We start from the raw sequence: 576,716 nt of genomic DNA, 5'->3' as shown, positions 1-576,716 counted from the left end.
GCACTGTAAAGTTGATCGGGATGTGTGGGTGATTCCCATATAAGTGACGGTCAATAAGATGATAATTGTTCACTAGTAATTTTGGAATTAAATTAGCAGTATTCACACAATTAAAGTTTTAAGTATGCAGTTGATTAAGTAGGATCAGGCTGCAAAGCCCTTCTGTTTAAAAGGATCAGATTTGAAGAATGAAGTCTTTCATCAAACGGTTAGTCGGATCAGTTGAAATGGCAGCACAGTTGACTGAAATTTGCAGTTATAAGTAATGAAAGGTATGAGAGGTTTAAAAGCTGATAGATACTCTTCAAACATTGCCTTGCCGATAGGCCTGCCCAGTGACCGGTTATGCCGCCTTTGTTTACATAATACCTTCGTTTGCTGTCATCTCAGCCTTAATCCCAATGAAGCCTTGGGGAAATATATACGGCTCTCCTAAAACTTCAGTAATTGATCTTCAGCCCTCAGGGAAGACAGTCAGGGCATCCTGCAGTTAAATGAGATGGACCTAAAAGAAGCCATTATTTACATCCTATACAGAAGCATCATCTGATCGTGCTTATTCACGGGAAAGTCAATGAAGCAGAAATTCACTGGCCTGCCATTTCTCACAGGGCTGGGCATCAACGCGGGCAGCGAATTTAACTGCTTGCAAAAAACTCCTGTCCTTTTCTAATTCCTTTTCCCTTCTCAGATCATAGTAGAGGCTGTGAATTAAAAATGTTACAGGTCAGAAGATGGTCTTACATGTGGACCAATATCTTGTACTGAGAGTGATTAAAATTCAGAATGACTCGTGAAGATCAAAGTAGCAACTACTAATTTTTTGGTGTCCACAGCTGGCTTTTTTATTTTGTTTTCTTTCATCGGCTGTTACTGACATGAAGTGATTTACCAAACAAGTTAGGCAAACAACCTTGAAATGCTGCTAATGAATTTCTAAATACGTAAAGAATGTGATCAAAACTGTGCTATAAATATAAAACAACATTCCATGAAGGTTTTGTTTTGTCTTTTATACTGCATTTTTGCTCCTGGGGAAACTCTAGACAGAAGAAAAGCACAAAATCCTCAGACTCCTCAGAGAGGCTCACAGCATGTAGGAATAGATTGCTTAGCGGAGCAGAACCAGTATTTGTTCAGTTGTCGTCATGTGTCATCCCTCTGTTGGGAGCTTCAGAGTTCAGGCGTGCTCCCCAGCTCCATTGCAACATGCCACAAGGTGACAGGGTGTTTCCTGAAGATGCTTAGTCCTCTTTGGAGCCCTTTGATACATGTTGCCCAAATGGTCTTTGCAAATCTTCTGGAAGCATGCCCAGTATGTAGTTTTTAAAAGCATAAGCCTAGAAACCTGTTAGGCAGTGCTATAGCCAGTTTTTAAGGATGCCCCCCTCTGTAAGAACTGAGTGCCTTGTTGCATGCTAGAATGATTCATGCTCATCCCTATCACCTGACAAGTTTTAAGGCTGAAGGTATAGATATTTAAAATGGGAGTTTGCAATAATGAAACAACATTATAGAAGATAAAATGCATTAACAGGTTAGACTTAAAGACCCTCTGTGGCTGCTTTCACATCTCAGTTTATTTGCACTCACCTTACTGCAGGTTAAACTTAAATCTCCTCTCAGATTTCTAGTGTTCAAAGAAGCTGCTGCTTCCTCCTTCCACAGAAAAGCAAAGAGGTGTATGGAGCAAAAGGAATGACCCTTCTTTTAAGCTGCTCTGACCTGGAATGCACCAGTCTCTCTTACTTCCCAACTACAAAAGCTTCCTCTCTCTTTCCTCCAGATCTCCATCTCAGGAAGGAGTCGTGTTCTTCCCCTGTCTTCTAGGAGGTCTTTGATTACCGTGTCCTGTGCATGGCTTGCTTAACGTATCCAGGTTCTAGGAAGGTGGTTTTGGTTTGGGTTTTTTTTTTGTTCTTCTCTTTTATAAGTTTTCAGAAATACATCGGTAGAACTTCATAGTAACACCATCGTACTGAATTCTTCTCAGTATCATACAAAGATCAAAGATGAGATCATAAATGTTGAAATTTTTATTATGAGAGATGTCCTTTCTCTCCTCTACTTGCTTTTAAATATTGGATGCCTTGAAGGATCCTTACACACTGTGCTAGTGAGGCTGTCATAAACATGGAAGTGCAAGTGTGTGTGGTGTCATGGAAATGGGCACAAAAAAAATATTTCATTTTGTTTTGCTTGAAAAACTTGTTTTCTTTTAAGATATATCAAGGGTAGCTTACTAATTATCTCATACTGTGTTTTTGGAGAAGAGAAACAAATTCATAAGGTTTTCTTTCCTATTTGCTTAGTGAAGCTTTAAACATTTTTATGAAAGAGAAATGGAAAACTTCTAAATGCTAAGAATATCCTTGTCTACCAATTTAGATTGCTTGAAGACTTGGAATTAAACTTCTAATGATAAAAAGAAAAGTACTGCAATAAGCTATCTGTGACGGAAGTAGCCAATCCTTTTAAATGTAAAGGAGAGCCAAAACAAATTATTCGGCATATGTATGCATTTTACATGATGAGACATTGATTTTATTAAGGGTGTCTGAAAGTCTAGGGAGTATTGAGCACATGTAAAAGAACTTCAGGTACTGAGTACACATTATACATTTATCTGCCTTGAAAAGATAACACAAAATAGTTCAAATTCTTGTTCATAGATAATGTGCTACTTTAATCATCTAATAATTTCCAGAAGAACTTGTACTTACAGCAAAATGTATTTGAAAGAAGCCCTATGTCATCTTAATGACATACATTTTGCTGTCAAAAGAACTAGGCAGCCACCTCCTTCCCCAGCTACCTAAAGGGAAGTTTTGAAGTGGTTTATAAAGTGAGCTAGTTCTATTACTTTTAAAATATTTTATTAAAATTGGAATGAAAAATATTTTTGTATTCAACATATTTAAATTTACATCGTTCTAGTGGTAGCATGGCCCTGAATGTGTTTTATATTTTAATTGGCATATAAGCTGCATCAGTAAATAGATTGTTAAATAAAGCTTTATAAAATAAGTATGGTCTAGCAGAAGATAATACAGAGCAGGTGCAAAACTGATTGACGCTATTACCTAGTCTGTTGTTTAAAACAGCAGATACCATAATAGCATCTGGCTTGTGCCCGCTTCTGTTCATTATTTTTCATTAGCGATGTGCACAATAAAATAAAACTATACGAAATGTAGTATCTCTCATACACATGTCCTCTTTTCCCCCAGAAATCTGTTTTGCCAACATGGGAGAGGACACACCAGCCTCGATACCCTGACATGGACTTAGGCTGGACCCAGTTCAGATGCTCCTATATGTTAAATATGTTAAATACGCAGCACCCCACTACAGCAGAATTGATCAGTCACAGACAGACAGTTGGGGAACAATTGGCCAAGTAGCCCTTTTCTGTTTGTTTGTTTGTTTGTTTGCTTGTTTGTTTTTCCCCCAGAAAATGATCTAGAGATTATTTGGTTTCACAAACTGACCATGAGTCTGTAATTTCTCTGTACTGGGAAAAGTCATATTATATAATTGGACTTGTAACAGACCTGCAAGACCTAGCATTTCTGAGCCGGATTATAAGGCCTTACCCATCTTTCATTTTCAAGAAAGGTGTCTTACATTTGGAGAGTATCCAGGGGAGAGCAGGAGTGATTAAATGCCTAGAAAATATGATCTACACTATAAAATTGAAGTAATTTGGCAATTAAAAGGGAGGAGCCTCAAAGGGAGATGCAATAGGTTTTAGACACCTAAATAATAGATAATGTAAAAACAAGGGGATCATCTGTTCATTGGGCCCAGATAAACTAAATTTTACCTTGAGTTTTAACACTAAGCATTCAGACATTAGGGAAAACTTCTTAATAGTATAACTCAGAGAATAGTTTTTCCTGGGGAGATTGATTTCAATGTTGGAGACTTCTAAAAACATGTTAATAATTAGCCCAGGTAACCAGCTTTGGACAAATGAAGTAATTAGGTGATCTCTGCAGCTAATACTTTTTTTTTTTTTTTTCTTTTTTGTTTTTTCTAATTTCGTATTTGGCACAGGCAGTATTGTCACACAGTTCAAAATGTAGCACTGCTGTTTCATTAGAATTATTTACATAAGCGTTCTTTTAAAGCTTCCTTTTGGAGCAACTAATTACTCTATAGCCACGACCTACCCTTTACAACTTCCCGTGAATCAGTATCCTCATCTATTATGGCCCTTGCCTATCAGCTCACCTTGATCTCTGAGACCGGTTGTTCGTTTTGTCCATAGTGGATGTCTTTTCTCTGGAACAGACATATTTGTCCTTCCCAAATTCTGAAAAAAAATTGATATCCTGAATTAGTACGTCTTCTTCAGGTGCACTTTTATTAGAAATTAAAAGTTTTTACGTGTTTAGAATAACTCTTGAAAAATTAAAAAGGCAAATTGAGTTATTCAATGCTTTTTTATTTTTTTTACAACTGTCTTCTAAGTACATTTATATACGTATGTGTCTTTATATGGGTCTATGAAGTGACAGTGCAGCAAAATCATGATTTATTTGTATGTATTTTCACTTGAGATACTATAATAAAACCTTCAGGACTGTTGTAATTAGAAGTAATCAAATGCTTAATTTTCAATATTAATATAAACTTTTCCACTTAATTACCAGGAGTTCGAGATTCATGGCTGTCCTACTAGCAGAATCACTGTTCCCCAAAAGAAAAGCTTCAGAAATTATGATGAAGGAAACGAAGGGCATATTCTGAATAAGGTAAGTAGAATGAATGAATCTCTCTCAAACTTTGGTGATCAGAAACCATTTTATTATATCTAAGACATATAGAATAATGCATGTCAGAACAGAACATAAATTCCTTTGACATAAAATTGTAATGTTTAATGAAAACAAGCTCCAGATGGATGGAAACTTCTACTGAATGCTCTGTCAATCCCTTGCCATTCTGAGAATAGTTGGCAATAATAAATATGGAGAAAAAGTGAAGATATTTCTACTCAATTTTACACATCATTTACTGTACCTGTACTGATTTCCTTTGAAAAATGGACATTTTCCAATGTCACATGCAGTATTTTGGAGGAAAAGTTACTCTGTAAGTTGTTGGAGCTGTTCAAGGTGAGCAGCTTGGTCAATACTGGGCCCACTAAATCAATGGGCTATCTTCTCCAAGACAGTTATATACTTTTTTCATGAGAATTGATATAATTTAGTTTCAACCATACTATTTATTACAGGACACATACGGAAACTTTCTGTTTCATAAGTAACTCAATAAATAGACTTAATTTCATTTGTTACATAGAGAAGGGTTTACCAGTGAGAGACAGCTTGCACCCAACATGGCTTATATTGTGCTATAACAGTGAACCAGCAAGACAAAACAAGTATGCTATATTGAAATGCCAGGTAGTTTTTGCATACATGAAAGTACATTTTGTGTGTGTGTCTGTTAAATCTTGCTTTAATAGGCAAAATCTTAGGACACTCTTGCTCCCTGTTATAGCTACTAGTATGGTAGCCACCTACTAGTTCTGAGAGTGCTTGAGGTATTTTCCTAAATATAATTGCCTATTTATAGTATAGCTGATTAAATACCATTATATGGAAGGGAAAGACAAAAGTCTGACTTTGTATGTCTGCATTTTTTTCAGAGCCATAAAACTGCATATACAATGAGTATATTCTATTTTTCACATAGACTGGGTAGGCTAAGGACTCAAAGACAACGTTTTATAAAGCACCTAAATACATTTCAGTACTTCTAAAACTAGACATTTTTACAATTTTAATATTGGAATCATCTCCATTTTTTAACTGTTTTTATTTCTTGGGCTCAAAAATGTCAGGAAAAATTAGTCTTTTGGGGAAGTTCATTTTAGTCTGGGTACATACTGGTCACACTTATTATGTGCTTGAGCATGCTAGTTTTCACAGAACTGCTTGAAGCTTTTATGAAATGTTGGTATTTGTACTTCAACTCACTTACTATGATTTTATTCTTTTAAAATTTCCAGCAATACCAACTTTATATGCATGTCAGTACACACTTTATGAAATTGTTGAGCCGCCTCGTGATTCTGAACTTGAGATAAATCCTCTGCCATGTCTGTCTTTGTGTAGAGACATATGGGTCAATAATTAATGAAAACAAAATAAAACTACTACTGACAGGTGGGTTTTGAAAAGCAATCTTTGAGAGAAATATAAACTTCAGTAGGTATCTCACCATTGATTCATAGAATCTTTGTTAGCATCAAAAAACATTTGCTTGAAGCCCTAGACAATTTCTTACACCTTGACTTTGTCAGGTCAGAAAATATATTTACATGTAACGTTTATTTGAAGCTTTAGAAAGCTGAGAAAGATAAAACGTTATGTTGGATTTAGTTTACTTTCTGTTTGTGGTTAGATTTTCATTTCTGTAGTACATGTTTGGGGAGCAGGGAGAGGAAAGTTCAGGGGTTTTTTTATAGTTATTCATTTCTTCACAATGTCCTCCTTTTGCAAATGATAGTGCAGCTACAATTTAGGCTTCTCAAAAATATTTTAGAAAAAAATAAATTATTATTGAATTACCCTACCGTTTAACAACTAGAGTATGTCAACGTATCACACTCTAGAATTTAAATCACGACAAAACACTTTGAACATTTTGAGAGCAGAACCGACTTTAGGTCTTCTCTCTGTCCAGATCATCCCTCTAGTAACCAACACACCTGCTACAGACGCAGATCTACTATGGAGGTTTCTTGCATCTTATCCACTATAACACTCAGTTATTTCACCACTCAGCATTTTCTTATATTTTCTCCATCCCCTCTTTTTTTTTCTTTCTTCTGTATGATTTTGCAAGTGAATAACTTTGAAAGCTGAAAAAATTACTATTTTTCTTGCTTCAATAAGTTTAATTCAAGGTTGTTGGGTTGTTTTTGAAAAATGAAAAAAATGCATATGAAAATTTGTTCCTATGAATCTTTGCAAAATATTGAATGAATTAATGACAGATTTTGATTCACACATTACATTTACACATCATATTTACAGTATAAGGCTCCTGGGTAGAAAATATTGCATGACACCCATCTGATTTTTTTCATCAAGCTGTGTTCATAATGCCTGTCAATATCAAGATTTTTGGTTGATTTCTATTCCTAAGAAAGGAACAGTGTAACAGAATCATAGTTTTGCCTTTGATAGCAAGGTCTACATTGAAATTTAAAGCAGCTTGTTCAGTTTCATTAAAGCAGAATTCTCAGCGTGCAGTTCAACAGAGGACTGAAACTGAAATTTCAAAGCATGGTCGTTCCTGCGACTTTACAAAAATCTACCATGAACTAGGAAAGCATTAGCTGAACACTCAAATTTTGACTGCATTGTAATTTATGCCAATAGAAGGTCTGCATTAGCATCAGTGAGCTACTGCTAAGTGCTAAGGTCAGTTATGCATTTCATACTTCAGCTGCAGAGGAAGAATTTTATTGCTTTTCATAGTCATGGTGCAGTGAAAAAGGTGCTTTATGATGCCACAGACAATTAATTGAGGTACATTACCTAGAAACTAAAAAGGTCACACGTGGAACATAATTGACACCTCATAACCCCTATTAATGATTACAGAAATGCAAATTAGTACTTTTCAGTTTCCAACCAGTAGCATAACTCTCCTCCAGCTTTGAATTATATTTCCATTTTCTTACAATCTTTACTCTTTAAAATGTTTCATTTACCTTTTTTAAAAAGTAACCTCAGTTTACATTAAAAATTATACATTATATAAATTATACTATTCATTAAAAGTCTATTAAGCTGCAATTATATTTCTGCGTAATAGAAGGCATAGAGTAAGAGAAAGAACTGATACAAATATATACATAACAATTAATGCTTCAGTAACCCCCCCCTTAAGCCTACATGTGCTAATACATTTTATGTTTCATGGGATTTCAGAAAAATATTTGCCCTTCCTTGTGAAGACATACTTGAAAACCTAACAGAATTTCACATACTGAAGAATAAATTATAGGTTTATTTAAAAGCTGTTGTGATTTTTGTTGTTGTTGTTGTGTACAAAAGGAGTAATCCTAATACATAAGAATGGGGAGGCATTAATTAAGAATTAGCTACTAAACTTGCTCCAGTCTTTCTGTCCAGTTATATATGGCCACGTACAAGGTTAGTACATCAGAGGTCAGATCCTACTGATTTTACTGTAACTAATGCTACAACTTCTTGATACTTTCTTGCGCTTGTATTAAAACCTGTAGTATCATGGCAGGACATCATGATATGACATCACTGAACTGTGAGAGTTCCTTTCTTTGTAGGCTATAACATTTTTAATGCTGGTCAAGACCAAAGAAACATTCGGTGGAGTGTGAAATTCTTTAAAATAGGAATATTTTTTTTTTAGTGTCTTGATGTAGTTCCATCTGAAACTTAGATCCTCTGTTGCTAAAGACTCTAAAGACTCTGAAAGAGTAAGATTAGAGCACTTTGCTTTTACCTTTGAGCCAGGAGCTATAGCTCCTTGCCAGCCCTATGAAATTTCCAGGTATGTATGTTGGTCTTTAAAGTCCAGAACTTCTCTTATGCTTTCCAAGTATGCGCAGAGACAGCAAGTTGTGTACCAAAACAAAACCAACAACAATAAATAGCTTTCATGTTCAATGCAAGAATTGTTCTGAAAAAACAATAATGCAATAATGGAACACTTCATGTCATAGACTCTCAAAGTAGTAGACCTGTCTTTGAAGCTAGATCAGGTTGCTCAGGGACATGGCCGTACAACACAGAAGTTTTTTCGTATGTATTTCAGAGGGTCAAGCACTGGAATGTGTTGCCCAGAGTGGCTGTGTCATCTCCACCCGTGCAGATACTCAAAACCTGGCTGGACACAGCAGCCTGCTCTAGTTGACCTTGCTTCGAGCAGGGCAGCAAACTCCAACTCTTCCAGCCTCAGCGGTTCTGTGATTCCTCCGCTCTCTCTATTCCTGAACAGCCTGTAGAAGACACAAATATCCCCTTTCGTAATGTTTGTTTCCTTGATTATACAAACCTGTATCTGCCACTAATTGGTGCTAGCTAACAAGTTAAGGTTACAGCGTGCCTTGGGCCACCTTTGTCTGACTTGTGTCTTTGTGTCTTTCGTAAACAGTACAGGTTTGGCTCCTTTTCTGCTGCATTCCCACTGATGTCATTAGATTGCGGTAGACCTAAAGAATTTCCATGAAAGAATTTCAGGGTTTTTTTAAAAAAAAAAAGGCTACTGAACTCCAGTGGCCATTCTAGCTCTTAGCAGGTATAAAAATAAGTAAATAAATAAATAGCATGCTTAGAATCATAGTGTCATAGTAATAATTTTCGTATTAACAAGTAACTGAAAAGTAATTTCATTTAGTAAACATGACAAAGATTTCATGACAGTTTGACTTTAGTCAGTTATATCACCATTATCCAGTTACTGGAAGTCAGTCCAAATAAATAAATATGCAGTAGAAAGAACCACTGTTTCTTAAAGACATTATGCACTTCAGTATCCTAATTAGCATATCAAGTTTTAATATGAATTGTCTTTCCAACCAAATCCCTTTCCTCATTAGCATTTTGAGTAAATGGTCACCCCTTCTCCAAAGAAATAGGAGTCCACTGTAAAATTCCCATACACAGACAGTACTTCCCTTTTGCAAGAGCTGTATCCATCTCTTTTTTTCCTATAATATCATTTCCTGCTGTTAAATCTGTTACTATTGAGACACATAACAAGCTTTTGAACTTCTAAAAAACATAAAAGTAATGGATATGCGGTCAGGGATATGGTGTATCTTTGTTTCCTTCATTTAAAATGCTGCTTCAGACCTATTTTGAATTTTATATATAATTCAAACCTCAGTTTCTCTTGTGTTCAAATGCAGCTTTTTCTTCTCTCTTCCTTTTTGCTATCAGCCAAACAGTCTGTTGTTTGTGGTATTTTTTTCAAGCTGAAATTAAATTACTGATATTGTAATTCAATACCATATTTAAAAATTGATTTGCTTTGTAAAAATAGCTTGGAGTGCCGTTGCAGATATACTGGCTAGACTGTGTGACTTTCTGAGATATCACCTGCAGGAGACTAAAAATAAAATTTGTCTGTACTGAATTACAAGACTATTGTGCATGCCACTAGACAGAGATGAAACGCCAGGAGTTTCAAGTTGTAGGGAGCTTTAAAGAGATAATGTGTAATGCAACACAAACTTTTCCTAAGACTGAAACGCAAGCAAATCCCAAGGTCATTCATTCAGAAGGGTTACAATTTATATTGAGTGTTTTCTTGCTTTTATTGAACGGTTTCAGTCATAGAGTTTATTACCTCAGCTTGAATGATTGATTATTCTGGTATTAGTTAATAAAGATTAGAAGTCAAAAGACATATAATATTTCTGTGTTGTTTGAGCCTTCTCAAGTAATTTGTTTGCTTGTTTGTTCTTGTTTGATCCTTGTTAGTTCTCCACAGTGAGAGACTGAGTTCAACTTTTCTGTTCCTTTGGCAGTCACAGTTTCATAGGCCTGTAATCTTAATTTAGGAGTTTACACAGGTTTTTTTTTAACAGGTTTTATTCTCCCCACTGTTTTTTGGCTCTTGATATTAGTAAAAAAGCTGATGACTGATTGTGAGAAGTAATCTTTTAACCTCTAGTAATGTCCACTCACTTCCTATGAAAACTGCAGAAGGGGAGAAATTCCTGAAATCAAAGAAAATATCTTAATCAGAATACAAAGAAACTAACTTTTAAAAAATCAGGAAACTGAACTATAGCATCTAATTATCAGTTTTTCAAGATTCAGAAACATATTTATATTTGCCTTCCATAGCCATATGGAAACTATGACACTGTATGTTTAGCTCAAAAGAGTGTTTAAAATTCCATAGAGGAGGAGGAAATTATAGTAGAGAAATGTTGAGGGGAAAAAATGCTGGAGTAGTAAACAGAACAAAAAACAAACATTCAGGGTAGAGTGTAAAATGTGCTGTGTAGTCACTGATATAGACTGTAATATGTATAGGTATGTACATACACATTATATGGGTAATTTATCACTTGGAATGCATTTGTTTCAGTTCATTAATTTTGCTTTATTGGTTCCTCCCTTTTTCTTTCATTCAGCCTCATCTCACATACACATCATTATTTTCAGCAATATCCTTACTGGTATGGGCTCTGATAAAAATAGCAGGTCTTTCAACAAAAACACTCTTCCAATAGCAGTGTTGACTTAGTTTCTCACGTTTGGGAAGAAAGGCTGGCTCGGGGCAGAAGAGCTCATTGTGTGAAGGTAGCTCAATTTCCGTGAGGCAAACTCTAGGAAATGTCGCCAAATACATGCAGTTTGGGCATGTGCTTGGTACGTGACCATTTTAAAGAAAGATGCTTTTCCTTAGTATTTGGTTTCTTTCGTATTTAGTCTTTGGTTTCAGTTCAGTTAGAAACTTCCAGGTTGGTTGAGCTCTGCTTGTTTCTGTTTATGGTTCAAAAGCGCTGATAGGAAACTAGTAAGTATCTCAAGTTTTCCTAAGTTAATGTGAAATTTCAGTAAGATACTAAATTTGCATGTTTTCATTGTGTAATAACAGAAATTAGACTAAAGAATTAGTCTGCGCCCCACAGAAGGACAGCACAAGGCCTCAATCGTCATGACCTGGGTTCACAACCACAGAAACCAAACCACCCTCTCCTATTCTTAGCAGCTAACCTATACAGAAACAGGTGGAAACTTTTTTACAGAAGTAAAGATGACAACTTTTAGTACTGGTTATAATTAACACCTACAATCTACCCATATCTCAAACCTGGAAACATGAGCCACATGTCTACTTAGATACGGGAGCAGAGTTTTGGTCTGTAATCAATTCCAGTCATAGTAATAGCAAGTTTATCTTCTTAGTGCGTTAGGTTTTGAAAAAATGAGAAATAAAATAAATAAATAAACAAATTCCTTATTTTACTACAGCGATGTCTAGAGATGGGGCTGGCAGTAGGCTGCAAAAAAATAAAAATGTCACCATATTAGAATACATGTCTGCCAGGTACTTTATTTTAAAATTGTTATTGTTTTATGAAGTGCATCTGTACTTTTCATAGGTCATGAAACTTAGAAAAGAAAATCTGCTTACCAAAAGGGTAAGGCATAGTATGATGTCTATAATAGAGACTTACTTCGCCACAAACCATAGAGCTTGAATTTATCTTACTTAACAGCCGTTTATAACAGAAGAGCAAATGAACTTTTAACAGTGGAAAAGAAATTTTTAATACAGTGCACAGAAAGTGCATTTTAATTTGCAAATTGCTTTTAGATTCTTGCAATGACCCTCGAAGTCCCGACTCTTGCAACATGTAAGGTATAAAAAAGTGCTTTTAACTGTTGCCATTAAGAAGGTTTTTTTCTGTTTCCCTTTGGAAGCATTACATTTATCACATTACATTGTTGCTCATTTATTGTGCCCAAGTGAGGTATTTGACGTAGCTGATGTTGCATCTCCAAAATGTGCACCTGGGAAATAGTAGGGAAAGATTTTGAATGCAGCATTTTATTACAGACTGGTTTGGGGGGGCGTTGGGTTTTTTTGGTGTTTTTGATTTTTTTTTTTTTTTTTTTTTTTTTTTTTTTTTAAATTCTGCTGTGCTCAACAGTTTCCTCTGGAAGCCTATAACTCTAGCATCCAAAAACCAAGAAGTTCACTGCACACTTAAATCAACAGCTTGTTATTTGTATTTGTCAATCAATATCCAAGCACAATTCTACAAAATCCTGTGTTTATACTCTTACAAGTGTCTATTCTCAAATGAGAATTTCTGCTGAGACTTTTCCAGTGCATCTTGTGAGTCTGTCTAAATAAAACGTGTAATTCTGCAGTACATTTAGAAACAAATAGACAACAGTTTGGTTCCTAGTTAACTTTTTATCTCTCTTTAAAACATGCTCCATTGGTCAAGGCTGAATGTGAGATACTGTGGGGGCTCATAACAAATTCTTCTCTTGTATGTCTGTTTAATGCTGTCTTCCCAACCATTTTGAGGTGATACAAACACGTACTACGTGGAAAAAAGTGGGTGGCCTCAGTACTTACTATGAGGGAAAATAAGCGATCAAACTACATAAAGACATTTCAAGGTTGTTTCCCTGGGAAGATTTTGGTTTAAATAATAGTAATTTTTAAAAAGTTATATAAATAAATTATGGGACTATAAACCTTTCAAGATAGTTACAATTACTGAATCAGTTTCCAAACAATATTCCTGAAATGACTGTAGCAAAAGTTTACTTTCACCTCTAGCTACAGACCGTTTATGACAAGATGCTAACATATGCGGTGGAACTTGCATTCTCTCTGTCTCTTGAGGGCTGAACAAACTTGACGGTCCTGAGAGAGTTATAAGGGCCTTATGATGACAACCTAGTGAAGAGGGGAAAAAAAAGGCTTGACTGTGAACAAAAGAGAACAAATACAAGGAGAAAACAGACAAATGAAGTACATGTAAAGTGAAGTTCGCGGAGGCTGAGGCTGATATTTAAAATTTAAGAAAATTCTATAGCATATTGGATTTTGTTGTTTTTTAACCAAGAATCAGTTAAGGCTCTCAAATCCTCTGCAGCTAAATGAAATAAAAACCTCTTGGTATTTAATCACTGTGAATTTTAACTCCGTTGCTATGTCTGCATGCCAGATAATTGAAATATGAATATATATACAATTTTCATCTCAAAGATACTAAGTATAGAGTGAAACAGATTCCAAACACCACATTGCTTTCTGATCTGACAGAATTATTTAGTTGGCAGGAAGAAAACAGGAAAAAAGTCCATAACGAATACTCTTCAATACTTCTATAGCTTCCTTGCTTCTGCTTTGCTTTATGGTCCTTTTACTTCAGTGTAGTAAATCATCAAAAGAAATTTTTATATTGCATTTTATTGTATTTAAAAGATGAAATGGAGGGTGAGAGGTTCCTCAGTGTTCTTCTAATCTATTCCCTCTGGTTTCCTTTTTTGTTTTTCTTTTTTTTCCTACTCTTTAGTGTCTGTTTTGGCTCCTGACCTATTCTTTCCAATCTCTCTCATTTTTATAGAATATTGTTAATGAAGTGTGTACAATGTTGCTTGGGAAAAACATGCCACAGTGATTTTTTTCTTTATTTTTAAAGTGTGTTTGATTCCATCTAGCAGCTGCAGGCCCCTTTTTTCACAAAAGAATCTGATTACTGAGTGCGATTAAAATGAATTTTTCTTTATATGGCAAACTGTTTTTCCCAACTGTGAATCTGACAAGCACATGTTTTTCTGAGTATCAGTGTAATACTTACAGTTGTAAAGACACAATCATCACAAGACTTTTTATTTACTATTGTTCAATACAAACGGTGTAGAGTGAAAGAAACTAATGAGGTCTTTGATAATCAATTCTTATCAGAAATGTCTTGGGCAGAATGTGGTTTTTCAATTATCGTCAGTTGTTCAGTAGCTGTACACATAGGCTTTTTTTCATCTAGAAGTGCTGATTTTATCTTTATTTTAAGAAAGATTAACTTACATTTGAATGCTTGAAATGAAAACTGTTCCTACTTGGACTGCTTTCTTGACAACTGGCATTATTTTATCTTGCATGAATTTACATGTAAGCACTGTCACGTAACTGTTGAACTGAATCTTTTGAAGGAAAATCTCAAAGGTAGGAAAGCCCAGGCAATTGCCATGTAGGTGTTTGGGGAATTTGAGGGCAGGATATTTGTTTTTAAGGAGTCTGTGAGAATAGAAGAGCAGGTGATGGGTAGCCATTCTCTGGGGAAATCATGCTTCCAAATTTTGGAAGAAATTGGAAGAAAGCTCCTGGTTGGTGATGAGAGGGAGAGAGGGAAAGACAGCCACCGAGAGTGTTAATGTAAAGAGTTGCATGCAAATGTCAGCTCTAGCTTTTAAAAGGGACCAGTTGGAGACTGAGCAGTTTGGGAAGCTGAGGCATTTGGATTTTTGGATCCCTTTCCATCTCTGCTGCTTGTACCTCAGAAATCAAATCCTTTTGGGGTTTCTTTTGCCCCACAGTTGTAATTATTGAGGCAATGTCTTGGGGCGGGGGGTGGGGGGGTGTGTGTGTGTGTGTCCTGCAAAAGCAAACTTTGCCATATAATACTAGTGGTGCATAACAGATTATTAATACATTTATGGTGTTTTAACTTGCCTAGGTAGAGCATAGTCAAAAATCTGTGTGCTCTGACTTATCTTGAGTTGACAGAACAAGTCAGTAATGAATGGTTATCCCTTTGCTTCCAGTATGCAAGAGGGTAGTTTTCAAGTGGTGTTATACTTCACTTTCCTCAACATATTTTTTGGTTTTTAATTTTTATTCAGACCTGTCTTATAAACTGTATAAAGCTGATTGTAATCTGGTCTCTATTTTCTGAAAGAAATAATTCATAAGCTGTATTTTTTTTTGTTAATGTTGTACTTCAGAACCTCTTTCTGAATTCCAGAAGTAATATCATTGAATTGTACATTAATTCTAGGTGATAGGGGGAAATAATTTGTATGTATAAAAGAAAGTTGCAGCTCAGTAGTTTTACAGAGAGGTGAGGTGAGATGAGACTGTTGGAGAATCCTGGAAAAGTTGCATCCGATATCTGGCACCAGTCTCTGCCCACTGCTGCAGGGGAGGGATGATGCCCTGCTTTATACCCTAGGGAAAGAAATGTCAGGATTATGTGAAGTTTCCTTACCTTTCACGTAAAGCAGATTGTATTCACCTCTGTCCCCTTTTCATGACTCTCCTGGGAATGGGGAACCAGAAGGAAAAACACTTTATATCATATTTATGGTCTTAACATCTATGGACTTGTCTTGCTTAGAAAACATGTCCCTTTTGGAAAAGGCAGAGATGTATAGATTATACCCCATCTCAGGGACTGCGTCTTAAATGTGTCTGGGTTAAGTCAGGGAAAGGTGGTGTGGGCTACCTGGCTAGTTGATGTGGGCTAAGGGGCCGATTGGAAAATACAGGCTTCTCTTCATCCGTCTGTCCATATCTCATTGGCTTTTCATGTTGAGCCTTTACAACTAAAGAAATGGTTTTCATGATTTGTGCTCAACAAAATTAAAAACAAGGAACTTTTTCGATGTGCCAAAACCACGGGACAGGCACAGGGCCAGCGATAGCAGCAGTCGCATTGGAAATATTTACGAATGGTGCTTTGTTTTAACTTTGACTCCAAAATGGCTGTGAAGAGGTCCGCAGGTGTGGTTTGGGCACCTGGTGACAGCGGAGGGAGGGAAGATAGTTTCACTAAAAAATGTAGCAGGCCCTGGGATTATGAAATAGGGAAGAGTTTATTTATATTTAAAGGATAAATATTGCTACAAGGTAACTTTTCATAGTCTCTTAGGAAGAGCCAGGATTCTCTAAAAACTGTCACATACCACCATCTTCTGAGCAAACCCTGTATTGCAAACTGTTAAGCCTAAACTGAATTAATGAGCTGCGATGGTCTCACTGTACGCCTCAGGGATACAAGAAAACCTCAGTATTCAATACCTGACTTTTCAAGTACTAGATTATGAGCAAACTTGTATCCAATTTTCTGAGGAAGAGGACTCGGATTATTAAGAAGTGGGTCTGTGTTTAACAGGTTCATGTCTTCCCTGACTGAAAGACTCACTGACAAACATCAGGTAACTCTAAGGAAATTCACAACGAGAAAATCACATGTAGAAAATGAAGTATGCGTGCCCCTGTTGATAACAAGGTCCCATGTTACCGCACAGATTGAAGGAACGCTGACAAAGTTCCTATAAGCTTTGAATGTAGGCTATTCAGTCCCTGGTTTCTGCAATTCTAAGACATCTAGCACTGATCAGTTGAGATTGTGGTTTAGCCAAACTGTTTTTATGCAAGAAATGAAAAATTATACTATATTTTTGCCTTTTTTTTTTTCCCCTCGTATCTTCTGCTTTGCTCTTAATATCAGAAAATGTTTTCTGGGCTATATATTGGGCAATATATTACAGGGATGTTGCAATATTTTTCTAATAATCTATTTTGCAATGGAATAGAGAGGTGCTTATGATGCTTTAAAGGTTGAAAATGATGTGGCCAAAGGGTAGTGGTTTTATAGGTGCACACAAATTGAACAGGTTATAGAAACAGGTTACAGAAAACACATACAAGAAAATTACCTCAGGTGGCGTCATATACATAAAAACTGAAAACAATATGTATATGAAATTGTAAAGTTCAGAAGAAAAGTATCTTTCCAGAGGAAAAGAGAAAACCTGGTTAGAGATTAAAGCCTTACATGTGTTATTTTGATAATATATGTATATATCAGTCATACAATTGTTCTGAAGGATGCCTCACTCTCAAAGGAAGGAGAACAGAGGTCATTTCAGTTTCAGATGACTGCAGTTAAAGTTAGGTGCTGTTCTGTTGATTGTTGTGACTTTTACTAGTTGTTGTAATTTACTGGAATTTACTCAACTCCTGCTGTGAAATTTATTCAGGAAAGGGAACAGTCTCCTTTTACCGAGTTTATCTATGGAACAGAAGATAAAGTAATAATCTGGTAACAGAACATCAATCTGTCATCTGACAATTCAAAGGCATTCTGATTTATTATTTCAACCAAGGTTGGGGTTTTTTTAAATTATTTTCTATATATTTTTCTGCCTACATCTGTTGAAGAAGAGAATTTGAGAGGCTGCCTCTCCAATGGATCAGCGAATGCCACCTAAATTACAGACAAAAGAAGGGATAGCAAAGAGTAAACATAAGATGGAGAAATCCTGCCTTGAAAAGCCAAAATTCTTACAGTCACCTAGATGATATTTTGGTTTCGTACCCAATCGCACACAGTCTTGCCCCAAATTATCCTAGTCTTCATATCCACTCCCCTTTCCTCAACATTTTTTTTGTAATTTTCAAAATGCAGAAATAATTTGGGCTAAACCTTAGAGTATTTTCTTAACAACTGCTGTAAATCGAGACCTTTTTGGACATTGAGCTTCATTAAAACAGATTCATTCTCTCACCAAAAAGGACAAGTGGAACTGAAAGCATCTTATATTAAACTTCCTGCTGGAGTAACATGCAAACACAATTTCACATATAGTTTTTCTATTATTAAGTATAAAATATTAATCTATACTTCAAATACTGTATTTAAAACATCATTCCTGGACAGTCTTTCTCAAATGAGTTGTCCAAGCAATAAGTGGAAGATATATTTTCTTCTTAGTCATATATGATTGGCTTGTCAAAATCTTGATAATGTGAAGTTAGTGCTGTCCTCTTCTGTACACTCCATAAACGTGATTATTCATGTGCAAGAGAACACAGGTTTTAATTCTTTTTGCGTATGTAGAATTGCAATGGAGAAAGAATGTCCTCAGGGATGCGAGCGTGAGGAAGAGGAGGTGTGTAACCTTTAATGACTCTATGTGTGAGTGATGTAGCAGAGCTTTATTGAAAAGTGGGAATGGTTGAACGTAGCATTTTGTTGTCAGGTTCCTTTGGCAAGAGATGAGGTCAGCAGAGATCTTGAAGATAAAAAGAATACCATTTTACTGTGAAAAAAGCAGACCTTCACCTTTCTGAGGGGAAGTGGCAGTGAAAGGATTTCTTTTCTGATAAAATGCCCCCCTTTCCTTTTAAGAGGAGATAAGGAATAAGAGGTGAGGCTCGAACATCAACTGTAGGTACTCTTAGCATACAGCCTCTTAGAAATACTATGTCAGTGGTGACTGTTACAGAAGTTCAGTTTAATCTCTCCAGGAATTAATTCTATTCAATAAAATGAAATTTCCCCATGGGAAGGACCCACAAATTCATTGCAGTTTATTCAGCGTGCAATTTTTATGACGTCCAGGGTCAGAGAAAATGAGCTCATTTCAGTGCAGGATTTTGGTTTTGAGGAGTCAGATATTGAAGCCCGGGTATTTAGCATCAGGCACCCCATCTCTAAATGAGTCTAGGGTCAAGTGGAAAGCAAAAAAATTACATCATGTAATAACTGTGTACGGAAATACACATGTAGAAAGAGACAGGATTAGCCTCACATGACACTTCACTGATTCCCTTCAAGGAGATTACCCAGCCCGTTCCTTCCAGGTATGCGCAAGCAATTGTCACCTTTCGTGTTAAAAGATTTATTTTCACTCTTCAACCAATTCAGCATGTACTGTAGAAAAGCTCGTTTTGTAAGTTCCTCAACCAAGAAAGCAGAAAAAAGAGAAGGTGGCAGCATGAGCTACCTGACTAGATAGGTCAAATAAGCTTTGAATTTCTATGACTCTTGTTGGCTTAGTGGAAATGCTGTCTGAAAGAGACTAGCCTATTAACTAATCTGGGCGTTGAAGGGCCTAAGTCGTTCCCTTAATGTATTTTTTCTACTATGGCATCAGGGAAGTAATTTTTTTTTTTTCTGTGACTGTTGTAAATAGCTGTAGAACTGCTTTCCTACCTTGTAGATGTGTTATGAAGAAGAACGCTCCAGTAATGCAGTTACATTACTAAAAGTAACATTGCTAAAGTAATGGAGGGGGGTTTTCTGGGCTAGTTGGTTCTTATGCTCTTTGCCTAAATATCTCCTACTGGTAGATAGAGACATGATAGTGGTTAAGCTGAACCTTCAGGCTTTCCCAGAATTGATTTCATGGGGTAAGTGGTATCCCTACTTCCCATGCATTACATTATATAAAATATCATTGCTGATCCTGTTCATGTAGAGATTATTGCCCAGTCCAAAGAGGAAAAAGGTGATTTAAGGGCCAGGGCTTAAAAAGAAAGAAAACACAACGATTTGGGTAAAAAAGAAATGGCACGAATAATAATCGTTCTGCCAGTGAGAGTCATGATAAAAAGCACAGAGCAGTACGAGGCCAGAGATAGGTGAGGATGGCTCCCTCCCACGCTTGGCAGGCGAGCCAGCTGTGCGTGCAGCTGTCAGGGTACCTCATAAGCAAAGATGTCACGTAACTATTGCACCTACTCATGTTTGGAGAAACAGAGGAAATGTGAAGGGATGACACCTCATCAGAGAATCTCTCTAGCATTTCCTCTCACCTAATAATGTCTAAACACCTCCAAATTCTCTCCAGTTTGCTTTTCTGCTGTCTTCCTGTTAGGTGTCCAGTTTCCTTTTGTGAATTGCTAGTTTCCTTTCACATGATTTTTCACTGCTGTACAAATAATATGGAAGGAAAAAAACTACAACAGACTTTAGTACTAAAAACACTGTGGAACTGCTTTCTCTAGAAAATTCAGTTGTGCCACTTTATTGCTTAAATTCAAGTATCTGCTCAAATTTTATTTTGATGTTTTCTAGCACTTAAGATTTTAATCTCATGATAATTCTTGTCATCATTTCATCCTAAAATAGATTCTTTTGAAATTAATTCAGGATTTGAGTGTGTAATATTGCTCTTATTCTTTACAAGTTGAAATGAACTTTCATATCGACGGCTCCAAAGAGGGTCACCAGCCTGTGCACAACCTGATTCCCAGCTGTACAGTTGCACATAAAAGCAGTTGGTGTAAAGAAACAGATTTCATCACTTCTGCTTTCCATGGCTCCTTAATAGCAGATCTCTCAATACCTCCTCTTCAGACAGAAGTTGAAGTTTGAGTTTTCAGTCAAGGAGAAGGAGATGCAGAATTAGTTCTCCACATGTGGTTTTTAAATCCATTCTTCCCCAAGCTGACCACTTTAATTTATAAGGTCGCATTCAGATTGCTCGCTGACTTTTCTCTGCTTCATACCCTTCCCATGTTTTCCCATTTCCCCCTAACCCGTATTTACCTTTGTGTTGTTTCTATAATAAGATAAGGCCTTCAACTTAAAATTTAGGAAGTGTACTAGTTACCACAGCCTTGCCATAGAAATTAGTAGACCATCTCATCACATAACACACGCATGCAAATATTCACATGCTCTGTCTCAGTGGTTGTGGTTCATGGTAGGAAGAGCTACTGAATTTATCAAACTGATAAATGTAGCTGTATGCTGCAAGCTAAAACAATGCTACAGTTTTTCTTTCTTATGCTATTTTTTAAATAAGCAAATCTCATGACACAATTTCTTTAAAGAAGAGTAAAGAAATATAGAATGTGTAATTTTCTTCTAATACTCTTTTTGAGACTTTATTAAACTATGGAAATGGTAGTATATTTAAAGGTATGTTTAAGGGGATTGTTTATATCTCGGTGTTTTTCCTAAGTGTCTCATGCCTTGTTTACTGATAAAGCATTTAATAAAATTTGCAAGCTGAAGGAGCAGACAAAGGCAGGGGAATTTTATGTCATCTCTGCAGTCGTAACATTTGCAAGCCGTGCGGCTCTCAAAGGCTGGTCCTGTGCGTTTGTGTTAAGGTACTCACCCACAGTTTCTGTTCGTCAAACGTGACCTCGTCTGTGCTCAAGTCTTCATTTTCTTTCCGTGCTGTAGACTTCATTACATTTTTAGATACAGCTTCATGTTTTGTAAACCGCTCTACTAGCTAAGGACCCACGCCTGCTTTCTCTCACTTGAGGCTGTGCGCCTTCTTTTAGCCCAAGCAAACTTCGAGTTCTGTGCAAAGCCTTTATGAGAAAGACACATTGGGATTGCCAGTTTATCAGGGTCTATTCTGATGTGCCGCTTGCACATATCTTTACATTAGTTGCACATTGTTTGTATAATTTGTATTTTAGAGTTTTAAAAATGGACATTCAATACCAGTGCTTTCCAAACAAGTAGAATAAATGAGGTTATACTGGTTACTTGAAACAGTGATGTGCTGTTACAAGAGAATGTGAGAAAAGCATGATTTAGAGTGAGTGATAAGCAATAGTGACATGACCCTCTCCCTCTGATCCACACAACTCTTTATTTATATAAAAGAGTGCACACGGCTGTTGCATGATGAAAGCAAGGATGGCAATGAATAGGGCAAAAAATGTTTGTATTTTTATTATTAATGTTTTAAAGTTAATAACGGCTGCACAAAGATGTTCTAGGTAGGTGGTCAGACAGGCTCCCTATAGGACAGGAGAGAGAGAGGTAAAATTAACATCTACCTCACATTCACAAATGTTTTACTGTGCAGATTCACTGTCAAGCTTGCTGGTTAACCCCCTTGCTTTGGCTTCGGATTATTGGTTTGGTGGGAGATAAAAATGCCTTCCTCCTCTGACGTGAATTCTCCAACCTGTGACCCACTAGCTGGTTTAGGGTTTGCTCCTCATTTGCTTGGCTTTTCGTGTTGTTTTGGGTGGGTAAGGGTTTTTTGTGGTTTGTTTTGGTTTGTTGTTTGTTTTTTTTTTCCCTCGACAAAAATAGATACAAAATGAAAATAGTTATGAAATAAATCTTGTTTCCTGACCCACCAAGCTAGCAAGAGATTTGTGTGTTGATCTAGACATTCACAACTAAATGAAGGTAGTTCTAAGCTGATACACTGATAAGCTTCTAATGTAGGGCAGCCTCATGTAGTGGCCCCAAAAGAAATCACCTTAAAATGTGCTGTACTTTCAGTCCTCTGCAGGCAATCAACCCAGGTTGCCAAGGGCTGGGGGGTGTGAGCGCCTTTCATAGAAAGGGCATCCTGACATGACACTATTGGTAACTATTTCTGACTCAAAGAAAGAAAAAAGATTAACTTTATCTAAAAAGGAGCGCTAGAGGGAAGGTAAGTTTTAGTTTTTGTGGGCCAGATGCAGTGAGGACACTAGGACAGAATCTTTTGTTCTTTTAGAGTACAAAAATGAGATTGATAATTCTGTGCTTTCTATTCTTGATAAGATGTAAAATAAAAATCACAAAGGTGTTAAAATGCAGTCTAAATTTTCTTAGTAGAGAAAGTAAAGTTTATTTGAACGTAGCATGCTATATAGAAACATAATTGATATTTAAAGTTAAAAATGTTTTTCCTTTTATAAATATGCTTATGAGATTTCATCTTTAGAAGCATTCAATAGGATTAATGCTATAATTTTTTTAAAATAGCATATTGCTGAATTCTGAAAACACAATATTCTGTCAGGAAAGTTAGTCTACACGTTCAGAGAATTTTCACCTCTGTCCTGGATTTTGTGATACTGACAAAACAACAACATAACAGACACTAAAGTAGATACTGCCCAAATATTGTGCTTTACAGCATAGAATATCTTACATACATTCTTTTTCTAAAATACACTTTCAGCATTTGAAGTTATAAAAAAAAATGAAATTAATGTGAAACAAATCAAAACCTTCATTAGAAATTGGCACCTAAAAAGAAAATATCATGCATGTGGAATATTATGTGCTGTTTTCAGGTGATTCTTTTCCTGTTTGTTCTTGATTCTTAGCATTCCCTTAATTTCCAATAAAACATAAACATGCTTACATAAATGGTACATAACGTTACACAGTGGATGTGGTTTTTTTCTTACCGTATTTCTACTGTACATGAGAGAAAGCTGGTAATCTTCAGCTGAGGTCAAAGATTGTCATATCAATATGATATAAAAATTTCATGTTGTAAGTTATATTCAAGGAATGTAATTATATGATTGTTTTAAAATTTTATGCATGGTGATTATCCCAAGAATAGTCAAATTAGTTTAACGCATACTGACAGATGGTTAGTGGGCAAAGACAAATCCATGAATAACCTGACACACTGATCAGCATTAAAATATCACATATCTATGCACTGTGAAAATGATTGAAAATTATATTAGCATTGTGTTTTGACAAAAGAGAGATCTTTCTGTTGGCACATACTTAATAACATAAAGATAACTTAGCCCTGCTATTTCTTAACTTGCACTCTTCTATTTAATATACTGCTAAAAATGGGTATTCTGTCACAGTACTAGCAAGGCCAGAGGTTGAATAGCAACCAAATTCGATGCTTCTCTGATTTGATTTTAAAGTTAATTTAGTAACTTAATTTCTGAATATAGAAATGAAGTTACTTCTGCAGACAATATTCTGTTGCCAGTGACATTTATGGGCAAATATTTTCTTCTGTGCAGTTCTCTGTTGAAGGTCTTCATCTTATTCTTTTTCATTTACTTAAAATATAAAGGCTCTTTTTATAAACATTAGCATTACTGCCAACATAGAAAAGGAAAAAGTTTATGAAATCTTATACACCATTTATCTCTTTACTACTGCATTTTATAAATAACAGATACACTTTTGTAACAAACCTGAAGCATTCAATCATATCATTGAATGCTTATGTGTTAGGCATAATAAAATAATTCACTTATGCAAAATTCTCAGATTTTTCTAATGCAGGAAGACACTTGTGCTCTAACAGCGTAATGGCTCAGAGACAAGGATTCTCTGTAATGGAGGGCTGCTAAGATGTGTATAGTCTGTACAGCTTTCTGGAAATGATTCTTATCTTCATGAAACTCCACTCAAAGTTTAGTTTCACAATATTTATAGTCATCAGGGCAACTTCACAACAACAACACATGCTCCAGCCCTTCCAATATTGACAGGAACCTCCTAAAAAAGGAAACAAAACAATAAAAAAAAAAAGAAAAGAAAAAGGAGGAAACATTTTTAGTAGACTCGTATGGGTAGGAATAGAAGAAATTACTTGCAGACTAAAAGGAAAGCAATTTGTTTATTGAAATTAATATACTGCTAAAAAAGTAGATTTAACTAGGGCTCTGAAAACAGTTTGGGCTTTTTGGGAGAAGGCTTTAGCAGCTGCTGAGAGTTACAGGGGCGTAGGCTGGTGCTGTTCTCTTAACTGTTGTAAAAGACCTTCATACCCTATGTTCCAAAAGTGCGGCCTGTGTAGCTACAAAAGGATCTTGACTGTTTTAAATATTTCCTCTTGGTCTCAGTGGTGATGGTCATCAATATGAAACCTTGAAAGTGCCTCCAGCAGAGGGCATTGCTGACAAACACATGCCAGCTCTGACAACGGCACATTTAAGCACTTCAAGCACAAAATAATTTGTGCAACCTGGTCCGCTTGCCCATGCACTGCCGCCACCCTTTAGTCTGAAAAATTTTATACAGTTGTTTCACAGGAGAGGCAACCAATATTTTATACAAGCCCAAGTACAGTATTAATGCATCTAAATATATAATTTTTCACAAAACCAGTGATAATTCTGTAACATAATAATTTTTGCTTTGTCCATTATTTGGACAGAATTCTTCCTATCTGCAGGAAGAATTCCTGTTATTTATTAGGTAATTCTTCCTATTACCTCTGTCCACTCATTATTTTGATCGTCGTAGGACTCCACGGTATCCAGGTACGTATGGCCATCGTAGCCCCCAACAGCATATAATCTGTCCCCCAGAGGACAAATTCCAACAGCATCCCGAGGTACGCTCAAGGGGGCCACTGTTGTCCAAGCATCAGTTTTAGGATCATACCTAGGATGTTTTGTGATCAGAATTAGAAAAATACATTGTAGAAATGCATTTCAAATTTTAATTACTGATACTTGCGTCTTTTCTCCTGTATTGTAGTTCAGCTTACACCATGAACGAGTATAGAGAATTACGAGTAACATGATTAAATATTTAGTTTAGCCACTAGAGGGGTCTTCAAGCACATGAAAAATGCCCATATTTTTGCTCTTTGATTGCAGCCTCTCCATTTCAATCAGATTAAGCAATCAATATATTTTGAACATAAATGAGGCCTGAGGGAATGATAGCATGGCCATCAGTTGGCTCAGGAAAGTTAATTTCAATATATTCTTTTTGCTTTCTCCACAGAAATTTTTGTTTTGTTTCTTGTCAGAACTAATGTTTTCAGAAATTTCACTGTAAAAGAAGTTAAATATCTTGTATAGTTGATAAAAGTTTGTAAGGTAAAATGTGTCACAGTATTTTACATCACTGTTGATTTTATTTCCGCTAAGTACTCCTTCAATTTCCGGTATAAATTCAAGTGAATTCCAGGGTAGTTCAGCTTTACACCATCTAACTGAGAACAAAACTTAGCCGTTGTTATTCACAATAGGGCGTTGAATACTTGCTCAATTTTCCTTTCTTGTCCCCAAATGATGCAAGAGTGTCAGTGGATACCCACAGCCTGTTAAACAGCCAGAGGAGTTGTCCCCACTCATTGTGTTCCCTTCTCACCCAGGGCTCAAGCGTTCTCTTGTCCTCCTACATTGTGCCACGTGCCTCCGCAGTGGCAAAGCAACATTTGACACACAATACTTCTGTTTCGGAAAAGAAATGTCCAGTATTTGCATTTTCTTAAGAGCTGTGCTCATCAGTGGAGAATACAAAAATGGGATTAAATAAGGATCAGATAAACAGTATTTTCATTTTGAAAAGTAATTACTTTGAGAAATGGCTATAAAACCAAGCTTTCACTGCTTCCTGTTGTGTGCTACCAAAATCATTAGGCCAATGTGTTAATGTGCTATGTAGCTTTAAATTGTAAATTCAAGCTAAAGTAGTTTGCTTTGGTGCATGTTTACTTTTTTTTATTTTTTTTTGCTTGCTAAAGGTGACCCTTACCATGTGTTTTAGCCTGATTTCCTATGGCAGCATAGTTTCTTGCAGAAATAAGGCTCTTTCTATCAGTCTCCTCTATCAGAAAATACCTGTATAGTGACTACTGCATGTTTGAGTATGTGATATTTATTACATTTTTAACCTTTTGATCAATATCAGCCAAATTATTGGAGGAAGAGACAATTGAAAAGTATTTAGTTCCTACAATATATGACACAAGTAGCCCAAACCTGGGTTTTGGCAATTGAGAAATAGAAAGGTCATATGCTGAATTTGTCTTACTTGTTAAGTTGTCTTTACCTGGCTCCTGGGCAGTGCAAATAGAAGGCGAGCTGGGAGGAATTTGCGTCTGAGGGTTAATTGTTGTGTTATCACAAGAGCATTGGAAATCAGTTATTCTGCTCAAAATATTATTTTAAAAAGCATAATATGTTTTACAAACTTAACATTCCAATTGCAAAGAGATTTCCCTTGCTGCTATAAATTATTTTATACTTCCTTCCTGGAATGTAATTAAAAAAAAAAAAAAAAAATCCCTTACCTTTCTACACAGTCAGAAAGTCGAGAACAGTGGTTGGAAGCAGGTGCATCGTGACCTCCCACAGCATATAAAAACCCATTGTACGTTGCAACACCGACTCCACCTCTTCTCTTGGACATCGAAGCACATATACTCCACTTGTTTGTGTGTGGATCGAAACATTCCATTGATTTTAAGCAGGAGCTCCCATCTCGTCCACCAACAGCATACAGTCTGGGATAATTACCCGCAGGAAGGCAAACAGTTTCAGTCTTTAGTCTCGCATTTTAATAGGAATTTTATTTGGTTAACCTAATTCAGACCACTTTAAAATGATCATTATGCCCGTTATTTGCTATCTGACAGCTACGCTCTGAAACTTTCTTTGCACAAAAGGTTTTGCATGCTATATGAAAGAAGTTATAGTCTTCATTTGCAGTGTAAATTTTCAAGCAGTCGTATATGAAAGCTAAGCTTAAAAATACATGTCAGTTTCTTTAAACGTGAGCTATAGATGGAATTTAATTGAAAGATGCTACATATGTTTGAAACATATGGGTAGTATTCCCTATGACAGGCTTATGGAGTATTTGACATCTTAGTATCACATTAAGCTTTTTTCCTGTACTGTTAGTATGTAAAAGAACTTTAATAACATCATTATATATCAAAAACATATGTCAAAAATATATTAAATATACTTTCCTCAATGCTTGTATTTAAGAAAAGCTGCTGGACAGAATTTACCATACAGGTATGTCATCTTGTCTGTTCAGCCTAAAGGCATTTAGCAAAAAACTGGAGATTTAAATCAGCTGATGCTGGGACAACAGGTAAGAATAAATGGTGGAAATCCACATGAAGCAGCATGGGGGTTTTGTGGCTTTTTGTCAATGAATTTTACAAAGCCTGAATTTTTTTGTATTTCAGCCTAACTTGGACGCTGCTAGGCTAGGATTGCATGCATGCTGGATGTAATAGCAGACGTGTTTAGATGTTAAGTGTGCCAATTGTTCAGGTCCCTTTTGAATCCTGGCTATTACCTACTGCCATGAAACTGCATTTACTTAGTGCAGCTAAGTAGAGACCTAGGGAACACGTGGACTTGTCCAGAGTAAGTCACCTAAAACGGGTCAGTTGAATTTTGTTGAGACATGCCTGTTTTTCTCCAGTGAATGGAAAAATTTGTAGCCTGCTCTGAGGCATAACTTAACTAGAAAATTCTTGACCACTGCTAGAAGAATACAAAATTTCTAGCTCTCTTCTAATGTTTGTGAATGGAAGACAGACTTGAGTTCTGCTGTGCAGTTTGTTGCTTGACCCATAAAAATCTTGAGGACTTGATTTGTTTTCTTTTCACATCATGCCATTAGATACAGTCTACTTGTTTACACAGCTTTCACAGACAGGAAATCACTGTATATACAAACAGATTAGTTGGGATTTTTTGTTTTCCATAACGTGTCTAGAAACATGGTAGTGTTTCCCATTCTCTAAGGAAAAGAGCAAATATACTATTATTGACTGATGCTTTCAATAGACCATTTATTGGTCGAAAAGTGTTGCTCCACAGAAACTTAAAGTCTTTTCTGGTGGGGTTGAACAGAAAAAATATGGCGTGACTTAAGGAAAGAGGAAAAGGGGAAGCATTCTGCTTGGTTAGACCGCAGCAGTAGCACTGAATGATGGACACTTGATCTCGGCTTCCCCTGGTATGCCAGAAATTACATCACCAGACTACCAGACGTGATTTAAGCCAGGCTGGAGACAGCTTGTATCGGGAGTGATTGAGAACAGAGTCAGGATCAGGCTGGATTTCCTCTTTGACAAAGTGGTTTCCTGCATGGCGCGGTGGAAGGCACCAACAGGAGTTTCTGGTGAAGTTTATGCTGAGAACATTTCCTCTGAGATACAACAGGGATTCAAACAGGCAGTTCTGCCTCTCTTGGACTTTTGAGTTAATTATTACAGTCACATCATGTTTGAATGCAAACCCCTGACTTGTATGTGAAGAAGCTTTGCATTTGCAGATATCTCTTTGCTGACATCTTTGTTTCTGCTCTTTCTCTGGAATTTAAGAAGTGAACAGGGAAGCCAGTGATAAAGTTTCAGAATAATGGCAGTCTGGAATTGTAATATTCCCAGCCCCTACAAACTGTCATTGCTAAGAGCTTTCCACACATTTAAACAGGCTTCCTAGAGAGGTGGTCAATGCCTCAAGCCTGTCAGCATTTAAGAGGCATTTGGACAATACCCTTAGCAACATGCTTTAACTTGGTCAGCCCTGAGCCGGTCAGGCAGTTGGACTAGATGATCGTTGTAGGTCCCTTCCAACTGAAATAGTCTAGTCTAGTCTAGTCTAAATAAGAAGGAAGGTTGGCTCAAACCATGCTTTCCAAAATAACCTGGGGCCTTTTACAAGGCTTTTGTATTTCCAGCACCAGACTAGGTTGCTGAAGAAGGAAAACAGAATTCTTTTAGGCGTTAATTTATGAATTGTTCTTCCTGGCACTGAAATACAATTGCTTTCAAATAGGAACGTACAACAAGCTGTAACACCCTAGATTCATACGTGTGTCTGTTCCCATGTAAAAATGCTTGAGTGGCTTTAGTGTTTTAAGAGGATGTTTAAATAAGTTGTGAAAATCTTGTTGGGAAAACCAATGTACAGTGAACACATGATCTCAGTATCTTTAAGCAATAGATGAAGGGCAGAATAAATCTGGGTAGGATAAGACTTATAGAAGGATGTTTATTCCATACCTAATTATTAAACTTGTCTTCCTTTCATTGAACGTATCATATACCTTTAACCTTTAAAAATCATTCTTGACTGTGAACTTGTATGTTAAAGTTGTAGGTGCATGCAGGAGATGTAAAATCAGAGGAATGACTTTGTTTCTGTACAAGTTCTTCCAAATGGTGCTTCCTTAGACACACTGATTTTAAAATGTAAACAAAAACTTGGAATATTTTTTTAAAGTAGCTGATCTTATATCCCCATAAGTTCTATTCTAGGTGAAGGTCTGATATGCATGTAATAACATTTTCAAATTGCTGTAACTTAAAAGGGCTGAAATATGTTTAAAACATGACTGTAAGTTTGAAAACAATTTACCACACAACGGAGGAAAAGCTTTTCTTTCGTATTTTTGTGTATTACATTTTCTCTTTGTTTTCTTGAGGTGATTAATTACTATAAGATTGAAAAGAAAATTTAAGAAACTGTATTTCCAAGGAAGGAAGCAAATGAAAAACCAAAGAGAGTTTTTCCTGTTGACATACTTGCTATTTAATGCTGCAACCCCTACAGTGCTTCTAGGGGTTGACATGCTAGCAACGTAATTCCATTGCCGTGCTTGTGGGTCCCATCTTTCTACAGTATTAAGGTAACTCCATCCATCATGGCCACCAACAGCATACATTGGTCCTTCAAGCATTGCTACTCCTTAAAAGATAGAATTATGGACAAATTACAGTATCTAATAATTTCAGTGACTGATGGTGTATTAACTTCATACTTTAATTCCCTGTATGCAGATAAGCAATTTCAGCTGGTATTAAACTACCTAAAAGTTGCTTTTTCATTTGGCGGAATAAACAAATATAAACAAAATACTTCATATACAGTGTTTCTCCGAATAAACATTATCTTTTGCCAAAAGGTTAGAGGAAAGCTGCTTTAGTTCTGATGTTCTCTTCTTGGACTTTTATCTCTTCCACTTCTGTTGACCTTGTTCTGAATCAAATTTGAGCCCCTAAAGGAGAAACAATGCTATTCTTTTAAAGAAAGGCAAAGATTGAGCCAGGAAATAAAAAATATGCCCAAACCAACAAACTATCCTTTATTCTGAGCCAGCTGAAGCTCTGTAGTCCCGCCAGCATGAAGCCTGAGTGGGTGGGTAGCTGGCTGTCCTTACTAGCTAAAGCACCATAACATTTTAATGCCTGTAAGGGGAACAGGCTTTTGGAAAAGAGCTGGCTTGTATCTGTTGTCCTTGAGGCACAGGAGAGTGAACTTGGCTGTCTCTGCAAAGCTCTGCGTGGACATAGGCTGTGTCATTGTCCTTCTCCAGAGAGAAGGGCTTTGGTGCCTCCCCTTTGGGGAGCTGCTGCCGCCGCTGCTCTTTGCTTCCTTTGTTAGGTAAGGCAAAATGTTTGAATCAGGCTGCTTAAAAGTTTTCTAAATCTGTCTTTTCAGGCCTAAATATACACGGCCTGATTTTTTCAAAAGTGCTAACTCTCCACAAAAATCACACTGAAGCTAATAGGAGCTGTAAGTGTAAGGCAGCTTTGCAAACCAGGCTGATGCACAGATAGAAGCCTAACTTTGGGCACTTGAATTTACCCCTGTGACCTACTTGTTGGGTAGAAATATGCCTCTACAGTTGGTAATTATAAAGATTTCAAGGAGATTTATTTAATCTGTTTTGTCTTCTTTCCCTTTGCTACCTACTAGTATTTGCTTTTATAAATTTTTCAGACTAGCTGGTAAGAACCCTACACTATACTTTCTCCACCAAGCGGTGGAGAAGGTGATATAGGCCACAAAGGTTTACTGAGTAGTTCTGGATCAATCTTTTTCTATTATTCATTAAAATAAAAATATTCTATGGCATTTGAACTTACCAATGATTTCAAGCAATACCTGTTTCTGTAAACTTCAGAGAAGACAGCTTTTTCATAAGAGCTGTGCTATATAAATTGTTCAGAAATCATCATATTCCCTCCCTTACAATCTCCTCAACTGTAAACTTATTTTTTATAGTTCCAGAAATAAAGTCTAGATTTCACATTCAAATTATTCATTCACACTGAATAATATTAAGGATTATTGTGCAGTAAAGACCCATGGATACTAAGCCATGGCAGAGCTCTGTAAAACTTCTTGTAATTACAACATTAAAATCAGTGAGATCGTACTTATTTCCTAACTGCAATGTTTTCTTCGGTGTGAGTAATTCTCTGATCTGATTTTCAGAGTTGTTTTGTACCTATGGGCTTAACTTAAGTCATAATTTAAAAAAAAAACTAAAAATCAGATTGTTATTGTACTGCAAACATATCTCTTGACCACTAAAATTGGACAAATAGTTGATTATTTTCACTCTTGCTTATATTTTGGAATTTTCTAAAAGAAAAATTAACTCTGGAAGACCAGTTCAAGTTAGGTGAATTCTAATAAATATCACTGCCATAAAATTCCAACAATAGGCAGCTCTGTCTTTGAAAAATATCTTCTACAAATACTGCCGCATGTTATTAAATGCTTTAAAAAGTTATGTCAACAGTGTTTGTGTCAATCAAAATTCATTTGTATACGATCCAAGGTATTTACAAAGAAAGAGCACCTCTTACCTAGGCCATGTCTGTGTGTTGACATAGGAGGCATTATAGTCCACACTTTGGTGACAGGGTTGAAACATTCAACAATGTTTGAAGTTTTCAGACCATCTCTTCCTCCCACAATATAGAGCTTGTTGTCAATTACTGCAACTCCAAACTGTAATCGTCTACCATTCATGGTACCAATTTGTATCCAACTATTAGTCCTAAGGTCATATTTTTCAATTGTAGTGGTACCTGTTACAAACATAAGTATTCTGAGATAACCATGAACTGATCAGTACCTGGTAGTCGGTACAACCCAAAGCATTATTAAATTGTAAAACATTGAAATTCTGTGTGTCGATTTTTACTGTGGCTCCCTGAGAACTTCAGTTATGAAACATGAACCTAGTGAGAAAGCTGCATTAATTGTATGCATATATGATTGTCAAATTTATGAGAATAAACTGGCGGCAAGAAGGTGCAGAATTAAACGCCAGCAAATCTTTTAATACTGAAAATTTTGGAGATAAGTTATACCTGTTACTCATTTAAATACCATGAGGATAGTTTTTTTTGTTGGTTGGTTGGGTTTTTTTTAATTCCTTATGAATATGGTACCTCACAACTATGTACTCTTTAACCATGTTTGTGCTTAAACCATTAGTGATATAAAAAACTGAAAATGTATCCATGTGTTTGCCTGACTTAGGACTTGGGCGTGCATCTTCATGAATAGTTTGGATATTTTCCTTTTTATGATGGAGACAGGCAGAAGGCTGAGTTGTGTGTGTCCACATACTTGCTTCCCACATGTAGCTTCCCTGAGGTTCACCTTTGCAGCTGCTTTGCAATAACTGCTTGTCTGCTGTAACATATAAGCTGTATTTTCAATTTTTTTCAGGTCACTGAACTTCCAGTAATGTTTTTACTGCAACTACTCATAAGGCCCTAGCTCTCTGCCATTCAAAACCGACACTTTTCCATGCACTGGCTCCTGTCAGTCACTCAGCAGCCGTAATTGCTCCCTTAAGAGCCGATTTAGCACAGTGGGGAGATGGCTGAGCAACAACCAAAGCAGAAGAGGCAATTGGCAGTTGCGCACACAGTGCACCCTGGAACTCCGCTTCAGCTCAACTGAAGGCAACCAGGTGCAAAAAAGAGAGCTGATTCCTGCCTGCTCCTTGACTGGGCTTTGAGACGAGGGAAGCAGTATTTTGAGAATTGCAATAAGTGGTTAGTGGCTAAGGAATGATTTACAACAGCAAAACAACCATGCAATAAAGCAGACAAGAAAGGTAACATTTGGTTTAGAGATCTGCTAGGCATCATCTGCTATACTCAATACATTTAGTGAAATAAGAGCTTATCTCATGATATCTTTTCTCTCCTCTGTATGCTTTTCCAGATGCATAGGATGCATGGGAAAGAAACTACCAGATCCATCTGCAATAAAAGAAAGAAATTCTACTTTTCCCCCTTTCCTGTCTTCTTTTATTCTGAGCAACTGCATTTCTTTGACTGTTCTTTCCGTTTTGTTAGACTGTTTGCTCTTCTCTGGTTTGATCCCTTCTCATTTATTCTATGCTAATTATGGGAGTGCCCCAAAGTTCTCTGCTTCAAAAGAAGTATCTCACAAACTAACTAAAAAACAGGAAAAATACATTAAGGTATACAGTGTGTTCATACACACCCTGTAGGCTGTAATTTTTACAGAGGCTTGAAGGTAGGTCTTGAAAGTTAATGTGATTTAGGCACATTCACATTTTTCAAAATACCAGCACAAAAGTGGCTCTTTGATCTTCTTTTGATCATTTGAAGTTGAGATTTGACTTCATATGCTACCTGTGATAAGTGCAAAGCCAAACCTGGTGTTCCCTGAGAGTTTTCTTTGTCACAGAAAGCATATTATTGCCAGAGGTGGTAGTTACTCCCTTCTCAGAGCTGTTCTTCCAGTGCATCGTAGCCTCTTAGGTGCTGTCTCCTTTATCTTACAATCCAGCACAGGCTCACAGTATGAGTCAGAGCTGTAGAGGACAGCAGGGAGGAGAGGAAGTGCTGTTCTTCTCAACCATCAAAAGGCAAAAGTTCAAACAATTGGCTTTAATCCAAGGTAATAAGGAAAAGAGGCACCAACAGGAAGTGCAGATGTTGACTGAACCCTATTAGGAAATTTTATTCTTATTTTCATAGAGGTTAGTTTAAAGATTACCTTGAATTCTTGGTTGTTTTATACAATTCCTAAATAATCAGTATCAGTAATGAAACTATACGAATTGCTACAGTTTAACTTCATTTTGCTAAACTGTCCTAGGAATGTGTGTTTTCATGTTGTAATGGGGCTGAATGTGCTCTTTGCACTTGATTTGATTGCGCAGAGACAGTAAGGTAGTACGGCAAGATCTCTTGTATAAGAAAAATCAGTCATCAGCAACTTTTTGCAAACCATGAAATGGATTAGCTTCTTTGTGATTCTATTAAAAGCGAACTCACACAGCTAAAAGTAATACTGTTCAGCAAGTCGCTAGACTTTAAACTAATTATAGATCTTTGGCTCCAAGCTGTGGGTTTGAAGTTAAGGTTCCTGTAGAAAATTATTTAATGTACTGCCTACTGAACAGAATAGTGTAATGTGTAAAGCTGTAAGCTGATTGCAGTTGTGAAAATCAAATAATAAAAACTGGAATATATTTATAACGTTTAACTTTCAACTACAAACCTGAAAAAAACCTGTATGTGAAGTCCTGAAAAAAAGGCTGCACATACCGTTGCACTCAAGAAAAAGTGCAAATCTTTACATCTGAAATGTTATAATAAGGATTGATAAGATTTAGATAAGAGTTCTCAATAGTTCAGTAATGCTTTTTGGTTTTATTTTCCTCGTCTTTAAAAATTTTCCCAGCCTTCTAACTTTTGTCAAAAAATGGAGCACAGGGTTCTAAAACAACCTTAACCGAATCTTGAAATATTTTGAATATTATTTTTTTCTTCTGATTTGTAAAGTCAAACTATATGCACAAATTCTTACAAAAGTTAATTTTAAAATCACTGTCTGGATCAAACTTCTTTAGTCTGCGCTTCAGAATGTATGTATATCATTTACAAATATATGATTCTTGCAAGAAGAAAGAACATCTACCACGTAGGATTGTGTTCTGTGATTTTTTTTTTTTTCCTCTTTTTCATTCCTAATTTGCTTTTTTCCTAGCAGAAATCTTTAAATAATTGTCATAAATTCTCTGGGTTGTCTGTAATACGATTAATTAATACAATTAAATTAATTTCTGAACTTACCTTTAGTGGCATCCATACCTCCTACAGCATAAAGTGCACCCACTGTAGATTTTCTAGGCTTAGTTCGAGGACTCTGCATCATGGACCGTCTTTCTGGTAGAAGATGGTACTTCATAGCCTCCATCAGAAGTTTCTGACACTCTAGGTCGTCTGCAAACATTGGACTATTTTCTAGATCGGCTAGTAACTAAGAAATGAAAATTGAGGATCTTATGTATATCTAAATCATTAAAATTGTATGTACTTTAGTAATTAAAGTATTTGTAGCTACATACACTCATTTTCAGTTCACCTCTCACATGAGCTTTGCTGGAAACTCTGCTTCAATGCAAGCAAAACAATATAAAGGTAGGAAAAAAGTATTTAAGTGTGATATCTTTGCTTTATTTTTTCCAAAAACATTCTTTTAACCTTTAGAAAAGGTTAAAATTACAAATGGAGTACTGCACCTTCTGAATGCAAAACTACTTTTGATGCGAGTATAAGCAAATCTAATATCTGGTACTGGACATCTCTGTGAATACTAGAATATATTAAATGAGGCATATATTTAAAATTAAATGTATATAGTGTTTTGATACTTAATCCAAAGTTGAATATTTGGAGCTTCACTCATGGAGATCCATAAAGTAGCTGTAGCATCCTGACAGTCTTGATATTCCTGTAAGCTTTTCTAATGAGATATATAGATTCTTCTATGACACAGATACCACAGTGTAAGCTTACTATAAAACAGTATGTCCATCTCTGGAACTTATTCAATGAAATGTCTCTTACAGTCTTAAAGGACAAGTAATGTCAGTGTTCAGAATAGTCAACAATAATCTAGACCCTTTTGGTTTTGTGTACTTTTTATGGCAAGAAAGAAATAAGTATTGCGCCTTATCTGTCCTGCAGTTTGGTAAATCCAAATAAATATCTTTGCATGGTGCCTAAGTTGCTGTGTTATTAGAGGAAAACTCTACTGTTGCTACTCAACAAAGAAACACTGTGCTTTTGTAATACTGTTAGACTGGCATTTTTATAGAGATCATTCTGAGCCTAGTAACTACACTGGCATTGCGGGATTTTTTTTTTATCTGTCTTTAAAAATAATAAACATACCTCCTATACAGGTTTTTTTTAAAAAAAAAGGAAAAAAACAAACAAACAAACAAAAATCCACCAAAAAACCCCAGCCAAAACCAGAACCTTTCCACGAAATTCTTTTCTCTGTCTAAATGACGCTTGAGGCAAGCATTTCAGTTGGTAGTTAAGTTCCCTGTTAGCCCTTCACTTTCATACCTGGGGTGGAAGTAGAGGCAGTCTAATATAAGAAAGCAGCATTCCTAGGTCTCGTTGCCGGTTTTGCAAATCATGCCTCACCCACATCATTAACGCCTGGAATATGGCTTCTTCATCTGGAACATTGATGTCATCGCTAGACAAGAGCTTTGCAATTTCATTAGCAGGGAGTAAAAGAAATTCCTGATTTTTTATTACTTCTATGAAGTGTTCCTAAAAAGAAAAAAGATTTCAATGCACTGATGATTTTCACACCTTGAAATAACATTTTCTTAGACAACTTAGGCTTTGCATATATTTCATTCCTGTTCTGTTCTACAGTACAGGAAAATGCAATGTATGTTCTAAAGATCACTGAATCTCCTTCTACCATTTAAGGGAGATTTTGGTTGCTTTTTCCTGCCTTACTCTTGCAGGACTGAAGAATAATGATCATCTTCACACTATCGTGCTTACAGACGTGTTTGTCAGCCGCCTTATCAGTATGTCCTGCTTTAGCGATTTGCCACTGGCGGTTTTGTGCGTCAATGTGATCTTAACACTGCAGCTTAAGAGAAACACAGTTTGAAGATATAATGTGTATCTTAAGCATGCCAAGTGGGCCTTCAAATAAACTGTGTAACTTCTGTTACAATCAGATTCAAAAGTTTTAAGCAAATTACATTGAAACCTAATCCTTTTGCAACGAGCTGTGCCAGGTGTTGACTGTATGTGTCCGCTCTTAGTAACAGAAAATACAGCAAGGGAAATTAAACTCGCTATTCTAACAGTACTTTTTGGGCAACAGAAAATTGGACAAGTCCCCACAAAGGGGTCTCAGTATGTAAGCTATTGCTATGATAAAACTCATCAGCTCCAGAAATGGCCACGAATAGTAAATCCCTAGGATCTTTCAAAGAAGTATTTTTCATAAAAAAAATATATTGTACAGTTGAGTTACAACAATATTAGAATTGATATTAAAATATATTAAGTATGCTTGCTTCTGCTAATTCCAAAGGAAAAAAGAGATTTTGTTAACAGAGATGGGGTTTTTAGGTTACTTGCAAAGAAATGCATGTAGGATTTCATGTCTGTATTTGAAATGTTAATTTCCATTTATGTACCTGGAAGTAATATATCTTATTTAGGAACCAGATTGAAATAGGGCAGATGAAGAAATTTTAGTAACTGATATTTGTATTATTTGTTTTCAGTAGTTTCTTAGCTTTCTGTAACTCTTCAAGAGTACCAAGGATGTAAATATAGAAGTATCAGTGATTAAAGGAGAGGTTAACTTTGCTCTGTTATGCATATCCTGCTGTAATATTTGGTGACATTCAGAGAATAGGAACAGGAAGAGCAGTCCACATTTAGTTACAAATATAGCACAAGATGTTTATCAGAACAAGCTCTATCTGCACGAAAAGATACCAGGCAGGAAACTGTTAATACTTTGCATCAATGGCTAAAGTTGTTGAAGGGGAAGGTCTCCATTGTGTGTGTTTTTATGGAATGGATGTAGTGTTTATAGCTGATTATCTTCTGAAAATGTGTAAATACTACTAGTTCATTTGAATGGTCTCTATGTTTACAGTACAACTTTATAGATTTTCCCCTGAGGTACATGTTTTCAAGTGGCTGAGGTTGACATGAAACAAAACAGAATGTTTTATTTATCCTCTTCCACAACACTTGTGTGTGTATGCATTGTTATGATCTCTTATTCTCCATAGTTTTTTAAAATCAGTTCAAGGGTTTAAAAGAAAATTATCTTTAAGGTTATTTCAAAGAGTGCAGATTTCCTCTTCCGTCTCTAAATTGTTGGTAGCTGCAAACTTGGTACATGGTTTTATGACATTCAAGGTCCTCTTTCATGGCAACATTCTCAGTCTGTGTTGCACACAAGATACAGGAGGTGGTTCTATAGGTGGAAATGCTCCCGGTTGTTTTCAGGAAGGCATAGCGTAAAGCCTGCATATACATAGTACTGCTGAGTCTTATAGATTCACTATGATCCTTCACATTAACAGTGTTCTTGAAGACCCAATTGTCATTTATGTGATGCACAGTTTTAAAAAATAGTAAAAGTCTACTCCTAGGGAAGACTGGAGGATTCAAATGGTTAAAAAAAACCTAACCAAAAAAGGCTCTCTTATTGTCTGACATCATAAAATCATATGTCTAACCATATAATTTTATTTCCATTTTGTGGAAATCTGGACCATGAATTTTAAATGCTTGAAGTTGATGCCCATGTGCTAGGGCTGGTGGGAGAAAAGAGGCAACAGCAGAGAGGGGGAAGTTCCTGAGTTTGGCTGAGTATAAAATGGCGTGGAGCAGCAAGGACAACACTATTATATAGAGGCTGAGTGAAACTCAATCTTAAATGCCTTTTTTCAAACTTTAAAATATAAAAGGAATCTAGATTGCTGCTAAACAAACCATTCATTAGCATGACAGGGAAAAGCACAACCAGTGCCCTCAATCTGCACATGCCACTCTCATTTATTTCAGCATGTGGAAGTGTACAATTTCTTGCTGGAATGCTCTCAGCACTATGAAGCCTCTAAACTGGTTTTGACACACTATGCTAATATTTCAAGCATAAAGCTGCCATGTGTCTCCTAACAAGTAGTTCTTTTTATATCTATTTAGCTGTAGCAGTTGCTATTCTTTTTGTGTTTAAAGTTGCTGTAGCACATCTTGTTGCCCTGAATATTTATCCCTTGATTTGGTTTCACAGCAAGCTATCTTGCCTCTCTGTTTCCCACGCTCTGAATATTCATTTCTTGCTTTGAGCCAGAGGAGGATTATGCTCCAGTCAGGGATGTGCTTCTTTTTAGCATTCCAAATCTTTCCCATACGTTCTTTATTTTGCCTCTTTTTATGTGTGTCTCACCTTAAAATCAGCTTTAGAACCTTCTTTGTGTTGAATCAAAAGCGCAAGAATGTGCCATTGCTGTTTGCCTCCTGACATTAGCCATGTTAAGGCCCTATTACATTTTTGGAAGAAATGAGTACAAATCGTACTGCAAATTTAAGTTTAAGAAGTATGTCCTTCTACAAGGCAGAACTCTGAAATGGGAAAAAAGAGAACTGAATATTTGTTTTTCTAAGCGTGTTTTTCTCTCCTGCCAGTACTTCAGTAACAGTCACAGTTCTTAAATTCCCCTTTGGAGACTGAGCTGGGCAGAGATGTCCCTGTGCCAGGGGCTTTACAGAACTGACCCTGTCAGCGTAGGAAGAGCAGAGCCACTGCATCAGTCTTGGAGAGAGCAGCAGCCCTGAGCCCCGCTCAGCTGGCTCTGCTTTGCCAAAGCCCATGTGTTTTCCAGGAGAGCAGTCACACTTGCTGGTACCGTTATAACTGCAAAGCAATTAGATTGTCTGTCTTACCATGGTGTATGTGTGTGCCACCTTCAGGAGCTCTGTGCAGCCCTGAGCATCTCCGAAAGAGCGAATCCCCAGGCAGTTGGAAGGATGGAGCTGCTTCATGAGGAAGTTGCAGCATACCTCAATAACCTGGGATAGCTGGAGAAGACAAGCTGCAGCTAGCAAACTTTCTATAGTGTCTTCCTTTAACTCTAGAATACCTGTGCAGTTTGCATATAGGGGAAAAAAAAAAGTTTTCAGACATTGTCTTTGTATTTTTACTTACTTGAAAGCTTCCCACTCCCCAATTTTTCTCCTCCTCTGAAAAATTTTGAAAAGAAGTGTCCTGTGATTAACAAATTCATTTTCTTTTCTTGCTGAAGGATTCTTTAAACATAAGTTTTAACAGACTTAAAGGATTTGATGGATTTTGAATACGATTGGAACATTTTTATTGGAACTTTAACAGTATTAGATCTGATTTTGCCTGAAAAAAGTAAAATGAAAAGAAAGGTGTGATTAGAGAAAAACCTTTCCTAAAATTCATATATTAATTCATAAAAAACATATATCATAAATTTATGATACACAAGAACTTCAGCATCAAAAGCTAGGAAATGCTTAGTGGGAAAGTGTGTGCAGGAAACCTTATTCCTTCCATCATCTACTCATGCATTTAAATTTTTAATGAAATTATTACATGACATGAGAATTTTGTTATATTCATAGATAGACTGGAAAGTTTTTATTTAATAAGGTCTTCCATACTTGCTGCTCAGTGGATGGCTCATTTCCCTGGCTGATACACAGCACTAAAATCCTATTCTGAAAAAAAGAACTGTGGGGGTTTTTTATGACTGTGTTTTCCATTTATCATTACAAAATCCAATTGCCTCAGAAACATTAATTTCTTTTCCAGCTTCTTCTATGAAAGGGTGATACACACCATCTCTATTTAACAGAAGGGTGGTATTGCAGTCAAAATTATCACCAGAGTAGAATTGTAAGAGGTTTCTTGTCCAAAGTTCACTTCTGATTTATTTCAGTAGAATACATAAACAATTCTGAACGTTATCTCTGAAAGTCACACTTATATTTCATTACCTAGGAAAAAAGTAGCACTCATTTTAGAGGCTTGGTTATTATCACATGAAAACCTATGACAGGGGCAGTAGGAAAATTCAGTTTTCCGTAGCAGTCTTCAGCAGTCTTAACTTAGCACAATCCCATCTCTTCCTGATGTCCCTTGCTTTGTAACTTAAATAATACCTTCCAGCTTCTGCAAGAAATGAGTAAGGGCTTCCAGGGTGCAGAATAGGGCAATGCTGGGGTTTCTTTTTTACTATACAACTCAGAATAGTTACTGAACGAGAATACATAGCAAAATTGGTATGTATTCTTGTAAATAAAGATTGTAATATAATGCCTCAAAACAGAGGGCATCCTGATTTCACAAGCAAACTTACACTTTTTCATAGTCTGGCGTTTGCTTTTGTAGTCTTATATATGTTCTTTCATATGGTTTTGCATTAAGTAAACTGAAAGAGATGAAGTTTAATCAAGTGGGATGATTTTGAGATACACGTGGGTAGTAAGCAGCCCCCCACCCAGCTTTTTTGTGCTTGTACTAATCTATTTCCTCAGGTAACGTGTGCTAATTCAGTGCCACAACATCCCTGCATTATGCATGTTATGCAGCATTCCCTCTGGCCCTCTGTATTTATCCCCTTGTTTGTACTCACAAACAGGGTCTATTCTGTATATAGAAACTTATGTTTCTGGTCTGGGTTGCAGATTGCTTAACCTTCTCAAGATCTCTGTCTTTATGGAACAGTCCAGGTTTATGAAGTGCCTGACCTAGCAAGTGAAGAAGTCTCCTATTTTTAACGTTTATGCTAATGCCAATATGGTGAATATAATGGGGTCTTTGGTTTACTTTGCTCTTTTTTAAAAAAAAAAATATTTTAAGACCTTATACAGTACTATAAAAATATCTGTAGATACCTGCGATGTATCTTCCAACCTTCCCGTCTCAGTATTGAAATTGTGTTATTTCATTCAAAAGCAAAGAAGCAATGTCCTGTGTGGGACATCAGATGACAAGGATCTAGTGAATGTTACTGATTATAGCTGTTAGCTGAAGGTATGGATCAGGTTAGGAGCAAATGTTCATAAATTCAGAAAGCTGTTATTCTGGTCAGTTAAGTGTTGTTACTTCCTGGGGGAGTAGTTTTCTCCTTTTGAGATTTGGGCATTTTTTTGTCACAGAACCGCACAGTTTGGTAGGGGGAAAAGGGTTTCCCTCTTACCTTTCTGGCTGGAGTAGCTGCCATCTGCATTGAGGGGCTTGCGAAACACCAGAAAGTGTAGACTTCTAGAATCTGCACAGGTCTGAATGATCTGGGTATTTCTAATTGTAATATATACTAACATAGTGGTCACGTTCTACAGCATTTTTCCCTGTTCACTATAGAGCAGATGAAAGGGATTTCACAGTTCTCTGACGTGGTCTTTTTGGCTATTTGGTTCAACCGTTTTGGATTCAGCAATACAGGGGTAAATGTTGAAAATGGGAGAAAATAAATTAGGGGGAAAGTGTATATACACCATTCTGGTATTAAAATATTTAATTTCATTAAGATTAAATCTCTGTAATTTTTCAAGAGAACATAAGTAAATCTCTTTCAGAATGTGGTGGCACTTTCTCATGGTAAAAGTTGCTCTACTCGTGGGTGTGATCACATTCCTCTTTTCCTCTGATTATTCCTGCTCAAGAGCTTTGAGTGAGCTAAATAACTGCCATCCAGGCAGACCATTTCTATAGCTACCGATGAGAGGAATGTTCATAGTACACTCGTGTCACTACGTGAGGTGGGCAACAGGCAAAATATGTTCTCTCATTAAAATTCCTAAATTGATTTGTATCTAGTTAGAGAAAGATGTCCAATATGAATTTATATATTAACTTTTCTGCATATCTTCTAGAATAAGTTATTATATAAAACAGTAATATTTATTCATCCTCTCTAGAGAAAGGTTTACATCACGTATGCATGATTTATGTGTGTATTTATGTACTAGTATGAAATGGAAGAAGCAACAAGTATGTATGCGTTGAATAGATTTTATCTTCCTTTACAACAACGATGTGGGTAATTGAGAGAAGAATTACCTGTGTAGGCGTAGCGCACCAAAGCTTTCAGCGCATCAGGGTCTACTCCCTCCATCTTGATCTCCTCTTGTTTTGCTTCACGCACATCATTGGTAAACATTGCAGCAAAATAATCAGACACTGCACTGAGAACCAACCTTGAAATAAAAGCATTTTAGGAGGACTGCAAATTACTTCATAATCTCAATAGCAAGCATGAAATTCAGTATTATTATATAAAAAATTGTGTGCGCAATAGAAACATCTTTAGCATAGGATTCAAATCTTATAGCAGTAAGCAATAAAGTTAAAAGGGTAATTAATAATCTAATATTCTCCCATAGTGCTTTTTGGGGCAGATTTTCTTCACTGATCGCACTACAGTTTGACAGCAGCAAGAAGGGAAGATGGACAATATTAATGGTTCACGTTTTAATTTCATTCTATTTGAAATACTGAGTATGAAACATTGATCACATAATTTTATTCCATTGTTAGTTGATATCCTAATTATAGTAACGGTTCTTTCATAACTAAGCAGGGTAGGCATAAATTGACCTAGGAAATTTCAGGCTTTGAAGCCATGTAAACACTACTGGGAAATGCACCTGTGAGCTGGAATCTTCTGGTCTCCAACTATGAGAAGAACATCACACAGCTGCTTCTGCTGCAGATAATTTTCCATTTTGCGGAACGTTTGCTCTGCATGGTTTGTAGACTGGAAATACTCATCTGAGCCATTGGTGGTCATTCCAAGCAGTGAGCTGCTGGTCGTTGACAGCCTGCAAGGGAAAGAGGCAGTGTGATGAGCGTAGCATTATAAACACTGATTACATGCTTTATATACTTTTTGTTCAAACGGCATTACAGAAATGTTTAAGATTATAAAGCTTTTATGATCCTGGTCTTACTATGCCTTCTTCCATTTTTTTGTGTTTGGTATCTGCAAGTTTTCATTTATAACACTGCACGTAAACTAGTAGGTGGTGCTACTGAGTTTTCTACTTCCTATCAGTTTTGTGTCTATGATGCACTGTTTGCACGGCACTGACATGTGATGAATGCAGCCTCCTGATCATTCACAAACAGAACACATAAAAACCAAACCTATTTTCCCGTGATACTAGTAGCTAAAATATCTTGTGATACGAAATTTTGGAAATTACATGTCTTGAGGTCTTATTTCTGTTTCCCTTCATACTTTCTACATTAAATTACATTACTAAATGGGAATGAAGCAGAAGACAATTTGAAAAGGACAATATAATTCTAGACAAATTACCAAACTAAAAGCTGATGAAATCGGTACGTTATACAACCTTTAGCATCTGAATGCAAATAATAAAGACAAATTGATTTCTCTGCCTTTTCATGGAAATGTACATTATAAATATATTCCTCCCACTCCAGAATTCTGTTAGCTGTCCCACTTATAAATAACCATAAAAAATACATACAGAATTTCTCTTATCTCACTGTTTTTTTAAGATATCCTTCCTTACCGCCTGTTAATATGGATTATGTTGTAGATTGAAACAGCTTTTTGATATTTTCTTACAAAAATATTTATTTTTATATTCATCTGGTTTTAGTAAAATAGTAATGCATTTGTTGATATACGTGGGTATCAAATATCTTGAAAATGCTGCAATCTTCAACACTATTTTAGTTAAAGATTTTTTTAGAAAAATGTTTTCTCAGTTTAGTATCATATATTGTTAAAATGTAAAGCATCTGGTTTTGAAATGTCCAAGCCCAGATAGGAAATAATGGCAGCTGGTTAACTAAATTTACTGTTTGCCTTTGATATTGTTAATGCATATTCATAAATGATTAGGAGAGAGAAAATCTCTTAATGAAATTAACGTATTAAATTTAGTAGAATATTGGATTCCATTCACAATTGAACATCTAGTTCAGAAAATATAGAAATAAAAATGGGTAAATCAGGTTGAATCAGTAACATTATCAGAAAATAGAGATAAGTTAGATCATATATTTTCAAAGATCATTCCTCATTAAATAGCTAATCAGAATTCAGGGGGATAATTAGAAATCAAATTATAATGCAACATTGAATTGAGACAAAGTAGAGTTTTCTGTCCTCGTTGCAATACAAGCAAGTTACTGTACGTCAGTGCTTTTCAGAATGGTACAGAACAAAATCGTGGTTGGTATGGCTATTGTATGTCTGGGTTTTTCCAGAAATATGTCTTTTTTCCATCTGAAAATCTATCAATATGAAGTTTTCTGGATTTCTGTACTGCGTTTATAGACATCCCACAGCCCGTTTGGAATATGGCATGTTTTGGGCACTGGTATGTCAAAAGCCTTCAGTGTATTTGATGCTTTTCAGATGCACCAGAGTTCAACGTATTCATTCAGGCCTGGCCCTGCCAGACTCACTGGATACGTAAGATCATTTACAGTCTGCAGAGACACATTATTTCTGGTATAACTGAGGTATGTCAGCCCTGAGGTGTGTGTATACGTCACCTGAGAAACAGCAGACCCAATGCATCTGAAATCCTCAGATGCACTGTGCGTGTGCACAGTATGTGCACACGTGTTTCTGTCTGGGCAATTTCAGATTATACTACTAATTGCAAATACATTAAGATACACCAAATCAGTGCAATAAACTCTCTAGCTTTCTTTTGAAGCTCTTTATTTCCATTTCAAATGCATTTTCTTTTCTTTTTTCTAAAAGAAAAAGGGGCAAATCAAGTTCACCTATAATGTGTATCCTTTGTAGTTTACAGCTTACAAAAATTAATTTGTCTCAGTGAGTTTAATGACTACAGTTTTTTATTTGTTTTCCTTCAATGCTCCATTGAAAATGAAGAAGCTGCAAAATTGGATTATATGCTCATTAGTTTTGCATCAGCTACTTGATGCCAAATTCATATTCTGTAACATTCATGTTTTGCTATTTACCTCTTAAGTTACCCTTAACATTTGCTAGAAAATTATTTTTTCCAAAATATCTTTTGTCAGATTCATTATATCCACTCTAAGTATTGTATTTAAGTATGTATTACATTGCACTTATCCTTGATGTTTGCAGAAATCAACTAAAATAATACTCAACCATCCCAACTTCAAATGCACAGTACCAGTTTCTTGAAATAAATAATTTCCCATAGCATGTATATATTTGTGGGTAGAGCAATCACTTTCAAGCTGCAAATATTTACAAAGGGACTTAAAGTCTAATAATTTCCTTCAGTCCTGGGTACTTCTTTCACGTTTTGTAGAGTGACCTTTATCTACAGCAGAAATACCACTAACATAATTATTCCAAAGACAAAGGTCTTCAGAGACTGAAAAATACTGGAAGCAAAAAAAAAGTGCTCCATTAACTTTGTTAGTATTAATATTATAATTGCTGGTGTATCTTCAGCAGCTGATTAAAAAGGGTAGCTATAGCATATTATGGAAGGGAAAAATAAATTCAAAGATAAATATTTCAATATTTTCCTTAGTGTATGACTATCACTGCAGAGAAGTCAAATATTGACCTTCAGAATATAGTACTGGGGATCAGCGAACTCAGGAAGACAGAGATTAAAGTACCTTGAAGAAAGAAGTCAGTAAAAATATCCTTGAGTCTGATGCCTTTATGTTGTCGGAGATGCCGTGGACTGTAGTACAAAGACAGGCACGCCAGCTGCAAATGTGCTAGTATGAATAAGTCTACCTGTCACATCTTGTCCTATGTGGTACGGGTTCATGTGCTGAGAACAACACATTAAGAGAACTCAAGGTTCATGTTAACCTACTCGGAAAGGAAGCGTGTAGAAGATGGAGAAATATTTTTCTATAAAATATGTACAAGTTTGGACCAACAAAATCGCGTTAGCCCTATGATGACGAAGGAATTAGTTTTCCACTCAGTCAGGAGGGAAAATTATCAATGAACTGTTCTGAAGAATCAGAAACCCAAATTGCTTAATGTCATCTTTGTGTTAGTGTTCACTAGGATGCTGAGTTGCGGTAACACCATTAGCAGTAGTAATAATGGCTTAAGAACGTGGATTAGCCTAGAGAGAACAGAGACAAAGCTATATTTAAATTATTCCAAAGCAGCTGAGCTCTATGAATTTCATCTTAGGTAAAGAGCCAAGTGAAACAATTGCAGAGTTTTCCTGTAAGGATTTGTGAAGGATAGGGAAAATACGGTCCCAGTTTTAAAAAGAAGCAACGTGAAATTTTGAAACAGACAATATAAACTGAAAGCTTGAAGAAATAATCAAAAAGCATTAAGCATCTAGATGATAACAAGGAGATAAATACCAGCCAGCATTGCAGTTCAGAACGCATCATGTCATGAATATTTTTTTTTTTTTTGACATGATAACAAAGCTTAGTGGGAGAAAAACATTAGTTGTCAGAAGTCATCTTGACTTTTGGATGACTTCTAACACTATTTCACATGACATTTTCAAAATCCAGCTAGAATGGCATGTTTTAAGTGTAATAAATATAAAAGCCATGAACAACTTGTATATCTACTCTGGAAAATTTATCAGGGATGCACTTTCAAAGGCAGACGATGTTTTGAATTCATTCCAAGCAAATTCTGCTTCTGATGCTGCTCCATATTTTTTATTACAGACAAGCACAAGATGGAAATAAGGTTTAATGGTTACATCAATAATTGATAGCAAGTCACAAACTTTTTCAGATCAGAATTTAAATTCGGAGAGCCATCTTTGTCCTTGTCCTTTTTGAACTTCAGGCAAATTTTTACTTTTCAGAGACCTGCTCACACGCAAGTGTGAGCAATTACCTGAAACACAGGCTAAGAAATCCCAGTTGAGGTAACAGCTAGATTATACTGGACCCCAAACAAGCTGTGACTTAAAAAATGGTGTTGTGGAGGTAAAACTTCATCTTTTCTTTGGTCAAGAGAATTGAGGTGATGAGTTTTGTCGTTCATTCCAGGCCTACAGTTCTTTAAATTTCTGAATTATGTTAAAATTATTTTCTGTCTTCATAAAGTACTCTTCATTAATCAGCACAGCTCTCTTCTAAAATCAGTATATAAAGGATAAATTCAATTGTCCTTATTTTTTAATTAGAACATCATAAAACATAAATGCCATTTATTTGCCATGTCCTTTTTAAAATTCAGTATGTTCTTAAAGTGCCTCATTAAGTGTGCCTATGGCCAAAAACCAGAAGGAAAATCTGATTATAAGGAAGCTTAGAAGCATAATATTGCATGAAAACCAGGTGATGAAATGCAGTATTTTTATTTTGTTGTTCTTGATAAGGCCTTTTTTTTTTTTTTTTTTTTATGGTGACCACTTCTCTCTTGGATATTTGCTGAATGTACCTAATTAACCTGCTATAATATTTGTGAAACTCAGTTTAATCAAGTAACGGTTCAGTTATCAGTGTCACTTACAGATTTTTATTTTGGATCACTTTACCTCTGCACTGTAAATCATACCAGCCATCAGCAGCAAACTGGATACCAGTTAGAGACATTAGCCGTCCTAAGGAGTTTATCATAGCTGAAAACACCAATGTGAGTTCAGCTCTGTGGTGCACTGTACGTGCTTTAGCGGTGACAAGGCATGAGACAAAACTGCAACTTCATCAATTCAGTTTGTTTGTGCAGCAGTATTTACAATGCAACTCATATTTTTTTTTTTTCGTCTCATTTTTTTCTGCTTATTCAAGAAAACTGCAGTCACCCCCCACATAGGCAGACTCTCCTCTCCAGCTGTTTGAGCTCTGACTCTCTGTCTGTTGGGCAGTGTCCTTGGGTTAGAGACTGAGAGATGCTGTTTTCCAGGGTCAAATCATAGGACCACAGCATCTGTTAGAGAGAAACCATATCAGTTGGCTGAGAAAGAAGAAAAATATTTCCGTTAGGAAGCCATTTCTAAACACAGATAAAATAATGGTAAAGTTGATGCACCTGTACTAATTGCTATTAGTAGTTGATGCACCTGTACTAATTGCTATTAGATAGTTGCCATCAGGAACTGTCCCAACCTCTGCCTTAAAATTTCTACTGCAATTTTCTCCTTTATTATTCATTCTTTGTAAATATAATAGCTAAAGATTGTGTTGAAGTTTTTAGGGTATGGATAAAAAACTTTGATCCAAAAGAGCATGGAAAATTGCACTATATGTTGATGACTGCTGAGGTAGTAACAAGGTCAGAAAATGATGTAGCAAGCGAAGAAACAAGCAACTGAAATTTATAATTCCTTAAGTTAATGGAGAGACTACTGACTCCTATCTAAATTGGAAATTCATATTGGCAGCTCCTTTAGAACTTGGAGCTCTTGAAACTGCCTGGTTTTAATATTTTTTTATTGCTAGTATTAACATAAACCTGCCGCTTTTCTCAGTTGGCATTTGTTAAAATAGCTTTTCACGTTTGGGATTACAAGTGTAAGTGTGCATATCATTAAACACAGGAGCTTCAGCATACTGCTGAAAGTACTCTAGCTGTTTTGAGTTTTGTTCTTCCCCCAGACATGATAATATATAGGTGAATGCTGTTATGACTCATATCAGAGTGAATTTGGGTTAGGATATTTTGAATTCTCCTATGAATAGAAAGCACGTATTTGGTGGGGTAATTCCACTGGAAAACAGAGGCTCCAACCAAAATGCAGAGCCTCTGCACATTGTACAGTCTTTTATCCTGGTGTTAGCTGTGGACACATCATGATTTCATGTTACAAAGAGGGATAGATTTAAACACTCTCTCCAGTAAGCTGTTTTCCTTTGGCAATTGTACATTTATTTTTTTAAGAGAGGAGGTTAATTATAAAATTATTTCCCGGGCTCACTGCAGTGCAGCCTGTTCTTATTAACATGTGTACTCCCTCAGTTGTTGATCTTTTGCTACTAGGAAGACAGTTTGTTGAAAGCTTCATGCATTCCCTTATTGGCATCTTGTGTCTACCGTAGTTTTATGCTCGCAATTTGCTTTATACAGATCATTAAGAGATGGGATATTCCTATGTACATAGAAAGTTCTTTCTGTAATTTATTACTGTGTAAAAGCACAGTAAGATGTGGTCCAGATCTTCTTTGGTTGCACTATAGTATTATGTGAATCATTTTTGTTTAACTGCTGAAGACAAACATTTAAAAATGTCACCATTATATAAAGGCCTATTCAAGAGTCACTATCTATGAGATTTTGTTCCTGAGATTTGGGGCTCTATTTTGAAAAATGCTCAGCAATTTACTGCAGACCCATTCACAAATTTCAAGAGATGTTAAAATTAGGAGTCAACTGGCCTCCACTTCTCTGAAGTCAGAATGATAGGTCGGGAAAGGCCATGGAGCAAGTCCTATCGGGCTCTGTGGCTTTGCATGCAGTGCCCCCGCTGCCTTCCCAAAAGGACTCAGGGTGGTAGTGCAGCTCCACTGGGAGTAAAATCCACAGCTCTGAGATACATGCCCAAAGTGCAATATTCATAGGCTGGACAAAGAGGTTTCTAGTGAGCCCGTTTCAATTGTTGAATTCACTAAAAGGACTGTCGAAGCAAAAGTCAGCAAATCTTTCTTCTGATATTTGATGGCCATTGGATTACACAGTATAACTAGGGGCTTTATCACAGTGACCTGTCAGTGTTAAAATTTGTAATATAGTAGGAGTTTTCAACTTAAATAGTGATTCTCTTCCTGATTCAGACTAATCTGAATATGAAACTTAACTATAAACATTATAACGGCATGACTTAAGAACACTATTTCCATAGCATGAGATACTTTCTTAAAAATTGGAGCCCTAGCAATATCTAATCAGTCTGGAGAGCACGCTGCCTGTACGTCCATGAGTGTTTTATTATAATAGATATATGTCTATATTCAATGATGAAGTGAGTATCTCAGCAAATCATTTAAATTAATGCCATCTTAAAACACCATTCAAGACATTCAAACACCTTTTCCTGGAGCTATTTAAAAGAAGGGTAGACGTGGTGCTCAAGGACATGGTTTAGTGGTGGACTTGGCAGAGCTGGGTTAACGGTTGGTCTCGATGATCTTAAGGGTCTTTTCCAACCTTAACGATTCTATGAGTCTATGATTCTATTCTATGATTCTAAGAACATTGTCCTCCAGGAGAATTAACGCTGTATTCATTTACATTGTGTAATAGGGAATAATAACCAAGTGAAACGGTTCAGGTAAAAAGATAGGAGTATGTATATTACCATCTTAAAATTAACCTTTGTTCTCATAATGCCAAATGTAGTGAGGGCTACTTATCTCGAATACCCATGTGCCTTTTTTCTTTAATCATAAACAATACTTGAGTTCACTTTTTACTCTTATCTTGCATGTATATAGAAGCTATCATCTTACTATTCACAGATAGAAGGTTTTAAAGTAGATATTTTGAGATTACAAGTAACTGTTGATAATTAGTTTAAAATTAATCAGATGTAGTCTGCATGCCATTCCTTTATAACTACCTTGACAACTACACAAAGCTAAGCAGATGCCATATAAGGATAAGGAAATTACAAAAGCTGAATTACAAAAATTGAATCTTGCTCTCTAACTATGGTTCATCAGGAATAAAATCAATTTCCATACACTAATATCAATGGATATTTTTGAACTAACTTAAAAGTTTGATTAGAAAATACTGGGTTAAATACTGATGTAGGAAGCAGCAGTTTCATAGCAACTGAAGACACTAGCCATGATGTTGTTTATACCAGTGATGATTAGGACCTGTAGTTACTATTTATTATAGCAATCAAAAGCCTATCCCTTTCTCTGAACCAGCATGCTTAACCACTAATGAGCTGATTCAACCGTTTCCTGCAGAAGAAGAAAGTATTTCCCTGGATGGCGATACTGTATGTCTGGCATGGTGAATATTGCTGTATAACTCATTTTAAAACAAAATTATGTTTTAATTAACATTTATTTTTCCTAAGACAAACAAGAAAATCAATACTAAGTCATTGTGCATTGAAATTTACCATGCAAGGCATGATATAATGTAAACTCTAAGGAATACTTCGTTGTCTTGATTAACACAGTCTCCAACAGTACAAGAAGCATTCTGCAGTTGCCACTGCAATGCATGGTTTCTAATCCAACATTTATACTACATGGTTATGTTGGAGGGAAAACAAAAGTCATGAAGGAGAAATTCAGTGAGGCTGACTACTTCGTGCTCAACTTTCTTGTAGCTAGTGATAATATTGTTAGATAATTTAATAACATCTTTCTGAAGAACAAAAAATTATGTGACCAGAAGGCATGATATAGCACTGTCTCAAGCTGCCAAAATGTACAAAATGAGAAGTAATGACTAAATGCTGGATGTGAGCTTGTGGCATTTTTAGAGGACAGACAAAAAGAAATACAAGGCAATGGCAAAAAATTTTGTTTTAAATCCAAGCATCACTATTGCCAGATGAAACTAATTAAGTCCATGTTTCTTATTTCATTAAGCACCTTTCAGAAAGACTCCTGATGGGAGAGATTGTTGGGAAGAAAAGCTGCTTTATGCTGTCCCCTTTCACTGGTGTTGGCAAAAGTGGAACAAAGGGGAGCTTGAGAGATACAAGTATAAGAAAAAAATGAATGTGAAGTGGTTCCATCTGCACTGAACAGAATTTTGAAAAGCCAGAGAGTAACAATCTCAGCAGCAACTAACTGCGCCTATCATTGTGAGCTTTGCAGCTAATCAGGTACGGATACTGCTGTGAGATTTTTTAAGACCTCTTGATTTATGAAAACTCAAACCACTACCATAACCTTAATACATGCTTCTAGCTTCTTTTTTGTACTTCATCAAAGGCAAAGGGACCCTATTCTTGTGCTTGCCATGATCATTTCATTTTTTGCATCTTTTTTTTTTTCTACTTTTATCTGCCTAGCTTCTAACTAAGCAATAACAAGGCTCATGTTCCACTTAAATGGGAAAACGTGATAATCCCCGCTTCAGCTGAAGGCACCGCTTTCAATTTCACGTCACTTTACGTGACATTTCTGCAGTAATATAAAATTCTATGGGCTTGTTCCAAAATACCTCCCCACCTGATTCAGCTGATCTGCTGGATACCTCATTCAAGGCTAAACAGTACTGCAACGGAAAAAAAATGTCTGATTCTTAACCTATTTAGCCAGTGTGCCCTGTTAAACAGGTATGCTGAAAGAGTATTTAACACATCAGTCTCAAAGCTACTGTTGATTTTTCTCTATCTCCAAATTAAGGGGAAAGGGAATGTTTATTACTCTCTTAATTTATAGCTCAGGATTAATAGAGGATACAACAAGGAAGTGATTAAAACCAAAATCACCTACTTATTTGGTGAGAATTCTCACTGCTGACCTGAGGTGGTTTCACATTGGGATCCTCAAACTTTTTGGTTTTGTACTTTTCCTTTTAGCTTAATGACAGATTTGTTAGAAAAGAGTGAGAGAGAATGTGTATAAAGGTATGGTCAGCCTCATGGACAGAAAGCACACTTGAGAGGTAGACTGAACTTTTCTATTCTATAAGGTTTTGTTAGCTGCATAATTTTATCTATGGTCAATTCCTCCCTCTTCTTAATTGTGTAATTATACCCTGACAGTGTTTCCCTCTGTTATAGCCAAAAATTTCTATGTGTTCATAGGTACAGATATCCTGATACCAAAGTATTCTCCAGCTAGTTGTTATCTTCTGGTTTTCTGTGTCAGAAAATATAACTCAAACCTAGGTCTAGAAAGGTATTACAATAACTTAGCCTGCTGTGTTCATATCTGGCTCAACTGAGTGGATTTGCTTTGTAGTCAGTACAGTAAATACAGCATACGCTGAATACCCTCCCATATATACTGGAAGGAATTGTTAATGTTATAAATTATGTAGACTATTGTGATTTAACTCCTGCTCTTATCTTTGGTCACTGACTTTCATTTCTATAATATCTGAAAAATATCTTAGTATTCATTATTATATGCACTTTTGCTAATGTCAGAAATTAATGTCCATTGAACACCTAGTATGCTTCCTTGGAAAAGTAGGTTTTTGAGGCAGCACCTTACAATAACTGCTTATTGAGGAAACCTTTATTCATGAGTTCATAGCATCTTTGTAAGACGGAAAGAGGATTGTCTTTAGAACCTTTACAGATAGGCTATTAGGTCTACCTTTATTTGACAGTATCAAGTGTATTTAACACCATATCTGACAATATGCCTTCAGAAAACCTGTACTCTCGATGCCATTGACTTGGCATTTATCCTGGCAGGTAATGGTGATAACTGCTGCAACAAGCCAGGGTCTGTGTCAACGTGAGCTCACTGTAATTGAATTGGAATAAAACCATGAAATCTAAATAAAAGTAGTGTATGAAATCAGAAGAAAAATAAAGAAAGGCTGAAAAGTACAAGTGGAACTGGTATGAACTACGGAAAGTATTGTTTACAGTATTATTATGACAGATTTTTTCCTGGAGTGCCTGTACTATTCACTTTTCTAGGCTGGAGAGAGGCAAAATTGCATTATAATGTGGTCTCACAAAAAAATAACAGAGCAATTTTGTCATGTTTATTCAATAGATTATGCATTACAACTTTTGTTGAGGTTGTAATATAAAAATAAATAAATGAAGCATGTGATAATACGCTGTCATAGCTGATCTTGATAGAAAAAAACAAACCTTTCCTTAGATTTGTTTTCTGCCTCCTGAAGAAGGAATCGATTATTTAGGTTGCTTGCAATATGTATTGTTTCAGTGAAAATATGCTACAAGATATGCCTTAAGACTATTCACCAGGTCGTGTAGTCTCCATCCTTAGAGGTTTTCAGGACCCAAGTGGATAAGGCCCAGAGCAATCTGGGCTGATCTCACAGCTGACCCTCCTTTGAGCAGGGATTGGGCTAGAGACCTCCTGACATCCCTTCCAATCCAAATTATCCTGTGATCTTATGATCCTATGACTCCTGGTAATTTGAAAAACTGGAAAGAGGTAATAATATACTTAATGAGGATTTCAGTTGGAGAGTACAAAGGCTTTAAGTAGATTAATGTAAACACTTATCTGTTACCACCTAAATGTTTTAAGGCTGTCCTGAAAGCATTGATGCTCCCCTCTCTGGAGATGATTTAGCTTCTCTTTTAGGAAGTTGCTCAGTTTCTCACACAGTTTTCTCTTATGACTATAGAAAACTGCTATTCGTTGTTTAATCTTTGTGCAATATCGTAACATATATTCTACTGTGTTCCTACTGACCATGTTTCCACCAGCGAGAAGACCAAATGAGAGCTAATCAAATGTTTTAAGGGTAGGTCAGCCTTTTCTGCTCACCTTTTGCTAGACACTGTCTGCTGAACACCTCTTTATTGAATAAAATTGATGTTCCCTCCAAATTCAATGGGAAATTTGATGTATTAAATTGAACAGGCAAAGCTAAAACTATATTTATGTTGCTTCTGGGTCAGGACCCTTTTTTTGCTGGGGTCTTACCTTTCTATCTTGCCATGAGTGTACAGATCATCTTAATATATTGCAATTCTTTCCTCCAAATAATCTACATTAGAAATTGGTCTTGCATTTGGGAGAGAGTATTTGGGATATAGGAAAACTGAAAAGACTTCAGCAACAGTTTCTAGCATAAAAAAGTAACAGATGAGAAAGTTAGGAGTCTAGAAATTAGAAATTTCATGTTTCAGCTATATTATTCTCCAAAATTATTTTAAAATATGGTTATGATTGAAAGATACTTACTAGAAAAGGTAAAAATTTGTGGGTTTTACCATCTATTGATTTATGAAATGTCACAGCAGTAGCCAGTAAAAGTGAAATAACAGCCTTTTAGCTTAATGGCTTGACATATGGGGAACCGCAAAGGATGTTTTCAGAAAGAAAACAACTTGTGAAAATTCAAAGGTGAGGTATCAACCTGATGTATTGTTTAAAATATATAAGGAAATAATTCCAGATTCCAAATGAAGAATAAAAGCTCAGTAGCTTGCTAGTAAACATATCAGAGCTTTATTGCTCCACTGAACAGGCCACACTGTCCTTCCAGTCCTGACTTTGTTCTTTTACTAATTGTGTTAAGTTCAGGTTTGAATTCACTGTAACACAAAATGAAAAAGTGTAAGGAAACTTTAACCAGCTAAATAGGAATTGAGCTACATATTGAATGAGGAAGTCAGAGGCACATATGAGCTCTACTGCTCTGGGGCACCCTTCGGGAGCTTCATGCTGAGCAACTTTATCGGCATATTGTAACACCAAGCCACTCTAAATTTCCTATTTAGATGAATTTGGGATCCTTTAAGTGAATGAAAAAAAAACAAATTAAGACAAAAAATCAGTCCTGACTTACAACCTTGTTCCTCTCTGTGCTTTTCTCGCCGCTTCATTGTGTTCTGATTGAACAGTCTGGCTCCTATGTGTGCACAACGCTGTACCTTCCCGGGAAGCTGTCTTACACTGCTTGTAAATCCACTATGACAAGATATGTCAAGAGACTGAGTTGGCCGTACTGCTGGGTGGTTTTACTAGGTCAAGCATCTCAGACAGAAAGATCAAAAGTCCATCCTACGCCACTGTACTAGCACATGGCGGGGGGAGGAAGGGTGTAAGTAATGGCGTAGGAAGGAATTTCTGGCTTTGCATGTAGTTTTCTGTAAACTGAATAACCAGCCGGATAGACTGGAGGCAATCTTCTGTGAATGCCCTCTGTGAGACAGTTATGAAAATCATGACTCGCAACAAGCATTTCAAGCTTTAAATGCTTTTTACAAAGTATTGTGCTAAAAGATATGTATGTATGTTTGGTTTAAAACTCTTGATACAATCATAATTCAGGGTTTACATATGCTTTGAATTACACTGCATGACCCAGAAAAGCAGCACAAAATTCAGAACTTTCTGCAGAAAGCTATAGTTGTGATGTCCAAAATAACTGATGGCTTTCACTACTCAAATTACTTTGTAGCAAGAATCAATTTCTACCTCTTTCCTACCTAGCCTAAACCTACTTTGGTGGTGCTAAGACCCTACTAATCTCTAACCTGCTATGTCTCTTTTTCTTACTTTACCCTCTGATATGTAAATAACAGTATGGTTCACAAATAGGCAATACTGGCAACTTTGGGTTCTACAGTTAGATCAATATATATCTATTATAAACATAATTTCAAACTGTAGAACACCATATTTTTTATTCAGAGTATATCTTTATTCTCTTCTTTATCTGCATGTATCTTTTTGATTTATTCTTTGTATTTTGGATTGAATAAGCAAGAAGTGCCTTTAATAGCACATTACGAGGTGCCTTCGGTAACACATCCACCGATGGGCTTAATTTTTAGCTTTCTAAAAAATGTTTTCTTAGAAAAACATATTCCGTTGGCTTTTTTTATTTTGTTGAGGAGGATTCAAACTACAAATCATTGAATTGTAAGTAAAACTTTCAAGGCCTTAGAAGTTTAGTACTCAAAATACTGGTTCCTGGCGTACCATGTGGTCCAATAAAAAGCCTCTCGAAAGCTGCTTGCTGAGCTTGCAGCACACTCAGAAGACTGGGTATATACCTATTTTGGGACTGCATGTGCACATGTCCCCAAAATGGGGTTCTGCATGTATTGGCAGGTCCATCCTGCACAGGGGTTACAATTCACATAGCTCAATTCATGAATTATTTTAATGCAATTTTGAAGTACCTTGCTTGGATAGATAGTGACAATGCACCCAGTTTGTAGTGGGATCCAAGCGTGGATAATGGTATACAGTAACAATATGACATTCCCCAAATTATCAACAAGGTCTCTTAAAACTGAGACTGAAATATTGCAAAATTTGAAAAAATAATTATTTTTCAATAATTGAAATCCTACGTTTTCTGAATTTCTGGAGCTGTTGCTCTCTGAAAAAGAAAAGAAAAGGCAGTATACAGTTTCATGTTCAGCTGCATGCTTAAGGTCTGAGCCCTCCTGCCCGCTCAACAGAGGCAGGCGTCTCTCTGATCATGGCAGAGGGCAGCTGCCTTCCAGGCTGCCACCCACCTGGGCGCTAAAGAGGTAAAGGGAGAATGCAGAACACTGTGGAAGCAAAACCTGCATGGAGCAGGTTATATGATGTGTTTTAGCAAGTCACATCTGCCCTAGGGTCAAAAGGGTGGGCCAGAAATGGTGTCACCAGAGCTGGTCTTGCTCCTTGCATTTTCACTATGTGTTTGGCAAAGGCAAATCTTTTCCTCTAAATAGATGACTATCTAAAATATGAACCCAAATGAATCAAAACTGAAGGTAATGTTTGAACAAACATCCTCAGTCTGGAAGCAGAGATTTTTAATTACAAGCTTTTGATTTATCACTGTGGTCATGGCAGAAAGGGAAAGAACTAGCTTCCACCAAAGACATAGAACATGACTAAGATAAAATTACAGAGATATTTTTGTCTGCATGTGTGTACAAGTGCATCTCTATTTCTTCACATTCTGAAGCATTCTGAAATGCTATGACATGGAGTCACAGAGCTTTCCTGAGCATCTGTGCTAAATGAACACTGCAAAAGAGGTTTCCCTAGCAACGCAAACCATATGTAATAGCTTAAAATAGCTTTTCTCCAACTCCTAGGATTTCTTAGTGGTTTGCTCACAATTTCCATTTAAATCAAGGTATCTTTGTCCAGTTCAAAAAGGTTCTTCATTTTCTCAACTTCTATTAAAATGAACAAGCTTTGAAAATGCTCATTTCTTGCAAGAATGCCTCCGTTCCTCTTCACTTCTAATTTATCAGGTAAACTGAAGCATAGCAAATGGTGACAGTGGCTGTCCACTTTATCAAAGGTATTCCCTTTATGTTTGCTGTTCAAAACATTTTATTAGAAGTATATTGGTGCTCTACTGCTTATTGGAACAGAAAACTTCTAGTTAAAGGAGTAGACTTTGATTTTTGTGATATTATTATCACAAGAAGATAAGCTGTGCAACTATATAGTATAATGCATCAATGATAATGTACATGCATTCCACTTTGCATTTTACTAACAGTTTGTAGGCAAAGTATGGTGCTTGAAAATACTGATCAGTTCTTACTGTGTCCCTAGGAAAATAGATATCAAATGCTGTCTTTAACATGAGCAAACTGTGATACCAAGAGGCTAAGTGGTGTCTCTGAGTTTATATAAGAAGCAAGCAACAAATCTGAGACAGAACCCATAGATACTGATCTTCAGATCCTAATGCAACTAGTCATTAATCATACATTTAAAAAGAAGCTGGCTGAGAGAGTTTGAATTTGATCAAATCGGATGTTAATATACAGGTAAGATATCTAGATTCTTCTCTGAAGATTTTCAAAATATATATAGCAAAACCAAAGAAAGAGCCAGGTATCAGACATTGCTTTCTTTTCCAATAGATACGTTTGTTTAGCATAAATGGGTGTTAGCTGAGCAAACACTGAAGAAAACATTTAATCATGTTGTCTTCGTGTGCTGTTTCATTTCTAAATAAGGCAGCCTTGTGCAATGGTAGAACACAGGATGAGAATATAGTACCTATTTCCTGGCAAAACATTTTTAAACTGTAGTATTTAGATACCATATCTTATATGTCAACCTCAAATGAAGTAATGGCTACAAGGTAGGGTGTTCCTTTAAATACTTTTAGTTATCCTTCTTGTTCCTTGGGAGCAGCAGATAGACTTTCGGTGAAATATCCTGGATTATCATATAGAATGGAAACAGTTACGAGAATGAAGTGAAAGATGTTTTATGCTAATAATTATTGGATGGGCAGAATTGTTGGAAAGAGCCAGGCTCTAAGGTCTTGTTCTATCTATTTTAATTAGCTTTGAATTGAGTTTTGGCTATTAAGCATTTGCTTGGAGAAGGAGGGAAGGGGGTGGCCTGCGAGATTTGTTGTCAGAGCTGTGGGGGAAGTTCTCGTGCCAGTGTATCTGACGATAGAGCCGCTGCGGTGGAGTCTCATTTCACAAAGGAGGAAATTTTGTTATAGCTTTGTTTCAGAGATTATTTTTTAAGTTTATTTCCTACACTTACCCTAAGCTCTTTCTGTGAATCCCGACAGTACTTCAGCTTCATTTTTATATTCATTTATGGCGTACCTGTAGGTATGCCATACACAAGCCATAGTCTTTATCTTATCACCTGATATAGTCATTCTCTAAATATAGTATCTTTATTTTATTCTAGCAGAATGAAGGGAGCTAAACCAAATTGGTATCTATTGGGCTAACTTAGCTGTTTGACTATAACAAACAAATCCCTTTATTTCTTTAAATGTGAAAGATTTTAGTTATGTTCCTCCTTACAGTATTTCAAATAGTTCAAAGTAAACAATTCAGCCACAAAACAACGGTGAAAATAAATTGTTCGTTTCTTTCACAACGCTGTCTAGCTATAACTTTCAAATCAAGCAAACTCTCTCCCCCTTTTCCAAGAATGCTTCAACAAGCACACGAGTTCCTGTTGATTTTACAGTTGCATATGCTCAGTATGTCTGTAAAAACTGCTCTGCATTGGCCGCCTGTGTTTAATCATCTCCTTAACTTTTTCTGGAGACATTAAGAAGTGATTTTAAGAACAGTAATAACTCTTTAAAAAGTAATTTAACAGCTGTCTTTGCTGAGAGCAAGCTGTATGGAGTGGAAATGAGAAGATAATTGGCTCATAAAGAAATTGTTTTGAAATGAATAGAATTGTCCTAGTTTCTTAAATTACTATTAAATGGTATTTTTTTTTCCCTTGCTTGTAATAATTCATCTTTGAAAGCTATGCATGTTAAATGTACGCCTGTAAAATGTTGTGTTTTTAGTAAGTCATGTTATTTCTCATTATAGCCTTCTTGGAGGGGGTGGGGTGGGGGGTGTTAGACTTGATGACATCCAGAGGTCCTTTTCAGCTTAAATTATTCTATGATTCTATCTATGTAGCTATAAAAAAAAAAAATCTTTTTAATAAATATCCACTCCTCCACAGGCTAAATATAAAATTAATTTCAAAATACAAACTTACTTACTTCTTTATTTTTTAATAACTGTTTCAGCCCACTTTAATTTCCCATATTTTTTGCCTTTTCAAGTTCCTCATAAGTTGTCATAATGGAAGGAGAAAGTAGGAATGAAATCTGCTGAGGATGCCTTTGAGAGGTATTGATTCTAATTTCTGTACCAAGAGCTCTTGCATGAGGCGACAGCATTTGTTTAGTCAGAATGACTTCATTGGTCACTCTCCATTATATTCGCACATTGCCTAGAAAGTCCTGTCCCTCCTTCTGAATTATCGACTTTGGGAAAAAGGTAATTCTCCTCTTAGATTTTAATCCTGTATCAGATGCCACTTACTATAACTTCACAAATTTTCTACACTTAGCAGACATAGATATCAAAGGAAAATTTTCTTGGTTACTCTTACCTATCTCTTTTCAACCAGCTGTGAGTGTATTTTAGTAAAATGTCATTAAAATTCAGCTTAATGTCACTAATTATCTCATGTGCTACAAGTGCCTTTGTTCAGTTCATAAGTAAAACTAAAGTAAAATCTGGCACTAGCAGATGCAGCATCTCAATGATGCCAATGGGGTGTTCATCAACCGTCATTGCCAAGAACGTCACCCTCGCTTCCCTGCTGCAAACTGCTCTTCCACTGAGATAAAGCATTGAAAGGCCACGTGAGCTGTTCAAGCGTCACTTCTGAGAGGAGATCAGCTACGATATCTTAAATAACCCATTTCAAATGTCTCCAGTTTCAAATTCATATTTTGACCTTTAGTTAAAGGTCATCTTTAGAAGACAATTAGTTTTTGCTTGTCCCTGAGGTAGCAATGAAGCATTTAGGTTATCCATAGCAGATTAGCATAAAATCATCTTTTTTAGAGTACACTGCTGAAGTATATATTAAATTGTTATAAGTATTAAAGAAACTGCAAAATTCTCCACAAGACAGAAGCATAATTACTTGTCCTAGCTTTTACTTCTTGCCAAATTCTGCAGTGACAAAGTAATATAATTATTATTTCAAAGCACTTAGAAATAAAAGAGAAGATTAACGGCAAGAATTTGTCAAGAATAACATGTCAAAATAAAGTGAAGTCCGTCATTAACAGGTTGTAGTAGGCATTATGGAGAACAGAAAAGAAGTACTTGTCATTTATATCTTGGACATGAGAATATTGTTTGACACTGTCTCATATCAGATAGTACTAAGTTCAACCTGAAGTACTGTTTGGAGTAAACCAGTGTGGAACGGGTGTGAAGCTGGTTTGAAATCATACTTTTAAAGTAATTATCAATGGTTCACTGATAAATAGGAAGCTAAATCAAACTGGGTTCCTAAGGAACTTTCCACTGAAGTTCCACTATGATTTTTCATAAGTTTTCTAAATTACTTGGAGGGAGGAGGAAATAAAGAGAAAGCTTTGATAGGAACTTTATTACAATTGAAGATGATGCCAAGCTGAGAAGAGCTGCAAGTATATTGCAGCATAGGATCAGAACTGAATATTAAATCAGTTGGGGACATTAAATAGGATCAGAACGGAATATTAACTCAACAAATTGGAGACATTATCTGATAAACCTAAGTTGGAATTTATTTGTGCAAAGCACTATATTTAGGAAGAAATAACTGCAAAAATGTACAGATGGCTAGGGAACGGGTCTTTGGTACAGGGTCAGGAGTTTCGCATAAATCACAAGCCAGGCATGAGCAATAGCACCATGTTGTGGATAAAAAAAAAACACTGAGCAGGATATTCGAACAGATCTTTAGTCAGAATGACATGTAAGTAATCCTGCCCTCTACACTAGAATTGTCAGGCTTTAACCAGAACATATCCAGATCTGACCACAGTACGGCAAGTACAGACAGTCATTGCTGGAGAGCAATGAAAATGATCATAGTGGGCTAGCACAGCACTTGGGAAAAAAGATTGCAAGAATTGCAGCTCTTTAGACTTATAGCAATTTCCAAACATATAAATGAATGCTGTAAAGAAGAACAGTGTGGGAATAAGAAGAATAAGGGGAATGATATGCTATGTATACCCATGGGGGAAAGACCAAGGAAATAATGAGCTTAAATTTTACTACAGATAACCAAGGAAGCACCTAAATATAGTTGATCCAACTTTGTCATGGAGGGGTCGACATGCCACCTGACTAGATGTCCAGTTGTCTTTATTATGTTTGCAAGACTTTTATTTGTTAAAGTTAAGATTTTTGAAAGCTTTTTTTCAAAATGTTGGAAGTTCAGTGAAAATAAAATTGGAGCAGTCATGTTTTCATTTAAAAATAAAGGCTGCTGCTATATGAGATTAGGAATAATCATTTCTAAACTTTTACCTTAGGCATCAGAGATGGTTCATGAAACTGAACTCTTACTCATGAGGGGAAAATAGTGTCACGATGTACTACTCTGAATGCAGCTCTTTATCAGCTTCTCTGCAAAGGATACATCGTAGTCCTTCCATTTACTAGATGCATTGTCATTCATTATCAGACATTCTCGTGAATCAGTGGTAGGACTCTGCTTATTTGGATACCCAGAACTGTACTCTTAATGCAAAAAACCCTCTCAGTCTGGTTTGACCATTGGTTTCATAGAATAATTCATATGTTCCGTTTTCACCAGGAAAATTATCACCTGTTTTCTTTTTTGGAAATGATCTTTTGTATTGAAAAATCAAGCAGACATCATTTCAGTGAGTATCTGTTACAAACTTTAGAGACATGATGAATGTGTAGTGTAATGGCTGTCCCCAAAACAGTGCTCCACAGAAGGAAGCATGGCAGCATGTGTCCTTGATCTGTGCCACATTAGCTAACCAAAAAAATGGCATCGTATGTGCAAGAAATTGGGGTCAGGCACTGCACATTGATTTATTCATTTCCACCTGTTCAATATCTTCTGGGATACTGCAACAATTAAAGGGGTGTTTTTTCATTGTGGTACCTTTATTTCACACCGGAATGTGAGCCAAGGCTGTTACCTACTACTGGAAATAAAAACAGAACTCCAGGGAAAACTCTCATGTAGGGGATAATATCCAAAATAGTCATGTACATGTATGTGTGTGTATATGTATATGTCAGAGACAGTAAGGGAAATGGTCCGTTAGTCATTTCCATATGGCTGACAAAAAAAAAAAAAAAAAAAAAAAAAAAAGACAATCAGATGAGTTTTCATGTCTTAAGACAAACTATCAAAATAACTGAACATCATAAATAGTCACTACAGAAAATGCATTGCCTCAATTAAGAGGATACGGCTCCCATATATCTGTTTCCATGTACATCAGTACCAACTGCTTGGATTATGACATTAAAAGATTCTATTAGAATTAATTAGGAGTATATTTTGTCTCATATGGGAAATTAGAACACATGTATCTTTAGCAAAGCTAGGATTTGTCAACCAAACTAGAGTTTGTCAGCAATTTTTCAGCCATATAATTAGAAAAAATGCATAAGAGAAAAATGATGAATGGATGCTACATTCATTATTGAAATCTAACTGCCTTTGGGCAACTAGGAAAAGAGGTACGCTCATACTTTAGCACCACACACGGTCTTCAATTGTATACTTATAGAATCATAATATTTCTCCTAGCAAGCATGCATAAATTGATGTGGCAATGTAGCATAATATTAATAAATACTAGGCATAGTGCTCATATTGAAAGGTCAATACAGTCATGCCTATGAGTCCAAACTTTATCAAGGGAAGCAATCAAGGTAATTTGATATCATGGATTCTTCTTATTAGGAGGTACCAGCGCTTTTTCAGTTTGCATGTGCACAAGTGTGCGTTCATGTGTTGCACACAAGAGCAAAGTTTTTGTCGACCATCAATGGAACTTCTTCAAGGTCTCCCTGATGGAGGACCCTGAACCTTGAAAGATTCCAGACAGTTAGAGGAGATCCGAGATGATCATCAACTAGCTAAAGTGCATAAAAGTCCACAACCATGCCTTCTGAACCAGAAGCAATTCACAGTTTATTTACCATGCATTCTTTCAGAGCTCACTTAAGCTCCTAGTTACTTTAAGCCAAACCTAAAGTCTTTGAAAGTTTTTGCTCTTCATTTGCATGGTCATACTCTGCAGGTTTAGCTTTCTGACCATCCCAGTAATACCGTAATATTTTTTAGTGGGAAATACAGTGTGCAAATAAAGAAAATAACTGGGTGTCTATTCAGGTTTTAGCTAGTTTCTCTGTTTTTCACCTGTGAAAACGTCCCAATCCTCATTCAAGGAGTAGATTGGTGAGAATCAGACTAGGTCAATGAAATGTGTATCATCCACTGTTCAGCTTTTTTCAAAACTACAGATGCAACTTCCATAAGGATCTTATCACAGCTCAAGGCCCGTCACTTTAGATGCTTCTAGAAGACTGTTTGATACCTGTTGAGTATGTTTCTTTAGCCACACTGGATAAGACGGTCCCCAGGCACGCTGGGAGGCTTTACTTAACCTCGTGCAATTTATTTGTCTGTTATGCACCTAGCATTTATTGGTTGGTCACATCTTAACTGGCTACTGTTACTACAAAGCTAATGAGTTTTGGTCACTTAAGCCCTCATTTACTTTGTCTGTCATTTGTCATGGGATATCATTCAGGAAGAAGCCTGTAGGTCAGAAGGGTTTCCTTAGATCTTGTGCTATTTACTTTGGATACAGGAGAACGAAAAAAGATTGACGAAAGCAGAAACAAGTGTATCGATGACAATATATTCAAAATGGAACAGTTGTTCGGAAATTTCTTATTTACCTTTCCACCTCAATAAACAAACCTTATTTCATCAAAGCCCAGGGTGCTATGTCTGTATCACTGAAAGCGTTAAGTCCTGAGGTTTCTAGGGAAAGACATCTCAAGTTTTTCTGAAGGCGTTGAGAATATTGTTTTCATGTTTCCAAAGCTTTTTCATAGGAAGCATTAAGCTGCTAGTAGAAATTGCTTTCCTAGTCTGCTCAAGATTGAGGTATTGGCGTGATTTTCTATCCTTTTCTACTATTTTCAATGTCCAAGTGACATGTAGCCGTGTCCTGCTTTAGAGTCCAGCTAAAAATGGGACTTAGAGGCAGAGGTGAACTCGCTGGCTTGGAGACAACCACTCTGAAGATACGATTCCTTTTACACAATAAAAGACAATTTTGTATGAGATTGTCTTTGGTCTCCTCAGGTATGAATGTGAAAGAGCATATGGCTGCAATAATTGTATAGTTCATTATGCAGTGGCTTTAATAGTATAAGAAGCCGGACTCAGGGGATCCTGTAAATGCCTGATTTTTCAGATGTGTTAATTACTAGCAGATCCTATTGATTACAATTGATTGTGACTATTTGGAAATTCTAAAGAAAAAGGAGGCCCAAAATGATTTAAAAGGATGATTTCAAAGGTATAAGATGAGGCATTGTTCTGAAGAGATGAAAATATAGCCAGGAACTAGATTTAGATAGATCTAGATATAAAGCTGCTTTATTTCTTCTTCTCAGTATTTCATTTCTGCCCAGTCAATTAGCATATTAATTCAAGTGTGGCCTGTGCTGGATGCTATAGGGGAACTTAATGATTTCTGTTGGTACGTATTTAAGAAATTGGAGCTATGTTAAGGTGTTTTTAATGATCCATTTTATTTTCTTGAAATAAAAATTTAATTATAGAGAAACTCATAGTCATCAATCACTTTCTAAACAATTTGTTACAAAGTCAGCCTTTTAAGGTGTCTGTTAATATAGGTTTTAACCTACAATATGCATAAAAAGCTTTTACTGATAACTTTACAGAAAATACACTTATTTGAATATAACAATACTTTATAAGATATATACATTCCCAAAACTTTTCTAAAAGCTGCACATTTAAACAGCTCAAGAGAACTTAAATGTGAATGAACATGAAGGCACAAAACTTCATGAGGTCTTAGCAGAAAGTTTATATATAGCTGGAGAAAATGTCACATCTTATTTTAGAAGACAGTGGCTTATTACCTTCCAAACGGAACTGATTATGCTTTTTTTACCTCCTTCTTCACCTGATATAGAACCTTATTTTGATTATTCAGTGTTCCTTATTTTTTTTCAAATTAAATTAACTTTTTTTCTAAGGTGTGCCTGAAACTACTTCCCCCGCCCCCAGGAAATTTGTACTGTCATTCAAAATGTTATACTAAGAGTATGCTTTTACACGTTACAAACTAGTACACTAGTAAACATACAGAACTACCACATTCCTACCTCACTGATTTTATTCTGTAATGATTTTATGCAGTACATATTGACTACTAGTGCTGTTTTCAAAATGACATTTTGGAATGCATTTTTTTTCTGTTCAGTCTGCAGATGTTCCCTACACCAGATGTACAACTTGAAAAATAATAACTGCTAAAAATACACAAGCTGTCAGCTTTGTTTTTACTGAGAGAAACTATAACTTCAAGTAAGATAGATTTGTATTTAAATACAATGTAAGAAACCTAAATTATTCCCAAAGACTGATGGCAGTCTCATCAAGTGGTGCAAATAATCACATTATAAATGAATAATTTGAGTCCAAGGTAGGGTAAAGGTGAGGTAAAGTTGTTGCTGTATAAGCTAATAATGCTGACATCAATTTGGGAAAAAAAATAATAAAAAATTAAAAGGCATGCTTAATCAAACAGCTGGTATTGATGTTTTCTTCTCTGTATTAACATCTTAAAAATAGCTCTTCCTTTGTGCTTACACCTTTAAAGTCTCATAGCTGTAGTGTTTTTTCACCTGACCTTGTAGAAAGTATTTGTCTCTTAGTATACTAAACAAGCTGTGAAAGTAATGTGATTTCATATAAACCTTTAAAAAAAGCAAGTCATGATGCTTCCTTTCCACTTAGTTCAAGGTTAATAATACTTGTCAAGAAGGCAGTAAAAAAAAGGCAGTGAGAAATCTGACAGACCGATGGCAACCACGCAGCCTGTGCACCTCCAGCAGCTCCCATTTGTCAGAGTTGCACCCATTGATAAAGTCAGAATGAGGACAATATTTCAGAAGGCTCATTTTTTCATTGCACTTAATAAATCAAGACAAAAAATTGAATATGCTGTAAACTGCAATAGAGGAAATTTGACAAACTGGCAGATTTTATTTTTATGGAGTAGTAACGAAATGCTGTGTCTTAAGCAAAGATCAAAATTTCATGACAAAGTTCCTGTTCATTTTTTTAATGTGAATGAGTTCCCATTCATTTGAGTGTGGGTGTGCACATATATAAAGTGAGACTAATGCAGTGAGGAACTCTGGTTAAAAACAAAGACAGTTTTAGGGAATAACTTGGATAGAAGTATGGCTTTCTAAGTGCAGACTTTAAAACTCCTACCTCTCTGCAGATTCATCTGAATTTTCTTCTGTGATCATCTGCAAGTCCTGTGTGGTTTTACTTGAATCTTCTTTGACACAGTTTTCCTCTGTGCTTGTTTTGGCAATATCCTCATTTGATCGAAGCTGTTCTATGAGATTTTGTTGATGCCAGGTTTGAATAGATCGGTGGTGCACTGGGGTTGGACCTGGCACGGGTGCCAGTATGTTGTGGTGGACAGGACTGCTGTTTTTCTTCAGCCCATTTCTGTCCCGAGAGTGGTTCTTCAACCTGTTCTGAACCGGTGTCCCTCTGTGCTCATATCCTTCCTGCTGATGGCAGCCCCCCGTGCCTGTGGAGCCTTGCGAGGGGTGACTGAACCACCTCCAGCGGAGCCTCAGGATCTGCTTCACATCAAACTCTTTCTTTCCAGATACTGACATTTTTTGCAGGGAAAAAAAAAAAAAAAAAAAGACAAAAGCCTATTCTTTTAGAAAGGAAATGGATTCTTTGTTATCTCTTGTGTTTCAACTCCTCTTCTTAAGAAAAAACAACAAAAGAACAAATACCGGTAGCTCTCTCCCTCTCTCTTCTGATTAATATACTGCAAGCTCTTCAAGCCGATGCTAAGCTGCTGCTAAGTGTATAGGTGGGAATCCATACTGACAGGATGATGAGGTCAGACCTTAAACAAGTAAATCAGCTTAGCACAGGAAAGCAGCAACCGTAACACTACCCAGCTGCTAGGCTTACACACTCACAGCACTATAGCACAGCTCCCTAATATATAACCTAGCCTCACATGATCCTAAGGGATCCTAAGCTGCAACTTAAGATGCAGAAAAGCACATACAAATAAAGTGACAAGACTTTCTGTCTCACGAGGTTTTCCATCAAGCCTGCTAATAAGCAATGCTGCATTTCACAGAAGATTTGCAGAGAATTCTTTTATAGTCGTCTTACGCAGATTTTTGGTAACGGTTCACTGTGAAACTATCCTGCAGTTCGTGTGGTTCCTTAAGGGGTTTGCATTTGTTTATCTTGCTGTGTAAAATTCCTACAAATGGCCTCAGTGTGGTAGCACTTACTTAAAAGAAAGAGGCATCGTTTGAATACATTGTGCAGAACCGCATGTATTTTCCTACCTACCGATAGATTTCTCGATATAATTACAGGGGTATGAGAACAGAGGGAGGGAGCTCAGGAAAATCAGAGATGTGCTCCCTGAATGACTATCTGTGGAAAACACACTGTTTCCTGGCTAAGTGCCTGTGTAAACACCCTTTGCCATCCTGCTCTTAATTTCTCACGGACAGTGAAACGAGTGTGATTTTTTTTTTTAGAAAACACCTTTCTTTTGATAGTGTACACTGTAACATGTTTTCAGCAAATTTAATAGATGACATATATTCATTCCCATCCATTCGTTAATAAGCAGGGCTATGAGAACTGTTCCCTGTGTGTTTTGAAATAATGTACACAGAACGTTTTCACATGCAAATTGAAAATAATTAAATGGACTGGATTTTTTTCTCATGTTATATTCTCCGCAGTTTGCTGATGATGATCTATACAACTGTAAGCAGTGTGCAGAAATAAAAAAGGCTGTGACACAGAGTCAGTAAAACAGGATTCAAAACTAAAGGAGGGTATCCCTCTCCAAGATATCTTCTTGCATCTCCTCTTCAGACCTTCCCATGTTAACTTCCTTTTTCTCTGTGTTGTGATTTTTTCTTCTTTTTTTTTCTCAACGCTACTGATGGGATGTTGAACCTTCAAACACTAAAATCTGCTTTCTTTTCTTTTTTGGCTGCATATAATGCAAACAGAGAAATGTTAAGTGGAGTTTTGAAAAGAAAAAGCAAAATGAGAGAATGGGACTAAGGAATCATCAGCCTTTACGCTGGGCTGTCAAGCTCCTATCCTATTCATGGTATTCAAGCAAATGATATGCAGTATCATCGACCGGATGCATGTGAGATAAATTACAGGACAAGTGAAGACAGTAAAATACTTGAAAGACATTATACTATTTAGATGCATAGAGGGAAAGAACAGACTTTGTACAAAAGAAAACCCATGAGAAAGAGTTGGCCATAAAAGGCAGAAAGGAAGAAGCTGAGGAAAGAGGGTATTTGACAGACCTAGCCAATGCATCTTTGATGCTACACAGAATATTGAGGCTGAGCTGTCGCAATTAAATGTACATTAACGTGTGATTTTGATAGTAGGGTAAGTGTCCATGACAGAACAAGAAAAATTTGGTTGCAGATAGGAATCCTTTCTTATATGAAAAAATAAACAATTTGTGGAGCTAAAACGCAAGCCCCGGCAAGCCTGGCTGCAGTCCTTTGGCATAACTGCTCCCATCGCTGACCCCAGTCCTCTGCTACAGGTTACTGTTCTCGCAGCAGTCGTCAGGGCTCGCATGTGCCTTGGCTGCTTCATTTAAAAGCCACGACTGAACCTCCAGCAAAGGCTGGTTATGCTCAGACACCAGCAAAGGCTGGTTATGCTCAGACACCAGCAGCTCTGAGGCAAGAACCATTCTGCTCCGCCGCTGTTCTTCCCAGCGCTGTGACTGACACAGCAGCGAAGACTGCCACATCGTCACATACAGACATCCCAAAGCGGCGCTGCTCCCCTCTGAAAGTAATACTCTATTTAACAATACTTCAGTAAGACAAACCCTGTTCTGTAATATTTACTTGAGAATGAAATGAAAGAAGGATTTCTGTGTTAGAATACCAGGCTGTAAGTGTTCTTGAAGGAACATATTTTTAAAAGACTTTATTTTATGTGTTGTAGGAATGGATAGAAGTTAGAAAACTTGTTCAACTTCTAAGAAGTTGTAATAAGAAGAAGGTATATAAAGGCCTGTTTGTGAGTTTAATAGGGGGTTTCAATTTAAGCTTGTTGAGGATATAAGCTAATAAGGAAGCTGCTCCCAAACTTGGGATTTTAAAGAATTTATAGGGAGTGAATGGGTAAGTGAAAATGCTGGCCATTGAGTAAGAGAGATTATTATATGTCCAAAAGTCAGCGTAAGATGTTTTCACACTTTAAAGATGACTTTTTGTAACAATCTGAAATTTTCTGGAGACACAAATGTTTCAGGTATTTTTTCTTGCATTACAACTATATAATATTTAATTTAATGTTTCTTAACTTTTTGATTTCAGTCTACACACCTATGAATGTTATTCCTTTCAATTTCATAAAAGTAATGAGACTTAGTGGTATCTATGTATATTCCTCAGGACTGCCTACATGGCAATCTGAGATCTGTTTTAAGGAGGGAGTCTCTATATACCAAGTTAATAAAACAGTTTATGACAAAATCTTGTAGAGGTGGACAGGGAACATGGTTTCTTGCTACTGTCTTAATCAGGTCATTGAGCTATCTCAGCAGCTCTGCCAGTTCCTCTTAGCAACAGCTCTGATACATTTAATCTGTATTTTTCACCATGTCACAAAGCTTCTGTTGGGTTCCTTTCCTTAAATCCTTTTTGTAGAAGTCATCCTTTACTCCGAGACATCATCAAAAGCATATTCCTTGAATTTTACTTGAGAATGTACAAACGCTACTTCTGTTTGTGAATTACTCTGTTTCCCACTAACTCAGTACATGTTTTGGCAGATGTAAAGTGTACCTAGCTAAAAATAAAATAGTAAAACTGGACATTTGCTGAAGAGACTGTCTTGCTCAAAAAGGCAGCTTGAGTCAGCACGGAATATGTTTCAGGTAGGGCATAAATAGATTATTTTTCACACAGCTTGTTACCGTTCTGGCTAAAATTTCAATGTGCTGTACTAGGACAGTAGAAGTGATTTGATAATCCAAAACTTCAGGCCTGAAATGATTAGAAGCAGGTATGTGGCATACGGCTGCACCATGTTTATACATATATATGCCACATACCTGCTTTTAATCTTTTAGATCTATCTTCTGCTGAGAAAACTAAGTTCCCTTGAAACTGAAAACAATGTGAGTGTTTACTTCTTGATGATTTCTTTTTAAATCTTTAACGTATTTTTAGGTTTATCTCTGACTGGGTTCAACCTTCTAAATGTGAAAAGATATAAGATTTTTCTGTTATTCCTATTCCTAATTTAATATGTTTGGTCTCATTTAGATAAATATCCACCATAACAACATTATTTTTCCCCTCACGGTTGGAAATCTCCAAAGAACAGGATTTTCTAGGGCTACAGCAAGTCTAGCCAGGGCCACCAAGAGGGTCAAGCAACTGGAGCATATGATGGATGAGGGGAGACTGCTAGAATATGATTTGTTCAACCTTATGAAGAAAAGGCTCGGGGCATCTTATTGCTGCCTTCAGGTACCTAATGGGAGAGTACAGAGAAGACAGAGCCAAGCTATTTTAGAGGTGCCCAGTGATAGGACTAGAGGCAACAGGCGCATGTTGGTACATGGGAAAATCAGATTAGAGATAAGAAAAACTTTCTGCCCATGAGAGTGATCAAGCAGGTGGGCAGAGGTTGCCAAGAGAGGCTGTGGCATCTCCTTCCTCAGAGAAAGTGAGACCCCAAATGGATTTGGTCCTGTGTAACTGCTCTAACTGGACGTGCTTTGAGCAGGTGGTCAGACTAGATGCGCTCCAGAGGTCCCTTCCAACCTGTTGTCCTGTGACTGTGTGACATGCCAGGGAGTGTTTGAGATGTTTATCTAACGGCTACAGTAGAGCCAAATAAAACTAGTGCGGTTGTCAGTTATGAGAGAGAGACATTTCTAGAAATCTCAACTCCAGTTTGGTAGCAAAACAGCTAAGTATCACTGCCTGCAGATATGGAGGATTTCTAACTGTTCATCCCATAGGAGGCTTGCTAGTAATTTGAGGAAAAATAAGTCTTTATTCTCTGAAAAACCTCCATTTGATTCAATGGGTATGAGTTTTGAGGAAGATCTTTGATCAGGTTAGGAAATCGCACTAAATACTATGGCAGACTGGCATCTAGCAGGAAATTGGGCATCATTTTAAGAGGTTTGTATAAACATGTTGAACTTCCAGATAATTTGAAAGGTATGTAGTAATAGTAACAGTCTGAATAGGTGTTTATAATAATTTTAGGATTACAAGTGTAAATACCCAATATGGCATTTGAATTAGCAAATTATAAAATGACTTTTATCATAAACTACCTGTGAGAAGAAACAGAATTTTCTTTCTGTCACAAACCATGTTTTAAATAAGCTTCAAAAATGACTTTTAGCTACAGCTGTCTCCCATGTTCATCTGCCAGCAAAACACCTTATAGAAAGGAGTTTTCTAATGCATTTCAAAATGTCTGGATTTTCTAGTTAATAACCTAGTAATTTTTATTTTTTTTTTGAGAATTTAAGCAAGTGGAATATATTCGTGCAGTTATGTAATGTTTATTCTCCTCTCAAAAGAGACATAGCAAATGATTTCTTATTCTTTTTCTGCTTGCCCTGAGCTTGTAGTACAGTGAACATATGAAAAGCCTATTAGAAAAATCTCTCTGTTCCCACAAGCCTAGCAAAGAATAATAAAAAGGAATCATCTAACTTTCTTGTAGAATAATTCAAGAAAGATACCGTTCGCAGTCTGTGAATCCAGGAGTATTGCAGGGACTAGGTTACTAGCAAGACGTAATGAAGTAGATCTTTGCTGGACGTGAGGCAGACCAGAAAAAATGGATTTTTTTGTTAGACAAAAGTCAAGGCTTGCTTTGGACCAGAGGTCTTCAATGCCAAGCTCACTGACCCAAATAGGAAAATTCTGTATATCCTGAATCAGACAATCAAAAAAGCAAGCTAAGCACAGAAAGTTTAGAATGTTTTCTCATATTTTTCAAGATATTTGATGTCTATTCTGACATTATATTTTTTAGAAAGTCAAGTTAATTACAAAATCATATCAATACTGTATACTCTACAGTGTTTGAATTTGGAGAAAACATCATAATAAGATCTATATATGTACAGATTGTTGGTAACTAAAGTCCTATGTAAAAAAGCTGTACACTCTCTACCCAAACACTGTATTCTACAGGGTCTTCACAGTTTGTGTACTCAGCCTGTGTACTTACACTGCATATGAGGCCAGATAAAGAGAACAAGAAGTTGAATATTTTTATTACGCTGTTTTGAAAACAGTGCTTCAAGAGAACTCCCATTAGTCCATCCTTTGTAAAAGAGAGATTCCAGGAAACATCTGCATAGCACACCACCAGCATTAACAGAAGTCAAAGTTAAATGGAAAGGAACATGACAAAAACAAAAACAAATAGCTATATTTAAAACCTGCAGGAAAGTTCAACTTTCTTTTAAATGAAAACTTTGAATCCCAGCAAACGCAAATCAGTTTAAGACAGTCAGTTGCTTTAGATACTTCCTACTAAAGGAGGCAGTAGAGATGATCCTCTTAAGGGAAAGTGTTGACACATTTAAACGCAATTGCTTCCTCAAATAACTGGAAACTGTACTAGAGATTGCAGCCCACCTACAAAGCTGTATGTCAAAACTGGAAAAAAATCACAGCATTTCTACAAGATCCAAGGAAAAAGAATGTGAGAAGTAAGCCTGGTATAAGTCTGATTAAGATCTGCTAAACAGGAAGAACATTGTCACCCTCAAAATGAAACCAGAATATTAAAGTGAAATAAGAAATAGCAAATATCCACTTTACAGCCAACTGGGAAGGGTCTCCCATGAACAAGCACTTGCAAGTGATGACACTAGTGCAGCAAAAGTAAGCTGGAACACATGACTTGAAATGAAACTCCTGTCACAGGTCAAGAACAAGATATAAAAGAATGGAAAAAATGTAAATACGTGCAAAGAAGTATAAAAACATTTCATACTGATTTTTATAATATTTTGTAAAATTTGAGTTATTTTTCTTGATTTTTCAAACTATTATGCTCAAGAAAAGCCAACCGTTGTGTTAATTATTTCATTACATACCGCTAAAATCAAGGACCACAACATTGTAAAATGGAAGAGGTAGAAAAACTTAATAATAGTTATGGATTTATTGAGACTGTGGAAGCCTTTTATCATGCTTGTTCTTATGCTGTATACAAAAATATTAGGTCAGTTGCCCAAGCTAACAAGTCTTTTCAACCAAAATATACCTATTATTTGCTGTCAGCGACTGAGGCAGATGAGAGAGAAAAGACAATTGCCAACAGATTTGAATAATGAAGAAAGGTGGTAAAGGCTTAGGGCCAGGTTTTTCCAAAACTATTACTTATTCTGGATGCCTTATTTGAGAGATCTGAGAAACAGAAACATGGCACTTTCCAAAGCACAGTTATTTAAGTGGTATTTTGTTGAACAGTTAAATATACTGTTCAGTTTAGAAAATCTTGTCTAAGTTTTTTCCCTGAAGTTTTACTATGGATGAGATGACCTCCAGCGGTCCCTTCTAACCATGCTATGATTCTGTGATCCTTACCCTGTCCAACACGAACAAGGAAAATGGTACTGTAAACGTGCTGCCCGTTCGCAGCGTCCATCTTTTCAGTCTGCAGGTATGCGGTACAGCTGCACCACAGCCCTTCTGCAAACTCGCTTCCCTTCTGCTGAAGCAGTGACTGGTCTAAATCTCTGCCAGCTGGGATGAGAGTTTGGAACGAGGTATGCTGGGGGTGGTTTTCCTCAGCTCCTTCCCCGGCTACTTATCAAGTCTGCAGACTTTCTTGATATAGCACATGTATACACTCATGGAATTTTTAAGAAAAGAAATTATAGAGAACTACTACTCTTATAGAAAATTTGCCCCTTAAGAAAAGTAACACTCCCAACTATCACGAAGGATTAGCAGAGCCAGAAAAAGGCAATCTGTAGTTTTGCATGTACAAATGGTGCTTTGCATACTATCATATGTAGAGTAGAAAGCTAATAGGTGCATTTTGACTTTCTAAGAGCCCATTTCTAAGAAAGCATTTTTCCAAGGGGATTAAACAAGCAACTTTTGCCTTAAAGTAACTTTAAATATACTCAAGATGAAAAAATCCTTATGAAATCTCCAAGGTGAAATTTCAAACTTAATTTTTTTTTTTTTTTTGAGGTATAAAATTACATTTCTAGGAAATGTTTTGTTCTGCATGTCTCAGAAACAGGTGTACTATATTACTTCGTGAAAAGTCCTATTGCTCTGTTTTCAATTTTTACTAATTAAGTATGAGCAAAACTTTGTAGTCTGCAGAGATGTTAGCCTGAATTTAATTATTTAAGGGTATTGTTTGTCTGGATGGTTAGGTCTTTGCTTTTAAGTTCTGCAGGTATTTAAATAAATTCTATTATTTTATTGATCTTTGTTGAAGGGAAGTATGACTTAGAGCTATCTATGACCTAAAATTGGAAAAACTATTCAAAACAAAAATTATCTTCTATGCAAAATCAAAACAACGGAACGCAGAACTAGTAATTGTATTTGTAATAGAAAAATCTTAAACTGGATTTCAAAACAGAAAGAGAAGGCATGAGGGGAAAATATTTTTTACAATCAGTTTCCTACTGCCAGTAAGTATGGTCACCTACCAACTGAGAACACAGTATAAAAAGACAGTATGACATATGTGCTGTCACTAATCAGTGGGAAACTCTGCACCATTTATGGCTTTAAGGTCAGCAACATACTAATCAATCTATCACTTCATAGGCAGTCAATACAAACTATATAGATTACAACTAATGTTCACAATGTTACTGTATCCTAAGCAAGCTCCTAAATTAAAAAAAGAATGGGATCTTGACAATCAAACTTTGTTATTATTAGCATAAAGCTGTTACAAGTCACTGTGTGTTACGCTATGAGGTAACCACTAGCTACTGCAAATAATGTAGGGGTAATCTCTCAAGGAACTGAGGAGGGAGTAAAAGCCATCATCGGTAATCCAAGTTCAGTTCAGGAGTGATACAGTGACATAGTCTATACATTAATAGACGTTATTCTAATACAATCAATTTTCTATGTGTAGAAGATAATAAATATATCACGTGCAGTATTCTGAATCCCTTGTCCCAAAAGATTTCAAGCAAGCACTTTATTCATTTGAATCTCTCACTAGTTACTACCTGTTTCAGCATAACTTCTAGCATTACTCTACTAGTAATAGGCTGCCTTCTGTAAGAACTCAGTGTCTTGAAAGTTCATCTCTTTAAGTTACAACTCTTCTTTCTTAAGCTTGTTTCTTATTACAAACATTACCACAAGTTTGACCTGCTTAATGTAGTTTGTATAAGATGTCTTGTTGCCTCTATTGACCTCTAAAATACACCGAATAAAAACTACCCTCCCTGCTACTTAGTAGTTAATAAGAACCCATAAAAGAAGTGTGTTGACATCACTAAACTCTCCATATAACATGCCACGTTTTTGTAGTATGAGGGGACAGCAAGCTTTTGTTTTCGGTGCTAACTGATTTAATATTTCATATGTTGTTTTCTGGAAACTGCACAAAGTACTTGGAAAAATGTCTTGTGTTTTAGAAATGCAGGAAACATTGCTTTTCCCCTACTAACTCCAAGTAGCGCACAAACGTCACACCTCCTAGAAATAAGTGCAAAGTTGAATCCTAATGTATCTACTGTTGAGTCAGAAAGGATCTGTCAGGTTGCTTTTTTTTATTATTATTTGGAGTTTTGTTTGTTTGCTTATTCTTGAAGTATTCTACTAGTTCAAGTACTCCAGAATAAATTATTTTCGTTCTTCTCTCACTGGCCCTTAATTATCTTCTGCAAGAGTACTTTCTATAGAGTTTGAAGTAAGGTAAGCCTTTCTATTGTAAGAAAAGAGACGTGAACAGCTCATTGGCAAGATGCATGCATGAATGAACTTGTTAGTCCCATACTGCAATAACATTGAACACTAGGTAGGCAGCTATGATCTAAATATAGTTCGTCTTCATTACTGTTCATGTAAAAAAAAAAGTATACTAACCAAGCAATTGGAAATTGAGCTATGTACTGTGAAATACAAACTGTTGTATGTTTTAATTCCATTTTACTGAGATGACATTCTCCTTTTTGATAGTAGTGTTTCCAATTTACAAAAGCAGTTACTACAAATAGAAACTGAAGCAAATGCAAGTATGTCTGCATTGTTTCTTTACTAGATGCCACCAACTTAATTCTACACTGCTTCCTATGTGAATTGGCATAGAACTTTTTCTTTTACTAATAATCTGAATCAAAAGGGAAAACAATTACCTACACAACATGACTGTGAAAATGTAGTGTTGAGAGCTATGGAGATATTCCAAGCAACACTATTTATAGTTTTTATGTAAATCTATACTAGGCTGTATCACAGAAAAGCGTATCCTTACCTTTTTCTGCTATAGTGTCATAGAATAATTCTGGTTGAAATGGACCTCAGGAGCTCTCTGTCCCAACCTCCTGATCAGCACAGGGACAGACATGAGGTCAGAGCAGGTTACTCAAGGTTTTATCTACTTTCGTCTTGAAAACCTCTAGGACAGAGGCATCAGAACACTTCTGGGAAACCTGTTCTGATGCTTGACTGTCCTAACAGTGAAAAAGTTGTTCTTATAATGGGTCTGAACCTCCCTTGTTTTAATTTATGCCCACTGCTTGATGTCTTTCCTCCTCCTACCATGCTCTGTGAAGAGCCTAGCTCAGTCGTCTTGATGACCTTTCTGTAGGCACTGGGAGGCTGCTGAAACTGTCTCCTCCAGGCTGAACAAGCCCTGTTCCCTCAGCCTTTACTCTTTGGGCAAGTGCTTCAGCCCCCAACCATCTTGATGACCCTCTGCTGAACTCACTTCAGTTTATCAATATCTTTCTTTTGCTGGTGGCGGGGGGGTGTGGAAATTTGGCAGTATTCCATATGTGGTCTAATGAGTACTTAGTAAGTAGTGGAATGGTAGATGCAACTTGTAATTGCATTTATTACGTGTCACAGCTGTATTAAAACAAGCATTGATTCTTAGCATATGATGACATATATTCCATAACCGTAAAAGGAACATGATAGTTACGGTCATGTCGAAAATACTTGAATTTTCGGCTTATTCACTGGTAATAGCAACCCTTATTTATCCACCAGTTATTATCATTGGATATTAGAGTATGGAAAGGATCTGGCATACCCTCAACAAAACCTAGTATTTAGCTTTGACACTTGTCAGTATAGGTCTGTATCATATGCCATCTCAGAGCCTTGACAGAATAAGGACTTATGCCCAAGGTCAGTCTTCTCTGGTAAGTTTTTGAATGTGACTCTTGTTCATTGTCTCTTAAAAAGTAATAAATGCTGCCTTTAATTTCAAGAGATGGAGGCCCTTGAGGCAGTTGTATTTCTGTGCATTGTAGAATGTAATGATTCTTAGATGCATTTAGTTTTTAATCCCACAAATGTCTTCTGAGGCTCATGAAAGGCACTGTATATGTCAATAAAAAATTCTTAGAACGTGTGGCTATGCATCTCCTCTGAATCATTGACATCAGAGGTTACAGAGCTCTTCAATTATTCATGGAAAAATGACCTGCCTTGGGGCAGGTGTTTGAGGGGTCTGAGGCAGTCACTTCAAGTCTTTCTCCTCAATAACTTATCTAACTTCCAGTACACATATTGATTCGAACACAGACACACATTCAAGTTCATACAGGCTGGCTTGTTTTATCTCCAAGCATGGAAACAGGCATCCTGGTATACCATCTTGTTTACCTTTAGCTTAACACAGTGAATCATGCAATTTTTTACAAGTGAGGCAAATAAGTTTGAGGCTGTTACAGTTGGGTTTTTGTAGCGTAATGATCCATCAACCTTTTTTCTACCTTCAGTTTCCCTCCCAGTTGTCATCAGTTTTCCTACCAATTTTCCCAGGTGTTTGATCTCTCCTTTGTGATGCCATAAGAATGCAAGGGACAGAACACTTCTTAAAATCATATGATTACAAGCATCACAGTCAAAGCTCATCTGAAAAAGTGCTGTAAATCACATCCTTGCCAGCGAACTGTCTCACAGCATCCTAACACCATCCTTTTGGTCATGTCACTTGTAAAAGCATGCAATAACCCAATTTTTCCTTTGACGAAAAGCCATAAGGATCCACATCACAATATTATTGTCGTTCAGCCTGGCTCTAGCTGTTGTCAGCTGCCAAGACGCCTCGAGGCTGCACTTTTACTCTGTCGTGCTAGCCCAGAATATAAAAACAGAAAAACACATTTAAACCATACAAGTCCTATCCTTCTCATGCAAAAAACTTTGTTTCTTTCATGTTTGCAATTTTTAGAATAGACAGCCTCAGCATCTGTATTTTGGTGTCTAAGAAATTTTTAGTAAATGTTTTCATATTTTCTGGGGAAAAACCATAGATGCTGTACATATCAGTACTGTGTCATAAGATGAAAACTGGAGAACTGATAGTAAAATGTAGTATGTTTTATCTTAATATATATTCATTAATAATAAAAAAGGTACTAAACAACGTAGTGATCAAATTTGCAAGTGATAGCAAATTTCAGGGAGAGAGGAATAACATGAAACCTCCAGAAAGCACAGATCACTGAATACAACACAGAATATTCTGAGGCAAAGCCTATTAATGACAGATTCCCAAAGAAAGAGAGAAATACAGCCTGCTGAAAGAGAAACAGAAGAACCGAACCCAACACATTAAATCAGATTATTTAGCATAAAATGGCTGAAAAATCCAGTTACAGACTAGGACAGGGGTGTGATGGAGGATAACATCTCTTGATTTAGTGTAGATTATGCTGTCTTAATTTTTTTCAAAACTTCATCAATAGTCTTATTCGATACAGTCCCATATCTCTTAATCTTGAATGTGAATTTCGCTGTGGCCCGTGCCATCCCAAACATCAATGATGCGAGAGGATTTTCTGTAGGTGCAACAATCAGCGTTTCTGTGTTAAAGGCTGTAGACAAGCAGTCCTTAAGACAAAAACTTAAATTCCATTTTAAGTGTCCAGCTCAGTTTTGGGTGTTTGAGTGAGACTCGGTCTATCCTGCGTGTCTGGAAGACAGCACCTCTGCAGTGCTGTATTGGGCAGCAGGCATTTCTGGTACTTCTGTGATAACGTCCGGTAGCACCGTTTCCCGAAAGGTCCATTATCGAACTGTAGACACAGACGCAGAACAGCAGTACCCCGTCGTTGATATATGTGTACTGGTGGGATTTGGCAATGGAAGGTAGCCCTTCTCTCTTTGATTACGGAAAATACTTGCAGCTGCATACATTAACTGTAGAAATTTTTGAGATAGCAAAGAGAGCGCTGTTGTAATAAATTAAGTCATATTGCAAACACACTGCCAGAGATCTGTTCTAGAAGAAATTAAGCCTAGCACGCTTCCTGAAATGAAGCTTCTGCTGAAATAAATTGGTAATATCTAAATAATATAGTTTAGCATATGTCACAAACAAGAGAGATGCTCTTGGTGGATTATGTCAATGTAAAAGGCTGTTTACAACAAATCATTTTGAGGTCTCAATTTTAACATCGGGGTCATAAGGTACTTTTGCTTTGCTTTGGAACACATTTTAAGGTGCTTGATACAGTTGGAGTGACAGCATTTGGCATTTTGGCTTACTGAGTTTCCTAAATTAAGTTACTGATAATACCTCTTGTTAGCGAATAGCTGATGGCTTTACTCTTTCCTGATACAGTGAACATTTAGGAATACTAGATGCTATCACCATTTTAATGTAAAATACAATTGACTTTAAAGAACAAAGTCTGTAATTGTGGTGGTGTTAATGTGGAATTCATGATCACGGGAAAAAATATACCCACCGAATTCCACTGCTTTAAAATACAAGATTTAGCTAACCATTGAAACATATAGAAAAGGCTTTGACATGTGACTGCCTCTTAAGCACTGTTAGCGGTTCTTTTTTTTTTTAATGCTTTATTTCATAATTTTATGTCTCAAGTTAATGAAAATGTTATGAGAGAAACCAGTGGGAAAAGAAAAGCTATTTGCCTCTCCTTACTTAATAACTCCATCTTGCTGATCCATTTAGGTATTTTTTTCCCTCTGAAATTGCTTTCTGTATGCGGGAACACACCTCATTGTTTTTCTGCCTGACACAGTCTAATCATTCTGGCTTGCAGACCTCTCCCTTACACAATAACAAGTACATGCCACAGAAAAGACATTGCTGTATTACTAGGACATATAGTCCTCTTGAAAATAACACATATTTTATTCTCTAGAGGAAACAATACAGAAATTCTAAAAATCTGTTGTGTGATTCATATCATTTATATGTTAGGATCTTTAATCACATTCTTTTCACAGTTTTGGTAGAGTCCAAGAAGCTTTAATAAAAAGGTGACGATTACTCTGCCTATTTTTTTATACCACTATAAGAATTCTTTCTGCAACAACCTGCAAAATTACAGCTGCCTTTTCGCCTAGCTCTGAGGTGGAGAATTCTTTAACTTAAGTATCTTATTTTTGTCAATATTTTGATTAACACTGCACAAAACTTTTTATATAACTCATTAATTTTTTTCAGTTTTCTTTTACTTTTTGGGTTTTATATAGAACTATATGCTTATAATACATTTGTGTGAGCATTAAATGTTGAAGAAACTTGTTAATTCTACCCTGGGGTTTTTTTGTTGGTTTTTTTTTTTTTTTTTTTTTTTATTCCAGGAGTATCAATTAAGGCCTAATGAAGGAAACCTTGTTTAAAAAAGCAAAATGAAATATACAGCTAATAACCAAATTGACGACCAGAGGGCATTTTAAATTCTTTGGCAGTATTCTTCCAATCAGTACTGAACTGGGGTGGTTCCATGATCTTCAGCATTGCTGGAAGTAAAGTTCAACTCATGTAAGTCTCATCTTACAACAGTTTACACCTGATAATGGAGACAGATAAATTCACTTGCACAGAGAGACTTCTAATTTACATTTAGGATTGTAAACATATACAGTCTATATTCGTTAACTTATATTAATGTATCTATTGCACTAACCCAAAAGTTTTATACAAAAAGCCAAAAAATAAGAGATCATTTTTATAACCAAGACTGTAACTACATCTTTTATAGAACAAAAGCTACTTATGTAGTCTATTGAGTACTTTTAATAATCTGATGTAATGTGTTGCATATCAGCTCTCCATTCTGAACATCCTTCCTTCCTTTAGAAAAAAAGAAGGTTTTTTCCCCCAGTATCTTGCTAAGTAGTTTATTTCAGATAGTAAGCTATTTTAAGTACATAATGCTTCTTGCCTTTTACTTGTACTGTGTTCTATGATGGTAGATTCTCTGATGTTCTTTTCAACTGCATGAAGATTACAGACTTTATTAAAGTACTTAAAAGTTGTATAGCTGAGCTTTACATAGATGGCAATGATACATTTTCTTATCTCGTCCGGTTTTAGATATTTAAAATTCCAGTCTATTAATTTTGGCATAGATATTTGGATTAATTGAATTAATTGAATTAATTGAGAGTACAGAAGAATTATAATTCTCTGATAATCTGCAATTCCTACATATAGTTTTGTATTTTGTGTACATTGCACACATTCTGCAATTAGTCATACATTGTAAACATCTGGACAATATTTTTCTTCCCCCTTCAGTAAAGAACGTATAAAGTCAAAACACTGCCTTTCTGAGGCTCACATCCGTCAGGAAAAATTGCACCTTCCTGATATTTTCTGGTTCCCTCTTGGTAAGACTCTTTGGTCTGTATCCGACTTGCTCTCACCACACATTACTAACTGGGCTGACTCTTTAGCATGACTCTAGGTTTGCCCTTTTAGAATCATAGAATCATTTAGGTTGGGAAAGACCTTTAAGATCATATGTGTCTGGTTTCAACATTAGTTGATTCTCCAGTCCCCTCAACCCTTTGAGGCCTTGCTGCTGGCATCTGCCAGGCCCCTGCAGCTTGAAGCAGCCAACGGGACCAAGGTAGGGCTGGGACCACTGACTGGCAGAGGCCTCGACTTCATTTCTGGGGTGGACAAGGCCCTGCAGAGCCCCGATGGCGCCGGGGAAGGGGGGACCTCTGTGGGGAGCCTGGGAGAGGCGACAGAAAGAGAAACCTGGCAGGAAGGGTGAAAGGGATAACTTAGATTTTTTTTTTTTTTTTTCGGTCCCCAAAATAACTACAATAGTTGGAGCACAAAGCAGGGCAGGAGGGAAGGCCCTGCTGTGCAGTAACCCTGCAGAGAAGTGACTCTTCAACGTTCAGGTCAGCGTGGGCTCCTGTGACGGGAGTTGTTCGGAGGCACACAGTCAGAAAGGATTTTAGGCTCTTAACCATTAAGAGCATTCCCCATCAGGAGCCCAATGGGGTAGAAATGCAGCAGCCCTGTTGTTTTTTTTGCCCTTTGCAGCAGGTGTGTAACGGCCTTGCTCCCCCACCACAGGGAGTGAGGAAAAGAGGCTTCTCCAATCCCGCACAAACATTTATCTATACCAAACATCACGCGTTGCCAGCACGTAGTTAACTCATTCAGCTAGATGCACAAATCGGCTTTTGCAAGACTGAGAGCTAAACAGCAAAAGAGCTGCATCCTTGGCTGTACACGTTAGTGGAAGCTCCGCGAAGGCTTTACCGTAGGAGATTGCCTCCCGGAAACCGAACTGCAAGCTCGTCGCCTGGCTGCATTTGAGCAGGACAAAGAAGTACATATTTAGTACAAATACAGTATTTGAATTGTCAGCATGTAGGAACTCATAGTTTTACTTGGTGCTACTACGATATTTAAGGATAGGCTTTACTTTGTGTCACCGTTTTCATAGCTGTTCGCAGAACTGTTTGGAGACATTACTCGCATGTGATACTGATGTATGGCAGCAAAATATGAAAGAAGGAATGAGGCAAAACTAATAGGTCTGGCCTAGTCTTTACAAATTTTAATTAGTGTTCATCAACTGCTGCTGATACTCAGCCCAGCCCAGGTTTTGTGAATTAGCACATAACACCCATGGAGGGCTTTGCAGTGCAGGACACATCTCAGCTGAGTCTCTCAGAAGGGGGGGATGTGGGTTTGAAGGACAGAATTCAGAGACTTTTCAAACCATTGGACATGCTTTGTGTGGCACCTGAAGCCATCACCATGCAAACGGGCTCTGCCTAGCAGGAATGAGACATATTAGAAATGCTGCATGGGCCCTCCCAGGAGGGCTGCAAGACACAGGTGTGAAACCATCGCAGCCCAAGGATTAAAAAAACATGCTTGGAAAAAAGAAATGAAAGAGAAATATCAGATTCTTTGTTGAAGCCTGTTTAAAATATTCTGTCAGCAGTGTAAAATGATGTCAAATGGATCAGAGCCGCAATCTCAATTTTTAATGAGATAAGCTGAAATGGGAAGATCTCAGGCACCTGCTCCAGGTCAGCGCAAAATTGTCTTTACATTATGTTCTCTTTAGCAAGCTTTAAAGTAATTGAAATAGATTATCCATTTCCCTGTAAAAGAGACAGCATTGAAGTAACATTTTCTATCAACAGGGTAGCTTTCTTTAATGGCAAACTAAGCTTTCTTTTTTGTGTGTGCACAATTGTTCTGTCATTCCTATAAAGAATTGAGTGCTGAATTCCATAGCATGATTAAAGCCTTTCCTTAATTTATTTTTTTTTAAGTCAAGGCAGTTTATTTTATTCTTTATTTTCTCTATCTTCCTGATTTTCCTGAAAGCCAGTTTTGATGTTTTTTCCTATGTTACCCCTAGGCTGAACGCACATTTCCCACCTCTTCAGTTTAGCAGAGGAATAGGAACACAACTAGGTGGAAATTCCTGTGTTGTGTTGTGTAAGCCACACAGTTCCATTAATAGCCTGACTAATATAAACAGTTCCATTTTGAGTTTGAGACAGTCTTCTGAATTGCTTGTTTTTAAAGCAAATAAACATAATATAGAAACTGTTAAAGAAATTCCTTAGCAGGAAATTATAAGGTCCACCAGTATAGTCATTAAGTTTGGTCCATTCTTTTTCAGTCTTGTCAAAAACCTATTAGGTTTCAGTGGGTTCTCCCCAACCCATAAATCTTGCCAGACATCTCTTATTTCTTAATTATTGTAGCATGGACTGTTGGTTTGCAGATGTCGTACAGTAATTTAAAATGTCAGGGTTACATGGTTTTAGGTGATTATTTGTGCCACTGAGGCTGTGCTACAAAACTCTAAGTCTTATACTTGCTTTCTTGGCTAGTTTACGGTACAGCTCTCATTACTTACATACAGTTGTGAAAACATTTTGGGTGAGAGAAATAAGCCTACTATGTATTCAATAACTATAGACTATATTTTGCTCTGTTTTATCAGCCATAAAAGTAAAGGTAAGAAGATACTTCCCATACTTGCTGTTATTTTTAAGTATTTGGAGTAGATTTCAATTTCTCACTTGTCTCCTTGTACAGGTACAAAATCAGGTCTGTGAGTTTGTGCAGCTACAGATACGAAATAATTCAATTCCTAATAAGCAAAAGCAATCTGTCTAAAAAATTAGGATTTTTTCTGACAAAAATGTAGCAGTATTGATCTTAAAGTTGCAATGACAGTATGTACTGGGTTTTCAATCTAAGGCTCTAAGAACCTCTTCAGAAATCTTTTCATGATTTCTTAGAAAAGTAATATGCTGTCGTCTTTGCTTTAAAATATATAAATCACCTTTATGCTCTCCGCGACTCTTCTCTCATTAAAGCAGGGACCAGAGAGAAGATTGCCTCAATAATTAACTTGGCCTGACCGTTGTCCATGCCCCTACATGTGTATCATCCAGGAAAGAAGTGCTTTGGGACAGAAAACATATTGACTATACCAAAAAGTGGCCATGCTCCCAATCCGCAGTTACAGGCCAAAGCCAATCCTTCTTCATTCTGTTTCACTGGGTAACCAATACCTAGCAAGAATACATCCCTGAGTAGAAGAAAATCTCAAAAGCAAGTAATGCAATATTTCTGTCTCCTCAGTACGCTTTCATCGTGGCACTGGGTAGGGTGACTTTAGTGGAAGGGTTTTTGGGCAGAGGATATTTGATTTACTGGAAAATAACGCAATGGTTCACAACAGATTAGTGCAACTGTTAAGATACTTAAATTTTACTCTTAAAATAAGGTACTCAAAATTACATAGCTTTTCTTTGACTAGTGTATATTTGCCTAATGCACTTTTGTATTTCAGAAAAACTTGTTGCCAATAAATTCATCTGGGTAAATATCTCCCCTCACAAAAAACACATGTTCAGTAAATTTTTAGTCAAATGGAAGAATGTCATGCAAGCTTGTCAGGCTGTGTATGTGCTTTCATAGACGGCTGATGCCAACAGGAAACGCAATTCTGTAAACACCCTCATTTAAAGTCAGTCTTAGCTGTGAGAGAGCAGAAGCTCAAACGTTCTGTGTTTTTTATCAACTGTTCAAATGATTTAGGTAGGTAACTAACTACATTCAAGATAGCTGTAGCGGTTCTGAGAAGTATTTTTGCTGTCTTATGATCAGGACCATGAAAGTAAAGTAGGTATTATTTCGTGCTTGTATTAAAAATAAAAAAAAAAAAAAAAAAAAAAAAAAAAAAAAAAAAAAAAACAAACAAACAAACAAAAACACGAAAAAACAAACCTGCTTTCCTGTTGAACTTGTAATATAGCATCTCCAAAGTTAGAAGATATTTGTCTCCTTTGGCAAATGTGCCTTTCTGCATTACTAATGTGTATTTGAAAAAAAAAAAAATAAAACTAATAAAAAAATCATTGATATACAATGTCAGTGAGACATTGGCAGCTGATTGTATCAGTAATGAGAGAATTTTCTAAAATGTCACAATTATGTTATGGGATAGGATGGAGTTTATTCTGCTTTGAAAAGCTGTGAATGAAACTGCTAAAATTTCTACCTGTCTCTTTTCTGGAATTAATTTTTAAAATGACACTGTGAGGACTTTTTTACTTGAACTCCAGAATATACTTTGGGAGGTTTTAATTTACTACTTCTCTGATCTGAATCTGTAAAGCCCTTACGTGCTCAAAAACTTGCGGGAACCAGTGAAACTTGTGGACACCACTATGTCATCAGAATTTATAAGTATAATTTATAGAGAATAAGGTTTTTACTAAGGTATTAAAGACAGGATAATTTCTTAAAATTACTGCAGAGGAAATAATGTGAGTCTTAAAAAGTCTTCTTTTGTATCACTTGTGTGCGTGGAACATTATCCTTGAACTTTCCTGTAAAGATTCAACTACGTTGCCATAATCTGTTAACAATAAACACATTTGCAGATGTGCAGACGTATAATTATAGGAAGTACAAATAAGACTCCTGTGTTAAACATAGCACAACAGAGAATCAGGGAGGTTTATGATTTAAGTAGTTTAAAAGATTTTTTTTTGTAGCTTATGAAGGAGATTGTTTGCTTTAGGAAAGTACATACAATAATAATACATGCGCTTAGTGCAGAAAGAGATGAAACAAAGCAATTATTCTGCTTTTAGTCAATTATGTTATTTGTATAACGAGCCACCTAGAATAAGATATTTCACTAAGATACTTCTTTAAAAATATTTTGTGAGGCAATCTGATTTATATTTCATGCATGACTCAGCCAGACCTGTTGTGCTTTATGATTTTTGTCCCCGTTATATTGCTTTTGCAGCAAACAGATCTCAACGATCTAAAACTTTTGGAGAAAGCTTTACATACCACAACATGAAATTGCTAAAGGCAACTTCCTCGTGCTTTATAGGATTTCACCATTCATGTTGTGACTAAATTGAATTTATTTGTAATCCATTACATAACTTCGGTATAGTGGTGTTATCTGTGGAGAAACACTCTAGTGATACAGAACCATCAGGTTCTGAAAGAGAAAAATAGGCAAGAGCAAATGCTGGATTCAGAATCTGTATATTTTTGCTTTTGAGAAACCTTCTGAATGAAGAAGAGCACACTTTCTGAAGACTTGTCATCACATTCATTTTGATTCATGCTCCTTTTTTCAGAGAACACAAACTGCCTCCTTTACTTAGCACAACTAAGACATGATACTGGTCTGTGCTGCGGGGTTCTCTAGCTGCTGAACGGTGCAAAGGTGCTGCACAGGCATTTCGTTTCTAGCATGAAAAAGCAAGATGTGCAAGGCAGACCGTGCGTTTTGAAATTCTGGTCTGCTGACACCTTGCCAGCTGTTGTAGGGATTATTGCATTTGCTTGACAGTGAACGGTTTGAGAAAATCCATAGACATAGCCATCACTGAGAGGGATTCTGAGGATGATGATGATCTTCCTTATCTGAAATGCCGGTGATTGTTAAACTGCATCTCTTATTTTTAGCTGATTCCAAGTGTGAGCCCTTTTTGAAGACTAAGTGGAAAGAGATCGACATTCTTAAGAAAAAAACCCTTATGTACTGTATCTCCTGTCACTCTTTCTCTGTTTAGGGTTTTTGAGTTGTTACAGATCGTTGGGTTTTTTTCATTATGATACAGATTAAATATATATTATCTGTTTGAGAAATTAGACCTGGGAGATGGAAACCCAAATTCAAATGCTTTAACAGTTGGAATATAATGCTAGAATTGTGCCTTGCTGCAGTTTGTGAATGACATTCAAGCCCTATTATAAATTTAACTCATTACTGCCTTACCTTCTGTATTAATAAAACCTATTTGATAGGTCTAGAGTTTTTTCACACTCCCCTAAATTCCTTAAAAGTAAGGCAACTATTTCTACTGCTTTTTCAGAACTTCCAGGAAACTGAAAAATCAGTTATTTGGAAATTTCTATTTTGAGTTATGCTAAGGTTCGCAGGTGACGGCGCAGGGCAGTGAATGAAGGTGCTTTGAAAAGCCACAGTAAAAGAACTGCCTCTTACTCTGCTACTTGCCTAGGAAATGGCATGCATGTCTTCTAAATGCTTGAATAGAAGTATCTAAATATTGCATGCTTGATTTTAAGTCAGGCAAATTCATAGTGGAAATATAGCATTTTAATATAAGAGAAGGCAATACTGTGGTCAGAAGAGCTGGAGAAATAGCACTGGAAGTAAATGACTGAGAAAGGACTGCCTTCTTTTGCGTGGGATGGATTTTTTTGAGAGGAATATGGTTGTGTGTTTGCTTTTTTTAATAAGAGCTTAGAGATTTTTTGGAAAAGACCTTGGTTTGAGATCAGCTTTTAAACTTGAGCTCCAAAATTTGGCAGAGGCAGAACTGTTGCCATGGCAACCCGTTATCTAACACTGTATTACTGAACCTCCTGCCAGTTCATCCACAGTCAAATGCTGAAGGCAACCTTAGAGGGTATTATATGTTCTGTCCTGAAACAGTTCAGCAGGCCCTTCCAAAAATAGACTGTGACTTGAGAATACGGACAGCTATCTGGAAAAAAAAAAGGTTTCCCTTTATAAAGGTGAATGAACACACTTTGTCTTGATAGTGAATTTTCATCATCTCACTTAAACTATTGGGTGTTTTATAGTGAGTAGAGACGGTTCACCAACGTTTTAAGTTAGAAAGATGATGATGCATTTTGTTCTAGAATAGCCTCCAAATTCAGGATGCTGTCATCTTCGTTTCTCCTGCACTGAGAGTAGTAATCTGGGTGAGTCTGAGAAGTGCCATCCTTAAGGAAGTGCAGTCAAAACTGGAATCCAGTTACAGTACAGTTGTCCTCAGACCAGGTACTGCAGGTCTTCGGTTCAGAGTAAAAGGAGGTCTTTTAGGTGGGCTTCAGAGAAAACAGGCTAATCCACAGCCTGCCTTCCCGTATCTTCCTAGGGCTAAGACCAACACCATCTTATTACTCAAATGGAGGGGATAATTTGTTCAGCATTGAGAAATAATAGCAGAGGTAGTCTCACCATAATGTAAAACTAGCACAGGCTTCAGGGTGACGCAGCGATGCTGGCCTCAGCAGCCTGTGTGAGCTGAATCTCCACTTGCAGCAGGAGATGCAGATTGCCCAGCAGAGCAGCCTCAGAGCTGTGCCCGTCTCTCAGGGTGCCGTGCCGGGATGGAAGGCACGCTGTGAGTTGCATGCACCTTAAGGGCTGCGCGTTGGCCACCCCTTTACTACTGCTTCCGAGGTATGTTTATAAAATCTGGCCAGCTGATTTCAGCGAAGTATCCTCAATCAGACGATTTTTAACATCTACAGTCCTCAGTATCATCTGTTCTTTCTTACATTTTTTTCACAAATAAGCACAGTGCTGGTCACCAAAAAACCCTAAAAAATATAGAATTAATTACATGACCTGTGCTTGTATCCTCAGGTTTCCAAATCTCAAGGACTGTTTTCTGTATGTATGTTTGCTATTGCCCTGGAAATATTTGTATCTATTTTGGCATTCCACTTTCCAGACTTCTCTGTGAAGTGGTTGTTAGCCCAAATACCTTACTGCTCTGCACCTCTCTATGGTTGCTTCCTAAACTGTTTCTTTGTTTTGAGCTACTTGTACTGTGATACGCTTGTCAAAATGTGCACAGAAAATAAGCCCCAACTAGAAATGCGTGTCAAATAATGCAAAACTGACAGTTTCATTCAAGTTAATGATGACTGATACGATTTGCCACAAGCATCAAAGCTTCCAATAACATTTTCTTGCTGGCAGCAAGAAAAAAAAAATACTTTTTTTAGATTGAATGGAGGGGGGGGTTCCACTCAGTTGTATGAAATGAACAAGGTTCAATTCATACTTACACAAATTCTCTTGTTCTTTATCTCATGATCTAGTTAATATTGGCACCATTTAATAAAATACCACACCTCTCATGACATTAAGGTTTTTATGGTTCGTCTGTAATACCAGATTAAAAGAGGAGTCACTTGGGTTACCAGTAAGATTCTACCTTTTTTTTAATTGTTTGACTTTTCTGTTCTACATCTAACAAGCTGAAATATTCATATATGTATAATGTATTTTATATAATTTATATATACATTAATATATTATATATATTACATCACATATATACTTTTTATATGTTTATATATATATAAAAATGCCAATATTTTAAAGTAACTTAGTGGGTGATCTGTGTGTGGAGGAGTAGCTTTGAGAATTTACGTTTCAAACCTAGTACAAGATTACTGCTTAAGGCTGAGAGAGTGCTGTGTTATGTATTTGGGATTGAAGCAGAACAGATACAAAACCTGTGGATTACTGGCAGAATTTCTATTTGATTACAGGTGCTGTCTACAAGAAATTGAAACAAAACATTGACTTTTAATGTGAAGGTACTGCAGTAGTAGGAGGTATAGGAAATTTCATTGGATTTCACACTTTTAAACACTTTTAAACCAATGAAATATGAATTCGACCTGAATTTCATTCTCAATTTACTTCTGCTACTCGGAAGCTAAAAACCTTAGTGATGAGCACTCCTCAAAATTGGAATATTTTCTCTGAGTTATTGAAGAGCAGATGTGTTTAATGTAGTCTTAGTTTTATATCTTTCATTCTTCAGGAAACACAAAATCTGAAAAAAATGGGGTTTTTGGTTTTTTTCCCCGAAATCGTGCTCTGGAAGATATTGCGAGAACAGAATTTTATATACCTCTAAGGCATAGAGCTCTACCTTAGCTCTACTTAAACAGTGCTAAGCAGAGGAGTTAAGCCAGCTTTGTCACTGCAGGATTTTGAGTTTGCTGAAAGCTAAAGTAGTCTGAAAGCTACTCTGGATTCGGCCAGCCACTATGGGGTCCCGGCGGTCCGAGGAGCACTGCCCCCACGCTGCAACATTGGTGCTGGAAGTGAGGGGCTCAACAGCAGCTGATTCAGAGCTGCTTGCCTAATATCAAGGGAATCTCCAGCTGGCCCAATAAGGCTTCTTACACTAAAGAAAGCAGCCAAAATAGAAGTCAAGGGCTGGTGTGTTATAAATCACATTGCTTAGATCAGCCTGCCTTTCAGGTTTTTTCCCTTTTTTTTAACAATTTAAAAAATGGGCTGTTTACCACATAACTGAAGTGGCTCACCCACCAACTACGAGCTACCGTGTCATAAATTTTGTTTGTGCTTGTTAGGCAACTGGATGTATGGATCTTCACTGATCCATTGGGCAGCTGGGGATCTAAGGGAGAGCGACAATCCTTAGTAAGCTTGTCTTCTCTTAGCCTCTCTTAATAGATGTTTTTTGTATTAGTGACGATTATCATATAGAATAATACATGGAAAATAAATAACCCTACTGTCCCATGGGAGCAAATGCAAGCCTGCCAAATTCAGCAGCTTTTATAATAAATTGAATGCACGTATGGTAAAGTATCACACAAAACACATCAGCTATTTTATCCTTTAAAATCTACTATTTAAGATTCTATAGCAGTTTCAATAGCTCTCGACCTATACCCAGTGCACAACATATGGTGTTTTGTCTGGGAGATTGGTAGCTGTACAGCTTGAAGGACACCTCAATAGTGGACAAAGAGCAAAGATCTTTCTCTCTGCATTGGGGATGAGCAAAACAACTTTCAAATGCCGTCTCCTGTGTTAGATGGTGTCCTCCACGCAATCACTCCCCATTTTCATGGAAGCCATATATTCAGTACCTATAAGGAAAGCTTCTGCTAAAGACAGGAGGTAATCTGGGTTTAATGTACATTACTGCTGGGATATGTTACATCTATATTTGTTGCATTTGTAATAAATCTTAGTATTTAGCATTTGATAACTTAGTTTGCCAGATTTTTAATGGTGCTACTACTAGTTAAGATGTTTTCCTGTCTTCAAAAATTAAAAACATTTCAATATTTAAAATAACTATACTGTTCATTTTAAGGCATATGTTACTGCATATGTTTGTCATTCTGTTTTTCTGAATGTGAAAGATTTTTTTGCGTATATTCATTCTGAACCTGAGGGGAATTAATGTTTATAGTCACTGTTTGAATTTGTTTTAGCTCTGATTGTTAAGCCTTCTCCTCTGGGAGTAAGCAAAGGAATCCCAAGGAGGCATAAATGGAAACAAAGGCATGAGAAGAAAGAAAGGAAGGTGGTGGCAACAATAGCACACCTTTTTTTAGATCATTGACTTAGTACAGATGAGACTCTGTGTTATAAATCCTTTATATACTCCATACTCACTTTAAGTAGTAGAAATGTCATATTTTCCCATTCACAAAATGAATTTTGAGCCATGAAATTTAGCCAATAAAAAAAATGAATTAACTACTCCAGCTAAAACTATCTCTTGTGTTGTTATAATGTTAAAGGATTGAGCAAACGCCATGAATCTTCAAAAGCAAACTGACAGTTTTTCGGCAGCAACAGAAAACTAGTTTGTTTGGTTTTTTTTAGAATCTTCCATTTCTGTGACTTGCTATTAAAATTGATTCTATATATGTGTTTGAAAGGTATGGGGGTTTTTCTTCCTAAATGAACTTTTAAGAAGCTCAGAAAGGAAAAATCATAGAATCATAGAGTACCAGGTTGGAAGGGACCTCGAAGATCATCTGGTCCAACCTTTCTAGCACAATCTAGACGAGATGGCCCAGCACCATGTTCAGCTGAGTCTTAAACGTGTTCAGTATAGCGGAGTCTCCCACTTCCCTGGGGAGATTATTCCAATGATTGACTGTTCTCATTGTGAAAAATTTCCCTCTCATGTCCAATTGGAATCTCCCTGGGAGTAACTTGTACCCGTTACCCCTTGTCCTCACCATGGGACTCCTTGTAAAAAGGGAGCCTCCATCTTTTTTGTAGCTCCCCTTAAGTACTGGTACATGGTGATGAGATCACCTCTAAGCCTCCTTTTCTCAAGGCTGAACGAACCCAGCTCTCTCAGCCTATCCTCATACGGCAGGCTTCCCAGACCCTTCATCATCTTGGTGGCCCTTCTCTGGACCCCCTCCAGCCTGTCCACAGCTTTTTTGTATAACGGGGACCAGAACTGTACACAGCATTCCACGTGTGGCCTGACAAGCACTGAGTAGAGTGGGATAATGACTTCTTTGCCTCTGCTGGTGATGCCCTTTTTGATGCCACCCAGCATCCTATTGGCCGCCTTGGCCGCAGCAGCACACTGCTCACTCATGTTGAGCTTCCTGTCCACCAGGACGCCCAGGTTCCTTTCCACGGAGCTGCTCTCCAGCCAGGTGGATCCCAATCCGAGCTGCACTCCTGGATTACGTTTTCCCAGGTGCAAGACCTTACACTTGTCCTTGTTAAACTTCATAAGGTTCTTGTTAGGCCACTCTTCCAGCTTAACCAAATCTTCCTGCAGGGTGGCTCTCCCTTCCAGAGTGTCTACTTCGCCACTCAATTTGGTGTCATCTGCGAACTTCATCAGGCTACATTTGATCCTGTTGTCCAGATCGCTTATGAAGATATTGACTAGCATTGGGCCCACTATCGATCCCTGGGGGACCCAACTTGTGACGGGTTGCCAGTTTGAAAAAGAGACGTTTACCACCACCCTTTGGGTGCGGCCTGTCAGCCAATTCCTCACCCACTCCACAGACCACTTGTCCAGGCCATAACACATCCGTTTCTCCAGGAGGAGGCCATGGGGAACCGTAGCGAATAGTATAACAAGCTTTCCTCATGGTAAACTGGTAAACACTAATGAACTGGGGATTTTTTCCCCCTGTCTCCAGGGTTTTGTCAGCTGTTAAATTCTGGTCAGCAGTAGTAAACCACATGTTAACCATGTCATATTTGATGATGTCTTACAGCCAAATTATGAGTACACTTAGCAATTTGTGTGATAAATATTTCCACCATATTTCCCAAGTAACCTGACATGGGATCACTACTCTAAAGAGAAAGTGCTCTGTATTTAATTCCGTAGGGAATTTTCCCTTCTCGCATCCCTCCAGAACAGAATTAAAATTTAAAACATGTACATTTAGCAAAAATATTTTGATGTCAACATGTCACTCAACATTCCTTGCCTGTTAACCCTGAAATATTTTTTCCAAGTCACATCACTAGATAAAAAGGAAAATCTAATAGATAGCCTTTAGCATTCAAAAAACAGATTTCAGTTTTATTTTTGCAAGCCATGTAAAATGAGTAAGTTCCATTTGCAGCAACTACATTTATATTCTGACAGGCAGAAAAGCTGTAGGTTTGTGGGTTTGGTTTTTTTTTTTTTTTCCAAATGCTGCCTGTTCAATCAAAGGAACTCATTACTGAAGTTGATAAAGACAGGGTATTAATACTAAGTATGTCCATTTCATATTAAACGTATTATTCTGGCAAAAGAATATTTTCATCTCCAGATCACAGAAGTAATTAAAATTCAAGGCATTAATTATACTTTAATTAAACCAAACCATATTTCATAGGATTGTTTTGGCAGTATGAGGAAGAAGTCTGTCTCCTCAACAGCTAGTGAGGTGGTTATGACAAATTATAAAATCACTGAAGCCAAGTAGAATTGTTCCAGTCAATTAAGTGCGTCCGTGAAGGAATATATACAGTATGTAAGCAGAGGGAAAAAATACAGCAGTATTTTAAAGTTTTTCGGACAGACGCAGCCATTGTTTAAAATAACAAATAATGAAATTTGTTCTTTTTTCTCTCCATGCCGTCTCAACAAGTCCGTTGGTTTTGGTTGGACCAGTGATTCTACGTTAACATGTTAGGCATTAATGATACATCCGTTGATCTGTTAATTTAGATTTCTCTAAACGACATGGCTCAAAGCGCTGCTTCTCTGTATGAGAAAATGTGTTTAAAAGCAGAGAACATGCTAAAACTTACGGCACGCAATGCTTTGAAATTTAATGGAAATGTATGTTATTCTTCTTTGTGTTCATTGCTTTCTTTTAAAATATTTTTACATCCAAATCTGGATGTGTGATCTATAAATTTTTGTGATTTTGTGATTAGAATTGAAATCTTAAGATTCTTTACATCCTCAAAAATATTCTTTTTTTTTTTTTTTTTTGAGGGGGGGTGGATTTTTTTCCCACAATGTAAGCAAGTGTTAACTGCAGAACTTTCTTGTTACTATAGGCCAGGTTACACAGCAGGCAGACACCAATTTTCTTAAGCATACTACCATGACGTACAGGATTGGAACCGAGTGACTGGTATGTGCTGTAAGTAGGAGACAGATACTGCAGTTTAGTGCTTCCTGAGCTGTTTCCCATCTCCATGTTTTAAAGTCTACACTTAAGTGAGCAAGAGATATAAATATATGAAGTGACTATTGGGATTTGTAGTCTCTCTGATTATAAACAAAAAGCCTAGGAAATAGAGACCTTTTTAGTTATAGTGATAGGACAAGGGGTAATGGCTATAACCTGTAAGAGGGTAGATTTAGATTAGATGTAAGGAAGCTCTTTACTATGAGGGTGGTGAGGCACTGGCACAGGTTGCCCAGAGAAGCTGTGGACGCCCCATCCCTGGCAGTGTTCAAGGCCCGGCTGGATGGGGCTTTGAGCACCCTGGTCTAGTGGAAGGTGTCCCTGCCCATGGCAGGGCGGGTGGAACCAGATGATCTTTAAGGTCCCTTCCAACCCACACCAGTCTATGATTCTGTATCTGAAGCTCTTTCCTTTCACAGTGTTGGTGGTTGGTATACAAGTAATAGTGGGCACAGTCAGCATGCATGGATATAGGCTGCTGAGAACATTTAGCCAGTAGTGCAGCATTTAACATCTGTTCCACAGGGTTAGTTAGTTGTAGACAAGACTTTGGATCTGATAGATATCTGACTTCTATCTTTACTGAAATTAGTGACGTGAATAACTAATGCTCATGGGACTACTAAAGAGGAATGTCTTTCTCTTAAATAGTAAAGAAATAAGATGATACCAAGGCAAATGGTAAAACGGACAGGTTATACAAAAAATGTGTAAAGTGCTGATGTATGCAAAGTAGTGGCAAGGTATTGGTCAAGTCATGCTTACATAGTTTGAAAATCTGAGTTGGAAGAATGTTTGTATTTAACTTTGGTAAATAGGAATAAGCCCCTATTTGAGTTAGCATGGAGCTGTTAGTGGTATGTCCAGCATATTGCTTAGTTAGCTGTCTTTATGCTGGCAGCGGAGTTACTGAGATCAGTGTGTTTTAAATGACTTAGGTGGATGATGCTTCCTATACATTAGCTTTTCATGGTAAACGGAACCGTGGTACTGCCAAAGGTATTTCCTAACCGATTGGCATGGATATTTTGGAAATCTATATAAAATGATTTTAAGGTGTATCGGCCACATATACAGCCTGCTATAACTGGATGCAACAGTTTAAGTTACATCTGAACTTTAGTCTTTAGTGCATGAGCAGGGTGGTCCAAATTTGACCCGTATCAAGGATCCTCCTGTAGTTGCATTTGAATAAATATTGTCAGTAAGTCATGCTAGGCAAAGGATGTGTGGCTCAACAGAGTGTTTGCCACAGCTCACCAAACGCTTCCGGTTCTTAAAACTTCCAAGGAATTTCTAATTAACATTTGTGTACGAGTTCATTATAATATTTGCATAATATATGACAACAGCTACAAAGGGATTTGAACACTGATGCTCAGTAATATGAAAGATTCCGTATTATTTCTTTGTAGTTTTTCATAATAGTCTCAATTATTTCCCAAGTTTCCCATACCTGAAGGTACTTAATGAGTAAGTCTTACTCTGTTCGGTGAAACTGAGCTTTTTAAGTGGAAATTGCATAAAAGATGCAAATTGAAGTTAAGCTTTGGAATCTGATCTGTTTTTTTCTGTGATATTTGCATGAACCTACCATGTTGTTAGAACATCGAGTCAGTGCTTTTGTATGATACATTGATTCGTAGTTTTAAAAAAATCTGTTTTTATTTTGGAAAATCTATTTTTATTTTGGAAAAGGAATTGATTAGCTGAGAAAGGTCAACATATTTTTTGCAAATTGATCAATTATTTAATCTGTTATGTTTTAAGTTTTCTGAAGCTATACAGCATGGAAACATCATTATATTGGGAAAAACCAAACACCTCCTAACTGCCATTCCATCCTGCTTTGCTTACTTAGAGAACAGTTAGTGAACATTTCTTGCTGTTCTGTCCCATATTTCTACGAAGGCAGTTCCTTGGAAGCTGTTATTAGCCTCATTTCAGATAAAGTCTATTCCTGTTAAATATTATTTGGACTCTAAAGTGCACCTTTCATACAGATGGAGCACTACCTACGAGAGAGTTTTACCAGATGAGCTCTTTCCTCGTGCCAGTTAACATGTTAGGCTGTTTTCTTGGATACATCATGTAAGACTGTAAGTAATTAGTCACAGCCTTGAGTTGGTAATCAATTGGAATTCTTAATTTCTTCTCTCCTACAAAAGTACTGTATCCCCATGATTAGATTTGGTCTCAGACACCTTCCAATTAAAACAGTTCCACTACTGAAAATAATCAGGGCTGGGCCAGAGAAAGTGCGTAACTGAAAAGTGTAATTCTCTGATTCAGCAGATAGGACATTTGTCTGGGAAGTGCTATGTGGGCTCCTACCCACTTTCCAAGAATGTGTATTTTATTAAGTAATCATAAGGTAAATGCGGAAAAGGTCCATCTCCTCTCCAAGATAAACACCGTGACTGCTGTAAGCCTTGCTGCTTTCTTTGTCCATTTAATGCACTCGATTGTGCATTGATCTAGCTGCAGGAAGGTTAGTGACATTTGCCCCAGGGCAGTTAGTAATGTGAAGGGTATAACATCTGATGGCTACACACAGCCCTTTCCTGGGAAGATGGCTTTGCATCAGGCTAAGAACAGCACGGAACAGGTCATCACACCTGGGGGGAATACCTTAACCACTTAGTTTTATATGAACAGCAGGCACAAATACTGCTTTTCCTATTCTGGTCTGTTTTTTAATGAGAAAGTTTCTGGGTAATATACCTGCAAACATAGATGTTATGCTTGGTCTGTTCAGAGTACCAGATTCTTCCTTTCTGCAGGACATTAAAAAACACCCAGTTTGAAAGCCCTGGTGTCTTTAATATATAATCAAAGCTACTCAGCTGTTCCAAAATATTAACATTGTGTACAAAGCAGTATTTTAAATTTTTAGGGAACTTTGGTTTTAAAACAGTAAGTGGACTACATGTAATTTTTGCCGTGTTCTTCCTAAATAATCACTGCATAGAATGAACTCTCTCCAGTAATAAAATTAAAGTGGGTGGGAGTTTTTTTCCATTTATTTTGATAGATACACTTTTCTTTTTTTTTTCCCCCTTTTCTGGTGATATTTTTGAAGTAATCCCTGTACTGTGTATATAATGAAAGCATCACAACTTCAAGAACATATGCACAGGAATACCTTTTTTAAATACAACCTATTTTTATATTTGCATGAAACATTCAGGGAAAATTCTCATAAACTCTGAACTATTACTAGAGAGAAAATCAAAATACACAGGCTAATTGAATAGTTAGATTTTAAGAGTTTTGAGCAAAGCTTTTTAATCATGAAGAGTAATTACGGGGCTGAACATTTAAGTCTAATATTTTGTGGCTTAGTATACTACTTCTTACTGATATTCTTTCATATACTGTTTATCTGATGGAGATAGCTCCGTGTTTATCCCCTTCTTTTAACAAACATTTTCTTTAATGCTGTCTCTTGCACAATGGAAACAGACTTTTTGGATTAATTTATCTATTGACTAGTTTTTCTCATCAAGTCCTTTTATTCCCCCCTTAAAAATCTTAAATCTCCTGTTTGAGTCATATACCAAATACAAAACTTTCCATGAAAGAAAATAGAATCATAGAATCGTTTAGGTTGGAAAAGACCTTTAAGATCATCAGGTCCAACCGTTAAACCAGCACTGCCAAGTCCACCACTAAACCACGTCCCTAAGCACCACATCTCCCCATCTTTTAAATACCTCCAGGGATGGGGACTCAGCCCCTGCCCTGGGCAGCCTCTGCCGGTGCCTGACTGCCCTTTTGGTGAAGAAATTTTTCCTAATATCCAATCTAAACCTCCCCTGGCGCAACTTGAGGCCGTTTCCTCTTGTCCTATCACTTGTTACTTGGGAGAAGAAACCAACTCCTACCTCACTACAACCTCCTTTCAGGGAGTTGTAGAGAGCAATAAGGTGTCCCCTCAGCCGCCTCTTCTCCAGGCTAAACAACCCCAGTTCTCTCAGCCGCTCCTCACAAGACTTGTGCTCCAGACCCTTCACCAGCTTCGTAAAATATTTGTGAAATACTGAACTCAGGGTTAAAGTGGAATTCTCAAAAAAGAAATGCTGACAGAGATGTGAGGTGTTTAGCAACGTGAGAATAGATAAAAGGCTATTTTAGAGTGAAAGCTTTTCCAACACATGCTTATGTGAGCGTGTATTAGCAAGACTGCAATGCCTCTTTGGATATGACTCAGAACGCTGTTTCTATTTAATTAGACAGGAAAATTGTGACACAGTCATGGTATGTGCCTTAGAATAACAAGAGTGTTCAGCAAATTGCATTGAATGTTAGAGCTGTTGCAGAACGAAAAGCGAAGCATAAACTTGAAATGATTTATTTTATTTTAGAAAATAGGGTTTTTTTCTTTCTTTCCATAGTGTATTCATTTTTACTCTTTCTTATATATTTTTTCAGTCATTTTCTTCCTTCTGGAACAGGTTGACTCCAGTTACATTGCTTTATGGCCAAAGAGAAAACTGCCTGTGAAGTTAGCAAAGCCTGTTAAATAAGCTGTCAAAACATGAACTGTTTCATACCTTAGAGCTCAGCAAGAAATACAATTTTATAGAACTTAAAATTAAAGTCTTTCAGTGCCACCTTGTTGGACAGCCTGGAGATAGATTGTATATAGCTACTGTTCATTATGATGCATCTGCAGGCTATTCAGTTCCAATTTCAGTAATAAATGGTGAAAGAAACATCACAGTCTTAGCAAAACGGGCATGATAAAAGGGAGCTTTTTCTTCAGGAACATGTTTCAATTTAAAATGAAAAGATTATAAATGGGGTTTGTAGTGTATAGTAGGGTTTGGGTAGGTGCATGTCAGATGTCTTTCTGTGTGATAGAGAATCCTGAGTTTCAGATAGGTGAAAAAATAGCACTTTGAGTGAGAACCTCATGTACTTCACAGCAAGTATTCGACATGCTATCTTTACATTTCTACCAAGGGCTCTCTTCTGAAGTCTGACTAAAAGTAATTTTTTATTTGATGAGAATTTCATGTTAATTCAAGTACGTATGTAAGCTGTGTTTCATTTGCACACATGATAGAGAACTGGCTAAAAGGTGTAAAAATTAAATACTGGCTGTAACTAGAAGAAGCAGGTCTTATATTTCTTATATTTATCTTAATAAAGCTAGCAGCTCTGACCATCAGTTTTGTCTTTAAAATTCAGCTATTAAAACCTAACCTGTTCACATGAAAGTCAAAGGGCAAACTGAGAATATGGTTGTCCTGGGTTCTTATTTACATATTTGATTTAAGCAAGTATGCTTGAATGCCTCCAAGCCAGAGAATATTAACGTGACATGATTTGTAAATATGTTTCTAGATTCGTAATTCCTATGACCAAAGGAAGCTTTACTAGTAATCAAATACTAACAAAAGCATTAGCACTTAGAACTGTGATAGTTGTACCAGTCCATATTTGCTGAAGCACTGATGACTACTGACATTCTAGAAATCGTCTAATTATAGAGCAGTGATTCCGTGTAGAGGCTTTAAAATACAATTATATCATTTGGAGTAAAAATGTAAATGGTATTGATTTCTTCAAAACATATGTCTAAATAGAAATTGACTTTAATGAATATTTGGGAAAGATACCTAACAAAGGAAAAAAAATCTTTCTGTTGGCTGCTTATAGAAATGTCAGTAGAGAGTAAGGGACAAAGCTGGAAGAAAAATAATGAATGTTAACCCTATAGTTAGGGAGTGGAGGGCAACACAGATTTCTAAAACAGCCCAGAACAAAAACACTTTTAGTTGGATTTGTGTGTTTGCCTATTCTAAGACGATCCCAAAAATCACTTGGTAGTGAATTAATACAGCCTTTTGTCCCGTATGTGGCATCGTAGCACTGAAAACAACTCTTTCTCTTTCTGTGCTCCTGAAAAGTATCTGGATGCCAGTGCTAAGCATTGTTAAAATGTGTACTCAAATATGGCAGTGTTTTTCCACAATATTTTTCAAGGAAAATCCTAGGTAGGCTTTAAAAAATATCAGAACCTGATTCAAGGTTGGATTTCCCACGGAAATACATTTATTTGGCATTGCATCTGAGGTAGCAAGAATTATACTGCGACTGATGAATAGCATTGAAAGTCTTACTTTTCATCTATAAACCAGAGAAGCCAAGCTACAGCTCTTAATTTCCTGTGCTTTCTTATCTGCTGTTATCTGTCATGCATCTCAGTTTCTGATTGATTACTTATTTTGTCCTTACATTAAGCATGCACACAAGCACCAATAATTATTGAATCCATGTGTTTACAGCTCCTGCTGTCTGTTTCCAAGTGTCACATCTGGATATTTTCTGGTCTGCATATCCTCTTGTATGTAATAACAGAAAAAGTCTTATAGAGAACTATGTCAGTCTATAACTAGACTACAGGCGTCCTGCTTATTAGTAAGTCCACTATTTTGCTGCTTACCTGTCATACTCCCCGCTCCCTATTGCACAGTCAGACTTCTTTATATTTTTCCTGCCTTATTGAGACCTTCTAGATTCAGGGAAATATGGGCCTATGTATTTCACGGTTTTGTCAGAAGTATTACCTCTAAAAATAGAATTAGTACACACATGGATAAATTTGCTGTATTGGGGAAGAAGGGAAATTATGACCCAAAATACATATGAGTTTTTTGATGGGTTCAGAAAGCATGCTCTTGTTTATGTAGTTTACATAGATTCCTAAAAAATTTTTGCAAAGTTCATCACCAAATGTTTTAAGGAAACTATACAGCAATGGGATAAGAAGGAAGGTCCATAAATGGATAAATAATTGGCTAAAGTGGGCAACAAGAGGTAGGAGTAAAAGATTATTTTTAACCCTGGAGGAAATTATTAGTAGAATTACATGAGGTTTTGTGCTTGGACGTTGCTGTCCAGCATACTTATAATAATTGGGAAAAGGATTTGAATTATAAGTTGTTAACATTTCCTGATGATGCTGAGTAGCAGAATAGCAAAGTCGGGGACTGAGGGTGAAGCATTGTAGATATGAAAAACAACTCGGAAAAGCTCAGTTACTGGGCAATAAAATGGCAGATAAGATTCAATACAAAGAAATGTCAAATTATGCACTGATGAAATGATGGGCTCCAAGTTGTATGTTACTACCCAGAAGCAAGATCCTGGGTTATGATTATAGTCCCATGAAAATGTAAAATGACCAAAAAGTGATAAAATCTATAACATTTATTAATAATAATATTCATTTCTACATAATTAGGAATTATTTGAAAAGAAATAGAGAAGAAAACTTTATGCCAATGAGTGAATTCATGATTCACCTGCTTAGAATCATAGAATAGCTTGGGTTGGAAGGGACCTTTAAAGGCCATCTAGTCCAACCCCCCTCCAATGAGCAGGGACATCTTCAACTCGATCAGGTTGCTCAGAGCCCCGTCCAACCTGGCCTTGAATGTTTCCAGCGATGGGGCATCTACCACCTGTCTGGTCAACCTGTTCCAGTGCTTCACCACCCTCATCGTAAAAAAGTTCTTCCTTGTATATAGTCTAAATCTCCCCTCTTTTAGTGTAAAACCATTACCCCTTGTCCTATTGCAACAGGCCCTAAAAAGTTTGACCCCATCTTTCTTATAAGCCCCCTTTAAGTACTGAAATGCTGCAATAAGGTCTCCCTGGAGCCTTCTCTTCTCCAGGCTGAACAACCCCAACCCTCTCAGCCTTTCTTCATAGGAGAGGTGTTCCATCCCTTTGATCATTTTTGTGGCCCTCTTGAATACTATGAGCTGCTCTGATTCAGAACTAGAGAAGCGGGGTTCTTATATGACAAGGAATTAAACTGTAGATTTCTAGACACCAAAGAGTGTTAGGGATGCTAAAAGTTAACATGGGCTTAAAACCATGTCTGGCTCTGGGGACATTCAGCTGTATGCTTGGTGCACTGTCGCACGCTTTCCTGGTACCTGCTTTTGGTCACTGCGAGAGGAAACCTTTGGTCTCACCCCCAGTGACCATCCTCATGTTCTCACAGTGGCAGATCCTGCTATGGAGTTGCTCACTAGAATTCTAAAGCAGGCCAGGGTAAGACAAACCAAAAATAGTGTAAGAACTGAAGTAAATGAGAAAGTCTTACATTTCTAATTTCAGACTGAAATGTATGGAGTGAAAAGAGAAACTCAAGGCAGATTTCACTGTGCAGAGCTATTGGTTTAACAATTCTTGTGTAAAAAAAAAAGGATCTTGTAGTTCTTCCGAGACCCCTGGATGTAATCCATGTACATTAATTAGGTCAAGCATAAAGGTCTATGCACAACCTGGATAATACATACTAAAGAAACAAATGTGCCATGTTTAAGTTTAAAAAAAAAAAAATTGCAAAGGAAATATCCAGGGTTTCTTTATTTTTTAAATCCATTGCTCCTTGACTTCAGAAATATTCTGTATAATTCATTTTCTAGTTACGTGGACATTGTTCAAGTCAACAGAACCAAATGAAACAGAAGGATGGCAAACAAAATAGCTTGGAGTACTAATGCAAGAATTCCTGTTATTTTTTGACTTTCAGCTGAGTCCAAAGATTAATGCTGTAAGCACTGTTAAAATGTATCAGTTGGTAGAAAATTAATTATGAATGTACTTTTAATGGAGAATATTAAACTTCAACAGTTTTTAATATAGAATAAACAGTATTGAAAATTATTATCATTATGGATGCCAACGAAAGAAAGATATTTAAGGGACTTGAAAACAGTACATGACTGTGAAATGTTCTGTGGGCTTGCCTAAGACAACGAGAGAGGCTTTTGTTGCTTTTCGGGAGTAGAAAGCCATTAATCCTCTGTAGAACTTAAAGGAGAGAGAATTTTAGAGGCAGTATTTTTACCATGAGAGCTTTTTAAGTTAAATTTAGTTTTTCATACTAAGCTGGTTTTGGTTCTGAGCACCATCTATAGTTTAGCTGCTAGTCAGCCTTGTCAAGCCCCTTAGGGTTAAGATTTTATTGATCTTCCTGAGGGACTTCCTGCACTATAGGGTAAATTTCTGTTTAAACAATAAATACTTTAAAAAATATCTTCCCTACACTCAGGGAAGAGTGATTAAGACTAAAAAACTCGACAGCTATTCTTGGGATTTGCAAGCATTCGTTGCTATGGCTGTAATTAAAATCCTGAATGACAATGAAGATTTTAGGGCATCTTATGCCATCCATAAAAAAACAAACACCAATTTTCTCCAAAAAGATTGTCTTCAGCACATTTTGTTGTTTATCAAAACAAATACTAATGTAAATGTGTTGATTTTTTTAATTGTATTTCCACCAATATACCAGACAACATTCTTTCAGAATATTAATTGCTTTATGGAAATTACAGAAGGGATTTAGAAATAACTTTGCTGCTGCAAACCATTAATCTCTTCTGTGGTGTAAAGAAGATCCAATTTCAACTGATTTCAGGATGATAATCCTAGTTACTAGCGTCATTACCGATCCTTCAGAAGGGAAGCAGGTTCGTAGCTCGTGGCTTGTGAGACTCGTATTTGCAAATTTTCATATGGACCTCATTCAAGAAATACTTAAATTTTCCAGTCATAACCAATTCTCATTCTTGCTTTCAGGCTTTTAGCAGTCCTGTACTCACAAGACTCATTCAGTTTTGCTTGTCACACCCTTTCCCATTCACCATACACCAATATCTTTTTTTTTCTACATACCAAAATGGACAGGTGACAAAAACATAGTTCAAGGAACAGTTCTTTTGCTCTCTAAAAAATAGTTTTTATTCAATCACTGGGGCTTTCTGCAGGCATTCATCTAGTAGGCTGATGGTCTGGCATTCATTTAGCCCATTGACTTCCTAATGGTGAGGGGAGATTTTGATGGGCCCACTGCCATGTCTCTTCCCAGACTAAAGTATTCCTAAATGGCTTGGTTTACATTAGACATCAGCAGAAAATGTTGTATTTTCTGTCCTTGAACAGGTTATTTTCTGGGATTATTTTTGGGATATTCCTGGCTGAATAAAGTAATTTTGCCCTTGCTACCACTTCTTCAATCCTGTGAGTGCAAAATAAAACAGGAGGAAGCATTGCTAATCCTGATAATAGTACTAACAGCACTAATAATCCTAGAAATCCTGAAACCATCTTTGTTTGGGTCTTTATCCGTCAATGAAGGCCTTTCTGTTTAAGGATCTCTTGAACTGGAGGTTCCTGGAGCTCCGTTCGCAGCTCTGCCCACCTCCTGGCATGGGAGCTGGGTGTTCTCTGAGGTTGCAGCCGACTGGAATAGTGGACAGGACTGCTCTAGGGAATGTCGTGACTGAATGGTCCTGGGTTTGCAGCTGGTTCTCATAAAGGTCATTCTGCAGCATTTGTAGTACTGAAATATTTCACAAAGTCCTTAGTGTTTAAGGAGGAAGGGTGTCACTAGCCCAGTATGTTCCAAAGAGAAAGACCAGAGGTGACATTCTGTTTTCAGATGGATAAAACAGAGATAAAATGAAAAAAAAGTACAACTCTGTACCTGTTTGTTAGTATTTGCAACAAGGAGGCAAACTGTACTCTTGATTTCATTCCAGTGACAGTTAAAAACAAATAGATTTTAGCTGTACTGGGCATTTCAATAGAATAAGCTGTAGATGCTTTGTCTTAATAACAGTACCCTTGTTTATAAACACAGTTTCTTGAGGATCATGTGATTCTCTAAATAGGAAACACTGTGAGATCAACTTGGAGGGTTTTTTTAAACCACATAAAAATTATAATCTAGTGTTAATGTTTGTTGAAATTATACAAATGCCTTTGGAACAAATACAAAATCTTGTCTTAGTTTCTAGAAGTAACTTCATATAAGCAAAATAAATATATATTGCATTTTGAAAACAATTTTTTTCCCAAACTATTACAGTTATATTACAAAAATTATATATCTCTGACAAGAAAGAAAGAGCAGTCTATTCTCACACGTTAGGTTAACCATTCCAATTTCAAAGGTGTATAATGCTAGACAGATAATAAGTTGTAGAGAAGTTGTTGCCAAGTTTGTACTTTCCTTCACCACAGTAATAATACTTGTTGTATAAGATTTGGTGGAAGTAAGTCTTTCTAATGAAACTTTTTTTATTTGAAGTGTCTATATTACATAGTAATGTAATCAGTTAAGAAATAAACCTACCGAGATGCTGAGAAAAAAATTGGAGGAAGTACAAAATTCTGCAAAACAAGCTGTCAGGAAGCTGTTGCACAGCCTTCTAGAGACAGTAAGCTTGTGCAACAATGACTTTAAAAAACACAAAGGTCTACTGAAGCATGAGACAGACTTCTGTTTGGCTTTTAAAAATAGGCCAGGTTGGAGGAGGTACAGAAACCCTGACAGCTTACAGAAAAGCAGGAGCATGAAAAAGATCTGCAAGGAGCAGGATGAGGTTTAGAAGTTATTGTTGTACTGATGCTTAACATCCTTTGTCAGAGCAAGGACAAGGGGACAGTTGGGCTGTGTTTACACCGTAAACACTGGAACAGCTGAAAGGCTGGATTTATTAGCTCAGCCATGAGCTGTTCACAGAGCTCTGTGTTCAGCATATTGTGTTGTGAGTTCAGCAGAACAGAGCACATTAATTCTGTGTGATGATAATGAACTCTCAGAGCAGGGCACGAACGAGATGAGGGGAACCATGGGACAGGGGGTAATGGTTTCATAAGCAGGCTGCCATTTCCTGGGTCGGCATTATGGTTCACAAAGACGTTAAAATAGGTTGTTTCCAAACAATGAGTATTCTAAACTGAGCAAATCCATTTAAGCGTAAGCTAGGTCTTTTGCCGTCACAACGTAATAACAACCACCCTATTGGTCCCTCTTAAAATACAGTTGTAACATTTATAAATCTACTGTGACTTAATGCTTCCCACAGCATGAAGAGTACTGACAGTCAATTAAAATGCTGAAGGAGAAATTAACTGTAGGAGCAGATGAACCAAACAGATGAAAGACATGTAATTATTATTTCTTATCTAGGAAATACTGCTTCAAACAAAATATATTTAAAAGAAGCATTGCTGAGATGTTTACGTGGAGGGAAAATTTATAGATTCCTTAAAGGACTGACTTTTTATTTCATATAATTTCAAATAAGGCCTCCAATTGTTTGATTCCTCTTGGAAGCTAATTCTCTGTTAGCAATTCAGTATCCAGAAAATAATTTTCAGTATCTATTTAAGCAATACAGGACTTAAATATCTCCCTTATTCATGAAGATGTTTCCAAACTTTAAATTATAATGAGGAAGTAAATTTCGTATAAAATAGATTCCTTATACTTCTGCCTTTTGTGGAATAAGGAAACACAGCTACATTTTTATCCTTTCCCAATTACAATCATTTTTATCTGAGTTTGGATGCATAGAGCCAAGTACCTAAGGCTGTTAAAGGATTGTGCACTTTACCTTCCAGAGTATAAGCACATACTAAGACAAATTTTCAAAATTCTGAGATGAGACACTTTACTGGTAAAACTTTATCAACATAATTACCTGACTTTAATAACACCAGCTAAATTCTTAATGGGAAGAACCTATAGATAAAGAAGCTTGCGGGTAAAACAATTGCAGACAAGGGAAAGTGGTGGAAGATCGGTTTAATTCTGCATATACTTAGAGTATGAAAAAAGTGATAGGACACCATTCTTTTAAACCACAAATTCTCATTTATTAATTGGAGCATCTAATAGGACAAAAGTGAAAGTGTGAGCAGAAACTCATGGAGTAGTTAGAGTGAAATCTTTTATTTAATGGGTAGATTAGCAGCTTATTTCTTTTCTGTACCTTAGGTTTGATTTTCAGTTTTTTAGGGTTGCATAATCACTGAACAGGAGACACTATTTACCAAAATACTGCTTGTAAGAATTATATTAGTACCAGAGGCCTAGTTAAATACATTTTGTACTACAAGTAGCCTTGGTCCTGCTAAAAAGCTGTTAATGGCTTAAAAAAAACCAAACAATTTTAGGATGAGAACAAGTGTGCAAGAGCCAAGGATAACTGCTTGTAACTTGCTGTTAAAGCATTTAGTATCTTCAGTAGGCTACATCATGGCACATCTTTTGTATTTGACCTCACTTCTTGCAGGAGATTTTATGCTACTAGGAATAGAAATGGAGACAGATAGTAGTTTTATTTCCTGTGTTTTCCAGTTCTACCATAATGTCTTTACGTGTAAGTCTTGAAAAGTTTTTTACCGAATAAATGAGCTCTTGCACTATGCATAGAGATCTCAATTTGTGTACAGCTTTTCTAGTGCAGTAAAGTCATAGTTCAAAAATTAATTATTTAAAGTCAGTATATGAAACAAAAAATATCTGTCATCAAACTGTGTCAGCAACACTGCATTCATTTTCATGGCCATTTTTTCCTGACTATCTCAAATAATACTCCATAATGCATTAGGATTTCAACGAACTCAGTTTTAAGCTTTTTATCATCATGTGCTCAGTATTTTTAGACAAATACTCAAGTTAGACTTCATAACTTAATTGCTGAAATAACTTGTTTGAAGCATGACCCCAGTTTACTTCCATATATGAATTTTATATGAAAGGATTAAGACTGGCCTTTGGAAAGCAATCCCAGCTCTCTTATTAAGACACCATTCTTTTCCACAGGCAGCTTTGATCTGCCGTTCTCTCAAACCATGCAGCTTTTTCTTTCTTTAATAGAGGTTTTGTACTGGATATGTACTTAGGAAAATAAGTGATATATTCAAAGTCTTACTTAACACTTACTGAAAGACTGTAATTCTTACAAGATGAATAAACAACCAAATGTGAATAACTTAGAATAACTCATCATAATAATAACTCGGAATAACTCAGTAAAAGATGAATAATAAATGCTGTCCTCCAAACGGTAAAAACATTGCTGTCAGCAAAGAACAAAATTTCTGAAAAAGTACTGAAAACCACATTTCAAAAAAAAGCCTCCAGACATTTTCTTGGGTTATGTACAATTACTTCTTACATGTTTTCTACCTCTGCTCAACTTTGCAGTATTTCTTCTTCCTAGCGCTGTCACGTAGCTAGATACTCATTGCCCATCGCCCTCGTCATCTCCATTCGCCTCAGTCATACCCAATGTTTTACCATCATCAGGAGTGTGTAAAACTGTGAAGTGTGCAGAAAATGTTAGGTTTCTGTCCCGGCTCTCTACTCCTCTGCACACTGCTTGTTCCCATTCAGGAGCGGCTAGAAAGGAGGATAGATTCTGGAAGACTGATACAGAGAATGAGCAAGGTAAGCAGAGAAAAAACAGTAAACGGAACAATGTTGCAGTACTACGGCCAGGCATGTTGAGGGAAGTGATGTCCTGAGTAATTGGGAATGACAAGGTTTTGATCCAGTAGGGTGGAAGGGATTTTTGTAAAGTCTGAATGAAAAACAGTCAGTGGAATGCTGAGAAAAAGGAACTAGTTTAACTAAATAGTAAGGGAAAAGGAAATAAATAGATGTGTCATCATGATTTTCAACTCACAAAGTATTCAAATGCGTTTAACCTGAAGTCCCACTGAATAGTTATGTATGTAAAATGAAAAAGCACTTTGTTGACTTACTGACGTGTGTATTAAGTCACTGTTCACAAGGGGAATGTGGACAAATTTCTTATTTTTTAAAAGATACTTTTTCACTATGCCTTCCAAATTAAGAACAGAAATTAAAATAGGATCTAATTGTATTTAAATTACTTGAATAAGATATCCTCACAAGTACAAAAGTTCTTAGCCATTGTAGATTATTTATCTGTCACAAGTTATCTTGCACGCTCTAAACCATTTTCTTTGACTATCACCAGCCCCCTGTTGCATGAACGATAGCATATGATTTGCTGCTTGTATTACATGAGTAGCTTCAATATGGTCCTGGTATCTCTAGAGGATTAATGTGTGTTATATCAGCTATTGCAAGTTGATAACAGGGTCACATGTTCTTTTCCATTTTGATGTAGTGTAATACAAGCTGTTATACAAGTTCCTATGTCTCAGGCTTTTTGATACAGTACATTTATTTTGTTATTCTAAGGGTATTGATACAACCAAAATGAACCAAAGAAATGTTGACAGCATGAACAGTAGGCACAGAGGAAAAAAAAGCAAAAATTGGAACTGACAGAGAGTATTGGAATATAATACACAAGTTTCTAGTATGTGATTTTTTTTTTTTTTTTGAGAAGCATCTTTATAAAATTAAGATACTGAAATTCCTTAAACTAAAAGCTGAAATATTATTTGCATTGCAGTTTGCTTTTCTCTTTGGATTTTGCTGGGGTGTGGGAGGGGTTGATGTTCCTTTGTATCTAACCGTATCAGACAATAAAACCGCATCAAATCTGTTTGTCCCAGGTTGCCTGTGAGAGTCATGAACTGTTTTGCTCTCCCAAACACATGACCTGAGGGAGTTCAAAGAACAGGGAGAACGTTGCAGTCTAGTAGAAATTTCGATCAGTCTTTTCTGCCCACATCTAAAATGTGATATTGTCTAGATATTTTCTACAATATTGGTAAACCAGACTGCTGATATGTGTCTGGGATAAGTCATTAAGAGATATAAGTCTCCATACCACAGTCTCAACCGTGTGATACCACATTGCTTTCCTCTGCAAGACTGCAAACCAGGTAGACTCTTGGTTCTCTTTTACGATTCTTATGCTCATAAAAGTACAAAAAAATAGAAGAAAAGATCGACTTCAATCTTTTTAGAGAAAATATTCTTGTCCCTAATTTTGGTAAATGTGTGCCAACAGTTATTAAAGGTTGCTGATTGAAAATTTGACATGTAAGTCTCTATTGCAAAGTCATCTTTTTGCTGTTATTTTCGTATGTCTTTCTGTATCTTATTGTATTAAAATTTCAGCCTAGCTATTATTTGATAGCTGACCCTGCTTTGACAGGAAGGTTGGACCTGGTGGACTAGGACCTCCAGAGGACCCTTCTAGCCTGAATTCTTCCATGATTCTAAATCATTACACGTGTAATTGCAAAGATCCATGAAATACACCGTGACAACGCAGGGTTGCCCAGAGAAACAGGACCTGCAGAATTGCTGGAGTTTAGTTTGATTTATTCCTTTCTCAGCGACTTTTGAATCCACTCATTTATGAATATTGTTATTGTTTAACAGTAAAGTTTACAAAGAGCCTTAAAAATGCTGCAATCTTTCAATCATCCTTTATCTGCTTATTTTATTTGTACTGATCCAGCACTGGCTGTCTTTAAATTCAGTTACAGGGTAAAATTAGCCCACTGCTCAGTTCAGAGAATAAGTCATATACTTAAGAATTCCTAGAGTTTCATCAAAACTAAGCAGACTGCCTTAAGATACTGAAATTTTTTTGGGTGCATATTTTTGCAGGTTATTTATAGTACAGAGTTATTTGTAGTATACACTCCAGAGTGTTTGAGAGAATGTGCTATGTTGGATTTGCATACAGGGAAAAAATGACGGTGTCGGCCAGACTATCTGCTGCTCTAACAGATGCACATATATATTCTTTGGTAAGAGGAAGTGAGAAGGATGCCAGTTCTTCCATCCCATTGACCTGGTTCAGTGAGCCTGATCTAGATTATGTTGTACCAATCATCGTACACTTGGATCTGGTTGTAAATATAATATGACATACAGACTTTGATGGAGCTGATTTCCCCTGCTGGGTATTTACGCTTCAGTCTCTGGGCTAAATCTGGGGGCCTTTCTGTCTAAAAATTCTCTACACTGAATACACGGTGGAGAGAGAGAGAGGGGAAAAAACCCAAAACTCCTCCAAGGGATTGTGTTACTAGATATTATTATTCCTTGGACATTTTCCATGTCATTTATAGTATCTACAGCTAATGGAACAAAACTGACACTGTCTTATTTGACAAGATAATTATCCAGCATATAGTAAACCAGGTTTCATGTAAGGACTTCATATTTCCTTAAGAGAAACAGAAGTAGACAATCCTGTTCCTTTTCTGAGCAAAACATTCAAACGTTGCACACTTTAGAGTATGCAATTTTATTTCTGATATTGAAGTCAAATAATTAAATCCTGCCTGATCTGGTTGTTTTGAAGACTCATTGAGGCAAACTTTTGAATATAGCTGCTGAACACATAGTTACCATAAGGATACTTCATCTTTGCATATTCTGTGGCAAAGTAGGTACTGCTAAACTGCGCAAAATAGTTGTTGCACAGTTTGGTCCAAAATGAAGTGGTAGGATGCCATGACAATTTAGCACCGCCTAATACTTTAAAAAATATTGTAGCTATATCATTATAGGACAACTGTAGGATGATGTTTTCTAAGGTTGTTTATATAGTACCAGTACAGGATAGTACCATATTGTAAAAGGAGTTTAACTGGGAATTTTATAATACCTGCATATCACATATGTGTATTTTATGTTGAGATTACTCATGTCTTCTGTGGCCCGGGAGTAACTTGTTTCTTGTTGTCTAAAATGGACATCTGTGGATTCAGTTGTTTCACATATCCTGGCATCACTGCCTAGTTTGACCTTCTATATTTAGAGAGAGCATATTTGACTCCATACGGGTTTAAATCAACTATGTCTCATCAGAAGAGACACTGTTAAGGAACCAACAACTTTGCATGGCTGTAATTGTGTTAACAGGCATTTTTCAATTGGAAAACGGTCAATTCCCCAAGAGTTACAGACATCTAGTTACTCACTTCTTGTTTTCCTGCCTCAGAGTATGCTCATATGAATACAGAAGACTTATTAGATACGGTGTTTGCAGAACTTGATACTTAAAATGATGCATTATCTTGCTCTATGCTGAGTGTTTTCTGAGGGATATTTTCTGTTTGTTAGTTTTTTGACAGTAAAGCTCTAAGTGTCAGTAAAGGTGATATGTTCTTGGTTCTTGTTACAGTCTGAAATTGTTCAGATTTAATAAAAATAGATAAATCTCTCTCTTAATTGCAGGACTAAAAAGCAATAAATACATTGTCTGTTTTTCAGTAGGTGGCACAATATATCTACCAGCAATTAACAGTAGAAATAATGAACTGTTTAAAAACAAACAACCAGACTGGTGGTTCTTACAATTGAACCTAAACATTATGGTTATCCATGCAGTATTTTCAGGAGGAGTAAAAGGATTGCAGACTTCCTCATCCCCTTGATATTCCCAAACTTGTTCCCCAAACCTGGTCCAATGGGGGTCAGCTCTACTGCGTAAGAGAATTAGGCAAGATTAGTGCTTTTTATTGACACTACCAGCAATGTGGTGGGTTTTTTAAAATGAACTCTCCTAGACAAATTTATCTGAATCTGATATCTCACTTTACATAGGCATATGAATAGTTAGCTGTCACCACTACCTACATAGCTTTAAGATACCCAGTGTTTAAAAAAAGATAAACTATCTAATTATATATAAATGTCATGAAACTTGGAGGTGACTGGATTATTTTCTTCCTGTATATAACTTCTCCCTTTTTTAAATCCTTCCCCCCTGCCAAGCCGTTTGACTTATCTAGAAATAAAAATAAAAAGTGCAATATAGAGATTACTTCAGCATCCTTTTCATTGATTGATGTGGCAGAGGTATGATACATGCTGGCAATACAGGCTGAGCCTATGCTTTAGAGCAGTTCTTGAGGCCGTCCCCATGCTGCTCTCCAGGCAGGCTTTGCTGCATCCTGCCTCCGTACGGGAGGAAACGGTGCGGTGCCCTGCTCTATTGTGCACTCAGGTTCCCTTTCAAAGGAACAGCTGGAAAACAAGCCAGTACTATAACACTCCAGTCAGTCCCCCAGTGTGCTCAATGGGCAGGTTCAGGGCTTCAGGGCTCTCGATTCTGCTTTTGAGATGCTGCCAGGACGTGCGTCTTGGAGCCAGGGCTGCCGAGCTCACTGCAGAGCATCCGTGCCCTGCAAAATCGGTACGTACCCAGAGATCTGGCCACGCGACGCGGGGAACCCCTCACAGTCCTCCCAGTATTGCCAAGTGAAGCATAATGAATTACAGAAATAAAAACAAAGCTACTGAGAACATCTTTAATGTTTTATGATGTGATCATATCTCCCAACTGATTTGTGTAATTTCTTTGCCCTTTTCTCTTTCAACAAAACCAAGCTTAAATTGCTTCTGTACTTATGCGCTGCTCTTCAGTTCTGTTGCATTCTCACTATTTTACTGTCACATTTATCTGCATCAGCCATGGTCATTTTGGCATTCTTGATGTTATCGAGCTTTATGAATGAGATACTTTTAAACTGTTTTTTCCCCACTGAGGAGACACTTTATAAAGATCCACTTCCTCTGTTCGTGTACAATGAATTAAAGCCTACTTCAGAAATGTTGTAAGCATTTAGGCATGTGAGTACACTATCTAGTTGAATCCTTCTTGATGAAGTCATTTATTTATCTATGTTATAAACGAAGGAAATGGTGAGGAACACATGGTACTGTAGTTTAAACCAGAAAGTAGTGTGAGGGAAAAGATACGACCAGTGAACAATGGAGACAGGGGAGCAGGTATACAGAGACAAGCACCCAGTTGAGTGCAAGACTGCAATCACGTTGATTATTTTCCTAGCGTATTGCTTCTTCCTGGTTTGCAATTGTTTTGTGTATTCTTGATACCAGACATTGCAGTTCATATTTGCTTTGCCTAGCTTTATGAGCCGTTCGAGTGCAATTCAGAAAAATGGGCCTAATTTAATTGCCCTAAATCACCCTCCAGAGAGCCTCTATCTTTCTGCTGAGGCATCTAGAGAGTTTTGCTTCATATTATTGGTATCTGGAATTAAACAGTGTGAATATTCCATATAATGCACTCCTCTCTTTTTCCCACTGTGTTTTCAGATAAGCCTGGAAAGCATCTGTCAAACTGAGGGCATTACTACAATTCCAGTAATATTTTGTTAAATAAGAACTCGAGGATATTGGAGTCCAAAAGATAATGCCACTCTAATTGCAGCAGCTATGATTCCCAACATTCATTTTTACCTTTGAGAAAGTATTTTTTTTCATCATAGTGGAGAATAAAAGATACGGCTGAAGGAAGGGTTGTTAGTATATTCTACTGTATAAGGACTTACTCTTCTGTTCATTTCACCAATAATATTATGATAAAAATATCAATAGTTAAATGTTAATAAGCGCATATTTTGTCTTCACTCGTACAAGCAGCTTTATTACCTGTAATTTAAATCATTAATGAGGTTGACTTTCTTTGGAAGTTCACCATAACCTACATGTTCTAAATTATACCATTGTAATTAAGGCATTCTTGACATTTAGTGCCTGTATAGCCAAGTATTTCAAGGTTAAAAATGCGGCGTTCCAAGCACAATCTTTTCCCCTACCCACATGCGAGTTTATTGTTGCATATGAGGGGTACGTTTCCTCTTCTCCGCATCGGCTACCGAAAGGACCGCTCCACCCCTTGTCCGAACACTGGCAGGCTCAGAGGTGACACCCTTCACAGAGGTGTACTCTGCCCTTTAACTAGAGAGACTCCTAAAAGCTTTTGACTGAATCACTGGTGTTTCTCTGCAGGCTGTAAAAAGCAGCAAAGTCAACTGTTACAACGTTTCTAAGATGTATTGTTTCCGTGATAAGCTCATGGTTTTCCTATGACTTATTCCAAAGGCTCAAATAATAAATATGCAAATGCTACGTCAAGATAGGAACGAAATTAAGCTTTTTATCCTACCTTTAAGAAGTTTGAATTGGAAGTAGCCAACTTTCAGATAATGGCACAATGCTGCAAGAGGATCTGGAGTTGTGGAAGGCTTTAAAATAAAAGAATTGCCAACACACGAGTATGTTTTCTCACATTTCAGTGACAGATTATTTCAGAGAACTCTCTAGCCTATTTCCTATTTCCTTTGCCCTTGGTCTGCTGAGTAATATTTACATTTTTCCCTAAAACAGCATATCTCCTCTCTGGACGGAAATTTCTGATAAATGTTTTCCATTGAACTTCCTTCAGCATCTACATTAAACAACGCCTTTGCCAAGGATCATTTCCTGAGGTCTCTACTTTCTGCTTTCTGAACAACATGTAGCCTGAAGATTGTGTCGTGCCTGCCCACTACCACTGTGTGTTACTTAGGATTGCAGGAAATTTTCCAGTCTTTAAATATAATTAGTTCAGAAATCGCTCCAGAAATTGTTACCTTACTATTCTGTGGGGGCTAACTAATTTTAACTTTAATTTAATTTTAATTCAATTTTAGTTTAATGTTTTAACTAATCCTATAATACTGAATGAAAAATCAGTGGCAATTTTGGAACTGATAGTGGAGATACTTAAATGGGAAAAATGGGAAAATGCCGAAACAGGATGATGTCAGAAAGAAAATTCCACTTAACTTTTATTGCATGCTTCCAGTTCGGTTGGAAGCATGTTCCATCAGGATATGGTTATGTCAAAATTTATCCCACTAGTTTTGATCCATTAAATACTATCATCTGAGCTGTATAAATTTTAACATTAGCAGTCGTGACTAAATTTCTCCATGAGAATATGATGGCACTTTTCCCTTGCTTCCTATGTGAGGGCTGTAATAGCGTTATGCTGTGTGAAGTACAGTTTTTTTCAGACGCTGACGTGATTTTAATAGAAACGTGACAGAATACTGTGTGTATCTCTGACTTTTTTTATCTGATTATTTAAACGTCTTCTGGATTAACTTAGCCAGGTGAGAAAGGTAAATATAGCCTTGAATTTCATTTCCGCTTTCTGCGAAGAATATATCAAAAAAGAAAAGCAACTAACCATTGGTCAAGCTCAGGGTGCCAGATACTTTAGTTTAAGTTGGGATTATCAGACACAAAAATGGACTATAAAAGCTCACTGGGACTTACAATTGGTTTTTTTCCTAAAATTGCATCCAAAAGCCTAGAGAGATGAGGAATCTGTCTTTTCATCTTCCTTCTAAAGCTTCATGTGTAAACTGAATTTTGCAACAGAAAATTGCTGGAAATCAGCATGGCTGGCTATCTGCTCTGTCTCCTTCAATCTTCATTTCTTTAAATGTGGAGATTATTTAAATCTTTATTTTTTAAGTCAGGAGCCAATAGTGATGACACAGAATGAAAATTTCTGTAAATACATTAAAAATAAAATTCCTAATCACATGTTACACTGGAAAAGAATGAAGAATCTACCAGACACTTCTTCCTTACTTCCTGTTGCTTGGGCATCAAAAATCAATAACATAAATCTCTTCTCACTGTTTCTGTTAAATTCCGTGAATTATTGAGTTTTTAAATTGGGATTTAGATGTCTAAATTCTGTTGATTTTTATTCAAATTTTTATTTTGCAGAAATATGATTCTGCTTTCCTTCATTTGATATCAACATTAACTTAAATATAAGTCTCAAAGCAGAATAGACTTTTATTAAACTCTCATCTTTTGGAGGGTATATTTTTGGTCTAATTTTAGTATAGTCTTTATGTTTGCTAGGAAAAAGTGAGTAAGCTTTTGGATTTTGACTTAAGGAATCCTTATCTGGATTGAACCCACATTCACTGTTGAAAGAAAACCTTGAAGAAATGTTAAAATCTTGGTAGAACATGAAGCTTTCTGTCAGAGAAGCATCTGCACATTACATTGCAGTTCAGAATATTACGATGACATATGTGCCTGGAGGAGTTTGTTTGCAGTTAGCTAAAGTGGAAAATTTCATTGCATAGCTACTTACTCCTTTTATGGACACTCTTAGTGTGCACTGGTGAGCTTTGTAAAAGGTCACGCACCCCCTTTGAAAAGTGGAAAAAGACTCCTCATAGTTGGTGTGTCCATCGAGCTGTGAGAAGGAATTGGTATAAAGTCACAACTATTGTGCTGAGCTCTGTTGGCTTCCTGCAGATAAGTGTGGAGCTCTGCACCTTGCCGAGACAACCTGAATTCCTGAGCCTGATGTGTGTCAGGGGCTGTACGCTCAGGGTATGAGCACGCCAACCTTGGTGCCGCCTAGCATGGTATCTCTCTGACTGCTATGGCACTGGTATCAGTCCTGAGGTCGATGTTAATGATGCCCTTGAATCAAATGATAATGTGCACCAAGATAGTTGGCAGCGCTAATCTCAGAGAAATTAGCAAGAAACATTACCTGACCTCCAAGTTTATAGAGTAATTAGCATGAAAACTGTAGGTCAGGTTTTGGCATCATCACATTATACACTAATTTATCCAGGAAAAATTTCATTTAGCCATGGGACTTAGTGCAAAGTACAACACTTCCCTGTGTAAATGGAAGAATACAGTTTTCAAGTAAAATTACTAAATACCTTAGCAAATTTCTCCAGAAATCTTAAGCCTTCTTGAAATGATAGAAAGATTTCCTACAAGATAGTTGCAAAGCTAAGAAATAACAATCCTTGAGAGCTAAAGATGGACTTATTTTTTTGTAAACTAAGAATGTCCTTTGAGGATCAAGATAAAGCACGTGGTGTAATGTTACGTATTTTATGCTGCAGTATTGGTAGGAAATTAGTATTTTAGGAGACCAGCAAACACATTAAGATGAATTACAGTGAGGTTGTTTGATAACAGCTTTCATTTATTCTACAGAATAATATTCAGCAACATACCACGACTTCCAGTCTGCTAAACCCATTTTCTGTTTAGTCTCATAGTCCTCCGAGTCAAACTGTTTAATAACTTTGCATTTACAACATTTAAAATTTAGGTTTTTATGTGCACGTTTCAACGGCAGCTAATGATTCATTAGAATTGTACTGTGAAAATAAAATTAATAAGTGAGCTACATTCATATTGGAATGAACTTTAAATTTAAAAATCTGTTAAAGCAATCCTTTCAAGACAACATATAACAGGTTGCCCTTTAAGCTGACACATAAAAATTTGTTAGCTTCAATTTCTCTCCATGACATACTTTATAAATAATACTAAGGTAGATCTTGACTGTGCTGTAATATTCACCAAAAAGGCCTATCTTGAAGAGTTTTGGGGTTTTTTTTCCTAAAAAAGAAGTAATGACTTCAGAATAAACTTTTTTCATTTCCTAAATTTCTCTTTTGCTAATAACCACAATTTGACTCCAGATGAATGCTAATCTGTGCTGTTAGATATGATTCTCCACATATTGCACAAGTATTGGACTGTCATCAATTAATTCTATCATGAAATTTGCCTCATTTTCCCCTACAGAAAAAAAGTAAAACATATTTGCTTTTAAACATGGCCTATGAGTACATTTTTCATTGAAAAGCGTTACAAAGAATTACACCTAGTGTAATGTATTTTAGCTCATATACTGATGTATATATTCCCCCAAACTGTTGTGGTAACTGATAAAAAAACCTGTAGTGCTGGCTTACCAAGAATTATTTTTAAATCTTAGTAATTTATCTTGAAAGACTCTGTAATCAATATTATATAGCACTGTGAGCCTGCTGCTTTATTACCCTTTTTATTCAAGTGTAGAAAGATAAAGTATTGATTTTTGTTTGGTTTGTGTGCTGTAAAAACAAAGAAGAAACGTCATTTTTGAATACCAAGGGTATATGCCCATTGTTTTATTGATTTTAAATTAAATAAAAGGTATGTAGGGCAATAGTTGAAATTGCTTTGGGGAAAAATAAATGCCATTGAAATAAAAAAAAAAGTCAAGCAATACCATTGAAAATAATTTATAGCATGTTCATCTCTATGGCTGAGCTTTTAAAAAATCTTTTGCCATTAGATTCGAAGTAGTGTAGTATAGATAATGGATACTGCACAAACTTTAATGTCAGTACAGATTGATATGACAAAAAAGAACAGTACAGTCCTCTATTTTGGTGGTTCCCCTTCTTTTGGTTTTTTGTTTGGTTGGTTGGTTGGTTTTTAATGTTTTGGATGACTTATTTCTCTTGGATGTTGAGGTAGCCACCAACTTAGGTATTGCCAGTAAAAACAACGAAGATGGTCCTCTTCCCTCGTCGCCACAGCATACCAGCTACGTGTTCGTCACCGTTCATCTTTGGTTCCCTAAACGACTGTCTAATCTTGTTACTTGTCTCTCTTTTGTTATCTGTGCTACCAGAAGTTAGCTTTATTTTTTTTCCACAGTCTTCAGGATGCTTTTGATCCTGAAAATAGCAAGAAGCATTGCTATAATGTGATGATTTCGTCACAATCTTCTGGCTTATTTCGCTACTAAGAAAACTTCTAGCAATCACCAGGGCTGCCAATCCAATCAATAAAAGATCTAATACGCAGACATGAGAAGCTGCTATATAGGAGCTTGTAGCTAGATTGTAATAAAATATAAATATCCAGAGCTGAAAAATAGAAAAAAGAAGAAAAAGAAGAAAAATTTAAAAAGGAAAATCAGTATCCTTTCCACATAGCTCATCAGACTATTGGATTTCATGATTTTGATTTGAAAATGCATTAAATATTTATAATTTCCTGGTTCCCTTGGGTGAAATCATGGTCTCCTATTTACATGTTTCTTTTTTTCTGTTTATTTATCATAGTGTTTTGGATATGTGTTATTCACTGAGGTAAGCTATGAGAAAGACTATGTCTGGAGAACATACAAAATTTTTGGTTTGCTGAGCAAACAAAAGTGTGTCTGTACGTCTAAATTCTTACTGAGCTGGGAATGCAGTGATGTTTGTGTAGTTTACATAAAGGATCCATTTACGGATTTTTTAAAGTACGATTAAAGGGCTCCTCAAATGGTTAGCAAGCTTGAATACCAAGGGAGGGGTCAGATACTGTAATTCCTGATGGATGATGTCTGATTTGTTCTCAAAAGCTTCTTCCAGTGGAGTCTTCACAGTCTCTTCCATGACAGTTTTGTCTGTCTTTAACAATATAATTTTTTCTCAAGGGCTAAATAAATTCTTCTTGTTGTAATTTAAGCCCATTATTTATTGGTCATCCTCTATGTATTTGTAGATTTTTCCCTTTTTCTTCATGGAATTGTTTGAGACTTAAAGATATCTTCTCTTTTTTAGCCTAGAGTAAACCAGATTCTTGCAGTCTTTTTTTGCATGTGTTTTCCTCGCTTCTGAGGTAATGTAGACCTGAATCAGTCTCACTGCTGTCGTCTAGGCACTCCCCATGTTCCTCCTGAAATGCAATATCCAAAATCATTCCTGCAAAAGCTTTACTGAGTAGGCTGGGAGAATTACTTTGTGTCTTGATTCTGTACCGGTGCCCGTCTACCTGAATATACTGTTTATCCATCTTACAGCAATATGCTAAATGTGTTTTATATAACCTACACAAAAGGAGTTGGAACTGCATTTGAGATTCTCAGGTTGTGAGAACACAACACATTACAACTGACTCCTGTAAGAAACAAACTCTGAGATTTCGTACTTCCTCTACCCCAATTCTTCTCCAGTATTAATCATTTATTTTAACATTTTTTATTTGCTAGTTAAAGCAAATTTTAGTCATTCATAAAGGCCATTTGTTTAAATGCTTGGTGTCTTGCTGGACTGAGCTCTTGAACTTTTAACATAGGAGAAAGCAAGCCACCTGCTGATGAGAGAGAGAGAAAGTGATGTTCTGGTATAAGTGCTTTATAGTAGGGACAGCTTTATAGTAGAGATAATGTACAGGAAGAAATTCCATATTTAAGTGCATTTGGAGGTAAATTTATTATAACCGTGCTACAGGAACCATGGTGTTTGATATGGTCTTCAAGCACATTGATGTACCGTGAGTTCAGTTTTTAGTAAATGAGATGTGGCATATATTTTCTATGCAGTAGAGCTGAGCACTGCTGCGAATCTGAAGTGTTCAGCAATGAAGTACAGTCAGACCATAACCTTTAAAAAATGAGAAATTCTTTTTATGGACTTATAGTTATGAATTTATCTTTTTCTCCCTTTCTCTTTAACTGTGCGCTCCAGAAATGTAACATTTTTAAGTGACTAGTGACGAGTTTCTGTAATCCCAAGATGCTAAGAATTTAGCAACTATTACTACGTAAGTGCTGTAAAACTGCAAGAATTAGAAACGTGGGTGGAAATTCTAATATATATAGTTATATATAGTTACACAGATATTGATATATATATATATACACTGTTTAGGGTTCCTCAACTTCACAGTTACTTACTTACCTATATATGTATGTGTGTGTGTATGAGGTAAGAAACCTCTGTAGAAATACTCAAATAGACTCAAATAGGCAGGTTTGAGAAGACAGGAAAAGTAATCACATACCTTTGCATTTCTTTCTGGTTTTGCTGACAATATGCTTTCTGCCCAGCAAATGCAGGCCATCTAATGAGGCTTTCAAACTAACTTACAAGTTATTGTATTCTTTCCCTACATGGTGATCAAAAACTTGCTGTGTGTCAGCTGGGTAGAAATTAGCATCTGCCATCTGTCTTCAGTGTGATAGTTATCATCGCATTGCTTCTGTGGGGAAAAAAAATCCCATATATGTATTGGTAGATACAGTTGGATTTCATTTCTTTCTAGCAGTGCTTGGGAAAAGGACAACCCAAAAAGTATTAGGAATGTGAAAATTAGAGATCAAGATAGCCTGTGAACAGAGAAAAGCATTTATGTTTAATGTTTGTCTCTTTTGTTGAAACACTAAATGAAAATTTTATCATGACAAATTATCAGTACTGTGTCCTGTCATAAAATAATTCTCTGCCAACTGTTTTCTGTTATTTCCCATGTTGCTACTCTGATACATTTATAAAGTTCTCCATCATCTTGGCATACTTAATTAAAAAAATATTTCACAAACTTATTTTTTAACTCTAGGTAAATTTTTACATGTCCATCAAAATTGATGAAAAGTTGAAAAAAATATAATCACTTTATGCTGACATCCTGACAATCACTTTAGGCTGCAAGGCCATGCAAGTGCAAGAATGTTTGAAGGAGGACTTGAGTTATTAAGATAACATAAGGGAATGGGTGAAAATTGCAGTGAGAGAAGGAAGGAAGCTTCAAGACGGCCTGATGAGGAAGGAGATGAGTTTTTAGACAAAGGGCACAGTGAAAGTATTATGTTGTGTGCAGGGAAATGGCTTCCTTGTGGCTTGCTATTTTTATAATATCACTGTTACATTCAGAAAAATGGGTCTTTTTATATCATCATTAATAAATAGGTTCAAAGATAAGTCTGCCATCAGTTTGCTGTCTAATCACAGTAAGTTGCTGGATTGTGAACTTTGTCTATTAATGAAAGAGGCATACCCTTAAAGGTAAGGGGTTTACAGATTCCAGACTACCTTTCTATGTGTAAATAACCTAATTTATGAAACAGTAATAGTGATTATAAAACAAAATGCTTCTCCCCACAGCTATTTTGTGTCTCAAAACCATATCTGAGTGTTATTAGTACATATCAAAGAAATACAACCTGGTTAAATTTGCAGTGGGTGGAAAGTGATTAACTTTTCAGTCTTGATGTAATGCTATAGCTATGTTATGGCCCAGGTTATAAGGTAGCATTTTACATGTAATAAATATCTTAGAACGTTGTAAAGCACTGTAGAACAGACAGCACAATAAGCTATCTTTGCTGAATTTGTGTTAGCAGCATTTCATAGCTTACAATTTTGGTTTTTAGAATAAATGTTCTAGAAGCATGGAGGTTTGTCATATTGCAGTGTGAATAAGCATTGGTTACAAAGGTTTTACCACTTATGAATAGATAGAAATAATATTCTGGGAGTTCACAGAATTTAAGAATAAAAACCAGAAAGTTATAAAATACCAAGTTCCTATAATGTGAAAAATTAATCGTTTCTACAACGGCATGACTGGGTAAGCTGCCATGGCAACTATTGCAAAAGATACATTTCCTGAGAAAATTTCCCCTCAAATTAAAGATGCATTTAGGAAGTGTTTGCTTCAGAACCGTACTTTCTAAATATACATATTTCAGTCCCAGTCATCAACATGCTTCAATTCCAACATTATAGGATGCTTTACAAATTCAGACATTTCTTCTGTGCTATTTCAGTTTGAGATTGTTTTCATATGGTCAAATTCCGATGGACACCCTGTTTAATTCTAAGGAAGGCAATGGTTTAAATAAGGAAGAGACATTTTTGATGTTAATTTCTGCTCCTGCCATAGCACTGTTTCCTATTTTACTGTCAGGTAATAACAAACAATTTGTCTAGCTAATTTTCTTACCTCTAATACTGACCTACTGTTATTTAGCAACGTGGGGACGGTGGTACCAGTCAGCCCAAATAATACGTAATTGAATGGTATTCTTAAAATATCACATAGCAAAGTAACCTTATGCATCGTTTTATTGGAAATGTATGAACACAAAGAGAGAATTTATTATTCTGTTTTAAACTTCTCTGTCTTGTATCAGAAGTATTGCTACACTTTGTGTGATCTTACTAATTTAGGGACTATCTGGGACTGTGTGCCCAAATAAAACCCTTGTGGGTTTTGATTCCAGGGTTGAGTCATGGATGATTTTTAATTTTTAACTGAAGGGGTCCCTCTGCTGGATCATTTCTTAAGTCACTGCACAGGTTTGGGGGGGGTTGTTATGTTTGAAATATAAGTGCACCATTAGTAATACAGAGCATTTTCATACTGATGCAAATAAATATTCATTACATAGTGAATGCAGCTGTCTTCACAGGATTTTAGAAATTAGTTTTTATGAAGACATTTCCAAGAAAAAGATTATTTGCTTTTTCTAATGATATTTTAACGGTAAATAAAATACAATATAAGATAACTATATTTGAAGAAAATTATAAGGAGGCTAACATCTCCCTTCTAAGTACTTATGCTTTTTTGGCCTTTTTTAAAAAAATCTGTATTGGGAGCAGAATGCTAAGATAAAAAAGTTTACCTGAGTGAAGGAATGTCCCTGACTTTTGTTTAGAGCCTAATTCCATTTATGAGTTAGATTGCCTATAAATCTGTCAAAGATATTTAGAAGAGTAACACATGAAATTTTAATGTTTATCAATATTATTTATATTTTCAATGAATATGAGAGGACTGTTCTAAGTATGAATATCAGCACTGGGCTGGGATTTTGAAGATGTAGGTTCAGTTTTAGCTAGTTTTCATCAAAACTTCTGTAAAAAGCACTGAAATGTCAATAATAATGCTTGAAATGCATAGATAGTTAGATAGAAAATGCTTCAATAACATAATGATTTCTGTTGACTTCTTTAAGTGTTATGTAGTTTCGCACTACCATATTAAGAATTCGAGTGCAACTCCTTTTAATGGAAACTGTTACCTTTGAAGAATGACTTTTATTGAAAAATAGGATTATGGAATTTTGAATTAATCACATAGAAATTTCATATTGTGTATGATAAGTATTCAAGTAAAAAAAATTTTTTTTTTTTAATTTAGCTTAGCAAATTGAGCCCTAATTGTTGTTACTCATACATTTTGGGCCAGTAATAAAAGTGCTACAGTTCTAAAAAATCATGTCTTGTTCTGGCTCAGTCCACAGAGTTCACTGGGACAATCATACGCTACCCTTCTGTAAAGACTTATCTTCCTCTATACAGGTCCTCTAATCACCTTCCATTCAACATGACAGCCCATTACGTTACAAACCTGCCAGTCTCTGATGGAACATATGGAGCTGTGTGTATTCATGACATCTAATGCCTGGCTTCATCTCTGGGTCCTGCAGCTGTGGCTTTATACAGTTTATTTGTCAGAACGACTGTCACTTTCTCAGCAAATGATCACTCCCCACCTATCATTCTTTTCTTTGGAGATTTGATGTAGAGTATCAAGAGTGTGTCAGATATATACAATTATATCCTCCTCCACTGATGAGAATACTCACAGCAAACACATTCATCAGAGCTAGGGAGTCTCTTCAGACAAGCAATTGGCTCAGGTCAGAGGTTTTTTGAGTAGCGTGTTCCTTCACATCAGGATGTTCAGGCTTTGTTATGTCCACAGTGTATGTGAGCTGCTCCTGAATAACCACATAGAGATGATCACAGACATTTCCACCATCGTGTATTACTAAACTAATAAGGGAAAGTAAGTTCATTCTAGTCTGCTGAGAAGCAACAAAGCTGTGAATGTAGACTGTCACAAGTGAAGCCCACTCCTAATCAATTCACATACAAGATACTTGGAAGAGATGAGTGAGCAGTTTCAACAGGAATCCTTGTCCGTGTGAGCAGACAGCTCCCATAAATAGAGCCACTTGGCAATAGGTTGGTTTGCTCCCAGGGCCAAAATCCTGCTAAAAAACAGGGTCGGGAATCTCTATCAGATGCCATTCTGGTTTTGAAAGATTTCTGTATGCTTTTCCCTTGATCCTCTCTTTTGCAGATTGTCTGAAATATGCAGAAAGTGAGGGTGCGTGTGACTGTTGATAGGTTTTGCTTCCCATCATCATTTTTGTTTTCCAGATCTGTGAGGATCCTGACTCAAGGATCAAAGCGTGCAGTCACTTTACACAGCTCTCGTACACAAAGTCGTTTTTCTCCCCATCCTGGATGACTGGTGTCTAAAACCCCATTCATAAGAAGATTCTTTTATCAAAAGTTTTTTTTTCCAGATATAGCATACAGTATTGTAGGTTTGTCTTTTATTCTTCCTGACCTTATTGTCCCAATCATTATTGACCCTTATCCAGATTAGGATATACAAAGCCAAGAACTTGAAATAGGCTGTAGAACATCTCAGCATCTGTGCTCTTTACCGGACTGTTCTGCGTGCTCACAGATAGCACCACGGTTGTGTTTTATGCTGTCAGATATTTCCCCATTCTATTTCTATAAAAATGCTGGCTGTAGAGCACCAAAATTTAAAGCAGCTTGTTAGCTCTTCGCATTGCAAGAAAGGTGAAAGGAAAAATGGATTAACTCAGCAGCAGATCACAGGAGCTGTTTGAGTGGTTTGGATGACTCTGTTATCTACATGTTATTGCATAGAGTAAATAACCTGGCAGAGTGCATGAAGATGCAGAAACCCCCCTTCCTCCTCACCCTCAACTCCAGCAGCTTTCTGCTGGGTGAAGACCATCACCTCTGTATGTTTCTGTTCTATCTTTCCTCTAAAACTAAATGTCAAAAGAAGGTTCAAGTTGGATGGAATTACCATTATACTGATCACTATGTGCCATTATCTCAGCTGTTTAGACCACCGGTCAGACTTTTGCTACTTCCAGACTGTTTACCTTGACAGCAAAAGAGGATTCTGCATCCCAGCTTAGAAATACTGCATAATAGCATGGCAAATAATCTGCTGGTTACTGTAGACCATATGTTTCAAGATATCATTTTGCATGGATAATCTCCACTCTGAAATTACTCATTATATTTGGTATCATAAATATGTAATAGGAACCAAAACATAACACTTTTACTGCTCACCGTTTGGTTGGTTACGATTTCAATCAGGAGAGATGCTTTGAAGTCAGTTGCAAACCTAATCGTCAAAAATAAATCAGAGTAGACATGTAGAGTAAACACTAATTACTACTTGTAGACTATAATTTTCTTCCTGATTGGAAAAGAAAACCAAAACCTACTTTGCCTCAGAACTTCCAGAAGGAAAGTGCCAATCTCTCTTTCTTTAATCTCCATCATAAGTATTCGGATCACACTGTTTGAAGTGTTTGTACCTGAATTTTTTGGGCGGGCAGGAACATATCGGAAGGAAGCAGCAATTGATTGCACAGCAGAAGCTGAACGCCATTCTGTTAAGTCTCCTATGAGTTTACATTTAAGAGCTGGATCATGAAAACTGGTTGACACTCATTAAAATGTTCCTTTGAGACATTCAGCAAGGCAGTGTGTGTGTGTAAAGATTCCTCAGCACTATTCAGTTATACTGGGTAGTGCTGCCCTTTGGGGGAAAAGTTGGCTAAACTAAAATACCTGGAATGTTACAGAGTACTTCTCCAAATGTACATTGCTTTACTCTTCATTTGGTGTTTCTAGCAAGAAGGAGAACAAAGACTAAGGAAAATAAGTAAATATAGTAGATACTGCCAGAGACCTGCCTGACATAACATCTGCTCCAGCATGTGGTAGCAAGTGCTACGGGGATGAAAATGAATTCCTCATCCCTCTTTGCCTAGGCTATTTATGGGAATAGGAAGCAGGCAAGGTAGGGAAAAAGCAGCAGCTCTGTGTTGCGCGCTTCCTATCATCTACCGCTTCCTTTGTAAGAGGGTTGCTCTAGGGAAGAAAGCATGGATCTTATGCTTGATATGAAGTAGGAAACTGAGTATTACCACTTGCTATTGAAGAAGGTGGCCATTTTGGAGCACCTGAAGAGTGCAGATGGAGAGAAGCTGCATCGGCAAATGAGTTCTCTGCTGACGCCCATGTGCAGAAGGGCCAGAGGGAGAGGGCCGAAGCCTTGCAGCGAAGCCTCGCCGAGTGTGGTGGGTTGGTTTGACTGCTTTCAGACACCCGCCCAGCTGCTCCCTTATTCCCCCTTCTCAACAGGGCAGGGGGAGAAAACGTGATGAAAAAGCTTGTGGGTTGAGTTAAAGACAGGGAGATTGCTTACCAGTGGCCACCACGGGCAAACCAGACTTGACTTGGGGAAAATTAATTTAATTTATCACCAATTCAAATAGATTTGCTCATTGTGAAACAAAGAGAATGTAAAACAACGCCTTCCTCTCACACAGATACACAGCATTTTTCCCAGGCTCAGCTTCGCTCCTTCCTTTCCAACTCTTCTGCCTTCCCGCCCTGTCCAGGCAGTGCAGGGGAAGCGGGGAGGGGTTGTGCTCAGCCCATAACAGCTCCTCTCTGCTGCTCCTTTCTCCTCACACCTTTCCCCTCTGCCAGAGTTCCTGTGAGGAAACATCCACCCGCTCTGGCGCGGGCTCCTCTCCGGGCTGCACTGTGGGTATCTGCTGCCCCGTGGTCTCTCCACAGGCTGCAGGTGAATCTCTGCTCTGGGCCTGGAGCGCTCCTCTGCCTCTTTCTTCCCTGGCCTTGCTCTTCCCAGGCCATTTCTCACACTTTTCCCCTCACCCCTGGCTGCCAGGCAGCATTTTGCCCTTCCTCAGACATGCGTTCCCACAGGCACCACTGACGGCCTCAGCTGCGGCCTGTGGTGGGACTGGCGGGAACCGGCTGTGTCCGGCACCGGGCAGCCCCGACCTCTCCTCACAGAGGCCATCGCTGCAGCCCCATCACTGGTCCAACACCTGCACCCAATTTACCCTGATAAAGGCTCCTCAAGCTTTCCTGCCAGCAGCTGTGAGGGTGTGATTTGTAATCCTGCCAGCAGCTGTGAGGGTGTCAGGGCAGCTCAGAGCAGCGTTCAGCCGAGGGGCAGGGGTGCGTTCAGCACGCAGGCTGAGGGCTGGGTTGAATCTCTTTGCAGTCCAGAGCATGGCGGGGTTGTGTTGGGTACAGACTGCTCTGGGAAGGAGACTTGCTGGTGAGTATCAGTCTTATTTGGAAGAAATTCATTAATTATTGGTTTCCTCAAGTTGATTCTCTCATCCTTCTGCCTGCTGCTGAAGTTCTTATTGTTTAAAGTTCTGGTAATGTTGGGGTTTAGTAGCAAGTTTTGTCTGTGGGGCCTCAGGAAAGTAATTTAGTTTTCCCAGGCTTCTGAGAAAAATCTCTGAAATTTTAAAGGAAATTGCTAGACCCTTTACCATCGTCATTTCTGTAGCCAAGAACATGTAGCAGAGGCATCAGAAGGGGAGGGGAAAGATAGAAGCTGTCTTTTTAGAGACTTATGATTCTTATTAGAATTTGCGAAACAGGTAATTACATAAGGAATGGAGAAGAATAACTAAGAAATATGAACTCCGTTGCGTGGGTTTGTCTTTGATGCAATGACTCTTGTCCAATTAACTGAATTTAGAGAGGGCCTCTCTGAATCCTCAATACAATGAAGAACTTGTTTAGCTTCAAGCATATTCTTAAGTCCCTTTACTGTTTGTATATGTCAAAGTGCTGGTTTGAATTGGAGTTCCAGCATCTAATTTCAAACTCGAGCATTATGTAAAATACAAAAGTGGTCTGGTACGCATTGAAGTGCCATATGCATTGCATGCCACAAAAACTGAAAAAAAAACAGGCTTTTGTCACCTGCTAATGAAGCTGGACGCTTGAGGCAAACTCTTTTTGTTATCCAAAACCACTACTGTTATCCTTCCCTTAGTAACCAGTTAATTACAAAAGAAAAGCAAACTCTGACCCAGAAAGGTAAATAGGTTTATATGTCTAAATCAATAAACCTAAGTATAATATTGGCATTTAGATTTAGAAAGTAATTCATAGTAAGTTTAGGCTGAAGCTTTAAGTAATCTATAATGAGTTGATGTTTATCTTCTGCTCTTGTAATTGAAAGTAGTGACATTTTTGTTTTCCTCAAGCACGCCTGTATTAGCCAGGTGGAATTGATAGTTGTCATTTCCACAAGGACAAATTGATTGAACAGAAAAAAATGTGGCAGAAAAATTGCTTGTACAGAATGAAAGTTCTATCTGTTGTATAGACTACAAGAGGAATAAGATTACAAAGGATCAAATACATACAGTACTTTGCTTGCACTACAATATTGTGTGTGATATTATTTGATTACAATAATGCATGGGATTTGATAAAGGAACTTTAGCAATTCCTGCTCCATAGCTACTGATGATAGAGGGTGGAATCTGCCCAAAAAGTAAATTTCAATTGAAAAGTTAAGACCAATTTGTATGTATAATTGGTTCAGAAATGGCTTGAAAAGACAACTTTCTGTTAAGGCTGCATATAATATGAACAATGGGAAATTTTTAGGGACTTGAGCAAATTGAAGACTGCAGGTAATCACTGACTGCAGGTAGCTGATTAGTACAATATTCTGTAGTTGTATTAGAAGTTGATTGAAGGTACACACTCTTTAAGTTCCCTAGTATCTTTTTGCCAAGGAGTATGTTATACCTATTTGAATTTCCTTGAAAGAAAATTTTCCGTTAAAGACTGAAATCTCCAAAAAGGGAAGGCAGGAGCACAGTAACAAGGTAAGGGAGAATGACGTAAAAATATAAGACTTCTCTAATGATAGATTTGAAGCAGAAACAACAGATTGTAAAGCTGTAGGTGACAGGAGCAGTGATGAAGTGAATCAGTTGTGAATAATTTGTAAATGAGGAAACATGATGGTCAGGAAAGATACAAGGATACCCAAGAGTGAGCAGTGGCCCAGTCACAGAAGGGCAGGAGCTGTTGAGGGGAGAGCAGAGCATAACAAAGACGCAAAACAAGAAATTGTCCTTTGTTTTCCAGAGTGGTCAAGTCCAGAGAGCTTCAGAGAAGGAGTTCAGGCTCAGAAGAACTGACTTTGTCAACTATTTACAGGTATGTCCTGATAAGTGATGTTCTCCTCAGTACAGATATTTAGCTATTTGTAAAATGCAGCTACTAACAGAAAAAAGAGACCATAGTAATCAAGTATTTCAGTGATTTTCCTTGGGTTTTTCAGTGGTTTGTTTTGTTTGGGGTTTTTTCCATTTCAAATTAGGCAAGAAAATTTCATGCAAAAATACAATTCAATACAAAATATACAATGAACTACTGTGAGGAAATGAGCAGCTGACAGACATAGTTTACTGTGATTGAGAGGAAACATTTATCTGCTTGTGAGAAGAGCAGGTTTGTAGTCATATGTCTCAACAGAAGGAGAGCGATAGTAGAATATCCCCCGAAGCAGGGGCATTGGAGCATTTGGAGGAAAGGAAGTATGGTCTTTCCCAGAGAACTGAAGACTTGTTTTCTTGGCCATTTCACAGCCTGGGTTGAAAGTGGTATAGATGTTTTTGCACAGCTGAATGACAAATTAATAAACCGCAGGGCAAACAGGTTTTATGCAAGACTCTCTCAAATGTCTGTGTGTTGTATGTATTTCTGGACACCAGTAGCACCAAGGCAGCTCAGTTCTAGCCAGACTTTTTCTCTCAGGCGCTATACTAAGCTGCAATAGCACCGCAAAGACTGTTCAGTCTTGACTGTACTATTAGCACTCTGGACAGCTTCACTGGCTTCATCTGTTGATTTTTTCAGACATCTGACCTGGTTCTGCAGGAGCCAGCCTTTTGGGATTTAGGTTGCTATCCAGCAGAGCCACGCAGATGTTTGTGCAGCACACTATACTGTGTTTTTTGAGATCCATACTGCTTTCCCCCCCCCCCCCCCCCATGTTCCACAGTATCTCAGCATCCACTATTCCAGTGAAGAATTGGTGCATTTAGGGATGCTGGGAGTGCCATAATATATTGTTTACTTCTACTTGATTAGGCGTTTAAAGATATCTCTAATTTTCAGACAAGATCCAAAACAGTCTGATGCAAATTTGCTAACTGAATGGCTACCTAGCAGTGACCTAGATCTGTTGGAGAATTAGTATGGGTGAATTTTAATTGTTGGAGGGGCCACATTAAAAATTGTAAAAAGTCAGCTAAAAAATAGCGTAGTATCAGTGATTTATTAAAAGTGTTTCCTAAGGTCAGCCTGTATTTCAGTTATTAACAATTTAGGAAGACCTTTCCCTGGAACCTTCTGACTGAGCATTGGCATAAGGATACAGTGTTGGTGCAGATGGAGATGCTTTGATGTTGGGTGTACTGGTTTAGTTAATTTACATCAGTATAGTCCAGTGTTTCCAGCCTTTCATGTTAGATCAAAAGATGTTTTTGAGGCTCCCATCTATCCACCTATTAAAAAAAAAAAAAAAAAAAGAGGGGCGGGGGAAAAAACAGCTGATTAAATATCTCAAGATCATGCTAAAAGTTGATATCCTAGCAGACTTGCTAGGAGTCCATTGCCTGAACTAAGGATGGGACAGAAAGATTTGCAGATATTCAGTGAGGTTCATGTGTCTATATACTTGTTCTGTGTTTTGACACACATATATATATGTGTGTCCTGGTTTCAGCTGGGATAGCATTGATATGTATTTTATTTTTATTGTCTTAAACATATTTTAATTTTCTAAGCTCTGAAATGTTTTAAGGAGTTTTGCAGTCAGTGGAATGTGTAAAACTGATAAAAAAAAATGAACTCGACTGAACTTTGTGTTGCTCCTTAAGCAAGATACAAAGATTGTTTTCAGTTAAGTATCAAATGGGGTTCAAAACTTTGAGTTAGTTTCATTGTTTAATATTAAATGAAAAATTCAAAATATCTTCAATAATCCTGTTGTTCCATGATATCTCAACCAAATTTTCTTAAGAAGCTCAAACTCATGGTAAGAAGCATTGTACACTAGCAGCTGTAAGAATTAAATCGGTGTGAGCTTTGCCTTCATATTATGTCTTATACTACCCAGTATGATTCAGCAAGATACAAAATAAAGGCTTTTTAAAAATTTCTTCTTGATAGCTGAAGAAATACATACACACACTTAGAACTTTTTCTGTTCTTGTCCATCTCACATTCTGCCACTAGAGGGTAGTAGAATATTTTCAAGTTTTCCTTTCCTTTTTCCTTTCCTTTTCTTTTTAATGTTTGAACTCCTGTTAAAACATATACCAATTTCTAAAAAGGTGATTTGCACAGTACCATACTTTCCATCTCCAGATTTTATAAGTCATAAGAATTTTTCCACTTTTGCTAATAGATTTCTCTGTCCTGCTCTTGTGTATATGAAATTGCGTACGTCAGGTATTTTGAAAGGGTTTGAATGGGAGTTTGCTAGTGTGAGCACCTCAGGCTCTGTTACACTGCCGTGACTTGTCAGGTTTGCACTGACTCGCGCTTCCACTGCAAGGTGGGGGAGAGTGCTTCAGGCTTAAATATAGATCAGCACAGTCATCAGTTTCCGTTCCCCTCTTGAAAGGTAAACCATATTTTCAGAGCAGTAAAGACGTATGCTGAAATAACAGTGAGGGTTTTCCTGAGTGTTGAATGCATGGTGAAATGGCAGCAGATCGTATTCCACAGCAGTGACTGCTGTCCAGGAACTGCTGCCGGTCCTGTCCACAGACAGAAAGAAGGCACTGTCCTGCCTTGAGGCAAAGCATCCCATTTCTTGAAGACAGAGCCACCATGCCTTATTAAGTCTTGTTTGCATTATGAAGTTCAGAAGTCCCCTGGTAGTCCACACGAATTGCAGCAGCATAGTTCCCATTGCTGTTTGCTTCAGCAGAATGTGTAAGTGCCTCTACACAAGACAGGCAAAGGGGAGACAGGTATTTTCATCTTCTTTGCAGCCAGGCAAGCAGCACTCTGCAAACTCACAAGTAAGAAATCCTTGCCATGGTCGTGGTAGAGGGAAGAAAAGAGGCCATATCTGATGGTGTCGAATGTTTGTTAAGATTTCCATGATGGAAAGTCTTTGGTGCTGGCATAAGGGCATTGACAGTCATGCATTGATATGGATATGTGTCAAGCTCCCAGTACGTGACTTTAAAAATAAAATAAAATAAAGCTTTTTACACACCATATTTCTATTGATGGTTTTGGTTCTAAACACAGTCTCTCTTCCTTAATTGCGCTATTCCTTGGACACTAAAGAGGACCATGCTCTGACCATGACTGGATGAAGTAGTGGGTCCCTTTCAGATAGGGATGTGGTGCTCCTATCGTATATGTATGCCACCAAAACCAGAAAGGACAGTAGCCTTCAATGATGAGTGCTCAGCAATTCAGAGTATCATTTCTAGGAAACCAAGCCCAATTAAGATATCTCAATGTGGGCATACAAAAAGGGAGACATTGAAAAATTACATCAATAGTGTCGTCCAAAAATCTGCATTGCACCTAAATTTAAGTTCCTGTGTGTGTCTATGCATATTGATTTTTTCATTAAGTATCAGAGGATTGATTTGGGAGTGTATCTTTAGATAGTGTTGTTCAATTTTTCTGGCTATTACTGCAATGCTACCCAAGATGCCTGTAGCTGAGCTTAATGTTCCACTTTTAACTGTGTTATAAAGGTAAATAATAATACTAAATGAGAATGGAAAGGGAAAGAAGTGTATGAATATCAGTGCAGTTTCTATTATTTCTTGTTTTCTCTAATTATTACTACATTGGAAATGCATATGTATTACTATTGGAGTAAAAACATCATTGACACATTCTGTGGACATGTGACTACATCATGTGACTCTACATGTAACAGATCATCCACTATTATTACCTTACTGCAAACTTCATAGTATATATGGTACACAAGACTTAGCTACATTTTTGCAAATGTACTTTCTACTGTTTGGTATACAACATGTACAACTTACATATACACATGCATAAAAAGAAGCCTCATACTGTGTATACATGAAAATACAACTTTATAGATACCATACTTCATGTATAATTTGTTACTGGAGGTCAATATCTACCTATTGACTTAGAGTAGTATGTTGTTGAATTTTGTTTCAACAATACACAATGTTTCTATGTTGTTTCACTGCCTTTAGGACTACTTTTTTCTTTTTTTCTTCTTTTCCCCCCCCAGCTTAAGCATCTATTCTGATAAGTAAAGGAATTGGAATTCTTGATCGTAGTATCCTAAAAATACTCTTTCTCACTGGAGAGTGCTCCCCAATATAAGACTGGGGATACATTTTATAATTGAAGTATAACATTCAGCGAGAATGGTCAGCTCTGACTTACATTTTAGTGGTGATGTTCTTTCCCCTAAACATAGTCTTGACAGTGCTTCGGTCGGCCTTTTATTTACTGGGTTTTCAGTAACTCAAAGTAAAATTTAATAATAATGTCACTAAAGAAAGCATATACAGCAAACTATATGGTATCAGCGTTTTACTTATACGTTAGTTGAAAAGCTATAGAAGTATGACATAATAGACAGTTTTAGCTCCAGTAACTGCAAGCTGTAAGGTACTGTCTGATTTTTCATTCTTGTTGGATCTTCAGTATTTGCATTTAATACCAATTATTCAAATAAGGTAACGTGTCCACTTCTACAAATATTAGATTTTGTAAATTGCGTGTAAAATCTTGTACACTGCTGAACAATATTTTGACTGTTGTAATAAGTTTACACTGAAGCAGTCTTGGATGAGAATGTTAATTGTAGAAAAGGAATATGAAAGGGACTCGCACCTAAGAAAAAGCATTCTAGCATATAGGTGTAATTAATCTGCCTTACAGTACGTAGGAAGAAACTCTCTGGTTCTTGGGCATGATTTTATTGCCATTTCTGTGGCTTTTGGTTACTGGGCACAGATGTAGAATATTCTTCCATTGTAAATTAACTTACCCCTCTTTAACCTTCAGCTGCCAGAATTAGTTGCTTGGCTTTGCTTTTTCGTTTGTTGACTGACCAAATGCTCTTTTCTCAATGACTTCTGAATTATTTTGCAAAGCTTTTTTGACTGCTTTATCTCCCATTTCATTTCCTTTAATATCTACACAGGCTGGAATCCATACAAAAATGACATTGTTGCTGTGACTTATTACCTTATTATAGACATCAATAATTTCCAAAGATATTCCTACTCTAGTGATTGAAATTTCTAGGATGATATCAATGGCTCTTAAAAGATCTGAAAAAGTGACAGATTGTAAAGGTTGTACTTTAGCAATCTAATTCAGTGCCATCAGGATAGCAAATAACTCAGCAGTATAACCAGATAACTAATCTAACTGGCCTCTTCAACCCAAATTCACACATATGAGACTACTAAATCCTATCCCACTATGATGTCTAGAATGAAAATGGAAAACAAAATAACAAATGTTAATACAAAAATAAAGCATTAATTACAATGAAATGATTGCAATGAAATTTTTAGCCAAGTAAGGTTTTGCAGAGAAGGCAAAACAATGCAACAAAACTTCAAAGTAAAATTAAACTCAAATGTTCGGAGGCCTGGTTGTGCTGGCACAGTGTCCTTGCATCACCAGTTCTAAGAACCCTTAGAAGTTGGGCTGAATGATGTTCTGCTTTTTGTTTCAGCTAGGAAAAAAATATTGTAGGAACTGCTACTTTATATTATTCAGAAATTAAAACCTTAGGTGCTGTTAAAAGTGATTCATCACGCTCTGACCAACTCAAAATCTGTGGTCTTACCTAGTAATTGCTAAGGATTCAAGCAATTACTTATCTTAGACAAGGAAATTTAAACTCTCTAATCCTCCCGCCACCATTAATTGCAGCACACCAGCTTAAACGTGATGTGGCTGCCTTCTCCATAAATGTTCCAAATCCAGCCAAATTGTTAAACAGTCCATCATCTCTTCCTATTTTTTCACTGCAGTCTCTTAATCTTTGAACTACCAACAATGAAGTTGCTTCCTTATGAGCTTAAAACCCACACAGCTGCTCAGATCACCTTATTTGCGCACTTCACTGTCCCTGCAAATATTTTTTGAATCCTTTAAGTTTCTGGTTTTTCACCATATGAGGTTCAAAATTCATTTTTGGTACTACTACAAGGAGCTTTCTAATATGGTCACTTCTTGAACTGTGCTTTATCCATCTCTCCCTATGGTGTCAGTCTTCCTAGCTCTGGATTGTTCATTCCTACAGGGAAAGTCTCTGCTCAATAAGGAAAATGTCTATGCTTTCATGGCGCATCTAGAAACCCCTCCCCAATATTCGTATCACTGCAAATATTAAACAGATGTGATCATGACAGCCACTTGGGAAGTTCCGATAAATCATTGGTTTTAATACTTGCAGCTACTCCCTCGTAGCCAACTTCTACTCAAGAGATGATAATAGAATGTCATGTCCAAACCAGATCAACAAAGATCAGCTTGCAGGGCTAAACATTTGACACATACATGCAAATAATTTAAGTCAAAATTTTAGGTTTTGGAAAGTGAATTCTTTCTCTATTTCCCAGAAGCTTCTTCGTGTACTTCTAATTCTATATTCTTTCATTGTTCACAAAACTGAATTTGATGACCATAAGCTAAGTCATCATTCAGTCATTCCTCTAAATATTTAAATTCTGTAGAGAATTACCCTATGCTTGTGCCAAAGTTAGACTAGGCAATGTTGGGTGTTATTCAGTTCTGACATTTCATTATGTTGTCACATTATAATATATACAATGGAAGAAGAAGCAGGTTTTAAAGCAAGGCTTAGCTATATATGCTGTTCCACATTAACCCCTCTCTTTTTTCCTTATAATCTAAAAAGCAGTCTTTCCGTTATGTAGGAACATTAGGATATATAGGAATCCTAATTTTCAGAGTGAAATACCTTAATTAATTTACATGATGTCCATTACTCATACAGTCTGCACCTTCAATTGACTATTGTCATCCTAACTTGATCCCTTTATTTGAGGCAGCATTTTAGCAAACTTTCTCTCTTACACACAGTATATGCTGGAGAATTAAGAAACTTATGGCTATGTATGTGTGCTAAACTTTGTTTTAAAACAACATCACTGGTAAGATCGTCCCTTTTTAAACAGGATATTATAGTATTTCTGTGTCTATAAATACAACACATAAAGCTCCTTATTAGCAAATGCTTTATTAACATCAGAAGACAGTCTTATGACATGATCTATGGTTGATTGATTTGCCTGAAAGCCACTTTAATACTGAGGAAGAAGATTATTCATCTCCAGAAAGAATGACAGTCAACAATAAATCATTTCCTCCATCTTCTTACATAGCGATGAAGTTAAGGCTATCAGATGATAAGAACCTAAATCAAAGCATGATCTGTTTTTTCTTTTTCTTTTTCTTTTTTTTTTTTTTAATAGGAAATGCATAAGATTGCTTTCCTATTTTTTGATCAACCTAATGCTACAAACATAATCACTGCAGATATGATGAGCTATCAGAAATTTAAACACAGTAGGAGCGTGGGCTTTTTCTCCTCTAAGGTTAATTTTTACTTGATATTTAAGATCATTTTAACTTGTCTTATAACCTAGTATACTTATGAAATTAACCAAATTTAAAACATGTTTTCTATAATATCAAGGTTGAAAGTGTGGTTTAGTACGGTTGGGATTTTTCTTGTTTGATTGGGTTTTTTAGAGCTCCTTCACTAACGTATTTTGGTGTCCAATAGTTGGAATATTTGTGGAATGGTTTTATTCCTTTGCGCTTACATTGCTTTTGAATTTTCCACATGTATTTTTCCCTTCCTATACTAGTAACACTTAGTTGTGATATCCCATAGAATTGCCAAGGCAGGAAAGCTGCAGCAGCAAGATGTTTTCCAAGAACATCAAATGGTAGGGATAAGTCAGCAGAGTCCCCTACTTTGCCTGTCCTCAGGAAGAAGCATTCAAGCGTGAATGAAATCCTGAATTTCAGAAGGATGCAGGATTTTTAATCCCATATGAAAGCAGGAATGCTCAGTTTTGAATATTTTGATATTTGGCTGGCCATGACTGCACAAACAGCAAAGGAACAAGATCCAAGAGCAGAGAGCAAGTTCACTAACTGAATCGTGAGTTGCTAGACCGTGAGCATCCCCTGGGTAAATCTGTTCATGCACTGTGGGGGTTTGGGGAAGTACAATGTGGATTATAAAAGATACAAATAGTAACATTGTTATCCATTTTTTAGTATTATCACCTTCATTTCTCAAAATGCATATTAAGTGGTTTATTCTTACTGTTACCTATTATTAAGTAGGCTAAAAGTTAGACTTCCTGGTACACACGGTAGTCTACTCAATTAAGCTAAGGCATGGAAGTCAATAGACTTGTGTTTTATAGCTGCTTCAGGATGCTGTGCTGTATGACTTTCATACAAGAAGCTTTTGGCACTTCCTCAGATTTGTGAGTGCAAATCTGTGCAAGCTTATATTACACATATAGCTTTTTCTGTGTATTTTATTAGCACTATTTGGGGTTTTGTGTACAAATAGAGAAGAGAGAACAAGGAAAGGGTAGAAATTCACCCTAACAGAAAATTGACCAAAGCAACATGCTAGGTACCAATATCATTAACCAAATGTAAAATTTTAGGCTTAATATGCACTGGCTTTTTTAATGTCAGGTAATATCCATTATTATTTCTAGTTGCATGAATGTTTTCCATACATGCCAATGAATTTGTGATATTTCAAAAATACTTCAAATGATTAAGTAGGTAACTGAAGTAGAGGCTGAAGTGGCGTTCAATGTGTTAGAGTTAGCATGTAGTTCCAGCCAGTCATTTATTCCAGTCTTTTTTAGCAGTGTTAACTACTTGTGTTTTCCTTGCATTCTGGGTGTCCAGTTTCATATGTTAAGGTACAGGGTTTTTTTTTTTAGTACTTGCAGCTGAAATCACTGGGAGCTGTGTCTGAACAGACAGCACCTTATAGTACAAATTACTGAAAAATTTGAACTCTTGCACCACCCAGGAAATCAAGATTAGCTGATATTTTTGTTCCAAATCCTTTTTTATTTTACCTTATTGCTTAGTAATGGCAATAACAACACCTCTTATCCAACAAGGTTTTTGAAAAATAATAGAAGCAGCATTTGTGGAGCACGCAAGTACCATAGTAATGACTATGATCGAAAGCACTTGAGTAAATTAATAGCACTATCTGCAGAGCAAAGTTTGAATAGTGTGCCACAAGCATAATGTCTCAATTTGAATTGGAAGGACAGAATAATACGTTGCATTGTTACTTATAAGTTTGGCATCATCCAGTCTGTGTTCTTACTGCTGCAAGAGTACCGGGGCAGGTGGAAAGAAAGGGGTTTTTAGTCATACAATAAAAGAACATAGATTTTTTTTTTTTAGGAGTACCAAAGCAGTCAAGCAAGCAGAGTCCCACTACCTCCTATTTTTTCAGAAAATATACTTAACACAAATTTTTATATGTGACTATCTTGGGTCAAAGCTGAAAAAGTGAAAGCTTAAAAAGTGTCTGTGTGTGTTTTGTTGATATAATAATTCTCGTTTGCCTGTGCAACTGCATAGAACTTTTCCTAAAATGTAAAGAAAAAACAAATATATAGAGTAAACAGAACAAAGTGATTTTCAACAAAAATACTGCCATTTCATATCAACTTGGAAGTCTCAATTTGCAACTTTTTTAGCTTTTTTTTTTTTCTTCATCTAGGCAGAATTTTAAATAGTCTCACTAACCATGACTCTAAGAATAGCATCATTTTCCAAACTGCTTCCAATGGGTCTCTGTAAAACCATGTTGCATGAGTGCCTATATTTCTCCACATCATGAAAGATGGAGCAATTTCTGTTTCTGAGAACTGTGAAAAAGAAATTCTCAAATATGGTGCCTGACAAACACAATTAAGTCCCCCTGTTCAGCTGTACAGCTTTTTGCAAGTCCTGCAATCCACCACTAGTTTTTACTTTAATGCAGGAGAATTTGCTGGGGGGTGGAGAGGAACCAATGCTACTTCTTACCTAATTTGTGCAGTTCTTGTCTTATATCATAAGAAAGATACGCTCAGTTGAGAGGAGATCCAAGAAAGAATCTTGACACAAAATAAGAAAAAGTGCATTAATTCACCTTTTTAATACTACTAATCTCTCAGTCATGAGTACATACATCTATATTTTGTTAAAACTTAGATAAATTTGTGTTGCGTTTATTGTTGGCTCCATCCTTTGAATTTAGTGCCAACAAATTTGTTCTTTGCTACCCTGCAGGTTGTGTTGTGTTTGTTGTTTGGGGGTTTTTTGGTTGGTTGTTTTTTTGGTTTGGCTTTGGGTTTTTTTTAAAAAAAGGCATAGACACTTCTGGCAGAATTGTTCCATCATTATTTCTGTTTCTGCTATTTTATTAAGTCATTTCTCTTACTATGGAGTTTAGATAATCTAATGAATTAGGGACTTCTTGGTAGTGTTATTGGTTTGTTTTTCTTTTTTTTTAAATCCTTATTGGTTTTAGCATTCTGAAAGCTGTATTGAGGTTTTGATTTTTCTTATTTGACTGTTGTAAACCCACTTAGCATTGCCTTATCAAGTGCAACTAATTAACATCAAAGGGATATTGTTATTCATTATCGTTCTATGATCAGTCATGTATACCATATATGCTGAATTGGCTCTTTTGAATCTCATTCAGTATGCTTACTTTAAGTTTCTTACAGATTGCCTTCTTCATTTGCACAGTACTACAGAAGTTAATATGCATATGCATTTAAGTGGAAAATTACCTCTTCCTGAAGAACCATCAGACCTGTCTATTGGCATTTTCTATAAAATATATATATAAATATTTCACTGCTAACAGGCAAAGCTTGCCTATGCTTCTTTATTTCCCTGCTCCCTCTTGACTTGCTAGCTTCATGATCGATACCCAACCTGCAAATTCCTGCTAGATTTAATTTAGTCTCATAGGGATCTGCTTTCCTTACATGTGTCATTACTGCGTATTGAGAACCCACAGATAGACAAAGGGCTACGTAGATACCCTGACTATTTTGTGTTACCCCACCATTGCAAACACTCTTCTACTTCAATTCTGTCTGTGCAGAATATGCTTTCCAGTTCCAGAAATGAGGAGGGAATTCCATCAATGCTGCAGAAAATGCCTTGTCTCTGAAACAAAACCGTGAAACTGCAACTCTGTAGGTTTTCAGTTTTGTTTCTGTCAGTATATCAAAATAGGTCTGTTCCCAATATTCTAGATGTTTAGGGAGAATTTGGATTCTCATAATTGAGAAGGGAGTGTAAATCATGCAGAAATGCAAAGTAATAATTCTCAAAAGTTAATGTATAATTTTACATTGGAAATAGCTTTCCTGCCATTTCATAGTCACACATACGTGTGTCTCACGACATATACAATCACCAATTGTAACCACAGAACTAAGACTAGCTTTTAGTTAGACATGATGTGAATATGTATGCACCTTTTCCCTGGATTTCCAGCATATGTATATGCATATACTAGCTTTATGTTTTTATGCATCTTTAATGTCTAATAGTTTCTTGGAAGTTTATTTACATGTTGTAGATATATTTATGGCTATATAAGAGGTGTTCTGTGTGGTTTGATTTGTTTTTCAATTCAAAGTATCTGAAATACAGAGAGGTCTGTGTTGCAGCCCATAAAAATGGCACTTTTCTATTATAAAACTGAGATTGTGTTATGTGCCTTGGAGTGTTCTGAACTTTGTGGGCATTGTCCACTGTTGCAAAAACCGACAAGAATGTCATTTGTACTACAAAGATGCAGATTTTGGGGAGTATCTGCTTCCTGTGAAAAACTGGATTTTTTTTGACACTTCATTTGGTATCAAGTCAGGCAGAAACCACACAATTTAAAATAAAAATTTTTAAAAAAGACTAAAAGGAAGTGTACTGTACATATATTAATGAGGACTTTCTAATTTTGCCTGAAAAAATAATTTAAAAATTTTTTTTAAAAATCATGTCATGCCTTACTTTCAGATAGCTGTAATAGGTGCTAAGAGTACTTTTCTTTGATTTTAATTTTGGTACGTCAGTAAGGCTGTCTAGAATTCCAGCAGCTTCTGTGTTCTGGAGATCTACTGTTTTGTTGAAACATTTGAGAACTTGTAAGTGTGGATCAAAAATAGCCATGTGTTTATTTTTAAAATATTTAGAACCAGTTTATGAAAGAACAAAAGTAAGTGTTGGGCCACTAGTGATTTTCTTGATTCTAAGTAATTTCCAAAGAGAATGAAAACAAATGAGATTTTTATAAACTTCTGATCTAAACTTTTGAAAAAGCCAGATGTATTAATGTATTATGTCTAATGCCTAAACTATGTGTCCAGTCACTGAAGGTAGACTCATAAATTGTGAAGAGTTGCAGGTAAAAAACTACATGCATAAATACATCAAAACTTTTCTAATTCTGTGAAAAATTAATCTCTTTAGTACTGCTCAGTTACGTTTTTGAATATCATTAACTCCAGTATCCTTTTTTACTTATCCTGCTTCTCACTCTTTTTTTTCCTGTGGTCTTGCCATATTTTGTCACATTAGAATGAGCTGACTGTTCTTGCTGTTTGCCACCTCCTCCTCTCATTCAATTTCTGTTTGGAGTTGGATGACTTAACCTGACTTTGCTAATGTCTGTTAATCATATGAAAAATAGCAGAGTGTGGGCATCTTGATCCTCCCCTTTCCTATTTGGAGTTTGGAGACCTTTCTGCACAGTTTCCTTTTGCTGTCTGATGTGGCCTTCTGGCATCATGGTGTTAAGTTCCTCTGGCAGTTACAGCTTGCCTTAGGCACTTCTTCCATGCCATCCACCACATCCCATTGAAACTGAACTTTTCAGTCTTCACCAGGGTACTTCACCCAGCCCAGAGTTAGGGCAGGGCATGGGGGGATGTTCTAGTTGTGGTTTAACCCCAGTAGGCAGCTGAGAACCACAGAGCCGCTCGCTCACTCCCCCCCAGTGGGATGGTGGAGAGAATTGGAAGCGTAAAAGTGAGAAAACTTGTGAGTTGAGCTAAAGACAGCTTAGAAAGTAAAGCAAAAGCTGTGCATGCAACCAAAGCAAAACAAGGAATTCATTCACTACTCACCATCGGCAGACAGGTGTTCAGCCTCCTCCAGGAAAGCAGGGTTTCATCACGTGTAATGGTTACTTGGGAAGACAAATGCCATAAGTCTGATCATCATCCCTGCCCCCCTTCCTCCTTCTTTCTCCAGCTTTTATTGCTGGGCGTGATGTCATATGGTGTGGGATGGCCCTTTGGTCAGCTGGGGTCAGCTGTCCCGGCCGTGTCCCCTCCCAACTTCTTGTGCACCCCAGCCTGCTCGCTGGTGGGTCAGTATGAGAAACAGAAAAGTCCTTTTTGTTCCAGTTCTAGATACTGGATCAACTTGAACTTTGGGGTTTTTTTTTCTTCTCCTTATGTGTTATAACATACATCGCACCACGGTAACAAGTCATTAACATTTACATAAAGTAGTCTCTGAGTATTCCCAGTTGAGAAGACTACATCATTGATATCTCATTACCTCTGGATGCATGTTCTTCTCTGTAGCAGGCATATTAAAAGCCTAAATGATTTTAAATTTCATGGATTGAATATGCTATCAATTTTAGATTTAGGGAGAGCAGTGGCATCTATTCATGTGACTTCCTCACTCCCTAAAACATATTCATTTATTCTCCATTTTGAATGACAGTGGATTCTTTTGTACTCTTTCTTATTTTTTTATAGAAAGAAAAAAAAAATCACTTGCAAACTAAGTTATCATTCATGCATTCTGGGCAGTTTTAATATAACTTGAATATGCAGAAAAAAAATAAGATTTATTGTCTGTTTTACCTAGCAGAACCTCCCTTTAAGACATCATTTCTTCATCAAGTATTGTTTTAGTGGGCTTCAGTATGTAATGGCAATCCACGTGGGCTGTATGTTGTGTAAATCTTTTTTTTTTTTAAACATCCTATATGTGTGTATAGTAAACCAGGATGTCTCTGAAGTAAAACACTATGGAATAAGTTTAGAATTAATGCCAAGTCATGATTAATATTAAATTCATATTCTTATTTTTCATATAAAATCTTCTTGCAAGTTGGTCATACATGCAAGCACGATCACACATGCTCTGGGAAAGCAGATGAACTACAAACAATCTATGACTTTGATGCATATATGCCTGTTCCTTAGCCAAGCTGCATTCATGAGCCAAAAATAAACAAAGAGAACATGGGTAAGGAAAACAAATTCATACAAATTCAAATTCAAAACCAAAAAACTCAAAACCAAAAAATTTCAAAACAAAACAAATACAAATTTATTCATATGTTGACAACCAGCATGAAGATTGGATAACAGCTGTATTTGGATCTATAAAGTTATATAAAAGTCGGCAGGTGACTTTTGTGACATTATTGTAACTCTGCAGGAAATGCACAAACATAAGGGCCAGAGTATCTATGACAAGTTTGTTTGAATGTTTGCATGAATTCTACCTCATTATACCTTGAAATGTTCCCTCTTGAAGGAATACATAAAGGTCAGGATGTAAGAGAGACATTTCCCTGAAGAGGAATAAAGGCTGGTGTGATGTTAGAAAGGCTCACAGAAAGAATGAACGAGTGTGTCCCCAGCTGAACGTTTAGCCACCGTTTCAGTTACACTGAACAGTTTGTACCAATTTAGACGATAAAAATGAATGAGTTGCGTGCTTACCTGACAGTATGTGGGAAGAGGTACAATGACTACAGATGTGCGCTCAGTAGTGAAGGAATCAGACTTTGCTGCTAAACTCACATGAAGATAGGTTTTATTGGACTTTTGGTAGTAAAATCTGAAGAAACTCGGTAGACAGTAGCTCCTATTCAGGTATCTATATATATAGTCAAACTTTCAAAGGACTGTTTCTACTCGGACATCTAAACACAATGGCTGGTTTTCCATTATCTCCCTATTTTCTCATCTTTTAAACAGTCTCAATCAAAGTTCTGGGCTTTGGATACATACAAACCTTTTGAATACAGAGGGCTTTTTCAATTGGATGAGGATGTTATATAAAAAGTCAATAGTTAATTAAAAATACATGTTTTCAATGGCTAGGGGCAAAGCATAATTTGAATTTTGTATTTCCTGTAATACTATAATTTCAAAATTAATGGGCTAGATAAGGCCTGAAAGAATAACATGCAGCTAAGCGTTACTAGCATTATGGGGATTTGCGCTCTAAGACCTGTTCTTGTTAGAGCTGTCCACCTTTGCTAAACTTCATCCCTTATAAAGATTGTGACTTAGTACAACTTAGTCTAAAATTAACAGTTAGAAATGCCGATTAACATGAATATAATCTTTCTCTCTGGCTAATGTGTACTTTTGCAAAAAGGTAGCATCCACTACTAAAATTGAAAGATAGTGGAAAACTTGTTTGTCTATATTAGAAAGTGTATTAAAAAATTTGTGAATAGTGAGTATTACTGTCTTCCTGTACGTCAGGCCACATATTAGTATCTGAGGGTGGAAATAAAGATGCATAAAGAGGAAAAAAAAGGTTCTTATTCTTTTCTTATTATTCAGTATAAATTTTACTTAATTTTTTATATAGTTAAATATGGCTCATCAGAACCTGCATTCGAATTCTGATAGTTTACAAGAGTTGTCATATGAAACAAACGTGTGACAACTACCATGTTGTTGTACCTTTGTACCTTTTTGCATGTAATACAGACCTTTTTGCATTTAAGACCATAATGCTACCATTACTACTAATTTAGTAACTGTTTCACTTTCACCATGTAGAGTGTGCAGTATTTTTGTTGAAACTGTCAAGTTTAAATAATTTTGAATAGATCACAAAAATGCATACATGCTAACACTATAAACACAAGTACCTTTGTACTCAGTCAACTTATTGGCTATACAAGGGGTACTGCTTCTTAATGTGAGGGGGGGAAAAAAAGTGAATCAGCTCTCAAACATTTTAATTGTCATAAAAATCCTATATTAAACATGGTGCCTATTTAGTCTTTCTTGGTTTTCCATAACTTTGGAATAAGTCATCCTGTATTTTGCACTGACTGAAAAATGTAATTTGACATTTTTAAAATTAAAACCGTCATGGTATTTAAAGATGAACTTAAGCTCTACTAATTCTATTAAACTGCAGGATGCCAATGAGTTATAAAGTCTAATTAATCATTTTGTCAGCTTTGCCTTCTGAAGCTAGTCAATATAAATTTAAATAAATAGGAAGATGTTGACCCAGGCACCTCTGGATGTTCTGAATAAAGATGTGCCAGTAGTAAAATACTCTAACTACTACCTATTTTGACTGCACATAGTATGCACAAATACGGCAGGGAATTATTCAATGCTAACATACAGGCGTGGTGGTAAAGTCTTCATTAAAATTATTTATTTGTGGTGATAAATAAAGGAATACGTGTAGTAATTTCTTATGTGTTTCATCTAGACATAGTGGTTTTGAGGATAAAAACTTTTTAGTCGAAGTTTGTCGCTGACACTGCAGTGTGACATGTCACATCAGGTTGCATCAATAGAGCCATGTTATGTAAAAGTAATGAAATGTGACTGATAGAACCCAAGATACTGTAACATACTGTAACATAATGTGTCAGCATTTCTTTAATGGAGCCTTTCAGGAATGCTTTTTGGTAAAATACCTTAAAAAATTAGTTACAAAAAGTGATGAGGAGATATGAAATATCTGCACTCGGTTGCGGCAAGGAACACATGAAATAATCTAAATAAAAATTATTTCCAGTAAATTCGTAAGATATGTATCTGATCTGTAAAGTTACAACAATGAAGTATACGCATCCCAGATACTTCTGTAACTGTTTTATGAAATTGAATTCCTGATCCTGCACGGGAATAAAAATTTCTCTGTGTTTGATACAAGAGTAAGTTGTCATGCTCATGTTATTGGAAGTTCTCTGTATCTAGTAGAAAAAACTTTTATTTCCTCAATATATTCTAACGATCTGGGAAACCTCATTTTCATTTAAAAAAAAAAAAAAATCCACATTCCTAGAAACAAAATGATTATTTACTTTTGTGGAGGTCGGATTGCATCTTTTTCTTAATATCTCACAAAGCTTTTGAACCTGAAAGTGGAATAGCATTGTGTGAAGGATGTGACATATAAAACACCATTGCCACTGGCATCCTTCTTCCGAGGATGAAAGACAGTGAACTGTTTGTCTTCAGCAGATTAACAGGGAAGGTTGTTTTTGTTTGTCTGACTGGTCAAGGACAATTTACAGTTCAGTTACTCTGAAGGAAAGACTTGTTGATTTGAGAGCACTCCTATTATAGCTCCAGGTAGAGGATGATAGATTTAGCCGTCATTGTGATAAACTGCAGCCTATATGCTTGCAATACACAAAATAAATAAAACACTAGTAGATCTGTTTGGTTCAGCTACTTAACAGCAAGTGCTGGCATGTAGGTGTAGTCTTCTTTAGCGAAGGTACCAAGGATTTAAATGTACTCTTTAGTCCAAACATATCTTGGGCTTTCTGAGAATATATATACTTGCTAAGAGGAAAAAAAGAAAAAAAAAAAAGAAAGAAAAAAAACCAACACGTCCAAACTTTTCTCTGTAAAAATGACTTCTGAATCCCAGTAGGTCAAAAGTAAATTTTATACTTCCTACAAAATACTCCTACTTTTCTTTACGTAGTTAAACACTTGTTTTCTCAATTTTTTTTTTTCTTTGAATTTATGAGTCAAGAGTTTTTAAAAATCCAGCTCATCCCCTGCCCATGGAAGACTGTTCTTTGTAGAAGATCCTCTTGGAACAACAACTGTGACACAGAGTGCACAAATTTTCTTATAGGTTTAATTGATCTGATAGTTCCGTTGCTTATTATCTGGTTGGCTATTACCCTTGATAGCCATTATCATTCCATTAGGGCAGTCTTGTCAATTTTTAATTGCTTATCATTTCTTTTAAGATATATTCAATATATATACAGCAACTTCTGTTTTATTTAGTGACGGGAATTGTTTGCTATGCCACTAAGCTTTAACTAATAGGAATTTTCTGCTGTGTAATGTTAATTTTTATTATTTTTCTCTTGGTGACATGAGAGAAATCACTGCTAACAGTACTAATTCCACCATATTCTAGTTAATTATACCACTCTACAAATTTACATTTTAAATTAAAATTCATACCCCTAAGAAAACCATTAAAACTGTAGAAGTAAATCAATAAAAAATTATATTTACCCTGCACTTTCCTGCACACTTAATTCCATGCTCTCCTGTGCAGGGGGGCTGTACAGGCTGGTCTTGACTTTTCCAATATGTTGTAGTGCAAATAACACTAATACTAGCATATATACTGTACTCTGCATACCTGCTGATTTTTAATTCGGTTAAATCATGAATTGAAAACGGGGAAAAAAATTATGTCCAAAGCTCAAAATTTAACCTCAATTTTTCATTAAGACATGGTGTTACAAAACAAACTGTCCAAGCAAAAACAAAGCAATTAAAGCAAGTGTTTGTTTGTATGTAAGACATGAATAATATGTGCTATAGAAAATGCCATCTGGAGGAAAGAACAAAGCCAGTTGACAGTTCTGAATCTGTAGTTTGCAGTGCTGAGTGCCGCCCACAATAACTGAGTTTATTCCGTCTAGTGGTTAGGTCAAGAACGGAGGAGAAATCAGTCCTTTATTATTTTCATCTTGCAGCCCAAGCAGCAAAGATGAGATCTAGATTGAGAGATCATATGTTCAGCTTCAGTGCGCTTTACTTTCAAAGGCAGTTACATAGTTTTCTGTTTTTCAAGGTAGGTTTGGTTTTTTTAAACACTTAGATTTGCAAAAATACTTCAGAAGTTAGAGACAGCACCTAAAACACGAGGTGAGTTTCCCTCTGTATAAAGACTGCACAGGTCTTTTGTTGTTTTGTGTCCTTCCCATGGTGTGATTTTTATCCTTGAGGTGTGTTTTCATCTATTTAAATACCGTGAAATCACCTACTGATTCAGGAAACAACGGCTTTCTGAATAGAACCTTTGAAATCCAGGGAACTGGCAATTCTACATGAAGTACTTTGACACGCAAAAGGCATGCGTGGTCACCTCTTCTGCCCTCCGGAAAGGGGATGAGAGCAGAAAATGAACATTCTGCTTTATTCAGACCTAAGCCTTGCATGGAACAGGTAACACCATTAAAGGAAATACTACAGAGTGATGTTGGATAGTTCTTTCAGCAAGGATGGGCTGTTTGCTTTTTCTCTGATATCATTCTGTGCTTAATATTGGTATTTCACCGGTGGTCACGAACTACTATTTCATAAGTATTTTTCTTTGCTATTGTGTGGACCCACATGGACAAATACTTATCACTTGTAATAATAGTAACTATCTTGGGGAAAAGGAGGAAGAGATGATTTTGCAAGTAAAACTCAGTTTGACAGTGAAGAGTAAAACCAGTGTTATTGTTGGTTGGTTTTTTTGGCGGTTTGGTAAGAAAGCACTAAGTCTATATAACAAATTAGTGATTACTAATCTGATAAAAATATAGTAGTAGTAGGTAATATTAGAGGAGATGTAAACATTATCAATAGAACTTCAGATAAGTTTGGTCGTGGGAAACAGAAACGTGGCAATGGCTATGGTTTGTGCAGATGACTTTGATGCCCTGTGTCATTTACTTAGTAGGTTGCTTACAGGGAGGGAAGTAAGGACCTAACATTGCAACATTCTTTATCAGCTAATCACCATTCTTGCAAATCAAGATTTTTTTGTGGGGAACACTTAGAAAGTTTTAATACTGGCAAATTTAGTCTCTTCTTGGCTTTTTTAGCAAGTTTTACACAGCTCTGTTCTTCCTGTTGTACAGGTTGATTTTTTTTTTTTTTAAATCTCTTCCATATTTTTTACAACTGAATATTTCTTTCTCAATTTGAGTTCTTGAATAAGTTTTACTTATTTATGTTCATAGTAAACTTAATTTGTTGCACATGCACTTTCTCTGCACAACAGTAATTACTGAAACTGCCAATGAAAAAGCAAGCTACAAAACAATGAATGAAATGTATGTTACATTAAGTAAGGTATTGAACTCTATATGACTGCGCAGGGCAAGAAACTAAAAATTGCTGAAGAGTCCAATAAACAAGGTAGTTGGTCTTGCTTGAAGGTATTATGTCCGCACAGATCTGCAGAGAAACAGTCACAAATTGCTTTGTATGAAAGTGAAATGAGATAAAGTTTTAAGCTTACAAGTACTTAATAAATGCGTTTTTACCTACTTGTTCTAAGAGTAATACTAGGGGAAAATAATGGAGAGTCCAAAATGGGCTTATTCTTGTCCACTCGCTTGCTCCTTATGGTGAGAATGCACGTAGAGGAACTTATAACTAAATGATACAGTTCACACTTCAACCATTGCCTACCAGATATTCTTAATGAATTTCTTGATCAGTACAGCAAGCTTTAAAAACAGCTTTGAAGAGTGGAAGTAGTGAATACATTTGAGGTAACTGTGAGTAGGACTAGAAGAGGACTAAGTCCCCCAGTCTCTCAGCAATTGAGCTGCCAAATGCGTATTTAAGTGTCTGACTCCTAAAATAAATGTTCTGAACAGTCTTGAGTGTTAATTCCAAAATTTTCAAGTCAGTCTTTCCACTGTGAATTTTCTTTCATTTAATTTAGAAGTCATCTGAAAATCAGGTTGTCCAAATACCATTTAAAATGGGGTAATGTCTATATGCTTGCGAGTCATCCCTTAAAGTGTAACTCAATAGCAAATCAGTCTGTAGTTGGTGGCAATCTAGGAGAGTTCTCACAGTTCAGCTGACGTTTAGAGAATTGCCATTGTACAGTGAGACGTTTTGGTTGCCCCTCCAAAAGCAAAACCTGTATGAATGATATGATTTGGGAATAAGGTGACTTGGCAACACTGATGCAATTTTAATGGAAGAATTAGCTAGAAATGCACATGCTCTACCAATTGCACGAAGAGATTGTAAATGCATTCTGGTTGTATATAATTTATTGCTTTTTTCCTCTGTGATTAGAGAAAGCAAACAAGTCCATCTCTGCACTCAAGGAAATTAGGAAATCAATTTCATGGAAGGAACAATAACAAACAAACAGAAAGCCTCTATGCTAGTACAGGAATATTCACATTTACAGAATTGTGCAGGTTAAGCAAAAAAGTTTCTTCTTTTTGTACTGTGATTTTTCATTTTGCACTACGGGCTTTTAGGGTTATTAAACGTCTAGATTTTAAAGTGTATTTCATCAACTGAAGCAGTATACAGGAGCCAAATCCTGGTTTTTTGATATGCAAGCATCACTCTCACTGATTTCATTATGAACTTTTCATTTATATTCAAGGAAGCAATGTTTGACTCTGAAGTGGTCTGTTGTATAAGCAAAATAGCCATTGGAATTCTAAATGTTTCAAAATAATTTTAGTGCACAGAGTCGCTGAAAAACTCTGCCTCCCTAAGGGAAAAAAAAATAGATATTAGCTAACCAAGACAATCTATACCCTTCAAAAAAAGGGATCCAAAAGCCTCCATAGGGCACAACATGTTCCAGACAAGACCAGCAAATTGTAGAGAGAAAACGGAACTCAAAGCAAACCTCTCAAATCTGTGAAAAATATTTCTGCCATCCCTGGATTAGCCACAAATAACTTGTAGTGCATGGGCTGAAGTGGGCCCTACACAGTTACGGAGTTCCAATCACTTTCATAGAACAGCAGGGAAAATAGTCTGTAAACAAATGGTTGAATGAAATTAAGTTGTTGATCTGGAGGAAAGGAAGCAGAAGAAACCGGTCATGGGTGATGGGGCATCATCTGAAGTCTGCCTTAATTATTGCGATCCCTTCCCACCCTTTTGGCGATGTATATGCAGATTCTCACTGCTCTCCTTCACTTTGTCCACATCTTGAAATGCAGTGCTTAAACTGGATTTAGTATTTCAGCTCAAGCCTTTTCAGTACTAACAAAGATGACTTTATGCTTTCTTGGGACATGTTATTGTTTATACAACACAGCAAGAGACGCAGCAATTGGCTTTTTTCAGAAGAGTGGCATTTTGCTGACGCACGGCTTGTGATCTCCTATAACCTGTGGATGTTTTCCTCTGAGGAACAGCTATCAGTTTGTTCCCAGATTGGTATTTGTCTACATAACCATTTCTATTTAGGTATAAAATCTTAGTCACTTACTGAATTGGGGGGGGGAGGACTCAGATAGTTTTCCCAGTTTTTCAGGATTTTAAATTCTGAGCCTCTCTTCCTGTATACTCGTGGGCACCTCCCAGCTTTTTGTCATTTGCAGATGAAGTAAGCTTTTTCTGTACGCCATCGTAGTGTTGTGTTCTTTGTGCAGAGTTTTTCTCAGACTAGAGGAAAATATATTAGCATATTCTGAATAAAAATTATAGGAAAACATCCTGGTTTCATTTTTTTCCACACCTCAGGTTTCTAAATGGACAGTTTAAAAAAATGAATAGATGATACAAGCGGTCCTTCGTCATCTCTTTAAATCTCCTCTATTGTTACAGTTTCCTCTATGGTGACTGACTGTCACAGGTTTGATAATATTTATTCCAATTATCTTGCAGCATAGCTATCAAGAGTGCAAAAAGAAGTAATTGCATTTGGGTCTGTGAGCCTGTCAGTTTGAAGTTCTTAGTTAAAAAAAAAAAACAATGAAACAAACAAAACAACAGCAAAAAAAGAGAAACAAACAAAAAAAAGAAGGAACTGGAGGACTTACAAAATAAATTGGCAAAAGGGCATCGGCAGATAACTGGATACAGATCTTAATTCATCTGGCTTCATGCAAATGATCCTGTGCCACTGTATTTATTCAGTTTTAATGTAACTCCTGAGTTGTCCGAAGCAAGTAAGGCTGTACCACCAGCCAGCCCGGAATCAGATGACAGACAAGGAAAATAGTTTCACTGCTTATCTATTTTCTGTTGCAAATACAGAAAGAAAACAAAAAGTGTACTTTTACAAATAGATTTCTTGTTTGCAATAGAAATAACTGGGATTTTTAAATTATTGTCACACAACATCAATTTATTAAAATGAGGACCATATGATACTGGAATGAAAACTTTGTTCTCAGTAACTGACTTTTCCTTATAGCCCAAAATTTACAAATAATTGGTCTTTGGCTTGCTTCTTTTTTTTTTTCTTTTTCTAACTTTGAAATTAATTTTTATCTCCACTAGGGAGCAGCAAATGACATAAAAATGTTTTCATTACCGAGCCTCTAATCCAACTCAAAGGAATAGTGTAGAAGCTGCAGGAAGATTTCTTTCATTCAATAAACTGGCACATTTCAAATGCATTCACTTTAATTTCTGTTTGAACAGTTGTGATTTTTTAAAACTTCATAGTCATATCTCTTTTTCTCTTTTTAGCTATGTTCCTATTAATTCTCCCTGTATAAGGCGGTTTTCAGTGAATAAAATGGGTTTTCTTTCATGTTCAAGCTGCTGTACAAGGGTTAATGATGGGCCTGAATGTTTAAATTTGCCTCAGATGGAGGCTCAGTATGATTTCTCTTTTGCTGTATGTTTAATTTTTAAATAGTGTCTTTGTTATAAAAGCACCTTGAATTAAGGAATATATCCATGTATTGTGAATATTTTAAATTTCATTTTATATGTTATTCAATTCCTTATCCCCCTACTTGTCTTTATACCCTGAAGAAGAAAATGAAGGTTCATTACAGAGTACACTAAAAACAAATACATGACATTCATGATTTTTGGACTGGTTAAAGACTAAACACATGCAGATAATATAAGGAGTGTGTACATATATGAAGAAAAAGAGAAAGCATCTGGGATGGTGTACAGTTTCTTCTGGACTAATGGGCTAAAACTTAGGAAAAAATTAAACCTTTTTTTTGTGGCTGGCAGCTGCTAAACTATAGAATCATTTTCCAATAAAAGTGATGGATGGTCTTTTTTGGAATCATTTAAGAGTGGACAGAGAAAAGCTCTAAACAATATACTGCAGAAAATAATCTTGCAGTGACAGCAAGAGAGGCTCAATCACCATATTTCTTGCTCTGATCTCTTCCTTCTTCTGTCACTTAACTGCAATATGTAAATGACAGATATTAAAAGTAGGAAATTAATTTCTGGCCTGTGAGAAAGATGGGTGTGTGATGGTCTTTGGTTTTGTTTGGGACTGTCGGCAGGTTTTGAGAGTACTTGAAAGAGACACTTGCTACTGTATGTGTACCCTTGCTTTGTACCTTGCAAGCGTACCCTTGCTTTAGTCCACATGTAGCGAATGGAGGATACTAAAAGACCAAGGGTACCTGCAGTACCCTGCAGACAATCACCGTCACCCTAGTGCAGCATCCTGCAGAAATGAGAGAATAAGGTGTTTGAATTTAATGAAAAGACATTGTACTCTTTGCTATCTGGTGGCTCTTTTTCTGAGTGTCTGTGTACTTCTGAGTAATGCTATTAATACTAGTATGTTCTGAACCATAGGTATTTGGCTTAAGTCTTCAGCTGATTTCTGGAGAAAGACGTAACTTTGTAGAAATAACAATGACATGTTTATATAACCAGTGCTCTTTTATGCATTTACATTTGCAGTGGATATTGCTGGATGTTACAATATACCTCTAAAAACTACCTACCTTCCCAGAAAAACATGAAATGGTGGTTTTGAAAGATAGAATTTTTCTGTCTTTTATCAAATATATAAGAAAAAAAAAAACAAACACCTCACAATAACTTTGGAAGCTGGTCCTTTTTAATTCTTTGTGGACTGGAAAAACACTGTGGAAGGCACGTTTTGAATATCAGCACTTCAAAGGTGACGTACCTAGTCCATGAGGCAGCACTGATGGCATATTTTGTCCTGTCTCTCTGGTACATTAGGCAGCCCTAAGGCAATTGAAAGGCCTGTTAGGATCTCATCCACCTAACCTTCCCGTTTCTGCTTCTTTCTCATGTCTATCATACACATAGGAAATTCAGATAATTTAAATGTTTCCAAAGCAATTCAAAATCTCCCCCAGTCTACCCTTTTCTACCTAGCTTGTATGCTTAACTGCTTTGACTTAACTAGAGTCAGTGTGTTTAAAATTGTTGAACATATGGCAAGAGATGTATGTAGATATATATTTTGTCTCAGAGTAACATGCTGCCCACCAAAATGAAACCAATGGAGTAGTGAATACGCACCCCATTTTACAAAGTGCACAGAAAGAGATTATGGCTTGGAGACTATCAGCTGAAGTCCACTGGGAAAATCTTAATCAGCCAGATCGAATCCAACCCATAGCATCATCTCCCTTAATGGCATAGCTCCTTTCAGATTCAGCCTTAACAGCTGTGCACTTTGCTTTCTTCTTCAGAAGTGCTGTATACAGCAGACGTGAACCCACAAGTGATAACTTCACAGATTTGGCTCTATGTGATAACTATCGTGCAACGTACATTTCCTCAGTTACCTCCACCTTGGAGTTTATATGGCTCTTATGTGGAAAGAGGGAACGTGCTGCAGCGTTACTGCTTCGTCTGTTATGACAGTTTGTTTATTTCCATATAGACTGGGGAAAGGGAGAGCTTAATGGAAAATGAGAGTATGGTGGATGAAAAAATGAGTAATGAGAAGTTACTTGAAAGTATTGTCAGTTGATTCTTTCCTCTACCAAAAGGAAAAATAGACACTCAAATTTATTAGTTTTCATATGCCATGCATGAAAGTGATTGGGATAATTTACGTTCACACTTATTTTGATAGACAGTGAATAGATGGATAGTGAATTCAACTTTTTATCACTAGCCATCTGTATCCAAAAGCAGGAGCATTAGGAACATGGCAAATGACTCAGTTTTGGGATGCAGTTATAATGCAGTAGAAAGGTAAATACATGGAAAATACCTGAAAGCTGACCATGAGTTTGTGGATGTATTAGGATTGCAATGAATATAAACTATTGAATTCCATTGAATTATTTATGGAGTTCCAGGACATAAGATTTCTGTCATTCTGTTGACTGTGTTATAATTAGAATAACTCTGGCATCAACTTCAAGTTGCACACAAACCAAAAATAAACAAGATCAATCATAAGATCATGATATTGAGCGAAAGAGCTAAAGTATGATGAGTTCCTAATATATGGGAAAAAAAAAAAAAAAAAGCTTCAGCTGCTCTGTTAAGACAGAATATTGAAGGTGTTGGAATTTTTCACTGACACAATGGTACAGATTTCATAAAATATTTAAATATTTTATGCTTCTTCCTTGTAAAATTAACATGGAATCATCAGTGACTATTCTGGACAAATTTACGCATTTGTCAGTGCCTCTGAGTAGCCTTAATAACTAAGGAGCTAACTCTGATGAACCTTAAAAGCAGTCTGTGTTCTCGGATGCATCTTCATAAACAGTAGTAGTCTATTGTAGCCTATTGGAGCATACGCTGTAAATAAGGGTAGAACTTTGCCCCAGCACATCTAGTAAAATTATTCTTCCATAATCTTTTTTTTTTTTTAATGAAATTTCTAAGTTTCTTTAAGAGTAGAAAATAATCTTGTAGAAAGTTTTGTTAATGCATACCTCTGGCCTTGAGAATTTGAATGGATTTTTCATCTCTCTTAAGTAGTCATCAGTTTTCTTACAACTGTTCTCTGTGTTTTTCAGGATTACTTAGTGTCAGCAGACTTCCATTCTTTTGATTTGCTTTCCTAAGTAGAACTTGTAGTAGAAATAAATTACTCTATAACTAATCCAGCTTGCATATTTTATCAGCATTCTTTCCACCATTTGTTTTCTTTGCATTTATTTTAATCTTGCCTGTTAGAAATAATATAGTCATTTAATGATCTATCATGTGCAGCATTGTTTGTGCCACTGAAAGGTAATGTCTGTCCGAACATGGAAGCAGGATGAGACCCTTGTGTGGAGCGGTTACTTTATGTTTCATTTTATCTAAGGTTGTTCCCTTAATTTTTTTTTTTTAAAGACTTTGTGATGCACACCAGTGAACCAAAGCTCAATTCTTTGTTTGCACCGTGTTATTTGTTACTGCTGTTTCATATTCTAAGAAATAGAAAGCATTGAGACCTTAAATGGAGATTTTTTTTTTTAGAAGTGCTTTATTTTGCACCAGTTCCATTTAGAGACCCTAGTGACATGCATGCAGCGTGGTATGACTGTGCTGTGAGTACTTACTTATATGAACTCAATATTTTTGTACACATAATGAACATCTGGTGACAAGACGCTCAGAGCAACAACAACAAAAAAGAAAGGGGGGAAAAAGAAGAGGAGAAGGAAAAGCAAAAGGCAGTAAAACCTTTTGCATGCCTGCTACTTTTATGGCTTAAAATATTTTTCCTTCAATCAGTGCATCTAGGGAAACTTTTTTTGATGTAACAATCAATTTTTAACAAGGAAAAAAGTCTGAACTCATAAATATTGTATGTATTAATTGTGAAGCTTAATGGAACATTTTGTGTTTCTGAACAACTCGTTTACATAATTAAAATCTCCTTTGATCTGTGAGTAAATGATTTAATCTTAATGCTCATTAGGCTAAATGGGTCTTCTATTCAATTGTATCAAGATGGTGTGGAAAATTCTCAGACCTTCAGAAAATATTTGTTAGTTGTTAGGTAAACACAGAAACCTATCTGTGAACAGATATCTTTTATCTCTACAAAAGAACTTGAGTCTAAAACTAATTCAGATTAAAGCTTTTTTTTTTTTCTTTTATCTGACATTTTGGTTTCAAGAGCAGTTCACTGAAATATGGGGGGAGGCTGTTCAATTTATATTCATTAACTACTTCACTACAAAAACAATTTAGTCCTTGAAAATAAAACATGAAATAAAAAATGTAGGATAGGTGCACCTCCAACTGAAATATGAATTTGTATAACTATAGATCACTTAAGGGAGACTGGTATTTTCTTGTGGGTCTCACTGAGAAATCCCTCTGGATATGGCAAAGCTCAGTAACATCTGGGAAATATGTGACAAGATTTTTATCTCTTTTAGGATTCATATAACAACACTAATACTATGTAATACCATGACAGTATTTATCTGCCAAAGGTTATCACCTTTAAGTGTTTGAGATGGACAGGATTCTTTCTTCCAGTTTTTTCTCTCTTAAATGCTAAGTAAGAAAGCTCTTACTCAATATAAGGTGCTGCAAAGCTAGCATGTAACTTCAGGCAAAGCTGATAAGCTTGTCTAACAGACCTGTTTCCTTATGTCCTAATCCAAACAAAGCAAGCTTACAAATCGGACTTCAGTGCCACAATATTATTTTTTTTCTTAAAAATTCTAAACCAAATAATTTATTTTGAAAAAAATCTTTTTTTCATTATCCCATCTGCAATTTTTTTTAAAGGCACTTTTCATTCCCATGGGGAGGTTTTTCTTTTTTAAAAAGGTAAGAATTTTAATTAGCTCAGGTGGTGCAATAAACACAAACATCTGTGTCCCTTTATTAAAGGCTGTTTTCAGTCCCTTCCCTCTCTCAAGAACAAATGTATAGCACACAAATACTCCAGAGTCACCTTGCTGAGAACTAAAGCGACTGGTGTCCATAGGCACTGCCATGCTGTGTCAGACCAGCCTTTCTCTACAGCACTGGACCGTAGAGGATGTCTCCGAATATTGTAAAAAGCAAAGCAAGCACACAGACACTCCTGCCTTTTCCCCAGAGACACTTCTAGCAATCTGCAGTTTAGGGACATCTTGAGCCAGAAGGTTGTATCCATGTTTAATTTCTCTTGAAAGTGTTATCTTCCATGAAGTAATCCATGGAAGACATATTAATTGTGCTATTAAACAGATGCAAAAGCAGTTAGGATGAAATACACTTTTGCATACTATATTTAAATATGGAAAATGAATATTTGTTTAATATTTACTATGTATAATTTGTTTTATTTTCCTCTCGTATGGTTTGAGCTGGTGTATTTATTTGTTTCATTTATTTAAAAAAAAAAAAAAATTGTCAGAGCTTCATTTGGAAGTTACATTTACAATACTGTAGTCTTAAATTACAATCGCCTGTTTCCGAAGGTTACCTTGTATCAAGGTGAAATTTTGTTTTTATGATGCTAAGTCTCAGACTTTGAGGAAAAAAAACAAAATCTGTCTTGGTTATAACGTTCAGTTAATTGAACTGTTACTGAACTGAGTTCTGCTCAACAGTATTTAATTTGGATTATTTTATGCTGAAATTTCAGAAGATTTACTACATTTTAATGCTAGAAAATGTGACATATCATTTTAACCAGTGTTATCTCATTAGAATTCTTTCATATTTGTAAAAATATGGACTACAATTCAGTCTATATACAAGCAAAATACCCATGATTTCAGTGGACCTTCTACTTATGTAAATAACGAAGGCTCAGATTTAACGGCTAAAGTTTTTTTTAATCAAAACAAAAATTATCCCTCTGATATCAGTTTCAGCTGAAGGAAACAGTTTTTTGGCTGTGCTGAGTGTTGAGAATTTACATAGCAAAGTGCAAACATCCAAGAAAACACATCTCTGTCCTCATAAAGGATTGGTATAATATATGTGCAAACAGAGTATGAAATGTAGATTTGGCATGGTTTGGTTTGCCATTGCGACGATGATATGCAACGTTTTCAGAATCACCTAAGGGATTTCGTCTAAGTACTAAGTTTAGAAGAGAGTACCAGTAATCTGTATTGATGGTCTGCAATAGTCAGTACTGCTTTATATCTGACAGAACTTCATGCATATTTTAGCTATTACTTGCTTTTAAATTTGAAACAGACAAAGCTATTTTAATGTGGAAAATAGACGTGAAAGAATTTTTTTTCCTCTTTCATGTTTCTATAGCTTGAATAAGCATTTCCTCTCACGCTTATTTTAACTACTGATAATAATGTGAAAAAACTGCATGAACATCCCTTAAATCATTGTGTGGACTATGGGGTGGATTTCTCATTTCAGCAATATAAATACAAAAGTAACCACAAAATAGAGATGAAGTACACTTAGCCCAAGTTACTGCCTATGATTTATGTGCATGGGTTCATAATAAGATAATATGATAAGCATTTAACTTTGGGAACAAAACTAAAGACTTTGAACTCTCTTAGACTGATAAAGTTTGAAAAAGGCTTTTGAGCAATATTCTGATCAGTTCTTAATCTCTGTGTAAATAAGCGGTGTACAGGGTTGTTTTTTAGAATTATTTTTGTTGGTCAGATAATTTTGTAATGAGACATCTGGGGTGATGACATGTTTTTGAATAAGACATCGGAGTTTAGATTTCTTTTCCTACATGTGTGTATTATGCAATCTCCATTTCGGATGCCAAGTTACAGCACATCTTCCACAAAACAAGCCTGATGTTATTGCTATAAAAATATTACAGAATTAACACACAAACATTTATAATTAGCCTATTGAAACATTATCTTCATGCACTTTAATCACGGAGAGATGATTCTTGAGTGTATTTGTGCTGAAATCTTATGGCCAAATTGGAATATGCTTAAGACCTTAAATAAATGCATAATAAGTTGTGAATTTTAGTAATGCTGTATTAATACAGTATCAGCGAGTTTTCACTTCTAGCAAATGTTTTTTCAAATCATATTCCTTTCTATAGTCCCAATGAAAAGTTGTGCATGGCTTAAAATTAAAGGCACTTTGTAAAAATATTCTGAGTGAAGTTCCATTCAATGCACACTGCTTAGGTGGAATGTTTATGGGGCAGAGATTAAAGAAAGGTGTGTTTCAGAAATATTTTAATGTATTTTGAGTCTAAATATATTGGCCTGAACTGAAGTCCAGTTAGTATATTTGTGAAGAATTTTAAGTATTTTTACCATTTTATTGATTTTTAGTTACCTAAATTCCTTGAGCAGCCCTGCTATGTGATGGATGGTTGTCAGAGTAACAGCTTGCTTTATTGAAAATCATATGAAAGATATGCATGCATGTTATTTCTGTAAACCAGATGTTGGATTTGATTCCTTACATAGACAAAGAGCAAATCAGAAATTTTCATTTCTGAACCATTGTCTGTTGACCAAGCTATAGAGATATAGGTAGTTTAAAAAAAAAAAAAAAAAGTTATTATAGTTCCAACAGCAAAAGAAAAGACAACCAGAGAAAATCAGCCAGTCTTGCAAAATAGCTGAATATTTCTGCATTTAAAAAAGGAACATGTAAGAATGGTCAAATATGACTTGATATAAAAGAATAGGTAGAAGTTAAGAAACTGAGCTGCTTCAAAGGATATAGTCAGAGAGCCTTGTGTATAAGATTCAGGATCAAAGATGTTCTTTGCCAAATTAGAGGAATTCTTGTAATGAAATGCTTACTTTCTGAAACATTGGGGCAAAACTCCTTTTGCACAGGGAAAATATTTTTATCGGAGAATATGAAAAAATATAATTTTTGTGCTATTTTATGAGCACGTGAATAGTTGATCTTTGGCGGTCTAAGGCCAGGGTTTTTCCCTGAAGACCAAAAAAACAAAGTGGGCCTTTATGTAAGAGCCCTGGTTCATTCAGGAAGAAACTAAATATCAGAGGGAAGAGTGTCAGCGAGTTGGCTAGTAGTCACAGTAAAAACAGTAAAAGTAGCAGTGAAATATCTCTTCTCTGCCTTTGCAATTAGTGTTCAAAGAGGTTGAGACTCATTTCCTTGGTTAAAAAGAATTTGGTCATCGTCACTGTTTATCACTAAAATCTCTGATTTCCCTCAAGATTTTCTTATTTCAGAACAGGTTTGTTACTGGCAACTGAAAGTCATGTTATGCTAGGGTACTTTTCAAAATTAGGCCAATGTTCATAATGAGACTCGGGCAAGCCCAAACTGATACTTCTCCAGAATATTTTCCCACCTGTCAGCAGTTTTCCCACCACAGGGTACTCAGATATTTGCCTTTTTTGATAACCTTTGATGGATTTCTCTTCCACGAACTTGCTCAGGTTCTTCAACAGACCACGTGAAGTTGTTTCGCTCCAGTCGTGGGATTTTAGCATATAATAGTACAGTGTAACTTGCAAGTTGGTCACGCCCGCTGTACCTAGCAAGTGGATACCTCAGTAGCACAGCCATTCCCGCACTGAAAGCAAAACCCAACTGCAGTGTCCCTGATCGCTTCACTTCTCTGTAAACCTACTCTGACAGCTAACTGATTGACCTGCACACATACTAGAGGTTGACTCTGTCAGATCCCGATTGTACCAAGATCAGATTTTCATAGCATGGCACATCCCCAGATTCCTGATATGCGTTATTCTAAAAATTCAGTGGCAGCCTTATTTTTCTAACATAGCATTAGAATTTTTCAGCATATTACATATTGCTATTTGCATTAAAGTGCAAATTCTGTTTAATTTTGTAAGTATTCTAATTGTTTAAATTGACTCTAATGTTCATTGAAAGAGCTAAAGCACAATGAAATTACTTGGTTTCAAGCTGCTACCAAAAGAATATTGTAATTTAGTATTAGGAAATATTACTTTCCAGTCATTATTTACATTATTTGTTTACATAACTTTTTAATGGTAAATTTTGGACTGAAGTTACGGAGCAAGTGATCAGTAGCGCAACTGGTAAATATTAGAGAAGGAATGTTTTAACTTGCTACTCATCATTCCTCTAGTATGTTGGAGATCTCACAAGACACTCTAGATGCTCTTACCTCAGTAGGCCTATGTAAGGTACCTGCTAGACTGATGTCCCCCTAGGTCAGCTGATATCCAGAGAAAACCTTTAAATTGGCTCTTGAAGTCATGCAAATTCTTAAATATTCCTACACTCTGTACTTGCCTGCTTGTATCCTACAAGGTTGGTCCCTTATCCATTCATCCCTCGTTTTCCTTTAATCGCTTTTATAAGCTTATTTTGGCAAGATAGAAAAGGGTTTTTTAATAGTATTTTAAGGTTTCCAACTCTCACTTCAGAATTAAAAATCATAATAGCATTCTGAAGTAATTCAATGGCTCCTAATATATTACAATTAGCAATCTAACTGTGCTGGTACACGGCATTGTCAGCCAGCTTTTTGTCTCTGGTAAACAGCTCAGTAATTAGGATTTCATGGTTTACAATAAGTCCCAAATTTTACTTACACATTTTGAGGCTAATATTTCCTCCTTTGGTTATAAACTTATGTGAAAGGGAAGTGTGGCATTACAGGTACAAAATTGAAACAGAAAATGAAATCAAATTTCCTAAGACTGCAGAGTCAGGTGTCAAGCCCTGACTCAAATACAGGAGGTCTTGACTCCCAACTTTGCGGTTAAACCACAGGCTGCCTCATGATCCAATTTTTCACTATAAACTATGTTTAGAAGTTGTTGGAAGTGCAGACTACAATTTTACAATCGTTGAAACTTTCTCTATTCACTTATATTTCAAAACTGATCAAATATAAAGTTTTATTATTTCATGAGCTGTGTTTTAGTCTAGAGGCTGTAGTATTTCTATAGTTTTATTACAGAAAAGAATAATTTTTCTTTGCATTTATTTTTCTTATTCCTATAGCAAAATGTCATTTCTGAAGCTCTTTAAACACCCATGTATTAGAATTTCAAAATCTTTTGTCTTTTTCAAAATACCAAGGACACCAAGAAAAATTTGAATGTAACTTTTTTTCCTGAAATGGAACTGCGTATTTTTCTAAAGCATAGTACACTATTAAATGAACTTGGAATATTTTGGGGATATTATGACAAAATATGGACTATTTTAGATAAATTACTGACACACCAACAACTCATACGCTGAATTTCAGATTACTTTTGAATATACAACTATTTTTAATCCATAAAGACAGGGATTATGATGGATAAATAGCATTAGTTGACACTGTATCATCATAGGTTGCTCCCATTACCTCTTTTAATAATTCATTCTTTTACAAATGACACCTCAGACTACATATATGTATACATGCATATCATTCAACTTGACCAGCAAGATTCATTCTCACATATGGATGAAAAGACAGGAATTAGATGACAAAACGGTAGTATCTAGGAAATGTTTTACTAATATGAGAACCTCGTAAAAGTAGCTGTCTGGTAAAAGTAGCAGTGACAACTCACAAAAGAGATAATGGGTGATAATTTTCCATAAATGAATGGGAGTAGGCTGAGAAACTTCAGGAACGCACTGGAAGAAAACTAGGTGTTTTGCAGGATTTGTAGCAAAATTAAATTAACTTAACATTTTTAGCTAGTAGTGGCTGTTGTTTTAAAACATGTGACAGATCAGGGGTATAATGATCGAGTGTGTTGTTTTTTTTTTTTTTTTTAATGATACCAACATATTTGTAATCTCTTCCTTTTTTTTTCTTTTTTTTTTTTTTTTTTAATTTAGTCGTGGTAACACAATTTCTTTTTCAAGCAAGTTTACAAGGGGATAGTCTGCTGTTGGTCCCTGGTGTAGGGTGAGAATCCTGGAAACATTCAGAATGTGCAACATAACGTTCATGCAGGCTGTATCTGTTACCCTGGTCAAAAGCCAGTGCTATGTTTGTAATGACAAAGCAAGCCTTTCCCTTTGATATTGGAATACCTACTTCTTTAGCCCAATCAATGTGTTCCACACAGGCACTTTGTGTAACGTAGCTGTCAGCGGTGGCAGACAGATGAATCACCTTGACACTTCCACTTTACTACAGCACCTAAATCAAATGCATCTGTAAGGGTAGGCTATAAACTATGCGTCACCTCCTTGGGAGAGATGGAGAGTGAGTGATGCAGATGACACTGACATTTCCTTCATAAGAAAAAGTAACCCAGGTAGACAATGTTTAAACCAACACGGGGATGAGACTTTACTGAAGTTTTGTTCTGGACTGCTCCCAGGATTCCTGACTGCTGTACTTCTCCAGAAACTCTATCAGCCAGATTTGTTTCCCCTCTTTTGATTCCCCTCTTAATGATTAAATAAGACTTCATTATAATGGCTAATCTGTAAATTAATTCAATTCAATACCTACCATTTTACTTAAATCAGAAAAAGGAGCAAAGGGGAAGAACATCAATATTTTAACAGGTGTGGAGCACAGAAGTTTCATAAATAAATGACCCATTGGTATATAACAAATCCTCACAGACTATATCCTGTTGTACAGCTTTACAATTTAAATAATTGACTTAAAGAGCATTCCTAACATAAAACAACCTTGCTTAGAGGATGCCAGAAGCAGAGATTGAATAAAAATAAAATTTGACTACAAGACACTTAATTTAAAAAGCAGGTTTCTATTGAGTCAGGCTTCACAGACACATTGAATCCTAGTCTAGGTTTATAGACTAAGATTAAGTCTGTGCAAATTAGTATAGTACAGGACATATTTCTTTTAGCTGTGAAGTATTTTAATGTTAGGATCTGTATGGGAGAACATTCATATCAAGTATGTGTTTAACTGTTTTTAAAGAACTGCTTTAAAGCTGAGAAAGTTATCTCATCTAAAGCAAAAATATTTTGTCACTTGGAGTTCTACTGGTTCTGTTTAGGGAAATCTTTTTACAGGAAACCAGATAGACTACAATTTTCTTTTTAATTCATATTAGCCAGTGGAGAGTCACTTCTTTTGTCCTTGTCAAATGATTCAAAGAAACTCATTACTATTTTCCTAGATTCACAGAAGCCTTTACGTGATAAAAAATGAAACACCTTTCAAAATAGAAACTTTGAAGCTGTTCACTTGTGACAAAGGTATCTATAGGTGTTCTGTAGGAAATTTGAATTTTTAAAGAAAGTAAGTTTAAAAATTTTGTTTCATTAGAATTCTCCAGATCAGGCTATAATTCTTTCTTTCTAAAGCTTTATCCCCTGAACAACAGAACCAAACCAGAACCACCTATGCAAACCAAGAAAATATACTGTTTCCTAATCATCTTTAACAAAGTAGACCTAGGAAATTTTGACAATCTGTATCAGAAAAGTTTAGGAGCCCACAGTTCATCCCTTAGGGGGAACACTGCTGTCTGATAGCTCATGAGGAAAAACCTCTGTAGTATGTTCATGGTAAATATGTTTGATTAAAAACCAAGAAAGATTGGAACCACAATGAATTTTCCTGGACTTTACAATTTGGTACTCTGTTTCCATTATCAAAGGCACTTAGCTATGAGGAATAATACACTGGAAAATTCATATAACACTTAAAATATTGAGCAGATTATTATAAATTCTTATTATATGCTGTAGCATTTTTCACCTCCTAGTAAGGGCCTGTTAGAAAGAAGGAAGTATTGGTTGTCATAGTAGTTTATGTAAAGAGAGTATACTTCCTTTGAAAACTGGTAGAGGTGGTTTAAAGGTCCTGTATCGATTTAAAGGTTTTGCACTTATCACTAATGGCTGCCACGGAGGTGTGCTCACTTCAGTGCTGTGTCTTGGCATGTTCATCACAGCACAATGTCTGTGGGTCCAGGTCTGTACTTCGCCAGCTAGCCACGACAAGCAGAGAAGAAAATTACTGAGAACAAGCCCACAGCCACGTGAGGGACAGCGAGTGGGGTGGGGGTTAGAAGGCTTTATTTTATCTCTGCATTGATTAAGTCTTTTCATCGACGTTATTGACCTAGCAGTAGGTATAGTCTCTTTTTACTGTACAGTCTCTTTTTAGTTCTTTGAGGTCACATGAAGAAGAAAAATCAGCTTCACAGGTGCATGCTATTAGACACACAAAGCACTTGTTAACAGAAAATATGAGATAGCTCACATTTATCAAAATTATCCCTGACATTTCCTTTTGCTCAGCTGAAAACAATGTCTAAGCTCCCAGAGCAATGTGTAATGTGTGAGGGGGAAGGAAAAAACACAACCACGCTTATTTTTTTGTAAAGGGCACCCAAAGGAATATGTGGTGAATAAGCAGTGTTTCTGGTAAACACCAGGGTTGTCCAATGAGCCATATTTTATACGTGTTTATTATAATGAAGTGGATTTTTTAAATTTTCTGTCTATATTTCTAATATATTGATAGCTAGGGACTCTCATACCTCTGAAAACATGAAAATCATAATCCTGGACAGTCCTGAAAGCTACAGTTCTGTTATTCACAGAGTAGACGTCATCCCAAAGGCAAGGGAAATACAAACTTTGCCACTATTCTCCCATCTGTGGGTATCAGCCTTGTGGCAAAAGAGACTACTTCTAGGTATGAGCGATCCAACTTCAGTCAATTACTGGTCCAGGTACTAAGTCTGCAAATAAAGGTGCATTTTAGTGACGGTTATGGTGATCGTTCTGTCTGTCAATTATTTACCAAAAACTCGGACTGAGACTTTTTTCCTCCCTTGAGACTGCTACTGTGATGCTAATAAGTATCTGTATGTACTTTGTTTGTGTGTTGATTATATGCTGTCACTACAAAATTCAACTTGGATAGCTCATTCTCCAAATGATGTATATCAATAGATAAAATACAGTACCTAAAACAAAAGAAGTTTTGATTGCAGAGAAAAAGAGAAGACAAGCTTTAAAAAGAAGTCGTTTAGTAATTGCATGATGTATTGAGGCTAATAAATCTGCTTAATTGTCACATTTGCCTTAAATTAATAATTTATATCAACACTTGGTGTGGGCAGATATGATGAATATTTTTATGTTGCGATGATCCTGGAAAGTGGCACTTGGAACACTTTAAAAAACAATTAATTGCAAGTCTTTTCTGGTTTTACACATTTCTGGTAGTAACTGAATAAACGCAGGTGAGAAAATTTCACAGAAAGCAATAGGCAGCACAGAGCTTAAATCCAGTAAAACTCTTCCAGTATATTCATTGCAGTAATAAGGAAGATGAGTTAATAATATGACAGGTTGTGTCTGTTGCTATGGCGAAGTAATTCAAACATCTGAACATGTCATCAACACAAACTGTTAATCTGGAGAACTTTACCACCTGTAGGCTTCATGCTTCCTGGCGACCCAGGTCCGTGGTGCTGGAGGAAAGCTTCTCCATCTGACACCAATGTCTCTTTTTAAGCTGGTTGAATTCACGACGCTCCTTCAGCTGTAGCCGTGCCCCCTGTTATACCTAAATCTCTTTGCATTCTCTTCCCATCTCATGGTCTCACCACAAACACAGCGCAGATACTTTTTTTTTTTTTTTTTTTTAATGTTTACGTATCATTTAACATAAAGTAAATGCAATACTTTAAAAATAGTAATTTGTTTATCACAGGTTTGCTTGAAACCTGTTTTGAATGATTTGTATGTTACTGTGCTTCCTTCATGCTGGCCTACTGCAACTCATGGCTCTTCTGCTAAATGGCCTGACTCTTCTTCTGCTCTTCCCCTCCTCCTCCACCTCACTTTACATCTTAATGGTGTACATCTGTTACTGGACAGATTGCACAAGATGAACATAAGGCACTCTTTTCCAGGGTCAGCTAAATTGCCAAGCTAGGTCCACTTAGGCTATTGAAATGTATGTTCAAAATTCCAGAAATTCTACTAATGACAGATATCTCTGTCATATTATGCTGCATAATAATTATACTTATGCAGGCCTGTGTGAGGTCAGAATAAAAACATTGTTTCAGCATCAGCTATATATTTGTGTGCATTAGTAATATGTGTACTAATATCAAAGGTTTTTTTCCTTGTGATCTCAAAAATGGAGCTTTTCAAATTTACTTTGCTTTAGAATAACAAATGTGAAGTTCAAGAAGTTTGGAAACAATAGTTTTGTTTTGGGGGATATATGTTTTAAAGTGTTATTCCAAAATGCTCTGGCCATGTTTAAAAAGTCAACAGATACTAAAAATTAGGAAAAGATACAAAAAACCTGGCGTACCTCTTGGCCCGTGTGGTTGTTCTTTGTATACACGTGTTTTCTAGGTTTAGGGTCTGTTTGGTTTGGTTTTGGTTTGGTTTTTGGTTTGGTGTTGTTTTTTTTTTTACCACGGTATTACTATATAGTAACAAGGCACTGATTCGTCTCAATTCTGTACACTTTGGAGTTGGACAAGGAACTGTCGCAACACATGGCTTTCAAATGAGTTGATTGTAGACATATTGTCTGTCAGTCAAAACTACAATATTGTAATTAGAGCAGGCCCTGTCTCTCCGTACGTGCTTCAGATGGCAATGAAATAACCTCAGAAGTGAGTTATGTGGATGCTACAGTTCACTACATAATAGTATGCTACAGTGCTGTTCAAAGGTTATATCCTACTGTAGTGTATATTTTAACTAATTCACAATTGGAATTACTAAAAAAATCATATTTTATTCTGTCATTCTTGGAAAGTCTTCGTATTTTGGAAAGCTAAAAAAAATCACAGGTATAATATTTCTCCGTAACAATTTGTTGATTTCATGTCCATGTGTTGGAAAAGCCTGAGATGCTGAAGAAAGCAAAGCCCTCTCTATTTGTCTCTGGATCCTGCAACTGACTCCATTAGCAGGTCACTCTACATTAAATGGGGTTTGCTACTGGTGCTGCTGAAAAATTGCTAGAGGGCTGTAGATGTAAAACTTACACAGATCTATTCCAAACATGAAGCAATGTGGAGGGATATTCAGAATCATTGATGGAGTATAATAAATACGTAAGAGAAAAGTATTGTCTGGATGCCCCAGAAAAGAAGCAATCTTTTGGGGAAGAGAGGAAATTCTGATATAATGAAGTGAAGTTCCCTAAGGTTTGATTATAGATGTTACCTGGTTTGTTCACTGTTAGCTGATTTGTTACAAATGTCCGAACAGTCCCGTATGTCCTTTCCATAGGCACAGGCACTCAGGAGCCGTGTTTGCCGTGCACTGGCTGCTACGGCCCTGATGAGGTGGGATGCTCGGACTGGATGGAGGAGGGCACCTTCCCTGAGCTGCCGTAGGGCCCCCGAGAGCCGCAAAGCTGTGCACGCTACAGTGTGAGCGCAGTACGCAGCTGGGAAGAGTGCAAATACACAGCCAGTCTTCAGTGGGGACAGAGAGGTTTTGTGGACATTGCTGCAATGTGAAAGCTGATTCGCTTCCAGATTTTGCCTAACTCTGGGTCCTGTGGCAAAGATGATGGGAGGAAGATGTTTAGTTTAAATAAGGGTACCTTACTTAAATAATTGTTACTTGACCAATAGAAAGTGCCATTAAAACAGCAGCATTACACTAGCACAGCTGATGCTGGTGATGGCCTCGTTCATTTGCATAAAACTTACAGAAAAACGCTTAGGTTGAATATTTACTGGATCTTGTATTCACCTGGTAAAGAGCCAGTGGGGAGCCAAGGAGCTCCAAAAAAAGGCACAAAAAAATAAAATAAAAACACAAGCTTGAGAAATTGCCATGGACTTAAAAAAAAAAAAAAAAAGAGGGACACAGAAGGAGAGTTGAGTTACAGTTCACACTGGGCACTTATCAGGACACATTAACTTCAGTTCTGTGAGAGGCTGAGTGCATGTCATGGACACGGTTAGTGGCGTTGCTAATGAATCAGTCTTTTGTTGTTTGTGATTTACAGGAAAGTTATTTGAAAAGTAGCGCCATATGGAATGATGCTCTATTTGTAATTCTAAAAGTTAACAATTCGGTCTCCTGTAAATACTGAGTCTGTCGGGGGTTTCTCAAGTGATGTGCAGCATAGAAAATATCCACTTTTATTTTTCTGCTCTGGGTTACTTTATACAAATCAGCCCTGGATTTACTGGTGGAGGACATAAAAGAGCAGGGAGGCACCAAGGAGAGAAAAGCTGTCTCGTTCGTTGTCAGCACGGCTAGCCATTTACAAGGTGTTCCCCCAACACAGCTCCACCCCCATCTGACCAGGGCTGCATCCACCCCTGCAATCCCAAGCATTGTTAATACATTTTTTTTTTTAAATCTCTATATGATGCTTATGCTTCAGTAGTACCAGGTTCTGCATCTCTACATTCATTATTGAGGACTGAAAACTTAATTTAATACCTCTGTAATAAAATCCCTTTTTCTCTGTGTTTCCTATGGTAGGGCAGAGCTAGGGCAAGGCCTCCATCAAACACTGCAAGGGAAAGAAAATTCTATTTTCTTCATAAATTAAGGCACTAGTTTCAAAGGGGTTTCTAGGCAGTCAATAAGATTTTTTTTTTCCTGATATTTTTGAAAACAGAAAAGCACTTAAGGACTTCTTGGTTTTATTTTAATATACTTATTAAAGTTAAGACTTTAAGTTTTCCTTGGCCTGCTAATTGACTTAGAAATCCAGCTTCTAATAACTATCTTAGTGAGGAAGAATCCTCAGCCATTTTTAGTCATTAGTAATGTATGAATAGGAGTTCTTTAGCCTTGCACTTAGGTGTCATCTCTGGTACTCTAAAAGTATATTTGAAATCAGAAAATAAAACTGTGTACTCTGCCAGTATGTTGGGGTGGTGATGGGAGAAATCTCCACCGTAACAAAATCCCAAGCTTCCATATTTGTTTTGTATAGATATCTGCCTGCATGCTTTAATGTATTTAGCTATCTAAAAATGTGATTTTGCACTAAAGAATGAACCACTGTCTCCCAAGCCTCGCTCAGTGTGTCTGTGCCCACAGCAAAAAGCACCTGCTGCTGAATTGCCTGTGAACTTCCCATCCCTGTGGTAATTTCCTCTTGAAGTGGTAAGAACCAGTTTTGGCCATTATCAGTTGTCCTAGTTGTTCCAGCCTCGTGGAGGACTAAGTTTCAGTGCCTGTTCAAGCTGCCTCTGTTGCCGCTTTGCCAGGATTAACCCCTGGTAATTCCCTACCAGCACAGTCAGAGGAGGTCAGAAATAGAGCAGACACTGTCACTGATACTAGAACAGACGCTGCTCTTCACAAGGGCATTTTCCTATTCTTTTGAGTGTTGCCAAATAACCGTTTGTTATTCTCTCCCTCTCTAATACACTTCAGAAGGCTGCCCACTAACTCTGCTTTTTTTTTTTTTTTTTTTTTTACTTTTTTTTGTCCATTTGATAAACATTGATTTGTTGTCTTGTTTCTCATGGAGCTTGAAATTACCACTGGTAATACCATCTCGGTGCAGGAAATGCTCATATATACACCTTGGAAGTACACCACCATTACCACCCAAGGACAGCGTTCATTGTTTTATTAGTAATGCTGAGGGTAGAAATTGAGAGGAGGGAATAATCCTTGTGAATGTCTTAGAAGAAGTAAGATTTCTGTCATCAATTATGTGACTAAAATAGGATATTTGTACTTTTCTCTCCTAAATTCATAGTTAGCCTAAGAGTTTCTGGCTTACTTGAAATCTCTTCTTTCATTGCATCTTAATCTATCCATTAATTCTTGTTGATGATTGAAATGCAGGGTTGCTTCTCAATCTCAGCGTAGAAATTAATGTAACCTTGCTTCAATTTTGAAGTTGACAAGAATTTAACTATTTTTTTACGGTATCTATTTTCTTGCGCAACTATTTTTTCAGCTCTCTCCAATTGGGCTTTATGTGATGGTTTTAAACATAACAGCTAAAGTTAGAGTTGCCTTTCTTCAAAGATTAGAAAATGTGCACAGATCCTGATCAACATAAATTAGCATGGCTATGCCTTCTGTTATCAGTTATTTCAACTATATGAAACAATCTGTTTCTGTTTTAATATAAAATAAGATGATGTGCACGTTTACAATACATATCACTACCAGACATAAGCAGGAATACCTGTTGAAGGGCCCTGTGAGTAAAGACAGCCTGTTAAGGATCTTTTTATGCATGAGAAGAACGTCCATATAGTTACTCTGTTTGCAGGAATGCGTGTTACTGGTTTGGAATACAAAACCATATTTCTGCATTGTGACATAGCCTTTTTTTTTTTTTTTTTTTCCTGGGGGAAAAGGGTTGAAGTGGTGATATCATGTCATTATAATCCACAGGAATTTTGACAATAATTCAAGGGATTCATGATAAGGCTTACACTGGAATCAACACAAATGAAAAGGTAGCAGCCAAGAAGTGTGTATGTGGCTACATTGGTATTCTCTGTCCCTTTTCTTTATAGAAGTCTTGGGAAAGGAGGTTGCTGCCACTATTATTAATCTTTATCTTGTGTTGGCACTTAGCTATCAGAACACCTCTGACATTTGATGGGGTCTGGAACAAATTCTTTTGCTGTAATAGAATTTTTATGTCTCTGACTAGTCAAGGAAAGAAAGAAGGAATTTTGTGAGCACGGAGTAAATATAAAACAGAACTTTTATTTTTCTCCAAACTTTATTTTGCTTTTATTTTTGCTTTATAGCTAGAGGATGTCAGCAGCTCAGAGCACACCTTTCCATCAATATTCTTCACCCATTGTTTGAAATTGTTACTTCCACCCATGATTCACAGTTGTTAATCCACGAGGTGGTGTGTCACTGCTCACTGACCGCTTTACAACTTGAGTGCGAAGAAGCAAGGTATAGAAGGACCTGCACTTTCTTAAGATATCACTTGATGTAAAATATACAAATTATGATACTACTGAATGCTTATGCATGATGTCTGTGCTTAGTATATGTTAATTTTGCCTGGTTACTGCCTAAAGAACTATGCCAGGTCACAGATGGTCACAGACATGGGAAATAATATTGCTAAAATGCAAGGCAGGTGGAGCAGAACGCATGTGTGTTTTGATCATTGATGTGCTTTTGTAATTCATAGTGTTGGCTGGGGGATCCCTTCTGAATGTGCTCTGTCTCTTGCCCCGTCTTCGGCTGCAGTGAAGCCAAGGTGGCCACAGAGAGCACGCACAAGGCTTTCTGCTTTCCTTGAGACACTGCCACCACAGGTGGGAAACAAGGATGTGGGAGCAGAGAGAGTACTTCCATTTGCTCCTCCTTTTTCAAACCCACATGTAAACACAAGGGAAAGCACCCTGAGGGCTTCACAAAAACTGAATGCAAGACTGAGAAAACGATGGACAAATGCCCATAGCTATGAGATGAAGTGGAAAATGTAGGCCCTGTCTTTTGTTGAAGTACTTTAAGCCTTGTGTGGAGAAAGAGGTAGAAGTATGGTGGGCACAAGCTTCTGAAAATTAGACCTTGCGTGTGCAAGGAAAACACACAGGTTATCTCTCCTAGATCTTCTGCTTTGTACTCATCAGAAACAGCACATCTCTCTTCACTAAATAGGTTGTTTTACAACAATAGACTTAACAGTCGATGTTACAAGGTCTTCTAAGGTAGATGTATATAATGACTTAAGGAATGAGTTAAGGCCCTGCAGAACGGGCTGGAATAGTGGAGGGAGGCAAGAATCTACATACGCTGCTCCACCAGCCTGTGCTAATGATGGGGCAAACCCCATTTAGCTCCCTGCCCCAGACCAGTCTGTAAATGGGCCCATTTCTGACACGTGTTGGGGAAATGCAGCGTGGAATCATTGGGTAAGCCCAAGGGAGTAACAGTTTGTGGGGAAAATAGCTGGGTACGTAGGACTCAAAAACTGCTGAGGTTGCTAGTAGAGTAAGGAGAATAAGAGGAGTAGAAGTAAAGGTAGACCGTAACTGTATTGTGAGCAGAACAGAATCCTTTTCAGAGTAATAAAGATACATAGTGTTGCTATAATTTGAGTCAGTGTGTGGATTCCTAAACAAAAGGGAGTGTTCATGGATCTGTATGCTTGGACGTTTCTGTCTAGATGTAAGAGATGTGTTGATTGTTTGTTGGGTTGTTTGTTTGTTTGTTTTTTTTAATTTTCCACATAGGAGATCTGTTGAGACATGATAATACCTGAGCTCTAATGATAAATGGGTGCACCTGAATGATCTTCATGTTTGATTTTTTTTTTTCCCCCTACTCCATTTATTTTTATACCAGGCCCCAGTGGAGGCACCACAGTTAAAGGCAGCCACAAAAATTTGATTATGTTTAACGAATCATTCCTATGCAGTAACAAGGTAAATTGGGTCCATAGACATAATTTTCCTAGCATTTAAGAAATCTGTTGATAGAGCAAAACACAAAAGAATAATCTGCAAGGTCTGTAATTTTGATACTTTATAGTAGCTGAGGTATGTGAATAGATAAATTATCTTCTGAGACATCAAAGACAGAGGTATTTGTGAGTGGGTAGTGGCTTGGGAAAGAGGAAAGTGATTAGTGGAGTGCTACAGGAGATCAGTATTAGGACCAATTTTGTTCATTTTATAAACCAATGGTCTGGAAAAAAGAAAAGACCGTGCAGTCAAGGGGCAGCACACGCTTTGGTTTCTGCGTTGCAGGGGAGTGGCAGGCCATGAAAAACAGGAGGTCACACAACCAAATTCAGAAAGATTTATACAAGATGTACAGAGTTATAAGCAGCTATCGTTTTAGTTAAGAGTATGTAAATCGTGTGGAAAGAGACTAAGGAAAAGCAAGGAAATAAGGATGTGCAAAAAGGCTGAAAGGATGTTGTATCACTAGGCAGTGTGGGTTAAGGGAAATATTTAAAATAATTTCAGTAGTTTTAGTGTGTATGATTTCTTTTGTTTTGATTTCTCTTGTTCAGTGAGGAACAGTTCTTTAAAATTCCGTGGGTTTAAAAGCATATGTAAAAATCAGATCAAAATATTTTCCTAAAATACAGTATCTTCAACTTTCAAGCTGATTTCCATAGTCAGAGCCTGGGAAAATGGGTAAGGAATCCATAAACATATTCAGGCCGTGTGGCTCATGGGATTGTTATATTGCTTGGAGTCACCAGCCAGAACTAATACAATAGCCCGAGCTCTGTTCTGTTGAACTAAGTGTTCAAGCAACTAGGTATTCTGCATTTGGTGAGTCATTGAGAAGTGCGTATTTTCTTGTAATTGCCCAAACAATGGTAAACTTGTTTCCCTGCCCGAGTCTGTCTGACTGCGGTAAGTTCCTAGGTGCAGAATTTCTTTTCCATGCTGTACAATAAAGGTAAACTCAACCAGTGCATTATTTTTCAAGGCTTTGTGCAGGCAGGGGAAAGTTAAGAATCCGTGAATGCTTGTAGGAAAAAAAGAAAAGCAGCCTGTATTGTTCACTTCAGAAGCATGAAGGCACATCAACTGGATCTTGTAATGGTGCTCTCAAAGAGTACTTGCCAAATGCTTGCAGAATGGAAATTGCTTTACAGGTTGCTTCCATAACGAATATTGCATTTTCACTTTTAATTAGGGACTAATAACTTTAAGTTATTTACAGTTGAACAATTTATAGTATATACCATATAAAAATTATATAGTGTTACACACAACAGACTTCTATACCTTACAGGTATATATGCATTTTTTGTAGATTATTATTGGTTAATAACTGTCCAAGGAAATATTATAGCATTGTAGTTGTCATATTCAAAGGGAATATACTCAGTTTGTTCCCTGTGTATTTACTAGGCAGCGTATTTTGAAGTTCTGGAGCTAACCTAATACTATAGATTTTACTTAAAAGATTAAACAAGTCATGTGTAACATCTTAGAAATAATTAGAAGGAAAATCCTTAGTAGTTATGTCAACTGTTGTCTTGTACAAAATCATGGGACGGTGAAGATTAGATCATGTTATGAGAGGGACAGTAAGGAAGGAACGCCTCTAAAGGCCATACGTGATGTAAAATACTGCAATATGGGTAACTGTACCGGAATAACTGGAAAATAAGTATTTCTATATAGAGAACAAAAATAGAAGTGAAGTCTACTATGAAGGAAAAAAAGTTAGGGTCAGTAAGAACCATCTTTCTGCATAGAAATTCCCCATTTAAGTAACCCAAAGCACCCTGACCTGGTCTTCAGACGAGCAGCACGGGCGGCTCTGCGGCAGGCAGCGCGTGTCCCTGGCCGCGGCCCTGTGCCTAAGGCAACGCTCGGCCGCCGCGGGGCCTGGCCCGCACCGGCACCGGCACCGGGGGACAGCGCCCGGGCCGCGGGGCGGCCGCTCCTCCCCGCGCCGCCAGGTGGCGCCGCGGGCACGGCCCGGGCCCGGCGCGGGGCGGCGGCGGCTGCCCCGCTCCTGCCGCCCGCCGCGGCCCTTCGGGGCGGGCCCCCGCGGGCGCGGCGGCCGCTCGGCACCCCAGGCGCCGCCTCGCTCTTCCCCTTCCAACCCTCCCGAGCCTCAGCAGCGAGCAGGTGCCCGGAGCCCGTGGGAACGGCGGGGGCGGGGGGCGGGTGGCCCGTGCCACTGCCTGAAGGGCTGCAGGAGGCCTCGGGCACAAAGCATAAGTTCAGCTCATGTATTTTAAACGGGCTACGCTCTCTTCGGCGTTTAAACCGGGAAGTCCTGTGCGTTATCTGCAGTAACGTAACTAGTAAATGTGTGCAGCAGGGTTTCTTGCTGCCTGCCCGAGGATCCCTATCACCCAGGTGCCCGCCTGCGTGTGCCCGTCACCCAGTTTTCCATCTGTGCTTCATTTTCTCTCTTCAAGTGTTTTATTAAGTAAAAGATAAAATACGCCCTGAAAACTAATTCAATTTATTATTAATTTTGAGACTTTAGTATTCAGTTTACAAAAGGGCTTAAGGAGGTTCCAGTACCCAAAATGTGTTTACTTTTTACTTTAATATTAGTAAAAATGGCAATTGCCAGAAGAGAAAAAATGTCTCTACAGTACTTGTTTCAATTAACTAACAGAGCCATCATTAGAGAAACATTAAACTTTAAACTTATGACATTTCTTCACTGAAATAACATCATTTACAAGCTACCACTGGAATATTTTACTTTAATCTATGTAAGAGTTTATTATAACTGAAATTTAATTTAAAAAATAAGCTCTAAGCCAAGTAGCCTAATAAGAAAATATCGTACTACTTGAGGACATAAAATAAAACTAACACTGTCTGAAATAAGGACAATTTATACAGAAATTTCTTCCTGGCAATTAAGTAATCTCAGCAATTACTCCATGTTTTTCCATTTTTACAAGTTTTTCCCCCAAAAGCTTTACTTTTGGTTTAGAAAGAAGTATTTATCTTGGGTAACTAATGGGGGATGGGCGAGTTGCTCTTAGTGAGCTATTACTAGCACAGAGGCACTTTCTCTCATTTACTCTGCCTTTGATTTTTTTCTAATGTAGTAAACATTTGCATAATTTGTTCAAAATACTTATTTCAACACAGGCATTTTTTTATTTATAAGCTTGAGGTATATATTGATGCCTGGAAAGATTGCAGTCTGATCCTTGTCATAAGAAAACTCAAACACAAAAAATAATATCATGCTTTAGAGAGTATTGGAAATTTGATCATGAGAATTACTGCTTATTCGGTTGTGTTAGTTCCTTTTTAAATCAGCAAGAAAAAAAGTGCCTTAATTATTAACATAGTTAAGGTTTTTAGGAAATTATGACAAAATTACTAGCTCAGACTTAGTTTATGTGGCATGTCTCTCATACTGAATAAACAAGAATCCGCAGAACTAAATAAGAATAAATGAAGTTGCCATAATCTGTGAGTGCCAGTGCCGATGTTCAAAGCCTCCACAATTTACTTCTCTTAATGACTGTTATTGAATATTGACTGGTAACGAAGAGTGCGTCTTCTTGCTGGTTAGAATGTCGTGACGATTCATTTCATCTTTGTCTAAATAATGGTGCATTTTGGTTTTGGGGATGTCTGGCTTCTGAGACTAATAAATGCCTTTCCTAGTGAATGGATGTTTTATGGGAGACTGGAGCGTCTCTCCTTGTGTTGTAGAAATCTGGAGTTATGTAGTATTATCAAAGAAAAACAGAAAAGTATATATTTCCCAAAGAGGCATGTAAAGGTTTGTAATTGTTTTCATCTTTTTTTTTATATTTCTTCTTCACCTTTTCAGGGCTATAAACTGTGATGGCCTTCTTTCAGCAAAGGTTGAAGGGAGCTGATTCATTTTTAAAGTGTTTTATTTCTTATTTCCTATCAGAGCCGGGAATCAAATGGGGCTGTTTTAGGAATATTTTTCCTAGTGGCATTCATTGCCTTTGGACTCCCCCCGAGATGAGTGGGCTTGATGAATTGAAGAATGGAGTCCTAGTCCTGTATGACTGAAGGCAACGAGAATCTTGATTACCCCGATTATGTGTATGAGTGGATTCAGCAGAGATCTCCTGAATGAGGAAAGTTAAGCTATAGGGTATCTCTAGTTGAAATATTTAGTGTTTTAAAAATATAATTTTGTACAGGCATTTCTCAACTTGACCAACATACAACATCTTTAATATCTGCTTTTAAAAAGACACGCACTCTAAGCTCACTCCTGTGAGTGGGCCTTTGGGAGTGTGAAACAACCTTCAGCAAGTTTCAGACACAGAGATGCATATCCATTGCATAGTTTGTGCGATGTTAGAGGAGGCGATATTAATATGAAATTCCTATTTTTTTGAAAGGAGAGTCCATTGTACTAGACCATAGGTAAACTTTGTTGTGGAAGATTATTCTGAATAGTTTACAATATACAGTGAAACTTCTGTGAAGAAAAGATATCATCCCCGAGTGAAGCCTGTTGTTTAAGTCATGATCTGCTAGTGCAAGTATTTTAGTTCAGTTATGCTGAATTCACATTTACCTTTTTGATTGCTTTCACTGTTGTCACGTTTTCTCTGCTGGCTGTGAGGATATGCTATGTACACTGTTGTGATTTTTATGCTCCAGGCCTTCTCTTTTCTCCAGTCGCCCTTCCCACTGCCATCATGCCCAGTCTTGCTCTGTGGTCAGAGTCTGCCCATCAGCTTGGCGCAGCACTAGGGATTGCTTGGGAAGTGGACCAGGATCCTGTTTCTAGATGACTTGATCCAAAGTCATGTTCTTCACCTTTCTTGAAAATGTTTAGTAGCTGAAGGTTGCTGTAAATTACAACAGTGGAAGACAGATGTGCTGGATCTCATCTGTCATGCCTCTTCTCTGTTCCCACAATCCTTCTCCCTCCCCCTAAATATGGGAGCTCCAGGAAAGTCAATGTTGTGCCAACAGACCGTACCCTTACAACAAGGGAACACCTTTCTGGCCGTTTTAGGTCCCCACTGAAATTCCAAGCACTTGTACAGATGGAGAGGCAAAGAATCCATGGCCAATTTAAGAAGGTGACCTTGGTTTTCCTTTTGATGTATTGCTCTTATTTTTTCTCATCTATTTCCTTTTTAAGATGGGGAAGAAAAAAAAGCTGTCTACCTGTATGTTCAAATTCTGTTAAGAGTGTCACATTGGGGGACAATTACTAAAATATAGAAATTCTTTGAGAGAAAAATGTTCTAGGGTTAATAAATACCTGAATAAATATCTTTATAATGGGTTATCCATGAAAGTATATGAGATATGAAAGTGGCAGGATTTCACTGTGATTCTTTTGAGTTAGACATGTTTGCATTTATTATTTGAGCAACTTGAGGTGTTATGTGTGTGAGTAACAAGACAAATGTAATTTGACCCACTTGTTCCAATCATTGTTGGGTTTATGTCTGCCAATTTGCCTAGTTTGGATTTTGCTCAGTTTTAATATGTACAATGCGTTTTGTTTTAATTTGCTATAATCTATAACTTGCAGATGAATTACTTTATTTGTCCTTGTGAAATAAAGCAGGAGGGTGTATTTTGACAAATAAAACCTGTGCGCTAAACCCATACAGTACCGATGTACATGTGTTACCTGGCAAGGTACGTGTGCCGTATTTCACTGGTATCTTGTGAAATGTTGGGCAAAACACAACAGTTAGTGATTTCAAGAAAAATCCCACCCATCTGCATGCCCCTGCTTTCATATCCAGCTTGAGATATCTGGAGCTATGTCTTTGGTTTGTCATATATTCGCAGCCCCCTAGATACAAACTAAAATAGGAATTCAGGATGTGGAAATCAAGTTTGGTTTAAAATCAATTAGCGGCTGTTTTCTCTGTTGTCTTTGCTCCTTCCCTTTTCCCTATTCTAAATCATAATTTGTGTACTATGAGGCCAACATTGTTAAGGGTACTGGTTCAGACAGCTTTATTAGCTAGGAAATGCTATTGATTTTTTTTTTCTTGAAAATGTCTAGCTCTCTGCATTCAGGTTTCTCATTGACAATGAGATCTATTTGCTCCGCAATGTTGCAACATAAGAGCTTGGCAAAACAATTGTTTTGTAACTGTTGCAAGAACTGTGGAAAATTAAATGTTTATTACGGAGTGAGGCAATACTGTTATTCATATTGTAGTCGTATGAGGCAATGCAGTCTTCTGATTTTGATGAAGACTTATGGAGTCTAAAAATAACTCATCCCCAGTACAGAAAAATATGTGAAAATATGCAGTCAATCCCTTAAATCCACAGCATTAAGTTAAATTAATAGAAGAACTTGTACAGTACGTGATTGAATCCATGAGGGATATAGTGTGATATTGTATATTTGCCTAAAAGCTCACTCTGACAGCAAAAACAATGTACCACAGTATGTTTCTTTCTTATCTAATGGAAAGAATAACACACAGAGGCTCAATTCTTGTAATGAAAACCCCCACATTAATTTTATTTTTTGATGTGTCATTGTAATTCAAGAGATGTTTTTAATCTCAGGATTGCTAGGGCACAATAAACCATTTAAAAAGTATTTGGCAAAGATCCCTGTGCTTAGCAACAGCTCCTTTCATTTAAAACTGTTTTTTGAACCAAGCTATTCAAAGCTTTGTTCCACTTATTAAAATAAAGTATCTTACTTCAAACAACTATTTCAGAGAATATAATCAAGAGGACAGCATTCAAATACAATGCTCAGAAAACATAAAAGGTAGCAGCATAAAAAACTCAAATACTTTGTGTATGTTTCCTTGTTTTTCATTAAGAAAAACTAAAAAAAACCTCATGGTTTTATTTTTCTTTGTGCCATTATAGGGTGTTTAATACTCCATTTCTTACCATGTTCTGAAATTCATTACTAGATTTAAAGTAAAAGTAGCTGTGAAGTATTTTAGTGAATGAGATACTGCATTACCGTGGTGTATTTTCTAGTCATCTAGGCGATATAAAACAGCAACAGAGAAGCTAAATATGGAATAATGTCTATTCGTTTTGCTGCTGGCTTTGTACTCTTATGTGAACTACAGTGTTAATACATTGCACGGTATAACCATGCAAGCTCTGCTTTCCGATGAGGTATACTTGTTCAGCTTCAGCTTCGTTACGTAAGTTTACAATGACAATTTATTTCAGATTTTTGTGAATATCATTTTCACTTTGTTTTAGTTCTGCCTTAATTTTGCTTGCTTTTTGTATCAAAAGCATAGCCAAGGTAATAATGGCTCCAGTAACAATGCAAATGCAGTTTCCCTTCATAAGTGAGTAGATATGGTTCATTCTTCAGTGGTTCCTATTTCACTTGCATACCTCAGAAAATAAGGAAGGATGCATCATGCAAGCATCCTTTTCTGTGAAGAGGTACAGAAGTACAATTTTATAGGATGCTGGGTGCTTTTTAGAGATTCCTAAGAGTCCTCAGTTCTCTCTGAAGTTAAGAGAGGTTGAGGTGAGTGTTGGAGAGGGCTGAGCATAAAGAATAATTCTGTTTTGCAGAAGATTTTGCTATTTTAAAATTTTATTTTGTTTAGAAATGAGAACACCAGACTTGAACATTCCCAGTCAAGAGAGGGCCCTGGATCTGTAGCTCTAGCTCTAGCTCTGACCTGCTTCTCAGGCTGTGGTTCCTCGGGTTACAAACACGGCCAGCAAACCTTCGACCCTGACACATGGGTTCACAGGAAACTGTTTTAACCATCCTAGATGTAACTGATAAAATGTTCGTGGTCCACCAGAAGTTTGGGCATAAATAGCTGGAAAGGATCTTTGAATAATGGGAAGTCTGTATAGATAACGCTGTATAACTTTTTCAGGATGACCATGACTGTAACATCAGTGCAGTTTTTAATCTCGCATTGTGTGGGCAGAAAATGGTTATTTCCAAGATGTTAAAAAGATAATCTATTCTGTTAAGTTTTTGTATCTTGCATAGATATAGCTTCTTTCTTTTTTTTTTTTTTTTTTTCTTTTAATTTTACAAACCAAGTTGGGAGCCTTGACATTTATTGGGCCCCCATATTTTTCATTTATATTCTCTCTAGTCTTCACCATCTGTTATGACAGTAAATAAGTTTCAAATAAGCCATATCTTCCTCAGCATGAGTTGCTTTTTCTGCAAAAAAAAAAATTAAAGTTGCAGTTGGATGTGATATTTGAAGTCACAGCTTGTCTTCAAATATTTAGTAGCGTATTCCTCTGCCAAGGGATATCAATCTGCCATTCGCCTTGCTTACAGTATAATAAAGATTATCCATTCCCTTCTTTCATAGATATGTCAAGTCTTTTAATTACTATAGTTCAGGAAGTAGCTCTTTCCACAGGCTTTTTCCATTTTGCTTTGACTTAATATGGTTCCTTCTTACCTTTTCGCACATTAAATTCCAAAAGGAGGATATAGCGTCTGACTTTGGCGGATGAACTGTGATCTTCCCTTATGAGTAAATTCCTTGGCTATAACAATAACCACTTTTGTTGTTGTAAACTTCATTAGTGGTTGGCGGGTATTTCAGCTGTTGGTACCCAACCTTAAGAAGTTCAGCAGAGAACTTTTTTTTTCTTTATACTATACGTAGACATGGGGGTAAATTTGAGGAGCCACGTACAGTTTATTTTTTATTTTTATCTTTTATTTTATGCCATGGAAGTACACTCCAGTGAGAAGGGATGTGACTCAGAAGTCAATTTTGTACAGGCATGTCACTTTGCTTTCAGATCTTTCCAAAGTTGTCTGTTTCCTTGGTTATGAATATTGTGTCACATGGAGGCATTTGCTTTGTCCTTGGAGGACAGTGGTGTAAAGTCACAGGTGTTTTTTACTGATTGTCCAGTAAACTGCAACAAATGTTTCCTTGAGACTTTCTCGAAGTAGCTCCTCTAACAAGGAAATGCCCAAAACTGAAAGTAGTGCTAGAAGAGTAAACGTTAATGTTTCTTGTGGACTGTATTTTTTACATTCTTTTAAACTGTTTAACAGGTCATCTCTAGGGCATGAGTTTCCCGGATGTGTTAGCAGGTATCCTGTGATAAATCAGTGATCATAATTGCTCCTTCTCCCTTCCATCCCTAACATGTAAAATTCTGTGGTTCCAACCATCCCCATACCGAAGTATCTTTTTTGCATCCTCCTTTGATACTTCTGAAGGCTATAAATATATTTACTAGGTACATTTTAAAATATGCTTCTGTCATCAGTACCAGTTGGTACTTTCAGAATGGCATCAAAGAGGATATTATGATTGAGCATCAGCTTTGCGAAACAAAAGGAGTTGAGGTTGACTGCAGTGTGATTTATGTGAAAAGACTTGGGCAGCTTCTGCTATAGCTACAACATTCATTGTGCAAGGGTACTTTTGAGTAAAGAAAGAGGTTTTATGACATTAAAATAAAGTCCGTGTTGTAGTCAAAACTGATGCACAATTAAGATTAACTCTTGTTGTAAGAGGATTTCACTATCATTTTGATATTCATAAGCTTCTTACTATAACAATAAAGCTTTTATTTTTATGTATGCAATTGTTTTTCCTTTTCACCTGCAAATAGGGTAATTGCACTTTTTTATGATTTTCCAGTATTAGATTAATTTTATAGCATGTTCTGAAATTTCATTCTCTTTCAGCATCAATCTTTGTTTTCTTTTTATTACAGAATTATACTTACAAATAACATCATTTCATAACAATAAACATAAAAATATAATGCAATATAGCAGTTACAGGTTTATAGAGTAAACATTTCATTTGAAAGAAAATTCCGCTAGCTTATGCTATTATTTCACAAAAGTGGCAAGGTCAGAAACTCTGAGGGTTAATAACAAAGCCATTTGTATCCTAAGATGGGGGGACAAATTCAGGGATCAGTGACTACACTTGTGAGAAAACATAGAAGGAGGATATCTTGTCTACAGTTTATCTTTTTTGGAGAAGGGGTCTTGGATAAAACACTTATTTTCAATTTAGAGTTAGTGTACAATGTAGGGTAAATTGTGTCAAAGCCAAATGATATTCCACAGAATTCAATTTCTTTCACCTTACGTTGCTGAGTGCCAGGTATTTCAAAAGAGAATTAAAAATCTCCCCACGCTACTTCTGCAGACTAAGCACACTTCTAGATAGCGTAGAAAGATGACAAATATAAAGCCAGATGATTGGTGCAAGGCAGGAGCTGTTTAAGGAAAATATTTTTTTTCTTAGAAAAAGAATTAGGAGAATTTTCAAAGGTGCAGAATGGAATTTGTGATCAAAGTGTGAAAAGAAGAAATAGGCAGCTATCAGGAGATTCATAGGGAATTTGGAGTAGGGAAGGGTTTTGCCTTGGATGAGGATATCTATGTGGTCTCCTGATCACTTACCAAGTGCTCTGCTCACTTGGTACGGATTTGCTTGCCATAAAACACGGGGCTGGACCAGGATCTTTCCCTGGCTTTCTTTCACAGCAGTAGTAAAATTAGATTAGAAATATCTTGGAATTATATCAATGTCAAAAGGAGGCTTTACAATTAGCAAAATGTTTTGGACTAAGAGGACAATTTTCTGACAGTTAGATGTCATTTTTATTTTGTCACTTTTCAATGTAAAAATGCACTTAAATTTATGCTATGGAACTTTTAGAATGGTACGGTCTTGAATCCTAAAGGAGGAATTTTGTCTCATGGTAACAGCAAATGTTTAAAAGCCAGGACACTGTTTTCAAGACCGTTAAACTTCTCTGCACAATGCTGTTATTTTCGCATGTGGAGTGGCTTCCCCTGAGGTCCCTGCCACATCCTGTAGATATGTGTCTCTAATGCTCAGCTAAAGCGCTTCCATTTTCCTAAGATAGCATTTAATTTTTTGAAGATCCTTCTTTAGAAACCCAAGAATTGTTTGCAAGTCTCTTAAGTAAGAGCCTTCCAACATTTTTAAATGATTTTCTTCATTTTTTAGTCATGTGCAGTAAAGAAATGCTATATAAAACAAAATTAGGTGAATTTGCTTCACACTGTTTTTGCAAAGTAATGTTTGTTGTCTCTTATTTCCTTATTACCAGTATTTACAAGTAATGTCTTTTATTGTGATGTACCACAGAATGAATCTGACTGTAATTCCCAGCTCCACTTCCCATTGCCTGTTCGTTTCTAGGCAATATTATGTTGATTGTCAGGTTTTCAGTACTTTGTCCTTATTCAGTCTTCTAAGATACCGTTACTTGTCCTGAGGTTCTGTGAACAGTTAACCAGCTGGCAGATTATCAGGTCGTGGTAATTTGGAAAGGTCTGGCTCAATGAGTGCTTTCTGACCTGTTGTTTCTCTATTTTAGGCTGAGGTTTCACCTCTTTCTTGTTAAATAGTCACCTACATGATTGGCCTTTATGTGAAGGTAGGCACACGTGTTGAAAACTTTAGGCTGCACATTGTCATTTGTTGATAATGCCGTTGAATATTGAACTACTGAACCACATTTTTCCTACTGCTTACAGCATGACTTCTTGTTTTTTGCTTTAATGGATTTAATGTTTCTTGCTACTCACATCTGTGTCCTTCTGACATTAATCCCATGTTAGTCTTTTATGTATTCCCTTAGCCGCCTGACCTCATTTCAGCTTTTTGTGTGCTTCTCTCTCCTATGTGAGAACAGTGAGTAATTCACATTTAGTGAATTCATCATTTGATCTGCCTGCTTAAAATCCATGGATTTTATTTTGCTGATTTTCTGTTCTTTCTTTTTTAAGGATCTGAACTTCCTCATCTCATTCAGCTTACCGTATACCCTCCCATTCTCAGCAAGTTTCTCTCTACAAACAGTAAGAGCATTTCTTGTAGCTATCTCTTTCAGTTGCAAAAGCTGTCATTGATGCTTTGTAAGAATTTGCAGGCCAATTTTTGTTTTATTTCTTTTACAACACATCCAAGTATGTAAAATCTCCCTGTTTTGGCAAACTCATCTTCAGTGATTCTACCAGTATCTCACAAAAAAGCCTCATCCACCTGATTTTCTTGATCTGGTATTCCGTAGTAGATAGTCATCATGACAAATGCATATGTTCTTTATCATTGTATGTAATCTTGCTGTTTGCGTTGCTGATCTTGAAGCAAATATATAAAGTGTTGTCTTCTAACATAGAAAAATGATGCAAAAGAAGAGGCCAGTTTGGGCAAAACTCTAGAGTGCTATCCTTCAAAGTCGAGCTCTTGGAGGCTTAATTCAGCTGTAGGAGCAGAGAGGGCGACCTTATAATATTTGCCCTTTGAAATGCTATCTTTCAGAGGTGACCTTTAAGCTAACTTGGGAGTCTGACAACCTGGGTCCTCAGCACAAGATCCTTTTCACTGTCAGCCTCTCGCAGTTGTTATCTTCTCTGCCTTTGTTCAAAATAGTACCTCCTTCCGATTTTACCTGCCTTGCTTCATAACTCTCTCCTAACTCAGGCTATCATTCAAGTCAAATAGAGTTAGTGGACTCCCTTTCTTTTCCAGAGACTTCTTTGAGTTTATAATTCTGTTGTGTTCTTTACAGACCTTATTCCTTCTAGGTTAAATATTCTTCTCTCCAGTAACAAAACCATTCAAGAGTGGTGTAGTACTATGGGAAGATCTGTAGTCCCGCAGCACTGCGCACTCATTTTGGACCTTAAGCAAACATTAACCATGAAGTTAATCAGGAAAGAGCTGAAACACTCTCCTGACCTGGCAGGAATAAAATAGGAATGTGACAGCATACAAAATTAGGGAAAACTATATTAAATCATATGGATGGTTTCCAAGAACAGAAGAGTCCATGTGATCACCAAATCAGCCATTGCCATCTTTAGCCATGACCATTGTGTAGGTTTGCTCATGCTTGTCCAGGCTGTGACTAATGCAGGTGTTTCTAATAGCAGCTTTTAAGGACTCATGCATCTGTTTACTTAACTTTTGGAGTTCTGAACCAGAGTTATGCATTTTAAGAAATGAGCTACAAAACTTAGAAGGCAGATTCACATGAATGAAGTTGAAAATTCAGTAAGACTTTTTGTAATAGATCAGATCTGCATTATGAATTTCAGTAGTTATTTTTAGTTTCTTTAAAAATGTTGAAAACTATTCTGGGTTTGGTTCATCATAGTCACATCCACTGTTCCTAAGGATTACTTCATTAAAAATTCCTCTTGCTGAAGAATCCTGTTTGAGCCCACAGCTTAACCCCTGAAGACGCTTCCGCAGCGCATCAGGTGTGCACGCCGCGTGTGAGGTGGAGTGGTCTAGGGCATAATGCCTGTCCCTGCAGCTCTTGCAGCCTGCCTGCCAAGGCCCTTCGAGCACTCCGTTTCCCTTGATTCATCCGCACTGTGCAAAAGCCGTGACCTGAGATGTGTCCCTAGTTCATGGGAGCTTGTACATCTTTATCAACGAGACAATCATAGAAGGGAGGGTCTAAAAAGCCCTGTGGGATTTTCAGCTTTGACTTCTGCATTTTTCCACTGCATTACTAGGGCCTGTCAGCACTTTGTTCCCGATTAGTCGGGCAGCTAACAGAATGCCACTGCTATCTCTCTACTTCTCCATACTTTTCTGTACTGTATTGTGTTCTTGCCTTGTCAGTGTATTTTTTATCTGTACAATTGTTTCTTTGGTTGAATTCAATATGTTTGTTTTTCGAAATGACAGCAAAACTGGTGTTTTGGTGTACTTCCATATTACTCCATCAATCACTGGAAGAGGACTTTGACATAGTGTTAGGGGTTTTTTTAAGTAAAACCAGGCTGGTTTTATTATTTTGTTGTGTACTGTTTTCCACTGTTCCCATTGGACTAGGAAAATTGAGATTTCATAGGCCTAATCTTCTCAGCTAATGTTATGAGCTAAAGCTAAGTAGCATTTGTGGGAAAACAAGAAGTTCATTTTGTGTTCAGCTCATTCTTCTCTTTGGCATAGATGTAACAGATACCATGCATGAATTGAAACTGTTGGTTGGGGTTTTTTCTCACTGTATGACTCAAGTTCTATTTAGATGATTGCTAGTTAACTATATTTCAAAGATTATGTTTATTTTTGTAATGAGAAGATAGGTAAATTTTTGACTCAGTATAGTTGAAACAGTGTCAAGTAATATAAAGAACAGATATCTAAGAGTTGTGCAAGATGATATGAAAGGAAAAGATAATAGGAGAGAGAAACAGAATTTACAAAAGATCAGAACAGAAGGAGCCTCTGGCCAGGATTAGGTCTCTGACCATCAGATATGAATTAATTTGCTAAATGGATTAAAGGCAATGTGAAGGCTGAAAAGCAAATGGGTAAGATGAAGTCAGAACACTGTTCTCTGGAAGTTAATTACACTACGGTAACATGCTGGAGAAGGCCAAACGAAAAAGTAGTTGAGGGGTTGTAATTAGTAGTAGTAGCAGTATTTAAAGAAATGGAATTACAAGATAGGCGTTGTTACTGTTTTGGGAAAGAAGGAAAGCTGCTAGAGGAGAGGATTGCTGGGTGTGAGACCATGGACGAAGGCTGAAGGAAAGGGGGCAGTTGCAGATTGACACATACGATTCTATGATTCACAGTAACACTAGATTCCCTGCAGGGTCAAAGACCAATAAATAGAAAGGAGAACACATGAAGAAATGGGTGCCGTCTCTGGAGCGTGGCTGATTCGTGTTTGCAAAAATTGTCTGTTTTGCAGAGAATTTGAAATGCTGAAGGGTTTGAGTAATATGTTATTATGTAGAAGAGAGATGAGACAGGATTTCTGTTTAGGAAATCCAGATGAAGACAAGTACGTAGTGCAGATGATGTAGGCAAGACCACAAGCTTAGTGGAGAGGAAAAACCTGATATTTGGGTGTTCTTCAGATATGCTCCTGCACGCACAGGAAGGAACTCTGTATATTCTATATACACCGTTAATGAGCGTGAGGTTTGTATGATGTATCCTTATTTCTAGCTTTATGAAGTAGACTTCCTAGTCTTTTCAAATTCTCCACAGGAAAGAATTTTTAAATGCTCCTAAAATTTTTTACATCATCTTTCTGAGACCATTACTACAGATAAGAGCAGGACTTTTTTTATGAAATAGCATACACTTTTCAGGACTATAGTTTCATCTTTCTCCTGCGTCATTCTATAATAATATTTATTTCTTGATTACACCTGTGCACTGAATAGAGCTGCTTTGGATCTGTCTAGCGAGAAGTTTAATTCCCATGGTACAGCTGATGATATTAATTTAGAATTGTGTAAAGTCTATGAGTGGGATTTGTGCTTTTTTTTTTTGTTATGAAAATATTATGATAACTAGCTAAAATATTTTTTCCATACAAATGTTATTACATTTATAAATGTAATGTATTCTATATGCCTCAACACCAAACCTTGAAATACTCTGTTCATTCTTTGCCTTGATGAACACTGACCACTTACTTCTCCCAAATGTTTCCAGCTCCTTAGTGTTGATATTTTTAAAAAAACTTTCCCTCTCATTCATGATTATTTTCTTTAATAAATGTTGTTGAAAAACTAACAACTTTTTTTTAAACCTTATATAACTAGCATAATCCATACAACTGTCATAACATCTATTGAAAAATCAATAAAATTTGTGAGTTTTTTGTAAGAGTGCATTGTCCAGTGATAGATATCTAAACGATCTGACTTTATTTGGTAGTTATAGACAGATTTGGTAGTTACAGACCCCTGGTTATGGAAAGCTCGGATGTCTCTGCTCCTTTACAAGCCCAGGGGCTGGAGTGGCAGCCATGAACTGCTGTGGAAGCACACCGTGGCGTACAGTTTTGGGTAGATTTTGTCCCCTGCGATCCGTATGGTGTTCCACACACATAGCCAACTTACTCGGCCGTTGCAAAGAACGTGGGGGGACTACACTTATTGAACAAAGATTATTCTTCATGAGTAATTTTCTTGCCTGTCGTTTTTTGGATAAGAAGCAATTTTTAAAATGTGTTGTCAGAAATCCATCCCTTATGCAATAAAAAACTCAAAAGCTGTGCCTGATGACATACAAGATGTCCAGATCTGCATTGGCTCCTTCTCTGCAATCTGTTTACAAAAGTTAAAAAATGCAGCAGAATGAGTTGGTTTGTAAAGGTGCTTTTTGAATGCTAAATCGTATCTGCAAAACTGAAACACTAAAATTTGTTTTGTTTCACTACACAACAGTCTTCTGAAACAAGTTTTAATTTAAAATAAACATAAGATTAACACAAATAGAACAGAAGAATAATTTACATACAGATTCCATTTTTCCTTCTCTCAGTGGAAAGAATTCTATGAATTGAGGAAATAATATGTTTATTTGTGGTTCATATGGTAGTTTGTATGATTTGTCAAAAAAAAAAAAATCTGAAAATTACATGTGCAATTATCATTATCTTTTCCAGTAGTATTCATATTAAACTGTCATGTGGAATTTTTTATCTAATGAAAATCCCTATCAAAAGACTTTTTGAATTTACCAGAATATTAATTACTGATACGTTTTGAATTTAAAAATGCTTATTACATATATTTAGAAGTTGTATTTTGATTCTGAATGAGTAATCTCCTTTTTAGAGATGTGGTATACCTCATTTGCCATTGATTTAATGTGAGCTAAAAGGCTTAGCATATCTGAAAACTAATTCAATGATTTTATGCTCTCTTGAGATCTCTTTAAGCCTGCGGGGAGCTGGAAATTCCCAAATAATTGTTAGGAAATACTGCAAAAGAAATAACTTCTGTCTCAGGTTTGCAGAAATTCCAATTAATAGAGTGTACAGAATCTTATATATCCACTCCCTCTAACCACTATTAACTGTTTTGGTTTTGTTAGCGTGGCTATGAATTTCTGGAACTACACGGCAGTTGAACTCACTCGTTATTTTTAGTGGGTTTTAGTAGTTTCCCTTTGAAGAACAGTCCTCCTCATTTCCTTCCAACATCCTACATGGCTAACATTCGGGGACCAAGAGACCACGCATCCACCAGGATACGTGGCACGTGAAACCTCGCAGGGTTAACTCCTCGAGATTTCTCAAGGAAACAGCTGCTGATGTGCTATGCTTGTTGCCTGTCATGCTGATTAATAGTGCCTTGGTATTTCCTTAAATGTCCCTGCTGTCTGTGTTTTTGTGTAGTCACAGTTGGAATCAGAGCTCACTTACTGCTTCTGTTTTCTGTTTGTCAGCACAGAGAGCCTCCTCTGCACCCGGTGCTTACGAGCTGCACCAGTACAAGTAACGTAACCATCATTCTGGTTACCTAGCAGTGTTAAACAATTACCAAAATTTTTTTAAAGATTTTAAGCGTGGACTGAAGCAAGTTTAAGAGTTCCTCAGACTGTCTGTTCTTTTTCAATTTCTCGTCCAAAGCAAGTGTTTGCAGGCAAACTTTAAGCTGCTGAAAAATGCCTTCAGTAGCAGTACGCTCCAGCCAGCCGCTTCTGGTGGGCGAACTAGCGTCTGCACGTGGGCTCCGCTTCGCTGCGTGACTCTCAGTTGTCCCCAAGTTCATGCTAGTGTTGCTTGGCTGCAGTCTGTAGCACTGTGTCATAGGGAAAACATGCTCTCAATTTCTTTCTCGTTATTTGTTATGTTTGTGTCCACCTCTGAGCCATAAAGGAAAATTCCCTTTCTTTATTATCTAAGTAGTAATGCAATTACTGGTCTGTGAGGGGGTGTTTTTGGTTTTTTGGTTTGTTGTTTTTTGGTGTTTTTGTTTTTGTTTTTTTTTTTTTAATGTTGCATGACATAGTGCTATTAGCATTTTTATGGAGTAATGATGATGAAAGAGGAAACTGCATTCCAGTGGCAGGTCACTTCTAGGTTAAAAGAGGAAAAAAAATATGCATTCTCTGTCTCAATTGCCTACCATGGAAGCAATGGTACCTAAATGTTCATGTCAAGCATTTTGTACTGAGTAGTAATCTAAAATATAACTGATACAAGACACTGCCCAAAAAGTAAATAGCAGGGTAAAATGCAAAATTATTTACACAAAGATGAAAGTATATGTGGAGGTAAATAAGTTACAGACCATGGGCTATAGACAAATATAAATCCTTTGTCCTGCTTGAGCATTAAAGTTTACGTTATTACAACTGCCCGTATTCATGTGCAACTATCACAATTTCATGAGCTTTATGATATCTAGACAAGTTTCACAATAAATGACATACGAGTCAGTAATAGATTTTTATTCTATAAGCAATTGCCATATATTTGCACCATGGTCTTCCACAAGTGTATACAAATGCTAACACAGGGGCCAACACAGTATTGAGATACTGAGAAACATGATTTTTTTTTTTAAGGTAGATAACCTTTCTAATGTTTCAGAGAAGCTGCCTAGAGAATAATATCAGTATGAATTTATCATTTCTACATATCTGGCATTGTATAATTTAATGCTGTCTGCTCTTGACACACTTAAAGTACATACACAGTAATGGCAAAGGTTACCTGTGTGATCCAATCTATTGAAAAAAATAATTGCTATTTTGCTCCTTTAATCCAGGATGCTCTTGCTAGTTTGTGAATTTTGTTCCTTTAGCCCAGGATGCTCTCGCTAGTTTGTGAATGTCCATGCTTTTCCTTCTCATTAATGAAAATGTTCAAAAAGCTAAAAACAATTATATTAGTCTCATTAAGGTATCTTTCAAGTTCTAGCCATGTGGACTGAATTAAGAAGACTATTTTTGTACTTCTGGACCAGAAAGGAAATGAGTTGCACTTGACTGGGCACTAAAATGATCTTCAGAGAGCAGTATTAGGCTGAAAATATAAAGATCGTGAATAAAGTTTCAGAGGAAAAAGAACATCATTTCAGGTGGTTTTGGTGTGATTTTGTCCATACTAGACAAAATCTCCACTTTAAAGGTGAAATACCGTGAAACGCTTTACTCTCTTCTGAAGATGCAAAAGCTTGAATTCTCGCAGATCTAGTTCAGATTCGCACATGTTCTGATGGTTGTCTGAATCAAATTCCTCCAAAAATGCAAGTGTGAACTTGAAAAAAGAGCTTCTATGCAAAATGTGCGGTGTTTGGTGTTAGAAATGAGTTCAAGGAGCCTGTCTCTCGGCCTTCTATGATTTTAATCTCCATGCCTTTTTGAGTTGTTATTTATTTGATGGAGCATTAGTATGTATCTGATTGAAAAAATATTGTTATCGGCTAATTCTGCTCGATAAATGAGTAAGGAAAGACTCCTGTGAATTTTTAATATACCTGAAATATCTGGTGCATCTGTATCCTCATGAATGAGAATATTCTAGTTTTGAGGAAGATAACATTTGTAGCAGCTTCATTTCTGTTTCATACAATATTACTTTCTCCATAAGCAGTATTAGTGAAAAAAAAAAAAAAAAAAGAAATTTAGCCGCACTAATATTTAGTTCTTTTCAGCCCTAAATGTTTCATTTCTTAAACTAAAATTTCATTTCTTGCAAGAAGAAATTTAAACAAGCTAAAATTGATATTTACAAAAATAACCACCTTGATTAGATTAAAATCAGAATTTCTCAATTTGCCTGTGGAAACATATTAATGTAATGGATTCTTTTCTGAATTGGATGACAGACAGATTGATGTGTCAACAGAAAAAAGAGTTATAACCATCAATGTGTCTCTCATTGTTTGACAGTGATTTACTACTGTCCAACAAGTCTGTTAGCTTAACTTTCAAATTGAGTTATTCACAGAGTGCATTACGCTACAAGCATTTTTTGCTGTGATACGCAGACCGGTAACATGGCCTCCCAAGACTGCTCCCACAGAGCTGTCGCACCCTGAAAGACATTGTCAGGCAGCCCCCTGCTCCTGCAGGGTACCCCAAAGTCCCTGCCAGTCACACATGCAGGTCTGTTATAGGAGAGGGTCTATAACTGAGTTTTTAGTTTTGGAGTTCAAGAAGAATATCTTTTTTGGAAACTCAAAGCTGCCTTTTCTTTTTTATGCTTTCTTTTTTTAGGCCTGAAAGGCACTTTTTAATCTTAAATGGAAAATTCTGATGAATACCAAATTCTGTAAAACCAGAAAATGACTTAATATGTGCACGATCAAGGCATCTGTGATCTTGGAGATGTAACATCTACACAGTGTTTAACTAATGGGTAGCTCAAGATTTGCAATAGTGTTAGTACAATTTTAGAACTTATAATCTAAATATAAATTCCTGTATTTTTAGATCCAAAAGTGTAGCTAAGGCAATGGAAAGCCTTGAGATCCTCAATCCTCACTGAATCAGCTGAGAAAATCCTTTTTCCTTTCAGCTGTTTCAGAAGCAGAGCACTAATTTTTCACTGTGTTATCACTGGATTTTCAGAATTTATTGCAGCAGAATATTCTCGTCTACCATTGATAATTGTATTTCCAATTTGAAATGTGTGTACCTTTATGATCTGATAAACCAACTTTGCTGTTGATTTTAATACAAAGAGAATCTGGTCCTTCATAAATGATTAGCTTAATTATCCATTCATTCACCTTTGTCACTCTTACTAAAATAGTTTGCAAGCAATGTAGGCTGCAGTAAAAAGTAAAGACTGGAACTCATCAGAGTCGGTAGATGCTTGTCTTCATTCCTGGTGTAACAATGAAATGGTGAGGTGCTATTTTTGAACTTTAAAAATTAATAATTTTAAAGACATTTGAACACCTTCAAGAGAAAAGGGTGGTTTTGATCAGAATGGACAAGGCTGCAATTCTGTCATGTTTTTCCTCTATTATTTCGGTAGGAGTAATTTATCCAGATTAATATAATAATTCTCAGTATGTTTTTCCTACTTAAAAGTTTTGTGTGTTTCTGCTTTGCTTTTTCTGAGCTAGACTTGAGCTAGGTTTGACCAACCACTGCATTTTTTACATCACTTGGAAAACCATCGTGTCCTTGGGCCTTTTTTCAGTTATGTGGTAATTTTCATAGTAGTTTTCTGTAATCTGTGTTGGCATTAGCAAAGGACATCCTTATGTCCCTGACTCTCTTGGCTTGAATACATGCTGATAACTATATTCCTAGCCAGAGGTAAACTTAATGGTTCAATACATATACTGTTAATAGTGACTTAGCTCTTATTTGCTATATTTTCCTGTTGCATGTTCTTGAAAACTCTCAGTGTTTTTTAACACATTAATGTGGTGCTTGAATGAAGTACATAAGGCCATCATTTACCTGGCAGCGTTTTGCACATAGAACTTCCCAGAGATGCTGGTTTGGTGTGTTCCATTTCTGTAGCATGTTGTGTTACGTACAATTAGACATTGATCGGTTCTTGTTGATTGCTATGATCAGCAGCAGTTTATAATCCTGAGGCAGCTTAGCACAAAGTTTAGCACAAATCCATTGAATTTTCGGGGAGGATAGGGATGTTGAATGTTTGTCATTAAAAGACCTTTAAAATAGCAAAATAGTGTATTAAAATTATGTACACTTTAATAATTTCTATTTGGAGAAGGGATTTTTTTAAATGTCCTCAGGGCCCTTAGTGGCAGAAAAGAGTGTTAACTGTGGCTGAAAGTGTCATACATAGAAATGTTTTAGTGTTAGCTAAAGCTGACCTGATGTCAACTTGCAAATGTGAATAATACAAGAAGTCTCAGATACAAAATTATTTCATGTTCAAGTTCTTAATTTCCTTGCAAAAGATGGCTGGGTTTGTCTGTTGCAAAAAAATGGCACGGTGACATATTGTGTTTGGGCTTGCTCATCCACTTTCTGAGAAAGTAGAAAGAGAGAGGAGTAAGCAAGCTTCACGCAGTTGCCCAAGGTCAGTCCACAAGCATGAACCAAGGACACTGAAATGTCTAAGATAACTCAGAACTGAGTGAAATGTATGTCAGGTTGCATTTCATGGTCAACATATTTCATTGGTCATTCGTTTAATGTGCTACATTTTCTACTCTTTGTATTCTTTCTGTATAGACATTGCGTAGCATGAGGAGCAATATCAGTATTACTAGCATAGCATAAGAAAATTCTACAGGCTAAAAAGTTGTTTGTTGTCAAAAGACCCAGCATCAATTACTATGACAAATAAAACATGGACTGAAGAAGAAATTGCAGTTTCCCTCACACATAAATGATTCTATTGTAATTCAGCCATCCCATCTGTTAGAGCCAAATTGAAAGTTTACAATAGAGCATATGTGACTTGAGGAGTGTGTTTCTCCTTTAATGTGCCGGAGTGTTAGAAAAACAATCATATTATGTTGTAGTTGTCATAGTAACTCACAGGGGTTTTTTTAATTAAATAAAATGTATTATATGAAAACTATTAGGTGATAGCATCATGTTCAAAATTAATGAAATTATTTTGGAAAATATATATAATTTCAGGAGACTGTGAAGATTCTCAAACAGCTTTAATTGTCCATTGAGTAATGTTTCAACTAAGCACTGGGAATTCCCTTCAGCAGCAGTTCATCTGTGTGATAGGTCCAGAATCACACTGTACATTGTAGTGACGTTACATGTTGCACCTCAAACCTTAATTTCATTTGCCACCCTCAGAACATTGTTCATTCAGTGCTAGGGAACATAGCAGTTAAGTGTCTATTCCAATCTAAAATCTGCTGGAATTTGTTTTCTCCTTTTAGCATAATTTGTGTTATGGCCGTTGGATTCCTCAATCATAACACTCGAATACTTGGCCTAGAGAAAATAAAACCAAAAAAGTAATGCAGTGGTTTTTTTTCTTTCCTACTAAGCTACATTTGATGTGGTTTGTTTTGTTCTGTTTTTTTTTAATTATTCGCTTATTCTGGAGTTAAGACTCAAGTGATAGTACTACATAAAACAATAATTAAAAACAGGAATTCAGTTATTCTACATCCTTGACATGAAATTCCGAGACCTGAACTAACATATTTCCAACATATTCTTCATTTGTCATGTTCCTTGTATTTTTGCTTCATGCCACTTGATCTTCTTCAGGTTTATTTTATTTTTCTAAAATGTATTGATGCAAGCAAAAGTTGCTGATCAGCTTTGCTTGGAAGAAACATACTGTGTGGAAATTTCCCCACAAAATGGAACATATTTTGTCCATCTAGAGATGCGCACCAAATTCTCTTTGGATAGCTTGTTTTCTGCAGAGCTAAATAACATCAAACATATCAGCCTGGGCTGATTTAGTGCCAGTGTAAGCCACTTAGCGTGGTTCAGACTGAGATCACTTAGATAGCCCTTATTCTGCTTACCTGCAGTGCATGAGTAGGGGAGCCAGTGCTGCATGGATTGACGTTAGAGCAGTGTGGGTGTCAGCGGTACCCGAAACGATTCTGCAAGAGCACTTAGCGTGGTATGGGGCAACCCAGCAGCCAAGGATAAATTAGGACTGGACACAGTGAGTTGTTTGTGCTGTATGTAGTGCTTTCTCACCGATCCAGTTCCGTGTAACTTCATTCTCGAGATATGACCTTATAGAAAGTAGTTTGGGAAGAAGGGAGGGTTATTTTTCTTTTTTTCTTGACTGATTCTTTTATCAGGAGCATTTCTGACAAGAATCTTGAGGAGGTCCTGTTCCCAGTCCTGTTGCAGTTGTCGTGTTGTAAAGACAATCTCTAAGCTGCTTTGGCCCAGATTAACTTTTAAGTACTGAACTGGGGTGTCTAAGTTTGGTCCTTAACTGTTATAGGTTTCCTCTACAGTCAATGAAGGAGGATGGACATCTCCAGCAGACCCTTTGAATCATAAAATTAACAGTCTAGATGTGCTCGTCTTTTCTACTGTCCTTAAAGGAACTGGACATTCTAACTTAGTTGCTTCATTTAGATGTCTAAAACTAGGTGAGATGTACCCAGTCTCTTGCGTTTTAGTTTTACCTGTCTTTAGAACAGGAATAATACTCGGGTACGTTTCACAAGTGATGCAGAACCAAATATATCAAAGTTTGTGCTATAGTTGTAACAGCTGCGGAGTTAGGCATAAGTGCTACTGCAATACCTTAAGTTTTCCCGTGGTGTGTTAACACACTAATTTAGAGAGAAAAAAAAAAACCACACAAACAACATTTGATAGATATTTATTGTCAAGATCTTTTGGCTTAAACTTCTTAATTTTTTTTTTTTATATTAGTGTCCTGCCAAATCTTTTCCTTTTCCTCTCTTTACTTTCTGTAGACTTTAAAACTATTGCCTAGGGGCTTTTCAAGGGAAACAGACTTTTTTTATAAAATACCAGCAAAAAGGGTAAATTTTGGCATTAAATTAAAAGACAATGAATCACTTTTTTTTTTTTGCTGTTAAATTAATTACCATCAAAGGTTTCATTAACAGCAGATTATTTTATCAGCAAAGTCAACAACAAAATTGGAAACTGGACAATTTTCTCCCATTATCAAAAAAAAACATTTTATGGCCCCTTTTTTCTCACTTTGTCCTTTCTGGAAGACTACAGCATGCAGAGTGGGATTCAAAAGTCCTTAAATCTCTTTCTGCCTTCTTTGTTTTAACTGGAGTTGGAAAAAGTGATGTCAAAAAACAATCTGTATGTTAGTCTGATTCTGCCTAAAAATCAGCTTCTGTACATCATTAATACAGAAACATTGAGTTTAGGATGGTGTGTCCATTTTAAATAAAGTTGTTTTTTTCAATAATTATCTAACAATTATCCTCCTATCTGCTAAACTTTCTTTGATATTCGGGTGAAATTACTTTAAATAACCTTGTTTGGCTGAGTTCAAAACATTTGCCTGCTAAAATTTCAGCTCAGCTTAGCTTTACTGAAACATTGGGGCTGTTCAGTGTTTTAGCCTTTTAATGAAGAAAAAAAAAAAAAAGCAAAAACCTCTTTTGATTGTTCTGCTTCTGTTATGAATGTCTATTGGGTCCTTTTTTGGGGTCATTTCAAAGACCAGAACTTCTGCACAAGTTACAAGAGTGAGTTACAAATTATCTCTCAGGTCTGAATCGCAGCGTAGGTGTATGTTACTAACACTACTATGTGTAAGCAGAGAAACATCAGATAGACTGAGGAAAAAGAGCAACAGTCATGTTTTATTTTTCTAATTTTAATAATTAAAGAAGATCTTGATAAATTTTTTGTGAAATGTGGGAACCAGTAACTCGTAGAGGTGTTGGAATATAGGTAGTTTAGAAGATCGAAATATTGATATAACAATATTTTTTCCCCTGTCATGCTAACTGTCACGACATGATCTTTGGTGCAGATTTAGATGTATCCAATGATGTATTTTGGGGTTTGTTCCCTTTTCGAAAGGGGATTCAGTGGTCGTAGTAAGGAGAGATGTTTGCCTTGCACAGAGGGCCAGCAGGTGTAGGGTACTTACTAAGCTTCTTATAATGCCTTCGGAAGGGGGGTACCTTGTGATATTTAACTGATTCATTGGGTTTCATTTCATACTTAGAGATAACATGGCAGCATTCATTATACAACTCAGGGTACGCAGACAGTAAGATGGGGTGGAGCTGCTGCCTTATTCATTGCACGGGGACTGATGCAAGGGGTCTACAAGGTTTGTGGGCTATAATTATCCCTAGTAATTTAAGAATCCATTTACCTTCTGTGGATGGAGATACAGTTTAATCAAATACAGTGGTAAATCAGCCTTTATTAGGCACATTCTGTAGGCTATTATGAGGGTGTTAACGTTTAAAATGCTTCTGTATTAAAATTCTTCCCAGGTGAACAGGCACAGGTTTCAATTGTAAAAAAGAATTTTGCAGTAATGACCAACAAAGTGTTTTTTCTTTATAAATTGTACTATTTTGAACAAAGACTCTTGATACTTGTAATCCAGGGTTATGATTTCCACATACTGTGGTCACGGTAAACCAAATGACTACATTTGAAAATTCATAGCTGCAGATTCATTTGGTCAATAAATAACCAGAACACTTAAAAGCTAGACATTGGCAGCAATGTATTTTTCTGTTAAGATGGCAGTTTCCAGATTTGCTCTTAATTACTTCAAGTGAAGGGATGCAACCCCAGATCCCTTTGCAGATCTTTGCTCATGGGTGACTTTGAACTCCCTTTCCATTTCCATTTATGTGTGCTGACCTCTAGGTTTGGAAACCTCTGCATTAACATTATGATTCTCTTTGGGATTTAAAATAGAAATGCTTCATGGGATTTCTCTTCATTATTATTAATGGCATAGAAAGCATATTAGCCATATTGCACTTGCAAGGTAGCTCAGCTTCCACAGCAACATACATTTTGGTTTGTATAAAAAAGAGACAGCTGCAGTAGAGAGGTAGTTCTATAGACTAGCAAAAAAAGATACAATTGCTGAATTGGTGTTTATCGATTATTGTGTTAATCAAACTAATATTTGGTCAGCAGTTATCACTAAAAGCATGCTTTTCTAAGGCCTTTGAGTCTAAAGGTAAGAGTATCTGTCCAGTCAAAGACTGGGGAGGCACAGTGGTGATCTCTGATACCAGGCATAGCTCTTTCATGGCGGCTACTGTTGCAGTCAACGGGATATTCCCATTATAAATTTCAAAAACTTATATATGGGCATTTCTGGTCATTTTGGCTGGAATGTTAACTGTTGGGAATTTGATACCTTTCTGACTTAGAATAGTTTTACTACCCATGTTTTGAGGGTAGGGAATAGAAACATCCTTCAAGTCCTTCAAGGACATCTGTAACACAGCTCAGAGTTTAGTCTTGATGTTCCAGTTCCCCAGCCACTTCCCTAGGAACCAAATCAGCTTTTGGTTTTAAAACTTATGCTGTCCAGTTTGGGGGGGAGTGTAGAGATACAATCAGGTCTGGTTTTATGCTGTATTTTGAATAATAAAAATTAGTGGTTAAGCTTTTTTTTAAAGACTGTTTTCTGAAGTTACTTGAACAAGCTGCATTTATTTGTTAACTACAGGTGAGGGTCATGTTTGCCAGTGAAAAGCATGAAACAAAAATTTCAGCGACTGTTCTAATCCTGCAAAATTTCACAGTGGTATTAAGTACTTTGTTTCAGAAGAACTTAAATTTTTGCTCTCTTACCGCTGACTATTAGGTGTTTGGGAGCAATAAAGCATCCAGTCCTGGTTTCTGTGAAATTTATAAGCACTGCTTCTATAGATATTGTTCTTCAGGATGTCTACAGTTAGAGGCTTGGAAGTTAGGACTTAAGCTAGGACTTCTTTCCCCCCTTCTATGGAATTGGAGAAGGTTTCTGTGTAAGAGCTGGAGGCTCTGCCAGTCCCTGTGCAGTTTTCACACGGCAACAGGACCCTTAGACCTGTGAGGGTGAATCAGAATGGGTAAGACAGTACCATCCCCAAAATGTGTAAATTCTACTGGAGCTTTAGTTTCCTTGCAAATTATTCAGTCTCCGGAGACGGGATTATACCTATCTACATGACTAGTAAATCTGTCCTGAAGGATATCAGCTTGCATTTACTGCAGACTTCTGTTTAGTGACTCACAATAATGTTTAATGTGCTCTGTTAGCCTCTGGTTACAGTAAAGGCACCTACTCAGTAGGTCAGCTGAACTGGGTTGAGCTATTTCTAGTTCACTGGAGACAAAAGACATGGAAAGTTCTAAATGGCAGCCCACGGTTACTATAATGAATGTGATCACACCCAAAGAAAAAAAGTGGGATGAATAATAACAGCAGGTTTGAGAGGTGCATTTAATTTTCATATGATATATTTTAAATTAAATTATGAGTGCAATATGAGCAGGATTTCTTCTCAAAAGCTAAAGGCTAATCATCAATGCCGATAGATTTATCTATTACACACTGTCTGCTATCTAGATGTATGGTAATTGTGATTTTGGCTTACTCTTTAAATCTTGAGAAAATAATAGAAATGGAAATAATGCCAGCTGGCCTTTTTGTTCCAAAGAATTAAAAATAAAAGGAAAAGCAAACATTCGATGGCGCTGACAGTTGCTTGCTTTCTGGGCAAAAAGCAGCATCTAATTTCCATTTATATGTCCCTCACAGGGATAATGTTTTCAAGCTTCACCATATAAAAAGAGTCAAAATAGTTTCTCAGTTAATAAGTACCACTACCAGGCTTCTTGTGTAAAAATGAGAGCTTTTAACATCCATAATCTGGTGTCCTGCTAGAGTTTGCCCAGGGAGTGGGGCAGGAGTGCATTTGATGTTGCGACTTGAAAGGCAGATGGTCATGTGGCCCAGGTGTTCCGAGTTAGCCTATATGGGCAATAAGATGCAAAATGTATACAGTTGGCTAATAAATACTTCACTCCTGCCATTCCTGAAATAAAGGAAAAGGGTTGTTTTAGTTGAGTCTTTCTTTCCTTTTTTAATGCTGATCCTATCAGTGATAGTCCAAATAGAAATGGCAGATATTTTCTAGATCGGGGGGTTGGCCTTTATATATTGGTGATTTTGTGTAATAAATAGTTTATTTCTGAAATAAATATTAGTATTAATGTCTTTGTTGCATATGTTTATTTAAATTACCAACTTTTGAGTAGTTCAAACAGTTTTGGTTTTTAGAAGTAAATGGCCAATGTGAATATCCTCAGTTGTCCTGAACGAATGAAACATTTACTGCTCTTCATTATTGCTAGTTACAGGCATCAGCCGACACCGGAAATAGTATTAAAGAGTGTCAAAGAAGGGGGCTATGGATGTCATAAAATAAAGATAGTTAAATAGAATTTAGTTCTTTCTGACAAGCTAACAAAGGATCTAAGCTATGCATCTTAAGGTTCCTAAAAGATAATAATAATAAACAAAACACTTAAGTAGCCAGCCATCACATTTATAAAGCAGACTATTTTTGTCAGCTGCTAGCATGTAAATAAAAAACACATTTGGTGGACAGTGCCAATTTTTCGCAAGTGTAATAAAGGAATAATCTTCCATTAAAGTATTATTGAAATTTAAATGGTCCATCAAATAACTTACAGATTATATCTGCTGCATGAGAATATCGCATCCAATCCACTTATTCTACAGAGGTCCAGGTGTCTATGCCCCCAGGTCCCTTCCATTTCACCACAGCATAGTCTTGTCATTATATGACTCCACATACAACCTGCAAAGGTATGCCAAAATACGCATCCAGATCACGAAGGAGAAAAGGCTGTATTCCCTGAAAACATTAGCACACTCAAGAGAAAAAACAAGCCTCTTCCTTTTAATCAGGGAGCTCAGTTCCAAACTCTGAGGTACTGAAATAACGATTTGTAGGTACTTACGAAAATTCACAGGGAAAAAAAAACAATTAACTTGTTTCCCTTGGATTTCTCATGAAACAGAAACAAAAAAGATACGTTTAATTTACTTTGTTTCATGCCAGAATTTAACAGATAATATCAACAAAAAACATAATAGTTTTAGCAATCACATGTAATCAATTGCAACAGGTAAAAAGTACAGTTAGCATTAGGCTTTTCATTCTTCTTTTAAATGCATAGAATTTTTAACTCTCTTTAAATACACACAAGAGGTGAAATAAAAAAAAGTAGATGGGGAGAAACTTTTCTAGAAGACCGATAGGCAACCCTTTCCCTGTATTCAGAGCCTCTTAATTAAAGTCAGCAGCAAAGCCTGTTTAATATAGTGGGAATGGATCAGGTTCATCCCTTGAGGTTTGTTCCCCTTCCCACCTTTCTAACTATTTCCAGCTCTATCTGCCCTCATTTTATTGAATAAATAATATGGATAGAAGTAATCTAAACCCACTGAAAGATCATCGTAAAGAGAAATTTAAAGTACTGGTTTACAAATGACCAAGAACATGAAGTATAACATAGCAGTATAAAGTGCTGACATGATGTCATCTGAAAATTTAAAACAATAATAGAAAAAAGAAAAAATTGCTAGCAGATGATTCATTCTGGTATGAGGTCTTAGAATTTTTCCAAATGTGGTTAAATTACGAGAAGCCATGGCCACTTCTTTTTTCTCAATTTGAAAAAATTCCCTCTCACATAGCAATGGATTAAAGTCAGCCCTCTTGGGGGTCACTGCATAACTTCTGTAAGGAGAGGGGGGGGAAAGGCAGTGTTTCTTCTACAGCACCTTGAAAGCCAATTGTGGCAGTACAACTAAAAGTTTAGCTAGCATTGTAAGGAATGGAATTCACTCTGATCCTCTGTATCCTGTCCTATCTGTGAGTAAGGTGATTCTCAGCTGCTTTGTTTTGATTAATGCACTGGATTCTGTGTATTTTTCCCCGTTTAATTAGTATTTATTGCAATTTTATTAGTCTGTATTGCCCATAAAAGCTTGTATTGAAAGTCCAAAGACTTTACATGCTAGACTCAAATTCCCTCCCACTCCCACCCTTCGATCACGGCATAGGCTGTTTTAGGATCTTCTTTTGTATCTTGTAAAACACATCTTTCGGGTGCTCCCATATTATGTTATTGGGTCGGTGGAGATTTTGTTTCTTTATGGCTTTCAACCATCCGAACATATCTGAAGGATTTAGCACTAAACGAATTCAATAACTTTTTTGTCAGTCTTCTGATTATTTCTTCCTTCAGGTAAAATGCAAATAGAGCAAGCAGCAGATTAAGGTGTTTCTGAGAGCTCTGATCCTCTGCTGTCATCCTCAGGAATGTTATGTGTGGGGTTTTTTTTCATAACAACAATAAAAAAAAGACTGAATATATGTCACTTTTTCATACTTCATGAAAAATCCTTTTTATATGGTACTGGTATAGTCTCGAAGAAAGCCTCTACCTTCTCTCTCTAAAACTATTCTATTAGCAGTCTTTTCTCTGTGGCATAATGTTTGTTGGAGGAGAGATAAAGAGAAAAGGCTTTTCTTAAAGATTGTTTATTGTGAAGGAAAAACAAAGCAGTAAAACAGAACACATAAAAAATGAAAATTGCTATATAGTTTAATGAATATTTTGTAAAAATCATTTTCTATTCTCCTACAAATTCATGATAGCAGCACTGCTGGCTGCTTGTACATGATTTATCATGTCAGATTATATTGCAGCAAGCAGACTATATACCCTTTGACCTTGAAGACTCCTACTATGCTGCTATAAATTTTGGTTTCTTAAAAGCAAGGAGTGAAAAATGCCCTTTCATTTAGACAGTTACTGAGCTTAAATACCTAGCAAAATGAAATTTTGTTCTTTTTATTCTGCTTTGTGTTAGCAGATGATATTTTGTCATTCTGAATTTATGTGGAAAAATATTTGGAATTTTTTGCATCTCTGTCTTGATGGGTATGTCTACAGCTAAATGTTATTTTCGGCACAAATATGTGGACCGTGTTAACAGAGCTTTTCCATGCCAGTGTTTGCTGAGCTGTGAAAAAATGTGAAGTTCTCAGTGCAGCTTCTTTCGGAACCTGATTTTTGACTGTTTCAGCTTCAGCTTTGTGACAAACAAAGAATTGCTATGTGATGAAAACCTGGAATGATACGTTGTGAAACAAGGAAGCCTGATTTCTTGCAAATGTGTATGCTACATTCACATTACATTCACCAAACAGAAGACCTGGCACTGGAGTTTCCCTCATGCCCAGTGCTTCTCCTTTGCCCCCCAACCCACGAGATGGTGTCAGCAGGCTCCAGCAGCCCCTAGCTACTGCCTGGAGAAGGCAGCACCGTGCTGCGGTGGGTGAGCAGCTGACGCGTGCGCACTGGCCTGCTAAAATATCCCGTTTGGTGAAACAGAACTGTAATGTTGAACTCTCAAGCTTTCCTTCTGTAGGGACAGTGGTTTTCCTCTCAAGCTGCCCATTTTAATAGTTCTTGAACTTTATATCTTTGAGACCTCTACTGCTTGTCAAATCAAAGTTGACAAGTGGATCCAAAAGTCTTGATGGTGGGGAGAAGGGCTGCATTGTTTCCAAAATAAGAAAAAAATAATAAGAACATCTATAAAAATGCATTGTGTTTAGTGAAAATGTAAATTTGTGATGTAGTTCCAAAGGAGCCTAGTAGGCAGTTCCCACATTTTTTCTATAGAAAAGTGTATTTTGGTCTCTAAAACCTTCAAAACCATACTTTGCAGAACCGTATCCTGCATAGAAGATGCAAAAATTATATCTGCTAGACACCTGTTTTATAAATAGTCTGTTGAATAAAGGGTTCAGCGTCATGGGGTTTTCATCTTCTGTTCTTTAATCTGATTCTTAAGTTCTTCCATCTATTTAATTAAGCTTGCTCTGCTCTCAGCCTGTTTAATTACAGGCAGCTTAGGTTAACGTACACCTCATCCACTGATGAGCCGAAATTTCATGGCTGCTTTATTTTGCTTTGTGGGAAAGATATTTAAGAGCCTCTTCAACTAAGAATAAAAATAAATAAATGATACATATCTCTATTGAGTGAGCTAAATTGTGCCCGAGAGCAAGCAGCGAAAGTCCGGCTAGAGGAATGCTGAATTTGATCCACGGGGATAGATCCTGTGCAGAGATGGCAGCGGGAAGAATTGTGTAATAATATAGTAGTTGTATCATTAGTGTAAATTAATGTGTTATTTTTGCAAAAGCGGACAGAATGTTTCCACAGCAGAAGCACATATGAAAAAGGCAGTGACAGTTAGTTATGGAGTTCAACTGATTTTCTCAATACTGAATTGGAGGAACCTTCTGTAAAGGAAAAAAATTTCAATTTCTGTGTCACTTTTATTGCATTCAGGGTACCAAAACAAGGACCAAATAATGGCAACTGAATGAAATAACTACTTGGAATTGAACCGTAAGAACTGCATTATTTAATTATGATAATGTTTTTACATGACAATTGACCTGGACAGCATTTAAAGCTGTAAGCAGGAAGTTTCCATTCTTGGTCTTGTGAAGATGAAGAAATATAGGCTTTTTATTTTACTAAGGCCTTGCATTTTATTAATAATATCTTAAACCATACAGACTTCTGTATTCGGTATCAAGAGGATTATCAAAACCAAAACTAAGAATTAACAAAATAATTTTTTATTTTTTTTTTAATTATCCTTTCAATAAACATTACTGGAAAGATTACTTTAAAATTAAAAACAGAACAAATCCAAACCAGTCATAAACAAAATATATTGAAATTATTATAAACAATGAAAATATAAATATTAATATAAATAAACTAAGATTTTATGTGTAAAACTTTTATATGCTAAGTAGTAAAAAAAAAAAAATACAGGGAATATTAAGAAAACAAAGGAGCATGAGTTTATAGTGTAGTGACACCACCTGTTGAGGTGTCCATGATTCTAATACAGACTCAGAAGTTGATTTTTATTTTTTACTTTAAGTGGTCATTCAGTGCAGCATAAAACGGTTAAGCAGTTCTAATTTCAGAAATAGCAATGAAATACCTCATCGATTAAGATACAGACTCTCTCTATTATTCCTTCTCTGGTTTGTTGAATTTTAAATTATTTTCTCTGTGATGTTATTCCTTGAAAGAAAGAGGAGAAAAATCCCTTTTCCCTGCTCCCCTGTGTCCAGGTGGAGCAGTGCCCCAACGCTAGCAGATGCTATTTTCAACCCTAACAAGCAAATTGAATCTGGTCTCTTCTTTTGTAAGTGGTCTGCGTAATATGCAAGAGGACATTCTTGCTAACACCAACAGCATCTTCACAAAGGATTTATAGATGTCCTGGCTTCGGCTGCGATAGAGTTAATTTTCTTCCTGGTAGCTGGCATAGTGCTGTGTTTTGGATTTAGGATGAGAATAATGTTGATAACAGGCTGATGTTTTGGTTGTTGCTAAGCCATGCTTACACTAGTCAAGGACTTTTCAGCTTCTCGTGCCCTGCCACTGAGAAGCTGGGAGGGGGCACAGCCAGGAGAGCTGACCCAGACTGGCCAACGGGCTACCCCATACCATACGACATCATGCCCAGTATAGAAACTGGGGGGAGTTGGTCGGGGGGCAGCGATTGCTGCTCAGGAACTGGCCGGGCATTGGTCGGCAGGCGGTGAGCAGTTGCATTGTGCATCACTTCTTTTGTGTATTCTTTTATAACCATCATTATTATTATGATGATCCCTTCCTTTTCTGTCCTATTAAACTGTCTTTATCTCAACCCATGAATTTTACTTTTTTTTTTTTTTTCCCCCTGATTCCCTCCCCCATCCCACCGGGGGGGATGTGAGCAAACGGCTGCTGGGTTCAGCCACAAGAACAGAGTAAATCCTATTTAGCACGTTGAAGGGAAAGGAGTGAAAGGAGAAGGTTTGAGGCTGTGGATCCCGACCTGGAGCATTTTCCTGTAGCTTTCACCAAACAGCACTGCCCCATAACTAGAGGCAAGAGCTTTTCCGCTGCACTGATAGAAAGAGCTCTAACTTCTTGTTACACCCCCAGGAAGCCTATGTTGATTAAAAAGATTCACATGTGACCTGAGATTAATCCACTGACTTCACTATCAACTATTTCTATTTTTGCTTAATAAATATTAGGACAAAATATGTGAAGTACTGTAATACGTACCAAGTATTATAAATGGGATTCACTTAACAGAGAATCTTGCATACCGTAAATTGCAGTAAAACGAAAAGTAAGACTTATCTGTCACTTCTGTAAGTGGCAACTAAAAATACCTTTACAAATGTAATGGAGTTAGGGAGCTCTCCTGGTTTTTAATTTACTTTCAATATTTCATTAGCATACACTTTAACCTTAATCGCCAGTCCCCACAGGATTCAGATGCTGTGCCAAAACAGATTTCTCATAGGCAAAATTAATTTTCTACAAATAACTTCCCTATTTTTCCTAATTCAGGAGCACCAGAAGGTAGCACAGCTTTGGTGATTTGATCTCGATACATAAGATTTCAGCACTTGTTTTAGCCAGCATTCTTGTGTATTGAATTTTCTTTTTTAGACTGCTAAATATTGGGTGTGACTTACAGGAGGATATGATTCATTTTGATGGAACAGCTTCTAGGTATCTGTATTGGTGCTTATTAATTACTTTAGCAGAAGTGTTTTGTTCCTTCAGTTCCTCTTGAGGATTAAATACCACATAACATATGTTAGATTTTGGCAATCTTATGTTTACAGAAGTTTAAAAAATATTTTGAGCAGTTGTGCATGAAATTATTTAATATCCCTCATGAGAGGAAATGCTAACAATGTTAAACCCAAATACAACTGCTTTCTATGAATACTCTTTTCATATCTCATGAGAAAGTGCTGAATGGAATATGAAATTTCCACACTTATTTGAGCTCTGGAAAATCGAGCCAACAACGATACCTGAAAACAAATATTAAGAGAGGAAAATGTAATACTGAAAACAGTTGAAAATAACACATATTGGCCCAGTTACAGTTCCTAAGTAGGGAAAAAAGTAAACTTGTTTCAGAAGTACATCTAAGTTAAATATTCTAAGAGTCAGATCGTAGTACAGAAATACAAATATATTGAGAATCTAGCAAGTTATTTTCTTAAGCTTTATTTTCTTTAGTTTTATGTCGTTATAGAGATAATGACTAACAGAAGCTAATTCCTAAATGAAACTGAAATGGCCTCTGAAGGAGAACTGGGAATTGCGCTTCTGCACGTCTCCTCCCTCATAGTCGCTCCGTACCCGGGGCAGGGGCTAGCCTTGAGCCAGCAGGCTGGCGGAGGTGGCGCGCTTACCCGGCGGGCAGGGGTGCCGCGCTTGTGCAGCACCTTGGTAAGCTCACCTTACCCGAGACTTGTGCAGTGCTGGCCATCATTCCTGCCTTCATTGTTTCCACATGAGAGACAGCTGCTACCCTTCCTTTGCCTTCCACAACTGGCATAGTGCTGTCTTCCTCTGGCGTGAGGTTTAAGGGACTGGAGAAAAGAGAATTGTATCTTCTGTATCAGGCTTTGGAATCATACCTTATATCTCAGGTTCTTTTTTTCACCTACTGTTACTTCCACTGCTGTTTTTATAGGGGACAAAGCCCCCTCTAAAAGCAGAAAACTGTTCCTGTCTCTCCTCTACTCCCACCCGGGTTCCTAGATACTTAGCTAATCCCATCAGCCCCAAGACTGATGACTTCCCTTCCCAACATTCCTTAATAATTTGGGGAGTCAAATATACAGGTGAGTAATTTGCATCCTCCCTGGTAGCAGTAGTTCACACATGCTTAATTGCTTTGGCTTCATTTCATGCTTTCTGCTGCTGGACTTCAGGTGAGTTTGCAGTGTTCCCCTGCTCCCCTATTTCCTCCACCCAAAAAACCAAGTATGAGACATTTTTGGAGCCTACCTTTTTCTGCTTTCATTTTTTCAAAAAAATTATTTTACTTAGGAGGGCAGTAATAATTTCTGAGTGTTATTTTCTGTTTTACGTATAACTGCAGAAGGACGTTATTTGTTATTGCCGGCTAAGATTCACTTACTCGTTTAAACCCAGTGGTGAACCTCTAGAGGAAGAGACTGCCTGACCATGAGCCTTCTCGCTGTTGACTTTCATTACATTTTCCTTAATCTGCCTCCTTCATCCCTATACACAGAGGTGGTTCAAAGCACATGCAAAGTAAACATCCACCTACTTTACCCACAGACCTACCTAGAACTACTTTTTGGAGACTGGAATGGGATGTGTGGACACAGAGCTTCATCATGGAAGGAGAAAGAGCTCAGAGGTTCTTCACAGGAGAGATGGCCCTGTATGGTGAGTGACTGATGACAAACTGAACTAGGATGGCTAAAAAAGTAAGTGAAAACATTCTACTTTTAAAGTCTCTTCTTGCCCTTCTCAAGAAACTCCCCTTTCCCATTCCTTTGTTCTTGTGTTTTCTCTGAGCAGCAAACTCATCTACCAGCTCCCCAGTCTCTTTCCCCCTTTATTCCACCCGATTACTTCTCTGTCAGTGCCTCAGAGGTGAATGTTGTCCATATGGCTTAAAACTTTAATGACTCTCTGGATGTCTATTTCTAAACTCTGTCATTACTGAGCCAAGCGGCATATTTCAGTGAAAGCTAATCAAATGCACGATGTTATCGGTACCTGCACCCCTGAATACTAAACCCTCTGGTCCTCAACAGAAAACAGGGTTTCTAAAAAGTGTTTAACATAGAAATTGGTGAACTGTGTTTGTGGAAATCACTACTGGCAACTGTTACCCATTGCTCTCCTGTTCAAAGCTGCTGGTGTTATCTATATGATCTTAAGCAAAAAGGGATCACAGGTGAAAGTGGTGTATTCTTTTGACTGCACATAGGACTGAAATGGCCCTTCTAAATTAAATATTTCCCTACGGAGGAGTTACTTTGCTCAGTAGATTTGACGCTGTTCTGATCCGTCAGGATAAGTCTCTCCCTTCCCAAATTCTTATAGTACAGCTAGTTCACTTTGCATCTCTTCATAGCTTTTTGTTGCAGGAGTATCAGTGTCAGATCTTTGAAGATCTCTAAATGTGAAAGCTTAAATTGAAATCGTTATTTGGTTGTATCCTGACTAATACCTGCTTCTTAATAGCAGTGGTGCTTCTGGTTGTACTATCATAGTGTAAGAGGATTAATTTCTATTCTCGGGTGACTCTATGTAAGTTGTCAAAAATCTGTCTGAAGATTCTAAGTGTGTTCTTTAATTCAAAATTGGAAAACCGGAGTTGCAGAAAACCAGCAATACCTGAGTGGACTTCTCTATAGCTTCTGACATTAAACGCTTAGGGCATGAAGATCTGCTGTAGATTTTCTGTGTGATGTTTTCCAAAATTACTTCAGATCATTGTATCCGTTGTTTATCATTATAATGTGATCACAAGGAGTTGCAAGGATTTATGTAATTTGAATTGCAGGATCGAGATAATTGTAAAAATTCCTATAAAATTCAAAGTATTTTCACTTTTTTAGTGCCATTCTATTCATCTATTTCTTCTTATGAAGCTGATCCTTTTTTCATGGGCACAACACTTCAGCTGTGCAGTCTCTCGTCCAAGTCTTTGGAGAGGAAAAAAAGAAAATGGCAAAACCAAAGCATCATGCAACTTCACGTGTTAAGCATGCTTTTAGTCATTTAACACAGGAATTTCATTGTTCTGACTGTACAGAAAGACCTATGATAAAATGAGTGATAAAATAAACTTCAGATTTTTATCTTATTGCTAAACAATTAGATCAAACTGTTATTGAAATCAAAGACAACATTAGACTTGGTACTCAAGAAGAAAATGAGTAACCAGATGTATCTCAAATTAAAGAAGTAGCATATTCAGAAGTTGCAGTGCAAGGCAGAAGATACCTTACTAGAGGTTATTATATGAATGAAAGACGGTGGCTGGGAATATGTTGGGGGCTACATCAGCTTTCGGGAGGCCTCTCAGTGCAATGTGAATGTCTCCACTAGTGCCAGCAGCTGTGGGGTCACACTGAGCTTTGCAGGAGTTTTCCTGGGTGAACCTGCTGCCAGAAACGAGAGTCCCTTGCTTCTGTGTCCCTGCATCTTTTGGCAGGGTGGCTCAAAAGACTCATACTGGCTTGCTGTAAAGGGAAAGAACGTTTCTTCCCCTAATCTCTCAGTGAGGCTGTACGAGTTTTCTTGAGTAAATATTGTCCTTTTCCTTTCTATAATGCACATGGAATAGTTCCCTTTCGTTGTCTTCGTGTTTTTTGGAATGATACAGCTGAGACTGTTGGATTTCCTGTATATGAGCTTGGATGAGGTTATTTTCCAGTTTAGGGTTTTTTGGCTTTTGTTCTTTGGCCTTCAGAAGGAAAAAAATTTGTAGACAAACATGTGCACCTGGTGCTAAAACAATAGGTACTAATACATTTATAAAGAGGATGGAACTGAAACCCTCATACACTAGGTTTCCAGGAAAGCAGTCAGCCATGCATTGCTCTACGCCAACAAAATAACTGTTTTGTTCTGTTGTTTGCACTTACGATGATTGTTGAAAGCTTTTCCCTTTTTTTGTACTGGGTTTAATTGCAAACAGAACACACAACTAGTATTACAGTTTTTAGATGCTGGTAGAGGTAATAGCTGAATATAATTACGAAGGAATAAAATTACTGTAAAATTAGTGTAAATTTTATTTGGGAGAAAAAAAAAGGTGAAAGTCCTTTGTTCATTCTGCTAGAAAGAGCAAAGTCTTCTTGAAGTTATGTATCAAATAGACTAGTATTGTGGAAGTAAGTGAGATACAAGTATAGTTCTTGTGATCGGTATCATTATGCGTTTGTCAAAAAAATGTGAAGCACATTACATTAGCACATTAACCCAGTCTAGCCACTGTAGTTGCAGGTCTTCAGCTTTTCTGCATTAAAATAAAGTTCAAGGTGAATGTCATCAGACCACGTAATTTATTTTACATATTCTGGATATGACATCTAATATTTCACACCAACACTTGAATATTGATCTCATTTGTTTTCTGCGTGCACTTTTCTATCATTTCTACCTAACTTCAGCTGAAGTCTTACTCAAAAGCTGAATGATGGTGAAACTCTGGTTGGATATCATTTAGAATATTTGCTTATGTTTTCATTTTTGCTTCTTCTTGAGCTATAAAACAATTATTTTCAAAGCATAATCAGAAAAGACTGGAAGAAAATCCGCAAAAAGGTATAAAAACCACCATGAGAGACATATGATGAGTGGGTGGGTTTTCTTCAGAGTCCATCTGTAAAACATTTTTAAAAAAATGACATCCCACAAATATTTGTTAGAGGGAAGGATTGGTTCTGAGATGTTCGGAGAAGATAGTTAATGGAATTGTGACAATTTGCACCAACTGGGATATGTTTCCGAGAGCTATGTATTGAAATCTCAAACGATCCGTATGTAAGAAAGTACTAGCACCTTGAGCAAGATAAATGAATAAATAAAAGGGAAGAAAAAGTACAGGTAGAATTAACTACTTGATCCAATGAAGTATTTCAACTCATTTAACTAAACTTAGTGGGCCACTACATGGGTTTTTTTGTAAGGAAAATATGCCAGATATTAAGAACATCCTACAGTTCTAAATTAAATACATTCCTGTACATTAACAGGCTTCAAACTCCATGTGACTATAACTCCATAACATATCATTTTCCATTTTATTCTCTCACCACTTAAGTTTTGGAATTAGTTGCCAAGATACTAGTAATTGGTACTAAAAAGATAACAGTATGAACACAGTTTGTATGTTTTCTTCTGTATAGTTGAAACGGAATAAAGTGAAATGGGATTGTGTTAAATGTATGTGGAGAAAATTAAAAAATGCTACTTATAAAGAGGTTCTTTTCAAACTCTGAGAGGCTCAATGGGACTATTTTACAGAGGCATAATATGTAAATTTGAAAGTTTTCTTCCTAAGCCTACCATGTCCTATCGTGTTACAACAGCAAATAAAAGGTGTTTAAGGGGTTTTAAGGAAAATTCAGGGGTCTTCTAAAGCTGAAAATACCTTCCCAAATTGTCACCCATAGTAGGCCTTCTGCAATTCCGTAGAAGTGAAATGTAGCTACTCTCGCTCCACCTGTCAGAGCCAGGCTGCCTCATGTGCAGGCGTGATAGTGCTATTGGGATCTGTTGCTGAAATAATTTCTTAAGAGGGATGGATTGTTATTCTTCCTGCATGTCAAGAAGAGGGCCCTAATGCCTTAGCAGCCCCCAGTCCAGGCTTCATCCACTTACTGGAGTCAACATGGTAAGATCTACACCCTGCAAAATAAGACTTAGATGCTTTAAGGAAAAGGAGGACTAGTGAAGTTTTAACAAGGGATAAAGAAGCCACAGTGAAGAACAACAGATGTATGAAAATTACGGAGCACTGACTTAGGAAGGAATTCTGTGTAAGAGACCCCCAGACAGAGGTGTAAAATAAAAGAGGAGGAGAATGGAATACGTATTCTGGAACTTCTACCAGTTGGGAACAAGGAATAAGAAAGGGAAAAGCTGAAATAAAAACTTGAAAGGGATGTGCTAGTAGGAGGAGACCAGAGCTTCTGAAGGGCACAAGTCAGGGTAGAAATGCATTTCTGTGTGATCTAGGGAGGAACAGGATGGTCAGTGAGAGGAAACAGATTTCAGCTGGGACGAGGAAATTGATCCAGCAAGTGTGAGTGGGGATTAAATTTGTTTGGCTCTGGGTAAACCAAATCAATTCATAAAGACTTGATTGTGGGTTGAATTGATGGTGATGGTGCATGCACTAAGTGGTGTTGAGTTACAGAGGAAGATATTTGAATATGTATGTCAGCGTGAGGGGAATTGACTTTGACTGTGGAGGACAAAGTGACTGAGAATTGATTTTTATTGTGGAAGGAAATTGATCTAGAGAGAGAGGGAAAATCAGTTTGATTTTTGTGTGAAAGGAAAGCTCCGACAATGGTAGAGAACTGATGACAGAAGAAATGGCCTTTGAATTTAGTCATGACGTGATTTTAACTGTGATATTTGTAGCAGTTGATAGGTGTCTTGCATGAGATAAGATTATATGCTCTGTTCTGTGAGATGGCACTAGTTAACTTCCAATCAGATCAGTAATTCATATTTGAGCCAACAATACCAGTTTTTGGAAAGCAGCATTGACCAACAATTAGAAAAAGAAAAAAAAAAAAAAAAAAAAAAAAAAAAGAAAGGAGGAAAAAAACCAAAGCAAACAAACCCACTAGAGTGCTACTATAAAGACAATGAATATGTCTGAGAGCTGTAGGGCTGGAGTTTAGCTTTCCAGTAGTGGAATAAGCAGCAGAATAATGGTTTTGTCTTGTACTCATTCAAGTCTGATAGAGTTCTGGCATAAAAATGGATAGGAACTGTATCATGAATAATTTCAGTATATTCACACTGTTAGTTATACTCATGATTGTGTTTAACAATATGTATACCCATTAAACATTGCTATCCTTCTAAATCATCTTGTATGTTTGAGTGTGGAAGCCTGTTTAAGTGAAGAAGTGAGCCTCGTTCCGTCTAATGTGAGAACAGTCTGTGGTGGTTTAGATCACCAAGCGGAATGAAGATTTTTTTTTTTTAAAGAAAATTAACCAGTGGTGGTTAATTCCATAGGTAATTGTCTTCAAAAATCTTGATTCTGCTTCTGATTTATTATTACAATAAAGACTGGCTGGGCTGTTTGAAGTGTCTTCATTTGCATCCAGGAAGCTGAAACGCTGACTGGAACAAAGCAAAAGTAGAACTGAAACAGGAAAACACGTGCGCCAATAGACATATTCTTTGTTATCCTTCTAAGCAATAATAAGAAAGCTGGTGTACTCGACAATCTAATATATTCAGAGGTATATTTAACAGCTGATAAAGTAGACTGTTGAAAATTGACTCAGTCGATTTGTCAAATTTTCAAATAACTCAGATTTAGTTGAGATAAAACCATGTAACTGAGATTGGCCTTCAGGGAGGGTAGTTATGAACACCTGTAATATTCTGATCTGTAAAAGATCAGCAACTTATTAGCTACTTGTTGAGTCCAAATTTTCAAGTTTTCATTTATTTTTTAACCTTTAAAATGCTGATATGCTGATTTATTTGACCTTTCTATTGACATTCCCAATCAAAAGGAGGTCAGTATAGTCAAGGCTGAAAAGTTCAAAAAGAAAAAAAATAATTTAAGCAAGTTTACTACACTGACAACCATTGTGTTTCTTTATATTTGACAACTTTCACTGGCACCTGGCAGAGATCTTTTCTTCCTGCCATCAGAAATTATTTTAATGTCTGAATCTGGCTGTAAGACTCACAGGTGGGATTGCTACGTCCTTCTTGAAGGCAAGGAGGATGTGGGGAACTATGGGCCTGGACAACATAATGCACCACCACATGAGGTTAGGTTGGCCTGAAGAAGACTATGGAGAAAGTCTTCATGGAAACTGTTTTCAGGTACAAGATGGAAAAGGTGACTGGGGTAAGTCAGTGTGGGTTGAACAGGAGCAAATCATACCTGACCAGCCTGATTGCTTTCTGTGCTAAAATAACAGCCTCTCTGGACTGCCTCTGTTAATTACAGAATATTATTAGTCTGTTGGGGTTTTTTGCTGTTGACTGAATATCGGTATTTCCTTGAACACTATTGAAGACAAATAGGTTTTAGTAACTATTTTATCAGTGGATTTCATGCTGGGCTTTTTATTATCAATCTTTTTCTCTAAGTTAATTTTTTGGTCCTTAATTAATCCATCACAAAACTTTAATATTCTTTTGCCATTACCTACCACCCATAGGTGTTCATTGAATTAAATATCTAGTAAAGGCATTTTTTTTAAGAGTTAGCTAACTAATAGAGTCTGTTCAGTTTATGTGTGGAAAAAATATGCACGTATATTTAGCTTTGGGCATATGAAAAGCTCGATCAAACTCTTCATGTCTTTAGCAAGTGAATAGATGCACAAGTATGAGCAGGATAGGCATCCTTTCTTTGCCACTGAGCAGTAATGCAGGAAGATTCTGTGCATAGAGATTGTGGACAGTTAGAATTCTGCAAGAGTTTATGATACAAAAATAATAAAAATTCTGCTTCAGAACAAAAATTATTTATCTCAAATATTTTGCAGAAAGCAAATGCCAAGGCAATTACAGTATGTCATTTCAAAGCCAAAGTCTAGCTGGAACCCCAAGTATTAGCAAACAGATAGACACAATAGTTTTAAAAACACAGTGATGAGTCATCTAGACAAATTACACTGCTTCTGTGAAGGTGGCTCCTAAATACTGTCATTGTCAGAAATTTTGCTGTCGTCCTTTTCAGTTTCTCTTGCTAGTCTTGCTATTATTTTTGTCTGCCAGGATTACCTTAGTTTGTTCTCAGAGAATTGGTTTGTGATAAAATATTTTTTTAAAGTATAACAGCAAAAAATGTAGGGAACTCTTAAATACTTAAGTGCATATTTAGTGATTCAAAATCGAGCAGCTCACAGTTTTAGTCACAGCTTAACTGTTGGCAGATGAACTAGTTTGTCGTAGCATTACACTTATCTTTTAATGGTTGAGTTCAACAGATAATGAAGATACAAGGTAGTACATGCCAGTTCCAAGTTCAGGAAACCTGAGAAGGGGCTCAGAATAGGCTAGTTTTAAACCAAAAGAGATAAAATTGAAGCAAGTTTTATAAGAAAGGAAGTCATTCTTTTCATACAGGTTATCTTTCATTAGGTAATATATGGCATGTAACAGGAAATATATAGGATGCAATAAATCACAAAAAAAAGTCAGTATAAGATTTTCCCAGACTTTAGAGGTCTGTGTGTTCCATAGTATTTTATAAATATTAGGTACTTAATTGTCTGTGTGAGAAATAACTATTATTTATTGCCATTTTACATTTAAACTAAATTAGGAGCTGTAGCCAAAAATATCACTCCAGGGTTTATACAGTTGTGTCTAAATTCATGCTGATGTGTTTTAACCTATGCACATATCCGTTTAAAATGGGGTTTATCTCCTGCTTGACAATTCTTAATAACACAGCAGACCACTCCTGTATCCCCTTTCCATCCATTAGTCAATATATCCACAGCAACGAGCGATAACCCAGCAGCAAAAAGCATACTTAAGTTCTTTAAAATCTCCCACCTGAATTGCTGTAGCCAGGAAAAACAAATGGGCCCAAATATGTGTGGCTATATTTTTAAAACTGCTGAGCACCTGCATCTTCATCAAAAGATGTTGGATGTCAGCACTTAACAATTTAGTCCACCAAATTAAAAATATTAACCGTGTGAATTCATAAAGACTACAGTAATCTGCGTCAGGGCTGGCGTTTTTCCAGGAGTCCATCCTTGGTTTGGGATGTTTTTCATGCCATTGCAACTAGTTATTTTTGTGGCTACTTGTCGCACGCGTTGCTCGGTGGGGCAGCTGGCCCTGCTGGGATCCAGCTGGCTTTTTGCTGTTGAGGGTACATGGGCTCTAGAGCCAGCGGCAGTCATCTGAGCAGCTGTGAGCTGCTCTGGGATCTTCCCCAGAAACAAGAAAGATCAATGCTTATGGGTTTTGAGTGAAGTGCATGCTACTTAGGTCAAATCCCTTGCATTTTTTCTTTTCCTGAGATTTGTTCACATTACGAAGGCTGTCATCCCAAGGAGTGTAGGCAGAACTTAGAAAAAAAGCAGGGCTGATATTTTTCCAAGATGGGTGAATCTGTAGCCTTTTGTATGTTTGTAGAGGGTAGCTGTGAGCTCGCATTTTTGTATTTGGTTCTCAGAGGACATTAGTTCCTCATAAAAAATTATTCAGTTAAAAACATGGCTAAGTGAGCCTGGTTCCTGTGTCTTTGTCCCAGTGCTGTCTTCCTTACTATAACCCCCCCAGCACTTGAGTTTCTCTCCTTCCTCAGTCCTCCCTGGTCCGGAGTATCCCCACTCCTACCCATTTTCCTTAAACAGCAGAGCAGGACTCAGTGGATCTGCGCGTGTTTCTGAGCTCTTACATGCCTCGATTGCCTGGTTATTTCTGGTTGAAGACCTTCCTGCTGTGAGAAAATTTGGCTTTCTTTCCATCTCTCCATTTCATGACAGTTCTAGAGTAATAATTTTCTCTGAAGGGGCTCATATTTAGTTAAAATTGGCCAGTGGCTTCAACTTTATGAGAACCCGGAGGGGGGGAAAGGACAGACAGACATGATTGCCACCTGGCATGTGCAAAACCAGGCTAAAGCCCAGAGCAGAGCATTAGTTAGTACTGGTGTAGAGTGAGAAAGACTAGAAGGAAGGTCACTTGAGCTTCGGATAGGTAGATGATGTGATATTTTATCAGAATAGCTTCAGATTGTAGAGGTAAATAAAGGAGATATGTTTTTGGATACAGAATTCTAATGCCCTATATTTTGTATGAGTTGAATTCACTTTAAAAGATGTACTCCATTCAAATGACTCCTGATGTTAGAATACAGTGCTTACAGAGATGCAGAACTGGAGGCTCATGCTGAAAGGATTTACAGAACTCTTGCCTTTTTACTGATGCTCAATATTATATGAGAAGTTTGTTTCAAAGTCATAGAATTGGGATTTTCCTGGAAATAAGTCTGTAATGAAATCCTTTATTAACTGTTCACAGTTATGCAGAAAAGCAAGTATATTAAATAAGGAGAATATGTGCTGGGTTGGGGGTTACTTTTTTGTGCTGTTTTGAATTGAGCAGTTTGAGCATTTTAACAATCTTCCTACCGCTCTGTGACACCTTAATAATGCTATTTAAAAGGTCTGAATTGTTATTTTTGATGCTGGGTTTAGAAACATGGATGTCTACCTCCCTCTCTGCTTCTCTGTATTTCTCTCTCTGTAAACATATCCCTAGTTTCCCAGCAGGTTCAAACACAGATGGCTGCCTTATTGCGACAGAAGCAAAAATGCTACATTAATGTTTAAAGAGATTAAAAATCCTCTTGGCAGCAGTGGCATATGTTACCGGTTAATTGTAGCACTGGAAGCTTCCCTGCTGTTTTAAAACATGGACTCATTTTACTTGCTTTCTGCAGAGCAGTATGAAATGTCAAATTTGTTGGTATAAGTTTTGAATCCAGTCTGACAAAAATGAGTCATAAAGACAATGTTGTTGTCCTATCTAACATAGTTTTTGAATCCAAATAATGTTCTACTACTATGCCAGCTCTGGCAGAAAGCTGGCTCTCTGCTCTAACCCAATGATCGTGTGCATACTTTATGATTTCAACAGAGGGTGTTTGCGTTTGGAAGGCAATTTTTAGCTTTTCACCTGCATTATTTCAGATTATTGTCATGTTGGCCAAAGCAGGCTGCTTGTTTAAATTACTTTTAAGGTGCAACGCTAGCTTTTTCTGGCACAACCTCCTTTTGGAAACAAAATAGTCAAACCCACCTTGTGAGCCTGCTAGCAATGAGCGTTTTTGTTGTGTTGAAGACATTTTTAACTGCCGTGGTCAGGTGATTAGCACACTGCTGAGTAACATCACTCTTTCCAGATCCCTGTTCACAGATTAGCAATTCTCAGTAGCGCGTTGGTGACAGTGTGCAGCTAGTATATGCTACTTTCTGACTGCGGAAGGAAACAGGAAAAAATTTTTGAAAAGCTGAAAACTTCTGTCATTACTTACTTTAAATTCTGTTGCTATTTTTGGATTTTCTCCAGTTCTCCTTAAATCAGGTAGCAGCTGTCACATCAGATATACGTTAGGATAAAACAAAGGATTCAGTCTTCCAACTAGCCTTTAAACATCAAACGCTATTAACAGAACACTTTTGCGTCAGAAAGGCTGATGATAAAACTTCATGTTTCTAGGCTGAATGGTGTCACATCACCCTTGTGTGCGTTTTGACTAGAGCTGCACAGGCTTTATCAGGCTTAAGTATTCTGGAAAGTAATTGTGGTGTAAATATATTCTCATGTTGGAAAGGTAAACAAAACTTAGCATCACATATTGCCTGTGATCCTTTTTACTATTTGTTCTTTGCCATATGTGCACATTAGGTTTTACAGACAAGTAGATGTGATCTCTGCCCCTGAGGGGCTTACAGTCTAGATTAAATATCACATGGAGATGAGACATTCTTGTTGGTATTCTCAGCAGGGAAGGCCAAGGATATGGTAGGCATGAACTATCCTTTCTTGTCTGAAAAACAGACCTTTCAAACCAAGGCTGAAACGCGTCAATAGGAGAGCGCGCACAACTGCTCCCGATTTCTTCAGAGGGCTTCAGACCCCACAGTACTTACCTGATGTCTAGTTCTAGCATTGATATCTACATTTTGAAAAATCTCTGCAAACCCAGGTGGTTTTCTCTGTTACTAAGGCATGTATCGCCTGCTTGGGCAGTCAAGGGATTTCCAGATTATGCTTTAGTCATGTTTACGTCACTGTTATTTATCATAAAAATGACAGTAACATGAAAATGAAATGTTGTTATATTCTGGGGAAAAAAAAATCACTTTTTAACAGAGTCCTGCAAATTATCTTAGTTTATTACATTTTGCAGGAAGTTTTATCAAGTCAATAATTGTCAAGAAAGTGCTTTTACTAGGCACTGATTTGTACTATTTTTTTTTAAGAGGAAGGTTCCTACTAACTTTAATAGTGTAATATAAACATATTAGAAACAGTAGTTTGGTGAAAGCTTTCAAGACTGAAAATATTATTGGTGACTGAGACATACAACTGCCACCGACACAGAAAAGTAAGACACAGTAGCAACTTGCTATTCCTTTCAACTTCTGCTTGGAAACCTTCCGTTATAGGTGGCTGCCCAGTAAGACACTGAAAATAAGTAGTAGGGAGGACCTTTGTACAATAAAACATGGAATTGTGTTTCATTGTTTGTCTGTTTTGGAAACAGTAACTTAAGCAGCAGATTGATACCGTGAGTCATGACACCAAAGAATCTACTAGTTGAGCTTGGGGTTCCCTTGTTATCCCTTGTAGTTTTAGCAGAGCACAGGTCAAAAACTTCACTTATGTAAAGCAGTATCCTGACACATCTAACTTAAAAAGTGGAGAAGCAACACATTAGAGATGAGGCAAGTGTCCTCTTTGGCTGCGTTTTTCTCCCTCATTCTCTGCTGTCCTTTGCGGTAATGTCCTTAACCCACCTTTTTTGTGGATTCTGATCAGTCTCTTTAACTTCATGTTTTCTTCTCCTATTATTTTTCCTATCCTGATTTGATTAGATCATAAATTCACAATATAGACAGTGAAATATGTAGCTTAAGAAGTCTAATTAAAAGAGCAGCTTGTTCGCTAACACAACAGAGATTTAAATTCCCCACATACCACGCTATGGATTCATGACCTGTGTGGCTTATTGTTATAGGACAAGTCAATAGGATAATGTAGTTACTAGAGGAAATTGTCTTTCCTGAGCTTTACTGAAACAATTTACAGTTACTTAAATGATATTTGTATGCTAATTAATACAAAACTTTCAGGATAGACTACCAGAAATGAGCAGGAAATTTCACTTAATTCTGAAGAGTGGGCTGCTTTGGGGAACGACAAGCCTTTGAGCTAGTGTTTGTCACCCACTATGTCTCTTGCTAATGGAAAAATTCAATCCAGTGGTAACACATTCTTGTTCAACAGAAACAGAATATTTATTCTAGATTGCAAAACAGAGACCATGTCTTTGAGCTATTTACAGTAGAGCGGACACGCAAGAAACAGTAATATTAACTAACTGCTAGGCATGAATAACAAATAAAATCTTCATATATGACGGTAATATTCTGGAGCACTAGATTAAGCCCTGTTTTCAACTTACAGTCAGCATTAGAACACACAAATTGTATATCATTGATCAAGTGGTTGCAGCCAAAGGTATTTTTGTAAAAATTATTTTAGATAACAGAGACACAAATTTTCTTTGCCCAAGCTGTAAACTACTTATTTCAAAGTTAAGTGCGTATTAAGACATCCACTTTCATAAAATATCTTGTGAAGTATCAGTTTTAGGAAATGGTGTCAGGAACTCCAGCTTTTCGAAAAATTTGGGTAATAGTGTATAAAATAGTAAACCAAGCAGAAATGCAAACTTCCTTTTTCCAGCTATTCAAAGTCTGAAACATCAAAATATTATTTCGAGGTGGATAAATCTGTCACAAGATTTGCTCCTACAGAGTATCTCTTTATGATGAAACATTTAAGTCTTGTCTGGCTTAGTTTAATTTTATTATAACTGTTCTGCTCTATTTGCAAATTTGAGTCCCATTGCACCTCCAAGATTATATTTTGGTGCTGAGTTTTACATGTCTTTTTTTTTTTTTTTTTGCATGGTTGCTACATTTATTTGCAGATGTCAGCATAACTCCATTACTAATTTTTAAAACATGAAAGGCTGAGAATCATAATAAAATTAATACAATGCATCATAATAAATATACTTACTTACATCTAAAGAAAAACCCCTTATGAAGAAAATAATACTGTTTTCTTTGATATTACATACCCAGCGTGCTGTGTATTAAAAGCATTATCACGTGCCGTAATGTGTCATAGATATCCCAAGTTTTGCATGTTATGTCTAACTTGGAAAACTCTGCAGGGTTTTTGAGAATATGTATGTTGTCATTGTTAGGAACCTCACTTACTATTCAGTAGGATTCTTAATGAAGTTTTCTCACTGTGATACAGCAATCGGTTGGTTTTTCTTACTAATCATTCTTTCAGTGTTCTGGAATTCCGATGCAACCAAGTCAGGCCCACCTTAGGAAGTTGCTTTTTTTCAAAGGAATCCAGGATCTTTTTTATACTTGTATGAGTGCCTTCAGGAAACTTCAGGTTTAGCCTCTGGAGCTTTTTTGCTCCTCAGGCCTGGGATCGGCACGCTAGAGTACAGAATGCTTGTAGGATTGAGCCAATCGACATTTAATAGAGGATTGAATGCACTATGTAGCAGAATAATGAAAGCAACATTATCATCATTTATTTATTGTTAAGGACTGTGCTGCATGAATTCTCTTTCTACAGGCAGATTGAAGAGGGAGATTGTCTTCTGATTGTGAGGGTACTTGAGATTTATCAGAATTTGAACTAACCTACATTAAAAGCCACTTTTGTTCCACTACTTACCAATAGTCTTTGTTAAAATGCTGAACACACACAAAACTTTACATAAGCAATTGGAAAACATTTTGTAATTTTCTGTGGTACAGCGATAGACATCACTCACGCTGTTTAAATTACTATTACTGGTGTCCTGTTATTTGTTTACAGTTTTATTGGAGCAACAAGATGCATGCAGATGTAGCAGCAGCACTAATTCCTTGGGATTCACAGATATTCTAATTAAATTATTTTTTTTGTTTTCTGCAAGGGAAGTTTGTGCTTGAAGAGGAGAGTGTTTTTGTTCTTCTTTCTCCTATTTGTGGACTTCGGATAGTAGCATAAAATATTAAAATATTAGTCTTTAATTTTGAAGCTATAGTGAATCTGCTAAAGATATAAACAAGCATATTTAAATAGTTACTTTGCATTATTCATGTAACTGGAAAAAGATTCACTCTGGGTAGACAATTACTGTGTATTAACATCTTGCCTTAGGGCAGTTGAAATGGTTTTTAATGAGGTGTTACCAATCCTGAATATCTTTCATTTGCCACTTGACCCAACAATTTATTTTTTACTGGGACATCTTGACTTAAAATACTTAGCTTTATTATAGGGATTTCGTTAATCATATGCTATACTCAAAGAGAATGTTTCTCGGCGTAAAAGGTATTTATTAAATTAATCCATATTATTCTAAATAATGATAACTAGTACCCATAGAGTGAAATTCACCAGAATTTCCTGAGTATTCAGATCCTGAGCCTAAGAATCACCCTGCTAAATTAGTATTCAGGTCATGAAAACAACTAATGAGGCTTCAGACCTATAAAAGTCCACTCAAACAAACATCTGCCAGTGTTTTAGAGGATATTCTGGCCCTGGCATCAGCTATGACCTAAAGGGCAGAGCAATATGAATTTAAGACAGTATTTCAGATAATTTGAGATCTAGAGACCATAGCAATAAAGAGAAGAAAAATGGTTCTTCTGCCAGCATGAAGACACAAATATCTGCTGCTCAGTCACATAGCAGCAGGCTGAGTAGGAGCAGGATTTCCAAAGTTACTTTGTTCAAATTATATGGCACAGGTACTTGCACTGTACTCTAGCTAGTGTGATTGAGTACTCTGCAGTACTTGGCAGATGAAATGATGTTTCTGAAAGCCTGTGGCATAACAAGTCTGTCAGTGGCTACGGTGTAAATTTTCTATACTAATTGCTCACATGAACACTTACGATGCGGTAAGAGTGTTTATGTCAAAGCAGTACTGGGCAGTAATTCTGCAGGGTAACTGGAGCTCTGTGAATTCACACCTTACTTTATTTCACATAAATTCATAGAAACAAACCCTAAGAGTTCATGTAGTATTGTGAGTTTGGAGCAGCAGGTAAAATTGCTTTCATCAGGGTTATGTCAGATCATCATTCACAGAGTTGGCTATCACATGCGTGATAAGAGTTTGTAGACATACCTGTAGTCAGCACTTCTATCTGCTCTTACCTCTGCTGTTAGCTCCGTAGCAGAGAGTAACGCTTACAGTAAAACTAGGTTGGGTACCGGAGTATATAGCCACACCAACACGGCACTTTTCTCAGGCTATTCTTATTTCAGACACAGTTGAGGCATCTTTACATCCTTCCTTGCTGCCACACTGGTATTCCCACAGTGCCACATACGCTGTTGTGGCATCAGCCTGGACTGAGGCCATCGGCAACTGTAAATGACAGTTCAGAGGCCCAGTAATAAGATCCCTCAGTCTTTCACAAGACCACAGTATAGCTGCCTTTGGGCCAGAATCAGTAGTGCAGAAAGGGGAAAGAGACATAACGCAAATTAATTTATAAAGAAATTACAGTGATCAAGAATAAGAGGTTGACCACTGCTTCGTTTCTTGCTGGAACATATGGTACACAAATATAATTCATCTTAGTGAGTGGGAGGGGATACAGGGTAAGAGGGAATCTTTCTGGCATATATACCAATACAATGCCAGTTACTCTGCTGGAGTCTCTTTCTCCCTGTATATGTAATCTATGTTGAATTAATTTGCAGTTGGCTGAATTTCAAACACATCAGGTTCGTTTTCACGTATGTTGATGGGATTTTCTTTTGGATCGGTTTCTTATGTTAATTAGACCTCCATTTGTGCTACATTGTAATGAGCTTTAGCAACTCTGTGTGTGCAAGCCTGGTGGGAAATTGGCTGGATTTGCACAATTTCAACTTTTGCAGTTGCCTGGTTTTGATACACTGTAGATTTTCCTGTTTTCCAAGTCATGGACAGTCTTAAGTAGGGCATTGAGTTCTCTTCTAATTTTTCAAAGGAAGGGTTTTTTTTGTTGAGGAATATAAAGCCCAATGTATAAACTTGCAGTTTAGAAGAACGAACAGTGGTTTTAGCCGGGAGGCTTATTGGCTCTTCAGACCTTCAGTGGCTAAGTTAAAAAGAGTAAATGGGATGGGTTTTTTATGGCTTCCAGTCAAGCCTCTGCTTAGAGGGGAAGTACAAGAGATCTCAAGTAGACTGTTCTGTATTTGAGTAAGAAGAGTGCAATGCAAGCAAATCATAAATGTCTTTCGTTTTAGCAGAAAAGACAGGTTTTTTTAATTCAAAGGTATTTCCACATCAACTGCTTCGCTGATCTGTTCAGTACCCAAAGACAATCTGATTTTTAAAAGCATTAATTACTGATATCTTCTGTTTATTTTATTGGGAGCCAAAGGATGCTTCGTGGACTTGAAAATCAAGACATGTATTTGTGTGTCTAAACATGCAGTAGGACTATCTCTTCAGGTGGCTATTTTTTTAACACTTCTATTTCAGTGCTCCTGTGGAAGCAAGATATATGAAAACTGATACACTCATGGGTATTATAAACAGAAAGGCTTAGAGAATAAAAACAAAATCCAAGTTTACTCAAATGTAATACATGTTTACCATGCAGATCATATATAAGTATATCTTTTTCCAGAATGTAGTGGGAACTTTCCACTTTTTTCTTTATTGCTCACTGATGAGTGGTTGAAGGCGAGTCCTTTTCCTTAGTTTTCCCGATAATTCAGGTTGTATGACTCAAACCCAGTGAAAGCAGTGGTCAGTGGACTTTGGTTCAGAGCCATCTGACAGGAGTATTGGGCAATAAACCACAGCTGGGGAATGTCTGTAGCTTTATATAGTCATGTAAGAGAACAGAGGTGGATTCCTATGAATTCTAAGGCAGCCAGTGATAATTCCTCCTAGAAAATCACTGTAGAGAAATAGAGAGAGCTCCTCTTCATCTTCCCCACCACCAAGGGGTCTTGGCTAATCAATGAGAACAGACAAGCTCTTTGTTTCTTCACAACAAGGTCAAATTATTACTAAAAGAACTTTTTTTGCAAGTATTGTACGTGCCACCAGCTCTTTGACACTCCTGAAGTATAAAGATAGGCTCAATCCAAAAAGCTGCGAAAAACATGGATATTTAAACCTTTCCTATCACAAGTGCCGGGGTAAGCATGACCTTTGTGGAACAGATAGGCTTCCTGCCTCTCGCTGCAAGCAGAACCATAGTAGCAGTTCATACCATGCTCGGGCTACCAGCATGTCTGCATGTGATTTTGTTGGCAGAAGGTCTTGCTCTGCCCATGCTCCAAGCTAAGCAGAGCAATATGAGCACGGTCAGTACGTGCTGAACCTCAGTGGTAACACTGGGCCCAAGCTAATGTAGCTGGCTTTAAAAGGCTGTATTAAGTCAGTTCAGCGTTGTATTAAAAACGTTCAGAGGTTTTTTAGTCATCTAGCTAAGTAGGGGCAGAGCAAGCCTGTTTCTGCCTGTGAAATACCTTCCACTTACCGTCTATTTAATACAATAACCTCAGCTGAGTTTGGCACTTGAAAGCTTTTTTCTTCAGGAGCCTGAGGCAGTAGCCGTGATTGCCAACTCCTAAGTAGCTTCTTCAAAACAAAACCTTATTTATTCTTTCTTCCACGCAGCACAAATGTTAATGGAGCAGAAGTTAGGAGCAATTACCCATTTTTCCCCTTACAACTACTTTCATTTTCCCTTATAACAGTAAAAATGTATGTTTATAAATACAAGTTTCTTTCAAGCAACTAGCTTCCATTTCCTTTTGAAAACCAGAATCTTTATCTCTCCAAATATTTTTCATAGCAAAAATACTCATATTACCTACTGAAATACCTTAAAATATTTAGTATTTTCCTGCTATGTTGTGGTGAAAAAAAAATAATCTAGGAGACATGGCTTAGACTGTTCCCATTTCTCAAAAAAAGTTTGCAATAAATATTCACCTTAACCTGAGGCATTGTCATTAATATTCGAACTTGGGCTTTTCAGCTTCGCATACTTCCAGAGCATTTCTTTAAGATAAGAATGGACTCTCATTCTCAACAAATCCATGTACCACACAGAAATATATTTTATATGTATAATTATCAAAAGGATAATTATGAACTTCACTTTCCAAAGCATTTGTTTATTCAGTCATTATGGTCAAAATCTCTTGCATTGGAACAGATCTAAAACTCTTCCTCCTCACTTCAGTGAAATAATCTGTATAGTACAGATACGCTTATAGAATGTCTCAAAGGTATTTGCAAGATGTTGTCACATGTGAGTACTGAACAATTACATTATGATGAGAATCATGTCAGCATTGCCCATTACATAATCAGCAGTGGGGAAACTATGCCTTATATTTTGTTAAGTGTTGCAATGATCATGAAACAGGAGAAGGAGGACTGAACCTGAGTCCCCCCAGTAAAGAAAAAAAAAAATCAATAAACAAAATAATACACAAAACATTTGTTTATTTGTGATAAAGCTTGTGTGCTTTACCACAGTGAAAATCGTAGGCTACACAAAGAATGAGCACTGGATAAATAATGAGCATTGGCCTTTAATGGAGCATTTTAGGAGGCTGGGTGGTCAATGCAGTAGAAACATTTGTTGGCTCTGGGAGCCCATCCAACTTCAGACTGTGGTCAAATACAAAGACAACCAAAATCCCAGTATTTCCTGAATTTAGTCTTTTTAGGAAATCAGACCTGCAATATATAATTGAATACGTCATTCCTTGGGGAAACAAAAAATCATCCTTGTCTACTACATCCAGCTTTTCAGCTGTGTGATTCTTGCAGTGTTTTAACTAAATCAATGTGAAATGGAGAAAAATTGCAGTATTTAGTTGAACAATTTAATTTTTAGAGCAGAAAAGAAAATCACTAATGCTCAGAAAGTGGCAAGACATTCATAGTGTGAACTTTCTCAACAGAACTTGCTGCATACTCACACCTGGTCAAGAATCTAGAGAATGGAAATGTGTAAAACAATTTGCAATCGTGCGTTGCACCAGAATCCAAAGAAAAAATCAGTCATATAGGTCATGCATATAAGTGAGCTTTACCATAAATAAATACAACATTTAAGTTCATTGTTTTAGTATGCTTAATTGTTTTGCTAAACTGACACACTAATGACTTGCCTTTTTACAAAGAAAACCGTGAGCCTGAAGTAAGACTTCAAAGAAAAAATTGAAAATACTGCTCTTGGCTATCTGATTTCAAGGGACCTTTACAGCTGGGTGTGAAGTACTATACAACTAAATCTCTTAAAATGTCTTATTCATTGCTTGTCTGCCATCTAATCCAATAATCTCTTAAACCACATAACAAAGTATCAGTTCCTTTGCTATATGTACACGTATGTAGCTGTAAGCGTGCACGCTCTGCTGCCCCATTCACGATCTACCCCTGTGCGTAGCTGTTCTTACACGTCATGCTCATCTGTCTGCTTTAAGGATACAGTCCAAAGGGCACAGCGTTGTTCTGTGCCTGCCTTTTAGGAGCGTCACTGAACAGATGAGGAAAAGATGCCATGTTATGAACACAGGAGCCACGTAATAGTCCGACGTATTTGCCTTTAAATAAATGTAGCTACAGGTGTGCCCTTAGTTTTCCACGTAAGGACAATAATTACTGGCGTGGGACCATAGCAGTGACAGAGATTGGTCTCAATTGATGGGATTTTTGCCAGATTATTACAGGACTCTTGATTCTTCTCCTGGCCTTTGCCATTTTCTTGCAGATTCAACAAGTTATTGAGCATCCCCATCTCTACACTGCTTGTGGTTGCTGGACACCAGCTGTGATCGTTGTGAGAATCTGGGTGCCCGAGCCTTGCAGTGCCTCAGTAACTGCTGGTGGAGACCAGGTTCTAAATCCCTTTTGTACCCTAAATCCATAGCTTACTTCAGACCACGCCTGTGTACGTAAATTTCTCCTGCAAAAAAAATGAGCTGTTCCAGGATCCCTCAGACCGAGGGAACACAAGGATATGGATCTGAGAAAAAGCCAGGACAGTGCGCACATTTACCTGTTCGCCAACTGCCCCCACCCAGGGAAGAACAGAGAGAACCCCGGTTGCCTGAGGACATAAGGGAGACCTACAGTGTCTCACCTGTGTCAACTAAATCTTCATCACTTTCCAACAAGCTGTGGCCTACCACCATCCAGGCTAAGGGTCTGCTTGCTTTATTCTTCCAAGGATAAATTGATATATATTTGAATAGCAGTTCTAGGAAGTATTTGTAAATGGATCATGATAGCTAGTTTTCCTACTGCCAGTTCTAATTTAAGAACCCCCTAATAAAGAACCACTTCAAAAAGCTTTTTTTAATAATTGTAAACTTCATTGTAGGTGTGATTATACCTACAGAGCTTGCTAATTGCAGAATCTGGTCTATAGACATTACTAAGGAAAAGATGAGAAAAATATATGTAGTGTGTACTACGTATATGAAACTTTTTGAAACAGAGTAGGTTGCAAACTACTGAAGGCTGGTTTAAAGCAGTTTGCCTAAACTTACTTTGGCTGTCTTGCAAAGAGATTTTAATTTCATAATCACTTATACTTTATCCAGTGTACCTTTTTTTTTTTTTTCCCCAATGACATTGGATGAACACACAAAGGAACAGAATTAAAGTTTGGAAACATTTAAATCTAGCATGTCTTACATTTCCAGTGTTTCTCTTGGCAACCTAAATATTATTTTAACTTGTAGTGTGTTTATATATTGGATCACATAGGGGAACCGCACAACTCTGCCTGCTGAGCATCATTAAGCACTTTGGTGCTCAGTGGGAGTTTGTTCATTAGGAGGAGTGTGTTATGAATTTTACTCTGTGTGCATCTTTGTGAGAGAAAGGGAGGGAGAGCAACGCAATGAGAAGGAAATACAAGATAAATCATTTACACATGCAAAATAACTAAATATCAATACTTCTATTTAAAAGAAGCAGGAAAGTATTGCACAGAAGAAAATAAGCATCAACATGAGGGCTATGAAAGAAGTCTCTTGAAACCTGTTGCTACGACTGTTTGGAAACTTGCATTATTTCCTCACATTTAATCTGGTTGGCAAAGACCCACCAGTCTGTCATATTTTGCTTTTTGGTTTATCATTTAATTTTAGGTATTTGGCTCATTTTTTTTTTTTAATCTTGAGACATATAAAGCCAAAATTGTATAATATAAATTATTTTAATAATTTACTCATAAATTAATTCTACTAGCAATAAAGAGGAGATTTAAACTGTAAAGACTTAAAATCTTAAAATCATGCTTTTTTCAGATTTTGTAATCTTAAATCAAAATTTTTCACAGATGAGAATAACCTATAGAAGATTATTCCTTTATTTCATTGTATATGTTAATTACTAGGTATGAAAGACTATGGGGTCAGGGGTGGGATGTTGAAGTTCCTGAAAAAGGGTATGTTTTGTAAGATATGCAAAACGTCTTTCAGTTTTCACTGGAGTATTAAAAAAAGAGAAAAGAATTGCTGGATTAATTTTATATTCACATTGGTTTTATTCTAATGTTTTGTAATTCTGTTGGCTTCCCTGATGTATCTGTTTATTTATATCTGTATGGCTGTGGAGAAAAATCAGACTCGCTGTTTTGCAAATGGTTTTTCAATAGCAGTGCAGTATACCCACTTGGCATAAGTGACGTCCGTAAGATTTTTAAACATACTTGTTTTAACTTAATATGGCATGTATACATAAGATAGCATTTTTGCCTTTCTGTGTACGTTATAAACAAAGAAACAATTATTGAAGGAGGAGAGAAATGTGAAAAATGGATATTATCTGTTCCTTTAAATTATGTCTCTCAATATTTTTTCTCTATGAAAGTAGCAAGAGCTTAAGCAACTCCTGCTGTCTTGTTGTTCGACATCCACTACTGCCCATCTGCCTATTGATTGGTAGGAAACTCCAAATGGGAATTTCATCTCATTAATCATGTCACATCACAGGGATTAGGACAAAAAAATCCTTTATGCTTCACAGCAGCCATCTAATGCCCAGTAAGACAAGTGAACGAATATGATATGGATAGAATATTTTCCCACTAATTAAAGGTCATCTGCTAAAAACTGTGAGTCAGACTCGCTCAGAGTGTGCTATAATCGAAGTCTGCACATACTCAAGCTTTGCAAAATGAAAAGAACAGTAAATATATATTTATAATTCAGATGTTAGCGTAGCTCGAGAATAAAACCCATCCATTACAGAACACTGTAGTGACAATACTTGCAATAGTGGTTCTCCCTGAATAGTTACTTGCAAAACCCAGTTCCATTGATTCTCTCTTATTCCCCCTCACATCATCATTAATATCCATCCACATGGCATTTCCCCACTGATATGCTCTGTAATCCTCTTACAACACCACCAAAATTGTTGCTGTTCTACTCATAACCCACATAATCTGCATTATAAGATACTAGGATTTTTCTAAGCCTGTTTGGTACTGTAACGAGCAAGAAAAAGCAATTAAAATTGCTAAGATGTGACTGAGCAGGTGAGGTGAGGTTTTCTTACAGTTAGGGCACTATGGCAGATGAGAGGGACACACGCAGCCTTGGAAGAAAGCCAACTTATTAATGGAATTTGACCATGCAAAACTTGTTGAAATCCCTCTAGAACATCAAATGCCATATTATAATATCTTTACTGAGGTCCCTGCCATTCCCAGGAAATCTTTAATTCTCTTTTCAGAGTATGATTTTTTTCAGTAATGCTTTCCAAAGCAAGATTTGTGGGATGTCTTTTGGTTTGCATTTGTATTTTTCTTTGTCACTGTAATGAAAGCTCTCATCAGTTAAAAGCAGGTAGGTGGGTTCTGCTTTTTCTGTTGGAAGGAAACCTTCAGGGAATTAAGGTTTATTTTGACAGAACTAAACAATTAATTATTTTTTGCTTTTAAGTTAATAAACAATTCTAAAGTCATAGATATTTTGTCCCTGAAATCATTGCTTATGATACTGTATTTAAAGTCTTACAGGTCATTTTAGTCATGCTAATGACTTGAAATGAAGGTTAGATGATAATACAGACTTGGTTTTAATTAAGAGACGTGCTAATGTGATAAGGTAACACAAGTAGTCTCTCTTTCTAAAACAAGCAGAATAATACTGCACGCCGCTGGTGCAAAGACTGACAAGATACCGATATGATTTAGTATTTGCATTTTGAAAGTTTATGAGCCTGAAATTATTTTGCACCATTTTCTAAGATTCTAGCAAATGATCCTGTCTCTGAGCCTGTTATCCTGAAGAGAGAAATTGCTTACTAATGTTTACAATAATTAGTTTTACAAAGATCATGACGTTAGCAGAAAAGCAGAAAGATCTGAATTTTTCCATTGACCTCAATGTTTAGAGGAAGTTCATGCTGAAGCCCATATTAAAGGAGAAATAAAAGCATTCGTATTTTTGAAACTTCAAAATCTCTAGGTAAAAGGCAGGGGATGAAGACAAATATTTGACTATTAGCTGCATTCCTCTGCTGAGTAGACTTAATATGCCTCACTTTTTTTTTTTTTTTTTAGACTTGTATAATGTAGTAATGAAAATTACAGAGGTCAATGATTAAGTTACCCGCTTCTTGGCTATAGTTGAGTTGGCAGGCCATTTCTTAACCGCTAGTGTTTTTCAGTCTACTGTTGATATAATAGACTGTATTGTCTACATTTGTAGTAGATGATGGCGTATTACTGGTCTACTGTGTAGGTGCATAGCTGTAGATTTAAAAAAAAAAAAAAAAACCAAAAAAAAAAAAACCCACCACAAAAAAGTAACACCCCTTTTAATGTTCTCGGTAGGTCTTATAGCTGATACCATTATTGTAAGAAAATATCAAGGCAGATAGTATAAATGTCCTGTTGTTGGAAGTACTTGCATAGTCAGACACACTCCTGTAAAGCACAGTTAACAAATGCATATTTATTTAAATGAAAATAGAATTACTCACACTGAATCAGCTCAGACAACAACATATTGGTGAATAGTTGTCCTGCTGCAGTGTTTGTGCATACTAATTGTCTAAACAAACTTAATTTTTTTTAGTATAGAAACAATCTACAATGACATCTTCAGGTTCCAAAACTGACTGAGATGGTAATAACAACTTCTCTACTTTATGAAGTGTTTTCTATTTGTTGTTTTCTTTTCCTCTGTAGACCTATATATGTACATGGATGATATTCCTCCTGTATGAATCTAGAATATGTTATGTTATATATCATCGCGACATGCTTCTCCAGCATGCTTGGGTGTTTAACTCCACTGGAGACCTTCTTTGAAGAGCTATTAGAATCACCAGCAGTAAAAGTATGCTTTCCCGTTCTGGAGGGAAATGAAACCAACACTGCAATCAGAGCAACTGCACCTAGCTGATATTGCTTATTCCACTGGTTTGGGAGAGTCCTGGTTTCTTCCCTGCTCTCTGCCATCTGTTTTTGTCACTTCTTTCACCAGTCTGATTTACCTCGTCTACAGCACACTTCAGTCCCAGCTTCACTTACAAGCCATCCTGTGCTGCCTCTCGTGCCAGTCTATCAGCCCCTCTCGAACAAGTCCACTTATCGGATCAGTTTCCTTTCAGCTGAGTAGCTCCAAGCCCTCACCTGACACCAGTCCTCTTTTATTTTAATCAAACAAGCTCCACTCTCTCCTTTTTCTCTAATTAGAGCCCAGTTTACCCCTTCGATTCCTGCTTTCCATTCACATGCTGATTTTCTTTCTGTATTTATTCCCACTTCTCTTCACATTCAGGCCCAGATTTACCAGATTACTTAATCAAGTGTTTTCTCACCCTTCCTATTATTCTGCTTTTCACCCGTCTGCATTTGTAGCAGATCAGATGCCCCCTCCATTCAGAAGCCATGGCTATTAGTAATAGGGTCACTGATTCCAAAGGAGATCCAGGCAGGCTCCCTGTGCTTTTCTCCTATAGCTGCTTCCACCCTGGCCTAGAGAAGTTAAGAGCAGTATTATGCAAGGAAGTATTCATAAATGTCATCTTTTCAGAGATTTTCCGAGGATGAATAAGGATGTGCAGGGAAAATAATAAACCAAAAATCATATAATTTATTTTTTGAACCTTTTTAGGTCACATCTTTATAGAGATATACAGCTTCGTGTTAACTGTCCAAACTGGCTGAGAACGAGCCGATAACGTCAATGCAGCATAGCAGAGAATTACTTAGGATATTGCCAGTAGCTGTTGAGCGCATCATTAAGGTGTTCTGACAGGGCTGGGTAGTATGGTTGGAGAACACGGAGATGACTACACAGCAGGGATCATCCCCTGGCGCTGACGTGCCGTTGTCTGCACTCTTTCTACTCTTCACAGTTGAGCCCAACAGGTTCCTAAAACAGAAGGTCTTTGCAATGTACTGTGTGATGCAGATACGTATCCTTGCAGGCTTTGAATTTTGATCTTGTAAAGCTGTCAATACTATTTACTTCCTTACGTAGTGACAGGCAATCACCTCAAGTCTGACAAATATTGAGTAATCTACTCAACCTCTTGCCGTTCAGAGGGAAGCTGACAAATCTTTCTTCTTGGCTATTTTGTTTGTAACAACTTTGATGACCAAAGAAGAGCACTTTTTCTTTAGACAGCAGAAATCTTCACGCCAAGCTTCCTACAACATTCAGCAAGTGAGTCAACCCATGTGCAGGAGCCCTTGCAGTTGCAAGTGGCATAATTCCTGGTTTTCTTTTCAAACAATTATTTTACATTCATCTTACAGTGAGAGAACAGCCATAAAATAGGTTTGATACTTCAACATTATAGTTTGGTACAGCATTCAGCAGAACAGATTTGAATGGATCGTGAGGTATTTCTGTTACCTTTGTTACACATCAATACAGTTGAAAAGTAGAGAAAATGCCAAAACCAGCTGCTTTGATGTTAAGATAAAAATATCCTGAATCTGCTCAGCAGGATAAGGAAAACACATTTTATGTGTTGCTTACGCTCTTGTTTGCTCCTTGCCAAAAAGACAGTATGTTAAAAGTTATTAAACTATTTACTTTTTTAACTTACAGATTGCATTTGGTGTTTATAACCCTTATAACCTGTTTTGGGTTAGAGGCATGCTTTGATGGTACATGCCGCTATATATAGTGCGTAGTGCCAGACCCATAAGGCGTGTGGGCACGGGCCGGGCAGTCCTCTGAGTTGTCCCGTGTGAGCTGGGGAGGGACAGTGGTACCCGCTGAGAGCCACGGGGAAGCGTGGAGCGGAGCAGGTGCGTTGCTGTGCAAGTGCCTTGCGAGCCAGGTAGCCACTGGCTTCTACATCTGCGTATGCGGGGAGCCTTGAGCAGGGAAAGGGATACGCATCCAGCAGGTCGCATGGCCCAGGCCCGCTGCCAGGAGCTGGCTCGTCCCCTTGGCTCTCGCTCTGACGGCTGCAATATGCTGCCCTCGCTTACTGGCTCCTGCACCACACGCGGGTGGGAGTAGCTGCTCAAGAACAGCCTCCCAGCGAGCAGGAATGCACTGTAGCTGGTCCTAATAAAGAAGGGTAATGAAAGATTCTAGTGCCCGAAACGTGGGTTATCGAAAGGAGTGGAATGTGGGCGGTTGAGCCGTCTTTCATTTTTGCATCTGCATTTTTCCAAGTTCACTCTGTTTTGAAAAAGGAAGAAAATAACTTGTGGGTTCAAATATTCTTTTTCTTGATGCCTCTAAATATGTACCTGCGTCGGTGTTTAGCCTTCTACTACCTGGCCTGTATTTATTAGTTTTCTTCACATTGATACGCAGTTTTGGTACTATTTTAAATAACAACAGTTCCCTTTCATTTGTATTATGGGAGAATTCAAAGAAGAGAGGATGCTAGTGAGGTGGGAACAATCCCTCCAGATATGTGGTTCATAGCATGTATTGATTGCTAGTGTTTTATGGTAAGCAAAAGTTTAACAACCATAATTTTATGAAAATGACAATTGAAGAGGACATCTGGTGAGAATTCATTTATGCCTTTTTACATTTTTAACAACCTGGCTATTTTTATTCTTCTCATCCTCTCAAAGGGAGTACAATGTAATGAAGCATGGAGCTGGAACTAGGCCACACCTCAGCTGGAAAATGTCAAATTCTATTATGCCATCCTCAAAAGCATAAATCATAGCTGCACGTTTTTAAGGGTATAAATGAGGGAGGGAACAATATAAAACATTTATCTGAATTCATGCAATGTATTTATAGTACAGAATGGTAGGGTATGGGTTATTATTTATGTAATGTAGAAATATACCAAATATTTAAAGGTTGAAATCTGTAATACGTAGTATCTTATCTTTGCTGAGGAATCCCTTTGAACATTGTTCACTTCCTTGCATTTAATTTTTCCAGTTGTCAGCTAACAAACTAACCTGCTTAATGTGAGGAACTACTAGTTACTTTGTCACTCGAAACTTTTATTTTATATATGAAATATTTTTCATGGTCTTAAGTTTAAAAAACATACTTGACTAGTGTAATATCCAGGGTTCCACATTGCAATTTTTTTTTATATTAAATTATACCTTTCACACATTCTTTCCCATGTTTCATTGGTTAAATTATGCATGGGGAGGAAGTGTCTGTCTCTTTGGCAGCAGCAATGCCATAGTTCATAACTATTCAAATAAATAAATAGCATTTACTAAGCACTTAAGAGGAGGATGGAAGATTGTTAAACTCACTTGCTCGCTCCCACTCTTCCTGTTTTCTTCAATATTCCTTTTATTCCAAGAGGTTTAAATTATCTAAGCCTGACTCTACTCACGATAAGTTTGTCTTTCTGGGTATGTTCTATACCTCTCAATTCTATAACACAATTTTTAAATGTTTTTAGTATATTATGATATTCATACATGTGACTAGATTACATTTATGGGGACTGCTGATATGCTACCAAGAGCATGTGATTATAGACCTCTATGAGATTTTCTTTTGTCTGCCATTCAGCCTGTAGTAGATGAGGATCTTGGGCTGACTATTTAAAATACAGGCTTGTACAATATAAGGCTGCTAGTCTCTCTGAATTCCTTTGTCTAGCCGTGTTCCAAAATATATATATTAGGCTGATTATAGTGATTATAGATTATGGTATATTTACTGTATAACAAATAGGCTGCATTCATCATTATGTAAGTGACTAAAAGGTGGCATGGACCCAAACTCAATCTCGCTGCTACCACCTGAAAGCTCTTATTGTACTAAAACAGTTATTGTACAAATCATGTTATTTATTATCTAGTAAATATGTTCTTCATTTGAACTACGACTTCTATACTTCTACAGTTTTTGAGATCCTGGTTAAAGCTATTCAGAGACAAATAAGTCAGTTGAAAACCATCTGTAAGAGCCATTAGCAGAACAGAATTGCACGTATTTTCTGAGGCACATTTTGGTTTGTGCAGATTGTTCTGTCTTATATGCAGCGGTCTTATCACAGCATCCTCAGGTACACACACCACCACCTCTGGTATGTTATTTCTTCTTATGTCCTTTATCCAGAGAGATCTTATACAGTTGAACTTTAAGTTTCAAGAAGAGGATTTATTTCTGAATTAGACTGGGGGCGGGGGGTCAGGATCTTGTCTAATGAATATCCATACTGTTACGTGTATCTGTGATACATAAGAAATGTAAACCTGGAACAGTGTGGTGCAGTCTGTGGTGCTCTTCAGTTCCTAAGGCTTTCGTTCCCTTGGAGCTGGCTCAGTACAGCCAATTTTTAGTTGTTTAGTAAAAGCTAAACTGCCGCTGTGTCGGAGGAGCAGAGATGGTAATTACATCTACTGCTTTGACCAACATTCCTGGCATCATGGACCCGCACCAAGAAGTAGTCTAAGATAAGGGACAAACCTTTGAATCTGATACGGATCTTGCTTAACCCAGATTAGAAAGTGGAGGACGGTTTGAGTATGCTACTGAGCCTCTTCTGCTGAGGACATGCATTACAGAATTCAGCATCTGCTGGTGTTTCCCAGCTGCTGAAAGCGTGTGTCCCTGTACCGCATCGCTGGAGGCCATCCAAGAAGTGACAGAGGTTTCTATTGTCACATCAACAGATTAATTTGAAATTCTTAATCTTGTCTTTGAAGGTGAAAGCAGTGCAGGCTGTTTCCTCAGAACTGCCTCAGGTAACGCTTGGATGGGATGGGGCAAGAAGGCAAAGTGAATTTGCTCTACTCAATGATATATGTATCAACAAGTATATGTGTATTAACTATATGAACTTTTTGTTTTCTTCACTGAGAAGGCCGTGTAGTTTTTTTACTACGTTTTAGCAAAGGATCTTGAACCAAAAAAGTTAATGCTATTTAACTTCATTGTGTGTCGTATGTTTCCAGCTTATAGCTAAACAATGTTCTTGTGCAGCAGATGTTTTAGTGTTAGACATTTGAAATCTTATCTGCCATTCTGTTCTCTTAATGATTTAATCTCTTTGGCTTTAAATGGTCTGAAATCACTGCAGACTGGATCAAAAGAGAAGCACTCAGCTAAATTAGAAGGAAGTTAAGAAGCTATTCTTAAGAGTCATTCTTAAGAGTTCTTAAGCTATTCTTAAAAGTTTAAGAAGCTATTCTTAGGCTGAAGGGTGGCAAGGAGTAGTTGAAGATTTAAAGTTGAAGGCAAGTAGTTTAAAAATATTATGGTTTGTCATGTGCAGTATCAGCAGCGATTTCCTTTCCTTCCTGACCACTTCTTCATGCATGCAGCATGTATCCTCTTTAGTTTGGGCAACACAGCTGTGTGTGACAGTCACTCTGTAGAACACATAATGAATCAATCTAGCTTTAAAAAAATGCTGAGGAACTTGGGGGGAAAAAAAAAAAGTAAAAAAGTAGTAGTTAGGGCAGTTCCCTGACGAAGCTGGGCCATCCCAGCTCTGCAGCAAGGGATGCAGCAAGGGGCACAGCTCGGGGGCGGGACAGCGGAGGAAGGCACTGTCAGCAGGCGCTTTGGAAGGTGGAAGCCTGAGCTGCCTTCATCCTTCACTCTCTCCATGAAATCCAACCTGCCTGTGACAGGGAGCTCAGGCTCAGAGGATGCCTTTCCTTTGCCTCCAGGTATTCCATAAAGCGTTATTAGGACAGGAGCAGTGTTCCCTGCTGCCTAGCGTGCTCCTGGCGTCAGTGCCTGCCTCTCAGGACACAGGAGGGGAGCAAAGAGCCCCGCTGCAGAAGATAACCAGCACACTCCTCAGCCAGCTTTTAGAAGTCAGTAAAGTGTTAATGTTCAGTGTCTTTTGCTCAGCCCTAGATAGACATCCTACTGCTAATTTTCTGCTATCCTCTAACACTTAGTTTAGAACTCGTCAGAAACTGGGTTTTTTAGTGTTTGAGTAGACATTTGGCAACTTGTGAAGTGTCAGATAAGTACTGGTGAATTTGAGAACTAGGGTGAACGTTTGTGTCAGGGAAGGAAAAGATCTTCAGAGCAGAAAGCACACTCTAACCTGAGACTGGAGGTACCTGAGACAAAGTAGCTTTAAACTAGTCTATTCCAATTACATTAAAAGCCAAATCCCTGCACTGCTGACAGTTTACAGACTCGAGCGGCAAATATTGAAATCTAGCTTCAAGGGAGTAGCTGCACAGTTGAGACTCAATCAATATAAACCAAATACGGTAAAGGTTTAAACTGTGGCCTAAACATAATGTACCGTGAGAGAATATGGCCAAAAAGTCCTATCTGAAAGTGCCAGCAAGGCAGAGGGACCAATATCTAGGTTTCAGCAGAGCAGACTTCTCTGCTGGTCTGGAAATTCCTGCTCTGGAGAGGAGCCACAGCCTCCTGGCCGTCTGGGTGTCCAGTCCAACACCAAGGCTTCGAAAGGAACAGGGCACGAGGGTCCTGCTGCGCTGTTTCCCGGGGTGCAGTCTCCATGCAGAGCCCCTGCTGCGGTGTGTTATGCTGCAGAGAAAGGCACAGGTGCGAGTGCTCAGTTTTCCTCCTTTTTTTAGCGCCATTGGGACATACTTATTTCCCTATAGATTCTTATCTAAATGATAAAAGAGTTGGTAAATCTAAAACGTTATTCACTGGACTATTGTTACGGAATTTCCCTATTAGATTTATCACTGCTTCTATTAATTCCATTTAGTCTATTAATTTACCCTCTATTAATTTATCACAGCTTTCTGGGCTGGTTGTTTTTTTTTTTCCCCTCATCTGCGAAGTGCTCAATGTTGACAGTGACGGAAACCTCACAGGAAGCATTGACAAGGCTTGAAAAATAATTCGGGAGCCCTTGTGTTGCTAAGGAAGTTTCATCAGTAGAACCAACGATTTGAGATTGTTTTCTCAGCAGTGCATGAGATAAATGAGAACTATTTCCAGATTCAGTAATTTTGAAATCTGAAGGAAAGATCTTATCAGTTTTGCTGGCCACCCTGAATAGAATACATCGAGAAAGATTAATAGGAAACAGGGATACCTGTTTAGTTTTATAGCAAAAAAAGCCCTGCGAAAGTATTTTAAGTAGCTGGTTTTACCTACTTCATTTTGCATTAAATATAAAATCTAAGCATTGTCTTATGTAACTAGTTTTTCATTATACACTGCTAGGATAGGTAAATTATTTTATGGAAAGAAAAATAGGTGAGATTTATTAAATCATAAAAGGAGACCCTGTATGAGGTCTGAAATGCTGGAATATTGAATGTATGCTTGGATATCTTCCAAATTTTTCCCAGTGGATAAAGGAATCTCTCAGGAAAACTTTATTTACACAATCTTAACCTAAGATGCAGCTGTATTAGATGTATAAGGGAATTTTCTTTTCCACCAGCTGTAAAATTTGACTGTTTTGAGATTCACCATCCTCAAATGTATGACAAATATATTTAACAGACTGATAAATACAAATAATATGAACCCAAAAGCCTACGTCTAAATACAAACAAATGTCAACCTTTTTTGTTGAGGCTCTTCGCTATCTATAGCAAACCTTGATTATATTTATTAAATATGAAGTATTCCACTTCCGTAGGAGTAGGACTGGGACCATGGAGCAGTAGTGGCAGGTGATATTTTACTGTAGCTGCAGCATGCTTGAACCATCCAAGGGGAATACATGACACATATCTGTGTAGCTCAATTTAATGTGCCTGACTAGACAAGCACAAATGTTCATGTGCAATGCATTTGCAGCATGTAGATATTTGTGTTACAGTATGCTACACAGTATATATTTGGAAGCTAATAGGAGTGTATGAAATCTTTTAAATAGATCGTTAAAATGTGTAGAACACTTTTTAAACAGAAAAAAAAAAAAATCTGCATTTTTTAAAGATCATCAGTTTAACTAAGCTACCACTAAACAAAAGCATATTTAGGTAATGACAGTTGTTGAATAATGACATCTGTTCTTCAATGAAGAATCTATAATTTTTATTAGAATTATAGTCTTCTGTAATTTTAACTTCAAATCTTGTGTGTATACAATACTATCAGTCATAATCCTATTGTAACAGTAATTAATCTGGTGTGTTATTCAGCATTTAGAGATTTTAAAAGTACATTTGACTGAGTTACAAATAAAACCTCTCCAGGTTAAAAGTGTTCCATTCATAGCATGTGGATATGGTTTGAAGATTTCTGGTGAAGGAAGGAGGGAGCTATTTTTTTCCTTTGCCAATAAAAATAGATCACATCTATTTTTGGACTCAGAACACAATCTTCGTTTCTAATTCTCAGACAGTGACTATGACTCACTGCATATATTTCTGAAGTCTGAGCTTCAAAACATAAAGATACTGGCCAGCTCCTCAGCTGGCGTAAATTAACATAACTTCTCTGATCTTTCTTAAACTGGCCTTATGCAAGATCTCTCTTATGCTTTTAGACATTTCTGGTTTCTGATGCTTTGATTTTCCTTTGCTTTTGCTCACCTCTCTGGAATAGTTTCAGACTATCAATCCACGAACGTCTGAGTTATTTTGGGGGCCAGCTCATTTGTTACTGACTTTTTTTTTCCCATGGGACAATATAATGTAGGTCTAAGAGTTGCTTTGCTTTTATATAGAATAGTTAATCTGATCAAAGCACTCCAAATGTGCTCTATGCAAACAAATTCCTATAAATCACAAAGCCGCACTTAATCTGCGTCCTCCTCTAGCTTCTTTCTACTCCTATAGTGTAGGTGTGTTTTTCTCATATACATTTCTGCTGTGTGGTATCTATTTCCATATTTAAACATGCGTATTTTATTTCATATAAATGGACTTGGTGTATGAATTCTTATTAAAATAGTCTAGAGAAAACTAAATAGGAAGGTTACTATAATTAACATGACAGTAGATGGACGTTTTCTCTTTTCGGTTGCAAAAGAAATGTGCGAGCCTGCCATGTGTTGGAGCTACAGCCAATCTTTGGCCAACAAATCTCAGTCACTCCTTCCTACGTCGCGATTATCTCTGTGTGTGTGACTGTGTGCACACGTGCACGTGTGTATTTTGGAATCAGTCGTGTTTTTTAGGCACTGATGTCACATCCTGTTATGAGGAAGCAGCAACTTTGATTGTGTCTTGATTCAACAAATACATGATTTTTGGAAAAGTTTCAATAATAGTCACCAATGGATTATCAGGCAACGCTTCCCTAAAGGCGTGCAGCCTGGCCAGAGGATTTGAAGGTGTTGATGAGTGCACCATCCGTGAAGAAATCTACCCGCTTTATTACATTCTCACAAGAATTTACCTTTTCCTCTGCAATAGTAAGCTTAACTTTAAGTGAAGTTTAAGTACTATTGTTAAAAGATTGTAGTACACCTTTCTTTTATGAGCGGGCAGTTTTGTTTTATGAGTGTGCGCCTTGGGGTACAGATACATTTCGAACCCTCCTCTTTTATTTCTCTTCCCAGTCCTACATGCAATCTTTTCATTAGCCTGTTTGGGGAGGGAGTGGGGGGGTGTCACCAGGTTTCTTTTTTGTCAGGTATTGTTAGATAAAGAAAAATTAATATAAGGTAAAAAGTAGATGCCTTTAAAAAGGTAACAATAAATCATTCAAAGTCCATCAGTTTTCTGCACAGGCTGCTAGAATAGATTTAATGGATCTACATACAACAGAGCTTTTCTATATTGCTTAAGTTTTCTCATCTGGCAGAGCATTGCATCATTTGGAACAAGCCCTATACCGTGGGTAGACTGTCTCTACTGAAGAGATACTCATTTCTGACAAGGAGTACTTCAATTGTGGGGGAGTCCATGTGTATCTTCTCTATAAGTGTTTCTTGATATATATTTTGAGACAGAAAGCCTAAGAATACAACACGGAATATGGTAATGCAGAATATAGAAAAGAGGCTCTTGATTACCATTTGTCTTTTTAGTCTCCTTATTTCAGGAAAATGCCAAAACCAAACTTCAGCAGTCATATCTAACTGTATTATTCCTCGTGACAGTATAAAATAGTGAGACAGTTTCACAAACTAGATTAAGAATCATAGTTTATATTGCTGCATAAAATTGCTAAAATTGTATAGAAATCTGTATTGTGGATCATAAGTTAATGTAAAAACTCCAAGCTATTTTTTTTTTTTTTCTACTTTGTCTGTTTAAGCTACTGGGCAAGTTGTTGCATGAATAAATATATTTTCTTCCTCTGAAACTGTGTAATATTAAATGCTGTGTTGTTGGCATAAAATATAAGTTGATCAGACAGACAAAGATTATTATTCTGACAACAGCATACACAAGGGTATCATTGTACATTGAATTTCAGTGTGTAATATGGTATAAATCTTCATGAGAGACTCAACTTTTATTGGATGCACAGAAGGTGCTTTTCCTTATTAAATACAGGAGATGGTCTCGGGGGATTTTTTTAAAATATCTTTATCCATTTTTTTCATCTAGTCTCTGGGCCCTGGAAGGCTGACAGATACAGCCAGGTAAGCATTTCTCTTTTGAATGCCTGACTATAGATACAGTCACGCTTTAGCACTTGAGCCCCTGTAATGTTTTGCCTCGGCCGAACCCATCAGATCCCACACAAGCTCCACCTTTCCCATTCCGTAAATGGATGTGCGTGCGCACCCTGTCTATAGCCTGTAGGGACAAGGGCACAGAGTAAGACACCCTCTTCTTGGATTTAAACTCCATGGATTATTTTCCTGGCCAGTGCAGGTATATCATCTCTTTATTGGGCATTATATCCTATGCAATTAGGATATTTTCATCAACTGTCCATCAGGACAGTTAGCCCACCCTCCTAAATCAGAAAGACGAAAGAGGCCATGGAACAAAAAGGCAATTTAAACTCACTGTTGTTTCCCAGCCTGATTGTGGACGATAACCTTCTTTCCTTGGATAAGCACTGCATGCAACTATAAACCCCCTAAACATGGGGTTTATATTCACACAATCTGCCCATTGGTTCATTTTTGGTTTCCCTGTTGTATCTTGCCATTTCCTAGTGCTTTTATATGTTTACATGTTTTTGCATATCTGTGCTTTGTTACTTCGCAAAAAATGTAGGTTCTAATACAACACGGGTTTATACACATGCTCGTGCTTTTGTTTTGGATAGACCCATTCAGACAAACAGACCTCTTCACTGTACATACTGAAGTGCTCAGATAGATTACAGTTTTAGAGAGCATCTAAAATATATGCGTTTTATGTAGGTAAGAATAGTTTTCTAAGGTGATCAACCTAGTCCAGCTTCACAAAGAATATTAGCGGTGCCATGCCAACTAGTGAAGCACCTAGCTTTTAAACTGAAGTTTAAAATTAGACATTATGTGTGGGTGAATCCAGTGTAAAACGCTTTCGTAACAGTAAGCATACTAAGTTGTTTGGCCAAACTAACAGGAACTACGAAGGACAGTGGTATGCAAACCGTAAGTCCTTGCTCCAGTTAATACTGAATAAAATACCAATGTATTCACTGAAATTGCCAGAGTAGACCCATCCTGGGTAAAAACCTTAGCTACTCAACTGCAGAGTGATGATTACGTTTATATTGAGTCAGTGGAGATGTTAAAGAGTGAATTTTTATGGTATCTCACTTCCTCCCCCTTTATTAGTCAGCTAATAGTATTAATCAGTTGGGAAGACTGTGGACACAGAGGTGTACTGCATTTTGAACTACTGAAATTACAGTCCTCCATAGATTTGTATATTGCATTAAACAAGTTATTTAATCTTTATTTAATCTCCCTTTCCCCACTTGTAAATGAGAATGAGGTGGATCTTTCATGCGACGGTCTTTGTAACCCCACACCCACCTCCCTCCCCCTGCCTACTTTATATATGCATTTATACATCTGCGCCCCATAGCATCATCCCACAGAATGGGGAAGGTTATTGGCGATGAAGGCAGAGCTCAGATGTGATGTATTCTTTCTTTAGATCAGACAAATTCAGGGCTCGTTACTAGATTACCAAACTTTGATTTCCCCCCCCCCCCCCAAAATTTCTGTTCTTCACTACGAAAAGTTGTCAGTTGTGATATTTCAGGCCCTTTTAGAGCCCATACGAAAAGAATTGCTATTAAAACTTGGATTTACTAATTTTTTTACAATGAATAGCATCAAAGTCTTCCCGGCTGCCCCAAATTTTCTTTTTTATCCTGGTACTTTCTGTTATAGCTTTATAGCTTGACGCACTTAAAGTCTTAGACTATACCAGTATTTTTTATACCAGTACCAACTATAAAATCTATATGCATCACCTTTACAGCATAAGTAAGGACTGTAGAATTATTATGGTTAAAGTACACATTATTAGTGTTGTCTCTCTGCTACCGGTTTGTGTATTATGATAAGAGAGAGTAGCAGCTCTAAGGACAAAACAACACTTTTTTCACCATACATAGGAACATGAAATTGCATATATTGTTTTCAAAATTAGCTATCACATATAAAGTTATATTTAATATAGCTAAATAATAAAAGTAAGTGCATTTTTAGGTGCTCTGCAAGTGAGGTCACAGTGCTTATGAATTTCCCAGTATTGCTTCGAGCTTGTGAAATTCTAGTGGCAATCCACGGAACGATGATGAGAAATGTGGCACACACGTGCACTCAGGGTCAATTTAAAAAACACACTAAATATAACTTGAAGGGCTAATCACATTTACAGTTCACAAAATGTTTTTTCACCTGTGTATGAATGCATATTGATGTGCGAAAAACGTTCCGAGGAGGAAATGATAAACTATTCATCTATTAGTTTAAAGCGAATATGTCTTATTCACTGCTAATTTTAATCTGCAGAAATATTAAACTATGTCAGCTGCCTCAGTCTTGATTCTCACATATGCATAGAAAAGATATGTTTTGGTAAATGGTTTTCCCAGCCTAATTTCCCACTTCTTTCTCCAGTTAGAAGTGTGTAAACACTTTTAAAAAGCAGAGTTAGGAGTAGCTATAAGATGTAGTATGTTTTGGTTTCCTGTATCTGCCTCTTACTGTAATAACTTTTAAACAAATGTTTGCATTTTAATAGAGTTGGGTCTATTTGGTTTTAGCTAATGTTTGGTTTATTGTCTTAATTTTTCACTGGCTATCAAACTGGCCGCATCCCAACGCCCAGGCGGTAGCGATTTTGAAGGGAGATAATCTGGATGGATTTCCAAAAAAGTGCTGCAAGCGCAAAGCAGACATCGGCATGCAGCAAGGAAAGGCTGATCTCTAAGCACTGCTTTAAAATCTTCCAGCTCTACTTGGTGTAACTGGGTCATCAACCATATCACCTCACTTCTTAACACATCCTTTTCCTTCTCTTCTCTATACCTTTTCTTCGCTCCTTCGGCTGCCCATCCTCTTGAGCCTTTAGGCAAATCAGTTTATGCCATTTCTTTGTTCTTTGCTAGTGCCTGTATACATCAGTCCTAATAGTATTTATCAACTTTCTTGAATTCACTTACAGTTTATTCATAGCTAGTTTCTTCTTGCAAAGTTTTTATACTTCAAAATTGCAGACCAGAAACACAACTGTTTTTTCAGACTTAGCCGCATGGACAGTAACAGAACTGTGAAAAGGCTAAACTTTGAATTTCAGCTGTTTCTGGAAATCATAGCTACTGTAACCTAAAAGACTGTTTCAATAACAGTACGGCCTTGTCTGAATTTTCATCCTCTGCTTGGATTTTTGCAAAACCATCCAAGTAGTCTTTACTATGTGCATTTGTTGTATGCTATGTACCCCACGGGAAGGACAGTATGGCCAGTAGAAGTCGTGAGAATTAAGGGGGAGCATTTCTTGTGCAAACACTGATCCAACTGGAACAATTCAAAAATTTGATCCAGGAGGAGAAATGATCACTGAGGCTGCTCTCCTTCAGGGTGTCTGTAACTCAGAATAATAGCTCTTGATTTATTAGCTGGTTATATTTGGCATTCATCTTCTGAAGTTACTGCCAAAGGCATATAGGCAGAATAAAGTATAACACCACATTGATAAATATGTGTCATTTCCCCCTGCCTTCCCCCAGAATTGTATAAAATGGAAAGGCATAATTGGAACGTTAGTAAATATAGTAGGTCAGAATTTATTTTGGTTTTTTCCCAGCTTGAACCTTTGTAACATCAGACCTCAACCTGGAGTGAGTGACTTTCATGTCTGACTTATAAATCTTTCACATGAAGAATGTAGTGTGGAAACAAAATAAATGCTTACTTGGCCATGATTTTTCAGTTATGAGAACTAATCAGATTAGGAAAAAATCAGATGAGAAAGCGAGCTGTGCCCGCGAAGGGAATGAGTTTATCATCTCGTGACCTGTACGTCTTCCATTGGTGCCATCCCACTGGTGGGAGAGGGAGTCCTGTGAGGTCTCGCGTGTCTCTGCCATCCCTCTCCTGTTCCCTGTGCCACTACAGTGTTTGTGGGTTTTAGCTTATTCTTACATCTGATCTACAAAATCTGAGCATGGGACAGCATAAGGAAAAAAGAATGGCAGAGTTACTGTGCGTAGCAATCCCATCTCTAAGTTAAATTTCAGACAGTAAAGGAATTCACAATAAAACATTATTTCTAGTTTATAATTCAGTGTTCCTGTTTTCCTCTAAGGGGCAAAAGATCTAAGATGCAAATTTGATCTGCGTTCTTCTTTTTCTCTCTGAGTGAGCATCTTTATGAAACACTCAGATCTGACAGAGGCATGGTTAATAGCTGGCAGATATGGACTGGAAAGCTTTTCTGCCTGTCTTCCAACATACGTTAAATCACAGCGATGTGCCTTTATTTTACCCTTTTGATTATAAAGTATATTAAAACCAGAATTGAGAATGTCTTCAACTCTTTTCAATTCACAGTGCAACGTGTGATAAAGTATAGTTAAACAAGAGCAATTACTAAACAATTTTGCTAATGAGAAGATGGTTTGCCAAATACATTACCTCCTATGTTTTTCCCTTACTGTATTTTCCAAGAGAAATAGCCATAAAGATTACTGGCTACTGTTGAGGAAGACTTAATGGAAAGAGCTGTGGTAGTCGCACTGAGATAATATGTACAAATAGAGATAGCAGAAGGTAAGAATGGCCGTGCTGTGTCCAACCGAAGGGCGTCGAGCCCATGCTCTCTCCGGGAACATGCCAAGAGAAGAGCAGGATCAAGTATGTATCAAGGCTATACATTTCTGTGCCTAGAAATCCAGGAGGACATCCATGAGGATGCCTTAAGCCAAAGGCTGTATCTGTGTGCTTAATCACCCTAGACAGCTTTTGGGATTTTGTTGTGGTTGCTTTGGTTTTTTTTTTTCCTTGCCTGAATTTCTGGAATCACTCTTTGATCAGATGTAAGCCAATGCCCCAGCAATAGCTCTCTAGCTAAGGTCCTACAGTAGAAAGGACTGCTTCCTTCTGTTGCTTTACCCTGATACCTGGTACTCTAATGCCCGATACTTTAATTTGATAGCCCTCATTTCGTGTATTAAATGCTGAATAGTCATTCTCTTGTCATTTTCTTTGTGGCATTAATGATTATAAGGACCTCTGTCTCATGAATTCTTGGTCATTTCTTTTCCAGATTGCAGAGTCTTGATTTATTTAGCTGTTCCTTATGCAGATTATTCAGTGCAACTTCAAAAGCTTAGAATTAGAAGTACATTTTTCTAATGCTAAATGATACTTGAGTTGCAGTCATTAATTTGTTCTTGTAGATTAACGTAATGTTTCATTACCAAGTAAGACACAACTGCAGAGTTACAAATATTTTATGACCATTTCAATTGTCTATTTCTATTTTATTCTCTGGCAATAAAATCTCCAAATAAATTATTTCCATGCTTTTGACTTCATTTACATTTCACACATGGCCACTGATGTAGATGCATAAGTCTTTGAGCAGGAGGTAGGAATAGATGACCTCCTGAGACCTCGTCAACCTGAATTAGTCCGAGTCGATAAAATCTATAATAAGTAAGTTTTTTCAGTGATAGCAGAAACATATAAGCATAATGATAAACATGTAAACCTGTTCTTTAGAAGGCATGCAAAAGATACCACAGATTTTCCGCAAAGACAAAACTTGTGAATTTTCATCTGAGCATCCCTCTGCATGGAACAGGCGCTCTAACACAGCGAGCAGGATACCGAGCATTTCTGTGCTCCGTTTAATCCTACAGCCCCGCTGGCCAGCAGCAGCAGTCTGGTGCCCAAGCAGCATTTCTGTTCTAGTGCCGCTGGGAAACCATGGGATGAGTTTCTGGTGTCCTTTCCCCACCTCACCTCCCCCCAAAAGCATGTCAGCCTGATTTCTTTTTTTTCCTAGCTGGTGAGACGTGCTGACGTTATTTGTGAAACGAGGAAGTGATACAGGTTAGTTGTAGGTTTTATGTAAAAACCTAAGCATCTATAGACAAAATAAAAAATAATTTTATTTGTCTCCTTCTGGCGATGTGTAGTTCAAGTAGGTAACTGCTCCAGGATTCTAATTTTACTGAATATAAGGCGAAAAAGGTACTTGGGGTAAATCACACAACATGTAAGAAGGAGCACTGACCGATGACAACGCATCTGATTGAGCAAACAAATCAAGAGCATTGGGCTAAAGGAAAGAGTTGGGAGCAGAGTCCTGAAGAATGTGGTGAAGGAGGAGCAAGAAGAAGAAGAAACTTCTGGGACTTGTGCTGTGTCAGTAATAGGGAAAGAGGTGGCTGCGAGGATGTTTTAATCCACCGGTCTTTGGCTGGGCTGAAGGTGGGGAAGGAGTGGTAGCAAGGCGTGAGGAAACCGGATTGCCAGCACCACAGGGAGAAATACCCGGGAAAAGCCAGACTCGGTGAGGGACAGGGGCCGAAAGGCAGAGCAGGTATGGAGCTGGGAACCTCAAAGGAACATAAAAGCAACCAGGCAGTAAACAAAGCGGGAGCCAGAAACAGATCAAACCAACAGCAGTGGTGTATATATATATATATATATATATTTGTATATCCAGGCAAATGACTCCTGAAGTCTTTCCAAAATTACTTCTAGCTCTGTGTAAATCAGGGAGATATATGCATATGCCCATGAATTGTTTAACTGTAGAAATGTCTTTTTTTCCTGTATAGCAGATGCACAAAGGGAATGGGAATGTTTTATAACTTAGGCTTTTAAATAATAAATAAGTGGCTTACAGTCTCAGTTTGAGACATCTTGATTTTTGTGTACTGTGTAATACTGAAGTATACAAATATTTTTTTAGAATTATTTTTCCCTTTTTAAAAAGAATATAAAACCTCAAGAATAGGACAAAACATCACAGTTGGTTTCTAAATACTTTGCATCTTAATATGGTTGAAGTTAAGGCAGTAAGTAATTTCTGAGTTTTTCCCTTGAGCTGCGTAGTTCTTTTCATATGTAATTATTCTCTGAGTGCATTAGATAATGCTATGGTTCCCACAGCTGTATACACATCTATAAATCATTAATGAGGCAGTTAACTGAAACAAAACTATAAAAGATTTGCATTACCCAGCAGAACCCAGCCTTAATTGACTTCCAGTTATTTACAATTAATTTTTCCATTTGGAATAATGATTGCAAGCAACTTAGTTTTTTTTTTTTTTTTATTACTCAGGAATTAGATGCTGACTATTCATCAAAAGTTTTTACAGCAGGACCCTGTCAGTGGACAGTAAAGAGCTTGAGGTAATCTTATTTTTCCACGCACATATACACATACACCTCCATGCACCTTGGCAGAGGAGACAGGGGTGGGCGGGGGCACTTGTAGTAAAACGGGGACAGGAGTCAGTGCTAACTTTTTTTTTCTTTTTATCACATACCTAAGTTTAACAACAATTAATTTCCTTCCTCTACAGCATCTAGCTGAAAGGCAACACAATGAATAGAGCTGGGTACGGTTCTAGATAGAATAAACTGCGTGCACGAAGAGTGAGTAAATATTTATTTCTATCTTTCTATCTTACAAGACTGTAAGATAGAAACCAGGGGGTAAATGATGCAAAGGCTGTCAAGTAAATATTAATCCATTACGCTATTTAAAAAATTACTTTTCTAGAAATACAGCGCACAAAGTAAATCCTCATTAAGTTGTCATTGTTTGAGTAAGCCGCAGAACTCGAGGCTGTGCGTCAGACTCTGGACACACACAACTAGAAGATCTGCTCTCTGCCATATAAGCATAACTCTCATTGACATTAATGGGCTGTGGATGTATTCGTCAGGAAGGGATGTCACGTTGAAATTCTTAACAAAACTTAAGTCAAAAATAACCAGAGCCCATTTGCAGCAGCTGATGTTATCTTCATTGTCTTTCAATCATCAATTTTCAAACTGCCTAAGCAGATAGATCCCAGCAGTAGTAACTCCTGGTCAGCTCTCTGTTTCTACATCACAGCTATAAAATAAGTAAAATCTTATGTATTGGGGTGCACTATACTGGAACCACTATCATTGGAAATCAATCCTTCCCTGAGACTGAGCAAGTGATACCTTTAATTATTTCCTCTTGCTACCCTTATTGGGTACAAGATACATAAAATAAATGTTTGGGTTTGTTTCTTTCTCTCCTCTCAGATACAGCTGTCATGCTGAGGAAGTAAAATTACCTGCTTTTTTTTTCTTGTTTCAAAATAAATAATTCTGTTGTCCTTTTACTTATGTTTAAGACTGTCTCTTTCCTTTCATGAAAATTGGCTAGGTATTCTGCTCCAAGCAAGGAACTGAAGGTAAAACCCATGTCGTGAACACAGACAAGGGCAGTTGCAATGAGCATTAGGAGCTTTGATTTCTTTGTAAGTCGTGTAGACCAAAAGATGAACATAGGTAAATATGGGAGAGCTTAATTCTCAGCGATGGGAAAGCTAACGGCTGCTTTCTGCACCTTATCAATAGATGCCAGCAAAAGGCCACTATAATTGATCTAGAAAATGTGGGCTCCGTGACAATCAAACACATGTAACCTTGAAAATCTTGCAATCTAGTGCTGAAGTAATTTTTTTCCAGGTTATGTTCCGCTGGATTGTGTTACAATGTGTAATGTAAAGTAACGTGACAAGAGTAGACATGGGTCATTCAGTCTGTCAGTAATTCAGAGCTTGGCAAATTGGTCCTCCCTCTTCACCAGTCCATGAACTTCACAGATACTTAACTTATTCATGCTACACTAGCTACCACATTATTTTAGCTGGAAAAGCTACTGTGATGTGTGAAATCTGAGAGGCTTTTCTTTTTGAAATTGGGCTGGTACCAGATGAGCAAACAGTATTATTATTTTCATTAAGATCTCACATCCTGTCAACACATAACATTGGCAATTGCATTTCAAGTAATCGCGTGCTTGACAAATTGTATAGCGTAATTTAGACCATCCTTTTACTGTGTTTGTGATCCGTCTTATTTCCTGGGTTGGGGAAGGGTCTTTGATTCTTTTTGTGAACTCAGAGCTCCAGTAACTTTTTATGCACAGCGGTGGTATTGCTGACATCGGATTTTTTTTTCACTGGGTGCAACTACTTTAATAATTCTAAAGCCGAGAAGTCTACTACATTATAGAAAGTATTAAACTGATCCATCCCTTCTTTCTTATATGGCTTCTGAACAGTCTGTTACTGCCTGTCTTCAAAACAGTGAAAAAGAAATACCATGGCTTTGGAGTTTCTTGAGGGTTTGCTTTGAAGAAGCCAAAAATAATTTTGCTGAAAACAGAACTTTCATTTGGTGAAAATTTCTGTTTATTTGAAAAACTATTAACTATCAAAAATATGCAATTTACTTACCAGCTCTGTTATAAATCAAGAGTCTTAGTCCTGCAGGGTTTCTCATCGCAATAGCAGACTTCTCATTTTTCTGTGACTCCTTGCAGTATTATGAGCGCGGCCTGGTTTTGATTTGATTTCCGAGCCAGCGTCTGTGAATCAGGTCTGTGAATTAAACACAACTGCTTTTCTCTTTTTCCTTTTTTTCCCCCAAGTTAGTATGAGCTGAACATAATAAATATTAGAAGAAATAAAGAGTTACAGTCGGGTGTGGGGAATTCATTTTTTCCTTTGGAATGGAATCTCAGTATTAAACTACCAGGAAAAAGCCATGAAAGGAATCAGTGGTTTTTCCACTGCTTTGCACATTGTAGAGTCATTTCAACATGTGTAATATAGGTGTCAAATGCTAATAAATCGGCTGTCAAATGCTATCAAATACTTATTTTGCAGAGGTGTAAATGATCACATAAAATGCAAAGCACTGATCTGACACCAAAAATCTCCAAGTACCGTTTCTGTCTTCACCAGTTTTATAGAACTATTAAAGAGAAGTCCAATAGGGAGCTTATTCCTTGTTATTTAAGTTACTAGCTTTTTTTGTCTGTTTTCTTACTTTTCAGGATGTGGTTCCCCTCTCCCCCTGAACTGACACCAAGGAAGAGAACGCAACAATTTCTATGGAATTGCTTCGGACTGGTCTGCAAAGAAAAATATGTTTCGTCATCATAATGTTACGAATGATAAAGCATTTTTCCTGCCAAAACATCTCTGTAAGTGCCCCAGCATCATCAACTGATGGCAGCACAGCTCTGGGAATAAACAGACTTTCAGCTAATGGCAGGCATCATCAGGGGAAACACGAAACAGGTATTTCTTCCTGATACAGAATGAAACATGAGATTAACGTTAAATGCCAAATCCTACTGCCACTGGAGTGAATTAAAGTTTATTTTTCATTCCTGTTTATTCTTTCTTCTCTTTTTAGCTAATTCATCTTGTTTCATTTAGTACCAATAGTTTTTCCTTTCTATTTGGCCAGTTTGGTGGAAGCGGGGGACACAATTCATGTTAGGTATGTGGCCTTTTCGTAACAAGATTAAAGCTTCAGGCAAAGCCCAGATCCTAAAATGCGAACAACGCGGGCACTCCAGGCCTGTGTTCGGCCCTCCAAAGGCAGGGGTCAGCGCACCGTGAGCCAGCCGCTCCTTGCCTCTCCGGCGGGACGGCTGCCGGCACGGCCCAGAAGGCCCCTGCGTTCGTGCCTGTGATATTGTGACGCGCAACCGCTTAATGCATGATGTTTACCTAAGGCTGTATACTTCAAAAGCACTCTGAATAACCTTAACGTAAGATGTATTGTACTGCAGTGTTTATTATGAAGGAGCTGTGATGCAAACTTTATTGTGATGAAACCATGTCTTCGCCTAACCCTTCAAAATGACTAAGTTTCTATTCGTTGTCTTATTTCAGACTTTCTTGTGAAAAATAAATGAATCCGTCGCAGTGTTGGCCGACTGAAGCACCCAATGATTAATTAGAGCTGGGCCAATTTTGTGTAGTTCAATATGAACTCGCCACGTCTCTGGCTGTTTCGTCTCCACCATCCCTCTGACCGGCCAAAATTTATTCCAGAATACTGGGCGCTTGCTCCGTTACCAGGAGCAGCAGGAATACGTATGGCCTAACCCGGCTGAGACTGCTGGTTTTGAAGATAACGACCTTAAAGACCGAGGCTGTCCCAGCTGCGTTGGCACAGAGCTGGATTGCTCTCAGAGGTAAGACCTGCAGTTAGTCGGGCAGATACACTGCCCACAGAATACACAGCGGGAGGCTCGGGCAGCCCTCACGGCTTTCAGAGAGCAGGGAGGTGAGCAGTTACATTTTGGGGACAGCAAAAACTTTTTTTCCCACAGCTAACCCCTCCCGTAGACAGCCAAAGCAAAGACCTGATACATAGTGAAAGGGATCTACTACTCAGGGAATACACATTCCAATGTCATTTTTGAAAAAGCAGTGCATACATTTTCAAACATGCAAAGCCAAATACCTTTGTAAAAAGTTTAACTATTATAACAGATCCCATTTTTTAAGTTATCATAAGAGCATTTGAATATATGGTGCTGTATTTACTTTCATGATTTTGGATTATGTCAACAGAATCACATAGTGAATATACAGTAAAATCCTATTGTATTTCTCACTGGAACTCAGAATAATGGGAGTTCATCTTTGTTTTAAAAAATGAGCTCCCAAAAGAATTTTTTCCCCTAACTTAGGAGTACCACACTCCAACGTTCATGCAAAGGCCGCTCCATTAAGATGCCAGTGTTAGCTGGCCAACAGAAGCAAAACGGATGACGGTCTAATGGAAAGGGAGCAAGCTGCAGCATTTGTGCTGTGCCGACACTGAATTGGCTCATTTCAATTGATTTCTTTGATGTACAAATATAAAACTGCAGTAATTCATAATTCATCTATAAATTCATCAGTTAAAAACCACTTTTTTCTTCCCTTCCACCCCAGCTTCAAATCATCAGACACCCTTATTTGCAGACAGAACTGAAGTCAAAATGTTTATTAATAGTGATTTTCCAAGTGCCTAAACATTCGTAGTACGTATAACAAATGATGACAGCACATGACCTGGCTTTAAAAAAAAAAAAAAAACCCCTCTGTAAATTGCGTTCCCTCCCTCCCTCCTCACGCCAGCAAGGAGGAGCAGCGCAGGCAGGACGCCGCGGCGCAGCAGCGGGAACCCTTGGATCGGCATCGCTGCCGAAGGGACCGGAGCCTCAGGCCGGGGCGGCGAGGCGGTGGCTCACCACCCCGCGGCTCAGGGCTGCCTCTGCGCGGGCGCGCGCGCACCCAGGCACTGGGGCAGGCGTGGAGCGCGGCTCAGGCCGTGAAGGAAATTCCTAACAGTTGGGGTTAGCCCGCGTTTTGTCACGTCACCAAAAATATTCTGTAAATAGATATATTAATGGGCCACTTACTTGTAGATAGCAATTACTTAAACCAGCATTCAGCTTTTAATGCACAGCCATGCATTTCTAAAGGAGAGTGTTCTCGCTGTGTATTACTATAGATCCAGATTTTAAATTGAGATTGGTCACTATTGATTCTGTTAGAGTTTATTACGGTAGCAGTCTGCATTACACAAGATTCATAAAATCGCTGAAATACTTCGTCCATTAACTTGCCTGCAGTTAGCCAAGATCACCTTGTGTCCAGCTAACACCAACTTTATTGGCATAACGCCATTCCAAAGGCAATTTGCAGGAAGGTTCTTTCCTGCTCTTTATAGCGTACTTTTACATATGAAAGACAATTAATTCTTCCCTTAGTCTTGTCTTCTCTGAGTAAACAATCCCATCTCCTTCCGCCTCTGAATGACAAGATGAACAGAGACCTAGCCGATGTGCCATGAAAGCAATTTCCTCCTTTCCTTGCCTTTCGTGCTCACTTGCAGCGCCTGGGACGAGAGAAAGGCTCTGCTGAGGCTCTTTACGCTGCATGGAGGAAAAAAAGCCAGGTGCAGAGTCTGACCTAGTCCCCAAGGCCGGTGTGTCGGGCGGGCCAAGGGCGTGCGCTGGCCCGCAGCGCGGCCACGTTGTGCGGGAAACGGCCCCGCGGCACCGTCCCGCGGCCCACGCTGCAGCCCTCAGAAACAACCGCCTAACGGGTTTTGGGCCAGCTCCCTACGCAGGAAGGTGACAGTTGGAATATTCCGGAGGAGAGGATAGGAAGTAAAATGAAATTTAAAAAAAATTGAAAGCTGCACTTTCAGATGAACTATTCAATTGTAATTGGCCAAACCTCTTGCTTGTTCTGGCTTTAAGACGTTTCTCCAACAGAAAGTGTTAGCGCCAAGTGTGCTCGTTAGGTTGAGCTGACACATAAAAACCTCAGTGTCTTGGTTTGTCGATATTTATCAGGAGCTACCTAATAAGGGCTTAACAACAGATTCAGTCTCTGAAGTTTATCAGTTTCCTAAATCTCATTTGCCAGTACTTTGACATTTAAAACTATTCTGGGAAGGGCAAATTAGAAATCAATGATGTCCTCATCAACCCAGTATCAATGCAGCCTTAAGAAATGTAGATCGGCCATTGGCGGGGGGGGGGGGGGGGGGAAGCTAAAATTGCCTTTATGGAGACTAAGGGAAAATGCAAAAATGCTACCATGGCAAAGACTGAAATATTTAGTTACTTCAAGTCTTTCCCAAATGCATGGGTAACTCATCCAAGAGCTGTCTTCAAAATCTGCCGCTCACAGGAGCAATACCAGAGTTCGGTCGCTCATTCAGAAATGCTGCGGCATCCCAAAGACGCTTTCAAGTCCTTTTTAAAAATAAGATTTAGAAATAAGGCCCCACCCTCATTTCAGAGAATCCCAATGGAAGAGCAACTAAAATTAATAAATAGGTAAAGGTAGGTGAAAGGAGGTTCAGGTGCTGCAGTGTTTTACTCACACATGAGCTTTTACTAAGAGTGGGGCAGCACTCCCAATTCCTAATGCTCCTGTTTCTTCATACCATTCAATTTCTGATTGTTTAATCAATGGCAGTGCGATTAATGCAGTTATTAGAATGCTTGCAAAAAAAAAAAAAAGAAGGAATAAACCATGTTTGTACATTGAAAGACTATTCTGATGATTAGTTTCATCACCTGTAAAACAGAGGCCAGCATGTTTTCTTGAACTGACACCTGGTTAAGATAAAAGATTTGGTTTAGGAACAAAAAAATCAGAGGATTCTTTTCTGGTGCATCACATAGCACAGTTTGCAGCTACACTTTGAAAGTTAGCAAAAGTCTGTTAACCAGGAAAAAAAAAATAATAAAAAAATCTAGTGATAAAACCAAATGAAACCTGAACGCTATACATGTAGATATAGTGTACCTATTCACAGGCAATATATTCCCCAGAGACCTATTTAAAGGGTTTTTTTGTTTTTAAGTGACAGTGATTTAATTCGGGGGTGTGTGTGTAAACCTAGGTATGTGTATATAAACAGGCGTTGTTTGTAGGTAAATAAGCTTTGTGCCTTTGAGCCAAGAATGAAAGGGAAGAGCGATCAGGTGATGACTTAATTCCAGTGGACTCCCACCAGCTTTCGGGCCCGTGTTCTGAGAAAGGAAGGTTCCAGTTGCAAAGTTCAGAATTTGGAACATACAATAATTAGGAAAATGTTTAATACCAACCCACCCGCTTTATTAGGTAATTTCTTCAAGTATTTTTATATAGTGCAAAATGGTTTTTTGCATTAGTACAATAACTATGGGAATTCACAGCCAAAAAAAATCTTAAAAGATTTCCAAAGTCAAACAAAAAAATTTTTAATACTGTGTTTTTAGCAAGAACATTTTTAACAAAGAATGTGTACTTTAACTTAATATGGTACAACAGAGAAACCATACTTAAAAGTTTCCATTATCTAACACTCTACTGCATATTCATTTTTTCATCTTAAAAGACCAAAAGCCAAGCTGAACTGAGCATAAAAAAAAGCATCAATTATAATCCTCATATTACGTCAGCTATTAGGGTTTAGCTCACACTTTTGAATTGGTCATCTAATGAAAGGACAATTTTTACATCATTCTTTCTTTTAAAAAATGTACACACATTTCTTTTTAAAACGTAATATATATCGAGTATCTGCTTCAGTAAACAAAGCTTAATTTATAAACACAATCGAAACAGCTCCATGTTGAACAGTTTCAGTGATAAACTGGACTGGTATGATGTACAGCCAGTGAGGACCTTTGTGGCTTAAAATCATTGTGCCATTGCTATACAGTAATAGCTACCGCCTTAGAAAAAAAAAAAAAGTTCTTTTTTGGGGGGGAAGGGGGAATAATTCCTGTATGTGCTTAAAAATACTAAAACTCCTTTCTATCTCCGGGGACCTAAAAATGATCTGTTGCAACAGGCTTGGTTTGGTATGGTAAGCTTGTAAAAAGTCTCAATATTTCTTAATGACAATACGGCAGTTTTCGATGCAGCAACAGTAAATTGCTTGAAATTGTCCTTCAAGTTTCATGCTACAAATCCTGTTCTTCACACAGTACTGAAGGCATCAAAGGTTGGAAGGGACGTTTTTCATGAACTATATAGTCTTCAAATAGTGATCATTATACATTTTTCAGCAATAGGTGCTTCCTTCAGTACATAATAGTAGGTTTGATGTATGTTCTGTTTTCTGGAGGGAGAAAAAAAAAAAAACAACAGAAGAAAAAAGGTCAATTAGTTACAAATGTTATAAATAACTGAAACTTAGGCGGCGTTCCTTATTTGTTTGTGGACTTTTTTTTTTTTCTCACGCCAAATTCTCAGATCTACAAGTGACACAAGCGGTCCCTCAGGCCAGCAGGCGTTACGTAGGAAAAAGAGGCGCCGCAGGGGCGAAGGCGCTCAGCGCCCCGACCACCACCTGCCCCCGGGGCAGGCGCGGGCGCTCAGCTGCCAACAACCCCACCAGCCTTGTTTCGAAGGGGGCTTGCCAGCCAGCATCTGCTGCGTAGAGACTATAAATGTTTTTATTTGAATTTTCTTCCTTTATGACATTTGCTTTTTAATTGAACGCTCACTTTCCTTCTTTTTTTTCAGAAGGCAGCCCGTGCTGTATTGCACGCCTCCGTAAGACAGAGTGCGTAACACGGCATCAGCTTTACAACACACCGTTATTACATGCACAAAAACCTTCCAGGGAACGGTGTGTTAAAACAAAATTGCGTTCCATTTAAAAAATCTAATAGAGGCAAATCAATATCTGTTCTTGGAAAACTGCTCTTTCATTCAGAAACCACCACATTTCTTTTCGTATTATTTTTCTTTATTTAGGGAAAGAAGTAGAAAGCCCCTTATTTCCTTCATAAAAATATTCCTAGTTATAGTACCTATCAACTGTGATTTTTCACATTAAGCCCAGAGAAAAAATAAATATTAAAATGCCCACAGAAACTAAAGCTAACAAGAATCCATATTCCTGTTCATTATACAATGAATCATGTATGTACCCAGCTAAACCTGCAAGTACTGATCTTGAAGATGATAGCAAAATGATAATATTGAGACGCATTTTGTATAATGTTGACATCTATCCCATTACTGTTTTACATATGCCAATACTGAACGCTCGTAAGGAAAGAACAAGTATTGACCTGCTAACTGACACCGATCCTTGGAGCAAGCTCAAAGTTTGCCACATTTCAATTTCAAAATGCATTTCAGCTATAATATGAGTGATTTATCATTTAGCAGTAGCTGTCAAAGTAACCTCCTAGATAAAACAAAAACATCTGGAACCATAAACAGAGGAGAGCAGTAGCTGAATTTTAATCCAAATCCGACATGTTCACTTCATTAGGAACAGGAAACAGCTAATTAGTAATTGAATGTTTCATGGTTTGAAGGAGGCTCAGACTCTCCAAACAGAGATGATTTAATATGTATTTTGGATGTAAACAAGAATAAAGATCGGAAGAGCCAGGGACATAACATCTCCGGAGGAACATTTGTGAGCATGGGAACCTCCAAAGTGAGTGAGATTAGTTTGAGGCCTTTGGCTGATTAAACTTGTCATCTTAAAACTTAGCGGGGCAAATATTAAAGCCTGGGGAGGGGGTAAGCAGAAATGCAAATACTGAAAACACTGGTTATTGTTGTGTTGGTTTTTTTTTTAATTCCTTTTCTCCTTCTGATTATTAGGAAGTTGCACATGACTTCTGCCCACAGCAGGCTGCAGGTGATCTAGCCGCTATTAAAGTTGTACTTCTAAAAAAGGTAGCCACTGACAGAACTGGCAGGTCAGCATGGCTGCCCTCAGAAAATTGCACGACTAGTCTTTACAGGCAGTCCAAAAGGCTGAAATTCTGCCCTGGTGGGCCTCTCCTGAGCCAGTAACGCACCAGTCCTGCACTCCGCACAGAAGCAGCCAATGCACGACACGTCCTGGGCGTCTCGCGCCCGCAGCTCTACGCCCTGCGCGGGCCCGGGAGCCGGAGGCACGACGGGATCCTCTCGCCTCACCACCTACACGGGGTGGGATTTACCGACCTGCTTGGTGCATCAGTCCGCAGAATACCAATGGAAGTCAGCAGAAATTAGACACGTAACTCACTATTTAAATGGCCACTGGGCGCCAGCTGCGTCTTTTGATACGTGTTTGATGCTCGATATCCCTGCAAAGCCGGTAAGGCAGAGACCACGCGTGCGCGCACGTTCACGGTGCTGCGTTTGGCAACACGGGCTCTGTCTGCAAAGAGGGGGGGAGAATCCAGGCGGGTTTGCAAGGGTTGATTAATCAAAAAAGGGATCAGTAAGAATCAGCAATGGTTTTTTTTTAATTCTTGATATTTTTATTGTATTTTAAAAATTATTTTTCAAACGAAGGTAAGAGGTGCTCATTGAGGGTACTGCGGGCTGATGGACTGACTACTTAAACTTTGAAACAGGTTTCAATTTTTTCCCTCCTCCTCCCTTTATTTCTCAAGGGAAGTTCAATGGAGGTGTCTGGAATACCTGTAAGAAAGAGAAAGCAAATGCCAAAGCTGAAGCACAGTGCAGCCACCCAGGAGAAGTTACTGATCGGCAAACAGAAAGTGCATAGTTAAGTATTTCCTTTTTTATAAAGCGCTCAATTATTCTCCAGAAATTAAAATACTTTTTTGTTGCTGTGCCATAAACTGAACTCCATGGCATTAACAACGTCATACAGCAACCACCTATGAGGAATTAAAGCGTTAGGAGCATCTGTGCTACCACTTACACGCAGAAGGCAATGCCATGTTGTCAAATACATCTTTCTGAAGAATATTCACCATCTCCTCAGTGTAGCTGACTGGAAGCTACATACCGTTTCATAGCATTTTACTGTATTATATAGCAAAGATTTGAATAAATCTGTGTGCAATAAATGTATTCTTTTATTAGGTTTATCCCTTAATCAAATATTCATTTATGTGGGCTTCATTCTATTAAAAAATGAAATTATACAAAGGTGAGCAAAAGCGTAGATTTACAGTAGTTTAAAGCCTAATCTCATTCTCTAGGGGTAATGTTGACAATATAAAAACTGTATAAATGATATTCCCTAACACTAAAATATGCTTATGAGCCCCCTGTGCATGTTATACTGCTTTACAACCTACAGTGAAATGCATGACTGGCTTAATAAGCAAGACATTTAGAAAGGAATTTTTTTTCCCCTTCACAATGTGTAAGACAAGTAAAGATCTCACAATTTCTCAGTGAGCCAGAGCTATGTTCATAATTGTAACTCTCCCTCCGGATGGTGGTGTCTTCCCCGAGCTGTTAGGCCGGGGTACACAGCCATCTCTTGCACTCTCTTTTAGCAACAATATCATCGTTCCTCTTTTTCTCTCAAGGTTTTAAGGTGTGTATAAGGGGCAAATCCAAAAGCAATAACTATCAATCACCTGCATATTTATTAACATTTTTTTTCTTCTTTTCTTTTTTCAGCATATTCAGCATCTCCGACTTTTCTGAATCCTTCGTGAGGCTTTGTTTGTCAAATCTTTCTTTTAAGTAAGTAAGTAAGTTAGTAATCCAGCTGTATTTCCATGAAAGTGCTTTAAACCAAGATTTCCACGTGTACCCTCACAACCTGCCTAAAGAAACGCGCTCCAGTAACGCTGGTGTGCAAATCCAGTCCCGGCCGGGGAGCAAGGCGACGCAGCCGGCTAACGGCGATCACCCGCCACAGCTACAGCGCGGGATTGCTCAGGTAACCTTAGCGCACTGTAAACTGGAGCAGAAAGTCACTGGAGGAAGGAAATTTGGGATCTGCTACATAATGAGAGAACAAGGATAGATTTGTTGTGTCAGTAACTGTAAATTATTCATGCAATTTAAAAAATAAACCCCAGCACTACATATTGCAGAGTACGGGTAGCAGAGATGAAATAATAAACTGAAAATCCCACTTTGCCGATTTAGATGAAGGAGGAGTTGGGAGAGCTGCTAAAATAAAGGTTCGGTAGCGCCGAGACGTGGCTGCGTTGCCGTGGAGAGCAGAGCAGCAGGAGGGGAGAGGGCGGCCACGTGCCAGACCTGCGCGCTCTCCGAGGCCTTGCACACCTCCTGCTCGAGGGGCTGAAGCGCAGAGTCTTACCCGGTGCTGCAAGTACCCCGGAGAGGAGGGATCTCTGCACCCTGCCTAGGTACGTAAACCCAGGCAGCAGGTCAGTTAGATCAGAGCCGAGCCGAGCTTTGGATGCAGCCGCACATGGAAAATACAAGGCCGTAACAATAAATCTAATAAATAACAATAAGTCTAACTTACAAACCTGGGGCTAATTAGTTTGAATCAGTCTCTTATGTTGCAGAAATCAAAAGAAAAACCAGAGAACAGTTTGCATTAGCTTCTACCGTGGATGTAATCCCTGAAAAAAACTCTTTCCCTAAACCTCTTTTAGCAAACAGGAGTGCCGACGGGCCTGGAAGGAGGCTGCCTCCAGGCCCCTGCTACTGGGTTAAGGACCACAGCAATTACGAAAAACACAGAAAAGGACCCCTTCGCTACCATGAAAAAAAGAAAAAGACTTGGCCTGCAGCCAGGTCTCAGGATTTTGGGCTAGTCATTCAGCCGAACGACAACAGTGAGTAAAACTGACTTCTTTGCCTCATTATTAGTTGTCCAGCAAAACTTTTCCTTTCCATTTATCTGTAAGTAAGTATTTTCCATACTGAGCAGTGCAAGAGGAAAAATAAGACACACTGAGCAGGGCACGGTTTCCTCTAGCCTGACAGAAGAACGTGGGCAATAAATGCTGCTTCTGAGAGCAGCAGTACTAATGAAGTTCGGTTTGCTTCCTTTGCATCTCTCGCTCTTTCATAGCGCCTCTTTTCCACCCTGCAGAGGTGCAGCCTCTGACGTCTGATGCCGCCTGCGCCGAGAGCCTCCCTCCGGGGAGCGGTACCCGACCTCCCCTCCCCGCGGCAGGCACGGCCGCGGCTCCTGGCCCTTCGGCGCCGCGCGCTCGCCGAGGTGCTGCACTGGGGTCTCTTCCCCGCTTATTTTGTGCTCAGGACTACTGAGTAGGCTCTGGCAAGTATTTCCACATCCATGTTAACAGACCTAAAAACTTGTACAGGAACTAGGATTTCTAATGAGTAACGACAGCCAAGGACGAGAATCTGTTCACTGAATACAAACCATGCAGATGCTGGATTGCCACTGCCAGTTTGAGCAGACAAGGAGATAACATAGCGGTTCCTGCTTAGGAAATATTCAAGCCTACTGACACTGAATTATTGAATAAATGTTTTAGCCCTTTGTAAGAATAGGAAGGTATGGACCTTCGCTCTCAACAGGCTCCTGGGAAAACCTTTCCCCACCTTTTGTTTCCAGTAAGTCACAAAAATCTCAGCTTCCTCCCTCATCTGCGCCTGTGTGCTCAGAGAGAGGGAAAGATTCAGAAACACACTGCGTACCAAAAGTGGAAGTAACACTAAGAACAGCGATGCCGTTATTTTTAAAGCCCTGCATTTGTGTCAGCAGCAGGTGAGCCATGCAGTCGGTCAGCGCCGCGATCTCACGGCTGGTTACTGAAGAGGGCCCTTTGCTCGGTTGGCAGCTCGTCAGAGGGCTTTCAGCGGCGCGCGGCCGCTGTGTGCAGGGATACGACAGTCTGGGCACGGCACACGAACGCCGGGAGAGTGTTTCTAGAAACGCTGCAGTGTGACACAGCACGAGGTAACCACTAGAGGTTCGATAACTCAGAGCGTCCGGAGCAGGGCACGCACGAGGGACAGAGCACGGCTTGGGCAGGAGGAAGAAGAAAAGGCTGAAGACTCAAACAAAAAAGATAGCGAATAACTTGCTCACAAGGAAAATATCAGGCCTCTGTTTACGTTAATCTCAAGAGTTTTTAAACACAGGGTTCTGGTCTTTTCTTAGGTAAAATTGTCAGTGTTGTTTGTTTGAACACTTTTTTTTCAGTGAAAGCAAGACCAAGACAACAGCACTATGATTTCCAAGATGTTGAATTTGTCTCTTTCTTACAATTGTAGAGTACTCTGAAATTCCATAGTGTGGTTGGTTTCAGCAGATTACAACATCTGAAGTATAGTTTGATATAGTAACATTGTTGTTAAACCTCTTAAAAAACACTACCCTCTCTTTTCTGTCCCCTTTGTGCCCTTTTTACCATAGGCTGAATTTGAAAACTGACTGGTTATAGCAGAATATCGAAAAAATATAGCCCAGTTTTCTAAATAATAAAAACCACAATATGTATGTTCCAAACTTCCTTCAACAGTCCGTCATCACCTCTGGCAAACAGATAAAAAGTTATTCACGGTTACTGAGTGTTTTTGTGCTAAACCTCTGCCGCGTCACCCCACGAACAAGAGCAGCAGCCGCCCTGGTCGCCCTCCTGCCGCAGGTAGAGTGACCCACGGGTCCTCCGAACCACGTCATCACCGCAGGAAAGGCTGCCCGCCCGTGCTGCCGCCTCCGTCTCGAAATTTAGAGTCTTTCTTTCTTTCATTTTTTGTACATTGTTATCATCAAGTATTATGGTAACATCTATTTTTTAAAATTTTAAGATAACATTGCTTTGCTGATTGTTCCAATATCCCCTAACAATGAAATATAGTAATACAAAAGTTAACTAAGGTATAAACATGCAAAAGGAGAAGTCTCCCTGCGATCATAAAATGATGTTATTTTCTGTTCAGCAGTTCATGTTACTGCTGTTCATGCTAATTAATTAAAGGAGCTGTTGCTGTAATGTGCAAACAGGGAATCTGAGAAACTGAGAGGGCTTTTAGGTCTCGGAGTGAAGTTAAGTCAATCTGGGCGCGGGCAATCAAATGTAATGAAATCACTTGTCAGTGCTAAGCTTGCAAAAACTGTGAAGTTTGACTAGGGAGTAAAAGGATTATAATTAGATTTCCAATAGGATAATAACTAAATGGCAGAAAGCAGTAAAGAGAAAATATTACTTTGTTAGCTAATGGTGCTGCTGTTCAGTTTTAGTTTTTATCAGCACACTTGTAGTTGTGCTAATTTAATTTGCTTTTATCAGCAAAAATGCACTACTCGAATGGTACTTGAATGTCATTTGCAAAAATCATTGATCTGAAGGTGCACTTAATGACACCCAGTATGTTTATTTTATGTGAAACGGAGATTGGTTGATAAAATGGTTGATGCACCGTCTATCTATCTCGCTGGCCCACAAGCGAGCGATGGAAGCAAGACCAGGAGGGCGCGCGGGCATCGCCCCCCTGCGCCGCGCAGCTGGGCGGGGGCTCCACGGCCACAGCAACCGCTGCTCTTCAGCCACAGAGCTTCTCGCAGCTCAGGCTATGCTGCGCTAGAAGATGGGGTACGTGGAGGATGGAGGTACTGGGCTGTAGAGTTCAAAAAAGTTTTAAGTCTCGCCTGCACAAAATTTCCGTCCAATTAATATACAAAGCGTAGACAAAATGAGTCAACTAAATGGAAAAGATTTATAATGCAGATCAGAATCCCAGTATATGAACAGCTTGTGTTAATAAAATCATTTGAAGGAATGGGCATAAAATATGATATGACTTAATCACTGTGAAAGGTGGCCGTGCAGTATTTTTGTAGTTTTCCTTTAAACCGTCTTAAGGAGATACTGGCAGCAAAACTAATTGAATTTCAAAGGGAAGGCACTGTGTGAATGATAGATTTCTGTCCAGCAGAGCTATTGACAACAGCAAAAGAAAGGTCTGCGCTGATGCGAACGCTTTTTTCTGTGCAATAGAGAGAGATTTTGGAAGCCTGGAAACAGCTTTGTATTAGGGACATGTGTTTTGACCCTTCCTCCTCCCAGGGCCCAAAAACAAAGGCAGCAAATGAAGGGGGCAATGAGGGAGTGTGCTCAAATTGTTAAAGACGGCGCTGCAATAATAGCCGTCAAGTACAAAAATTGTAATCAAAGGAAAAGAGAATAAAAAGATATTACAGTATCAGCATAAATAAAAATGAAAGAGATGGTGCTACAGGACAGAAACACTTTGAAATCTAAACAAGCTCTACAGAGAGCTTTTCAGAAACCTTTTCATCAGCTGAGAGTGCTTGGTGAAAGAACTGGCTAAACTCACCACACGTTTACAGCTGAACAGGATCACCACAGTGAAACCGCCAGCGCAGGCAGCGGCCGCTGTGGCGAAGACAAGAGACGCTCTGCCACTGCGGAGTGGACGCGGGGCTTACGGCTCGTGTTGCGCAAGTCGTGCTCTGCTTTCACAGAGGGCACCAGGCCCAGAGACACGGAGCCCAGTGGATATCCAGTTCTCCCTCTGCTCAGGCTTCTAACCTGAACAAAAACTTTATGATCCAAAAAGCCTGTTAAAACTAAAGAATGATGCAGTTGGGATCAGATTGAAAAAAAAAGAAAAGAAGAAAAACCAGCCTGAATTAAAAATCATAAAATCACGTGGTTTTCTTGTGTATCAGAAGACTACAGAAGTGTAAGAAAGTTCTGTTAATTCCTTCTGGTAAGTAAATGGTTGTTGGAAGTGGCTATGCATCACTTTCCCCGCAGTTATTTATAATAATTTTTGATGGGAAGACACATTTGAGCCAACTGTAACTTTTTTCCTTCAATTGAAAATTGAACTTAACTTCCTTTTTTTACCAGATTCTGTCCAGATGCACCTTTGACTCTCAGAATCTTTTTGGCCGAGCACTGAGCACTCACCTCAGCAGGTATCATAAATAGATCAGAAACGTTCGGAATATTTTGCTTGTCAAATTGAAATACATGTGTCCCAAGTGCTTATCCAATATTTTGACTATTTCTGGCAGTCATGATTTTCAAATTGTAATATTTAGAGCACAGCTCCAATCATATGTGTACATATATATATATATATACACACGTTATATGTATATATGTGCATTACAATAAAGCTGAGATTCTCCTTCTTTGTAATACATAGCATATGAACCTAACATCACAAACAGAGACAGCAGTAAAAATTATTTGAAAGCTTTCCTGGACAGATGACAGATGGGCGACAGAGGCATACCAGAGGCATGCAAAGCCAAGCCCTGAACAGGTCAGAAATGCTAGAAGTTGTGTTTGCATCCACAGCTGTACTGCAGTCCTCCTGCTGGCTGCGCAGAAGGGGACTGTCTTTAGTCCCTTCGACACACGTTCTGTTTTGCACATAGCCATGCCGCGATTCAGCAGAACGGGGGGAAGCGCCCGAAGAAGCAGCAGTTACAGCGGCTGCCAGAGTAGCCAGCGCAGCACTGAAGGGTGTGTAAGGAATACGGCACAGGACTGAAGGGAGAAAAAGGTTGATTTTATAGAAAATCAACACTACAAAACTGGACTTTCCCCAAAGTCAGAGAATTTCTGTGTTCACATTGCTCAGACCAAATTTTATCACAGGTCACTATGGATTTTCTGAGTGAGTGTCTCAAAGAGGCTTCCAACGGTAATGGAAATAACCCTTAAGATCTCTGTATCTCAGCTCCCCTAAATGATGATTACACAACTCCCTTACTGCCCAGGCCTAGAGCCAGAACGCATTTATTATTCTTGGGAAGCGCTCAGACAAGACGCGAACGGTCTGTATTTACAAACAGGCACTGAACAGCGAGGAAAACGGAGCACTATGTAACTGCTCGTAACATGACCATGACTTTCCTTTTCCACCTACAGTTCGTGTAATTTTGAAAACACCTATAGTCTTGACAGGAAGGTAAGGATCAGAGGTAAAGTATTTTAAAAGATAAATCATATGTAAAATCGCTTTTGAACTAAGTGCATATATCTGATGGCTAAATATGAGTTTCCCACACCTCTATTTAAACAAATTTAATTGCTGGTCTTGTAAAGTACTGATCTTTCAAAGGTTTTCTATATTGAGCAGGAAAACAAAATGAAGTAAGTTGTGCAATTGACATTTATCTTAAAGCAGGAAAACAGAGACAAAAACTATTCTGCATTTCATTTAATTTTTAATACGGCTTGTGATAAACGTGAATGGGATGAGACGCGGTACGTACTGCACCTTGCATTGCTGCACTGTCATGTTGGGTCCCGTTGTGTTCTATTTCCATGTCTGGGATTCCAGCATCTGAAAGACATGACACCGAAGATTAATGCATTCCCCTTTGTCCTTCTCTCATGCATCTTTAGAAAAATATTTATAGCAAACTAGGGTGATCTCCAAGTTACACGGTCTTGCATAAAACATTTGGTCTTCATAGAATTTTCAGTAGTAAATTGTTTCCAAAATGTGCAAACAGGACTGGTCTCACAGTGAACTATTTTTAACGTGCTTCACATTTGTCTGATGATCAGATAATAACGAACACATGATACTAATATGTCTGTAGCATTCTCTTGGAGAATGAGGGCATCTGACATAGGAAAAATAAAAGTCGAAATCAAGCTGTGATGACATTAAACTGCATTGACGCTCTCAGCCATACACCTGCAAAGTCCAGGATTAAATAGAGCAACGCCAGTCAACATGTTTGTGTGTGTGTGTGCGCCTGTCAGCTTGTATGGGTGCGTGTTACGGATAAGGGCTGCGCAAACGGCGTTTGAAAGGCTCAGCTCACAATGTTGTAAGCACGCATCATCACCCAAAACAAAATTACGTATGTGATATTAGGTGAAACGTTTCCAGATTTCTGCGAAGAGCTTTCCAAAAGGGACTGTGCTCTTTTTTCCAAGTTGAGAAAGAAAGAGCCTCATAATGATATGCGCTTTTGAACTATTTAATTTCGTATTGATAATACCTCTGTATGCAGAGTCCTTCGGGCGGGGGCGGGGGCTCCAACACCCCAGGGTGTTAGGATAACAGATGCCATTATCCACCTTGTGCCAACAAGGATTAGCATGAAGGGTATGTGATTTGAATCCACGGCACCTCGAATCCTGGAGAAACATCTGCTTCCCTTATAGTACAGCACTCAGAAATTACAGCAAGAAAAAACCCCACACCTGAAAGTGAGCTGCGTATAGTTTAGAGTTTTTTTTTTTTTTTGTGTAGAAGCCTGTTCTGGACTTTCTCAAATAGAGAATAACTGTCCTGTTGCTTTCTCAGCTCGCTGCAGCTGGAGCGTCAGTAGCTACCGCAAAGATGATGTTTTGCTGGTCACCCTACAGCCCGACCGGCCTCTGGGTCAGAGCAGGACGACCCATTACAGTATAGGCCGTACACAGAAGAGTAATATGAGTAATTTCTTAGTAATATATGTGTAAATGACATACATGTGATGTATGCATACACAGCCCTATAAATATATATGAGCAAATAAATAATATTTTCATGTATACAATTCTTTCTTATAAAATTACCAGTGACTGCTCTTACATAGGGTTTCCCTTATTCGGATTCCTGTTTTGAAGGAAAGCTGAAGGCACTGATCTGTTAGTCTAAAAGGTTCTTTCTTTTCAAACCTTTTAGAGTACATGTTGTATACACGTAAAATGACAAAGTCATCTGTAACTAATAACAGCATCTGTTAAATGAGACAGACCGTCAGAGTTAAATTAAAAATATTCAGAATAGCCCTTCACATTTTGTTGTCATAAAATTGTACCTGCAATTAAATTGTGGATTAAGATGCTAATGAGCTACCTGATTTGCATGTGCAATCAGATTAGCATGTAAATATCAGCTTCTCGCAGGCACTAACATATATATGACTACCTGAGTGTGCCTGCAAATCAAAACGTTAGCAGCCAGGCCCACAATAGCAGATGTGGAGATCTGTTAATCACATTGCTGGCATGTTGGTACCCTTTAATTTGCGGCTTCCAGAACCGCTGAGCACGCCTAACCGCAGTGCGCGCGGGAGGCGCTCACCAGCGACGGCAGGCTGGGTGAGTGACCGTGCAGACCATCAGGACGGCAGGTTTTTTCTGACGTGCATCTCAAGGCGCTGGCCACGCCTGTGGGATCGGGTCTGGGCGTTTTTCTGATCTGGTGGAGGCGGTGGGAAGGGTTTCTGCTGGCTCTGTCCACCCGCTCTCCCTTGGGCCATGGTCCCCTATCCCGCTGCAACTGCAAGCCGTACATCCCTGCCTGGATCGCCACCAGTCACTGTCAGCACAACGGGGAAGCCAGCCAGCCCCCGGTTACGGTGATATGCTGGACTATAAAACCCAGCAGATGAGAATGCCTCTGAAAGATGTTGCTCTCGTACTTAAGGAGTTTATATCTCTTAGGTGCTCTAGATAAATCACAACTCGCAGTCCATTGCAGAGTGTCGGGATGGCAGTTCGTGTAGACAGGCTTGCCCTAACTTTAAAAAACAGTTTGCGCAGCCCTCACAACTGAGAACTCAAGACAAGCTCAACTCATTATTTCTACTCAGCCGTTCAGGCAGTTTTTGCAGTCTGCTTACGTTATTATGGCTCAGCTGCCAGCAGCGCCCAAAGCAGGCAGCACAAAGTGAACGTAAAGACTACACCACATACGAACGCAGCAGAGACTGAATGGACCTCTGATTCGTGAGCCTCTGCGGAGACTTCAGGGTAGGGACGCACAGATTAAACCTTAGCTACAGAACCTGAAATTAATTCAAACTCAACTAGGTTCAGTCTTAAAGATTCAAACCAAAGCTCTAAACTTTGCTCAGAACCACATCGAGCAGGAGAGGCAAATCCTCCCACTACCCAAAACATAATGACCCTGTTTAGGAGATATTAACTGATTTGCTTTTGTTTCACAAGAATATTTGGGAAGTATTGAAAACCTAGTCAGCTCTGAAAGCTGATACATATTTAACAAACTTACTTCATGGGTCCTGAGGCTGAGCAAACTTCAGCCAAACGGCTTTTCAAATGAAGCTCAGCAGTTCTAAAAATGAATCTGCTGGGAGAGAAGAGTTCAGAGAACCTTATAGGAACCAAATTTCACATTGTCTTAGCTGGCACTGTAACAGATTTCTCTGGTAATATATTCAGCATTTCTTGTCATGTCTGTGTAAACTGCTCTGTCTGTTTCTCTAGTTGCAGACTGACTTATTTTTTTAATTCATGACCCAGAGCACATGGCCTGAAATAGATTTTTAATTATTTCAGGAAAGGATCGTGGTTTTTTTATTCTGGAATTTGCTTTGTGCATCATCTTAACTTTTTTTTTTTCTACTCAGTTAAACATCATTTTAAGCTAACTGTGAAAGGCCAACTAAGACATTACCATTTAACATCCTGAGACCGTCACCTGATGTGGCCTGTTTAAGCGCCTGTTCCACTTGTTCTCTTCTTTTTGATTCAAATTCCAAAGCTTCCTGCAATTTTCTCTTTGCCTTTTTTTCTTTCTTCAAGCGTTTCTGAATTGTTGCTGAAATGTAAATATATTGTAAGAATGGCTGTTAAAGCACAATTAATATATCATAGTGAATGAGTTTACAGTCAATGTTCGAGGGCCCAGTTCTAGATCGGGGGAAAAAAAAAAACTGGCATGAATCTGATGTAAAACCAAAAAAACCCGAAGCCATATCCTGTAGTGAAACAATGAACAATCTGAAAGGGCTTTAGATCTTGTTAAAGATCTCAAATCTTATTCTCACTCTGGGACGGTCCCCTGGCTTTAAGTGTCCTGACCAGAACGTACGAGTCTCGGAGCCAGCCCGGTGGCTCACGTTACACGGACTTCACCAATTTGGACTAAATTCCAGCTACAGTTCTGCAGAGTTTGGCTGAGCAGATCATGGCTTGAACTAACTTCTAGCACCAGCAGCACTGTACGTCCTCAAAACTAAGTGAATCTCTCACCCTTCACTCTAACCTTTTCCCTTACTGCTGAGAAGTATAGTGCGCCCTCCTCCTCCAGCAGTTTTACCTGGAAAGGTAATGCAAACGCCCTGGTTATGTCTCCCCTGACTACTCCTCATGGATGGAGGAAGTCTTCTGAATGTGTCAGAGATCTGGTTTCAGTTATGTTTTCTAACATTCAAAGGAAATTAAATTTATTTCTGCAGGTGAACTGTGTGCAGTGTTGGAGAATCTGAAATGTCAGTAGCAATGGCGTACAGAGTGAAACCCCGCGGAATTAGGTGCTAATTTTTTTGGTAAAAACGGAGCAGCAGCTGGGTGAATTTTGAAGCAGAATAACTGAAATAACAAGAACCACTGCCCAAGACAGAGGCCAGGTGTAAGGCTATTGAGAAGCTGGGTTAAGTGGGTACCTACTCAAATGAAAGATCAAATGCGTAGAGAAGGGGTACGTACGGAGTAACATGCGTACTTTCACACTTCATCACTAGTGGGAGAAAAAAGAGGGAAAGCCAAAGAAAGGAGAGAAACAAAAAAGCATTGGGTGTATGTTGAGTATCTCAGAGAGAAATTAAAAGGGAACTTCCCAGGCAGAAAGCAGGCTGAAAGCAAGCTTGTAACACCGGTAAGTAAATCAGGTGTATTCTCTTCATTAGCAATTTCTCCTTCTACCTGAAGCACTCCATAAAACGCTGTATAGTAGCTGGCTGTTTGGACTTAAAATGGGCAACAATGCAGCAACACGGTGCTCCTGCACAGCTCTGCGCTAGATCTCAATGCACTTCCCAGCCATCTCATCTTCTCTCTTTTACAGACGGAAAGCAGAACCAGTGCCACAGGCCATTGGGACGGCCATGTGAGATTTGGCAGAAAACAGAAGTATTCCTGACTAATCTCAGTCTTAAACCCAACTACAAATGAAGTTAAAACTATAACTAGAGAATTGTATAGTATTAATTGTAGCCGGATGATCAGTATCTTGACATTGGCTATAATTGCATTCCCTCACCCATATAAATTCAAGCATTAAAATGCACCTTTTAAGCCTTTTCCTTTTCAAACCCTGAATTTTAATCCCATATTTGACTGTCTTTTTCAGCAGCACCAGGTTACCATACCAGCTCATATGAGAGCGCTGCATTTCCACAACCCACCGCAGCTTGTGCAGAGGATCGAAGAATGCTTTTGCCTTGTGCTGCTGCTGCTTCGGTTCACCTGTGTAGTCCAATTCCACAGAGCAGTATTTAATCCCATGGATTCATTACGGAATCAAACAAATGGAGAAGTGATGGCAGTAGAAGAGGTAGGTAAGACTGACAGACTAAAAAGAATTTGAGCTTAAACATAAATGCCCTTTAAAAATTACCATCATCTATTTTAGAGTCAGGTTTGCTAGTTTGTACACTGGCAAATATTGCTCACAAGTATTGTTAAAATGAAAGTTGAATTTATACAAGCAGTATTTTGCAATCCCTTTTATTTATTTCTTCACAGACACCTGTGAATTTCAAATCACAAAATATTGTTACAAAATTTACTGAAAAATTTGGAAAAATTCTGGGAAAATCCACAGTATTGGCATAACTTTTTGTGACTGCTTGTTCACCTGAATTCTTATTGACTTTTACAGATCTTTCTGAGTTTGTGAACGCTCCAGTCAGAGGAAAAAAAAAGGATACCATTACATGGGAAATCTCTGAGAGACCAAATAGATTATGAATGTCAAAATGGGATGTGTAGAACATAACTTTGCAAAACTGAGCAACCCACGTGAAAAAAGCCTATCTCTGACTTTCTAGAATAAGACATGCATGTGGCAATGACCTGAAAGACAAACAATTCTGAGGATATTGATTATTGCTGAAATTCTCTTTTGAGCCAGAAGCCAACAAAGTCTGTGAATGGCTTAAGGTTTTTGTTGACTTAAATGTGACTCAGGAGGTGCACGGTGTGCTGTTTGCCTACACGGAGATAAGTTTTGTTTTACAGAAATACAGCAGTCCCATCCACACTTAGACTGGGGTGACGCAACATTTCTGAGCACCCGCTGCAATTTAACACCTTCAACAGTATTTTCTGACCCTTCGCAACTCGACTGCGAAGTGCCCTTCTTTGTTGCCTCTTACTGAGGCTTGGTGCTGCAGACAGCTCTGTTCTACAGACCTAATTTCACTTCAGAATGCACAAGAAGATAGTACTTGGCACCTACGTTTTCGGTCTTATCTAGTTTTATCTTTCTGATTTCATGGATGTAATCTAGAAGTAGCTTTTGGCACATAAAGTACTATTCCTCTCTTTTAGATGCAGATTTGAATTTTAAAAAGAATACTGCCTTCTTTGCAATGTCACAGTGAAAAATTCAGATTTACCAATTTAATTGCCTATTATTATCAAAAGCTTCTGAACAGTCATGGTTTTGTCTTAGAAGGCCCCAAATGGGGAGTGCTATTGTATCTCACTCTCCTGATGGAAAAAAAATTATCTAGGATTATTTGCTTCATCTTGCACTTGGGCAGACAACTTCTCGTAGTGCTGCCTATTTTGTTGCACTGAAGTTATCTACAAGAAAAACTAGCTGACTAGCACCTACACTACAGAAATGTGGGCTAGGTGAGTAGTAAGGTAATGAAAAAAACCAACTAAATACCCAAATTACAGACGTATTATCTTTCTCAAGTAAGACTGATCCTTAATGCTTGGAGGATAATAGCAGAAAACAAAAGAAATTAAAGCTGTCAAATGAAGAAATCGGGCTGGGAATACACAGCGAAGTGGTAATAATACATGTGAAAGCCATGAAACTGAATCAGCTTTCCTCCACAGCACCAGCCCAAACTCTCTGCGGCCAGTTGCCCTCCAGGAAATGATCCTTCAGTCACCGTTCTGTCTGCTTACAGAAAAGTGTGCTTCATTCGGGTTTTATTAAATTTAAATCTTTCATTACCAGTGCTAGTCCACTGCTGCATTACACTGAAGTATGAATGTCAGTTAACTCCGAGTCCTCAATAGCTCCAGCTGGAAATGCCAAAGGGTTATACATTTAATAGATATCTAAACTCCATTTTTCATTCACTCACCTCTGCTTTGCAGCTCAGCTGTGAGTTGCCTTTCCAAGCTCTCTCTTAGTTCTCTCTCTCTACAAAGCTCCATCTTTAACTCTTTCTTTTCCTGCTGTATCTGCTTTTCCTGGACTCTCGCATTGTCCACAGCCACTTTCAGTAGGCCCTAAAACACACACAAATGTAAGAGCTGAAAACAGCGGTTTGTTTCAGCAGCGACAAAGTTCATCCATTTGTTTCTTTTACACCCTCTAGGAAAACAGAAAAAATAAAAGCAGGAACCTATAGACCTGGAATGCAACTGGGCGTTTGTAGTAGCTAACTGTTACATAGGAGCAGTTTTGTGGCATGGAATCATTCAGTGTAGCTTTTGCTAATTCATCCCACTGATGTGGTCTATTACAAACGGAGGGCCATATCATTGCTGACCTCGGTCAACTGCAGGGAGAAGCAAAGGAGGAATAATGAGACTGGTGAATTTTAATCTGACCATTATTGCTAACTATTAAGTCAAAAAGACAATATATAAAACCCTTTCACGATCGATAATGCCAGACAGCGGAAACCTAAGCATTACATTAAATAAAAGAAATTAGAATTGCAGATATAAAATAGTTTCTGAAACTTTTTAAAGAGATTGAAAACTAAACACATTTTATCTATCATGACATAGCCTGGCCCTATAGAGAATAATTTACCTGAATGTTGGTTAATAGTGTTTCTACTGATGAGAGACCATCAGCAAAAAGAAACGGCGCCGGAAATCCAGGAGGCAAGGCCTGTCCAGCCAGTTGGACTTTATCTAAGGTTGGTTTCATTATTGGAATGGCAATTTGGACCTCTTCTGTAAAGATAGGTTTAAAAGCAACATCAGAAAGCATTGGAAATACAGGTAAATGTAATTTCTAGAAACTAGCATTCTGTTTACCTGGAAGTCAAAATACAAGCGCGTTAGTAAAACTGGCATCGTTTCGGTCTTTGGGCAGCTGTGATTGTTGCTAAGGTAAGTTTGCATAATAGTACAGAACAATAATAAATATATTGAAGACTATAACATAGCTGTAATAGAGTATAGACTATTATATCCCAAATTCTACAGAACTATACTACAGAATTATACCAGTATTACGCAGTTCATAAAACCTGAATGACCTTTCTTCATTCTATCACATTTGCTCTTCTGTGATGTGCATTTTTTGTTGCTATAACCTTGACGAAATTCTAATTGAGAAACGTATCGCATCTCTCTACTCCTTTAACGTTACCCTTCCCATACTCAGCAGTAAATAATCTCCACTGAGTCACCCCCTCCTGCTTAGCCAGCACCAGCTCCACACTGTCAGTAAAGCGTCAGCGCAGGTTTTCTTAACAAGCACCTTGCTACTGTCAGCCTTTCCAGTCACCGGCGGCAGCCACGAGGGCTTTGCCGCGTTCTCTCTGCCCGCGGTGCGAGGAGAGCGGCTGGCGGGGGCCAGGGCGCTCGGGCACGGGGCCTCGCTCCGGCGCTTTGCCGCGCAGGACTGCATCGGCGCATCCCGTACAAATCGGGGCCCCGTCACTTGCTGTTTCAAATAGGTCACGTTGTTACAGATCAGGCTGTGCGCGGACAGTAGAAATGCGTATCCGGAAAGAAACAACATTAGTAATTATTTTTCAAACATCCTTTAAATTTTGTGGTGAATCAGTACTATTACCAATGAACTCACATTTCTGAATAGGATAATTTAAACCTATATTAGGATAGTAAATGTTTCTCCTTCTCTCCGATCCCTATGAGCACTTCTTCCCCACGTATTCATTTAAACATCAAGTTAATTGCTGAAAACCACAAAAGTAAAATCTGCCAGCAGTCTTTAAAGCCAAACTCTGTACTTTTCTTTTACTCTGAAACGTTAAAAAAATATTTCTGTGTAACATTCCAGGGAAAACCAGTCTATGTATACTATGTTTCCGCCCTTGCAGAAATCATGAAGAACATCATCTCAGCAACTGCTTTTTAGCAAAGCTTGCAACTGATGCGCTGACCAGAAGTTCACGACGCACGTGCTCTCTAAGGGCAACTGCACAGCCAGTCCCGATAGTTTCATCTGTCAAGTGTCTTGGTCATGTAAAAGCCACGATTTACAGGGAGGCCACGCCATATTCAGGCGGCCTCCTTCTCCCGCCTCGCTCATTAAAAAAACCCAAACAACCCCAAACCTCAGAAAGAATCTGACAACAACGAATTAAACCACGGTGCCTCCACAGCAGTACCATTACCCAGATGCTCCGAACTCCAGGAGCACCTACTGAGCGGCAAGCGGTTTTTGCTGTGTTTCTAGAACACACCTACGGACAAGGAACCAGGAGCATGAGCCGTTTTCAAGTGTTCCTTGCAATCTCCGTTTAGGGAGTATTTTGTTTTCACCGCCGGAGTTCATTAAACGGAACATCTTTATAATGATTCTTCAGGACTAACAACAACAAAAGCCAGTAACCTCTACACCCTTCACAGCTATCATTTTAGAGCTGTGTTCATGTAACTTAAATGATCCATTTAAAAAAAAAAAAAAAACAACTCTGATTAACATACTCAGACCACGGAGTTCGTGCTGATTCAGATACACCATTTCTCACATTTAAATATCTTACATCAGCGGCAGAGTTTTTAAAATAAAGTGATTAGTTGTGTACGATGCCACACAGAAATATCATCTAAGCCAGGGAGTCACAAAAGACTAAACAGAAGCGGCATTTGGAAAAGAAAGGAATACATGAAGTATGCATAACAAAACTATAGCTGCTTTAAAATCTCTAGAAATCTCTACTATTTGGAGATGAAAGTAATAACATTAAATTGGCCGAAAGGAAAATTACTATTGACTGCGAAGACAGGTTGCATGGTCTATGGTTTGTAATGTTACTGTACAGCAGATTGAAGTTTCCAAATAGTATTACTCTTCTTTAAAGAGATAGACACAGCTAAATTAGGTGCTGCTTGCTGCAGTGAGGATCAAATGCAAAAAGAATCATATTTCATCAGACCTAGTCAGCACCAGGAAAATAAATAGAAATATAAGAGGTATGCAGGCAATGATTCATTTTGATAATCTGGCCCAAGAGAGACACATAGAGACAGCACACAGATCTAAGCTTCTACCAAAAGACAAATAGGACACCGAGGGTGGGAATTGGGATGACAGTGTAGCAGAGGTCACATCGATTTTCAGCAGCAGTTTTCACACAGATGAGATAACCCTGGACTCTATTTGGCCCATTGTTCATATCCTACCTGTCCCAGAAGCAATAAATTTCCAAGTCCCAGAAAAAGGGCAGTAAAGAAGAAGGATTCTACTTATGACTTCTTATGATTAAGTTTTTGTGCTAACCAAACATGCTTTGCAGACCAAGGTCACATTGCATGTTAAAGTCTGTAATAGCTGAAAACTAGAAGCAGCATATTATGTTTTAGCGTCTATGGGTGGAAACTGTCAAACCATTCATCATTTTTTTTTTCTGATTGAAATCACACTCTGCAAAGATGAATGATAAATGCATTAGAAATCTATTTCAATCTTGTAATAGGTCTTCACATCTGAATGGTGTCTACATCTTGCCCATATTCTGAATAAGTGCACAGTTAGGCAGAAATTTATTAGCTAGACTGGAGAAATCATAATTGGTAAAGCAATTAAAAATGGCACGTGTTGGAAGCATTTTTTGTGGATTCTATCAAATGCATCTCTTTCTTTAATAGAAAAAAAGATGTTGATTTAAGCATTTTGATTTTAAAGAACACTAAAAATATGAATGCTAAAAGCTGCCCTCGCACATATAGCACAACAGAATAAGCAAGAAATAAAGCTGGGACAACTACAATCTAACCAAGGACACAAACAACCTTTCTATTTATTGAAGCAAAGTGGGAACTACTTTTATTGAGCTTGTTTGTTAAACCTGCCATGCTTTATAATAGCAGTCTGGAATCCATTTAGAGTGCCGTCTTTTTATTTTAATTTCTAGCTGGCATCCAGATGAATAGACAAAAGCAAGAATTATATTGTAGAGAAAAGAAATACACAGTAAACACTAACAGTGAATGGAATATTATCCCAGGAAAGCACATGGAAATCTGCTAGAAAGTTTCTTGCTCTTAATTCATTATACTAAAGTATTTCGTCTTCTGTCTTCTGCCTAAATTGCAGAAATAGCGATTAGAAAATAAAGCATCAAGCTACGGACTAAACGCGGCACTGGGAACAGGAGTAACGCGAATTGCTCCCTGCATGACAGTGCGTGGCCCGAACCAACAGGCAATTTTTACTTGCCAGCTGCTCTGTATTCTTTCAGAAGGTATGTTTTTAAATCCATCATTCATATACCTGATACACTTGACATGTCACATCCCTCTCAACACACGGTAGAAATATTAAAGCTACAATTTACATATTGCCTAACACTAGTTAGACCACCAAGTTATTTCCTCACGTACACTTCAAAACTGTATCTATCTGGAGCTCTGTAAGCATTATATGTGAACCTCACCTCAAATAGCCTACAGAATATAACTCATGCATAAAATAAATACGTGGCATATGGAGAAGAGAGTAACAATTCATACGAAATTTATAGTTATTAATCTGTTAGTTACTACCCAAGACATTTGCTCTCAGAAAGCCTTCAGCCAGCATTAATAAGATGGTTTTGAACATAGATGGCAGCTGGGTCACTCCTTTTCCCTGCCTGTGGCATACAATTTAGAAACCTAAGGACTAAAATGGTTTATCGCAATTATAATTCTTTGAGCTTCGTATCTGAGTGATGGGGATTACATTTAATGATGCACAGTTACAAAAACACAGCCTAGACACTCTAACGGACCCTTTTGACCTTTAATAAAATAAAACAGAGGACCAGCAACACCAGCTGAGTTGCGCGTGCTACTCATCTCTGAAAATAAGATGCTAAGTTTTTACTTGAAATAGCATTATTTGCCCAAAGATCTTAGAGAATCATCCAAACCAATATATCTTTATTGGGGCAAGAGGTCCCTTGGCTTCCAGTTGTATACTTACACCTACTTCACAACAACAGTGAAGCCGCAGCGGTGTCCAAACATGGGTATTTTGACAGAATCAGGGCCCAAATTCAAATTTTTGACTGCAAAAAGCAGTTTTCCAAAAAAGTGAGACTTCTTATTTTAATTTTAAACCTTAGCAACTTCTGTGTTGCTTGACTAGAAACTAGTAGAATTTTTTTTCTTTTACAGTAAGGTAAGTATGAAAAACCTGTAATCTGAAGCATTGCTTCTTTCAAATATTTTGTATCGGTAAGTAAGTCTGCAAGGACGGGGTTATCTGCCTTCAGCGTCTTAACACCTCTGAAAATCCTCCATAAACCTCTGCCTGCCGCCTTCTCCCTCACTCATTGCTTCTCTGCCAGGAGCTGAGCGCTCCTGTTCATCAGTGAGAAGAGAGATACCTCCTCCTAACCTGGCACCAATCAGACTTAGAAATTTACTGCTTTAACCTTGTGATTCAGGTGCCAAATTTAAAGTCACTGCTGTTTTTCTTAATTACAGTCCCGAATGAACAGGGTCAATGAATGCAATTGGGGAGTAGCTGATTAATCCACTGCACTAGCTTTAAATCAGACTTTATTTCATTTTCAAATGACTGATACCACTTGAGAGCACACAAGCATTTTTCGCTACTGAGCTTTGCCATAAAAAAAACTTGACTTTAAAAATAGTATGTAATCATTATATATACATTTCCAGGCTGCCTTGAAAGGCATCTTAAAACTATCACAAAACAGTACCATCAACTGTGCTCCGCTTCACGGTACCCGCGTCCGAGCTGGTTCTCACCTATGTGCTCTGAAATCGGCTGATGTTGTCCTGAAGAAGTGTTTAATAAAACCTTTTCATTGTTTTCAACGCAAGGGGAAAATGCGGACCACGGCTGTTACATTTAGAGCAATGCGCTGGCTTAGGGAAAACCGAGTATTTGGAGTAGTAAAAGAGGAGGAAGCAAACTGTGCAAGCAGCGCATCCACCACCTTTCCGCAGACCCGCTCGCAGGAGCGAGGAGGGCGCGCGCCCCTGAAGGGCGTCATAAAGCAGGCACTTGGTGTTTGAATAGCAGGAGGAGGCAAAAAGCAGAGAAATGAAAATTTCACTAGAAAAGGCTGAAATTACAGTTTACAAATTGTCTTTATCGCTGTACTCTTTATCAAGAGGTGCGTAATTATACAGCTTTGACATTTTCATCAATGTACTCTCATTAATAACACAGAAAATTATACCTATTTATAACTTCAACATATTTACAATATACTCTGATGTTCACGTGGCACTGACGGTAAAAACACCTGAAAATATTTTATTAATTCAAACCTTAAAAAAAGGCCCCGAGTGAGATGAGCTACTAGGTCTGCAATAATAAAAACTGAAATTGAGAAGTGCAGTAAATCACTAGCCAGACATCAGAACTGCAGTGTTTCATTGCAAGTAACCTCAGTCTAAAGTTTAATATGTACAGATTAAGAAAAACAAATACAGTTGATGTCACCTGATTAAATTCTGCTCATTAAGGAGAACCACAAGTACAACTAAGGCTACTAATAAATATATAAAAAGCCTTCAAAACTGCTATCTCTATGTTCGCAACAACTATTTACAATTTATCGTTTGTCTGAGTTATGATTATACCCGCCGTCTCCTAGGAGCTGCTCCTCAGGCAGGTTTTGGTAATCTGGATTCCAAAACATTTCAAGTGTTCTGCGCTTTAAGTTGCTGCTTAATCTACGCAGAAGCTTAAGTGCTATCGATCTGCATTCTCCATCTGGCAATTCAAAGCAACTGGTTACTTGCAGCTAGTAACAGTCCCTTGTCATTCCTCACACCGACAAGAAGCATTATTTCTACTGACAACAGAGAAAAGTGAAAATGTGAACTACTCAGTAAGAGGCTAGTAATAAAATGACTGTGGCATGGAAGAAAAGAGGAAAATGAGACAAAATCAACAAAATCCTCCTCATGGCCATTATCAAGAGGTTATAAAATTTTTCTCAGCTAAGTCTCCTATTAACATTCACACAGGTTTTTTTGGTGGTGATTTTTAAGCATCACTGCAGTCTGACTGTTCTTCTACTGAGATTTTAAACTGTCAGATGAGAATGGGTAGGAGGAACTTGCCAAGAAAAAAAAAGATTCTTCAATTTTCTTGGCGGATTCAGCTTTTCCCTATTAATGTTGAGATTATTTCTTCAACTATTTTATTGCAAATATTTATGACTCCATATGGAACAACAGATGTTGAAGGGAAGGGATAGCAGAAAAGACTTCATTTTCAGCAATTACCCTGCTACTTGTTGTCATACTGTAGGTGTTCTTAGTGCATCTATTTTACATACCACCCTGTCCTTTCACACACTGCAAAAATGTCAGTTTGGATAATTAATGTAATAACTTTAGTCCAAATAATTTCCACAATATTCATTTATGAAAAAAAATATATAAATAGGACAACAGGAGGAAGAGATCAGGAAGGAAGGGGGAAGATAGGAATTGCTTTCCCAGTCCTTCTGGAATATCTGCTCAGGAATCAGTTTCTTGCAAAGCTGCATGAGGTCCTTCATACGAAATCTTTCCCTTTTTTCCTTTGAGACAGATTACAGTGACTGCCACCAAGAAGAGAAATCATCCAAGACACAGAAAACCAAAGCTATCCAAGAAGCAGTACAATAAACAGTAAAATTATCGCATCAGAAAGGTGCAGAAACACGGGCTGGGTGTGATGAAGATAAATAGGAACAGGTTGATGCTGTTCAAGCTGAAGAAATGCCTGCTAACGGAACTGTCAGCCTACCAGCACGGGCAGCCAGAGCTGGCTGGAGAGTCCCCGTCCCCACCGGGCAGACGGTGAGGTCCACTCGCAGGCAGAATCGCGCCTGCTCTGCCACGTCCTCCGGCAGCACACGCAAGCCAGCTCCTGGCCACGCACTACTGCGATTAGCGAGGCATCACGCTCAGATCAACGAACCCTGCTTTAGCGTGTAGCCAACGCCTGCGCACAGGGGGCCTGGGAAGCAGCGGGGGGAGAAGGGCAATAACTCAATCCCAGCGCCATGCTAACTGCTGCTACGTGGCTTCTGGACAGACGGTAGCTCCCAGTTGGCGTAACTTGCGGAACGGGCAGGAGAAGCTGGCAGCTGCCTGCAGAAGCCACCTACACAGGTCTGCCGGCAGGGTGAGGCGGGCGGTCGTGGGCAAACTCTGCTGACGCCACGTACGTCTGTAAATGCAGTACTCAAGAACTGACAAGCAGAACTGTCTACCCAAAAGGCCTCTGTGCCTCCACAGTTAGGCAATCTCTTTCATGTCCCACTCGTAATAAAAATATACAATGTGCTTTTAAATAATTTTCATCATCTACTCCCTTTATTGCAGTATTTGGTAGTATAACCAATAATTTGAAACAGATCTCATTAGAAAGACTCCATTTTTTCCTATTCACAAACCCCACACAACTATATAAATGCTTCCAGATAGCTGTGATCAGCGGGACCAAATTTTCACCAGTATGGCACACACGCTCGTGTTCCCATTTTGCACCTGAACAACTCCACCTGCCTGCTGAAGCTGCAAACGTGCCCCCAGGAAAGGCTGTTTGGAAGTTGCCTTCCTGCTCCAGGGAACTATCCGAATGTCAGCTGTGCACGTGCTAGGTGCAAAGCCTGTGCTCCTGATTGCGGGCAAAACCAGGCTGGAAGCAAGACACTCCCTGCCTTCTGGGGTCCAGGCAGTAAACGTAAGTCCTCCCTGGCCACAAGCAAACCTGAAGGCATACAGAACGGAGCAATAAGGAATGATGTCATTCCCTGCCATCGAAGCTTAGCCATCACCAGCAGAACTGACCGGCAGCCAGGGAGCCGGCTGCGGGGCTCTGGGCGCCACCAGAATAAGGTAAAGGAACTCTAAACCTCAAAGTTAGTAAGTATAAATGTTTCTGTAACGTGTTTGTCTTCTGTAGAAGTTAATACACAGTTAATACTATACAGAGACTATAAATAGTTATGTATTATATGATTTATGCTAATATAGTAATTATGACACACGAGATAATTCATCTCTTAATATATTTTAAAACAGTACCAAACTAATATCAATATTATTACTGTTGAGTTCAATTTCTTAAAGTACATGTATAACCGGCACTTAAGACCTCCAAATATTTGAAGCAGGCAGAGTACTCCATTTCCTGGATAGTCCTGGATAATTATTCCTGCTTTATTAAGGTTTATTTTACAACTGTGTAAAATAGGTTATAAAGGACAATTCTGCTATTATGTCCTCCCCTGCTTAGGCTTAATAAATATTATATTCCACACCATCCATTAAAGCCAAGCAGTGGAGAAAATAGGAGTGGTAGTAATCTCCTCTACAGATGTAAAATACCTTTAATAAAATAAGGGTGTATAACAGTCAGGAACAAATTACTGAGGTCTGCTTTAATAAAATAGTACCCTTAAAGAAGTATTACTCTTAAGGTACTGACATTCCCACTGGTGATGCAGTGTATCCTTTCAAAGCAGTATAGCTTGTTAAAATGGCAAGATATCTTTTTGCAATAGAGTGTTTGTGTCCAGGCAGATACAAGGTTTGTATAGAATGCATCCAGGGAGCCATAAAACTGGTGGGAAACATATTTCTCTGTGGTATTTTAGTACTTCGAAAAATTCAATCACTGGGAAAAAATGTTTTGCTGTAAACATCTGAAGAGCCTTATAAAAGCAATGGCTTCCCACAGCACCTGCTTAAATAATTTTAAGAGGGAGTATGTCTTTGCTCATCTTCTAAAACTTGGAGAAAGCTGCTCCTATTAATTTCCCCGCTGCTGTCAGGCCAGGGCACTTTTAATCAGAAATAATTATGAGTGCAACTGGGGGATGTTCACCAGCAGGATTCCTGCACTGTAGGAATAAGACAACTTTCAAAACTGATCGCTAGGAGAAATGTGATTGCCTTAACAGGAAAATATACCCAGAAAGATGATCACCTTAAAAGTTCCATTCTGAATGAAGTATGAATTCATCAGATGTCAACAAAGAAGTACTCTGCTTATATATCGTAGCGTTTGAATTCAGTTCAGTTACACGTTGATTTTATACACCCTGATTATCAGGAAGCATGAGAACTTCATCCCTTTTTAATCCACCTTCTAACCGTTGCCACTCTACAGGTGAGTAGCAGTTGTGTGCCGTAGCCGTTAGCAGCACGGGGCCCGGCACAGCCCTGCTGTGGGCTTCCACAGAAGCGTTAACCCCGCAGCAGCTCCTCAGCCCTCCCCAGGGCCGGCAGGGGCACGGGGCTGCGGCACCCCCCTGCCGCCCCCCGCCCGGCTCCTGCGCAGCAGCCGGGGCCCTGCACAGAACAAGCGATGCCCCCGTCTCCCAGCAGCGCCCAGCCAGCCCGCGGCACCCGGCGGCACGCCGACTGCCGCCGTCTGGGGAGTGCCAGTGTCTGCTGCGGGTACTAAAGGTTACAGAACTGAACCCGAATGCAGCCAAGCCTCTCTCGGGCTAAGCAATGGTCAGCGTTCGGCTTATCCCAGTCCTCCTTCCCTCTTCAACTAAGAGGGCAAGTAATAGGCCTTCTGATAGAAATGTTGTCCTGGCGTATCGATATTACATCTTAGTGACAGAATGATTAGGCTCACATATATCAGCATTACAGCAGCTCTCGGTGTGGAGAGCTGCATGTCCCTAGCAACGTAGCACAACTCTTTGCCACCAAATAATTACATGATGCTCTGGGGAAAGACAAGTTTTCCTAGCACACAGCCAATCTATCAAAAGGGAAAACTCTTTCTGACCCAAATGGCAGCTGCGATCAGACTATAAATGTAAGCTAACCACCAAGTAGTCCACATCCACTACTTTGCAACCTAATAACTGTTAAGTCTACTGCTGTCACTTATCCTGAGCTCTTTTAAAAGATCAAATACCGGGGAAAGGAAAGAAAGACAAAAACTTTTTGCAGAAAGCAGCAGCGCTCTGACATCAATCTCCCGTACTCTTCCTCAGGTCAGCCTGAGCGCTGTGTTTGGCGGCTGGGAGGCGGGGAGCCGTGTCGCCTCCCGCCCGACAGGCGTGGCACCTCTTCCGTCACCGCCGCCTTAGCGTGACGCCCAAGGCGCATCTGAGGCAAACCAGCACTTGTAAAAAAAGTGTCAAATTAAGTATTTAAACCACAAGAGGCTAATCCCAGGGTCCTGTGTTCTCCTCTAACAGGTTACCAGTGCAGTGCAGGAGTACAATCCCCAGCAACTGGTCAACAGTTTTCCTCTACTCCTCTCTCTGCCCGAGACCTCAAGCGCCTGGGCCATCAGCCTGCAACAGCAAGACGTGCAAAGTTATGCTCTGCTATGGAATGCGGCATATAGTGAAGTTTGGCAGTAAAGCCCCGTTGCTTAGGCTAATTGTCTTAATAACAGCCTAATATCTGCTACAGGTGAAACACAAAAGCTGGAGAAACGAGCAATGAAGATTTTCTTTCCCCTCGCGGCCACGTGTATGTACAATCCCGTTCTTTTAGTGATTTGGCATTGCAAACCAATCACTCTAGGAAAATTTTGAGAAACTTCATGAACCTTTTGCCTCTAAATCACTATAATTTATAGTAGACTTTAAGACAAACAGAACATGCCACTGGTGTCATCATTACTAAATAAAATATACTGAAGAGATTTTTGGATAAATCTCTTGCACTTCTCAACTAAAAACAAAATACAAACTAAAACAAGTTACACAGAAACCCAGTACTCCAGACCTCTCACGCATTCACAAACGGATTTCAAACCAGCCTTGGGTTTGGTTGGTGGCTGAAAAATCCAGCTTCATGGACCCGCCACTTTCTGTGGCTTACAGATTTGGCAGCCGACGCCTGGCGAGGCGGCGAAGCGGCACAGCGAGCTCTGCAGCTGGCTCCCAAGGGAAAACAGAGGGGAGAGAAAATAGCACCATCTTAAGCACCCTCCCGCTCCAAATACAGAAGTTGAAAAACTAATCGGGACCAAAACCAAAAATACCTTGCCCATATTCAGTAAAAAAGTGAATAACTTAAAAGTATCGAAGAGTTGTCTGTGTATTTTCTTCCAAATGACAGAAAGAAGGCTCTGCCCTCTATCAGTGCATCTGTCCTTCTAGTGGGATGGCCACCAGGCCAGCTAGAAGCCTGAACTCACCGATGTTTGTAAGTCATATTAAAAACTCTATAAGCATTAAATCCTTTAAAAATGTTCAGGTTTTGATCACTGCTACTGTCACTTACGGCTTTTAGCAACCAAAGCATTTTCCTTTTAAAACTGGCTTACTCTCTTTGAGGGGCACATTATATTTTCACTTTGGTTTATTCTACCTCCTTGCTTTGAAACTGTGCGTTACTTGAGAGAGTAGCTGACATACCCATTCACGATAGTGCACAAAATGAAGCTTAATGAATCCCAAATGCAATGTACTTCATGTGCTGAAAGCAATGTACATTGCCTGCTACAGTATCTCCCTGTGAAATTGAGGCATTTGCTCAGAAATCTCTATCTGAACAGGGTCTTTTCTTTTTTTGTAGTGCTTAACTGCCTTTTGTCTGCTCTTGTCTCCCTCCAGTGTTGCTCAGATGGCAATCTTTTATTCCTTGTGCAAACTCATTTGGAAAATGCTGGATGGGCTACAGCTGTGTACTGCTATGTAAGGTCTAATACATGTCAAGCAGCGCTTTATACGCGCTGAATAAACACAATGAAACAATGTTTTAATTGATTATTAAAAAGGCAGGGTTCTAGACTGAAAGTAGTATTTAAAATCAGATTTAATCAGCTAGTTTTGTAAAATTCTGAAAGGTATTGATGCTGTACACACTGCCATTCGAGCTCTAAAGTTTTCACAAAGGTTATTGCAACCCATGGTGACGAAGCTAGTGACGAAGATATTTCTGGGTGGTTTATGCAAACGTGCAAGTCTGTAGCGGATGAAAAGCAAGCAGTGGATCAAAATGTTAATGAAGCACGAACCTTACCTGGAAAGGTATTTTCCCACCTATCTTCTAAGCAAAGAAATAAAATACATGTTTCTCAGGAGCCAGTCTCTGTTCAGGTACTGTGCGACCTCTGCAGCTCAGTCCTTCCCAAATAATAAAACACGTTCTTGCTTTTATGATGTATGAAGTCTGGCTTTATACTCCCTAGTAGTAAATACTGACTTAAAATCGATCTGCATTGCTTCTGACAAAGGTATCTAAGTTGAATATGCAGTCTAGAACCATAAAAAGTCTCTTCATATGATTTGTTTAAACTGACAACTCTTAGACCGTGCAACTAAAATTTTTTTTCAAAGTCAGAATGTCAGAAATAATAATAAACCAGAAAGTTAAGTAATTGGTAATCAAAATAATTGTAGATCCAAAAAAGGTGCTTCTGACCCTCCACAGCACACTCCTTGGGGAATCACAGGTTTTTTTGAAGGACTATTTGAAAGTTTGGGCAATGATTAATCTGAAATGAAATCCACAGTCTAAATTCTTCTTTTTACCAGTAAGAACTCCCCACTGACTGTGTTTCTCTGTGGCACCCTAGGAATCTATATGAAAAAACGCACTATGAAGCACCTAATTTTTTTTTTTTTCATTTTCCCTTCAAACAAAAAATGCCAACGTTGTCCTGAAATTTCAGTTGTAAAAACTGGTAACTTTTATGACGTGGCAGCATGAAGAGCCTTCATTAGCCTGAAGTACATGGATTATCAATCAAATGAGAAATAGGCATGGAGCAGATGAAAATGGCAAACCGCTATAATTACAAATGATGGTTCGTGCATGATTGTGTCTCAAGAATTGTCACAGGATGCTGTGGAAAAAAAAAAATCATTTGTATCCACAGCCCAGAATACTATGGTCCATTACAATGATGTACTCTGGAGCAGAAATGGCGTTTGTTACGTTTCACACTGTTTCTGTTCTATCCACTGAATCTATATTTAGTTTTATTTTTTAAAAAGGATGAATTCGCTTTAGAGAACTGACAGCTTATATGAATATTTTAGTTTTGCTTGCAAGTACCAGGAAAAAAAACATGGCATAAAACTCAAGCTCCAGGTTCCCCAGAATGCCTACTGAGAATAAATTCTATGTTTACTTCTATTTCATTTTCCTTGAACAACTGCTTTTCCCTTGGGTATTTATTAAAAGCATAAAAAGAATGAGCCAAATTCACTTCTCAATAACATCCATTCAGCATTGTTGAAGCTTGTAAAATTGCACTAGACTAGCCAAGGGGAAAATTTTACTCACTATTTAGTAAATACATGTAATTTTTTTTCTGGTTGAGATGATGTATTGTTTAATCTTTAAATTCTCTGTCTGCTCCTGCTTATCAAAGAAGAAAAAGCAGCTGTTTTGTTATAAATTCGTGACCTCACATAGGAACAGATATGATGTATATGCGATGTTCAGCCACGCAGCTGTGGGTTACTTGGGGCAGTCCTACACTGCGCATTTCCCATCGGACTTGTTGAAGACCCGAGCAAAGTTTCCATCAACTCCACTACCCAAAGAACTCGTTACGTTTTCTTCTGTACTATTTGCCTGAAGATTCCCATAAATAATCTTATTTGACCTACATTCTAAAATCCACAGATTGAGGACGTGTTAGTAGCAGAATAGCTTGAAGCGGATTTGGCCACGGGGAAGGTCTATTCTCAACGCGAGGCTGGAGGAGCGTTTTTATGCTGCAAACGTGACAGAGACATCCGCTTTCGTAGCAACGAAACCAGCAAAATCCACACAAAATGCCATGGAAGGGAACCTCCCAGTCGGGCTGTGACCACAGCGGAGATGGCTCACCGTGCAGCAGCCAAGCTGCCTCCAGCCCGTGTCCCTCCCACCGCCCGCACCAAGCCTCCCTCAGGCCAGGCCGGGCTGGGCGACCCAGGGTCGCTCTTCGCCTACCAGTGCAGGTGTCGTAAAACTGTCTCCATACCATACAACATGAAAAACCCGGTTCCCATTCTATAAGATCACTTCTCCCAGTGCAGTTCACCATCACCGTGGCTTTTGTACAGTTTGATTATGCCGTTTTTAACAGAGCTTGCAGGAAAAGTCATTCGACACTGACGACATAGCACGCAGCTCCGACTCCTAGATGGAGTACGTGGCCAAGAGCAGGGGGTAGTGTTTCTTGCCCGCTACTCCCCAAGAAATTACAGTTTATAGCTTGTTAGTAGAAAAATGATGTCTTTAAGATCTAAGCCAATGTTTTCAGAAATATCATGGATTGTCTTTATTACCAGCATAACAAACCCCCAAAATATAATAGCAAGTAATGTGACCATTGCCCTTGGCAGCACCATTAAACTGGGCAGTGAACTACTTCAAATAGCTGCAAGTGTTAAACATTAGTTCTGCCTTAAGTAGGTTGATTTTAACAGTCAAATGTGCACTGCAGTCTATCTGAACATTAAAAGCACCTTTCAAACTTAATTTTACAGAAATGTTAACGACCAGAACAAACTATTGAAGGCAAAAAAGAAAAGTAATTATTTCAACAGATGAAAGGAAACAGTAAATTAACACTCGTGTTTTAAAAGGGGGCTCAGTAACTTATCTGCTTTAAGGAAATACCATTAACTGAAGGTACTATGGATATTTCACTTAACGTGTTTATGTTTGGGCTTTCTTTTCTCTTCTGGCCTTTAAAAAAGAGGTTTGAGGCAAAAGGAGAGCTGTAAATCTTTAATCGAAATACAAGAAGTTCCAGAAATGCTTTATCAAAACCACAGCAACAGAATCGGTTCCTAAATATCTACGTTATGTGTCATCTACACGCATGTACACACAGGGAGAGAAAGGAAAAAAAGACAGAACAGAACAAAGCCTTCAACAGCGACAACCTTTGTGCCCACAGAGGCCTCTGAAGACTAAGGAACGGAGCAAGGCAGAACTAGAATGACTCAGAAGTATTCCTGATATACCACCAGTGCCTACGTACATTAAAAAAAATCAGGGACAGCTAAACTAATCCTATTATTACATTAAAAATTATCTAGGGAGAAATTTGTCATAGCTTAGAAAATGTTAAGCTGCTCATTATAACATACAAAATATACCAATTTTTGTACATGAGCTATTATCCAGTGCAATTTTGAAAACTGTTTAAAAACAGTCATTGGCTTGCAAGCAAGCTTTTCTTACCATATGTGTTGCAATATGGAGGCAGACTGTAGACACTTCCAAAAGGAATTTCAGATATATATCTTAAAAATGTTTACAGCAAAAATTAGGTGTTCATTATTTTTTTGTGGACATGCATTTTCCACACAATAAAAAATGTACTCATATAAATGTGGGGCTTGAAAATAATTTATTCTGCATAATCAGCATAGCTACATATGCTTTTCATTCTGAAATCACTCATTTGCAGACTTCAAATGATGAAATGGTAATTATTCTTGTGACTTATACATGTCCACTTTGAAAATATGGCCAAATGCAGGGTTTATTCAGCAAAGCTGCATTGCTGATGAAAGTGGCTTTAATCTTGGCTTTTAATTTATGGTTCTTCATAAAAGATACTTTAGTAGATAAAGATACGATATTGTATTGCATACGTATCAGTTTGCAAGTGTTTATGCATATTTCTATAGCTACTTAATGTTATACACGCTCACACACAGATATTCATCTAGGACATATATGACCTAAGAGGTAAGGAAAGAACTGCATTCAGAATTTAGCAATAGCGAAGTAAATTGAGGATCAGGAGGTCAGGAAAAACTGATGACGTAGCCTCGGAAAACACTGGCTCTGACAGTAAAGCCAATTTAAGTAGTTCCCACGCCCTAGAGCGCAGCTCATCAGCCCCTTCTGTGAAAATCGTTCGGATGCCTATTTTTAAACTGCCTCATATAAATAGAGTCTCTTCACTAACACCTCTGGATGATATAGGATTATTATTTCGGGGAGACATTTCCTTGCTTAAGGTATTTTGATGTGGAAATAGACACAATCTGGTTCATTCTTACACATTACTTAAATCACAGCAGTTACTGTCATTTCACATAAAAATAGGAGTGGGAGTTGTTTAAGGCCCTTTTCTGTTTGCTAGCTGAACAAAATGTATTCTCTTGTCCCATTTAGAGAAGACATTGAGGAAAGTGTGCCAAAGTACACGTAGAGTGCAGCGTTTGACGGACAGAGCACAGGTAGGTGACATCTCAAGGCTTCACCCTGGGGAGAGCCGGAGAACAGCCTGCCCCGGTGCTAACCGGCAGGCTGGACACAGGGGCGGGAAGCAACCCTACTGACATGGCCAAGATAGAGACTTCCCAAAGCAGAAAGGCAAGTTTGATGGGAAGCCACGGCATCAAGGCTACGTCAGGAGAGCAGAACATCGTTTCGGAGATGACCAGCACCACGGAATGGTGGAGGCTGGAAGGGACCTCTGGAGGTCGTCTTGTCCAACACCCGCTCAGGCAGCACCACCCACAGCTGGCTGCCCAGCTCTGCCTGGAAATCTGCCTCAGTGGCAGAGAGCGTAAGGTAGGCTTCCAACTCAGGACACTGAAAACTGGTTAGAGAGAAATAAGGTATGACTGGAAGAGGGCTGGCAGTTAAGCAGATTACTGGCATGAAAGGAGAAGTCTACTCCACAAATGAACTCTCCCTTTAGTAACCTCTAAGGAGGCTACTAAATTCAAGGAATAAGGAATAGCTGAAGACAACCTCTCAAGGTAGGGTTATATGGTGGAAACCCTTTAACCTGTGTATTGGACCCACTCAGAAACTGCCAGATACACTACTCAAATCGAGCTGCAGCCTGCGACCTCTGCGTCGATCACCCACACGTCGGATCAATCATTATTAGGTACTGAGTTGTGATAAATACCACCACATCCAAGCCTTCAAACAATAACTCCTGCTTCTTCAAATAAATTATGACAGTACTGTTGCTATAAACACATCTGCAGTGATTATTAGGGTAAGAAGTATTTGCGAGCCAGCAGTCTAAAATCATAAGTTTTAGCTGCACACAGCAAGGTATACACTTATTTAAAAATAAATGTGAAATCCAGTCTTCCACAAAAGAAGCAGTGTCATGAAAAAAATCGGGCTTTAAGTTTTGTAAACGCTGCGTTTTCAATATTAGAGTGTCAGTCTTCATTCACTCTCTGACAAGGTTGTCAATCAAACGGCAATCTAGTTTTGTAAGACTTTAACCAAAGATCAAAGCAATGATACTGCTGAGTTCACATTACCTTCCCAGAGATAACCACTTGAACACTTTCATAGCGCTGCATCGATATTAACTTTGCACCATTCCTTCCAAGCGAATAAAACAGTACAAAGTTTGACAGCCCTTCTGGCTTCTGCTCTCAGCCCCGATCTAAACCGAATCCCCGTCCCCGTCCCCTCTTCCCCGCTGTAACTGCCACTGCATATTGAAGTGGAGGACTGCAGGACCTGCATTCAGTTAAACGTCCGTCAATTAAAAAGAAAACGCAATGTGCTTTCTGTCTCCTTTGGGAAACACACTGCATGTCTTTTACTCAATAACAATAGTTGGGCAATAAAAAGATGAGTGAGCAAAATGCTGTATATCATCGTTTTGCTTTTGACTTCAGCCCAATGGCAAATGAAAGGCGTCCAAAATCAATTTCAAGAAGCTAATAAATTCAGTATGTGAAAGCAGTGAAAATATAACTTTTGCAGCCTCATCATCAAGCTGATTTGTAAGCAAAGCTGGGCCCAATTCCTGCACACTATGTCACCCATATTTTCAGTTTCATGCAGGTAATATACTATTTCTATAGAGTTTATATTCCGAGGCTAAACATAGATATAAATATATATATATCTTCTTTCCACAAACATGTGTGCTGGTAATATCATAATAAAAATCTGAATGTACTAAGCCCAGGAAATCGTGTCGCTCCCTATCGGTTACTTCCCCCAGTACAGTGACAGAGAGGTGAAGGCTAATGCTGCACGCAAGGGCACGCTCGGAGCACGACGACAACTGCTTTCCACAGCTCCGCCTAACTTGCAGAATAGACCTCTTTATGGCAGCACAGGGAGGGGGTGCTGGGGTTTTTATTTGCTTGTTAACTGACTGAGAAGCTTGCCAGACCATGCTCGTCTAAAGGCAAACTTCCAAAGGGAAATGAATTGACTGTAATTACAACATAATTTAAAGTACTCCTTGAGCAATGCTGAATACCTTCAATCTACAGCTTCTGATCTTACTAGGAAACAATACAGAGGGCTTTCACTTACTCCAAGCAGTTACTTCAAATTTACATGAGAAGAAAATTTGATCCGCAGTTTCTACCATGACATAAGAAATCCTGATTCAGGGTCAAGTCCATCCAAATGATTCAGTGGCGACTGCTCTTAAGAGCTAACTGGCCTTTACCAAGGGGCTTCCTACAGGACGTGATTTTGCAATGCAAGTACAAATAAACTGCTTGAGAAAGGGAGGGTGGCAGGGATGTACCGCACCTGGCTTGTACGGCCAGGACTAACCCCTGCGAGAGCAGTCATGACGCACCACCTTTGGTTACACACCAGACTTGCACGTGCAGCATGAAAAATCGCCAACAAATATCGAGCCAAGGCATGCGAACAAACGGCTGGACAGCAGGCCTGGGAACTGCGGGTCTGTATCGGAAAAAAATTAACATTTCTGAGAGCAGAATCGATGTGATGCCTTTTGGATGTTTTGTTGATCTGACCTAACTGCAGACAGCAGTATTACAGAAGGTCAATTACACTGATCTAACTTGGAAGTCATTAACAGTGTTAAAATTTTCTTGGGGTGTGGTACTTGTTTTAAATAAATAAATAAATAAAAAGCCACCAAATCCAAACAGGTTTTTGACCTTGGAGATTTCTGTGTCAATACATGGATTTATTTGTTTCCTGTAGAAAAAAAGACATAAAGCGAAAGAAAAGGCGGCAGGCAGGCAGGCAAGCTGGGTGTTGGATAGAGCTTGAATTGGCAGGGTGAAACGTGGATAGAGTGTAACTGAAGAATGATGGTGTATGTGGACTGGGGACATGTGCGAGTTTTAGAAAACAGCAGGTGGGGAAAACTGTGGAACAGAATGATATTTAAAGGGGTGAAGTTAGAACTAGGTGAGAACAGTAAAGGAATCACACTCAGAGTGTAAAATACTGCTTTTGACACTTAGTTCATACTGTGAATGTGTCCAGGTTTTTCCTTCCCAAGGCAGAAGCAACGGGAAATGCTGTTCGTTCTTACTCTATTTCTTCACCAGAGCATCATCCTCCTCAGATGGTGGGAGCTTTTGATAGCCTAGACTGTTATTATGGGACCTGGGACAACTATTTTCTCACACTGCAGAAAACACTATGCTTATTTTTCACGTTAGAAATATCAGATCTTGTTTCCTCATGTCTTTACTTCAGGATTTTACTGACCAGATGGAAACGAGTGACTTAAAAACCCAACTCAAATCTGAATTACACTGTAAACCTCCCTTTCTTTTGTATTTATTATATCTATTTCACTTGTTCACCTCTAATGTGAAGCAAGAGGAAATAATAATTTTTTTAGCCTCAAACACTGTTTCTCCAGCTGAAGAGAGCCTGTGCCATGCTCGCTCTCCACAACTTCAGCTTTCTAAAACACCTCCAGCAAAACCAGAAAATCTAAGTCATTCTGTTACTGATATTCCTGTAATACCAAACAGGCGCAAGAGTATCCTTCAAATCTCCTTTGCAGATAAAGGAGGTTACAAAGCGTGTGTGTATATCGACAAGTCATCTTTCAAGTAACAACTCTCCAGCGCACGTGTAATGGAGTCACCTGGACTTTCTAACGCTGCTTTCATGCTTCTGTCTTCTTGCCTTCCCGTGCGACCGACTGCACTGCTTTACGCCATCTACCAGAAACCTATGGGCCTGCGATCATACGCGGGCTGGTGGTCTGGATTTCACCAGAATGCAAATGTAAGCAAAAGGCATATGAGCACATATGTTTCTATGTGAAACAGAAGTTAAGCTGCGAACGCAACGCATCACCCTGCAACACGGAGCTATGGTAGAAGCGAGTCCTGTCCACCCCAGCTGACCCACTCGTCGCACCTCGGCAACCCCGCACGCAGGCACGAGGGGGTACCGGGCGAGCTGGGGGCTCGCTGTTCTGCGGGGGCTCCTGCACACCGCGCCGGCAAAGCGCTATCTTTCCCCGTATCCCAAAGCAGAGCAATGTATAGCTGAGATTTGTTGCCTACTAGAAGCATGGTGAACTACCGGTAACACTGCAAAAGCCCCTCTTAGATGGCAACATGGTTAAATAGCACTACATTGAAAGTATCTGCTCGTAAAACGTATTTTTAAACCGCTTCTATTTCTGAGCACCCTTAATGCTATGGGGTGCTATTCCTTTTCAGACCTCTTGTCAGACTTTGCTAAGCATACAGTGATTTTACATATTTTTAAGTATGAATTACCTACACAGTCAGTCCTTCTTGCCCATAGGATTTAAAATTGATTTTCAGAATGAAAGTTTAAGAAGCTAAACTTTTCCGCATTTCCTTTTGTCTTTGACAATTCCACACAAAAATAGTTTCTCCTAAATTCTGACAGCTTCTTCAAGTATTTATAAAGACGGCACTTCTATCAAAACATTTAAAAAACAGAATATACTTAAGTATAAAAATGCCTAACTGTATCCATAACTAAGTCTTCATTTAGTTAAAACATTTTGATATTATCTCTATTATTTATTCTTCAAAGGAGAATAGTAATTAGAAAAGTTCTGCAAATTTGCACTAATGAAGCAGAAAAATCTACTATGAAGTACTGAATTTTATTAATTACCATATAAGCAAATAAATACAAGATGTTAAAAATGTGAGTATACCTAACCCCTTCTTTTTCTGATTTTGATAGTAGGTTATTTAAAATTACTTACAGGTCACTCCTAAGTCTGTCTTTATAACAACTTGAGCTGAGAACTGTAATTTTGCCACAACTTTGTATCAATGAATTTATATTCCTCAAACACTGAAAAAGAGAAGCCAAAGACGCAGCAAAATTATGTACTGAAAAAATCAAATAGAGAACGGGGAGAATAAAAAGTAGATAAAATGAGACAGCGGTACAGGGAGGGGAAAATAAAAAATGAAGCGAATTCACACCGTACATTATTGCCACCACTTACACCAGGGTAAGAGTTAAGATAATCCCTCAGTCCTGATGCACAGGCTGAGGAGCAATAGCCTCTCAAAATACGAACGCGTTAACTGCACAGGAGAAACGCCAACCCTGCGGCGCAGCGGCAGGAGGCAGGGTCAGCACTACGCTGCCGTCACAGCCTCCTCCTGCGGCAGCAGACCAACGCTGGCCCAGCCCAGGCAGTATTCGAGGTTGTCTTACGCGACTGATGACCCTCCAACAGGCTCTCTTTTGGTCCAGGACTGCCCGAGTCAAGCCACTGCAGACACAACCCTTATTCTCTAATATGTCTCCAGTGTCACAGCTGCCAAGACGAGAATGGTTGAGAGCTATAGGTGCTTTTGTGCCACTGGGGAAATCCCTGCCTCTTTACACTGCCGTCTGTCCCGTGGAGTGCGACACTGTCACAGAGCGTAGCCATAAATATTTAAACTGGAGAGCAAAACCTGGTTCATAGACTAAAACTAATTAATCATCTGTCCAACAAAACTGAGATGCGTTCGGTGCAGTTCAAAACCCTCAACTGCAGCCAAAACGATGCGAGATCTGTACTGTGTCAGTAGTATTGAATCTAACAGAACCATGGCAGAGTGCTGGGATTTGAGCGTGACCCACGGGGCACAGAGATTAGGGGGTTTATTAACCAAAAATTGCTAAGGTCTCATTCTAACTGCAAATCCACATCAATACCTTTTCTGGTTTTTGATCTTTATCAACTGGCACTTGAAAGGAAACCCCAAGTCCTTTTTTGTTTACATCTGTCTTCCCTCCCCCACATCCAGCATCTTTTCTTGCTGTCCTCAAAAAATCGCTCTAAATCCAGGGGAAAAAAAGGATGCCATTAAAAATTGCCTCACTACAGTACGTGTTCGCACGGTTATATGAAATAATTGCTCCTTGGGAGATTCTAGACAGTCAATTAACCCCCAATTCACAACTCAAGTGGCAGAGCAGACACTCGATGAATAAAGGGTAGGGGTTCAATTCTCAATTAGGATGAATTTTTTTCCTTAATAGTTTCATCTTGTGGTCAATTAAATCCCCTAGTGTTGTATTAATTATTATACGAATTCTAGGCAACTTCTAATTTAAAGGTTAGTTATGGTGTACTGCAACTGGACCAGAGTCCTGGACTTTCAGGACTTTTTTTCAAAGCTGGAACCTATGCTACCTTAAGGGGACAAAATATTCTCCTTTGAAAAAAAGGCAAGGTAATGTCTTTACATTGTGCTTCCCTAATCTGGGATACTTTACGTGTCTCCCGTATTTTTGTGCCAGAGATAAGACTGCAATTACGTCACAGATCATTAGAACTAAGTTTACTGCTGCACCACATATTCCCATCACTAGTTATATTAAAAAGGATTTCTAAGCAGACTTTTAAGGATTAATCTCATCTGCAATTGCTGAGCTTTTTTTCCTATATTGTTGGGCACAGCAGCTTGGAATAGTGGCTTACTTTTCCATCTGTTAGACATATAGAGACTATCAGTTTGTGAAGTACTTTCTCAGTACTCTTTTTGGTAGAATAAAGTCCTGGATTTCCTCGGGGAGGCAGGGGACATATGCTGATGCTCTATGGTTTCTGAGTTGCCGCAGAGATGAATTCTTCTTGGCCAGCTTTCTGTTGAGTAGGTGCTGGAATCATATAAAACAGCGACTTGCAAAAAAAAAAAGTAAAACGGTGAGTTCCCTGGCCAAATCAGTGATCTTTTTTCAACTAATTATTTTTCTTGCTCAAAATGAAGACAGTTTGTCTTTGAAAAGACTGTCTATCATTAAAAAAGAAAAGTATTGAAAGTTTTTGAAACAACTATAACAGATGTCATAGTAGTTGAAAGTACAATTAGAAAGCACAACGCCGCAGAAATAAAACTTCAAACAAAAGCGGAAGGAGTTCTTTGTGCACATCAATAATTTAGAATTATTTAAAAACTGTTTTATAGATGCAAGCGGAGCTCTTTCTGTCTATATATAAATTGAATGTGGCCTTTATAGGCAAACAAAAAGGGGATACAATCCTTTTAAATTATTTTCAGGATAATTGTTTCTGCAACAAACATCATTATTTATCAGTTTTGAAAAGAAGCCAACTGCTAACATTTGAAATGCACAAATCTTGGCACACAACATAGAAAACGGTAATCTCCCCCCTTTTCAAAACCACTTTTGCATTTATTTTACACATTTGTCAAGTTCTTATCTCAAAGCGCATGCAATGTTACCTATTTCTATCAGAAGTCATTATATTTTATTTCTAATCACCTTCCCATAGCTAATTTGGTAACTCGGGAAAGGAAACATTTATTGCTACCAGATGCTGTTACCCTCCTGCTCACTCACATATTACTATAAACTGATTCCACAACCTGGAAAACAAGGTATAATAGGTATTATTTTGCCTTCTGTGTTTCTTCTGTTGTAATCTTTCTTTTAAGATAAACAGTCTCGTTTTAGCGATGAGAACGTGCTACAGCTCCTTATCAGCCAGGATGTGCCCACGTTACACGGTGCCGTGCCGTATAACAAGACCCGAGATTAGCCCGCACGCTGCCAGCAGGTTAGCCACGCCGGCCGTGGGGCCCCCCCTGCGGCACACCCCGCTCCTGATGCACCGACTCCTCCGGGGGAGCACTGCAGCACCGCACAGCCGGGCTGCGCGGCCGCGGTTCCTTCGCGAGCGCTGATTTCTTTAGGGTACGGGGTGCGCTGCAGGCACAGCCAACGAACCCGCTTCTCTGAAGGCCGAGACGTGAACTGGCCAGATCGCCTTCTCTTACGCTACTGACTGCAGAATTGTGAAGGTATGAGTCAACTCTTTGAAAGAGACACTTTGATTTTTTTCTTCCTTTATTAGATTTTTAAGGGGGAGCTGGAATAGCCTGTGGAAGAGGCTGAAGAGGCTGCTCTGAACCTAACGATCTCTTTGTTTTTATATTTCTCTATATCTTTATTTCCATATGTAAACGTTGCTACGAAAGTAAATTATCCCTTCTGTATTTGAAACTGACTGCATTGTTTTTCTCGGTTCCCTTTTGTTCTGGGGTAAAAGCCCTGTATACTAAAATGGGATTTTGATGGATAGGCAGTTTCGTGTCTAGAGAGATGAGATGTTCCTTTGCAGATGAGAAAGAAGATACAGGAATAAATGAGGGTCCCTGTGGCTGTAAACTTGCTTAAGAGGAAACGGGCACAGACGTTTTTGTAGAGCCATAGAAGAGGAGAAACCAGCTCCTCAACAGCTTCCACTTACACCTTTGATCAGCACAACACAATTTGACTGAAGCCAAGCAGAAGAGAAGAGGGGAGGCTCCAACCCAGCTGCTCTGCTGCTTCCCGCAGCACGAGACGCCGTGCGCTGCCTTAGAGACAGTGCAACGCTGCCGTGAAAGAGTCTAGGAAAACTACCAATTTCAAACGTTGAGACTTCCGTTATCTATCGTTAAAATACATTAACCCACGTATTTTTGCAGGTTAGCCCTCATTGCTGAGAAAACCCCACAAAAATTCTATCAATTTAGCTACACCTATTCCAGAATGACAATCATACTTTTCAGATACTTGGGACCATTTAGCTTCAGCATTTATGTGATTGATGATATATGAACTGCTAGTTGTGTAAAATTAAAACTCCAGCCTGATTTATAATATATTTAATATATGCTATATAGGCAGTGATGTTTACGAAACAATAATCCTAAAATAAGGTGCTGAAAAATGATCTTGTATATTAGAGAGACTTCTTATTAGGGATAAGACTATAATCTAGAACTGCCTGACTTATTTTCTGCTGAGATTTCAACATGTATGTGGAGAGAGAGATTAGTAATGAATGTTCTTGAAACAACAAAACTATCTCTCAGGAACTCATGAATAGTTTTTGAATATTGGTGGCTTTTTTGGTTTTTTGAATATCAAAAGCTTCATACAAAGAAAGAATTACGGCATGATGGAATTATTATTATTGTTATTATTACTGTTATTTTGATTTTACAAAAATATTACGCTTTCCTTAAAATACACCAGTTAAAAAAAAAATTCAGTGAAAATATATTCTTTTTGTAGAGTAATTTCAAGCTCTCCCTTCCAACTAAAGGCCTTCTGCCTGTAATGCCGTAGGCTAAGTGACAATAATGTCAAAAGTCAAACAGCAACTCTGTTGACTCCTCCTTTAATATGTGAATTTCTCCTCACTTTTGCCTGGAGGGCACCTTCATTACAATCACTTTCTAGGTTTTAAACCTAACAAAACTCAAGACAACAATAATAAATATAGGCCAATCTCCTAATTGATAGCATCTAAAATGTCTCCAAAGGTTACAGATGTATAAGTAACATGTTATTTTCTGAGCAACTCATATTTTCTGACCTCTGTGAACTGACGTGTGTACACACACCTATTCCATTTTCTGCTCCAGCTCAGCCATCCACCAGGGATGCTCCATCCTCCAAAATATTCTACATCAAAAAGGCATCTTCTATCTACCACACCAGAAGAGGCACTCTGCGGAACTGTTACTAAAAATTTTACAGTTACGTATCCCCTCACCGACAACACTCACACGAATAAGCCATGGGATATGTCAGCAAATTCACACAAGCCAAGTCTAGCTATGAAAATCTTGCACAGCAGTCCAGGTGACAGATAAAATAGACAGGCTCAAAACTATACAATGTTTTATAGATTATAACATCTCAAAATACAGCTGGAAGCAGAATTTTATTTCTTAAACTACTTGTTACAGCCTATCATATTCTGTCAACTAGAAGAAAAATCTGCTTTAGAAACTACTGTCACATTGACTAGAAAATAAAGGAAGAAAATAAATCCGTTGGTATTTCGAGAGCAACATGACCAAAGAAGTGTTCCCGGGGAATTCTGTATTGGAATAATCACTGTTCTTCTAGCTTTGTACTCATTTGCCTTGAATTTCAGACTTGTAATGGCTAAATAGGTTATAGTATAAGTGAGCCTGTGTATGTGCAATACAACTTTTTGGGAAAATTATATCCTTTTAACAGTTCTCATGACCATGATTAAGCATTACAATACATCACAAATGATAATGATGAGCTCACAATCAGTCATTTAAGCTTTGTTTATCCTTTTGGCAAATAAATTGCTCCTATGATTGAGGTAAGTTGAGAGGAAAAGCAGGGAGACATTTTAGAAACATTGACAACTCCTTGATTATTTTGCACCTTTTCTTCCCCACTAAATTCATTTATGGAGAATATATAGAACAATAGCATGAACATGAAAAAAATTGAATACAGTCAAGAACAAAACAAAGTAAAAAAAAAAAGTTTCCAGACATATTTCGAAGTATGTGTGGCTTTCTGTGTGAGAACAGTAAGGTTTTGGGTAACATATATCACACGCATTTCATTTACTTGCTGATCCTTACGCTATCTCACCCATTCATCTACTTGCTACTGTATTAATAAGAATCATTAAAAGAACATCACATTAATACTGAACTCATTCAAAAGTGCAGCGAGCTTCATGGAAAGAATTCAAAACGGGCCATTTTTCTACAAAATAAAGTGCTTGTTTTAAAATAGTTGAAATTATACTGATTGCTTACTATTGTGGCCTCCCACTCTTTCAGGTGTGATGCTTAATTTCCCAAGTACAGCTGATAATACGAAAAAGCTACTAACGGAACTGTCCATCCCCAGAAATAAATACGGCTATAATAAACAAATACCTAACCCAGTAAACAGTATTGTAGTGGTGCCCTCTGCCCCAACAATCGAACACGAAATCTGATTTCCTTGAAATTACAGCCGGAGCCGGCCGTGGTGCGCACCTCCTTATGTTCTGCAGCCCTAGTGGCTTCTGAGTTCACTAGATGGGTCATATGTATCGGGTCTGCTAACAAGATATCATGTAACTTTACTGATGTAATCCAATGCAATGCCTGAAATATAACGAAGAACACTCTTATTCTGATTTCATGACTACCTATTTCAAGAGGATAATCTTTTTCCACTTCCAATCCGAGGTTAGCTCGCTACCTTATATGTCCACTACGGATTTATTACTTTCTATTATCAGGAATATTTGTTCTAATGCAGCATGTACACAAATACTTTGGAGATGCACATAAATGTATAGTTTTGTTCTCAGCCCTCCTGCCACCAGAAACCTCCAGGCAGCAAGTCCTCCTTAATAAGGAAAAGAGTGCTCTTAATTGCCATCTTAATGTGACTTTTACACAGAAGGCAGACACACTCCACAGATCTTAAGACAGTCAAAAGATCAAATTAGAAAAAAGTCCTGAATCCATCAAAATGCTACACAAAATACCATCCACCTGTGCTCGGTATGCTCCAAGGCTTCCCCAAGGCCGCTGGCGCGGGAGCAGAGCACGCAGAGCATCCCCCTGCCAGCACCTGCAGCTCTCTTGAGTTGTCCTCTTCTCTGGACAGTAGGTTATAGAAAGCAAAGTCCAGTGACGCTATAAAGCTGGATTTGATCTTTGACAGCAGGAGCACGCGTCGCTGTCACGATTAAGGGCATTTCTGGTCCGCTTTGTTCTTGACTGAAACAAAGGTTCTGGAGCCAGGGCCACAGCTGTGACTGTGCCACTCAATTATATTTCCCTGACATGTAACATCCATCTACGGGCAACATGACAGACTCCAAAGCCTAGCTCGCCATCAGTAACCCTTAGGAAAGAAACCTGTATTTTATGAAGTGCAGCTTCTATGAATTTCTTGAAGGTCTTCCTCAGACACAAATATTGCAAAACTTTCAAAATCACCAATTAGTAATTTTTGTTATTAATTTAAATTTTTATCCGTTCACTTGCTTTGGCTTAAATCGAATGCATGCAATATGCGAAAAGCGTCTTTTCTTATAACAGACACCTGTACTGAAAGCAGAAATTTCTGGCTTCTAAGTAGCATCCTAGTGAAGAGGTGTTTGATGGTAGTCTTTGTTGTCCCTGCTAGAAACAACATGTTTTTTTCAGTAACGTATACTGTCTGTACAAACAAAAATTTCAAGCAGTGACAGTGTTAAGACTTACTGGATGAGTTCACACAGAGGAGAGCCTATTCCTTCCCTACACGCACGCATGGCTGCGCCCTTGGGCACACAAGTGCGCAGCCACTACTTCTCAGGAGCAGGCTGGTGCTTATGGCTGGCTCGGAGCACAGGCAGGGGAGGCTGAACCCCTGTCAGCGCCTTCCCAGGGATCTCAAGGACTTCTGTAACATGAGAAAACCATTCAGCCACCTTTCAGGATGCATATTTTTCAGATCTTACTCCTCGTAATGAGGACTGAAGGCAAACTTATTAAATAACTCATAGACACTAGGAATGTCACCACCGGCAGTTTTCAGGTTAATGACTTTGCATCGGAGCTATTACGAATCGGAGAATTCAAAGGGTCAGTCTTAATACAAGTGCTAACTCTAAGGAAAAGATTCCTGGGCCTAATCCAAAAGCTTTCTTAGGTCACTGGGTGCCAATCAGCAATTTTTCTCCCCTTTTTTATGCCTTTCAAATCTGATATAGCTCAATAATATGGACCTACCTAAAACTCAATTCACAGTATTGGAGGAAAAGTGGAAATGGTAAACTCTGTAGAGACAACCTGACTTTGGAGAGTAGCTACCTTATTTCTGTCTTATTTCATTATTTGCCAATTTTATTGCATGAACTTACATGAATACCTTACTAAAAAAATTGGTCCAAAGCCTTTTCAGTAAAGAAACTTTCATTATTTCAGCACGTTTATATAGACTCATAATTTGTAGTGTTTAAGCAGCAATACATTAAAGTCACTGAAATCTAATAAAAAACCATATTAATAAATTATGTATCAATGTAAGAAACTGTCTTGGTCCAGCTGCCAAGGTAATTATGAAGCAGGTATTTTACTCTTCAGAAAAAATGCATTCTTAAAAATGATTCTGCAAATAAAGTTCTAACATAACTTAATGTAAAAGATGTGACCTTGGAACACTTCATTAATATCTCTTGCATAACTCCTTGTATTTATAGATGTTTGAGCAACGGTTAAACACACAATCATAACGATATGAGCCTAGACACTTTAAAAATTAAAGCTCTACCATTACTTTCTATTTACATATATTGTGAATCTAAGAATAAGAGTTTGCCTTGGTTTCATGTGGTTTTTGGGTTTTTTTTGATTGATTGACTGACGAAAGATCACATCTACTCTTAGGCCACCATTTTAAGAGTTGTCAGTTCACTTGCAGGTTAAATTTAACAACAAAAAAAACTTGTGGAAAAAGCCTTTACCAAGAATAGAGCACTGTGCTGCTTATCTTTCAGTATTGTCAGAGGACAGAAAATGTAAAAATAACTCTGAATTTTCCAGTGAACGTTTGCACTGCGCATGTCACTTAAGGTTTTTAGAAAAAGAAACCCTTGCAGCCTTTAAAGCCATGTATTATTGCATCCACTGCTTATGAAATGGCCCCTGGGTCTCTAATATACACACTTAGATACCAAAAGGAACATGACTTCACTTCTAATTTGGTGAGTTTTTCATGTAACTCAAGAGGAGATTTATGAACATATTCATGAAGAAAATTGCCTTTTTCTCATTATATCTTTAACATGCAAGTATTGATACGTCAAAGAAACAGCATGGTGAACATCTGAAGTGTTGGCACCTAGCGTAGACTTTGTATACAGGCTGCGTGTTACAGCTTCGTACTCAGTTCTCTTTCTTATTCCTTGCACTCTCCATCTGGATGCTTTCAGATTAATTGTTGAGAAGTCCTCTCTCTGGAGGACACCCCCAGCACCGGGGCCTGTTGCTGTTTCAGGTGTTCTGCACCTGCTCGTTCTCCTCCCCTCACATCATGAGTAACCCAGTCCTTTGGCAATGATTAATTTAAACAGCATAAAACCTCTTTTCCGCTAATGAAATACAATAAATAAATATAGTTACTCTTTCATTACCGTAGTCTCTGGCCATCTGAAAATATTTCACTCAGCTGACAGAAATGATGCAAAATTCCCATTTCCTTGAAGTAATAAAGGGAAAGGTGTTCTTTAATAAAATGAAAAGGGATAGCTGCCAGATGCACAGTTTTGGAGACCACCGTCTACTGGAAACATGAGACATAGCCCTTGAGCCCAGACTTGTGCTCTGAAGATGCAGACAACTGGGCTAAAGGAGGGTAGCATCATCACTGAGCAGCTCTGGGAAATTCAGAGCAAAGCACTTTCTCAACAAATACAATATTTATTTCTACTCAAAGACTGCCTGAACAATGGTTAAGTCTGAAGACGTTGGTCATTTACGAAGTTTTCCTATGAAATTTCACCCTGGTTCACTTCGGGTGGAGCGCAGCTCCAGCGCCCCATGCACCCGCGCTAACACCCGGTCAAAGCCCGCCGCGGCCCCCGGGGCCCAGGCGTCCCGCGGGCCTCCCGCTCAGGCCCGGGCAGGGGCAGGGCTGGCGCGTGCCCGGGCTCACCGGGGCTCAGGGCACGTCACCGGCCCGAGGCACAGCACTTGCGCAGTCTGTCCGTGTGTACCACTCCTGTCTGGAACAACAACCAGCAGCATTAGCCGGGGGAGCGATCTTCCAAAACAGTAGGCTTTGGCCAAACTCCGTTCCCACTGAAGACATCACAAACCTTCCCACTGATTTCACTGTGGCAAGAGTTGGGCCAGTGCCTTTTATTACTCCATCCTATATGAGCAGTTTGAAACATTTCTTGTCATGCAGTCAAACAGAATAATTGTACCGGCATTTAAATCCGACTGGAAGGCATGGCCAAATTCTCTTCTGGCTTGTTTAACCTTCCTAATGCCACAATTCATATGGAGGTTTCTATAAAGCCTATACGGTGCTGTGTCAAACACAATCCTTTCCCATACAATAGATATTTTTTCCAGGATAGACATTGAAGCAGATGAATTCAAAATTTAGTTTCTGTGAGCAATTGCACAGGTAAAACATAACTGCTTAAAACCAGACACAGCAAGTAAGTGCCATCAGGAAGAACTGGTGTTTAAATTTCTGTAAACATTTGGGGCTATGTTCTGTGGGGGATTTTCTAACTGTGTTTCCTTTCACTAGAGATTTAAAAATAAAGTACAGATTACTCTTCATATGGTTTTCACTCGCAGCCTGACATGGATGCTCAGGAAAAATGCTTGTGGGCCATAATGATTAAAGACGTTTGAAAAAAATATAATAATGTATTTTGTATTAAAAAAAAAAAAAACAAACCTGCAGACCTATAAAGATGTTTGACTTTGTTGTCCTCTAATGTTAAGCCTGACCATACTTCCTAAAAAGATGATGAAAGGATACAGAGTAATTGAGATTTAATGGCGTTTCTCCTTCAAAAAGCTTAAAGGTATGGTCTGTAACTGGGCTCTAACCCCTCTGCGCCGAGACAGCTGCTACTTCTGTAAATTCTGTCCCACCAACACATGCAAACCGCTCAACATAATTGGAACAACCTCATATTAACTCTCTTTTAAAGAAAAACTGTTAAGATATATTCTCTTCAGCCCTAATTACCTTGAAATTACTCTGATGAGAACAAAGTGGCACATTTTTGTCTGGTGCTGAGATCACTTAAAATGGGACATGGAAAACAGAAATTGTGTATCCTGAGGGATATCACAGTATTTGCCTATAATAATTACAATAACTTTTATTGTTTTTTATGCTAAGATTTCACATAAGTAGTACTACTGCTAAATTTTAGTTACTTAATTTTCATTTGTTGCTATCTTAATTGTTACAGAGTGCTCAGATTTGTAAAGTTATATCAAGGTGTATAACACAAAAACATGTTCAATATATGCCTTCAATAATTTCTTTGTTGTTTGAAAACTTCCAACTTACAGCAAAGCTGGCATTTTATGGCCTGCAGAGCTATAAATCATTTTTAAAATCATGATGATATTACTCAAAACAGATGTGAAAACATATGTTTGCCACGGTTGTATAAACCGCTTACTTGTCAAACTTAATAAATGTTGATACTTTTATTTTAACTACATTCCTTCTTAATAACTTTGAAAATCTTTTCCATGGTAAATATATTTTGCCTTAGTAAAAGTAATGGCAGGTTTTGAAAAACAATGCTCGTTCTGTATACAAATTACACGTATATTTTTTGCTGAGCCACCCAGCACAGATCACACTCTTCAGTGACTGTCCACATCTGACTATCCAACTTATTTGAGGTGCACCAGAGCCCCAAATAATTATACACACGAGAATAATAATAGTATTAGGAACAAAAAAGCTATATGGGAGTGAGAGCACTTGTATGGGGTGACAGAAAGGCCCAGCACACACAGGCTGGGGATTTTCAGCAGCAGAGTATTGACTCTGTCCTACCGGCGCAGCCCATCAATTATTGGGTGCTTGTATCCTATAAAACAGCGATTCCTACAGGAGCTGCAATATAGGTCTGTCAGACTGCCAAATGCAAAATCAGCTTGGAATTGTTGGATATACAATGTCAGCATTTGTCCCATTATAATGTCATCAGAAGGTTTCAGTTCTGGAACCGTGGGATGACTTGAAAATTACATCTTTACTTGATAAAAAGAAATAATTTCTCATTCTCGTATTTTCAGAGAAAAACGTGACCTGTGCAGACCCAGTAGAAAACCAGAAACATTATTCTGTCTTTAAAGGGATAACTTAAAATGTCTCATGATTTTGAAGCACTTTTTTCTGATGCAGGTGAATCTCTGAACACTAAGTTAATCCTAAAAAAAAAATCCTGTAATTGCATGCAGAAGTAACACATGTATAAAGACATATTTCCCAGTATAGAATCAATTGAAGAAAGATAATACTATGCAAAAATGTAGACCAGGAAATGAATAAACCTATACAACTTTAATCTTAAGGTGAATTATGGTACACAGAATGTTAGCGTCAGATCTTTGTGATTTCGTACATGTTACAAGGAACGTGCAATGATCACAGGAGCCTGGGAATTGGGTTCACAGGTGGTGGGGTTTAAATTATTTTCATGCTTTTGGGGATTTCTGAATTGTCTTTTCTGATTCTTAAACTGTACCTTCCTTCATCCGTCCTGAGTGGCAGGACTGCTACTACCAATAACTACGTGATTTGCATCTTCGAACCCCAGAGGATATTGAATTGTTTCTCTGAAAAATGACTAAACATGTGGCAAGAAACCATGCACAGTTCAACAAAATTAAAATCAACTACACTTTCATTTAGATTAAATACTCACCTATGTAATTACTACAGAAACGTAATTTTTTAATCTTAGGAATGAAGGTATGGTTGGTAACTGTTTGGCCTCTGGTGTTGCTCCATAAATGCCAACAGGAGTCAAGAGGGAAGGATTTAAGCATGATGATCCAGACAGAAAATTATCTCAGAATGGCACAAAAGGGCTCTTTTGGGGTTCATGAGGAAAGTGCTTAAATGTCTAGAGAAACCAGTGAATAGAAAACAGCTTCTTCTGCTTTCAAGATGAGAGAGAGTTGAGTACGAAAATATAAAATAGAGGAAGGAAGTTTCAGGCTCTTCCTACCCATAACTGGATCAGTCACAGATGTCTAAGGAATAGAGCTGATCATACAAAATCATGAATCTGCTCAAATAATTTTATATAACTCTGGAACCACAGGGCACATGGAGCCTCCAAATTCTCTTGAGTAGCTCATAAAATTGTCTGCAACTGCCTTTTTTGTTTTCACAGAAAATACATTAAATACACAGTGTGCAATCATTTACGCAGGCCAAAGGTGTACCAGTTTGTCTGATTTTTACAGATAACCTAAAATCACCTCAGTCAAAATATAAATCAGTTTGTGTTTTCATTTATGATAAAATGTTCACATTTACAGTAGACTTATAAGTACATTTAGCTTATGTTGTCTTCTCTTTTGGTCATGTGCTGGTTTTGGCTGGGATAGAGTTCATTTTCATCACAGTAGCTGGTATGAGGCTGTGTTTTGGATTTGTGCTGATAACAGTGTTGATAACACAGAGATGTTGTCGTTCCTGCTGAGCAGTGCTTACACAGAGTCAAGGCCTTTTCTGCCCCTCACCCCACCCCGCCAGCGAGCAGGCTGGGGGGCACAAGGAGCTGGGAGGGGACACGGCTGGGACAGCTGACCCCAACTGCCCAAAGGGCCATCCCACACCATGGCGTCATGCTCAGCATAGAAAGCTGGGGGAAGAAGAAGGAAGGGGGGGACACTCGGAGTGATGGCGTTTGTCTTCCCCAGTCACCGTTACGCGTGATGGAGCCCTGCTTCTGTGGAGGAGGCTGAACACCTGCCTGCCGATGGGGAGGAGTGAATGAATTCCTGGTTTTGCTTTGCTTGTGTGCACAGCTTTTGCTTTACCTATTAAACTGTCTTTATCTCAGCCCAGGAGATTTCTCACTTTTACACTTCCAATTCTCTCCCCCATCCCACCGGGGGGGAGTGACCGAGCGGCTATGTGCTGCTTAGTTGCTGGCTGGGGTTAAACCACGACAGGTCAGTTCCTTCTCTTTCTTTTCCTTCACATCTTTTTTACTCTGAAACCTTAATATCTCCCTCAGTATATGCTTTTGCGGTATTTTTCCAGTATTTGCTTACCATCAGCTTTCTTTTATTTCTTTAACTACATCCCATCTTTTTTTTGCAGGCACTCATTTTGTATGGTGCTTTCTGTAGGTACTGCCAGAATAAACCTCTCGCCTAATAATACCATTAATTTTTTTGTTATATTTGCAAGGAAAGAAAATGGCTTCTTCTTCCTTGATGTGCAGCCACAGATGCCACGTGCTCTCTGTCACTACAACACTTCCCCAGGGCTTACCTGCATCCACCAACGTATTCACTGTCTCCAGTACCCAGCAATCACAGCAGGGAGAACCGAGCAGAGGAGGCACCTCCCTGCCTACAGGACAATCACGACAGGCCAGACATCACTTCTTCCCTTGCTGCCTCTCGCTTGTGAGCTAATGTAATGTTATAGACACAAAAAATGGCTTATTGCCCTCACCTACGTACCAGCATTAGAGTAGTCTGCACACACATCCACTGGAGGCAAAGAAACAATACTATGTGACTAATCAAATATTTGCTAGGAACTTCATAAATAATTGTGTCGAAAGACTGGCAAAATATTAGCCCCATACTATATAAACAGAGAGAAGCAAAGATCCGATTGTTTACACTTCCTAAGGAGAACGCCATGTAAATTCACTGGATACATTATTCATTGCAATTAGGCACTTAGCTCTCTTAAATTTATAATATTATGCCACTGCATATACAGAATACTAGAAAAAGGAATAAAACACATAATAAGTGTAATTAAATGCCTGAGATGGAAAACAGTCGGTAATTTTACCTTTCTCCTTTTGTATTTTTTTTAGGCTGGTTCCAGTTTCTTGATCAATGAGTTCTCCTTCCCTGCTGTTGGTCAGCATCGCTAAAAAAATCAGAGTGCACAGCTATATAACACTGTCAGTAAAAAAATGTCAGAAGAAAGGAAAATATGAAATTACATTTTCTCTTTGCCAATATTTTGGTATTTTAAGATTTATTTATACTATGTAAGTTCTAAAGCAATTGACCATTTTTATTGTCCATAATCAACCATTTCACTGTCCCAGTTCAGCACTTAGACCCAAGTAAAATATGCAACAAAAGCAAATTTGCTCAAGTTGATTAAACAAAGATACCAAGATAGAACCCAAATTACTACTGAGATGAATGTGATTTCTTATGAAATGTTCAAATTAACTAATTAGAAAGGTACTCCACAGAAATCATTTTTGGGAAAAATACATGTAAGGATTTAAGTATTAGTAATTACCTAAAAAGCAGCAAGCTTAATAAAAAATACAGATAGACAGATAGTAACCCAAATTGCTAGATGACAGCGAAGAAACAATACGCTGTAGTGTTGAAAGAAATTCTTTACTTAACACCTGCAAGATCAGTGAGAGGTGTTGAGTTTATGATTTCAGGATGCCTATTTTCTTTGCTCTCCTTTGATTAAAACATTTCCTTCTCTGCAATTAACCAATTACAGAATTTAAAGTTATTCCAGTGAGGACACTTGTTAAAAACTTCATCGCCATATTTTAGGCTTTATATTTAATTTATATTTTATTATATTTAAGTTTTTTTGGGTTTGTTTTTTTTAACTGCAAAAGTAAAAAAAAAAAAAATTTATATAGATACAAAATATATATATGTTTGTATATGTTTGTATCTATATATATATATAGATACAAAATGTATATATATATATATATATACACACACAGAGAACTGTTTGGTTCAACATAGATAAAACCTAGTTTTCTTTAAAAAACTTTCAGCACCATTTCAGAGCCCAGAGGCTTGCAGTGTGCGCTACTACTATTAATGACACAAGTTACAGTAGCTTTCAAAAGCTACAGTGAGGACAAAAGTCTCTTTTTCACTGTTGCTATAGGAAGTTACGTTTCTTGTCCTGTATATTTCTAGCCCTATTTTACATATGAAAAAGCTGAGGGGAATCTGCTTTGTGCGTGCATGTGTTTAGGCAAAGTAGTTCAGGTTCCAGTGACTGGTTTGTGTAGAGCCAACTGTGCTATGTAGTACCATGGTGCTGCTGCATGGACCAGGGTCAAAACTGCAAGATCCCAGCAAGCAGCTGAGTAGTTATTTGATGGGAGTGAAGTCTACGCTGCCTTACATGGACTGCACTGTTTTTGTAGTTCAAATCTAGCTCAGCAATGCCTGCATAGGCTCCAGTCACTGTGAAGACAACAGTGTTGACACACACTGACGTGAGGAGATGTTAATTGACTTGCCCTAGATCCCTCTTGGAGGCACCAAGAATAGGATCTGAACTTCCTCTAGCCTAAATTAGCATTTTAAACACACGATTGATAATGCACAGGCTGTGAAAGCTGTGGTGGAGAGACCAAAATAATCAAAAAGCCCTCAGGCTGGTGCTGATAAGGGAATGTGTGGGCATGGGGAGGTTTTTGGAACGGAAAAGCCATCATATAATCAGTGCCTTTTCTGGCATACATACGAAGAAAAAGATATCTTGCTATTTTTCAATTCCAGGTGCCTTCAGAAGCACTTTCTTACTCCAGCATGCAAGAGAAGTTGGTCATACCAGAGAACGGGTGATATCTTCCATGCATGGGTGGGTACTGGCACAGAATGAATCTGAGGGCCTGGGCTCTGCATAGTGATGAACCTAATAAACTCTAGCGATGAACTTTCTGGGGTTTTTTAGCAAGTGAGAGCATTCCTGAGTTTCCCAGCAAGGAAGTATTTGCCTCAACGAACTTCTAAAATTCTTGAGGTCAGTAACTGCGAAGGGGTGTGAGGCTGCAGAGCACTAACCAATTCTGTCTGGTGTGTTGTCCAGCTGGGACGGCGAGCTGGACACGCTGCTGCTCTGATGGGAGGAAGCGTGGCTCCCAGGCCGCTGACTGTCTTCTAGAGACGGAGCTGGAGAAGGGCTGTCTTGAATCCTTTCCTTGAAAGAGAAATAAAACAAGGTCTGTGCAATTTGATTCATGAACTTCACTTAAGTTCAATGAAAAAATGGAGTAGGCTAAAACAGCAATAACAAACGGTCTTTCCGAGATAAACAGTAAACTGAATTAACATTAAAAGAGCAGTGTAGTCTTCTACAGCCAAAAAGAGCATAGCCTTCTACATGCAACGCATCTGGGCACAGCTTTTCGTCCTTTGTGTCATGACAGAGCATTTGCCACCTCTTCTTTTTTTTCTTGGTAACTTTTTAGTTTCTAACTTTTTCATACATGGGAACATAAAGAATGTTCTTTCATGTTGTTTTCACAAACTGCTTTTAATCTACGGATAGTAAAACTGACACATATGAGTCACATGTCAAATAAACAATTCAGACTTGGACTAAACAGTCACTAAATGCAGTCCAATTTGTAAACTCACTAGAATCTGTACCTGAATAAATTACATCAATATCTTCTCAGGGTAGTGCCCAGACAAATTTTAAAAGCTGTGGCACTGGTAAGAACTTCACCTTTGCATGAACAGCACCACTGGCTCACAAAAATAAGAATGCACTTGCAAATTCTTATGGGTACATTTGCACACAAAACTTTGATATTAACCTCTACTTTAAATACACATAGTGTATTTGCTTCTTCCTTAGGTAAGGAGAAGAAAAAGGATAAGAAATTATAAAAATTTAGCAAAATGAAATTCTGTAGTTCTGTGTATCTCTACTTGCAGATTGCCTGGAGATGCTATGGAGTTTTCACCAGTAAAAATCTTGAGGACCAGGTTAGACAAGCGTGGCGTAAGTAATAATTCATCCTGTCTTGAGGAAGGCAAAAGATTATATGACCACTTGAGATCCCTTCCATCCCAGTGATTCCACGTGTATAATTTTTCTGAATTAATTCAAAATTCCAATAGCCTTCATTCCTGTGCCCAGGACCAACAAAAAAAATGAGAATCTTCTAAAAGGGACAGATCATGGCCTGAGATACTCTGGATATTCTTATCTTAAAATCCTTTCTATGTTTTAAATCCTCCATTACAAGTTTTTGAGAGCATAGTTCCAATGGAGCCACACTAACAAGGAGATGCTCGAGTTTACAGAATTCCAGAAACTGCATCTTTGGAGTTGCCCTCACCCTGGCAATCAGCTGTTCCCTGTGGAAACTCAGAACTGAAATATTACTTTCTTTTTTTAAAAAGGGAGATCCTCTTGCCCCCACCTCATTAAAAATCACAATTACAGTGTAAACTGGGGAAGTTGTCTCAAAGGAGCTTCGCAATTTTTCTGCCTTTCTAACCTATTCTCAAAGATTTTTCATTAGGAGCATGCAATCTGGCTACTTGGTGGCAATTTACCATGCGCTTTTGAAAATAAACTCAATAGTATCTGAACTTTTTATGCAGTTTTTGCTAGACAGTATCCTAAATCAATAATATAGCTTTAGGAAGAGAATGGTAGATTCTAATAGTTTTTCCATTATAAATAGCTGGCATAACAGCTTCTGTTCGTAACCTATTAAGGCAATTCATTAATAACACTGGCACTAAGATCGACATTTTAAGAATATTCTGTTACCCATTAAAACCATCTCTCTAAACCACACTCATCTTCATAGTTACAGATACCTTTGAGAACGATGTGAAGGGAATGTGAGATTGGATCCTCCTAATAGCAAGGGGTGGCATTTGCCTATCCCAATCACAGCAGCTGAAAATGTAGCACTGAATGTGTTTTTAATAGGATAGTTATTGTACATTAAATAACAACTGAGCCTCAAAATCATGTAACAGATGTGTATCTATTACATAGCTGTTAATCCTCAATGGATCTGTTTTCACTAATTATCTGTTATTTAACAAACATACAATAACTAATAAATCTTAAAGGGAGACTTTTACTTGCAGTATTTTTGAATGCTAATTAAAAATGTTTATTAAGTTTTAAAAGATATGCATCTATTATGTTGAGTCACAAGTTCTTAAAATTTTGAAAACTGAATGGTTTTAAACAAACAAATTTTCAAATTCTGGAGGAAAAAAGTCAAAGTCTCCTGTGTTTTCTTCTTCTCGGTCTCAGAGAGAGTGGTTTTAGAGGTTGCTGAGATGAGTGGAAGAGTAAGAGAGAGCCATGTCTTACTCTGTGGATGGGTTGCTTATTAAGTTACTTTTAAAAATCACATTCTTACCCCCATTTATTCTCTTAAATAAATGATGAATCATATACATGCAATCCTAAGCTTATAAACACTATGGGTCTTTTACCTTTGTGTAAATAATAGCTTCTGAATAGGTTACTGCTAACAGGCTACAACTCTGACTGTAATTTTATTTGCCTAGATTTCAGTTTTAACAGTCCTCTTTGGCACTATTTCCTCTCTTTTTACCACAAAGAGTACTCGATTTACAAGTAAAGATATCATTTTGAAATGATTACTTTTACAGAAGAGTATATTGTTTAAGTAAATTTCATTGTCTAATGCAACCATGAAAATGAATAGCCAAGGAGAGGACATGCCAACTGTTCTGCAAAAAAAACTATGAACAAATATGACTACGAATTAACACTTAGATATCACACAAACAGCCATATATGTCATCTTAAATGGGAGTTATCTGAGTAATTCAAAAGCTGATGATTTGGAAAAGCAAAGTATTCGAGCTCCTTCTGGTAACTGCATTTCCCATTGTCTCTTGCTATAAAATAATCTCTGCTTCAAGTAATTTGCCTTCAAACTCAGGGTCTTGGTTTGAAATGTTCAGGCAGAAATAAAAGTGTCAAATAATAATGTCATTCTTAATCACACAGTGAATCACTTTCTAAGAGAATTAGTTGATTATGTCATCTAATGTCTTACCAGTTACAAAAATTCACATATACAGGGAAGATACACTTTTCCCTATAAGCAACAAAGGAGCTGAAATTTTCTCTGGATCATATGTGCTACAAATGAGGATAGAGTATCACCATGTAAGACTGCATATGGATCGAGAAATTGTCTATTTCTAAATGTTTGTGTGGAAATGTAATGCTGAATTTTCTCTACTATAATGAATAACACTATGAACAGACTCTTTTTTTGCAAGTAAACAGATCCATTTTTCAGTCCTGTAATCAGTATGCATCTATTTAGCTACTTAACAGCAATGTGCTCTGGTTCATTAGGTAGCTACTGTTGTGTCTCAGCCTAGTTAAAATTTCACAGCAAGTTAATCTATTTTATTACAAATGAGAACACAAGTGATAATGTCCTCACCATTTTCCAAACACAGGGTTAACAGTATTTGTAACAAATCAATGAGGGCATTTAAATAGGAAAATTGCAAATCTAAAACCTTAACACTTTTTCCACATTGATGACTTCATTTTATTTGTCACCTATGTATTTTACAACCTTGTTACTTTTCATATATTTTATTTTTCTTCCTGTTGAAAATAGCTCAGTTCCCACCGGCATACTGCTGTGCAGCCTGGTTCTACAGTATGTACGCTCGCAGTAATAGGGAAGCATTTCTAAATAAAGTCATATTTTCTCCATTTGTATTTCTTCCTATTTCATAAATTTGCAAGATTCATATTCCAGATTATAATGTGCTGAATTATATATAAAAGATATACAGATTGTGAGAATTTTATGAAAAATGAAAACATTTCTCAAGATCTCACCTATTTATCTAACTATAGTACCTACTTCATCTTATCTTTTCTCTTCCCTTTACAGAGCTGTAACATAAATTCTCAAAAAAGACTTTTGCAGTATTTAATCCTTTTGAAGGGTAATATATTTCTGTCTCACTAAAGATCAGTGTCTTGCTTTGGCTCAGAAAATGTAGCTACAAAGCTTGACATTGTTAATTTTAGTTGTGATTTAGGTTACCGGCACTGAAGTCATCAACTCATCCAATTTCCAGATATATCCTTGATTTCACCTCAATATCCCTTTTCTATCCCCTGTGAGGTTGTATTCCACACAAATAATATGAAACACTACATAACAGTTGCATCCACACTAGTTTTATTTGAAATATATATGAACAGCTTACCTATTTTTGACATAATCTTCTTGACCTTAATTCCTTACCTCTGATTTTTTTTATAGTATTGATCTACATTTTGTGTCAAGAGTTTAGAGAAATGATGCTGTTGGATTTTCCTTTATTTTTCTTTATTCTTAGTTCTAATCTAGCTGTAATTACTCTTCCAAATGTTAATCTATTAATGAGTTCCTAGAGGATTTAATGGCATTTCACTGCTGACAAGCAGGTTTTGGAAGTTTGTCTGAGTCCTGGATATTTCATTCAGACATTTATCTTGATATTTCATATTTAATTGAGGTGCTGCTTCTGTACTCTACAGGGCTCTGCAGTGGCAGGAAAGCTGGAATTCACCAGACCTCGCTAATGAAACAGAGAGGAAGGAAAAATGGGGATTCTACTGTCTTTAGGTCTAGACTCGAGTTTTCAACTATTGTAAGAAAGATTCAGCCCTGATGACCATGCTGGAAAAACAGAGAGCACACAGGCTCTGGCAGAATAATTTTTCCAACATTAATTTGCACACTAGGTCCCCGCTGGAATGTTTCTTGCGCCACACCTCGATCTCCCAGTGCTTGCCAAATCACCACTCGCATTCTCAAAATGGACTACCCAGTTAAAAATATCTATGAGCCAGAGTCTCACTTCTCTGGAGGGGTCGGTGAAGCCCGGAGCAGTCAGCCAGCAGACTGGCTGCAGACCTCCTCACCTCCTATCCAAAACTACCACAATTTCATGCCTGTGATACCGCTGCTCCTATCTCCCTGGCTGAATTCCATCCTCAATAAGGGAGAAGAATAAGAAAAGTTAACACAATTTCAGTTAGCAAAGAACTGAATTGCTAACTTTTTTTTTTAGTTAACACTAAGACACATATTTCTTTCCAATTGACCTTAGCTGATACTATTTGAATTCTAATAACAAGTACATTTTTAATAGCATTCTGAAGTTTACAGTCCTTAACTAATGGCATTATTGAGAAAAGCAATACATAATTGGCATTTAGGCTTTTCAAAGAAAAAGAATAATCCTGACACAGTAAGCAGGAGCTGTGCTAAATCGGAAATGATGCCGGACAGCGGCCGACAAGAAATACGATGGTTAGAGTTACTGTTTCTGGGCAAGAGAACAGTGGTCAGGTTTATATTTTGAATCACTGCAGTCTGGAAATGGGCACATGCAAAGAGTATGGATGACTTGCTGGTCTTCTGAGCTACTTATACTATCTCCGACTGCTGTAAGAACTGGAGATGAACAAGGTAAACAGCTGGTCTAAAAACTAAGATAGTATCTGTATGTCTGAAAGCCAGCTGGATCCCATTCATCTTTTGCAGTGTATCGGGAAGCTATTCACTTAAAATACGTACTTTGCCATTTAAAATGTAATTTTTTTCACTGTGTACATATAGTTGTTTCAGTTGTAGTCAACTGGCAATTATTTTCCCACCAAATTTAAGAAATCATAAAAACTCTTCTACATTTCCTGATTTTTAATACCAGATGTTCGCTTGCTAATTCCATTACCTTGTGACTACTTCCTATCCATTCATTAATTGCCAGCTGCTCAGCCAAACAGAAAGCCGCAGCTAATCAGATGGTATTGGTAAACAGCCAAACAAGAGCTTCCTTCTTCACTATTTCTTAAATTAGCAGTCACTGTGAAAACTAAGACATCCTTCACTCATATATTAAGATTTTACCTTTACATTTCACTTTGAATCTGAAAGTATAATATTGACTAAAATTGGAAAGGATCTTGCAGTGGAAACTTTCTCCTTGTGTCCCTCCTGTGAATTGTTTCACCCAGTGCTGCTACTGAATGAAAGAAAGGCACTCCCAGGACTAATGATGATAATGCTACATCTGATCTGCGTTATAGCTATATTAGTTATTAAGTACAAATGCAAATGACTAAGCCAATACTAAAAAGATCTGAGCCAGAACTAAAAGCTAGTATGTGCTTGGCCTAACGATATTCCCTTGCAAGCTTTGCAAAAAAGAGATGTACTTGCTTCTTACTGTATTTTTTTCCACTTGCAAGTTTAAAATAAGTATTCATTGCTTATTCTTTAACCTAGCAACTAGGTATCTCGGTGTTAACAAGCAAGGCATTCTTGGCATTGCAGGGAGAGGGATATGCCTCCCTTCAAAGGCGGAGAGATGAGAAGGGTATTTAATGCAATTTGTAGGGACCTGAACATCTCCCAACATAGTAGTTTCTCTGTATCAGTGAATAAAAAGATTCAAAACTGCACACTCACTTCTCCCTTGCTACAGATAGAGCCACAAAAATTAGCCTTGTAAGAAGCAAACTCAAACTACTCTGTCTCGCGCGTCACTCCCTAACATATTCTAGTACCTGTTTCAGCAATAAGCTGCCAGCAACGAACACATGCTATGAAATGGGACAGAATAAATCTAATAATGAGGAAAAATAAAAAATTTTATGGAAGTTTTCTTTTATAAATCTTGTAATATTCTGAAAACAATTCAGAATGAATTGAATGCACAGAGCGATATTAAATTAAATGTTATAAATTCTGTAATGAGAAATATTTTTATACTGAGAATTGTTTCAGAGTATTCTGAGATGGCCACATTTTTCTGGCTGTCAGGTAAATATTATGAATGTGAGTCGTACAGCACACAGAAAATAGCACCTCTCAGCAGTAATTACACAGCCCATCTGTATTCTCTTTAGGGAGTTTAAAATCATGCCACATACACCCTTTACAAATGTTTTAACAATCCCACAAAATCGGGAGAAGAAAGGAGACTCCAAAATCTCTACTGCATGTCTAGATCACACCATACAAATAATGCTTTGTTCTGTTTATCAGCAGACCAAAATATTCAGACAGAAATTGTGTGGCGTTGATGTGAAGTACAAGATTTCAGTCTCCCCACCAAAACAAAACATTGCATTTCACCTGAAATGTCCCGTCCGTCCCCCTCCTTTTTTTTTTTTTTTTTTTGGGGGGGGGGGGGGCGGGGGGGGAAGCGGGTGGGTTTTGGTTTGTTTCTAAAGTACACTGGAGTGAAATTCTGAAAGAAATATGGTTTAAAATACAAAAAGAAAAATGCTTTGTTTTGAGGGGCTTTTTTAAGCAAAGTATTTCTATTACATTTTAACTTATTTTCTCTGGGTTTTCAGCTGCATTCAAAAATGTGCCATTTATTCCTAATTGGGACCTGGATAAGAGCAGGAAAAAGAAGAGAAAAAAGAGGAAGAGAAAAGTAAGAATTCAGCAAGCATGAGGGAATGACGATAGAAGAAAAATGGACAGCAGGAAACCAATTTGCAGAAATACTCCTACTCAGGAGAAGCACATCTCTCAGCAGCTCAGAAGAGGTTGTTAGAGAGCCAGAAGGAAACGGAGGGAGAACGACGAGAAGGAGGAGAGATGGAGGAGGAAGGGTGAGACATAAGCAAGAGGAGCAAGGAAAGTGCAAAATATGTGGGGTGAAGAAGCTAGGAAAAACTGGGAGAAAAGGGTAAAAGAGCCTCCTAAATCTCTGGGATAAAATTTTGCCTCATTACTCTACTCTCAGTACTCTCTTGATATTTAACACAAAAGAGAGCAGCCTGAGGCCCCTGGTTTGGATTCGGTTCCCACAATTCAAGCCCACCCTGACCACAGTATCTCCCACCAACCTGTTTCAAAGGACACCTGGGAAAGCGGCCTTTCAGTGAATATACAAAGACTCACAGTTACAGCTCTAGAAACTCAGCTCTCGCTAGCCCTCCTTATACTTTCCTAACCCCAAACCTCTCCCCCCGCCCCCTCCCTGCCTTTTAGCTGAAATTGTGTAAGCTAATATGTTTTTTAGTCATGTAAGACCCTTCTGGCTTAATCTGTATAAACTGAGACTTCAGGCTTGATGACACTACCTGAACGCTCCTGATGCCTTTACTCTACTTGAGGATCCGCAGCTTGAGGCCTCATTCCACTGTGGACAGAGAGTTGTTATACGGGCATGGTCTGATTCCGAGGGTCAAAAGCACTGTCAGTGAACAGAAGAGCTATTGCCGTTTTTGCTGTGGCACCTCTTCGTGTATCTGCCATCCCTGTTATGTGCTGTGAGGTCTCAGCTCCTTTGGACCCAATTTAATTTAAATGGCCCGTTAAGATTTAGGCGTGCTTTCAGCATTCCATTCAGTTCGTGTTCTCAGCACACATCTTAACAGCTCCTTTATAATAAACTGTATAATATGCTGTGAATGCGTATTAATAGTCATATTCATTATAGGTCCACTGTAAAATACAAATCTTAACGTTATGTAGTTATTGCGCTCTGGAGTTGAGTTGTTCTATAAACTTCAGTGAAAAATCCTCTCTTTTGTATAAAAGGCCCATCCAAACTTTGCTTCTGAAGACCTGAAAATATCATCACCGAGTATATTTTTCTGAGTTTCAGGAACAAAATTACTGGCTGACAGTAAACTACCACATTTATTCACTACTGTTTCTAGCCTACACCAAGTGATTCAAGTGCACTTCAGCTGAGTTCCACCCCAGACTGGTCCTGAAGACCAGGCTGGCAAAGCATTTTACACCTAGGCCAGTAACTGGATTGCAGAGTTCATCCAGCTGAAGAATAGCTCTGGAAAAGAAGAACTAACAGGAGAGTAGATGCAAGAGGGAGGAGAGAGAGGGTGGTGAAGTCAGTGTTGCTGTCAAATTTTGTTTTTGCCATATGACACCCTCAATTATACAGATTCTTCAGAACCATTTCAGCCAAGTTTCAAATGGAGCAAGCTCTTTCAGCTGCACAGTAAATCCCTGAAAGGCTGGATTTATTACAGGGGCACTGTCAGAACCGTAGCTATAGCACTGCTAGCGGGTGCTGCTATAATCACATCAGATCATATTATAGATGGCTAAGAAGGTTTTGCGAGCCTGGCCATTGTGCCTGCCTAATTTATGGTGTTCCTGTCAGGAAGAAATCAAGTTTCATAGTTATGACATTTCTTTCTGGAGCACTAAATGTTAACTTTGCTGATCATGCATATCTTGGTAGAACAGCTTATTTCTAAATGGCAAACGTGATATAAAAAGCATAATGACTTCATTCAAAACCTTTATAAAGCAGCTGATTCTCACACCTATAGAAAACAGGCCAAGTGGTATTTTAGTCATCAGAGTATGGAAATAGATACACACTCAATATATTCGATTCATTTCTCCCATTTTAAGTAATGTCATGATGCTAGAATTGCGGTCTATCTAAAACTAGTCCTTTTTTGTACTTATTAAATGCACTTAAATAATGTCATATAATATAAGAAATACTGCTGACAGATAACAACAGCAGTAATGCTTTTCTTTTACATGTTTCTTTTTGTACAAGGATTTCATCTTAATTGATCGCAATTCAGAACTAGATGATTGTACATAAGGGAAGGAAAGGACAAAAGGAGCCTCACACTGTCTGTAATAAAATTCATCTACAGTTTCAGCACTCAGAACAAATGAGAGAAAGATACAGCATCACTTGACAGGTGAGAGTAACAGAGCAATGGATGCACACTTTACCTCTGTCACATTAGCTACTGGTGTATTTTCCTCTACATCATGTAAAGAAATAATTCCCACCAGAGTGCTGGCGAGACCTACTGTTGCTGTGGAGATATTGTGTATCCTCTAGTGCAGGTGTTGGGGGAAAAAACAGCTGTAACTGAGTAACTAGCATCAGCAAGGGCCTGCTAAAGAGCATCCTTAAACCCAACTGCTTGCAAAGACTGTAGTTTATATTACAAAGAACTGGCATTGTTTACAAAAACATATTTAATCTTCATTTTGACATACTGATAGCATTCAAAATATAATCACAGCTTATGCAGTCTACTTGCTGCTACAAATACTCCACTGCTGTATTTAAGTTACGGTTTTCTCAAGAGGTCTCTGAACAGTTAAAAAGGTTACCGAATGAAACGAATGGAACCTCAATTAATTTCTAACAATTCAGTGACTTCCATTAACTAATGGACAGTTGGACATCAGAGATATCATGTTACCCCTGCCCAGTCCACAACTGTGCAGATACACTGGTGATCAGGAGAAGTTTTTATAGATCTTAATCCTAAATAGGCTCTCACCGGGGAACACTCCCCCTGAGTTTTACCAGCCTCCCAGAATCCAAGAAAACAAAATGTAAACAAACCCAAAGTATTAAGAACAACATTTGCCCTAATTTGGAAGTGGACTTTCAGGAAAGAAGAAAAACCACCTGAGGCAATTTTGGAGACGCTCAGGGCCAGGAAGAAGTTCAGAAGAAAAACTAAGACCTCCAGAACCTCGGCAACAGAGACACGTAATATCCTATGCTGCTGTAATGTGGCAAAAGAGACTTGCTTTCTTCCTTGAAAGTATGTTGATATCAGTAAATACAAATATTAAGATTAAACTTGTGGTTGTGTACTACTAGCTTCTTTCCCTGCTTGATGTAGAAACAAAATTTCCTGCAGCGGCAAGCTGTGACAATAGAAAGTACAACACAATCCTAACTAATTCATTCTCACAATTGGCCTGTAATATTGGCAACAGTAACCTTCTCAATGATAAAATAATGATATTTTATAATTAAGATGTTTTACAATAAAGATACAAGCGATTAAGTTCAGCAAATCAGTGCAAGTTATTAGAATAAAGCAACTCAGAACGTTGGGATTCCAGAATGATGGGGATACACGAGCATAAATAAGCATAAATGTCAAAACACAGAGACATGTACTTTCCGGAACAGATAGCTCTATAGACTCATATTATTTAAAAACAAAGAAAAATGGACTAATAACTACCTTTCAAAGTTGAAAAAATATATTTTGCCAACAAGAACCACGCACGTGCATGCAAATACAGGCAGAAGTTAGACTGGTAAAACTTTTCATTTTTGCTCAATAAAAAGAGCTGTGGTTTAGAGAATCCCATAGCACCAGTCCTTCACACGCATTGATCCTATATCCTTCTACTTTGAAAATTTCTTGTCTCAACCTATTTTTTAGTGTGCGGCAGGACTTCAGCTCTCAACAGAAGCATGAAATTTTCTTAACAACCTGCTTAGAAGAGATTATCGGAAGCCTTTCAAAAGTATAAACATGTTTTATCCAGCCAGGAGGACATTCAGGTGTGGCTACCAGCGACTATACTCACTAAGGTACTTCTGATGACTTTCTCTGATATTAACCTGCTCTAGAATTGCACTGCACCAGAGTTCCTGTTATGTTCTATAGCATTTCCTTTAAGTGTAACATGAAGTTTGATTTTAAACGACATTTTAGAATAGCTTTTGAGCTTTAACAGATGCAGCACTGCTTATTCCCCTAGCTTCTAGTGAGCGTTAGTATCTGGTTTTAATTACATTGGATTTGTAGGTAGAGCAGAGCATCTTAACTTCTTGACTGTACTCGTGGGTATTTATTCAAACTGAAGCACTATCAGGAACAGCAGACCAGGTGTGCTATAGGCAGTATAAGCTCATTGCCTCTTAGTTCTCTTCCTAAAGAAAGTCACGGTAAATGTTTTTGTTAGCCACAAAAAGCTATTTTTTCTGAGTCTCAAAGATGGCTCTTACCTTTATAACAGAGGCCCCTGCCCTGGAAAGAGGACTGTGCATTTGGGCTGCTGCAGCCATGTTAGCTATTGTATTGAGGTGGTTCATCTGATTCATTGCCATTGCAACCGAAGCGGGAGGTAGGCTGACGGGAAGCAGAGGGTGGGGCATCATCATAAACGGCAGGTCTATCCCTAAAAGAGAGCATGGGCAGGTTATATGTGTCAGTCCCTCGTTTTATAACCCAACACCTTAATTTTTAGAGTCTATATTCTACTGGAACATTGACTAGTCAAACTCAATATTATTATGTGTTAATAATTTTGCTGTTACGTAGGGAATAATTGTCTTTGTATTCCAGAAAAGGCTGTATGGATTGCATTAGGGAAAGAAACATACAGCTGTAGAGTAACACAATATTAGCAAAATGAATATGCAACAGTGCATAAGTTTAGTGATCTCTTTATTAAGAGCAATAAAGAAAAAAACCACAAAACAAGGAGATATCTGCATGTTTTTCCAATACATCAGACAAATACTTATTAATAATTTTATCTGACAATACACTCCTACCAAGTCCTCTTACCATTATTAGTTCACACACACAGCAATCTGAGACCAGATTTTTATATTGGGACTATTTCTTGAACGCAGGAAGCTGCGGGTGGGACTATAGACACTACTGAACTACTGTACAGAAGGTCTGTGAACTGGAACATGTAATGAGAGGTTAAAATTGTTGCCAGAGGTTTTAATTTCCAAAAAGTCACTTTAAATTGTCTTCTGCAATGGATATAAAACAATTTAAGAAGGTATGAAACCAACTTGCAGATCTTGACATTGTCAAAAAGGTGATGTGACTGCTACCAAGAACTGGGTCCTCGTGTTTCATTAATATCCATTTCAGCACGTGTATTACTTGTTGTATTTAGTAATGACTACAATGGAAAGCAAGACCAAGACACCAATTCACTGAAAAAATTGTTTCAGGGTATTTTGCATTTAAGAATTCTTTAGAGAGACCACTTGAAGATAGCTACCTTTGGGCATCCAAAATTGTTTTTTTCAGAAAAAACAGGCCTCATTCTGCCAGATAAAATGTCTTATCATTTTTCTAAATGAAATTCAGATTAGAAATTATCATTAAAAAATTCAGGTACAAGTAGTAAATAACATAATCATATAGCTAGTCATAACCATATGCTATTCACATTAATTATTTCTAAAAGTTTTTTAACTTTTGGCTCAATCCTAACTGTATTAAATGAGAAGGCCAGTCACCATTTTGGTGTGTGACAGAACCCACAATAAAAAATATCATTGACTGATATAGCTTATGTTATTCCAATACAACTTGACTATAGCAATATATAAAAACACCACTGCGCCCACCACGAAAGGCAGAATCGTATATATTCTGAGCTCCCACACTATTTCTGTTTAGCTTGAGTATATCATGATCAACAACTGTGATGTCTTATGATTCACTATTTTATACGATAATCCATGCCAATATTAATTATGATAGGTAATAAGCAAAGCCCACATATATCTCCCTTCACTTTAAACCATACTGACAACCCCCTTCAGTGCTTACATCCATAAGCCTTTGTTCCCCTGCATATCTCCCTTAACAGCCCAATAATCTTTCCTCATACTCTATAGAGTTCCAAAACTCCCAGACACCATCTGGCCACGTTGAGTTGTATGTCTACTTAAAGTCCAATTGACATGCAAACTAAATGCAAACTACAAACAGAATTTAACAGCACATCACCAGTTTTAAGACACAATCCGTCAAACATTTCAGAGGACTATGAAGAAAATATATCCTACACTTGCAAATCATTGGACATAATGTCTGACATTCAATAAACCCTTTAATAGCCTATAGACATTTCCCTACTACAAAATCTACTGGAAAATACCTTTAAAGTTTTCTTTAACAGCATAGAACACAATATCCATGTATGTAAAATAAATACAGGTATGGAATTATGCAAGAATATAAAATGAAAGGACAAACTACAGTGAATTTGAGTCCTAGGATCTGGTGATTCTTATCTACTGACACTTAATCCAAAACGCTCAGGTCCATACCTTCCCATGAACGAAGCAGACCCATACTGTAGGAGTCATTTCAATAGCTTTGATTTGTTCAAGTCGGGGGCCCTACATAGGGAGCAAGGAACTACCTGCTTCTGGAACTGCGTAAGGAGTCAGAAATGTCATTCATCCATTAAAACTAACACCAAAAATCAACTTTCAAAACTTTGAGGATGAAGAGCTTAAACAAATAACAAGAATTCAGAAATAGTGAGATTTTCATTCTTCACCCATCATTGTCTGCTAGAATTAACTTTACTCCTTACTATTTTTTAAAATATTAATCCCAAACATCTTTCTTGGAATAACTTTCCCTTCCCTTCCTTCCCTCTTTGGGTGCAACGGAGAAGGGGAACTGCTGGCTTCCCACCTGCTCCCTTGCTAAGGGAAGGAAAAGAGATGGGTTTGAAGGGAGCTTTAAGTCGCAAATCCAAACTTAATCTGTGTCACTTTATTCCAGTTGCTCTGGATAGCTAGATTCAATGGATGACCTTGCCCACACCTGGCAGGTATAAAGTAAAAAAAGGCAGAGGGACTGCTTCTGCTCGCTTTTAACTAGAAATTCTGCATTTATTCCTGGCTTTCATATTTTTATTTGGTGTTCAGCATTTTCACCTGGAAGAGAATTTTCTCATATAGCTAAAATTGTAAGCAACTTTATGGTTATATTTCCCTTCAGTCCAGGCCACGGAATTGTCAATTAAGGACTGAGAGCCCCTAGCCCAGCAGTGGGTGACTGTTCAAAGAGGGCGGCTGTATCCTCGTGAGCAGCCTGGACATCCTGCACAAGTGCAGCAGACAGTGGGAGGACTGACCCTCCCGTCGCTCCTGCGTCTCCCATCCATTCCCCCCACCCCCAGGAGGCTCAAGCCCAGCCTCCAAGCGGAGCTCCATGTCCTTTTTTCCCCGTAAGAGCACAGTACGTACTGTTGGTGAGCAGGTGATTCTGCTGGAGAGGACTGAGTGGGTGCGCACTTCCAAGGCTCGACTGCCCTGACAGTGTGGGATGACCAATGCTGTGCTGTGATCCCGTTGTAATGGGAGACTGAAGCTTGTCTTTATCCCAGGAGGATTCACTCCCACCTGCAAAACAGGGTACAAAAAACCCATAAATGACATATACTTTTCTTTAAAAGCCATTTTTCTTGGTTAACGACGAGCTTATACTCTTTACCACAGCTAAGCACCTAGCACAAACACAGCACCTGAAACCTACACCTGAATTTTTTAAAATAAATCAATAAATATGCATCAGGCAAAAAAAATGATTAGAAACTTTCAGCACCACCTACCTTCGTAACACTAGTTTCTGGAACAGGAAAAGCTAAATGTTTAAGGATAAAATCATCCAAGTAAACATCAGTCACAATTAAGTAAATAAGGCAGAAAGGGAACATCCGAGACACTGAATCACAGTCTCCTGTTATCCCAGGGAATCAGGACACCCAGTCCCTGCCAGAGACTAATCAGTGTCCATCCTCCGGCTCGTCAGGTCTCTCGGCGCTGTTCATCTTACTGGAGAGTTGGTCCCTCCAATGCTCAACTCCAATTCACTCCCTCCAACGCTCACTATCATTCTAGCTTAAATCCATTCCTGAACAGGTTACAACAATTTATCCTTCTGCTATGTTATCTTTGAGCTTAAATAGCTTTCCCTCCACTGCTGGGTTTCATCCTGGGGATGTCCTAAGTGAAACACTTCACTTTGCTAGCTTAAGCAAGCCAAGCATTAGGCTGGGCTTGGAAATCATCAGTATTCAGGAATTTAAATGTAAAGAGTCCAGATATCTATTACACACAGTAATTACTGTCCACAGCAAAAACACAGCAGAGCAAACTAAGCACTCGTGTTTGGCCTAGAATATCCGTTTGGTCTTATGAAGAGAGGGTTTTCTGCAGCAATTTTACAGATTGTAGTTTTCTTCAGAATTACACTTATACACTTGAATAACAACAAATTCCTTTTAAACAGCAGTTAAGTAGACCACGTTAGTGAATTCTGAAATACATCTGGTCCACAAAACAAACCACCTTAAAAAAGTCAGATTGAACATTTCTAGAGTAAAAAGGTATTTCAAGTACACTCCCTTCTCAGGCACACCCCATATTTTCAATTAGATTATAGATTGTTATGAAAGTGTGTAACTGCAGTATTGACTTTGTTTTGAATTTATGAACAAGAATTTCAATTAGAATAAGTAAATAGATTACTGTGATGCAGCAGATAGAGGCAGCAAGCAAAAAAACGTTTTAATTGAATATGAAAGTAACAGAAAAATTCCATTCTTTATGACAACACTTATTTAATAAACATGATTAATAAGGCTAAATGAGAAAGTTTGAAAGATCAATGATTGAGAAAAAAGGAAATCACTCCATCATTTTAGCACTATGTCCAAGTATGAATTACCTTCCTATAAAAGATTTGTAATTTGTAAAATGATGAGTAATACATTGACAAAGAAAGATACACTAAATTATGCCATGTGATATAATATAACATGGCACAGTGCAGTAATTGGAAGAACTACTACAGTTAAGGCTGTGTCAGCATCTTTGTTATTTAATATACTGTATATGAGCTCTTTCAAATACCATTTGACTGATACTTAGTATAGAAGTTGTTCATTCTCACTATTGTGAAACAGAAGAGGTATTATTTGGTAAAGCATTTCTCAAGTTAAATGAGTAATTCAAAGAAGATTTTCTGAGGAAATGCTTAGCATTTGATTTTACCAAATGACTTTTATTTTTCTCCATACGCTTTTTCAGTAAATTTAACATTTACACTTCAGTCTCCCTCAAAGAACATACGACATGTACCTTAGCATGAATTTTTTGCTTAGAAACAGATTTTGTACATGTAACTTCATGTATCAGGGCAGCGCCCACGGAAACTGTGCACAAGACAGTTTGTCAGAGATTCATAAATGAAAAGAAAAAACTGCACTCTTCATCTAAAAGTCCCCCTCACTCCGTTTGTTTTTCTCCAGTACTTCCAACCTCAGACACAGGCGGCCTAAACTCTTAGCTCATTTACTTATTCTGGAAGTTTCTCTTCTCTTTGCAAAGCCCCGTGCATCTGCCCGCCATCCTGTGGCCCTGAAGCTGGACTATCAGAGCATCCTACCAGCTTTCCCTGCCCAGCTTTACAGCTGTTGCACATTCCGTAGGAAAGTACAATTATGCCTATTTTACAGATGGAGAATTGCACTGCACAGCAAAGCGACTTGCTTAAGGGAGTACAGGAAACCTGCAATGGAGCAGGAAACTGAATTTAAATCATGCCGTACAGTCCAAATCACAGGGCCAGTTTAAACTCCAGATAAGGAGTCTAAAATTAAACAATGAGCCGTATTACTGTATATAGAGGGATGGACTTCAAGCAATTTTTTTAGGTATATATGAAACAAACGGGGGAAAAAATATATGACAAAAGAAAGCAAACATACAACGCTATGGAAAATGACACAACAGAAAACAGCAGTGGAACTTACTTTACCTCTTGTATATGAGGGGAAATAGAGCTTTTTATTTATTTTAAACGAGAAAGAATATTTCATCTTAAAATATTAGTAACTTGCTTCATAAGTGTCATAAGAATATTATTAAAGCACTTAGAAGTCTGTTGATTTGTCAAAATGCCAATACATCATTTATACACTTTACAAAAAGCTTTACGTTTAACACTATTACCCACTACCCATATGACCTTCTCCCCAACAGATAAAAGTAAAGGACACAAAGGTAATTTTTCCTTATCTTGTTTGCATTCTAGCCGATCTTGTCCCAGACCAGATTGTACTCAGCATTAAAAAAGGACAAGAGAGACAAGAGCCTCCATCCTCCAGAGCTCCTGGCGCTTGTCAGAAGGAAGCACGGAGAGCGCGGTTTCCTTTAACGCGGCCCCACGAAGCGGGAAGGCGGCGGCAGAGGCCTCAGCTGCCCGGGCACCCTGGAAGACTGCAGGATGCGCTGCCTGCCCAGCAGCAGCAGCTCAAAAAGGGCCTGACCTGCTGCAGCCATCCGGTTCAGGCCACGCAGCAAACGGGTGCTGCACAGTTCTGCTTTCAGATTTGCAGCTAAGTGCGCAATATGGATGGGAAAAAAGAAGGCAAATTGTCTGCGTTGTACACGGTCGCCTAGGCAGAAATGTAGTGCGTGTTTTAAAGGGCACAGATAAAGACGGACACTACATGGATTTGGTAAGAGAAAGAGTTATTTACAATATACTTAATAATTAAAGTCTGGTATTTATCAGGCTTACTAGGTTATTTGAGCTAACTTATTTATCAGTGCATGAATTACACTTACGTTCAACTAAACAAAAGCAAAACCAATGTAACAAACCCCAGTCCATTCACTTCCAAATTACAATGCGGTGAGAGGTAAGCATTCCCTTAACGCCCTTTTACAGCCCAGTGGCCAAATTCTGTATGTCTCTGTTCCCCAGTCCCTCTGAACCGCGAACTCAGGCGAGTTCAGATGCACAGGGAGTTAAATGGCAGGTAACACAAACGAACAGGGGAAACGAGCCCAAGCAATACATGCACGTGCTGCTGCTGATACCCGCTGTACTCGCAGATCCACCGCACGGCTATTTACAATCACATACATGTCTGTAAGCAAAGTGCCGCTGTTTAAGTTTCATCTTGTTTGGTTGAAGAAAATGCAAGTGATAAGCTCAGGTTCAATTTTCTAAAAAATGCTGCTTCTCACCCATCGTTGATTTTAGCAATTTTATAAGGTAACTCTTAAAGCTGCATGTTTCCTAGTAATAAACCTCTCTGTGCGTTTGTGTTCTTCAAAACAAAACCCAAAAAACTTTTTTTGGTGAAGATATACTTGTGAAGATTAAATTAGTGTCTTGTTTTTAGGTACCGAAAGATCTCCAGAAAGTAATCAAAGTTCAATTTGGTGACAGTTTCTTTTCATTTGGTTTCAAATTCATTTTATCAGCCTTAAAACTGTCTGGTCTAGCTAAATGAAATCCACTCTGCCAGAGGTACCTTTGAATTGAACAACCACACTGTTTCAATCTATGTCTGTCATTTTATTTTTTGTTGTGATACGTTTCTGAAAAATTGAACTCAAATTGTTAAAAGCAATACCATCTTCACTGTCCAATTTTATTCTAAAATTATTTTTAAACACATTTTTCATGCTGTTGGGCATATTAAGCATAACATCAGCTGCAAAGAAAAAAGTATTCAGTGCACTGCTATTTCAGCACTCAAAACTTCAAAGTATTTATCACCTTTAACTTCCTATAAGCGTTCAGCACACACAAGGCCTTTGAAATTTTTTGGCTTACCTAGAACCCCAGTACTCCTAAAACAACACGGACCTATTTGCCAGCATTCCTAGCCCCAGTGTTTTCAGGTGTCCCAGACTATTTGCTTTCACCTAATAATGTCCTAATCTCACCTCGATACTGGGAAAAAGGGTCACTTTTTTGGCCTACACGGATTATCTTCTGCTGAAAACACTTCAGCCCACAGCTTTCTGTCAACTCTGCTCAAGGTATCAGCTTTTGAATGTCCCAGGGAGAGACAATGCAGTAGAAAACGATTTTTGTCGTATGTGATAAACCGCGAATCTCACTACAGTAAGCATGGGAAGATACCACGCAGGTCACGTTCCCGGTAACCTGTCACTTTTCTGTCGGAAAAACAGAACTCTTCTGGGTCGGGATTATGACCCATTTAACCCCAAACTCCTTCCCTCATATTGGCAGTAGATGATGCTATTTATGGAGACCATGCAAGCGTGGGCGCTTTCTGTGGTCCCTTATTACCCCCAAACAAACTTTCTTACTTTAAAATGGGAATGAGATTTTTAATCAGCATGACACCCATCTGAAAATCTAAATGGATGATTTGCAATGCATTTAAAGCTTTAATGCATTTATTTGTTTAGCTGGGTGAATTCGGCTATATCAACTCCTGGATTGTGCCCTACAAGAAAGCCATGAAAGTGTGTAGGGTAAGATATTAAAACTCAAGAAATCCAGTGATGGCTTTACTGGGCCACTTCCAAAAACTTATCAAGTGGTTCAGCAGATGTAATTACTGCTTAGCCCTGCCAAAGCTTTGAAATGTGCCCATTAATTCAGCAATTCCCAATCTGTCCATCAGTCAGTCATACTTAAAAAATATGTCTGTCACAACTTAGGTGAAGTAATCTGTTGATAATTATACAATAAGAAGGCATCTGAAATCTGAATATAATTTCTAAACTTTTTGAAAAGTCTTAATGACAGCAAAATCAAAGTTTATTTCACAGCAACAGGATACTGAAGATAACTGAGAATATGTCAGAACATTCAATGCCAATTTAATTAAGAACAATTAATTCGGGAAGATACTTTTTTAGAAGTAAAAAAGCAGACATGTAACATTTATTTAGGAACTTAACCATCCCTCCCAAACCATCAATTCCTTCCCTTTTAAAATGAGCAGAGAAAAAGAAATAAGAAGGTGGTAAACACAACGTGTTTTAAAGTTCCCAAATAATGATCGATGGTTATAGTGCTAAAGCACAATACCAGAAAAGTCTCCTTGTCGTTGGTTACCTCGGAAAGCGAGACTGTGCTAAGGTGGGCCTTCCCAGCCAAAACACAATCGCACCATTAAAAACAGGTGCTCAGTGTCAGAGGCTCGTAACAGCGCAAAACCTGTTCTGCCTCGAACAACAGCCGGGGTCAGTCATCCCCTCAACTGACATACACAAAAATGCTGAGGGCTACTACAATACGGCAGGGTGTTTTCTCCTACTTTCTAAGACCAGTGTAGAGGAACTACTGGCTGCGGCAACTACATCTTTTCAGCAAAACAGCCTTCTGTAGACAATTGCTAAAATAGGGATGGCCTTTTCCTCAAGTAACTAATATCAATAAATGGGAAAAATATGGCAAAACAAATAAAGACATGCAGGAAGTGGAAAGAAAATGCAATATGATGTAAGGGCCTAGTTTGATAAAAACACAAACTGCCCAAAGTGGCAGTCTCTTCATTTAAACTCAAAATACCAAACATACCTCAATGGGTCACAGCTGATTCAACTCATACCACCAAAGCACCCCATTAAAGTTAGATTTAGCAAGATGAAACATCATATTTATAGAAAGTTAGATACAAACTATTAGAATAACTTTCATGAAAATACACTAATATTTGAAAGCACTTCTCAAAGCTAGCTACCCGTACCCATTCTCCTCTTTTCTTTTGCTGATTTAGTCATGCACAAATATTAATTTTAAAAAGTTGCTTCTTGGCTAGGAAGGAATGTGACACACTGGAGAAAAGCTCTGATAATTAATAAATGAAGTCTTTGCTTCTTTGTTACCTGATAGTTAACCATGTGATAATGAAGGGGGTAGGGGGGAAGCCTGTAATCTTCATATCAATAGGTAGATATTTATGGCTTCCTAAATGGAAATTAGCCATGATATTTCAGGAGGGAGGGGCAATATAACTACAGGAATAACGGCTCCCAGAATGATTGCGTACAAACAGCTACAGTTCACCTATCCTAATGCCTTGTCTCCGGCAAGGGCCAAAGGCAATACTTACTACAAAGTTTAAATACAGAGAAAACCTACAATGAGAATTTCCCAGAACACTCTCCAACAATTTATGTATTAGGAACTTCCTGAAAAAGGTATTTTCCTTGAATTTAATAACCTTTAATAGATTTTTTTCTTCCATTAAATTAAACAGATGTCAATTTTTTTGCACCTACGATATCCTGTAGCAAAGACTTCCACAGCTTGCCTATGCACTGTATGAAAAGCTATCGCATGTTATTTGCGGGTGTGTTGTTGGGGGGTTAACTTGGCATTTGCTGCCTTCCTCTGATGTCTCCTAGTTCTTGCAGTGGATGAAATAATAAATAATTAATCCCTATTCAGTTTCTTCTATACCACGTGTAGTATTATTCTTGGAATTAGGGAGTTAGAGTTAAAACCTAAACTTTCTTTTGGATCTATGTCAATGTCAAAAGCACGTGCAATCCCTTTCCTGAGAGATGACCTGTCATCTCTGTCACTCAAGGTACTGTTGTAGGAACCTCAGCCAGTTTGAGCTAGTGGGCAGACAATATAACTTTGCATTCTTGCTGGACAGTTGGGTCAGGGAGAGCCCTACCCCTGACAGCTTACAGAACATGCTTTTGACAAAAGAGGGCTTCCCAAGATCTGCACAGATCATTATTTCCACAGACATGATGTTGGCGAACTCCGAAGACAAGACAACCTCTAAATGTTCAATACTATTTTGAAATGTAACCACAGGATTATGGTTCATTCTTGCATAACTGATCTCTGCACTCCGACTGGTTACTGCTAACATCTTTAGTAGTAAGTGTGTGACTTTATTGCTATTGATTTTTCTATGCAAAGATAACAATACAGTACTAGAACCTGAGATCTCCTCTGGTTTAGGACCATCAACAAAAAAGTAACTGTTTTCTACTGCAGGACCAAAGTCTGTCTTCAGAAAGACGTGCATTTCACAGACAGAAATAAGGTCAAAATTTTGGTCTGTCCTGTTTTTATTATTGTTGATGATGCACAAGCCAGAAATAAAACAGCTTAACTTTCAGATCTTGAACACAGTTTGTAGGGCTGGCTGCCAGAAAGGATAAAACGTACGTCCTTCTAAACTCAACAACTGCAGGCAGCAAGCAAGGAACTAGGATTCATATTCCAGTGATGATAACCATGGACACCTTCACCCACCACAAACCAAGTGGGTTTTGCCCTTTCTTTTTTTTTTAATTACTTAATATTTTCCCATATTTAACAACTTACTGAAACAACCACAGAGATACCTGTGCTGTATATTTTTACCGTGGCTGTAACTAGCCAGATAGTTTAGTTTCATTTTGAGAGGCTTTGAGAACGTCTTGACAACCACAGCAGATAGGTAACGCTACAGTACAAAATCAGATCATTCAAGTTTCAACAATTTATCATTTACTATTTCTTTGAAATAATTATTATGAACAGTTCAAGTTACAGATTGTAATCTTCTGAGTTAATTTGTAGTGACATAAATGAATTATGTATTTATAATCCTTTCAAAAATTCCTAATACTAAAAGAACTCTGTGTAATATAAAGTATGGCTTGAAAGAATTAAATACAGTCTGTGGCACTTCATACATACACAGTTAGACAGTCTTCCGAACCCCTGCCAACTTGAAGCATCTACACAGAACGCAGTGACACTGGAGATTTCACTAGAGGATGAGAGGTTGCAAAAGGGACGCTTAGCATCCTTTTATACTGAAGCTGAACGACTGTAGAATCTCCGACGAGATTTACTGTCATAGCCCCCGTTTCCATGAAGGATCAGTATGTGCAGACACTTGCACTTGCACAGTTCCAACAAGCTGTGTCAGTGCGGGGAACGTTGGCGAAGTACGTACTAATTCTGAAGATACACCATTTTTCGTATCTGGCGTTTGATTCCTTGCACTAAGTTATTACTGACTTCCAAAAAATTTAAAATGCTGCCAAAACCAGGAGAGCCTGTGAGTAAACCTAATTCACATAAAAGGTCAGCAGTGAAATCTACTGTGTTTCATTTAATATCAGTCTAAAAATAGCATGCAAACAAATCTCGAACAATATTAGCAGCCAACTTGGTTCTTCCTTTAAAAATCACTTTCATTTTTGCTCATAGCAATAGCTGAATATATACCTGCCACAGCACTTGGACATCTTACACATTCAGCCAATCTTGGATTTTCAGAATGTGTTTCTCATTCAGCAAACCTAGCCATTGGGTGCTCTCATCTAATCTCTAGTGCAATTCTCCTCAATGAGTATCAGTGGGAGCTTTGCATTAGCTTCTCTAAGGAGCAGGATCAAACCCCTAAAGAAGACGAACAGTGCCAAAGAAACTATTCAAGAAAATACATCCTAAATTTGTTATTGTGTAAAGGATATTCCACATCTTCAAATTAATATTTCTTTCTGAGGTATAAAAACCATAAAGAACAGCTATCATCAGAACAAACATTATTAAAATGTTGATATTAATACCAGATAAAGTGAAAATATTTCTTAAGAAGAAAAAGTGAGAGGCTTCAGCAATAAAATACAACAACACAGTGCCAAGCTGAACTTAACTAAGCTTGAGGTTTTGGACAGGATTCATTTCTGCTTGTGGTGTAAGTATGCACCACCTTGATTATCATTTAAAAAAATATTGACAGCTTGCCTTCTCATACCAATGCCTAGTAACAAATTCCAAATGTTTTGTCACATTTCTTGTGAGCAATGCCATCTGCCAGAGGTGGCATTTCATGGCTGTTTACCCTGACTCCCTCCAAGAATTCATCTGCCACTATCTAATGCTGCCTGAATAAAGGGGATTAAGACTCTGATGCAACAGAGACTATTGATAATGTGGTATAATTGGGAAGAAATGAAGATAAATGAGGTTGAGGATGGAGAGGCAATTAGTTGAGCTGCCTGTACAGCTGTGTTCTCGGCCTAGCTCCCCTGGCCTTTTCTTTGGTGAGGTATGCGCAAATTAAACATAATGACAAATACACTCTTCCCAAAGCTCTTTAGTTTGGGAAGCCTGAAGATATGATTTTCACTTCCGAGATCCTAGGCAGTATTAATTTAAAAAAAGAGTCATACTCACTGTTGAGATTTTTAAAGAGCAATGCCCTTTGTAACAGCACACCTACGGCACAGGACCTGTTGTTTCAAAACCCAGCTCTTCATCTGGCAGCGGTATACAGCACTGGAATGAGGCTTCTGCCTCCCGCAGCGCCACGGGGAGCCTTGACTGTTCCACCACTCCAGACATCTTTGACACCGATATTTGGTGTTTCAGTCTGTAAATATCCTCTATCCACGTAATTGGTCAAACAACAACTCCTGAAATATGGATTCTTTAAAGTCTAGCCCCACATTTTGCAGCTGGACCTCCATTTTTAAAATTGTGCTAGCTTTTAAAAATTCTGGTCAAAAAATCTTAAGTGAAATGTCTTCTGTGCACATTTTACTCTAGAAAAGCTCTCAGAAGTGGTAGATTTTTAGCCATAAATATAATACGAAGACAGCTACCCAGATATGAGCCCTATTTCTAAGCTACATTATTCAGGTGAGGCCAAGTAATCAAGCTTGAATACCTTGAAAGGTATTTAAATCCAAAGTGAACATGGTCAGACTACAAACCTCCAAAATTAGAAGGCACAAATCTGCAGTCTGATTTGCAGTTCTTCTTTCAAATATATTGAGATACGTTCATACAGACACATATAAAAACATGCACGTATATAGTTTAACATAAACATATAAAAAATACATTTGCCACAAGAAACGCCACTGTGTTTCACATAAGATTCTAACAGTTTTTTACAAATGCCAAATAACGTAAGATCCCTTTTAGGAAAAAAAAACAGTATTTACAAAGGCAGCTTTGGCACACAGACATGTTCGCCTATCCACTACATGTGAATTTTGTGCTTTCGTATACAGGTGATTCTGTCTGAATTAGGTCTTAGATGAAAGACTTGATAAAATTGCACTTTTTGCTGCATCCATACTGTCTTCAGCTATTTTTAAAAACTATTTTATGGATTACTTGAAAAATGCTCCTTAGAGAAAGACAATGCCTAGTTCCGATGCATAGAAGGGATTTTGGTAAATTTTGGAAGAAAACTTTAAAAGTCTTAAAAGAACAACAATTTAATAGATTTATTTTGTAACGTGAATTTTCAACAGAGTTGCTTTGTGCTGTACAGTAGAGTTTTTTGGTATATTCTCAAAGCTGAAAACACTTGAAATTATCCTTTTTCAAACTCATGGAACTTCTGCAAAGTACAATGTCTCCTCCTGATTCTTTGCATATGCAAAACCTTTCTCAACCCCAACACTGTGCTCCTCCCTGCTACCTGGAGGTCAACCAAAATTTCAGTTCAGCTTTATCTAATGTACTTTTCATTTTGGATTAGATTTCTACAAAAGACTAAAAATAGCTCACTTTTTATGAGGCAAAGATGCCAGGAGAAAAGACAATTATGAATATTTTATACTTAAATCTATCTTGTTTTGTTTTACTGAAGCTGAAAAATTGGCTGAGGTAACCATTCCTTTACTTAACTAAAGTTTTTAACACATATATAATGTAATATAATATATATATATTTGAATGGTCTTTTACTGAAACCCTCTTCTCATTAACACTGTAAACAAGCAAAATTGTTTGCTGCCCATCTTCTGGCTTGACACTTTATGAAAATATTCCAAGTTAATCTTTAATCCTGTGATTGACCGTGTACAGCGCACGCAGTAAATAAGTCACGCTGAGCAGAGCTTTGGCGTTCCACTAGGAACAAATGCCCATGTCGTGGCTGGAGAGACGGCAGCGGCTCCCTCCAGCTCTGCCCTGCCTTCTCACACCTGCACCACAGCTGTACACACTTACCGACACTCATGTTGGCAGCCTCCATCTCCTGGGATCACACAGGGTTGAGTGCTCTCAAACAAAGCCAAAATACACGTCTCTGTTGGTGCTCCTGACACGTGTCAGCACTGCTGTAGTCAACAATGCCCAATCCGGCATTTGCCTTTTATTTTGCGTTTGAGAAAACCGCTGCAAGACTTGCCTGATCTCTTTACACCTCAGCGTGCCCCTTGCCCTTCACGCACCGCGACGGCGCTAGCTGCCGGAGGACCGACTGCTGGCCGAGAGCCACGTGCTCCGGCCAGGCGGGAGGGAAAAGGTCGGGGGCATTTCCAGAAATGGCAGAGACCGCAACGCAACGGGGAGACCAAACTCGGGAAAGCGACCCGCTTACGCACAGGCAAAAGGCGAAAAAGGATCAGAACCGTCCCTGACTTCAGTAGGTTACCAGCCGCAGAAAGGATGGCAACTTCAAGAATACTTCCGTAATCTAAAAGTTAGTAAATGCAGTTTCTGACTGAGCAAGCTAGAAAACAAAGGAAAGGCCGGTGATAAAACAGAAATAAACACATGACAAATTTTACACTGGCATGAACAGGACAGCTGAAAATGAAATATTCTGTTTTCCATGTTTGTCTCGCTTTATTTTCCCACTTCCACATCAAAACATTTCTTTAAGTCCCTCTTCTTTTTCCTCCATTTCATATAGCCCTTCCTCAGAGGTGGCTGCTAATTGTCTTTACATCAAAATCCTGTCCCCAAATCATAAAATGTGACAGACTCACGATGACTACAAGGGATTAAGTGAAGCCGTTCCTGAGAAAATACACTGTGTTTTTACAGAATCCCTTCTCGCTGTTTTTCCAATACCTCTGTGGTTACAGCTGTACTACGAGGCTAAACGTAAGTTCTGGTCTCTCTCATCTCAATTCTAAAACTCAGACACATCCAATTTGAGTATAAAATTAAGTATACAATAAACAACAGCTTTTTGACTGCTAGAGTTTTTCTTTATTTATTTGTACCCCGTTGTTAAATGATTGCTCATTTTCCTATTTTATAATGGTACCTACAGCAGTATTATACAAGATTTCTGAAGCTAAACCAACAACATTATTACAAAGGTAACTGTGATTTCTCAAAAGTGAACCTGGAAAGCAAAAACAAGTAACTGAAGAAGTATTTCTGCAATTACTATCTTACTCAGCTTCCTAAAATGTTATCACAAGTATTCGTCTGCCACACTTCGGGTAAGCTTTTTAAAAGTGGTGTTGCAACAGAATATATCTGAAAAATGAAACCTAGGAACTAGCTGGTAATGCTGTTAAAGGACCATCTGAAAACTACAGAAAGTTCCTAATGGAAGAAATGTTTTTCTGAATAAATGCTACCCCAGTCTATAAACTGGACTTGAAAAGATGTGATTTGTGGCTTACTGTGGTATTTGCATGAAAGAGCTAACACACAGCTATCACTGATGATCGAGGATAATAGCCACGGTTTTCAACAGATTTTCAGAGCCCCCTGGTATATGCTGAGAACAACAATATCAAAAGGTTCCTCTCTCCAGCACTGCTGGTGTCAAGGTTAATGAGCTAAAACTTGTTAAATTGATATTACCAAACTAATGACTTTTTTATAGTATACTGCATGGATTTTAACAGACAGGCTAATGTGGAATATTGCTAGTCTTAATTGAATTAGAAGTTATTGCATGTATACAATTAAGATAACTAAAAATGGAGGAGCTGTGAGGCGACTGCTATCCAGACCATGCTCCTGTCACATACCTCACGTGCTGCCACACATATACTTCCAATTTCAAATTCAGCCCCTGAATTCAGACCCCATTCAACTGCACACATACAGAGGAGAGGAAATACTAGCATCTGCAAAGACAGTCTGTTGGCTCAGTAACCCTTAAAAAATCATTCATCTTGATCCTCTTCAGTTCCCTCTTTACTGATTCACACACTGCATCAGAAAAAGCCACGTAAAAACTACAGAGCCTCAGCTCTTGAGGACTGTGCAAAAGATAAGCTCAACAGCAGGACGCAGGGAAATTGCCCTATTCCCAAACCGCGCCGGCTCCGAGCCGTTCGGCAGCTACAACCACCCCCAGGAGAGCACAGCCACGCACGCTTTCTGCCGAGGCGTCGCTTCCATCGGGGATGGGGAGTGCTGGGCAGTGGGAACGCATGGCTTTCTACCAGTTGCAAAAACTTCTGCTGCGTGCTGGAGGAGAGCCCATCTACACGGGATTTCTCTAAATTACATGTGTTGTAAATGGGAGGATACCAAAACCACAAATTCTCTTGAAAATTAAAGAAATCGGCCTCAATGAAAATTCCAGGACAAATCTGCAAGAAGTAGATTACAGCAGCATAGATCTGCAATTTCAAACTTTTAAATTTGAAATTATTTAAGTAATATGAACATTGTTTTAAAATACTTTTACATCAACCACACCATACGTTAAGACAGAGGGGAAATAAATGCCTAGAGTCTACATCCAAAACAGATGAACAAACAGCAGGAGAAAAAAAAGAAGGGTATTTAATGAATCATACTAAAACGGAAGGAGCTTATGAAAAATAAATGGCATTTGTAGATGATTAAATTTTGAAGGTGAGATGTTGTGTAACTGCACCAACCATTTATTTCAGTGCCATAACCGCATCTAATAAATAAAATACTTTTTTTTAATCCAAACTGAAGATTCAGTGCTACCTGATGACTTGGGTTTTCCATTTATGTAGTACAGGGGCAGGGTTTGGGCTGTAATTAATCAAGGCAATTTCAAAGAAAGAAGATCTCTTAGTTAGAAAGATAGAAAATGAGTATCCGTTGCTACCAATAGGACAATGCAAATACGTCTACAGACAGAATTGCAGAGTTTGAATTCAGAGAGGCTCATTAGAGATTATCCTCCTAAACATGAGATACCTACAAGTTTCATGCAAATGCCCTTCTGTTTAGATAATATTTTTCTATTGAAGTTCAATCTCTCACTAACACAGAAATGTTATTTAACATACAGTATATACCCAGATAGATTTGGTATTTATAAAAAATGAAATTAAAAATCTTACTCATGCTAGCTATTCTAGTGTTTTCTAAAGGACTTTTCTCCCTGGACCTAGGATTTTACATAGAAAGGGAATAAAGTTGGGTTCAACTTCCAAAAAATACCTACTTTGTCAAAATCAAGAAAAATACAAGAGGTGCTGCAAATGAGGGGGAATATTTCTCAAGGATGAAATGTCAAAATCCCCCTCACATCAAATTCTTAGAGACAGTCAATCAGAAAACAGATCCATAGGAATCTGCAAGAAACTTCATCCTACTACCTTTCCAATTTTCATCTGAAATATGAGAAAATAAATCACAATTTAACTTATACGCCCTAACAGGATAAGGGGAAAACGCAGCCTCTCATGTCCCATGACACTAGTAATTGAATATACAGCTCTTATATAGGTATGCTGGAAGTTTCACTAGTCCCAAAGTTTCACTTGCCTCCATCCTTACAGTAGCCTGAGCACCTTCTTAAAAAAAAGAATCTATTCTCATTTTTGTATTGTACAAATGTAGAACAGACACAAAATGCCCAATTTCCCAGGTTTTAAATATCAATGCATGTCTGATTTTAAAGGCAAGCTCAACATTTCTGTCTTGTCTTGGTGATAAAGTTCATGAATATATAATGAGAGCAGAACAACTCTGCTACTGATTAAATGTCAAAAAAGGTTTTATTGTCAAATATACTGTAAATACAGAAGATATACAACAAAGAGCATTAATTGCAGCTGGCTCTGTACAGCTTAAAAAATGCACATGATCTGAACAGGAAATGTTGATTTTCAGTTTCAGCTATCAATTTTAATTTACCTTCAGAATGCGCCTCCCGTCAACCTGCAAAGATAGAACGAACTATAGAATGGCCAAACTCAACTGAATGAAATGCTTTACATTCAAGGGCAGATGTTAGCTTGTTAGAGTCTGTATCATAAGCATACATAGCAGAATTAACCAACCTATACAAAACTATGGATTTTCATTAGAATTTATCTAAACCTGTGTGAACATTTAAAAGAAATATAATGTGAAAATTGGGTCAGGACAGATGAAAGGCTGGAATAGCCATCCTCACAAATTCAGAATGGGGTTTGCCTGTGTAGCTCTTCTGAAGGGGGAAAAAAAAAAAAAAAAAAGGAAAAGATTAAAAAAAAGATTAAAAAAAAAAAAAAAAAAGAGAGATCTAGAGGCTCTAGTAGCCTGCAGGTGAACACAGGTCAACAGTACCCTGCTTCCAGGGAAGGTCAGGAGAACAAGAGTTTGACACATTTATACAAGATAGCTGTACATACGACTGGGAGAAATTCTTTCTCCCTATCCTGTTCTACAGCACTGGCACGGCCTTGACCGAAGCACTGCGTTGGGTTTGGGAACCGGCAGGATATGAATCACTGGGAGAGAGGCCAGAGGAGAACAGTGAGAACCGACCAGGGACCTAGAAAATCACTGGTATGAGGCACGTTCAAAAGAGCAGCCTTGTTTAATGTAGGGAAGGGAAGACAGATAGGAGACTCACTAATAGTCTTCACTAGATAAAAGGCATGTTCAGTAATAAAAGGGAATAAATTGTTCTCCATACCCACAGTGTGCAGAACAAGAAGCAGCAAGGAAAGACTGTAACAAGGAAGGCTTAGGTTAAACATTAGGGAAAACGGCCATGATTAGTAAGCCTATAAAATCTCTAAAATTAAGCTGGACAACTATCAGTCAGACAGGACGCTGGCAGAGTTCTTGCTTCATTGAGATTGTGGATAAGAAAACAAGTCTGAAAGTGCTGTTTTCCTATGATCCTAAATGCTGCAAACTGCAGTACAGAGACCATATCCAGAGGCAGCGCCAACCTGCGGGGCGAAACAGCCCGTCCTGAACTCACCCTGCCACCGGTAAACTGTATCTACTACCTGAACTAGCTCCGTATGCTGCAACATAATGTGCCACACTGCAGGGTACAGCCTAGAGCGTTTATCCACAACACCGGATCATTATCCTACATTATGGTCTCTTCTTCAGCTACAAGAATGGTTCAGGCAAAGCCTTACCTACTCTTCTCTTCAAGAGAACATCACAGTTTGGGAAGATACTGCTATCTAAAACCATTAGGTGCACACAGGCTGCCTGTGCCTCCCAAGATGAAACTAATATACAAACTGGCCATCCTAACAGATAACGTATTATTGGTTACATTTCCAAGATAAACATTAAGATGGCATTTGAAACGTACTAAAAATCCATGCATTTTCCCTTTAGATTATGGACAAATTAGTAGCGTCAATTATATGCTGCCAAGAAGATTTTCTTCTCCATGACCAAATGGACCAGGTTTTAATATTCTTCAGTGATCTTATCAATTTAAATTAAGCTTCTAAGAAATTAAGAATAAGAATTTCATTTGAGGAAAATACGCTGCAGCCATGGAAATTAAAGATTTTTAACACACTCTGGTGATAAAGGTACATTTACTCTTGGTCTGAGACAACATTACTGGTCTTTCAGAATTGTAACTAGAACGATCTGATAAACTGCTGCTCTTGTATACAGTAGGGGTTGTTTTTTTTTTGTTTTTTTTTTAAAGGAGCTAAAAACATAGACTACCCACCTGTATCTATTTTTAATTTGGTAATGACTGTACTTGCTAAAATTCTACCGAAATGTCACTCACAGCTTTGGATTCCAGCTTTTTTTAAACAGAATATGGAGCAGAAAGCATAACCTATTATGCAAAACTGTCAGATGCTTACTTTTAAAATCACAGAAATAAATGCATAACCCTGATTTTCTTATGGATCAAAACTTATTAAAGGAAAACAAAACTCGAATGTAACTATTCAAGATAGCCAAGGTATTCTATAAAAAGTAGTAAGGTCCTGATCCACGTACGTCCTGTTTACCCATAGAGTCCCTACTCCAGAACTAAGGGATGCCTCTTACTTTGTGGGTGCAAGTGAAGGCAGAATTACTTGAGACCACTGTGACTTCTGTCTCATCAAACTCACAAATCAGCTAGACATTTAAACAGCACCAACTGTTGCAAGTAAAACTGCTATCGAATCTCAGCTGCAAAAATGTCAGTTCAGGGCACTCTGTAAAAATCTAGTACTGAATCCTTAACTAAAAAAACCACATTATTAAAATGTTTTTTGTATTAATGCTACTCTTTTGAGTGAGAAAATATTCCAAGCAATCACACCACAAACACTTCTTACCTCAAACATAAATTAACTGTATGTTAGGGGACTTTTTAAAAAAATCTGATTAAAATTGTAATTCCTGAGACTCCTGCTGTTGGCAGCTGTATCACTATCAATGACATCCTTTGGGGAACTCTCAGCATGTGGCCCGCATCAAAGGTAATATGCCAGTTTTCATCCTAACTTATATATGCCTTAACAAGAACAAGAATGTTCCAGACTTTAAAATGTAATTAAAACATTGAGGTACTTCCTAGTTTTAAAATATCACTAATGTGAGATTGAAGTTGACTCACTAGTATTAAGAAAGGCAACTATCACTAATACTTGCTTTTCCTGACATACTGGAGTTTTTTACATACTGGATTCTTTATATACTGAAACGGGAAATTAAAACACATTGGTTAAGCATGCTAATACACCATACTCTTTAAACAAATATGTTACTTTGTGCAGAATGATAGGCAGACAAGATTTTGTTGAAACAGAGTACATACAAGGACCTCAAAAAGAAAAAAAAAAAAAAGGTGTATTTGACATATGGTACTTTACTATTCTTGTTCTTTGGTAGCACTGTAGAAAATCTGCAAGTCGCTGGTTGAAACAAGCGTACTTCTTAGCATTTTTGGTATCCCTGATTGCCAAAGTTCATCTGATCACCAGTTGATGGTTCCTGCTCCCAGGACCACTTTTGCTTTTATCCAACAATGGTTTAACATAAAATACAAAACACGTTTCAGAGAGGTTGATCTGGACCACACTTTTTTTCCTTCCCTTTCCCACTAAGCATCAAGATCAGGAAGGCAGAGATGCCTGGAGATGCCTTCCCACCCTACACCTGCCTGCAGAGAGCCGCTCTGCTTCCTGAAGGGCAGGCCAGTACTCGTCACACCATGTCCTTCAGCAGTCTCAGAGCCTACTAAAATGTCTAAACTGGAATGATTTTTCCTTTTAAAGTACAGTGCATCTAATCTGTACTGGTCTTAATAAAAATTTATACTGAAAGTCCTAAATTTGGCACATTTCTGGTAAGCATCCCTCCTTACAATGCTACGGCAGCTCCTGTGCCTTGCAGAGAAACGTGAGACCGCGTCTTAACGAGGGACACTTCTGAGCAAGCCGCTTTCCTTCGGCAGGTTGATATTGACCACGGGTATCCGCTACTACTAACAACTGTGAAAGATAAAACCACGGAAAAAATGGAGCCTTGGCTCTACAGTGGCCAAAATGATTTATGACATCAAGACCTAGTGAAGAAGACTAATCCTCTGAAGGGACTGCGTGAGCTCAGCCGGCACTCACATGTTCTGTGCCCGCTCCTAATTACTTCATTTACGACTGTAAAAGTGTTTTAACAGACAAAATTGATTATTTTGAATAATCCTTCTGAAATATGATATGCATTTTAATTATATGCACCCTGTCATTAATTAAAGTTCCCTACCTTTTGGTGCATTAATTCAAAGATTATATCAGTGACAAAGCAACAATTCTATGATGACTGTTTACTAAAATTAAAAATAAAGTTAAAAGGTTAATGTACGCTTGTGATACACTTAAAGTAATGCTAAAATGTTTTCATTTGAGTTTTTACTAGATATTATTTTTCTACTCTTTAAAATCAATCTCTTTGTTCCAGGAACACATTTCCTGTCAATAAAATGAAAAATGATATAGATTTAGGAGGATAGTGGTCTCAGTGTAGCATCTCTCATATTATTATTCCAGTATCATCTGTTACAAAGTAAGACCAATTCCCACATCTAATTACAAACAGGATTTCAGAGTCATTAAACAAAATACATTTCCATTAGTGCTGCTGTAAGAAGATAGGGGAAAAAATGAAGATTAGTTCATGCTGCACCTCTGTTTTTCAAGCTTTGAAGATTTAGACCTCTGCACTCTGAGACTATAAATTTGTAAAGGATCTGAAAGGTGACAGACATGTGAAAGCTCTCAGTTCTACGCAGTTTAGCCATACCATTTGCATTTTGTCATTAGTTTGTCTTTTGCTGCACTTTGTTCTGATAGTAGACATGGCAAGAATCTTGTTTATGATTATGCTGTGTGCACCCAGAGGTATTTTATTTGGCTTTAGGAAGGGTTTTTTTAATAGATATGAATCTTGATTTCCTATATTAAATTTGTTCCAGCAAAAGTTAGAAATCATTGTAAGGAATTCTGTCTTAATGAAAAAAAATGTACTTTATGCTCCGGAAAAAAGGAACAGCAGTTCTTTGACTTCAAATAAGGTAACAGCCAAAATATATGGAGGAAGCAGATTGTGTGATATGTTTAACTGTTGAAATATAAACTTACAAGTATATATATTCTCCATTCATAAACATTTAGCTGCATCTAATTGTCATGAATCCATTTAAACTATACCCTTGAGAATTACCCACTCAAAAAGCATTCACACAAACCAGAGCTTAGACGTTTAATAAGAACTTTCCTAAAAAGAAGTCTGTATAATACCGGAATTTGCTTGATCTTTAAAATAGTTTACTTTAGCTTATGATGTTATATAAACATCAATTAATTCCATCATGTCTAAGACAAGCATCAAGAATCTGCAGCAGAAATTCCTCTCAAAGAAAAAGATGCCTCAGTTACAGAGAAAAGCACAAAGAATTTCATTTTCAGAAGTCGTCCAAAGTTCTGTTTCCCTTATTAGTTTTAAAACTACAGCCGGGGTACTTCATATTTCTCAGAGTTGGGTGTCAGTCAATCCAAATATGTAAATATTAGCTGACAAATCAACATTTATGTGTGAATCATATACATTTACTATGAAGCATTTATGCCCGTATTTAAATGAATAAGAATACTTTTTAAAAGGACAGTTACAGTACTCAAATGCATTCAATGGGTAACTGATTAAGAATCTGTCTAAAATGGGACCTTAAAATAGTTGGCAGATAACAAATTCACTTTTGCACTCCACTGAAACTGTGGTTCACTAAAGCATCCTAAAATTCTTGGTATTAAATCCTGCCCAGTGGTGGGGTAACACAGCACAAACTATCCACTGATACTCACTCTCCAAAAAAAACCCCATTTACCAAAGAAATGGATATATGTGCATCTTGTTTCCAGGCTTCACACACGGAGGCTGGGTTCTCAGGACAATCGAGAGGGCCCATGAAAGCCATCACCATTAGGAAGAAACGGAAGAGAATATAGCAGAATACAAACAAGGTGCAACCGAACCAAACAAACAGCTTAGCGCTTGCTGGCTAATGTTTGAGGGGCTGTATCTTAAAAAAGAAAACAGCACATCAACCTTTTCCTCCAGAATTACCAGTCGCTGGCTCCAGGAAGGCCCCACTTACGTTATCTGCAGGGAATTCATTACTCTCTATCATTCAGCAACCACGGACATTTTCTGACAAGCAGCAATGGGTAAAGCTTTTTAAAGCCCCAGCGTTAGGTGAATGTTTTCTTTCCTTCACTGCATTTTCACTGAAAAAGAAAACTTACAATATCTTAGATATGTATCACTTGCAAGGGGGTTTAAGAAACTTCCAAGAAACCACACCTCCAAACCCATGTATGGAAGCGCATCCTGAAAGCCACTGAGTTTCCTCACTACGTGAATCTTCTTCACGTATTATGGCCTTGGGATAAACACTCTTACGCAGAGCTTGTCCTCACAGCCCTCCGGGGCCACGCATGCCTCCATTCCCTAGAGGAGATACACCACACTTCAGCATGCTGCTCCCCCGCCTGCACCTCATCCGTTAGCCCTGAAGAACCAATGTCTTGTCCAGGGGCTACTGAAGTTTGGTTTGTTTTTTTTTTGTTCAGACGCACGCTGTAACATGTAATATTACACTCCTCCTGCAGCGTCCAACCTCCCCCAGAGAAACGCATCCCAGGCTGATGGGCTGTACAGGAGCCGTGAAGCGCTCTGAACTCATTCCTGATCTCCGGGAGATCCTCTAAGCTGTGTCTCTGCATGACACTGACCATTCCCTATCTTGCGGCCTGGTCCCACTGGCTGTGTGAAACACGTCATACCATGAGTACATCATCCTCTGCGTGTCCGAGGAAAAGAGGCACATCAAAATGTCATCCCCTTTCCTACCTACCCTACCCATCCCGATGCGCAATCCGTTTGTGTTTGATGGCCGTGGACTAGCAACTCACTTCACCGCTCAGCAAACGGGGAGATCCACTTAGCCGCTACGTGCTACTCTCAACTTCCAGCGTGAAAAGCAAGTATCTTCACACTCACCAAGACCAACACGGGTACATGTCTAAAGAAATAGCACAGATGTCTCAATTTCTAGGATGAATGTTTTAATATACGTGCTAGGGTTGGAGTCAAACAAGCCTAGTTTTTGGATCAGATGGCACAAAAACCAAAACATATTAAATTCTCTCTTATTTCAAGACTGTATATATTCCTCCTGGCAAAAGGACAATTAAAGAAAGTTAAATGTATGCTTCACTAGCTTTTCAACTGATTCTAAAAATATTAATAGTAGTGTTGACTGGTTATATTTTTTAAATGGCATGAATGCTTTTGTGTTCTTTAACTGAAATTATCATCTTTGAAACAATAACTCGCTGCTCACATAACACAAAAATACTTGCTTTAACAGGAAAAATGACTTCACGAAGTCTGCATGGCACTCAAGGATTAAAAAATTCTGTTCTCTGGTCTTGTCATTTTTACTCTTACAATAAAATAACAGCCTCGGCATCCTGCTTTTTAGAATAAAAGACCTACCTCTTTTGACTTTTCAAGCACTTGAAAATTTTAAAAGAGAAAAACTAAAAAATGCTGACCATGTAATAGCTGGGTATTCATGGTGGGTGGAGAACATGAAAGGTTACAATATGGATCTGTGCCTACGCGTTTCTTTTCAACTTGAGCAGCATCCTCCTGCTTCTGCTAACTCGGCAATCATACAGCTGACAGATTTCTGGGTTTTCTAAATAATGCATGGGATTTTCTTTTAACATGTCAGTGCAAAAGTATCAATTCTGCCCCTGTGTCGTTTGTGATGCTGATTTTCCTTGACAGCATTCCATTAAACCAATGAGTTTTTTCCCTCCTGATGGTTCCTTAAATATTCCTCCGAGTGATGTATTTGTGGTTTTTTAAACAGATTGTGAAGGATGTTTGCATTTATGAGAAAACTGCATGGCAGGTACTGAAGGGAAAAAAGGATAAAAAGATAACACTCTTTTTTTTTTTCTATAAGAGCTTTTTCTCTGATCCTCATATGCCAAAAGCTAGGGTGTTTTTCCTTTCTTTTCTGCCTAACTTAGCTCCTTGTCTGGAAATTAAGCAACAAGACTCTACATACAGAATAACATTTTGACTTCCTAAGGAAATACCGCTGAAACACTTAGTACTGTTTGATATCCCTCTGGGGAAAGCGAAACACATTTATTAAATCACGCATGCTAACTCCAAAAGCCAACAGAAGGAAACAACTGCTTTATTCTTTGCACTGAGGTTTTGTACAAACAGGTACTGTCACGGACTGCTATGCGCTGATCCTTCTTTGCTTATGCAGCTGTGTAACACAGCATCCTTAAAGGATGTTCAGCTAACATCACCAACAGTGTAGTTTGCGATCTATCCTTCATGTTCCAGTCCTATCACATACTTGTACAAATTACCTGCTGCCATGCTATTAAAAAAAAGCTCTGATTTCAAATAAGTTTCAAATTTCCCTAGGCAATTATATGCTAATTTCCAGAATACACTTCACCTAATATTAGCGTTGCATGATGATGAAACAGATGATCTTTCTGAACACTTTTGTGCAACCAGAGAGGTTTGGTTTTGTTTGTCTTATTTCTAGAGAACAACAAAATTGATTACGTGGCTGGGCTTTGAGAGATCTGCACGCGCATCCAGCATACCCGGCTTCAGCTGCCAGCTTCAAACCCTTGATCTTACTCATTTTCCGAAGTGGAATATGAAAGGCCACATCACTCCTGGCACGTATTATCACAGCATGACTCGCCTTAGCTATGGCAACCCTCTGGACTCAAGGCAATCCTCAGGTGTGCGCACTGCCACCAACAAACCAGCTCATCTCCAAGGACTCACATCGAGTAGCCAAAAAGGAGGAACAGGATTATGAAAGACCTATGGCCACTGGGAGTTTGAGATTTTGGAGGGATTAATTTCTCCCGCTTCCAAACACCTATGTCCCCAGCTAGGTGGTTCTCTAAGTTCAACCTTCTTTCCCAGATCCTACAAGAAGATGGAGACAGACACTAAGCCACAAGGAACAGCTAGCACAGATCGGCTGGACTGTAGGGCCAGCAAACCTGTAGTGCCAGATTAAATATGAGATTTTCAACTGCCTGAGAAGTTTGCTTCAACACTTCATATGATGAGTAGGAAGGTGCAAAAAAAATCTCTTTCTCTTCTGCAGAGAGAGTGGAAGGAGGACATTAATGTTCAAATGTATAACAACATTCTTCACAGCACTGTGAACTAATGCATTACTTCAACTAAGAAATACATGCAATGTTGGGGGGGTGGTGGGGTAAATTCCCCCCCCGCCCAGTTTCAGTATTGTCTCTTGCAGTATTTTTTTTTTTTTAATAAGTTAATTAGAATATCCCAGTACTAAACACCACCATTACTGAGATTATTGTGATATCACAAGGAGGAGGTAGGTAGGACCTGATGGCAGAAGCACGCTAGCTGGACTAGAAGCAGGAAAAGAAGTAGCACATTTACTCCCCACTTCCTTAGACACACTTGTAAGATTCAATTCCACACCTGTAGCTTCCTAGAGGACAATATAATATCTGAGAAATTAGTGATCCTGAGAGTTACAGTTCAGATTTTAAACTGACAGCATGAATTCTGGCTTCAGATACAGAAATTCTTTAAAAACTTCCATCATCATAGGTGCACACGCACAGAGAAGGAAACTACAGAAGTGACGTTCCAGGCATTACTAAAGAAGCAAATCCAAAATTATTTCATACTGACTTCAACAGGTACAGACGGGGATTGAAATGAGTATGACAAGACATCCTCACCGCTTTTTTATTATACTTATGGCCTGTATATAATGACACACTTCCAAAAAATCGGGCAATAAAGATTCAGGACTTAATACTGATCAATCACATTTTTAATTCAAAACAAACAACAGCAAAAGAGACTATTCCATTCATCTATCAGACTACAGAAGGAGGAGGAAGGCACACATCCTAATCTGAAATATTTAGTGGTGGTGTACTTTATGCTCGCCAAAGTCAACGTGTAACACTGAGGTAAAAAGCCAACAATCCCTATAGTTGTTTTTTTAAGTAAAACTGCAACCCTTCGAGTCTTTGTTACAGTAAAAAGAAAACAAAAAAAAAAAGAAAAATCAAAGGAAGCAAAAGGTCCCCTCCTCTGTATAACTATATTTCTGATTTGACAGCTACAATTATAATCATTCAGACATCTATTTCCCACAAACTCTCCACAGCCATAACCTTTAGTGATTAATTATAAAGTTCCAGGAGCAACAGTACACAGACTAATTTCCTAAAACAATAAAAGACAGAATTTCTCATTTGGAGCTAAATGAAACACGAACAGGTTGTTATTCATGCTGAAATCTAGATGCAGAGTCATGTTGCAGCCATTACAGAAGCTATTAAACACAACCTCAAATCAAAGAAACTCTAGGTCTCTCTCCTAAAATAAAATGTTTTTCTCACTTATGAGGCTTGTGACTCCTTTGCTCTGCTTCTTTTTACCTCTTCTTAGTAAAAAAAATTTCAAAATTCAATTTTCTTTCTCATTTCGCATCCCCATTTTGGTTTTAATAGTCATTTAAATGGTAAGAGTTTAGAGCAAAACAAACATTTGGTAAAGGTTTCATGCACACAGAACGATCATGGTGTTCTCTCCACAGTGAATCGAAGTTACAAAAGGTATATCAACCTATAAACAAAATGCCCACTCTCTTCATGTCCCTCCTCAGCCTCCAATGAGTCTTCTGTAGTGAATATTTGATAATTCCTCAGTTATTTTGTATAGTGAAATGCACAATTTTTACATTCCCTTCATTTTGGTTTTCCTTTTTGACACATCCGGCTGTACCTGCTTATATGTAAATCTGTAAAAAACAGTCCTCCGATAAAGAGAGAAGCCATGCATTACAAAAATGATCCTAATGCTGGCATTGCAGATCCTAAAAAGAGGGGAAATTGTGATTTCTAACATGATTAGCACGAGTTCTTTTTGTTAAGGACTTATTTCTCTGTCTGCAAGCAACACTGGCACTCAATCCAGCAAATCTGCTCTTGGCAATTTTACTGAATTAGGCAATGAAAAGGGGAAAGAATTGAGAAAAGATCTTTACATAACTGACACCATATCCTTATCCTTGGGCCCCACTGTAACGTCAGCTAAAGTCAGTGGGAATTTTTCCAAATATTTAAATTGGTATTGAGTCAGTTGTAGAACTCATTGAATTGCTAAACCACAGAGAACTTTCATTTAATATGCATACTCTTGACGTATTGTCGAAAGGCTGGTACAATAGTCCCCCATAAAACTTGTCAACGAGGTACCTAAAATAATAATATTAATGTACTGTAGATTCTCCCCATATGAAGTATACAAATTTTGCCATATCGGGTAACGCACCAAACCAGGAACATTCAGATTAGCAAGCTTTTGTACAGCAGCTTTTAAAAGCCCTAATACTAATCCTACATCTTTTCTGCATGAAGCTTCCTTGCTTTTCTGAAGGAATTCTATCTTCAGTCATATTTCTTAGCATTCAGTGAAACTTCATAATTAATTTTGAACTATATACAGGCTATACGTTACACGAACTAAATATGCTTTTTCAGCGCTTTTTTTCCGAGTTCAATGTGCGCTAATTGATTAGGGTCTGAGAGGTGAATAAGAAATACACACCCTACATAACAGAAAGCTGGGGAAGGGTTTGATGCATGAATTAGAAGCCAGATTTCTTCAATACAGATGAGTACACAAAATTAGCAAAAGGCAATACCACTTTTGGAAAGACTGCTTTGTGCATAATTTGTCATGAATTCAAAGTTATTCCTTTAGAAAATGAGTCTAAAACCTCCCAGCTGCTGCTTTATTGGTCTAATAAATTACCATTTCGATGGTACAATGCATATACACTATACACCATCCAAGCAAGCAAACTGTTAGAGCGGCTTCGTCTTTAGAGACGCATGTGTGACTTCAGAGACGTGTGAATGCCGATGGGAGATGCGAATGCAGTGAGGGATCAGACAATGCCTCTGTTCTTGAATTGATAATGAAAAGAAAGGATGCGTGAGTTTCCACGGGTAAGAGTGTATTGTAGGATTGTTTGTGTCAAAAAAAGTGAGTCCAAGTGAACCTGCCCTGATTGTAATAGGTATCTAGCAGCTTTCTGAGACAAAAAGGATCTATCTTATTCTAGGTTCTCTACACTACCCAAGTAAAAATCTCTTCTATTCACCTGAAAAGAACATTAGAATAAACAAAGAAGATACCCTCTTCAGAGAACCCATTTCTGACTTCTGAACCCTATTCTTGTGGAGCTGGGACTCAGGGTGCTTAGTTCAAGTTTACGCTAATGCTTGTAGTGCTATAGACTGAACATGCGTTCAGTGTCAGCGCCTCCTACCCAACGTTATTCCAGCCAGGTAGGCCATAACAAATGCTTATCACACCTCTCCTTCATAGCTGTGGTTTGCAAATATCCATTCAAGGAAAGAACAAAATGCAGAAAAGCCAGAAAGTTGGTGATTTAGCATTCCCTACTTTACCGTTCTCCGGTGAACTGTGGAACTCATTATGAGTTCCAACAACCTGATGTTTTGGAAACTTTCCATCATTTACAGGAAAACTCTAGACTCACTGTATTATTGCCAATAGAGAAGTCTTTTGCTACTACAAATATATTTAGGGAACAGTTTAAAATGTCTGTATTCTAACATAATGAAAACAATCCTTCACTGATATTTTCCCCAAAATTAATGAAGACGGCTGTTAGGAGGAAAACTGGAGGAATACTGGAGGAATAGGTGCAGTAATTTTGATTTGACACCTGGCAGAGCAAAGCTTACAAAACAAAAGAGCACAAGGATTTGAGACAGATTTTTGATTTTGTTTCCCATGCACAGAAAGAGGTGTTGAGAGCTCCGCTACAGCTCACATGCACAGCATTACTTACCTGCATTAGAATTGAGCTCTTCATTTTCTGATTCTGTTCCATTTTGACTTCCACTTCCGTGAAGGCTATTCATTGCCATGAGTTTCATTTTCTGTAACTTCATAGCCTCTGCCATGGCAGCCGCTGTCAGACCTGGAAAAATAGAAATAAATAAAATGCAATATCATACCATACAATACAGCAGTGAAAAATATGAAGAACAAAACAATTCCTTTCAGTGAGAAGAAGTTGCATAAATTCAACACACATTCTCAGTCCAGTTATGTAATGTTATTCTGAATACTATTTTAAAGTCGAGTTATTTCGGTACACCATTCTAAGGGTTTTTTTGTTTCGGTTTGGTTTGGGTTTTTTTTGTTGTTGGTGGTGGTGGTGGTTTTTTTACACATGTATAGCATAAAGAAATATTTATTTAATGGTATACCTTTTGATTATACTTGTACATATAATTTCCTGTCACTTTGGTCATTTTGTCACTTTGATCACTTTCTGCTTCCCTGATTTAGCTGCTACAAAATTTCCAAGTACACTAGTGAGATACAGTATTCCTTAACTTCAACAGCTCAAAGCCAATTAACATGGAACAATCAATGCTGTACTATTATACTACATATCCAAATATCATCTGGTCTTTTTCTGAAGTCTGTGGGTTTGGATTAACATTATTGCTACTGGAAAATATTACATGGGAAATGTTAGAAAAGTACAATATGGGTAATTACAAACTCGATCCCACCTTTAAGAGGCCATTAAGACCAGCATAAATTTACAGAATTAAGGGGGGTTAGTGGTAGAAGATTTTCAAGTGACTGAAAACCAATCCATTTCCAATAGTAAAAGAGAAGAAAGAGACTAGAGAGGCTACAGGTTACCATCATTACCATAATTTTTAAATTATTATTTAGATTCCCAATATCTTATTTTCATAAGAGTAAACTGAAGTTTTATCATTTTGACTCAGTCAGTAAGAGATCAGATCTTCTTCCAGACAGTATCAAATTACTTTTACTCTGGGCAAGATGTGACTGAAAATATCTTACCTGAAGTTCATCTACCTTGCAGGAAAATACAGGGGATAAGGCCACGTACCCAAAAAGACCTCTACAGGTGTAACTGTTTATTCATTCAGTTATGATTAAATGGGTTTACTGTCTTCTTCCCCATATAGTATGACTTGCTTTTGTCATTTGCTAAAAAGCAAGCTAAATGCTTCACATCAGCTATCTTGCAATTGACTCTGCAATAGTTCCACAAAATTCCTGAATTGCCTTTACCAAAAACCCATGATTTTTTGTCGGTGGTGCATGTTGTATCAACCCACAAAGATACCATATATCAACACAATTAAATAATCCACTGTTTCTGCAAAGTACTGCTTACTGAGAGATTAGATACTGATTGAAGTGAACTAATAATTTTCACATACTATAGTGCCACATATCCATAAATTAAAATACTTTCTTTTAAAAGCTGCTATGAATTTGACATTTAGATGAGCTCTGCTGCTCTTACAATAGGCTTCACGAAAGTTCTCATTATTTTAGAATGACTTAAGCAAGCAAGCAAGCAATAGACACCAACTGCATGGAGGAGGAACATGTATTATCACATATGGATACAGGAACTGGGTTAATTCCAGCAAAGATATTCCCGATTAATATCAGTAAGTTGGAGCTGACAGGTTACGAGACGGGAGTTACACAAGCCCTCTGCTCTCCAGGCTCTGTCCTCCTCCTCCTTCCATCCTGCCTAAGAGCCTCTCAGCATTCACAAAACCCAACTGCAGTTACACACTCCGATATTCCCAAAGCACTGATGCCAGATCTAACAAATATTACCTACACTAATTAGGCACTTGTTTTACTGTTTTGTCATTGATACATGAAAAACTATATTGAGTTCATTATTAATATACACTAAATACAAACATATAAAAATAAGTCCAGAAAACATCAACGACAATCTTGTCTTTCAGGTTATTTAATGCAGTCCTCACTTCATACAGAAGATCACTATACCATAACAGTACTCACTTTTTATTTAAACACAATTTTTTTTCTAACACCCTTTAGAGTTCTTGCAAATGCTATAGTTTTGTTTTGTTTTGTGTTTTATCAAGCAGATATAAAATCCTGATGTTTAAACTCCTGTTTTTACAAATTCTCCGGTTCACATCACTCACACTTAATCCATCAAAGAACATATCTTCAATGACAAAACTGTTCACACACTTTCTGGAGAAGATGAAATAGTCTATAAACTTTTCTTCTTGGGAAAGGAAGTGGGATTGTTCTTTGAGTGAATTTCACATTATTTTCAGGAAGCTCAAAAAACAAGCGTCAACACAAGTCTTCTGAGGAACTTACTGTTTCCAACATTTCCAGGCACCTGTGCGATTTGCCTGCCTACCTGCACATCTGCACTTTTCCTCCTTATCCCAACCAGTTCCAAGTTTTAAGGTAAAACTAAAGCATCATTAAAGCATTTTCAGAACTTGTACCCACTCACAGCCTACTTTTTTTTCACTTTAAACTTCTAATCAATTTGCAAAGAATTCACATTTACTTTAAAGGTTACAAAAAATACAGAGTCTGAACACAGAGTTTTTTATCATTTGTAATTACCCAAATACGTATAGATGAACCAACATCCCAGTAAATATTTTCATCTGGCTCAGTATTTATACAGGTTCTTGATGCCGTAAGTGATAAAACTTTACTTTGTTTAAATATACAAAAGAGTAAAGAAACTATTCATAAGGAGATAAACAGGGAATGGAAAGTGAATTCAAACCTTTAGTAAAATGTTCAGTGGAAAGACAAGACAAAAAATTTTCCAGGGCACTGTAAAAAAAAACAAACAAAAACAAAAAAAAACCACACCAACCAACCAACCAAACCAAAAAAACCCACTTACAAACCCAAACCACAAACTTCTACTGAACAGTTGCATCAGAAGCATAACAGAGGCAGAAAGGGTAGCAAGGAACAAACAGAAAAGAATAAACACAGTCCCCAAATCACCACGATACCTACTGCAGAAATTAAAGGTAATTATTGTCAGGCATTTTTGAGCTCCCTAACCAGACACAGCTGCCATAAGGACAACAGCCAAAAAACAGTGATGTATCAGAAATCTATGCTGTGCCATCTGCCACACCAAAGTCACTCCACTTCAGCATCTAAAGTTTAACGAGTAAAGCACAGTCCTAACGCAGAAAGCACTACAGCCTGAAGATCCTGAGCAGTCGGGCATAAACTTGAAACAGATATAGCCAGTACTACCTCTCCGCTCACTATCAGCGAAGTCTTACACTCTCATTCACTTATTCCCCGGTCTATATAACTTCTTTCTTGAATTGTGATAGCAGTAAAAGTCCCAGAATCTGACTGTATGAGGCACTTTAAAAACAGTGTACTAATTCTTCAGCATGTCTGAGAGCTAATAAAATTGAGGTTAAAGCCAATGGTTTCAGCATTGAGGGTGTGCTACTGATTGAAATGATGGAAGAAAATGTACAGCAAATCACCCATTGGCATAATCTTCAATTAAGGCTACTGCCGTGGCTAACGTTACTGAAGCTACTATTTAATTTAACTATTAATAAAACTCCTTTCTATAATTGACTCAGCTCCGGCTGGCTGTAGCAAAGAGGGCTATTCTTCAACTGACTTATCTAAAGATCTACAAAGAACTGAAGAATCATTTCCATCCTCTCGGATAAATCATTATCAGCAGCAGAATCTCACTTAGAGTACCTCAGTTTGAAAAATGTACTTGAGAACTGCTGTAGCGTATACATCTATCCCTCTACTTTCACCTTAAAAAAAAGATCACTAAGAAACGCGACATGCTGGATTACATACTTCAAAGCTTCCGTTTTTTCCTCTCCATTTACACTTTAAATTTCCCTTCCTTCGGTTATCTTCTGCCAGCTGTGATTAATCACTAAACACCCAGGAAATAAACTACGCACTGCTTATTATCAAACATGTACAACCTTTACAATACTAACAACAACAACTAGAAAAAAGAATGAGTCTTGTCACAGTTGCAATGATTTGTTTTCAAAACTGCTCGCAGCCACGTGGCCAGCGGAGCTAGTCCTGCTAACACTAGCCCACAACCCACCAGCCGCCTTGGCAAAGACAGCAGCTCCTTGAAGGGCTGGTGGGGATCTTTAAGAGAGACACATCAGTGCTAACGCAGAAATCTCGGAGCCGTGTTCTGGGTCAGCTCTCTGTATATGAATCTTGATTACAATTGCAGAACAGATTGCGATGGTGTGTGCTCAGGTACACCTGCATCGTGCATATGGCAAAACAACCAACTGCCATTAGTAATCTTCATTCCGCAATTTCAGTTTTGTCAGGACACTGTGTACTCTCCCGTTGACAAGTCTGCATAACTCTGCTGTACAACACACAAATTTAGCCCTGAAATAACCCTTCAAGGACACGCAAACCAGCACACTTTATGCTCAGGTTGCACTGAAGTAAAATCCTGCAATTGTATCCTGAGCCACAGTTAAAAGCACCAAACAGTTTTCAAATTAAGGTTTTTGATCCAAATGAGGATCATACTCGGCTTACTCAACACGGCACGCCACATTGCTCTGGGGAAGGCCCGCTGCCTGTGGGGCACTGGAGAGGGAGCAGACCTGAATGTACCGAGAGGCTTGGTTGCTTCTGTGAGGGCTGGACCCACCGAACACGTCCTCTGCTCCTAAAGCCCAAGTACCTGTAGTACTTGAGGGTGTGAAGACCAGAGAGGTTTCTCCATTCCTTGTCTGCATCCTATTAAAGCTAGTGGTTAACTGTTTACTCAAACATCCCCTACATAGACAAAAAGACTACTGAAGGTTATTCCTCTGTGAAGAATGAGGAATTATTTCAACAACAAAAAAAAAAAAAACCAAGAAACAAAAAAGGCATTTTTACTGCTTGGCCCGAAGACCACAACTCCAATGTCGTTTGTAGCGTGTCCCTCTCAGGGCCAGCATCCCACACCGCTTCCCTGAGCACCGGGCAACACGGGGACGGAGTCTCTTGCCTGGAGGAAGCATCACAATTTACTGATTAGCAAATTCCTTCTTGGAGACATAAGAACCCAAAACTCGATTACGCTCCCGTACTGAGGTACCTAGGATGTCTTGCATGCAAGTGAATCCTCCATGTTTAACTAATGTCCAGTCATTGAAAATTCGATTTTGATGGTGAGTACAAGGACTGTGAGTATTTTAAGGTGACCCTGAGTATCCGCTAATCTTGTACTCCAGCTACAGCTATTTTTTTCAGTTCCCTAATTAGTTAGACTGTGCCCCTCCTTCATATTAGTTTGAAAGCTTTTCTGTCAAAACTGTGAACAAGTAAATTAACTAAAGGAGAACTATGAGTAATCAAATCTTGAGGTTTGCAATTAATTAAATGAAACGGTGAGTCAGTGAACTGAAGAATGGTCTTATATTAAAACAAAACACTTAATTAAATTAACAGTCAACACATTGCAATTAATAATATTCAAAAGGAAAAATGAAAACTAGCTTAGCCTTGCCATATTATTTCAGTCTAACAGTCAAGCATTGTGCATCGGCTTGTTTGTTATTTGCATTCAAAGCTGCTATGGGTCAAGTATGATGTGCTAAAACAGGAATAATGAAACATCTGGTAGTATGAAATGTTAATATGAGATACCATATTGCAAACAGTGAAAACAATTCTGAAACATCCAATAAATTAGGTCTTGGAAGACTGAAAAGGATATGCTTTCTTTCCCATTTTCTTCAATAAGGAAATTAATAAAAATAACTTCATATAATGTACTTTATGTTTCCAGAATGCTTGCAAGAATTTACTAATTGATTTAAACATTCACATTAGAAAGCTTCTCTGTAGCTGAAATGAATCATCCTTGTTTAGTGATAAACAGGTAGGTAAAACCCAGCTACTATGAACATGAAGGACAGTGAAACCAAATTCTTGAAGAAGAACATTAAAATGACCGAAGTGTTAGAGCAGTTTGGAGAGAGGTCCAAACACATAAGCCTTATTATTGCAGATTTTTTCCATTTCTGTAAACTGGCTCAACTAGAAACTGTAGGACAGTTTTAGCTCTAGTGCATGTTCTGTTTTCAATGGCTGTTCAAAGATATCCTGGCTACCATTTCGGATAGGTCATAATAATCCATCAACGTGAAACATTTGAGGGACTGTAAGGAAAGAACTCAGTGAGTAATTGGCCACTGCAGGCAGAGGATGGGATTTCAGCGTCAGCGCCGTAGCGCAAAGCTTTATCATGGGCTGAGTTGTGCGAGTATTCACCCCAGGCCCTGGGAGGACACTTTGGAGGCCAGACTGGAATCCATGCTACATCCATTTGACATTGCCAAGCTGAAGTGTAGTCAATAGCCACGAAATGTATTACAACAGTTGAGTTTCTTTCATCTGTTCCGATACCTGCAGCCAGTTGTTCTGATACTACGATCGTATTTTAAAAATATGTTCTTCTCTCCCATTCTGCAACAGGAAAGCACCCCAAACAACAGCAAAAATTGATTGTTAGAGTAGAAAATTTGGAAGTATTTATACAGTATTTAGTCCGCTACATGTTCAAAGTGAAAGAGAAAATAAAGACTAATTCTCTAAACATGTTCAGTTAATGAAACTTTAGAGACTACTGAAGATCATCCTTGGTAAAACATTTCAGAAAATAGTTAAAATTTTTGAGTGGCCTAATTTTTAAACACCACCACTTTAAAATGTGAAGAAACTATACTATGGCAAAAGAACCTTATTGAGGGAGAAAAAACCGCAAACAAATGTTAAGCATATTTGTCAGGAATTGTGAGAAATTCATCTTCCACAGAGAAGCTCCAGTCAGCTCACTGCTGCAGTGAACTGTCACGCAGCCTGTACTTGAGAGACCTCATTCTTTGCCTTTGTGCAGCCCCTGAATATTCCCGACATGGCTTCCACTTCTGCAGCAGATAGATAGGGACAGACCTACAGATAGGTCTCTTCATCATACAACCTCGCTTCCCCCACAGGTCAATCGATTCTCTATCATCAACCGAGCAGTTAGGCTGGGGAAAAAAAACGTACGTGATAATGTAATTTAAAGACTTTGCCAAATGCTCAAGGGATCAGAATTAGGCTGCACAAATGTTTCTGAATTTTTGACGGCTTGATTTCGCAATCCTAGTAATTTTTGTTTAACACAGTGTGTTTGCTCACCTTATTTTAATTCTAAAATATAATTTCATGCAAAAGTTCACATGAGCATAAACAAGATTAAAACCTTTACACGCCAAAACATCCCTGCCACTCCATGGAATAATTCACAGAAGTAACAGGTTATCATTCTCTAATTTCACACGTATTTAGGCAGTAGCAAAAGTCCTGATACTTAAAAATGTGGGTGTTCACTTTAAAATATGGGCAGAGTTTGCTTTCCAGATGCTTTCATCCCATGTCTGCCTCTACTCTTTAGGCTTCTCACCCCCATTATAACCTCTGCGTTTTGTATAGCCTAACGTGATCCTCCCTGATACCCACCTGAAAGATTGGAAACATTTTTAACGTTAACATCTTCCATCAAGTCTCTGTACCTGAGATATTTCATAGCCTTGACCCACACGAAGATACGATGACCCAAGACCTGTCAGATTTCTGGTCTAAACCCAAGGGGCTCAGTTCGAAGTATAGAGAATTTTAATCCAAAATTTGTGCTTAAACTTATGTTAACATGACCACTCATGTTCAAGCTGATACACAGCAATACCCAACTACGTATTTTGCAGATGACTTATATCCAAAAAGGTAGCCAGGATCTTACGTCAAACAAAATGGCAGCTTACCTTATTGGAGGGAAACAGAAAAATCAGAACTACAAAGAGCACTAAGAGGGTTACCTTACTTTTTTTTCCTTCATTCTTACAGCATGTCTCATGAGAATTGATTAATTTTGTGACATTTTCTGCTCTTTTTTACAATCTATGCCATGAGAATGATTTGTCAAGTCTGTAATGCGTAATACTTTTAGTATGCTGCACTACTGTGACCTTTACCTTCTTCTGTATATTTGATTGACTGACCACCCCACTTTTGATCTACAAGTTTCAGAAGATGGAAGCATACAGGAGACAGACACGTCAGCCACTGAATTATTGTTAAAAAGATCACAATCACTTTATACAAATAATTTATACGTTCTTCTGTGCATATCTAATGCAATTTTAGTCATGTCATTGAAAATTTTCAACATAAAATGAAAACTCTTACACTATGTGGTGTACTTAAAAAGTGTTTTCATACATCAAAAGAGTGACAAATTCATGCATTAGGACTCAGATTTCAGTAAGGATGAGACAAGTTGGACTAACGCTCATAATCATCCAAATTCTCAAACTATCTGCTTATGCTTTCATAATGCTGTCATAGAATAAAGATTACAATTCTTTGAGATAAGGACTTGAAAAATTATAAACTAAACCAGAAACATGTTAAAATACCTCCCTGAGAGCAACATATAAAATAAATTCCATTTATAGGAACAAAATGTTAACTCCAGAGTGCTAAATATTCAGAGGCCACCAGAAAGAAGACAAAGGTGGTTGTCAGCAGCCCCAAAAGGAAAACGGACCTTTGACACAGGCCTCACAACCTGCGGAGCAGGAATGCTTCGGTAACTTCAGTAATTCTTTCAGTATCAAGGCACGTAAGGGTATTGGCACGCACTGGCACCTGGCCAGTGCTCTGCACTGTCATCGAGCGACGTCGCCCCGGTGGGCAGAGTCAGATTCAGAACGACCTGGACTGCCCAACGGCCTGGAAAGCTCACGCACAGCCAGGGCCCTGGATGCACTAACAGGGCTTAACGGCCACCTCCTCCTGGGCTTCAGAGCTCAGTGCGTTTCCTTCTGATCGCAGGACTTGGTCATCCATTTTAAGATACATTTGGGTTCATGGGAACCTAAAATTATGTTATAAATACCTTTAAACCTAATAGCCCTCATATTCACCATGGACATTCTGTAACTTCTCTATCATCATAGAAGTCTGTCATGGTGCATGTGCTGCCATCTGAAATTAGAATTATCTGTTGTTACTTTTTTCTCCACATTTATTCCTTTCCTATTAAATTAATTTCTGTGGGTTTAAAGCACTTGTCCATAAGCAGTAATGATGGGGAAATAGCTGAAGTTTTTGGAGGTCCTTTCAGTTAAGTACCAAAAAGTCTGAAAGCTTATCTGGAGCTGGCACAAATCTCTTGAGTTCGTACAATTAATTGGGCTGGAAGGTCTTCTGAGAATAAGGATATCTTTGTGAGTGATTTCAAGCTAGTTCCTACTTGTGATTCGAAAATACCATACAAATTTTTTTTTTGGTATCAGATGGCACAGCTCAGCTATGTCCCAACTGTCTCAAATCACAATTTAAAAAATGTTATACTTCAAGGTTTTTAAGTGAATACCAAGTTCCAAAAATTCATTGTACTACAGTATTTCAGATGGAACCTCAATATACTGTCAAGATCAGCATTGCTGTTAGAGACTGCATTGCTAAAATATTACCCCTGCTAGCCGCTGTTCACTTCAGCTGGACCAGCCTGAGCCGGGCTACGGGCTTTCGAGGATCGTACTGCGCAGATCCCTTACCCAACACCTCCTAGAAGCTGAAGTATTAAAGGGGAGAAATGTTACTCCAGTCTTTCCTCAGATGTTTTCATTGAACTGAAACCAAGCAAATAATAATTTCACATTATTACTCACCAAGCTACAAAGAGCAGCAGTGAGCTCCCTCTTTACTCAACACTGCAACCCGCACCATAGAAACTTTGCTTGCGAATAAACAGCAGAAATGCTGTAAACATGGCTCCTCTGCTTACACACCTTTGTCGAATCATCCCCTACACGGTATTTCTTCCACATAAGCAATTTTTCAAGACCTCTGCCAGAATAGAAACTAAATGCTATGATAACACAGCTCTCAGTTACTTCAGGCTGAGAAATTTGTGGCCAGTTCATAAAAAACACAAAAATATTATGCTTACTTGAAGCACAATGACCTAAGCAATGAACAGAGGGAGCCCAAGCACTCCTCTCCAAATGGCATTTAATTAACGCAACCTCAAAAGATGCAAGTTCGAAAGCGGCATCACTTAAGCACATAAATTCATGGCATATTCTTCTGAGACCTATAACAACTTTCCAATTCTGGCTGTTGAAGGAAAGCAAAGTAGTAGCGCTTTAAGATCATTTGAAACACCACAGCTTATTCACAGTGACAAGTATTTTTGGATAGTATGAGGGTAGACTAGTAAAGCAATAATGTCTCTGGCAAGAAAGGAAAACAGTTCAGTGACAATTTGGGAAATCAGTGACACAGGCTCCAAGCAGATCTCCAGCTTTAAGGTAGAACCTACCACATTTGCAATTACTATCAATTTGACAAAAGTTGTACAACGCAATGCAGAAACATGACTTAAATTTTCTTGGAATAGCTGATTCATAATTTACCCAAATGAATTTTCCATTAGTTTTTCAATGTAAAATAAAGTAACGCGTGGGGGAGCAAGGACTAGACTCTAGGTGTCTACCTCCTCAAATGAAGACTTTATCTACTGTTGCATTACGATCTCTTTCTCTAAACACTTTGGCATAACAAAACCCGTTGGGTTTTTTTTCTTTTTTAAATTCAGGGAGTGGAAAACGACATCCATCTCAGTTATAAGCTGACGCTTCGCACAGTCATCAAGAACGCAGCTTTTGCCACAAAGTCCCTTTCACCAGTATTGATTACGTTAAGTAGGATTCTGTGGCGAGTTGGCATTAGTGCTGTGTCATGGCATATCCATGCCATGTATTTCTTCTTTCTAAGAAAATGAGATATTTTAGATTAGTTTATTTTTATTTCAGCAGGGTTTGGACAGCAATCCAATTGGTCATATTTGGGAAAGGACAAGCTTCCATGCAACTTTCCAGTAAATTTCTGTGAGGCAAGAACAACCACGTCAGGCAGCGAATGCTGCCCAAACACTTCCTCGGGTCACAGCTGAGCTGCTCCTTTGGGCCCCTTCTGCAAATAGGTGATGGATATATGAATTTCTAATACTGCAAAGGAGAAAAGAGAAGGCAGCCCACAGGCTGGAGAAAACAGATTTAACTTCTAGCTATGTTTAGACCACAGGTAGAAAACCACAGAGAGCTGTATTTCCCTCTGGGGCGTAAATTAATGACTATTGATCACGCAACCAGAGAGTGTATGGAAGATGGTTACAGAGGAGGGTGTACCTTAACTTTTTCTTTTTTTTTTAAGCATTTTGTACTTCTGATTGTTCTGATATCTCTGTTTTTAAGTTACTCTCATATAGTTTTATTGAAGCTTATTCATGCACATTTACTTACACAAATAACACAGAAGACAAATAATTTAGTCCCAATACGTTAATATCGTCTTTGTTTATGAAGTTAGGCCAGAAAAGCTACTTCTGTTTTATGCTATGCAAGGTAAATAACATTTTTCAAAGCTGAGACACTGATTGGAAGCTTATTTTCTGTTTCCAGGTGGTAAATAAAAATAACATGTAGAAGATGAACTACACCATTTTTAAAATCTTACAGGATGCATCTCTACTCATTGGTCAAGCTGAATTAACTTGCAGCCTCCAAGCCAAATGCAGGCTCAAGAAGGAGAGGAATAATTTAGTCAGTGAACTGAAACACTCAGTAATCTAAAATTATGCAAATATTCTCTTTGCCCTTGCAAATCTTTACAGATAAACTCTACTGGTCTTTACTCCTGAGTTTGCATCAGTATAGCAGTTTCATTTCTTCTAAAACTATGGAAACAAACATTTCTAGCTTAGGTTTTGTGCAACTACTGCAGTAGTCAAAGTACATCCAGATCTTAAAAAGAGATGCTCACATTTTTTAAAATTCATTAAATTTACTTTAAAAATAAAAAATATATTTAATATAAATGATGTCCAAGGTGTATTGAAAATTTTTTTAGCCAATTCAGAAAAATATTGCAGGTATCTATTAATCTTGCTTTTCCAGAAGTCTACATTACATGAGTAACCCCCTGCAAGCATTCCCTTTAAAATTATTCCACTTTGCAGTCCTCAGCCTTTTCCCAATATTCATATTGTACTTGTTGCAGCTATCTTTTTAGAGCTGAGAGGTTTAAGTCTACTTTAAGGCTTTTTCCCACATTGATGGATTGAGTATCATATATTATTATAAACTTATCTAGGTAATATTCCAATGTGTTTCCAGTAAGCATTTAACTCTGGTTTTAGAAGTTTAACATGTGATACATCTGTCAATTTAATAGTTTATTAAAAAGACGTTCTGTTTCTTTGATAGATATTGCTTTTAAATAAATATTTTCAGCATTTATCTACTATATCCTTTAACTGAGATTTCCCTAACAGTGGCACTACATTGACAAGGGTAGGCTTAACAGGATGGTTATTGTGGCTTAATTAATAATTGACCAGTTCACTACGTTAAATATAAATCTTAACTGTAATTTTATTCCTCTATATAGTTTTAGGAACTGGTACATATTTAAAAAAGACCTACTCGCTTCACTTAAGCTGAGAAGTGAATTTGAGACAGTTAGGCTGCCCTAATGTGTAGGAACTTACAGATGACCAAGAAACATCTTTGTAATTCTGTTCAGGAAATAAAGGATGCAATATCCACAATCCCATCTGTCCTTATTTCTCTCAAAAAGCCACTAAACTGCTCATACTTGAGAAGAAAATTAACCTTTTTACTGATTAATCACTAGGCAGCTTTGACTGGTGAAGAGAAAATTGTATTACAAATGAACAGCTACCTGTTATCAAATTACAAGGCGTTTTCATCAAAGGACCAAAAAATGCAGCACATTGACCAGTTAACATGTTTCCACTGACCTGGGGGGATTTTTCCAGTTAACAGCTCCTGAATAATGCTTCCTTTTGATTCTTGTCTCTGACACAAAAATGATTGTCCCATTTAAGCACTGTTCTATCACATACATCAGAGAATCCTATTTACTCACACGCTACTGGAACATTAAAACACAATAGTGTGATTGTCTCTGGAAGAAAATTTTCAAGATTGACTTTTTTTCTTTTTTGTAAAAAAGGGAGCAAGATCAAAAGCTAACTTTAATAGATGTTTGACTAAGGTCATACTCCTAGGAAATGGAACACTGAAGATGAAAGAGAACAAATAGATTTGGCTTTTGATCTCAGCCAAATGCATTTGGCATTGTTTAGCTTTTATAAAATCCTTCAACTTTAGGCCATATCATGACTAAAATGAATTGGTTGAAGTCTCGAGGTTTTAATAGTTCAGTAAGACTTTAACATGTAGCAACATTTAGAAAAACTTCTTTCTTAAGTATTTGGCTAAGATTTTTTTCTTACTGGAATGAAGGCAGGTCAAACCTGACTGTTGTTGCTAATGCTAAATATGTATAAACAATTTTAAGAACACATTATCTAATATGATCTATCTAAGAATATCTAACCATAGGCAAATTTAAGAGTTATTACCCACTAGTGCTGTTAAATCACGACCACTGGTACTCCTAGCAAGAAGTTTTAGGGGAAAATGCAGAGCACTGAGAAAAGATATTGGAATTATTCAAATAAAACAAGTAACTATCCCTAGCCAAGAGTGCGTCTCAGATCCTTTTACCAAATTATTTCACAGTCCTAATCCTCCTAAAAAGTATTGTGGACATCCAAATTTGTAAACTAAATGTAGTAAGGGAGGAATGGATTACAACCTACAAACTATTACTTTCAAATTCTTCAGTAATAATAGTGTTTCCTAACTGAAGACAACTTGCTTAAATAAGGAAAAAGATGAGCCAACGTTCATTAAAGCAATATGCTTAAATTATTACTATTGTTAGAAAAAATTAATTATCGTTCCCATTAGAAGCACCGCAAAAACCTATAAACCACTTAGTAGGCTACACAGTCAAAATGTACAAAGGAGTTTCACCAGCCCAGGCAGCTCAGCCCTCTGACAAACACCAGCGCCGGCAGGAAACGCCCCAGCCCCGCGCTTCAAATGGCCTTTTTCAAGTTTTGATAACAATTAATGATTTATACCACAAAATATATTACAATAGATAATACTGTACCTGTTTTATGCAAACATTTAGCCTTAGGAAGTACACAGAAATTATACACAAGGGAAGACTTCCTGATCTTACTTTCAAATTATTATATTACTATATTATAAAGAACTGATAAAAAGCTGAGAAATTCCAAAGACATGGGGTCAGGAATTTATCATCATTAAAGGAGACATATCTGACCACAAACCCTAAAAGTAAGCTAGGGAAGGAAGAGGTGATTTCCCATATACTTCTCCACTCATCACAATATCTTTCTCAAGGGCCACTTAAAACAAAACAAAAAGGCACAAGAAGCCTCAGCCATTTGCTCTCCACCATCTAGCCACAAATTAACCACACAAAGCAATAATTCATTCATTCCTTCTTTATACTGTTTATCTCTTAAAAAGGGAAAAAATATCACAGGCTTCTCCCCGTTTTTTTAAAAAAGGACATGGTTTATTACTTCTTTTTATATTATTTATTACTTTATGTACCATATTTCTGCTGCTGAGGCAATACACATGATTTGCTGAACCCACCTGGACGCTGAAGATCTCTGCAGACCAGAAAACCCAATAAGCTTAGATCGGACTCTCCCAGGTACAGAACACCTGCACCCAGCAATATTTTAGTTATGTCATTCTCAAATATTACAAATATGCACCTCCCTTTATGTACTAAACCTACCTGCAAGACCCTGCCATCCATCACAAATAAACCTTTTTTTGTTTCTCAGCACCTCAGTTATTTCTGTTTACTGTCACAGAAAGACACCTTCAGCCAAACTGGAACCTCATCACTCATATTCTACCCAACTTCAAATGCAAGCCAGTATTGATCTACACTACTGCAAACCTGATGCTTAAAAATCCTTGCCTTAAAACAGGAGTAAAAATTGAAAGGAAAAAAAAAAAAATCTAAAAAGATAGCTGATTTTTAAACCAACATAGGAGAACTATTCAGAGAAGTTATTAAAATATCTTGTTTTTAAGGATAGAAAACATTAAAAATACATTGAGGATGGAAGCCATCGAAGCAAGCTGGGCATTAGCTTAAGTGTCAACACGCGCATTTTAGACAGAGCGAGGCTGAGTACCCACCCCTTGTCCCTCTCTCCAGGCAACAGAGAAGCTGGATGCAAAAGAACCGGACGACAAGAAACGAAAAATGTGGGACAGCCACTGCTGGAGCCTCCTTGCCTGCTGCACGAGGATATATGCTAAACCCCTATAATCCACAGAAACGCAGGAGCGAAAGGCACAAACACAGAGATTTATTGGACCTACTGTCAGTTATGTGAGTTTGAAGATAATCTCAAAGTTGACAGTAATTACATATGTATGTATATATAACCCCCCCCACACACTTGCGCTTGGAGGGTTTTTTTAACATATATATAATTAAAGCATTACATATATATATAAAACAAAAAAGTAAATATGTATGCTTGCATTCTCAACAGTTTCTATTGATCAAAAAACAGCACCTAACATGGAATCCATCCCCTGTTTCTCTTCTTAGCTATAGTTCTTCAGGCATTGAAAACTTTCTATTCTTCTTGAAGCGGGGATTATTCTCACTTCTCTACCCTTAACACATTAAGCCTACAGAACTTCAATAGATAATTTCCTTTGTTTCAAGAGCTGGATGCTTGCTATTCTGCAGCCCTTGTTTTTCTTGAAGGATACAAAATTTATAACATTAATTATACACAGATTCAGTCATCACCACAATAGGTCTTGGTCTCATCTTCTTCACTGTCTAGCAGCACAAATCTACGTCTTGCATTTTATCCACTTCCCAAAGAAGGGTGTAAGTTTATCTGCAGACTAACTATGGAATTTGTTGCTACTGGAATTTCTGAAGAAAGAAGCTCAAAATCAGAAAGGATTTCTTTATATGGAATATGGAATGACAGAAAAAAAATTTTAGAGTTAAACCAATCGGTAGAATACTATACAAATCTTACAGATGTATGGTAAATAAAGTTATCTCCTGAGTCTTCCAGTTGTTGTACTGGTGGGTTCAAGTTTCAAAATACCCTGCTTCTGTAATAATAAAATAAATAAACTCTCCGTAATCTTCTGTGTCTGGTTCTGTGCAAGAAAAGGAATTTATTAAGAAACAAGACTGTATTTATGGATAAAAATGAACTTCTACAAAATAAAATACACAAGAATATAAAGCAAGAATTAAGCAAAATAGTGCTTAATTTGGTCCTTAATAGGAACACAAAAGGACCAGCCTTATCTGTTGGAACATATTGTAAGACTGATTTATATTATGAACACTGAACTATTGAGATATATGCTTATATATCACATTTTATAAGAGGCATCATGGGATCACACCATCTGGTATGGAGACATCAATAACTGCACCTTTTAAAAAACAACAACCAGAAACCAATAATTATCACTACGAGGTTTTCTTTTGTTTTCTTTTTAAATACGAAAATTTTCCAAGGAAAAATAGCAGCACAGAAAGGTGCAACAGAACGAAACCCAAGCCTTGCCGGCAGCGGCCGCTCCTCGCAGGTGGCACGGGAGTCGTCAGTGTCCTCACACCAGCGCGAGTCTTGCTGCCGGAGCACAGACCCTGCAGTAACAGGCAAGGGCAGACAGAGAAGTACTGTGCTGCTGTTTCATTTATGCTTGAGGTAAAATGCTAGTCTTCCTAAAAGAATCATTTGCATCAGGTAACATCATAGACAAAAATACTTAATTAAAATCAAACTAGCTCCATGATTAAAAAATCCCATAGAACTGTTTTCTCCTAAATAATGTAAAACCTAGTAGAACATATACTGCTGTATTTTGCTTATTTATTGCTGGAAGAAATCCACACCACTGAAAAGACACACTCTCACATCATATGCATGTCTAGACATAGATTGAATTTGATTTTCAGGATATTTCAGACTCAGCAGCACTCAAAACGGCGGTGATGAAATACAACTGCATCCAATGATTTCACTGCCATTCTTAGGTGCTTAGCAGTAACACCTCTATAAACTACGCTCTTAATATCTATGTTATGATGATATATGTGTGACAAAAGCATGCACAAACTTTTTGCCGATTCTTCAGACAGCGAATTTGACTGGAAGCCCCAGAGCTGCCAAACCTCTGGAATTAGGTCTGAGTCATGCAAGCATCAGTGAGGAAGGGAACGTTTTTATCTAATGTCTGTGAAGCCCTTTAGGCCAAGCAGAGTGAGAGGGAGACAGCATACATGCCAAGTTCATATATAACTTCTGTTGCCACAAGCAAAACATTATAAGACTATAACATATAATCTGTAACCACTTTCACACATGTCCCTGTTGTTATTTACTATAAACTATATTTAAGGTACTCCATTGTGGATTCAAAGAGTGAACAAGTTCTGATAACTAAATGCAGGCTCCTAACATGCAAAAAAATTGCCCTGAAAGATTTTAACCATGGGTAAGCAGACACATTCCTACATACGTACTAATAAAACCAGGTTTTGTTCTATCTGTTCCACTTGTGATAGGTACCCAGATTTACTGAAGATAGCATTACTTTAATTTTGTCCAGAAGACTAAATATTTTTGTTCTTGAGCAAAAATATTTAGTCTCTAGTTGTAAGTGCAGAAAACAAACTCTCTGCAGGAAATGAGTTCTTTTTCCCTTCCTGAAAGAGTTGGTAATATGATGAGCATAACACCACCAATAATGAGACGAAACGGTATCATAAACCACTGTAGAAATAACAAATCTATTGTGAATAATTCCCACCAGAAATCTTGGAAACTGGACAACCTACTGTCTGTTCTTATTTTATTTAGTCAAAACAGAAAAATGAGAGGGAGATCTGTACAACTGGATTTCAATTGGCTTTACTCACAGCTTCCAGTTGCATTCACTCACAGATGACTAATTGTTGTCTTCCGTTCTCGTCTTTCCTATTTGGCCAAAGTGAACAGAAGGCAAAGATGTCTACTGTCCCCTGACACATTAGTATTCATTATGGGGAAAAGTAAATGAGAACTATTTCATCTTCAGAGCGCTACCCTAAGACATTAACATCTAATAACAATATTAAAGTCACATTACAGGTCTTTAATCTGTGGCAGTAATAATGCTGTCTAGTTTAATAAAAATACACATTAAAATAAATATTTGGGCCATCCACTTTTAGGAGTTTGCACACAAAATTATTACCAAGTTGAAGAGACTTCAGGACAGTTTGAACTAAATTTTGAGAGCGGCACTGTTGCAGCTACAGCAACTTGCTTCCTTTTCCTTGCTTACCCATACTCTCCTAGAGAGAAATGAAAGCCGTTTTATCAGGCTTTCTAATGTTAATATTCTTAAAAAAGAAACAAACACACAAGAAAAGTAGTCATGTATCTTGAAATCAGTAACTAAGTAAATAATCATAATGAACCAGAGCTCAGGAATTCTGCACATCTCCTGCAAACATTATCTGCAGCACAGCCAGTCCGTTGCTCGCTCTTGAGATATTCCTTACCAAATTTTTATTGGAATTCTACCAGAGGGACTAGCTCTAAGAGAGCGCTTTTCATGCAATTCAGCAAATTGTAAGATGATAATTGGTATTTAAGCAGGAAAGTAATCTTCGAAGCAGGAGTCTTTCATATCAGAGATTTCTGGCCAAAACAGACTGACACTGATTATTTGTTACCAAATCCTCTGGCACGATTAGAGGTACTCTAGATACACTGACATGTTTCATGATACAATTTACTGGTGAGTATATTTGAAAGTTAGTAAATAATCTTTATGGCTGTAGAGCTACCCTTTTAATTTGCTAAGGAGTTTGAAAATGTATCATACCAAGTTCTTGCTGGTTTACATTTACAAAATTGAGTGTCAGATTCAAAGTTTTGGGAGCTCTGACAGTCAAACATGAACACATTCATTTGCAATGCTTCAGGCATAGCATTAGCTAATGAGATATTCATTAATTAAGCTGTTTACCAAAAGTAAGAAATAAAATAAGCATATTTTTGCTGTTGGCTTCACGGAAAGTGCAATCAGCATTTTCAGATTGCAAGGTAGTCTCTCTTTGTGTTTGTTTTTGGCTGACTGACGACATTCCCTTGCCAATAATGTGTTACCGCTTGCTCTTTTTTTCAGAAATTGCTAGATTGAAATAATTGAAAGGCTTCTAAATAATATTCCAACACTCCCTTAACAGCACATGAAACGCCTGGGAAATGGAATTCCCCTAATTTTATTTTATAAACTCTATGGCTCTTATTTACCCCTTTTTCCCCAGCTGCTCTCGTAGTATGCAGTTCTTAGATACAGTGGCAGACGACAAGCTAGATAATACCAATTACAAGCGATGGCAGATGAGGTGAGCTGGTACAATGTCTTTCATTTGAAATTTCTGCTCTTTATCTTTCTTGGAGAGATCATTCCTGTTGGCCTGCACTTGCGCATTTGATGAATGGGTCAGCAGCTAGAATCTGTATGAGCAAATGAGTAAGATGCACATCTCATCCCTCAAACCATAATGAAAATCTTTACGAGATTGGGTTCATGCATTGAGATGACCTAAGAATATGTTCCTAGTTTTTTACATATTACAATTTAGTTATCAAGTGACAGCATGAAGATGAACCAGCACCAACCATTCCTGAAAGCTGGGAAAGTAACTCATACATGGGTGGTGCTACTGTAAGCAGATATTTAATATTAAATGAATAAAAAAATATATAAAACAGCAGTAAGACAAAGTTTTCTCACCATATATGTTCCAGTCATCTTTTTGAGGAAACACAACTGCTGACAAAAATGCTAAAAATGGAGTTTCATGGGTAGAAAAACTATCTTAAATTGCCAGAAGTTGCTCAGTCCTGTATTTTTTTTTCCTTAATTAGCATGTAATGAGACTACAGAACTAACCTACAAGAAATATCTGTATTTATCTGAGAGTAAAGGACGATATTATTTATGCTTAAGTACCTGCACACATACCCAGACCTCTGTGTTGTCCAAACTGAGCATATTTACTGTAGGTAGGATCTTATTTCTCTGAACTTCACTCCTGCAAGCTTCCTATTAAGTATAAATTTTACTTATAGTCACTAGTACACTCTTTATATTGGAAAAAAACCACAAACCATGAAGCTACACAAAATTATAACAAAACCTCTTTAAAATCCTTTGGATGAAGAAGCATTGCACTGAAAAACAGATTTTTGTCAGAGGCAAGACAAACCTGGACAACAAGCAAGGCTGGCCAAGATGGAGTGAGCGCGCCCCTACGACGGCTACCTCTGCACATACACAAAGGATCTCAAAACCTGGGCAGCAGTGTGGCGCTGGGCTGCGCACACCATCATCCCCCACCCCTCTCCTGGTAGAGCTGTCCTTGGAGTAGCTAGTTAAACACCCTCTGAGTCAGGAGAGACTGACTGCCCACGGACGCCGTCGTTCTCGTCATGCAAACCTGTCCCAACGGAAAAGCACAGGCATGAAGCCAAACCTCGCACGCCCCGGTCTGCACACTCAAATTCTAGTTACCCTGAAGTTATCCTGAAGGATGCAGAGCTCCCCTTCACACCTTGGGAAAAGGACCAAGGTGGATCTTAAAAACTTACCTGGTTAAAGTTGTCACGTAAGATCCCCCTCCAAAAGTTTCTGTTTTCACAAAAAAAGTATTTCAGAAACTCTTAGTCAGTTTTTCATAGAAGTTTACTACCTGTAGAAGCTGCTAGTTGATGATTTAGTGACAGGAACTAAAAATTATCCAGGAAAACCATTCACTTTCTTTGCTCAACCCATGTCGAGTTTGCTCAAGCCTGCGTTTCCTCAGCAAGGCCATTAACTGATACAAATGATATTTAGCAGGTGGAGATTCATTCCTTCATTCTCTCTCTTCCATGATGGAAAAAGATTGAATTTTCTTTCGATTATTAAAAGCCAAGAATAATGATACCCTAAAGAAGGTGAAAAAGTACAACAAAAATATATATCTACTGTTACAGTCTGGACAATGAAATACAAAAATATGATGAAGAATATCCACAATCAGCACATAATTTATTGATTGCCCTTTCTCAAATGAAGAGCCATCATCTAGTTTAAAAGTAAAATTACGTACTAAAATAACAGCAGAGAGAGATAAAAAATTATGAGGGTCATGCAAGGGGAAAAAGATGTATTTTCAGCAAAGATTTTTAAATGAGATGGAGAGTCAATGAGGCAGAGAAATACAGGAATGCCCTTCCACGCCAGAAAGAATCGCAGAAAAGGAGGTTCTTTTAGCATTAGTTGTGAAATGTTCAGTGGCAGCATGGGAAAGAAAACTAAAAAAGCAAAGCAGATACTCTTGAAATAAACTGCCGTAATCCTGCTTTTTAGAATGTATATTAATTACACTAGCATAATGGCAGTCATCTGAAAGGCCAGACAAACTGGGTAGAAGAAAATAAATGACTTGCTAAAAATGTGCTAAGAAGTTATATGACTGTAAACATGAGTTTAAATTGTATCTAAAACCTGAATTGCATCACCTAGCTCTCTCCTGAGCATACAGCTTTGAAATCCTCCTTCCCAGGGCCAATCCCAATCCCCACTGCCTGTAGCCGTACTCCAGTTACCAACATTACTGATCTAATTTCTCTTCCTATGTCAGGGACCCGCACGTTCCCGGTCACTAGGTACATCTGCTACCAGCTCACTGAATTCAAGATCAAGTGAGGGGAAAAAAGCAACAGGTGAAAGAAAAACTGCAAGCACTTGACCACAGAGATAAAGTTCAATGAATTTGCAGCAACAGGCAGAAACTTTAACATAAACTGGAAAAAAAGGTCAACTTTTAACAGCACAAATAAAGAAACACGGGGACAATTTATCAGGGCATGGGATGAATTCTCCATCACTTGAACCTTTGAGCTGGGACTGGATGTGCTGCTCAGACACTGATCGAGTTCCCTGAGAAGTTGCAGGCTTAACACAGGAACAGCTTGGCGAAGTTTCACAGCCCAGATGACCCAAGAGGCCGATACAGATTATCAGTACGGCCCTCCAAGACATGACTATTTACGCATGCGTGCAATCCAAGAGGAATCCAGGTCCACAGGCTGCCACTTGCACTGCAAATTTACCCTACGGGGTGTAAAATTTCTTATGGATGAGTCAGAACCATTGCAAATGGTGAACTCCTTGGATTATGGCATAACTTCGTTTCTGTGTACTGTGGATGTAAACAGGCTGTTTGCGTTCAGTAATTATGTACACAGATAGTTAATTTGTTTGTTAAATATTTTGGTGACATTTAGACTTTTTAAGAAAAATTGTTCTAATGGTCTACTGGTTTTAGTTGCACATGCCCTCTCCAAATGTATCTGTTCTTTAGAAATGTACATTTATAACAAGCAAGAAGAGTTGGTTAAAACCTGTGTCCCTGATGGCTGGGGTTTTTTTCCACATTTATCCACGATGATTAACAAGTTTAACCGTGCCTCATATGGCAATCAAGTGGTGTCCTTGAGGTTATTTTAATGCACCTTGAGACTGACTACAATACTGCTGGTGAATAACCGACTGGAGAGTTTATGCTTGTATGCTGTACACAGGCACGTTCTGTGCCTCTGCTTCACGCTTCAGGTACCCGTGCGGAGGATGGGACTGAGGGCACACGCTCCCACCACGGCACTGAGCTGAGGTCTGCATGGCAGTGACAGGGGCCAGCAGGAGCCACGCCAGCGCTGAGAGGGTCTGTCTGTACAACCCAACGGGGATTTTGGGAGTGCACTGCTCATCCCCCCCGCTGCCTGCAGCAGCACACAACCCGCCCCCTGCCCTGCTCTCCACCCCGCATCCCCAGGGATGTGCCCACAAGCACCTCCCATGCTCCGCTGCCTGCCTAAACCACAGCTTCCCCTGATCCAGCAGTCGCTGCCTCTCGGTGTCCTGCCAAAGCATGTTAGGATGATGCAGAATAGGATTCCTGTTCTTAAAACACAGCATAATTACGCTAACACTGTCACCTCACACGCGCCAACAGGGACTCCCCCTTCCTGCACTGACTTGCCTGACTCAGCAGTTACTGAAAAGGAGAGCTGACGTTACCAGAGGATTATCAACCACGGCAGCTCTTTTGGTCTCGGTTTATTTTAATTCATCAATCTGTAAATTGCAGCATTGCTGAAGTGGACGTACAACTCCTTTGGCCATCTCCACACGACAGACGGTACCCGCAGCTTGGGAAGAGCCTCCTCCTTCAGCTCTCCATTGTAAGACACGCAAGGCAATAGCCTGAGTCTCCCCCACAAGTCTCAGCCCTTCAGAATTACACCCTACACACTCCAGTTGAAGTGCTAAATACTAAATAAGTATTGAATCTGTCAGAGTACCATACTCTTGCAGAATACTGTATTAATTTATAACCTTTCATAACAATAAACTTGCAGATATATTTGATGAATAGGCAATGAGAATACCAAACTATTTTTTTCAAGTATTTCTTGAATGTTTTTTCCCCTGAATTGTCAAATGCAATTAAACAAAAAACCAAAAATTACTCAATTGTGAAATAATATTTAAATCTAAGGCTTTATCTGGCTATTAGAAAACCTCAGCCCAGCAGCCTGTGCTGCAGAGCAGTTCCCTAATCTGTGTAATTTAGGGCTGATTTTAATTCAGCCCAAGCTGCTGTGCTAGAACTGCACGAAGTCTGCCCCAGCTCTGATAGCGTGGACACGATGATCGCAATGGAAGCAGAGAGAACGGCAGTAGCAAGGATGAGCAGCTGATGAGGTGTGCTAATTCATTCCTAGGTCTATCTAGTTTGAGGATCCACAATGATTGGGCTTCAATCCTTGACCTACAGAATTTTAAGCATCACTGCACTCATACTAGAGATTTTGTATATAGACAAAATACAGATTATGGATGACTTCTATGCCAGCAGAAAAGAAAAGCCTTTACAGTCAAGAGCATTTATTTTACTGAAGACTTGTTTAACAACAAAAATGAAAAACTCTTTCCAAACTCAGAACTGTAAATTAAGTTTAAACTTGGTAGACGTGATTGTTGCTAAGTATATAAAGAAATGAAGTGGGAGTGGGTAGCATAGTTTAAGTGTAGTTTTAGTCAGATGCTAACAGTTTCTCTTAAGAGTTCTTACCATTTCTATCGGAAACAAAAACCCTATTATTTCATGTATTCAGTCTACTCCTCTCTCCTATGTTTCTTTCAGTAAACAGTTCCTACCTTGTCTTAGTCGCTGGCAAAAGCCTAAAAGAGAAACCTTAGAACAATAAATTACCATTAGATTAAGGAGAAATTCCAGTGCATTAAGAAATATCGCAGAACAGCTGAGGTTGGAAAGGACCTCTGAAGATCATGTAAGTCCAGCCCCCTACTTCAGAAAAGGGTCACCTGGAGCAGATTGCCCAGGACAGCATCCAGGCGGGATCTGAATATCTGCTGTCACTGTCTTCATCTTTGTGACCAGCTCTGACGCCTTTATAATGACATGAGCACATAATCCTCGAACCTTTGCTTTGTATTTTCAAAGTTCACCTTTGAAGTTAATTCTCTCTCTGCTTAGAATAATTAAATAAACCCCACAATTATAACATCAGATATATTTGTTCGCAGTTGCTATCCAATGGAGCATGTCCCAGCAGGCATTTTATTTCTGAGAAATCCATCAAAGCCCCAGACGGAAGTTACCCAAGTACATCGATACTGTAAACGAATGTTTTGGGTCACAGCAGAAAATCAAAACCGCTCACCCCTTGTTAATAACCAACGGGTTAAAATAACGCCATACATTTATTTCAAGTATCAGTATGTATATGATCAAATAGGTCATTTAATTTCATGCACTTAAGTTAAATTGTGATTATAGCGTACTCCCTTATCCTTATCCTTTCTATGACATCTTTAAATCGGTGACAATGGAAAAGTGCTAAGAACAAATCATGCAAGCCAACCAGGGAGTCTACCTGATACCCCGAAACCAAACTAAAAAACTGGCAATACTTCAATGAAGTTTGAGCTCCCTAGTGATAGACTGTCATGATTGCTCAGGAGAAAATCAAAATAATTATCGGAAAATATTATCCTGGGATTAAACAAGAAAATTTATAATAAAACATATTTCTCATATTTGTATAGATGAACGTTTGTAGATATGTTTGTGCAAGTGTATGTGTGTATGCATATATATATATAAATGTAGAAAATCTGATCCTTGGTTTTAACCCCATGAAAAGGGAAAAGAAAGGAAAATAGACTTCAATATAGCTGAGGTCAAAAGAGCCACACTGTATTTATGATCCCAGTATGATATTTCAGGTCAAGAGCTCCAAACTTTGTATTTCATTTGCGTAACAGAGAAACTAATAAAACTGCATCCACACTGGCTCGCTCTGAAGTTGAAACAACAAGCAGACCTGTATGTAACCTGGATCCTACAGCCTCCCCAGTGCATTTATTAGAGAGAACTTTCTGCAGCAGGATCACCTGGGTTTATGAAAGGCACAGCAATTAGACATGCTTCTTTCTGTTGAAATTGTACCTCCAGTCTGTTAGCAATATACATGATTGTTGCAGTTTCAAGATTTCATGTTACATCTTTAATTGTGGGCATTTAGCAGACTGCCTCTTATTATTAAGATACTGCTGACTTTTATTGTCAATGTGGCCACAGGACAAGGCTAATAATTACTAGCACCAGAAGCAGCTTGTGGTTTTATATTACATTGAGGTAAATTACACTGGAATTAGAGTGGATTACTTTTATCAAATGGGGAATAAGCTGTTAATTAACTCCCCGCTGTAGCAATCTTTTTCTGAGCTTGCAACTGTTATTAGCTCTAGATTAAACTGTTGAATTAATTTCCCACTTACTTACTATTTCAAGAGTTTTTAATTTACCTGGCAGCAGTTTTAATGGGAAATTGTATTAGTGAGCATAAATTGTTTTTGGGAAGGGTAAACAGTTTGTGATAATGTTTATTAAGTCGTTTTGTTTGAGCAAAAATATAATTGCAGTTTTAATTAGTGCATGGTTGTTGGAGTATTAGGTTTGAGATTACATTATGGCATTCTGAGAAAACAATCGCCCAGGTAATCCCAGCATTTATAACTAATGGCAAATAGAAAAGCTATGTCAACACGGCTCCGGCTTGCGTGCGTACACACGTGCGCACATGCACGCGTCCATGCTGGCATGCCCACGCACACACGCACAAGCATGCTTAGAAAAGGAACAGGGCAGAATGCTTAGCAAAGGGCACGTGTCCTTTCCCTCTGCAGCCAGGCAGAGGCATGTGGAGCACTGCACTGCCTGTGTGGATACACGCATGAGAGGAAGATGTCAATAAAGTAGCAGAATTTCGTGCACGCTAAGTGGACACATCTCTGATTTTCCATATTTAAAATGTGAAAAGTTCAGATCTTTCAACAGGGCAAAACTTGCTTTAAATACACTGTATTTTCTAGCTCTGCTACTGTTGTGTCAGTGGCAAGCCTAAGAGATGGCACTAACTCATTAGAAGAAAATTTAAAAAAAAGATAACAAAAGGGCAAAACAATCCACTGTAATAAATTGCTATAGATAATTTACTTTGTTACTTATTGGTTGAATATATAACAGCTCATTTACAGTAGTTTGCTGGTTTCCGATGTTTATAAAATCCTGGATGAGCTTCTTTAAAGATAATTGTAATATACTTTTGGGTAGCAATATATACAAACTATTTTCATTCTACAGTCTATTGACTAGGATGAATAAAATTCCATGTTTGGTATGTCCTAATACATCCTACTCGACAACAGCTGCTACTCCAGCAGACACGGTCGCATGCCGTACCTACTTCCCTGTGTAACGTCCTGGGTAGCAAAGGGCATGACAAGCGGGACTGGGTACCCACCCTCAGGACACATCCAACCCCACAAATCCCTGCAAGCGAAACAAGGCCACAGGACTGCATTCACACACTCAAATTGGAGACTAGAGACTGATTTTAAAAGAGCTTAACTCTGCTTTACCCTTTCCAGCTGCAGTGTTACTGACTGTGGAAGTTACCACCTAGATGCCCATCAGGCACGTACTACCAACTTCTACATGACGTTGCTGACAGATGTGCCAGCTGTGCTACTCCTGCCGTAGCTCTCTAACTCCTTTCAAAAATATGTTGAATTGTTAAACTAACCTGACTGAAAAGGGTTAAGAAAGGGTGTCCTGAGCAGGTCAGCCTGGAGATAAGAGGGGACAGTTGCTCTCTGTAGGGGAGCAGTAACGAGGACTGCATGAAGATAGAGCTGTTAGCATTGAATCACCACACTTAGACGACAGGCTGCAACGAAGCCATCGGCTCCAAGTCTATGAACCTTTCACGGTTCCTCCTAGCGTGTCATGGAGGCTGCTCTGGCTTCTTCTAAAAAGAGCAGTGTGTAGGCAGTGAAATACAGACAGTCACTCTTCTGGCAAATATTCCACAAGATGACTCAGGTGCTCAATTTCTTTTTTAAACTCTCACAAAACACATATATTTTCTTCTAAAATTTAGGAAATATGTAAAAACAATACCAGAACCTCCCAGTTAGGCAATATACATTCAGATGTTTAAATTCAGAAGGACATTCTTCAACTTAGCCTTACGACTGTGTCACGAAGACATGAGCCCATGAGGTTCTTACACGCCTCGACGTGGCCCAAAGTCAAATGGGGTGGAAATGTGATAGTAACTAATAGGAATTGACATCACGTTTCATCATTTCCTGTAAACACAGGCCACTGCAGCAAAAATTACTTTACTTTGTGCCATGACCTCAATTGTTACTGATTTTCAGGAGCCTAACGGAAGTGAATTGAAATGCCAAGATGACGGTCGCAAAAAAAGTTCCTTGCCCTCATAAGGACAGCAAACTCCGTGTTAGAGGGCTTTGTCTTTTTCCCTTGACATTGCATACGTACAGCATTCGTAGGTGTAAACATGCAGTAAAGTACTTAAACTGTTGCAAGAGACCCAGCATGATTTCAAATGTAACGGCACGCAAAAGCTGTTTAAAGCATCACACAGCAATGCAAAAGGAGTTCATCAGCATCAATTATTCGGTAGCTTTAAATATATATGTGTATTGATTTACAGAATACAATAAACATCAACGGGAAATAAAAAGTTTAGATAATTCTAATTGCCATATGAATTTCCCAATTTGTATCTTGTAATTTGGTTTAATATAAGATTTGCTAATGGAAACCTTTTACCTATGGGTTCAGAAATCTTTTTAATGCTTTGAGAAACTGGCACTAATCCACTTTTGGTCTTGCTGAGACCAAGTCTTCAGATCAAGAATGTCAGGAAATCAGTTCTAATGAATTCCAGTATTTTTTACTTCACTGTCATTAATAATAAGTTTTTTGCTATAAACAGTTGTTCTATTTATATTAATATACTCATATGAAAATACACTGTTCATATATGAGTATCCTGGATGTATTTATTTTTAAATGCTATCTTCTACATTTGTTGCTACAGTCATTTATACTTTTCAATTGATGCTAGATTTCCTGAAAATCATAAAACTTTTGGAAGTTATAAGGTAACAGAACATGATTAGTACTCTATCACAACATTTTTCAAGGGTTGGAAATCATGACTTAAAGGTAACATCTTTGATTTGTACGTCCTCTAATTAATATATTTGGGCTGTTTTTGATTTCTATTAATCTAAATGGATTGTAGCCATTTTCAACTTCAGAAAAAAAGGAGGCACTTACAGAGTTTGCCATCCATTAACAATCAAGATATACCAGAAGTAAACATTATTTAAGCCATGGTATTGGCTCAGAAATCGCAGGTAACATTGCTTCCAGCTCAGGGACTGGGAAAAAAAAAAACAAACAAACAGCACTCTTGCTGTTTCAAGAAACACTGGGTACCTTTCCAAGATGCAGAAAAGTTGCTCATATTCTGCATTCTGCCTTCCTCTGTGGTTGCCAGTGACTATCTGTCACAGCCCGGTTCCACCTTATCTTGTGCTGTAAAGCCTATTGTGTATAACAACAAGAATTCATTACTGCAGTGTAAAAGATACCACAAAACCCTAACAAGTGAGGAGAATATACCTCTTTCTGCAAGCGGGATGCTCACCTCTCTCTACACCCAGTACGACAGCACAGGCCTCCCCTGCAACGCACACACCAGTGCGGCTGCACGTTGTTAATACACTCCAAAGAAAGAACTAGCTTTGTACAAAAAAACCCAACCAAACAAAAAACAAACCATAAAAACGCACCAAGCCATGAGCAACCAATTCCATTTGTGATCCACTTTAACCTATAGATTCTTCCTTCTCATTCAGGTTCTTGGCCAGATACATCACACCCCACAATTATTTGCCTAAAGCTAGGAGTACCAGCAGCCGCTCCGTGTACAGCAGCAGCCCTCTGCTCTCCTGCTCCTGTCCTGCCACTACTTTCCCTGGTTGCCAATCCCCTTTATTACCAATGCAATATGAAGTCCCTCCTCGTAGGTTTGTAGGAACTAGACGGAGAAACCAATTCAGCTTAAAAGTGACCTGGCAAAAAATAAAAGTTATCTGGGTCAAGCCTGCAGTCCATTTCTCCAGGTAGGCCTCCATGCTGAACTGGTGCAACTCACTGGCTGTGAGGCCGAAAAAAGCAGTTGCTGATAATGGTTCTTTACTGGATGGAGAACTATGATCTAGCAACAGATACGAGTGCTAGCAACTATATTACAGCAGTAAACACAGCTGTAAATCATATAATGCTAATTAACATTTGTTCTTGGTTTTTGTTTCTCTCCATCAGCACTTTTTTCCTGTACTGTGTCCGAGGTGTGGTCAATGTTAGAAACCATTAAATGTTCTTGGAAAAGTCCACAATATGCTTTTTTTAATTCAAACAGAAACATAAAAATGTTCAACTGAAGTTTATTCAATTAATTTTAGTTCTCAATTTATAAAGATTTTACTATTCATGCAAAGGAAATGAGAATTAAGATGCAATGTGCTGACATTCAGTGTAGTTTTACAGCCTTTTTAATACAGAAGTAATTTTAAAAATAATAGGCTTAAAATAGTAAAAACCCAAAAACTAATAGTTTTGCTAAATTACCTTTTTATTACATGGTTTCAATTAGCATTCCCTCATCCTCCCACCCAACACGCAGATTGTTCTCTCTTTTCTCTAAAGGAAATTATGAGATGATGGAAGTACAGAAGATACTTCAACCAAATGCTGGAACCTCAATTGAAAACACAAGCATACAGCATTCCCAGAATGATTTGTTGCAGCAATTCTATAAAAGTTAACAGTTCTTAAAGATGTATATAACTTATGAAGCATGTTTCTTGCATATGGTAATAGAGATTATTCTACTAAACTCATCAGTTATTACATTTAATATGCACTATGCTAAAAATTACAAACAATAAAATGCTTTCAACCTGAATGTGGTTTTTCATTTCTTTGAAGTCATTGGAAAGCTGTTGTGGTTTTAGTTAAGGTATTATTCTGCAGCATGAGGAAAATGTTATACTACAGGTGCAGAGAAGATTTAATCCACATGTTGCAAGGTTACATACGGATATAAACAATGGATTAATCCTCAGTTCCCTTCAGTTGTGACTCTCACATGTCAGAAGAAAAATGGCCTAATTCTGAAATTGTATGGTTCCCTGTACTGTCAACACCTTTTATTTCATCTCCAGAAGGTTTTGTAAGACCAACCCTAACTGATTATAATTTCATCATCATTTATAAAACAAAAGATCACAAAATAGGTAGAAATACTCGTACTGAAAGAAAGAAAAGAGGTCACTCCTGCAGACATTATAGGTGAGCGCAGTACCACAAAAACCACTCAGCCTTGCCTATACTGCTGTAACACCAGTGTGCAGACCAACCGCAACTAGACTGATGCTGGGCAGCTCAGGTATTCAAATATGCAAGTAAACAGTATCACAGAGACGAGACTCAAACCCTGCTCAAGAATGCTGTAAATACCTGAAATCAAATTTCAAGATGTTCTAATAAGACCAAATTTAACACATGCTTGGGTACAGAAAGTATTAATTCTCTTCCCTGCCTTACTGAGCACAGCTTTTAATGCTCGAGGTTCTGTAGTGAAAGTTCACATTTGGAAATTCCAAAAGCCTTCTCAATATCTTTTTTAATTATTCTCCTCTTAAGGCATAAATATTTTACCGTAATAAAATCAGTCCTGTTTCCAAAAAGATTATATTGTAAACACACTGATACATAAAACTATAGAGCTTAAGAATTCCACAAAAAGTTCTGTTTGTCACTCCCTGTTCTTTCTCAAACAGAAAAGGGCAGTTACGCTAAAGAGTGCTCAGAAAATGCTAGCCTAGGACCACAATACATGCAGAACTGGGAACCCCTTTCCAAAAACAACTCACTAAGGGACTCAATCCATGTAACTATTAAACATCTCTCTTGTTCTGTTTTATAAAAAAAAAAAAAAGGGCAGCCTAATTAGAGCAAGTTCTTCAAAGCTTTCTTTGGAGGATTTTATATTTATCTATGAACAATATGTATCATTTACACTATCTTCATATCATATTCTCTATGATGCCATTCCTTAAAAAAGGATATTTGTCAAATATAAAACCTTCAGGCTACAGTAGATCTGTGTTAAGAACAGCTCTCTACTTGGTATCAGGTTCATTGACCTGAACCTGCTTGACACACCTAGAACACAAGCAGGTTCAATCACATTGTCCAGAATACAAAACCAAGGCTGTTAGATGAAAAAGACTTTTTTTTTTTTTTTTTTTTTTTTTTTTTAAAGGAACCGCCTAGAATAGAAATCAATTGAGAGATTTATGGAAATCTACAGAGTTCAATTTAATGTGATGCTTTTTAGGTATGTACGAACACACATATAAATCAATGGAAATCAATGTATACCTTCCTATTAAGTTAGGTACCAATTTCATAGTTGTGTTTCTTATGTCTAAAAGCAGCAAATTTTAGACAGCTGTATGAAACAACAGGTAAACACAGTTTAGAACCAGAGCCAAATACAGTCATTCATTCACACGAGATATAAATAGTAGTAAACACCTTGGATTTGATGAGTCTTGAGCTTTGCAAACTTTATCTGGGTTTCATCAGGAAAAAACAGAGTTCTTAAATCTGGAAAAAAAGAACACTATTAAAAGCACATACATGCTACTAAAACTGAATTTCATCCTTTAACAATGCAAACTCCTATTTATTGCTAAGTAGAGAAAAAAGTGACCACCAACAACATAAAAACAGTAAAAAAGGTTAACAAGCAACAAGAGTTAAAATGTTTTTCAGTACGTTCGTCCATCCAAGCATATGAAGTACCATGTGCATATAACATGGTCACCACGTGTTCAACTGTTAGGACTGTCTCTGGGTGAAAGTTTCAAGCATGGGAATGTTACGCACAGAAACGTACATTCTCCAAGGAGAGACCGCAAAGGTGCAGTGCCGTAAGACTGTTCACCTCCTCTGAACAACAGCTGGGGATCAGTGTAACTAAGTAAGACTCCCTGTGACAGGTAATCACAACATGGAGCCAACGCACCACAAACTTAGCTCAGTACTAGCCCTGTTGTGTCTGAGTCAGGTACGCTGTAAAATTTCAACGATGCCTTTAAATTCTAATGGTTTCAAGCTGCTGTAAACTTCTGCAGCAATCAAAAATAATCTGTCATGGGACTAAGGGGTATGAACATCATGTCATAGCCACTCTGCTGTTAGATTTATTGGAGGGTAAAGCATGTCATTTATGCATCAACTCACAGGAGAAAAAAGCAATCCCTATGAAGTTAATCTAATAATAGACTGGAAAGCAATGATTACTGTTTCATGTGCAGTAGCTATTTGTAGCAGTGGTTGGCCTAATTCAGCAGGCCTTGCCTGTCACAGCTCTGGGATTAGCAAGTGTTTAGATGAAAATCTATAGGGAAACATCAAGAAATGGTTTAATGAGGAACAAAAGTCTTCATTGTTACATTTAATATTTGCTGAACCTTTTCCATTTGCACCACTACATTTTTAAAAAGCTTACTGGAAGTGACATCCAAAATAGAACACAAATGTTGAGGGACTGTAACTTTAATTAATCTACGATAGCTCTCTACAATTTCACTGTAAAAGTCTGCTCTCACTATTCTTATGCAGGCAGAATGCCCTGAAATTGTGTGCAACATTTTTTAAAGACATGACTAATTATCATGGCATCACTGTACTATATACATTTTCCATCAACTAAATATTTCACATATATCGACTTAGCAACCTCCTCACGCCCCACACAGTATAATCCAGCTGTTGGCATCGTCTGAGAGGAGTGCAAGCAAGAATACAGACACGTGCTATTCAGAACCCAAACCTAGAGCAGAACGGCACAAGGGGGACAGGACGCCAGGAGATCCTGAGTGAGTCCCCAGACCCTTCTGGTGCCAGGAGCCAGGCACCTCCCTCTAGGAGGGGCCTTAAACATTTCTCAGTTCTTAAAAAAAAACATATACAAAAAAAGATCTCAAATCCCTTAATTAGGTTCAAGTTCTAATGTTAAATAACCCTGAGGAAGAGGCTGTCTTTCATCCTCCTTCATCCATTAAGCAAAATTAAAACTAACCCAGGGAAGACGTTTTAATTCCCTTTTGCTTATAGATATCGTTCACCATACATCACAATGAATGCCTCAACTTGAGAAAACAATGCATTCCTATCTAAAGGAAAAAACAGAAATTATTCTGATTCATAGGTACATTAGTTTAATAAACACTTTTAAAAAGCATAGTGGTGCAATGGAGAAGTTTCAGCAAATATTAAATGTAACAATGAGGACTTTTGTTCCTCATTAAAGCATTTCGTGATGTTTCCCAATAGATTTTTTTTCCTCCAGTTCTCTCTCAGATAGATTTTTTTTTTCTCCAATAAAATTCTCAGCAAAGAACAAAAAAGAAATATAGAAAAAAAGACACCACAGCATACTTTCGCATGAATGTAAGAGACACACAAGGGAACATTTAGCCATGCTGCAAGCTCTCGTTTTCATGGCCACGCAGTCATTCCCACACCCTCTACCAGAAAATTACCTAACCAGCAGAACCCTTTCAGATAATCGTCAGCAGCTATGGAAGATCTAGATTCAAACGGTTACCACAGGCAAGCTGTCCCCTTCTCACAGGATGTCATTTAAAAGAGGAGACAGCAGGGACTAACAAATCGGACCGTGCCTCAACTCCCTGCTCCACCCACCACAGTCCACCTCCTTTCTCCATGTCTAGCCACCAGCAGAATACCAACCCGCGGCTCCGGAAGGACAGCTTTTACTGAAAGCTCTGTGCTGTCCTTAGTAACTGCTGTCATCCCAAGTACTTTTCCTGCCAAAGTTGCCACGAGTCCCCGAATTCCCCTTAATACAAACAATGCTGCAAAGCATCATGTCTCTATGAACTGTTCTCAGCTAGTCTGTTTAACTGCATAGGTAACCCGGAATTTGAAATTCTCCCAAGCAAGACAGAAAGTAAAAGTATAATCACAAATATTTACACTAGAAATCCAGTTTTACTAAGACTTAAATTTATGCAGGGGAACGTGATCTAGGTGCTGGAGAAAAAGTGACCTAGGACTAGCACAGATCTCATGCCACTTCTTATAAACGTATAGAAAACATGGACTACTTTATCAATAGTTAATATTGACATGCTTAGAAGTCTGGACTGACAATATCAAGATCTATCTTATACTCTATCTTATAAATTTAATTCATGAATCTTCAGAGTCACAGTTAAACCAAAATTAACCAACACTGCATACATCTTTCACTTCAGAAAAAGGTAAATTTTTCATCTGGGATTTAACATAAAAACTAAGAGGAAGTTATTTGTATTTTATTTCAATTTCTTGTTGAAGGAATCTCACTACAAAAGCACAGGTCAAAACCTAACACATTCAAACGACTCTAATCTTGATAACTGATTTTAGACACACAGAAGCAACTTCTTTTATTTTATAAAATAAAATTAAAAACCTACATGAAGTTGAAAAAAAATTAAACACGTGGCTGAAACAATTTACTGTTTCTTGAGCACATTTTAAAAGAAATGCTTATAGCCCCTTAGCTGGTATTTGTGAAAAATCATTTCACCACGGTATTTAGCTGTCCTTCCAATTGCAGCTGAATGGCATCCCACAAAATCCATTGCAAAATTTCCATTTGTTTCTTCACAGGAGATGTATAAAACCAGAATTTGATGATGCAGAAGATTCAAGTATTGGAGTTATATTACTGGCTGTCATCTAGCAAAAAGGCATGTGTGACATGTGAGTGATAACATTAGATGTCACAGTTCACCCATTCTTTTAAAGACCACTATGATCTTCTTGAGCTGGAAAACAGAAAAAATTAGCTCACTACCAAGACCAGCTAGTTCCTCAATTAACATAGTGGCTAATCATCTTAGCCTTTAAAAATATGCAGGTAGTAAATCCTAAAACTAAGCAATATTTTACTACCTAGTAAACTACTTTGATGTGATTGCTATTTTTACTGTATCAGTACAGAAGTTCTAGAGAGGTGTTACACAAATATGCATTTGGACCATTGCTGCTTCATAGATCAGCATCTGAAAAATAAAAAAATACCTGATGAACAGTAAGAGAAAGCGGTAAAAAAGAACAGAAAGTAGCCAAGGAGATCAAAGGCCATCCTTTGATTGTACCACATCTTTTACAATAACAACACAAACTATGCTCATCACTGTCTACTCACAAGCCGAAACCGCTCCCCACCTAGCCACCAGATAGCAAGGTTTGTTGTTGTCAGTACAGAACCTCGTCCAGAGAACAAGTCCCAATACAGAATGGGGACAGCCAAAGAAGGGTGGCCAACGCTGGCTTTCCATACACAGGGCATGGCATGCAACCAAGCGCAGCCATAGGAGGAGACGTGCAAGCAGGGTCTTGGGGTTTCTGTCATCGATGGCAAAGAACCCTGACCGTACCGCAATCCGGCCACTCTAACACCCTCCTCCTATTTAGGGTCAAACATGAGGCCAGCCTAACCTGCTGTCTGACCATTATTCATCAAATTCCTGATCTTGATCCTTGGCAGCCATCCTTTGGATCCCAAGAGGTTTGTTGAACTTTCAGGGATAAGATTTATCTCTCTCATCCAAACCTTTCCTAATCCTCCTCTTTTTGCAGGTGGCACAGACACTGCAGGCATGAGCACAGGAAACCTACCAGAAGCAATCCTATGATTTATTGCTTCTGATTTCTATCTCTTTTGTATCACTCCTTCTCTTTATTGCCTGGAAATAAACACTAACTTGAAAGGAAAAGAAAAATGGCCACAGACCAGTTTCTAGGATGGCTCTGCTTTTCACATCAGAAGCACGTTGCGGAGGATTTTGGTGTGGGCCATGATACTGAAATGGCTCAGCTAATTGAGGGCAACCTCAAGGTCAACACAAATTGTAGTGGAGACATAAAAGTCAAGGGCAAAAAAATAAAGAGGAAAGGCAGAGTAATATGATGCAATGAAAAATGGAGATCAAGAGAGACACATCAGAAAAGGAAGGACATGTCCGTATCAATGGTCAAAAAACCTATTTTCAGGATATTTTCCTATGCACAATCTACAGTGAAAACTTTCCATCAATGAACACAAGTTCTCAACAGGATTAGGACTCATGCTTAGCTAATATATAGGACTGATAAGCTACTATGAAGAAATATTATCGTAATTAAGAATTTTAATGAAGCAGTTCCAAAACAGGAAGGCCAAACCCGTTTCTGGTACGTTTCCTTGTTGTTTAATGGGTTTGAAAAAGAGATTCTGGTGACAAGTTTTCAGCAGTCTAATCCAGCTGCAAACACAAAATAGCCTTCTGAAGCCTTATACAATAAGACTAATCTAATACATTTCAGGGAAAAAAAAAAAAAAAAAGAGATCAATATATCCATATGTCATACAAGACTACACAGAACAATTTTGTACTGGGAAATACCAAAACCACTATCTAAATGGCAAAGCCCTCCGAATTGCCATTGAAAGATGGCAAGGCTTTCTGGGTCAGCTGAATTTGAATAATAGGGTGTTCTTAGCCCAAATAACCTATTGACTTCCATATATAACAAAATAGAGAGACTCTTTCAAGTGCCTCCTAGATTTAGCAGCTGTTGCTCTGACACTGTCAGCAATGCATCCATCTTAATCACAGTATGATCCTTTCAACTTTTCTTTTTGAGGCTCTGCTTACTTCCTTCCACCCTTCAAGTCCCCTCATCTGCCCAAGATGCATGTCAGCTCAAAGCACTGTGTGAATACGAGTTAAAACAATATATCTGGTTTCTCCTGAATCATGCCTCTCTGTTTTAGCATACGATACATTCACATCTACATATTTCTGTACTTACACGTATAGCAAACCTATATTTAGGTGCCTATGGGAGGTGCCTTCTGGCTACTTTTGTTTTTCTATGCTGATGTACTCTGCCGTAGCAACTCCCCTGTAACTTCCCTTGCCCATCGCTACAGGCATTTTACTTTTTATCCTCATTATTCTTTTTGATTTTTCTTTGCTTGAAATAAAAGACTCCATATGTTTTGCTCTTCTTTTCTTGGAAAATGTTAATGCTGCGTACCAGAGGGCACAGTCAAGTGAGGGACTGCCGTTTGGATGGAATTATATACCCAAGTACTGCCTAGGGTATATCACCTGTATGAGTGCTTTAAGCAGATCTCAGCTTTGTTTCTGCCAGAACTTAAGGCAATATTTTAATGCTGAAAACAATATTCAATGCTTTCCAAGGGAATATTTGTTCCGTCAGACTCTTTCAAATTAACTGGTACTTAATGGCATACAACTCATTGCAGATATGCTTCTAGTTCTTAAAAATGTGACCCATCTGAATTATATCTGCTTTTAAAAGAAAGCTCAACCCTATGCACTTTTAGTTAATTTTAAATCATATTCAAGCTCTTCTCCTCATTTGAGTTCTCATCTGAAAAACTGAAATATTACTTTATCTGTATAGGTCATAACAGAGTCGGGAGTGCCTTAAAAGAAGAGCAGTCCTCCTGTTTCACCAGTAAAGCATGAGAAGGCTGCACATCTGAAACAGCTTTAGTATACTGGGTAATTCACATTCACTAAGTGGATTAGCTGAAATAAGCATAATAAATGAAAGAGAATAAAATAAAAAACAATTTCACACTAAGTGAAGGCTTGACTTATAGGAAGTGGCAGCTCTGAAGGCCCAAGGCATAGAATTAGTTTTGCCACTCGATAATTTGACTGATTCACTCGAGTGGCCAGAAGAGAACATTTTCTGCCTGATTTCAGTGTAATCAAGTCACCTGCTCTGCGACTGCCAGGGCCAAGTCAACTGCACTCTGCTGCACCCCGCCTGCGTGCCCTGAGTAGCAAGAATAGTGTTTTCTGCATATGTGTGCGGAACTACTGAGCTGTTAACGATAGTGAGATTTAACTACATCTCGACATTAGTGTATTTTCATTTGAAACCATGTATGCAATATGAAAATAATCTATTCCATTAAGTCCTTTATTTACGTAAGGTTTGGGGCTACCGATGGGATGTTCTCTCGGTTCTGTTACATATACCAGAAAAGAGCTTAGGCATTACTTTTACTTAGACAGAGACTTACTCTGCAAATACAGAAAAAAAGTAATTCCAAGAGAATGGAAATAGAAATGACATTTTCTGTCTTAATTAGAAATTATTATCAAATTCTTTATAAACAATTACAGCAAGATCTTGTGTTAAATTTATGTAACATACTTCAAATATGATTTTTCCTCCTCTCATATGTATTATATAAAAGGACTATAATATACATGCAGAAATTTGGGAATGCATATGAACAACTTGCATGACATGATGTCAGTTTTATTCCTGCTTTGCTGAACTGAGGTCAGACAGATAAATGCAATATATGTGCTCATCTTTAAGCACATGACCAGTTTCACTGCTTATTATTTATAGCTAAGCTTTCAAAGTAATGATTGTATGCTGCATGTCAATAGAACAGAATTTTATATTACTATTGAAAAGAATATTTTCTTCCCTTTATGCAAATATTAGATTGAGACTGCCCCAGTCAGGAGAGATAATCCACTTAGAACTATCATTATTATTAAAGCATATTCAATTAGTATGCAAATGTGAAAAATATAATTAAGCATTTTATTTTTTACAATTGTGCAATAGTAAAAACAAAGACATAATGTGTATCAAAATTATTTAACATTTATAACCAATTTTCTACTTGACATATGCTACTGCATGATTCATCCACATTTTTCAGAATCAAAGTCCATGATCTGGCAAACTAAATCTGTAAAATGAAAAGGTGACCTTGCTTAATTTAATAAGGCTGTGTAGAAATACTCTTTCAACATGTTAAAGAATTACAAAAAGGTTATCATAGCTCGCTTTCATGGGAGAGTACTCTACCTTTTCCAGCTCATTTCTCAGGCTTTTACTGTAATTCATTAGATTACATAAAAACAACGTAGATCATTATATTTTAATAAAGGCTTTCCTTTCCTAATAAGATGTCTGTCATTTACATTCAGGCATGTATTATATAAAATGCTCCTCTTTCTGAAGGAAAGCTTTTCGTATTCAAGTCACAGGATGCTGGTAGCTCTAGGAATTATTTTTTCTTCGCGAAGGATACTTGGGATGAATTCGGTTTCTAGACTGAATCCTCCAGAACTCTGGTCCTACATTTATCTTTAAAACACGTACAACACGGTAGCAGCAATGCCAGTTGCTATCAGCATGCTCCTCTGCAAACTGAAGAGGTCTCTCTCTTCAGCAAAAGGATGGTGTATAATACTATGCTCATTAAGTCTGCTTGTTTGCCTTTACACCAATTAATGTTGACTGTGATAAAATAGTTTATACAATGCAAATACATTTCCAGTGAAACCTTAATATGGTCCCAGTCACTTAATGAGAACAATCAGACAATGAAATCTATTTTAGTTATGCTAGCTTCAAAATAAAAATGTGCGCCTCTTCAAAATGCTCCGTAAGAGATGTTTCCTTTTCATCATGAATCCTAATTTGTTGCCAGCACTTGGCACCATGTTTTATTACTTGGGAAGGGCTGAAAGAAGAGTACATTCTTCTTGCGCAGGAGGAAACACCAACTGTGGCCGCTGTACTTTCTACGTAGCAGAGCTCTGCTCGTTGGGAGATCAGCTGTACAAGCAGCTTCTCCAGAAAGGACAGTGAAGCAGCCTGCATTGCTAAACCTGCTTAGCTCCATTTTCTGCACACACAAAAAATATGCCAAAATCTCTCCCAGATTACCAGGATGGGTTTTCACTACTTTACACAGACAGACTCAAATTGTCCCCTCCTGATCACACACAGCATTCTTTGCCTAGTTTGAACATATTTACCCTCTTGCTTTCAGCGTACCAAGCTCTCCCCTCTGCAAAACCAATGCAAAGGCTAATCCAGAAATCAGCAGCAGCAAATGAAATATTTCTACTATTTATTATCACTGCCTCAACTCCAGGAGAAATATTTCCAGGAGAAGGGAGAACTAGAACAAGTGTTTTGCAAACCTTTGCCCTCAGACAAGCAGGATTTCCATCTGTCGCCTTGGGCTCCAAGTGCAAGCCACTCCCATCACTCTGAGCTGCTCGGTGTAGCCAAAAAAGAACAATAACCGTCATCCTTCAGGTGACTTCCCAATCAGCACCCATTTTGTTAAAATTTTTCCCAACTTTATTTCAAAAAACGTGTTGCTTCTTTTCACAAACCCTGGTCCACACAAGACAGTAGAAGAATGAAGACCACCAGGACAATCAAAAGGGAGTATTGGTTTGACATAGGCGCTTACTTACAGAACATATCCTTAGAGAACATATTCTCCAAAACGCTACAGTAAGCAACAAAACACTTAGGTTTAAGCAAACAAGTAATCCAATCCAAATCAATGGGATTATTTGTTTGCCTAATCTTAAAAACATACTCAAGCATTTAACTTGCTTAGGGCTCCAAAGGTCTGTATGACAGGGACCGAAGCACAACAGCTGTTAAATTACATTAAAAGTACTTAATACCTGACCAGAATAGTTACTATGGAAATACTTGGATTTAAGTACAGTACATGCTTATTTTTAATCCAGTGAGATTTATTCCCTATTTTTTCTGAACAATTTTCAGCAGTGGCGTTATACCAAGAATTTTGCCAAAATACAGCCTTACAAAGCTTTCCTTTAGCAAACCACACTACTCAAATCTAATATAGATCTGAATGCTGCATTTTAAGAGAATATTATTTATGTAAATGCAGTAGATCTTAGCATTGCAAATAGATGATGGATCAACATTTTTCTGCAACCAGAGATGTATTATCCAGCCAGTTACAATTGTATCTATTTAAACAGTTATAGACAGTTATCTCTCAAAGTCATAGGAATAAAAATTTAAGTGTGTGCAGATATCTTGAGCTTAACAGGTCTTCTGAAATACTGCTGGATAAATCTAAAGCAGAGTAGAGGTATCAGTGAAGATCTATGCTCCTTGTCTCTGATGTTGTATGCCATAATATTACAATTTCTATTGTTAGCATAAAATATGCTTCTTTTAAAATGGAGAATCATGAATAGGCCTTATGTCACCCAAGGTAACAGTCCAGAAGTTGCTTGATTTGCCTACCAGAGGATTACCACCCTACAGTGCATTTGATGAGCCTTGTAACCAGCTAAATCAATAAGCCATTCTGCATTAGCACGAATGTAAAAATTCTTCAATGACAATATAACTTCAGTGAATCCAAAAAACAGCTTCCTGTATTAAAACACAAGACTGTACAATATGCAGTCAGTCTGGGATTCTTACACACACACTCTTAAGACATTTAAATACCCTTTCTGTGATACCGGTTAAAGGTACTGAACGGAAAACATTTCAGACTGTAACTATTTGTTCAACTTAATCATGCTATTGTAAAGGAAAATAAAACCTAACAGAAACTATTCAATTACAACAGTAGTGTTATTGCCAAAACAGTCCTCCAGAAAACAGAGGGTGCTGAAGATAAATATTTAATACCTCCTGATACTGTTTTTGACTTCTATTGATGACTTAAAAGAGCTAAAACACTTTCAAAGTCAGTTAAAGATGTGAGAGAGCAGCAGACAGGTATTATGATCATTATAGACCTCAACGCCTTCAGACAGCAGGCTAACAGAAAAGCTAGTAGGAAAGAATGTCACAGATTATAAAAACAGACAGATGAAAACTTAACGATTTTGTTAACTCTGTGATACCTGGGCAACTTTTTTAAATGGTTCCCTTCCATCTGCAAATCAAGATAAATTCAGCACAGACCTGCCCTGAGTGGCAAGACAATACGGTCTTAATTCTCTCAGTGTGACCACTTTGGTGGAACTTTGTCATCTCAAAAGATGTAGGAACTCAGCAGGATCACATTTAAAAAAAAATTGTGCAAATGCTTAAAAATGAAAGTATATTACTGAGTTTCACACTTCTTGGACAATAATTAGTAGCTGAGGCTATGTGTAAATTAAATTTACAACAAGGTTAACCATTCAGTAAATTCTCAACAGCTTTAACTATTCATTTGTCAAAAACATAATGTCCCACCCAGATAAAGCAGACACTAAAAATGGATCCCTAAAGAAAGATAATATTAAAAGAGAAAAGGAAAGAGAGGAACCGAGGGACTCACAGTCACCAAGTATAGTTTTTAGATTATCAGAACTCTACTGAATGGCTGTATTTTAAAGAGTAATGATATGATCCGGCATTCCTCATTCACTCAAATTCATGCTCCCTTCAGCATCGAAATCTGCTGGCATGAGATGGGATGGTACTCAATCATGCGGCATACATGGTCTTTAATTTTAAAATCCAGTTAAATAGATGTTCTATCATTTTTTATCTAAGAACATTTCATGATAAAATAAAAGAGTGAGCATGTAACTTATTTGTCAGCTTTACTGTGCAGTGGATAACTTTCCTATGTTACTCACACGAGCTTTCATTTCCCAAAGCTGTATGCATTCATTATGACAGTAAAAATGAAGAGTTGCTAAAGAGATGTATGCATTTTTATTATTGTTTGAAAAAATAGATCTTTCTACAGTCCTTTGAGCTTCTGAGTGTGTGATTTGTATAAAATATTTCTCATTTTGGGGACACACCAGATGGAGTGCAGGGCACTGTGGGATATGCCATTTATCACAATGACAGTGCGTAGGTAGCACTGATCCTCTCACCACAGGGGGAAGCTAGAGCTGCAAATGTGGAGCAGCATTAAAAGCCCGACGAGTGGAGTTTGGCAACACTTGTACTACTCATTAACTTAATCATATTAATTTATTAGCCATATATATCAAAGTAATTCACTACTGAATTGTCACCACGAACAATTTATAAACTGTTAATGTTCCCCATAGGCAGAGGAGTGTTGTGGCATCCTTAATCAGTATGTTTGCCTTTGATTAAAAATAATAATTTCTACCAAGCCAGGTAATGCCAACAATGACAAAGTCATGCATATGTTTCTCATTATAAATGGAACTTTAAAATGACATCTGTGGCAATGGAGAAAAAAAAAAGGATAATCATAAACAGCGAAATGAGCCACAGAAATCGGATGTAAACATACAAAAACGTTAAGTGTGCTGAGAAAGGAAAGGGTTCCCTTAACACTAAAGTCGTCTGCTCCCTGCTCTCGGAGGCTCCAGGACCCCTGCCAGCAGCTGCCGGCCACAGCGGCCCTACATCAAACACCCCAAGAGGTGAAATCGGTCAATAGATGTTCTGTAAAGTGACCCTGAGTGAATGCTTATTCTTCCAAATAACAGCTCTTTCTTGGAAGCAGGCTTTACAATACAGAGAGGCAAACCTTCAGAGCCTGGTTTTGGCAATCCCAGTCCCTAAGCCGATGCTACACACGGAGCAGATTCGCTGCCTCCAGCCCCACGGCCCCCCTCCGTCCTTGCTGCTCCTGTGGCTCCGCTCTTCTAACCCTGAGCGCATCTTACAGTTCCTCAGCCAGGAGAGGCTGGTGGGCACTGGAGCAACACCAGTCTCAGGTGGCGGCAATAAGGGGACGATCCATGGGGTCGATGGCACCAGGGAGCTCCCGCAGGCAGCTCTGCGCATCAGCGGAGCTGTGCTGGCTGACTGCGTGCCCGCCTTGATAAACAGCAACTGGATACCACAGACCTTGAAAGCCTCTAATCTCATTCATTTCTCTAACAAGGATATACCAAATTAAAGTGCCTGAAGACTGCAGCAAACACTGTTTTATCCTCTCTTTTCTGTAGGAAGGCTAAGTGGCTGCTGATATCACTGCTGCATTGAAGTAAAACATAAAGTTGTTATACTCCTGTGAGCGACTCTATTTATTTGAGTCCCACAATGACGTGACTTGTATAGCTATTAAAATATTAATTTCACTAAAATATTAATTACATGAAACTATTCAGTTCACAACAGCTTCTCTTAACTATTAATAAGACAAAAATATACTGAAAAAGTATTCGTATCTGTACAAACAGGTCAACATTTTCATTATTACATTCTTAAAAACTCTACACAAACAGCTAACGAGACAGCATCTGTTTTAACTGTCTGTTTAGGAAATAAAAACGATCATTTCTAGGAAGGTGAAACTAATGTAGCTGATAATGAAAATCTTACACATTTGGAACTGCAGGTGGTTTGCTTCTGTCACCTGAGCAGACCAACATACGAAAACAGCAGAGACCTGACGATAGATGCTGGCAGTTTCATCAGGAGGTATTAACACCAGGCAGGGCCTCGGACATCCTGCCCGCTCGAGGCAGCACCAGCCACAGCCTCTGCACACTGCGCTTCCCAACAAGTTTTCCCTACCAAACAGTCATCAACCAGGGGTGAATCTCTGTCTAACCTCTGAAATTCTGAATCCTTCCACCTTGCATCCAAGGAAAGGCCACCAAAGTTGGGTATCTATTTGAAAATTCCTCATTTTCCTTTTCTAACACAGAACTGCCCATCAGTCGGGCTTCCTCCCATCTCCTGCGCCGAGCACTCTGCAGCCCTTAGCCCTAAATCCTCACTGCAATCTACCCGCTGACCTATACCGCACATACACTGCCAACGTACAGCGTATTAGGCCTACCAGGCTGCCCACAGCTCCGGATAGCAAATCTCAGAAATATAAAATGGCAACAGAGATGTTTTAAAACAAGCTTGCATCCATCTGCCTGGCACCCAGCCTCACCAGACCTTCCAGCACCCCATCAGCTTCAGCTGCGGGCTTCCCAGCCCACGCGCAGTCAGAGAGATGCCCATCCTGCCCCCTGAAAAAAATCCTGCCCCAGAAAGCAGGTTTGTGCCCTGTGCCACAATCTAACAAAGTTCTAGTGGCAGGATGATTTTTTTCATGAGCCACCCTCTCCAATACCTTGAAAACAAGATGGAGCAGCCCACAAAATGGTTTTATTGAAATAATAGTAGCCATTCTACAAATTGAATAGAGAAAAATCGCAATGAAGACTTCATATAGTGGTTTTCTAACCTTTTTGGGGGACAACCTAAATGAAGGGTAGGAGGACTGAAGTTGGCACAGATAACTATCAGAAGATCCAACTACTCTTTCAGCTTCATTCCATATCAACAGTTTTCTGAACTACTGGCTTAAATCATATAATGGATTTCAGCTTCTCTCCACGCAGCAAACTCCTGCTTCAGACCCTAAAGCCTCCTTGAAAATCTATTCCATAAAGACATCCCAACTGTCTTGTTAAGATACACTGATGACAGAGACTTGTATGTTAATAGGTGATAAAGCCCTTTTTTGTTAATGTCACTTCATCACACTGCATTGTTTGAAGAACTGAGCCTTTGATGACCGTCCCTCTGTGACATACAGGATTTTTCCTTTGCCCTCACAGCAGGCAAGGGCACCACGCCAATTTCCACATTTCTTAGATGAATACAAGAAGAAAAACACTTTCTCCTAAATTAACGTAAAATGGACAGTACTGAAATATCAGCTCTTGAAGGATGCAGTTTGGGCACGGTTATTGTGCTGTTTACACAAGCCCTTCCCGGTGGCACGCATCCCGGACACACCACCTCATCCTTCTCAGTCACAGCAGTTTTAACCACCCTGCTGCTCTAGTCTCATCGTAACTCCAATGCTCCCATTCCCCAAAGGTGGAAGGTACCTACAGATATTTAAAAAGGTCGAGGCTTCGCTTATAGCTTCTTCACAAATTACTTTATACATAAGAGTAGTTGTAGTCCACTTTGTCAACAGGTAAAAAACCTACACTCTGCACTGGGAAATGCAGCATGCCTAATTTAACTACCTGTTTATTAAGTGAAAATGACCATGTAAACTGAGCTGACACAAACCAAATGGGTGATGAAAACAACAGCACATTTCAAGGAGTGGAAACACAGATGGCTCACTCAAGTCTGCAGGAAGTTACCAATCATCACTCTGCAATACCCTCTACAGACAGAGCTGTGAGCTCTGCAGCCCAAACAGCAACTTCTTGAGACCTACACATCTAACCCACAGCAAGCCTGGATGCAAACTCCTTCACTTTAACTTGACAGAAGACTAAAGAGGAGGTAAAACCGAAAAATGCAATGTACATGAATCATGCTGCATTTGCTGATGTGGAGTCTGTTACTAAAGTGATCTTAAGTGAAGAAGAAAACAACTCAGATGCAAAGTTGGACACATTAGAAAATGAGGCAGCCACATAAGAAGACTGAGTGTGAGTTTTTTGGTTTGTTTGGGTTTGTGGTTTTGTTTGTTTGTTTGTTTGTTTGTTTTGAACAGTGTAGGCAGATTAACACAACCGTCAGCACATTTGTGTTGTAGGAAGAACAGGCAAGATCAGACACAGGGATTATCAAGGAGTAGGCAAGAAGACAACCAAAGAAATGCTTCCAGCAATTACACTGCAGTTAGAGGAAACAGATAGCCAAAGAAGTCACCAAGATGTAAAGAGTCGTTCTTGCCTCCATATCAGCATCTGCTTTACTGGAAGGGGTGGATCCAGCCCTACCATGCTGCAAACTCTCCTCAGTCTCTGCCTCAGCCCTGGTCCTGCTCCGCTCCCACAGCTGTCTGAAACGCCACGTGGGAGCAGAGAGTGCTCCAGCAGAAAGCCTCCACCGAGCCGGCAGGTCACAGAGCAGGAAACAGATTCAGTTTTCCATGCAAATTCACTGGGCCAAAACTATCAGAACCAGAGCAAATTATATGCAAGTGAGATCGTAAATAACCAAATTAAAACTTAGCCAGTAGACAACAGGTTAATATCCTTGCAACTTCTATTCCAGTCTATTATCCACCACTCAGAAGTCTGGAAGAGAAACCTCTGTTCTGTGAGGAGTGTTACAACGCATGTTCTTCTTTGTTAGCCAAAAGGAAAGAATCCAATTGCCAAAGTGTTGAAGGCAACCAGAGCAAAGCAGTCAGTAACTAAGTGTAAATAGGTAAAATAAAGCTAACGGAGGCTTCATATCCCCAGTGCTCCACCAAGTTTACAACAGCTCAAATCCCCATTGAGTTTACAAGTGGCTCTTCTGGCACCTTTCCTTACTCAGTAATTCCCCCAACTTTTACACTGTTCTTTCTTTATGAACAAGATAAAACAACTCAAAAACTTCAGGAGCTCGGATTCCTGAGCGACAAGACTACAGAGGCCATCAGCATGCAGCTGCCCTGCTGCGGGCTGGCAGCAGGAGGGCTGCTTCATCCGCGGGGACCCGTCTCATCCAGGGCCCTCAACGACGCTGTGACGCTCCAGAGATGTGCATTTTCTCCCGCCTACAAGCTGCTCGCAAAACTCCCTTTCAGCTGCTTCAGGCACATTGTCTGCGACTTTTGGCGCTTGGTCATGCAGAGGTTTTCATAGGCGGCTCCCAAGGTCAGAAAGGCGGCCACCCTGGGCCTCGGCTGAAAGACAGCCCCCCGGGGCCAATCTCATGCAACCCTCCGCGTGTTAAATAAAGTGGGATGTATCCCACAGCCCTCGCTTCAGACTCCAAACAACTTACAGCAGTCTAGAGATTCAACTTAAGAATTTTTTACTCAAACTCTGAGATACTCAAAATATCTGAGACACAGAATGCGTCTATGATACAATTTTACTGTGCACACTCGGCACACCTCATCCTAAAATATTTCCCAATATAAAGCAATATGGCAGTCTGCATAATTTGATGGCCTATTTGCAAACACACACAGGGTGAAAAAGTAATATGGAATATTCTGGATTTCTGACAAGACATGATCAATGCAAGATGGCTCTTGTGCTTTCCTGTCTATTGGTAACAACATAAACAACACCAAATCCATGAAATTCCTGAGCTGAGAACACAACAGAGCTACCAAAAAACCTGCTCATTTAAAAAAAAAAAAAAAAAAAAAAATCCTCATTTATAAACTGCTCATAAGAATAAAAACACAGTTCTTGATCCCTGCCACATACACCAACAGGACATGAAGTTGCACTAGCTCAACTGTGGCGCCTGGCTCTAGCAAAATGCTTTCATACCTTATTAACTACTTCAGTTAAGGTTACTGTGCCTATTCCTTAAGGATGTTCATTCCCACTTCCACAGTGATAAAGGTTACCGGTTCACTGTGAAGCCCTCGTGACACTTGGAGTTGTAGGGGAAATTAAAGATCTCAGCTTTGTTACTCCCCTGAACACTGAGACCCGCTGAGGCACTCAGTTGCAGTGCAATAGGTTCTGCAAGCAGGGTAATCTGCAAGATCAAGACAGAAGTCACGATACTCCTATGAATCATTTTTTTTTAATTCTGCTTTTCCCGTAAGATATTTTATGACTTTATATTCTGCTTAACACTTCGCTAAGTTTGGTTATTATGGAGATACAATATATTTAGACTGGACTTCGACAGTAATGCTAAAATTGCTAAGCCTGTTGAATATTTAAACAATTACTTTCATGAATATAGCCTGTTAATATAGCTTTATTACAAATATAAACTTACCTTTAGCACACATCAATTAATAAAAAATTAAAGCACTCATCAGCATAGCACAAGATTTAATTTAAACTCTATTAATAAATTAATGATGTGAAATAAAATACTATGCATTAAATTATGTTTAGGGCTTGTTTTATAATTTCACATATTTTCATGCTAGTTTTTTCATATTATGATACTGAATGCAGATTATTAAAGTAGAATCCACTGTGGCAATGCAGACTTATCTGCTGTTCAAGTGTTTCTTCTATAATTCGTACAAGCATTTCTCTATCTTCCCAGCATACATTAATGATGTTACAATACAATACGCATTAGCCACGCTGTTCATATCCCATGAGAACTAAAATACACATGCATTTGAAAGGAAGAAATGCATGCTACAGGGCTCTCTGAGACAATAATTCATTTTCTCAGGTTTTTTTTCTTTTACTAAAATAACACGTTTAATGGAATTTCCTGTAAGGAAATTACAATTAATAAAGAACTAAGTTAGAAATCCATTAGATTTCAGTCACTGCAGCAACAAAACAGAGTTTTCATGAACACTCAAAAAATCCAATAACGTAACCTCTGGTAAAACTTGAAAAAGCCCTGAAGGACAAGGCAGTTAGATCAATATTAGTTTATTTTAACTGCTGTGCAGTATGAGGAGATGAGGCTGATCATCTGATGGATTTTATTACCTGTCGGAGAGATAAGTCCTGGTGATAAGAGGCCTGGAACTCCATGGGGCAGAAGACGTGCATTTTCTTGTATCGCAACTCCTAGTGAACGCTTGGGGGGTCTTCCTGGTCGTGAGCTGATGAAATAAGAGCATAAATAAAAACACATTTTCTTTTTGAAATATTTGCTTACTACACACGGTATTGATTTGTCTAAAATATATGAACCACTGACGATACACAAAAATATATTAGAAATTCTTGCCTAGGAAAAAGTAAAATAAGTTGATTAAACACACAAGAATTGTATAGGTTTCAAATGAACGAACAATAAACTGCCAAACAGCACCTATAGCTAACACAATCATGAGCTCAAAGTCAGATAAATGACTAGAAAGCTAAGATTTTTTTTTTTTAATCTGCACCACAAGACCAAAAAGAAAGCAATCCGTATCTCTAGCCCTACTGTACCACTACTTCGCTAATTAATATCTTTTTCTTAATATTACTGTCTGTAAAATGGAGCTCAAGAAATTCACATGCATGTGTAACTCACGCATAGTCTTGAAAATGCGACTAGGTGCACTACTCAGAAGCCATGGTTTATGTGGGTTGTGGATTAACGATGCAATGACTATAGGGACACACCAGAGCTATTCAGACTGGGTGCACCAGGATTTATTAGCTCGGACCCTGTGCCGGATAAATGCAGCCACACTGCTGCCAGCCGCCGCTACGAACCAGGTCAGGGCTGACCAGGCTGCTTCACAGAAGGCACATCTACGTGTAACTTTACTACCCATACGCTAGTCAAGCTCTTCCATTATCCGGGGCTTCCATGACCTTACAGGAGGCTAGTGGAGAGGGGTCACAGCAGTAACTGCTCCCAAGTCTACACCACACACCTGCACCAGAGAAAAACAAAAAGTTGTGCTGCCTAAAAGTGAGACCTTGAAACCTTGAATGCACCATAATCTTAAACCTTGCCTTCTGAATCATGGCAGGTAACTGCCTACTTCTGAAGATGCAGCAATAATTTAACACTGAGATTTTCCAAACCTGACTACTTTATGAATTGACTAGTGTTTTTAATTATTAGAGATAGCTTAAACCAAGAATGTTAGCCCAGCCTGTCAAAAATCTCACCGTCCCTTGACTAGCTTGCAAATTATGATTGCAGTTTTCAATCTAAAATGTTAAAGGTCTGTTTACAGACCCATTACATTTAACAATTGTTTTCAACTACCACATTTACCCTTTACATCAGTGTGCATACATGAAATCATCCTACACAGCTGCCATCATAATACAGAGATTTACAGACCAAAAAACCACTTGAATCAACTCTTCCCCAAGCCAGCTAATAAAAATGCAACCTCCTCGTGTTTGGAAAAGTATTGCTGCTTCTCTTTGGTCAAAACAAATTTTACTCTGTTGAATAATAGAGCTTTTGACAAAATATAGTGAAACATTGTATAAAATAACTAAGCTCCAACAATGAATGAGGTCTGAATGGAATGCATTTCCAAAATGACTCCTAGTTCACAAAGAAATTTAAGTTAAACTTCACTCTATCAACTTACAGTGGCAAAGCCCTCCATCAATGCAAGACAAACTCTGTGTTTAAATGAAGACAACTTCCAGCAACACTACACAGAGGTACCATTAACCTGTTCATTTTTCACAGTGTGCTAGTGTTATTTTGTTTTACTGTACATCAAAGTAGCACAAAATCATTTTTTTGGTTTATTATTTTATCTCTATAAAACTATTCCCCTACTCTTTTTAGCTTCGGGTTTGTCCATTTTGTATTTCATTTTATTCAGTACTTTTTCCATTTATCTTTTTTATGCTTTAAGTTGTTTATCATACTATGATGGCTATGTAGCAAAGCCTACTAGAAGAGCCCAGACTCACTAGGCTGTAATAAAGTAAACCAAAAATAAGCATATTTGAGTTTCACAGTTAATTAGGTGCACACATGCATTCTTTATTAAAATCACCTGCTGAAATCATCCACTGCACGAGAAGATTGTCTAACAGGCAGTATTAGGCTGGTATGTAGGGGTTTTAAACAAAAAAAAAAAAGAATTGTTGCTCTTTTGATTTACAGAAGTCTGTGCTTATACACATGTGTGTGTAAGTGCTTAGCTGGCACTTACTGTCTCCCAAAAAAATTACAGAACAGCTAAAATTAGCAGCTTTCTCCAGCAGAAGAGCTCAATCAACAAAACTACAAAACATTCTCTTCTCAAGCTCAAATACTAACAAATCTTTTCCATAAAACTCTGTATGTTGATAGTAATCTAAGAAAAACATTTTAAAAATTAAACAAACAGTTTTACAAGATTTTATGAAGAGACATTTTATTTATGATTTGGGTTTTCAGAGGGAGAGGAGGGAAGACAATGGAGTTTCACTCCTGATTATGCGGTTTTTGCATAGACAACAGTTTATTTCGATGACTGCTGACTCTGGGTAGACAACTCACAGCCCACAGGTTTACCAGATCAGACCTTTAGGCGTTTCCCAGGATCTACTACAAGCAGAAGTGAAACTCCCTGATTTGTGGTTATGCACTGTCAGAATGCCCCGGACTAAAACAAAAGTTTTAGATGATGAAAGAGAAGTTCACCCCAAAACTTACTCCCTTTCAGAGTCCCACTGGCTGCATTTATATCCTGCCTGCTTACACAAGTAAAGCAAGCACCATTGGGAAAACACAGCACTGTTTTCTCTGGGTTTTGGTGTCTTTGGGATTGTGGTCCTTTCGGGGAAGGGGTTTGATAGATTCTGAAGGAAAAAAAAAAAAAAAATATAGTTCTAACATACTCATGCCATTCAGTGAATATTACTATAAAGCATTAACTACTAGGGGCCGGAGTCCGGTCTTACACAGCTGTAGCCATAATAATTTGAACAGAATTGTTCCCAGCTGAACCTGTTCAAATAAAATCAAAGCCCTTTGTCTCTAATTTAATATTAACTTTTAAATGAAAAACTCAAAGCTGGATGCTACTTATAGCTGACAGACTGTCATTCATACAACACCTGCGAAAGAACCGTTCGGGTCTTTAACACTGTGTTCTGTAGTTTACATACGAACACCATTAATGCTGGACGTCTGGTTCCGAACCAAAGAAACGAAGTGAAGAGCTACCCAGCACTCGGATACACTACTGCGAGTCTGCAGCAGACACCTCGCACTTCCAGCTGCATTGCCTGGAGGTGACCAGAGAGACCACGTCACCTATGGTGAACCAAGATCTTTTGCTTGGAGGGCACCAGAACTCACACAGAAAGCACCTCGGTAGCATATCTCAATCCAAACACTTCCAGTCCTGTTTTGGCCAGAAACGCATTTTCTGGCATTTTTGTTTAAACATGAAACCAGAAGTTTCACAGAGACAGGACACAAATGTTTGCTCCAAATCTTGCTTTTTAACAAGATATACACAAACGAAACAAAAATGTTAGTAGATTCAAAATTTTTATGGGATTTACTTCATGTTGTGAATACGCTGCTGTCAGGGCTATGGCTGGCATCACCAAGCAATGAAATCTCACTAGTCTATCTCAACACTCCCAGTACCTAGTACGCTTCCTATCATCTTTTGAAGTCTAGAATTTCAACAAATTTCACATTTACTATTTAAAACATTCCTAACCCTCACGATTCAGAGAAAATTGCTAATGCATGCCTTGAACAGAAACCATAAGGCAAGTAGAATTATCATCTGGGGAGAGTAAGACATCATTAGTGATTATGTAAGTATTAGCATATAAATGCTAGTAGCATTAGCATATAAATATTAACTTTATTTAATATTATTTCTCCTAATTTTTTGTCGCCCTGCTCTTTTGTTGCATTTTCTTCTTCACCTTTTCCTTTACCTCATTCAAGAAAGTTATATATTCAGGAAGTGTAGAAAAATCTTTTCCTCATTGATAACAAAGGAAGCATAAACAGGAACCATCAGCTTCAAACAATTTTAAATGTGTTTCTTTGAGAGTCTACAATCTCTACATAAATTTAATATTTGCCATTAAGAGGTCTTTTTGAATGGAAAATGACTCAATTCTAAATGAGATGTTACTTCAGTTAGAAACCGCTAGTTTACAGATACCTTTTATAAACATTTTAAAGTGCAAGAGTTACCGTCACAAGTGAAGACCATGGAGACTAAAACAGAAGTACAATACAATTTCTCATTAATAAATTTAGTAACCTTATTCTTTTTACTAAATAAATGCAGCCAGCTCAAAGTCTATACTGATTAAAATTCTGTTAGTATTTCTGAAACCCAAACCCCAAACCAAACAGCCCTTGGGTCATCCATTACGTGCAAGCGAAGATGACTGGAGGTTTTGGTTTTTACCTGCGTTTACACTATGGTTATACAGTCATTCTTGTCACCCTCTGCACCCCACCCCTGCAAAAGCACTGACTCTGAAAGGGAAAAATGGACTAGTCTGAATGCTGTTCATTTTTGTGTTTTGTTTGGAATTAAATTTGTCAGAGACTAAATTACATTTTAAGCAGTATATTTGACAGTTAAAATTTATATAGTAAAATGTTGAGAAACTGTTCATTAATGTCTGATTTTCCTTTATTTTCCACTCCTGTTGAGAGCTAATTTTATTATTTTTCCTCTCAGAGTTTTATATATTCCCTAGACATCCCAAGGATTTTTAATTTGAATCAAAACATAGAATAAGGCTGTTTTGGTGATTTTGTTGAAATTACTGACCAGCTCCATCTTTTATAACTCTATTTTACACTCATTATAGACAACTATATTTCATAAAATCCACAAATTCATCAACACTTTGTAAAATGTAATTAATCAGTGGAAACATACAGCACATCACTGTTGATGTATGACAGCGCTCTACTTTTGTGCTTTTAAATATAGAAGATTTACTAGAATCAGAAGTGAATTTGCATATTAATCAAGACAAATAAACATGCGGTGATTTAACTAGGAAACTGTTATTTGGATGACAATTTAATCAGCACAGGTTGAAAGGTCCATCACTGCATCATCCTGTTTCTGCTAAAATATTGATTGCGTTACTGATTTCAGTAATGCTTTATTTTACAGGGCACAAATAACCATGTAATTACTCTTTAATTGAATGGTAATTGCTTGCTTGCAATTATTTGTTAAGTTTTGGAGTTTAATTACTAGGTTATTTGTGTTTTGTGAAATAAAATGTTATGTATTAGTAGCCCAAAATATTTTCTGTATGAATGGTCTGTCAAAACTAGAAAAGTAAGTTATGATGGTATGAGTTTGACAAATAACACTGTAACACTAAAACTATTATTAAAAGGATCAGATGAATCTTTGAATGCTTTCCCTTTACCAAATTAACATTAGATGTAACATTTGTAAGATAAATGGAGGAATACTGTACCACAGAAGCATGATTTCCTCTGGGGTCTAGTCCACCATTTAGCATAATTTATCCTGATGTTTTGCTTTTCATTCTCTGGGCTTCTTTAGAGGAACTGAAATAGTATCCTATCCTCTTGAGAGCAAAGAATAAACCAAGTAGAAATATATTTCAACAGTACTTCATATTTCTGCAACTGAAGTGGATTACCACAAGCACATTATCTTAGCACCCTATAAACTTTGTAGACTTGGCAGTTAGCTAGATAACAAGGGAAAGCATTACGTCTTGCAGTGTCAATGAGATATGACACGTTCTGTGATATATTTATTCCAAGTTGTGATAGATGAGGTACCCGATACTTTGATCGTTAAGATTTGAATTTTACTTCTACACTTTTCATTTTTGTCATCAACTCTTTATGAATTGGCAGTAGACAGCCTAGCAAGGACTGCTGATTTTGTTTTTTCAAAAGATATCCAGTTAATAAATTAATTATTGATTCCATGAGGCTTGAGCTATTTGGTATAAAAATATGCTAGACTTGTGATTTAGGAAGCTCTCATATGTATCACAGATTTCTTCAATAGCAATGTATTTTATTAAGCTTAAAGGAGAAATATAGAAGTACTATATGACATGCTGTGTAAATTGCTCTGATAATAGTGGCAGTAACTGGTGCAAGTACTCAGAAGTAAGAGAAAAAAACCCAACCAACCACAAAAAACCACAATCGTAGTTGCTTTCCTGAAACTGGAACAGGAACCACAAATTAAAATTTTGCTCTCCTCAAAGATCACGAGATACCCCCCAGTGATTGTGAAAGGTACTCTTTGAAGTCTTTACCAATAAACGTAACATCTTGATAATTTGAGTTAAAATTATTTCCTTTTATTACCCTAAGATTTTTAGTTGTAGCATGGATTTAAAATAATCTCCTTGCTTTGGCATTTATTACAACATTTCAAAGATGCCAATGGTAGTTAAACTCTACTTGACCTTTCAGTGTTTAAGAAGAGAAGCAAACTCTGACCTCGCAGCAACCTGATTCTGTCTCCTCTCGGCGCTGGCAAACTGATCACTTGTCTAACCATTGCAGGACATTGGATCACCAGCCACATCAAAGGCAACACGAGCCAATTCAGCAGGAGGAAAAAAAGTCACCCATGCAAAATGGGCAATTAACATTAATCATACATGAAGTTGGCTGAGCTGATAACTAGAACCTGGTCCCTATGGCAACTCTCATAAAAGAGTGCCCGCACCGGCAGGAGGAGAGCCACAGCTCATCTTCCACAGGCTCAGCGCGCTCCCTTGTCACTTGAGCAGACAGAAGGAAATTGTGGAAAAAAGCTCTGACACTCCAAAACAAAACCTTCCCACTCAATTCTCCAGGGTTTTTCAGTGAGGAAGGTCCTCAGCATTAGCCTTAGTGGAAACGTCAGTGGAAGTTTGTGCCTAAAGCATCAGAAATGTGAACTTTTTTGCTGTCATTACGAATTGGTGTTACTGTTAGAAGAAAGACTCCTTAGTACCACTGAATTGTTCAGAGCCGGGACTGAAGTGGAATATTACGTCTTTATTAACTTTACCATTAAGAACGGAAAGTAGCACATTATCATCATGTTCTTCCTAAAAATCACGCAGTAGGGGAAGTCCAATATAGATCTGAATAATATCACATATACTTCCCTGATCAAGAACTAGGTTGGTTAGTTCAGAAACGTCCCCGTCGACACAAGCTGTGTAGGCAGCAGCGACAGCAAGCCAACAACTGCACTGGCTGACCCCATCTATACGGCCACTCTTTCCCTTTCAACACGCAGTCTTTGGGTATCCCCACTCACAGCCCACAGATGGTTTCTCAGGCAGAGACATCTAACTCAGGTCCAACTCCGAACTCCAGGCTGGTAAAACGGGCTGCCTCGGGGCAGATCTGCTGCCAAGTACTCCTGACCTGGAGGAAACTCTTTCTTCCAGGCCGGGAGCACTTTAGCACCTGCGATCTCCACTCCATTTGGCTTCTACCAGTGCAGTCAGCAGCGACACGGAGGAGTTGGAAGCATGATTCACCAAGCCTGTCACCAAGGTCCACATACAGTTACTCTCCTGAAATTGCTGCAGTGAGTTTTGGTCCTTAGGGATTGAAGGCCTCTCAGCCACACAGCTACACACCCTCTACCTAATCTTTTCCTTAATTTTCATACCAATCCTGTTCCCGTACCACTTCCTCCAATCCCTCTCCCCCACATTTGACCATTGTCCAACTTTCTGAATATTTCTAATTTTCTGCTCTTAACCCATCCATCACATCACTTCCATCTTTCAGACCCTAGCTACCTTTAATTGCTTCCCTCCCACCGTCCACCTCCTGCCAAATTCCCAGTTATCCTCTGGTACTGGTCCCGTCTCTACATTTTTTTGGGAGCTCCCCACGCCACTGAGAGCAGGTCCAGTGCTAACTCCTACTATGAGGTTTTATATCTCCTAATAAGGAGAAGAGGGGATGCCTCAGCACGTGAGCCGAGACGGCCACCTGCCAAATGCTTCTGCCTCCTCCTTCACTTCCATCCCCCGGGAACGGTGTGGGGTGGGCAACAGGACGAGGCAAGGTGGTCTCTGAGCAGCCCTGCCTGCTCCTGTCCCAGGGGCTGGCAGGACAGGCAGGCGGTGGAGTAGAGGGCGTTCAGCGCAGCACCAGCAGCAGCTAAAATCTTCCCCAAGTCTTAACCTTCTGGACTTATTGCCATCATCACCTTTAGCACTAGCCCAAGTCATGTCACTCATACAGATCCCTCATAATACAACACAAGAGAAATAAACCAAACCACCGCACATCCAGCTGGATGTTGTTTTTTGCTAAATACACCCATTCCACAGTTATCCCAATGTATATGACGGAAGCCATCAGTCAGACTCTTCAGACTATGAGGCAACAGCAAAATTCAAGAGCAGCAGCACTAGCGTTGGGGGTGTCAGTATTGCTGGGTTCACTCACGGCTTCATAAAGCTGAAACAGGCCCCAAAAGGTCACCTGCCCCCCCTCCCTCTGCCCCAAGGCAGGATCCAGTACACTCGAATCGTTCCTGACAAATGTTAGTCTAGCCTGCCTCGGAAAACACTCGGTGCTGGAGATTTCACAACATCCCTAGGCAAATCCACACCAGTGCTTAGGCTAGCCTTCCTATCAGGAAAGGGGGGCTGTCATCTAACCTAGTTCTTCTCTGTTTAATTTAAGCAAGGTATTTTTTGCCATCTACTCAGCCGACATGGAAAACAACTTAGAATTTCCTGCTTTACAGACACTTTGTATTTTTTGAGAATTCATCATATTTTGCCTTTGTGAGGTTTTCATACATACAGATGGAATTTATAGCCTTAGTGTTTGTATCCATGATCTTCAGACTCCCTGAACACGTGCTACAAATAGCAAAGGTACATACCTTAACTCCAGCTTACGGGCAGAAAAAGCATAACTTGACCCCCCTTAGTTTTTTCTTACACCACACATGTCCTTATCAAACTGAATCCTATTTAAGACAAGCTTTCCATTTTGTCAAGATCATTTTGCATCTTAATGCCATTCTCCAGCGTGCATGAAACCCCTACCACCTTGGTACTGTCTTTAAGTTTAATAAGCATTTTGTTCTTTTTTTTTTTTTTTTTCCATCAACCAAGCAATTATTGAAGTCCCTGAAACAAACTGAAAGCAGCCCCCATACTCAGGACATGCTTCCAGTTCGATCTGAACTAACAGCAACCATCGCTCAGCATGGTTTTCCAGTACGTTTGTTTCTAAACTTGCATTGTCATGTGGACCGTATTTTTCTAGTTTGCTTAAAAGAAAGCCACGTGACACTTCGCTTAAAAGGAGGCTGCTCTTCTCAAAACTTCTACATACATAACATTCTACAAACGGCACAGGACTTACGGACGACCATGGCAGTTGCCAAGTTGCAATCTTAGCAGACATATAAATGGTGTGATGGCGAGACACCAAACAGCAGCAAGTTGGCTCCCCTGGATAACAAGCAAGGGAGTCAGGCAAGCCAAGTCCCTTTACCCTGCACGTTCCTCAACTGGCCACCTGAAGATCTCCTGGGGAGCAGAGAGACCCTCTATTCTAACACTCTCTAAATTGCGCCTGTATATTTATTTCCCAGATGTCAGCTCTGCCTTGGACCTCCTGGGAGCTCAGGCCTCCCTGGCAAGCCAGAGAAAGCCGCCTGCCTGGGGACAGGAGATGCAATGCATTGTGCTTTATTCTCCCTTTTTTAGCCCACAGCAAATTCTCAGCTTCCACATTTTCCACAACCGAGTCCAAATATATCTCCGATTATTAATACCAGTGTTGACATCGTCTCGATAAAGATTCATTAAATTTTTTCTTTGTCAAAGAAAGAAAGGTGATGGAACAGACAATTTAAGGGTTGACTACTCACCTGACAGAAAGTATAACTGTGAAGCTATTTTATACTTCATTTACTTGACCTAGTTACAGTACTTCTAACCCCAAATGTTCACAAATCATGAACCTGAAATCATGAGAATAAATAAAATTCTAATGTTACTAAAGTTCCATTTTGCACATTTTTATTTGGCTTTTAATTTTGTAATCTTTAAGTTTCAAAAAATCACACTTCTAAGCTTTACTTCTCCAGAAAGGGCCAGGAGAGACTCAAGAGAGTGGTGGTGGTTTTTTTCCTAAAGTTTCACAACTGAAAGCTGAGATTCTCTAATTAGTTGATACATAAATTTAGAAGCTTCTCAAAAAAAAAAAAAAAAAGAAGAAGAACAAGCACTAAGAATTATGAGAAGTGCAGAAGTAGAAGTCTCCTTCTGCCGTAATTGTGATTGAGAGTTATCACGAGGACTTATCTGTGGTTCTTAGTCTAGCTACTGTATGAGACAGGGTGGGCACTTCTCTGCATGCAACATAAAGAGGTCTTCAGATACTACAACAGAATTAAAGAAAAGATTTTTATATTCTTTTAAAAAAATAAATGTGGGTCTGATTCATTAAAACATCTTCCATAAAGCTATCTGGAAAAATACTTAAGCAGTATAGAGAAGTATAAAGTAATCTAAGATATAGTAAAATTTATTTTTTGCAAAACATCGTCTCCATATACCTCAATGCAGTTTACCTCGCTTAAATGAAGATCACAAATTCAGAACTACTTGCTTTTAACTGTGCAAAAGGATAATACAGAGTTTAAATGAGCTTTCTATAAGTTTCTTAAACAGACATATTACAAAGCCCTGCTAGAGTACTATCTTAAAAACCTGAGATTGTGAATGAGTCAATACCAGATAATATTCTCTGTAAAACTATTCCATTCATAGACATGTCTTACAGATTTATCCCCATCAAGGTCTACAGGACCTTTTGGTTATTTACTGATTAGGTTATTTATTTAAAACTTGAGTTTGGGTCTGCAGTCAGAAAAATTACCTGAATTCCTAGTATTCAAATGTTACTGTAGTCTAGTTGCAATAGAGAACAAGTGATTGGTTCTTGCTTAAGAAAGTTTAACTGCTTATTTCTGAAGTCAGGCATTTCAAAATGTTTCAAACCAAAAAAGGATTTTTGGTTCACCGAGATTTAAAACTTTAAATAACTCTTTCTGAATTACTTATGCCTGTGCCTGCAGATATGAAAGTGCCTCAACATTCCTGCTGTTAATTTTTTTCCTGTCAAATAACACTTGTCACTGGAAAAAGGGGAATAAATCACCAAATTTCAGAATTGTGGTGATTCACAGCTGCAGACAAGATGAAAGGCCTACCTATGTAACACATTGCACCAGTTCAATTTAAGGATATGCCAGTAATGAAATCGAAAGCGTGACTACAGCACGTGTACATATACACGCACTAATTTAATATAACTACATTAAATTAGTAACTGTAGCAGTGAAGATGCAGTGGCACGGATAAAATAAAGTTCATTTAGCAACTTGAGATCACACCCAGTGGGACAAAGTTCCTGCTGCTGTGTCTTTACTGCTATTGTTACCCACTCTACCTAGATTAAACCTAGCAGGAGGGGGCCTGTCAGTGCTGGAATCATGCCACTAACTACATACCCAGAACCGCAAATTTAAATTACAGATTTGTTGTCAAAACAATGCTCACCCAAGATGTCCAGCTAAACCAAATGTGAAAGCGCCACAGATATTGCCAAGTGTATAATGAGTCTTGCAAACCTCGGCTCCCCTACTCAGAGAGTTCTACTTGGATTCTGAATCCAGGGAAAGCCGTGGACCACTGGAGATTATAGGCAATATTATTATGCAATTTGCATTCTAGCTATTTTTTGATTTCCTAAAATATCTGACTGTTCAGCACGAAGAAGAAAGCCGCTGAAAACATTTTTAGGATTATTGCACCTGCATGCGGAAGCTCAGCACTGACGTACATAGATGTCAAGGCAGGCACTGGGGTCAGCGCGGGAACAAACACAGCTCCACTCCAAACAGTCTACAGCTGATGCTGGCAAAGACAGACAGAATAAAGATTTTTACATGGGCAAGCCCCTAATGGCTTGCCTACCTCAAAGAGCCACAGAAAGCGTCAGTAATTCCCTCTCAGTAAGCCTCAAATCCAGCACATGGGCAACCGCACAGGCCCAGAGAGGTCTCTGTTACCTGCCGCTATTCACTGCATGTCTGTTCAGAGCCTGATGGACTCCCTTCCCCGACTGACAGCTCAATTTCTGGGCTGTCAGCAGGCTCTGCCCTGGGCTGGAGGATATTGCTCAGCCCAGCCATCACTCTCTGAAGACACAGGTCCCAAAACCAGGACTGCGGGACTGAATCGTGGACTGTCTCTTGGGATAAGGAACACGTGAGGACCGCACGGTGACAAAGAACAGTCTCAATCTCACCTACGAAGAAAATACTTGAATGAGAAAGTTATCTGTATAAAATCTTCAAGGATTTGTCCCAAAGACAAAAATAAGTATTGAACTAAAAATTGAACGAGAAAAGCCAGGAAGAAACTCACTTTCATTAATGTAGCTGAACATCACATATATTGCGGTGTACATTCCAACCTAGCGCAGAGACATGCCATTACCCTGAGGAGCTGTAAATCTGCTTTCATCTGAGTTAATTTAGCACTGATTTTTTCGAGCGCTATTTTATAGTTTCCACATACATACTTCTACAAATATTTGCATGGATACTTTCCAAGCGGGGAATGACCATCTATTACAAATACTCATGATAAGTCATATGTGTCTGAATTATATTAGATCCTTACAAGTTTTACTTTTGACCTATATCTGAGTTCAATGCCAATTTAGGGGAACATTATTAGAAAGAAAGGTTTTCGAAATACTGCTCTTTTCCACTGAGCTGTATCTCAATATGATTCAATTCAATGAAACTTGTAAAAAATGTGACTGTTTAAGCCTATTATCTATGGACAAAAACCTAATAGCAAGCATTTGACGTATTTACAGCACGGAGTATCACATAACCCACATGAGATGATAGCTAATTCTGTAACAGTGGTATATTGTAGTGTGGTGGTACAATATTTTCATAGCAATTCAACTGCGATGCAATAGGAAACCACTCTTGCTTTAACTGTTTTTAATCTCTGCATTAGAAGTTTCAGTGTTTTCACAATTTTGCAAAGACTCTTCAAAGTTAGAAAATAGAAATTCATCTTTCAAAGAATAATAAATGAAAGAACATAGAAACAGTCCTCTATATCACCCTTTGCACCTATGTCCATGGTGAAAGGAAGAATTGTTCACAGCAATCAAAAGGAGCCTCTATGATTAGGTGATTGTATCCAGAAGTAAACATCTGAGGGTTAACCTTCGCAACACAGAAAATACCCTTTAGTTAGCTGGTGGTCCTGGAACAGTGTGAAATTAAACAGGCAGTGTAAGTAAGCAGCTACACTGCTTTACCTTTACCTTTCCAGATTTTGTGACTGTTAGTATTTAATTTGCTCGCTACAGAGATAGACCAGGTTATTATTTCTAGTGCAAATATACAAAAGAAAAAGGACTTTTAAACAACAAAACACAAACCTTTAGGACCACGAAAATATAAAAAGGGCAGAAGCAAAATCTTCAAAATTCACATTAAATTTACCTTTAAAATGTTCTTGTTATCGTAAGATGTTAATATGAATCAGACTGTACACTGAGCCCCATTTGAACACTCCTGCTTACCCTAGCCCTACCTGGCAGTAAAACTCTCAAGGCACGAAGGGAAATGACTGATTGGGATGACCCCAGAACCGACCCCGCACTGGGGACTGTGTCCTTCCTGCATCTCAGGACGCTGAACGCCATTCCTTCAGTTCAAGGTTCAACTGTTCACAGCTTCTGGAAATACAAGCGTCTAGTGAGGAGTCCAAGGGGAAACTACCAAATACAGAAATTACCTGCGCACATTTGAAGAGCAATCTCTGCTACGGCATGGGCTCGTGGGGCCGTTCGCAGTGCCTGGCTACCCGCGCTCCGGCTCCCTGACGTGTCGTCAGGCGATGTTTCGGTAGACAGCTCTGTGGCACCACGGATCGGTATCAGTCTAAGTCCAGCCTCTGATCTGCCAGCTAAATCCTAGCCATCACGCTGGTTTTGAGAGACTTAAAAAGGACTCCTCTACTGTGAGCTAAAAAAAAGTGCTCCTTCCCGAGGGTATAATCCTATCTGGGCTCATACTTTCAAGATAATAGCACAGCTTTGGGAGAGCCATCTCATTTTCATTTTAAAGGCCTTTAGTGATGGATTATCCGCTGTATTCTTAATTTTTTTCCAATAATCAATCATGCAATAATTTTTTTTCTACCATTAAGAAAAACAAACAAGCAAACAAACAAAAAAAACCAAGACCAAAACCCATCAACCTTCATTTCTGGTATTGTCAAGCTGCTGCTTTGAGCCATAGGGTATTTCCGTGCCTCTTCCCCCTACTTTGAAGAGCACACTCAACAGAAATTTTCTCCGCACGCATGGAGTTACAGACTGAACAAATAACATCTTAATATTTTTGTCAGTAAAGCAAAAGATAATGCTTCTGAGGCCTTTCTCTACGGTTTGGGCTTACGTGTGCAGGTTCTGGCGGCGGGGGGCTGCGGGGGGCTCTGTGAGGAGAGGCCGGGGCTGCCCAGGGCTGGACTGGGCCGGTTCCCGCCGGTTCTGCACTGGCCCCGCCGCAGGGCACGGCCGAGCCCAGCGGCAAAGATGGCGGCACCGCTGTGGAAACGGGGTCGCCCTGTCCTCGCCTGAGCCACAACGGGTGCCACGCGAGGGACCCTGCTGCCGGGCACGGCAAGCTAGTCCTCAGCTACTACGCAAAGGTTTAGTGCAAGAACATTAGACAGCCGTAATTTTAACCATAAGCATACAAAAGCAAACAAACCAACCCTGTGCTCACATTTTATTTTTTAATTTTTTCAAAAGCTTTCTTCTAGAAAAAAAAGAAACTTTCATATGAAGATAAATGCTAAATAGGAAATTCTGCAGCTTGCCCAACAAATATTCACATCACTTCTCCTGGAAGTGACTGAATAACTATCACCAAGGAACACAGTATTGCCTCTGCTTGTACCAGGGATATTCAGACATGCAACATGGAAATAAATTAAAAAACAAACAAAACCAAAACAAAACAAACAAAAAACCAACAAAAAAACCCAACAAAACAAAAAAACCCTAACTCTAAAGAGAAGAATTGTATTCATCTTTCCAAAAATTTCATGAGACTGAATTAATTTAACCAAAGCACCTGTTAGTTATATTTTTAAGTTAGTAATATTATTAAGAAGGAGTAAATACCTCAACGATATGCGATAAAAGGGCAGCTTTTGTAGGAAGTAGCAGGGCATTTGAGGAACGCTGTGATGGCGGCTGGTAGCTATCATCTCCCTAAGTCTCCTCACCTCGGAGATTCTGACTTTAGGAACAGAGCTTAAAGCCTAACAAACAGCTCTTGAAGCTAAAGCCTCTCCCAAAGAGATCAGGGATCTTGCCCTCCGAGGTGATTTTGAATCTGCCCAAACCCTGATTAAAATTATATGCTAATAAACATAATTTGCATCTGAAGTGAAACCTTGGTCCGTTTGTAGCATTTATCTCAATACGGCCACGTGGCTCCTGAAAAAGCGGAGAGTTTTCTTGAAGCGTCACAGCAGGACTGGCACTGCTATGAACAGCTTCACGGGTCCGCAAAGGCAGCTGAAGCTGGGGAGGAGGCAGGAGAGGAGCATCTTGACACATAAGAGATTTACAATTGGATTTTTCTCTGTTACCTCAGTACAAAACTAGAGTAGTAACATCAATTATGTTAAGCGAGATTTACCCAGCTGTAATGCTAGAAACTTGCTATATTTTGCTCACAAGTATGCACACACACAGACACATAAAAACTTTACCCGATTAAAACTCTTTATAATAGCAGATGATTGAAACGATCGTGTAAACAAACCATGCTGCCCTCTGGTTCTGAATTTGGCCAGCCTTGGAGAGGACTGTATGCGAAGGACTATCTTTCAACTAGAATCTGTGACTCAGCTGGCTACCAAAGCCATGGATTCAATAAAGACACGGGTCTCACGGTATCTAATTCCTCCCTGACCTCTCCCTGTTGCAGTCGGTGAGCAGTGGGTCTCATTCCCTCCCCTAAGTGATTACAGCATCACTCCCTTTCCCTTCTTGGTAATATTCCCTCTGCTCCATCAGTGACATTTACCCTTTCCCTCCCAGGTGGTCTGACAGACACACATCTAATCCAAGTGAGAAGAACTGTTCTCAACTCATAGTTAGCTTCAAATACTACTTATTTTTTTTTATATCTGACTTGAAAAAGTACTTTTCTGACCAAAAGCTTGTCTGCTTTTCTATCGACAGCTTCCCAGAGAGGAAAGCTACACCCACAAACCTTTCTCACCACAAAGAAACACAATGTCATTTTGTAAATGCGTTTTTTTAGATCATCTAGACTCTGTCATATATGATGAGAAAAACTGGAAGCACCGAACTACAGAAAAAGCTAAAATCAGATCAGGGCACTGAAAAGCGGCACGAGTTATTCATAAGTTCAGGGATTTCCTGAAATAAAGTATTTCCTAGATTAGATACCACGGTTTATCAGACAAGTCATACCTGCTGTCGGTTTTTTAAAAAGATCTCCCTTCAGACTGAAAGGCTTGTCTCTCCCAAAAAGTATCTGGTATGTGTTAACTCACTAGCATCCACTTGTGGTTCCCTCAGCTTGAACCGTCAACACTTAACTTGGCTTCGAGAAGAGAGAGAAAACGCAAGCTGTGTGTTGGTTTGTACGGCAAGGGACGGTGGAAGTACAGTCCTGCGCCTACGACGGGCAACGAGTCTTGCCGCCGACTTCGACAGAACCGCAGCCATACATCATGTGCACAATTCACTGCTCCTTAGCAAAGAGGCTTTTTTAAAAGCTGTTGAAAAAGACTAAAAGAATTCAAGTAAAAGAGTGTTTGTAACCAGATTTCCTGGAGATAAATGAAAGACATACGTTTCCATGGCTGCCAGCCTACTAAATTTTGCAAGCATAAATATTTACCTAGGAGTAGGGGGTGGGGAAATCAGGAGAAAACCACCATCTAGACCCTTCAAAGTTTAAATACTGTAACACAGAGGTCATTGTTTATAAATAGAAATCGAGAACACATCTTTTCTATGTATATTTCTATCATGCTTTTCATCCACTCCATATGCCTTCTATTATTACCATTCTTACACCAGAAAATAATTTCTATGTCACTTGCTCACACTGTATGCATTAATTTTCTTTAGGCTTTCTTGTGGTTATTGATTTCCTGCTTTGTTGAAGTGGCTTCGTTTCTTTCTCAGCAGGCTACTCATTTTAAAACAACAGTTGTTCAACAAATAAAAAAATTATATTCTAAAATTAAATTAGTTTTATCTTCATTTATTTTTAGCTGAGTTAAATGCAAGTGACACATTTCCCCTAAAAAAAAGGAAATACTTAATGCCTCCCAGCATGAAAAGCAAAGCAAGTAAAATTTTTCTTTTCTAATAAGACATATTTGTTTTTATGATTGGAAACATGAAAGAAAAAGTAAAGTATAAATAAAGCCTCTTTTGTATTCTTATGTTGTAATCACTGCTGTGGCCAGTGTTTTAACATCAACAAAAGAGGATTATGTGGTCCAGAGCCAAATTCATTTAAGTCCTATCTTGCTACACTCAAGATCATTAAAAAGAACCCTTTTTTTCTTTCAATGCAAGTGGGATCATGCTCTAACACTGTAATCATTCATCCTGCTAAGCAGAGTAAGTTTGCTGTCCTCTACCACTGGACCAGTCCGAGATACACAGATTTTATACGGCAACACAGAGGCAGATGAATACAACTATTATTTAATCAACCGCAAAACCAAGGAAGAAGGCGTTTTTGCAGAAGGTGACAGTTCTGACATATGCTACATCTTGTTTCCATGCTGTACGTTCGACAAGTGCCAGTTCCAGAGTTCCGAGGCTTGTTTTCCCCCTCGATCCTCCAACATGCTTATTAACTAACTCGAGTGAACGACAGAAAAACGTGGGGAAGCATGTAGACACTATATTAAGACAGAATCCTTGTCTGATTTCTTGCTAAAAGCCTATTACCAAGTGCCACTTTTTAGGGCTCCAAAAGCTCATCTACGTTTTCTTTCTCCGTGGTCTACAACAGACCCTCCTTTGTGAGTGGCAGGAATTTGGTGTTCTAGCATCATCTTCCTGCCATCATGTCTTTAAAGAAAAAGCTTGCATACTACTGCTCATGCATGAGAATTCTTTTCAAAAGCAATGGGCTTTATATTTTTCATCCAGTTATTGAAAAAAAAATTATAAAACTCCTCCCATATTAAGTATATCATTCTGTTTAGGGAGGGACATTTTCCTGAAGGACTCATGGGGTAACTATGCTGCCGAACAGCAGATACAGGAATCTTCAGTGCGTTTATATCAGGTGCAGACAGATGTGGGACTACATCTTTCATAGCCAAACTGGCAGAAGAAGAAGTACCAAGACAGTTGAAGACCCAGGTGCACGCTCCACACTGGGACTGCACAGGCATGTATCTCAAAATCATTTTGCAGAACTTTTGTAGAACTTTTTAGAACTTTCCCCTCTTTTTAGGCTACAGCCATGCAAGGAGAGAAGAGAAACAACGGTAAGCAACCAAAATGGCCACGTAAAGCAATATACTGAATACTGCCACACACAGCTTAGAAACACTGCACACCTCGCATTCGTTTGCGTGAAATACTCAGTTATCAGCTATCCGTGTAACTCTACCGAAGACGAGAATTACAGTAAACATGTACTGACCCTCTGGAAATTCAATACACGATAGTGCAACACCAGAAGTTGTTACAAATCTGTTATCTAGGAATAACTCATCATAAATAGCGACAGTGCTGCTGTAAGCAACTCATATTGGGACACAATCCTGCGCCAAGGGGCTAGGAAGGCAGAACAGAGATGACCAAAAGGAAAGGCACAACTCAGCACCTCTAAGGGTACCCCCTCTAATTCCTCACTGTCAATATCTGGCCTTTACAGCCAGATTATTTGCCGAAGAGTGAAGAATCTGTCTTCAAACCACTCGCAATGTTGTACGAGGCTTAACTGACCATGTATAAAATTACGATCTTCTGATATGGAAACATCTGATAATGAAGCTACATATAGCAATTCAGTTCATTAAGATGAGAATCTTTCTGACCAACACACGCACAAGAAAACAGACACACTCACTGAACAAAGTGTTTCCTATGAACCACGCGCTACGTATCTCTCCAGCACGACAAATGACGGCAATAGCTGTTCGGTATTTACCACCTTTTTAAACCGTCAACAATCCTCACACCTAAGTGGTGAGCAACAGAGCTGTGTCATTCATCCTTGCAGCAAATAAATAATAGTAATAGTAATAGTAATAGTAATAATAATAATAATAATAATAATAATAATAATAATAATAATAATAATCTAATATATAGTAATTTCATCTGTGGAATTCAAAGTATTTTCTGGAGATCAATGTCATTATAGACAGAGAAATACAGATCTACAGGGTGGAAATCACCCTGAACTGTAGGTAGAAATCGTAACCCTGAATCCCCACGTTTGCCACTTACAGTCCTGAAATCCAACCGATCGTAGTTACGACACTTGCATGCTACTACCCAGGAGCTCACATATGAGCTCGGATCCCTCACACGGCCCAAAACCTTTCTGCAAAGACGGGTACTTTTAGAAACATTTACAGATGGGTAAACTGCAATGCCCGGGGAGCACCCTCTTATACTCTCTGTATAGAGACTGGTGGCAAGTTTACAAAACCCTACACAGGAAAAAGAAAATGATTTATAAGTACGCAGACTAAATTTAAAAAGGAAATAGGTTTTGAAAAAAGTTTGCAGGATATAGGAAATGAAAAGAAAAAATGTTTTGATTCAGTTTCCTGTTTAGATGTATGGATAGATTTGACTTCAAATAGATGAGCCACACAGCAGTTTAGTTTATAAGGGTCAGATGGTAACAGTTTCTGTTTAATCCTTGATTTACATTAACTTACAGGAAAATTAACGATTTTAAACAGGCATCAAAGTGAGGCTGGTTTTTGCATTTCTCTAACTTTGCTTGAGGAACAATTGTTTCCTTTATCTGTCTTCCAGAAAGTTAGTGATCGTGTTTAACTTAAACTACTCATTTAGCCTTCAGGCACAGCATATTTTGAGTTGTTTTTCAGTGAATATTAGCCCCTTAAGAGTGCAAACTCTTTGACAGCTCTCAGATTCTTGCGCTTACCTGAGCATTTCACAAAACCACTCTTCACAACCGCACACATTATAATTTATGCATTAAAACAGCAGGTTTTCACCTTAGGTCTGTTGCCAAGAATAATCTTTCAAAACTCTTTTATCTTTTTGTAAGAACATAATTATAAATGTGCAATTAACAGCCAAAGACGGGTCTTAAGAAAACTTAGAGTAATATTGCCTATTTTAATGCCTCAACCAGATGGTGGTTTAAAGAAAATAAATAAAAAGTCACATTTTTCAGTCTGGAATGATGTGGCAAGTGCAAAATTTGAGATATTAAAGTGAGAGGGTCTGTCTAACCATCAGGAGTGCTCTTAATTTTTTTGTTTTGCTGTTGGACAGACAAAGGAGTTGTAAACATCATTACTGATACGCATCAGTACAGAACCACGGAGAGACCATATGCAAAAAGAACTGTTTGTTGCATTTTTTCCGTGAACACAGCCCATCCAGTGACTGGTTTTCCCCAAGGATGAATAATATGCTCATTTTTATCTTTTGTTACAACTTGAATTTGTGCAGTCTAATCCTGGAGCCTTTTCCTCTAAAAATACAGGTGCTTCCCTTTTACTAATTAAACATGAGTACTGTGCAATTGTTGACATTCTCAAATTGGTGTAATCACCTTGGACTAAATGGCTGAAAGAATTTCCAGCTTAGCTTTATTCCAGATAACATTAAGATATTTTTTCAAGCTGTAGAGAAATTACATAAGATGACTCTCCCATTTGAAAATGAACCAGCTGCATTATTTTACACCCAGGCCACAGTGCTGTAAAATATCTGCTTGGAACTAATTAACTTAGGAGAATTATCAAATACATCACACAATAAACCGACTGATTTGACAATAAACTGCTTAACTTAATTCCACAGAGATGGTCATCTGTACCGCTCTTGTTCACATATTTTAACGTGTCCCACTATTACCAATTTCTATCATTTTAGATATACATTTCTTTCCTTCAAATTTAAGAGGTTTAGGGTTGGTTTTTTTTTTTAAATAAATTCAGAAAACAACCAATAGCTAGCTATCTTCAGTGTTACTAGAAAAAGTAAGTTAGTATCAGCAACTATAGGAAACCCAAAATCAGACTCGCACTATTTCAAAAGAAGAATGAAGAGAGCTAAAGATGAACAAAGATGAACACGTATCAGTACCAATTCTGACCAGGTGCCGCGGTGCGGGTTCTCCCACCTCTCAGGCATTAGAGCTGCTGCTCTCGGTTAGCAACAGCAGCAACTCGTACTCAGCATGCAAACCATCAGCCTTCAAAAAGGAACGGATTGGTGTTCTTTAAGAATACTGGTTCCTTTACTTCAGTATTCACGAACAAAATCTCAAATTAAAGAAATAACGAAGAAACAAATATCCACAGAACTGTGATCTTTCGGTTGCCGCAATGGCTCTGTGGTTTGTCAGGGACCCTGACGGACCCTCTCCTGGAACGGCTGCCCAAAGCTAAGGCCAAGGCATGAGGGCCGTCGGCAGTTTCAATACAACAGGATGGTTTTACCCTGGTTCCAATACCACAACGCTCTTACCAAAGTCAAAGGTAACTTCACAGAGAGCAGTGACAGAGCCTGTACCTATATGCTACGGCATATACCAACGCATGCAGGAATAGAAAGCATTTCTGTAACACCCGTACACCAACAGCATCTGGAACAACAGAAACACAATTACCACTAAAGCTCCTTACACCGCCACTACACTTTTGTGGGGTTTTAGTTACCATTTTCTTCCTAACAATCTCACAGAATATTGGACTTGGCACTGCTGGGTTAACAGTCGGACTTGATGATCTTAAAGGTCTTTTCCAACCTGAACGATTCTATCGTTCTATGAAAATTTACTGAAATTGGAAAGCACTGTTTGACATCAAGAGGTATTTGGATTGTCTTTTAAAGCCTGTATTACAGAGACACTTAAATAACTACAAACAGGAAAAGTTCAGCCTGCGCTGCAACTGAAATCATGAGGGGACAGCTTCAATTCTGTACCAACAATACATAAAAACACACCTATCACCTTAGTGCAAAAATTCAGAGCTGCGAAAGAAATTGTTTCCAAATAGTATTTTTAACTAATAATTTTCCTTTTTATTAAAAACAAATAAGGAAAACCTGAGTTCAAGCAATGTAATTAGTTTCCAGGCCAATGGGTTCTTTTCCCTTAATTTTAAAAATAGCTCTTATTAAAAAAAAATACTTTAAAGGAGTCCAGATGAGATAGCATGAAAATCCGTTCTATGTTAGTGTCCAGTCTAGGTAGGTCTAGGTAATTACTGACCTGGAGAAATAACTTCTGCCTCTGATAAATAGTTAAACAACTATAAAGAGAATGATCTCAGGCTGATGACAGCAGACAGTTGCATTGCCATTAGGCAGAATAGAATCTCTAGAAAAGATACTTGCAGAATTAATTGGTATTATGGGAAAAAAAGAAGATGCAATACATTTAGACTGTAATTTAAAAAGAAAAATCAACTAATAGAGTGCCTTGTTCTAATAAAAGATTAGTATGGATGTGAGCACTCATGGACCGAAACAGAGCGAATGATGGTATGGAGAGGAGCTACCTTGAAGATTCAGCAATAAATTGATTTGGCTCTAACTCGACCCAATATCTTCATAACCATTCTAAAAGGAAAGCAGAAAAGTTTAAACAAAACCTCACAGAAGAGATGGCATTGACAGAAAGGGGAAGCATTACAAAAACCTTCAGTGAGATCTGAATGAATTAAAGCAGCTTAAAAATTAATTCCATTTTTTAAAAAAACAAAATTAATGAAGCGTGAAAAATAATGAAAATGTAGCTCTCAAAAAGAGAGGCAACATCTGTAATGTTAATATGCCGAGAGACATTTAGGTGTTAGGAAAGATTGCAAATTAGGCAGATGTGATAAAACAAGGAAAATATCCAACTTTGTGCTGGGCTGCATGCCTAGAAACATCATGTCAGAAAAGGAAGAAATTGCCCTAACTCATCTGCTCCTGTACAGCTATACCTGGAACTGCATCTGTATTTCTAAGCAACCTAATTACAAGAAAGATATTACCAAGCTAGAGGGAATTGAAAACACAGCAGTCAAAATGATTAAGTCATAAGAATGAGCTGATTCAAAACAAAAGATTAAGATTTACATTAGAATTGTTTAGGTTGGAAAAGACCTTTAAGATCATCAAGTCCAACCGTTGACCCAGCACTGCCAACTCCACCACTAAACCACGTCCCTAAGCACCACATCTACCCATCTTTTAAATCCCTCCAGGGATGGGGACTCAGCCCCTGCCCTGGGCAGCCTGGGCCAGGGCCTGGCAGCCCTTTGGGGGAAGAAATTTTTCCTAGCATCCAACCCAACCCTGCCCTGGCGCAGCTTGAGGCCGTTCCCTCTCGTCCCATCGCTTGTTCCTGGGGAGAAGAGACCGACCCCCCCGGCTCCAGCCTCCTTTCAGGCCGTTGCAGAGAGCGAGGAGGGCTCCCCTCAGCCTCCTCTTCTCCAGGCTGAGCCCCCCCAGCTCCCCCAGCCGCTCCTCCCCAGCCTTGTGCTCCAGCCCCTGCCCCAGCCCCGCTGCCCTGCTCTGGCCACGCTCCAGCCCCTCCACGGCCGCCTTGGGGTGCGGGGCCCAGCGCCGAGCACAGGATTTGGGGTGCAGCCTCACCAGTGCCCAGCACAGGGGGACGATCCCTGCCCTGCTCCTGCTGGCCACACTATTCCTGGTACAAGCAAAGGAGGCATTAAAGTACCTCGGCCTTTTCCTTGTCCTTTCTCACTGTTTTTCCCCCCGCATCCAATAAAGGATGGAGATTCTCCTTAGCCCTCCTTTTGTTGCTAATGTATTCATAGAAACATTTTTATTGTCTTTTATGGCAGTAGCCAGATGAAGTTCTAGTTGGGCTTTGGCCCTTCTAATTTTCTCCCTGCGTAACCTCAGGACATCCTTGTAGCCCTCCTGAGTTGCCTGCCCCTTCTCCCAAAGGTCATAAAACTCTCCTTTTAGTCCTGCGTTCCAGCCCAAGCTCTCTGTTCAGCCGGGCCGGTCTTCTCCCCCGCCGGCTCGTCCTTCGGCACACGGGGAGGGCCTGCTCCTGCGCCTGTAAGATCTCCTTCTGTATTCTGTAGTCCGTTACTGTATTACATACTCATTACTGAATTCTATGTGGTAAATAGCAGATGTGAGAAGAATCTTCAAAATAAAACAACACATCTGAGCAGATCGTGGCATTTTTTTTTTCACTGGTCCAATGACTCTGTAGAGATCAACAATTATCATTTTTAAATCAGAAATGGTATAAAGGCACAGAATACCCCAAATCCCTGCAGGCCACCCGCGGGGCCGAGTGGGGAGAGTTAAATGAACAGGTTAAGGGTTCACTGCCCTGATCACACCACTCTGAAGAACAGCCTTTACAGAGATTTCGCCCCTCCACACTTCGGCCCGTCATTTCAGAACACCCGAAGAGGTATTTTAGATGTAGAACATGTATCGTACAGAGATCTGCCCCAGACACATTATTTTGTAATGATGCGTAACAAACTCGGGTTTTCCTTCTGAGAACAGCGATGCTACACCACTTTCAGTTTTCCCCTTCGGTACTGCTCACTGCTGCTTCTTACCTTTAACTGTACAGCTTTTCCTTAAGCAAATATTAACGACAGAATAAATTCCTTAGCTAACTGAAAAGGTTATTTTCCAGTGATACTTAAAAGAGAACAGTTATTCTAATGCATTATTCTACCATGACTAACTGACATTAAAAGAAGCGTAAAGTACATAACTTGATTCTTTTTCAAATACATCAGAAGCCATTTATTTTCAAATCACATAAAATCTGTCTCGGATGAAATTCTGCTTAGGTTGCACCGTTGTAATCTCAAAGGAAAATGTACAAGAACATTTTTTCAGTAATTCATTGCAAGCCCAATTTTTTTCAGGAAATCTCAAAGTTTGGTGCTTGGTAAGCACGTTCTCATTGCGTTTATTTACTCATTGATTTTTATTGTCATTGGATGTAGACATTTCCTAGGAGAAAAAAAAAAGAAAAAATATGAAGCCTTCAAGATTTTTTTCTTATTTTCATTTCTTAAAACATGCTTTCCTAAAGAAGTGGAATGGATTTCACTTTTATTGTTGCATTATTTCTCTGGAGTATGCTCATTTTTAACTTTCTAATAGTGGTAACAGTGATTTTGCACGGCGTAAAAATGATTTAAAATGACTCAAGTTTAAATTCCTTAATGAGATATTTTCGAGGTCGTTATAAGTAGGTTGAGCATGATCACACACTTCAGCAAGCTCATCCCTTCCGCTGCGGGCCAGCCGCTGCTGTCCCTCCTCATCCCCACCACCGTCCCGTTTGGCAGAAATGGCAGCCTTTCCCTAAACAAGGCCGACCCTATAAAACGCTGTATCCCTCACAGCGCCTGGGAGCAGCAGACGCAAACTCTCTTTGCAGGTCTGTGCACCAGGTAAGAACTCCAGGATCATCCTTGTGTGCATTTATTTCTTAATGGAATTAAACTTTGGACCATCAGAAATTATTCCAATAGACCTAATTACAATACATGCATCCTGCCTTATAAACTGATGCCGAGATTGAATCAGATAAATATATTAGAACTCAGTTCCTGAAAGTCTTTGGCAGAAATGAGCACTTGTGCCTGCACTCATTTTATGATAAGCTTTATCAACATACTATATTAATATCAGAAGAAGAAGAAAAAAAAAAAAAAAGCATCTGAGAATGATTAAAGAGGCAAACCAAAGCTGGACATAAATTCTACCTTTACAGCCAAAAAATACACAATTGATGGCTGATGGGCACGTTGAAGTCCAGAAAACTTTTGCCATATATTTTAACTTTTGCATTTCTAGTAAAGACATTCAGACCTATCATATTGTACAGGAGCCTAAAATTTGTATTAATTATCAGGATCCAACTGAGCATTTCACAAAGCAGCAGCCCCTTACCCACACCAATTCCAACTAAATATACATTGGGCAAAATTAAAAATGAGAGAATCAACACAAAGATGTTCAGAAAAAAAATGCACTGGCCTTTTCTCTTTCCTGTATTTGAATTTTACCTTTATCTTTAACAATTATATATTTGTATATTTACATTTTCCATCACTAGCTTTTCTATGTTTTAGGGTTATTTTTAACTTGACTTTTTCAATCTTATGATTTAAAATAGCTCTTGATCTTTAGCAACATAAAAACAAAAATGTCCGGAAAGAAATTTAATTCAGTACCACACTCTTATCTACACAGCTATTTTTATTGCAATTTTATTTTTTAAAGTTTTAAAGGCTGGAGTTTTAAATGCAGGCATAATTACAGGAAACATTAATCTATTAGGAACAGGTCAACATAATTAAATAACGCAGTAATAAAATATCTAGCTAACATTATCCATCAGTGTCCAAATGTAGAAGATTTAATGATGTACAGAAAAGACTCTGCCTTCAGATATTCCCCCCAGATCCTACCACGTAAGGGAGATATTGTGAAATATAGAAGGCCCAGAAGGGTGCAAATGGGGGGGGGGAAGGAGGAGACAACTATCACAAAGCTCTGCCTACAAAAAAACAGTTAAAAAAACCCTTTAAAACAGTTTAAACTTAGGGGGTTGCACCACTTAATGAGTTTATTTCTCAGACTTTTGGCAACTCCTTCCAAGAGCTCTTCTGGCCCCCTGCTAGGGTGATGTTTTTCCTTAGCACTTTTTTTAAAAGGAGAGATTTCTATTTGATACCAGAAGCGTTTCCTTTTTGAACCTCAGAAATCTCTCTCACTGTTGTATATAGTCTACAATCCTATTTCAAGAAGTTTTTAGTCTTTCGTCTAAATAATAAAAGAGCAGCATATCTAGAGATTTTGTTTCCTTTTTGGCATTAAAAATATACTGTAATTACAGCAACTGTAAGTTTGTTCTTTCATCTGTTATCATGGTTTATGCAACAGCCAATACTTTCAGATAGTAAGCTCTAATACCGATAACTAAACATCTTTCCAACCGCCACGCACAAACACAGGAACTAAATGAAAACAGTTGACCAAAGGCTGTGGCGAAGTACTTGCACCAAAAACTGAAAAATGCAGCACGCTTGCCTACTGTACTGAATTCACAAGAGTGACCCGTTTCACAATTGTATTATGTTAGGAGTAGAAATTAAGACAGCTAAAAATAAAGTTATTTCCAACAAAAAAACCCTGTATAATACAAGACTCAAAATCAATTTTCTTTCATATTAACATTTCTAATCAACATCTCCCCCAACTGATCAGTATTTCACAACTATTTGCCTCTAGAATCTCCCCCCAACCTCTCTGCTCTTGGCCTCGCATCCACCGCACAGCCACAAGCCTATCCTCCCACTTTTGGATTATTTCTCATCCCAGCTGCCTTCCCTAGATGAGTGTTACGGTATCAAAGAGACAAAGAATGGAAGAGAAGGATGACCTAGAACGCAGGAGGAAATAAAGCTCCTGCCCGTGCCTCCAGCTGCTTCTCCCTGGATGGAAAGAGGCAGCACCAACGCCTTCGCGCCACCCAAAAAACTCTCCGATAGGAGCTGATGGGGAAGGAGAGAGCTTTGCTCTACCCCTGCATCAGGAGTAACGGCCTGCACAAAAGGCAGGGCAGGTGACCGAGTCAAAGACGGTTCCCAAAACAGAGATTCAGCTTCTGGTCTGATTGCACGGATCCAACTCAGCGGGTGCGAGTAGGGGGGCAAAACGTATGTGGAAATGCTACAGACAAATACGCAAAGGGCATCATCATATCAATGAGTACACCAGAATTACTGAATATATTTAAATTCTTTGCTAAATTACACTAAAAATGAATACCCGCTTTATTTGAAATTAATTTTCTGTGTGTTTCTAGATAAGACATAGTCAAGTTTTGTCGGAATTTAAAACGAGTAACAGAGCTCACGAAATTTCTCTGCTGTGATCGACCATAATTTCATGTCCTGCGTGTAAAAAACCACTGACCCCCCATGGCAGCCGGCAGGAACCCGTCATAGCCTGCCCTCTGCAATGCTATCGGGCCCCACGAGCCCAATGTGGCTAATCGCAATTTTAGTGAACATGTTTCATTCTGAAATCTATCAGGGTACCATGAAAAGCAAAAAACATTTTCAACATTTTGCTAAACAGCTTTAATCATAAATACCTAAATTTTCATTTGTTTTGAGCAGTGTTTCAGGACATGATTCTACAAATTCATGCTGACATTTGTTATTTACCATGGCTTTCCTTGTTTAAAACGAAAGGTCTTTCTGAAGGGGTAACTTCCAATTTTTTTTTTTTTTCTGTATTATTTTAGACAGTCGATCAAGCTAGAGGGACTAGTTATTTTGTTTAGCTTAACTGCCTCCTTTTAAAAAGAACTTTAAGACTATGGCACTACTCAGGTCTAACTATGACTTTTACACGTATTTAAATTCCATGCAAAAATCTCGTTGCCTTCTTACATCCTCTTCCCATCACGTTGCTTTTGCTTCTTCGAGACCGATAATCTTGGCCCACCGCAACACCGCAATATGTACTTAACTAACAGTAGCGGTGGTTCTGCTGGCTCCAGGTGAACCGCTCCCGCCTGCTTCAACCGCGGCAACCGCTGAAGTGAAGTCATTTGCTGGGTCCGGGGCAAGATAATCTACCCCTTCTAGGACCAAGGAAATTAGGTGCCCGCTGTTTATACTGTAGTCCCTCGACGTGCTCTACGTACGTAGGTCGTCTCCTTCGGCTGCTGTGAACGGGCTGAGGCAGCCACGCTGGGATTTAGCTCCAACTGCCCTAATAGAAACTACCAGTTCGTCGCATTTGGGGTAACAATTAAAGCAACGGTAACCATTAAAATGCAAATACTTATTTTTAGCAGTTTAAGGTACTTCTTGAATGTGAGATATTAAATGAAACATTTATACTGGCTTTAACTTGAACACTTACTCATTTTAAACATAAAGGAACAAGTGAACTGGTTGCACTAATTATTTCAATTCAAATAAGTTTCGTGGCACTTTGATTTATCATTAGATTTATCTAACACAGTCCCTAAAATACACGCATCGATATATATAGCTTTTGTTCAATGACAATTCATTAGAAAAACAGTAAATAATATGTTTAAAATCAGGATTTTGTCCCCTCCTAAACTCTCATAAAGACAGCAGCCAAAAAACTGAGTAAGTCAGGGTGCCTTTGAAGATATTTAATTAAAATCTAATCCCACATTCTTAAAGGCTTACATAAATTAAGCTGTCATTCAGGAGATTTATGCATTCACATTTGCATATTACATACAATTCATCAATTACTCATGTTTGAAAGCAATGCCTTTCTCGGGGAGCGGGGCTGCCAACAGGCGCACTGAGACGCACCGCCTGCACCGCCGGTACCTTGGAGAAAGCCACTTCCATATGGCTGATCTTCTTCTGCCATCGCACACCGCCCCGAGCACGCTTACAGATACCTGACTTGAACATGATGGATTCTTTTCAGCTCAGTCTGTCAGCTAAAGACGAACATTTTGGGGAGTCTTCAAGCAACCAGATCAGCGAGTCAATATTCTTCCTATCACAGAAGGAAGCATCCCAGAACACCCACTAAGTTCCCCGATCCTGCTGGAGGAAGCCGAGCCCCTCTCCTGGATCTTCTCAAACAGTAACACATTCACACCTAGGACGTTTTCCCAGTAATTTTCTATAGCTTTTACAAATGTTCTGAGATAAGCCTGGCTCGTATATACATGTGAAACATTTTGTATTAAAAGCATCATTACCATTTCCAGCTAAATACGAATGTATTCATAATTGCTTTATACTCTAATACCAGTATCTGTATGAACTGGTACCGGCAGCGGAGCAGAGCAGGCATGCCTAAGTGCCCGAACTCGCATCTGACATTTCCCGGCCTACTTGAACCACGTTCCCTCATCCCTACAGCTGCTTTCTCATGGGTGTCTGTACATCACAGCCCAAGGCCATTTTCCTTATTTGCACACCTGCGGTCATACGATGACAGGACAGCCATAGCTTTAATGAAGAATTCCTCCAAGAAACCATGAGAACACGACCTACGTGCAAATGAAAGGCTGAGAAACTACAAGAAAAAAAAAAAATGTCAAACCCAATACTAACTTATATACCCTGCTTCTAAATCAGTTTTATAGTCTTTTTTTTTTTTTTTTTAGGCTTATTCCATGATCATCAAGCATCTAACATTGGGAACACAAGGTAGTTTATGACTTGAAAATTAATCTGTGAAACATATTTCTTGCTTTCACACAAGACTTTTAATAAAACAATTGGCTAAGTGTACATATTTTTAATTAATTTTTTAAATGGTTTGTCATAATGGTGGGTGAAGTCTCAATAAAGCCTCCATTCTGCATTTATTTTCATCAGTCACAGTTTCGTGTTACTGTGTTTGTAGATCACAGAGCCTCTGGAACAAGCTTCCCTGGCAGTCACTTGGTAATGGTTTTCTGCACATCCAACATCCACGGCAGTGGCTTTGGGTAAGAGCACAGCTAAACGTAACGCCCCTCCTCTGGCTGTTCTTTTTTTCCTAGAATTGTATTTTTATTTTCTTGTTTGAATTAACATACCGGTTACAAACGCACCAAGGGACAAAACTGCCAACAGAAGGCAGCGTTTTGTAAGGTCCTCACACAGCTCTGGCAACTAAGCCCTGACCTGCAACGCATCTGCTAGCCCAGCCTGAGGCCTTTTGGAGCCAGCACTGATAACTGCACCACGTAAAATGCGTGAAACCACTCAACTTCATTAACCGCAGCCTCGACCGCCTCTTAAATTCAAATCGCAAAAGGTGAAAGGCTAATGCAATAACCACTTGTTACCCTGTCTTGTTACCAAGCCACTGTTCATCTCTTACAGTCGTTGAGTTTTTGCTCCATTTATTGTATTCTTCTTCTTACGTTATTAAAACTAGCCTGTTATTTATGTGCTTCCACCACATGCTTTATAAAATTACTTTAAACACTTGGTCTCCATCTAGCAATTAGCTGCTCTTAAAGCAACTGCATAAAATACAAATGCGTAACAATAATTTGTGAATATCTTGTAATTTTTTGATAGTTTACGTAAAATGAGTTAATGGAACACCGGATAAATACCCCAGTTGATGTCTCAATGACTCCGACTGATGAGGAGTGACTTAATTATATCACCTCTGAAACCCCTCTGCTGAAGAGTTAAGGCATACTGAGGCAAACACGGAGGTCGATGCTGTCCATTTATTAACTTTCCTTTAATACCAGAACACTTCAGCGTGCTTCCAGCATTGTTCACGAGCATTAAACTCACTTCTGCAATGCAAATATATCTCTTTTCAAAATTTCCTATGCCCTACATATTGAGCTATTTGTCTGCTTCAAAGGAGACCCAGAAAAGAAAAAGAAAATGCAGTTATGTCCTTTCTCATAGACTCAGATGCTCTGTTTTTATTATTTTGGGGGGTTTAGTGTGCTTATTTTTCATAGCAGAAGTCAGTTCTTGCCTCTCCAGGAAATCTTTTGACAACTGAAGAATCAGTGGGATTGTTAAAATCACAAGAAAGCAACCCTGACACAACCGATCGGGAACGAGATTTTCAAGTTCACACTTTTCAACAGCCTTGACTTAACTTTCTGTCTTTTGTTAACTCTCTTTTAACTTGAGTTTTAGAGAAACCGTTGGGTGGGAAGGGAAGGAAAAGTAATTGTTTCAACATCAGTCATCACTTCAAGATTATAAAGATTACATCTCGGGGAAAAAAAAACCTACACATTTCTATAGCACTAGTATAATGGTCTGGGAAAAAACTATATGAGATGCTATACACAGCACAACAGATGTTTTTGAAGTAACCAGTTTAAAGAAGCACAAAACCATGATATCTGGCACTTGCGACACAGGGGAGGTGTGGAGCCCCTTCAGCACGCGAGTGCCTCCCATCGCCGCCTCGGATGCATTCAGCACCCCACACGGCGCATCTCCACCAACCCATTCCTTTCACTAAGTTATGTCACTACTCTTCTGATTGACTGACACTTTTTCTTTAACGGTGTTTTATAAACAGAATATATAATAATGGCGTTTCACTCTGGGCGGGGCATTTATCTGCGCTTGTTATGCGATGGCTTGTCACAACACGGGAGCGGCACAGTCACTCACACTGCGCGCAACACCACCCTTCCCTACCCCTCCAGAAAGCCTCACCGTACATCTAACGTTCACATACGGCTCCGTGGCTTACCGAAGAGCTGCACCTAGCAGGAAAACCCACAAATTTGGAATGGAAAAGTATTTTTCTAACAAATTGGTATTATTTATTTGTATAACTATTATACAAATAGCGATTATATATACTTCGTGTAAGAAGATAAAACACGTTCTAAAATGAATCTGTTAGATGATCAATATACAGAGGCTACAAATACACTGGAGGCAAAACCAGCATTAAAAACTACATGACTTTGTGCATTAATTGAATTAATATTGACAGTCCTGAAAGCCTCCCTATCTTGCTGTCGTACAGTTCATTGCAAAAATCTCAGGAACATCTGTCCCACAGTAGCTACTAAATAATTAGTTTATTTTAATTAAAGTTTGACGTACTTTATAAAGCTGGCATCCACCGGCTTTTGTGCGTGTGCGCGCATGAGAAGCAGGCAGACGGCTCCATCCGTCTCGCACAAAGTAACAAAACTTTGTGAATCGCGCAGAGTTTAACAGGAAAGAACCTAAAAACCTGCGGCTCTCAAACGACGTTAAAGATGAAAACCGGGGAGAAGGGTCACTGCCCAGCATCGCTCCCCGTTTGCCTCGGCAAACGTCTGAAATCAGCCCTGCGCTCAGCGGAGCGGCTGGGAGCTCCGTCCCTCTGCCCGCTGGGCCCCGCAGCCCTCGCCCACCTCGCTCCCCACCAGCGCTGGCTTGGGCTCTACTGAACAGATTCATCCTGCTTTTTCCATTTTTCCAAAATGTTCACGTCTTCCCTTTTTCCTCATCAAAAATAATGGATTTATGGGAAATTCACTCTTTATTCGTTAACTCAGGTGGCCCTAACACCCGTGCTTTGGGCCGCCCTACCGAGTCACTGGACAGCGGACAGTTTCACCTGATGTTTCACAAAAAGTCACTCTCACCCTCATGAGCTTAACAATACCCGTTTGTCTTAAATTCTTGCAAGAAGCTGCGCTATGAGCAAACGGCACTGGCTATTTCTCCTTCGTCAAATACGTCCACGTGTCGCAGGCCTCTGGGAATTGATTTTTCTTCACATGAAGTTACGCAGTGTTAAAAGAGGGGGGAGAAAGCCATTTAAGCGCTCATTAGATTGGAAGGTGACACCTACAAACATCTGGCTCCAAAACAGAACATTAAAACTGCTCTAAATTAATAGCTTTCCATACGTTAATGCACCTTGGATTTTTACTATATAAACATTAAACTGAAGCTTCAAAAATTTAAATATTGTTAAACCACATCTACAAGTTCCTTCTGATAGTTCAAACAGACAGATGGTTCAAGCCATAACTTCAAATCAGAAGACGGCTCCTCTGGTTCCTGAAGTACATCATCCTGGAGCGTCTGTCATGAAAAGCTTTGCTGGTTTTCACCTTCAATATTTCTCTCTCAGGAAAAAAATATGCAACTAATGGTCAACCCCCATGGGTACCCTTGAAAGTAAGTCTCCAAACTACCTGTCACTCAATTATGCATGCCTCTTACATCAACAATAATTTGTAGAAACGTGTCATTTTACCTGTATAACCGTGACAAGAAAGTACATTTGTAGGTATTTCAATTTTCTCTACATTCAAACAAATTACATTTTACATTTTAATTTTCATTTTTCAATTAAAGACTAAAGTCTAAGCCAGCTATAGATTTCCACTGAGATTTCGAACTGGCTGGCTGCCAGTTGAAGCCATCAGCATTCCTTTCTGCTGCGGAAAAACGCTATACAGTCTTTTTTAGAACAATTCCTACATTTTTAATGTTCACTGTATACGAAGGATGTAACGTACTAAGTAATCAGAAGACACAGTAGAACTACACATCACTTTCACAACTATCCATTCATTTTACTTACTCCTTTAGCTGAGAAAACTAAAGAAATTAATCTTTATCTTCAAAGATTAGTGACTACCAGCTCTATGTAATTAACAGAAACTAGTGCAATAGGAAGCCCCTGCTCAGGTGGGATTTTAAAGATCAAATTCCCTTTTTCCCCTTAAAGAAAGGTTACGCTTTCAGGATTGGGCACACGTCCACGCTAAAAAAGAATTCCCGCCATTTATCTGTTATAAGTAGTAGAAATACATATGGTCACACACCAAAAAAATAATACTGCTCCGGCAGTAAGTAGTACTCCTTATCTTTTTCCCAAATTACTCAAGAAAGAATGAAACTACACGTCGGAGGCAAGTAGGGCAGCAAATGCATAAGCAAAAGGCCACGTCTAAATAGGAATATGAATTTTTCAGTGCACTCAAATACAGGGACGGCGCACAGCCGCGATAGCCCTTGAGTCATTTCTAATTACGCAACTTTCTGACCTGTGTTAGTCTGACGCACCGCGACTGTGCGCTGCGGTGAAACCATCAGAGCTCTCCTGCTAATGCCTTTCGTAATCAGGACTAAATAAAGCCTGCAGTCAAAGCCAGGGTTATTAACAGAAAAATGAAAAAGCTTGAGGCGCTTTACTATTATCATGTGTGTGTGTACACATTTGTATATAGAACCAGGTAGCAACATCTTCCTTAAATCTCTATAGCAATACTTTAAAGTAGAAGGAGCCACAGAAGCAAGCAGAACTACCCCTATACTGAAGACATTTGAAAGCAGAACATTCTTTTGATTTTCTCTTTCCGCTTCCATCATTTCCTTTTCTACAGGCTAGCAAAGCTCCTGCTATCGGAATACATATAGGCATTGGGGGGTTTTTTGTTTGTTGTTTATTTGTTTGTTTTTAACTTGAATTTGTGTCAAAAGTGAATTTGTAAGAGAGATTCTTGGAGTTGCACAGAAAAACGTTATGAGCACGTACAACACTCATACTCAGGAAATGTAGTAGCAAGGAACGGATGGGGAAAAAAGTATTATTTTTATATTGGTCGCCTATGGGCCTCAGTTTCTTTGCTTTTCTATTAACAGCTCAGAATTCTCTGTGCTGTGAGAGCACAGAAAACTGTAACTGCCAATTAATTTAATGATATTTGCATATTCATTACCATGGTTATAAGAGACAACCATACTCTCATTGTGCAAGTGAGATGCAGGGATCCAACTGGCGCAGAGAGAGGCGTTCATCTGGCAGACTGGGATGGGGAGGAACGGCAGAAAAGTGAGGGAAGCTGAATAATTATAACCAACTGTGCAGCACCAAAGCTCCTTTGATTGCTTGTTCAAACTTCCTAAAAAATATGCAATCTATATTTACCTACAAATTACTTGTTATATAATCCTTTCTACTTGGAGTATTGCTTGCGTTACGCCTTTTTTATTACCAGCGACCAGTTAAGAATACTAGCGTGACCTCACAAGCTCTCCACTTCTTAACTTCCAGCTACTTACTGTATTTTTTTATGATAACCATATGCTAGATTATCATTTAATTATGATTAAAAAAAATAAACTCACAAATGTAGGTTAGTTTGAAATGAAGACAGTTTACAAATAACTAAGATACGCTGCTCTTCTCACAGTTCACTAACCATTTATCCGTCACAAATATGCCTACTTGGACTCAGCCAGTCTTCCATTTAAATTAAAGTTTATGCAGACACACACACACACACCCCCCTTCACACAGAATGAAATTATAGCCCAGAACTTTTCAATACTTCTTCCAAAAGCACTCAAGTATCTTTTAAAATCATTTAAGTGCATCTGAAGTAATACCTTTCAGAACAGGGCACTGTGGTCATTAGACATATCGGTATAACCCGAGGGCTTCCCGCTACCTGCATAAGGCTACTTGACCCTTGAGCTTCTGCTGGCAGCGTTACTTCTCGCAACATCACACAGTCTTGTTAGCGCCTTAGGAAGGCGAAAGGTTCTCCAGCTACCATACATGTCATGAGGCACTGTCGCAGTACACTGTAAATAGCTGATACCGTATCTCCAATATAGTCATTTTAAATACATACATCATACAATACGTGATATATGTATCTACATATTTGGTCTGAAAGTGTAAAATGTCTCCTGGGGAATGAAAAAAATAAATAAATAAAAATGGCTGCATCGGACCACAGGGAACACTGGCGAATCTGGCTACCGCTTCCGCGCTATGCTTAGTTCCCTCTGTAGCACCTGAAAGTGCATTAGCACACAGGGGTTGATTTTCGTTCTCTCCTTCACTTTCATTTTGTGTCTCCCATTTTAGATATTAAATTTTTCAATCATCTTCCTTTGATGTCTTAGTTTAAATTAAAAGCATTATACACTTGTCTGATTTACAAGATTTTTATCACCATAGTATCTTATCACGTCATCATAGTAATTTGCAAAAGCTTTAGTCCAAGCAGATAGCAGAACGGATTATATTTTCACCTTCAGGTTCTTTTCTTTTTTTCCCCCTTCTTTCTTTAACAATATGTTTGTGAGCTGCTGTACCTTGTCTTTGGTTACTGTGGGAAGGGCTTGGCAAACGGCAAGTTTTGCAATACTATAAAAACCATCAGGCTTGGGCTCAGCCTTGGCTGTTGACCAAAAATGTTTTTATCTCCAGCTCTCATGAACTTCCTTTGGAGCACGTTGAGCAGCATTGCTCACGAGGATTACAGCTGTTTTGGTTGGTTATGAATGAAGGGGAAGACCCTGTCTGGGTCCTAAGATCTTGGGTGGTTTGCACTGAACTGGGCTGAGAAGCAAAACTGGGAACTGCACGTAAATATACACACACGCATGCTTATAATAAGTGAAACAGTTTCAGCTTCAAATTCCGGTGGCTGATCATACCTGCCATAAAGAACATATAGAACTGGACATCTGCCACAAATCCGATGGCAGAGCTCCGAGACTGTGTTATAGACATCTACACTGAAGAGAGGTGACAGCGCTGCTCCCAGCGAGCTCAGGACGCCGAGCGCCGGGGCCAGGCGGAGCGGCCGGTGGGGCGCCGCGCGCAGGGCACGGCTGCAGGTGCTCCGCTGCCTCCCCGCGGGACCTGCGAGCGGCCCCGCGGCACCCCGGCACCTGCTACGCCGGCAGAGGGAAAATGGTTCAAGAACTGAAGCTCGCCGGCTCGCGCAGAAATTTATACCTCTGACCAAACAACATTCTGCAACATCTCTTCCTATTGCTTCTCAGGGGTGAAATAACAAGCAAATAACAAATAAAATAAAATAAAGAAATAAAATTTCTTGTTGCAAACTTCCTAAGGAGCCAGGATATTATCTGCGTCTAAATACCCACCAAAAGCACAAAGAACTATAAATTGCAGGGCATACGATGGTAGAGCATACCGTGCTGTATGTTGCCATTTTGTGCAGAATGATGAAAGAGGAGCCACTAAAGGCCGGGGAGCCCAACGCGCTGCCCCGCGAGGCCCCAGGGCCTTCATTCACGGGGCTCTAAAGAACCCCCGAAGTCACTGGTTTCCTTGATCCCCTGGATCCTGGCAAAAGATAAGTCAGGAATGAAGGAAATCCAAAAGGTGACCCCAAAAATTAGTTTCTCTGAAGTATTTCAGTAGAATGTTTCTGTTTTTTTTTTTTTTTTAAATCAACTGTACAAAAATCAGAAGCATGGCATTGATGGAGTTAACAGGTTAACATCTCAAAGAAACTTTGGTGATGATGCACATACACCATTAGATTTGTTTCTGTGTGATTAACATTCTTCAGAGAAATAGCAGGTTGAAGGAACCTCAACTTGTTTCCAGCTCTTCTGATGACAGGAGCTGCTTCAATAAAGCTAGTTTATTCACACTCTGGTCAAATTTTGTATTACTTCTTTATCCAAATTAGTATTATTCTTCTGAGAAGTGAAATTGCCATTTTTTTGTAATAGATGAGAGAGAAACTATTACCCACTGTAAAAGAAGGCAACAGTAAAAGCACAGTATGTCAAGACAAATTTTCATCCTCCTCCCCACTTCGTGGCATGATGTCCAAGAAAAATCATATAATACTACTTCTATGAATTGGTAATTTCATCCCAGAAAGTAAAGAATAAGATAAACATTTTTTGTTTGTTTTTCACTTCCACAGCAACACCATCCTTACTTGCTTCTAGATGGTCACATTTTGCTGACATTTACAAACATTTCATGTTGATCTTACATGGGTCACATCAATCATCTATACAGTTTCAATGACACTTTGTTAAATAAACTGTCATGAAAGATTTATAGAGAATTTGATAAAAGTAAAGAAGATGTAGTTTAGCTTTTAAAGATGCATTACCCCTTTTCTGAGGTGTAATATCAGCTCTAAAATACCATTAAGCTTTTCTGGCAGGAGATGAAGTGAGAAAATAAAATGTACTCTTTCATCAGCACTCACTTATTTGCATCTCTTGTGCTTCTGCAAAGTGCCGTGAGAACAGATCACCTGCAGGCTCCTGGAGGAAAAGGGAACCTCACTCCCATGCTCTGCGTTCTGCTTCTCTCTACTGATGCTTGGCAGAAGCCATTAATGTTCTTAATACATTATTGGAGCAAAAATGACCTCCGGATTAAAAAAAAAAAAGAAAAAACAAACAAACAAACAAAACACACCCCCGAAATGACAAAACTCTACTTCAGATTAACATCTTTTTGAAGGCAAGTTGATATTCCCAAATCCCCTATCTCAAAATAGGGAATGCAGACAAGTAACGCACTTTCATTAAAAGTCCTTCTTTAGGTAAATCAACTGATTACAAACCAACCCACTACATGTGGCCTACAACACGTTCATTAAGATGTATTTAAATTTTCAGACTTTGCTGTCTGATACCAATTTAACATTTGAGAGCAGCCAACGATGGTCTCACTGTCGGGAAGGGCCTGAATCATACTTAGTTCACTAATAAGAATCAAAGTTTGAAAAAACTCTTTCCATCAGTTTTCCACCACTGACTGATCCAGTTACAAAAGCAATTATTTGTTACATCTTCCAGTTACCTGCGAAGTCAGCTATGCCTGCTACTCTGCAGCAGCCCAGCCTGCTACAAGGAAGCCAACATGCAAAGATTTTCTCCATTTCGCCATTTAGTCTTGAAAAACTAGAAGTGATGAATTAACACTTCCAGGAAAAAATAACAAGACAAGAAATCTTGCACCTCTCTTAAAGACCATATATTTTTGCAACCAAGAGGATAGCATGAAATATTCCTAAAAAGCCACTGTACTTACAGAGTCTAAAGCCCAATGACCGGAGCCGCCACAACTGTGCGTCAGGTTTTGCATCTTCCCTCTACAAGAGCTCCTGTTACCTCCATGTAGTTACCCCATCCCAAGTCTCACACAAAAGGTCAACAAACAGCGGATAAATCCACTGTTCATGCAAATAATTCAAGAAAACCAAGTACTACTGCAGCAGTGAGAGTTTCTTCACAAGAACAGAATTATAAAATTATATTGGATTTCCTACAGAATATCTGTGACCAAAAGAAAGTAGAGGTAGGTGCAATGGTATAGGGCACTCAAAAAGCCCTGACAAATCAGTCTCCCACTAGTCTGAGAGAATAATTTCCATAAATATAACAGTTACTTTGAAGATTTTCTTCTGTTTTCCTCCACCCTACAATTTCTGTATCAGTAACGTAAATACAAAATACATAGTATAAATTTACATCTAGCTGGACACCAAAGAGCGCACTTAATTTATGTTATGATTATGCTCCTACTGTCTGTGGTCCTGCGACCTTTTATACAGATATCTTTAACATCTGTCTCACCATAAAAAGGTAAGATTGCATTCTTCAGCTAGCATCACAGGGCTGACCTGGTACAAACCAACGCCCCCCGTTACTCTTTCTTCAGTCCGTTATGTCCTCCGTTAACCACGCTGCATCACCCCGTGACGCTGCGCGAGCGACCGCGTTTGCAGGTTGCGCGTTATCTTTCGCATTACCAACAGGGTCCTTCTGTTATACAAAGACCCTGAGTTCATCTCTGCAGTCTTTACGAGGAACAGCACCTGGATATTTGGGCTGCATCAATTAATTTTTCAAGAAGAAACAAGGAAGAGACGCATCGTATCCGTTCAAGGTGTTACAGAGAGAACTAGCTGGGAGATTCCTACTTGCATCAATCATAGCTAAAACCTCTGGTGGGTTCAAAACACCCAAAACAATTGCTCCTTGTAAAGGGAACATTAAGGATCCGACTTGTACATCGTTTGCTGAACTGACTTTACTCACAGTAATAACTCAACTCAGGGTAAATTTGAATCAGCGATTTAAAAAAAAAAAAAAAAAAAAGTCCGATGTGCAGCCATAATCACAACAGTAAGTGGCATCTCAACAACGTTAATTTGTAAATATTGTAACTACTATATTATCAGCAGTATTTCTAGATACTGTGGATTTGAAAATAAAAAAAAAAGGCTAGGAGTTTAAAGGCAGCAATTTACTCAGTTATTCAACACATCTGTCAAATATATTACTGAGTGGTAAATGAATAAATATTGGATTTCAATTGCTATGACTAGAAATAAATGGCCAGCCATTCTCCAAGCAGCAGCACCGTGAGCTACAGGCTTTCAGTGTAGGCTTATTTAAAGAAAAAGCAGTAATTAAAGTAATTCCTATATTCTGAAAAAAATCAGTTTGTGATTTGATAGATTAGACAGCTAAAACATAATTGCCTCTCCTTTACCACACATCACGTGGTCTTCGGAAAAAAATCCAGACTAACATAAAGAAGCCATTGCTACTGGATATCCCGATGAGATCCTAGTGTCAAACCCCTGAGGTCCAAAGACACACTCCATTTTGGAATGGCTATTCCAAATATTTTCAAGTATTCTGAAAAATAACTTACATGCATTCAAGACTGCTAGAGCTAAATGCATTTTAAATACTTACATCATATACTAATGATTGCTTACTGTGCTAAGATAGTAAATTATATGCTGCATAAGAACTTTATTATTGTTTTGTGAATATTAGTTCATCCAAACTCATGGCTATTGCTGATTAGTTAGAAAGATATTAGCTACCAAAGAGCTACTGATGGATATGCATATGAAGAGATGACAGGAGAGCCCAACGGCTTTAGTTGTTCCGCAACCTTCCCATTGTAATTTCCAATTGAAAAGCACTGAAATACATTGACAGATAAAGAGAAATTAGTGTCTCCTGCCATGACAGTGTGCTTGTAGCTGTTCTGCTGAAGTTTTGCTCAGATTCGCAACAACTTTAAAAACTCTCACATGCTCTGAAGTAGGGAAAGCATGCAAATCACTCAAATTTTAATGACGTTCGAAGTCACAATATAAGTGGAGGAGCATCTTCAACCTCACAGGATGGAATTAAAACGTCTATCTCCATGTAACAGACACAGTGGATATGCTTTAAACCATCCTCGTGTGAAGTGACTTTATTAGAAAGTATTGTTGTAAAGCACCAGACAATATTAGATGAAAAAAGCAACTGCCTCTACTTCATTATGGTAACAGAGACAATTAATAGTAATTGTCTCATTTGACTCCAAAGCCTTAGCAGGGAACTGAAGGCAGCGGTGGAAGACAAGGCTCTACTTCCCAAAACAGACTTACTACCCTAATGCATGAGGCCTCAGTCCTTTTATAATTTTAAATTAACTGAAGATTCATTAACTGTTTCACCACAAGCCCCAACTTTGATGATCTAACTGTCCATGGATGCCTTTTTTTTTTTCTTTTTTTTCTTTTAACAATCACCTCACCCATGAGTTACACATAACATTAGTCTTCCTGGGAGAACTTAATAAAAAAAACTTAAGACGAGCATAGTCTTAAAAATTATTTTTGTAATACCAACGATTTAGCTAAAATGTCTGCACACTGCAGATTTCATTTCATGTGCTGTTGCAGGGCTTAGCACATGAAAAATTATCTAAACAGGTTTAACTCCGGCATGTTGTTACCTACCTACGTTCCCGTCGACACTCACGGTGCATGCACAGAAGGTGACTGAAAGCATCCCCTCACTGGGCAGACAGCGGCCAACAGGGAACGCCAAGGACAATGCGCACCTTTCAGCCCAAATGCATCGCTTCAGCTTAGATCTAGACGTTAAATACTCTGCTGATACAGATATCCAGCTCTGGGTTGCTTCTACTATAGCCTTATGGTCAAGGCGATCAGTGGCCTCTTAGTTTGACATTTTAGATTTTCCCAGTCTTTATCAACGTGTGTTACAGGCTGTTGAGGGAACTACATAACAGGATTAACTAATGGCAATAACCCTCTTTTGTCAGAGGGGATTACTGTCATTCAGCACTAGGGGAAACTGAAAACCAGGAGTTCCTTTTGTGGTATTTATTTAATATTCTACTCTGTAATCTGTTTGCAACAGTATTAGTGCAAAATGTCATGGGAAGATGTAAACACTCACCAGATTCCTTTTTGTACCTACAAACAAACCAAACGAAAAACAAAAAACAGTTTGTTTCCTGTCGCTCAAACCGTTCCAAGATCCTGATGCTCTATGTTATTTAACGTTTTCAGCTGACTTTGGGGACATTGTAGACTGCTCTGATGAGGCATGTTCTAGTGTCAGCCAACAGTTTATCCCTGGCACGCTTGTCAATCAAAATAAAACTAACAGACGGCTTTCTTTGTTTCAAATGAGCTTTCCCTGGTCATTAAAATTCACTTTTTATTACAAAAACTACCATTTGGAGAGAGCAAATTGAAATGTTCGTGGTTGCTACTGAATCAACTTCTACTGAAGTTGAGTACTGCAGAAGAATTTTGAAAAATATAAGAAATGTATTATTTCATTGTCTGCGTGCTACCTATTACTGGTCTCACTATAGCATGTTGACTACAGAATGGTCATTTCCTATTAAAGCCTGCAATGAACATTTTGGCAACAGGCACCGGTGAGGCCGCCCCTCGAATGCTGTGCTCAGCGCTGGGCCCCGCACCCCAAGGCGGCCATGGAGGGGCTGGAGCGTGGCCAGAGCAGGGCAGCGAGGCTGGGGCAGGGGCTGGAGCACAAGGCTGGGGAGGAGCGGCTGGGGGAGCTGGGGGGGCTCAGCCTGGAGAAGAGGAGGCTGAGGGGAGCCCTCATCACTCTCTGCAACTCCCTGAAAGGAGGCTGGAGCCGGGGGGGTCGGTCTCTTCTCCCCAGGAACAAGCGATGGGATGAGAGGGAATGGCCCCAAGCTGCGCCAGGGCAGGTTTAGATCAGATATTAGGAAGAACTCCTTCACTGAAAGTGTTGTCAAGCACTGAAACAGGCTGCCCAGGGGAGCGGTTGAGTTCCTATCCCTGGAGGACAGGGAGATGTGCAGATGTGGTGCTTAGGGCCATGGTTTAGTGGTGGACTTGGCACTGTTAGGTTTATAGTTGGACTTGATGACCTTAAAGGTCTTTGCCAACCTAAAAGATCCTGTGATTCTATGATTTCCTTTAGCATTTTCAACAGCAGTATATAAAAGTCTAGAAAACTAAAATTTTCCTAGCAGTGAGCAGCAGGAGTTGAGGTGTATCTCTTTAGACAGCATAAAAATACAGAAGTTACCAAGTGTCTGCTTTTTAACATTGGGTTTCCTATTCTAAATATTGAGGAAATCATGCTCTCTTAGATTAAATTTGGAAACTTATGGCAAAAGCATATAACTCAATAGAAAATTACATCTAGAATATTTATTCCTGGCAAAAAAAAAAAAAAAAAATGCTTCCAGCAACACCAACTTAATTTTGGGGAGATAAATCAAGAAGTTATTCAAATATATCCTGACAAAAAGTCATGACTTCCAACCAGCCTCTGTGAAACAGAATGCAGCACGATGATTTGTAATGATGTACAAATCATGTAAAGGAAGCCACTATTTTATCTGAAGTTCCCACATGAGTAAGAGTATAGACTGCTGCAAATACCAGATTTCCTTTTCCTTTTTAATAAAAGTATATTAAAAAACCCTAACAAACAAGGTTTCAAAATCATTAGCTATCTTCTCTACAGGGAAATTGTGCATATAGCCTCTAATTATGTCAATTATGAACACGTGGGATTTTAGTTATTATAAACACACTTTCCTTTCACTGACAGTGATTCAAATCCCATCCTACGGATTGATTTGCCAGCCCTTAAAATCAGACTCTTTCTTTTGTTAGCAAGCACAATCCTCTGCAACTGCCCTTGGAATAAGATGGCAAAATGAAAATGCGAATCACCTCTTTTTACCTCTTTTACAGACTATACTTTAAACACAGAATGTAACTAGTGTAAAAAAATAACTGAAATGATCTAAGATACCATCCTGGGCAACACCATTTTTTAAGCTAAAAATACTGATTGTAATTTGGAGGAAAATAAGACAGGAAATAAATGTCCAAAACTTAGGCCAGATGCTGAACATGAACTACAGTCCTTAGGTCACAACTTAATCCTACGCAACTGATAGCATTTGCACATGAGAAAGCAAAAAGCCGGACAAATTACCCAGTAACTGTAATGTAAGCATCCTGCCTTTCTCAAAACAACTTCAGTAGGAACTCATTTTCATCATATCTATGCAAATAGTAATAGTTGGGTACAAACCCAACATGCTACCCTGTCTTAATCACTGTTGCTACTGCTCTCTCCTTTGTACTGCAAACAGATTCATATTCATTTTTGTCCGAATAGTAATATTTATGAAATGTAGCATTTGGCACATAAAGAAAAATGCAGTTTGGCTGCTAGAATTCATAATTTTGGAATGGAAATTATTAGAATTAATTACAGGTTCAGTTAACATTCAGACCACATTCCTGTCACCCCAGTGGGAAAGCAGACCCGATGGACTCGCCCAGCTCTACAGCTGGCAGGCATCTATACCAAGCCCAGGGCAGTAAGTTCCTCCTCATCCTAGTTCCTCTGATGAAGACTGACCTCGCAAAGAAACTGGCCCTTAAACTTCAACCTATACCCGGTCATCCCCTAGGGATAAAAACCTGTCATACTACGGGAAGAAGAAATTGTCTTTCAATGTCATTAGAAATCTTTATTAAGTGGAATGACTCCTCTAGAGTATTTTTGTAAGCTGCGTTTTCTGAATAAAAGTCCCAGAAAGAACAAATACACCAGTTTTTTTCCCCAAGATGCTACTTAACACTGTAAGCATTAATATGGCCTGTACTGGACAGTGAAGCCCGAAACGTGTCAGGAAGATGGGGGTCTCTATTTGTCACTTTTTGTCTCCCCACCCCTCATCAGTAAAGACAAATTAAAGACTTCTATACACAGAGCAGTTTTGAGAGATCCTGAACCCCGTGTCCTTAGGTTAGAGGAATAAATCCCAGTTCTGGCAACCAGAGTTACAACGGGTGTAAGGAGCTGAACTGTGATGACAGTATATAATATCCCCATTGTTGCAAAGAGTGAAGCATCAGAAGGAAATAATAATGCTTTCATTTCAACTTATTACTAAATATTGAAGTATTATGGAGGCAGAATTCCATACTAGTTAACTAGTAAAGGTAATGTGAGTTTTGAGAAAATATCTGAAATTAGTGTTTTATTACTTGCTGTTTTCTATATGAACCCTTCCACAGTTCTGATGCTTGTTGCACTGGATTCCCTTGATTTGATCCAAATTTTTCTTAAATTTTTGCTTCAAAAATCAGACACAAATTTTCAACTTACCCCACCTAGCCTTGCAACTGCAATATTTGTTTTTATACCACCCAGCGCAGTTTTCCCATGTTCACACCACCACAGAACTGCTGGCTTGTATTCAACGCAGGGTACGGCCATCAGCTGCACAACTGCCGTGCTCCCAGTTTTTCTCCTGCATTTGATTTTGACCGAGTACTAATAAATACCCTCCCCAGTACAATTTTCAAACCCGTTTTGCATCTGTCCTTATTCCTTTAGCCTAGACTGCATTTTCCACACTACGTGAGACACTATCAGAAACCTTCCTAAAGCGAAGACACACAACATCTACTACTTCACCTTTGTCCTCTACGGACTGGCATTCTTTTATAAAACGGAATTGGATTAGTTTGACATAATTTGCTCTTGACAAATCCACGTTGTCTGTTATCTCCTGGGCACTCACAAACAGTTTGTTTATTAGTCGCAGTGTTTTTCTAGTTGATCTGAAGTTGAGCGGTCTATATTTCCAAGCATTCCCTCCTCTTTCCTTCGTTCCGCTCTCCTGATACCTCACTCATCCCTCCACAACTTTTCAAAGTCAGCTGTTAATCAGTCCGACATCTCATCTACCATTCCTTAACTACATTATATCAGACCCAGTTGATTTGAAAACATCTAACCTAAATAAGCTTTCTGCCACATTTCTTTTCTCGCTCAAGTTTAGATCTTGCACTTTTGTCACCACTATTAATTGTGTTAGACATCTAATTGCAGGTGACCTGAAGGCAGGAAAGCCTTCCATCTTCCCAGTACCATCTCGTGCTACCTTTCCCTTCACGTCGCAGCACATCAACCCTTGCTTTTCTCTTCCCAAGACGGACGCGTAGAATGATCTCCTCTTACTCTGGAAGGCGCCTGCTGATTGCATCTCACTTTGTTCTTTGGCCTTTCCGATACCGTCCCCACATGCTCATGCTGTTCTGCTCTGACCCAACTGCCGTCACTGATCTCCCTCTTTGGCACACGGCTTCTGAGACTGTCAGAGAGAGATTCCTGATTTAGCTAACCTGACCTCTTTCTACTGTTGCTATTCATTTGTATTTATGCCTATATTAATTAATTTTTAAAGGAATTGCAAGGTTTGTTCAAAATTTTACCCTTCTACTACGATGGAGTTCTTAACTCCCAATTCCAGTAAATCAGTCTACATTTTTTTAAGACATTGTTTTCTTTATATATTATTTCTTGTACTTGTCATGTGGCTTGTAAACTCTTATCATTTCATAGCCACTCTCACCCAGTTTCCATTACATTTTTACATTCTCAACTAGTTCTTCTTTCTTGGTTACACCCGAGTTCAAAAAACAAACAAAATAAAACACCACGCAAAACCAAAACATAAACTTTCCTTTAAAGCTGCTTTCTCTACCTTACACTTTAAAAAAAGAAAAGCTTCTATGAAGCATTCCAGTATATGCTGGTTATACATCTGGACTGGAAAAATTTCCCATTACTGCAAAGTCCTGTGCTTTGGATGATTCCACCTGAATCCACATGGATCCCTCCTGCTTTGGCGGCCCTTAAGAGCAGGCTACCGTCACATCCAGTGCTCTTCTCCCAGGCCACCTCCCCCCACAGCCTGGGCCTCCGAGCAAGTGCAGATGCCCTGCTTCATAAGGCAACATCTCTTTCCTCTTTAGTTGCCTGTTTTCCTGAACAAGCCATATCCTTGACAATAATACTCTAGCTATATGAATTATCTGATCGACTCTCTTTCATAACAACCATAAGTTATGATCATACACTCAATTTTTTTTGTTGTTTTTCCTGTTTATTTCCCTGTACTACTTAAATTACAAGACAACCTTAAGGTGATCTGGAACCAACCTGTTCCTTGTACCTGCTTTCAACACACTAACAATAACATCCTGCTGCTGGTTTCGTAAAGGCTTGACCAGCTGTTGCTATCTCTATTACCCTCCAAGCTTTCGCCACCCTCCTCTAATTCTAATTTAGAATCTTGGTGACCACATTAGCAAGCTAATAGGTAAACATGCACGTCAGCTTTTTCAGGATGTGCATTCTAGTGAATGCATTTATTCACCTCCAGTATCAACATTCCCACTTGTTCAGAACAACAGGTTAGAAGAGGAAGACATCCGCAGAACGAACAAATAATTCCTACATCATACTGTCAGGAGAGTTCGTGATCCACTAACTGATGTGGGTAGGTATAATTACCCCGTTTCTTGCATAAATAATTGATAACAGACTGTGCACAGTCTTACTCTGCCTGGGAAACGCAGCAAAATCTAGTGGACGCAAAGGTACAACAACCCTACCTACAGTGCATTAAAATCTCTGAATACAATGATGTAACCCAGTACGTAAAAGCAGTGTTACCTGTTCTTATCTTGTATCTCAAAGTCTGAACCCTCTTCTTTTCCTACACACTTGCTTCCCGCATCCACTCCTTTTCATGTTCATACACCACTACTACTGCAGATTGTTATCAGGCCATTTTTAGTTTCAGCCGTACATTTCCAAAGAAGCAAATCTAGAAGTTTTATACAGCTCTCTTTCACAGCACAAAATGACATAATATAATATTGATCCAGGAACGCTGCTGCTGTCATGCAGCTGACACTGTGATATAGCAGTAAAGTCACCAAGGGTGTACCGAAATTGTGTGGCGGCATGTCTGCAATGCAGCTGCAAAGGAACCGATGCAGCACGAGACAGACGCAGAGTCGGGGAACTCATCTGAAGAGTTATACTGATTACAATGCAGCAGGAGATTAATATCAATGATCACAATTCTTTTCTTTTAATCTTTCTTATTCTGTTTATGACCATTTTGTTTAGTTATGAACATACTGCAGAATTCTATCTGTTTAAGAGGAATTAGGAGTTAGTTTGTCTTCCTCCAGTTATGTTTCGTTACAGCCATTCGACCAGGGAGCTTCTCTTCTCTAATGATTTACTTTTTTAGGCCACGCTAAACTTGTATTTGGTTAAATTAGGAACATTACTTTTACCTAAATAAAGAACAGAAGAAAGAGACCAAATGTTATGCTGCAAGATTCTTCCCTGATGCCACATATATTGCCTTAAAAATTGAGTTTATTCCGCATCATCTTTTCTAAAAATGTCATATGTATCTACACAGATCAACAGTAACCCCATATCCCACTCTCAATTTAATTTTGCCTTCCCCTTTTTCTCCAAATCTATTCTGGCTTCCCAGTATTAACCTCAGTAGCTCCTCCGTGCCTGAAACATAGTTTGCAGAAGAAATGGAACATTTCAAGACACTGGGGAATTATCTCCTACCCCTGCCAATCTCTTCAAGGCAAGAAGAAACCAGAGTTGTGTTCAGGGTAAGCAGCTGAAGGAACGAGCGCGGGGCTAAAGCCAACAGTGGCAGGGATCCTGAGGAGATGGTTGTGCAAACAAGACTGGGGGCACAGAAATGCATCCTGGAAAGGAGACACCTGAATGACTGGAAAATGAGATAACGAACTAGGGTGGGAGCAGAGGTCTAATTTCAGGCTAATTGGAGTACAGAGGAGCGAGACAAGACCTTACAGGGCAAGAAAACTAGGACTTGGGAGCACAAGTCTGGAGACCGATGAAAGATGAGGGCACGCGAAAGAAGAGAAGAACTGGTGCTGGAGCAGAGAAGGGTAGAAAAGCCTGTTGTGCGAGCTGCGGAAGAGCGGCAGAGAATTCGTACTCGCTGAAGTACTCTCCAAAGCCAAGTGCAGCGCAATATTTCCACTGCAGCAAATATCTATGAGAAGCACTGCCAAAGGCATCCACCTCTTCCTAGGGTCGGCTCATACCAACAACCGCAGCACGTTGTGGCTACAGCTACTCCAGCAGACCCTGCCGTAGGTCTGGACAGCCCAGTAACTGTGTGACCCTTATGGGTGACACCAGCTGCAGATTACACAAGTTCTGGGGGTTTTGACCGAGTTTCTAAAAGTCTCAATCAATCACACATACACACAGTAATGTTACAAGACTGTTACTGAGACAACACAAACACCCCAAAATGATATAATTTCAGGATTCAGGCTGCTTGTGCAATTTGAGCTCTGCTGTCCTATTACAGCCCTTCATTACTCCCTTCCCACCCACCCACCCCAAAGGACCACAACCCCTTTGACGCACGCCGAGAGCGCGCTGTGGGTACGGGCACCTGGTGAGCAGTTCGGCCTTGCCTTACTGCTTTGTATAAAAATAAGCAAATGTACAGGCATTTAAAGGATCATTTCCTAACTCCTTCACTGGTAAACGCACGTGGATATACAGCCTTGAAAATATAACGTGTCGTTAAGCATAAGATGGACGGGGCAAGGAGTTAAGAGGAACAAGTCTGGCACGAAGTGATGCAACAGATGTTGGATTAAGTTTCAGATTCAGACAAATCTTAAAGAACTCTGTTTCAGAGAACATAAAAAAAAAAAGCTCATTTGGAAGTATAATTCATACTAACATTCTGAAGTAAGATTGAGAGAAGTTTAAAAAAAAGTCAGCACCGTTTTGTACATTGTGTGATGCCGCTTCAGCTCAAGCTCTGTCCCCTCGCTCGCCCCCGTGGCATCGGCAGGATAGCGGGGAGTGGGATGGAGCGAGCGAGAAGGCTTGTGAAATCTTTATTACAGCTCTGTTGCAAACCACCAGAAGACAAAGTAGACAGTTCCAACTCGGAACAGCTGTTATTTTCCAATTAAAAATCACAAGACCAAAATATTAATTTATTAAGCAAGTGTTCAGTTCAAGCAGCCACAACTACATTTCCTAGCAATATATTCTCTTTTTTAAGAGAGGCTGTCGGGATGTCTCTGGCATAAATAATTTAATGTGACAAAACAGTTTATTGTCTGCTGCTGATATGCAAACAATTCTGTTCCATATTGTGAAATACTGTCTCAATATGTAATGAACTGTAAAGAATGTTCGTTTGGGGGAAAAACAAAATTTGTTGACGTTTTTCCAAATGTTTCACCTAGTAAAGTATTAGCTGCGTTAGACTTTGAGAAAGATTATCTTCTGCTATCATAGAAGCAAGTTAATAAAGTGACAATAACAAACTGATGTATCTGTCAAAGTTTATAGATAAGGATGTCAAGCTATAGGTTATCAGCCTACAGTGCTGACACTGTTCATACATCATAGCCCCCCAACACACACTCTGTCAGCATTGTTTATTTTCAGTCAGGAGTTAAATAATGACCGTGTACTAAAAATGCCTTTGGGGAACTGCTTTGTCTTACATACTGTTCACCTGTTTACTTCAGAGTAAGTTTTGAGTTGCTTTTGTTTAATTTTCTGTTTGAACAGCTGGTATTTATCAACTTCAAATGGACTTCAGGTCAATACACAGCAAAAAAATTTTACTGCAATTTCTACACTTGCTGCACACACACAGCTTGTAAAATGCTAATGAGAACGCCTCCGCACCGAGCCCCGGTCCAGAGGACCACAGAAAATGCCCACAACGCTCCTGAAACCGCGTCAACGCTGGCAAAGGCAGAGAACATGCGAAATCGGAGGGTTTCTTTAAAGGGTCCAGCAACAGAAATCGGAACCACTTGGTCCTCAGCACTGCAGATAACAGCCTTTATTACCTCCCACTCTGACTCTGTGCATCTTCTTTCTAGGACTCAAAGCTGGTTATCCATAAGGCGGCAGGAGATGCTATGGGGTCGTCTGTCTGCCGTTTGGGAGCAGTCGATGGCAGAGAGAGAAGAGAAGCAAGTTCTGCTGAAGTTAGAGGTGAGGATGCAAAGACGACACAGCCCGGGGCGGGGACACCACCACCAGGCTTATTTTTTTTCATCCTAAGTATCTTAGGAAATCTCTATTTTTTTTTTTTCCTTACATATATAAACATATAAATTAATCCTGTAAAAACCATTCCATAAGAAGTTACAAAAAGAGTTAAATTAAACAATGGAAAAATCTCTCAAAATGTGAAAAGTAAATGCCTAGCTATAACCAGTAACAACATAAAGGGTTTCCATCTATTTATTCTTTTTTTCTCTACACACCAGGCAAGGTGACTGAAAGATATTATTCTACCAGAAATCACTTTCTGGAACTGACAGCTCTAATTGTCATATTTGACGAAGTAAAAAAGAATGGGAAAGATCATGAATTCTTAATTCAAACAAGTTTCTATTACTTTTTTTGGAACCGTTGTCTGAGTATGGATCTTAAGATATGGGCTGAGAATTAACATATTACTCTAAGAATGTTTTTTTCTAATCAGTGGATTTTTCCTCCAACTACAATACATTTTAAAAAAGAAAAATGAAATAAAAAGGGCACATTTCCAATCTCCATTTATTAATGGCAGGGAGAGGGGAAGGAATTATGGGGAAAACACGTTCATTTTAAGTAGAAGTTGCTAATACCAGTTGTTCTCCCTCAACATTAAATTAGCCTTTCTAGGTACCAAATCGAGGGACTTGAGTTTTACGAAGTTATGCAGAACTGTGGTATGAGGGTTTTTGTGCCTGCCAATCCTGTACAGAAGCGCAAATAATACGGCCTTCGGACATGAAGGCACTACTACTACTTACCCTGGTACCTCTTAGTACCATAGACCTCCAACCAAGACTACAGACCCTAATTCTCCTGAACTTGATTTCACCAGTTAGAAAAAGCGGTAATCTGAAAGACTAGAAACTTCTTTTTAAAGCGCTAATTTCTCACGAAGAACACTGCAGATGGAACAAACCATGAGACATCTAAATACACCTTCGTAAATAAACACTTTTCTTTTGCAGTCATTCAAATTACAATCCAAATAAAACATCATTTATTCTATGATAGTCAGTTTAACTTAGACACCGGTAGGCAAAAAATGGGTGGATTTATGCAAGCGATACTTTTAAATACAAGTATTAGACAGAGGACTCTGAAAAGCCACGCATACGGCAGAGATTTGTGCATCCCAGCTTCCATTCCAACTTGAATAGCGAACAAAAATTATTTATTTTCTTAGAAAGGTTTTGCTCGAAACCACCCTAATGCAGTCATGATTTACACAGCTTTTACACAAGGCACTTCAGCCCCTTAACCTGTAGGACAAGTGCGAAAGTCGCCGCAACATTTGCAGACCTTATTTAATAAGACCGAAGGGAGCAGGACACTAGAAGTCCTCCTGAGCTTGGCGCTGGAAACTTTTTCACAGGAGCCCCAGCCATTGTATAAGAGGAACCAGGGGGTGCCGAAGGAGTTGGTTGCTATGGTGGCATCTCATAAATCATCAATTATTGTCTGTTATTACGAAGGTGACAGCCTCATAAAGAGATTTGCATTTTCGGCTAATTTTAAGATTTTTTTTCTGCAGACATCATTTGCTTTGTAAAAGAAATGTCATGACAACCATAGAACACTTAAGCTTGTTATCGGGTAGTCAGGCATCCGCTTGGCCCCCGTCAGTTTGGCATTTGAGCATCGTAGCCTCTTTTGCATTACTGAGTAGTTTATCTTTACAGTTCATAAATATATTTCTAAATGCGGGGACGGCATAATGGGCGAGCGCGGGGAAAGCGATGGAGGGCTCCTGGTTGCTACGGCAACCTAAACTGATCAATTCCCTGTCACTGTTTTAAAAGAGGCACCACTCTCCTGTGGCCCCCAATACTAATTACAAATGCAGGCCCTTCGCTAGCATGTTCAGCTTACAGATTAAAGCAGTTCATGCCTAATTTATCATTTAACATGTCCTCCCACATTTGTAGTGCCGCACGGAATGAATAACAACTTCACTTGTTTACAGCGTTTCCAACTTAATTTCACTAATTAGTTTTGCAGTTGCAGGAATTTGAGCGGGCTGCTGCCTCTCCTCGCGGGGCAGCCGGGCGCAGGCAGCGCTGCCCTCCCCGCGCCGACTCCGGGCTTTGCCCCCCCGCACCCCCTCCGAGCGCGGCAGACGGTCAAGACATTACATATTTATATCCCTCTTTTTTCAAAAATATTGCTTTTTAAGCGACTGGGAGGTTTTTTAAGGGAATGGAAAAGAAATGATGGAAAAACTGGTTTAGCTTTACAGCAGAATAATTCATATTGTCCTGCGCAATGTTCGAGACAAAAGTGCTGAGCGTTTCCCCTGCAAAACGGACACAAGCGATGACACTCCAGTGGCCATCGACACTGCCCTTCCAATCAAGCTTCTACTGCTTCATTTAAAGAATATGACCAGATTTTATCCAAATTGAACTTTAAACGTGTGTGTTTCAACACAGTGTTTATCACGTCCCGAGCACCCGCCACTTGGACCGTCCTTTCAGATCTTCGTGACCAGCACTTGTCGATGTCTTGGAAAACCCTTTCCCGCTCTCCGTGATCTGTAGCAATACAGGAGAGAGTGTGAAATCTCTACAAGGAAAACCAAAACTTGTCAGACCCAAATTGCTCTCAGCCACGACAGCAGTAACCACTCAAACACCTAGGAAAACAAACCTATTTAATGCAGTCCGCAATGACGGAAGCCAAGATCCAGCATCCTAATATCAGGAATATTCTCTGACCGTTCTGCTCCAAAGAATGATATTGTAAAGTTTGCATACTCCAAAACACTCCGTAGTTTGAACAGAACCTGGAAGATTCATCGCTGGCGATATGACGAGCTTCATGTTCGAGCAGTGCCGCCCCCGGGGAGAGGGAAGGGGTTTTTGGTTCCTTGGTGATATTTGCACTATCGCAGTCACAAAGGAGATCATCTGACAGCCTCTGCCCCAGGCAGCTCCTCCCTGTCATCAGTTTTACAAAAGGGCTCCTTCCCAGAACTCCTGTTAATCAACAAAAATTATCCATCCAGAGAAAGTTAAAACCCTTTAGCGGGTCTCGGGGGGCTCGGCGAGGGGGAGCGGGGAAGCGCTCCCCGCTGCCGCTCGGCCGGCAGCTGCAGCCTGGGCACTGCCGGGCCCCATCGCGCCCGCGCTCACAGGGGCTCCGCGCTCGCCGGCACCAGCTCGCGGGCCGCGCGGCGGGGTTCCTGCGGCACCTCGGTGTCAAGGTTAAAGCTCCCGTGCCCTGATTTCAAAGGGAAATAGGGTCAGCTTGAAGCAATGGAAACTAAGCTGGGCACAAGCAGCCGTCGGGCAGGAGCGCGCGCCCAACAACGCGCGGGCTGGAATAGGAGTTTATGGAAAAGTGGGTTTTAACGAAAAGCTGCTTCTGCCTTCTCCGCAGCCTTTTAGTCCCGTGTCAGATATTCAAGTGGCGGCCCCAAATCATCCCATTCTACCAACAGATCCAACAGAGAGAGTGCATGGATGCACAAACGAGTACACAGCACAGCCGAGGCAACTGCTGCCCATAGAGAAGGTTTAAAAGAAAAAATCTGTAACAACAAAACTTATCTCATTTGTAATCTACATTCTCTGTGATTTGCATTTGTGTTGTCTTCCATTATTTAGCTCCTAATACCCTAAGTGGATACTACAGGGCAAGGGCAGACCTCTGGCAATCAGCAGCGTTAAGCATGACTTAATTTTACGAAAACAATCTGAGAAACAGCAAGTCTATATTATTTTTTCTGATCAGAGATTTAGCACTTTAGTTTAAACACACAGAAAAAAAGAGATATCTTGAAAATTATTATATATTAGCACGTCTCCACATCTATGTGTTAATGCTAACACCGCAGTGAGCAGAGAACCTCTCTGCGTCAGAATGACTGCTAATGGTTTTAGTTTTGCTATATTCAGTTCATTCTTCAAAACTTTTATTTATTTTTCCTGGAAGCGTACAAAAGGTATAGAGGATTTGATGCTCGGTATTACCACAGAAACGCTTGTCGGAGATTGATCCTCCGGTTTTCCATAGGACAGAGGGGCGCAGGGGCACAGGCCAAAGGGGCAGCTCGTGCCAGCCTCAAAGACGGACAGGCCGGGCCTCGGCAAGGAGGGCGCCTGACGTGCGGCGCGACGTGGGGCAACCTGTGCTCCTCTGGCCATGGCCGCTTCGGACACGGATGCCCGCCCGGCCAGCCGCCGGAGACGACAGCAGGGCACCGCCTTGTCTTCCCCCCAGACTCGGAATTCCCAGGGAAGCGCACCATTTAAGGAACACCTTTCAAAGGCTGCTGTAGTACAGCAAAACCGTAACACGGGCCATGCAATGACAGTTTGCACCCTCCTTCCACAGAGCATCCTTAATGCTAACTTCCATCTTTAACAATCCTTACAAATACACAGAGTCTCCGTTCCCATCCCCTCTCCACGAATAAGACCAATTCCACCACAGGCAACTGCACGCTGCTGTAAGTAACGGGGAGATCAGAGCACAAGCTTTTTAGTGCCAGCACAAACCAGCGCCTACCGACTCACCAGTCAAGTGCTTCTGCCTGTTTGTACACGAGTACTGTACACTAGCAGCACAAACTACCGCTATCATGTCCAGCTTTTTCACACATCCTTGTAAGCTGTTTTTCAGTCCTCAGAGAACCAAACCTTAGACATTAGCTAAACTTCAACTACATACTAGTAGTTAATTTGAAAAGCAGTTCCTACATGAAAGCACACGTAGATTAACCATTCTGTCTGCCACTCTCTGCAAGATGCAAATTCCAAACTTATCTTTCAAACAATACGAGGTGACACTGGGTTATTCACCTGTGCTTTGGAATCCATCTCTCACTGTTGGCCACTGACCGCAGAAGCGCAGAGCCCAGACACAGGACGACGGGCCAGGCAGGTTCTGCAGAACTCTCTGGGCTCTCAGGTAGTAAAACACCTACCAGCTGTACTCTGGTTTTGTCTAAATGGCATTCTTTCCGCTGCTAAATAGTCTGATTCCTAGGACAGATGCGTTTAAGGCATGCAGTATGCTTGCACTACTACCTCAAGTTACTGAAATACAAACAACATATATTAAGAATAATCACTCTGGTTTTATAAAATGATTACATAGTGCCCAGAAGAGAACATGACAAATACTTTACCTCTTTGTGAAGCACGATAATTGCTCGTGATTTGCCTTTTATGATTATATACTCATTCAAGACCTTGCTTCTTATTCTGGTTGAGTACATAAGGCCGGTGCACCGAGTATCAGCAAAAAGGTAAGACTGTTTGAAACCTTAACAAACTAATTGTTCCATTCTCACAGTATTTAACACTCCTCTCCACTTAACGGTACGTTTGCCATGACATGGTATGTTTTTATTACCATCTCATTCCTATCATTCCTGTTAGTTAATGAACTTCGGCCTTCGTCACCTGCAGAAATCCTTGGCCCAGACTATACCCATTAGATTAACAGAGATGCGGGTACAGTCACTTCAGTTTTGTTTTGCCTGTCAAACTACACTTTTTAAAGGAAGATCTTAGCAATGTAACGCACCAAGTATCTACATTAACCACAGAATTTCTCCTGACCCGCTCTAAATCTGTTTGCTTTCAGTTTAAGATAACTAGAAGATCCCCGAGAGTTAATACAGTACCTTCAGGTTATTAAATGCAACATGCAGAACATTACATTATTATGCTACACATGGCTAAGGAATTTTAGTATTCACAGGATTATGGTAATTAAGTCTTCCTTCACTTTGGGTGATGTGACACTTGCTTGACTATAATGTCACTCCACTTAAAGTCTGTGTAAACAACATTATCTTAGTCACTCTGCATTACATTTCCAACTGTGAGCAAAATTACAAGGTCAAAGTGGACAAGAATGTAGGTAATCCCAAGGAAACATCATGTAAATGACTAGCTCAAGGTTCAAGCTGGGTTTTCAAGGGTGGTAAAAGGCTTATGTACTACACCAATATTTTAGTATTGTTTTGTAGAAGGTATCACTAGCAAAATGCGTTTCTATTTGCAGGGACACTTAGTTGGTCAGAACATTGTGAACTTTTTCTTTTCTAAGTACGGACTCGGCTGCCAAAGATATGCAAGAAGTGAAAGAGAGATGATTCTGTCAAAAAAAAAAAAGAAGTATGAAACTAGCAGAACATTAATTAAATCTGAAAGTGACAGATGCAAACAAAGAAATATATGTATTTCAGTGACATCATTAACATAAGACAATAAAATCTTCATTAAACTGCCTGTCAGACAGCTGGGAAAAAATACTAACCTCATTCTTAAGACCAGTTTTTTACATTAACTTAGTTGAATTTGGTTTACCTTTGAATATCAAATAGGAGAGCATTTACAGTCTTTTTCTGTGATCTTAGTTGTCCAACAAACGTGCAACTGAATCTCTTTTCCTCTAACAACTACATGATAAACTCCGTGCACACAGGCATCTCTCAGGCTATATATATTTCAAGAGGAATACCGCTGAAGGACAGAACGATTCATCACGTGGCACCGCCAGCCAAGCTGCTGATAGTGAAGTTACCAGCTGTAGTGGCAGGCTCCCTTTGACACCAACGCCAGTCTAGTTCTCCGCCACCAAAACCAGCACATTTTTTGGTCTTAAACTGAACCAAAAAACGGCATAGGTGAGCACGCTGCAATCCTACAATTAGCAGGTAATAGCTTACAAGTCTATTAGCTCTGCAGGTTTGGAAATGCAGCAGTTAACCCCTTTTCAGTAAGGTAAAACTGACTGAACAGGCTTGTTAGCAGTTTGAAATTTCCCGAGGTGCTCCAACACCGTAAATCCACAAGCATTCAAGCCTACATGCTTGGAGACGTAACAATATCAGGTTGGGCTGGGATTTAGCTAGCCGTATCAGTAATGCGGCTTTAATAATTCCTGGGAATTCCACCCACAGAGAAGTGGTACCCAGGGAAATGTCACTGACACACTAGATCCTCGGAAATGTCATTTCAGTCATTTCTATCTTAAACAGTAGCTGTGGGAAATTTAATTAATGACAAAACTACGCTGTTTTGAGTTCTCTCAGGTAGGAATTATGTTCAGAAGTTCACTGCTGAAAACAGGCCTTTGCCAAAAAACTACGGGAGTAAAATCTGCCCGCGCCGACCTTCAGCTTGCTGCTGTTGGGGATGCGGGCCGGCAGCAAGAGCCGCCAGCCTGCTCCCCGCGCGCCGCAGGTTAGGCCGCGGACTCGCTAGGCTGGGCAGCAACGCAGGACAAAGCTCACCATCTGACCAGGGGCCATCCAGCTGCATTCTTCCACGGGTCCAATTCCAAACATCTTCATTTTTCAACAGCAAACCACAGAAGCAACTGTGACATTGTTAGCTGCATATATTTGTACGGCGCACGTTTAAACTAAAACAAGTGTTACTAGCCACTAGTCCCTTAAACTTCAATTGTTCTTCACAGTAACATTATTTCTGATACAATCAACCTTTCTCTGTAGTGCATAATCAACAGGTATAACCTGTGACAGCTGAATATTAACAGTTAAAGATAAAAATACACACACAAAAAAATCTTTTCCACTTTACACCACTTTCCCCTCTGCCAGAGGAAGGGATTTGGCTCTTCTCTTTCTCCTTTGCCGATGTTGATTAGGGCGGCCACGCGTCAGAGCAGGGTTTGCATCTCATGGAGAAGGTTACAACGGAGCCGCGCTGACAGAACTGCGTTCGGTAAATTCACCAGCCCGAAGGGCTTTGGGGATAAGACGCAGGGCTGCTTCCCATCAAACCTACCTGAAAAGAGCGTAACTCGATTATATCACTGATTATACATTATGAGTTATTTGTAGCTTTTTAAAAGTTGTTTGCAGACACAGATGGTGGACATCGTGCTCAAACTTAGGAGCCGAAGTACGCAGCCTGTGACGACGGCCAAAACCAGAGTACGATGCTCAGCGTGGAGGAATAAAGGTGTTTGCTGGGTGGGACCTTTTGGAGACCCACAAACAGAAAGGGATGGGCAAACGCTGAAAGCAGCAGAGCTGCTCTTTCTGCGCATCACTGGGCGCTGTGACAGTAATGCCTCGCTATCCCTGAAAAACCTCTGCAATGTATCTCAGATTCTCACGAAATAGGACGTACAGGTATTTCATGAGAGTAACATTGTTTAAACTGAATTTCATACAATACAGTCATTTTAGCCCATTGGCATAGTTGGTTATAACCAGTAGATCATTTCATAGTTGAAATATTTCAGTATTCACTTACCAATCGCACTTTTTATTTGTGTTGCATGCTAATGATACTTCTCACATACATTATAACATAGTCTTACTACAGGATTTAACGGAAAAACAAACAAAAACTAAGTGCATATAATATTACCAACATAAACAGGCAAAATACCATCGAGATCAGTGACTTGGTGTCTACTTTGGCAGGAGCTGAATTTGGCCTAATGACTTCTGGTTCTGATTTAGCTAGGGTTCCTCGGCATGTACGACTTTGTGACTTCTTCAGTATGTTTTCTTTGAAAAGTAAAGGTTTTCTGTATGAGATTGGAATTTAATTGTTTCCTTTTTAGACAAATATGCTTTTGGATGGACGCTGACGGAAAGGGCAATCAGATGCCAAAAGGGCAGCAGTACAGTGAGATTATGTGCTGAGGTCTAGGGCAGGACAGGCAAACAAGGGGGGATCTCAGATCACTTTAGCAGATCCTTATAAATAAAATCTCAGATAACAGGCTTTGTTTATTCTGCAAAAACGCATATCGGCAGGTCAAATCAACTTCTGTTATGTTAACTACTTAAGTTACTTTCTTATTAACAAATATGCCATAACAGAACTCTCATCTGCGAGCATCTGGAATGCGGGGGGGGGGGGGGGGGGGGGGGGAAGAAGAATTTTAAGTTATCAGGAATGAGATGTCCTGCATCTAGAAGGAATGAACTGTCCTCTTGCCATTGGCAGGAGGGAGGATAAACAAACTGCATCGAGAGAGCTCATGCGGTAGCAAGTCAACGATGCTACTATCTCTTGGCATAGACACTAGAGAACAAACTCTCAGTGCTAGGGACGAGAAGAACGTCCTGCTTTGCAGAACGCTGCTGCACCCTTGAATTAGACATCACACGTTTCTTTCCAAAACATTTAGCAGGCTATTTAAACTGAAAAATATTTGAAATCTCTCTTTAGAATTGAGAATCATCACTGTGACACTTTTTCTGTGACCCTTAACAAAGCACTCCCAAACAAGATCATTAAAATTATTACTAAATAAAGCTGAAAAACATGTGAAAACTTTTGGTTCATTCAACCAAACCTCTCCCCAAAAATCAAATCAGTTGTCACCCCCCACCGCCCACCTGGTACAAACATGAATATGTGAAGGGGGAGCCGGTAAAGACTCCTTCGGAGAAAGTCAAAGCAAAACCCTCCTTTTGCACTGAGTAGATTCACGCTGATGTATTTCAAAGCCCCATCAAAATTATTAGTGTTGGAAAACTTGACAAACGCTGCCGTGACAGGTTACCTTCTCTAACCAGATAACAGTTGGGAAAGAAACAGCATCCACACCTATACACCCACCCACGTGCTGAAGACGGAACGCTACTGAACAGAAGCTCCCCATACCCAGTTATCCCCTCCAGACAGCACAAAATCAAATAAAGACGGAGTTTCACATCGCAGCTGCCTATCCCGCCGCTGCCCACACGCCTCAGAGGGGCTGGGGTAGACTCTGCGGGGAAGGCCGCTCTGGCCACGGTACGGTAGCCTTGGTAGCCCCCCATCAGCTGTGGGCAGTCCCACGGGGGCACCTGAAGTGCCCTGGAGACTGCTCCCGCACCCCGCTTCAGCATCAGGGCAGGACCAGCCCCCACAGCAGGGAGCCACAGTCACTCTTTTGCATGGTATTCCCAGCTAGGGGACAATTACAACAGAAATCGGCCAAGAAAATCCACGTATTCTCTTTTCAGGGCATGTGTTTATTACACGCTGCATATTTTCTATCTTGCACATACTTTAAACAAAAATATAAAGTGAAATATTTAACTGTATAATATTTATTTTCTAAAAATATTTTCTTCCAACATATTACTTCCTTTTGCAGCAGTAGTAAGTTGAAGGGAAGACTTTAATCTGCAATCTTGGTAGCATGCTGGAACATTCTCCTTCCTCTGTATTACAAGAAAAGTGTAACTAAGATGCACTAAAATACTTCGAGGTGATTGATTCATGCAGCGCTGATGAACAGACATGAATTTGAAGCATCTGAAGAACACGCGAGTCCTACTAAAATTATTCTCCTCTACACAGTCTACCCAAATAGAAACCTACTCTTGCCACATTTACAATCTATATTTCCAATAGTTTAAGGTATTTAAAGATTCATTCTTTGCAATGCTACACCCCTAACAATGGGAACGTTCCCTCATTACTAGAATTGTTCAAAATTCATTTGCTTGTGCCAAGAACATTTCCCTAGGAATAGCTGGGAGTCTAAGTAACTTCTGCTTTTTGAAAAGCTTCAGAAGTCTACTGATATTTCAAATCTACTGATATTTCATTTCACCCTTTACAGTTACCCTGACACCACCACCCAGCAGCTCGCTATTTCTTGAAGAACTTTACTTTTTGGACTTATCCTTCCTCTGCATTTACTCTTGCTTAAATGATGTGGAGAAGCACCAATGTCACTCTTCAATATTTTAATAATTTTCTTATCAATTTTATTACAGTTATGTCCGCAACATCACTAAATTTACTTTGTTTTCACATATGCTTGGAAAGATATTTCTGTAATACTCACTTGATACAACACTCACTACAGAAAATTGTAAGAAATGTAGTAAATCCAAGCTTACTTTTTATTTGCCAAGCATCCCCCAATGCTAAGTCATGCCTCTCGGCACTCTAATGGACTACCATACTCTAATGGAGTACCATGTTACCTGCAATGGGTTTACAGGAGCAGCTCAGTCGACAAAAAGAAAAAAAAAAAAAAAAAAACCAACAAACAAAACAAAACAAAAACCAAAACCAACAACAACAAAAAAAAAAAAAGAAAGGAAGAAACCCACAACTTTTATCTTGCAAGAATATATTGATATTTCAGCTCACTTTAATGTTGAGTGACGATGTGTGAAGAGATGCCTCTTTCAAAACCCTCTGGCATTTCCATTTTGCTTTTATCATGCCTTTTAACAGGCTTTCTGTACAGGCTGCAGCGTGTTCAGTACTGGTACCACACTTCACCGAAGCAGCTTCCCCAGAGGTTTTCCCATCAGTTATTCCAAACATCTGGGGGGGAAGGGGCAGATTTGAGCATTTCGCAGCAGAAACTCATATAATACGAGACTAGCACAACAAGCTGCTAACTACCCAGAGATGAATTCGTTACCCATCACGGCAGGCATACAACATGCCATCTTAACGTGTTTCAAAGCACACGGTGCCTGAACTCCCTCCGAACTGAGTGTATGTATTGCTATGCAAACAGCAAAATCCGAAATGTTTTGAAAACACAGGCTTAGAAATTTTTTCTTTTTTTTTTAGTTGAAATAATACATTTCTCGAAACCAGAAAGTTTTACAAAACATTCTCATTTAAACAAAATTTGGGAGCAGGTTTCAGAGGTACTTGAAGAAAAATGGATATTTTAGTCCTTTACTCTGTCTTCTGCATTTAAGTAATATTTTTGCACCCAAAGACCTTCTGTTCTAGAAAAACAGAAAACAGAAAGAAAACAGAAAAAATAGTCAAAGTTCGGAGTGGTCCAAGTTTAAAAAAAAAAAAAAAAATTTACAAAATGGTAACTTTTTCAGCACGCTGTAATACCGAACTGCAACTCTTTGGTACTATCGGTTTCTAAATTATTCAGGGGCTACATTCTGTAAATGCATCTGTGCAAGTCCAACTGTGAGTCAGCTCCATCTATTTGATTCTTCTACATGCAGTACATCCCTAGCACTTACCTAATGAAAGTGATGCCGAGCAAAAATCACTGCTGAACACAACTGGTTTTAATGGGAAAGTTTGGTGGGTTTGAATAGTCCTTTTTAAGTTTTTTTACTTCATGCATTTCTGATGTAGGCCAATGCAAAACTTACTAGCATTAAGACCATTAAACTCTCTTTTTCATGACTTTCCAATTTCTGGTCCTCAAGAATATTGGGGTGGGGTGGGGGAAAACGTGTGCGTGTGCGTTGGAAGTTGGAAGATCCAGGACCATGAGCTTTGTGCTTCCCCTTCAACATCCTTCGGCAAGGAGTTTTGCAGGTCAGCTACCCAGCATGTAAAGTACAAAGCCCGATCCCGCTTTGCTTGCCTAAGAGACTTTTAAATGCACTTTAGGAGCAAAATATCAAGTAGTTCTGCTTGGAAAGAGGAGAATATTAACTTCTATATATCTATTTCATTACACGTAACACCACTTTACTGAAAAAACCAAAGAAAATGGCAAGTGCAAGAAGGTCAAGAGGACTGACAGTAAGCCTGCAGGCCAGAGTACACTGGGCCAGGGAGCTCTGAAGACTTAAATACTAGAATGGTAATAAATCTGCAAGCTCTTCTCCACTATATAACATTATAGCAATTATCAATGCCTTTCGAAAAAGACAATAAAAAATGTTGTATTCTTAAGATAATGCCATTTTTGCGTTCTTCCTGAAATCTAAACTCATACCAAGCAAATTTAACTTGAAGATCATAAGCAAGACTGAAAGAAAGAGCTTGCAGTGATTGAAACAGCACTGTTCACTCAGGGGACCGAAATAAAAATCCACATTCATTATTCAGGCTGTTACACAAATCAATTCAGATCTTTAAGTAGACAAAGTGTATTCCTCTGGTGGACAAGTTTCTAACCATTGCACTGTTGAATTTACTAGCTTTGGCTTCAACTAGTTCACGGGTGGTCACAAACTCTTCCTGTTTCTCTTGGAAGCAGATTTTGTAGCGTCAAATATGTATGATAATACTTTGGACTACGGACAGAAGTAACAAACTCTTCTTCCCTTCATGTTCCATGACATGAGATGGGCTGCAAATAATTGCTTATAAGCAGCTTGCTATCATTTACAGAACATGATATAAGCATTGCAAAGGTTTGAACAGCGTTGGAGAGTGTTTACTGACTTCCCTGCATATTTTAACAGGTAGTTTTCTTCATTTCAGATTGTCAAAACTGTTACAATTCTTGGAAATCCACTTCCGCTCTAAGAATTCGCAACTAAATCCTGTGACTTGCAGTGTGTTCTCACTGAAAAATACACAAAAACATACTTTTTTAAAATGTTAATCTACACCCTTCCCAGTCATATAAGCTTGGTTAAAGCAACCCTAGAAAGACATTCCTTCTCTGATTTTCAACCTTCCTTTCCACAAGAAGAATACAGGAACCAAAAGAATTTAAACTGCAGATATTCCCAATTCTTTTCTTTAGAATTGCTGCAGTTTGCCTTTATCATGTTACGAGCACATTTTAAACAGCTTAAATATCTTCTGCTTTTTTTCACAGGGTACTTTGATACTGTCCACAAAGCAAAAACACGTACATGCTGATAATTAGGTGAGCTACATTTATACTTCTGCTTGCAATATACACTACAGCTACTGCTAAGACAAAGTTGCTAATGTACTCCTACAAGAAAGCCAAAATTGATGTGGAAGGAATTTGATGAGTCTGAACGCAAATAATACTCCTAGACCCAGCCTCTAAAGGCTTCAAAAAGCTTAATGATTTTCTCAGATGTGCTGTAACAACAAAGAATCTCATGGTTCAGTGTCAAATGTCTGCTAGAAGCCAATGTTCATCACAACCAGAATGACTTGTTCATCATAGATTCCATCAATAATTGTTTCAGTATGTGAATGTGATCAATGTAGCTCTCATCAAGTATAAATCAAGCTATGTATTTTCTAATGGGACCTTCAGCATTCTCATGGATCCTATTCAACAGTAAGATTCAATCAATACATGAGCTCAAGTGACCAGACATCTCTCTCAAAATGGCAGTTATTTACAAATAGAAACCAATAAAAACATCCTAACGTTCTTAGCGCAAGACATTTAAATAATGTGACTGCATACAGAAAGAGGCAAATCGGAAAGCTACCGCACAGAACTACATCACACCAGAACTGCATTTAAAAGCTGCCCAATTTAAACTCAATGAACACGTTTAAATTATTTTATCTAAACAGTCATGTCAGTGGCAAAAACTCCATTAGATCAAGAGTACAAGAAACGACATTTATCAAAGACAAAGGGAAACACCAAGCGTATCCACTTAGAGCTCTTCGTTTCCTAGAAAAGTGATTTCATTTCTACAAGTTAATAGCAAAGTTAAGTAGATTCAGTTCTGTTTTGGCGTCACTGGCAGAGCAAAGCCCACCAAACTACGTGGTAGGAGATACTGGTGCCGCTTAGCTCCCTTTCATCAGCTTCTTAGTGTTACCAACTATTTTAAAACATGGTTCTTGGATGATGTGTCACAGACGGATGCAGACTGACCTGGACCTGGGCATTTCACCACAAAGATGGTTCTTTTCGGTAAACCACAAAGCATGGTTTTACATGTGAAAAATTAAAGTTCAAACACTCGAGCTAGACCTCTAAATTATAAACAATTATTTTCTTGGGCATATTTGTTTTCAAAGATTCAGGCATCCTCAATTTTACCAGCCTGTCTTTTTACCCTAATCTCTTCAGTGACTAAATAAAGCTAAAATATTGTATAATTAGACAAAACATTTCTTGAATAGCATAATTTTAAAACTCATCTAGTTATACCATCTCTTTTTAAAAGCCTGTTTACATGTGTAATGAGTTTTAAATTAAATGCTGTATTTTGGTAATTCCAGAAGAGTTTTAGGCTACAGTAGTGCTGCAAAGCTTCTCCCAGATTTGGTTCATTTCCCACTGCTATTTCAGAGGAAAAACTCTGCCGGTAGACAGATACAGCAATGCACGCGTAGAGCACGGCGTTTCTCCCGAGGCATGAACGGCGGGACCCGGCCACCCAGCGGTATGGAACCTCTCTCTACCTTGGGACCTTTGAGGAACCAAATCCTGCAAGTTTTCCCGAAAAGTTATACCACAGTCTCCGTCAAAGACCGCAAGTCAGCTACTGAGACTCAGTCATACGTTTATGAAAGCAGCCCTCCCAGCCCAACCACTAAACCAAGCGTTCGGTCACAGTCTGGATTAGTCCCAAGATGGTGATGGATCAAGTGTTCAGTATTTCCAGAGAACCCCCACACTCTCAACGTCCTTTTCTGTTCTACTGGAAGGAAAACAGCTATATTCTTGCTCTGACAATATGCAAAAAAATATACGTTAAGTCCCCCGACAGTTTTTGGTCTAGCCCCAATGTTTGTGCATCCTGCAAAAAGGCTGACCAGCATCACAGCCCCTGGCACACCCAGACGAATCCTTGGCAAGCCTCTCCAGTGATGATCAGTAAGACTGATTGAATATTTGAGAGTCATTTCAGACTTTTTCAGATTTTTGCCCCCACGTTCATTTATTAACACATTATTACATTTTTACAAATCGGCTTTGGGCATTTTAAAAGTGAAAGGGAAGCCCGCTTTCTTTGTGCCTGTTAGACCTTGTGCTTGAAAGAGAAAGGCAAAAGGAGCAAGCGCGGAGGCTGTGGAGTTACCTGCCCCTCAACTGACATATAGTCTTCCTTTTATAATAATTTCTGATATAAAAGAAATAGAGTTATATATTGATATATAATTCAGGAAATTTTATATTTTTCAATTAAATGCCTTTCAACCTTTGCTCTTTAAAGGTTATAGAAATTCATGATTTTAGCCTCTCTTCAGAGTTCCTATCTTTAGTCATAAGGTCAATCAAATTCCCCTTTTCAAATGTTACATCTTTAAAGAATATGGTAACCAGAACAAAAACAATATCCTAAGTGAGGTCAGAAGATTTCATAACCTTTACATATATTCCTTGTATTGTTATTCCATTACTGGCTATTGTACCCCTTCTCCTTCCCATCTTTTCCTCTCTCCATGTTTCATGTGTGTTTTCAGCTATTTTACTGATGTCTCTATAGTTTAAAATTATGAATAGATGCAATCCACTTCAGTTCTTTTTGAGGCTGCTACTTTGCTGTAACAACTTGCACAAGAATTTGCAGGCCTGCCTTTCTTTCCGTGCTCTATAAATACCGCTAATGAAATACCATGCTGTTTGATGTTTCAAAGCTATCTTAAGTCTACTTTTAGAAGGGATTACACTAAAACAAACTCAATGAACCTGCACAAGTTACACTTGCAATTGTTTCCAAGTTGCATATATCAGATTCAGGTTTTCAAAAGAGCCACGTTTATTAAAATAAAACCTGCAGCACTAAAATTTGACCAGTCGTTTAAAGAAAATCCATCAAGCAGCCAATCAAAAAACCCCCAAACCCTAACTACTGCAAAGCTGTTCTGCCATTTCCCTGTTTAGATGAGGACACATCCAACTGCCAGAAATAACAGAAATTTCTTAGCAAAGTAATTTTAAAAATTTCATATTGCTGCAAAAAATACAACAGAAAACTAGATGGTAGGTACATTTTATATAATTTGAATAAAAGAAAACATCTGAAAGGAAATACCTGTAAAGGCAAATTGAACTAACTAACTTTCCTCTTCTTCTGACTTCAGTTCAATTAGAGCTAAAGTGGTAGGTGCTCAAAACCGCTAAAACACGTATCGGCATCAATGCACAGCCTAAGCAATTTGTCCACAACCGAGCCCCACTGTGCTCGCTAGCACAGATACTCAACAACGCCGTGTCTCGGGCAGAAGGCGGCAGGGTCGGTTTTGCGAAGCTACGAGACCTTTAATAAGCAGTTGTGCAAAAGGGCAAAGTTTATCTGATTGTATACTGCATTAACTTGGAGTGATTCAAAGTCATCTGGAAGATTTTTATTTTAAAGCAGGACTCAGCATTCCCCAAAGGCTGCTCGCTTTTGTTGACTTTAATCCGTCTGTTTATTGCACAACACCAGTATCTTTAGCAGGGCCACCAGTGCTCCCTCTCTCACCACCACCCCCCCAAAAAAAAGTTTACATTAAACCCAATGATTTCTTTCCAGAGAAAGGCTGTTGGTTGCGTTACTCTCGCCAAACACATTAACACAGTAATAACTTAATTACTAGTACTAAAGGGTTAGTGCTGGTCATGGGTTTTGGCTACCTTAAAGCAACGACTCACCAGCTACGCCTTTTCAGACGCCATCTCTCCCACAAGGGCTTTCTGAGCCACAGAAGCATTGCTCCAAACGGTCCCTCCCCTATCGCTGATGTCTAAATTTCTAATCTGGTTAACATATTTTGCTGTCAGGGTTAAGATAAACCATCTGGACAATTTTGCTACAAATTCTTTCTTGGCTAAATGTAGTTTTTATTGTAATTTGCCTCATTTCCTCCTAATATAATAACAGAACGTTGCTTGTGTGGATACACCCCGGTGACCTGACAGACCCTTCTATCAACTTCAAAATGTCTCATCGCATACTCTTGCTCTATTTCAACATCACCACTTTCTTCTTATTTATCTTCTTATGAAAATGTGAATTGGAACCAGCTGCTACAAAATGCCAATTCCATCAATGTCCTGAAATTGATAAGCAATTATTCTCGAGTTCATTCATTTTAGAAAACTATCAGTTGGCTTTTCAACCACCACATCAGAATAACCGGGTACTCCGAGTTTTACTTCTCTTACTGTAATTCTTCAGTGTCTCTTACTTCTGCTGCAGCAATTCAGAAATGCTGTCTTACAGACTATGATTCAGTGACTTCACTGAATATTCTATGTTCGTTGCTTTATTCACGCGTGTGATCATGCAAGCATTGATATCCGTTACATCTATTCTACCCAAGTATTCTACCAGCACAAACAGAACCACAGGCTAGAAACAAACAGCCTATCTTTCAACAGACTCTTTGGCTGTTTCTTACCAGCAAATCTATGAATCTCCTGAAACCCCACCGCACGTTTAACTTGGTGTTAAGACATTAAAACTGAGATACGGTAACAGGGAAAGCCAGGTTTAGTATTGCCCCCATTCTTCTTCTTCTAAATACTTTGTTCAATTCAGCATCTCCCACTTCTTCTGAGGCTGCTGCTGACAGTCTGTCATTCGCTGCTAGTTTCACTAACGGCACCGCTGGTTTTATTTCTCAGGTGCTCTTCTCATTTTACAGTAAGCTCAGTTTATATTCTTCACAATTAAGTAAAAGATGTTCTTTTTGTCAAGCAGTTCAATAATTAAAACTTTTTACTTTCTAAAAGTGATTTAATTCCTCTAAATATATCCTAATGTACAGAAGCAGATCCAATTCTGACATTACTCATAATTACTCTGCTCTGTCAGGCATCAGTTTTAAGTTTAAAACATTACACCCTAACTCCAGTTTCTCTCGGGTTTCCCGTCTCGGTTAGTTATGGCTGTTCTTTTCTTGAAAAGCCCTTTGTTGGAGGAAACGCCAACCCTCTTTGCAGGTGAACATAAGATGCCACAGAAGTGGCCAGATTGGAGACTACATAGAAAACAGCAGAGGAGCAGCCCGAGTACCTGCGTCCAAACAACACAGCAGTGGACGGCCTCAACGCCCAGTCTTGGCGAGACCACCGCCAAAGCACCTAGCTCGTTCAGCATCGATGGCTACTCACACAAACGTGCAGTCCACAAATGCAGACTGCAGTAATATGCTTGGGCAGAGAAAGGGAAGAGGATGGAAATTTGATTCCACGATTCTCCAAAACTCTTCTTTCTTTCCAGAGATTTCAATTGCTATTGTTTCTCCTTATGTCTAATAATATCTTTTATGTGATATTTGCCGCTATTCTGCCTTGTACTGCTTAGGCACACCTTTTCTTTTTAGTTAGTGAAGTATTTCTATGATCCCTTATATATATTTTCCTAGCTGTAACTACTTAAAATGCTACCCTTTTCTCCTTGAAAGCAACTTGTTCAAGGAAGCTAAAGGAACATCAAGCAAGTATCAGAAAAAATAAATATTGGGCTTTTTCACAAATCACAACTTTTCTGTCCATTTCTGTGTCCTCTGACAGAACCAAAGTCTTTCTATACCAGATAAAACTGAAAGGGCAATTAATAGCAATGCCACCAAAAGAGTAAGATGCCCTCCACTAAATTCCACGTATCAGTGGAGTGACGGTAGCAGCGGTGCCATGGAGAGGGACGGCCATCGCTTTCAGACAGGACAGACATCCTCTCCCAGCAACTCACACCTTTCCGAGAAAGGCTTTTACAGGTTTTTCTTACCTTCAAGATGTAGAGTAAGGTATAACTTAAACATATCATCCATACTTAAAAATGTACAGAGAGTATTTTTAACCATTAAAAAAATGTAGGGGTCCCTTCATGTCTGACATCCAATACCCTGATAGCACATCCAAACGCAACAAACTACCTCTCACTTTCAGAAAATTCACTTGGTGATGTCTCTGCTATTTTTGCTATTCTTCAACAAAAATACTTCCTGGAAAAGACTTGAGATTTAAACTGGAAGGGACACAATCCCTATAAAAACCAAACAGTATCTTATCCATATCCATATATAGGATTAGAGTTGTATGAACTACACCGGTTTGATCCCCTCTCCTCTCCAGAAAGGCTGGTCTCACCCACCCCATCCCCATCCCCACCCTTCCCTGCTGGGGGGTGCCAAGGCTGGGAGGGGGCCCCTGGGCTCAGGGCTCACAGTTTTGTCATCTACGTAGATGTATTAAGGAAAACCGGGCAGGATTGAGCCCGATGATGTATTGCTCTCCCCGACAACTCTCCGGTGAACATTCCCTACAGCAGGGACTTGACTAGATTTTGCCTTTGATGTATAAACTCACAATTTAGTAAACAAAAACATCTGTGTCCAGACAGATAAACACAGACCATCATTTGCCAACACAAGCCTCAGCAAGGACTGGATATTTACAGATTTGTATAATCACTGAAACTGTACTTTATGAAATCACTCGTGTTTGAATTTTGTCTTCTTCCAATCCCACACCACCAAATCCAGCAGGCTTGTTTATACAGCAAACAAGAGCAGTGCTGAGCGCTTCTGCATCACCCCCTTCTCCCGGGCTGCAAGGGGGCCCAATTAAAATCTATTCACACGCAGGGCCACGCAAAGACAATACAGATGGCAGGATACCCGGTCTTTTCCAGAAACAAATAAATCAATAAATCAAATCTTCTTGAATGTTGTGAGACGGTTGTTTTGTTGTGTTGTTCCCCCCGCCTCCTTCCAAACTGTGTTAAACCCAAACTCACAGATCAAGGGGAGGGAAAGAAAAAGAAAAAAAAAAAAAAGAAAAAAAAGTAAGAAAGCTTTGCTCTTTCCATTTAAATGTTTGACTAACTAGAGATTGAAATTCACCTTTTTCCCCATAATTGCTAGGCAAATCAAATTTCCTTCTAAAATGCAAATTCATTCCATAATATAAAAATGAATACATAGAGGCAGAAAGGTTTACATGTCAAACGGCAATTTTCCTAAATGGCTCACACTTTAACTTGTTTTCTTTTTTCATATCTTAGCCATGACAAAAGATTTAATGGCCATCATTACTCAGATGTTTTGTCAGCATACCATGATGAATGCACTCTTTCTGTGTGTTATTCAGAGCTACCTCACAAGATTTCTCTTCTGTGTTACATTAACAACACCCTTCATACTTAACAATTTGATCTATCACACATTTGACTAATGTTACCCATTAGAGTTCTGTGCAAAGACTTCTTGATTCGGGGAAAGGTAGTTATTAAAATTAAATATATCCTTGCCTCTTAAAAATGTATTTTCTTTAATTACTAATATACATTAAACAGGATCAATCCATTAGCGTAGATATCCCATAAGCTGTCTGTGAAAGTAAGTGTAAGGAGAACGTACCATCCATTAATTATAAGCACTCTACCTGACCTGGGGAGGCGGTGCTACCTCCTCTCTCAAAAATCTCTCCTCGGGAGCGTAAGAAAGAATTGTCAACAGAAACAAGACAAAAAGCCAAAATCCTTCCACTCAGCTCCAGGACGCCGGGAACGCACAAGGACAGGCAGCGTCACTGCATCCCAGGAGGCAGATAACACATATTGCAAAGCTTTAGCTCCGTCAGTCTCCCAAATCCAAACGTATGTCATCCCAGCTTGAAAGGACGTGGTTGGGATAATGGGAATCATTAGATAACATCACCCCCCTCCCCGGAATATCCACCCCTCTCCTTTTCCACATCACTTTGCAAAAAGCACCTAAGAAGCTGGAAGAGCTGCAGCAGGCAGCGCAGCTCACCCGCGGAGCGGGTGAAGCACTGCGAGTAAATCACCAGGTGCTCCGCAGCCTCCAAACACCCTCCCCAGCCACGAACGGGCTGTCTGCGGCGACTCCGTCCTTCGCAGTAGTCACCTACCCTCGCCCAAACCCTTGCTCTGCCCTCCTCTCTGCCATCTTTCCCTTCTGGGTCTCCTACCTCTCATTTGCTCCTCTAACCTCTTCAATTAAATCCCTAGCCCAGGCATTACATGGGGAAAGGGCACTGCCACCACCAGCCGTGATCTTGGTCGCTCTGCTCCCCGCACCATCCCTTATCCCCTACGTTTAGTTTGCAAGCTCCTCAGGGCCGAGACTTTCTGATCCATCGGCGTTTGCACACTGCACGGCGCAGTAAAGCGCTGCTGGGCTGCACGTAAACACGCTTAGGGCCCGGCAGTAAAGGCCTACGTACCGGGAAAGCTCAAAGACCGAATCCAAATGAATTAAAACATGAACACTAATGAAGCCGCCAGCATCACGTTCAGAGGTACACGCTCAGGGCAGAACAGCGCATGACTACGTCAGTAGCACTGAATGAAAAATGTGAATATTTACATGCCAGAGCTCAGAACCTACTACATTTTCTTTTTAAAATATTCATTTTTGCTCAAAAATTTAGAACTACTAATAGAAACCAGAACATGCTTTGGACACTCATTCAACTAATGATTCACTTCTCAAGTAAACTCCCCGTTGACGGTGGGAAATCAATATGGATTTCTAACGGCACCTAGTAATCTTGCTGTATTTGACATAACTTGCAAACAAATAAAAACAATCTTCAAGAAACTATTTTGTTCCATTACAAAGTATGTAAAATAGACAAATAACGACTATCTAGCCATCTTCACCATGATGCACTTTACTCTCTTGGAAGCATCAACAATACCAATAAATGATTTAGAAATAATTATTTTTTTAAAGTGGGCTTTGTTTTTTTGGATCTCACATAAGCTGTTCTTTCTATTCCAAAAGATCATTGAAGGTTTTATTTATATTTCTTTCCAGCAGTGTTTGTGGTCATGACTTTTTTTTCAAAGGGTCTTCAGAACTTAGTATATATTAATTGAACTAAACTTGTATGAAACTGTCTGAAATAATACAACAGAATTTATAGTATCTAGAAGAAAAGATTTTTCATACTTTGATATAAGTATCATAACAACTTTACATGGAACTATGAGCAACGGGTTCTTAGCTTGAGTTGAATCCTCCTTTGAAAACATGCCTTTAATTACACTTAACATTCTACTAGCACAGCGAGTAATAAAAAGATATGAAAATGTAGTGTTAACATTCCCTAGAAAACTCCTCAATACGCTATTTTACATTATCTGTCACTAACGATTATCGCATAGAAGCACTGACCATCTATGTTTTCTCCTGTCCTGTCCAAAGTTTTCATTTTCCCCTTCTGTCCTATGAGAATTATTTGCACAATTAAATCTCATCGAGAACAGCATAAATGGCTTGCACAAATGCCACAAGCTAGAGACAAGATTTGAAAAAAACAGCTCATTATATCTGCAAAAAACATTTGACTGTTTTTATGTACAGGTGAGGGCAGCAGTCATTCCACAGGACCGAAAACAAGGGCATACGCAATGTATTGCACTGCCATGGAGACAGGAACAAAGCTGGCAAATTAGACCTATTCCAGACCATCGCTTAACGAGGTAAATCCCTTCAATGCCATAAATAAGATAAAACATTCTATTTATAGGTATTAATGTTGTTATTAGACTAGAGACAAAACTAGATATACCAAATTTTCAGTGTATTGCTTGTAGCGTTATCAAAGGTTTACTCCATTGAAGAGTCTGTATTCCAGTTTTAAAAGCAGAGGAATTATTCAGGACTTTAAATTTTGCAGGCAGACCCCATTTTTACTGACAAGCTTTATAGAGAAGCGCGGTAGGCCATAAATCCTTTCCGGTTCACCATCTGAAAGCAATCAATGGCACGGTACAGCAAATGCACGTTTTAGTGGCGAATGAATCCTTTCCCATTTTTATTTTGAGCCATGAGGTAGAGTCCTGCAGCAGAGATGTGAGGCATTTCCCATAGGGGATCAATTAAGTAATTACAGAATTACTCTAGCTGTAGCATAAGAAAAACTCTGCCTATATTTTTACTATAAGGGGACAGGCTGAAGAGAAAAGGGGAAAAAAGCCACCACTCTCGCCACACTCCAATGTATGTGACAAACTGGATTAATTTACACATGTCGACATCCATTTCAAACCGCACCTCAAAGCCAGAAGTCCATTTTCAAAAGGAGACAGCTGTCTGTAGCCACGTCCCAAAGAAACCTGCCTGTCATAAACGCCACCCCACAGCCCAGCAACCGAACAAGCCACTTCAGGGTGAAGAAAAATCTGGGTAAGTTTTGTCAGAAGAAAAAAAAAAAAAAAAAAAGGGAAAAAATAAGTCATGAAACCCCATTTCTTGCTTTCAGAACTCGTACCAATGTCACACCATTACTCAGCACAACCAAAAATATGTATCCTGGGAACTGCAGGCACATGAATGCATTTTACGATGACTGTTCCTTTTACAGACCCTGAACTTATTTCTGGACTGCATTACTCTTTGTGAAGAATTTGCCTTCTGTATAGTGAAAAAAGTTGGGTGTCAAATGCTACCAAAAACCCCAATAAATCCCCTTGTTCACGAGGTTTAGACCTAGGGATCACTGCACCGCAAACCCCGTCCGGGGTTTCTGCCCTTCCCTCTCTGGGAAAGGGGCGCAGCTCCGAGGCAGGGAAAGGTCGGCGGGGCTAAGGGGAGATATGTTTTTAAGAGTGCCCCTTCCTAACCTCTTGACAAAGATTTCGGAAGCAGGGAAGCGTTCGGTTGTCTGCGGAGATCAGCAGTGAGAAGAGGATGAGCAGTTTCTCCCACACTCCGGAGTAAGTTAACGTAAACGGTACCTAGGAGCAAATCAAGGAGCATTCACGTATTTAAATGAAATGAAATGCAGTTGTTCCTGCAATCATCACAGGACCCGCAGGACTCGGCCGGATTGCTGGGATTGCTACCCGGGGCAGAGCGGCGCCCGTGAGCGCCTGCGCCGCAGCTGATGGCCTGATCCCGAACTGAATTCCCGGCCTCGGCCTAGCGGCCATTCATCCGCCCGCAGTTCATTTGTAACTCAACTCAGCACAGGAAAAGGACACTTCAAAGAAACTACACAAAGGATTGTGAAACACTTTAAGAGGTTTAGGGCATCCAAGGAAGAATAATTCTAACCTACTAAAGAGAAACATCATTTTGACCTAATGTGCTTTGTTCAGCTGTCATTGATTTTGTCAACTGTGCTATCTCAACAAATACAAGAAATAATATTTATCTCCTCTGCCCATTTCACATTTATATAGAGTTCGACAGGCTTGTAATTACCAGCCTCACAAAGAGGCTCAGCTCACGTAATTAAGCAGGGGAAGACGAAGAGAAGCGAGGAGGTTTGTTTGAAAGAAAAATACCTATCCAAAGCACAGCATGGCTTACCCAGCTTAGCGCATACTTGTTGCAATCTAAAAAAATACTACAGCCATGAAATCTATGATGAGAATGCTTCGTATGAAAACCACCGCAGGATGAAGTTCAAGAAAGGAATTTCTCATGCAAACTTTGCACTCTAATCTGAACTTTTACTGTAAGCATTCACTTTCAGTTCAATTATATTTCGGGGGATATTTAGACAGATACTCTGGAAAATCTGACTTGCTCTTGTCTACTTTAGGAGTTAGAGGAGACCAGAGATCACAGCTGTCTGGAACAAGATTATGTTTGTAAAGTACAAAAATATTAAAGATGGGAATACTTTTAAAACAAACAAACATAAAAATCTCAAAGCAAACAGAGATATCTTTCATCTTATTAAGAAAACACATGACTATTTCCTTTTTCATTCTGTAGGAAAGAGTCTTATTCAATTGTATTAAAAAACCCTTACAAATTCAGATAGGCTTTCTTCTTCCACACGAATTTCTAACCAATTTTGTAAGCATACATTGTGCAGCAAAGAATGTTTGGTGACAAAAGTATGCCGTAGCAAAATATAACGCACCGATTCCTGCATAGCGAGTTCTTGAAAGAATTCCAAGATTAAAGGAACATAAAAAATGAATTACCCTTTTTCACCTCTCAAGAGAGTAATCCTACAGGTCAGCTTTGAGGTACATCTGAAACAAATAGTAAACTGTTTGGTAAACAGAAGGATTTTTCAGCAGCCCTTTTTGAAGGAATCATGGGAAAGTTTAGATCTAATCACTGCGTAAAGATGAGTTCAAACTAAGGTTGGATCTTTTGTACACATCCTGCCTACGAAGCACACAACATGGGAAAACCAGGGGCTCCCAGGGACCCATTCATATTAGTGTCCTACTGCCTTTGCTTTTACCTTTTTAAAGGTTTTTTTTAATTTTTTTTTAGAAACAACTTTAACATACTGCTTCTCTTCTCTCAAATAGTCCAAGACACTAGTGTCTCACTCCCCATTACTTCATCAAAGGGAAAAGAAATAAAGAAGCCGAATGTACCAGGAAACTTCTGCAGTTTTGTAGTTTCCAAGAGGTTCCAGTTTGTGCCGAGAAGGGGGGGTTCTGCTGCTGCCGCCCCGACCCCAGGCAGGGCCGAGGCAGACGGCGGCACCCAGGCCTGCTGTTACCAGTACAGCACGGGCAAAATACCTCCAAATGCTTCTGCTCCTTACTACCAGCACTCGAATACACAATGCAGACTGAAATACACTGCCTACACACATAGTGGAGAGGTTTTCCCCAAATTCCTACAAACGCAAGAACTGGGAATTCTCAGGACTTAAAACCAGGCAGAGCTTGGACAAAAATCCCTCCTCCCCACAGCCTGCGCTAGGTTTCAGATGTGAAACAAGCCCACAGAAAAGTTCCTTTTTTTCTTTTTCCCCGTTATTAACATGAGAGATGGGGTCCTTGAAGAAGCTGCGACTGTATCAGCAGAGCAACTGCATCTCTCCCAGCACTGATGAAAAACATCCCACCTATGCTTAAAACAAAAACCCTGAACTCTCAGCTGCAGAAACAGCATTTGTATTTATCTGAAAAGGGATGGCAAGTCTTTAATTATTAAACCAATTGCATTTAGCAGATGGTCAAAGAAAAGTACTTTTAAAAAGTTGCCCAGAGGGTTATAAAAACGAACAAGCTAAAACAGCTGCCAGCTGGTGCGTGAAATCAATAATGAGAAAACGAGTCCTACTGTATCTTTGTGCCCATTGTCTGGCCGAAGACAGCGGGGACAAGGGAAGGGGAGCATCACCACCCGGGTGAATGGATTACGTGTATCTAATTAGGGAAGGACAAACATCTGAAGTTAGGCTGTAACGAGAGAGACCGTGCGAGCGCGTCCCTGCGCCGAGGACGCAGGGGACGGACGGGGCGGCTGCGGCGCGTCCTAAATGCACGCCTTGTTCTCGCACTGCCTGCTTCAGCGCTTGTTCCAAACGCCTGGGAAAATTCAAAATGCCTTTCAGCAGCACAAGCGCTCTTCGGGCAAAAAAGCCAAGTTAGGCAAACATATGAAATGTTCTAACGATTTTCTTCACTTGGTATACATCCTAGAAAGTAAAGAAAACACACAAAATGGAGTAAACTAAAAAGTTAGGTGAGAACTCTTCCATATTTCATCACTATAAAGTGTGGCTAAGGATATAAACGCGTGTTATATCTCAGTCTCCCAAGAGCAGCAACCTGGTTGTCACCGATTTTTATTCTCCAAACCGCACTTTAGGCCCCGTGTTCAGACTAGGATTTTTTAAACCATGGGCCTCTCAGCAACTTTAAAATAATATTAAATTTCTGCAGTAAGATAGCAAGAAAATAAATAATAAACTTTAATAATAAACTTTACTATAGGATATATATAGGATAATAAACTTTACTAACAAGGTGAAAATCAGATCAATTTTAAAGATGAATTTGGTTTTATTTAAATCATTTAAAGCAAACCACTTTTACCATAGGAACCTGACTACCTTGTGCATAAAAACAACAGATAGGTTTTTTGGCGGATAATTTATTAGCCGAATACTTTATTCCATGGCCAAAATCTTGCCCTACATCAGCAGAAACCATCGGTTTGGTTCAGCAAGCACTCGGGTTGCTTTTTGGGTTTGTTCGGTTTTGTTTGAGGCGGGTGGCGGGGGGTTGTGGTGGGGCTTTTTTAAGGTTCACCCTTGAGAACGATGGGCTATTTGATGAAGAAGGGGGTGGAAGAGGGAAGCAGTCACATGCAAAAGCAAACAAAACAGAACTGAGAGAACCACATGAAGCAAAACTTCACCTGCAGATGAGAGAGGTACTGCAGTAGCAGCACGCTCAACAAAGAGAACGCCCTATCCATTAAAGGCCTAGGTATATCACATCACAGAATCTTACTGACTTGTCACCGTGGTTTTTTCCGGTGAAGGTCCATTGATAACAAGAGAGAAACACAGATTAAGAAAGGTAGAATAAATTATTAATTGCTGCTCAAGACAGCAAAGATAACTAAACACAAAAGCATTCCAAATGTTATTTTTAGCATATAAATAGTACACTCTGTTTTAACTTACATCAGCTGTTTTCTTTATCAGATTTTTATCTTAAGATGGAAACAGTACACGTCGCTCTAGCTCCCATCAGCTGCTGTATTTTGCAGAATTTTATCTTAGCAAGAAAATAACGCTCTGTGCTTGAACTCACATCAGCTGTTTTTCTAGTTACTACTGACACAACATATTGAAAACTTTTCTCGTGCACACAAAGAGCCTGCGTCCGTACTAATGCATGGAAGTGATGCTTCCTGGGGACATCCGGATATGGACAACGCAATTAGCATTAGACGCTTTGGTTTATGCAATGGAATGCTGCTTTTTGCAAATTAAAAATTGGCTTTATTCCCATCACGTGACAGAGAAGCATTTACAAACCAGCTATGAGACGTGCAGGTTGGTAGTGGTCTTGCATGCATTGAGTAAATATGATGTACAATTATATCCATTCTGACACATATTTGATTAAAAAGAAGAGGGAGGGCTTCTTTGATGTTCCTGGAACTGGATTTTCACTGCCATCACGGTTTGGCTTGTGTTTTTAAAAACAACACCTAGATTTGTAAACAAGGTTTATTTTCAGAAGCTCAATTTACCTTCTGTTATCACATAAATTCTGTATAAATAAAGTACCGCTGTCATTTTTCTTTTCTGCTGTTCAGCAAGGCTTACTTTCAATCACACAATATATAAAATGTAGATTGCTAGCACTGAGCATTAATTTTGTCTGTTCATTTATTTAGGAATCCTGAAATAAGCTCCTGAAACATTGCTTACAGCAGAACTGTAAACTAAAAGGCACTGGAATAATAAAGATAAGGCTGTCCCATTTAGGAAGGGAAATTTCTACATTCTTGGGTAAACAGAGTGCTCTCATAAATCGAGCAATGCCTTTTAGTGCTGTCAGTGTGACTTGAGTCTAGATGGCCCATTGTGTTCCCTAAGAAACTTACTTAAAATATTTACTGTAGAATTGTTTTAGCAAGAATGATGAATAAATTTAACTCTTTTTAACAAAATATTTTGTTAAAAAGTATGCTTTTCATGAAGTTCCTTTTAATATCTGAATAAACACATGACTTGTAAGGCAACCAAACCATGGCTTCTAGGCTCTGTATTTAAGTATGTGTACAGAGATTACCGAGAGACACAGATACTGGTCTCATTTGTACTCTAAAACTATGAAATTTATAGGAATCACTATTTTAATCAAAATTTGCAACATGCAACTCCTCGTCCTCTTCTAATGACAGAATCACACAATGTTTTGCCCTTGGTGAGCCCAACTACGCGCAACAGTCCTGGTTAAAAACTTTCATGAAAAACAAATTGTCGTAATTGCACGCTATCTTCTTTCTTTGCATATCCAAAAAAATTACCTATTTTGACACTCATATTCTTGACTGGAGGATCTAAGAAAATAGCGTGAAATGTCATGTCAAAAAAAAGGTGGAAAAAACAACAGGAAAAAACCCCCACTGTTTGCATGCTGCGTTTCTGATGGTATTCCAGAACACACGCAAGCAGCAGCAAACAGGAGCAGAGTTGCAGGAATCGGATGACTGTAAGGAGGGAATGTAGAAAGTACTGACTCAAGCAGCAAAAAGCAAGAGCAAAGACCACGAGACCATTTTAAGTCAGCTTCAGTTGTAGGTATAGGTCTGTGTAACTTAAAAAAAATTATTTTTTTTTTACCATCTGACAGATGTTTGATGACCAATGAAAAAATCATCAGCGGTGTCAGTCCAGCCCAGAGTGAACAGAACAACCCATCGGAAGTACTTCAGCCATGACTAGCACACTTCTTGGCAGGCTCATTAGAGATTAAGCATCGCAGAGGCAGAACAGAAAAATTCATTCTTAGCCCTGGCACGGTTCACAAAGTACCTGGAGTATGGATAAAACACAGGTATTTAGGTATGTTTTGCCGAAGCTGGGGGTTTGCAGCCTACAGATGTGTCTGTTCCGCTGACACAATCACTAAGTTCACTTTTACAGAAAAGCCAAGTTTACAGTAAACCTTCCAAGCCTAGTATTATGATATGAAACACTCAATACACAAGACTAGTCTCCGAAAAATTATATTAGCTAAAAAATTTTACCAATCACTATTGTGTTTTTTCTTAACCTACAACAAACATTTCTGTAACTGTATTCTTTTTAACCAGTTAACTCCTACCCAAGCTAATCATTTAGCTAAAAACCACATGAAATTAGTCTTAAATGCATATGCACAACTAGAGACCTGGTCATCATCTCCTCTTCTATTTTTATTACACAAAAATACGCACTTTTGTGTTTGTGCAAAATTTTTTCTGTGTTAGATAAAGGAACTTTCCACTTTAATAACACAAGTTACATTTAGCATAGCTAAATAAAGATATTTAAAACTCATTGTCCATTTAGGTTGTTTTACAATACAACATGCTGCTTCCAAAGTGAATAAAAAAGGGTTTTTTTAAAAAATGAATTTTTAAAGTTATATAAGCCTTATTAGAAAAAAAAGTCCCATAAACAGGAAATCCACAACAGTTAGTAATGGCATAATGTGTTACGATTGTCATGGGTAATGGTAAAAGGACACTGATGTGCGATGGTTTTTTTAACTCCTTCTCAGAAACATTCACAGAAAGGAATTTATATATGAATAGCCTGCTCTGTAATGAACAAAACAACTCTTCTGCACTGTAATTATAAAAATACAAACAGCTTGACATGAACGCCATGACCTCTGTCACGTTCAGTTCAACAGCAGCCACCCTCTGCATCATTTCTTAAAGACAAATGTAGGCAATTCTAGAAATACATAGTGAGTACCAGCCAAAACACAGACAAAAAAATAGCATAAGATAAAGCTAAAAATCAGGAACATTTATCCATAACTTAAAACTTTTCAAAAGTTACAATTATGAAATATTTATCCTAGAAGCGCTGTAATTTAAGAAATTCAGAGAAGAACTGCACCTAAATCGAATACATTAGAAGTGCACAGTTAAAGTATCTGAACAACCCTACCTCTGTCCCCCACCAGAAGGGCTTCCTACGTAATGGTCCTCAAGGGACCATAGGCAACAACCATGCATTTGACAGATGCAATGAATTTTATGATATTGGTATAGAATAAACTTTTTTAAACGTAATTATTTTCTCTCACAGAGTTAAGTACTGGGGCCCACCATGGCAGACACGAAAGCTTGCCTTTATTATCATAACTTGTCCAAATCCCTTTAAGGAGTTCAAAAGGGCTTAAAGGGTTAGAAGGCGGGAAACGGAGGTGGATCTTTGCAAAACACCTGCTGTTGGATTAACTCTTTTCTTAACAAAGCCAGGACTGAACAACATCATATAAATACCGTCTCTAGTTTCAATGGGTGCAGATCGGTTTTCCTTGAAAATCCAAGCCTACCTGTGGCAACTTTTGACTTCTGACTGAAACCCGCGTCAACAAGTAAAGACCAAAACTCTTTCTAGACTATCGCGTCAACTTGTTAGAGCTGTTGCAAAACCACCGGGAATTCAGTCCAACCCCATGTCACAATTCCTGCTGCTCTTGTAACTGGTGCTCCACATCACTCTTAAGCTGCAGAAAAGATTAATTGTTTGATAATATACAGGAGGAAGGGGGAAGCGTAGGAGGGCTCGTTCCCTTCCCAAGCTCAAGAACCAAGAACATCGGCTCTAAGTCGGCAGGGAAAGAGAGCAACAAGAGCTTGTTTTGGAAGGCTAGGATGTATAGAAGACAGCATAGGAGGGCCAGACAGGGAGGAGTTGCCCCCACAAAGAGCGAAGTTGCAGCCGAAGTTCAATACACTCCCCAGCGGGCACTGGGACTAGCACGCAGCTAGCTCCGAGTAACCTTCACCTTGACGTGAGTTCGCGTTCCACAGCGTAACAGCTCCTACGTCTGCCCACAGAGCAGTCCTTAGAAAAGGCTATGCCTGATGTCACGTTCCAGATGATAGCTACACACAGTTGATGCTACCTCTCTCTGAAATCTGAACTGCCCCCCCAAACTGTGAAAGGTAGCATGGTAAAAAATTGCACCTCTGCTTCTCCAAGTTCTCCATGGTTCCACTTCAAAAAAAAAAACCAACTCACTAGCATTGCTGGATATTTTTCAAAGATTAAGTTTCTTTCAATCAGTAAATTTCCAAAAAGTATTATGCCTGCGAGAAGGTCCGGAGCTAAGATAATGTTATTTTGTTCTTCAGGAAGGAATTTCAAGGAAGGCAAGAGCTAAAACCAGGAAGGACAAGAAGAGTAACAAAAATAATGGTAACAATTGCCCCTGTGTTAGTGATCTCAGTTTGACAAGGCCATGCAGAAGTCAGCAACAACTAGACCAGGTTTTGGTTTTATCACCAGTGATTCACATTGTAATTTAAAACCTTCCTAAAACTGGGGGTTATTGCTAGGTCTGAGAAGAGGCAGATTACCTGCGTGATCTTTAAAACTGATTTTCATATATTATTATTTTGTAATACTGAAATTCAAGTATTTGACTTGCTTTTTACGACTCTTCTATCACAATAGCACACATAGTATAGCTCTACTGAAAACTGCCTTGCTCGGCCTTTCGTGCAAACTTATGCCATTAAAACCAGTGAATGCAGGTCCGTGCTCGATGATGAGTTCCATGGTCAATCAGTACACTTCGAAAGTAAACTTAAAATTTCAGCTGAAGCTTTCTACAGTTCACAGCATGGATCTATTGCTCTTGCTGCAGCACTAAATGGGATCTCTGCCACTTCTTTTCCCTGTCCGGCTATTTCAGATGTTTCCAAACTTTGGGATATTTCTGTTATATAGATGCTCTACACACATATTCGTATTATTTACACCTGTTCATAGTTTAATAATTTCCAATTTGTTAATTTGAGGCATTCGTTTTTGACCAGAATTCAACATGTAAATGCATGGGAGCTGCTTCCATTAACGAGCTCAAGAATCTTTTCTAATAGTGACACCATTAGGTAGCACAATAGACAGAAAGACTAATTCCTCTAACATGGAGTTAATCATCTCCTTCGTCCTATTACCTTCTTGAAAAATTAAGGTCTATACTAGCGTAATATTTTATTTTCCCTTAAGTCCTACTCAGATTAGGTGCAAGTTATTTTGACGTAATTTACTAATTTCTCTCAAAAAAGAGCGTCCAACAAAGTCCTTGTAGAGAGTGGAACTTGGAGGGCATCAGAAAATAAATTTTAAGTCACGTGCATTGTGAAAACTCACCAATGTGCCTTTAAACACAGTTGAGTTTCCAGGTGTCATCTCCATTTTACTACTTGGTTTACCTACACCAGACTGCTGGATTGCACCCTCTAAACATTTGTCCAAAGGAGGACAAACTACAATTCAAAATACAGACTTCTACTCATCAGGGTCAAGGTTCTGATTCACAGCCTATGATATTACGCACGATACTGGTCGTTATGTAGTGTCTTTCATGTCATCTAATAGAAGCAAAAACCATAATGAAATATTGCAAAACACATTTTAGACAAGTTTTATCCCACTCTACAGCAAGGGTAACAGGTAAGATATTAGTATGGCAGGAGTTCAAGGCTACTGTGATTACACAGCTTCCAATACCCAGGTAAATAATTTAAAGATAGATGAAAGATCTATCCCTATCTTGGTCTGTTTTCAAAATTGGACACTAATTAGACTTGACTCACTTGATAACCCTGTCTACCCAAAATATTCTTGTCTCCAATAAGAACTGCTGATTCTGAGAACTAATAAGATTGATCAGGAGTTTTCAAGTAGGAATCCAGGATATTCTAAATAAAATAAAAATCCCACTTGTGGATGTATGGCCACATCTCATTGTCTGATTTATTGTAACCTCTATTACTATGTAATTTGCTCAGTAAAAATCAAGACCTTTCACCTTGGTACTACAAGAGCTCTTTACGAATACACACTTAAACAATAAGCGTGATGCTAATCCTGGCTACTCCTACAAAGGAGAGTTGCTTTCTCCGTACTTTCAGATGCATTAAACTAAGGGGAGGCAGCCAAGAATCCTTCTGAACCCACGGGTCTCACACGTATCACCGAGCTATAAATATTTTCCATGCGCAGGGTTCAAGCAGCAGTAGTTCATAACAAAAAACTGCATTCCCGACTGCATTCTAATGGGATCTCCAAACTTCACTGCTGGTGATGGGCTATCATCACATGAAAGTCCCATAACGGGAACTAAGACATGATGGGTTGCCATTGTCCTTGAAACCTGCCTCCTCTTCTGTTCCCCTTTGTGAGCAGGCCGCGCACAGCCACACACAGCCCTCTATCCATCCACAACTGCATTCAGAGCTCACCAATACTCATATGCAGCAAGGTCAGAATTTTTTTTTTAACATTCTTTGATTAATGCTGAGAGCTGCAGCATGTTTAGACAGGGTCATGACCCCAGGCATCCATTTAATCAAATTTCTCTGCTGCTTGTCCCAGTGGAGCCATCGCAACAAGAAACTCTCTCAATGAAGGGAAAAAAAAAAAAGGGGGAAAAGAAAGAAAAGGAAAAAAATGCACACTTCACATCTCACATTGTTTACACGCTGTTAAGTAATTATTTCACTCTTCGACCCCCACTGGCCATCAACAGACAAGTCACCTCCTTGGAGATTCTGAAAAGCTTATTCAGCTGTATATAATTCATTTTGTCTCTTTCCTTCATTGTGAAGCTAACTGCTTAGCTTAAAGACTTCTTTGTGAATACTTAAGTACATGGTGTCCATGCTAATGATCTCACTAATTATAAGCGTATTTATCATATACAAAGTCTTCCCAGCTATTCTTTCCTAAAGCCATCTCACTTCAGCTATACCACGCCAGCAGTTTCTCACCACAGATTCACCCAAACAAACGGGCACCCCTCAGACGTGCACGGTACCTCTCCGTGAAAGTCTGTCATTACCTGAGCGGCCAGGCAAGTTGCTCAATATTTGCTCAGGAGCTTTCAATAACACTCTGATCTTTTATGCAGCTCTTCTCCAGGGCAAAGTGCAGAAATGAGCCAGGCAGGTAATAAAGAATTACAGTTTGCCTTTATCTAATAGCTCCATCAGTCAGAGTAATAGAGTTGGATAAAATGGTAACCTATTCACCCAGTTCTTCTTAATTGCTACCCTAGAATGCAAACAGAAAAGTAGGGGCAAGAAAAAAGTTTATTTCTAATTGCAGTTCAGAAATTAGAGGTGAATGACTTGAAAGCTAAGCAAAAGCATATAATATCCCCATCTTCTAACTCAAATGAAAACTAACTGGAGATGGCATTACAACTGCAAGACCTCTGGGAAAAAGGCGGGGGGGAGCAGTGAGGATTTGGGGGAACAAAAGGGATTATTTTACATTCTGGTTTCCTTTTTTTGTGTCTTCCTCCTTCCAGAAATAAAGATATTCACATTATTTGGCAGAGTTATTTTGCTTCACCATGAGAAAGATGGTGATACCAGTTTCGATTCTTACCACGGTCTCTCAACATTTCTAAAAATTAAAGCTGAAAATGGAACATGAAGTGTTAAGCTTCACATTCAGGAATTAAGGCTTTCAGTTTTATTTTCTCTGGCTTATGTGCCATTTCACCAGTAGTTATTTCACCAGCCGCATACTCGCCCTGCAGAAGCCAAGCGTGTCTCCGTTATCTGCAGAGAGGGGGTCCTTGCTGATGAGTTCTACACCCTTTCAGGGTGCTCCAAGGACTAGACTTGTCACGCTATCATCAAAACTTCTTCACTAAATAAAGTACTACGTAGATCAGAGGGGAAAGGAAGAAAGGGAAACGAAACAAACAAAGTAAGAAAGAAAAATGAAAGTGGATCCTGGAAGACTAAGATCAGATGGAAAGGAATGTAGGTAATAAGGGTAAAATAGTCACAAGTAAATCAGTGGCTATATAATAATCAGTGAGAATACGGGAATTTTTTTTCCCCACTACAAGGGAAGCAATATAGTAAAAGAATTGCCAAAAGTAGATTTATTTGAAACTTCTTTTGCAGAAGGCTCCCCCCCCCCCCCCAACCTCATAAGGAAAATTCCACCTCATCTAAAGCTGACTCGTGAGCACAGCACCAGCAATGTCAGGAACACATCGGCTTCAACCCGCGGGAACAGAGGCAAATTGGAGACACAAAAACAAGCTTACATGCGAGAAGGACAACAGTAAAAATAAGTAACTTTCTACTTTTTAATAAACATAGGGGAAGTTTAATTTTTTTTTTTTTTTAAAAAAGGCCGCCAGCAAAGAGCCAGATGTCTCTAATAAGTCTAAAAATCTGAACAACAGGCCATAACTTTTGCACCTTTTTAGCCTGTTGTATAACAGTTTATACATGCCTAGATTGAGCATCAGGCTAGCATATAACTTTAAGCAAACCAGAGAAGCACTAATGTATAAACACTTCGTAGTCTCTCTGTAGAGATGTAAGCATTACAGCAATAAAGTACTCCAAATAACAGTCCAGACATGGCATCATGAGATTCAAACCTTCAAAAACACAAGTTATTAAATTCTGAGTTTTGTGCTTTTGTTTAAATTCAAATATAGGAAAGACATAAATACACACACACACACTATAAACCAAGATCAGTAAGATGTTATAGTATGAATGTTTTAAGGAGCAGAAAAACCAAACAGGAAAAAGGGACGCTGCACAGTACGTACTATAGATAAACGTATTTGCAAAACCTCTGCATTTGTGACGAGAAGGATGGTGATGAGAAGGACTGTGAGTTTAGTTCCCATCGACTTCAGAAGCATGATAAAACTGACAGAAACAACCAGCTTCTCACCTACAACGGAATTCTTCTATCTGTAGATTTCAATATCAATACTACCTAAGTCCTCTGTGTTTCTAGATAAATAGTCCTAAGCAAGGTTAATTTCTTTACCGTATTAACTTAGAATGTTTAAACCAGATGTCAAATATATTTTCTGAAAGCAAATTCCACAATTAAAAATCAAAACACACTCTTATGAAGCCCTCAAAAGCTGTATTGTACAGAAAAAGCAACTGGGAGGGAAAAGAAGTAAAATATCACTGAATGCTTACATGTGCATCTGACCTTTGATTTCTTCAGAGCTTACAAAAATATGCTTATTGAAACTTGGGTGAAGCTTTCTGTTTATCTGCCTTTGACATGCTCTCTCTTACAAAACATTCTGAGTACTCTTGCACTGTCACTTTTAACTGCCAACTGCTTCTCTTGTGAAATGGAAGAACTGCAATAATAGGTCTGTGTAAAACCAGCAAAACATTACCTTCCTTTTAAAAAAAAAAAAAAAAAAACAAACAAAAAAAAAAAAAACAACAAAAAAAACCAAACTAAAAACCAATAAAGAAACGAATCATACTTTAAATGCGAACAAGGTTCCACCCACTCAGTTGGTTCCTGAATGACCCGGAGAGAGCGGGATCCGGATGGAAGCGCAGGCTGGGACTCGCCCGGCACGAGACGGGAACGCTGCTGCCTGCAAGAAGCCCTCAGCAGCAGCAGCCATTTAATCTGCCACATTCCTCATGTAATCATTGCACCTGTGGAAAGCTGACGTAAACAAACACACAAAAACCAAACCACACACCGAAGCACACTGCTGAACCAGACTGTAATGATTTATATCAAAATTTTACGGCTACGTTTAAATGCAATGTGAAGTAATGAAATATGAGGCTCGGGATGTGCTCACTCTGTTCCAGGAGGAGATCTGCTTTCACGCATTTCATTATTATATGGGAATTTCTGTATTCCCAGTTAGGGACAGGTATCTTTTGCAATCGATGGCACCCTGCAGATAAAACCATCGCCTATAGCGGACTTTGACAGAACACATGGGCTCTTGCCAACTTCAGCTAAGCTGTAAGAACCGATAACTCCAAATACCTTGTATTGCAAAAAAGGAAGACCTGCATCTGTACGGATAACGGTAAAGGTAGGGCTTGACACCTGTGACCACAGACATCAAGGCCCTGGAAAACTATAATGATTACCTACTCCAGTGTATTGGACAACACGGCCTCAGAATATCACCTAAAAAATATGATCATGTCTATTGACTGAAGTCCCGTCAGATACAAGTCTCAGAAGATTCAACACATTCTCTACTTACAAAACTATACTGATCGACGGCCTTATCTATTTCTCCATATACACATTTGCAAATATCATTACATTGTTAATGTATGAAATATTAATACATGAAATAATGTGTGTACACCTTTGGTATGTAAAAAAGACCTGAAATCTATATCATATCACTGCATAAAAGATGTCATACCATTACTACTTAGATTTTACAGTTATTGAACTATTAGCCATTTCTCACAAAACTTTTATTCAGCATGATCCAAACACCTTGGCTTTGGATTAGAAATGTAGGTAACCTACATTATTTTCCTTGACAGAGATTCAGAAACTCTTAGGTGCTTCTTCCACTCAAACCAGTCATCTTGGCATTATCTGTATCAGCATCCTCTGCTTCAACTAACAGTGTCCTATTTCTCAGATTTTTTTCTAGCTGCCATTCGGGTGTTTTTTCAAGAGCGTCCATTTCTGCAGCAATAACCTCTGCAGTACAGTGTGACCAAAAAGGAGATAAAAAGTCTACTTTCACTCGAGACACGAACAGCCAAAGCAAAACACGGCACATCAACTAACTACCCTCAGAAAAGGGCAGCTGAAGAGCCTAGCACCACTGGAGACGGAAGGTATTTGTTACCCCGCTATGCACAGATTGCTTACCAACAGTGGATGCATCCAAATACAAAGTGGATACCAACTCTTCATCCTTCAACAGGCGGTGTGTGCTTTTTTGGTTTTGTGTTTTCCTTTTTTTTTTTTTAATTGGATTAATATCAGCCATCTCAGTAATATTTACCATTTAAATTTCTTTTGAACCCAGATAATCTTTCAAATAAAAGGACCTTTCACATTTAACTTCTGTTAGAATAGGAAATCATCACCAATAGAAACTAAATTTAGGAATAATGGATAGTTTAAAAAAAATTTCCCCTTAAGCTCACAAACTACCCATTGCTAGAGAGAAACATTCTCAACCGCATTAATTATTTGATATTCATCAGTATCTCCAGAGAATTACTGACATGCACATGAACAGTAACATAGTAACCACATTGCGTAAACTGTACCCGAACTGTTGAAATACACGAGACTCATGCGACTAGATTAATAAATTAATGAAATATTAGTTTTAACTTCTCTTTTCCTTGCATTTTATAATTTGTTGAGCTAAATATTATCGAATTTATCAGCTAACGTACTACTTACAACTCATGTAACTATTTGACATCAAATTCTCTGGTTTCTACCATGTTATCTAATTCAAAAATTGCTTTCGCTAATATTAAAGGAAAAAAATAATTTAGGCTTCTTACTCTGAAAAACTACTCATGAGAAAGTGTTCGGCTAGGGGATAAAGCAACAAAATTTAAGAATTAGATGTGTCATAAAAATTCAAAAAAATACTCAGCACTAATTGTAACGAGTATTAGAAGCTTAAAGTTTGGTTCATTTTTTTGTTTGCCTTTTTTCTTTTGGGTTTTTGTTTTGTTTTGTTTTGTTTAAGCAGAGCTTAAAAAAAAACACCAAACCACCTTTATTCTTTCTATGACAGTCAACAATTAATTTCCAACCAAGTGTAACACAGTTGTTGGACTCTGCTTTCTTTAGGAAAAACAGGGCGAGGATCACCTACAAACAAAACACGCTCTGTCACAGTAAAAGCTGTCCTCCATGGGTCATTTACATATTCCTCATGTATAATATACTATCCCTTTCGGAAGAAATAAATTGTAAACGCGTTTTCAGAAAGAAAACTAAAAAGGAAAAAGCGTAGAATATTACATACTATGTACAGACCGCTTGCAAATATGAAAAACTGAGCAATGCACTGTTCTCTGGCTACTGCCGTATTGCCTTGTGCAGGGTACGGGAACATCTCCCGCTCTCAGCACCAAGGGGCAGGGCGCTTCTTCCCCCGCACACAGATGGTGATCTTTCTTAAGCGCACCCAAGAGGTGACGGAGCACGCAAGGCATAAAGGGAATGGCACAGGACAGATGCCACCAAACAAAATGGTCTGCTCAAAACACAGAACAGGAAGAAAGAAACTAAAATTTCGGGTCTGGAGCAGAATTAGCTTTCGCACAGGCGACACGTTTATTGCACAGCTTTTCTGTTATTTTGTATTGCTGAATAGTGACATCGGTATAACATACTTGAGATAATGATACTACTAAGATCATGTTCTCAACTACTTTTACAAAGATAGCAATATTATAATACAGCTAATATTTTCCATCCCTGCAAATTACTAATGATTTTAATCAAAATTTTCCACATCTGGTGTTTGCTTCCAGCTTAGGTTTGTGATGGAAGTAGGCGAAAACAAATAATTTCTCCCATAATAATAAAATGTAAGCCTTTTATTGCAAAACTTTAACATCTCCACATACTGAAGTATGGGTTAATACTTCCAAGAAACTTTTTTGAGTCATGGAAATATGTTTACTCCTCCTCTGCAAGTTCACCTAAATGAAACCAAGTTATTTAAGCTTTTGAGTAAATCTGATGTTGGAAATGCTAATTATATGCTATCGAAATTATCAAAATTGTTTATGTGATAGAATTCTTTGTATTTTCCTTGTTAGGTCAGATAAATTTTAAATAAAAGAAATCCCAAATTACAGTTGTCTTTCAAAGGAGTCCTGTAGAAGAAACAGTCTGGGGAAGGGGAGCAGATTTCGATGTCACATCGTGGGACACCGCTAGTGCCTCGTCGGCCATTTCCTTCCAAGGAGGTTCCAAAGGAACTCGAGCCAAAGGAAAAAGCAGTATTTCAGGAGATCTCTCAGGATGACAGTGCCGGACTGTGAGTGTACCCTAAGCTTTTGCTTACTTTTTGTGTAAGGTATATTTATGTATTCACTGAAACGTGAAATAATTTGAAGAGCAGAACAACTGTAGGGCTCTCACCCTGTAACTACAATACAGAATTAAGCAGAAAAATTAAGAGATAAATTGAAGACTGGGCAAAACATAAAATAAAAATATTTAACAATACAGACAACAAAAAAAATCTGAAAGCCATTCTTGGCTCAAAAGGAGTTGCATAAACAGCAGTAAATAACAACTGTCATTAACATCCATGCACACAAATTTACCTGTCCATATCTAAGGACTACAGTAATACATACATTCTCTTTATTTACCAAATTATTTTTGTATATAGCCTGGTCCTTAGGGTCCTTACTTTTGTTTTTTAGAGATGTCCTCTCTCTAGATCTCATAGACAATCTTTTTGTCTTCTTATCTCTCTGCTATTGACCTCTATAATAAAATATATTTTCACCAACACAGAGGAACAAAACCAGAAAAAAAATAATGAAAAAAAAAAAAATGTTCTCCAGTTCTTCTTTAGAAGACAGTCAATCACTTGGGCATACAGTGCGCTTAGGATACAGTTCCCTAAGAGCACTGATGAAGCTACAGAGGTGGGGGAAGAACACAAATCTGGACAAGAAGCAGAAGGAGAATGGAAGGGAGGGGGGAACTGAAGCAAGATTCAACCCAATTCAAATTCAAAGAACAACTGTAGGTCATGAAAACTCGTAGTGTTTTCACGCTCTGCTGGAAAAAGAAAATAAAACAAGGAAAGAGACGAGAGACAAAAAGTTATGCAGAGTTATCCACAAAAAACAGAAGCTGGAGCTTAAAACTCTTTGAAATAAATACTGTGTATCGGGACAACGCTCCTCTCGGTATTCGGGAAAAGATATGCCTTAACATCGATATCGATGCCTTAACATTGACATCACTTTAAAATTGTTCACAACGACCAGCAGAGTAGTTATGAAAATGAGGGCAAAATAAGAAGTGAGCCAAGAGCTCAGGTGAACTCTTCAGAGGGCCAGAGGACGAAGCGCACGTGTCCCCACTGCAAGTGTACCAGACATTTATTAATTTTAAGCTGACAGAGATATGTCAGCATTATGCCAGAAAAAGCTGCATTAGCACTGGAAGAAAACCTACTGCCCATGGATAAATGGGTGAAACTCTGTGCTTACCGTGGTAACTTTACAACCACTAAAGGTATACCCAAACTAAATGTGTGGGTGAATATCAAATTGGAAGATAGCTAACTTGTATCAGCATCACAGAAATTCAACAACATTGAAATAAAACCAGCAATATCTTGATCCCATCCTCTTTCTTTGTGCCTGTCCATAGGTAATTTACCCCACTCCAAGGCAAAGCTTTAAAGAAGATCTGAATTTAAAAATGCCATGAAATTCCCTTTTTACAGAGGAAAATGAACATTCATTGTGTGGTGGAAATGGGGAGCACCACCAGTTCATGGGGTAATACATTGCGCCCCTTATATCAGCAGAGACTCTGACTTCACTCTAAGTAAAATAAGCAAACTGCTGTTCCATTCTCAGGATGGTAACAGAAAGTATAACGGTACTACGAACCGTTCCTCCTCCATGCTGATCTACAGTGTACACTTAAACTTGAGTCTTGGGGTGTTTTAAGGTTCTTTTTATGAACTGAGGAGCAGCAGTTTAAGAGTTCATGTCTAATTCATTCAGGTTTTTTATCCAATATTATATCTGATAAGACATTATATTTTCTTTAGGGATATGGCTAAAAATGAATCCTAACATTTAATTATATTTGAGTGTGAAATTCTTCAATTTCACTTTTTTTTTTTTTTTAATCTACACAAGTGAAAAACAACTCATGTCTTAAAGTCTCCTTTACAGCAGTTACTCTAACTGCTCAGGCTTTCAGAAATTTCAGAAGTCATTGCATGCCTGTACCGCATTGAGAAAATTTAATATAGTGTAAGATATGCAGATAAAATATGAATTCCAGCCATGTAACAAAAATGCCGTTGACAACATGTATATTATGCAATTATGACTGTCATTTTATTACTGTTATTAATTTATTAGTATAATTGCAATTTTTTTCAATGTCATAATGTGATAATAAAGGACTTGTCATTACTACGTTAACCTCAGAACATCTCTGACCTCAGGGGAGGTAGCTGTACGCTTTCAGTCCAAAATGAGCTGTCAGTTACCACAACGAGATTTTGATGACTACATTATCTTGTAATTAAATGTCTCAACAAACTTCTCCTTTTGATTGACAGGTAGTTAAGACTATCTTTGACCACAGGGCAGTTTCTTTATTTTTCAAGAATAATTTTTCAGCAGTGAAGACGACAGACAAGAGTTTAAAAATTAAAGTGTTTTGAACTATATATTAATCTATATTTGGTAATTTTTTTCCCTCTTCATGTTCATTTTTTATTTGTAATATAATAAAAATGCTTAGAGTCAATACTGATAGATACAATGAGATCCCATCAGTAAGAATGTTTAAGGAGATATTCGTAAGGGTCCATTTCTGATGGTTAGGACCATCTACCAGAAGATTCACAGAACTCGACAGAAACTCCGTTTATAACAAGTTTAAAAGAACAGGCAACATAATTTATCACCTTAAACATGATTTTTTAACATGGCAGATCCTCAGGGAAACTGAGGCTGGAGGGGCATCAGTGCCAAAAAGATCCCAGACAGATACTAAAAGGAGAAGTGAGACAAGACATAGAGCAGCAACCCTAGTCTCCTCACCAAAGATACGCTTTTTCTGAGGAGAGGCAGGTGGAACAGCCTTTTGCGGACAATCCTCCATAAAAGGATGCACCTGTAAGTTGTCAGAAATATTCATGACCCCCACTGTCACCTACAGCTTTGCCCTCCCATTGCCAGTCTCTGCTCTGGCAACCTTTGCCGTAGCTCAGGAGGACAAAGGAAGCAAAGTGAGGATTATAGGTGGCCAAATCCCCTTTCACCTCCCTTTGGATGGGATCTTATCCCCAACCAGTCTAAGTTTTAAAGATCAACAATAACAAAGGATGAACAACATCTTTTCCAAAAACAAGTTTGACAAGAATAATAAAATCCTCATACATCAAATCGAATTTCAGTAAAACAAAGTCCTTTGAAATGAAGAAAACTGTATCAATAGTGAAATCTAATGGTAATAAAACAAAACAAGGGCTTTCCACAGCAAGTTAAAAGTCACACAGATTTGGTACCCCTGAAGCACATCTTAAACACAGCTTATAGCCACATAATTTAGCCAAACCCTCCTCTACACTGAACACATCTCTGCTACACTGAACACGTTTAAGACTCAACTGGACATGGTGCTGGGCCATCTCGGCTAGACTGTGCTCTTGCCTAGAAAGGTTGGACCAGATGATCCTTGACGTCCCTTCCAACCTGGTATTCTATGATTCTATGAATTTCTTTCCCATTTGTGCTACCGTTAATACCCAATTATTCAACAAGACCAGGCAGCATTTAAGAAGTCTTCAGTAGTCATACGTAATTGTCACTTTAACTGTAAAGCCTGTGGTTTAATCTTTCAGGAAGAATCCAATGAGTCAGAAGTTGAGACAATAACATACGGCCACAAGCACAAACAGAAGGTTGCACTTATCTGCTGATGCACTCTTTGGTCTCCGTATTTCCTAATTTCCCCCTATGGGTATACTGTTGCAATCCAAATCTTATCGAAGAATTATGTTACCAATGTTCAGACTTTTTTCATAGATTTCACAATATGCAGTGTTTTATAAAAGTTCTTAGCTCTAAGAGTTGCCTATATGTATGGGAACCAACTTTCATTTGAAGAAAAAAAAACCCAGAAGGCTGAAAGCAAATAAAAACTTAATGCTGATTTTTATGAAATGTATGCATTTTTAAAACTGTGTTAATTCATTTGCTGATACCCAATTCTTTTTAACCTCCCTTTCTCTCACATTTCCTCATTTTAGCAACACATCTTCCTACAGACTGTTGGACCGAACCCCAAGAGTTGTATTCAGATAATGAGGGCATTTAATAAATGGCACTATGAGAAGTTGGGGAAAAAAAAATCTGAAACTAGCAAAACATTGCCCAACATGTTGCAGTCATTTATGTGGCATAAGCTTCTGAAGTTTTATACCGTGTATGTAAGTCCTCTGAACTGTTCAAGATAATAACGGCTACACTCACTTGTATTTTGGGGTTGAATTTCATTTGCAATCAGGACAACTGGATTTCTTGAAAAGTGTTCCATACTTCTAAATTTATATTGTAAAGTGTTTTCACTTGACAAATAGCTATTCTTGCAGAAATGATATTAAATAGCTATACTTGCACAAGGAAAACTGTTACTTATCGAATACTGTAGTTGCAATTGTTTTGCTATTATTTGCTGTTACATACCAACATGGTATGCTGAGAGCTCAGTGTAAAAAGTGAAAAGCTTTCACAAAAGAAAATGAGAGAAGATTATGTTGATAAGTAAAAGAAGTACTTTCCAAATTCCTAACACTTCACCCTGAAATGACACAAGATAGAAAAATAGCATAACTTGGAATTAGACTGGAGCAATAAGAATATTAAAAGGTTATTTTCACCTGGACAGTAAAGCAAATGCAATATATCTATCAGTATAATGTAATTTTATGGTTGGGATAAAGTTGTCTTATGCTGTATTTTGTTCAACCACTGAAATAACATAAAAGCTAAATTATATAAACAATTCTGCAATAAACTAATTAAAAAATTAGTAAACTATTTCTTTTTAAATTGATTTCACTTTAGTTTTAGAAAACTCAAATTTATTTCTTTAAAATAAAATTTATTTCACTTTAGTTTTAGAAAATGGAAATCAGGAACCTAAAAGGTACCTTCACATATGTGATTATGATAGGAATTCAGAATGGGAAGTCACAAACCTTATTTCAAATTACTTATGCTAAAATGTACCACCAGTTGAAAGATGTTACTGCGCTTCCTTACGAGTAGGCAAAATGAAGCCCACAGGGTTTAAGGAGCCCCAGCAGCTCCATACAAGATTTATACAGCAGATCCAGAAACAGCAATGTACGCTAGAACTCACAGACAGCACCCGACTTCCAAGGTGTTACAGGCTACCGTCAGCTAAGTCCAGGGTACCGTCACCACAATTTTTTAATGAGTCTGTTGTTGTTTCAAGCAGTAAAAAAATTCATTGGCAATGAAATTACTAGTTCCTATGAAAGTTAGTCAGCAAACAAGTTGTGGGAACGCTTAGTATCACAGACACGATGCTTAACATTTCTCCTAAATTTCAAAATTTTGGCCACAAGACTTAGTTCGGTCAGTCTGTATTTGATAATACATTTACACTGTTGATAAATATATCAGCTTTTTCATTGGTATTAAGAAATAAGCAAGCTTGCTATAAAAATAATAATATAAAAAGATCCTAATATAATGTATTTTATATATATTATAAAATTGTAAAGTATATATATCCATATAACAAATAAAGCTATTGATTCTAGACCAGCTACAGGTCAATCTGAACCACCTGATACAGGCTATATTAAAACTGCAGCAGATAACCTGCGTGGAACAACTCAGATCTTCTGAAAGGTAACATCTTAATTTAAATTTTATGTAAGGATTCCTCACTGTGTACATATATCTAAATATCAAACTGAAATTAAAAATATTGAAAATATCTGGGATCACGTGCCTCAAATTAGATTCCAAAATGAAGTTTTTAAGAGTATTTAATTTTGAAATTACATTTTAAGATACTATTAAATCAAAAATATATTTTAAAGCCCCTTAAACTTGCAGAAAAGTCTAAATCCCGATGTTACGTTGCCTGCTTATATAAAAGGCTAAGAGATAAAATACATAGCTACAACATAAGGTTCTTTATTCTGCCCCCCTGGTGATCTCAAGCTGACCTTTGCAGATCATATTCTCTGGAATACTGCTGGAATATTTGCAAAGCCAAATATCTCATTTAGTCTCACTATACCCTACTGTGCGGGTTTGAAGTGCTCTGTAAGAGGATTACTTCCAGCCTTCAGAATATTTTTAGTGAAGGAGAAGATTCTGCATTGTTTACAGTGTGGCATGTTTGTATTTCTCCTGACTGGGAAGCCGGGAAGAAGAGTGTATTGAGGAAATTTGCCTTTGAATATTGAGACCAAGTGCTGCCACTGCAGTCTCACAGCTACTCTCAATCACAGAGCTACTGATGCTTTCAGTGGTTGCTACTAATGAGTTCAAGTTAGTGAAAATGATTTTATCATAAATGTATTTCAATGGAGCCAGCATGCAAGGGACAGGATTTTCATACGAAAAAGAATGGGAGCTTTGCTCCCCATTACAGCTCCGATGCACCAAATTCAGGTGTTCGGTTTTGTACTTATTTCCATGAAGCCTAAAAACAGTGTTTCCTCTCAGTTATTCAAGACTGTATCAGTCAACAGGCACGATACTATGAGCTGCCTCCGCCTAGAATATGTTTCCTTCATTTAGGAAAGTGCAGTAATTCATCAGTGATTTAACCTATAGACATCTGAAGGTTGGAGAGCACCTCAGAGGGGCTGTTGACCTTCAGCAACTGAAAGAATTGAAGCTCCAGCCTTAGTCAATATATATTTATCTTTCTGTTGGGACTATTACAACTGTTCAAGTAATGCTGACCTTGAAACTTCTGCACACGATGCACTAGAATAACGATCCCTGAAGGAAGAGTATAAAAATACCTAAATAGGATATCTAAATCCAAAATGCACATAAAGATAAAAGAAAGCATTTCAAAATGTGAAGTCGCTTAAGAAGAGGTAATATTATTGAGGCTCCTATTAATTATAATTTGAATAACATTGCTAAATACCATAATTACACATTTCTAAATATTTTAATGATACGATATAATTTATGTCAAAGACCTTGTTTGTTTCGTTGTGAAATCTTTGCCTATTTGTAATTAATTTAATGTCTGACTGACAGCCTCGTAAATTGAAATCATCTACATCTTGAACTTGCTTTGCGCAACTGCAAGAGCACAAAGTCTTCACCCTATTCCTTGTGCTTTTTTAACTTTGCCGCAGACAGAAAATTGCAAAAAATAAAACGGTCGGTTTCATGCAATGTCACAGTTACTTGTTCCCTCACATTGAATGCAGATTTTTCACTCAAACTTGAGATTCAAGCAGCAGCCAGGACCGATTCCATTAATCAAAAATATTATGGCACTAGAGGTACTAATAAAATGAGTATTTCCTTCATTGTATCGCTTATAGAACAGTCGTCTCGCAGCACCAATCTCGCATACGTTTCCCGCGGACCTGCTGGGCACTGCTGTCTGGCAGCTAGGCTACACCTGCCTATCCAGCGACCACAGCAAGGCAAGGCAAGGAAAGCCAGCCTCCCTGGGTCCTCTCCTTCTCTAACACCCAATACCTGACAGGGACAGTTGCAAAGCCTTTTCCAAGTAAAAGCCATTCTTGGAGACGATTTCTCAGAACAGAAAACAAAAACTCTTTGTGGAGGTGGCTGGAGTAAAGACGAAGATCATCAGAAGTAAGCTACCATGAAGACGAGGACCCAGTTTTGCGCAGGGAACATACTGACTTAAGTTTCATATCCATTCTTAAAACAACCATACTCTATGTGTGAGATCATACGAAAAAAATCCCCCAAACAAAAATATACCCCAAGTCTTTAAGTTGGCGGTTTGACTTCTCTTCAGGCTACCTTTGACTTCTCTTCCCAACAGCAACACAAAAATCCTTCAAATTCAAATTGCAGTTTGCGTAATGCTCTTTGACACACACCGTCCGTAAATGACCTACTGCTGCAATTTACAAGCTGTAATTAAAAGAATTACTGTTAAAAGATTCACAGCAAGGGAAGTTTGTTAGATTTTTATATCCACTACTCTCATCACTCAGTCTCCTCCATTCTCTTTCCTGGAGAGCACAGAGCATCACCACAATGCCAATGAGTGGCAGCAGACAGAGACAGCAGCGCCCAAGGACGACCCAAACCCACTGTTATCAAGCAATGAGTTTGTGTGCCTCCTGGCACAGGGTCATCCTCGTGCCCTCCCTTTGGATTTTTCCTCTCACTTCAAAAGACTCGAAAACTACTTGAAGACAACCATCTCTCTTGTATACTTGTAAACACAGAGTAACTTGTTCTCTACTGCAAATGTAACTTGAGTCAGCTACTAAATGCATAAAATAAACATGTCCACATCTTACAAATGATTGTCCAACCTCACCACGGATTTCATAACTCTCAGATTTCTAGCTGTCTAGAACTTTCTATTTTCTAAAAGATTTACAAAAATATGACTTCACCTAACCATCCTTCCTGCGCTGCCAACACATTCTGAAGGAAAATTCTGAAATTCTCCACATATTTAATGAAATTAAGTATGAAACTGAAGCAGCCTTGTACTAGCCACAGTATAAAACTAGACATTGACATTCTACAACACCAATGGAGAAAACAGAAATTAAGAACACGTACAGAAGATTTTTCCATTACTGAGCAGAAATACTACACCCAAACAATCTCCTTGAGACCTATAGAGATGCTGTAGCTTTATGTCCTTTCTTTTACCTCAGAAAGTTACAAAAAAGGAAGAAAAATTAAGATAAAAACTCTGAGATCACACTGCACATACATGTACACCACCTAGAGAGCAAAACAAAAACATAAATTAGCTGTGTTTAAAGAGTCGTGAATACATGGAGCCTGAATCAACAGAATTAGCATTATTCTTTCTAAATGACCTGATGAGATCTTGTTATTCAAGAGGGAGAAGAAAAATCATGTTCTAACTCCTGCTCTAATTCAGAATTTGGGCTAAGATTTTTTTTAAATATGCTCCCAACGTTTGCAGCTGCTAGGATGCAACGGGTAAAAAAAGAGCTATAAAGTAGCAATTTTGAGTCTTTTTGCAGCCAAGTCCAATTTGTGAAAAATATTTTTGGTTGAATGAAACTTCCAGCACAAGCAGTGAACTCTTCTTTAACTGAAGATCACCCACCAAAACCCTATTTAAACACTGCGGTGGGATGCCTGAAATAGGAACAGAGGCTCGCCTGAAAGGCTGGGAGGGCTGGCCACCACGCGTGCGTTCGGGGAAGCATGTTGAAGGGTCTGCAGTAGGGAAGGATAAGACCTTTGTAACAAAGGGAAAATGCCTCTTTTCACTTTATAAATCATTTTAGACGGGTAGCGTCGCTCTGGCAAAAATCAGGAAAGGTCTGCTGTTTTATTAGTCTCATTAGAGGTGATATTCATCTGTTACGAGGAGGTTAAAAACCTACAAGGGAGAACGAGCAGTGTAACAGCCCCGCCGCCCACCTTGCCCTGGCGGGTACCCCACTGCCCGTCCCAAAGGCCTTTAGCTGGCGCTTGCCTCCTACCGCCGGTCCTGGGACTTCAGCGGACCTCCAGCTCTACCACCACAGCGCTTAGGCCAGAAACAACGGACGACGGTCTCCTCACATCTGCTGAACGCTTCACACACACCGACATTAAGGAACAGGGATTGCCAAAGTTCTGGTGAGGATGGTAGCACCGCTACGGACACAGACACCACCCACAGAGCATCTAACAGCAATTACACAAAAGAATTTCTGTTCCGTGCATTTTATTTGGACTCAGGGGAGTCAGTACCATTTTATTTTGCCTTATATTATCCCAGATGCTGTTGTGTCTCGGTTTTATTTATGCATTTCCCATTGGAATACAGGATTCTGTATGAAAATCTGATCCCTCTAAGCAAGTATCTCTTTTCCTACAGCAGCTAATAAAAGGCTACCTTGAAAGAAGAAAAAAGTTAAAACTGCACCTATACAAAGCAATTCAATGTGGCGCACAGGGTTTTATTTTATCCATATACTGCATAATAAAACAAAGTTTCACAACATTTACTGCTATATTAACTCTCTTCCATGATGTCCACTAGATTAAGGCAGCAATAGGAATTTTTTTTTTTTTTTTAAGAAGAAGCCTGCTGGTTTTGAAAAGACAAGACTCAGCTGTTTAGTGAATTAGTCACTCATGTCTGAAGATTGTTTGGTGCAATGAGGGTAAAGAGCTTTGGACACCTTCTGCCCAACAGCATCATCATAAATTTTGCCTCCAGGAGACCACACAACTCTGAAGTCCAGAGAAAGATACACAGAGGCACTGCTTTATAGAAGGATATCCTCCCAGACAGCCTGGGGAGACCTACTTCAAAGTCACCTTTTTCTGACAAAGAATTAATATTAGACTGACTTAGCAGTATGCCATGGAGATCAGCAGACCTGGATGCACAAGGAGACCAAATTTGACAGATTCTGTCCAGCTTTTTCAAAATTTACACGAACAGAACCAGTGCCAACCTAGCGCTGGTGCGGGCAGTCTCAGAAGAGAAACCAACACCAGAACAGCTCCTAGAGCATTACAGGCATCATCCGATTAAGCATGAATTAAGCTTTTTCTTCAGGTGAGGAAATCGCTGCCACTTGGACTACGGAAAGAATTCTTGAATATTTGTCTTCTCAGAAGAGACAAAAATAATTTCTTGATGCCACCTCTGGAAAATATCAAACTAACTTGCCAAAAATCGTTCAGCACATTCTCAAAAGACGACCGGTGTTGGTTAAGCCAGGTCAAAAGTGCTATGTTTTTTTCCCAAATGTGCGTTCTAATTATAGCACATTTTATATATAATTTACATCATAAGGTGAACAATAAGGAAGGTCTCTTAAAAATTGTGAATAACAATCTTATTTTATTTAGCCTGCAGAATATCTCAGTTTTCTCCTGTACTTCATTTTAGCTTGGGTAGCACAGGAAGATAATAAAGTTTAATGGGTACCATTACTTAGTTGCTCAAAATTCAAGGTCACTGGGACATTAGGGGCCAGGAAAAAACCTGCTGATTGAAGAAACAAGTACATAAACAATTTATTTTAATTGTATTTCTTTTATTACATATGCAGTTGCACGTGATACAAAACACTGACTCAGAAGAGCTAAATATAATCAAAAGCTACCTTATATTCAGCCAGCATAACATATTTTGATACTATTCACAGAATGCCTCAAGCCTTGCGAATTTGCTAACGTTAGACTCCCTCTATGTTTTAAGCTAGTGGTATGGCAAGGTGGGCTAGGAAGTTACACTTCACTCATTTCAATTTCTCAAGAATAACAATTAAACCTGTACCAACATATAAACTACTTTACACTAAGTTTATGAACAGAAAAAAGGTGACGATGAAGATTAATCACCACATATAGGCCTGTCAAATTGCTCTACCTCTATGATATAACCAATTTATTATGTAGAAACAGCTACAACATATGACATGTACAGGGTTAGACACAAAATGCTGCTCAGTCAGCAAGCCTTTGTCAGTACTCAAAGACATTTCTTTAACCAAACAATGAAGCAAGCAGCAGTACAGAATTTTAGCCTTCATGGACCTTTTCACGATAGATGCCACAAGAATTACTTTAAGCGTGATTGCTAAGGGATTCCCTATTTCCGATGAGGTCTAGGACCAACTGCGGATGGAGACAACCACTCATAACCTGTTCCCACCTTTGGACTGGTGCCGGAGGGCTGGTCCGGAAAGACAGCCCTCCTGCCCTCGCTTCCAAGCCGGACACAACGGACACGGAAGCCGATTCTCCTGAAGCACACCAACTCCAATAGACATGGTTTCCCTATACACATTACATGTAGCTCAGACATCTGTGGAAGAGCAGCTTCATAAATGAAATACCACGCAGTCATAAAACCAGTGTATGAAAAGGGTCATATTCCCTAAATCTGGCATTTGCCCAATTGCTAAGAGCTTTCCTTTCCAACCTTAATATTATGTTACTGGAGATTTTTTTTTTTAATTGGGCAAGATGGAATATTATCTCTGCTGAACTCCAAATGGCTCTGGAACATAATGTTTTAAACAAACTTCCAACCAACGTTGTACAGATGGTACAGAGCCTCTCCACCTTTATTACAACAAATAAAAGTGATGTACAGTATACTGAGGAGTTATTCAGCAAGCAATTCCCAGGGATCACCTTTACTGCAAGGTACTGAAAGATATCTAGAACTTATATTATGTCGGAGCTTTACTCAGAAGCAACAACAGGGTAGGTACCACAACTCACAGTTGTTATGGAAAGGATCAGGCTGTAAACAGATGTATGTCGCTCTGCACACAGCATGTCAAGGAAAAAAGCCTGTGACCAGTATTTCCTATAAAGGATTTGGATGCTGCTAAAATTGGTACCACTACCATCACATCAAGCGAACATAAAAATCCAACTTCTGACAGGCACCAAAAGAAAGGAGAAAAAAAAAAAAAAAAAAGACAAGACGTGTGACATCTATCACCCTTCCCTCCCAGTGCCCAGCTTACACGGAAATCGTGCCCGTTTCCTTCCACTATGAATTACGCACACCTACCATGTAAAATGTCAGGTACCTCACTAACTATCACTGGTGGTCTCCCCCCAGTTCCCCTGGCACCTCCCCCTCTGCATTCTCCTCCCATAAGCCCAGCAAAGCCCTCCTTTTTACATTCTGCAGTACCATTTCCCCCTACACTTCCATCACCTTGAAGCTTACCATTCTCTTCCACTTAAAGAGTTTAATGGTGAGGATACACTACAATCAAATCAGTCATGACCTATAAGCAGCTGTATCAAATTGAAAAATACATTTTCTTTAAAATTAACAAAATTATTTTTTTATTATATCCTCAGCAATGTCCAGGAACAGCAGGAGACATCCATCTAACAAATCTCTTACGTTTCTCAGTTAAAACAATGACCAGAGGATACGTTAAGAGTACTGTACAAAACTCTCGGGAATCTGATTTTTGGAGCAGAAGCAGGCTCTGTATCTCGCCAATCAATCTCTATAGCTGTTTCACTTCAAAAAACATTTTGAAAATAGCCAAAACAGGGTAGACTTTTCTCCTTCAAAATCCATGTATTTTAAAAATTGTTTTTATAGTCAGATGGAACAAATTATCTTCTGTAGGCTCCAGTAGAGAGCTAAAAAGTCAAGGTTATACTGACACATCATGGTAAAACACCACCCTTATTGGGAAATATTAACTGGCTTTTTCATAAATGATAATGCCTGGTTTTGGCATACACAATATGCCTCTCCTCCAGAAAGAAACAGGAAAAATGCAGTACTTCAACTAAAAACAGTGTTCAAGAAACATACAGAACTGGCATCCACGATTCATCTACATGTTTTTACTTCATGTATGTCACACATCTTAAGACTATATTGTGTTCTTGGTTGTTTTACAGAGAAATATTTGAGTAGGGGGAATAAAAAGAAAATACACATTCGCAAATGCCCCTTCAGTGCCTCCTGGGAATCCCAGGGCAGCCTCCGAAAAGGCACCCGAATGCCACGATTTCTCCTCAGTAAAGAGAGGCTACATGGTGCCAGCGGCACGTCCAGAATTCACGCTACCACGGGTATTTAAGCCGAGAGACTCCAGCTCCAAGGAGAACACCATGGTTCTGCAGGAAGGCTACAAAAATTCAAAAACAGTTTTTCAGTGGTTTTGTTTTTCAAGGCAAATTTGTTCTCCATAGAAAGCAGGAGGTTGTCGTAGGCACATTCATGTATTTAAATCCTAAATATTCCAGTAAAAAAAAAATTATGGATTCCTGATACCTCATGCTAGAAAAAAGATCCTTCAGCTCGCAAGGACCAGCAACTTCTTCATGTAATGCATGCAACAATAAACATGTAACGCGCATCACTCTCCAAAATATAACATATCATACGTAACATATAGAACAAATAAAGTAAGCAGTTTCTGGGCATAAATACCTCTAAGTTTTGTTAAATGGGTGCAAAATGTCATGCTGAACAGACACAAGTGTTTCTCTAATACACACAAGAAAAACACACATGCAAACTTTGATAACAGAAAACCAGCAATGTTCGTGCTGTAAGAAAAAAGTATAGAAGGCTTCAATCGCTCTTTGTTAGGCTTTATCGTATCCACACTTTCCAAAGTTTAGACAAGTTTTTCTTTCAGCTGATCCTCTACTAGTCAGCCATTTCTTAAAGTGGCCAGCAAAGCACGAAGGATGACAGCTGGCAGACGGAGCCCGAGCTTGCACGCTGCAGCGGAGGCTGCTCTCGGGGACGCACCCCACGCCTTGCGGGGTCCCGCAGCGGGCGCCACGCGGCCCCTTACCGGCACCCCCGGTTCCGACGCCCAGCGCTTCCAACGGAGCGCTTGGGAAGGCTCCCCAAAGTCAGCTGCGCCGCTATCCGGCTTCGCACGGAACTGGTGCATCCTCTGCCATTATCAGGGTTGGTAAAAACCCATCTCAAAGCCAACGAGATCTGACATTCTTAATGAACCCTTAGGAACAAGATTTCCTAGTGTCAAGTAAGCTTTTGATCTAATCTTTTCATTTTGCTGTCTGAGGACTCAAGAAGTAGGAAAAATGATTCATTAAGATGTTCTCCAGAATCGGGCATTCTCGGGAACAACCATCCCCTTTAAAGCACGAAGCTGGAGGACGGCCACACTGCCCACTTTACCAGTTATGACTAGTTCAGCCAGTGTGAACCCCTGTCAGAGCCAGCTTTATGCTCCTGAGCCCGTTTCTTCCTCACTTACAAGGTATGAGAGAGCAGACAGCCAAGTCTTCTCGGACATCATTTTCTGCTCTGGCTTAGTGAGAGCGATTTCCCTTACTGCCTTGCTGCCTTCAGAAAATGCAGACTTCAGAACTATGTAGTTTTGAGTCAGAAATTATTTTTTTAAGCTAAGACAAGGCTTTACCTACTGTTTTGGTTTTCCATGTGTGTTTTGGGCTTGATTTTTTTTTTCCCCCTGGGTGGTTTGTGTTTTGTTTTGTGGTTTTTGTTTGTTTGTTTGTTTTTTTAAAAATTACCTCCTTTATTCAATGCAAAGAATTCTGCAACGTACAGAAAGTTTTTAGCATGCAAGTTTTGTCTCTCGCTTAAATAACAGAAATACAGTAGCAATGCAGAAACCTGTTCCCAGAACAGCACCTTTCAGTTTTTTTCCTCCACCTTCCTTGGTTTTTTTTCTTCAAAAATATGGTGTTCAATATAAAAACACATCACTGAGAAAGAAGAGCAAGAAAATGAAAGGAAGTAGGGATGTGAAAAGAGTATGGCTCCACATCTATTAACTTACAAAAAGTTTCAACTCTATGATTACCTTGATTCAGAAATGGAAACAGCAGCTGGTAAGCTACCAGAAAATAATTTTCCCCAGTCATTTTGATCTTTTTATAAACCAAGGATCCAAGCAGAACCCTTTGATCCTGCCCGATGTATGGAACAGGGATGAAATGGTTTTAAACTAGTATTTCTAAGATTCTACTCATACCATCTTCCCTAATTTTATGGCATTTAAATGCCAAGGAAACACTGCACCCATCCCAGAAGCAATCTTACAACTTATGTTTTCTTTCTTTCTAATAGATGATAAATCCATTAATGGTTTTCTCCATAATTAGAAATGTTGTATTAAGATCACTCATACATAAGATCAGTTGGTTATATAATTCTGTCCAATTGGAAATACTAGAGGTTGAGATTCTTTTCACTTTTTAATGTGAATTTATGAAAAAACTCAAATTCTGTCATGGACCACTTTTCAATGTTAAAACTTTGAAACCAATACTCTTATTTGGAAATGCTATAAAATTCTTTTTAGTAGGGACTAGAACTCTGTTTCTGGAAATATTTTTGCACTGGCCCCAAATTTGGTGAAATGACAAATCTTTGGGAAACAAAGTCATGGTTTGCATGAGATTACAAACCATAAAAATTAGAAATTGCATATTAAACTTTCTGAAAATCCCAGCTTCCCTAAGCACACCGAAGCTTCCCGTACCATCTAGTGCTGAGAGTGCCCAAGCAGCATCCAGCCCCGCAGAGCCACGCTCTGCCTCCTCCAGACCAGGGCTGCGGTCCCATCGCGAGGGGCCCAGGACCTGCCAGCGCTCGGCCGGGAAGGACCGCTGCGGTAACACCGCAACGACAGGTCTGCATCCCCTGAGCTGCTTAAAACCTTCTGCTTGTGCTCCGCCTGTCAGGAGAAAGATCTCTACATAAAGAAGTTTTCAAGGAAAAGAAAAAAGCAGTAAGGTGGCCTCGCTGCTTAACGCCGATAGCCTACTGATGCCCACTGGGCTCCTCACTGTAGAGACAGCAACTGCATTACCAAAGGGGGTGAGTTTCGCTAAACTGGGGTCAACAAGTCCCTAGATCGAGCCTATATAGCCTCCTGCTTTAAGAACCTATACAGAAAATAAAATTCCTAAACCCTATAATCTTTCTAAGACTCTGCATAATTTGAAAGTGATACAGAGCTCATAACAGATTCACTTATTTTATTCCTGACCATTCAGTTATTTACATAGTTTTAATAGGACACTTTTGCAATGTATTTTCCTCTCGTATTATTTTTTAAGCTATTTCACATAAGTGAGATAAGGTCCCTTTTGAAAACACTGGCTTTTTAGGTGTTAAACACAAGTAGTAAATCCACTTTGTCAAAGTGCCCCATTTATAATATTTAATCTTCCTTCTGTAATCAGGAGAGCTGAAGTACACATTCAGAGTTGCTTTCCTTTGACACAGTTCTTTTATTACCGTCTCTTTTCCTCACATAATGTCCCAGAGCAGCTGTGCCATTATGATGATGCTTTCTCTTCTCTCCCTCTCTTTTTTTTTTTTAAACAGCCTCTCTAGCACAAATAATTAAAACATGTATTTACCTTCCATCGCTTGGCTGAGACTAAGTGCACATTTTGGTGAAAGGGGGGCAGTTGTTTGTTTCTTTTTATTTTATTTCTGAGCAGTGACATATTGATGTTTCGGATAATAAATCATTCCAATTTGTTCATCCCTGCCAACAATGGTTTTAATCTTCATTTACGACTTGCAAAGTCCGTTTTGTTGGAAGCGTTTGATAAAATACTCAATTACCATTTTTTTTGCACTGCAGTTCAACTGCTGCGCTGATAAAAGGCTCTAGCTCAGAAGATAAACTGCAAATAATTCCTGAAGAACAAATGTCAGAGGCAGTTTACAATGAATGGGATTTTTTTTGAGCAGATTATTCTCCCACCAAAGTGACAGGGCAGCTCAATATTTATTTTGTTGAGGATGTCATTTAAATATTGTTTGACACCTGCTCCCTGCAGTCAGCTACTCAGCACATTACACTTTCAAGGGGTTTAGAAGTGAGGTTCCAGCTCTCTGCATCTACTAACATATTTCAGGGACTCGGCTTAAAAAGCAGAAATGGCTGTTTCAACACACCCTTTGCAACTCTTTCCAGGTAAGTAAGTGGAAATAATACCAAAATGCGCGTGCTTGCACACTTCTGCATATTTAGGTACACCTAAGAATTCACAGAACAAATCTGTGAGAAAAAGTGTGGACCTGAGAGACTGAAGCTTTCAACTTGCCCCCATGCAGCTGCTTTGACATTTCATCCAAAAAAACTCATTTCAGATTGGTTTCTTCCTTCCACTTCTGCTGGAAGGAGAGGAGGCATCCCGAGGCTCCTGGGCGAATCCTCCCCCGTGGGGATACTCTAGATGGCACTGCTCAGTGACTGAAGACAACTCACCGCTACGATTCCTCGCAGCAAAACCGGATTCTGTCCACTCCCCCCTCCCCCCCCAATTTTGAAGTGAAAATGTTTCGGACTGACAGTGGTTATTACTCCATCACCTCGTTATCTCAAAATAAAAGGATCATTCATACATTATTTTCACTTAAACAGCAGCTCTTTTCAGTTCTCTAAAAAAACCAAAGCACTCCCCCCAACCGTATCTGCTGAAAGGGACGCGACGTGTACGCAGCGCGTGCAGGGAGCGCAGCACAGCGGGCCCTGACAGAAGGAAGCCAAGGATCCACCTAGAACATTCCCAGGGAAAGGGTCCCCGTCCGTTCAAAAAGCAACTAATAACGTGTCGCTCATCTTAATGAATTAAAGGAGTAATTACGTCTTTTGTTTCAGGTTCTTAATCTGTTTTCAACTACCCTGGTTTATTTGTTTTACTTACGATTATTTTTTTTTTTTTGGTGCTCAATCACTGCTTGTCTGCAGGGCTCCAGAGAGGAGGCTGAAGGTGGAGCCTCCCCCTTTGCTCACAAAAGACCTGGAGCAGAGGCAGGCAGGCAGGATTCACACACGCCGTACTGCAAGGGAACTAAGCACAGGACCAGCATCGGAGATATATTTTAATGCAACGCTGCTTGAACTGTATCTAGTCCATTGGAAGGCCACGATCTGCTAAATTAGGTCAGAGATTTTGCTTCAGAGACCTTTATGCTTTCTTACAACTAGCAGCAAGGAAAATGATACTAAACCAAAAATATGCTTTAAGTTAGCACATTCATAATATCAAATACATGTGTGTGAGCTTAAGTACTTATAAACCTAACTATATTTATAAAGTATTTCCTCTACCAATTTATGTATCCGCATATCTATATAGGCAAATATAAAATGGGAGCATGCAGAGAATTTTCTGAAGTTCTCATCTCACCTATGAGTACTTCGCTCTTCCCTTCAACCAAACAGACAAAATTAAAACTTATGGATAAAAAAAAAAATAGAGAAAGATGGTTTTATAGATAAAAATAATACTCCTTAAACTCCCTTTTAAATTAGCACAAATATGGGAGCTGCATTGCAATAAATGAAGAGAGAGCTATTGCAAGCGTTTTGACCACAGGAAGCAGATACAGAGACTTGAAGAAGCCAGTAATGAGTATACACTGAATTTTAAGCACACATGCACGTAAGTCTGAAAAAAAATCGTAGGACACATGCAGTACGATCCCTAGAACAACAAGATGGTGACTAATCTCCTGGCTTCCAGGGTTAACAGAACTGGGCACAAACCGTTATCTAATAATAATATGCATTATTATTGAGACAAGATGGAGTATCAAACTCTTCGGTGTATATGTATGTGCGTGTGTACACATGTAGATGTATCTGTATATACATGCTTTAGAAACCTATTACTGCTTTTCACCAGCCTCTCAAAAAGTATTGAGATTAATGAATCACTGGGTTTCAAAATCTCGTATTTTTCTTCTTTGCTTTCTGTAGCTCAATACAGACATCATTACTTCTCCGCCAGTATAGTGATTCTGTTCGTCATGCCTGAAACAACTACAGCACAGAGATTAAATACAATCTATATCCACATAAATCATTGAATAAATGAATCATGAAATTAATATGTAAATTGTGTGTTTAACCTCTATTTATACAGCACTGTCTGTCACCATGTAGTAAATCTAAAACTAATTGCAAATTCACAACTCTGCAAAAAGAACACCATGGTAAAAGCTTGACATATTTATTAACTAAATGTTGAACTACATTGAGTAAGTAATTAACAGTCATGCCAGAACAGGGAGAGGAAATTATATTTAAGCACAGATGTCACCTGTATGAAATGGCTAAAACTATTTTAGATTAGATTTTGATATTAATCAAAGAATACTCCTATTTAATTTTTGACAGACAAATCTGTTTCCATTTATTCATGATTCCATTAAACACTCCGTTTTTAAGCCTCAATGTCACGTCCATTCTCAGTCTGATATGTTCCTTTTAATATGTCTTTTAAAAGAAAACGTGAAGAAGAAAAGACTCAAAAGGTAAGGTTAAATGGTAATAAAATCTTCCTACAGTCTAGACAAAACCTCCTCAATAGACCAGGAAAATAATTTTATATTAGGTTAAATTCTGTGATTAAGTTCCTTGATACATAAAGAACTGAACATAAGCCTTAAAATACTGTATCTAATTTCATTCCTATGTCTTTCCAGTCCTTTCCGATAAACAAAAAGCACCTCCAATTAGAGGATCATGGAAGCTCTCCAGTTGCTAGCATCAATGCAGAGATCTTTTCCGAGTTTAGATTCGTTCCAGAATTGGAATGTATTTAAAAGACAACCAAAACAGACGTATATGAAAGCACAGGCGCACACACGTGTTTACAGCTTCCAACAGAGCAGTCAGTAAAGTACTAAAGAAAGCACAAAAGGGAAGGGAGACATTTTACCTTCAGGTAGCTAAGACAGATACCTCAGTTCCATGGCACGAGGTAAGCAATGCTGATCAAGAGTACCTGTTGCTACCAAACGCGTACTTTGTTGTGAAATTCATAATATTAACCCTTTTTTCTTAAAATCCTCAGCTGTTGAAACTGAGCAAATTCCATAATAATGAACAAAAATAAAGGAGGTTATGTTTCCCTACGGAATCTGACTGGCTGTATTTCATCTGCCCTCCTTGCTTTTTTACCTTCAACAGGTCAATATAGCTCACCTACGTACACAATTCCCATGCAGGATGTGAGCACAAAACAGGTTCATAACTGTGGAAAAATGAACCCTTGCTGAATATTAGAACAGCAAAGTGAAATCGATTATATAATAAATATGTACTTTAAAACACAGCAACTGGCCCGCTGGGCAAACCGGCTTTCTTAACAGGCACTATAAATTTGAAAAATACACCAAGTAAATTCCAGTGGATTAAAATGGAAAACGCACACTGCAAGGGAAGCAAGTGTCCGATTCCAGGGCAGGAAAAGGGCGAGATCCTGAAATAGCCCAGAGCGATGAGAAGCTCACGTAGAACTTCATGGACTTCTGTTTCCAGGCTCCCAGTAAAGATAAACTCAGGTAAGCAGATAAATTGTACTTCATGTGGAATTTATAGAGTTAAGCTGTCCCCTCATGGCAAATTTATTTTGTATACAGCACTCCACGCTGTGCTTGATGAAGCTACATGAGCATTAGTATACCCATTTCACAACCGGCAAATCAGAGGCACAAAGAGATTAGGTGATTTGTCCAAGGTCACAACACGAATCATTTACAGGGCCAGCAGTGAGACTTACGTTCCTTGACTCCTAGTTCTGGCAACTAGACCATGATGCCTTTACCTGTATTACAGCAAACTACTCCTTGTGTCATCAATCTCGGATCCAGAAGCACTTTAAATCACTCGAGGATTACGACATTTTTATGGAGGACCACACTCCATTACTAACCTGAAAACTTGGGGGGAAGAGCAGGAAAACCTCCCAAAGCCGGGGAGAAAGGAACCGTGCAGAAAGCAGGCTGATCAGCTACAACAACAGAGGCTGGCAAACAGAGAGGTGAATATAAAACAGTCCAGCTCTGCTTTATTTCCAGAGTACTTGAACAACCACCAGCTGTTTGTAAATCTCAGAAGTTACATTAATGCTTGTAAAACAATTGTCTAAAAAGACAAAACATGAAAACTGCTGTTTACTATTCACTATTTCTTATCCACTTACCCATCTGTTATTTCCAGTTTTTAGCAGTTTCAGGCACACAGAGAAGAGAAATAATAACCCATGGCCCAAGTCCTACGGATAAAAGAAGGAGCAGTGGCCAGAGAACAGAGCGGACAGTACGCAGACAGCTTAGAAACAGCAAATTTGAACAAGCTATTGGAATGTTTCTGGATGATAAATTAACTGGTGTAATCAAGTACAACTTTCCAAAGTCAAGCCTTTTCAAATAAATTAAATAAGATATCCATGTATTTTCACAGCAGATAATTTCACTGTATGTAACTCAGAATACAGCAGAACTACGGGAAAAACAACACGTGTGCACACTCCCAGTCACCAAACTGTAAGTCATTCTTACAGGGGCTTTGGGGGGCTTTTTTTTTTTTCTTTTAGAAACTGTATAACTCATTCCAACATTCAGCGCAAAACACAGGAGCAGTATACCAGCATAGTTACTCCTTGTAAACAGGAAAAAAGAAACAAGGGAGATGGAGGTTCCTCTCTTCTTCATGGGAGCCAAACCTCTGGGGCTGTCCCTCTCCCATGAAGTATTTGAACTATATGCACTGTCAAATAATTAAATATGGGAAATTAAGAGCAAGAGTAATTGAGATAGATAGTGTAATGAAGGTCTCTCAAAGCTGTCTGGACATGGTTCTGGGCGCCCTGCTATAGCTGACCCTGCTTGAGCAAGGGTTCGGCCAAGATGACCTCCAGAGGTCCCTGCCAACATCAGCCATGCCGTGACTCTGTGCTTTCCATTCCCTACACTTCCATTCATCGGCCGGGTGGCTCTGAGGAACCTTTTTCAGTTCCCTCTCACTAAACTGCAAGTGCTTGGATCCCTTTAAAACCAGGCCTGTTACTTTATTCATGTACCGTGCAACCTCAGCCACAAGAATCAACAGCTTGCTTGTGAAAGCATGGCCTCACCTTCGCCCTCCTGGGATGCTGCCCAATTTGAATGAAGTTGTCCTTTATTTCAGTGAAACTTGAATGCTTCTTCCTCTCTTTTGCAGGTAGGAACGAGAAGGCAAGATAACACAGTGCTAATACTCTAATGTTCATCAAGCTTAGCTTGTTCTCCTCTATTGAACCAATAAAAGAAAAAATCCCCCCCACCAAAAAAAAAAAAACCAAAAACAAAAAAAACACCCCAAACCAAACCAAAACAAACAAACAAAAAAAAAACCAAAACAAAAAACCAAAACCCCAAACCAAAGGTCACTGAGGGCTGTAAGCTTTAGTCTGGAGACAGAAGATTGTGTACGCCCAATGCCAAACACACCGAGCATCCCACTGGGCACAGGAGGGATTCCAATGATTACTCATAATAAAGTCAGAACATACAGATTATACAAACAAAAAGACAAAGTACAAAGTAAAAATAAATACGTAGAACAATAAATACAAATAAGAAAACATCAAGGGAGGAACAAGTGTGAAGGGGTACAAGAATCGGAAACATTAGATGAGACAAAGGTAACACAGTTGAGTAAGAGACTAAAAACAGTAGAGATGGTATACACAGTCCAGAGAAGGCAGAAAAACTTTTAAGTAGTGAAGAAAAGCCAATAAGGAAACATATCTGAGAACATTTAACAAGATGGATAAAAGTAGTTAAGGTTGAGTTACAACCACGTTAACAGAGTGCTCCAAGCTCTTTCAGAGGCTTTCCACTGCCCTCATTGCGGAGCAGATCATCTGTTACCGACTGGAAGCTGACAGCAAGTCACCAACGCGAGCAGAGCATAAAAAGCCAAATATATTTTTAGGTAACAAGAATTATCTAGATAAAATAAGATTGGAGCTTCCTGTAAAGACACAAGTATTAATGCCTTTGTTCAGGACGCTGGCAAGACCCTACCTGGAACAGCTTTAATCATCTGAGTTTTAATAGGAAGCGGATGCTTCCTCTCTCTTCTCTACACCACTCCTTCTCTTGGTCTCTATTACAGTCGTCGTCTTTTAATCAACTACGTTATTTTGTCTGGCCTTGTGTTTCAGATTTAATAGTCTTAAGTGAGTTATTTGCCTTATAACTTACTAATTTTCATCCCATTTCTATTACTCCAGTCCTTCAAGTTGCCAAGTTGTCTTTTTTAGTCTCCTATATATCGACAATATCTTCTTGCATCTGTCATCAGCAAACTGCATTACCACGCTCCCACTCTTTGTGCCAGGGTGACCATTAAAAATATTAAATAAGATCAGCCACAGAACAATCCTTGAAAACTCAGTCAGTAACCTTCCTTAAGCCCGATAATTTCAAATTACACTCTACATCCTTAAGCCGTTTTCCCCATTTTTACCAGCCTCTCCAGGAATTTCCTATACTACATGCTCTACAGAAGTCCAGATAGCAGAGGCAGCCTTTCCTATGTCTAGAAAACCAGTAATCTTATCAAACATAGCTATCAAGTCAGCTCAGCATGATCTACCCGTGGAAAACCACATTACATTGTACCTAGCTGTCCACTTTTCTGCCTGGTTTGAATTATAATTAACAACAAATTTTATTTCAAGTTTCCCTTCTAAGTTCGGTAAGTTATTACACCTAAATTTCCATGTTTCTACTATGAAAGCTAAACTGACGAGCTACCTAAGCTTAATCAAAGTTCATATACATTTGTCAAGATAAATTATGTTTGTGTATCTATCTTTATTTAGGAATAAGGAGGATCCAAAGTACTTGCTTACTAGGGCAACAAAAACCTAGCAGTTCACCAGTTTTGCCTCCCTCTCTCAGAAGAACACAACCACCAGCATTATTTTCAGGACTCCCAAAGCATTTGAACAAACTGAGAAGAATTTAAAGCAAGCCCTGTTGTAATGCTTTTTCATACCAAATACAAGATGAAAGTAAGCTACACAAAGTATGCAAAACCAGCAGCAACAGGGAGGAGGGGAAAAAAAGAAAAAATAAAAAAGTTTGCTTGCGCTCAGAGCTAGCTTTCCTAGGCAGTGCTTATGTGCCATGGGCTAATCCTGGACTTCTCAAAGACATCCGAGCAGCCAAGCAAGTCCCTGGCAAGTGTGTGCCGCAGCAGCGTTTTTTTACTGCTCTTGGGTCCTCTTTGGAAACCGCTGCTCAGGGGCTTCCCCTCGGGGGGCAGGAGGGACTGGACAGCCACAACGCGCTCGCTCCTTATCGCAACCTTAAGGCAATGGACAGGCTCTCCTCTTCCCACCTCGCCACGGCTCCCTGAGCTGTCACCACCTTGGGCCTCGCTCCCCACACAAACTCAGAGCAGTCCATCGCTACTGCTCCTAGATTAAAAGCGCCAAGGAAGGGAGAGGGGAGATGCCATAAAGCAGCTTGTTTCCTTCCGTGAGCAGGGAGAAGACTGGCACAGTGCTGTTTTTCAAATCGCTAATGGGTCTGATACTGTTTCCACAAGAGATTTATGTTAAAAAGATAACTTTCCTCACTTTTCGCTTTCATTCCTGTTCCTTTCTCTATCCGACATTTCATTCTGGGAAGGAGAAAGAGCTGCTCATTTCTGCGGCAGGAAAGAACAATCTCAGATTTATAACGTGCGAGGAACCCATCACCGTGATAGAGCAATCTTTCCCCCAGACATCTCTCCATTACTGAAGCTGATGTCTCCCTGCCCTGATGCCACTTCTGGACTGATCTGTCAGCCCCAACAGGGGGGCTAACAGCACCGCCAGCTCGCACACACATTTTTCATCTTTATCTCAGCAAGCTCCGTAGTTCTGCTTAAACAAACTCTTCAAATGCAGTTTCACCATTTTGGGGGTTTTTTAAACAAATACGTTTGAATGAAACCGCACATTTTCAACAGTGCATCTTATGTGACTTTATTTTCCATCTTATTTTATGATGAAGTTATTTTAGTTTTTATGAAAGGAAATAATGGGTAAAGATGAAGGCTTCATTCCACTGTGCTGACAACATACTGGCTGGAGAAATGGTGTAGTTAATAATGTAAACTTGATGTATGTAAGCACAGCTGGTTTGGGAGCATCTTTTCAGTAGCACTAATTTATACTTTGCCTTTATTTTGTGTTTTGGTTTATGATTTTGATTAGCCACTAGAATGAGCTCTCTTAATTGCTTTCTGCTAAACTGCTTAAAAGCAAAAAAAAAAAAAAAAAATTTAAACCATGTGACCTTTATTACTTTACTAGACTTTTACTACATTATTAGATTCAAAAATCAACGCCCAGCCTTAAAGGTTGTCAGGTACCTTCAGGGCTCCAAAGGAGCAGGAACAAGGGCGGGGGAAATCACAAATCCTCCACAATATTTGCTCATTAGCTATTTTCAAATACTGTATCACACTAACTTCTTCCATTGATCTAGTGTACTTTTTGCATCTTGATTCAAGGTTTTACATACAAAATCCATATTACTACCAGTATTGTCAACTCCTTTCATTTCCTGCCCTCCCAGCACTCCCTAAATTCATTATATATTTACTTATCAAAAAAAAGGCAAACACCGTACAAGGAACAAAAAAAATGGCAGAAGAGAGTGGGAGATGCCTTCGAGAGTCATATATTAATACACAGCTCTCCTCGCATTCCTGAACAGACACTATACAAATTTAGCATTTACCTCTTCTGTAAAAATTGCTTTAGAACTCTGTTTTCTAGAACTACTTAGATTTTAAATTTAAATCTTAGACTGTTATGAAAGGTTTTCAGAAAGTTTTGTACTTTATCAAAACCATAGCAATCAAAAAAGGAAACACATGCAAGCTCTTTTTGTTGAAATCAACAAATAAAACTTCTGAAAGACGGTGAAGGAAGTCGGGGAACCTACTGAGGCTATCAAAACTGAAACAATCATTGCAGAATTGGAAATATATAATTAAGCTAAACCAAAGGTTTCCACCTGCAACAGTCATTTTTCATTAAAAAAACTTGCAACACTGAAAATAGGCCTCGCTTTCAAACGGTATCTTCTTAGCACTTTTCACCCTACAGGTGCTCAACTGGATACCCCAAAATCATCATCACTTCTCCTTAACAAAAGGGATTGGTGGCAACCACTGACATTTCCAAGTCACTTTTCCACAGACAAAACAACACAAGTATCTCTAAAAACCAGATCTGGAAATATCTCTATTCCTACACACCTCAAACTTATTTTCTGAAACTGGTTTTCAACACAACACAGCACCTAAGAAAAGGCCAGAGTATTCATCACGGGAAGCCCACCTGAGAAATGCTCAGCAATTGGAAAATTCATGTCACCCTCACTGGCAAACTCCCACTGCATGGTCAAAGCACAATTTGTGAATCTGCCCTTTGTGGAAACTCCGTGGAAACGCTCCTCCAGCTTCAGCACGGATAAGCAAGTTAATCACCTGATTTAAAGGTAGGCTGCTCTTTATATTATCTCTGAAGTAAACTGACAGCCGTTCAGCTTTTACAGTGACAATGTTATGATCAATCTTGCAGTCTCAGGTGTTAATGCTTCATCTACCTTTAAAAGCAAATGTAATAACCCAGAAAGATCAATATTCTAAGTTCCTTATTCCGTGTTAAATTACTATGAATGCACTGCATTACAGAATTTCATCAGTGACATTAACCATAGTTTAGAAATGTTAATGCCGAACAGTACATCACAGTTGCCCTCACTTATGAGCTATCAAACTCTTACAAAACGTACAGAACAACCATAAGAACACATCAGAAAAGTATTTTGGCAATACCGTTCTTATCTGTGCAAAATTCAACAATAAAATAGCTGAAAAGCCTGAATGGCTCAGGACAGTGAAAACAGAAAACAGCCTTTCACCCCAAAGTTACTGGTTTACCAGACAACAGCTGTGCCAGCGATACAGCAAGCAGCTTTGGGGAAGCACACAGCAACATCCCCGTCTTTCTTGTTTCTGAACAAGGGACAACTGTACAAGGATCCGAGTATACGAAGAAAAAACAGAGGAAGAGGTGGAGACCCTAATCCATGTACTACTTGCGTTTTTCCCCCAAGGATTTTACTTAATCGAAATGAAACTATCAGTGGTCGTACAGTGCTACCCTACAGCACGGTACCACTAACTGTGGTATACTGCCACACCAGTTGCTTGACAGCCTGTAGAAAGCTTTCATTCATTTTTATTTCTTTTTTAAAAAGCACACAAGTATGAAATGGCTCCAGTTTCCCACAAGTAGCTGTTCAGAACATCAGCAATGGCTTTCAGCTGCAATGAAAACTGGAAGACAACGGTCTGGTTCAATGGGTCAAATGTCCTTCACTTATGAAGAACCAGGCTAGAAACCCAAGAAACCTAACTCACGAGCTACTGTTCTGATTTTCACTACCCCTCAGGATTTGTCACAGCTTCCCAAAGTCATAGTTAAGCCTCAAACACACACTCTAGTACTGCATTCTTCCCATAGGTAAATAATCTTAACAGGGTTTGCATGTGCTGGGTGGGGGGCTCTTTTTATAAAGAACAAAGCAAATCTTTTTTTAAAGGGGGGGGGGGGGGGGAAGACATTTTAATATAACAATCTATTTTGCAGCCAACTCAACTAACTTCTGCAAAGAAAACATTTAGTCAGTATTAAAAAGCAGAAAGCACCTTACATTTTGATTAATTTGATACTCTTGTATTATGCATAAAGCCACTCATTCATTTTGCCCTGCAAACTATTCTTATCCAAGAACAGATACAATCAGAGTGAAGCAGTGAAGAATTTTATTAAAGTAAACACAATCCCAATGTAACATGCTCATTATGGAAATATACTAGCAGGCGGTAAAAAATGGGCCATTTCATATGGATGTAATAAATATTTTCACGGACACACACCTAGCGTTCTTTGAAAATTTTTAAATGCATAACTATAAAAAGCTTTTCTTGGTGTCTGCCTAAGCAGATGTCAGTCACCTACCATATTTTAGACATTTAAAAAGCTTCCCAAGCAGGAAAGAAGAATGCTGGTATTCGGCAATGGCAGCGAGCGTTCGTGCAGACTTCTTACCAACCGAACACAACGCCAATCCCTTGTTTTGGAGTCACATTCTGATACTTCACATTGATGGTAAAGCATCTGCAAATAAATCCCTTACATATTAACTTATTAGGAAAGGAAACCACCACCAACAAAGCCAGGTGCAGCAGTAAGTGTTTTCCAATAATAGATGGGCAATGCCAAATAGCAATTTCACAGCAAGCCACAGGGTAGGAATTAATCCACCTCCTAAATCTGATGGATGAACTTCCTGAACACATGATAAAAATATGAGCACTGCTTTCTATCAGAAGTTGTGCAGCAGTTTCATGCTTGCAAAATGCTCAGGGTACAACTAAGTTTCCTGCTTCTACTCCCCAAATTACTCTTTTAATGAAGCTCTAACGCTTATCATACTTGCTACTGATAAAATCGGATAGGTCATCCTAATGCAGTCTTTGCCTGTGAGTGAGAAGCTAAAACCAGCTCATTAGCAATTGAGGTACATAAAGTGGGGCACACGCCTAGCTTCTAGTCATACATGCCACATCTGCTCTTACTTCTGTGGGCCCCCAGTTTGACTCGGGAGTTTTATCTTCTTTCTTTATCTGCTTCCTTTAGCAAAAGACAAGGCGACGGGTATCGGTGCTGGCCGGCTCTCCTCCTGATAGGGATACACTTGCACACTCTGGAGATTAAAAATCACTCTCTGGTGCCACCCATCACACCAGAGTCTCACAGGAGAACTGATGGGCAGATCTAGACAGCATAACCCAGGAGCACACCGTATCCTTCAGCCTGGCTGTCCACCCACAACGGAACAAGAGCTATCAAGTACCAGACACCCCGCAGCACCTCACCAGGCTTCCTTCTGAGTGGATAGGATAGTTTTATGGAACTGCATCTGCACTGCAGTGACTCCACCGTACCTGGGTAACTACCCAAGGCAGCTTTACGCCAGCCAGCGGCGGCAGCAGCCTAAGCATACCCGGAGGGAGCTTGACAAAGTAACGCGTCTTGTTCTTCACAGGTTTGGCAGCCCTGAGCAATGACCTGCTGCAGCTCAGCTGCCGCAAGGGGCCTAGCTGCCTAGTTTAAAGGTAGATTAGCTACATCTACATTTCACTGGAGACAGACGCAGTCCCTATTAAACAGACAAATGCTAAAGACAAAACATTTAGGAGAAATGCGTTGACTTTCAGCGCGAGAAGGAAAGGTGAAGAAAATGAAAGCCCACCCACTCTGCTGAGTGACCTCAGCAACCAAGGATGGCGCCCGTCCACGCCAGCGCAGCAGCTCAGCTCCAGCGGGATCCATGGAGCTCAGCTCACGCGTTTGCAACACCGAGAACCGGGAGCACAAAGGCACCTGACGGGCTCTGCGACCCGTCAGCTGGATCCGGCCAGCGTTCCAGCCCCTGGCACCGCAGGGACAACCGCAGAGACGCCTCTTTGGAGCGGAGAGCGCGCGGTGCTCGTCCTGGGACCGGCAAGGAGCGCTGCGAAGCATCGGAGGTCCCAGCCCGTCAGGGAAAGCTCGGGAGAGAGCTGGACCCAGCACCGCCAGCTTCTCGTGGAAACTCAACTACAAAAAGGCTTAAGCGCTACTGTTTATTAAAAGCCTGAAAAATGAGGTTCCCAGACTCTGGGTTTGCTTAATTGAGTGGTCATAAACCCAGTACTGTTAATAAACTTCTTTTGTTTGGAAAATAACCAAGTTCTGTACTCTTCACCCCCTAAAAACCTTTCCTTTTTTATTAATGCATAATATTCCAAATTATCTTCAATTTTAGTTTATATTCTTATGCTAATGTTTTAAACACCCCCCCCAAAAAAAATTAAAACCAAACAACCCAGACCTATCACGTAACATGAACTAAATACGAGCAATACATCCACTTTCACATTACGAAGCCTAAAGCCTAGGCACATATACTGACTTCAACAGATGTACTATGCATCTTTTTTGGTTCTAAACATGCTTACAGTAGTACACACATATATACGCACATGCTCATACAGCCAAAAACGATCTCATGCTTTCATGAAAATTTCTGATCCTTCTTTACCAGTATTTTTGCAAATACTGCCTTTGTGAAAAATGTATCAGAGTAATGAAATTCCTGGCTGAGGCTTTAATCTCTAGTCACTTCTATAACAGAGGGGTGGATCAGAGAGCATAATTTGCTGTTATCGTACTGCTCATCTCCTGTGTTGACAATAGAAATCCTCCTGTTAGTTTTTCTTAGACAAACGTGACCCCAACCTGATATGACACTTTATTTTTTCAGCTGTGTAACAACAGTCTTAAACCAGGTGCTTTCTAAGCTGCATTATCCCATTTCGGGAAACTTTTGCGTTGCTATCAGCAAGCTAACACATTTAAAAAAAATTTTGTTTTGTTTTGGCTAAATTTTTAGGTTTAGAAATTAAATACTATACACCAACTTCTTGACATTTCCACATTTTCCCATTAATAAAAATATTTGACTACTTCATGTTTTTCACACTTTTAATTAGAATTCTTAAGTATTTCAGGTTTTTAAGGAAGTGTCAGTAACATTCCAGCATAAATTGAAAGCTTTAATGTGGTTTAAATATTTGTCTTCCTTTCTAACAAACTGATCAATCGTGTTTTCTGGAGGTTTTTTGGTGGGGAATATATATATTTTCTTGGTTTTATGTCTGCATATTCATCAGTCTAAAACAATTTTAGACCCCAGCCTCTTTGGTATTGTGTTTTAGTACTTGCTAGCACTAGAATTTTGCACCATAGCCCTCGATTTATAGCCCTCATTTAGCCATCACGCTATTCAAAACCCTGACTTTAAATATCCGCCACACAGATATGAGTAACAAAAAGAGACAGAGTATAGCTATTGTGCCTTCAAAGAAAAGCAATAAACCATTCTGCTTGCTCTCCTTCATGTTCTTTAATTCATTTCATTTCATTTTAACTACCCAGAACAATTTCACCAGCCATTAGCCTGGAATGAAACCTTACAAAGGCTGATTGTTGTTATAAAGATGGGTCCCAGCACTCCCTCCCCCTCCTTTTCATAAGTTTTAGGACAAATAGGCTACTTCATAGCTACAGCTTTGTTTTTTAAAAAGAGAATTCTTGCGAAGCAAAAGGACAGACAAACTGCTTCACATCCCCATTCAAAAGACTCCAACACAACATCCACAGCGAGCCGGGCTGGCTGCGAGCCGGGAGCCAGACCCCGTCAGGAGGACGGGGACCACGAAGGAGGAACCCCTCTCCGGGGCTGTTCTCCAGGCGAGGTGGGCCAGCGGCCACCCCGTAGGCAGGCACCCATGGCCTCGCCCTGGCGGCTCGGGGAAGCACCAAATGCCCAACCGCGCTACGGCCAACGCGGAACACGGGAAAAATAAAAGCATCGATTTTATGAGCGCATTTTTATGTTTTGCGGAAATAAACCTTCACGAGTGTCATTGCTGACAGCCTACGGCAAGAAAAAACCTGCATGTTTTTGTCTTCGCTGCATCCATGTTTGGAAAACAATCTTAAATGGGAAAACAAAATAAAGAGAGGCACGCTATTTTTTCCAATTTGAAAATAACTGCACACCTTACATTTTAGCACCTTCATGGAAAGCTGTGACAAAAGATACTCATTCTAAAAAAGCGCTTGAGCGTTGGATTCTGCTTTTTCTAACAAGCTACTAGCATTTCATCAGGCCTGGACAGTCTATCTGCTTAACATTTAGGCCCTCAACCTGTAACAACTATGCCTCAATTTAGAAAGTGTGTATATGTAGCAACATCCCCACCAAAATGTTCACAACCCTGTCCAATTCAGATGTATTTTTGATCCTACCCAACAAGCAGATCAGAGAAATCTTTTCCAACAAAGTGTCAACAAACTGTCTGCACAGACAACTCCCTCCTCTGTTTGTGTATTATGAGGTTTGTATTATTTTTATTCCTTGGTTAAGTGTCACACTTGTCAAAAGAGTGAACACCACTTTTCCATAGTAACACAGTTTTGTGATGGAAGTTGTGAAACCTTCAAGACTTACAGATATTCCCACAAATATCCAGTATCTGCTCAAACACTAACACCATGAGCTCGTAAATCAAAGGAATGGATTCCTGGGTTTTCTTTTCCAGAAAGACACCAAAACTGCTCCTGAAATTTGGACATTTTTTTCCTCTCCCAAAAACAGACAAAGTTTAACTATTCAACTGGTATTTCTTTCATCATACCACAGGGAAGAAAAAAAATGACTTAAAAGAAATTCAAAGTAATGATACAAGCCAAAAATGACTTTTCATGTAGTGACAAAAAACTTGGAACATGAGATTATGTTGAGTGTGAGAGTGTCTATAAACAGAGCTGCTTTATCCCATCTGAGCTGTTATTGGTGATGCCAATAATCAGAGTATTTTAAAGATGATCTCTGCAAAGCTGCATGTTTTACTATGCACTTTTAAATTATGTAAATGAACACCACGTTAAACTATACAATTTGAGAGGTATGTTTGCTAAAATAGACTGATAAATAAATCTAACACAATTAAAATTCATTTTTACGTCAAATTTACAGAAACCTCTCAAAAGAAAAACTAAGTAAACATTCCCCTATTTGTCTTAAGTACATATCTTTTACAGAGACTGTAAACAGAATTAAAGAACCTCTAACCCAGTTACGCCACACATTTGTGTTCAGTTACAGTGCTTCTTGCCACGTTCTCCCCTCCCCTCCAACAGTTTGAACATTATGAATTTCAAACTGAACTTGAACCTGGATTTTCTTAAACATGAACTTCTAGGATATCTCACTAGGCTGGGATGTGCACTGCAACGGCATTATTGATGCCTGACAGCGCAAACTCTTTCATGAAAAACTACACATGCTGAATCCATGGCGGTTCCAATGAAGGCAGCTACGTACACAGCACCTGCGAATAAATGCAAGCTTCACATGGAGAAAAGACAGATTGTAACGGCAAGCACACAGGCACCCACCATCTTCTAGACTATTAGTTTCTTTATGTCCCCTCAACACTAAGTCAATGTCATTAAGGCATGGCTTTTCTGCTTGTTTGTTTTAAATACAGAGATGTTTGAAGGTATAAATGATCTTGCATAACTGCTAGCAATACCAATAATCAATACAGCACCAGGCAAAAACAGCAGCTCCAGGTCTCTACCTCTATGGAAGGTACAAACACAACCTCCGTAAGATTTAAAAATAGAGGTCCTGTACGGTAACAGGAGGACCAGAGTAGGACTGCAAAGTCCAGAAAACATTTACCTTCAGTTATCAACAGAAGCGGGAAGGGAGCTCAAACCTGAGTGCAGATACACCACACGCAGCTTTGCATTTTTGTACAGAGCCACCTCTGATGAAACCCGATTTCCTCCAGTACTGGTTACTGATTTCATTTATGTGGAACTGGCTCTATTCTGCCTGTATGATACTACAATTACTTGCTGCGTTACAGAAGTCAGCACCTGCAAACGGAAGCGAGTACTGCTCCTCAATAAGCTGTGACTACGGCAGCCCAGCTCCTCTCCCTACACCTGGCAAGGCCACTATTCCCTTCAGATGACAAAAATCTGATCTTGTAACGATGAAGGAACTAGAATAAAATATTTCACATTTAACATTGTGTTGACTCTGATACAAAATTTAACTGAGCAGAATATATCTAGTTTTATTAACTGGGCAAATAAAAGTATTTTCGAATTTCTACAAAACGTCTACCTGTAGAGCAATAAAACACGACAGGGCATCAGGTACTGCCAGAACGCAAGGAGCCCTCCTGTACCCTGTTCCAATTATACCCTTCACAGAAGTTACCAGCAATCTCGACAAAAACAGATTAGGCAACTTTTATTGTATCCATAAAACTCCACGGACAACACAAGCCATAACTTGCTCCTTTCTACACAACGGTGGATTTGATAAACCACCAGTGACTTCAGAGTCCCTCCGGCACTAGTTTTACGTGCGAGGGAAAGGACCGTTCAGCTTCTCATCCCGGAGCACGTTCAGAGCACGTGGCACCTCTCAGGTATGACCACGCTGAATTAAAACCTTTGTGCCTTATTACGCCGTCATACGATCAAACAGCTAACACTCCAAGATTAATTACAACTTTTTAAAGGAAGTACTGCTATACGCGTTTTTAAATGAACACCTAGTCTTTTACCTTACGTTTATTTAAATACGGACTTTTCACGTTCATGCACTCCATGTCTTGCAGCCAGCCTGCTTCGTACCACGACGTCATTGGACGTCTCAATTAAGCAGGACCAGTACTTTTCATTCCAACTACCTAAACTCTCACCATTCTCAATGGGAGAAAATACTGTTTGCTTCCAGCTTCACAGTTCTCATATAGCTACTGAGAACTGTTAAACTGAAATACTGATAACGGGATCACCAGGAATAACTCTGCCCTGAAACAGACTGGCTGTTTACATTTAAACAGCACTGTGCAACCCACCAGATATTAACAATTACATGTTTTAATATCTATAGCTTCAACACACTTTACATGTCTTAATTTCTGTTCTGAGGCTTCTCCTTTAATTTCGACAAACGCAGTAACTCACTCACAGCTATATGCAACTGGCTGAGGCAGAGCCAGGTCCGTAATCTGTCCTGCACTGGGCAAGACCTCAGCATTTGTGAGCTAAACATTCAAGAAGCGCAAATCCTTTTTCTTCTTTAGATTGCTTTGGGGGGGGGGGGGGGGGGGGTGTATATATATATACACACACACACACAATCATATATATATATATATATGATTGCATATGAACATTAGAAAAATCATCTAACAATACGATGTAATACATGTTCAAATCAAGTAGTGAAACAAACATTTTAAAAATAATTATCATTCATAATAGAATCTTTATGTCCATTTACAGACTCTCTTCAAGTAAGATATTGCTACCGAGACATTAATACTCCAAATCATTTTGATTATCTGCCTGACAGGCCCTCTGCTGCATCTGCTACATCCTGCACGTTGTCATGCAGTAACAGCAGAGGGCCATTCAAATATATAAGTTTACATATTGTTACACATGTCTCTGCACAGCCTAGCAAACAGAGGACTCACTATATATATATATATATATATATAGTGTGTGTATATATATATATATACACACACACACACACACATTTACACCCAGGAAGGTCAGCCCACAAAGAAAAGCGGGGTTTAGCATTTCAACATCTAGTATTTTTTGTGGGAAAAGAATTGTGAGTTTTACTTCCTCCGAAGTCAATTTCTGGAACACAGGACAGCACACTCCATCGGAGGGCTGCCAGGACATTTTAGTGGCAAGCAGCAACATGTGGTCATCTCGGCTTCACACCACCAAAAAAAAAAAAAAGACGACTACTCATTAAAAACACACTCCAAGTCAGATCCGAGTTTGTACTTCCTTCTCGCAAAGACAGCTTCTTGTTCCACCCCACCGAGGGGCCTGGAATTCACAAGATTTGCTCTCTTTACCGACGGCATCAGTAAAGCCAGACAATGAAGCTGAAGGTATTAAAAGCTAATCACAAAGTGGCCACACAGGGATGAAAGGGGAGTTAAGGCACCAACTCCCTTATACCAACAGCTTGGATCACAGGTATTGACACAGAGTAAAAACAGCTTTTACAGAAGCGTGTGGAATTAGGAAAAATCTTGGCTGATTTACAATGCCAACTTTATACAAGAAATTATTTTCTCGCACACAACTATCACAGACCTTTTCCTACGAGAACAAGAAGAAACTCAGAAGCAGACTGCAACCTTGAATTACGAACTACATTAATTATCCATGAGGGAAAAAGAAAGTGAAAAAAACTGGTCTAAACAAGCAGAGTTTCTATACAACAGCTTATTTGTCCCTTCCATCCTTGCTACTTGCAGTGACACAAAACACAGATTGGCACTCAGGGAAAGCAGCAATAAGGCATGTGTCTTCTGGAGCATTGTTTCCAAGTTCAGCCTAGTCCCACAGAAGCTGTAAAAACTTCGAAGTCTGCTAAATCTGTTGTATTTATTCCGCATGTTAAGATGCTACATCAGAAGTGCTTTTAAAAAAAACATTAATTTTTATAAATAGCATTGCAATTGCTTGAAATTGTGGGATGCAGTCGTCTCCTGTTGTAATCAATGACAAAAGTCAACTGACCTCAGCAGGTGCAGGTCCCCTACCAGACCAGAATTCAGGCTCGCGGTCGCTGTATGCAAACACCCAAATCCTTGCTGGAAACCCACGCAAAAGATACTCCTTAACTTTGTCAGCATCGGGAAAGTCCCACATAATATTCTGAAGTAGTATTTGACTTGCTTAGAGGATAATTAGGACATTTTATAGGCCTGCACTTCTCTGTCAGATCACCCGTCTTCACCGTGTTCATCCCTGCATCCCTCGGTAACGGTGTGGCGACGGAACAGAACCCAGCCAAGAACCACAATAACTCCAGAACATGCATCTCATGGTCTTCCTAAAGGTAACATTTCCATAATAGAAATTTCAACAGGAACTTTACAGCAAATCTGGGGACATAATTCCACCTCTTGAGCCTGTACCCAGCTCTTTATCTAGTGTTAAGATGGCTTTGCAAAACACGGTGGAAATTCATGCAACTCCCATTACTTTCAATGCATCTGGCAGTGACCACAGCTCCTCGCTGCCATTACACCTGGCAACGCAGCCCCTTCATACAAATACAGTCAATACTTCTAACTGAAGAAGATAAAGAAGCGTACTGTCATTTGCTTCAAGGATGCTTTCCAAAGGTCTGAAGCCATTCTTCATACCTAAAGGCTGGAAGACACTCGATACAGGGACAGACAAAATACAAGTCAGCTTTATTCAATAATGATATTAAAATAAAAGCTGGAGGGTGGGGACACAACAACAACAAAAAAAAACAAAACACCGAAACAAACAAACAAAAAAAACAAACAAACCAACAAAAAACCCCACGCAACCCCCACATCAGGAAACCGAAATGGGACCCAAACTATTGCAGGCTTCATGCTGTATTAATCCTCTGTTAAAACACTAAGGATATCTACAAGCGTTGACACTCACTAAGAAAGTAACTATTGTGTAAACAGCAGCATACTACACATGAACCGCTTTCTTGGTAAATAAATAAAATAAATGAAATAAAAAGCACCACCAGCTCTCCTATCACCATGGACTGTCCAAGTTTACTATTGAAGCTGTTGCATAAGCCTAAAATCTGGGATTTCCACTGGCAAAATATGCTAAGCACACTTTAACATACAAAGCAGTCTCTGACCAAACCAAACCAAGTCCCAAAAAAAGGTGGAGACAGATTTTTGTTGTCGTTACTTAAGGAAATTTTCAGTTTTACAGGTGCTTAGGTATACTTAATTGGTTTAAAAAACATATTAGTTTTATAAAAAGAACTCAAAATAGTACATCTGTAAAACAGAACATTATTTAATACTCTTATTAACTGCAGTTTGCTTAATTGCAATATTTAAGTCATGAGTAGATCTAAAATTGTCAAATACATTTAATTGAAATACTATCCCTAGAGCTAAATACTGCATGTTTTTATAATAAGATACATGTTATTCATTAATAGCAAACTGTTCCCCTTCCATGGAAAAAAAACACAGAAAAAGTGAGGGGGTAAGGGGAGAGTAAGGGAGCAAACCTACAGTACAGGGAGGAGGGAAGGGGAGGCGTTTGCTTTACGGGGTTTGGGTGGCTTTGTTTTGCTTTTTTTGTTCTGCATTTAGTCAAGTGATCTTTGTTTCTTTTTTCTAGTATTTCAAGAAGTAGGTCTTCATATAAAAAAAATTCTTCCTCTCTCTTTTCTTCCTAATTCTCCTTACCTTTCCTCCACCTCCATTTCTAATGTGGTTTTGATTAACATGAAAAGTTCAAACAAAATTCAAGTAAGTCCAAGAAAGACTCAAAACCAAACCAAAGCACTTTTTGAAAACACGTATTTCACAGTTTTAAAACAAATAAAAAACCTCTCATAATATTAGATTCAATTTCATTATTTGCAGGGTCGATAGTCGTTTATTCCAGCCCACTTTACTACCTGGCAATCCCCCTTTGGTCCGTACTATATGCCTCACCAAGAGTGACGCTTTGCCGTGCGGCAGTTTTGGAAGCCCAGCCAGTATTAGCTGCCCGTAATTAGTATTAGTACACGGTGCAGACTTCAGCTCTTTCCCCAATTCTTCCTTCCACCTCAGAAAATTCTCATTAATTGGCATTATGTTGCTAAAGGGTTTCCTTACCCTTGGATCAAACAGACATTACCTCTGCCTGCCACCACCTATTCCACTACCTGGTGATTCCCTGCTTCAATAAATGAAAAATAACACTTAAGTAGTTTGATTAGGCTTTGGTGTAAATGGGTCAAATGAATAACGGTGTTTGGTTAGATAAGATCGAAAAGCCTTTTCATCTCCAGAAACTATACTGAATGTAAACACTAAATTAACAGCTTTCTCCGTATTAAAAAATTGTTGACAGTAAAGCAGTAAAAAGGAAGTTTCTGCATAACACCACTTTTGTTGTGAAGCTCACAAGAGGAAAACAAAGAAGATCCAGTACCTACCTCTCCCTGGCATACTCTAAGGTTATCATATATACTCACTGAAAAACATCACCTACAAAATGTTGATTCCAAATCATTTCCTATTTAGTTTTGGGGCTTTGTTTGTATTTCCTTAAGAGCAAATAGTATCTGCAAACTGGAAAACAGCTACGGTACCTGCACACAGTTCTGACAGTAACTACTTTGATTTACCCTGATGTTAATATGCTGCGATTTGCAAGTGCAGTACAGAATTAAGATCATAAGCACAAAAGTCAACACTAAAATTCCCACTGCATGTACAGATCAAAAAGAAAAGTATATTCTATGGGAGAAAATAAAGTAAATAAGTGTATAAAAATAACAGGTATGTCAAGAACATCCTGCCCAACAGTGTCCTGATAAAAACTTAACCTCAGACAAAATTCTGTTTAAAATAGTTAAGACAATGTTTAAAAAAAAAAAAAAAAATTACACACACAAAACCACCCCTTTGATTCCTTATATATTTTAGATTTTTCCCTCCCTTGGTGGCCTGAAAGGAAAATCAGAACAGTAAAAGTAATACATGCTGGATGAGATATGTGGTTGAAAAGCTGAACAACCCAGTAATATATACTTGGGTAACTGGACCTTGTTATTTGCCTTAAGATCTCTGCCGCAAAAGTTCTACCCAGTATGTTCTTGCTAGCAACGATCTGCACCAAAATTAAGTCTCTCTCAAGTAGCAAGCGTAGCATACATGACAATCTCGATGAAAGAGGCAATTAACAACTGCTACAAAAAATAATTATATATAAAGATGGTTTGAAAGACAATACTCTATCTAAAATGACCTCGCAGCATTCATAGCACTGATAAAACAGTTTTCCTTTAAAAAAATGCCGCTTTTTTTGTTCATCAAAAGAGAAAAGCCCCAAGGTCACCTGTCAATAACAGAACAAACCCTCAGTAAATCACAGTGCTTCACAAATAAATTCCTCATCAGTAATTAAAACCAGGCCTCTCTGGCCCTGTGTTATCAGCTCATCAAATTCATTGCTCATCTAGAATAACAGATCCACATCTGCAGTCATTACAGCATGCCAGATAAATCAATCCTCTCAATGATGCTTTGAGCCATCTCTGCTCCCTTTTAACCAGCCCGATATTTATTTCCCCCTGACACTTCTGACATTCTATTTACTGTAGGCAAATGGAACTCATACGGCACCTTGTAATGGCTTTACCAAACCCCATTGTGGGGCATATCTTCGAAGACTGATGGTCGCAATAAACAAGGTTTTATGGTGTAAGTGTGAGCTTCCAACTTCTTTTTTTCCAGGAATTTGACTTCTGCAGTGAAGAAGGTTTATTACATTTGATTGCAGGTGGAAAAAGCTATATCCACTTAGAGACCTGTCAGCTAACAGCAAGCAGAAAACTTCTGAAATAATATTATTTTTGTAATTTTATTTTCGCATTGATAACAATACAGAATAAAGCATCTCCCCGTCAGGGCTTGGAAAGCAAGCCCATAGTTTATCATTCCACCTCCACCCTCCCTCCCACCGAATCAAACACAGGTCTCCTCTGGTAAACTTCAGAAAAGGTGCAACAGCAATATAAAATCACCACAGATGTACAAGTGCAGCCCAACCCCTTCCCACTATCGTTGTTTACATTCAGATTTGAAGTACGTGTGTTTACGTAGATGCACATATATTACCATATGGGGTCAATTGCCTTTTCTGTGGTATCTGAGCCCAGTGAAAATCACGGGTTTTAGATTTACTGCAGAAACCAAAACTTTTCACTGTTTGGTGCATTCTCTGATAACAAGTGTTAGGCTGTTGCCTTCAAAATAAGAACATAAATTGTTTCCTTGGGAGTGAAACAAACAGCTCAAAAATTACTTTTCAGCATAAATTTTGATTGTTTGTACATTATCACAGCTGCTCTATTTAACAAAATTGAGTGAAAAATCTGTTTAAATGAAAAGAAAAACCATTTCTGAAATCTGAAGGAGTCTCCCAGATTATAACATATGTGTTAACGGCTCCGAGAATTTCAGCAATTTCTAGAACTTCAGTAGATACACCCCTTCTTATGTGAAGGTGTGCTTACATGTACACATGCACATTTATACAGCATATGCCTAAAAGCATATGCTATCCCTCCAGTAACCTAACTTTTGTACTAGAAATCCCTAGTTTCTGTGGTACAGAGAGAATTACACCATGTATAATTTGACGACCAAAACAAATTTCTAGCATAGGAGAGAAGTCAGTGAAGAAAGGCAACCCAGCTCCCGCAACTGAAGCCTACCCCGGTGAGCCAACTGCACTGCAACTGGATCTGTGTCGCTCTACGCAAACCAGCCGTAAGAAGGAGCGGCGCTCCGCATCACGCCTGTAATTATGCATGGCTCAAAATTGACTTGCATTAAATTACTGTCACAGTGTTAGGGGATCTCTCCTTTAGCATATATTAAAATTTTATTTGTGTGTGTCAACGATGCCTCACTCACAGTAACATGAAAAGGCTGGTAAGTCCTTTTTCGCAACAAAAATAAAGTTAAAGCCTATAGGAGGCTATGAATTCTCAGATCCTCTTTTGAACACTGATTCAAAAATGACAGGATATAGTCTCTTCCTTAATGAAAAATCTATATTTATCACTCTATTGTTCTTGTGTACTGATCCTACTGCTCTCTGAGGCCAAAGTTTGAATATATTGGATTTTGAAATAATAGCCCAAGGCTCTGAGATGCTGGGTCATGATACATAAATGATGAGAGGGTTGTTCCCTATTTCTCTGCTTCTCACCACAAAAAAAAAAAAAAAAAAAAAAATACAAATTCCAGGTTGAAAATCTTCAGAAGTCTCCATTATCTGTAGAGTTCAGACTATGTAGGGATATTCACAGAACTATAAACAATAAAATCGGAATGTACTGAGAAAGATGATCTGCCTGTTCTATAAATGAACCAGTAATTTGTTACCTTAATATCACGAAATAAAATCCTATTTTTACCTAACCATACATGCAGAAAGCTCAATTTATTTGGCTTTCTATCTTAATTCCAATTGAGTTTGCACATAATAAAGAATCAAAATATTTGAAAACACTGACTAATTCAGGAGAGAGATTCAGGGACTGAATTTACTCATCTGTTATACTTCACCCTTAGATTTTTTAGGTATAGCAGAGATTGAAAAAGAAGAAATCCCTAGCTATAGTCTGTTAATACTAGGAGAATAAAGAGATAAAAACCTTTTTTTATTTTTTCACCAAAAGTAAAATTTAAGGCTGCTGTTACGATGAAAACACAAGGGGGGGAAGCTGGAAAGTATTTTTCACCTTCATCCCATAATAATAGAGTTGCTATTATATAGATTTCTGTAAAGTTACACCTTCTACACTGCTGTATTTTCAATGCATCAGCAGGAGCTGCCTCTCTAGATTTTGTTTCTTGGATGTGTCACACTTTCCTTTGACCTTGAGTGACTCTGGCTCAAGAACCAGCCACTGACATGCACACCTTGCCCCGATATCCAATGGAATTTCATGTGAACCTGGGGACACCTGCTCGTCACGCTTCTTGTCAAGTACCTGAAAATTAAGATCCGACATTCATGAGCTACTCCAGCAGTTTAACATACAGTACCCAGTGAGAATTAACACCTCAGGCACATCCCGAGATTACCGCAACCGTAAGTGCCATAGAAATGCAAATAACGCTTGGTTATGCTTAATGAACATTGTTTTTAAAAACTGTTTAATTTGTATTATGAATTATACATCTATAGCATAAATATAGCACACATATATATAAAATTTAAAAATAATAAAAATAATAGTTTATCATGCAACAATCCATACCACACCATTGTGTAGGCATGCTACATTTCTAAGAATTTTTACAGACAAAAAATTCTTTGATTACCAGAATCAAATGCAACCTCAGGTCTGCAAATCTTAAAGACGACACTTCCATTAGCTGCATTCCATAGCATCAAGCAAGATTGATTCTGCATCGATTCAAACAAAACCAAATCACTACTCCTGCCGGGCACAGCACCTTCTCACAAGGTTTCTAACCAAGAATCAAACTAGCTCACGCTTGGTTAGCTGCGGGCCGACGACCAAACATAATGATACGAGCTTGTCCAGTCTACATAAATGCCTCCTGTGCTCCCTTCCCACTAGTCTTCTAGGGCAGTTGCTCTACCCAAAGGAGTTTTGGAATGTACTCCTTGCATATTACATATATTCCATACATATTTCACATAAAAAACCCACAGATAAAATTTGTAAGGAATACATAAGGAAATCTACCACGGAGCTAAAGAAAGAAGATGACTTACTCTCTCCAACTGTCTTCAGTAAAATAAATTATCTGAAATTTATTTTTAAAAATGTTATGGAGAAATACTGTTCCTTTTAAAGACTATATTTTGCCATATAAAAAAGTTAGTCTGTTCCTAAAAATGGATTTTAAGTCTAAACTGGGTTCTGAGGAACTCTCCAGCTTCAGAAGACTGTATTATGGAAGACACATATTACTTTTCTAGATTATTAGCATGTGTATTATATAGAGACACACACAGAGTGGTTGGTTGGTTTTTTTAGATTAACTTTAATCATTTACCCAAGGTTAATATATTACCATGTTAAAGGAGAATTTTTCAGTGTTGGCAGGTGACAAAAAAAGATCACATTGCCAATGTTCCCAGATAGCTTTGCTCCCATTCTTTTAAACTTTTTCCCACAGTAACACCTAAGGCATTTACTTTTTCTCTTCATTCCCACATGCACTGTCTGCCTAAAGTTATTTTTTTTAATAATGCAGAAATTGATTCAGCTGGCCATTGCTGAAACTGTAACCGCATCAGTTCAGAAAAAAAATGAAAATTCACTGCATTATCGCCGACTGTCTACTTTTATTTCTAAATAACACCTTACAAGTTAAAAGTGGTATTTGCCAAGGTTTACAGAGCCATCTCCCAAGTGGCTACCAAAACCCATTTACCAAGCTCTCTGCACCACTTTGGCCCATATTACAGCCGTAACACTCTCTCCTCACGCCACAGAGGACGTACGGCACTGAGGAAGCCCAGAGGAGGAAACCGTGCTCCCGGACCGCTATCCCCTTCTTTGCCAGCCTCCAGAACTGCAAAAGCCCCAGGTTTTTACAGCCTGGGACAGCCAGCAATCCGGCTCTCCTTTACTGCCCAGCGGGTGCTTTTGCATCTCCAGAAACCAGAAGATGAGATCAAGAACCCTGAGTTACAAGTTTTTTGTTCCAATCATTGCTTCCTTCTCCCCCAATATTTCTTACGTGTTTTTCTATTCCATCCTACTTCACCAGGAACAAGGAGAAAATACCATACACTAGCTCACCAGGGAATTTCTGTAACGTCAGATGCATTTGCTAGAGCAAACATGAACTGGTTTTGCCTTTCCTCACTCTCCTTCCTCCTTTTCGCTATTATCCTCTTGTGCTGCTATATTACTCAGCTTGAGAGTATTTCCAGAACACAGAGATTCCTTTTTTCCTATGGTTGTGTATATTGACAAATTTGATGTATTTATAAAGCCAGTTCAAAATGTTAAATTGCCACTTACAAGTCATGCAGTTATGCCTGTCTGCAGTTCTATTCTTTACTTGTTTGCTACAACCTTCATTTATGGAGGGATTTAATTTATCATTTTCAAGCTTTTATTACTAATCAGATTGCTGCTTTCATTTTGATTTCCAGATTGCAAAGCAGACTAGACATGTTTTTCTAATTAAAAAGGGTCTTGGGACCAGTGTTCAAATCATCCCAACACACTCTGACCTGGGATAAGTACAGCTTCTCGCATTAGGGTCCTAAAAAAATGGTGTTTAGGTTCTCCCTGCCATAAACTGTGAAAGTAAATACTGCCTATGAAGAGTCTTGAAATAGTTTTCTACATGAAGAAGAGATATTGCAGTCACTGTAAAACACTGGACTTGGAACAGTCTCATTATTGCTAGTAGCTCACTATCACTTACAAGATTAAGGATAGCAGGATTAAGAGTTAAACTATTTATGAAAGTTATTAAAGAAGCTAAAGAATTGTTTCTTGGACATGCATTAATAGCAATCTCAATGCAGTATTTACAAAGAAGGTATTTCTAACTATTCTAATTTGAGATCATTTAGAAAGCAGATAACAGTAAGTTTGTATTAGAAAAAAATAACAAACTAAATCAGATCCTTAACATTTGGGACCACAGGTCAAACGCTTTCTCCTACAGGCTAGTCTTCCCATCTTGTTGCGGTCCAGTGAAGTGCATCATTAGCACAAATCTGATCTTAAAGAAACACAAAAGCATTAATAGGAATCTTCCTCTACGTAAACACAGTGAATTTAGCCTACCACTTACAGGGGAATACATTCTTAAAAGGACAATCAGAATGCTTTCTTGTTTTTACTGAGCTGAGTGATCCACATGGAACTACCCGGTTAGTAAGACAGTTTAACTTTGGAACAAACTGGGGCTGTTTTTTCCTCTAAAGGTAGTGGAAAGCATCATAATTAGCAATGGATTTTTTTCTGAAGGAGAGAGGGCAGAAAGAGGGGAAGCAAGAGGGAAACAGAGAGGAGGAGGAGGAGATTAATGGGAATCCCCAACCCTCTACTCCCCAGAGGGCACTACCCTGCATCCTCAACCGCGATCAAAGCGCTGGCACCCGAGTGCTTCACCTCTCCCTCACGGTGGCTCTACACCCACACCACTCTTGTGCTGCCTTCCCTTTTGTCCACTTTGAAAAATAAACCCACTCTGATTTACTTTAAGACTGAAAGTACAATGCCTCGTTATATAGTAATGAAGCTTCATTAACGAAGTCCAATATTACATTCACCACTACACTGTAAAGGACATACCTAAGAAAACCTGTATTTCCAGCCTATGTTGATCTGGCCACATGAAAGGCAGTTAGATCTCATCCATCCACACGCTGTCTTAAACTCTCCTGTAAGTTTTATAACTCAGATACCAAAAATCTTCCTGTTCTTCTCTTGATATTACTACTACTTCTTTCAGGTGAAATCTGTGTTGCTTTCTTAATTCCTACTCTTGATAATTGATACATCACAGCTGATTTATCTTAAAATTTACATCATTTTCATTCTAAGAAATTTGATCTCTCATTAAAGCCAAAGAGCAGCTGTGGCTAGGAGGACAAGTGCTGTTACTTAAAAATACAAGAGAAAGCAAATGAAATGTAGGATTGGAAGGAACTCATGAGAGTTGACATCACATATTTCACAACAGAACAGGTATTTATCAGTTATTGAGCTAACAACTACATCTAATTAGCCAAGCCTTACAACTTTGTTTATTAAGGATTACAGATGTCATTAAGTATAATACTTATCATCCAACAAATTAAACAGGTGAACATGACTAGTTTAGCCTATTTTCTTCTGTCACAATTTTAACTCTGCCACCTATTATATGATAAATGGGACAGTCTCATTTTTCAGGATGCCCTGCTGGGTACCTACAATGTTCACAAACAGACAGCATCTCAGTTTGGAAGTCAGGGTGGTTTTGCAAGGACTTTCAGGTGAATCAGGCCTCTAATCAGCAAAACACTAACACAGTCAGCCTTCTTGAAGTGATTGATACTATTATTCACATACTTTAAAAATAAAGTCAGTGCATTGCTAGATTGGCAGCACCCAGAGCAACTTATCACCTATGTGCACATATGCACGAAGAAATTCCCCACTCTCCGTGGGCTTCACGTGTTCAGCGAATTTCCCGTTTAACGGATTTCCTATGTTTCTGTGGTTTTCGTTCTAATTTGCTACATTTCAACACAATTACCTTACTTTGCAACTTCAAGTCCTCTGCATGAGTCCCTCCAAAATTTTCACAAGTGCCTCACAATTAATAACTAGAAGCAATCCAGAAGATGCGGTTCCTCAAAGAAACAAAAACGCATCTCTCCTCCCACTTCTTCTGGCTAAAGGCAGCCGACAGCAGATGTACACAGAACAACAAGAACCTGATAAGCATTCATTAACGCTTCCCTGCCCTGAGTAACTGGAAATTGTTGATCAGAAGTAGCATCTCTGTACAACAGCCTCTCAGAGAATTTTCTTCCACTAATTTGTCTAGCATGTCAAACCTATTTGAGCATTCACAGCATCCTGTAGTGAAGAGTTTTGAGTTTACTGTATTTGAAGAACCACCTGCTTTTGTTTGGTTTAACATCTGTTAGTTTCACCTGTCCTCTAATTCTTAACATTAGCCGAAACAATGAGCAATGACTCCCCGTCCGCCTTCTCCATGCCGTTTGTGACTTCACACAGCTTTATACCACCCTTCATCATGCAATACAGGAGCTGCTCTTCACCCATCATCCTCACCAGTCTTCTACTTTTCCCTCCTCCATTTTTTTCCACGTCCTTTGGCAGATAGCTGGAAGGAGACCAGAACTGCACCATATTAAAGATGAAGGCGCACCTTGAATCTACAGTCACATACCACTGTTTTCTGTTTGTTCCATACACTCTTCCAAATAATGCCTAGCCATCACTTGGTTGTGACTGCTCCATGTTAAGAAATGCTAGAACAGATCATGTATATCCTTGCTAACTAGGTAATTATTCGGATACATAATGTTACAGGCAGGCTGCCTATACAGGTTTAGAGACACAGGGACATGAGTCTGATCTTGGAAGTAAAGAGACAAGATCCTGCTGAAATACATTTAATACCAGTATATTCTGAAAAAAAAAAAAGTACATAAAGAGCCCCCAGGCAATCTGTTTATATTTAAATGGATCTGAAATTGATGTGCCCCATTTCTACTTCATCCTGTTTACTGGGAGAGGGCTGGGAGGTTTAGCAACCAATTAAACAGAAGACACATGTACTGGCATGCTTCATAAAGGTGAATACAATTTAAGCACTCACACTACCCCTAAACAATCACTCTCTCCACTGCCAAAATTAGATATTAATATTAATTACAAACAAGGGTTTGTAAACACCAAAGTCTAAAGCACTTACAAAATCAGAACGATTCCTGGAAAGGTATTAACCCGCGTGTCTGTACAGCCTTGAAATTCCAACTTCACCTTTTTATGCTTCACTAATTATTTTAATGACTGCTTATTTCTCCTGACTCTTAAAACATGCAGAATATGACCAAGAGAGATTAATTTGGCAAAATATACACTCAAAGGGTAACCTAGGTACAACCTCTACAGTTTAATGAGGACATGCACATCCTCCCAGTGTTCTCACTGTTTTTCCCCCTCCGCTTTCCCACAGCATTTTCATACAGCTGCAATTTGAAAAACAATCCATATTCAGCTTGAACAACAGTGAGTCACGGACAGCTCATCACAGCTCCACAGTAAATAAAGTTGACCTCTTTAATGTTTGCGAGTCATTAAAAGTAGAAGTTCAGCAATTTCTGGAAAACCAAGATGAAGGATTGTAACTTGTAAGCACGCGTCCTACTGCTGTGGAAAGCATGAGACTGTATTGCTTTCCGTATATCAAACTGGGGCTTCACCCACATGGGTGAAGACAGACCGGTCACAGGATTCGTGTGAAGTCAAGGAAACCTGACGAACATGGCTTTGTACCATGTTATCCATGATTCCAGAAACTGTGCATCGCATACTTACTGTACATCACATACTTACCGTACACTGACAGTCTGGAGCCGTGAATATTTAAATGTTCTACTATTTCTCAACATTTGCCAAAACCTCTTTTCAATGACAGAATTAGTGTTTCTTCAAAAATATTCAATTACCCCAACCCACAATAAGACCACAGAAGGCAATACATTTGGATTTCTGGACTAAACTAATTTGAAATTAGCAGACAAGTCAATACCTTACTCAAGACCACTGCTCTGTAAGAATTCTCATTGCTCCTAAATGTCACTATCACTGACGCAGGATCCTGCTTTAAGATCACACTAGTGAAGCTGCATACTGGTTCAGTGTTTTGTATAATGATTTATTTTAATTTAATATGCAACTCAAACTTGATTAATATTAAAATAGCTTTACCTTAACTGCTGTAAAGATTATTATATCTACCTAACTGTTTCAAATGGGGGCTCCATTAGCATGAGAGATATTAGCAGCTATTGAATAGGGTTTTAAGTGCATAAATCCCAAGGACAACTGAAAGATCTTTTAATTGGCGGGTCTATTAAAACATTTCTTTGGAGGAACATATGCTTATAAAGGTAAAGACAGTACATCCCACACAGGTCAAGAATAACCTCCTCAAAAGCAGTAAGCATTCCAGGAGGTACCAACAGTACATGAAGCAAATCCCTTTTACAGGCTCGTGAATTTATGTAGCAACTTCCCTCTTCCCCTGAACAGTCACCTGAAAACTACTGCCTGCAGTAAGACCACCCATCGTCTCATTAACATTCAGAATCACTGCCACAGAATGAAAACAAAAAATAATGCAAGATGAGAACACAGAAAATCAGAGCCATGCAACGGGCTCTCCCTGAAAATATTCATCACTCATGCAAACCGAACACCCGGTTCAGGTGTCCCATTTTTCAGCACCAATGTAGTTTAGGATGGGTTATTCCATGTATCACATTATTATAAAACAAAGAAATATCAAAACAAAAGAAGAAAAAAAAGTAGTAGGTATTAATTTTCCTCCCTTTTACTTGGGTATAATCCTTTCGTTCATAAAGTACAAGACCCATTAGTAATTCTAATAATTGAAACATATTCATCTCAACTTTTCTAAATATGCCATGCATGGGCAGCCAGCATTTTCGAGAACATGCACAGAGGTCAAGATTGGCTAAAAATCTCTCATGTGTAAGAGAATGGTTTGATTTGCCTGCAATGACAATTTGATTAAGCATTACTGTGGGGCATTGTGTTAAGAAAGGCTGCTAGATTTTTTTAGCAACTATTATCTATCTCAGCATAGAGAATTAGCCATCCTAAGTAAGCCCAACACTTAACCCACCAAGAGGGGGACCTCAAGAGAATGTACTTAAATGATTTAATACTTTCTGAACACAAACGCACAAAGAAAAATCATGAGATGGCTCCACTACTGCATCTATCAATTGTGAAGTCTTACAAGAACTCTTTCCAGTTCAATTTCTTGCAAGACCAACAACTTAATTCACAAAATGATTTGAGATCTACCGTCTGTTGTCACATACCATTACTCAGTGAAATCTGTCCAGTACAGAAAAACATCTGAATGAGCAACTGGATAAAATAAAGACCTGAGCATGTGCGGACAGAGAAAAGTACAAGATATCTGAATCCTTACTGCAGACCACCTTCTTCCAATTTACCTATACGGAACAGTCAGTAAATACAGCCTACATATTAGCAAAGTTTTTAGATTCCTCATTGATGCTAACACCTTGAAGATTACCATCTACAAATAGTACTTTCTATCAGATGCAATGAGGTATCTCAGCAGATACCCGTCTCGGATGTCCTGACCTCAGTACCACAGTCCTACCATACTAAAATACCTCGGTGAAAAGCCATCAGGGTTAGGAAATTCAACCACATAAAGAATGGTAGCTGGATGCTGTCCACCATTCTCCCCACTGACTTCCCACACAGTATCAGCATAAGTACAAGGTCTCTATTTTTATCTCTATTGTGGTGAATATCTGGATCCAGCAACTCTAAAAGAAAAAAAAAAAGTCTAGGATTATTTCCTCAAGTATTATAGAATCTCCTACCCTAAGAGCAAAACCATTCTGCTCAAAGCCTTCATTGCAATTTAAACCTCCAATGAATCCCAGACCCTTTTAATCCAATGCGAAATCCTTTCTTTTGTTGAAGTCTCCTATAATTCTGACAAAATACGCTCAGGCCTTGTGTACTGAAATTACTTATACAAATGTTCTTAGCACATACATTTTGTGTAAGAGTTCTTCAGCAACGCCTTCTCATCTTGCCTTTTGTGAAGAATTTTGGGGTGAAAATGACAAAAATCCATGTAAAGATAGATGTGAACTGATTTACTTCAACCACATTGCTGGAAGGTACAGAAAGAAACGCAGCCTCCCCGTCCATAAAGTGTTTATGAAAACATTCCACCAGCAATTTACGTCTGTGTCAGACAAATGAAAGCAGTGTCAGAACTTGCATTCTTTATATTGAACCATCCAAAAACAACACAGAAAAGCCAGATTATCTACCACAGTCAGCATTTTAATTGCTTTCAAATTTAATTTGTGTGAGATTTTTTCTTTTTAAATCCCTATGACAAACACCTAATCACTAACAACAAGATTATTTTGGCACCATTGCTTTCAGCTTCTCAGTATTTATGTGGGATACCTACCTTCGTAAAACAGGGTTTCCCACCTTCCTTGGGAAGTTATTAAACTTTTCTCAGATTATACCAGTAAACGGTTGTGCAGGTACGTACGTATGTGCATACATGCACATAAGTACAAGCCATACATCCAGGCAGGGAAGTTAAGGTTCCTTAATGAATAAGGTAGACGTTGCAAGCAACATGTCCCTCAAACTTTCAAAACTGATGGTGTCATAAATAGTAAACCTTTTCCCACTATTGCATGTATTTACTTCTAAAAGGCAAGAGCTGAGTGAAGGCATTTATCAGATCTGTAGAAAACACAGCTGGATTTATCTTGTCTGAAGGATTGGTCTCTACCCTGCTTTTAGGGAATATGGACCTACTGGTTATCTACACAGTATCCTATGAATTCATACACTCATGCATGAATACTCTCTCATATATTTATAAAGGAAGTTATACATTCTCACGGAGGAATACCTGAAATTTCACTTAGTCTTGAGAATATTCTTATTTTATTGATGTACTTACGGTACATGATTAAGATACAGTATATCAGTAACTGAGTAAAGGGAGAACGAAAGTAATCTGGTATCAAACTCACAGTGTTATCACCCGATAGAAGAGTTGCTTTGTTGTACCTTTAGCAGCAGTAATAACACACTGATCATTTGAACCCACTGCAGACAAGTGCCTTAAGTGGAGGATCTGCTTATAAAGGCACAACTTAAACAAACAAACAAAAAAAACAAACAACAACAAAATAAACAGTATCTGCTTACAAAACAGAAAACATAGAAAATAGGGCTGTAAGCTCTTGGAGAGGTTAAGGCATGATTCTTTCATATACATATGCTCAAAATACAGATTTATGATCATCTAAACATCTGAATTTAAGCAGAGCCTCACTCATTACTCAAAGGGAAACTCCCCAAACCAGGCACAGGACGTGACCAAAGAGATGGCCATTCTCTTTAGTTGGGCACTTGCATTTTCATAGTAAAAGGCAAAGCTGTGTTTGGTTTTGTTGTGGGTTTTTTATGTTTGTTTGGGTTTTTTTTGTTTGTTTTGTTTTGTGGGGTTTTGTTTGTTTGTTTGTTTTTGTTTTTTTAAACCAGCAGTTAAGTATTCAAAAAAGGAGACTGAGATGCGTGAACAGAAGTATCTGACAGGCTCAGGACATCTAGCAGTATTATGACAAGCACTTTTATAAAAAACAATCTACAAATATACATACTCTGTCTTTTAAACCATACTGCTAGTGGAGCCGAATAGAGACACTTTCATTACCTTCACTACCAGTTCTCATAAACAAGTAACTGAATTCTTTAACCTTAATAATTTAATTTAAAGCTAATATGGAAAATTATGGGCAAAGATCAGACAGAAGAATTATCCTCTTATGAAAAAGATCACTAAAGCAAGACTAGAAATAGCACAACAAGCCTTTATTATTGCTTTTTGAACAAATACACAGATTCTTCTTGTACTGCTATAGTACCTTCAGCAGTTTCATTGTCAGGTCCCATTTTCTGCTTCCTCCATTCTCCCCTTCTACTGATTCAAAACCATCCCTTTAACACATCATTCCTAATTAGATGATTAGTGCTTGGAAGGGCAGGAGATAAGTCATTTGCATAATTTAATCATAAAAAGAAGTTAAAGATACAGATTTTGCTGTTCGTTTGTACAATTATCTTCACCGGCCTGGGGGGCTGAGATATTAATGTGATTAAACAGTATTTCTGCAAACAGGCAACTGTGTGTCCTCTATTAAAGCAGAGCTGGAGGCAAATGAAAAATTAATTTTAGAAGACAATCAATTTTATTCTACATGACTGTAATAAATAACAGCCCATCTGCAGACAAGTCATTAGGCCCTGGGAGGCTACATGTGTCACAAAGTCTAAATGACATACAAGGCCGAATTTTCCACCAAAACCAGAATGAGTAATAAATAGTCCACCAACTGCCGTTCCCGTTCAGAAAGTGCACAGGATTTCCCAGAAAATCAGGTGTATCTGTAAAGTACTAATCACTGACCACAATTTAAGCTTACACAGTATTCAGAAATACAGGTACTTGGTGGCTTCACCTCCATCATGCTTTCAGTCTCAGCTTGAGAAAGGTTGAAGTTTTTCCACCTATATTAGTGACTACCAGTAATGAACAATCCCTATATTTTGTGAGACTGCTACTGCTTTGAAACACAGAATCAATAGGCCTTGAACAGAACCAAAGTTTCTTAGATACTGGTTTTCCCAATACTCTGCCGAAATAATTTTCAATTGAACAGTTTTAAGAGAATAAACTGATTTTAACATGTGCAAGAACTTGAATCAATAGCTATGAAAAAGTCAAGACTTTTCTGAATTCTACCTGCAAGAACAAATCAAGAGTTGACTAAACAGCCAGGATGCTACCTATGACACTGTAAACTTCATGAATGTACATGCTTATTGAGGATATATAATTACCAGTTTCCTACTTTTTAAACTGTTAAGGTGCATAATATTTTTTCCACTGCTCTTTACATGCAGTCACCTCCACTTAGAATATTAAATCCCCCTCCCTTGATTAAAAATAATCAAAATTGAGTGTAATCATATTTCCTATATTTGAGACTAAGTAAGGTTTTCTTCGTATCAGTAATGTACAACATATGCACAGTAACAAGTTTAGAGTAACTAGTATTCACTCTACAGAAAATATTTTCTATTTATCACCATTGGTAAACTTTCCACAATGGGAAAAGTGAAAATTCCTATATGAGTTTGCACAAACACCCTGTAATCCCCTGTTCTTGGCAAGAGTTTACCAGGCAATGCAAGCATACATTTACTGATTCTTTCTACTTCTAGCCCATGTAGTGCCTTTCATCAGAAAAATTCAAATACACAGAGTTTCTTTACCTGAATGTTTTGGCGTTTCACTCTGTACTTTCTCTATGTTTATTTTCTATATGAGTATATGGACTTAAGAGAGTAATTAAAATCTATCCAAATATGAGATTAGCTAAATATGTAGGGGATGCAACTGATTTCCAAAGGAGCCTTTCATTATTCCACTTCCGAACGCGCACAAAATGTTTCCTGGTGCGGACCAAAGTGACTTACAGATTAGTTCATGGATATGCATTTAGTTTTGATTGCTTTCTGTGCTCCTGATCCAAAACCACTGAAATCAATTGAAAGACTCTGGTTCTGCAATGGTTCCATTGCAGAATTTCATCTGCAATGAGGTCAAAAGGACAAAGCAATCTTCACACAAGATCCAAAGCCTTCATGTTCATTCAGTCTCCTCTACAGTGTTGCATAGAAAGCTTATAGCCAAATATTAACACGTTCTTTAACTGACTTAAATACCTTCAGTGTTAAATCTCCTGTACTTTTTTCTTTCTGTCCCATGACTCAGTTGGGTCAGTTTCCGACCACCACTGACTAGCTATGTTTTAAGACCCTCAACAGCATCATTGCAAGATACATGATGAATTGAGTGGAAAGACTCCATCTGCTCTGAAAAAAGGGTGGTTGAAACCAGTGTTTCAGAATAGGGCATTATGAAAAATCAACAGCAGAAAAAGGAAGTTTCCAGTTTTGCCCACAGTCACACAACAGAACTAAGCAATTATCCTAAGCACTTAAAGTGTTCTTTGCCCACTTATTGTCTGTAGATTTGTTTACTATCACTCAAATTCTCATAGCGCTAGACATCAAAGGGGATTATTTTGGAAGCAATGTGACATCATCAGATAAACGACTTCATGTGCATAAGATGCTAAAAAAGAGCTTCTAATCAGAAGGCAGAAAAATGAACAGCAGCATCAAAAAACCCTCCTAACAAACAAACAAAAAACTTCCCCCAAAGTAGGTGTTTAAAGGTTTAAAAAAAAGAGGAAAGGGAAAAAAAAAAAAAGAAAAAAAAGAAAAAAAAAAAGAGGTTTACAAGGCCAGAGGATCTACTAAACCCCTATATCAAAATATGGTCAAGAATATCTTAAGAAACTTTTTAAAATGGAAAGACTCTTTTGAAACTTGAAAGACAACTCAACGACCATTCAACACAAGTGAAACCTTCAATTGCTGTCTACAATGGAATGCTCTTTGTATATTCAGTTCTTGTGTTGTTATTGTCAATGACTGATCAATCTAGATGACAGGGGAAAGATGAGGCTGTGTAGCTACACAGCCCTATGTACCTGAAGGTGTCAAAGCGACATTCTGGGGCAGCAACAATTATAACCTGGGGTGGGAAATTACAATCGCAGAATAGGCACAGCAAGAAATTCTGCAATAAATTCAACGTACTCTGCATGCAGCGTACAGATCAGCAGCTCTCTTGACACAATTCTAACATGCCGTGGTCACCTCAGCTTACCGCACCCAACGCATAGCAACTTCAACCTTTCTTGGACTCCCTTACCTGACTGTGCAGGCGCTAAAGGACTGAATTGTTCAAGCATACTGTCTGCAATCCAGGCCTTTAACACCCAGGAATCCCAGACAAACATACTGCATCCATCAGCTCAGCCTCCCTGTTCCTCCTTTCTTCTCCCTGTAAATCAATAACCAACTCCTATCAAGGTTTACACTTTCTGAGACACAACTTCACTGTGAGGCAGCAGCAGGTGGGCCTAAGATGTAGTGTGTGATGTTCTTTCGTCTTCCCTTTTTTTCCCCTAGAAAGCAGATGGATGGAGCACCTATTACTACCTAACACTGGCAGGACAATAACCTACAAATAACCACATCTCCTTCTGAAATCATCCACCCATCTCGGAGAACCGCGAGGCACTGGGAGGATGGCTACATTCACGCACCTTTTGTGGCACGCAGGTAGAGGACAACCAGCAGAAGCAAGGTTGCTACTTCTGCTTGGCTGACAAACATCAGAAAAGTACTTACGCAGAAACAGACAAACTTGCTGTAGGTTAGGGGAAGCCAATGCAACAAGACGTATCTAACTACACTTACAGACGCAATACAAGAACGAAAATCATTCAGACCCTAATACAACACACTACTGAAATCAAATCCAGTGCTGGTAGAATTAGTCCCTAACCCAGCTGGCTTACATGCCAAACTTAGCAGCAGAGACGTTCAACCCTGGCAGGCATTTAACTTTCTGTTAATAGCTAAGTTTGGAAAAACACAACAAAAATATAGAGCTTATACTATTACAAACTTCACGTGAATGGATATTAAAAAAAAAGTTCTCATAAAGAGTTGCTATCTGGATCAGAATACACCAGCGTAAGAACTCAGTCACTCAGCTTGTCTTCATTCAGAGAACGAGTTCTTAAAATGTATTTAACTGTCTACTGCCATACTCTGAACTACTGCACAACAGTCACTGCATTACTCAGTAAAGATGCTCACAATAAATATAACACAAATATTTTGTTTTGTTTCCACACCGACATGAATACAGACTCTCCCAGTATAATAAAGGGTTAAATTTTTCAGTCAGTAAGATTAAAAGCTAAAACTGCAAACCTTTAAGGATGAATAACTAAGAAGATGGAACAAACAGTTTATTAGAGGACTGCTGGTTGGGGCGGCAGTAAAATTTTGAAGAAAGCATATCAAAAAAGGCAAGATAAGTGAATGATCAAAAACTCCTCCAGCTTCACATCCAAGAGAAAAGTATTTCATGAAATGGCAAGACAACCTTTCTTGAGTTCCAGCAGGAAGAGAGAGATTTGTTTGAACCGAAAGTCAGTTGTGCAAAAAGAAAGGCAATTTACAAAAACAGAGCAGAAAGAAGTGACAGTGATTATGGTTCTGATCCGAGACAAGAAGTCTTCATTCTGGTGTATCACAGCAGGATCAATTAACCTTCCAAAGCACTTCTGATTATGAGAGAGCAAGGTTTGCAGCGTGTTACAGCAACCATTCTGGCCAAACCTTTCCTGAGGGCTCCTTCTCAAAGGGGCGCGGTGGCCGCGCAAGCCGCGAGCAACGCATCGTCCCTTCCGCGCAGGCACGGCCCGCAGCCGGAGCGCAGCACGCTGCTGCACCGCACGCGCGCGCGAGGCGGCGGGGAGCAAAAGGGACGGCGTCTTTAGCGAGTCTCACGACGAGAGCACGAAGGGCGCTGACAGATTGCTTCGTTATGTACCGTAGTTCTCTGCAAAACAGTCAGAACAACCTTATAGCAGGTAAAAATGATTTCTTCACGATGAGACACTCGAGGTATTTTAAGAAGTCACCTATCAATACATGAAGTGCCACATAAAAAACACCAAATAAAGCCTTACAAGCCTACAAAAAAACCTCCACAGACCTACAAATACATATTTCAACACCAAGCTCGTGCAACAGAGAAAACACAATGCCGAGTTCTCTACCTCGGGTCCTGTTTCAGTATTCATATTCTGCTGTTTTCTAACTGCCAGCATTTTACTACCTTCTTCTGTTTGGGTTTTTTGTTGTCAGTTTTTCTTGTTTGTTTTTTTTGTTTGTTTTGTTGGGTTTTTGGGGTTTGTTTTTGGTTTTGTTTTTCTTTTTAAACATGTATTTTAAGTCTCATTGGAAAGACTTGACATTTTTTCCCACTTCTATTTTTCAGTATTATCTCAGAATCTTTTTAGAAAATTGCCCTCCTTCAGCACAAAACAACGTTTAAAAGTACGAGGACAAGAAGAGGCAGCTCCAGAGACCGGCAGCAGCGAAGCAAGGTGCCTTCATCAACTTCGCAAAAAACAACAGGGATAATGTTTCACAGACACCGGACATTTTCTGATTAACTGTTATAAAAACAGTCTATTAGCTATCACATAAAACTTGTACTAGGCAAAAACAACTGTTCTATGTGTAAGAACAAGCATAATGCATAGTATTTTAAATATACTGATTAGAAGTTCTAAATGAAACTCAATATTTTTTCTTTAAACTAGCTTGATCTTCTTAATTAGCAATTCTTAAATTCCTGTAACATACAAGTAACTAAATCCCCCTACTGGCACAATGTCTGTGCTAAGAGCTTTCTTACAGCCACCTCTTTTTTTTTTTTTAATTACAAATATATAAATATTCCTTCTCAGCTAGCGGTGGGGAATAAAACAAGTCAGCTCATCAGCACACACATATAGGATTTCAGGAAATCATTTGTGAGACAGAGAAAGCACAATCCGAACATGACGCGGTTGCTTCATCGAGGGTTACAACTCGCCCTCTGCCCGGGCGAGGACGAAGGCAATGGCGGAGCACCCGCATTTGCCGGCCCGAGCGCCCCGCCGCTGGGGCAGCGCCCACAGCGGTGGCTAGCCGCGACGCCTATTCACAGCTTCCACGACTCCCACAGAATCCAGTCGTCCCAATGAACGCCCATCAAATCCTCCTCTCACAGCACAGTTATTTATTTCTATTCTGTAAACTGGTTGTGCAGAGATGCTGACAGTCTCCATCCTTGGAAACACTCAAAATCTGACTGGACGCAGTTCTGGACAACCGGCTCTAGCTGAGCCTGCCTAAACAGAGGAGCTGGACTAGATCATCTCAACAGGACCCTGCCAACCTCAACAATTCTGGGATTCTGCAAAACACATTAGATTTGTAACTCCGTACACACACAGTGTAAAAATAATTTTGATTAACTTTTAAAATAAAGTGTTCTGTTTTAATTGCACCGTCCATACAGGTTTGGAAACGAGAGAGAAAAATGACTCAACGTTCTGTTGACTGAAAGTACCACAAGGATATCCCAAGCTAAAAGTCCTCTTGCCACAGACTGGACAGAAATAAAATGGCATGCCGAGAATGTTACTCACTTACAATGGCTACGAGAAGTATCAAAAAAAAAAAAAAGAAATAAAGACTTTTAATAAGGACACACAGATAGTTCCTAGAGCCATGTAAGTTCATTTAGGAAATTTAGTTTGTGTCCATAGCAAATGCAATTTAAACTAAATTTCTGGATTATTTCAAAGCCTCTTTCTTTATAAATATGTATGCAAAATTTTCCAAAACTCAAAGTTGATTTCAGTGGTTTGGGAGAGAGGCCTTAGAATAATCCAGAAACTTAGATTAAATTGCACTACATATATATATATGTGTGTGTGTGTATTATATCAATCAATGTGTGTGTGTATATATATTAATTACAGAAGTCCCATATTAAATCTAAGTTCCACTTCTATTTACAGGGTAGCTGAAATGTGTTATCCAATAAAATACAAAAACTGTGAGCACAGGAGCCTATGGCTGAGAACAAGAGATCAGTGAGTCCAAAACGATGTGCAAAAATAGTATTGAGATTCTTTCAACTAAAAATCAGAGCTACCTCTGTTCAAAATACTATTGAAGGGGTTCACCCTACCGGAGACAAAAAAAAAAAAAAAGTAGAGGTGGCATTCAAAAGAGTAAGCACAACCTTCTGGCATGAAGAACATTTCTGCTTCTTAGCACAGGAAACCCGTAACAGTCTTTAAGCTGGTGAGATGTATCAGGTTGAGTCTTGACTAGAACAACTGAAAGGAAAGTGCACTGATGATGCAAAACATAACATATTTCAGTACATTCTAGTCATAAACAGACTAGACTGCACATACTTTTAGACCAAATAAAATAGGTAACATCTTGATTCTAAAAATATACTTTTTACCCAAACACCCCAAAGTAATTTTTCCTCTGTTTTTCCCTATTTAACCATCAGGTGTTCAAGCAGAATAATCTATTTTATCGAAGGAGCGCAATCAAAAAAAAAAAAATCCAACATCATTACAGGAGATGACTTCAAAATTCTAGGTCTACCCTACGCTTCATGTCACACACAACTACAGCTAGTGTTGAGGGCAACGGAACTTCTGAACTGAAGCAGAAAAAGATTGTGAGATACTTAAGATTTTCACCCGATTCACTGATATGATACGTTATAGAAGCTACCTAGCTCAAGAAGGACAGAAAACCAGTTGAATTGCTAGGAAAAATCTACAGGAACACATATTAAGGATCTTTTCAATACTTACGTTCCTATTGTATATTATAAAATACATTTCATTGCAATCCTTCAGTGTCTATGTGCCAAATCCTTAACTAATACTGTCACCAGAAACCTTCAATTAATGACAATATTAATGGAGCTTTATGTAGCATAGATAATAGAACACATGCATAATATAGCTAGATACCTCAAGTTTTACACATTACTAGTAAAAAGCCCATTAATAAAGAATAATCCAATAAAAGCACTGTTTGTGATGGCATTACCATACTTTTTAGTAGAAGCAAAAAGAGTCTCCCTCCTAAATAACTACTAAATGCTTAGGGTTCTAACATATTGCTGCAAGCTATAATGGTTATAACTGTTAATCCAATACACCTTTTATACAAACCCATAAACACACGAGTGGAAAAATAGCACAGATGTTCATCTCTAATGCAATTTCCATTCAATTTCCTAAGTGCAGTCCCTGTGTGCAAACTAGCTTAACGTTATGTTTAGCTTGCAAATTCTTTTAATAAATAATGAATGCAATAAAACTAGTAGATCAATGGCAAGCTGAGGAATCATAAAAAAAGCCTTTTGTGCTCATGCTGTTGCCGATTTCAAACTTTAATCCAGCTACAGATCGATACTACTTTTTCTTTTTAACCCATCACATAAATAGCAAATAGACTAGATGTAGGTTAAATGCTGTTAGCAGATATCAATTTCCAGAAACTTGATAAGATCAGACACAACTGCAATCGAACATTTTATACCTTAACATATACACAACAACATACACTGCTGAACATTACACTTTAAGGCACTGTACAGTAATAAAGCGAGCACTATTCATTTGTTTTGGTTCTTTTTGGGGAAGTGGTATTTGTAACTGAGTCAAGAAAGGCTCTGACACAGTATATTTTAATGAGCAAAATGGGCTTAGCAGGTCAAGATGTACTGACAAGGAAATATAATCTCCCCCTGCTTGCTAGTGACAATAAACTTTATACGCGCACACAAAACAACAACATAGCTGTGCTACCAAAAAGGAAAGCAAACAAATTTACGTTTTACAGGATTTGGATATTGGAACCTTCTGGGGCAGGTATCAAAGTACATTAGTTAATAGGTATCGGTGTTTCTTACAGGTTGTAGAACGTAGGGAGAGGGGAAACCCTATTACTAAGTCACTTCGGATAAGCATGCTTTACCAAGAGGGAACACAGATCAAAAGCATGTAGCCCCGAGGGACAGTTCTAATATCAAGCAGGATAAATCTAAATCACTAAGAATCATTACTAACTAATGTACTTGTGCTTGGTAATGTATGTTTAATCGTAACATACAAAAATCCTGCCTTAGCTTACACCAAAGGAACACATCACAGAGGGCAATAACTCCGAAGTATCCTCATTATGTTTGGGTTTGCTACTAGCACTGTTTATGTAAATAATAATTGAAATGCTGCACTTCCATATACCTACAGGGTTTTATTACACTGATAACCAAATGAAGAACTTATAAAAGAAACCAGGTGGGAACTTTCTAGGTATTTTAAAAGTAAGGATTTGGATAATTTCGTTCATAACTTCAGAAAATCCAAAATGACCATTCCTGGAACAGGCACAGAAAAGATGAAAGATCCTACATTCAGCAAGAACAAGATCAGACCCAAAAATACAGCGCCTGTTTGAAAACGCCATATACACGTAGTTCTTCAAATGCAGGTTTTAAGCAAATGTGTCCCACCTTTGACGAGAAGGGTTCAGATCCTAGAAATAGTTACAAGTTCTTCGCCCTTGTTCTGGCAAACTTCCCCTGGCATGAAAGGGAGGTTCGCCTCAGCAAAGTCAAAACAGGGACTTTACAGCCCAGATTTCAACACCTTTTTAATATTGATACTGACAAACAGCTCTCACACAACATGAATTCCAGCCTGTAAGCAACGACATAAACAAGGTATAATTCTTTAAAACATCTCAGAATGCCCATTTTAAATACTTTCTGAAAAATTGCCAAGGTAGGTAGATACTAGTTTCTCACTCTAAGGCCACTGCCATACAACAAAACGTGATTTTCTAATTCAGTGATTTTTGCTGTGCTCCTCAGTTCTTCCCAAGTTGATTTTCACCTGCCTTTAAAACAAATGCACACACACAAACAGAGGCTGCGTGTCCAACCGTAGCCCCAGTGTGAGAATAATTTCCCATCTACAGAGCTGGTCACTTCTGGAGGCTTTCTAAGTATAATGCTATTGCCACACATTGATATATTGGTGAGAGAAAGGCAAATATAACAATGCTAAAGCTTGAACTCATTTGAATAAACTGTGAATTTCTATTACATATATTGTTTCCTTTATCAAATTGGAACTACTGGAGCAAGAATACCAAGAATGCCAACATAAATCTAGATCTGTTACAGCCAGTTTCTCCAGTTTATTCTCAGAAGCCTTAATGACAAAAAGTCAGTTATTCTGTTTGGGGGAGAGATTAGGAAAAGGAACATTCGTGATAATTTTTAACATTAAAAGAAACCATCAAAGAGAAAGAGATCAGGTTTAACAAAATGATTGAAGCAAATCACAAAATGCTACTTTATCTTCTAAAGAAAAACAAGGAAGACCGCAAGTGGTTTAATAAAGACTAAAGAGTAAAAGCCAATAAAAACTGTGCATAGCCTACTTGGGAAATAGATCTTCATTATTCATGGCAGAGTACTTCACACTTTGTGCAATCTTTTCCAGAATTTAAAACCGTTCCACAAAGACACATTCCAACCTCTTTTATGATTTGCGTTCCACAGGTTCTACTCCAAGATAATGGATACCAGACTACACAGATCAGAAATTAACGTTGATCGACAACTTTTCTAACATATCTGGCACTAAATGGTAAGTAGTAACAGAAACATAATAAACAAGTTTTCCTATTGTAAATCTAACATATGTTGAATGCAGACACATTTTAACTTTAAACGAAAATTATTAGTAAGGATTAAAAAAAAAAAAAAAGTCTTACTTCAGCCTGTAATCAATTTGGACACAATGACATTCTATTTATAGCAACACTTTTAACATGTGCTAGTCTTATATTATTTATTCGGATCATTCCTATTACAATGAAATATTAATGTTGAGAAAGTGGTTACTCTATTAAGGAGCTATCCTATGTTTAGATTTTAATATTGATCTCCGCTATTTTGGAATAATTAATCATTCTGTATGAAACTGTATTTGTCTGACTTTGTATTATAATATGATCAGAAGTTTAGCATCTTCCACACAATGATGCTCTGATTAAATTTATATTTTGACCTATTCCTAAAGGCAATTTAGTTATTCCAACAGAAGGGGGAAAAGGGGATACCGCCACTTTAAAAGCTTCAATCTCTTTGACATTGCTGGCAGTGTATGGGAACATTAATGCATCTGTCATGATAACAAGCTAAGAATAACATCTAGACATCAAACCGAGCAGAGAATCCATCTGAAGTGATTCATTCAGATCTGTCTCATTGATTTATTAAACACAGGGCAACATCTGCAGCCTCACAGAGCCGCTTGGCAAAATTAATGCAAGATCAATTCAAATGGAAAAAAGTGCAAAAGAGATAAATCAAAACACAATTTGCATGCAGTTCCACAATCAGGCTTATTGGGTGCAAATGCTCAATTTCCCTCCCAAAGCAAATGAGTTTAAATGTTGTTTTATCTTTGTAGAATTGTGTGATTTGAAGTGACAGTGAAGAGTTCTGCAGGTTGAAATGGTGAAAAGAAAAAAAGGAGAAGAAATGCTTGCAAAGACCTTTTGAATATGCAACAAGAATATCATTAATACCTAATTGTTTAGCTTTTTTGTCTTTGCTACAAAAACACAGTATTTTTCAGTTGTAGAAGTCTCAGTAGAAAATTACATATGTATTATGCATATACACATGCAGGAAACATACAAATACTCCATTTTGGAGGAAAAGCATGTTACACTTCAAATGGGGAGCTCTATTGCTATGAAAAAAGAAGGGAATTTTAATCAAGGCTTCTCCAGATTATATATGCCTCTGATGAAAATATTCAAGTATTTTAGTAGTTTTGAACAAGCATAGACTTTCAAGATGCCCAAAAAGAAAGAGGGATTTTTCCAAAAGTATAATTAATCTGCTCAGAAAGTGGAAAAATTCCTCTCTGCATCTCTAGCAGAATCCACTATGCTAGTGATCTCTCTCGAGAATGTTTTAAGTGAGTCTCCTCTCCAAGGAAGAAAAGGAAACTGAGAAATTGATCATTGTTTTTATTTTAACATGCTACCACCTCCAAAATTCACAAGTTTGGCCAAGTCTGAAGGCATACTAAATATTTACTTAGTCAAAGAAGTTTATATAATCAGATGTCCACATTTAAAATCAATATACAAGGAAGCTCTGTGCAGTGCTACATGACTGGATTGCTTTAATTATAATCTTGACATCATTCTCCTAATAAAAGACAGAGTATTGCTGACTATAGGGTAGCTTTTAATAGACAACATGGCTAGACCCTCATTATCTCATAAAATAAAATGTCTGCATTTACTGCTTAAGTTCATTTCTAAAGCCTTTTATTGTTTGTGAATAGCCAAAGTCATACAAAATATTAGCTTAACTGGATACTTTAAATCATAAAAAATAAGCCATGCACTGAAACGCTGTTTTCTGGGAAGTATGCTTACTATTCACTGAATAATCCAGACCAACACTATGCTTTTTCAGTAGCCAACAGTATCCATCAAATACAGAAACCCTGTAGAATAGGTTATGATTATACTTATATAATCCTAATTCTAAGGACTGATATATTTACCTTCATAAAAAGCTCTCACTACAGTTTTAAATTTCATTTTTAAGTAAAACCTCATTATAGTTTTCTACTTTAAGTAAACATTATGCTTTACTACTAAAATTAAGCATGTGTCCATAATTTAAGTAATCTTCTGAGGTATTGCAAATTAACTAAATTTTGTAAATATGTTGTACTCACTATGCACTTGAAGATGTAATGAAACGAACGGTTAGTTTCATTTTACAAACCTTGCTTCCGAATTAGGTTACATGATGACGGCTAATGACAATCAAAGTTAGGAACATTTTGTTTACAGGTGAATGAAAATTATACATGTACTGTCTAAAGAAAAAGCAAAGGTCAAAGATGCTAGATACAGGTAACTAGCGTTACACACACAGAACATAAACACACAAAAAAACTTCCGCTTACAGGTATATTTCTCTGCAGCTCTTATGAGCTCTGTAGACAAGCTCAGCTAAAAAAAAAAAAAAAAAGAAAGCAATAGAGTAAGCAGGAAAGGTACAAGTCCTCTTTTTTCCAATTACATGTAATTGATGGTTTACATTCCAGTTAAAAAAAATAACTAAAAGTGTACACTAACATAAGAGATGTTGACTTTTAAAAGTCAACTAACATTGAAAACCATGATAGCCAGCATTTCTTATTGCTTTTTCTGGCAGCTCTTGAGTTTAATGCAGTATTTCTACAGTATTCAAACCTATCTATATAAAAGTTTCTATAAATTAAAAAAATATATATACTACAAAAGCAACGCACAATATTCCAAGTTGAAGGTAATACTTGAGTCATGCAGTAGAACACCACATATCAAAGGGTTTGCTTCTAAAAGATGACATTTTTTCAAGACTTTACTTCACAGGTAGAGAACCTAAATACTGTGTATATAGCTGTAACAGTTCTACCGTGTTTTATTTCTTTGGTACCATACACTGCAGTGGTTCCCAGGCCACTTCACAGCAAACAAAAATTAGATCACTCATGTATTTAGCTATTTTTAGCCAACATTCTCTCCCAGTAAGTATGGGTTGTTCAAGGAAAAAAAAAAAAAAAAAAATCTGTAAATAAAATGACATATTAAGCATTCAATTAGCATGATGGAATACAATTAACATTGTTAACTTACAATACTTGAGAAAAGTTTCATATGTGCTGATAACACTTATCATGCATTACACCTGAAACCGTGAATGCAAAATACATTGATATCAGTAGGTTATTTGAACCAGTGGCATTTTCAAGAGATATAAACAAAGGTTGAGCGGTGTTTCAATAAACGAGAAACATTTTAGGAAAGGTAAAGGGACCTGCTATTCCTGAACAGGTAAAAATACATCGTGTTTTCATAACTAGGCAGAGAGAGCTTGTGCTTACACACATGTTGCACGTACTTTCTGAGTTGAGAGCTTTGACTCCATTTCTGCCCTATTAAATCCTCCCTCCACAGTGCTCTCGCCTCATCTTCAGTCTTGGACCAGGTCTTCGTTCCACTGCCTGCCCCTTTCAGAGCCTTAGAGCATCACTCAGCTCCTCGCTTACAGCTCCCCTGGCCTCCCTTCTCAGCTGCATTACTTATTCCCGTCTCCTATCACGGCCGTAAGTCTTTGCCGAAGGAAAAAAAAGTCATGAAATACAAGTTTTAAACATTTCACACCCCAGCATTTCTTGGTCTTAAATCACTGCTTGTAAGACAGCAGAAATCATCAGATTGCATCTAAAGGCTGTATCATCAACTCAGATCCCGCTTTTCCCTAAGGAAAAACTTTGGCACGGTCACAGAAATTAGAGAGATGTATTTCTTTAACGGTCAACTTTCATGCTAGTCGAGTTTCAGAAGCATTTCAGAGAAGCATTTGCATGTTAAATGTGTCCCTTAGTAACCTTACGTTAACTTTATTCAAATGCATTAGTCTCAGACCTTACTCATAACACCGTCATTTTAATAAGGCAGCAGTTGTGATGTCATAGAGGTGCATGACATTGAAACAAGCAGGCAGCGGGAGAAGGTGTTGAACAGAACACGAGCAAGAGAAAAAGCACGTACTTCAAATAAACATATCTAGGAATTGAGTGCAAGCATCTCTAAAATGTCACCTTTAACATAAAATAATTTTAAGTAGAACCAATACTGCTACTCCAGAATGGAAGTCCGGTCTACTCCTGCTTAAGCTCACCGCAGCCAGATCAGGATCAGGCCCCAAATTAGCGCCTACTTAGGGCGCTCGTAAAAAAACAAACAAACAAAAAAACCCACCAAAAACCAAACACCCAACACGTTCGGTGCTAAGCAGTTAGAAACAGTGACTGAAAAAAACAAAGTTACTAAATATTTGCATGCTGCAAGTCGGATATCGCACCCAGAGCTCTCCGAAACAAGCTCTGTGAAGAAAGTTTCCTGCCAGAGAGGAGGCGGGAGCACGCCGAGGCAGATGTTTCTGAAGAGGCATCTCACGAACTGCTGGACGAGGAAATGTCACCTCCCAGCACCCCGTCTTACACCCTGCCCCGCTCCACTATGGTTTTTCATTAAGCGCCGAGAGGGGTTTTGTGTTTATTAGATCATTATCATTTCTAAAGGCAGCAGCTATGAGGTCACAAACCAGGATTATAACCCCGAGCATGAAGGACCCAGCAGGGATCTCCCATGAATACAACCCGCTCTGGGCTTAGTGACTGAAGCGCGACAGGGCAGGGGCCGGGGCCACACCAGACCTCCTGCCTGCATGACGTAAAATTATCCCGGAACGCCACCGAGCAACAGTTTGCCCGGGAGCCGCCCGGCCTCCCCCGGCGGGCATCTGCCGGCGGCGCGCCGCAGCCGGCGCTCGCCCTCCGGGGGCGAGCAATCCTGAGGAGAACCGAAAGTTTCAGCGGAGAAAAATAACGGAGAAAACTCGGGGGGGGTTTTGTTACGAGCGTGGAGGGGAACTATCAGCTTCCCCGGCGAGGGGAAAAGTTTGAAGAGCGGGGCGCGGCGCGGCCCCGCTGCTGGGCGCTGCCGGCCGGCTCGGGGCCGGAGCAACCCAGCCAAGTTTTTCTATGTCGGCACGGCCGCGGTGCTCGCCTCCCCCGCCGGCACCGCCGCACCTCAGCCCCCGCTCCCCAGGCCCGGCCCGGGGCTGCTCCCCCCCGCGCCGCGCAGCGCCCTGAGGGGCGCCCCCCCCCCCCCCCCTTCACACAGCGGGGACCCGCGGGGAGAGGAGAGGGACGGGACCCGCCGCCCCCCGCCCCCGGGCACGGCTCCCCGCGGGCCGCCGGCCCCCAGCGGCCGCAGCGGAGCGGGCGGAGGAAGAGCAAAGTTTTGCGGCTCACCTCGCGTTGGTGCAGTCGTTGTACAAAGTTTCGAAGTCCTTCCTGGTGATGAGCTTGCAGCGGTTGACGCCGGGCTGGATGGCCCCCAGCCCCCGCAGGATGCGGACCTGCTCCACCGTGCAGACCACGGGCGATATATCCAGCCGCTTCAGCTTGGTGTAGACCGTGTGCAGCCCTCCCACCAGGTGCTTGAGGAAGAGATCAAAGACCTGCGGCAGGCAGATCAGCTCCTGCCCCTCCACGAGGAACGAGGCTACCTTCACCCCGTGCAGGTCGACCATCTTACACTCGTTGCCGCCGCCGCCCCCGCCGCCGCCGCCCGCGCCGGCCCCGCCGCTGCCGGCGGAGAGGAAACTGTTGACGAGGCTGTTGGTGAGGCGCGGGGACTCCGCGGGGCTGGAGTACAGCGGGTCCGCCCGGAACAAGCCCGCCGAGCCCCCCGCGCCGCCGCTGGAAGTTGCGGCGATGACGGGCGGCGCGGAGACAGCCATGGCCAGCCCGGCTCCCCGCCGCGGCGCGGCTCGGCGCGGCGCGGCTCCCCTCGCCTCAGCCCCGCTCCCCCGCGCGCTCGCTCGCCGCGCTCTTTGCGGTACTACTAAAAACAGAGCCGCGCGCCCGCCCTCCCACACGCAGCGGCCGCCGCCAGCCGCGCGCCCAGACCCCTCCCCAGCGCCGCCGGGGGGAAGAGTGACAGCGCCCTCCAGCCAATGCGTCCCGCCCGCCTCCGGCGCGGCCTCGACGAGTGGCTGCCGGGGCGGCGGGGCGGGGCGGGGCAGCGCCGGCCGCAGCACCTGGGCCGCGGGGCGTGAGGCGGCCGGGCTGGGTCGAGGCCGCCGGCGGCGGGAAGCGGGCGGCGGCCCCGCGGGTGGGTGTGCGTGAGGAGAACCCGCCCGCTTCGCGCCTCTCCCCCGCTCCCGAAAACTCCCTCTCCGCGCCGCGGGGTAGGAAAGTTTCGGTGGGCGCTGCCCGGGCCGTGAGGGGATCCCGCGGGCGCGGCCCCGGCGCTCTGAGGGCGAGGAGGGCACGGCTGGGGCCGGCCCGCTGTAGGTCCAGGTGCCGCCCCCCTTTCTCAGGTAGTTTCATCGGTCGCTGCGCTCTGGTACATTTCCGAGTGTTAAAACACCTGTGCCCTGCCGCAGCTGAAAGAAATCGGGAGAGATGAGGAGAGAGGGCAGCAGTGCACATCTCCATTAGGTAAATAATGCCTCCGACCTTCCACTTAGTTACTGAGAGACCAACGACGTGGGGTCACTCTCTTTTGTGAATAGACTGTGGAGGCAGTAGCAGCGTATCGCAAGGGGTTCAGGTCTAAAGCAAGCGAAGCCCCTCCAGAGAAGGGAGCGCGTGCTGCGCAAGCAGGACGGAGCGAGGCTGTGGGAGACGTGGCGGTGGGTGGTCAGTCACAGGAGGCAAAGTCCGCTCTCGGGAGGTCTTGTGTGGAATTGCTTGAAATTTCCAAATTGAAGTGTGCTGTCCGTTGTGTTTCAGATACAATGGCATCAGTCACCTCCTCGCGCCTGACCATATGGTACCTCCTTCAGTTGCGTAAAAGTAAAACCCAGCAGCCCTGGGAACCAGACAGATGCTGTTTCCTTCACCTGAACCAGGTCAGTTGACACAAGAACTGCTAAGCTTTGTGCATCCCTTCTCCTTGAACAAGCGGACCCAAACGATGGTCAGACAAATTTCATATAAAGGACTTGAGTCTGACAGATACGCACCCAGTAGCAGCCAGGACACACTAGCTAGATTCATTATTTGCTTCTTGCCTTCTCCCAGTGTGCTTATATTACACCTCTCTTCTCAGCCTCTTCCCTTTCTTCCTTTGTATCAACATCCTTCTTTCCTCTTTGTTTCCACTTTTTTTCAGTCTTGTTTTATCTTTCCCTCTTTCTTAGTCCTTTAACATCTTCCCCCCCCCCTTTTTTAGCTTCCTCATAAAGCATTCAGTAAACAAAGCAAGCAGAAAAGTATAAACGAAACTTTTCAAGTGGATACCA

General features: G+C 38.5%; 2 protein-coding genes across 5 annotated transcripts; both read right to left on the bottom strand.

Annotated features, from left to right (window-relative positions):
- Positions 1-24,460: 24,460 nt before the first annotated feature.
- KLHL4 (kelch like family member 4) lies at positions 24,461-69,191 on the bottom strand (the record flags this gene model as incomplete). Its single annotated transcript, XM_082323595.1, has 11 exons — positions 24,461-24,520; positions 25,240-25,411; positions 27,054-27,266; positions 30,318-30,480; positions 32,391-32,615; positions 35,655-35,841; positions 36,939-37,151; positions 40,317-40,513; positions 43,465-43,601; positions 44,052-44,225; positions 68,770-69,191. 11 exons carry the CDS (start codon positions 69,189-69,191, stop codon positions 24,461-24,463), a joined length of 2,163 nt encoding a protein of 720 aa, XP_082179721.1.
- Positions 69,192-265,096: 195,905 nt separating this feature from the next.
- Positions 265,097-575,207, bottom strand: DACH2 (dachshund family transcription factor 2; the record flags this gene model as incomplete). 4 transcript variants are annotated; one of them, XM_082322935.1, is made up of 12 exons in its annotated part: positions 265,097-265,978; positions 275,798-275,868; positions 278,950-279,093; positions 282,605-282,752; positions 283,285-283,430; positions 319,176-319,256; positions 321,179-321,314; positions 332,936-333,108; positions 335,948-336,103; positions 363,901-364,032; positions 413,768-413,883; positions 574,717-575,207. In XM_082322935.1, the coding sequence occupies 12 exons, from the start codon at positions 575,205-575,207 to the stop codon at positions 265,922-265,924; spliced, it is 1,851 nt and encodes a 616-aa protein (XP_082179061.1). In that variant the 3' UTR covers positions 265,097-265,921. The 4 variants fall into 4 exon arrangements, with proteins under 4 accessions (XP_082179061.1, XP_082179062.1, XP_082179063.1 ...); XM_082322936.1 differs by having other exon boundaries at positions 275,803-275,868; XM_082322937.1 differs by having other exon boundaries at positions 278,974-279,093.
- Between the last annotated feature and the right edge of the window lie 1,509 nt (positions 575,208-576,716).

Source organism: Platalea leucorodia (assembly GCF_965183815.1).
Source record: "Platalea leucorodia genome assembly, chromosome: 10".
In the NCBI taxonomy this organism is placed as follows: Eukaryota; Metazoa; Chordata; class Aves; order Pelecaniformes; family Threskiornithidae; genus Platalea; species Platalea leucorodia.
The sequence above is the reverse complement of the archived record's forward strand: the minus strand, read 5'-3'. Positions and strand labels throughout refer to the sequence as shown.